This window comes from Chanodichthys erythropterus, chromosome 5 (genome assembly GCF_024489055.1).
Source record: "Chanodichthys erythropterus isolate Z2021 chromosome 5, ASM2448905v1, whole genome shotgun sequence".
Classification (NCBI taxonomy): Eukaryota; Metazoa; Chordata; class Actinopteri; order Cypriniformes; family Xenocyprididae; genus Chanodichthys; species Chanodichthys erythropterus.
In genome coordinates this window covers 28,026,984-28,603,699 of record NC_090225.1, presented here as the reverse complement: position 1 = coordinate 28,603,699, position 576,716 = coordinate 28,026,984, and the positions used below count along the sequence as shown (strand labels likewise).

The 576,716-nt window shown below is 38.7% G+C and overlaps 5 protein-coding genes and 1 long non-coding RNA gene across 9 annotated transcripts; 1 reads left to right on the top strand and 5 right to left on the bottom strand.

Moving 5' to 3' along the window:
* Window positions 1–79,620: 79,620 nt before the first annotated feature.
* On the bottom strand, window positions 79,621–117,885 carry pkdcca (protein kinase domain containing, cytoplasmic a). The gene is made up of 7 exons (XM_067385439.1): window positions 116,891–117,885; window positions 105,684–105,806; window positions 94,645–94,919; window positions 94,455–94,534; window positions 92,798–92,905; window positions 84,836–85,009; window positions 79,621–80,692 (listed from the first exon to the last, which is right to left on the bottom strand). Exons 1-7 carry the CDS (start codon window positions 117,593–117,595, stop codon window positions 80,598–80,600), a joined length of 1,560 nt encoding a protein of 519 aa, XP_067241540.1. The 5' UTR covers window positions 117,596–117,885; the 3' UTR covers window positions 79,621–80,597.
* A 62,905-nt stretch (window positions 117,886–180,790) lies between these two features.
* On the bottom strand, window positions 180,791–207,382 carry LOC137020188 (uncharacterized). Its single transcript, XR_010895153.1, has 4 exons — window positions 207,303–207,382; window positions 185,575–185,723; window positions 181,684–181,801; window positions 180,791–181,516 (listed from the first exon to the last, which is right to left on the bottom strand). It is a non-coding gene; the product is annotated as an uncharacterized lncRNA (long non-coding RNA).
* Window positions 203,191–205,980, top strand: prph2b (peripherin 2b (retinal degeneration, slow)). The gene is made up of 3 exons (XM_067385438.1): window positions 203,191–203,771; window positions 204,704–204,950; window positions 205,780–205,980. Exons 1-3 carry the CDS (start codon window positions 203,191–203,193, stop codon window positions 205,978–205,980), a joined length of 1,029 nt encoding a protein of 342 aa, XP_067241539.1.
* A 3,408-nt stretch (window positions 207,383–210,790) lies between the features above and the next one.
* Window positions 210,791–260,110, bottom strand: ubr2 (ubiquitin protein ligase E3 component n-recognin 2). 2 transcript variants are annotated; one of them, XM_067386807.1, is made up of 47 exons: window positions 259,985–260,110; window positions 253,503–253,762; window positions 249,603–249,681; window positions 247,081–247,191; window positions 246,828–246,958; window positions 246,496–246,634; window positions 246,330–246,392; window positions 242,176–242,296; window positions 241,738–241,845; window positions 240,025–240,113; window positions 236,491–236,589; window positions 234,645–234,808; window positions 234,229–234,328; window positions 234,010–234,138; window positions 233,745–233,928; window positions 232,795–232,856; window positions 232,598–232,708; window positions 232,425–232,490; window positions 231,694–231,816; window positions 231,516–231,579; window positions 231,264–231,388; window positions 229,417–229,469; window positions 229,236–229,338; window positions 229,104–229,152; window positions 227,834–227,988; window positions 227,472–227,574; window positions 227,237–227,346; window positions 225,589–225,669; window positions 225,324–225,505; window positions 225,029–225,234; window positions 224,816–224,909; window positions 223,093–223,251; window positions 222,106–222,197; window positions 221,919–221,997; window positions 221,659–221,807; window positions 220,024–220,079; window positions 219,779–219,875; window positions 219,608–219,675; window positions 219,257–219,392; window positions 219,050–219,146; window positions 217,610–217,740; window positions 215,159–215,267; window positions 214,996–215,052; window positions 214,832–214,909; window positions 214,530–214,700; window positions 212,417–212,518; window positions 210,791–212,334 (listed from the first exon to the last, which is right to left on the bottom strand). In XM_067386807.1, the coding sequence occupies exons 1-47, from the start codon at window positions 260,066–260,068 to the stop codon at window positions 212,193–212,195; spliced, it is 5,271 nt and encodes a 1,756-aa protein (XP_067242908.1). In that variant the 5' UTR covers window positions 260,069–260,110; the 3' UTR covers window positions 210,791–212,192. The 2 variants fall into 2 exon arrangements, with proteins under 2 accessions (XP_067242908.1, XP_067242907.1); XM_067386806.1 differs by lacking the exon at window positions 236,491–236,589 and adding an exon at window positions 236,673–236,771 and having other exon boundaries at window positions 210,792–212,334.
* A 2,705-nt stretch (window positions 260,111–262,815) lies between these two features.
* On the bottom strand, window positions 262,816–290,045 carry si:ch73-193i2.2 (transient receptor potential channel pyrexia). Its single transcript, XM_067386805.1, has 19 exons — window positions 289,745–290,045; window positions 289,473–289,611; window positions 288,374–288,516; window positions 288,192–288,278; window positions 287,455–287,605; window positions 286,863–287,024; window positions 286,598–286,707; window positions 285,729–285,857; window positions 285,552–285,643; window positions 285,359–285,470; window positions 283,760–283,930; window positions 268,273–268,343; window positions 268,010–268,177; window positions 266,168–266,286; window positions 265,878–266,082; window positions 263,757–263,964; window positions 263,587–263,669; window positions 263,287–263,456; window positions 262,816–263,071 (listed from the first exon to the last, which is right to left on the bottom strand). The coding sequence occupies exons 1-19, from the start codon at window positions 289,820–289,822 to the stop codon at window positions 262,995–262,997; spliced, it is 2,475 nt and encodes an 824-aa protein (XP_067242906.1). The 5' UTR covers window positions 289,823–290,045; the 3' UTR covers window positions 262,816–262,994.
* A 1,123-nt stretch (window positions 290,046–291,168) lies between these two features.
* Window positions 291,169–490,246, bottom strand: prkn (parkin RBR E3 ubiquitin protein ligase). Of its 3 annotated transcripts, none has more exons than XM_067386802.1 (12): window positions 490,100–490,246; window positions 433,287–433,450; window positions 410,967–411,186; window positions 397,673–397,791; window positions 389,658–389,741; window positions 388,488–388,603; window positions 376,845–376,981; window positions 314,143–314,204; window positions 312,384–312,533; window positions 297,016–297,102; window positions 296,635–296,752; window positions 291,169–291,446 (listed from the first exon to the last, which is right to left on the bottom strand). In XM_067386802.1, exons 1-12 carry the CDS (start codon window positions 490,104–490,106, stop codon window positions 291,337–291,339), a joined length of 1,374 nt encoding a protein of 457 aa, XP_067242903.1. In that variant the 5' UTR covers window positions 490,107–490,246; the 3' UTR covers window positions 291,169–291,336. The 3 variants fall into 3 exon arrangements, with proteins under 3 accessions (XP_067242903.1, XP_067242904.1, XP_067242905.1); XM_067386803.1 differs by lacking the exon at window positions 490,100–490,246 and adding an exon at window positions 464,747–464,772; XM_067386804.1 differs by lacking the exon at window positions 433,287–433,450 and having other exon boundaries at window positions 490,100–490,229.
* Window positions 490,247–576,716: the final 86,470 nt, after the last annotated feature.

Sequence of the window (576,716 nt, the reverse complement as noted above, 5' to 3'; positions counted from 1 at the left end):
GATCTAACCAATCAGAACCAACCAATCCGCCATTTTGTCCGACAAAGCAGTAAGGAGTTAGATTAACCTCGGTGGACTTAAACTTGAAAAATGGCATGTATTGACGTCTTTCCGCATTTGAAACAACATTCATTCTCATGTTCATTCATGTTAATTTGATGCTATAAATTAACTAGTAGGAAGAGATGATCGATTCACGAGCCACTTGAGCTGAGGCGCTACAGCAATATGTCACGACACATTAAAGAGCCACAATTTTATTGTTTGAATTTCTTAAAGAAATATATCATAAGTAACCTGCTCTGTCTTGCCTGTTGACGTGTTGTCAGTATCCTCTTTGCTCTGCGATGTATTTTTCACTGTGTGTGGCGTGACAGCGCCACGGCTTGTCGGACAAAGCAACAGTAACTAAGGGGGGCGGGTCTTTGCAAAGGGTCAGTTCAACACTGGATTTGCACAAAAGATGAACATGACGACACATGCTAGTGGATGAGTTGAATCAACTCCAAGGCAAATACATCAATGTATCCACTAACCATTCAGAAACGTTTAAAAGTTGTAACTTCTTCCTGAGTCTCTCCATCAGTGTCGACTCCGGTTTGAACAATGTAAGGCTGAACACCGTTACTGACAATCCTCATTTTGGCTGCGTGAGATTCTCCAGCTTTGTTGTTGTTGAGCTGTTAAAGCTCCGCCCTCTTCTGGAAAGGGGGCGGGGAGCAGCAGCTCATTTGCATTTAAAGGGACACACACAAAAATTGTGTGATACATCTTGTAAAAGGGGCATTATAGGTCTTCTTTAAGCCTTTTCCCTAAAGAAGCACTATGGGTTATTTGTATAAAATATAAAATAAACAAATATTTATTTATTTAGACAGAGGGTTGATTTGAAATTGGTTTGTATGTATTTTGCACACTACAGTAAAAACAGATGATATGCTGTCATGTTTAAATCATAATATGCTGTCATTTTTAAATCATATACTACTACTACTATTAATAATAATACATTTTATTCATTATGCACTTTTCTCAAACCCAAAGCCCTACAAGCAAAATTAATATATAATTAATAAAAATATATGTAATAATTTCTTTAAAAATTGGCAGAACTAATTTATAATTCTGTTTATTGTTTGCAAAATAAATTGAACTTGTCTTACATATTTCCCAAAATGTGATGGTCATCTTCTAATTCTAAAGGAACAGTTCACCTGAAAAAGAAAAATAATTTAAACAATCTGAATAAATCCACTCAGATCTTCCAATTTCAGATATTATCTGATATATCGGAGTCTTGGTTAAAGTTTGGATTAATGCGGGTTGTACACAACCTATGTTGTGTACCAAATGCTGCTTTGATAGTCCAGATCCAAAGCATAGCTCCTGAACACGAGACCTGCTCTTTCGTCATGATCAAACTGCAGGAAATGAGCCGCAGTAGGATGCGGGCCAAGACATGACCCAAATTCTGAGGCCTTTTGAGCTGCACTGTGGGGCCCTCAGGGGCCAGAGCCCCTTCAATGCCCCCTTCTATCACCCCAATCCCTGCAAAAGCCCTGATCAAAGCCTTGCCTTACCCTGCTCACCATCACAGAGTGCCCCAACATAAACAGGAAAGCCGGCTAATGTGAAAACACTGAATCATTTTCCATTTTTCTCACTGAAGGATGGCCGTTCTATTATAAACACCCATGTAGGGTCTCGTTAGAGGACAATGCCCAAACTTCAGCGGGTCAACTTCACATATGGTCTGACGTAATAACAGTGTCACCTCAGTGGCGTGTTGATATTGTAACACTAAGATGTTGATAGTGTCTCTTGATTGCTTTATTTAAAGAAGTATTTCAAGATTGCAGTTTTAACAGGAAGTCTTCAGACATATGCATGTTTACATTCCTCCTCCAAAGGCCAAGCATGAGTTTGGGCAAACTTAGCATCATCCACTTCCCAGAGACGAGAGCAGGGGAGTCAGTAGAGAAGAAATGTAAGTATGGCGTCTGCTGTTGATCAGGTTTCCAGTAATAGGACCAGAACTACCGTTTAATTTCTTCATCATAACACAGACCACCAAAGGCAGGAGGGGTGAAAAGAGATCGGCCCAAATCCGCAAACGATTTGGCTGACTCACCATAAGCAGTCAACTCAAAGTCAAATCCAATTGTTTGTAGAAAACAAGCATAATGCATCATATCAAAGATGTTGATCGAATTTGTTATGCTAAAACTCGGACATGAGCTTCACGCCAGTGTGATAGCGTCTGGCTGCGACTCTTTGTGTCTGCAGTGTGTTTGGGTTTAACTGTCTATGATGGCTCTTGGCTGAACATTTCTGGAGCGATCGTGCATATGCAGTAGCACAAAAGAGCAGTGAAAGTTAAAATAATCCACATAATCATATGCGCAAATTGCAATACAGACATCCATGTAGAGACGTAGCTCTTTCACAGATGTTGATATCTCATGTGGTCACTGGCTGCTTCCATAGCAGCCTATAAGAGTTCTGATGTGTGACTGGTTCAGACGCCACATTCAATTGTGTTTTGGTTCCTTTGAATACCTTTCCACTAGTTTTGCATCTTGAATTTCATTAATTGTGACTGCTGGTGCATATTAGAAATTGGCATTTTGGTCATTTTGTCTACTCACAATGACAAAACATGAACAGTTCCAGACCCTTTCATGTGAAATTGAGCAGGCAGGGAAAAAATTTAAGTAGCCAAAATATAAGAGCCTGCAAAAAATCACTGGCAAAATATCTAATCTTATTTTGTCAGAATACAATGGCCTTCAATGGAGAAAGATGTTTTGGACAGCAAAATGGTGTACTAATAGTAATAGTAATATACACACAGTATATGAGTATTAAGTTTTGACAGTTAGTGTGTTTTTATAGTACATCATACTTTTTTTAACTTTTTTACAACGAGTTGAAGGTCCAAATGTCAGTTTCAGTGCAGCTTCAAAGAGCTCTACACGATCCCAAACGAGGAATAAGGGTCTTCTCTAGAGGTAATTTTCTTGCAGAAACACGCTGGTTGCGTTGTGAACTTTTTCAGCACGTTTTTGTGTTTGTTTGCGCTGTGAACTTTTGCAGCGCGTTTCTGTGTTTGGTTGCGTTGTGAACTTTTGCAGCGCGTTTCTGTGTTTGGTTGCGTTGTGAACTTTTGCAGCGTGTTTCTGTGTTTGGTTGCGGTGTGAACTTTTGCTTCAGTTTCTGTGTTTGGTTGCGTTGTGAACTTTTGCAGCGCGTTTCTGTGTTTGGTTGCTGTGGCGAGGGGGGCGTGGTTCAGCAAGGTCTGCAACCGGAGAGAATAGCGGGAGACGTTTGGTAAGTGTTCAACACCTGTTTCTCGTTCTAGTGATTGGCACGGAGACAGGTTAAAACGCCGTGAGAAGCAGGAGTGTGTGAGAGAGAGGGGAACTGCTGACTGAGGCACAGAGTGTTGCATGGAGTGAAGCCCTTGTGGATTGTGTCTACCCAATCTTGGAGTGAAGCCCTTTGTGGATTATTTGTGTCTTTCTGTTGAACTTTGTTCTCAATAAAAGCTCAGTCAGCAGTTGTTCGCCATCCCCGAACGCTTCCTTCCCACACACAAACTTTAACACTACTACACTGGTGCCGAAACCCGGGAAGGAAGACGGGAGTACGCCGTCATGCAGACATCGTCCTCCACCCCATTTGCGGACGTCATCGCATCCCTCGCGGTCCTGCACCAAGAGCAACATCAGGCCCTGCTGGATCTGCGCCAAGACCAGGGGCGGTGCTTCCAAGCCATCCTCCAGACCCAGCAGGAGGACCGCGAGGCGTTCCGGAGCTGGATTGACCGGGAGGTTCCTCGGGAGCCCCGCGGGCAGCCAGCTGTGCCTGTCCACCTGCCCCTAAATAAGATGGGCCCACTGGACGATCCAGAAGTTTTTCTCGAGCTCTTTGAGAGGTCCGCCAAAGCGAGTGAATGGCCGCGGGACCAGTGGTCTATGAGGTTGGTCCCGCTCCTCTCGGGTGAATCACAGGTGGCGGCACAGCAGCTGCCAGTCCAGAACCTCCTGGTCTACGACGACCTACGGCGGGCCATCATCCAGCGGGCTCCCTGCTGCCGGGACGGACCCCACTCCTGCTTCTCCCCTTTCTCCGCGTCAGCCATTTAACCCACTCACTGCCACAGGAGTGGCGGGAAGGTCTGGGCCGGCTTGTTGGCGGTGTGGGGACCTGGATCATTTTGTGGATAAATGTCCGGTTATGGAAGTTGGGACGATGATCCGGGTCCCCGACCATCCACAAGCTGCCCCTGGTCAAGCTGGCGAGTACCAAATACCTGTGAGTATCAAGGGGGGTACCTATCAGGCTTTGGTGGACTCGGGCTGTAACCAAACCTCTGTCCATCAAAGCCTGATTTCATCCAGGGCATTGGATACAGGCCGCATGGTTGGGGTTCGGTGTGTGCACGGGGATGTGGTGAAATATCCTGTAATGCCCGTTATATTTAAATTCAGGGGACAAAAGCATAGTGTGGAGGTTGCAGTTAACAACAAATTGGCCTGCGTTCAGTCAATTATTGGGATGTTTATGCTCGGATGCCTCTTGGGAAAAGAGAACGCGGGGTAAGCAGGCGCGAGTGCAGGTAGGAGAGACTGATCAGGGACCGGGGAGCGCTGCTGCAGGGGGACAGAGTGAAGCTGGAAGACTAATTCTTCCGGAATGCAATGATTTTCCCCTGGAGCAGTCTTAGGATGAGACGCTAAAACATGCGTTTGAAAAGGTCTGTGTGATCGATGGTCAGCCTCGTCCGCTTGCTTATCCATATTTCGTGATTATAAAAGATAGGTTGTACCGAAAGACCCTAGACACTCAGACAAAAGAGGATACAACCCAGTTATTAGTTCCAAAGAGCCTCAGGGAAATGCTTTTCCATGCGGCTCATTCTAATCCGATGGCGGGGCATTTAGGACAGGGGGCGAAACTAAATCGTCTCATGACCCGATTTTTGTACGCAGGTGGTGCGCGTCTTGTCGGCCACCCCAAAAGCGCCATTGCGCCCACTCCCATTAATGCAGGTCCCCTTCGAAAGAATTGGTATGGACCTCATCGGGCCATTAGAACGATCAGCACGTGGACATCGCTTTGCATTGGTCATTGTTGATTATGCAACGCGATATCCTGAAGCAGTGGTTCTCCGCAACATTTCCGCTAAGAGTGTTGTGGATGCACTGTTTCGTTTAATCTCCCGGGTGGGGATTCCAAAAGAAATCTTCACTGATCAAGGCACGGCGTTTATGTCACGCACGTTACGCGAATTGTACGAATTATTAGGCATTAAATCGATTCGTACCAGCGTCTTTCACCCACAAACGGACAGGCTGGTCGAACGTTTTAATCGCACGCTTAAATCCATGATTTGTAAATTAGTGCAGGAAGACGCCAAAAATTGGGATAAGTGGTTAGAACCTCTGTTATTCGCAGTGCGAGAGGTCCCTCAAGCCTCCACGGGGTTTTCCCCCTTCAAGCTTCTCTTTGGACGCCAGCCTCGCGGGGTGCTGGATGTCCTAAGGGAGGCTTGGGAGGATGGACCATCTCAGGCCAAAAACGAAATTCAGTATGTGCTGGACTTGAGAGCAAAACTCCACACTTTGGGGCGGCTATCAATGGAGAATTTGTTACAAGCCCAGCACAAACAGAGCTTGTGTATTACAGACGGTCTAATTTACGCAAATTTGCACCGGGAGAGAAAGTACTTGTATTGCTCCCTACTTCAAGTTCTAAATTACTTGCAAAGTGGCAAGGACCCTTTGAGGTCACACGGCAAGTGGGCGAGCTCGATTACGAGGTGGTACGGTCCGACAGGAGGGGGGCAAGTCAAATTTATCACCTCAATCTCCTTAAAAAATGGAATGAGGCAGAATCAGTGATGCTGGCGACGGTGATTAGCGGGGAGGATGATCTCGGGCCAGAGGCGAATGTAAAAACTCAATCCCTCGCTCTGGCCCTGGGGGGAGATCACCTCTCGCCCTCCCAGCTCACTGATTTATCTAAACTGCAAGCAGAATTTGCAGACGTGTTCTCTCCCCTGCCGGGGCGTACCAACCTCATTCAGTACCATGTCAAGACGGAGCCGGGCGTGGTGATTCGCAGCCGGCCGTATAGGTTACCTGAACACAAAAAAAGGTAGTTCAGGATGAATTAGAGGCAATGCTTAAAATGGGAGTAATAGAAGAGTCCAGCAGTAACTGGGCAAGCCTGATAGTTTTGGTCCCCAAGACCGACGGCTCGGTTCGTTTCTGCGTGGACTATCGCAGGGTGAATGGGGTCGAAATTTGATGCGTATCCAATGCCACGGGTGGACGAATTGCTTGACCGGCTAGGTGCGGCTCGATTTTATTCGACACTGGACTTAACGTAAGGATACTGGCAGATCCCCTTGTCGCCTTTATCCGAAGAAAAGACAGCTTTCACGACGCCGTTTGGGTTACACCAATTCGTTACGCTTCCATTCGGGCTGTTCGGGGCACCGGCTACCTTTCAGCGACTCATGGATAAAATTCTCCGGCCCCAAGGTGCATATGCGGCTGCCTATCTAGATGATATTATGATCTATAGTAATGATTGGCAGCGGCATATGCAGCATGTGAGAGCCGTCCTGAGATTGCTGAGAGCGGTTGGGCTCATGGCCAACCCAAAGAAGTGTGCAATTGGGCGCGTGGAGGTAAGGTATCTGGGCTTCCACTTGGGGCATGGGCAGGTGCGTCCCCAAATTGATAAGACAGCAGCAACTGCGACCTGTCCGCGCCCCAAGACCAAAAAGGAGGTTAGACAGTTCCTTGGGCTGGCGGGATATTATAGAATGTTTGTACCTAATTATTCGGCCCTCAAAAAAAAAAAAAAAAAAAAAGCCACCCCTTACGAAAAAGAAATATCCTTCAAATTCATTTTATGAAGTTTACTTATGATGGGTACACACTAAAAGATTTTTGAAAACATATTTTTTACGATTTTTAAAATGTGAGAGACCACAAACATGAGGACGAAAAATCCTAGATTTAATCATTTTGCTCCTATGGTGTGTGGTGTGCCGTGATGTGATAAAGACAGCACACCACACACAAACCTTTTAACTTTGTGCTGCGCCATGACTGCATTTGTTATGCTTGTCTTCTGAAGGCTCGCTTTCTGATTGGATATTGTTTCATTTCACGTGATAATCTCCAGTGTGTCCTCTGGGTTCCCCCACACATCAGGATTTCTAATCATAATTATTCAACATGTTGAATATTTACGATTCGCGATTGGGGCGACTCCAACATTCTTCTGAGCAGATTCAATCACTCTTAACACACCTCACACCATAGGAAAATCTGATAAGATAATCTGTAGAACCATCAAGATAATCGGGACAATACCTAGGATTGTCGGAGGGGGAGAAATCGGCCCAAAATCAGCCCAATTATCTTGTGTACCCAGCATTAAGTAATGTTAAAGTATATTTTTAAGTATACTTTATCAAGTAAGTATACTAATATCAATATACAAGTAGTAAACTTGTAAGTACACTATTCCAATACTGCTTGGGACTAAACTGGCCCACTTTTTAGTATATAAAAATATCTGTTTAAGTGTACTAAGTGGAACAGTAGTATACTTTAAGTAAACAACTAGTTCACAACTACGTTTCTCATTTGTACTGCATCTGTTAGTTTATGAAAGTACACTTTGATGTGTACCCTCAGTAAACTACTAGTTTAGTAGTTTTATACTGCAAGTACACTTGTAAGTTTTACATTTGCTTAAGCAATCTTCTATCAATTGTTTCTGCTTCTTCTTCACCTGTGTTTTGATCCGGAGATTCTGTTCTAGAAGATGTGTAATAGCGCCCCCTACAAAATAACAATGAAAAAATGGATAGCCAGAAAATTCAGTGAATGGAGGGAAAAGAGTAAAGTAGTTTTGAAGTAAATTCCTATGTACACTAGTAGGGTAGCCTACACAAAAATTCAGATAGAACACAGAATTAGGAACATATCTATTTTTTTTTATAAACCAATATTTTCAAACCATGTAAGTTTATAAGACATTATGTAAAACTTTGTGAACAAAGTATAATAGGCTACTCAAAAGATTAAACACAACTAAGCATACTTAGATTACTTAATTATACTTTTAAGTGTATCTTGATCAAAAGATTGAGTACATGTGTAGTCCAAAATACTTAGACCTTTTTGTCAGTATAAGTCAAGTATACTTGAGTGCAATTTTAAGTATATTCATGAGAAGTACATAAAAAGCTACAGTGGCCGAGAGAGCTCAACGCGCTGCAAATGAAGAAAACACATGCAAATAGAGAAAACACCAGCAAATAAAGAAAACATCTTCATCAGTTTGACTCTCGGCCACAGTAAAAAGCAGACTGAAAGTTCTTATTTTAAGTTGAAAAGAAGTATACTTATAGCACTCTTTTTGTAGGGCTTGTGCAGGTGTAATGATGTAACTTACATAATGAATCAATGAATGAATCTGAATGAAAAGATTTGATCAGATTCAAAAGGTTTGAATTATTAGGATGAATCTCCATTGCTACAAAACTGAACTGTATCTCTGCTGGTGCCCATCCTCAGTCTGAGAGTCCATTTTAATTTCTCTTTTCCTTTCACATTCCCATAGAGCATTATAATTTCTTCTTATAGGAATAATTTCTTCTTACTTACTGTTTTTTGTTCCTCCCTCTTCTCTCTGCCTGAGAACATTAGAGCTTTCATAGTCAAATAGGGCCATTATTAATTTCTGAATGAAGACAGACAGCTGGACAGATCTGGAGATGACTCACTATACCATGGAAAATGTGAGCAAATCTCTGCAGTGTCTTCCCATCTGCCTGGGCTCCTACTCTGGGACAGGCAGCAGTGTGAATAAAAAATATGCATGCGTTCATCAGGTCTAGTAGTTCAACAACATTTTATGTACCCACACAGTGCAAATAGAGATATGAATGGTGGTATTTTCTGTCAGGTTGCTTTGCATGCATTACATACAGTCATTCATAATGTACAGTTCTTATTGCCTGTCATCACAGACCATCTTACACGATAGATAATCTTAAGTGTAATTTTAAGCTGTATATTAACATTTTATATTTTATTTCTTAAATGCATATGTTTTTTATTGAACGGGTGAAATAAAGATAACTTTTGAATCTTCAGACTTTTTGCCTTCCAAATTGTTGTCATCTCTTCTCTGAAGGGTTGGAAAGGTCTGACCGCATGCCACTGTTTTATTCATTAACTATATATGTCTGGGAATGTTCTGGATATTTCAGATTGTCCTAGGTGTGGTTGAGTTAAGGATGGCGACTTCTCTTCTAGCCAAGTCTCTTCCCAGTCGCTCTCTTCACATCTGAGGTCCTGCCAGTGTAACCTCTTCACAGCACGGACTATAAAACTCATAATGCATAATTGCAATATCAAATTTCATTGTATAAAACTTTGTAGAAAAGAAAAAAGTAGGCTACACCTTAAACCAGGCACCTTGGGTTCAGTGTTTGACAGTTAAAAACACAGTCACACAAGGGAGAATACAAGGATTTCAAAATGTGACATTTTAAATACCTGCTTTTAAACATTTACGCCACAGACTACAGAATTTATTAGCAGGAAGCACAAAGTCTGGCAGGTTTACACTGAGAGGATCTTAAACACGTCTCCTGTCCTTACCTCATCTCTCTGTTCCTCCCTCTGAACAGCGGGCGGTGCCTTGCCTATAGGAGTCATTAAAAGTTTTATGTAACATCCCACAATGCATCACGACTGTTATCGCTGTGCATTTTTTGGACACAAATATATTTCCTGCTTGCGGTCTAGGCAAGTTGAAGTCTGTCATTTAAGAATGGAAAAGAAATAGAAAGAGGAAGTAAACAAACCCTGTAAACTGAGGCTCCTGGCATTGGTATTTTTGCACTGAGCTTCATTCCTTTTTTTTTTTTTTATGTCCCTCGTGGTTCAGCAAATATTGGACTATATTTTTATTTAATGCACCACAAACTTGACAGAACACAGCAAATATTCTGTTTTGGATGCTAGCATGGAATGCTAATGTGATGAGGTCTTAACTGTCTTCACCAGAATGACAATCCTAGCGCACAAAAATAGGTTTGCTAATGTTCCCATTAAGTGGTAAAATCTTTATTCTTGAATGTTCTTGATATCTTGATCATTATCACTATAGTTATCATCCTTGTTGTGAACAGGACTTTAGGCTAGCAGGAAATATCAACAATCTTTCATGTGACTCTCAGCTTGTCAACATCAATCAGACTCAGTGTTTGGCATCAACATCGTTTTTCGAAACACAGTGCTGATATTTTTAGGGTCTAAACTGACCAGAAAGGCCTGTAAACATACTTCAGTGGCAGATTTAAGTAATTACGCCTGTCCTTCTGGAGTATTGTACTGTTGGTTTTATGAGGGCTGCATTTGGTAACATCAAGTCATGTGGCTGTTCTCTGTGGCTTCCCTGACAGCTCGCATGAAATGACAAGACATTTAGAACTCTTGTTAACAAAATCAATGGATCAGCACAGAACATAAAAGCCACATGCAGCTTCTAGCATCAAATGAAAAAAAGCTTAATCTTTACTATGAACTTTGAAAAGCGACCCTCCCTCAGGCTTTTGTGTAGGGTCATTAAATGCTGTATTTTTTCAGCTGGCTTCACTCCATATATAAGATGTTGTGCATGTTGGTCTCATCTGGTATTGTGACATGCAGCAAAGAGAAGTCAAGTGTGTCTTCAAACACAACATGGTTGTAATTAGTAAAAATACTGGTGGGATAGTACTGAGATGTCATACTACTGCCAAACACTGGTTTCAACTGCTCTAGTATTTTTCCTGTGGCCTTTCCAATCTCTGCTGAATGGCAACCACTAGAGAGTATTTAGAAGCTTCAGTTATACTCTCCTTTCATAGGGTGGGTCTCAACATGTGCTGCTCAAATTGGCTGTTTCAAAAAACTTGTGAACTGCATCGCTGATATGTCACACTTCACAACTTGATGTTTTATTAACAAAGTTCTGTTAGACCTCAGCTCAGCTTTTGACACAGTAAATCACAAGATACTTCGGTAACACTTTAGAATAATGGTCTGTCATTAATAAGTAACTATGCAGGAAGTAATGCAGGACTAATGAGTAGTAGTACTACATTAACACTTCGGCTACTACTATTAATGTATATAGAAACAAGCTTAACTAATCAGTAAGTAATATCAAATTTAATACTAAGATAGTTCCCTATTAGCTAATCAATAATTAGAGAATGAGATTAGCATAATTATTAACTAATAGGTTACTATGACAAATGATAAAGAATGACTAATTAATTACTAATCACAACATGAAAGTGTCTGAGCAATTGTCTTTTTTTTACTCTCAATGTGGTTATAAAATGCATCACTAATTACTCGAGTGTTACCTAGTCACTATGCAGGAACTACTAGTGATCAGGACCATTATTTTAAAGTGAAATTTTCATTTTCATTTTAAAATAATGGTCCAGATCACTTCTAGTTACTGCATAGTGACTAGGTAACACTCGAGTAATTAGTGATGCATTTTATGACGTTCAGAGTAATGACTGATTCGTCTCAGACACACAATAATGTTCTTTACATTTCGTCAGTTAGTTAATAGTTATTAATGATGATGATCTCATTCATTAATTATTGATTAGGTAATAAGGAAATATCTCCTAAATTCGATATTACTTACTGATTAGTTAAGCTTGTTTCTATATTAGTTAACAGTAGTAGCTGAAGTGTTAATGTAGTACTACTCATTAGTCCTGCATTACTTCCTGCATAGTTACTTATTAATAATGGACCATTATTCTAAAGTGTTATCGATACTCCTGTCACGGCTTTTGGGAATTCTGGTACAGCCTTCGGTTTTCCTCTTATTTATCAGGGAGGCAACAATTTATTGTATACCAGAAGCATAAGTCATCCACCAAATCTATCAGTTCTGGTTTACCTCAAGGTTCTGTTTTGGGCCCTCTTCTTTTCACCATTTATATGCTACCAATTGGACAAATTATCAAATGTTATGGGTTTAACTTTCACTGCTATGCTGATGACATTCAGATTTATTTCAGCATACCTCCCACCTCAGTATTTCCACCACCTACATTGACAACCTGTATCAAGCAACTCAAGCATTGGCTCGAGGGAATTTCCTTAAATGTAACCGAGGTAATATTGATCGGCTCTAAATCCGTTGTTTATAAATTCTCCGGTCAACAGATACATTTGGATGGTGACTTGATAATGCCCTCTACGACTGTTCACAATCTTGGTGTTCTCATTGATTCCACTATTTCATTTAATGACCACATTAGTAAAGTGGTAAAGACAGCTTTTTTTCACCTACGTAATATATCTCACATTCGATCCTCTCTTAGTCAGCAGGATGCTGAAACCATAATACATGCCTTTGTCACATCTCAACTGGATTATTGTAACTCACTACTTTATGGTCTTTCAGCTAAAAATATCAAAAGATTACAATACGTTCAAAACTCTGCTGCTCGCCTGATCACGCATACAAGAAAGAATGAACACATTACTCCAATCATATATCATCTTCATTGGCTTCCAGTCTCCCTGCATATAAACTTCAAGGTACTAATTCTTACTTACAAAGCTCTCCATTGCCTTGGCCCTACATACTTATCTAACTTACTTCGGCCTTATGTTTCAGTTCGTTCGTTGCGCTCTTCTAGTGCAGGACTGTTAGTCACCCCCAAGTTTAGTCTGGTGACTATGGGAGCTAGGGCTTTTAGTGTTGTGGCTCCAAGGATGTGGAATTCCATTCCTCAAGACATCCGTCAAGCATCCACCCTTCTCTCCTTCAAAAATCTCTTAAAAACACATTCTTTTTCTGAATATTATTCCTCTGCTCATAGTCTCATAGTCTTTTTTTTCCTGTACATCTTTACCATACCCTTGTAAGTGACTGTGTTTTGTGCTTTTTTCCTTAACCTATCTCTGTGAAGCAACCTTGGGTGTTGAAAGGTGCTATATAAATAAAAAAATTTATTATTATTATTATTATGAAGTTTGGGAGGAGCAAATGATCCATCCAATCATCCTGTCATTCCAACCAGCAGTCAGCAATCAGTAATCAAAATGTCTACCCAATCAGCAGAAGTGGAGGACATTATAAATACGCAATCGACTCACATATGTTCCTTGACAGTTTTTCAGCATTTGGTCCCACCCATCTGTTACTATGTCCGAGACTGATCTTTATCCGTCTGACAACAATTCCCTCGTTGCCCAGGATCCCGAGGTTAGGAGCACCTGTGCTCAACATCCACATCCGAACCTCCAGCAACACCGCATGGTCGTCAGCTAAGTCGCGGAGCTCAGAGTTCTCTCCTCTGACAGCGCGCCAAATATGCATACCATTTACTTATCGGACTTATTTGTAAGTGTGAACTTGTGAAATTATGTTTTATTAAAAAGGTTTGGGAGGAGCACTTTCAAATGATCTATCCAATCATCACATCATTCCAACCAGCAATCAGTCAGCAATCAGTAATCAACATGTCTACCCAATCAGCATAAGTGGAGGACATCATAAATATGCAGACAACTCACCTATGTTCCTTGACAGTTTTTCAGCATCCCTCCACAACCCCGTCTCCTCACCCTTCACAACATTACATTGCACATTACAACCTGATTTTGTCACACTTCACAAGATGCTTATGTCACACTTCACAACACGCTTGTGTTACATTTCACAACATGCTGTCACACTTTACAACATGCTTATGTCACACTTCACAACGCACCTATGACACAACTCGCAACACTCCTATGTCACACTTCACAACATGCTTATGTCACAAGACGCTTATTTCACACTTCACAATGCACTTATGTGGTACTTCACAATATGCTTATTTCACATTACACAACACGCTTTCCACACAGCAGGAGACTCTTAGGCGGATCCGCATTAAAGTCGCCAAACCCGCGTGACTGTCACATTCGTTTTGGAGCCGCACAGAAGATCAGTTCCGCCTCCGGGCGGCGCCGTAAATTCTACTGTCAATCAGCGGATTCTGAGCGGACCCATGTAGGATCCGCGGACGCGTACGCGCCTTTACTGTAACGGGTGTATCAATTTGCGGGTCCCAAACGGACCCGCCGCGGAGGTAAGGTTTTAAGCGCGGAGCGACGGAAGGTCCGCGATCCGCCTTCATTGCGGATCCGTCACTGCGTGCAAGTGGACGCCGATACGAGTTCGTTCGCGTTCGTTCACCCTTATGTCACACTGCACAATATGCTTATGTCACACTTTTCAACATGCTTATAACACACTTCACAACATGCTTATGTTGCAATGCGCTTAAGGTGCATTTAAGAACATACTTATTTCACACAATGTGCTTTTATCGCAGTTCACAACGTGCTTATGTCAGACTTTATAATGCGCTTATGGCACACTTCACGATGCGCTTATGGCACTCTTTATGATGTTTTATTAACAAAGTTCGGGAGGAACAAGTGCAGATAATTAACCTAATCAGCTCAGGTGGAGAGCATTCAGTTAATCAATGCAAACCAATGACAAGAGGTATAAATACAGCAGACTTACCTCTGTTCATCTGACAGTTCATCAGCATCCCTCCTCCACCCCATTTCTATCTACTTTTACCACAACTGGGGGGAGAACTCTTGGTTCGGGCCAAAATTTCCGAGCTCGGAGCCCTCCCCCCGGACAGCACGCCAAATACGCATAACTCTTACCCCCCGGTTTCACAGACAAAGCTTAGGCTAGTCCTTGACTAAAATGCATGTTTAAGCTGTTTTAACTTAAAAGTAACTTGTACTGACAGATCTTAAAATATGTCAGTGCCGTTGTCTCAAGATGCACAGCAGTGATGTTTTTTTCTTATGTGAACACTTATAAAAGATACTTAAATTGCCTAATTGAACTAAGACCTAATCCTGGCTTAGGTTAAGCCCTGTCTGTGAAACCGGGCCATTTAGTATTTAATTATATGTAAATGTGAACTTGTGAAACAATGCACTTATGTGGCACTGCACAATGTGCACAAGTTGTCTCTCACGTGCATGTGACAACAATTTTAAATAGTAGTATTTTTCTTACAAACCTATCGTTTCTCTTCAGAAGACATTGATTCATCAACTGGGGTGATATGGATTTCTCTCATTACAGCTGAATGTGCTTTTTGGAGTGTCAAAGTTTCACTTATTCTCTAATATAGACTCACAGAGGTGGATTGTTTTTCTAAAAAATCTTTCTTTGTGTTCATCGGATGAAAGTCATATACATCTGGCATAGCATGAGGGTGAGTAAATGATGAGACAATTTTCATTTTTGGGTGGACTATCCCAATTAAAATGCTGCCAATGTAGGCAGTTCACTAGGTTTTGAAACATAGCCATTGTGCATACACTATGAAAAAATGTGAAAATATGCTGTCAGCGACACTTCAACAGTGATGTGTTGAATTCCATGGGGCACATGTGAGAGTGTGTTTTGTATACCAGACTCACACATGTACCAGTGTGTACGAACATATGCCTTAAACACCGGAGACTCATACATCACTGTCAAAGCATACACACTGCATTATACACTAGTTGCCTTGGGCGGGGCAATGTGCAACAAATCTGTTTCAAATCAAAATGAGACAAAAAAGAGAATTTAAATAATGATACTGAACCACAAAATATTAAATCACGGAATAGTTTTATAATAACCCATTCCCTGAGGCTAGTAATAAAAATGAATGTAAACAAAACCAAACATCTCATTTATATCCACTTCTCTGTGTTCTTTAGCATTGATTCAGGACTTTGAGTAAAATGAGCACCATACAGGAGTGTAAGATTCTGGTGAAGGGAACCTGACCTCACAGGCTCCACCTGCCTGTATACGTATACGTAGACAAGCATGCAAGCATCTCAACTGGCTTGTTATTGTTCCCACATGCAATACTCTTTAGCAACATCATAAGTAGGGTTGGATAAATGCCTGTCCAGCAGATGGGTTGAGTTAGGATCAAAGTTAGGATCCATACCACTGTCTCTCTCCTGCTCCAAATGGACCAAACATATGGGCATGAACCCATGAAGCAATGCCTCTACAGTTCAACCTGAGCTAACCAACTATGGCAGTCCATGTTGGTCTGACTCAGACCACATGATTCTCTTTATAAAATGGATACTTCTGACTCTAAATTCTGAGTTCTGTTGTAAAGCAGTGATATACACAGGCTTATACTGCACATTTTATCCCCCATATTTTTAACATAAAAGTGTAAAAGCTGGAATTTGTTACCATATTATTTTAATTAAAGTAATCAGGATCATACACACACTAGATTGTAGTTACACAAATAGTTTTACAGTTTAGTGCACTGCTAGTCATTGTTATTTAGCCTTCCTATAGCAGCTAATGAAGTCTTGCACATTCACAGGAAATAGCATGCTTCTATGATAACATTTTTATTAATTTATGTTTATTTCTTTATTCATTTGGTATTTCCTCATGGGACAGGAAGTTTAGGTGGGACTTATCAAAGGATCTTTATTTTGAAATTTAGTTGTGTCAAAGCCATGAATCATGATTTGCTACCTGCAGAAGGAGGGACATTCTCATTCTATTGCATTTGACTGGACAAAAAATTGTGTAGTAATCAATATTTTTTCTCAAATACAAAGAATGTAAAATTTACATTTGTTTAAGGTTAATTTCATCATCTTTTAGAAGTACCTATACAACACATGGCTTCAAAGATAAAAAAAAAAAAAAAAAAAAAAAAGCAGAAAGCAACCATGAAGCAATACGACAGAAAACACCTTAACAAACTCAAAGCTCTGCCATAGCGACCCCCCACAAAACATTCTAGTGTTGTGGCACCAAGTTTAGCAAGCACCACTTTTATTTTCTTCAGAAAATGTAAAAATCTTGCTGAGCTATGACATTACTAATCCAGGGTAAATGGTTTAGTATATCATGTAGCCTTTTTCTGTCCTTTTATTGCATTTTATATTCTACTAATAGCTGTCACAGCTGGTTTTTGGTTCTCTTATTTTGATATTAATTTGGTTCAGTTGGTTCCTGTTTCCTGTGTTTAGTTCCTGTTGCCTTGAGTCTTTTCATTTGTCATAGTTTCTGATTATGTTCTTCGCCTGATTCTAGTTTAGTTAATCATAGCCCATGTTTTCTTTGTTTCATTGTTGTTTATTGTTATAGTTGTATTCTGGTTTTCCCCTTTGGTATTCATTATCTTCTTGTATTATATTCTTGTCTTTGTTTAATAAATTGCTGTCTAAAGATCCAAGCCTCAACTCTCTCCCTGTCTGTACGCAGCAATAGTGTGTTTATGAAACTTCACATGCAGATATGAAGCAGATTAGGAGATTAAAGCCACATTAGATTATGACCTCATTTCACAGAGAACAGAGAAATTGCTTTCAGTGTCAAATCGACTGGAGTTTTTCTCATTGGTCATCTGCCGCCTGTTTGTTCAAGTTCATATTATTTTCAGAATAATGTCTCAAATTCTCATCTGAGAAACATTTTATTTTGCATTACTAAGCAACATATTCACTTTGCTTTTTAGCTCTTCTTTTCTGAAGAACAAACACAACCTGTTAAGCATAATAGCCAACTGTACCACAAAGACCGCATGATAGCTGGGGATTATGGGATAAGATTACCTACTCTGGCACTGGCAACATCAGAAACAGTCTGCTCTGTCAGTGATGTTTTACATAAACCCAATTATGGTGTAAACTAATTAAATAAGATGGATTATTGATTATATCCATAAACAAATGGCCATTTCTAAACACATTTGGTTCTCCTGGAGCGCACATTGTCTTGATTACTGTATTTTACAGTATTTGACATGATTTTGCTAACCCATCTCATCCTTACCCCTCCTTACGCTCTTTCACGCCACATTGCACAGGAATATTTCTGACAGATGTTCTGAATTCGAGCATGGCAGAGGCGATGTGCAACAATGCTGTTCCCCACTGTCTCCACAACACAACCACTGCGGCTACATCTGCCTACCTCTCTCTCTCTCTACCCCTCCATGTCAGTTCTTGTTTAAATTCCTCTAATGACAGTCCATGATGCTAAAGTGAATCTGGAACATTTCTTATTGGAAAGTGTCCAGGTCAGAAGTAATTACTTGGACAGGATCTTGTTACAGAATTCAGGCCCGTATACCATGCACAAGCCTTATGGGCTGTCTGCCATGTGCACAACAGTCAATATGTTTGATTATTGCAATGTATTCAACCTCTGTATGACCAGTACGGGGCAAAAGTAAAGATATAAATCTTGCAAACCTGTATGGGTAAGATTTTATCTCAAAATTATAAGAAAGAAAATATATAGGCAATGAAGCCTATTTCTAGGGATATTTCAATCCAAAATGAAAATTCTGTCATCATTTACTCACCCTCATGTCATTCCAAACCTGCATGACTTTCTTTTGTGTGCTGTATGTGGGGATGTTGGGTATGCACATATATAACTCAATGCCAATGTTAGTCTACTGTAAATATCAGTCTACAAATATGACTTTTGTTTAAATTTGATTAAATTAGTTTTGTTTTGTTTCATATCTGAATGCCTCATGTTTGCTCACTAAACCTGCATCAAGCACCATAAACATCAGATTCATATGCTGTGGCTTCTCTCCTCATACTGAGCTCACACTCTGTTTCCATGGTTGCACATGGTCTCGGTCTTTGCTGGCCCTCTGATCTTTAATGGCCTGTTTCTAAGCAGAGCTGCTGGTCTCAACTAGCCGCAGTGAGTATTGGATGATATGCTTGCAGTAGCTGAGAGGGACATCTTCACCGTCTCAAGTTGTCTCGTTCTTTGAAGTGTTTGGCAGTTAACGAAGTGACCGCATCCCACTGTCTGCCCTTGTCTGGGTCAGAGAACCTGCTTCATCTCACAGCAATTATATTTTTCTTTCTCTCAATCTTTATCCTATTTTGTCATCATCTGTTTTTTGTCCTTGTCATTTTCATGATATTTTGCCAGATCTTTAGTAAGTAATAATGTATTACTTAGCTTTTTATCACCTCAGGGAACTCAGGAGTTAAAGGTCCTCATCATCAGCAAATCGTTTTGATAATCATTGTTTTACATTGTACACTCTCAGAAAAATGGCACAAATGCTGTCACTGTGGCAGTACCATTTCAAAAGTCACTAATACACTGCCTGGCTAAAAAAAAAAAGGTCGCTGTTTGGATTTTAATAGGTAAATACTTATGAACCTATGAATGGATCGTTATTACAGTGATTATTATGTTTCTAGCATGTAACATGTTTGGCAACGGTTCTTTCAACCCTTAAAGATGGAGTGTGTAGCTTTTCATTTCTTAAACAACCATGTTGGAATATATATCATGGCCATATTCCAGGATAACAATGCCAATATTTATCAGAGTTAAAACTGTGAAATCTTAGTGTAAGTCTTTGAGATGTGCTGGAGGAGACTTTACAGAGTGCTCACCTCTCGCATTGTCATTACACCAAAAATTGATGCACCTCCTGATGGATACTAATACTATATACCATTTAGGAACCCCTAAAGTGTACTAATGTACACTTCATTACATATCTAAAAAAGTTTATGTGACTACAGTGGTTCAACCTTAATGTTATGAAGCAACGAGAATACTTTTAGGGCACCAAAAAACAAAAACAAAAAACAAACAAACAAACAAACAAAAAACAACTAGTTATGGGCCAAAGTCACATGATTTCAGTAAACGAGGCTTCATTACGTCATAAGTGTTTCGAAACATCATAAGTGTTTATATATATATATATATATATATATATATATATATATATATATATATATATATAATTACTAAGTAAGTAAGACAAGTAGTAGTATGTCTATATATATTTAGTAGCCTATATTATATATATATATATATATATAGTGTTTATTTGGATGTTTACATTTGATTCTGAATGAGTTTGATAGTGCTCCGTGGCTAAAGCTAACATTACACACTGTTGGAGAAATTTATAAAGAATGAAGTTGTGTTTATGAATTATACAGACTGCAAGTGTTTAAAAATGAAAATAGTGACGGCTCTTGTCTCCGTAAATACAGTAAGAAACGATGGTAACTTTAACCACATTTAACAGTACATTAGCAACATGCTAACGAAACATTTAGAAAGACAATTCACAAATATCACTAAAAATATCATGATATCATGGATCATGTCAGTTATTATTGCTCCATCTGCCATTTTTTGCTATTGTTCTTGCTTGCTTACCTAGTCTGATGATTCAGCTGTGCACAGATCCAGACGTTAATACTGGCTGCCCTTGTGTAATGCCTTGAACATGGGCTGGCAAATGTAAATATTGGGGGCGTACATATTAATGATCCCGACTGTTACGTAACAGTCAGTGTTATGTTGAGATTCACCTGTTCTTCGGAGGTCTTTTAAATAAATGAGATTTATATAAGAAGGAGGAAACAATGGAGTTTGAGACTCACTGTATGTCATTTCCATGTACTGAACTCTTGTTATTCAACTATGCCAAGATAAATTCAATTTTCAATTCAATGGCACCTTTAAGATATATATATATATATATATATATATATATATATATATATATATATATATAAGAAGTAGCCTATATTATATATATATATATATATATATATATATATATATATATATATATATATATATATATATATATATATATATATATATATATATATATATATATATATATCTTAAAGGTGCCATTGAATTGAAAATTGAATTTATCTTGGCATAGTTGAATAACAAGAGTTCAGTACATGGAAATGACATACAGTGAGTCTCAAACTCCATTGTTTCCTCCTTCTTATATAAATCTCATTTATTTAAAAGACCTCCGAAGAACAGGTGAATCTCAACATAACACTGACTGTTACGTAACAGTCGGGATCATTAATATGTACGCCCCCAATATTTACATTTGCCAGCCCATGTTCAAGGCATTACACAAGGGCAGCCAGTATTAACGTCTGGATCTGTGCACAGCTGAATCATCAGACTAGGTAAGCAAGCAAGAACAATAGCAAAAAATGGCAGATGGAGCAATAATAACTGACATGATCCATGATATCATGATATTTTTAGTGATATTTGTGAATTGTCTTTCTAAATGTTTCGTTAGCATGTTGCTAATGTACTGTTAAATGTGGTTAAAGTTACCATCGTTTCTTACTGTATTTACGGAGACAAGAGCCGTCACTATTTTCATTTTTAAACACTTGCAGTCTGTATAATTCATAAACACAACTTCATTCTTTATAAATTTCTCCAACAGTGTGTAATGTTAGCTTTAGCCACGGAGCACTATCAAACTCATTCAGAATCAAATGTAAACATCCAAATAAACACTGTACTTACGCGATTAGACATGTTGCATGATGAACACTTTGTAAAGATCCATTTTGGGGGTTATATTAGCTGTGTGAACTTTGTCTATGCAATGATAGAGTCGAGAGCTCTTTGGAAGGAACGCAAGTAATTAAAGGGGCCGCAGCCTGAATCGGCGCATTTCTAATTATGCCCCAAAATAGGCAGTTGAACAAATTAATTTAAAAAAATCTATGGGGTATTTTGAGCTGAAACTTCACAGACACATTCAGGGGACACCTTAGACTTATATTACATCTTGTAAAAAAAACGTTCGATGGCACCTTTAAGTAGCCTCTTCCTGGTCTACTGATATTTGTTATGACATCCACTTCAAACATTACAATGCCCATGATAACTTTCGTTAATTCTGAAAAAAGTAAATCCACTTCACCAGCTAATTACTTTTTGACAGAGATGCCATAGAAATATACAGAGCTACCGCAAAACTGGAAGTTCATGACAAAATTCTGCTTGATTCTCTGGCACATAAAGACTATAGTGCGAGCAGTGTTTTCACACTAAAAATTCCAAACAGAAAGGTGCTCTTTAAATGTCCAAATGATTCACTTAATAATAAATAAATAAATAATAACCGATAAAATGTAAACACTAGTCGGTAAAGGACATAGTACATAGTATGAGTGCATAGTCTTTTGGGACACAACCCAAGCCTTTATACTGCCTCATTCTTATTATCATATTCACTCCTCAACTTCAACTTATGTCAGAGGTGTGAAATACCAAGGAAAATATAATTTGGAAACAGAACATTTTATTGTTTCCAACCAAGCTGACATTTTGTTAAATTATGAAAAAAGTATGAAAAAAATATTATTCAGTTATGTGTATTTAGGACACAGCAAAGCTGTAAATTTTTCTAATCTATATTATTTTATTCCTAGAATGTTTAAAATGTAATTTCACCATCGCCATATATCCAAAATGAATGGATCATGAAAGTTTATATTAAAAAAATATGTGCACTTTGTAAAAATGAAATAAACCTCATTAAATAATGAGTGTGAAAAGAGAGTTTATTTTAAGTCCACATGGCTAAAAGTGCCCATTTTTGAAGAAACACCCATTATTCTCTCCTCACCCTTTCAGCTGTGTCGTTCTCTCCCTCCAGGCTCCAGTGTCTCAGTGTTTTGAGTTGGGCAGGGCAGCGGGCCGCGGGCCGCGACTCATGTCTGTTCTTCCTCCAGCTGTCAGAGGGGCAACAGTGCCGGACTGTCCTGGGGCTCGGTGCAAATAAACAAACTAATGAAGGAGTGCGAGAGCATGGAAATGTACCCTATTCACAGTACTGCACAGTTCTTCTCTCTCTTTCCGTTATTGAACACCTAGTATAAATGACATTAATTACACATTTAGTACCATGGTTCTAATTTTTCATGTTACATAAATTGTCAGTTGATTTAGTGTTTTAGTGCGAGTTCTGGAGTGAAGGGCACAATCAGGTGTGCAGTGTTTGAGAGTAATGCTGCCTTCTGGCAAGTGTTTACCTTGTGCGCTTATTTGAAATAAATGTGCACTTGTAGTGTACTTCAAATCTTAAAAGTATATTTTAAAAAACAGTACTTACAGATAATATAATATTACTGAAATAAAAGGCCCCTTAAGTGTCATTAAAGAGAATAGGCCTACATTTTCATAGACCGTTGTTTTAAGGTCACCGTGACTTTGCCAAGGGGAGTTTTCTGGTAAATAAAACAGTGTGGTGACGTTATCTGCAAAATATGATAATGACCTAACATTTAGGTTTTAAAGGGGTGGTTCATTGCGATTTCACTTTTTTAACTTTAGTTAGTGTGTAATGTTGCTGCTTGAGCATAAACGGTATCTGCAAAGTTACAGCGCTGAAGGTTCAGTGCAAACGGAGATATTGTCTTTTAAAGTTATGACAATTTAATGCCTACAATTACGACCGGTTTGGACTACAACAAGCTTCTTCCCGGGTTGGTGACATCATAAACCCTGCAATTAACATAGACACTGCCCACGGGAGCCACCAACAAAGTGGGCGAGGCCATGCCGCGTGGCATTATGGAAGCGGAAGACTTGTCTACACCGGACACGAGCGACACAACGTGTCAAAAGATAATAGAAGCCATTATAATCTGTGATATTTTCTACACTGGATGCGGCGCTGAAGACAGCTTCCAGAATCTACACGAGTTCAATGCTGGATTTGCACAAAGGCTATTACTGAAAGATGGAGCAGTTTCCACTTTAAAAGCAGAAGCTGCTGTTTATTGGCCCCAAACTGTAAGTATGTTTTATTGTTTGTATATGTCTTTTAAATGTATAGTTCTGTTGCATTTTTTTGGTTGCATCAAGGACATAAAGACCAACGCGGTTTGGCTTTGCTAGCCATTTAGCTAAATTCTATTGCATAATTCTCCAACAAACACCAACAAACTCTTATGTTCATAGACAAGCAGTTGTTCATGCTATAAATTAAATGATAGCTTTACAAAAATGCTACTACTCAGTCATGTATTCGGCTACAGTAAAGCTTTAATCAGGATAAAACTGTATATTGAAAGCTAACATAAACAGCAGTAACATTTACAAGTGACAGCATATCTAAACACTTTGACATAAATACAAACAGAAATACTTACCATTCAGAAACATCCTTTAAAGATTGTGCTTGCAGAGGTTCTGCTTGACCCTCTTCATCATTACTGCTATCTGGGTCTGATTCTGGCTCGATTTGATATGGCAATATAGACGCCATTATTTTCCGTGACGCTTCAGCGAATCACAATACACTGGGCCAGCTAACCAATCTGAGCACATTGCATATTTTGGAGGGAGTGGTATCTCAGAATCAGGAAGTGAAACCGGCCATTCAAATGACAATGGAGACAGCTGTGTAGAATAAAAGGTAAAATGTATGAAAAATACTGCGTTTTTTTTTTTTTTAAATGAAGCATTAAGACATGTTAAACTGCGCCCCATAAACACAATCAATCCTAGAAAAAGAAAAGAAAAAACAGTGAACCACCCCTTTAATATCTAAAAGTAGTTATGCTACTAACACACACACACGCACACCCACCCACCCACAGGTTAAAATGTCAACTAATTTCTTCTGAAATGTGATGTGTATTGTTGGGAAATCTATTTCAGGGAAGAGAATCGGCTGATTTAGACAGTTTGTTTACATTAAGTGGTCATTCAAAAAATGATTCATTTCCCTGCGCTACATTTTACATCTTTTTTTTGTCTCCAAAGATTTAATTAAATGCTGCTGTTCATCAATATGTTTTCAACAAGTTGCAGAAATTTGAGTTTTCAAATTTATGTTGTTTTCAGTATAAATGTATGTATAGTTTAACTGTGTAACCATAAACGTCCCTTATTCATTTTGAGTCAAATGCTCCCGTGACTGCATGAAAGAAATTACATCAGCTCATATATTTAAAAACATACTGTCCTCTTAAAGAGCTTTAATGTAATTACCGGTAGCAACTTTTTCTTAACAGTGTAGCTTCTTTTTCAAAAGGTTAGCTTGACTGTAGTTCAACTACTTTGATTAGCTTGGTTTGGGAAGCTGCAGTTTCAGTGACCTCCTCTGCAGGTGTGTTAACTCTCTCGGTCTCTGAGCTCCATACGCTGACCGGACACTACACAGACCCTTCGTGCTGAAAGAAAAAAAACTCATGCACCTACTCTCTTTGCCCCTTGCTCTCTTTGTAACCAGAGCAAAGCCTGATGGGACGTCAGTGCTGTTTACCCTTACAATAAACAGAGCCCTGCACTATGGAGCAAAACCCCTATGAGACCACTGTCCTGCCCCAGGTGTGTGTGATAATATCTCTCGTCTGTCAAAAAGGGCTGAGAGCCAGATAACTAAATGACTCTTACAAATGTGAGGAAGACCAGACACTGATGCTCCATCATGTGACCGCAATGCTCTTCATAAATATTCTGTTTCCTCTCTTATTTGCATGCATACCTACTTTTTTTTTTTTAGGGGAACCATATGTTTGGAACCCAAAACTGTTCTAAATGCAAGTTCAGAAAACACAACAGTCATGCACGGTTGCAGCAATGATGAAAAGGAATGGATCTATATGCAGCAGTAAGGATTTATTTACAAAAGAACTCAGAACAAAACACTCTAGACTAGAAACGTGAACAGAACAACCAGTAACGCACAACGAGAACTGACAAAGAACAGAAAGAAACACAAGGCTTAAATGGACCAAACCAATCAATCAACGAAAACAATCCACAGGTGCGCAAATTAATCAAACCATGGAAAAACAAAGAAACGAACTGAAACACAGGAATCCTGAACTAAACACATGCAAAACCCACCCAAACAGACACAATACCCAGAGAGTCCCCAGAATTTAGCGCATATACATCCACCTTAACTGAAGGGACAGGGCTCCATTCCATCCCCTCGTACTTCACCAGTACTTCCTCTATGATGGACTGTGTAGTCGGCTCACACACCTGCTCAGACGTGGTTGGTTTGGGCTCTGGCAGATCTGTGGCTCAGGCTTAGGCTCTGGCTCTCATATCACGCAGGGTCAGGCTCATGGTCAGCGGTGGGCTCAGGCTTTGCGTCCATCGGGACGATGGCTGAGGATAGCAGGCTGAACTTCTCCTCTATCTTGCTGATGGTATGGGGGAACCATTATGTAGCAGCACACAATCTACAGTACATACCCCATGAACGTCTCTTGAGGTCCTTCTCCGGGCTTTGAGATCTGCCCGGAAAAACACACACAGGCTATCGTCGTTATAGTGAACGAGGTGGTATAAATACAGGAACAACTACGTGTGTCTCGTGAGGGACTGTTCCCCTTGTGAGAGGAGAATTTTCACTGCTGCTAGATCCATTTTTTAAAGGGTCAGTTCTACTATCACGCACGGTTTTAGCAATGATGAAAAAGGAATGCATCTATATGCAGCAGTAAGGATTTTATTTACAAAAGGACACAGAACAAAACACTCTAGACTAGAAATGTGAAGGGAACAAACAGTAACACACAACGAGAACTGACAAAGAACAGAAAGAAACACAAGGCTTAAATGGACCAAACAAACCAATCAATCAAAACAAAACAAACCACAGGTGTGCAAATTAATCAAACAATGGAAAAACAAAGAAATAAACTGAAACACTGAACATGTGCAAAACCCACCCAAACAGACACAAAACCCAGATTGTCCCTTACTATAATATAATATAATATAATATAATATAATATAATAAATATAATATAATATAATATAATATAATATAATATAATATAATATAATATAATATAATATAATATAATATAATATAATATAATATAATATAATATAATATAATATAATATAATATAATATAGGGTGACCATATGTGCCATTTTCCCAGGACACGTCCTGTCCAGGATTTCTAAGTTGCATAAAATGTAGTTTTGGTTTTGTTTTCATATTTGCCTAATGATTAAAAAATTATTTTACTCATAGCGTGCATTATACATAATCGACCAATCGTGGCTTGCGAAAAGGCTGGATCTACAGAGAATGGTCAAAGCATTGCAAATACGACAACATTTTAATGCATTGCATGAAGATAAGATGTCAGTAAGAACAGTGCACAAACTTGCACAGACCTCCGTTTAGAAATCGCGTTCAGGGGGCACATCGATAGGACCACTTTCACGATTAAAGAGTCAAGGGCTCAAGCCATTTTAGGCAATTTAGAAATCCTGGACAGGGCGCGTCCTGGGAAAATGCCACATATGGACACCCTAATATAATATAATAGTCAAATTAAAAAAATAAATTTAATTTACATAGTGCTTTTCACAATACAATAATTTATTTTCATGATATAATTGTCAAAATCACGCCAGGCTCTCCTTCACTAATTTGGTCATCTGGATTTTACCAAGTAGGACATGTTCCTGGATTAACATATTTTGTTGATCCTGAAAGTCTTAGTCCTAACACTATCTCTACCCCCAAACCTAACCCTACCCGTAACTTATCCCTAAATCAGAGGGAAATGATAGTTGATTAACACTGATGTAGAAGCACCTAACCATGGTTGTAAGCCTAAATTTGACATAAACCTTAAACTTGTCCCTCAATTCTGATTGGTTGATTGGAATGTTGTTCCAGGATCAACAAAGATTTTGATCCAGGAACATGTTGCAGTTGTTGAAATCACATTCACCATCCATTGTAATATATGTCAAATATAGTACACAATGTTCTGGTTCTGGTTTATATTCTTGCAAGCAGTAGTGTGGGCTTTTCCTGTTTGCCAATTAACTGCGTGTATTGCTCAGTCCATCTGTCAGGATACAGCTCACGTAGCTATAAGGCCTGGAGGAAGGAAGTCTGCTCTGCCAATGGACTGGAACCTGCAATCCAGTTGTGCACGGCTGGACAGGGGCGTGAACCCACTGACCTGTGGTTTGACTGCCTGTAAAAGCTGCTGAGAGATGTGGATAGGATCCGTTATACAGCTGATGGAATCCGTATGCTTTCACACTGATCTTACCAATGCAAAGTTTCAGCCCACTTCAGCATGCCAAATCCTGTTTCCCTCTATGTACTTTTTGGTTGTGGTTGGCAGTCAGACTCTTCATGAATGTGTTCGCTAATGCAGGCATCACCATTACTATAGCTCATTCTTTAGTCTTAGGATTATGAACTCCTAAACCTGAATGATACCTTAAATTGCTTTTTCACCCGGTGGACAATAAAGGCCCCGATATACTTAAAGCAAAGTTCTTTTTCGTTCTTCGTTTGGGGGTAAAACGTTCGAAATACATAAGCATTGATATACTGTAATCGTACATCTGACGCCATCCACACTGCTGAGAGCGACGGTTAGATGAATATGTAAATATGTGCAGCGTGCTTTGCTCTCAGTAACAAACTAAACACACATCAAAATTGAGAAACTAGCAAGCATTTTAATGAAGCATAAGAAAAGCATCTGATCATAGCAATGTGGATATATTTGTTTGCACAAGCTCTGTAATTCGGCACTCCAGTCACGTCACGTTTATTTATATAACACTTTGTACACTGTTGCTTAACATCAAGAAGCTTTACCGTACTAAACAGGAAAAACTGTGGCAGTGTCTCATTTTATCAGAAGTACAACTTGGTTTTCTACTATAAAGCAGCTCTCTAGTGTTTATGTTTTCATTTGCGGATGTCTCTTCTACGGACACGAGAGGGGAATAAACTGGAAAAGATTTTCCGAGTGAAAGAAGGCGGAGCCTCAGCGCACACCTATCTTACATAATGGCCGCGGACCAATGGTAGTATGAAGGTGTTTTGCAGCTGGAACGAACTTTTCCTGGAAAGTTCACTTTTGCAAGCTGTTTCGAACTTCCAAAACGAACTCTTCGTTTTACCCCTAAACGAAGGATGAAAAAGAAGTTTGTTTGAAGTATACCGGAGCCTTAAAGTTTCGAAGCCGTTTTGAACTTCCAAATAGAACACAAAACGAACTTTGTTTTGGCCTGATTTAGTTCGAAATGACGTCACATCAGTTCCTTCTTCGATTTCGTTTGAAGTATATCAGGCCTTTAAACCTAATTTGTTCTCGTGCATCAAGCAAGCACTTTAGGGGCTTCCGTTTACTGTATTCCATGAGCTTTTTTATATGCACTGAGCACTTAATGTTTAATGTAAATAAAAGTCGAAATGAAATCTGATAATTTCATTTTAAACTGCTTGATTCATAGATTACTTTTATGATGTGTGGTTTTTTTTTTTCAGTTGTGTGAAGTTTTAATGGAGGGACAGAAATCTCTCAGGTATCATTAAAAATATCTTCATTTGTGTTTTGAAGATGAACGGAGGGCTTATGGTTTTGGAACAATGAGAGTTGATAAAAGGATTTTAATTTTCACTTGGGTCAACTATGCATTTATTGTAACAATCTTGTTAGTCTTAGTGTGGGCTCCTTTGACTTGGGCCAGTAAACAGACATCCAGAACCATAGACTGTCCAGAACACACAAGCAACTACATAGCAACCCTGTCAAACAACCAGAGCATTGTCATTTATTTATTCTCTGCCTATACATTGTGATATCATGTGCATGGCAGTGGAGAACTAAATAATGTGGCCATTCATTCATTAAAATGCCTGTGTGTTTGTTCACCATCTGTGATCTTATTCTTTTCTTTTACTGTTTAATTTATGTTCTTCAAGACCACCAGAGCCAGAAACATCCCTCATCCCTCTTTAAAAAGAAACCTTTAATCAAGTGCTGATAGAGGATCAGTGTTTATTTTTCATATCTTAATCATGGTAGTTATATGAACATGATGGAAGCTGATCTAAGACCTTGACACAAAAGTGTAGCAAAGCATGCAATTACATTTTGTAAAATACAGCAGAAAAAAGACTTCACCAAGAATTCCAGCACATATAAATCCTGTTTTATATTAGAGAGAGAGGGAATACTGTCACTCCTGGTTTTGATTTCAACGGGTACCACAGGCCTGTAAAAGTTTTGTATTTGAAGAGAGCAGGGCTTGTAAAATACAAGAGGTCCCACTCTGTCCAAGAGAGACAACACTACAACTTATTAAATCATCATCTCTGAAGCTCCTGATCTTCCCTCAGTCATTTTTTAAATAGACATTTATGATCCAGAAACATTCTTGGTTTTCTTCAGAAGCTTTTCAACATGGCTGTCCGTGTCCAACTCCGTCTGTGCATGAGTATGCACTCTCTTTTAGAATAAATAATCATCTTATATGCTCACTCTTTTACATGTTCAGCTGTTGAGCATGAAGAAGTTCTGCAAAGTTATAAAGCACAAAGTCTCTCCAGCAGGAGCTATTCTCTAAATCAGTGCGCACTGTTTCTGAACTCCCTGAAATGCCTCCATTGTAGTTTTGAGTTTTCTTCTGGGAATGAACATGTCACAATATTCCTCCTTTAAGTAATTCCCGCCAAAAGCATAGACAAAGGACGAGGCCTTAGTTAGTAGTGTGTTATCACCATGTCCAAGAAATGCTGTTTTTTCCACCCTGGATCTAATGCCAAAGCCACTTTAAGGCCAAAAAAAAAAAAAGGAAAAAAAAAAACATAATGATGCAGTACACAGGAAAGGAAACCAGAGGCATTTTTTAATGGATGTCAATGGAGAAGAGGCTTCACTAGGTTGAATAAACTGCTCTTATAGGAAAACACTAGTCTGGGTAAACCCAGCCTGATCTGCTGCCGATTTGATTTCGCTCGGCAACTCAGTCTGGAAACCCGTGCATTCATTTCTGCTGCGCTGTTACACTTTTGCGGGAACCAATCACAGACTGGCTTATCCACATTGCTCGATATTGGCGGGTATAACACGATGACGATAGAGAAACGCCGACGGCAAGCAGCTTTCAAAAGGTGTGTTCGACATCGGCTGCGGCTGGATGTAACCGATCGGCGAGAGTAGCCGCGTGCAGGCGGGGAGGAGCTGAAAACGGAGACGTGAAGTCGGACACGCTGTGGTTCCCGTAGTTTGCTACATTTACGTCAGTCATGGCTGATCATGTGGCGTTTGCTTGCTTTATCGCAGCTGAAGTGAAATAAATGCAATATTTGACTAATACACTGATGTTTCAGAGACCTTTTCATTCAATACTTTATGTACTGCTTACAACGTCTGTTTTTACAAGAATGAAGTTCAACATAAGCATATGAAGAGTTTGGTTCCAAAACGCGATAAACGCAATTTTCAAAAAAATTGAGTTTCCGCCAAAATCAGTATTGTATCTGGTCGGTATTGAAAAGTCATTTATTAATTTTGCGCAAAATGCGATATCCGTTGTGTTATTCTGTCATGTTTTCTCCCTTTCTTTCCAAAACGCGACAAACGCCAGTCTCACTTCTCTGCAGAACGCGATATATCCGCTCAACCAATCACAGCGCACCATTCCATGCACTGTAAACAGTAATGGCGGCGCTCTGAATACACCCCGCATCCTTTATCTACTTTGTACTTTGTGATCAACAAAAACAGAAAAATTAATAATTTCGATGAACATTGCTGAACCTGTGGTGCTTTCTGCGGTGGGGAAGAAACGCAAGCCATCGAAATCATTTACGTGAGGAGATTAAGAAGGCGAGGCACTCGAGTCGGGAGGAGGAAAAATGCCGGCTGTTGCTTGTTTCACGACAGCATCAAACTTCTATCACGCTCCCTAAACTGAACTGTTTATTTTAACCATGCGGTGACGCCAGATACGCCTTGATCGGTAATGACAAACAGAGACATAATTCATTTATAAGATTAACAAGATGACTCGTTGAATTCATTTTGGGAGCGACGAATGAATGTATTTTTAGTCAAATGCATGTACATACGATTAGTATTGACAAAGTTCAGAGGCTGTCATATATGTGAATTAACTTACTTTCAATATGAAAAATAACTTTTATATTGATGGATTAATTGCATTTTGAAAAAAAAAAAAAAATCAAAACAAAAAAACGTGTCATGCATTTATTGCATTTTGGGGAAAAAATAATAAATTTTTATAATAAACCTTTGAAAATCAAAATCTAGATTTGAATTTTTAATGTTTTTATAACCAAAAGATGCTATGTGAAAGTTTGAAACAGAAAAGAGTGGTTTTCATTTTGCCAATTTCTTGGTAAAGAAAACACCTTTTTACTCAAATTAATCAAAATGGATTTATAGCGTTTTGGAACCAAACTCTTCATATGTTATTTAAATAACAATGTAGTTGGGTCTTTGTTTTTTATCTGTTTTATTTTGATAGACACAATACAACATCGCAACTACATGAAAAGAGCTTTAACTGTTATAAAAACAGATTTTTGAGCATTAGTGGAGCTGAAGGCGTGACAATAAAGACGAAACACACGTGATCGTTGTCATGCGGTGAATCCGGCCAATCGTGAAACAGCTGTGTCGTCATCACAGCTCGTGCAGCTCCTCCATAGACAGTAAAAGAAATTGACACAACGACCCCATTGGAACTCAATTGAGTCAAGTGAAGCCCATTTTTAGCGATTTTTAGCACTTCCTTTTCTGACGTGCAGACTCACACTAAGCTTGATGACGTCAGCAACCTGTCTAACAGATGTAAATCTTCTAGTAGCTGTGCGTGCAAACTGCCATCGTTAATCTTGCAGAGACGGCGAGCTTGAGCGGGGAGTTCTTTGGCGTGAGTGAGCAGGAGTAAGTATTCTGATTAATTATTTTGTATAGTATTTTAAAATGTAACGCCAGTACGCCATATTAAGATAATCTCCCCGATTGCCTGCGAGCTTCTCCTCCTGTCTGTACGGTAATTTCTCTAATGTGCGACAGAGAGTCGAGTGGTTATGACGCAATCATTAGCTTATTTTTACAAAAACTGTTTCTACGGGGCCACAATGTAACATAGAAGGTAATGGAGCCCTTTATACATTGTCGTGTATCTTTGGAAATAAATAATGGACAAATGGAGTCTTTAAACGCCTCAGATGTAAAGTTATTCACTGTCAAAGTGACGCCAAAATGAATGGGAGTCAATGGGGATGCTAACGCAAGTGAAGTTCTGCTACAAGATGGCGGCACCCGGCCGACTTCAACTTCCGGTCGACTTCCTTGGGCACTGAGCTCCTCTTCAGAAGCTGCGCTGGCTAACTCAGGTGGCTGATCTCGAATCGCTCTCGCGGTACTTTAAAGCCATACGTCACAGTCACATGGTGTCGGCGCTGTCTCAAGTCGGACAAAATTTCTTACCGGCATGCACTGCTTCAAGTCAGCCGTCGTTCGGTCTGTACGGCGCTGCATGAGCTCGAACACACCTAAACTCTATCTGATCTACCCGTCTCTCGCACGACCGTCACTCCAAAATAACAATGCACAATCACAGTGACGTCGATTGTGTTAAGCATTTACCTTATCTGAGAGAAATGTAGCAGAGCGTTGATCCGACAGTCTCTTAATAGGAAGATTACAAACAGCGATTGATGACACACGACGATTCTCTGCTGTTATTTGGTGGTTTGCTTCACGATGTGAGTACAGGACTCTTTTACTTTAATGCCCCTTGATGGTAGACAATATTTTTATTATTTGCTCTGTATGTTTCGTCTCCCTGCTTCTTAATGAATCTCGCGCCGCCTGAGCTGGCTGGAATTCTTTTGGTTGTCATGAAAATGACGTAGGGCGGCTATATTCTGCGTTCATTTACACTGAACCAGAACAGTATCAGAGTCGCATTTTAACCTCTCGATGATGCTGAATGACTTCTTTAGTTAGCAAACAAATTGCTAGAGTAGGTGTAAATAAGGTTCACTTTCATGTTTTTTTTTTGCACAACCTGCTCAATTTCGCTCAAAGCCATTGCTGCTTCTGCAAACCGCGGATCAATGCTACAAACCAATACAAACTAACCCTGCGTCTCAATCAGCTCCCTAGTTCCCTAGATCGTGAATCAGTATATCATGAAAGTGAATGTGGCTGATTCCCTGATCAGTGCCCTGACTACTGAACTAGGGAGCTGATTGAGACACACAGTAAACCTGGCTGCGTCCGAAAACTTGGGTAGCTGTCTTGCTGCCTCGCTATCTTATAAGAGAATGACTTGTATGGCAGCGTTTGTGCATGAAGGCACCTCACGAAACTGATTTCGGACACACTTCTGAGGCAGTGAAACAGTTTAATGATCTACAGCAATATAGCGCGAGCTTTGGTGAAAACTAAACAAATATTTAATTTTTACAGTAGTAATGTCTCGATAGAAATTATATCAAAATTGAAATATGTTGATCAAAATCATACATTTATACACAAACTGAGCAGCAAACGCAACCTTCGGACGCCATCTTTATTTTTCTAGCTCAACTGTCACAGAATGGAAAGCACAGGATTGTGGGATATCAAAGGCAGCTAAGGATACATCCATGCTTCCTTCAAAAATCAATCTGAGGAAGGTATCTCATGAGAGAGGGAGTGAAGCTAACATTGGATTCGGACGTGCCTTGATGCCTTCTTACCTTGAAATGTGTCCTCGGAAGGCAGCATTTTCCAGTTTTCGGACGCAGCCCCTGTCTGGAGTTTTCGCATCGCTCTGCAAAGTACGTCACCCGGATCGCTGATCTGATTGGTTGAAGGACTATCCAATTGCGTGACTAATGCTCGTTGATCACGCCTCTTGTGAAATACATAGCAAACTCCCCAGACCAATGTTCAATTTTAAATTGAGCTTGGTCTGGTGATAGCCAGACTAGGAAAACACCATAACATTTAATGAATCGACAGCCTATCAGCTTATCTTTAACATGTTTGCCATTAATAATTCCTTTTGGACTGTTTAGAGTGTACACAGGAAAAAATGCTGTTTTATAAGAGAAGTCACGGACAATTTTCCTATAGGTGGGATTCAGTTTACAGCACATCTCATTCATTTCTGTGGTATCCGCAAACAGTGATTGATTGTTGAACTGAAAGAAATTCAATGACATCAAAACTGTAATGTGATTGGTTATCAAGACACACGTGTTCCAAATTGGACTTTACGCTTTCTCCAATGGTAGAGCCACGGATCTTTGTATCTCCCAATAATAAGGCCATCTCTTCTAACGCGGTTATGGTAAGGAATGTGACATTTCCAAAACATGCTTGAAGCGGCTGATCAATCCAACCAATCAGAGAATCATTGCTTTTTGGAAGGAGGGGCTTCATAGACACAGGAACTAAATTGAACGTTACTGACAAACTGAGAAGAGAGGAGCTGTAACAATGGAGAATATGTGAAAAATAATGTATTTTTTATCACTCAAACATTCTAGTGGAGCCCAAAAACCAAATCAAGACTTTGAAAAGGGCATAATAGGTCCTCTTTAAACTGGTATAGAAGGCCAAACCAAGAGGAGACGGTCACATTTTTTAAAATCAAATTATTATCGCATTCTCTTGTGAAACAACAGTATGAAATTTCCTTCCTGTCAATAAGTGTTTGCGTGAGTGCTGAAATGGGTGCCTTTGGATGGGTGTAATGTGGGTCAGTGACCCCGGGGTGTGCGGAGGGGTGTGGGTGCACTCGAAGACAGCTGCTCCCAGTTTGGGGTGTGATTTATGCAGGCTTGTTGCAGATAGCCGTTCCTGTACTGCTGGAGGAGAAACTGGCCAGGCTGCTGGCTTCAGTGCTATAAATCAATCCTCGCTCGCTTGGCCAAGTCTCCCGTATTCCACTTTAACTTCTGGAGCACCGCAGCTAAACTTTACCCCATTAAAATCTCACCATACTAACATTACCGTCTGTTTTCTCTCATACACTCTTGTCTTAGAAGCAAAAAATAAACTGTATAATACACAATCAATCACGTTGCTCAAGCAGGATTAAGCAAAATATTGAATTTAAGAATTTGCTCTAATCTGTTCATGTGTGAATTTGAACTGATTTGCAATTATAAGAAATATTCAAAGAAACCAAACACAATCAGGAATTTCATTAACATTACACTATTTTTTTTCCAGCGAACACAAATAATTTCTAATTATTCTAAATAATTTCATATATATATTCTCAGTTCATTAGATATTTCTCTACTCTGTTTACTACTGTCAAACCAGTTGACATAGCCATCAATTTTAATTTACATAATATCCTCCACACAGTTATCAGATAAAATATATTTACATTGTAATTTTAATCTATTGAGTACACAATATAATCAAATATTTTAAAACAGTTAGGTCCTCTAACTTGGTTGACTGTTCCAGATCAGATTTTAGTCCATGCATTACTTGGTAACACATAAAGAGCATTCTGGGAAATTATCCATACAATTAAATTTAATCTGTTCAATTCAATTAAATATATATTATTACAAATTAAATACAAATGTTTATGTAGTGTGCATGATAAATGTTTATGGATAATTAAATATATTTGTAAAAAAAAAAAAAAAAATCCTTGAATTTTCTTTTGCAACCTCATTTCAAATCCAGGAACTGAGCTGGAATAGAATTAGCATTTTCAATTCAATTCTTAATGGTGCACATGTGCTTCAGGTGCAATTTAATGTTATAATGCTATCACAGGTTTTCCTTTTTAACATTAGGTCTTGATTAAATTAAATTTGAAGAGAGCTGTGACTGTGCTCGAATGCCATGTGTTACAGTATGTGTGCAAATACCAGCACAAGTCTCCATATAGCCTGTGACTTTGTATGTCTGGCCTGAGCCCAGCCTGTCCTCCACTGTCTGCTAATGGGCCGTGCCAGCTCAGCTCCGCGCTCCAGGTCCAGGGGTGGAGAGACTCTGGCCCGCTGCCTGGCCAACTGCGGTTCAGAGCCCATGTCATCACGCGGGTGTCAGGTTCTCTCACATACCCAGAGTGCTTAACAGGACATAAAGTCAAATGAAATGAAACACGTGTGAGCCTGAGAAGGGAGGACGGCATATTCAAGTCGTGGCCAGTCTGCTCGTGTTTGTTTATTTGTCAATTGCACGGCTTAGTTCACTGCGCATTGAAATGCTTAAGCTCAGGTTGCAGAACTGACAGAACAGACACTTGTGCAAACAAACACATACACAGTACATAAACACAATGTAGCTATAGTCAACTGTTAAAGGATTAGTTCACTTTTAAATGAAAACTAACCCAAGCTTTACTCACCCTCAAGCCATCCTAGGTGTATATGACTTTCTTATTTCTGATGAGCACAATCGGAGTTATATTAATAAATATCCTGATGCATCTAAGCTCTATAATGGCAGTGAACGAAAGCTCAAGAAAGTGCATCCTTCCATCATAAACGTACTCTACACGGCTCCGGCTTAATAAAGACTTTCTGAAGTGAAGCGATGCGTTTGTGTGAGAAAAATGTCCATATTTAACGAGTTATGAAGTAAAATATCTAGCTTCCACCAGACCGCCTTCCGTATTCAACTTAGGAAGAAAGCGTATCTGATGCGTCATCAGTTTCACTTTTTCCGTAAGTTGAATACGGAAGGCATAGGATGTAGAGTAGGCATTTTAAACTGCGAGAGCCATTACACTTTCTTCATAAGTTGAGTACAGAAGGTGGTCTGGTGGAAGCTAGATATTTTACTTGCTTGAATGCATCAGGATATTTATTAATATAACTCTGATTGTGTTCATCGGAAAGAAGAAAGTCATATACAGCTATAATGGCTTGAGGGTGAGTAAAGTTTGGGGTAATTTTTATTATAAAGTGAACTAATCCTTTAAGCTTTATATAATGTAGTTTGTTAATGTTACTGTAAGATATTAAAAATTCATATCTGTTGGTTTTGAATGAAAAAATAAGCTGGTTCTTTTTGATAATTTTTTTAAAAATCAGGAAAATATGTTATAGTTAGGGCTGGGCGATATATTGAATGCTTTTGTCACTTGCATTTCGTCAGTAAAGCCGGTTCCCTGATTACCGCTAAATCGCCATCACCTGCTTTCAAATGGAGCGGCATTTAATAGACAGAGCCGTAGTTCACTGACAAGCTACGCAATATCGCGTTCAATATCGACGGCGATTCATATCGATGGCGCTCCATTTTAAAGCAGGTGATGGCGATTTAGCGGTAATCAGGGAACCGGCTTTACTGACGAAATGCGCGTGACAAAAGCATTCGATATATCGCCCAGCCCTAGTTATAGTTTTTAAATATTTTAAATATGAGGGAAGAGCAAAACATTAAACTTGGTTAAGGTATTGACCAGACACACTTATATGGCAAAAAGGCAAACTGCAGCTACAGGATTTATTTTACTATGCATAAAGCTGACAGTAAAAAGCATACATTTACTACATAATCGGTTATTAATATTTAATTGTTTCTCTCTTGTTATGTCTGCACAATTTGGCATGTTTCATTTCACTATCACAAATAAAACAACTGACACAAGTACATGCTTACAAAATCTTTAACAAAATTTTAATAACATTTACAATTTTTCTCAATCCATTTGACACATTTCTCCAAACTCAGGTAACTGTTCTCAAAAACACTTTGTAATTGTCCTAAACAGATAAGTTTGTAAGTTTTCATTTATTTCATACAAATTACAAATCATGCGAATCATTTTCTCAAAACACTGTGCACAAAATGCTCAAATGTTTTCATAATAGTTCATACAGCCAACCAAAACAATTGCAGATCTTTTAACTGATTTTACGCATATCACAGTCATTTATGTACCATTTGTCCAAACACAACAAACAATACTCTGTAATGTGTCATATTATCAAATACACATGGTATATTTTCAATTGGCCCCAAACTGTTATCTGCTGGGTTAATACACACAACACAATGCTTTAACTATGAATGGAAAGTATACATAGAGCAAGAAAAGAATAAGAGAATGCAAAAGATGGGAAAGAGAAAGAGGTGTACGTAGAGCAGTGGAACAGGTAGAGAGAGATGAGGATGTAAGAAAAGAGGAGAGGGGGAAGAGATGAGTAGAGTGGAGGATGGAGGAGAGATTGAAGCTACAGATGAATTTCAAATGAAATCAGATTTGCCCTAATGGACCATGTAAGATATCGTGGCCTCTCCTTAAGAGGACCTGAGAAACCAATCTAAAGAGTTACTATGTCAATCCACTTATAAGTAGGCCTACTGTACTATGATTGTTGGGGTCCTTCAGTTTTTTAAAATGTCCAAAGATTTCATTCAGGCAGATGATCAAGTTTATTTTCAATGAAACGAGTGTCGACATGGTGGTCCAGAACAACACCACCAGCCACAAAGCAAGTGGAGATGTTGAGACAGGAGCTTGTCAAGCATGCATTCAACATTCACAAATTTTTCCCATTTTTCCCACGATACATGGTCAGCAAGAATATTTTCTGCCATGTTTATGAAATTCTCTTCCAGATGTAAGTGAAAATCATGATAAATAATTCAGTGATTGCTGTGCTGTACAACACCAAACACACGTATATATGCAGTGCTGTGAAAACGTACTTGCCCCAATGTAGCAATTCTGCAAAGAACAGTGGGCAAAAATTGTACCACAGCACTGAGAAAGACTGCTAAAGGTGGCCCAACCGAATTTTAAAGGGTACATAACACACAGTTTCTGCTAATCTCATGTTAATCTTGAGTACATAGGGTAGTATAGCATCCTTCATACCTCTGAAAATTCTTTAGTTTGATCAGATTTATAAAAGATACACACGCTATACCGAGTTTTTCCGAAAACAGCCAAGCGCCTGGAGGCGTGCCGTGTGAGCACAGCTTTTGCGTAGCGATCGACTGCAAGCTATCGATGGTCAGCTAAACAACTGTATTTAAACACACAGTACACCATCGCATTATCCCTGGATAACTTTTGAATCACTATAATGAATATATATGAATATTTATGAATTCACTACGTTTGTGTTGTTTACATTATATGCACCTATTAGGCGCCAAAACAGACATTTGAAGCAGTTTTACTCACCACCTGTGGTTCCAACTCATGACCGGGATCATTACCGCTGTGATCACTCCATCTTTCAGTTTCAAATGATCTGTAAATCCAGCGAAGAACTGGGCCTTGTTTATGAAACCATAAGCACCGATCCTGAGGGCTCGAGCAGCCATGAAAAAACACGAGATATTCTCCATTCATTTTAACCAATAAAAAAGTGATTGCAACTACCAGTTTCTATGTTTATCTTAAAAACGAATATCGAGAGCGCATCAGTGTAATGTGTGAGCCCAAAACTCTCAGCTCCTCTTAACGCTGGGTTCTTTGGGAAGCAAATTTATCAAAAACACACTTATTTGTTAATTTCATAGTCTAAAAACAAAGTGACAAATCTTTCTCGAGCAAATCCTGTGCTGGGCTGGATTTCCGTAAAGCCGAACAAAGTGTGTTGATGGGCGTATTCTTGCTCTTGCTCTCTCACTCTGGTTAATGTGTGCTCGTGCACTCTTCTGGGAGAAGTGCCCGGACAAGGCCAATACTTGAAAAAAACTGTCTGAAGTCTGTGAGAAATCTGAAGAGTATTTTTGGCACAGAAAACTCGTTTTTTTTAAACTTTGTCCATGTTTAGCATGAGAATCCAACTCTTTAACAGTGTAAATAAGTCAGAATGCATGAAATAGCATTAGACCCCCCCTTTAAGTTTACAGTTTTTAATTACATATTTTAAGTACTTGAAATCGCCCACATCATGCCAACCAACTAATGAGAAAATGGACTAATGATGACTAATCATAGCAACAGAGCAGATGTGCCCAAACTTTTTACTATGAAGGACCAAAAAGAACTTGACTGATGGCTGTGGGCTAAAAAAAAAAATTGCATTACATCTAACTATTAAAATGTACATTTTAAAATGTATTTTTAATTCATTTATATTCTCTAACATTCAATGCAAAAATACAACAACAAAGTTAAAACAAAAAAGGAAATTAGCAGCAAATATATGCTTCAACCCCTATATTCAAATATTATTAAAAATGTGTTAAATGTGTTTTGTAGACATATTGCGTGGTTGTGCTTAGAGTCGAGTGTTTGTTTGTGATACGCAATGAAACATGCCATATTGTGCAGACATTATTTTTGGCCTGACTGTCATACAAAGAAATTATGAACTCATGCAAAAACTAGAGAGAACCAATTAAATATTAATACTGATTATGCTATATTCAATGTATGTTTTTTATTTGTCTATGCATTTTTTTTTCATATAATATAATAAAACCTGTAGCTGTAGTTGCCTTTTTTTGCCTAATAATTTTGTCAGATAAATACTTGAACCAAGTTTAGTGATTCTCTCGTATTTAAAAATTTAAAAAATCTAAAATATTATGTTGATGGTTTCATCTAACTTGTAGGACATCACTTTTGACCACTACTGTACATTTTCCAACATTTAATTACATATTAATTATATATAACATTATAATATTGGTATAATTAATATGCAAATTAGGAATGCAGAGCATTTGAAGCTTGTACTGCACACTGTCGATAATGCATCCTCATACATCAGCGCTACTCTTGCAGTGTCACCTGCGGCTGCAGACAGGATGTTATGGTGCTGAGAGAGAGCGGGTGAGAACTGGATGAGAAGAGAGATTGTCCAGACTGCCTCTGATTAGAGAGCACATTACCCAGGGCTCACTGGGCAGATCTGGCTATACACAGAGGAGAGCAGATGACCTCATTTCCTGTGTGACATTTTTAGCTTATGTATGTATGGCTCAAGCTTTACTTGTCATGATGACACTTGAAATCACAGCAAATGGCAGGATTAGAGACATTCACAATTCTGAATGTGCGGAAGTGCGAATAAATTTCCTTAAATTTTTTTTTTTTGAAATGTATATTTGTTCCTCACACAGCTATCATATACACTACCGGCCTAAATTTGGAATAATTAAGATTTTTTTTTTCTCTCTTCTGCTCACTAATGCTGCATTTGTTTGATCAAAAATACACAGTAATATTGTGAAATATTATTACAATTCAAAACTGTTTTCTATTGTAATATATTGTAAAATGTCATTTATTCCTGTGATCAAAGCTGAATTTTCAGCATCATTACTGCAGAAATCATTCTAATATGCTGTTTTGCTGCTCAGTTATTATAGGTGTTCAATTATTAATAATGGTTCTTATTATTATCAATGCTGAAAAGAGTTTTGGCTGCTTAATATTTTTGTGGAAACTGATACACTTCAAAAGAACAGCATATATTAACAATCCTTTTCTATTTATAAATGTCTTTACTGTCACTTTTGATCAGTTTTAATGCATCCTTGCTTAATAAAAGTATTATTATTATTATTATTTAAAAAAAAAGAAGCAGCACAACTGTTGTCAACATTGATAATAATAATAATAAATGTTTTATGAGCATAATATCAGTATAAAATGATTTATGAAGGATCATGTGACACTGAAGACTGGAGTAATGACAATTTACTCAAATAGAAACAGTGATTTTAAGCTGTAGTAATATTTTTTACAATTTTTTTTACTGTATTTGTACTGTATTTTTCGAATACATGCAGTCTTGGTGAGCATAAGAGACTTTCAAAAAAATAAAAATAAATAAATAAATAATAAAATAAATAAGAAATAAAATAAAAAAAATTGTCATATTGATACTTTAATTGTAGTTTTTTGTAGTTTGATTACTGATTTCATTCTATAGAAAAGAGCATTGTGAACATACTACTAAAACAAAAATCATACAGGTTTGGAACAACATGAAAGTGAATAAATGATGACAGAATTACTGATGGCTCATTTGTCATTTTGGTGACACTTTTATCTAAAGCAGCTTGTAAAACACATATTACAGCGACACCCGTCCCGAAGCACACTGGGGCTTCATGTCTTACTCAAGCACACGCAGTCATAATAATTCATAGATCATGCCTAATGAGGCTTGAACCTACAGGCCTGTGCTTATCAGCCGGGATCTTCATCCTCTCCAGGATGGGTTTGAGAGCCCTAAAGGCAGTGAATTTCTACAGAGTGAAACTGACTTTCACAGTGACCTCTTGAGGAGCCTCAGCAGTCTTGTGACTGCCCTGATGAAAAGAAGCCTTTCTGCAGCCCATCCATCATTCATGATGCTTCTCAGCTCGGCTTAATGAGAATCATCCTTCCTGCTAATGCGTCTGTCCACTTCCTCCTCCTCTCTGATTAATGCTCCACCACCATCTCCTCTTTCTTTTTTGTTGAATACTACTACTACTACTACTAAAAGTATTTTATTTTTACACTACCAGCCAAATGTTTGGAATAATCACAATTATTGTTTTTATATATAATTCTTTATTAACAACAGACAAGATGTACAAATATATATCCAACATTACAGAAGAAAGATGCTTCATAATACAATCAGAATTACATAAAAGAAAGAAAAAAGCAAGAGCATATTGCAGCTAAATTTTAATTTCCCTTCTCAAGCACTATGAAATTGGGCTTGCCATTTGAGAACTTGTATTTGTGAATATTACATTTACATAGAAATAAAACAAAAATTCTAATGAAACCAGCTTGCTTTGAGTATTGGTCTTTAACATAATAACCTAAGATCACATGCTTTTAGGATAAGAGAAAAGTTTTTATAATGTTGCCAGCAATAAAATTCTCAACATCTTTCCAGAAACACTGTATATGACACCAGCAGTTGCAAGGAACACACAATGAAGATGAAGATCAGGTATAATCTTTAATAATCCACTCAGAAGGTAATACCAAAACAAGATAAGCAAGCAAAACCAACCGCTATACGTAAACGGGATCGGACAAATGAACAGTGAAAAGACTGCAACTAAATACAAAGCAAATGAGGGAAATAATGACAAACACATGTGATGATTAATGAATCTCCGTACTGACTAATAAGTGTCAGGAAACTAAACAAAAGAACACATGTGACTGAAAATAACAAACTAAAAGTCCATGAAAAACAAACTAAGATCAAAATAACTGATTGTTCATGACAGTATCCTGGCAGGACCAAAACAAACAAGAGATGATTTCAGTGATGGAACTTTCACAGAAAGAGCATTTTATTTCAATATCGCTTTTCGTTGTTTGTAATTGTTTGGTAGGACAGATGCAAAGTATTTTTTTGTACAAAACTTCCTTAATCTATTTGTGAGGAGGAATTTCAAAGGCAATGACCAAACTTGAGTCCAGTTTACAGTATTAAAGAGATCGTCCCAATAGAAAATAACAGGGGGAGTAGAGATATTACCTTTTAAAAATAAGGATCTATTATGATTATTTTTATGTTTTTGAAGTCTCTAGGGTTGCATTCATTTGATCAAAAATACAATCAATTATTTTTATAGTACAGCATCATTACTCCAGTCTTCAGTGTCAGAAATCATTCTAATATGCTGATCTGCTGCTCAAGAAACATTTATGACTATTATCAATGTTGAAAACAGTTGTGCTGCTTCATATTTTGGTGTAAACCAAGATACATTTATTCAGGATTCTTTGATGAATAGAAAGTTCAAAAGAACTACATTTATTTTAAATAGAAATCTTTTGTGACAGCCAAATTTTATTATTTTGTTGACTGAAGTATATATATATGCTCCAGAAGGAAACACGATGCATTAAGACTTTTTGAAAACTTTTTGAATTTGAATATCAAGGAAATTGTATAATTTTTCTTCTGGGACACATGTAGGTATCTTCTGTTGCTTCATCCTGTTCAAACGTTTTCACCAACTTAATGCATCGTGTTTCCTTCTGGAGCATCAGTGAATGTTTGAACCTTTTTTAACAGTTGTGTTTGAGTCCCTCAATCGTCCTCAGTGTGAAAAGATGAATCTCAAAATCATTCAGTCACTGCTGGAAAGAGAGCAAATATGCAAAAAATGCTTGAAAACTGAAGAATTTTTAGGACCTGGAGGATTTTTCTCAAGAACAGAGCTCAGTTTAACTGCTCAGAACAAACAAGAGACTAACAAGAACCAATGGATCCCAAACTTTGAACGTGCCTGAGACTTTTGCACAGTACTGTAGATAGATAGATAGATAGATAGATAGATAGATAGATAGATAGATAGATAGATAGATAGATAGATGGATGTTTATTTTCTTCTCTCTTTTTTTTACTTTTATATTTACTTCCCCCTGGGAACTGCTTTATTTGTTGTAATTTGTCTTTTTATCTTTTTTTTTTCTTTTCCTTTTCTTCTTGTTGATATTGTTTCTTGAAACAACACTGTCTGTTATTGTACTAAAAAAGAAACATTTACTATTATTACCGATGTTGAATATAGTTTTGCTGCTTAATATTTTTGTGGAAACCATGACACATTACCATTCAAAATTTTGGGGTAAGTAAGATAAAAAAAAAGATTCATGTTACAAAATAATAATAATAATAATAATAATTTTAAATAATTGCTGTTCTTTCAAAATTTTCATTCATCAAAGAATCCTGAAATAAAATGATCATGGTTTCCTAAAAAATATTAAGCAACAAAACTATTTCAACATTGATAATAAGAACCATTATTAATAATAGAGCAGCAATAATAATTGATAATAACTGAGCAGCAAATCATCATATTAGAATGATTTGTGAAGGATCATGATGAAGACTGGAGTAATGATGCTGAAAATTCTGCTTTGATCACAGGAATAAATTACATTTTAAATTATATTCCAATATAAAACAGATCTTTTAAATTTTAATAATATTTCAAAATATTACTGATTAAATAAATGCAACCTTGGTGAGCAGAGTAGACTTCTTTCAAATATCTTAAATATTCCAAACTTTTGACTAGTAGTGTATAGTGTTATTGTTATTATTATTAGCAAATAATAATGATAATAATGTTCTGAAGAAAACAGAATGAAGGTCATTTGAAGATCTTAGTGGCAATTCTGGAATTTCTGTTTTTGGAGGTGACTAATTTGAGAGCACATTAAACTGTAGCTGATGCACGGTTCCTCACACTACGTTTAGTCAGTGTTTACTACTACATAGTCATTCAGGCACATCTGGACCTTCCAAGCCCAGGGGCAAAACACGGTGTTTGCTTAGCATAGCCTCATGCTTCACGTTACGTGCAGCTTTGAACTTTTCAGATCTCAGAACTTCCTTACACTGCGCTGTAGGTCCATTCTGTGTGAAAACATAAAGGACAAGATTAACCCTGGAAGGAGAGTTTACAGTTTGAGGGTAATCCTCGGTAATCCTCCGAGACATGTGGTTGAGCTCCAAAACATTCTCTCTCGAATGCTGGTTCCCTAGCAACTGCATGCTAACAACACCTCATTTCACTGGAAGGAGTCGCATTTCTCGGACTGTTCCTGAGTGAGAGAGTGTGAAACAGAGGAAAGAATGAGTGTGAGAGAAGGTGAGAGGAGGTTTTTCACCTCTTCAAGTAAAAAAAGTGTAGCTTTCACCATCGACACTAACCAGAGGCACGAACTGAGAGAGCGTGGCGGCCAGTGAAGCGAGGCAGCCAAATTGCACCTTGTGTCAATAATTGATTCCTTTCCATTTGCTTGTTCTGGAATCACCCTGGTCCAACAAGTCAATTGATGTGGCATGCTTTCCGTGCAACATTATCCCAGCAAACACATGCGCGTGTATGGAAAAGTTGGCGCAGCTGGTAGGATGCAAATGTTTGTAATTCAGCCTGTAGATAGTGAGAGCAGGCTGGCAGTGCTGACAGAGGCTGTTACAGTAAGTCTGTGAATAATGGGCATCGGTGAGCGCTACAACCAGGTCCAGCTGCGGAGGGGAGCACATGTGCATGAGAATTGTGCCCCGATGCGCAGCAGGGCGAGAGCTTTCAGAACCTCATCCATCATGCCAATGGCCCAATCACAGCAGCCGGAAACACAGAGCACAACACTCACTGCTATGGGAAACAATCCTTCAACTCAGACTCACTAATGCAGCTCCACCATCCGAAGCTCCCACGAGGCTGAGCGGACAAGGGGGCCTCTGCGTGGAGCTTCGTGGAGAGGCCCAGCTGGAAATAGCTGTATTTCGGGAAAAAAAAAAAAAAATATTCATGCTCCGTTCAAATATTAAAAATATTGATTTATGTGGATCTATATGGCCCTTTTCTACTCGTGTGGGAAAGTTTTTGTGAGTTTGTTTATTCATGTTGTGTATTTCTATCAGCAATTATAACTGACGGACATGTCCCCTCCACTGTAATTTAATTAACTGATTTGATTAATTAAATTAAGCAGATCAATTGAATATATTAGTCTTTGGTGAAAAAAAAAAAGATGAAAGACATTATTGGGATTAGTAAATCAGTAATTAGTTACTTTAACATGATAAAATGTAGAAGTTTGGTTTATTTCCGTGCATATTTGTAAGCATTTCTTTACATATATGGTGCATTTTGAAAAAAAAAAAAAATTTCAAAATCAATCTTAATTCAATTAAATCAAATCTGTTTGATTTGACCTATTTTGTGAATTTCACCTGAAAACAATTCACGCTAGCTGATTCAATCAATCAATCAATCAATCAATAAAGCATGTTAGTGATGTCGTTTTGAGCTGATTCACAGCAAGTAAACAGTCGAGGCGATTCACAAAATTGAACTGAATTAAACGGGATGATGACGCAAGACACAGCTATGCATGCAGATTAGGCATGTGACGGTATCAAATTTTCATGTTGTGATTAATTGATGGAGCTTTTATCACGGTATACGGTATTATCACAATATTAAAATAAGTTGCAAAACAATTTTTGTCATAGTATAACAGGTTTAAGAACTCTTTTTGTGATAAAACAAAAACAACTCTGACTGAAATTTTCAAACAGATTAAAATGCAAAAGAAATAGGCTATAAAGAACAACAGATAACACTTTATTTAATGCATTAACTAAGAGTGAGCAATAGCTACATTTGTTACAGAACGTATTATTTTTTGTTAATGTTAGTTTAGAAACACAACTGATCATTGTTAGTTTTATCTCAGGTCCATTAAATAAGTTCTTTTGATTTTAGTAATGTTATTAAACAGTAACTAAGAAATTAACATTAATTAATAATAATTAATACTTTATAAGTATTTTTATTGTCAGTTTAGTGATAATGAATTAACATGTTAAATAATGAAGCCGTATGTCTCAAAGTTTTACTGAACAATAACAAATAATCAGAACATTTCTAATCATTAGGGCATGTTCTAGTCCAGATTAAAATGTAAAAATGTTTAGGCTTGAAAATTAATATCCTTTTAAGTCTTTTTTAAGTATTCAGTATTTGGTGCTGTGATGAACAACACTGAGATTACAAAAAAATGAATGGCTGTTTGAAGCATTTTAAAAACTTCACTAGAGCAGTTACTTTGTTTGCACGGTTTCCGTGGTAACAGCTGCATGCTGCTGTCAGAGAGTGAACGCGCACTTTCATTCAGCTCGTCTCCTTCACTGGTTCCGCCATGTGCTTCTTGCGCACGTTGGGATTGTTTACATCTGAGCGTGTGTCCTTTTGACGCAGAATACAGCGGTGTTGTGCATTTTATACGATTGATGGGTAAAGTATTCTTAATTGCCTTATAAAAAATTAATAATTGGTAAGACATTATTATTTACGGTATTCTGAAGTGCCGACGATTACAATATCGTGCATATTCATTATCGCGATTTATCGCGTTACCGAATATCAGCACAAGTCTAATGCAGACTGGTTAATGAATCAAAGAAGTGGTTCAAATGAATGAATCAAAAAAGTCTAAAAAGACTTTTTGGGCAGCTGACTCAGATGCACTGGTTTTAACTGTCTAGGATTACTGAGAGTTCAGACGAGTGAGTTGCTGATACTATTCACATGCAAGCCTAAATCACGTACTGGAAATGTGCTTATATACTGTAACATTTTACCAAAATGTGCAAAAATGAACTGAACTGATTTAAATACGTCTATAGTACCTTTCTGGGCATTGAAAAAGGAAATGATTTTGCTAGTAATGGAGGCCTCACTGAGCCATCGGATTTCATCAAAAATATCTTAATTTTTGTTCCAAAGATGAACGAAGGTCTTACAGGTGTGGAACTACATGAGGGCGAGTAATAAATGACAGAATTTTCATTTTTGGGTGAACTAACCGTTTAACTTCTTTTTTTTACAAAGATAAGTGGATTTGAACATAACTAGGCTGAACATAACTAGACAAAAAATGTTTTAGTTGGATGTTCAAGGAACCTTTTTTAAGTGTTACTTCTTGTTTCAGAACATTCAGAGAACGTTCAAAAGTAAAGTTTCCATAATTTTTGCAAAATGATAAAACGTAATGTTTCCATAACATTCTAATAAACAAGAAAAAACCTTTGAAAAACTGGACGTTTTGTATGTTCAGAGAACATTCAGAAATAAAATTTTCATATATTAAAGGTGCAGTATGTAAGATTTATGTCCTCTAGAGGTCCCTAGAGGCCTATTCAAAACAAAGGAGTAGCTTGATGAAGTTTGAGCACAGAATCTTGGGACATGTGGTCTTCACCTCACAGCCGGTGAAAAAGAATTGGGATTGGACTCGGGAAGAAATCATGTTCATGGATGTGATTATTAACATAACTGTAGTATGAAGCAGAGCAGGAGCGATTGTTGTGGAGCTGAACGAGGAGCTGGAGCGATTGATCAACTCACGCCGCAAGCAGCAGGACTTTTATTATGACACAGTCGCCAACGCCTGCTTTTCCGGTCATGAGTATGAGGTAACACAGCTCTGTTTATCATATTAGATACATTTGAGAGTGTTGAAAATGTTATAACGTTACTCTGTGAGTTCGCTCGGCGGCTGCTGTGAGACACTGTTGCACACTGCAGTAAGATTGGTATGGTAAAAGCATGGTACTCATAAAAAATCAAGAAAATTAGATTTAAATAATAAGACTAAAGGTGTTGAGCTATATAGCAACATTATAGTTGTTATATTAGCAGTCTGTAAATATATCAAAACAGTTGTCCCCTTGTCTATTAAAACATGTAAATATTAAAGCGTCTTTGATGTTTCCATGATTTCTACAAAATCAAACCGGAAACCGAGGGTAACGCGGGTATGACGCCATTGACAGGCGACTCCTCACACGTCCCAGAGCCTTGGTTAAAACTGCAATTTTCTCACGATTTACAAATAGTTGGGATATTGTAAGTACTCAAGTGAACAAAATATATAACACTGGCCTAGTGGTTTTTGGATATTTTACTGCAAAATTATTACATATTGCACCTTCAATATCAGCAAAATGTTCTTAGAACATATTTTTGTCAGCTGTGACTGCATTTGTCATTAAAATACTGTATTTTGCATTTCAGTCCATGAAATCAGTCAGGTTACTCTTGACACACCCAACATGTGTGAACAGCTCCTCAGTCTTGTGCTGGTTGCTCAGCACTCACTGCCTGGGACTGCAGACTCACAAAAACTCTTAGCATTTATGTGGTAAGCTAAAATAATGGCAATTAAACGTGATTAAATGTGCAACTTTCTTCTTTTTTTTTTTTTAAATATCAGATATAATTAATTGTACACAGTTAATTTGACAACACTAATTTTAGGAAATTTCACGAAGTAAAAAAGAAAAATGATGTAAACCGGCCTGTAAAACAACAAAAAAAGACCTAGCAGGAACCAAGCAGTTTTATCAGCAATGTGCACTCAGTCAACGTCAATCCTAGCGCTTATTTATCAAGCTTAGCCTTTCAGTAAATCATGTAGGATAGTTCCCGGTGTCAGATAATCATGTGATGTTGATTTCCCTTCAGCCTTTGCTCTGCATGCGGGCCTATCTTAATCTCTTTCTCTGCGTGTGAGTCTGAGTTGAGAGACTCCATAAAGACAGTCCCACACAGAGCACAATGTTGACTCTTGTCCGCAGGAGCGAGCTGGAAGTCACGCAGCAGACGGGCCTGACTACGGCCAGAGAAAGAGGCGCAGTAATGGGGAATTTCACGCCCGCTATGGGACCTGCATCACTGAAAGGCCTGGGCTGGTTGTACGGCCCGCGCCACTTGGGGGGCTGCTATTGTTGAGCAAGAACAACATGATGGGTTACATCAGCTTTATAAAAACAGGCAGTGAGATGTTCAGCTGTCAATGCCCTCTGCATTCTACAGCCATGTGTTTCTGCCTGGGTGATTGTCACTGATGAAAGCCTCCCTTTCAAAGCTGGATTTGATTTATGACTAAGTGACTCATGATTTGATTTCACTTAGACGCTGTAAGCTGCAGGTGCCTGATTGTATCAGCATTTTCATGTCATTAGCGATAAGCATGTGAGGGCCGTTTTGATGATGTATGCCACTGAAAATAGTAGCTGTGCTTGATTTTTTCCTCATTCTTTTTCATTCATCCATCAAATTCGCTTCAGTTTGTCCATCAAGTGTACACATTCCTCGGTTTGTTTAACATTTAGTGGGCCGTGGGACTCTAGATACATGAATTGTGTTATGGCAGGCCATTAAATGTGTCTGTATGCTTCATGAGAGGGGGGAATGCGTCTCCTTGACTGACAAAGAGCAGGAAAAATGCAGTACTGAGGTCTCAAAAACCTCAGTTTTGGAAGAACCCTACATTTCTCTTTGCTCAGAACATCAAATAGTGTTTACAAATGTCAGAGGTGTATTGACTATCATGCATGGTTAGCATTAGCATCAAAGACTCCACTTGTTTTTTGTTTGCAACTTGAAATGTTTGAAATGGTCACAAAATTATTCTGATGCACATTGTTGAAGCTGAGGTTGCCAATTTCTGCACAGAAAAGAGGGACACTCTCGGTTTCTTCATAACACATATGGGTAGCACTTTATTTTACAGTCCTGTTCCTCATGTACATACTATGTACTATGTATTATAGTAATTGCAATAACTGGGGAATAACTAGGTACTAACCCTGAACCTACCCCTAAACCTAACCTTAAACAATGTAGTTACCTTATATTACCCAGTACTTTCTTAGGTAAGTACATTGTAAGTACATGCAAGTGCATGTACTGTGAAATAAAGTGCAACCCACATATGCACTTTGTGATTTAAGTGGTGGCAGGTGATAATCGGCTACACTGTAAACAAACAGAAATGCTACTCGCAGTTTATGCCTGCAGCAATGAATGTGTATAAAAAGATTACTTGACTAAGCTGACTCCTTGCTAAGCTCTCCCCTAATATAACTTGGAGCAAATGTAGGTGTCTTTATTGATGTTTATTTGGAAATGAAAGCTGACAGTTTAATTCATAGCATGCATTGCTCAAGATTGAAAAGGGAAAACAAAACATATGTTGTCTGGGTATTTTAACTTCTCTGGGTCTCTTGTGTCATTATTATAAGTGCCCCAGCAACAATGTTTTAAAGGTGCCCTCGAATGAAAAATTGAATTTATCTTGGCATAGTTGAATAACAAGAGTTCAGTACATGGAAATGACACACAGTGAGTCTCAAACTCCATTGTTTCCTCCTTCTTATATAAATCTCATTTGTTTAAACGACCTCCGAAGAACAGGCGAATCTCAACATAACACCGACTGTTACGCAACAGTCGGGATCATTAATATGTACGCCCCCAATTTTTGCATATGCCAGCCCATGTTCAAGGCATTACACAAGTATTAACGTCTGGATCTGTGCACAGCTGAATCATCAGACTAGGTAAGCAAGCAAGAACAATAGTGAAAAATGGCAGATGGAGCAATAATAACTGACATGATCCATGATATCATGATATTTTTAGTGATATTTGTAAATTGTCTTTCTAAATGTTTCGTTAGCATGTTGCTAATGTACTGTTAAATGTGGTTAAAGTTACCATCGTTTCTTACTGTATTCACGGAGACAAGAGCCGTCATTATTTTCATTATTAAACACTTGCAGTCTGTATAATTCATAAACAACTTAATTCTTTATAAATCTCTCCAACAGTGTAGCATTAGCCGTTAGCCACAGAGCACAGCCTCAAACTCATTCAGAATCAAATGTACACAATATAACAGTATACAATACTCACATAATCCGACGCCTGCATGCTGCATGCATGACGAACACTTTGTAAAGATCCATTTGAAGGTTATATTAGCTGTGTAAACTTTGTTTATGCTGTTCAAGGCAAGCACGAGCTCCGTGGGCGTGGAGCACGAGAATTAAAGGGCCAGTAGCCCTGAATCGGCTCATTTATAATGATGCCTCAAAATAGGCAGTTTAAAAAATGAATTTAATAAAATCTATGGGGTATTTTGAGCTGAAACTTAACAGACACATTCAGGGAACACCTTAGACTTATATTACATCTTTTTTAAAAAAGTTCTAGGGCACCTTTAAAATTGATAATAGAGATTACACTTTCATGATTATGTTTCTGAACACATTTAAATACACTTTTAAAAAGTTCACTTAATTAAATTGACAAATTTTAAGTTTTATTTTACTGTACAATACCTTAAATCATTGTTTTAATAATCTCTTGCTGCGCTTTAAAGAAGTAAACTTATTTTTATGTTTTTTTTTAAAATTACATTTAAAATTTGTATTTTTTAAATTTACTAAATTGCAACCTCATCATTAGAAATGTGTAAAATATATAATATAATTTAAACATGACATACCGTACGTGTTTCAATAGAAATACCATTAAAGTATATAATATTTTACCATAAATGCTTGAAAGCACATTCACAGAAATAATTCTGAAATGGCATAGAAAGATGTACTTACAGTTTTTCTCAGTTACTTTGGCACATTTCTCACTTCATCCTTAAAATTTGCAAAACACTGTTTATTTCTCGAAATAATTCGTACAAACAGCACAACATATTGGATTATATGCAAAAGCCTGTAACTTGCTCAGAATCATCTCTCAAAAGCAAGTATTTATGTTAATGAACATATCAGTGCCATCAGAATGACAAGTCCTTGTGTTGTGGTTCTCGAACAAGAAAGTCAAAATGCTTAGCCATGTTGTCAATATAACAGTGATGAATATTTCAGATGTAAACTATGGCTATGGTTTTTATGACAGTGAACAAATTACTGTAAAATGTCCTTGTGATTAAAAAAAAAAAAGACAAGACTATATATACATACACTGTATATATGTATTCATGTGTATGTGTGTGATATAGTGTGTATCTGTATAAACTTAATTTAGCCTACTATACTGTAAGTGTAAAGCAAGTTTAATATGCTACTGTAATATTAAGATTATTGCATGCATACCATATTAGAGTACAGTGAACATTGCTAAATTACATACCTGTTATGTCTACAAAATGCTTGAATGATCGAGGAAAAGGTTTTTCTCCAAACATTCGGCTGCACATTTAGACATTTAGATTTAAACCCGCATAAGCTATTGTAAAGTCATGATTGAGAACATAGTTCACAATAGTGGCCCTCATTTCACCAGAAACGTGCCTATGTCCTTTGCTCCATCTACCTCTTCCTCTGTTTTGCCTCCCTACCCTTTTATCACACATCCTTACTCCTCTTCTTCTCCCCAGCTGTTGACCTTGCTTTTTTCCATGTTGTTCTTCCATTATCAGAAATTGTAACTCTGGTGTTGTGCTCTGGCTATATATGCTTTCCAATTGAAGATTCATGACATGAATCTTTGAGCTGTTTTAGAGAATTGGTTGGGTCATTGGTTGATCTAATGCTTTACATTCTCTTGAATACATTAGTGAAATTCAGGATTCACCTGCAAAATTCACCAATTCAGGACACATTTACAAAAGTCTAATAGAAATGTATAGATAATATACTTGACACATTATGATAACTAGGTCAACCATTTTGCATTTAATGACTTATGCGATGAACTAATGACTAGATTTTTTTGAGGGGTGAGATTATTCAACAGAGAAATATATAACACATTTTGAGCAACATGACATTAGCAATTGATAATGTAGGAAATAGCAGACAATTTTACATAATCAATTGCCTGAATGTACTAAAGCATTTGCAATTTGTTCAAAAGAATGAGAAACTGCTTTTATGATGTTGTAGTGGTTGAACAAGTAGTTTTGAGAGTTTCACTTCTGATCTGAGAAATGTGCCTGAGTGTGAGTGACTGAGAAAAACTGTAAGTCATACTTATATTAAATTACATTTAATATTTAATAAATTTTTTCATTACAAATAGCATGCATTAAATGTCTGAAGACAATGCATTTAGTTCGCACATATTCTTTTAATGTATATTATTTCTGTAATAAGTACTGTAATAAGTTTTTAAAACATGCTTAAGTGTACTTCACAGAGGTAAATTGTCTTTTTCACCATTAGATAGATAGATAGATAGATAGATAGATGATAGATAGATAGATAGATAGACAGATAGATAGATAGATAGATAGATAGATAGATAGATAGATAGATAGATAGATAGATAGATAGATAGATAGATAGATAGATAGATAGATAGATAGATAGATAGATAGATAGTATTTTAAACAATAGAATTGTAAACTTCCTTACCGAACACAATGTCCTGAGTCCGAGTCATATTGGCTTCCTTCCAAATCACAGAACAACCGACCACATTTACACCCTAATCAATAAACACGGAAAAAATATTTGCATGCTTTGTCGATTTAAAAAAAGCATTTGATTCTATTTGGCACAACGGATTAAAGTTTATGACATTATAACAACAAATGTGCAATACGAATTGGCAACAAACATACAGAATTCTTCACCCAGAAGACAGGAGTATGGCAGGGCTGTAGCCTGAGTCCAACACTGTTCAACATTATTAATGAACTAGCGGTGCATTTGGAACAGTCTACGGCTCCCGGACTCACTCTACAAGACAAGAACATCAAGCTCTTGGGACTACAGCAGCAACCGGACCTGCTGGAAAACTACTGCCAGATCTGGGCCCTGGCAGTAAACCTCAAGAAGACCAACGTTATGGTCTTCCAGAAAAAGCCCAGATGTCAGGAACACAGATATCAGTTCAGTCTAGGCAGCACCTACTAACCTGACTAACTCTACTAACACTAACCAGTCTCAGACCAGAACTGCTTCTCATCCGAACATTAAAATAAACCAAATTATCAAACAATCTAAAAATACATATCTGGAACATTGGGATCAAGGAACTAAAACACTAAGTAAATTAAAATTCTGTCGAATGCTGAAATCAATTTATGAATAAGAAGAATATCTCCAAAGTGTCAAAGACACAAAGCAGAGACGGATCCTGACCAAGTACAGGCTCAGTGAGCACAGTCTAGCCATCGAGACCGGCAGACACAGAAAGAGCTGGTTAACCAGAGAGCAAAGGGTGTGTGTTCACTGCAGGACAGGAGAGATCGAGACAGAGACGCACTTCCTCCTTCACTGCCACAAATACACAGAGATCTCTACTTCACCAAATTCAGCAACTCGATAAAGAAATTTACAGCCATGACTGAAGTAGAACAAATAAAGTTAATATTAGGAGAGGGACCGACAGCAGCACTGGCTGCGAGATACGTGTGGATGTGCCACAGCCTGACAGACAGCAGGTGAAAGTGTGTAATGTGTGTGTCTGACCTCAGTGTGATTCCCTACCGTCCACCACAGTGACCCTCAGTATGTGTATGTGTGTATATATGTTAAATCACTGTGGTATCAAATGTTCAGTCATGTTATAATTTGTTACATTATAGTTTGTTATTTTATACTATTTGATGTGTTATAATATCAGATAATATTTTCTTCTATTATTTTGATGTTTTTATTATTGTTTTATGTATATATACATATTGTATTATTTACAGTCCTGCCAATAGAGCAATTTTGAATTTGCATTTGATACATGGATGGATGGATGGATAGATAGATGGAAACATTCTGATGAACAGGATAATCAAAAGTGTAAAAAAAGCCAACAGAAAAAAAAAGAAAAAACAAAAACCAGTGGCTAGAAGTAGTTGCCTTTAATTCTGTTTAGATTTAATTACGAATCCCTTGAATTTGAGGCGACTGGCAACCTTAGATAAAGCAGACATTCTGTTTGACTTGGCCATAAAACAAGTTTTTCTCAGATTTATTTTTTAATTGTTTGCAGATTTTTGACTGTTCCAACCAGTTCCCATTTTAAAATGGCTGCATGCAGTGAACCAAAATAAGGGTCAGTCTGCACTGGTTCCAGCATGTGAAAGGATGCGGAACCAGATGATCAAACGGTGAAATGCGCCGGCTTTCAGGCCACTTGTGTCCCTTCAGCTTATACAAACACAGACCCCTCAAACCCTTTCAAAGTCCATAGAGGGGAAAGCTTGCTTGCATGTCATGAGAAAGAGAAATCCTATCTAGGGTAGCTGTTCAACCGCTGGGAAAAGTGAAAACTTGCAAACTTTTTTTTTTTTCTTTTTCCACAGATGTAGTATATTTTGGTAAACAAATGTGATAAAAATTTAGCTCATGCATAAACTTTACTCTTTTGAAAATGCTCATATTAAAAGAATGAACTTTTCTGAAACTACCAGTTATGATGGTTATTTAGTAAACACAAACTGTGCTGCCACCAGGCACATTTGTTGTACCACATCTGTGTAAATATTAACAAGCCTGCACAGGTACTTTATGTGAGGAGTGGGATTTGTTCTTAGTTTTTTTCCCCCTCCACAATATGAAAAAATGCATGCATGTACATGTACATTATACACTGGTCTGCCTGACATCTGAGAGGATCCGGAGGCCACAGCCAAGTCGGCCCTGTCTCTGACACAAAAGATATGTGGGACTTTGTGGACAGAGCGCCTGGCTGAATTGCCGTACTGATGGATGAGCGTGTGCATATCAGGACGGCAGAGTCTGAACGCGTGAGGGACTGCGGCTTACGTCTGCAACTGCAGCCAGTGTGATGATGTAATACTGGCTGCTCCCCAGCCAAAAGCCTGGAGGAATATAACATATTCCTCATAGAGAAATAAAGTGTAGAAAGTGCTGCCTACACAAACACACAAGTCACTTTCAAACCAAGAAGCTTTCTGTTGGTCAAAACAAACAGCGAATGTAAAAAATTAAACCTGTTGCGATATCTGTGTGGAGAAATCTTTTGCTAATACACAAAGTTTTTGTGGATTCCAATTTAAATGACTGTATTTCAGAATGAAAATTTACAACAGTAAATGTGACCGCACCTCAAGGCAGCATATTAACTCAAGAAGCAACTGTTGTTGAAGTGCTTAAGAGACTTTACAGTTTATTCTGTGAGTTTGTCATTAGCATGCTGCTAAGCTAACTATTCTTTAAAAAGTATTGGATTTATTTTACTGATATTCTGTTTATATGTTTTTAATCAATGGCTGTGTCCGAAAACTTGACTTGTTGCCTCACTGGCATATAAGGCAAGGACTTTTCATTTGTGCACAAAGGTACCTCACGAAACTGATTTCGAAACAGACTTCTAAGAAAGCATAACGGTTTAATAATCTACAACAAAGCAGATAGAGATTTGATGAAAACTAAGTGAATATTTAATTGCTACAATACTAATTCCTCGCTATAAATGACATCAAAAGTGGGAAAAGTTGTTAAAAAATGTACATTTACACACAAACTGACCACCAATGGCAACTTTCAGATGCCACATTTATTTTTTACCTCAACCATGGGATAAATCTTTGCTGCCTTCAAAAATCGAAATGTGACATATGATCACTGGATTCAGACTTGCCTTGTTGCCTCTGTATACCTCTGTATAGTGTTTCTTTAATGATCATATCACAATGCATTATGGGATCGCCTTGTCCTTAAAGGATACATGTGATTTGTGGTTTGGTGAATACAATGGCCATGGAACTGTACAGAATGATTCAAAAACCTGGATGTTTGGTGTGGCATCTCTAATGAAGATGTTTTTATAATCAGATAATAAGAATTTATTATTATATCAAAATGATTGCATATATAAATATCGATTCAATTAAAGGGGTGGAGGCGGTCACACATATTTCACACAAACGCTGCAGTGTCAGCAGTGGCTGCTTGGAAAGGAAGTGACCTTGTTGTAGGTCTGTGCTCTCACACTCTTAAGGGCGAGATAGTAAAGGTAGATAAACACAGTTCTTAGAGGGGTCAATTAGACTGACGGAGACACACACATAACATCTCACAACCTTTGACCTTTAGCAGTTCCGACCCCCTAAGAGACATTCCCCATGTAATGCATGAGATAAGGAGGTCGTGAGGTGGTGTCCAGAGAGATTGAGCCGTGTGCTATCACTGAACTCAGGTTGTTTCAGGAGAGATTGGTTTATCAGGACTGTCAGTGCTGATTCACAGAACATAGTACTGTGGATGTCAAAACCTTTGAGGGACACATGTTTGTGCCCACAGTCAGAGGAGGGTACAGGTGATAAGACCTCAAACGCACACACATTGGGTCTTCATGTTTTATGGGGACATTCCATAGACATAATGATTTGTATACTGTACAAACTGTGTATTCTATCCCCAAACCCTAACCCTAACTCTAACCCTACCCATCACAGAAAACTTTCTGCATTTTTAGATTTTCAAAAAAACATCACTTACTATGATTTAACATTTTGTAACAATAACGTAGGGTATACCTGAAACATATATGTGAAATATATATAAGAATGTTAAAACATTCTTTTATATAAATATATAAATACATACATATATGTACATATAAATATAAATACATACATATATGTACATTATATATATATATATATATATATATATATATATATATATATATATATATATATATATATATATATATATATATATATATATATATATATATAAATACATACATATATATACATCTATAGCATTTATAATGAATGGTATATAACAACAGAAGTCTATATTATGCCCCATCTCCTATTTAGATGACTAACATGCAAACATCTGTGTGTGTGTATAATGACATAGGTATGACATAGGTATTACAAGGAGAGGGTGACTTATGAGGACATTACCCATGTCCCCAATTTTAAAAAGGCTTATAAATCACACAGAATAGTTTTTTTGATAAAGTAAAATGTGCACAGGTTTCTGGGGTAGGGGTAGTGTAGGGCGATAGAAAATATGGTTTGTACAGTATAAAAACCATGGAATGTTTGTTTGCCCATATAATCTTTAGGGTATTAGGTTAGCTAATTTGGCTTGCTGTCCACTGAAGAGGGGCTCGAATTAAGCAGCTTCAACTTGAGCTCTGATCCCCCCCCCCCCACATATAGACTGTGATTACATAGGGCAAGGTACCTGAGATGAAGGTGTAGTTTGGGGAGGTGGAGGGATGCTGGAACAGCTGAGACTGACTTTAGGTAAGCAGCTGCTTATATACTCTGGCTGTTGATTGGGAGATTAGATAGGATCGCTCCTCCCTAAATTACGTTTAGGAACTTCACTTAATATTTCAGGTCAGGGCATCGCTGTGTTGAAAACAAATGGAAAACAGCTCTTAACAACATTCTCTGAGGGATTTCACGTCTTGAGTAGATTAAATTATTAAAGTAGATTACATGATGTATTTGTATTCGAATAGGTTTATCTTGGATATGGAAAGGCTTAAATTCTGTAGTGAACACTGATGAGAAACGTTGAGCTGGCATATCTTTTATGAAAAGAGAGGACAGGTGATACAAATGTTTGTCCCGTGTCCTTGAATAAACTTGATTACACTATGTGTGTCTGTGTGCATGCATTTTGTATTATACTGATTTTTTTTTTTTTAGCTTAAGCTGCACGTATTTCACATCCTAAACCAGACTGAACATACACACATTCATGACCATTTAAAATGGACTTTGTTGGAGTCATGGCCTAGTGGTTAAAACACATGCTGGGATGCATTAAGCCATGGTGCTCGAATAGGTGTCACAGGTAATGTGTATTAAATCCAATAAAGAGAGAAGCATGCCAAGTTGGAACCAGTAGCCTGACCAACTGAGGTGCAGATGTGAACAGAGGAGACCCAGGAGGAGCCAAGGAGATGTAGACCCATGGTGACACGGAACGCATGGAGGGCCAAGGTAGAGCCACATGTGTGCATGACTGAGGTGGGGTGGAGTCGGTGCGACAGAGGACAATAGAGGAATCGGAGCGAAGAAAGAGCCTGGTGTAGCCAGAGGGATGGAGGGTCAAGGCAAAGTCAGAGATCTGTAAGTCCGAAGCGGAGCCAGAGCGATGATAGAGGGATGAGGGAGCCTGGTAGAGCCTGAGGGATGAGTGGAGCCGAGGAAGCACTGAGCAAAGGTGGAGCCAATGGGCGGAAAGGCCAAAGTGGAGCTGAGGGATCCTCAGGTCAAGGCAGAGCTGATGACTGGGAAGCACAAGGGTGATCCAAGCAACAGGGCAGAACCACTGGAGGAACCGAATGGGTGAAGGGAGACAGCAGAGGCGAGGCTGAGGAACTGTATGATTTTGGTAGAGGAGGAGGGAGAGAGAGGCGTGGTGTGACATGATTTTGAACAAAATCAGGCCAAAACGAAGTTTGTTTTGTGTTCATTTCAGGAGTTTTCAACCGTTTCAACTTGGAACTAGAAGGGACCTGCAGACACAAAGACAATTTGGGACTGGGCTGAACAAGCAGAGACAAAGACAACTTAGGACTAGACAGGACCATAAGAGACTGGAGACCTTGAAACATTTCATCACCCATTTTCTGGAGACCCATTTTACTGCATGCAATTCAAATATGGCAGTGTGAGTGGGGCTCCAAACCATCCCATCAAACTCCACTAATATTCCTTCTGTGACAGACACTGTTGCAGGCTCATGCACCTGATCAGACTCCTTGATGGGCTTGGGTCCAAAGTGGGGCTGTTGTTGTCTTCATTCATGATGTAAACTCTGTGTGGGGATCCCCATTGCACTAGCACCCGCTCTACATACAAAGCAAAGCTCCCCAGAGGACCTTCCATGGGCAGGCATGCCTCGAATGGTTGTTGAGGCTGGTGTTGAAGAATACGCAGAGCAAGTGGTCAGGATAGCGAGTGAGGCACACCAGATCTAAGAAGTCCCTCATGTGATCCTTGAGGGAGCGATACCCCTGTTCAAGGAGAAGCAGGCAGACTGCAGACTTTCTTTTTCCTTTTCTTTTAGTCTTTTGAGGGTTCAGCATTCATGGGTAGCGTGTAGTAAATCCAGTTAAGAGAGATGCATGACACAGAATGACAATGAAACAAGATTTTAACAAACACAGTGAGCGATAGTACATTATACATCTAACATCAACTTTAATGCGGCCCCTTACAGTACTGTTTGTCTTATTCTCTAACCCTCCCTTCCCCTCCCTCTCTCATTCATTCAACCATCCTTACCATCCTCTCGTCTCTTCCCTTCCAGGTTGTATCAGGGGGTTCTAATCACTCAGCCTTTAACTGAGATGATAGCCCAAGTCTCTAGGCCACCAATACCAGACACCGTCGGCCGAAGTTGGTCCTCTTTGGCTTTTTTTCAGCCGATTCGACATGTCGGAGCTCGTTGGGCCATCTGATCATTCTGATTGGCTGTTCAGCTACTGCCACCTGCTGGTACGGAAAAACATTTCATCTTACACAGACGCAGAACGGACGTGCTACTTAGCCATCGGCTGTCGAGCGTCGGTTTGGTGTGTCAGGACAACTTTGGACCCAGACGCTACTGACGTGAGCCAACCCCGCAGTCTGCTTTCATCGCCACTAGTTCATTGGCATCTGCTTGCTGTGTTCCTGCCTTAACTCCCTGAGGTCTGAAAACGCGTTAACGCGTTTTGCAGGATTTAACATTGCAGCAAAACAGACTTAAAATACTCTGTAATTTCTTGTCATAGAGACATAAGTAATATATCAATTGAAACTATAGAATATCTTCTTTTATTTGTGTACACTCAGAGTAAAAACACAATGTTGTGCTTTTTGTAAAATAAAGAAAACTAACATGATGCGTGATCTCTCCTCTCCCTCTTAACGAAGTCCAATCTGATAGTTCTCAGAAAATGAACTGTAACTTATGAATACTAATGACTAAAAAAAGGACACTTACGTCTAATAAAATGTTGAAATGTCAGGTTTTAAATAGTGCAAGTCAAATTGAAAACAAACCATGTCAGAAGTCTGTGATTCAGCTCATTATCCGCTAATGCGGCCACGCCCACAGAGCCAGCGCTATTTAGATGCAAATTCAGAGGCAATACATGCATTCATCGTCTCAATCGTGTATTTATTGTCTTGAAAAGTCTTTATTTGGATGTTAAAGCCATGTTTAGCGATCTCTAGAAGACATGCTGTTAGTTCCTAGTTCATTTTTTTCTTTATATGAATTTGTGGCCTAAATGTGTACAGAGAGCGCCCTCCAGCTGCAAGTATGAATTGAAAAGACCATTCCTGAAATGTCCTTTTCTTCTTTAGAATAATTTGTGGACAAAATGTGCACAGAGAGTGCCCTCCGGCTGCAAGTATGAATTAAAAACACAGTATCCAGCACTCATAGTGATGACAATAAATATTACTTCTCAGTATAGAAAATTGACATAAATATATAAGAATCCATCAATATTTCTCCAAATGTGCATGCTTTTAAGCTAAAAGCCTGTATGAAATGCCATAGAGGTAACATAATTGTTCAGACACTTTGCATCACAGAAATACATTATATTTTAAAGAATATAATAGAATACCATTATTTTAAATTGTAATAATATTTCACAGTATTGCTTTTTATGATGAGCTGTGACATTATTACAGAGGGTTTTTTTCACAGCCTGCCTGACTCAAATACCTCATTAATATGCAAGTCATTTCAGGTCATTATTATGTGATTCTTTTGTCTTCTCAGGTGTAAATGGCCCATTATTCATGCAGATTCACGCCTCCACGCATACTATGTTTCTTGACAAAAATACAAACATGTACATACATGTTCCTCACATATTATTGTAGCCTAGTTTGTGCTGAATACAGTGTAATGACACTTTTGTCATTTATATGTTTATGAACAACTGAAAAAAGCACAAATGTCAGGGCATGTCAAAACTTCTCCAAGCCCCAAATCAGCCTCAGACTCCAGAGGGTTAATACTACAAGTTACACTTCCCGCAAAGAAACAAGCGTGGATGTCATTGACTGAAACAATTTTTTCAAGTCCATTTATTTTATGTTTTATGTATGAAATGTTTGTAAGGCAAACTTATATTACTTTCGAATCTTATGAAGTATGAAACTACAGCTATTAGTAAAACATAAAACAAATTATACAATCAGATACAGACCTATGGTAATTATAGATAAAAACCTACACTCAAACCTAAACCTTATCCTAACCCTATCCCTTCAATAAAATGGAAATTTACTGTAGAGTTTCTCAAAAAAAAAAAAAAAAAACTTTACAAACAAAACAAACAGGATGACAGGCGTCAGGTGATCTGATCTATATAATCTGTATGCCTTATCACTAGGTGGTGACAGTGATACTTAAAAAAGCAAGGAAAATGAAGTAGATGAAAAGCGGTAGAGGGAGGTATTCTGATGACACGCCTTAATTGGCTGTTTGATTGTAGGGGTTGTAACTTGTAGTAAGAGCGTGGTTTGTAGTACTGCGGGACGCAGTCGGACACACTTGGAAAATTCACAGAGCAAAGGTAAATGTGACCACTCCTTGAAGTCCTAAAACTTTTGGCTTTAGCCACTGGGAAGTCAACTCCACTTAGAATTAACTCACCTTGAAGGGTGGACTAGCCTGAGATAACCTCAGCCTGGGTGGCACATCCATTGGCAGTGAGCGTGATGCTGTGCCCTCACAGTGCCCTGATTGCTCCTTGTGTAGACACACTCACCCATATCAGAGTCTGAACCCTCTGCGCTCATATCTGACAGGAAGCCAGATGTCACTGAATGAATTATACTTAAACCTGACAAACAAAAGAAAACACACTAAGTCTGTGTTCAAGCATTGCTCAGAACATATACATGCTGGTTTTCCACAAACAAGATTTTCTTTGTATTCTCAAACATAGTTTCCCCTATGACTTCACTGGATCCCTCCTTATGGCAGAGTTAGTCTTCCTTTCTGTTCTGTCGGTTGCTGTTTCCTTTTGTTTTGTGCTGATATAAAGGTCCTTCCTGAACTGTTCCTATTTTATGGGCAATTCAATTTTAGGCATATCACTTTCATTTAACTTAATGAAATCTGCTACTGTTCAACTATAATTTACAAGCCTTTGAGAAATGTGTAATGGATACATTAGATACAGCATTAAGAGCATTTGAAACCTAACCAAACTATTCAAATGATTAAGCATAGCATTGAATATGACATAAGCAGTTTCATATGCTGCCTATTTCTTTCTTCTTCAAATCACTCAGCATGCATTCATCTTTTCTTCTCTCCCAGAGGAACGTTTTATTGCTCAGAGGTCACTAGTACTGCCATGGGTTTGGTTTCCAGGGAACACACATACTGATAAATACTTGGAATGCTCTGGATAAAAGCCTCTGCCAAATGCATAAATGTAAATTTCCTCCAGGCTCCATGGCTCAGATGTTTAATTTACGTATTAACTTTGTCACAAATATTTCTCCCAAAATTCCTTGGGAGAGATAAAAACAGCAATAAATGAGTCGTTTGCAACAATATCAACAAATACAGTATATAAAGCTGCAAAAAATAAATAAAGTGGATTGCATAGCTTAGATAATTTGGTCTTGGATGATTTTAATTAGACATTGTTTGACATTATAATGAACTTTTATCTTCAAATTGCACGCTTTGGTATGAAATCAGTGCATAGTTGTAGACATTATTGAGCTTTTATTCTGAAACTCTAGAAAAGGCATGTGAGATTACAGGACAAACAGAGAGAGAGAGAGAGAGAGAGAGAAAGTGTGTTGTGATTTTGAAGTTAAAATACCCTCATGTCATTCCAAAACCATTAGACATTCAGTCATCTTTGAAACACAAATGAAGATATTTTTATTAAACTTGACTAAAAAGATTTCTTTCTCCCCATTGAAAGTCCAAGCAACCAAAATTCTGACATTTCCAAAATTTCATAAAGACATTGGCTGCTTCTGAAAGCTGAAAAATGCTACCTTCGAAGGACGCATTCCTAGGAAGGTAGCAAGACACGTCCAAATGCAGTGTTTGATTCACTTTATGTCTTCTGAGATCTTCATCTGATCAGCATAACTGTATCCTTCACTGTTTATGATATCCCACAATCCAGTGTGTTCCATTCTGTGACAGTTAAGCTAAAAAATAAAGATGGTATCTGAAAGTTCTGGTTGATGGTCAGTTTGTGAGTAAATGTACATATACATTTTTGACCAACGTTTTCCAATTTTGATGTCTTTTTTAGCGAGATATTACCATTGTAGTAATTAAATATTTGCTTAGTTATCACAAATATCTCTCTATAATTTCTATCTGCATTGTTGTAGATCACTGGATCTTTACATTGCCTTAGTAGTCTGTCTGAAACCAGTTTCGTGAGGTACCTTTGTGCACAGACATTGCCTGATAGGTCAGTGAGGCACCAAGCCAGCAGCCTAAGCATTCTTATACAGCGATTGTTGTTACAGACACACCAGGAGGGTATTCCAGAAAGCAAGGTAAACTTATCATCACATATACCCTGAACTCTCGGTTGATTAACCCAAACCTTGCTTATTCGAGGTATGCTGGTTCCAAAAACGCGTCCGGGAGTAAGTTCAGCCAACCCAGAGTATGATCCTGGTTGAGACATTCTCAACAGCGACGAATCAATGATTCACCATGGAAACAGACGCTAAGAAAAAGCACGCCATTCTACTTCCTACTTATTCTTTTGTTTAATGATTTACATAACCTACTTAGTGCACATCACCACCTATTTGGTGGTTGTGCAATAATTTTTTTCAATCTTTTAATTTAGTAAGTAGGTTATGTTCATATAAGTTGCTATGGCTACTTGCATACCATGAAAGTTACCTCAGTTTTTGGAACTGAAAGTTGAGGTTATTCACTTACTTACTCTTAAACATACCCAGGTATGTCACCAAACCAGCTTTCTGGAATAGGCCTACCCCCCAGACTTGCTCCACATACACACAGCGTTCCCCGGACTACTTTTGAAAGTTGTATTTAACTGTAAAAAACAGGGTTTACAACCTTTCTAAATATGTTTACCTTGGTCCATTATGTAATAAAGAGTATAAACTAGTGATGCAAAGTCCAATTCATTTCCACAAACTGGTTCTTTTCAGACAGTTCGACTCAATGAACCGGTTCAAAAAGTCGATTCATAGGTTCCTGACATCATCATCAATGATGTCACTATGCATTTCTTTTTTAACAACTCAGTGTCATGTTATATCAATGAAATATATCATATAATATGTACTTAATATACTAAAAATTCTTCTTTAGTACTTCTTAAGATAATCTCAAGAACATCTAAGTGTACTCAGCTGTGCTATTTTGAGACAGCATGAAATATGAAATAAAATGTGCTTTTAATATACTATCTCTGTATTTAGAAAATGTATTTAGATACTATTTATAGTACATTTGAAGCCATAGTGTACTATATATTATAGATTATATATTATAGTTTATACTAGTGATGTTCGATTCTTGAACGAATCGTTTTTTTGAGCCGGTTCTCAGGAAGTTACCAGTCGAGCCAGTTCACTAATCGAACTGAATCTAACTTTAGTTCCAGGTTGATGACGCAAGACGCACAGCCCAAGTAACACGTCAGACTCAAAAAGAACCGATTGAGGCAGTCCAACTGACTGTTAAAGTTTGCCAAGGACTATCAAGAGTCTGTTGAGTGAGTTGATGATACAATGCAAGCCTGTGGCACGTACTGGAAATATGCTTATTATGACTACTGTTATCAAATAACATTTTATTAGCTGCAAAAACCTTTTTGTCGAGAGATGTTAGTAAGATTTAAAGGTGCCCTAGATTCAAAAATTGAATTTACCTTGGCATAGTTGAATAACAAGAGTTCAGTACATGGAAATGACATACAGTGAGTCTCAAACTCCATTGTTTCCTCCTCCTTATATAAATCTCATTTGTTTAAAAGACCTCCGAAGAACAGGTGAATCTCAACATAACACTGACTGTTACGTAACAGTCGGGATCATTAATATGTATGACCCCAATATTTGCATATGCCAGCCCATGATCAAGGCATTAGACAAGGGCAGAACGTCTGGATCTGTGCACAGCTGAATCATCAGACTAGGTAAGCAAACAAGAACAACAGCGAAAAATGGCAGATGGAGCAATAATAACTGACATGATCCATGATATCATGATATTTTTAGTGATATTTGTAAACTGTCTTTCTAAATGTTTCGTTAGCATGTCGCTAATGTACTGTTAAATGTGGTTAAAGTTACCATCGTTTCTTACTGTATTCACGGAGACAAGAGAATCGTTGCTATTTTCATTTTTAAACACTTGCAGTCTGTATAATTCATAAACACAACTTCATTCTTTATAAATCTCTCCAACAGTGTGTAATGTTAGCTTTAGCCACGGAGCACTATCAAACTCATTCAGAATCAATGTAAACATCAAAATAAACACTGTACTTACGCGATAGACATGCTGCATGACGAACACTTTGTAAAGATCCATTTTAAGGGTTATATTAGCTGTGTGAACTTTGTTTATGTTGTTTAAGGCAAGCGTGAGTTCTTGGGGTGTGGAGCGCCAGATTTAAAGGGGCCGCAGCATGAATCGGCTCATTTATAATGATGCCCCAAAATAGGCAGTTAAAAAAATGAATTAAAAAAAAACTATGGGGTATTTTGAGCTGAAACTTCACAGACACATTCAGGGGAAACCTTAGACTTATATTACATCTTTTTAAAAAAAAGTTCTAGGGCACCTTTAAGACAACATTTGAACCACTTTAAACTTTTTTTTTTTTTTTTTATATATATATAATTTTACATTTATATCATTAGATATTTGAGTAAGTTGAAACCCACTACTTGCATTTAAAAGGGTAATCTGGCATTTTCTCTCCAAAAAATCCAGTCGGTACTGGTGTGCAATGAATCTTGGGATAGGCTAGGCTGCGAAGGATCTAAGGACGCATTTGTTAGGCAGCATTCAAAGGAGCCTTCAAATTGGGCATTCATCATGACACTGTGATGCATTTGGCCTTCGACTGCTTCCCAGCTCTGTTTCAGAATTATAAAGTTTACTTCAGCAATCAATAAACTTTGGATTACTTGCCTGTTTACTATGTCTCCTTCATACTCCACTCTCCAGCAATCCCTCTCTCCACCTCAAGCATACTCCTTTGTCTCCTTACAGTAGTTTCCTTGGATATATCCTGGTCACTCTCCTACTCAGCTGGGGCCTCATTTATCAACAGTGCATAGAAAAAGTTCTAGATTTTGTCCTAAGAATGAAATTTAGAATGTGCCTAAGTGCCTGTATTTATCAAACGTGCGCACACGGTTCTTACACACACCAGTAAGCAATAATTGTTAATACACATTCTTCAGCACGTTCTTCATTCATGTTTATGGTCATTTGCACTCAGAAACACCTCCAATTAACCATATATGGTGACAACACCTCCCTTTATAAATCACATGAATGTATATGCATTCTCTGCACAGTGCATGGTTTGCCAAATCTTCCAGCAAAGCAAAATCAGCCATGACACTATAGCTACATTTCAAATGACTTCCCAGCTGTCTTGTATAGCTTTTCACAACAATTATGCAAATGTCTATCTTAAAGTACGAAATTGCTAAATGATTATTTGCAATTAAAGGACACAGGAAACACGTGGTTGCACTTTATTTTTGTTGTATCACCATTCTACCACTAGATATGGTGTTTCATTAACAAAATTCAAATGATCTATCCAATCAAGCTGTCATCAGCAATTACCACGTCTATCCTATCAGCATGAGAGGAAACCTATACCTATATATATATATATATATATACACACACAGTCGACTTACCTACATTCCTCGACAGTTTCTCAGTATCCCTCCACTACCCCGACTCCTCACTCTTGGCTTGTTCCTACCACAGCCAGGAATACGTACTCTGGGTTCGGGCCAAATACCAAGCTCGCAGCCCTCTCGCACATTGCAGCACGCCAAATACGCATATCATTTTCTGTCTGCCTTATTTGTAATTGTGAACTTGTGAATCTCCGCATAAACATGCTCAAAGTTGTGCTTATATTTACACACGTTCCATTTTGCGTGAAACTGTTACGCACATATCTGTGCATGTGCTCTGTTGATAAATGAAGCCCCTGGACTCTGATACCACCCTGGCACTTTATGGATCCATTTTAAGTATCGCCTGTTCATTCTATAAGACGTTGTTTACCTGCCATACTCAACTGTTTGCCATAAATTCTCAGTTTAAGACCCAACTACTTGCCATAACTGTCATTTCATGAAAATACCATACCTGAATTCTGACCTGTTGCCTGATCTCCTCTGTGCTGTGCTGTTAAAAAACATCTTGTACAACAAATTGTTTTGGGTCCACTTACATCTTACATACATCAGTCTCCATAACAATTGTAAAGGTAATCCACATGAATCAAGTGGAATGAAGTCTTCTGATGAGAAACCATCACTTTGCATGATGAACAGATTTAATTTAGGCTTATTTTTTGTAAACATTGATCAGTGCACATACAGTGGCCTTAACTACTATGTACTTACATTTCAATTAATGATTTGATACAATGCATTTAGTGTGTACATACATGTTTTTACATTGTACTTATATTTTAAAAACACCTGCATGTAATTACATCTGTAATTCATTTCTGTAATTACATTTATAATTACACTGTTGACCCATCCCTTACACCTTACCCCTACCCTTAAACCTACCCATACCACCAAACCTGTCCCTAACCTTACCCATATCCCACCTCAAAAGCAGCAAAAGTGTTTTGCAATTCAATATGAACCCAATAAGTACATTGTACTTATTTTTGATGTAAGTACATAGTTAAGGGCACTTAATATAAACCAGCACATCAAATATGGTAAGCTCAAATGTGCATTTGTATGTTTTGGTGAACTACTACTTTAATATGTGGAAACTTAAGTAAACCATTAGTAGGTGAAATTTCTGAAAAATAGAAAAACTTTTTGGGTTTGTTTGATCAGCCTAACACAACACTGAATCAATTATTAGAGTGACTTTGTGAAAGGACTGTTTGTTTTTCTGACCAATGGCAGATGGTTAGAGTGTCCAGGAAACCTACTCAACAACAATCATCCACTGGCATGTCCTATGTAGGTCCTATGCTCAAATTTTGCATTTGAACAATTTTCTCCAGGAGAAATAATTGAGACATTAAAAAAACATTTTTACATGGAATGATACACTTTCTTTCCTCTCTCCGTCTCTCACATTCTCTGGAGGGAGTCATGAGGGTCTGGTAGGCAGCCAGATGACCTCTGGACAACCTCAGCAGGCAGTTATGTGTGTGAGAGAGAGAGCGAGTGAGAGAGAGTGAGTGACAGATTTAATACACCATCCTACACTTCACTTTCAATTGTTGACCATATCAGCTGCTTCCCTTTGGTACAACTGGATAAAAAGGCAAAGTTGCTCTCCTTTCTGAGTGTGAGCATTAGAGTGTGTGTCCTTTTCCCCTTTTGGAGCTCTTCCCATCTGGCTGTCGCTCATGTATGTCCAGTCAACAGAAGCTCACTGTCTGTGCCTCTTAAAAGGCCTTTATCGTTGTACTATTTTTCCTCCCTCCCTGTTTTTCTCTCATCCCCCCTCGTTTCTTTCATGCTGTGATGACCACTGTGTCTGCATTCCTCTCGCATTCCTGCTCCATCACGTTGAACCTCTGAACGCACATGACTGAGACAAAAACTCAAAGCTGCACCACAAACCTGCAGTTACACTTCAGACCAATATTCACCATTCTTTACAGGGGCGAGTCTTGAAAAAGAAAATTTTTGAAACTTTCGAAATAAAAGTGATCATGTACTCAGGGTTAATATCATTAACTAAAACCATAATAAATAAAATAAAGATTAACTGAAACAAAATAAAATATATTAAAAAATAAAAGTTGCCAAGGCAACATTTTTCATTTTTGTTTAATGAAGTATTAAAAATAACTGAAAAAAAAAACTAAACCAAACCAAGATGCAAAAGTAAAGCTTGTTCAAAAATGTCAACAGACAGATTCATTAAAGGCACTAGTTTGGTGCTAATTTAAAAAGTTTAACATTAATAAATAAATTGTGTTTTTGTGAAGAGTCATTTGAATGGTGTACACAGAGTTGTACTCATAATAGTTTTTTATAAATGTAGTTTAATAATGTATGGCATGGGTCAATGGGTCAGATTGTTTCAAAGCAGTTTTACAGTGATAACAGTTTGTTTTGGCTGTACAGCAGCTCTAGAAGAAAATGGTGTCATTGTTTGTATAGTTCGTTGTAAAAAATCATCTGTTATTAATTTAGTGCATTTCATCTATATAGGCTGTTACCAATCACATGAAATCAGTATCAACAAAATCCATTTTTGCACTGCAGAAGAATCACAAGAGCTGCATCTAAAGCAGTATTTAGATTACAAATGCATATTAATGAGATTAATGTTTTAAAAATAATATTTTTAATATTGAAATATGTAATGATTTTTAAAAATGAAACAATCCTTTAAATACTGCCAGTAGGTGGCGGCAAGTCACTAGCTGCATCCAAAATTGCATACTTTCTCTATTTTTAATAATAATTACTTCTCCACCACTAAAAAGCATGTTCTCTATAGTATGAATGTATGTATGAATGTAACTCCAGTCACCATGTTGTCACTGTTATTTGCGCCGCTTCACTGCCATTGACAAATCCTCTCCCGTGGCCTCCGTACTAAAGTGTCAATGAACACTTCAGAATCTCGCCGAAAATAGTAGGTCATTTTGCCTATTCTCTTGTCACATACTGTTTTGCGCCTACTATATAGTAGGGAAGTATGTGATTTCAGCCATTGTCTTAATGAGTCATTGCATCTTTCATTTGACTGATTTGTTCAAACATGTGATTTATTCAGGAACGAAGCAAGTGTCTTTCTTTTGAAAGGATCATTAAATCATGATTTGTTTCAAAACTCTGATTCATTGATTCATTAAAAAAATGCTATATCAAATAGAAATATAAGCCAAAAACTAATACAGGGGCATTTTTGCTATATAGACCTTAGTCAGGGTAGCATCATATTTAGCTGTGGGGACAGAAGTACAGCATGTTCAATAGATTGTACTGGCGTTTACCAACATGCCAGTTGTTCAGCTGATGAAACATCTTTCCAGAAACATTCAATAGTCTTCATGAAACTGTTTTGAAAGTTGTGTTTTGAAAATGACATATGATCTAGGATCTAGGAGCATGCCTTTGCAAAAACTGTAAGTCAGCTTCATTTTCATCCACATAAATTCAATAATGTGTCTACCCTGACTAAGGTTTTGCTAATATGCCAGCTGGCATTCATTCCACAGAGTGAATTTCTTCCATTGCTACTTTATATTGGTTGAAATTCCTTCCACTCTAATAAGTCACTGTAGTTGGCACTACAGTTACTTCATAAATGAAACTTCTGTCATATTTACTCACCCTCATGTCGTTCCAAATGAAACACTCAAACGTATTGGACTAACAACCCAAATGCAGAAAGGTGGAAGTTTTCTCTTCATTTCAGAAAGCCAGCACACGTCACAGCACTGAGGTGACATTTTATCATGGGTCTGTCTCTCATTAGTGGAGCTGTAGCTAACCCACAATCCCTCTCACCCTTTCTTCATCTCTCAGCTCCGTCTCTCTCACAGCCTGGAGCCGTGCCTCAGGAAAAGCCATAATCCCCCAGGCCAATAGAAGACAGATGCGTCCTTCGCTCTCTCAGTCTTTGTGTTTTGCTTTCTCTCCTTATCTCTCAGTCTGACACATACACATTAACACACCCTCGGGCGTCGAGTCCCCACACACCCCTCTCTAAAGATCTGATTCCGCCTGGGTTTTCAAGTCTTTGTGGTTCCATCTTCTTCTATCAGTCACAATGTGAAAATGAGTCCCTGTGGATAGAGGATTTGGTTGGTGGCATATGGAGAGCAGCTGTGGGTCAGGAGGTGAGCTGACCTGATGCTGTACCTGCAGCTCCTAGTGATTCCACTGAGGACCGTCGGGAATGTTAGGCTGAAGTTCTCAGTCAGTGGGATAGAGCAGGTGATTTAGGTTAACATATTACACCGCTGATGGATTTTTATTTGATTTTGGGATCCTCGCAGGAAACTGAAACAGGACGTTCAAGGCTCTTTGCAGGTGTTTGTCCAAACCAACAAAACAGCAAGCACCTGTTTTTTTCACATATGCACAAAATGTATCAAGGTTTAAAGGATTCTGATCCTCTCGCCTGTGTGTGCTGAGGGTCAGTTTCCTGACTTTTGACTTTCAGCATGAGGTCTAGTCCACTTATTCTTGTCAAGAACTGCCCACTTAGACAGGAAGAGACAATCTGACAGATATTTAAAGTGACTAATCACAGTTTAGACCTTAACAATCTAAGCGCATGGTCTGAAGCGCATGGCGCAGGTGCACTTAGGGCATGTCCGAATCCTCTTTTGCTAGTTTAACGGTGGAAAAAATGGTCGGCACTCCAGACGCATGGTCCAAAAGGGTTGTACCTAGTCTCTTAATGAGTCATGGGTGTGTTTTGGGCGTAACGTGCAAAAAACCAATCAGAGTCTCATCTCCCATTCCCTTTAAAGGCCAGAGAGGAATCCTTTTATTTTAAAAATGTCTGCTGCATGTCCCTGTGTGTGTGTAACAAGCAGAGTGTAAGTGTGTTGTGCAACCACCTATACGCGCCCTTTGAATAACAAATTATGTTATATACAGCTATGGAAAAAATTAAGAGACCACTTAACATTGATTTCTGAATTTGGAGTGGTCTCTTAATTTTTTCCATAGCTGTATATGTAACCCCTCTACCCAGGTCCTACTCGCCCTGCTCTGTGCTGGCCTTGAACCCGGGAGTCAGACGCTCTAACAAGGAGGCTAAAGGCTCCGTTACACTCAACCCCCTAAACCTCACTCCCATCCGGGTCACGGCACCAATGTAACCCCTCTACCCAGGTCCTATTACTCGCACAGCAACTACTAGCTGGCCTCCGTTACATATATATATGCACATATATGCACTGCGCCATTGACTTTAGATCAGGTTTTTGTCGGTCAGTGGAGCAGTCGTTTTCAGTTGCCTCAAAATAGCAACACGCCAACAATGCGCCTGAATACACCTTGTTTTCAGACCAGTACGCCCAATGGGCAAATAGATGGGCGCGAGTGCATTTGCTTTTTAAACAACATAGCACTGGACGTGACAATGATAACTGCTTTAGGCTGAAACTAGAAAAAAACACTTGTGACGCGCCTGCCATCGCATTGCGTGGGGTGTTTTAGGGCCCTTTGCTTTGCTTAGAATTTTTTTGCTTACACTTACCGGCCACTTTATTAGGTACACATTGATAGTCTTTTTGCCTTCAAAACATCCTTAATTATTTGCGGCACAGATTCAGCAAAGTGCTAGAAACATTCCTCTGAAATGTTGGTTCATATTGACATGATAGAATCAAGCAGCTGCTGCAGATTTGTCAGCTGCACATACATGATGTGAATCTCCTGTTCCAACACATCCCAAAGCTGCTCTATTGGATTGAGATCTGGTGACCGTGGAGGACATTTGAGTCTAGTGAACTCATTGTTATGTTCAAGAAACCTGTTTGAGATTATTTGAGCTTTGTAACTTGGTTCATTATCCTGCTGGAAGTAGCCATCAGAAGATAAAGGGATGGACATGGTCAGCAACAATACTCAGGTGTGCTTTGGCATTTAAACGATGTTCAATTGGTACTAAGAGGCCCCAAGTGCGCCAAGAAAATATTACTCAGACTATTACACCAGCAGCAGCCGCTGATGTTTATGCCAAATCCTGACTCTGAATGTTGCAGCAGACATACTGTACAGACCAGGTAACATTTTTCCAATCTTCTAATGTCCAGTTTTGGTGATCCCATGCGAATTGTAGCCTCAGTTTGCTATTATTATCTGACATGAGTGGCACCAGTGTGTCTTCTGCTTCTGTAGCCCATCTGCTTCAAGGTTGGACATGTTGTGCATTCAGAGATGCTCTTCTGCCGATCTCAGGTGTAATAAGTGCTTATTTGAGTTAGTGTTGTCTTTTTATTAGCTGAACCAGTCTGGTCATTCTCCTCTGACCTCTGGCATCAACAAAGCATTTTCTCCCACAGAAGTGCTGCACACTGGATATTTTCTTTTTCAGGCCATTCTCTGTAAACCCTAGAGATGGATGTGCCTGAAAATCCCAGTAGATCATCAGTTTCTGAAATACTCAGACCAGCCAACAACTAGGCACCAGCAACCATGCCATGTTCAAAGTCATTTAAAGGGGTGGTTAATTTTGATTTCACTTTTTTAACTTTAGTTAGTGTGTAATGTTGCTGTTAGAGCACAAACAACATTTGCAAAGTTACGACGCTCAAAGTTCAATGCAAAGGGAGATATTTTCTTTTAAATAATTCTCTGTTTAAAGGTACAATATGTAAAATTTTTGCAGTAAAATATCCAAAAACCACTAGGCTAGTGTTATATATTTTGTCCAGCTGATTACAAACAATATCTCTAATGTTTTCAACTACTTGTAAATCATGAGAAAATTCCCACTCTAAACAGTGACACGGGGCAGTGCAGTCGCCTGTCAATGACGTCAGTTACCTTTGTTACCGCTTTTACTGATGTAGAAGTAGTGTCTAGCGTCCAGTACACCACTAGCTTGCTTCAAGCAGTTCCTTATTTACTTCTTGCACGTTTTATGGTGGATTGTGTTACTTATTTATGGAACATAATTACTGTTTACCATCTGCCGCTGGTTCTGTCGACAAGGACAGCTCCTGTAAACTCATGACCGGAAAAGCGGAAGCGGCGCCGGCGACTGTGTCATAATAAAAGTCCCGCTGCTCGTGAGGCGTGTGTTGATCAATCGCTCCAGCTCCACAATCAGCTCCCGCAACACTCGGTCCTGCTCTGCTTCAAACTACAGTAACCTTAATAATCGCATCCACGAACATGAGTTATTCCAGACTCAAATCCATATTCTTTTGCACCGTCCGTTGAAATGGAGACCACATGTCCCAAGTTTCCGCTCTAAAACTTGGCGTCATCAAACTACGCCTTTGTTTTGAATAGGCTTCTAGCGACCTCTAGCGGAAAAAAATATCACAAATTGTACCTTTAAGGACTACAACAAACGGCTTGTTTGGACTACAACAAGCTTCTTCCCAGGTTGGTGACATCACTAACTCTAACATTTACATAAATCCCCGAGAACATGCAACAAAGGGGGTGTGGCCATGTTATTGCAATACAGTAAGTAACACAAATGCAATAGCATGCCATAAAAGCAAGATGTCAACATAAGTTATAACCGTAATTAAACTCAACTATACCTGTTCTTTCTTCATGCAGCATATATTCTCTGGCTCTGTACACTCTAAAAACTGCTGGGTTAAATATGGACAAAACCAGGGATTGGGTTGTTTTTACCCAGCCATTTTTTTCAACCAATTTTGGATTTATTTTTTTAGCCAGCAATATATTAATATAGTAAAAGGCATGTTTTTGCTCACCCCCAAATAGGGGCAAATTTGTGGGGTATTTTAAGCTGAAACTTGACCATACCAGAGACTTATATTACATCATGTGAAAGAGGGCATAATAGGTGCCCTTTAACCCAACCTGCTGGGTTTGTCCATATTTAACCCAGCTTGGGTTTTTTTTAACCCAGCATTTTTTAGAGTGTAGGCATCTTACAACAGTTCCCACACGAGCGATTTATAGATGACAGAACATGCAAATCAATGACTTTAAGATATCTCACATCAGCTACATAAATTCATCAGCTAACCATTCAGAAACATCCTGTTGCATTCTACATGTTGTCATTTCTTCTTGAGTCTCTCCGACTCCGGTTTGAACATAAAAGGCTGAACAGTCTCTGACATTTGCAGTGAGTCTGCGTGAGGTTATCGGAACTGCTAACATGAGCTCTTGAAACTCCACCCTCTGCTTAGTAGCAGCAGCTTATTTGCATTTAAAGGGACAAACACAGAAATGGACCGTTTTTGCTCACCCTCAAAAAGTGACAAATTTAACATGCTATAAAAAAATTATCTGTGGGGTATTTTGAGCTAAAACTTCACATACACATTCCGGGGACATCAGAGACATCTTTTTACATCTTGTAAAAAGTGCATTATATCACCCCTTTAAATCACTTTTCTTCCCCATTCTCATGTTCAGTTTGAACTTCAGCAGATCGTCTTGATGTGATTGAGTAATTAGATATTTGCGTTAACTAGCAGTTGAACAGGTGTACCTAATGAAGTGGCCGATATATTATGTCTTTTTACAGTCTGAAAGAAGTTCACCATTTTTCTTTTTGAAACTTTGAAGAAGAAAAAAAAAAAAAGAATTTGAAAAGTGGAATCATATACACTGTTTCAATGTTGAAAACCATTTTGCTGCTTAATACTTGAGACTGATATTTTTTTAAGGATTCTTTGATGAATAGAAAGATTAAAAAAACAGCATTTATTTGAAATAGAAATCTGTTATAACATTATAGATTTTGATTGTTTAAAGGATTTTAAAGGTTTAAAGGTATTATTTCAAATACACTGTTTGGAAGTTAGTCGGGCCGACAACAACAACAAACGTCTAACCAATCAGCATCAGGGGGGGTATGACGGTCGAGGAGAGAGAACGAGCAAGAGGGAGATTTGAAAATAAGAAAAAGAAAAAAAAAAAACAGCAGAACGAGAAATGAGACAATACAAAAGAGCTCAAAATAATATCACTGGAATGAAGGTTTATGACTGGGCAAGCGCTTTAGGACCCGCGTTTATATTAGAAAAGCTTTCCAGCGCTGGAGATAGCTAAGCAGGAAGGCCTGAAAACAGATGTGGAGGCTGCTTTGATTCCTTCTCATGTAAGTGAAACTGGGTTTTGATTGTGTGGAGCTGCTGTGCTGTTGGCGATTAACAACAAACTCGTTTCTATTTACTCTTGTGTACTGTATGTTCACTTTTTGTGCTTCCTTATCGTTCGTTCATCATCTGCGCTTTATTTTTCTTTATTTTTCAGCTGTGATAAACAGACATCCACTCCCATTGCGTGTGTAACAGCGGCCAGTTAGTGAGAGTTTTGCAATTAAACTACTGCACACTGACCACCGATATAGAATGAGGTGTTTAGCGGCTCACATGCCAGCAGTGATTGGGCCGGGGTTCGAGACCGGCTTGGAGCAGGGTGGTTAGGATTAGAGTGTGAGTTTTGGAGGCGAAAAAAATAAATAAATAAAAATAAAAAGTCAAAAAATTTCTTTCAAAAATAAAATCTTTGAGCATTTTTGAATGGTAGCATAGAGATGCAAATACTGCAGAGATATTGAGAAAATGTTAATTCCTGACAAATGGGTTTTGAAACATTTAATAAAACCTGTATGATATAACCCCTTTAATATTGTTATCAATTTATAATGTTAGTAACAAATGTTCTATGCCCAAAAGTTCATATTTCAGTTTAAGAAATATTTTGCACACAAAAAGACAGTTTTAAGTCACATGACTTTATTTTTCCATATAAAAATATCACTCTCATATACAACACAACCTTAAGACTCATAAGAAAACATGTACATCTCAGTGCTTTCACTGAAAGCAGAAACCTCTTGAACTCCTTCACCTGCCAAGTAATAGATCGACATTTCCTTGGGAAACTTTATCACACCAAGTGGGGATTGCCTGACTAACCACCATCTAATAATCAAGTACCACAATTCACCTCTCAAATGGGTCATTACATTCTGCCATTGAAAATAACAAAAACAAAATCAAAACAGAACATGAAAAGCTTTAATGACAAGAAAAAAAAAAAAAAAAAAAAAAAAAACACTTTATTGTAATAGAAATTTCTAGATTTGTTGCTGATCTGTTTTCAATTTTGATAAAAAAAAAAAAAAAAGATTTCATAATTTAAAAGAGGTGTTTTCATTCGTTAAACCAATAAATTACTTGTTTAGGCTGGTCTAGGTGAACATTTGGACATCAATTGTCATCAAAGAATTTGTTTTACATGAGCAAATATTTGAAAAGATTTCAAAAATCAAAGCAAATGCTTTTAAAAGCTCAACAAATAGACCCTGATTCACGTAGAAGAAAAAGTGCGGGATATCAGAGCAAATAAAGGAGGATTCTGTATGGGCAAAGACAGAAAGAATGACAGATGGAGAGAAAGAAAGAGTGAAAGAAATACTGACAGAAGATCTTATTAAACACACACTGGGACAAGCACAAACAGCCTCTCCGCATCTCTGCCAGATACAAAAACACATTCACAGTCCAATCCCTGCTTCAGAGAGGCAGTATTGCACATAGCTGACAGCTGACCTCCACCTGACCGAGTCTCCAAGAGAAAATCCAACCTCCTGAAAGGTGCTTTCTCTCTAGAGCATCCGCCCCGAACCCTAAGCGACATGCCCTCGGGAAAGACAGCACATGAGCGTCTTCAGAGGGAGCCGATCAGAAGATACTGATGATGATGTCTCGCTCTCTCATCTCAGCTCTCAGCTGCTCCCAGGCGTACGTATGAAAGTTTACCTGGAGCTGCGGTCAAGCTGGATGCTCCGGTTTTGAAGAGCACAAGCTGATGACCTGCAGAGATCAAAACAGGCTGTGAGAGAATGGCCATTTACTGCTACAAAACAGCAGACGAGGATGTGAGAAATATGAAGTGGGAGGAAGAGAAATGTGAGAGCGCTGTGGATCTACACCATCAAGTCTAAAGGTGCGCTCACATTTACCATTGTTCAGCGAATTTTTGTGGGCGAAATTGAGTCATTTCAATAGAAATCATCACGATTGGGAATTTCACATGAGGACAAAGATTGGCGCGCTCAGATTTCACAACCGGTTTAAGTTAATTACAATGATTTATTGCGCTGATCAACAGAAGGCTGCTTGATTTGAAAGTGGCTTCTGTGTGAGCTGTGCTTCATTCACTGCTACACTATTGACAATAGACTGCAAAATTCCACTAATGCGACCACACTTTAATATCATCTAATACGGCTGGATTCTACAAGTTTTGAATAAATTTGAGCCAAAATACTGTAGATTTTGACATGCACAACAAAAGGGACCTAAGGAAAAAAATAAAATAAAAACCTATACCAAAGTCAATTTATTTCATACTAAGTATACTTCAAATCCATTAACATATTTACTGACATATCACTTAAGACTTACTGAAATAAAATTATAATCTTTATTTGGAGTATTCTTTATTGCACAATGCACAGTTCTATATATCATGGCTAAAAAGTGTTTTAATTATTAAGGATTGTATGATGCACAATCTCAGCACTACTTCTGCACAATTACAAAGTACAAAATTAGTTGTTCCAATTTAGCAGACTTTAAGTTTAGTATACCAAAAGTACAATTGCAGGGTATTTTTAAATATGTAAATGTATTTGTAGTATACTTAGCACAATATAAATGTATTTCAAATACATTTTAGTATGTTTTTTCACTCTAGGGTAATCATTTTGACAAATTAAAACTCTTCAATATCTGAGCTCATTTAGACAGTAATGATTTTAAATGGAAAACCTCCTTCTCAGATGTTTCTCATGACAAAAAATAAGCAATAGAACCAGCAAAAAAAGCAATATGTCTCCTCTAAAGTTTCATAAGCAATCTCAAAAATGTCTCACATTCTCCTCAGATTTGATAGGAAGAAGTCTGCAATCAAAAGTCTTCCAAGACCAAATGATCTGAGCTATGCTATCCACGTTTATTTTATAGCTCCATACTTCTTCTATATGTCAGCTATTTGTGTCTAGTTTTATTCCTCCTGAGAACTTTTAGTAGAAACATCTTGTTGAAATCTCCTGAGCTATAAAAAGAGCAACCTCTGGGTCATAAAATGTTCCAGTGGGCTACAAGAACAGATCTGAAGCAGTTGAGAGCCGCCGGTCCACATGCGGTTGTTGTGTGTGGTGATGAGAGCGGGCGTGAGGAGTGTGCGGTCACGGCAGTTAAAAGCCCTCATCAGGAGGACATTCATCAGTTACCAAAGCACGTACATTCACACGAATCCATTAACACTACAACACACTATAGTGGCTCTTTTCCAAAACCTAGTAAGCTGCCTTGCTGTCTACTCTCTAAATAGGCAGCTGTCTCTAAGGCATCCCAACTGAAATGGATCCTCACAAGTGACACACTCTACATAGGCAGCAACTCTGTGTGACATACAAACAGTGCAGACTTGATTCACAGTTGCATTCTGATGTTAGTATGTTGGGTGCTGTGATACTCCAATAGAGTGCATTGGTGTCTGTCCACTTTTTCATCTGAGTCGGCTCCGAAAATACTTTTTCCATTATTTTTTTTTCCCATAGGGAAAAAGTCTTTGTTAAAGCATTATAAGCCATGAATTAAGCTGACCAGCTATGCAAATAGTTTTACCATTTACTGCTCTTTGTAATACTTCTAGTCAGGGCTTGACATTAACATTTTTGCTCACCAGCCACTGTAGCAAGTGGTTTTACAAAGTTACAGCCACTCAGCATTTCCACTGGCCACAATTTTGACATCGAAACCATGGGGAAAAACTTCCATATACATATTTTGGTAACACTTTAGAATAATGGTCCGTCATTAATAAGTAACTATGCAGGAAGTAATGCAGGACTAATGAGTAGTACTACATTAACACTTCAGCTACTACACTGTTAGCCCGGATAAGTTGAATTTACTTAAATTTGAGGAAACTGGTTGCCCTAAAAAAATTAAGTAATGATTAAGTAATGTGAACTTAATAATTCGAGTTCATTTAACTTAAATTGTTTTGTAATATTAATTACTTTGAACTTAAATATACTAGTTGTAATAATTACAATGTACTAAGCAAGTTAACTTGCCACCAATCAATTCATCCATGCCTCCCATCATGCATTGCTGCATGAATAAATTATGAGCTGAATTGTCTTAGTAATTTTCTTTATTCTCACTATTTAAATTTTGCTGTTTTTCTGTGACTTTTTAGTAGCTTGTTTTCTAATGTTCAGAGTTGATCCGTTTATCAGAACATGTTGCTTGTCACCGTCGTTGAGATTCACAGGCTGATTCTTGATGTCTGTATGTGCCTAAAATATAATTTTTTTTTTTTTTTTTAGTGATAAGGACAACTTTAAAAAAAAAAAAAAAATATATATATATATATATATATATATATATATATATATATATATATATATATATATATATATTATAGAAGTTGATCTTCCGCTGTAGAATCACAGTGCTGCTGTAATCAATAATGTAAATCTAACTCAGAGATTAGGCTCTAAATGAGTTCAGTGATTCAGATCAAATAATGATTATGTGAAAACATAACCAACATCACCTGATCATCTTTTAACTTTGCTTGTCTGGTTGGTTTTAATGCAGTTAAAACTGCCCAAACAAAATCTAATATTAAAAAGTTAAGGGTCAAGAGCTCAACTAAAACAAACCCTGACCCTCGATGATGGTAACTTAAAAATTGTGATTTTCTCCTTTGGTGAAAAACTAAAAAGGTAAATGTTAGGAAAAAATGTCTGTAGAACAGCCAAAACAAATGTTCCAACTGCTCATCAACAGCTCCTTGAATTCATACACACCACGACAAAATGGCGTCATTACCTGCCGCAAACCAGTGTGAAGGAGGCGTGGTCAGGAGAAAAACTTCATAATTTAAGTGCATTTAACTTACATTTATTAACACATTCAAATACACCCACAAATTAGTAGAATTTACTTATAAGTAATGCAACCAAACTTAAATATTTTAAGTATATTGTAATTATATTTTTAAGTAAATATAAAATCCGGGCTAAGAGTGTACTATTAACTAATATAGAAACAAGCTTAACTAATCAGTAAGTAATATCAAATTAAGAAGATAGTTCCTTATTAGCTAATCAATAATTACCTAATGAAATGACCATTATTAATAACTATTAAGTAACGAATTGTGAAGAACATTGTTGTGTGTCTGAGACTTAATCAGTCATCATTTTCACTCTATGCAGTAACTAGTAGTGATCTGGACCATTATTTTAAAATGAAAAAGATGTTTTTCACTTTAAAATAATGTTCCTGATCACTAGTATAGTGACTAGGTAACACTTGAGTAATTAGTGATGCATTTTATTCAGAGTAAAAATGATGACTGATTAAGTCTCAGACACACAACAATGTTCTTTACAATTCGTTACTTAATAGTTATTAATAATGGTCATTTCATTAGGTAATTATTGATTAGCTAATAAGGAACTATCTTCTTAATTTGATATTACTTACTGATTAGTTAAGCTTGTTTCTATATTAGTTAATAGTAGTAGCTGAAGTGTTAATGTAGTACTACTCATTAGTCCTGAAAATGAGTATTGGATTTGTTCCAGATATTTCAGTATCGAAATTTGACAACAATAAATTGCACTTAGTTTATTATTTCAGATGCCCTTTTACTAAAATTAAAAATTTGTATATATTATATATATATATATATATATATATATAAATAATTCATCCCACCAAAATGACTTGTAGGAGTGACTGTGTTGCATGCCACTGCTGAAATACACTTGCATTTGGCGGCTGTTAATGTCAAGCCCTGCTTCTAGTTATTTACCTATAGCAGAACAATATCTTAGTTCCGCACTGCAAAATGAGTTGGATAGTTAGTATGAAATGTACTAAGCTGAGCTACACACATTTAAACAGTGCGACACTTTGCAACATTACCCGTCCACGTGCTCTGATTGGTCATGACGAAGGCCCGGCATTGGGCGTGGCTCTCACACACGTCAACAGCTTCATGGACGCTGAAGACTGACAGCAGGCATCCGTCGTGCTGATAGGACGGCCAGCAGCGGTAGTTCTCTGCTGCTATCGAGGCATCTGACACACGTTTATACTCTGTCAAAAAAGAGAAAGTCCTGTAAAAATGCTATTCTTCAAAATACTCTAGTTATAAATATGTGTTATTTATGAGAAACGGCCAGATAGTAAACCACCGACATCCACCAATATAAAGTAGAATTTTATTTTATTTTAATTTTATTGCATTGCAAGTAAGTAAATCTTTCATGTTCAGTGCTTTCTGTCCGAGCTGACAGCCCCCATGACAGCACTGACACACTCCGCTCAATAAATCAAACACATAACAACTGTCCAAGAAAAGCATAGTGTGTGTATGTGTGAGTGCGTAGGAGTTTAACACACAGCGAAACAAACTTCTTCATTGTGTTAACACAGGGGGTGTCTTGTTCTTTGATGGAGTAGGGAGTCTTCAGGCTGTTGTTAGTCAGAGCTTGACATGTGTCTCCTTTATCTATTACTTCCTCAGAAATTCACTCAAACACACACATTTCAAACGCCACTCGGCGTGACCCCGACCACAATAAATGCCTCCGTCACGGGCAGTCACAGTCAGAGGAAGGCCAAGAGAAAGAGAGAAGCAGATAAAAAGAGAAAATGGTAGATAAAAAGAGGGAGACGTGAGGAGTGATGGCCGAAAGAAAATTAAACTAACACGTCCCTCGCACGCATTCATCTGCCCCATCTCTCTCGTTCTGTCATCTATCACTGCGCTGTCAGCTCTTCAACAATGCACTACATCACTGAGCTAAAGAAACCAATGCCATGCTTCCAAACCCACCGAACATTTCTGAAAACAACAAACATTCGGAAAATAAAGGAATGTCCTTATGAAGTTAGTTTAGTTTAGGGTCCGATTCTCACTATTAACTAGTTGCTTATTATCATGAATATTACTAGCATGTACTTATAAAAAACACATATTAATGCCTTATTCTGCATGACCATATTCTACATCCCTTAATCCCAATACCTAAACTTAACAACTACCTTACTAACTATTAATAAGCAGTAATTAGGAGTTTATTGAGCCAAAAGTCATAGTTAATAATTAGTTAATGATGAGAATTGGACCTTAAACTAAAGTGTGTCCATTTTTTTTTAGCACACTTTCACATCATATCTGGATACTTCACTTGTGAGTTTTTTTTTTTCTCAGTACTGTTTCTCATTAGATTATCATTACTGTAATACTGTATTTTTTTTACTATAATTCAATGATTTCATTTGATTTAAATCAGCATAATGCAATAAAACACAGTAAAACATATACTACCATGACATATACATATATAAAAAATATAATAATATATAATATATAATATAATTAATATAAATTAAATAATATTACAATATATTATATATATTACTGTCATAATATTACAGTTAATATATTATAATCATACTAATAATACTAATATCAATAATAATATATTATATTATTTGTGTATTAATATTATTAATATAAATATAATATTACATAGGCATCCCTGTGACACAACAGATGATAAGCGGTTTGAAAAATAGATGGATGGATAATATTACATTTGAACATATTAAACATTGTTATTAAAATGATAAATATAACAATCATTATCATTATAGCATTACAGTAACACAGTAATGAGATTTGTTAGATTACGGAAATGAGAATTAGAGGGGACATATTTAATTGCGATGAATACAAAGTTTTCACAATGTTCTACCAACTTAAACTTTAAAAAAAAAAAAAAAAAAAAAAAAAAAAAAACAACCTCCTGCAATAATAGTGCCTACCAGCATGTCCTAACAAGTAATTTATCTGTTTACACTGAATGTAAATTTGCTGCGTCACAATCATAACCAACAGGAATTAGATAGTGAAATTTCATTTGTCTACAAGTTCTGCCATTTATTGTGTATGGGGGTTAAAAGAGACACATCCTAATCGATCGCCCACTATAATGTCACTCCTGATTATGAAACAGTAAAATCAACTAACGTGTATGGTAGAGACACGAGTTGAGTCCACTCTGAGACGTCAAGAGTAACTAATGAGAACAGACCTCTGTAACGCTGCCAACATTCTCCTCACTACAGCTCTGATGGCCAGATCTTTTAAGTGTGTTTTTTGTCATAAAAATGTGCAGCTGTCTGTTTCTCATCTCGGTCATGTTGTATCAAGTCAACATTACAAGATGTGATTCACATTAACACAACATACTGTTTGTAATACTGAATGTATGACATTACATTACTGAACAAGGGCAGCTGTTCTCTCTCAGATGAGAGAAAGAATATATGTAGCTGTCCGTATGAATTCAACAGCTGCAAGTAGCTCAATTTGGTGAAAACGGGCGCGTAGGAACAACCCGAAAAGTGTGTGTGTGGAAGAGGCACATTATACAGTAAAGTGAATATTAATACCATAATGTCCTGTTTGCCTTTAACTGATTTGCTGAAAGGCAGACTTTGGTAAACAAACATTAACCTTAGTAAGATTTTCCGAATAACATCGACCCAGCTAACAGGGATCATTCTTAGAACATCTAGCAAGGTTATGAACAAACAATCTAATAACATTAATAGAATGTTTGTTCAAAGTTATATAAGTCTCTGGTGTCCCCAAGAAGTTTCAGCTCAAAATCCCCCACAGATCATTTATTATAGCTTGACAAATTTGCCTCTATTTGGGTGTGAGCAAAAACACATTTTTTTGTGTGTGTGTATCCCTTTAAATGCAAATGAGCTGCTGCTCCCCGCCCCCTTTCCAGAAGAGGGCGGAGCTTTAACAGCTCAACAACAACAAAGCTAGAGAATCTCACGCAGCCAAAATGAGGATTGTCAGTAACGGTGTTCAGCCTTACATTGTTCAAACCGGAGTCGACACTGATGGAGACACTCAGGAAGAAGTTACAACTTTTAGACGTTTCTGAATGGTTAGTGGATAAATTGATGTAGTTGCTGTGGAGTTGATTCAACTCATCCACTAGCATGTGCCGTCATGTTCATCTTTTGTGTTGAATTGACCCTCATTTGTGAAGCAGTCCGGCGTAAAATGACGGCATGACAACAACACTCTACTACAACAACTCTTCCTCTTCTCTAAAGCAGCCCAACATGGCCCCGCCCTCTTTGTTGTGTGTTCTCGGGGTGGAGTTTATGTAAATTTTAGGGTTAGTGATGTCACTAACCAAGGAAGAAACTCGTTGTAGTCCCTACCAGCCGTTTGTTGTAGTCCTTAAACAGAGAATTCTTTAGAAGAAAATATCTCTCTTTGCATTGAACTTTGAGCATCGTAACTTTGCAGATGTTGTTTATGATCAAACAGCAACATTACACACTAACTAAAGTTAAAAAAGTCACTTTTCAACCACCCCTTTAATAACATGATTTCCCATTTGCCTTTAACTGATTAGCTGAAAAGGCAGACTTTGTTAAACAGACACTAACCATAAGATTTTGTTCTAATAGTGAAGTTCTTCTAATAACATTAATATAATGTTTGTTCAAAGTTATCTGGTGTTTAATAATGTTCTTAAAGGTTTAGTTCACTTTCAAATTAAAATCTCCTGATAATTTACTCACCCCCATGTCATCCAAGATGTTCATGTCTTTCTTTCTTCAGTCAAAAAGAAATTAAGGTTTTTGATGAAAACATTCCAGGATTTGAAACATTCCTTATAGTGGACTTCAATGGGCACCAAAAGGTTTTAAGGCCATTTGTTTCATTGGAGCTTCAAAGCATTCTACGCGATCCCAGACGAGGAATAAGGGTCTTATCTAGAGAAACCATCACTCATTTTCTAAAAGAAAAAATTAAACTTTTATACATAAATGCTCATCTTGAACTAGCTCTCTTCTTCTCTATTTGAATTCCAGCAGTGTAGATGCTGCTAAGTGTATTACTGCCCTCCACAGGTTAAAGTTTGAACTAAATTGTCGTATACAATATTCTAGTGCAAGTATATAACAATTAGTTCAAACTTTGACCTGTGGAGGGCAGTAATACACTTAGCAGTGTCTACACTGCTGGAATTCTAATAGAGAAGAAGAAGAGAGCTAGTTCAAGATGAGCATTTATGGTTAAAATGTATAAAATTTTATATTTTTCTTTTAGAAAATGAGTGATGGTTTCTCTAGATAAGACCCTTATTCCTCATCTGGGATCGCGCAGAATGCTTTGAAGCTCCAATGAAACTGTCATTCCTTCAACCTTCAACCGTTTGGAGGCCATTGAAGTCCACTATATGGAGAAAAAATGTTCATCAAAAACCTTCATTTCTTTTTGACTGAAGAGAGAAGGACATGGGCATCTTGGATGACATGGGGGTGAGTAAATTATCAGGAATTTGAAAGTGAACTAATCTTTTAAAACAGCACAAAAACATCAGTGATAAATCTTAAATGTTTTTGTTGGACGTTGGTCTGACATTTTTTAAATGTTGCTACTTGTTTCAGAATGTTCAGAGAACATTCAAAAGTAACATTCCCATAATCATTGCAAAATGATAAAATGGAATGTTTACTTTAATAACTGGACGTTTTAAACATTCAGAAATAACATTTTCATAACTTCAGTTGAACATTAGCAAAACGTTCTTAAAACTTCTTATTTTTAATGGAATTTACTTCTCTTCAAAAAGTATCCGAAGACAGCTCTTTGCTAGCGCGCCCGTGACAAGACCCGGCAAGCAAACCTGCATCGCTTACTCATCTAAGATCATCAAACCGAGCTGACGACAGTACTTTGTGATGTTCCTCTTCTTCATGTTAATGCACCGTTAATATGATCGATAAAGACTGTTGAAGGACGGCTTTGATTACACGCCAACCGCTGGCCAACCGCGCTGAAATACAGCTAGTTTTCACAATCCAACCGTGGCTCTTTGACATTGTGCAGTTTGGAAGCAGAATGGCGATGGATACATTGTCAAGTACCGCATGCCTTTGGCAAAATGCTGACAGTGTGGTCATGTATTTGAAAAACGATCCTATAGTAATCCATTTTGTGGACAGGATTTATCGGTATAGAGCTGTCAATATGGCAGTGCTGCACCGCTGTGAGGTTTGTAAATGGTTCTGGATAGTGTCTCAGATAGTTTGGAGAGTTTTACTCATTTTTTATGCTCTTTAAGAAGGTTGTAATGTAAACTCAAGGCCTCATTCACAGCACTGCGACAATGGGCCTGATAAAAGGAGAAGAGCCTTTAAAAGACCCGAGCTAACTGTGTGCTACCATAAATGTCGGAATCTCTGAGTCTCATTTTCCCTCTCTCGCTCTTCAGGGATATGGCTGGATGGGCTTTACTGACGTGATTCACTGTTTCTCCTCGAAAGTAAGGCTTTGAATGAAGGTCACTGGGCAAGCTGCCTCCGATGAGATCTTTCTGATGAGTAAGTGTAGTGGGATCGTGGAGAGGGAGGGCCGTACGCACGCGGCAACTAAGTAGAGCAAGAAGCCAGTAAATAAGAGCAACTATTAGACTCTTTATTGCCCTAATTAATGCTTTATGGAGCTCCCGCTTTCTTTGAATGTTCCTGTAAGACGCAGGAGAAATGAGAGAGAAGGTGATGCAGTCAGCCAGAGGCATGCTGGGCTTTTAATGTGTGTTGGGCAGGAGTGAATTCCGTAGGGAAGCCCTGTCTGTATCCATGCAAACCCACGGTGCTGCCAGGGGACCCTGTTTTACAAGAATATCGCAAACACCAGGCAGAGCAGAGAAGTGTCCAGTCAAAATACCGCACGCTGGACTAGAATGGAGAATATGAAGGCCTGTTCACAAGAATATGACAGGAACTTTTTAAATATTAGCCGATCATGTTTATTCCCCATTATCCAGAGAGTAGAATGATTGATATATTGCAGAAAGATATATAAAATACTTAATCATGACAAATAAGATGTTTACAATTTGCTTTATTTAAATGAACACTTACACTACCGGTAAAAAGTTTGAAGTAAACAAGATTTTAATATTCTCTTCTGCTCACCAAGGCTGCATTTGTAAAAAAAAAACAAACAGTAAAAACAGTAATATTATGAAATACTTTTCTGTTTTAATATGTTTTATAATGTAATTTATTCCTGAATTTTCAGCATCATTACTCCAGTCTTCAGTGCTTCAGAAATCATTCTAATATGCTGATTTGCAGCTCAAAACATTTATTATTATTATTAATCAATGTTGAAGACAGTTGTGCTGCTTCATATTTTTGTGGATATTTTTTTTTAAGGATTCTTTTGATGAATAGGAAGAACAACATTTATTTTAAATAGAAATCTTTTGTGACATTATGAATGTCTTTACTGTGACTTTCGATCAATTTAAAGTGTCCTTGCTGATAAAAAAGTATTAATTAAAATCCCTTTGAACTAGTGTATTTTACACATTTACTCAAAACTGATCACTTCTAAATAGCCAATCGACTAATAATCTAAAAATGACCAAATATCAGCCCAGTTGTTATTGTGAGATGACTTAAATATTTGAAACAGTTCTCAAACCATTCTCATAAAATTGCACAGAATGGTTATCATCAAGAATAATAATAAAAAAAAAGACCTAGTCTGCAAATAAGTGATGGAATAAAATAATATTTTTTAAAACTGGCATGAAGCGTGATTTTTCTAGTTAGTTATAGTTAAATGCTGAAATTATAGGCTTGAAGCAGCACTGTTGTACGGTTTGTGCTTTACAGCAAAGACAGCTGATGGTGCAATCAGAGTAGAAGGAGTTAAATGTCTCTGGAGAAGATTAATGCTTTCATCAGTCAACAAGTGTCTGCTTTAGACTGCCAATGGAGCATGGAGAAGAGCAGGAGGGATAGCAAAGAAAGAAAAAGAGAATAGGGACAAAATGGTAAAAATGGGTGGAGCGAGTAGGAAGAAGACAGAGTTGTTTCTCAGTGCAGAAATGGATGTTTTGTCCATCAGGCCAGTAAGCAGGCCCTCTGTTCGCCAGTTATATAAACTCTAATCTTCTAAATCTCCTCTCATTTGTCCTTACATGCACACACAAATTCTCCCTCTCTCTCTCTCTACACTGACTGAACAACTGGTTAATTCTGGGGAGATTTGAGGAAACTCATTCACTGCCAGGATTCTGCTGCCTTCTAGTCATTTCAGAATGATCGTATTTACGAGATGAGCACATGAACACCACCACAATTACCGGTGGGAAACCCAGGCTTTTCTTTGAGCACAGCTCTTAGACTTTTGTGCTGCTTAGTATTTTGTCCTGTTTTCCAGGACTAAGCATTCTTAATTCAAGATCCTTTTACTTTAGAAGCCAAATTAATTAAGATATTAAGTCTTGTTTTTTTAGTAAGTACTTTAGTAAGTTTTTGCTTAAACATTAAATCTGAATGCATTACTCTGTGAATGCTAAGTTAGGTATCTTACAAAGCAGCATATTTTTCCTTCCTTCCATTTTGAACCGTTCACACAGAATGCGTTTTTCCATTCCAATGCACTACTTTTCCATTGTTTTTCTATGTAAACGCGCTAGACGGACGTCTATGATCGTTGTGCTCGCTTCTTCAGTCTGTTAAAATAATTTTTTAACTTTTAAAACTTTAAAAAAACGCTTCTCGAGAACTTGCGTTTTTTTCCCATTTCACTGCCCGCGTCTCGCGTTTTTTTTAAAGCAAAAAAGCGTTCTGTGTGGACGAGCCCTTAGAAGTGTGCCCATGATGCCTTAAAATGCTGTCTAGCTAGGCTTTGGAACAGAGCTGGAGTAAGAGCTGTCTTTGCGAAATTAGCATCTAAGCTTTGGTCATTTGAATATGTTCAGTAATGACAAAGGTCAAGGTGTTTTGGTATCTGTCTGGGTTTGGGTCACTCACCGGTTTTGTGTCTCTCCGTGTTATTCTTGAGGTAATGTCCATTCCTGTAGATATCCAGCACTTTTTCGAGGTGAACCAGAGTCTCGTCGGTGCCCCATATCAGCTCTCCTGAAACACATTCATACAGCATAAACAACTCAACTATTAGCGCTTTACATTCTGTCATAAAGAAAACATGCCTACAGAGTGATGCTGAAGTGGGTGTTTCGTGACACTGGGAGAGAAAGATAGAATCGAAGCTGGGCCACCCACGCTACCCGCGGCTTCACGGACTGTTGTGTCCCAGAAAAACAGATTTCAAACGCTATCTGACATGCCATTATACTGATGAACATGGTGATAGGGTGCATAAGGAAAGGAATTAAGGCCAGAGACAAAAGGCTTGCTGGGAGGGACAGAAAGAGAAATGTTGGGATGTGAAGAGAAGGAATGTTTGTAGAGGATGTTAGAACAAACTTATTCTCCTCTATAAAAAGTAGTCAACAATTATTCAGTTTATTAGAATATACACCATCTAGTACACTCAATTTTTAATTATTTCTGCTTCAAACTGTATTAAATAATTATGTAAATGTTCATAGACCTACTTTAGGGTTTGTGTTGGAAAATCCAGCTAATACCAGCTTCAGGTGGTATTGTAGTTTGCATGGTCCTGGAGAGCCACAGTCCTGCAGAGTTCAGCTCAACCTTGATAAAAACTAACCTGCCTGTAGCTTTCTAGTAACCCTTCAGACGTTGATTAGCTTGTTCAGGTGTGTTTAATTAGGGTTGAAGCAAAACTCTCCAGGACTGATGTTTGCCACACCTGGTCTAGATGGTTGATCAGCTAAACTATCATCTTCTGGATCTAGTTTGGGGCTGATAGACCACCTTACACCAGTTACCAAAAACCAGCTTGACCACCCTAAAGCCGAGTTCAGACTGCACAATTTTAACCCCGATTTTGGCTCGCCGACAGGTTTTGAGAAATCGCAGACAAATCGGAGCTCGTTCATGTGAGTGACAATCACGCAGTGTGAATGAGCAAAGACGCGATCTGAGAGAATCGCCGACGATTCAAAATCCTGCTGTGTGAAACGTGTTCTGACTGAAAACTACATCGGAGATGATCGACAGCCAATGAGAGAGCAAGAGACAGAGCAGCGGGGAGATCGGGGAGGAGTTATAAACCACAACATCAACAATACTTGTTCCTCGCTTCTCCCCAACTATTTCCTCCTCCATATTCTTCTTTTCTTTTACTTGTTTTCACTGCAAATCAGCGCACAGGCAATTCGTATTGCAATTCTTGTGGGCTACCATTTTTAATAATAATCCCAGTCTCACGTGAGAACTCTTGCACGTGTGATATCGCTTTGTTTCCTTGTCACATCTCGCGTGTGTTTGGTTGTGAAACGTAGTTTGTGCGCCAGACAGAGTTGTCGGCGATTCTTCCTATTGTAAAGTCACGCAGTGTGAAACCTTCTGTCGCCGATTCATTGTGCAGTTTGAACACAACAGCGACTGAATGCTGGCCAAGATAGTCATGCAGTGTGAAAAGAACAGTGACCCGACTACTTTGAAAATCATGCCGTCTGAACTCGGCTTAAGCTGATATGACCTGCTTTTTTCAGCAGCAGGGATGAGAGCAGAACTTGGGTAGTGAAATCAAACTCACCTGTAGAGTTGACGATTTTGTCCAGAAGGGGTCTCAGTGCTGAGGGGGCACTGTGAGGTAACAAGTAGGTGAAGAAAAATCTAGAAAATATGGAAAAACCATGTCAACATTTCACTTTGCCTTGACCACCCTAAAATACACAAATAAAGCAGAAGTTGTCTCAGACAACTCTCAGGCCATGAACACACACCTGTAAGCATTGTAGAGGTTTCTCTTTTCGTTGATACCCTGACAGCGGCCCTTGTGGCAGGGGAGGGTGAAGTTGCGGGCAGGGAACTCCATGAGACAGTCTGAAGGAGACGACGGGGAGCAAGGCGTCTCCTCAACACTGGCGTCGTCCAGGTCGGTCACTTTCAACACTCCCCCCACCAGCACGAACTGCCGTGGCCTGAAGTCCAGCAGGGTGACGGACCCGAGCGGGGAGTGGGCCAAATAATGCAGCAGCCTCATCAGACTCAAACAGATCTGCGGAAAGCAATATATTATTTAGTAATATGGAATATATTACGGAAAGGTTTTATATTCATAACACTAACCCACATATGTCATGCGGGAAATAACAAGGTATTATGACCACATTAATAAAATGAGGGAACTAATTAATACAAAGTGGCTACTAATTAACTAGTACTAGGGAACAAATACCTGTTCTCAGTTCTGTTGATTACTCTGAGTGTGTATTTAAACCCTTAAGCCCGGTTTGACAGACATGGCTTAGACTAAGCCAGGATTAGGCCTCAGTTCAATTAAGACATTAAAATAGCTTTTATAAACGTTCACTAGAAAAAAAACAAATAAAAAAAAACAACATCATCTTGAGACAATGGCACTGAAATATTTTAAGATAGATACGTTTTTCCAGTTAAAACAGCTCAAACATGCATTTTAGTCTGGGACTAGCTTAAGCCTTGTCTGTAAAACTGGGGGTTAGTTTCCTTTGTTAATTCCATGTCCTCTTAGTATAATGTGGTTGTGTTATTCTGTTCTCCTGTTGCCTGGCAAGGCCAGACTGATATATCTTCTACAAGATATATCAGTCTGGTCAGTCCGCCCTCCGTCGTGATTCGAGTCAATTTCAGTGACGCAAACAGCATCCCTCTAGTGCGGCAAAAGTCCCTTCAATATCGTTTGTTCTATTCAGCCGTGAATTCAGTTTTAAATGACCAAAAGCACATTAATTATTTACTTTTTGCTGTTGACTCTCTTGTCGCTTTGCTAACATCATATCCGCCCTTCTCTGATTGGTTTACTCCGCTTCCTGTTTGCTCGGATTTGCTCCACCCTAGAAATCGAATTGATTCAATGGCTGACCAGGCTTATCCGCTGGTACAGTGGTGTTTGACAGTGTGTTTCCTCATAAAATTATTAAAAGACTGTTTATTTTGTACTCCTTCGTCTTCATGCGCTCATTACAGCCACTCAATGTAACACAGGAGTATCGCGATATACTGGTACTGACGATAACCGCGATATTTATAAAATGAAATATAGTTATCATGTTAATTAGGGGTGTCGCAATATTCTGATATTGGCAATAAGCATAATATTTAAAATCAATAATACATGTATGATAATATGACAAATAATCCAGAGGCAGTAATTGGTTGACATCCCAGCATATAGTAGGTGGCAGTATTGCACCTTATCACTGGTTAGCTACTGTTTTTAAACACAAACAGACACAACGCACAGCTGCTACAGCTACATGTAAAAGCATGTTATTGGATATGACAAACTCACACATGTAATTTATGTTTCATTCATACTTGACGCCAGAGGGCGCCCTCACGCAGAAAATCCACAAGCGAGACTCATGAGTAATAAGTTCCAGGAAATCCCTAATATGGACAAAGACATCCAGCAATCACTGTAGCTGAATAAAATGGAGACATTTTGACTGATTAAACATGAAGAGAATTAACACAGTATATCGTTTATCTATTTTCTTGAAGCCATCTTGGGTATTTTCATAAGGATAATGTATATTTATAATGCAAAGCCAATCAACATAGCCTTTATCAATGTATAGAATGCTATAAAATAATATCATTTCTTTTTAATTTCTATTTGACTGATAGCATTTTTTTTTTTTCAAGATTTCTATAGATATCGTGAAATATTGTTATCATGAATTCTTTTGGCCATGATAATCGTGACAGCCCTAGTGACACTGATATGATAAGCCAATAATTATGTTCATGTTATGGATGATAATCAAAGGCCAATTAAAAAGTTCTATATTATTATGTTTAAATAAATTAAAAATAAAGCATTAAAATATTAAAGCAGTCATTTTAGGATCCTACAAGTGAATTACTGTTGTTTCTACACCGGGCGCAACAGCTGCCATATGCTGAACTCATCAAAGTGAGTTTTTGTACTCTCTAAAAAATGCTGGGTTGTTTCAACCCAAGTTTGGGTCAAAAATGGACAAACCCAACCATTGGGTTAAATTTTTAAATGCATTTTTTAACCCAACAGTTGGGTTTGTCCATATTTGACCCAAATTTGGGTTAAAACAACCCAGCATTTTTTAGAGAGTACTGTTGTTGGAAGTAGTGCAAGTGTGTGGAGAACGTCAGAAATACAACATTATAAAGTTCAGTATGAAAAATTACTATTTATTTTGAGATTTGCTAAAGCTTACATTTAACAGTGTTATTAAATGATTAATGTTTTTAAAGATTAATTTTAAGTAACTGTTAGATGTCAGCAAAGGTAACTTAACAGTAAAATAAGAAGATAAGAATGACAACTATAAAATAATTATAAACAATAATTAAATAATATTGGTTGACACTGATAAATGGAAAAATCTTTAATATTGTTCGATAAAAGATATGGTACCAATATATTAATTTGTTAACTTAATTTTGATTAAAGATTACGAGGGAACATGAATTAAAATAAATAAATAAATAAATAAATAATGTTCACGGATAAATGACTTAATAATAAACACTGCAATATTCCATGAAAAAAAAAAAAAGTCAATTATGATTCATGATGACTTTTGTCATATATATGAATAAAGATATTTATATTTTTATATATAAATGAAAAAACTGTACATTATATATAAACAAAATGATTATTTCAGATGAACAGAGGTGAAACAGAAGTTGCCAGAAGTGTGGACAAATTAGTTTTGTATTTTGAGCGCTCTCTCGTGAGGACATTTCACCCGCCTCTGCCTCTAACTGGTTCCTTGTTTGAGAGCGTCAGGGCTGCCCAAAACCTTGTCAAAATGGACCGTCTCCAGGCACTGGAAGCACCTCGTTGAAAGAGCCACTTGAGTGTATGAGGCCTGCTGTGTATGTGCATGTCTGCGAGCGCACGAGTGTGTTACTGGAGGATTAGTCCTCTTATTGTGTGTGAGGGTACGAGGGGTGAGGCTGAAGCTCTGGCAGCTGGTACACCTCGCATTCAAGAAACACCCTCATCTACCGTGTTCTTAGGGGCAGAATTCAGAGGATTAGACAGCCGTAGGGAAAGGAGAGGAGGGCGAAGATGCAAAGAGGAGTGAGAGGGCTGAGCGGAACCCAAAGAAGGAGAGGAGAACATAAAAGAGAAGCAAACAGAGAGGAGATGAGGGGGTGGAGGAGACACTGCCCATGCCTTTCACAACAGACAAAAGCTGCTTTTAATACACTCTGGATTAGCAACTACTGGGAAAGGTCAGCCCCCCTCACACCGTGTTTGTATCTTGCTTAACATGGTAGGCAACCGGTAGCTTTGTTAAAACCATTGAGAAAGCAATTGTAAGGGAGGCAAGGCCATTCAAAACACCCAACAGATTTGATTTCCTCAAAAATGTGGCAATCATTCATACATGAACGAAAGAGTGTGAACTAGGGCTGCAGGATATTGGAAAAAACTGACATACAGTAGCAATATTAAATTTTTCTAAGGATATATATTGTGATATGAAAAGATAAAGGAATTTTTGCCAGATGACTTGAATATCTATATTTGGAAAGAATGAATCATTCTAGAGTGAGTGTGATGATTTTTTGGGGGAAGTTCATCTGCATAAAAATAATAATAATAAAAAGCAAAAATATTACTTTTACTCTGAGGACCTTTTTGAGTGCAAAATCCTTGCAGGGCTGAACGATTTGGCAAAAACTTGAGTTTTCATACACCACATTCCCGCTGTTGTTGACCAATTCCATATGACTATAAAATAAATAATGTTAATAATAAAAATAAATAAATTATTTTATTATGATTATTCATATATAAAAATATTAAACAAATAAGAAATTGTAATAATGCAATTGTACTGTAAACTTTGTTTTTTTATTGTACTGTAAAATTACAATACTAATATTTACGTCTAAAATTCCTTATTTTCAAATGGTAAACCATCAAGCTTTTCTTTTGATGGGTTGCTGGAAAATTATTTCATTGTGATTATTATATAAGAAATACATTGTAATAGTATTATAGTACTGTAAAATTGCAATAATAATATTTACTAATATTTAATTTCCTTCACTGCCTTTGTTATACCACAATCCTATGCTTTCCATTTCCAAAAATGGCATCTGAAAGTTGCAGTTGGTGGTCAGTTTGTGAGTAAATGCACGTTTTTGACAATTGTTTTCCACTTTTGATGTCATTTCTAGCGCGAAATTACTATTGTAGTAATTAAATATTCGTTTAGTTATCACTAAAGCTTGCGCTATTTTGCTGTAGAAACCATTATTAAACCATTACGCTGTCCGAAATGAGCTACCTTCATGCACAAATGCTGCCTGCGAAGTCATTGCAGCGAGGCAACAAGTCAGCTGCCTAAGCTTTCGGATGCAGTCTGAAACGCTTCACTCTGAGACCTGTAGCGCACATATTTACTTCATTAAATCACAGCCTGCACCATTTGATAATGGCATATCGCGATATTGATTTTGATAAATCAAGCAGCCCCAGTGTGAACGTTTGCTTGCTTGTCACAATATTGGTTTAGCTGGCGAGGATGGCCTGGTGTGTGTACGGGTTTGTCTTCACTCCCGGCATTGTGTAGAGGGCATAAAAGTCTTCGTCAGCGCACAGAGGAAATGACTTTGGACCGAAATGAGCTGTTTGGAAGTCAACGAATTCGACGGTCTCCCCAGAGTCTATTAGTGACTCATACGCAATTCAAATGTCGCTAAAGTATTGCTGGGGTGTTTCTGCTTTATTCCACATGCACACAGAGAAACAGAGGCCAGCGGCGACTGTAGAGGACAGTCTTAAAGAGACAGGACGCATTAGCTTTTAGAAACACGTGGAATGAACTTAACTGCTTGGCTTTGTTCAGACAGGCAGCTAATCAGATTTTTAGGCATATCTAACTCAAATCCGTTTACTCAAATCTGTTGTTTGGAGTCCGAACAGCAAAGAAAATGCAGGAAATCCCAAAACTTGTGATCCGATTTAAATAATTATTGATATTTGGAAATGCTTCAGTCTGAACTGTCACACTGGAATTCATTTGGGACGCAACACTTAAAGAAACTTGTACACAATGTGCTGCAGTGTTTACAGTGTATCACAGCTGTGCTCAGAACTGTACAAATTTACACATTTTTGCTCACTCATACCTATTTAGCAAACTGTCTCATTCAGTAAATAGTAAATAGTGAACTAGTGAGCGATTTCAGATACAGCATATTACTGTCAAATGTGTGAGGATTTTCTTTTTCTTGAAAGAAATTAATATTTTTATTTGCATGCATTAAAGTGATCGAAAGCGTCAGTAAAAACATTTACAATGTTACAAAAGATTTCCATTTCAAATAAATGGTGTTGTTTTCGTATATATTTTTAGTTATTAGTCATTATTAGTGAGTAACTTGGAATTGTGTTGATGTCTACATCCAATGTAGATACATTAAATACAATATACCATAATTATTACTTGCAAAATGACAGCAAACAGATAAACAAACCAGAATTGTGTGCAGTACATATTGTGTCCAAATCCTGCACATATTTTGTCGAAGAAATGACTGAAATGAATTAGGACTAGACCTGACAGAAACACACAAAAAACACACAAGTAGGTTACTTCCAAAAACCTCAAAGCTGTGTAAAATATATAAAAGAATACATAAAATGTTTAGTAAGAAATAACAGTTTAGTTCTTACTTAAAAATAGTAAGAAATGAAAGGAGAAAGCCAAGAAAAGCCTTAAAGAGGCTATAAAAACCATGAGAAAATCAACAGCAGGAGCTCTTAATTCACTGAACATAAAGGCACAACTTGTCTCATTCTCATTAAAAGAGTTTCATTGATCTAGACTGGAAATTCATTCAATATGACTGAAACATCACTCTGAAACGTGAGCCTAATAAATATATTTAGCAGAATACTATGAGTTACGGAAAAGGAAATGCTGCCACAGACTGGAATTGGTAATGCTGAAAGTCTATTGAAACTAAAGTACGGTTATGAATTGCTCTGCTGAACTGTATACGGCTGTGTTGACATGTAGACGAGTGTACTGTGTTCCCTATTAAAGCATGAAATGTTTACCGAGCGGCTCCGCTTTGTGCAGCGAGTGTGTTGGTCTGTGTGTGTGAATCAGTGTTTGGGTGTGTACGTGTGAGGAAGGCCATACACTTCTGAGTGTAGCTTTAGCTTTTGTGTGTGTTAGCTGCAGCGCTGGGTAGACTGTAGTCCATTACTGATTACAAATTACATGACAAAAATTGTAGTTAGTCATAATCTATTTGTGGCGACCAGGGCGGGCGAGAGCCGTGAGGGAACGGCGCGAGGCCGGTGGCGTGAGTGTTAATAAGCTTCACCTGGGAGCTCCGGGAGCATAAAAGGAGGAGCGACTACCGTGAAGGACGAGAGAGGACCAGGCCTGGACTTTATTTTATGTTTTATTATGTTTGTGTGGCCGGCAGACGTCCACGAGGGTCTGCCGGCATTACTTTCGTTTTGTTCTTTGTTTATTTTATATTAAAGTTTGGTTCAACGTTCGCCGGTTCCTGCCTCCTTCTTCCCATATCTACTGACCTCGTTACATTATTATTACACATTTTAGGTAATGTATTCAGACTACTTTTTGATTACTTTTAGATTACTTATCACATCGATTTTAAAGGTGCTGCATGTAATTTTTGACTGAACTAAAGCATAAAAATACTATAATGTGTTTGCAGATATTTAGGAAACATGCTCATTTCTCTGAAAAACAATGCTACAGCCAGTTATTTTATTTTGAAATGTGCACTCCGTGTCAGAATGTCTGTTTTTGTTTTGGTCTGTGTGATCCCGCCCACTGCCAATTTACCCAATAGCATTTCAACACCCCTGGTTGCGTATTGTAGCCATGGAAGCCTGCAAAAAAACCTGGGTATCCATCTAAAAATCTCTATGAACAGGAGCATATAGGGCCCTATAAAATCCATTTTATTTTTTCCCAAATTCAGTTTTTTACGTTTTATTTATTTTTTGACTCCATTTTAATGGTTAAATTAAATTGTAGTAATAAAAAAGCATGTCTAATTTATTGAAATAATGAATATTGTCCAATGTGCCAACACAATTTAATAAAAGTTTAACAAAAAAAATTACATTTTTTTTAGGGCCCTACGTTTTATTCTTTCTCCTCAAATTTTATTTTTACCAAATTCTGTTTTCTGGATTCCATTTTAATGGTTTAATTCCATTTTAATAATCAAAAAGCATGTCTAATTAATTGAATTCTTAAAAACAACAATATTTATTAATTAAAAAATATATTTTTATGAATTTTTTTTTCTTCAGAAGTTCTGTTGTGTTTGTGTTTCTGGCAATCAAATGAACGCATACCATTTAATTGATCTTTTAATCATGAAATTAAACTTCAATGTGCTGCACGACAGAACTTTACTGTTAAAATTAAAACATGGAAGAAACACTGAGATTATTGTTTAAAAATATATATTAAATAATTTATTATTAAATTATTTTATCTAAATTCTACTGTACAACAGTAATATGTTTCTATCAAGTTAAATCGAACTTTTATTTTGACGGTTTGCCTAGAGCTTTGAGTTTCTCTGTGTTTATGACGGTAGTTTTCTCAAATGAAGTGGTTAAATGCTGATGAAGTGACTTTCAGAGCAGCTCGGGAGATGAATTTGTGCGTTCATATAGTGAGGCGACAGAGGACGAAAACACTGCGAGTGTCGCATGAGGTAAATGAAACTGCGCTTCTGCATCTTTCATTTCAGAGGCACACAGGCATGCAGGATTCATGTTTAAATAGTCTTTTTGCAGTTTAATATTCACAGACACTAGTCTATATCACAATTTAATTTAAGTGTTCTGACCTGCTTTTAATTCATTCATCAAAAATTTGACAAATTCTGTGACATTCCGCGTTGTATAGTAAATTCCGTTTTTAAGAATGGATTTCTGCAATTCCGTGATCGCAGAAATTATAGGGCCCAAAGCATATTGAAATGTGGGCAAATCAACTTACAAGAGTGTAATTCTCCTCGCATTCCTCATTGTCATTTGAGCTCATTTCTATTGCGTGTTCTCAATCTGGCAACCCGCATGAGTGTCGAGTCTGAGGAGGAGGCGGGAGAAACAGCTCTCCCCAAATTTTTTTATTTGGACTGCAGTACCCATTTCAACCACTAGCTGTCAATATTACATACTGCACCTTTAATATGATCATTTTATACCATGTAAAATATTTTCTATATAAAAAATGATAAAGAAAAAAATATATCCCATTTTATCAACAACATGAAAGACCCCAAACTTACTGCTGTTGTGTGAATACTCTATAATCACTTAATAAATAAAAAAGTAACTGTGGTCTGATTATGGATATTTTAAAATGTAATATAATCTAATCACAAGAACTTAAGTTTTGGAATCTGATTACGTAATCCAGATTACATATAATCATTTTCTACCCAGCACTGTTTAGCTGGGATGTGAGTCTGCAGCTATCATAATCTGAATGTATTAATTCTATATATATATCCATTTAATTGACTATAAATCTGATTTCATAACATATAACACATCTCCCATTTAAAGCCCATGTTCACAGATTATCGTATGACTTATTTAACATAAATTCATGTCAACAGCAGCCTGTTATCAGAGGAAGAGCTCATGCATTGGGATTTCACTCAGTTGCATCCTCTCTGAACAGGATGCGCTTTGGCCACAGGAAGTCATAGCAAATCATTATGGGAGGTTGCCAAGGCGATAGCAATCAGCCGGGTCTATCAGGCATAAGCCGTGCTACCTAACAGGAAGTTCAGAGAGAGCAGAGTGCAGGACGTCCCACACGGCTAGCTCTGTTTGAAATAGGTTTAACTCTGTGTGTTCTACTATGGATTGCTTTTTGGTAAGTGTTTCATTATAGAGAAACACTGCCAGAGGAATGATTAGGGACAGAGAGGCATGGGACTAAGACATGTAGGCAGGATTCAAACCTGTATTACCCACATGAGCAGCACCCTGACTGGGTATGAGGCAAATGCATGAACCGCTGGCCCGTGGCTTTGCACAGAAAACACAGTTAGAGATTGGCCGACTGGGTCGAAGTCATTAAAAATGTTTATAGAGCATTATGAAATTGTAGTCATTTTATGAAATGAATGTAATTTTATCCCCCTGTTTGTTTATTCAAGGTAAATGAGCTGTACCTTCTGGCCTCTCCCAATCTATCCATCTTTCTTAAAAATGTATAATAATTTATACAGTGGTGTCCAAAAGTCTGAGACCACTAGTGAATATGCTTTGTTTTCTTTTCAATCTTTTAAATATTTTTATTAAAAATGTGATTGTTTTCTTACAAATGATATTATCAGAATACTTTTCATGAATAGCTGAATGTAAAAAATAACATTAATTTTCTTTATGTTTTTGGAAAATTCTAAAACTTTCTATTTATTTCTTGGATAATCTATCTAGCTAGCTAAATAAATAAACAGATTTTCAATTATTTTTTCAGACTGTTTATAATATTTTGCAAAGTCATGAATACTCTTTAATCAAACTAACCTTTCATTTTTATTAAGATAAATCAAAAAAAGTGTGAATTTGAAAAATAAAAATGAATGTTTTTTGTTTACGTTTTTTTTTTTTTTCAGAATCCTAAAACATATTTATTTAGGTTTCAATCAATCAATCAATCAATCAATCAATCAATCAATCAATCAATCAATCAATCAATCAATCAATCAATCAATCAATCAATCAATCAATCAATCAATCAATCAATCAATCAATCAATCAATCAAATAATTTTTTCAATAAGGTTTTAGACTTTTGAGCCCCACTGTATATAATATTTTATATGAATAATGTTTAATTGACAATAATCTTTAATTATTTTATTATGTTGAATGTAAAAAAAAATTTAAACAAATGTTTACTTGTTTTCAAAAATCTAAAACGCTCTATGTATTTCCAGGTTAAATAAATAAGTAAATAAATAAATAAATAAGTTTTAGGTTTGAGACTTTTGGGCCCCATTGTATATATATATATTTTTACAATGTCTACACTCTAAAAAATGCTGGGTTAAAAACAACCCAAGTTGGGTTGAAAATGGACAAACCCAGCGATTGGGTTGTTTTAACCCAGCGGTTGGGTTAAATGTTTTCCCAACCTGCAGGGTAGTTTTATTTAAACCAACTATTATTTAAAAATTGCTATATGGCTAGCTTAAAATGAACCCAAAATAGTTGGGAAATTAAAAAAACAGATGCAATTAGAGACAACAATAATAGACAAAAGGTGAATGTTTATTAATAAGCTTTAATATTTTATTAATATAAATTTAATAGTTTATTGATATAAATGTATTAATAAGCAATTTAATAAATGTTTATTGTTTAATAATTATTCATTGAACATTAATAAATGTTCATTTCCAACATACTTTGGGTTAATTTTAATTAAGCAATACATTAATTTTTAAACAATAGTTGGTTTAAATAAAACTACCCAGCAGGTTGGGCAAGCATTTAACCCTACCGCTGGGTTAAAACAACCCAATTGCTGGGTTTGTCCATTTTCAACCCCACTTGGGTTGTTTTTAACCCAGCATTTTTTACAGTGTAATAATAAATCACAATAACATAAAATTCTTTTATCATAGTCATGTTAGAAACATCACTGACTCAATTTGTTCACAGCTGTAAGCGCTGATAAGACGTTCCTCCCTGGAGCTCCAGACAGACACTAGATGGAATGTGTGATATGAGTTGAGTGACTCACCCTGAATCTCTCCTCCCAGGGCGTCTGCAGCAGCTGGATCATCTCCAGAGGGCTGCCCAGCTCCGTGATGGCCGTCACCGTGTCCTTTATATCATTGCTGTCCTGGTAGCAGTAGCCGTAGAGCTGCAGGAGAGAGCGCAGACACGAGAGCATCCGTCAGCACACAGATAACAGCGCTGTGTTGAATTTCACTGTTCTGACCCTGACCCCAAATTCAGCTCTTGGCTAGAGGAGAAGCCATGAGTAAAGCATTTAATTGAAATAATTCTGAGATAAGTGAATTGAAAGCGTTAAGTAAATCAAATCAAATAAATGACATTGTATCAGCCGTTATGGGAGCAGACAGACAGACGTACTGCAGCGTGTAATCAGGAAACGTTGCACTGACATGTGCTTGTTTGTCTAGTGGGGGAGGTCTATATGTTATGGCCGCTGCTATCGGGCTGTTTCCCTCGGCCCTGCCGTGACGGGCTCTTAGCGGTGCAGAATTTGGCTCTTTGCTTACAGAAACATTTTCCCAAGCTATTTCAAGCCAAAGAAGCTAGTTAAAATTAAACAGCATGAAATTTCATCTAAAAAGAAAACAACCTATGGCTGTGTGACCGGCTGTACCGCGAGAGGCGTCACCAGCATCAAAGGAGAAACGTCGGCCAGTAATGTCGGGGGGTCGAACGGAGAAAACGGGCCATTATTTTTCTCCACAGCCAAGTGGGTGTTTCAGTTGTGTAAGTTAACAAGTTAGTTTCCACGTTCATCTGTGCCGGAATTATAACCTTCAAAGTCTCTGTCAGTACATGCAAACTTCTATTCCAGTATTACTCCATTTAGTCACATCATTCACACTTGCTAATAGTGCATAACACCTCAAACTCTTACACTGTCAATGCTAAAATTGTCCAGTGATGACACACTGGATGTTATGTTGCCTAGCAAAGACACTGGGCCTTATTCCTAAAAACACATACATGAATTTCTGTGTAAATCATTTGTAAATACATTGATACGTAAAGTGCTGCAATCAGTTCAATATGACAATTTATGTAGAGATGGATTTATATTTTCTATTTTTGTTTAAAATTATGTAACATAATTTTAATTGTTATTAATTACAATAATATAAAGAACAGAATTAAGATATTTTTGTACCCCATTTGATTTTTTTTTTCTTAATTATAAACTGAATTTTGTTAGAATAATGCTTAAAACAAGAATAAGTGCCAATATGCCAATCTTAAAATAAAACACTTATTATCAGATACATTTATTTTAGGATGTTTTTACTGAAAAAAAAAAAAAAAAAAGGCTTGAAAAAAAAAAAAAAAAAAAAAAAAAAACATTTTTGGTAAAACTTTACTTAAAGTCTTTATGTATAATGCATTATAAAGGTATTCATAATGTACATTATAATGCATCATATTTTTCATAAATAATTGTAAACAGTTAAAATGCATTATAATATTTGCAGACTCCTTGTTACGTCTGAAATTGGTAATTTGTCATGTTTTAATGCTTTATAGTTTCTAATGGTGTAACAATTAACAGATCAGTATTATAGTGGTTACAGTTATTCATGAGACACTACAATGTGTTATTAAGGTGCATTACAAGGCATAATTAATGCATTAAAAATGCTTCTATTTTGCATTATATATGAAGGCATTAAAGGGGATCTACAATGATCTACAATTTACAACTTTTGTAGATTGAGGAAGTAACGGTGTTCAGCCTTACATTGTTCAAACCGGAGTCGACACTGATGGAGAGACTCAGGAAGAAGTTACAACTTTTAGACGTTTCTGAATGGTTAGTGGATAAATTTATGTAGTTGCTGTGGAGTTGATTCAACTCATCCACTAGCATATGCCGTCATGTTCATCTTTTGTGTTGAATTGATCCTCGTTTGTGAAGCAGACGGCATGACAACAACACTCGACTACAACAACTCTTCCTCTTCTCTAAAGCAGCCCAACATGGCACATTTTCTGCTTGTATTTTATTAATGTGGGCATAAATCTCAGTCAGGCGGTGGACACATATGGGACAATTCATGAATGTGGCAAGCTATAGATGTCCATTAGTGACAGAAACTGCTCACTTTACCACTGGAAAATAACTATTGGAAGCTGGTATTTGACCAATTAGTCTTGGCAGCTGATTTAACTGGTGATCAGCAGAAGCTGCTGTACACTTCAATTCCCAATCAGTTTTGGCACATACTATACAACGTATCAAATCAGAAATGTGATGTCTGACCGGTCCCGAGATACCTGTCTGTCTCAAATGTCAAATCTAGGACAACAACTCTGGATCTTTATAACTGTCCCTGTGGGAGGATCTTGAACAAGTTTAGCCCCTGATATGAAGCAGGAACAGGACCGATCTGATCTAAGATCTAAGATCTGTGTGCAAACAGGCTCCAAGAAAGCCACACTCTAATGACTATTATCAGCACGATTCATCTCAAACGTGAGCGAGTGTGCGCGTTTGAGTGTTTGTCTGTGCTCAGACTCCACGGCTGCTTGCTGGGAATAAAACAGACCAACACATGGAGGAACGCTGCTGTGTGTCTACCCACACGGTGCCGTTTTGACTGACACAAGCTCAAAGGTCAACTTGCCTGTCCGGTTCATTTAATACGAAGACTTTGTATCTGTCCAGAGCTGCAATGTACCAGATGCTAATGTCACCAAGGGCATTTTTCTCATTTCAACCAGTATTTGGTCTGAAAGTTTCTATCCAGTTGTTAGCACTAAGCACAGAGTTTGCTCTCGAAAACTGACTGGATTCCAGAGCTGTTTCATTCCTGTGCATGTAAGCAATATAAAAGAGACGGGTGAAGTATTTAATTGTCTGTTTTTGCAGTCAGTTTGGGCAGTACAAGAAAATCTCTTGGAAGCTTTTTCTCAATTTTCAGGAAAGAGTGAGTAAGCAGGATCATTAAAGGAGGGGTGAAGGAAAGTGGCCAACAGACTGTGTCCGAGTCTGATCTGAAGAAATTAGCTAGATCTTTCATGGTCTGGTTCTTCACTTTTTTTAACCAAGTTTTTTTTTTTTTTACTTCAGTAATATAGCTTTAATAATCATAGCTTTGATAATAGACTTGTTAGGGCCAGTTCACACAGAATACGGTTAAAAATGTGAGATGCAGGTCAAAGAAATGCAAGGAAAAGCATGCTCTTGAGACACGTTTTTAAAAGTTGAACTTCTTTTAACTTGAATTTCTTTTAACATGCTGTGTCATGCATGAGATGCTGCAAAAGACGTTAATGCAACGGTCAAACAAGTCTGTCTAGCACATGTTTAGATAGAACAACAATAGAAATAGTTCTGTGTGAATAGCGCTGAAGACACAATAAAACGAACGTAGCAACAGATCTTTTGTTCCATATTGTGACATGCATCCGAGTGAAACTGATTATTGAATAAGAAAAAATGTAGTGCGGGACTTGGTTCTTGATTGGATGGAAGCAAATCTGAATGCGAGCTTGCAGTCAAATGTAAGAAAGGGGCAGGGTTTAAGCGGACCAAATGATTGAAGAAGTCACTGGAAGACCGAGCAGTGACATTCTGATGAAGAATTATGAGGGAAAATAAAAAATAAAACATATGCACAATACGCCCAAAATAAGATCAATAACATTAGAAAATAGAAATAGGGTGAATTTTCATTTCATGACTTTAACTAGCATCTTCATCAGCTCTTGTTCTTCAAAAATCTCCTCACCGGTGCCACGTGTGCTGATATGCATATGCTCAAAGGCCTTTTTGTTAGGTTAGGTGCCATTAATAAACTAACACACGTTCACTTGCAACCCTACCGCGATCGTTTAATGAGGACACCCTGGCAACAAATCAAAACGGCCACGGAGACGGCTATGTTTGCCCAGAGATGAAATAGTGGCGGGCAGTAGAAGCCAACGTCTACGGTCAGTGAGGACAGGACTGTCCACGGGAACAAGAGCTGCTCAGTAACAGGGGCTTGACACTGACCGTACGGCCCGTGTGCTGAGTTATAGCTGGGATCAGATTCAAACTTGTATGTGGAGGGTTTCTGAGAGGAAAAGCTAAAGTGAATAAACGGTTCAGGCAATGAGTTTTACCACATTGTTTTCATCAAAGTTTCTGAAGTAACTCCGCTGGAAAAAGTTCTAAGTCATTTTCCCTTGCCTCTAAAATTGATCAGTGAACATTAAACAGATTTGAGACTTATTAAGGTCCAAACAGAAAAATGTGAAATTGTTAAATCTTACTGCCAAAGTGTTCAAAGGCTTCAGAAGACTTCACTCAAATGCCTGGTTCCGTGCCCGGTGTTTGATTCAGCAGTCGTTAATTCTGATGAGTTCGGGATCTTTCAAGGTCGAAATGACTAACACCTCTAATCTAAATTCCAATAAACTAACACAATGACAGAAGTGCAATGAAATGTATTCAGCTTGAACTGTTTACACATTTTATTTATTTTCTGAATCTGTGAATCTGCACTCTGAAAATCACATGGATCTGTTTTAGAAAAGCGATCACACGATGGGAAGAGACACGTTGATTTCCTCATCAACCTGTTCCTGCCTAGTAAAATAAACAGTGAGCAGAGGAGGACAGAGCGTTCCGAGCTCTTCCAGCGGAATTCATCCCCATCCTTGACTCATTTCCTCCCACAATCCTCCTGTTCTGAGCTCTTTCTCAGGACAGCCATTAACACAGCACTCCCGACCTGTCCCACCGATACTCCTGTGGGTTTCGTTCCTTAAACACACAATGGGATAAACATGTCCATCCAATCATTTTGCTCAAAAGAAAAAGTTCAAATCTCGTTTGTGACATTTATCTACTCTGTTCCCCACCAAAACGATCACAAAACATATGTATTCACTGGAAAAATAACAGCATACAGATTTAAAATGACATGAGGGTGATGAAGTTTTCATTTTGGGGTGAATGATCTCGATGAAGCCCCTCCTTCTGAAAAGCACAGTGTGCTCTGATTGGTTGACTGGACCAGTGTGCTGTGATTGGCCAACCGCTTTGGAAAATGTCCTGCCCCTTACCATAACCGCCGGTTTCAAAACACTACTAACTCAACCGCCCCTTGTGTGGGAATTATTTAAATGAGGAATATTGTGATGTCTTCGTTTCCAGGAGAAAACTACAATGGAGGTGTTTCAGGGATTTCAGAAACAGTGACACTGATAATGGGAATAACTCCCGCTGGAGGGACTTTGCAGAACTTTTTCATGCTCAAACAGCAACATTACACACTAAAGAAAGATGAACATGGGAAAAAAAGCATAATAGGATGCCTTTAAACTTAGATATACGGTTGCTGTGACCCTGCTGTCGACTGGAGCACGGTCGTCTTCTCCTTCCTGACAAACTAAGAGGTTAAAGTATTAACCCGTGTTTAATTGCGTCTAGCACTAAAACTCTCCGTCTCACTCCCATCTTAAAAATGACCCTGGGGGCCTCTGTGTTTAGGACACCCAGCTTTCACATTCACATGTTACATGCTCACATTAGCAGGTTACTGATTACCCTGCAGTGTATGTGTCTGTGTGTGTGTATTTTGGGACTTGACTAAGAATCTGAAGAGTTAACAGAATGACATGGTAATGTAAACATAATCCCAGTACGAGACCACCCTAATCAGGCCCCCAAGCTGAGTTGCAGATTGCCCGACACACCATTTCAAATGCCTTTCCATATACAAACACTCTGGAGAACTTAAAGGAATTGATCACGCATAAAATGACGCATTTTGGCATTGTTTGTTCACTCTCAAGTTGTTTCAACTCTGTAGTATTACTCGTTCATCCACGAAACACAAAATGAAATGTTAGACAGAATGTCGGAGGTGCTCTTTTCCACAAAAAGAAAGTGAATGGTGATTTTCACTGTCAAGCTCCAGAAAGGACAAAAAAAGCAACATAAAATTAGTCCATATGACTCGTGTTCTATATTCCAAGTCATCTGAAGTCATATGATAGCTTTGTAAAAGTAACACACAAAAGCCATTATTCATCATACTAATAATCATCCTCATAAGAGCGTGGCTTCAGATAACTTATAGCCAACAAGGATCATTTTTATGGGCTGTCTGGAGCTTGGCAGTATAAAGCCCAAAGTATTCTTCAGTTTTGGGGCCAGATTTACTAAATGGGGCAAATTAGCATGAGAGTACAATTCCACAAATGGGAGTGGCAAGTTTTGTGCGTGATCTACTGCTGCCGCACAAAATAAAGAACACAGACTGAGTCAAAACATTTACATAATGACCAACGCAATCTACCAAGAGCAGTGCAAATTAGCATTGGGTCACAAATAAGCAGAGCTGATGCTCATCAGGTGCGGGTCGACACAGGCGCAACTTGTAATATACGGATAACATCTTCCTTTGAAAAATTTTAAAAAATTCTGGAAATTATTTTCTCCCTTCTACCACACGCCCTCTGTTCTCTGCAGTCTCTCCTCCTAGCAGAAACATTTGCAGCCATGTGCCAAAATGGGTTAAGATGTTTTTTCTTTTTTGGGAGTTAAAAAATGGCAAAATACCAGTAAATTGACTAGCGCAAACATTAGTAAATCACGTTGTGTGATTCATTTAAATACTCTCCTCCCATACATTTTGCATCTGAAAGGGAAACCCTACAAATGCATATGCAATAAGGTCAGTTTAGTTTAGGTTAGTAAATCCCGACAGTAGTTTTTTAATGGCAAAAGAGGGTTTGCGCTTGTGCAAGCTGTTAGTAAACGTGGCTCTTGATGCGAACACATGGGGTATGCATACAGCCGAACACATAGCCTTTCAAAATATACTTCTTTTAAAAGCGTGCATGAACGCAGCAACTTCACACTAAAAAGTTTCACCCTTGCTTAGTGTCTGTGCAAATTATTCCTTTAAAGTGCCCCCATTTTGCTTTTGTCGAATATTACCTTTAATGCAGTGTTTAAAGATCAAATTGCATGACAAATAAAGTTGTATCCTAAAAGAAAGAATAGATTCTGAACTGCCGCAATGAGTCGCCAACAATTCCAGTCTCACTTCCTGTTACTGGAGTTGATACGAAAAAAAAATGACGCCATGTTACTGTTCGTATCACTGTTTATCAAGTGCTGAGTGTATGAGCCGGAGTTGAAAATCAGATTCAGTTATGTGTATTTCTTTTCTGAAATGCACTGTTAGCGGTCGACCAATCACAAAAGACTGGACCATCCAACCAATCAGAGCAGAGTAGGCTCTCGGAAAGGAGAAAAGAAACTTTCCCCAGGAACTAGGGACTTTTTAGTGGTACTCGGTGTGTTTTGACCGCAGAAAGTACCTACATCACGAAGTAGTACTTTTTCAAAGTTCGGGAACTTTCGGGGGTGAGACTTGGGCACTGAACATGATGATTGGTTGAGTTCACGCAGCATTTTGATTCAACCAAGTCTGTTGTGGTGCGTGCAGTAAGAGTTGTTTGCTATTCGAATCAACAATGGAGTTTTAAAAATACAACCGATGGACCGACAACGAGGTTCAGGCTTTATTAAGCTTATATGAGGAGGACGAAATTCGTCAGGAACTGGAAAGTTGCACGCAGTCCTACGTCACCGGATTAATCTTCATGGTACTTTAGACCATGATGGAAACAAAGACAGAAACCGGTCTGGGGGAAAAAAGTTCCTGGGACAAATTGTTCTGGGTAATTTCAGTGGAAAAGTGGCTTTAGAGAGACTGAATCTTTGAACAAACCGTTTTCAGACTCTTTGAGAAATGAGGTGATGTGCAATGTACATTATGAGGAAATTAAATGGTTTTTGGGCTTCTGATGCATGTAAATCTGTTGTAGGAGACCTTTAAAACTAAATTAGGAACCTTTAATATAGCATAATAGTAATACTTTAATTTATTACATGGACTATGTAATTGCAAATTTATATCTCACAATTCTGAGAAATTGCAGGATGTAAAGATAAAGTCATAATTACGAGTTTATATCTTATAGTTATGACTTCTTTCCCTCAGAATAGTGAGATATTACATAAAATAAATGTGGAACAAAGTGTAAAAACACATAAATGTGAGTGACTTTTTTTATTTTTTATTCTGTGGCAGAAACAAGCTTCCATAGAGATGTTCAGTGGTGATTAATCAGGCACACACAGTTTTACGTCCTGCTCTCTGGTGTCTCTGGTGTCAGTGCTGACATGGCAAATGCCCTTCCTGACATGTCCATGAATAAGCCCACTCTCCCTGTCCACACAGATCCAGCACCACCACCACCAATCATGACTGTTTATATAACAGGTGTTGCCCTCGCTTGTAAGAGGAAGACGGGGATCTGCTTGACAGACATGTTAGTTAAAGACTTCAGAATCTGCCCTGGAAAGCCGAGCGGAGACATCGCTGCGGTGTGAACTCCCTCTTTCAGGCCAACGGCAGGCAGACCTGTGCACTCTGCCTGAACCCGGCCTGGTGCTAATCAGCATCTCATATCATATCTTCTGACCTTTGACCTCGCAACTTATAAAATAACAGCCATTTATTTTTGTCTGATGTGGCGGCTGCCAAAGCAAATGAAAAGCAACACTTCTGGGCCTGATTGGTTAGGTGTGAGAGCGAAGAACCAAGGAAGATGCCGACTACACGGGTTGTTTATTAATACTTACATGTGCGGAGTATCTGTGTATGTGTTCCATCAGTATAGGTTTATAGAGAGACGTATTATTTGTGTCATTTTGCTGATTTATGAAAGTTTTAAGAACAGGGGCCTAATCACAGCCAACCGCCTGCTCTGAAGCTCTTGGCAGCGGTACCTTATAAAGTGAGACGTGGCACTACAGAACGAGGAACGCCCATATTCAACTCAACTTTTACACATATTGATATTTGTAAAAGTCTTGAAATGTAATGGAAAAAAATTAACAACTACTACTAAGTATTTAAAACTTGTCAACTGGCTATTTGAAAAATGTCAGTGTTATTAATGATTAAATCAGGTGTTACTGTGTCAAGCTCAACAAAGGTAGTTTAAAATAGACGGGCAAATAAATAGATAGAGACTTTACATTAGAGAAATCTTCACATTTATTTAAACAATTGTACTCTTAAAGGTTTATATGTTTATACTTTCTTTTAATTAAGAGAATTTCTTTCTAGGAGAATATCAGCAAAATGATTAACAAATATAGAAAATAAGCTTCAATATGCCTTATATGTAAATAATCAAACTATGAAATATTTTCCATATTCATATAGCATGCTTAATTCAAATCAAAGCCTTCAAATCAAGCAAAAGATATAAGAAAAATAACTAGACCAATCTGTGGCCACATATAATTTGGTTTCACACAAAATATTATGTTATTCCTTAATGCATTTCACAATATTTTTATGACTTTAAAAATGCAACAGCTCAGTCTGTCACAAATATATATAAAAAAACTTTGGTGACACTTTACAGTAAGGTGTCATTTGTTAACATTAGTTAATGTATTAACTGACTTGAACTAACAATGAGCAATACATTTATTAATGTTACTTAGCTGTTCGTAATACTGCATTAACTATGTTAACAAATACAAATTTGATTTTAATAATATATTAGTGTTGAAATTAACATTAACAAAGATTAATAAACGCTTTTTTGAGCAATGTTAAGCTATAATTTCCAAACCAGATTACAATCTGATTTGTGAATTTATTCACAAATGTGTTAATGTTTAAAGTTGTTCATTTTTTCAAATTAAGAATATAAACTTTATAAGACTTGATTGGTATTTTATAGCAGCTGTCTTTGCGATATAACGATGATGATGATGTTCTTTTCCCCATAAACTGTGTCTTTTGTGTGAGTTCATTAACTGGGCTCTTGCACCGTTGGTCCCCTGCTGTGAGCGCACAGAATGAAATCAGGTCGGCGGCCCCAATCTACATACAGCTTCTGATAACAGCACCTCAACGGTTACAGCTTTTGAAATGATATAAACCATCTTTCCATGGCCATATTAATCTGTGGGGGACGTGTACGACCTATATATCAAGTTTAAATCAACAAAACTATCTTGGATAACAGACATAGTATGCAGAATTAAAACATTTAAGCCATGTTAATTGGTGGAATTTTGCAGTGGTTGGACTGATTGCTAAAAAATGTCTGAATAATTCTTGACTCAAAATACCCAATGCATATTAGCTGCACGCTGTCTGTAGAAACACTAAACCCATAACTAGCAAGGGCTAGAAAATATTTTTTCCTTAGCCTTTTCTGAAAAAATAATAATAATAAAAAAGTTACATTCTGATAACAGATTTTCATCACTTTATAAATATAGTTTTAGGTATGTAATTGTATTTTTTCATGAATCTTTTCTCTTTTTTTTGTGCACAAAGCCTGGTTAGTTTCTGAGCTGGCTGGACTGCAGGACTGTCTGAAGACAGAGGCAGAAGATAAACGAGGGCTGTTAATTTCAGAGTCTCGTTCGCTGATGTTTACAAGAGCTGATTACGACTTCAACAACTACACAACCGCTCATGTCAAATAAATGACACACAAGGCAAACCAGAGCCGCTTCTGAACCCCCTAAAACTGGGGAGCAAAATACGCAGACAATGAGCCAATTCCCATTTTTAGTGATTGCTGATTGAATGATAGACTAATTACTAAGACACACACCGTGAGCTTGTGTTGATTTTGATACTTCACGCGTAAACATTCACACTTGAGATCTCACACAGTAACTAAACACGCGCGTTTACATTAGAAAGGCCTATATGATGGACACTAATGCAGTGTTTTTCCTCTTTATAGATTGCTTTAGAATTTATTTAATAAGCTCATTAATTGCTACACTTATAATGTACTGAAGTGTTCATTTTGAGCACATATTACGCTTCAACAATTAATAACTAGGTAACTAATATGCGACAACAGCGAGCATTTACAAACCTAATTTACTGCATGGATGTTGTTTATTAATGTTACTCGTGTATCAATTAAAATCCACATTAAAATAGAAGTGATGAGTACATATCACACTGATTCAACTAGTTTGAATGAAAATACTGATGAAGAAATTCTAGTCAAAAACATAAAATATGTGACAAATAAATGGAAACAGGCGCGCTATAGGCCTAATGATGAAAACGTTTTACATGAACTCTGAGGTAAAGTGTGATTTTAATTCTGCACTTTAGCTCAATTCATCTTTGTTTAAAACAGAATCAAAATTACCTTGAGAACATTAGGGTGCTGCAGTCTCTCCATCAGCGTCATTTCCTTGACAATTTTGAAGGATGCGAGTTTGTAACAGTCTGTGGACGACGCGTATTTCTTCACACAATTCTCCATATCGTGACCCCCAAAATCGACTGATTTTAATGCGACGGAGAAGCTGCTGTTCAAATTCGCCTTGTACACCGCCTTTGTGTATCCCGAGCCCAGATACTGGACATTGGTAACGTTATCAATGCTGCTGCAGCCGAGCACGGACTCGCGCGTAAGCTCCCGGTGTGATTTTGTTGCTATGGATACAGCTGGAGTCGATTGAGACTGATCGTAATTATTGTTTTTCTCGATTCCTTTGTATGATTCCCAATCGCCGCGCTGCTCCAGGTCCATGAGCCGCCTGCGCTCCAGCGGTCCGGTGCCGACCCAGTGCGCGCGTCTCTGCCGGTACCTCAGAACCTCGTCTATTCGCTCGCGTATTTGCCGCTGGAGCTCCGGGAGTCGGCCGACGGCGGCCGTTTCGACCGGTGTCAGGTCGTCGACTTGAAGTCGGGCAGGAGCGTCCGCGTCGGGCTGCTGTTTCTCGTGGTGGTAGCGATGCACGCGCTCGCCGTGGTGCTCGAATCCCGGAATGAACAATAAATTCATCAGCGTGCCCATGAGGAACGAGAGGCAGAAGCCCGCCGCCACCACCATCTTTCTCCGCTTCATTTTGTTGCGTATTATTATTAGCAGAAAATAGATGTGTTCCCCCTTCCAGCCTCCGCCTACCCGCCTGGCAGCCGCAGGCAGTCTGGCCGTGCTGGAGTGTAGTATTGTGTAGCGTGAAGGCTTCAGGATCGCGAGGGAAGTCTATGATGCTGCGCTCAGAAGGATGTGCCGCATGTTCACGTCTTCATCTTGCAGTTATGATTTAAGATCCACCCCATATAAGGCTGATCATGGTGACACTTGCGTGTGCGCCCAGTTAACGGGGGTCTCCGAGCTCGCGCGCACCAGCACTTCGCCTCAGCGCGACTCCAACGAGACTGACGTCACTTTGACTGGCAGCTCGCTCGGCTCTGCTGCTATGGAAAAGCTGCGGTTCAGGCTTAAAGGAATAGTTCACCTCCAAATAAAGATTCTGTCATCGTTTACTCACTCTCAAGTTGCTCCAAACCAGTGTGACGTTCGTTCTTCCGTGGAATGTTTGAGGAATGTCTTTTCAGTGCATTGACAATTAATGGTGACTTGATATCGAGACTTTAAACGTGGGTTCGGCTATTTCTGCGTCTTTTGAAGCCGTATTATAGCTTTATGTGAGGAGCAGACTTTACTCAGAGAAGACATTACTCACTATGAAGCTTTTGCGTTTTATTGACTGCTTATTTTATGGCGATTTTGACTTCTCGGTCCCCATTCATTGGCATTATACGTGAAAAAGAGTGACAGGCACATTCTTCAAAATTTCTCCTTTTGCGCAAAGCAGAAAGTCGCACTGGCTTGGAACGACAGGAGGGGAAATAATGACAGAAATGTTATATTTTGGATGAACAAACTATTGACTGTGTGCAATTTTGACAAATCAAAACGTATTTGTTGTCATTGAGTATTCTGTTATAAATAAAAAACAATAATGTTTAAGGTCAATGTCTCTCTCATAGATAGATAGATAGATGCCCTAATTTACTTGACTAGTAGCCTATTTGTTAGTCTTAATTAAGGCATTCGGTTTTTCACTAACCACATAATTTTTGTACAACATATTTAAAGGTCTGCAATTAAAACATCTTGAAGTTCTCCACTCTGTTTCTTTTATCCTACACGGCTAAACAAAACATCCACACGATACAGTTAGTTGCATGTCTATATGTTTACCAAATGTTTTAAGCAAGCATTTAATTGTGTTTTTTCACCGCATTAGACTCGGCTCAGTTTGCAAGTCCCTCTGACTTTCGGAAAGAAAAATGTGTATAATTATGTCTCTAGGGTCGGAGAAGTAAAAGTTTAAATGAAAAACAGACACGGGCGAGCAAAGGGGGAGAGAAATGATGGAAACATGGCACTTGTAAGCTTTGTTAAACTCGCGCGAGATAAGGCATGCCATGACTACTAACATTAAGCATGTTGTGTTTGTAGGCTGGGAGTAAATAAACGGCAAAATCAATCACCAACGTCATAAGTGGACTTAAAGTTCAACACAAACTCATAAACTACAGCATTCTTAGATAAGAGCAGTCTTCGTGATGCATTACAATTATAATTATTATGCAATTATTTATATTTTTCTCGTAGCGAAAGGGCTCGTGAACACTGCTGGCCAGGAATCGCACAGGGCCGAATGCCAGGGACACACACGGCTATCCATCAAGCGCGCATTACCATGCTGTTAGCAACTAATTAACAAATACAATCAACCTGGAAACTGGAGCAATAAGAGCAGATCAGCAGGAGCCCCGCTTCAGGGCCGCTTTCGATGTTGCCATGCGTCCACTTTTATTTATAGCACTAATTAAGCTAATGTAATTAGCTGATGTTAGTCTAAATCTAATGTGAAAAACTTTACTGGAGGAAAACGGTGTGCTTGCGACGGGTCAAATTCGTGAAATTCGTGACACAAAACAGGTAGGCCTATAACGTTTAGCATGGGCGTTGCACTGTACCTGAAAGTTTAACACAAAATAAACGTTTTATCATTGCATATATAATAACAGCAACACTGCTATCACTACTAGGCTACTAATAAAATCATATACTGGCAACTCTCAACTCTGTGGTCATTTATTGCAGACCGGGCATACACCGTAAAAAGAGACACTTAGCTCCATCTTATGGACGTTAAAATAACAATAAATAAATTATTATAAATAATAATTATGATGATAATAATAATATAATCATAATCAAAGACATATGTAAACAGAAAATTTGACTTCTCGACGCTGTAGAAAGATTCAAAATCAACGTGGCAAGGACAACGTAAGATATGCTTAATGTAGCATTCAAAAAAAAAGAATAAAAATAAACGCATTGAACTGAATAAATAAGTGTAGGCTATCAATAATGAGGTGTTTAAAGCGTATCCAATACACTTCTCTCATGCGTCTCACAGAAGGGTCGAGCATGACTGTAATGCTTGAAGAATCCTGTTTAGACAATGTTAGTTTTGCTAATGAATGGTATGCATGACATTTGGACTCAAGCAGAGAGAGACACAATGTTATCAGCCTGCATGATAATGGCTCATTAATATCAGGAGAGGCGGCGCGTCATTATCACCCCAACCGAGTTCGCAAACAAGATATTTCTTTTTCTTTTTTTTTAATCGAACTTTATTTAGCTATTTATTTATTTATTTATTTATTTATTTAAAGAATATTGTAATTTGGTAAGCTTTTTAATAACTTCAATGAAATAGTTAACAAACATTGTAAATCGATTTTTTTTTTTTTTTTTTTGGAAAATAGCCTAATTCTACTATTTGGTTGCACATGCATTATCTACAATATCGCTTTTGTTGATGTTATAAATAGAAGTTTTAGTATAGGGTGAATTCAGTGTGGTTGGAACTCTTTTTGCCATTGAGATGTTTATTTTATAATAAACTGTTATTTGAGATAAATCATTTGATTTGCTGATATAAAACTAATGCTGTGTGGTAGGCTATACAGTGTGTTTCTAGACTGTAGAATAATAATTATTATAAAAAAATAAAAGAAAAATGACGTGAGTGGCTATTTTCCTGAACGTTGTAGATGTTGCTGTAATATCTGAGAGCATTAGCATTGCTAACCCCGGGGCGGTCCGCTCCGCTCGGCGGGTGGAGACGCATTAATCCGCCTTAAGAAAAGTTCATTTTCTTGGGGGGTTTCCCTAGACAATGGAGCAAACATCGTTCTCCCAAAACCCACTGCGTTTTTAAACGCATGTTTGCATATAAATTCATTTACAGTGACTGTAGGCACGGAGTGTTTCCCTTTGACTGACGTTTTTGTGATTGAGTGGATTATTAGGGAGTTTATCCGACCCCTCGCATTCACGTTTCCTTTGGCATCAATTTTACGCCACTTTTAGTAAAGCATGTGGAGGTGTGGAACATCTGTGTGACTGCGAATGTAATAGAGACATGTGTCAATCAAGCATAAATCACAATAAATTACAATAAACACTTTAGCTACATTTTCTTTTTTTTCTATTCTATTAGAGCTCACACAAATTACATTTCTTGTCAGAAAGTATTAGCCTTTGTAGTGCATTTGAAAATGATCTTAACATAAGATTTAGCTAATTTCAATAAATTAGCCTACCTTGTAAATTATAATGGATTATAATTTATCATGAACTGCCAACAGCAAAAGTAAATACAAAATAAAAAAAAGGAAAAACGTGCATAAAACTTATTTTTAATCCATGAAGCAAGATATCAGATTAGCATTTTTTGTGCCATATACAGTAGGAACACTGCAAGTTGCATTTTGAAAAATAAACATGTGGATTCAAGCTCATTCTTGAGTCTTAATGTGTTTATAATGAAATATGCTGAGCAGTAATATCTGAAGTGCGTCTTGTGAATATCCAGAGAGCATGTCTGGCTTTCCTCAACATGAACTTTCATTTATGTTTATACAAAACAGTCATGCATAGAGTTTTCATTTTTCCACACAAGGCTTAAAAACGGCGACCTTTTTTTTTTTCTCTCTCTCCATAAAAAAAAAATCATAGCTTCTGAAACCACAGTGACTTGAGGTAAATTTTTCTCAACATTTGTCACTGATGCAGAGAAATGAAGAGAGGTGGAGAAAGAAAAAGAGCAAGAAAATATTTAGTGTTCAGAAAGCACCTAAGATGCAGTGTGTGTTTCTCCCTGTGACAGCTTAGACTTTGGTTTATCAGTTTGAAGTTCCCCTTGAGACATCTCTGCAACTCTGACTCAACAAATTTTTGCTCTAAATATGGAACTCAGCAGGTACCCTGATCAAAGTTACAGAGACAATCAACTGACAGCATTACAAACATAAACCAGAACCAGAGTGATTTTCCAGCCTGCAGTAATTTAGAGGCGAAACAAGTCAGACGTCAGCATGAGATTTATGAAACTGCAAAAGTTTGTATTATAATATTTTTTATGCTTGCAGTCATATATGGCAGCACTTTAAATGGTGACCTCACCTCACATTGGTTTAATGAGACAGACCTCCATGTGACCCATGAACACGGTCATTCTATTATATTTCTATTTAAACCACATTAGTTTGTGACATAGGCTACACATTCACTATTGGGTCTTATCGATGCATATTTTATCAGTTATGTTTCAGGAAAACAGTTTAAGTGGATTTTGTTTGATCTCAACGTCGGCTGTGCCCAAGTAAGAGAGAGCGAGAAGGAGCTGCTCTCTAAGCATGTCTTTAAGGCTGAATTCAGATGTTTTCAATCAGGATTGTCTAATAAAGAGGTTAGCTCAGGTCACTGTATCAACACACGGTATTACTTCACTCGGGTAGTGAGGCAGAAAATTGGATGATGCTCCTTCTCTGCTACCCTCCACCCTACAGTTAATCGGGCATCATCCTGTCTGTGTGGTTTTACAGTCGCATTCTGGGATCATGGAGCCACATTCTCTGAGGATCTTGTGCTTTTACTTTTCCTGTACTGAGAGGCAAAATAAAAATCATGGGTAAAATATGATGCATTATACTATTACCGATATTGCAGAAAGAACAAAGGTAGAACAAAGCAACATGTACTGCACATGATGACACTTCAGTAAAATGATTGGTGGTAGTAAACTTCCTTACTGCTATTAAGCACATGGGACACACTTCCTTGCCTTTTTAGTGATCGATTACATCTGACAGCTTTAATGAGCCACAGTCTTAAAAATAAAATTCTTCAGGGTTTAATTAGGTTCATATTAAGTTCAATCGTTCTTTGGAGATTAGAAAAAATGACAGGTTCTTCAGATCAGCATAAGAGATTCTGGATTCTCTAAGGAACCACATGGATGGTTTAAAACAAAACAAAACAAAACAAAACCAAAAAAAATAACTAGAGAATAAATAAGTCCTTTGTAGTTTGTCGTCAGTCTGCAATGGTTCTAAATGAAATATTTATCAAAGAGTTTATCCACTCCTAATTATAGATTTTAACAAATTTGTATAACTTTTTTTTTTTTTTTTTTTTGGCTAGCTGGCTGGCTTTTTCAGATTTTACCCCTAAAAAAAGAAGAAGAAGATTATATACTGCCCGAGAAAAAAAAAAAGTCAGTGTTTGGAATTAAATAGGTAAAAACTTAAGAGTCTATGATTGGATAGTTATTATAATGTTTCTAGCATGTTATATATTTGGGAACAGTTCTTTTAAACCTAATTGATGGACTTTGTAGCTTTAAGGAGACAGATCATGGCTATATTCCAGGATGACAATGTCAAGATTCATCAGGCTCAAATTGTGAAAGAATGGTTTAGAGAGCATGAAGAATCATTTTCACACATGAATTGGCACCTCTGAGTCCAGACCAGGATTTGCTGGAGTAGACTTACAGTGTGATTGAGTCATTGCATTTTCAATACAAGATCTTGACCAAAAATTGATGCACCTCTTGAAGGAAATAACATCATGACATTTAAGAACGTTAAGTCTGTTTTTAGGGCAAAATTGTGACATAATTCTCATCATAATAATGGGGAAATAATCTACATATTTCTTTCTTTTGTTAAAAACATTCCTTTGTTTGATTTTGATAACTATAGAAAATTATAAAATGTAAAGTGTGGTATCTCTAGAAAGCATTCAGGTCACTGACAAACATCTGGCCTGCTGAAACACTATCAGTCCCTTTGGTCAACAAAAAAAAGAAAAAAAAAAGCTTGGACGTTTTACACTGCACACAGCCATCTGGCCTGGCCACTGACAGACCGCCATGTAGCCACTTTAGATGGCAGGATTATTGGGCTGTGACCGCCACGGCAGGATGCTCAGGGGACTGGGGGGTCTGTGTCCTGCAGCACGGGGAACTTGATCGGTGGGGGGGATGACTGCAAAGACTGGCGGCCTGCAGCAGCAGAATGGGCGCCTGGGGAGCAACAGCTCACAATGGGGCCTCTCAGCACCCAGACAGCAACACAGAGAGAATGAGAAGGACAGAGAGGGGGTGCGGGAGGAAGGAATAGAGGTATTGTTGTCACTGCACAGATGTCCGGGTTGAAGGTATCGAGTCAGTACGAGGCCCAGGGAGCGCACCTGTAGGTCATCACGCAGGTTAGAAGAGTGAAAAACAGAACAAAAAGAGAGACAGAGATTTCTCATGGGTTATGTCTATTTGTGAGGGCAGCGGACATTTACAGAGGCCATACAGAAAGCACATTTTGTCCATTTGTGTGTGTGGAAGGAATTCAAAGCTGAATTCTCTACACTCAGACTTACCGATGAGAGCTTTCCAAAGCTGGGGAAGCTACTTTTAAACTGTACAAAGAGGATTTTTTTTTTTTTTTTGCTTTTACATAGCTCTGGAGACTGGAGAAGTTTCTTCTAAAATTTCTTAGGAGAAATAAAAATATACACAGTATGATAAAGATATAAACAAATGCAGATAGAATAACCCAAACAACAGAACATGGTGCTGACAATGCCAAGTTCATGAGTTTGATTCCCAGGAAATACAAGAACTGATACAATGTATATATTAAATGCATAAACACGGTTCAAAAGTTAGGGCCAAAGTAAGAAGAAAGAATTAAATAATTTTATTCGGCAAGGATGCATTAAATAGTACAAAAGTGGCATTGTTACAAAAAATCTATTTCAAATAACTGCTGTTCTTTTCGACTTTCAATTCATCAAGTTAAACTGAAAAAAAAAAAAAAAAAATGTTTCCACAAAAATATGAAGCAGCACAACTGTTCCCTTCTCTATAGACACTAGGGGTCACTCTTGTGAGCCCCAAACACCTCTGACATATTCAATAAAGGCCAATGGCCAGCGTCTCTTGTCCAAAATAGAAGCAATTTCCATTCACCTCGACAAAGAAGTGCTTGCTGCAAGATTGTCAGCACAGAACAGCGGTCTCTATCCAGCGTGAACAGATAAGTACAGAGAGCTCCCCTGGGTGCGTCAGCAGCTATTTCTAAGAGGCAATTTCCTTGAGCGAATTCCTCTAAAAGAGCTGCATGGCGCATCTTGTCTTTTTAAAGATGCCGCTCCGACCATGTCCTTCTAGATGCCCTTAGACAGACACGATTGCTGTCTGCACTGTTTGGGCCAAACTCAAACTGCAACTGCATTCGTGGATGAGTCACTGCGAGAGCATAACCAATGGGACGTTGCGGTCAAGGCTCTCGTACTTCTTCAAGAGGCCAATAGTAACATCAGCTGACTCTCGTTCTGGTCCTTCTTCCTCCAGGTACGAGGCCTCGGCGGTGAACACTGAAGGTAATCTGAGAGTTACAATGAGAGTGCTGCCAACCTGGTCAATCCCTGCATGCCTCTCATTCCTCAGCATGCTCAGTTCCCCTGGTCGAGTTTCCGGATGAGTTTGACGATGCACTTCCGGGCGCATTTTATCCCTCGATAGAAAGATGAAGTGTTGCTTGCAGCATCGGAGGGCGGGCTTATACCTTCAGATGCTGATGACTCGTCTGTGCTGCCGCCTTTGTTTGTGACAGTGCAGTCTAAGAACCGCTGAAAGCCATGGTTTCCCGGGCAATTCCTGGACAATTGGTTCCTGGGTTCGAAGCGTGACGTGCCACACGCCACCTCAGTGCCATTTTTTCCCAGATGTGCACGAGGACATCTCAAAGTCGTGGAGGGCACCTTTCTCTGCCAGATCATAATTTGTAGGCTCCTTTGTCCTTACTACCCTCAATGGAGGGGTGGCGTGGTGGGTTGCTGCAACGCTGTAACCTGGCAGAATCATACAAGGCTCCTATCCAAGTCTTGTAAGTTTACCTCTTCTCTCACAGCGAGGGCTTACTATTCAGCTGGCCAGGCCGCCTCCGCCTTGCACGTTATGGCTATCCTGCAAGTCTACCAGGCCAAAGCATTGAAAAAGCTGCACAAGAGTAGTACTGATCCAGAGATCACTGCAGGAACAGCTTTCGGCTACCGACTATGCCCTTCAGGCTACGAAGGAGTAAATTTTACAAAGTCATTAAAAGATCTATGTCTTCTTTCCCTGGGTCACACACATTTTCATGGCTCTTGTCTTTTCGATGACGAGACATCGAACACTCACACCAGAACGTCAGTGGACGCATCATACCGCCTCCCCGTATTCTGCTGCAACAGATATGTACACAGCAGGTTATTGTGATGAGCATTGACGAGGCCCAGCTTCCTTGACCACCACTAGTCATCGCCACTAACGGAACCAAAGAAGCAAGGTAGGTGTTTCAACACATCGTCCACCACGAGTAACAAGGTACTCAGAGCCTCCTGCCGTGGCTCTCCTTGCTCCCCCTCACCGTGAATTCCCCACCTCAGGTACACTGGAGGTCGTTCCGTTGGTGCCTGAACATGTGGCTAGCGCTACCCAGCCCTTTGCGCTGGCTCATCAGAATGATCCAGTTTGGCTATACAATTCAGTTCTTTAGGTTCCCGTCCAGGTACAGTGCAGTGCTTTCCAACTTCTGTGCTAGGCAAGAATGCTCCTGTCCTTTGAGAGGAGATCACTGTTCTTCTGGTGAAGGACATGATAGAGCCTGTCCCTCCGGCCAAGATGAAGAAAGCATACAAGGTTTTTCAACATCAAGGTTGGTTTGTGGCAATAGACCTGAAGTATGCATACTTTCATGTCTTGAACCTTCCAAGGCACGGACCATTCCTATGGTTCGTTTTTGAAGGTCGTGCGTATCAGTACAAGTCCCCCAACCAGCCATCCAATCAGAGTGGAGGAGGGGCGGGACAAATACAACACTGACCAACTGTCACATTCTTGCTGTACAGCGACATCAACAAACAGAAACAAAATGGATGAGAAATTAATATTGCTGGTCTCCGAACATACATAGCAAGTAATTCCGCATTCTGTGAACATTTTTAGTCTGAAACAAATTACCTGCAAAATCAGTTATAAGTAACAGCGACACGGATATTCTGTATCATAGCAACAAAACGTCTCAACAGAAAAAAACGCTGCGCTGCAGAAGCGCTCTCAAGCACTCACAGACAGGCGTTTTAAGCAGAGCGCCCAGTGTTTTCAGCTGGCTAAAAATGCTTTGGTGGACACACGGCCTAACACAATATTGTAACTAGGGCTGCCCTCAACTAAAGATTTTGTCTGGCTGACTAGTAGTCATTCATTTTAAGCAATTAGTTGACTAATCACATTAGTGACACAGAGAGAATTATTATGATTAATAGTGTATTAATAAACCATATAAATTATAATAAAGAGCCTTAAATGCCTACATAGCCTAATCAGAGTTCAAGTACATGCATTAAACTTGCCACAGCGCACCGGCAGAAGTAATGATTATGAATGCGTTGGGGAAAAACATTTTATATATTTCATATTTCAAATAACATTTTAACAATTAATTGATGAACTAGTGTTTTCTGTATTTTAAGTTGACAATGTTGACTCGTCATCTCCACAGCAGTGGACGGACCTATATGCACATTTCATACGGAACACATAACTGGACAAAATTTGTTTTCCATTTGAACTCATTCATTTAAAAGTAGACATTTTGCTTTCTATAGATAAATTTTTCATGTCTGTGAGACAAGTTTACATGGAGTTTCGGTTCTTTCTTTTTCTTTTTGGTGCGCATTAGTTCACAGAGAGAGATGGCAGAAAGTGCACCCTGTGTGCTTTCATTATTTTGTTCAATGTTTTGTTGTTATTGTGAGAGCACACTAATAAAAGTAAACTCTTCACAGATTCAAAAGATGTATTACTCTTGTCTGTATGACCAAAAATTACAGAGTATTTTAAGTGCAAGTGAACACACCGGCGCCACCATGTTAGCTGGAGTAAGCGCACTGATAGGCAAGTGTTTGGATGTCCTGCCTGATGTACTGTATTTACCACATAGACCAGCTGTTAAAGATCTGACCGTCACAGACTGCGTGACTTCGCCGCTTCCTGTGAATAATTTTTTTCTTGCAACTAATACATTTTTGGTTGACTAAGCCTCTTCTCGTCGACCTATGGTTATTCGACTATTAGGGGCAGCCGTAATTGTAACACATTACTTTTAAAAATAACTTTCCACAACACTGCTTAATAGCATTACTTTTTACTCCCCAACACAGAACTTTTCTTCTAGTAACATAGCACTGATGCATATGACCCAAGTGAAGTTAATACCATCTTAAAATTTTGTCAAAAAATGTTCTGCAATATGGTTTGTTGAAGCAGTCAAGTCCTGCTAAATGAAAGAAACCGGGTCACATCAGGCTTCACTTTAATGGGTTTGGGCCTCACTGAAGTCTGTATCTGATGCTACAATCTGGATAATCTGAACATCTGGCTACAACATGCAGTACAGATGAGACTAAGTCAATATACTGTCATACACACACACACACACCACACCACACCCCCCACACACACACCCACCACACCCCCAGCTCCATCATGCCCACCGTTAAGCCATGCCAAACACAGAGTGATCATCCTGCTCTGGGCTTTATACATGTCTGGTGCCAGAGCTAAGCTTAGTTTACTCTACGGCTGCTCACTCACTCTCTTCCTAAGTGCTTGCGATGAAGGCTTCCTGCTGCGGGGCTCCACTGCCATATCAGACGGCGCCACAGACTGCGGAGTCACAGAGATGCACAGACAGTGCTTATGACACACATGTGCATGCTAACATAAACACATGCAAAGACAGATGATCAGAATCCACACATTATGTCCACAAACACACACTCGTTTAAGCGATCTACTGTTTCCCATTCTCATTTATACTACATGTTCCACAAAGAGCTAAAGTTTAACAAAGAGGCTTGTCAGGATCCAGTGTCTTAACTACTGGGAATACCTCCTTCCATAGGTCTTAATAGACACAAGATAAAGCTTTTTATTAAGCTTACTTTCTGTGCTAGAAAAGGCATACTTTTACAATGGATCTCATATAGAGCCCCTTCTGTTAAGATCTGGAACTGAATTATCCTTGAATGTGTCATTAGATTATTTGTCTTGTATGTTACATGATAAGGGCATATTATTAAATGTGTGATACCGATTATTGAAATATTTTTTTTTTAAATGTTTTTGAAAGAAGTCTCCCTTGCTCACCAAGGCTGCATTTATTTGTTGAAATTACAGTAAAGACAGTGATATTGTGAAATATCGTTACAAATTAAATTAGTTGTTTTCTATTTTTCATTTATTCCTGTGATGCAAAGTGTTATGGAGACACTCAGAAAAGCATGTTTAGTTGAACCCAAAGCAGTGTTTATTGACAGTAGATGGATAATTTAGCAGATGAACACACTACAGGTGTCATGGCTTGGTTGAAAGTAAAATAGGAGAAATGGATCTAAGCAAAGCAAAACAAAACACAAGGATTAAATACTCTGAACCAAACCAATTAACCAAATGCACAGTAGGTGTGTAATTTAATCAAACAATGAAAAACCATAGCAATGAACTGAAAACTATGTGACAAAAAAATGAAGAAATGACATTCCCAAAACAGAAACAAACCCAGATGATCCCTAACATCTAGAAGGTGCAACATCGCGCCTTATTAACAAAACAGTCCAACAGGGGAAGGTGGGAGGGGGCTTAGGTGGAGGATGTGGAACCAGGACACAGAATGTAGGAGGAACCAGGGTGGAGGCAGAGCCGAAGGGCTGAGGAGAAGCAGTGCAGGCAGGGCTGGAGGACTGGGCAGTGCAGGTGGGGGTGAACAGACAGGCTTAACGGTCACACAAGACAGGCATAAAATTCATGAACGGCTCTCTTGAAAGACATAGAACAGGCAAACTTGGAACAGGCAGAGGATATGGGAGATGGAAGCGGGAGGCAGGGTAGGAACAGAGATTCCAATAATTCTGTGCTGTGTGCAGGGACACACTCGGTGCAGGGAAGTGAAATGGGCAGGATGCACTCACTCTCCCAATCAATCAGTGCCCCATCTTCCCCTTCTGCTGAGGGGAGAGGGCTCCACGTTATCCCCTCAAACTCCACCAATAATCCCTCTTGAAAGGTCAATGTAGCCGGTTACACACCCGGTCAGACGTTACGTCAGGCTCGGGCTCTGAAACCATCCTTAGCTCAGTCCATGATGTTGGCAATCAAATCGTGGGAAGCTCAGACTTCGCATCTGCCGCGGGCACAGGCCTCACCATCACTGGGCTGATGGCTTGGGCTGGGGCTCTGATTTTCTCCACACTTTCGCAGATCACTGAATTTCGTTCAGAGCTGTGCAACAGTCAATCACAGTTTGCGGATACCACAGAAATGAAAAAGTGCTGTAAAATTAATGATACCTGTCACGCAATTGTGCATGACCTCTCTTATAAAACATCAGTTTATTGGTGTAAACTCTAAAACAGGTAAATCCAAATAAGAAAGTGTTAGAGCAAACATATTGAAGATCAGCCGATAGGCTGCTGATTCATTAAACGATAAGTTATTTCCTCCCAAAAGCGGTTTATTAAAGGAGCGTAGAGAAGCCTCTTCTCCATTGGCTTGCCTTATAGTGACTTTGCCACTACTCCAGTCTTCAGTGTCACATGACCTTTCAGAAATCATTCTAATATGATATGATATACACTTAATATTTTTGTGGAAACCATGATAAACTACCATTCAAAAGTCTGGGGTAAGTAAGATTAAAAAAATAAATGTACACATTTTTTATACACAAAAAGTGACAGTGAAGATATTTCTGTTACAAAAGATTTCTGTTTCAAATAAATGCTGTTCTTTTAAAGGGTTAGTTCACCCAAAAATGAAAATTCTTTCATTTATTACTCACCCTCATGTCGTTCCACACCTGTAAGACCTTTGTTAATCTTCAGAACACAAATTAAGATATTTTAGTTGAAATCCGATGGCTCCGTAAGGCCTCCATAAGGAGCAATGGACACTCTCTCAAGATCCATAAAGGTACTAAAAACATATTTAAATCAGTTCATGTGAGTACAGTGGTTCAATATTAATATTATAAAGCCACGAGAATATTTTTGGTGTGCCAAAAAAACAAAATAAAGACTTATTTAGTGATGGCTGATTTCAAAACACTGCTTCAGAAAGATTCGGAGCACAAATTAATCAGCGTGTCGAATCATGATTCGGATCGCGTGTCAAACTGCCAATCACGTGACTTTGGCACTCCGAACAGCAGATTCGACACACTGATTAATTTGTGCTCCGAATCTTCATGAAGCAGTGTTTTGAAATCAGCCATCACTAAATAAGTCTTTATTTTGTTTTTTTGGCACACCAAAAATATTCTCGTCACTTTATAATATTAATATTGAACCACTGTACTCACATGAACTGATTTAAATATGTTTTTAGTATCTTTATGGATCTTGAGAGAGGAAATGTCATTGCTCCCTATGCAGGCCTCACAGAGCGATCGGATTTCAACTAAAATATCTTAATTTTTGTTCTGAAGATGAACGAAGGTCTTATGGGTGTGGAACGACATGAGGGTGAGTAATAAATGACAGAATTTTCATTTCTGAGTGAACTAACCCTTTAAGAGACTTCAAAAGCATATATGTGTGTGTGTGTGTGTGTGTGTGTGTGTGTGTGTGTGTGTGTGTGTGTGTGTGTGTGTGTGTGTGTGTGCGCATGTTTTTGTGACATATCAGGACACAAATGTGTATAATGACATGGGTATGACATAGGTATTACAAAAAGAGGTGACTTATGAGGACATTACCCCATGTCCCCACTTTTCAAAAGGCTTATAAATCATACAGAATGAGTTTTTTTGAGAAAGTAAAAATGTGCACAGTTTCTTGTGATGGGTAGGTTTAGGTGTAGGGGTAGTGTAGGTAGTTTGATTTTTGGATGAACTATCCCTTTATGACCTGCATAATGAGAGGACATCTGTGGACGGTGGACAGGACTCCCAGACAGTTGCTATGGTGGACACAAGAAGGTGGCATTAATCAGGCCTGTAGACATAGATGGATGTGACACAGCTGGAGAGGGGAAGGTGAAGACGAGGTTCAGAATAGGAGGATTAGTGGCTCTGTTAGACTCTGTAAGGGGCTCAATTACAGTGTCCCCTGCATCCAGAACCCAGAGGAGTGAAATTACATGCTCTGACTGGGTACAGTGCCTGTGATGTGTGAGCTGTGATGGATAACCGCTGACCCAGACAGGGGTCATGTCTGTCAGATGAAAACCACAGTAGCACAGGACATTTTGCTACACATAGCGTCATTACATATGTTTAACCTTCATTACATAGACACTGAGCATGTTTATATGTACATTGTTTTCTGTTCAAGGTCTATATTCCAGTTAAAAAGTTAAGTCATTTACTCACCCTGGTGTTGTTCTAATGCAGAATTCTTTCTTTTTCGGACCACAAAAGGAGAAATTTAAAAAATGTCCTGCTCACGCTCATCCGTGTAATGGCAGTGAATAGCAACCAGTGTGTGGTAAATAAAGAAGTAATTAATTACTAGCTACTAATTACATCTTTAACAGAGTAATTCAATGACTGTTCTAATTACTCTGTCTAAAAAGTATTGCATTACGTATTACTTTCTAAATATCATATCAACCTCAACCATAAATTATTCTTGAACTTACCAAAGTATTTAAAGCTGCTGTTCGTAACTTTTTTTGTGTTCAGAATTTACAAAAATTATATAATGAGAATGTACAACATGAATCCATTTTCCAAACTGTGTTTCACAGTAACTGCGTGACTCCCCATAGACATACATAGAGAAAAGTAGCTCCGGCTACAATGTTCTTCCGCAAGACACGTGCAGTTCTGCTTATTAACCACTAGAGGGCCAAAAATCGCGGACTGCAGCTTTAAAGGGAGAAGGTTACATTTAAAACATAAATTTTAACATTAGACATTAAATTTTGATGTTAAATTCACTATTGTTTTATATAAAATTGTTAGTATTGTAAGTATTTAATGCAATTACATTACAAGTAACTGTAATTAAAAATACAGAAAAATTATGAGTAGCCTAATACCTTACTTTACTTTTTCAAGGGAAAGTAATTTTCTGAATCCATTGCCTCTTTGTCAGACGGGTTGTCTTCAGCTCCCCTTGAGAATAAAATTGTTTTGTTAAATGATGCCCTTACAGCCAATTTGGACATATTTGCTCCTTTAAAATCTTGCACTGTTTCTTTTGTACACTCGGCTCAACCTTAATTATCATTTTTATGTGGATGATACCCAGATTTACTTCCACTCAAAACGGAGTCAAGATGTGGACTTATCCCATCTTTCAAACTGTATTTCAGAGATTAAGATATGGAACTTCCTGTGCTTGAATAGTTCCAAAACTGAAGTCATGCTTCTTGGCTCTCCCCATTAACTGCATAATGCTGGTTCTCTTTGTCTTTTGATGGTGATTCCTTGGAGTTCCAAAACTTGGAGTTATTTTTGATGCCAGTCTGTCATTTTAGGCTTTTGTGCAGAACACTGTTAAGAATTTGTTCTTTCATCTCAGAAATATCCCTTTAAGTGTTTATTTTGTAACAAAGGTTTACATAAGCTTCACACATCTATTTCTGAACACATATTCAGCATATTCTGAATAAACTAAGACATGTTCATTTAATTTCTGCTATTCAATTGTGGAAATACTGGAGTAATCCAGATCTGTCTTATTCAGATTTCTGAAAAACAAAATATTGATTTAATCAGGTTGTGGCAGTAATTTTAACACATTTTCATGAGGCATGCATAATCAGAATATGACCTTATAAACAGTCACTGAGTCATCTAATATTTATTAGGAGAGAGTTTCCCGATAATGTTGTCTCTTAGCATGCTAAGGGTTAGTTCACCCAAAAATGAAAATTCTGTCATTTATTTCTGTCATTTATTACTCACCCTCATGTCGTTCCACACCCGTAAGATCTTTGTTAATCTTCAGAACACAAATTAAGATATTTTAGTTGAAATCCGATGGCTCAGTGAGGCCTGCATAGCCAGCAATGACATTTCCTCTCTCAAGATCCATTAATGTACTAAAAAAATATTTAAATCAGTTCATGTGAGTACAGTGGTTCAATATTAATATTATAAAGCGACGAGAATATTTTTGGAGCGCCAAAAAAAATAGAAATAACGACTTATATAGTGATGGCCGATTTCAAAACACTGCTTCAGGAAGATTTGGAGCACAAATGAATCGGTGTATCGAATCTTGATTCGGACCACGTGTCAAACTGCCAACGGCTGAAATCATGTGACTTTGGCGCTCCGAACCGCTGATTCGACACGCTGATTCATAACACTTTGAATCTTCATGAAGCAGTGTTTTGAAATTGGCCATCACTAAATAAGTCATTATTTTGTTTTTTTGGCACACCAAAAATATTCTCGTGGCTTTATAATATTGTATTACTGTACTGTACTGTACTCACATGAACCGATTTAAATATGTTTTTAGTACCTTAATGGATCTTGAGAGAGGAAATGTCATTGCTCCCTATGGAGGCCTCACGGAGCCATCAGATTTCAACTAAAATATCTTAATTTGTGTTCCGAAGATGAACAAAGATCTTACAGGTGTGGAATGGCATGAGGGTGAGTGATAAATTACATGATTTTCATTTTTTGGGTGAACTAACCCTTTAACTAAAGGTATACCTTTTCTAGGCATGTTCCCTGAACTATACCTTAGTAGGTTGCTTAAAGGAGTAGTTCATCCAAAAATGAAATTTCTGTCATTAAGTACTCACTCTCATGTCGTCCCAAACCCGTAAGACCTTCATTCACCTTCAGAACACTAATTATTTTAGAGATATTTTTGATGAAATCCGAGGGTTTCTGAACCACAGGCAGCAACGTCATTGCACCTTTTGAGGTCCAGAAAGGTACTAAAGACATCGGTAACACTTAACAATGTTCATTAGTTAAACATTAGTTAATGTATTAACTAACATGAACTAATCATGAACAATACATTTGTTAGTGTATTTACTGATCTTCGTTAACGTCAGTTAATGAAAATACAGTTGTTCATTGTTTGTTCATGTTAGTTCACAATGCATTAACTAATGTTAAGATTTTAAAAATGTATTAGTAAATGTTGAAATGAACATTAACAAAGATTTATAAATGCTGTATAAGTGCAGTTCATTATTATTCATGTTAACTAATGTAGTTAACTAATTTTAACTAATGAACCTTGTTGTAAAGTGTTACCAAGACATTGTTAAAATAGTCAATGTGACTACAGTGGTCCAACCATAGGACCCTATTTTAACGATCTAAGCACATGGTCTAAAGTGCACGGTGTCGGCGTACCAGGCACATGGTCTAAAAGGGTTGTTCCTATTCTCTTAATGAGTAATGGGTGTGTTTTGGGCATGATGTGCAATAAACCAATCAGAATCTCATCTTCCATTCCCTTTTAAAAGCCAGTTGCGCTCGCGCCATGGCGGTTTCACTATTTGCATGGCGAAATTTGCAAGTGCAAAAACTGAACACTCCTCTAGCAAAGAAAACGGATCTGCTCGTGTGCAAGGTTAAAGTGTGTGAGCAGACCATCTATGGGAAAAGCCGGATTCCACCAAAGCATTTTTATCTTTATGCACACAATAATAATCTTTTACATTGTAATCTTTTTATTTTTAATATTTGGCATGTTTGTGTGCTGCTGTGCATCCCTGTGTGTAATAAGCATAGTCTACGCGCGTTGTGATCCTGCCTATAGGCACATATTACTAACACACTCTTTAAATAACAAAACAAATATTGCGCCATTGACTTTAGACCAGGTTTCAGTTGTGTCAGTTCATATGCTATTTAAACAATGTTCGGTAGGAGGTGAAAACTATGAAAAAACAATTAATAACAACATGAGGGTGAGTACTTAATGACAATTTTTTTTTTGTTTTGGGTGAACTTTAAGGTATACCTTCTTACGTGTGATGTTATCGGGTGCTGTCCATGACGGTGGTGCTGAATTGGTTGATATTGATGGCTCGAGAATCGATTATTCACTCTATGCAGGGGCTGCTTCACTGCGTTATGTGAGAAAGCATTGTTGCTCTTTATAAAATAAGCACTTCAGAAATAGTTAAAATTGCATTTATCAGGACTCATGCGATCTTATAAAAATAATCAAAATTGCAAACTGAATCCAACCCTGGTGTTTTTGTTTAAATAAAATTTGATTGAACACAAACTTGCTGTCATTGATGTTGTGTCTGCAGAGCATCTTTATTGTAAAGAATTCATTGCGCAGTGATCAGTGGCACATAATAGTGAAAGATGCTTTAACCATCTTATTGAGCATGTCCAATGAGCTACATTGTTTAATAATTAATTCAGGGGTTGGGGGGGAATACGATATACTATTATGTTAATGAACCAAGTGTTGACTCCTACCAATCTCATGAACTAAATTTCTGACAAACTGTGATTTCTACATTGAGGTATGTGTATTCTGAAACCACCTGGAAAACTAATGTACCTTTTGACTTTAGATTTTAGATTAATTACAATTGCAGTGGGAACTGTCGTAAACGCTGTAAAGGACCTTTAAATGGAGAGCCATCGGATACGTGGAGTGAGGACATGAAAAAATAAATTGATGACTTAAGGCTGTTTGAACATCCATGTGAAAGGACTTATAAACTTGGCATTGGGTTCTACTGTGGAGGAGAAATAAACTAGGCTGTGCACAAAATTGGCAGGGAGAAAATGTGTATGTCCACAAAAAGAGGGAATGTTGTGTGGTGACGTAGAAAGAACAATAGGGTGCAAAAAATACATTAACCCAAAAATTGTGTGAATGATTTGCTGCCTAGTTTGTAAACCAGCAACGTGTAGCGGTTAGTTGAGGTGGGTTGTGAACATCTTCTTCCTCCTCTTCTGGCAAAGCTGCACCTCCACTGACTGCAATGTTGTGTAACTGCATGGCTGTAACTATTGCTACTGCACAACATCATTCTGGCTTCATTTGCAACCCTCCAGCTGATTTATGCATGCACCGGAAACGCATCTTTCAGAGTGCTCCACCAAGTTGCGGGTACGATTGTGTGCGATGTTGTAATTGTGCTTGGCCTGCATGATGGGGTTGGTGACTGGATTTAGAAGATAGAGTGCATCCAGAAAGTATTCACAGGGCTTCACTTTTTCCACATTTTTCCACTATTTTTGGGCAGTTTCTCCTTTTTCTTTGCAGGACCTCTCAAGCTCCATCAGGTTGGATGGGGAGCGTCGGTGCACAGCCATTTTCAGATCTCTCCAGAGTTGTTCAATCAGGTTCAAGTCTGGGCTCTGTCTGCCACTCAAGGACATTCACTGAGTTGTCCCATAGACACTCCTTTGTTATCTTGGCTGTGTGCTTAGGGTTGTTGTCCTGTTGGACAATGAACCTTCGCCCCAGACTGAGGTCCAAAGCTCTCTGGAGCAGGTTTTCATCAAGTATGTCTCTGTACATTGCTGTATTAATCTTTCCCTCGATCCTGACTAGTCTCCCAGTTCCTGCCGCTGAAAAACAATCCCCACAGCACGATGCTGCCACCACCATGCTTCACTGTAGGGATGATATTGGCCAGGTGATGAGCGGTGCCTGGTTTCCTCCAGACATGATGCTTGCTATTCAGGCCAAAGAGTTCAATCTTTGTTTTATCAGACCAGAGATTTTTTGTTTCTCATGGTCTAAGAGTCTTTTAGGTGCCTTTTGGCAAACTCCAGGCTGAGGAGTGGCTTCCGTCTGGCCACTCTACCATACAGGCCTGAATGGTGGAGTGCTGCAGAGATGGTTGTTCTTCTGGAAGGTTCTCCTCTTCATAGAGAAATGTTAGAGAAATGTTAGAGCTCTGTCAGAGTGACCATCGGGTTCTAGGTCACCTCCCTTATCCCCCGATCGCTCTGTTTGGCTAGGCGGCCCGCTCTAGGAAGAGTCCTGGTGGTTCCAAACTTCTTCCATTTACAGATGATGGAGGCCACTGTGCTCATTGGGACCTTTAATGCTGCAGAAATTTTTCTCTAGCCTTCCCCAGATCTGTGCCTCAATACAATCCTGTATCAGAGGTCTACAGACAATTCCATGGACTTCATGGCTTGGTTTGTGCTCCTGTGCTATGCACTGTTAACTGTGGGACCTTATATAGACAGGTGTGTGCCTTTCCAAATCATGTCCAATCAACTGAATTTACCACAGGTGGACTCCAATCAAGTTGAAGAAACATCTCAAGGATGATCAGAGGAAACAGGATGCATCTGAGCTCAATTTTGAATGTGATGGAAAAGGCTGTGAATACTTATGTACATGTGACTTTTTCGTTTTTTATTTTTAATACATTTGCAAAGATTTCAAACAAACCTCTTTCATATTGTCATATGGGATATTGTTTGTAGAATTTTGAGGATAATAATGAATTTTATCCATTTTGGAATAAGGCTGTAACATAACAAAATGTGGAAAAAGTGAAGCGCTGTGAATACTTTCCAGATGCTCTGTAGGATCCAAGGGGGTAGCTGCTGTCTCCTAAAAATGCTCTGCCCAAAAATCCCTCTTTCAGCATCTTGACCCACCGCTGAATTGGCCTACACAAAGCTGCTAACATCCCCCTCTGGTCAACCCCACCTGGAAAATTAAGGCCTGGTCGAGCGCTGACAGGTTAGCGATGGGATAAGTGTCCTGTCAACAAGGCCTATTACTTGCGGTATACCGGCAATGGCATGGAAGCCTTGATGCGCCTCCATCACTTCGTGCCTGGCAGAAGGCATACGGATACAATCTGTGGCGTGACAGAGCAGGATGTTCGTGACTGAGTGAACGCACAACCACACCGAGGTGTTGCTCAGCCCATATCCATCCCCATCCACCTCAAGAAATCTCCCCACTGCATAAAAAAGCAGAGAGCCTTCAGCAGCTGAATTTCGGGGCTAAGGAGGTAGCTCTATTGTAGCTCCAGCAACAAAGTCAGACCAACAAGATCTAAAAGCTGCTGAATTTGCTGCCGTGGCAGGTGAAATTGCAGCTTCTGACATTGTAGCCACGGGACTAAAGTTTTCACTGATGAAAAAGGTGCCCTAGAACCAGTTTTTACAAGATGTAATATAAGTCTAAGGTGTCCCCTGAATGTGTCTGTGAAGTTTCAGCTCAAAATACCCCATAGAATTTTTTAAATAATTTTTTTTTTAACTGCATATTTTGGGGCATCACTAACTATGCACTGATTCAGCGCGCGGCCCCTTTAAATCATGCGCTCCCTGCCCCCCGAGCTCTCGATTATAATTCAGTGCATTTACAAAGTTCACACAGCTAATATAACCCTCAAATGGATCTTTACAAGATGTTCATGCTGCATGTATGTGTCGGATCATGTGAGTATAGTATTTATTTGGATGTTTACATTTGATTCTGAATGAGTTTGATAGTGCTCCGTGGCTAACGTGCTAATGCTACACTGTTGGACAGATTTATAAAGAATGAAGTTGTGTTTATGAATTATACAGACTGCAAGTGTTTAAAAATGAAAATAGCGACGGCTCTCTGGTCTCTGTGAATACAGTAAGAAACGAAGGTAACTTTAACCACATTTAACAGTACATTAGCAACATGCTAACAAAACATTTAGAAAGACAATTCACAAATATCATTAAAATATCATGATATAATGGATCATGTCAGTTATTATTGCTCCATCTGCTATTTTTTGCTATTGTTCTTGCTTGCTTACCTAGTCTGATGATTCAGCTGTGCACAGATCCAGACGTTAATACTGGCTGCCCTTGTGTAATGCCTTGAACATGGGCTGGCATATGCAAATATTGGGGGCGTACATATTAATGATCCTGACTGTTACGTAACAGCCGTTGTTATATTGAGATTCGCCTGTTTTTCGGAAGTCTTTTAAGCAAATAAAGTTTTACACAAGATGGAGGAAACAATGGTGTTTGAGACTCACTGTATGTAATTTCCATGTACTGAACTCTTGTTATTCAACTATGCCAAGGTAAATTCAATTTTTGATTCTAGGGCACCTTTAAATAGACTCCTAAGCCTTACTGCCTAATGGTTTGCCAGCTGGTGTACCTTTGAACAATATAATTTAAAATCTAATGACTTTCAGTATAATGACAATTGTATTCTTTGCATTAAGAAACTTAAATTAGCCTAAATGAACACTTGTTTATTACAGCTTCAGAATTATATTTGTATAGACTGAGATGTAAAGAAGCTTTTTGCACAGTGGTGGCCACTAGCGTAGTGAACTGTCAACAGTGATAAGGATATAGCTAAGACTTTCCAGACCAACCTTATTATGAACGAATGACTTACAGAAGGTATACTTAACTAAGAACATTTCAGGAAATGCGTATTATTGTTAAGGTACAGCTTTAGGTATAACTTAAGAATGATGTAGCGTTAAGAAGATTTCGGTCAACCCGGCCCAGAATTTTATCAGAAAAAAGTATTCATGTGAACCCGGCCCAGTATTCATATTAATTTGATTAAATATTAATTTGCTCTCCAGTTCGCTGTTGTCATGTACAGTAAATAAAAACACATGAGCGGACTAAAAAACTGTGCAGAATAACTAAAAATGAAGTGTAATAAATTGCAAGAGCCAGCAAATCCAGTATTTGCAGATTAGAGAATAGTAGGAAAATAGCACTGTTATGTGTTTCTGTATGTTATGTTTGTATTTTGCTTTCTTTGGTTTACTTGTTTGTTGTTGAGTAATATGTTTTTGAATGAGAAAATAACTGTTTTGCAATTGATCTTATAGTGGTTTATGTTGGTTATTTTCATTGATTTATTATTTTTTCTTGTATAACAAAAATATGGATGGGGAAGATATGGAACCTTTGAAAGCATTTAGAACGTCTGTGGTATAGCTGTGGTTTATATGTTTTGGCCCTAATTTGGTTTTGGCCATAAACAATTTTTTTTTTTTTTTTTTTTTTCTGCAAAATTGCTGACTATAGTTTATAGAATAGAGGTGAAACCAGCATATGATAAGATCATTAAGTCATGGAAACATGTTTTTACAAAATTTTAAATAATCAAAATAATACTTTATATATATTTTTATATATTAGTTATACGAGATTCAACACAATATATAATTTAGTTTAATATAATTTTAAGTTGAAGTGACTTGTACAGCCAGTTTGATTATACTTGAAAATTTAACTCAGCAGCTAAACATAATTTTTTAATTTGAAACAGGTGGAATTTTTTTTACAGAGTGCTTGATTAAACGTCACCGTCGACCGTTAGGACTGCGGTCACGCCCGCTAAGTGGCAATGAGCGGCATCATTGTTTTCAGCGTGAATGTCACGAAAAACACACAAAACACATCCAAAATGGGAAAGAGCTTTGTGATTGACTGTACAAAAAGCTTTGACACAAAACCTGAGGTATATATTTACAGATTTCCGAAAGCTACAGGAAAATGAAGCAAATGGATCACTGCAATTCACAGAAACAACTGGACTCCAGCAGAGAAACATGGATTTACAGTGATCATTTTGTGTCAAATTGTTGGATTTTGAGGTAAAATCATACCGTATATATTGTATTGTTATATATATATTGTGTTGACAACTCATCAATTAAATATTTTCCATCTTATATTCTGCATAATTCTGTGTTTTTAAATAAACACTGACAAAAACTATACCATAAAACTATATGTTTTAGGGCTGGACAATATGACGATCTAACATTGATATAATTGATTACACGGATTTAAACCTACCTATATTGTAGTTATATAAAATATTCACAGGCAGATTTGCTTTATGTATTTCCCCGGCGTCGAAATCAGGCACATATAAATGTCAGGAAACACAACTCCTGGATGCATGTCCATGCATTAGGTTTATTTGACAAGATGTAAGGAACACATTCCATTCCAACTTTTAGTATAATCATTTGTTTTACTCGTGTTTTCGCAGTTTCCCCTGTTAAATCCAGTCATGCAGCAGGTTCTTTTGCCACTCAGTCCAGCTGAGGGAGCGTGCTTTCAGCGAGAAAGTGACGTCGATCATACCCTCTATTGGAAGGTCAGTACATTTATATGACAAAACTTACATGCCGGTTGTCTTTTTTTTTTCAGATTTCAGAAACCAGAATATTGGCTTAACTGGCTTATAAGAGTCTTGTCATTGTGTTGACAGATACATAATTGGAAAATCAGCAGATTCTGTTTCATTCAAGTTTAATTTCTAAAACTTTTCATGACCAAAAGTGGCAAAAATTGAAGAAATGCCCATGAATATGAAGGCCATTTTCTTTGTAGGTTCTTTATGATTTGCTGTAAATATCTCCCGCTGGCTCACATCATTACACACTGACTGCAGTAAGTGGTCTGATCTGACAGGACTCATCCTGAAGTCTCCTCCGGGCTGGATAAGTGGAAACACACTTAAAGTTCAGTCAACATGAACACACACTCCATATGCCTGCGAATGAAACCACAAAGTCCTGCTAGTGTGTTTGAAAGAGGAGTATTTTGTGTGTATCCATGAGTGATAGATAGAGTGTGTTTGGCTCAGGAATTGTATGAGCCGAGCATCTGATTAACATTGCAGATGTGTTTAATTTTAGTTTTATATATAACAAGACATGAAGGATCTCTCTGACCACCACATAAGAACGCAATAATCAGCACTGCCAGCTGACCTGGGGTAAGCCTGATTAAACGAGCTCCGATATGTGCGTGTATCCAAGGGCAGGTCTCATAACACTGGGATGTGGAAGCATTTTATTTGGATAGTCCCTCCAGCGGATCCTCCTATAAATGTCTAACAGACTCTCTGTTACATGTGCGAAGTGTCAGCAATGATTCTGATGATGAGCTACAGTTCAATATATACTCAAAGCTATAAAGCAACACCCAGTTTCATATTTTGCAAATGATTCATAAAGTCGTAACTGATGATAACAGATAATACTGAGCTTCCTTGCAGGAAAAACAGATCCAGCTGGCCAGACTTTTTCTTCCAGTCAAATGCACCAAATACATGCAGATCATCCGTGAATGTGCTTTGTGTTTTGAGTCTAGTTTTGCTTCCAATGCTTGGACTCCTCTGGCTGGTTTAAGCAGGGGCTCATGGGCCATGCTGTTTTTCAGCATGAATGGAGTGTTCATCATATTCAAGATGGCAGCACATCTGTGTTTGTGTGTTAGCTTGTTTTAGTTTTGTCGCTGTGTAGTTTGCTGTTCATGTTTAAGCAATTGTTTGAAAAATCTGAGAAGGGGAGTGCACGGTCTGTTAAGTGTATAATTCCTGCGATTGTTCGCTGATGTGCCGAGTTTAATTGGACCAAGCCCTCCTTTGCTAAAGGAAAGTGCTTATTTTACACTATAAACGCATTGTCCATTACCGTTTTTGTGAGAATGTTTTGATATGCTGCTTCTGATTGTGTTCGTTTCCATCAGCTCTCTCTTTTCGATGTGGGACATGGACTGATGTGGATGCAGTTCCTTGTTTACATCGTGACGTCAGATAACGTTTCGTTTGGATTGGTCGAATCGATTTGGAGTGCCTCTGATCGAAGATCAGCGAAACAGGTTAAAGGAAAATGGCACCTCTTTTAGTCCTGTTCTTTTTACTGTTAGATTTAATTTTTTTTGAGGTCGGCTGTAGAAGATCTATGTCATTCTCACATTTTGATGTAGTACAGCAGTGTACTGGGGGCACGTCCTTTGATCTTGACTATGGTTGGAAGAATGGAGTGTTGAAATTAGACTTTTCTTATTCACTGTGCTGTTTAAATTATTCCAGCTTACATGATGGTGAATTGTCCTTTTTTATTTAAAGTACATGTTTTCAAGGAAAAATATCCAGTTTTAATTCAGCCAATTCAATTAAGCGTCATGTTTTTATTTACTATTACTTTTATCTGGTAATATTCATCCAAATCCCGGGCCTGATTATTTGAGTACTCCTGATGATTTTAAATTTAGATCCGGAATTGGTTTTATTCATTTGAACATACGCAGCTTGCTTCCAAAAATTGACTCAGTTAGAATCTGGGCTCATACAACAGACACAGATTTTATTATTCTTACTGAAACATGGTTAAGTAAAGCTATTTCAGATAATGATGTAAATATAAGTGGGTATTCTCTGTTCAGATGTGATCGTCTGAAAAGGGCAGTGGAATTGCAATTTATGTAAGGAGTAAATTCCATACTTGCGTAATATCGGCTCTATCGATCAGTAAGATTTTTGAGTTTTTAGCTTTAAAAATTGAGCTTTCTAAAGATACTTATTTAACTTTGGTTGGTTGTTACAGGCCTCCCTCAGCTATTTCTGAATCTCTTGTTCTATTACAACAGCAACTTTCTACAATGAATTTTAATGAAATATTATTAGCTGGTGATTTTAATTGGGATTGGTTATCTTCTGTTTCAAATCATTTTAAATCTTTTTGTGACACATTTCATTTAACAAAGTTGATTGATAGTCCTACAAGATTGAATTTTAAATGTTCAGAAAAATTAACTTTATTAGAACTATTCTTGACCAATGCACCTCATAAATATAAAGATATAGGTATATTTGCTAATGATGTTAGTGATCACTGTGTCATAGCTGCTGTGAGGAATACTAAACGTCCAAAATGTAGACCTCAAATTCTTTTTACACGAAATAGAAAACATTTTGTAGATCAAGCATTTCATCATGATTTGTATCTTTTTGACTGGAGTCGTATTACTTTTTTCTTATAAATGATGTTGAGACAGCATGGAATTTTTTCCATAGTAGTTTTATGCATTTGGTAAATAAACATGCACCAATGCGTAAAATAAGAGTGAAGGCACAACATAACCCATGGTTCACATTGGAGCTAACTAGGCTTCTGCAGGATAGGAATGCAGCTTGGGCCAAAACTAGAAGCACTAAAGTTGAATCGGACTGGCTTCAATTTAGAAAGTTGAGAAATCTTTGTAATTCCCAGATAAGAAAAGCCAAATCAGATTTTTATCTATTTGAAACATCACAAAAATTAAATAATCCAGTTAGATTTTGGAAAACAATCAAGTCATTGTCTCAAGCTGATAATACGGAGATTAATAAAATTGTTACTAAAAATGATCACCTGACTACAGAGAAGTCAGTTATTTTAGATTTAAAGTTTAAAGTTTAAATGAGAATTGTATATCTTCAGGTTCTTTATTTGAATCTCACTCTCTAAACTGTTCTATGACTAATTCTCTTACCGTACCCTCAGTTGATGCTCCATGTAAATTAACTACACAAAAATTTGAACTTACCCAGTTCTCTGTTTCTCAGGTCCATAAAGTCCTGAGTCAGTTGGACCCAAATAAGTCTGCAGGGCCCGATAAGCTAGAACCATTTAATTTAAAATGGTTTCAAGCTCTTCATTATTTACAGTCAGCATTTGATATTGTTCAGTCTCGACTATGACAACTTAAACTAGTTTTAAATATAGATAAAACTAAACTAATGCTTTTTTCAAATTCTAAAGCTCTATCAAGTAATTTTCCTGATATAATATCTTCACAGGGAGAAAAAATAGAATGTGTTGTGAGCTATTATTACCTGGGTATTTTACTTGATAATCAATTAACTTTTAAGCCACACATTGATAAATTACTTTTAAAACTTAAGCTTAAATTGGGTTTTTATTTCAGAAACAAAACTTTTTTTTTCTTTTAGTGCAAGGAAATATTTGGTATCTGCAACCTTATTACCATTATTGGATTATGGAGATCTGCTTTACATGACTGCCCCAGTACATTATTTATAAAAACTTGATACTGTTTATCATAGTGCTTTACGTTTTATTACTGGTTATGGCTATCAAGCACATCATTGCACTTTATATGACAAGGCTGAGTTGCCATCTCTGTGTACTAGAAGAACTTTTAATTGGTATTGTTTTATTTATAAGTATATCTGTGGTCTAGCTCAATCTTACTTGTCTCTTAGCTTTTCAAACACAAATGTTTGTTACAGTCTTCGTTCAAACAATTTGTTACATCTTAAAGTTCCTCGAGTCCGAACAGAGCTAGGTAAAAAATGTTTTAAATATAATGCTTCCATTGTTTGGAATACCTTACAAAATGTCTTAAAGCTGACTGTGCTTCCATCACTAAATGAGTTTCAGATTATGTGTTTTATCCTTTGGTGAATTGATGTTGTGATCCTTGATTGTTTTTTTTTTTGTTTGTTTTTTTTGTGTCTTGATGTGTATTTGTATGTCTATGTTATTGTTGCTTCTTTCTTGGCCAGGTCACTCTTGTAGTTTTTTTTAACTTGGTTAAATAAAGAAATGAAATGAATGAATGTGAAGGCTAATCAGACAGGAGTCTGTTTTGACCAGGGTTGAGTAAAGATCCTGTTGAATGTTGCTTTATTAAGTTGCTTGTCATAGTTTTATGATGTGTCTTATTCACTATCTGCCTGCAGTTTAACTTAACCAGAACTTTATAGGACCACTGCACAATATATATTTATGTTATCGGTGGAAATGTGCCCTTTTTCTATGCTAATGAGGTTTATTATAGAATCATTATAATCACAGAATTATTATAGAATCAAAACACCACTCTTGAGCTCACACAGTATACTAGAACTGTCACTGTAGCCATCTCAATTTCTACAGCACTATTGTTGATGCTATTTTATGCACTTTACTGTTAACCTTTTGTTCATTACCATAATATTTGCACTACCTCAGAATCTGACTCTGGCACAAAATATCAAAATACTTGGATTTTCTAGAAGTTTGTGTCACGAAACAGATGGAGAGAAGACAAGAAGATTTGCAGGTGGCTGGAACTGGATGACAGAAGATGAATGACAGGAGACGAAGAAGACAGGCTGGTATCTTAGGTCCAGCAGGTGGGTAGTCTGTGAACGTTGGATGAAAAGCGTCAAGACCAGACAACTGAAGTGTGGATAGTGACTGCTTATACAGGGAGTGCTGGTGATTGGGTGCAGGTGCAGAAAGTCAGTAATCAGGTGATTGTGAACGGATGAGTGGAGCTGAGGCTACGTTTACACATGGGCGGCTATTTTCAACCTCTCCGGTTTCAAAAATAGCATTGTGCAAACATGTCAGTTTTCAGAAAAGTTTTCATTTACACGTACCCGTGTATGTATGACGTCAAGAGTGTAACGAGCAGTTCAAGCCCACGTAAGCCAATCAGAATCCCGAAAAAAAATCCCGAATTCCTCTTGAAGTGATTCGAAGTTGTTGCAAAATTGCTGATATCCGAGCACTCATTCGTCTCTGCTCCTCAACATAATGGAGCAGCTGTATTTGCAAATGCAAACACACGAGAAGAGTTTGCACCAACATAAATGTGACTGCTACTCTAAACGCTTCCATGATCACATGTAAACATAGGCCGCACTTTTGACATAGGTGCGAGCTCTGGCGCATACTGTGTCGTTGGCTGCCTAAACACCCATTTGTCTCAGTTTACATGCAAACGTGCAAACGAAGATTTTCAAAATCTCCACTCTGTTCGGAGTTTTTAAAAAGACTCGTTTTCAGAGGCGAATTCTCCGTTTGCGTGTAAAACGAAAGGCGCAAACGAAGGGAAATGTCTCAGTTTTTCAAAATAACCATGTACGTGTAAACGGGGCCTGAGTGATACTGCAGATTGGCAGAATGGCAGATCCTGTGATAATGCAGAGGTGGCTGGTAACCGAACATGCATTGGAAGGGTGTTAAATGCATTTGCAAGGGTTGTGGGCTATCTCAGCATACTCAGCCTGGGGGAGGAAATGGCTCCAGCTGTTGGTGTTGGTGGCAGTAGGACCGCAGGTATCCCCCGATCTCCTGGATCTTACGGTCAGTCCGGCTGTTAGTTTGCGGATGGTATCCTGACTAAAGGCTTACGGAGACGCCCAATAACTTGAAGGCCTGCCAAACTCAGGAGATGAATTGAGGGCCTCTCTCTCCTCCGGGAGTTCAAAATGATGAAATACATGCTGGAACAGCAGTTCAGTGGCCTCCAGTGCTGTGTGCAGGCCTTTCAGGGACATTAGTTTGCAGGCTTTGGAGAACCGGTCAACAACTACGAATACACAGGTGTTAGAGTTGTAAGAAGGTAGATCCGTCATGAAGTTGATTCCCACATGAGACCAGGGTCTTTGAGGTATTGGCAGTGGGACCAGCTTTCCCTCCAGGAACCTTTGAGGAGATGTTGAGGGTAGCTCAGTCTGTGCCACCATCATGTATCGGGAGATATCCTGGGTCATGGTGGGCCACCAGTAACGATTTTGAAGAAGCAATAGGGTTCGCTGACTGCCTGGGTGTCCAAAGCCCGGAGAGGTGTTCACTGAGTCCATGAGGGATGGATGAAGGGAAGAAGGAACATATAATTCGTCCCTCAGGCCCTCCCGGCAGAGCAGGTTCAGAGTTAGTGGCTTGCTCAATTTGGTTATCAAGAGCCCATATGATGGGACATACAATCATGGCTGGAGGGAGGATGGATTCAGGAGGAGAAGAGTTGGGTTCTGGATTGTATAACCGAGAAAGAGCATCCGCTTTACAGTTCTTCTGACCAGGAAGATAAGTGATAATGAAATTGAATCTGGTGAAGAAAAGTGCCCATCGGGAGATATTCGATGTTTCACTGATCTATGATAATTTCAAACTGATGATTGGCTCCCTCCAGCCAGTGTCTCCACTCTTCAATGGGTAGCTTGATCGCCAAAAGCTCTCAGTTGCTGATATCATAATTTTGCTCTGCCAGGGACAGATTTTTGGAAAAGAAGGCACATGGATGGAATCATTGAGGGTCACCTGCTGCTGAGAGAGCACAGCTCCTACTCCTAATGGGCGTCCATTTCAACAAGGAATGTAAGATCTGGGTTAGGATGAACCAGAACATGAGTTGGGGGAAAAGCTTCTTTGAGACGATGGAAGGCTTGTGTGACTGACAGGTTCTAGGACAGAGACTTGGGCCAATCTTTGAGTCGAGATGTGGGTGGAGAACTGATGAGACTGTAATTGTTGATGAAGCATCGGTAGAAGTTCGCAAATCCAAGAAAGTGTTGTAACTCCTTAACTGTGGATGGTAAGGGCCAGTCACGGATGTTCTCCACCTTCCTCCGGTCCATCTCGATACCATTCTGGTCAATGACATATCGAAGTGAGTGGAGGGTTTGTGGAACTTGCATTTTTCAAGCTTGAGGTAAAGATGGTGATCTCTTAGCTTCTGAAGGACCTGACATGTTAGCACTGTTTGGCCTGGGTCCGGTAGTAGATGAGAATGACGTTGATGTAGACGATGACGAACTGGTGGAGGAACTCCCGGAAAACCTCATTCCTGTACCCCTGAAATACGAGGGGGTGGACAGTCCACATGGCATCACCAGATATTCATAGTGGGTGTTACAAAGGAGGTCTTCCATTCATCACTATCACATATTCAAATGAGGTTGTACGCACTCCGCAGGTCCAGTTTGGAAAAGATGCAGGCTCTACGCAGTTGTTCTAAGGTGGCAGGTACTAGAGGAAGGGGATAACAACACTTCACTGTTTGTTTGTTGAGGATGCGGTAGTCGATGCATGGCCACAAGCTTCTGTCCAAGTACAAGGTACAAAGCTTCTGTACAAAGAAAACGCTGGAAGCAGCAGAGGACATAGGTGGTCAGATGAACTGTTGTTGAAGAGCTTCCTCAATATACTCCTCAATTGGCCTTCTGCTCCGGGATGGACAGTGGAGATCCGACCCTTGGGTAATTTGGCCCCAGGCAGCAGGTCAATGAGACATGAAGCAGGCAGTCTTGCAGTTGGTAATTATATGGCCATCTCCCCCACAATACAGACAGAGTTGGCTTTGTATTCTTCTTTGATGCTCCACATGGGTAAGATAGTATGAGTATTGGGTATAGTATGAGTAAGATAGTATTCTCATGTTTACTTTACAAAAATCAGTAGATTTCTCAGCAAAAAGACATGTGACCCACAACCTGAAGGGGGATGCTTTTACAAATACACTAAAAGGCCTTTTACTTGCTAAAAAAGTATCAATCAGACAACAGAAGGCATGTAGTAGATTGTGTACAACAGGTATTTCAGTTCAATTTTTTCAAGTTTTGATCATGTTGATCATTTAGAGGCCTTAGGCCCTGTTGCCACCTGGTATTAAGATGCGTTTTGGTTGATCGGATCATAAGTGAGGGTGAGGGAGACACATACCTGTTTCCAACAAGTATTTTAATCCATCTCTTTTGTCCACTTTGAGCCACTTCTGTCCTGATTTCTTTGAGGGGAGGGTCTATGGGTGGGTAAGTGTATGTTTGTTTTTTTTCAGATCTTTCGATCTAATGGACAAAATAATCTTGCACAATTTACATATGAACATATCTGGAGATGACAGAAAAACACATGGAAAGCATTAGTTTTCGTTTCTGCTCTGATGGCCACAATACCATGCCGAACGCTGTGAAGAAAAAAGGAATGGAGAGAGAACATTGTGCTTGGTACGTTTTTCATCTTCAAACCAAACTTGGGTCTCCAGCTGACAAAGTTTAAATCCCATCTGGCTAGCGCGCACTTCCCATAATGTTTACGCGTTAGGTCAGTAGGCGGAGAGTACGCGCTCTTTTGAGGCTGTTCGTACACATTTACCATATGAGTGTTTCCTCTACAAAAGCAATCCAGTCAAATGCATTTTCGACTACCTCTGGAAGTGGTTGAAAGTGGACAAGCTCAAAACAAGCTCAAGCTCATAATACTTTTTTTTTTTTTTTTTTTTCAAGATTTCTTAACAAAAAGTCTTCAAAATCAGCTTCTTTCTTGAGAAACAGGACAGAAAGAGTTACCTAAAGAGTGACTTACACTATTTATGCAGTTATTATAACAATACAATGTTATGGAACAAATGGCAACATAAAACTAACAACTGGATTTCTGTGTAAATATTCCCAGGCCTTCTCTGTGAACGATTGACCTATCAAGTATGTATCTTGCAAGACTAGTGTGTTTTCCGATGTATGCTGTGGCATTTAGACTCGTACATGTGTGTGTTTGAAGACGAGTGTGTGTGAACGCTGGAGAATCACTTATTTTCTGCATTCCTGTGGCCGACTGCAGTGAGGAAGTATTGCTGGGAAACTGTGAGTGTGTAAACACACAGTAGCCAGTCTGATTCTCACCCTACTGACACCACACTGCCCTCCTTTGACACCGGACAGGACATACCTCATCTGTGTGTGAGTGATTGAGACAGCCAAAATAAGAGACTTATATAAGAGAGAATGTAGTTCAACTATAGTTTGTAAGAATTATCCCTACTATTGTTACCATTCTAATCAGAGCACTTCAATTCCATGACCTCTAATTTATGTTTTTGCTGAGTAAATGCAATTTACCTGATGAATGCAGTGTTTACTGAACCAAATCATTGAATGGATAAGTTATTATCTGAATTTATCAGGATTTTAAGACATTTTGTTATACCCCTATTTTTAACTGTCTACAGTACAGTAACTTAAAACTTTGAATATATACATATATTCTAAGAACCGTGACACACACACGTACATATATATATATATGTACGTACATGTGTGTGTCACGGTTCTTAGAATATATGTATATATTCAAAGTTTTAAGTGTGTGTGTGTGTGTGTGTGTGTCATGGGTCTTAGAATCCAAAGAGACATAAAATGACTAATCAAATGAACTGAGAAACTAGGTCAAGACAGACAAACTAACAACAAAGAAAACTGATGAAGATAAACTGAAAGTCCATAAACATGATAGTACTTTCCCCTTCTGGAAGGCGCATCCTTATGCCGTCACTGAAGATACCACTGTGGAGGGAGGGGGCTTTGGAGGTGGACGTGGAGCTGGTGATAGACCTGGAGGAGCCAATGGAAACAGACACTAAGTTCGGCGCAGCCGACGGGCTGACAGGTCGAGGTGGAGACAAGGGCCTGTAGACCTGATGTGAAGCCGGGGGCTCAACCTCACGTCAAGCTGGTAGACGGGAGGCCCAAGGTGGATCCAGGCCCAAGGAAGTCAGGTGGGGACATCGAATGAAGAAGATTTCCGTATTGAACCGGAGTTCCAGATGGCATGGAAGGCGAAGACTTGAGGGTGGGGATTCGGGAGGGTACTAGATCCACGGACCACAGATCTATCAGGCAGTGGTCCGCTCCTGGTTTTGAGATGGACTGGACAGCTTGCTTTGGCTCAGGGAAGATCCAGGCAGCTGGTTCTGGCTCGGGCTCCTTCTCTGCCTTGCTGATGTTATATGGTGAATCGCCCTGCTGTAGCCTCCACCACCAGTATACTATCAGCGCCCTGTTTCCACAGGTGATGAGCCTCTACAAGACGATAAGTCAATCTTTAAACTTTTTGTTAGGTTGGTCATTCTGTCATGGGTCTTAGAATCCAAAGAGACATGAAACAGGAAATCTCACAAAATAGTCCTTCAGTAGGAAACTTGAATACTCAGGAAGATAACTAAAACACGACTAACATAGACGATGACCAACAAATAACTGAACCAAACAGGAAGTATTCATACACCAGGGAAATTAGTTAATTAAAACAGGTGAACGAAATGACTAATCAAACAAACTGAGAAACTAGGTCAAGACAGACAAACTAAGAACAAAGAAAACTGATGAAAACAAACTGAAAGTTATATATATAATATATATATATATATATATATATATATATATATATATATATATATATATATATAAATAAATGTGTGTGTGTGTGTGTGTGTGTATGTGTGTGAAAATGCATGATTTTAATTTTGATTGGTTTACAGGAGCATTCAGCTGCATATTTAAGAATGATCAGTGTCAAGGGTAATTCTCACTTATACAGCAAGCTAATTAAATAACTCGCATCAATTTTTCAAGAGACTGATTTTTTGTTGTTGTTGTTGTTGTTAAATAATTGGTCATTATTCCAAAATAAACCCCAGACAGGAGATCAGGACCAGAAATTAGAACAGAATGGACCAATACGAGCGTATCTGCAAACAATTTACACTTTTTCTTCTCCACAGCTCCAGTGCATTTGTTCACCAGTTTATCATTTTTATGGCTATATAGAGATTTGAGCAGTGGCAAGCAAATAGTGAAGAAAACCCAAAGCAAGCAGTGATTCATACAGCTCCCGCGAATGTTTATGAAGCATTTCTGTGAGAGCACTGAGGGGCTTCTGAGACCACGCCAGTCATTGTCCACAGTCAAGCCAACTAACTCACCAGTGATTCATCTGTACAAGGATTTGCTGTGCTGCTTGAGGACATGTATGGTAAATCATCACTATGAAATTATGGGATTGATATGGCATTTATGTGGACAGGGTGCAAATTATGTGGTTTGATCCCCCAATTTAAGGCTTGAACCTCCTAAAAGGAAATCAAAACAAAAGGTTATGGAGTTCAGGTTTCGAGTTTAAAGGATATTTTATACAATAAACAAGTTTGGTATCACCAAAGAAAATCTGGGTCCTGAAGCTAAACCAGTTGAGAAGCACTGACCTAACAGCCAACAGTGTTGACTGGTGTAAATTTGAATGGTATGCATAAAATCTGTGGGCTTCACAGTCCCATTTCCTATGTGTCGCAAAGGCTTAGTTTGACTAAAGGGTCTGGAAACACATGAGAGTGAAAGCATGTGTGTGTGTTTGTGATCTGTCCGACGCCTCAAACTGCCTCTGATATTGCCAATTCCACTTTGGCAGACAGAGCAGAGAGAGAGTGGCATGCTGAGAACACACGTTGGTGCTGTTTTTGATTGGCCGTGGAGAGATTGTACTCATTGATTGGACCAGCGTTTTGATGATTCAGTGGATGTAAGTGAAGTGAGGACTGAGGAGTGTGCTTCACAGCACGTTTCTGAGGAAAGAATGACTGGCCAAGGCATTTACATGAAGTGTCATGAAACCACCAATTCCAGCACAAGTTGGTTCTCACCAGAATTTTGAAACGGAACAAACTATTTTGCTCCAGCCATACAGTATGTCACCATATGACACTCTGCCAACTGTATGCAACTCCACATTATTCTCTTGTAGCTGAATTGCTTCTGTTCACAGCAGCAGTGAAAAGTATTTATCTAATTTATGAAAAATAAAAACTGACATAAATGGAAAAAGCATTTTAAGACTCAAAAACTAGCTCAAATAAAACAAAAAAGTCAATATTTTTGGATAAAACTTTTAACAATTTATAACCTGCCTTCATTAAATATGAAAATGCCACTAGATAACACTCGACAGCCCTGAGAAATGTAATGTGGCTATTAAAATTATATGATTTATCATACCAAACTTTAGCAGCACAAAAATTCTAAAACTAAAATAAAAAGTAAATAAACTATAAAACAATGAAAAATGTCAGAGTGAAAACTAAAGAAAGCCAAAGTAAATTGATGAAAATAAAATTCAAAACTATAATAACCCTGTACATAAGCCTTAATATTGTGCCTTTTTATTAAAATGGCTAGGGAAAAAAAATGTTCTAGTTTTTGATATATTTATAGTCCATTTCTATGTCACTTCCAATTGTCTGGAGTGGAATTTTCTGGAAGAAAGTAGTAAGTATTTAGTAAAAAAAACAAAAAAAACCCTAAATACTTAAAATTTAAAATAGTGGATGGTGCATATAGTACATACACATATGCATGTTAACTCCCCCCCCCAAAAAAAGAAAAAAAAAAAAAAATGGTTAGTCTTCCATGAACCTTTAAAGTAACAATATGTGAACATTTTATCTGAGTATGCCTGATGTAATCAGTCTGGATTTATTGCTGATTGCTAGCTTTGATTATCTGCTGCTTTAGTGCGCGCACACACACACACACACACACACACACACACACACACTTTTAGAAACTCATACCACATGCCGTCACAGATGACATTTCTCCCTGTTTTCGTGTGCTGAAGGTCATGATAGGGTCGGTCCAGCTCCAGGAAGTAGGGTGTGGAGGGACCCAGCAGGGCTGCTGAACTCCTGCTGTCTGTATGGGCTGAGGGGGTCAAAGGTTGCAAAGACACAACAGGAGAGCACTCAGTCCTGACTCAAAGCTACAAAGAGCCTCTCGTAGCTCAGGCAGAAAGACAGGCCCTCCATCCGTCAACACTTCACTCACAATTTCTCATACGTCAAGTCAAGTCATCTTTATTTATATAGCGCTTTATGCAACACAGATTGCAGCTTCACAGTAATAAACAGGCAATTCAGTTCAATAACTGTGAACAGTTCAACAATTATGAAACCAGTTTAAATTAGCTATTAAGCAGCTCTACACAATAATAGTGTTGTTATTCAGGTCAATTCAATTCAATGTTGATTCAGTTCAGTTCAATAACCGTGCCGATTCAGCTATAAAGCTCTACAGTAGCGCCATTATTCAGTTCAAGTTTTGTACTCATCTTGTCAGTGCAGTCAAATCGATAATATTTAGTTAGAATTACTAACAGCTTGTGCCAGCGCAAACCCTCTTTTAGAATTAAAAAACTACTGTCAGGATTTACTAAAGGCACGCAGTGAAATTAGCACTGAAAAGGTGTGGATAGGTTTTTCTTTTTTTCTTTTGCATATGCATTTGTAGGAGTTTCCCTTTCAGACACAAAATTTATGGGAGGAGAGTATTTAAATGAATCATGCAGGGTGATTTTTTTTAAGGTTTGCACTAGTCAATTTACTGTTATTTACCACCCGAAAAAAAAAGCATGTCTTAAAGCAAGCGCTAATTTGCGCTGCTTGTTAGATAGCGTTAGTCATTATGTAAATGATCCGGCTGCATCTGTGTTCTTTAGTTCCCTTTTTTTTTTAAATAAAATATGACAGATATCTCATTCTAGCTGCTTCCAGTAATGTTCACAGTGAGAGTAAGGTTTTCATCATCTCTTTTGTTATTTGTTTCTAAATTCAGAGGTGGCAAAGTCCAGAGCCTCTGACCCAGCTAACCATGTTTGGTCTCCGCAGCCAGCACAGAGGGAGCTCAAAAAGAAACATTCCCTCTCTAATCCCCAAACACTTCCCTAAACGTTTCAACAGCATTGTGTCCAGGTTCTTTAATGGGATTGGCTAGCGGGAGGTTTAATGTATGGCCTCTGCTAAAGCTATCAGTGCGAGTACTGCTGCGGTCTGGGCCCACTAAGCAGATAAGTGTAAATATGAATGCAAGAAAGGAAACCAAAGTCTAGCTTAAAAAGCCAACTGTTCATGTTGAATAGCTATAATTATGCATTTCATACCCAGAAATTGAGAAAAAAGTCAATTTAATGGAGACCTCAGTTGCAGTATTGGCATCGTTATACTGGCCTTCATTTATTGTACTTAGAAAAAAAAAAATGCCATTAAACAAATATTTTAAAAAATACTGCCTTTATGTTGTTTTTACATTCATTTGGAGATTCAATGTGAAAATAACGTATGGCATTATAAAAATATATTAAAATTTCAGTGTTAGATGCGATTAATCATGATTAATTATAGAAAAAATGTGTGATTAATTAGTTGTTGTTTTTTATTTTTATCAATTGACAACACTAGTTAATATGGATTCAACTGTTTGGCCACAGACATACAAACTTACAAATACAGAAATACTTGGCAGACAAAATTGCATGTGCAAATTCCTGTACATGGATGCTTGTTTTCTTTGAGCGATTGCAAACCTCAGTACTCAATGAGAATGGTAAGGTTACCTTCAAATATCCATGCTATTAAAGTAAATTCTACATATAAACACACCAACTTTGACTACTTGCTCAGCTGACTTGCTTAAACTTCATAATATCTTTTAGCAAATCAGCTTCCAACGTATCTGCTTATCACAATAACATCACACATTGCTCTATGTTGTCAGCTCAGTATAAGCAGATTCTCAAGTTTTCTAGCTGGCTACGCTATAGAAATGCTTTTTTTTTTTTTTTTTTCAAAAATTCAAGTGAGCCTTTTATTTATAATTACAGGTTGGGTGCTTACACGACAGTGTGTCCGTTAAAAGTAGAAGAAAATATCTTCATGACTCTTGTTTTTGGTTATTTTCATCCTCACAATATCCGCCAACTATGACAGCTTTGTCTATGAGGAAGTGAACTGCTTCATTCACACAGGTAAAACTAAACTGTGGAAAATCTGATGTTTATCTATAATATTTCACAGTCACTAAAAATGACAAGGACTGCCCGATGGGCAGCATCAAAGACGGTCAGACAGTTTTTGGAATTGTGATCTATTTTCACAAAAGTTTATTATTTGCACATGTTAAACCAATTTAACCAATTTAAACACTCAGATGATTTTATATCATTAAAGTTTAAGACACAAACACAGGAAGAAGTCAATTCATTACTCGTGCAGTGTCTGATAGACGAGTGTATGCGCACAGAACAGACAGTGCCTTTCACACAGCATGCAAGTACAGACAAAATTCCAATTCACTCACTGCTCCTGAATAGCCTTTGTAGCTTTAATAAGGATTAATTATATATTTCATTCATACAGTGAAGACTGAGGAGTTTTATTTTAAATTTCGTTACTTTACTAATTTTTATAATCTAGTATTTACAGGAACGTTGCTGTTAGTCCTAGCTGAAAAACGGTTTATTTCATCTACAACGCTGTTGTATTTATTTATATTGCTTGTAATTTGTTTATTTATTTAATAATGTTTTAACTTTATATAGTTAGGCTGCGGTATCAAAATTTGAATTATTATATTAGATTACCATTTCACTAGAATCTAAAATTGTGGTGTTGTAACAACCTTATTATCTATTAGTCAAAAACCATGAAGACAACTTTTTTTTTTTTTTTTTTTTTTGGCGATGACAGGGAAAATTTTGGCAGGACAAGTAAAATCCTGATTATTTTTGTTGGCTCTTAACTCTTTCTCTGCCATTGACGAGATTTTCCATTGTTTATGACACGCTTCCCACTATTTGACAAGTTTTTAAGGCGCGGTTACGCATCTTTTGAAACAGTACAGCATCTCCAGATCCAAAAACAAGGGAAGAAGAAGAATATCTGCGTAAATCAGAAGGAGCAGATAGAAGTTGTATAAATCAAAACTGCCTAACGTTACAGAATGAAATGTCAAATCCACAAAGAGGTAACAACTGTGCAAGCTTTAGTGGTGTTGATGGACGCAGTCTATTCAGTCTATGCTTTGATCACCGTTCTGAATCCTATCTGGACGTAGTCTTTAACGAAAACATGATTTTCACAGCTTTTTGATGAAAAATGCTACGCTGACTGGCAACTTTTTTAGAAAACACAGGCAGGGAAAGAGTTAAATGCATGAAATAGGCGCAATATATAGCATGAAATATTTTCCCAGTCTGCTGCCTATGATGTCAAAGGTCGATAGCAAAGGGTTTAAAACTATGCACGTTCTTGTCATGATGTATTTTTTCCTGCAGCTCCAAAGTGATTAGTCACATGGTGTTTATAGCTCAGTTGATTGGCTCAAAAACTTCCATACCCTGAGGGCCCATATAGCCACAGAGCTAACAGTTATGGACTACAAAGCTTAGATTTCAACTATAATATTGTCCTGAAGAACAGTGACACACTAACGCACTCGTCCCCTGCACCTGATCATGATGCTGCATAGTGTAGTGTGAATGCACTTAGCATGTGGCCCTGCTGCCCCTGTTTTCCACTTCAAAGCTCACAGGCATGTGAATGCCCAGAGACAGAGCGCTTTTCTCCTGCTTAACTTCTGTGGGGAAACTTAATCTGTCATGAGGGGGGTCTGTCCTCACCCTCTTCTACCTCCCTGAGAGGCAGAATGCTAAACAGCAAAGCACCACTGCCCTCTACCCAGCAGTCTTTAAAGAGCCCCACAGGTGCACTGCCCACCATAATGCTAGCCATTATTATAAAAGCATTTTTCTCTTTTGTAAATCAGAGATTTTGTACTAACCAGTCATGAACACGGCAAGTGATGATTAACAAGACATTTAGTCAATGAACTGTTTTTTTATTACTGCAGTATAGCCTACTGTAATTTAGTTTGGTCCAAAATCTTACTTCTCATAACTGTATTAAAAATCTCATGAAATTGCATTATGCTATTTATTGTCCTGTGTTGATGGATTTTATATTTAAACTCAACTAAAAGCTAATCCTACAGAGCCCCAGACGTGACATGCAGGAATAAAATAGTAGGCTAAATTGTGCGCACGATTTACTATTTCGTTCCCTCGATTTATAAATCATGCACTTGATTTATAAATCGAGGGAATTAAATAGTAAATCGTGTGCGCGATTTAGTAAATCGAGGGAACAAAATAGTAAATTGTGCGCACTATTAATTTTTTCCTTGCATGTCATGTGCGGGGCTTCATATAATCCTTTTTATTTTGAAATAAAAAAACAAAAAGCCAAGAGGATTTTGTTGCATCACATTGCCCCGTGAAAGATGCCTTAATGGACCCAAATTTGAGGTCTTTCTCTCATCTGACCACTTTGCTCAATCTCAATAATTTTTTGGAAAGTCATAGAAACATATTGTGGATTTTTTCTTTTGCTATTGGAGCAAATGGCAACGCAAAAATTATATTTCTTGTAGTTTGTGTTCACCACTATAGAAGATCACCCAACACTGATGACTTTTGTTTCTGAGAACAATAGAAATGTGAAAAAGGTCTATGCAAAAGATGTTAAATATATGTGCTAAAGGTACATTTTTTGTCAATGTGTAGGAGTTGACTAGCATATAAATAGCTTCAACGCTGTGTAAAAGACACAAAACAATTTTTTTTAAAATGTTAACTCTATTCTGACCATTAACTGAATTTACCGTCATTTATGAGACGACGCTTCCTGGCCGTTGACGGAATTTTCTGGCTTTCCGTGTTTTCACTGTTACATTGTAGGGGGTGCTATGACACATCTTCTGAAAAAGTAGAGAATCTCCGGATCAAAACACAGGCGAAGAAGAAGCAGAAACTAGCGATAGCATATGTAAGAGATGCATATGTAAAATAACGCAAAAGTTTTTATGCAAAATATTTACATTAGATAAATTATTTACATAGATAAATGTATAAATTAGTGTACTCAAATATTTCAAGTTAAGAACAATAAAAATGTATGAGTAGTTAAGTATTTTAAGTTAGGAGCAATTAACATACATGAGTACTACACACTCAAAACTTGATAGTTCTACTTAAAATTGGGAACATTGTAACTCAAAAAATTTGATGTAACTCAGTGGTTCGCAAACTGGGGTACGTGTACCCCTGGGGGTACGTGAGGTGACAAGAGGGGGTACGTGAACAAAATGCTGAGTCGTTCATTTAATTCTACCTTAAAGTAATATTAAAACCAAGCATGTATTTCTAACTGCCAAAATGCCGTAAATCCAGTACATTTAATCAGATGACCTCATCATTTACAGTCAAAACTGTATCCACACGAGCAGCATGATAGATTGCGTGCTGAATCTGCTGCCTTTAATCGCGCTCAATTACTGTTGTTCTCGACAATGCACCTTTGTAAAAGTGAGGATTTAGCACTTACTCGCATGAAGAACAAATAGACACAGATAGTGGTTTGATATCGATTTAAGACTCAAACTTACAAAAAAAAAAAAACATACCTTGTGTGAGTTCTTGTATTTAATGTTGATAACGAGCAAGAATCAGAATGCAATTGTTCCCAAATATCCACATGACTGCAAACGTGACATTATTATTCAACAGGTCAAAAAACAAAACGTACATTTTAAACAGTACTGTCAGTATTTACTCTATTTTGCAATGCACAGCAGAACTACAACATGTCTGTGTTTCGCAAACGGTTTTGAATGAATCGTGAGAGTCGATGATTCAATGATTCATTCACAGCCAGTTGCTTTGTTACTGAATGAATGACTCGATGACTCACTCATAAAAACAGTGACTCGCTGCCACCTACTAGCGGTTTTAGTTTAATATTTAAAAGTTCTTTCAAATCATTGCATATTTGTCTATTGAACATTTTTATTTAAAACATTATTTATTTTATAAAGTTATTCATAATGGTAAAAATATGCACTGGAAAATCAATTTAGGGGGCAAATATTGTCCCTTAATGGTAAGGTGTGACTGCAGTCGAAGTGGAAGAGAGGGGGGAAACGCAGAAGGTTGGTAATTCCCTTCAGGGGGTACTCCACGCTAAAAAGTTTGGGAACCACTGATGTAACTGATTACCTCAAATTTTTTGAGTTAGCCCAACTTATTCATGTTTACAGTGTGGCGGGGGAGATAGTTAAATATGTTCTGATTGGCTGTTATTGTGTTATTGCTTGTTACTGCAAACTCTTCATATCACGTATGGTAGTACATGGTGTAAAATAGAGACCTGTGCGGGACAGATTTTTCGCCCGCCCGCTCCAACCAACTCCCTGCCAGCTCCCGTAATAAAATAAGTTATCTTGTCCCGCTAAATGATTCTAACATAAACACCTCTGACTGGCCATTGCGTCTCAGAAATCGACTGATATGTCTGTGATTGGCTACATTGCTTAACACCGCAAACACGTGTTATAAATAGAATCTCGCAAATAAATAGTTTTTATTTCATATTAGTTGTTCTTGTTGCTTTTGCGAAATATTTGAATAACAATTTATTAGATTTGAGGTATTTTCTATTTTGTGGTAGTCCCGCAAATCATTTTATTCTCCCGCAACATGAGCGTCTTACCGCCCGCGCCCGCACGCACCCATCAAATCTTGTCCCGCGCCGCACTCTGTTGCGTTGGGTCCCGCGAGTCCCGCAGGAGTGCAGGTCTCTAGTGTAAAACTCAGTTTTCCCATTATTCTCTGTCTAATCCTTTCCTTAGCAGTTTCTTTCCAAACGCTTATTAAATTTCCTCTTAATTAAGCTGTCATGACAGAGATTACGGTGATGATTTCCATTTCAGAACTGGAATTCCAAGTGGCAGTAGAGCAACTGCTGTGAGCTTTACCCACAAATCCATCATCTCTCTGCTATAGTCATCAGCCATTTTTCACATTTTTCCTTGAAACAAAATGGATGCATCACTGGTGCCATTTGGGATCAACAGCTCTGAAGAGAAACGATACCTCAGCTGTGAAGCCCAAGACTGGGGAATTTTTCATCACAAATCCATGGTCTGTTTTTTCCTCATTCCCATTCAATTTGGGGCTCATTGGATCCAGCTGAGTCCAACCATGAGGCTTATTTAGAGGCAGCCAGAAGATGAGCTACACCAGACAACCTGGCATCAGTCTTTCTACATGCATTAGTCAAGCGAAATGGGTCACCATGTGTATGCTGACGTATCCGACAATACATTCACTAGAAACTGCCATTTATGTAGTTGACAAGCTGTGCTGACTCACACATTCTGTCTTCCATCTAAAGTCTTCCTGCCTTAAATCCCTCTGTTATTAAAACATTATTAGATTAGAAAGTGTCTGGCCTTGCGCTGACACCCTGCCTGCTATCTCCACATCACAAGCTGGACAAACAATGAAAGCTTGATATTCTGTATGTATAGTGAGGGTTAAAACATTCGCCCTGAGAAAATCCACTGATACCATTTTAGAGAGGGAGGGTTCATGTCTAAAATATGTCTCTTTGCAACTATGACCTATGCTGTGAAAATATAGTCTGGATGTACAGTAGCATAGACCGGGGTAAGATGTGTCACTTCTCAAGCTGTCCTCAAAGCAAGGAGAGATGCTAATTGATCATCAGTTATTTTGCAGGATTTCTGCTATCATCTGAAATTACAAGAAATTACAACATAGGGTCGATTATGTTGATTATAACTGAGACATGGAAAAAAGGTTTCAATGACACAACTTTCCCCCTGTAATTTTGCAATGGAAAATTAAAGGAATAAAGAGAAAATCACCAATACTAGAGATACAGTGAAACGCCTTCATAATCCACACTGCTGCTTCTAATTTCACCCTTTTTCTTTTTCAAATGCAGAATTGTCATTCCTTCCCTCTGTTTTTTATTTGTCCACATTTCAATCTGAATCTCATTTCTCTCTCTCTTTGCCTCCCCTAATGTTTTGTCTCTCTTTTCTGTTTGTCTCTCTTTAAGTTGGCTCTCTTTTATGCAACAATTTTGCAGATGATAGCAACATACAGTACATGCTGCTTGTACTTCATTATTTCTTATTCTTATCACAGTTATGGTTCTACATGTACATGTTAAATTTGCGTAGCATGCACACAGCTTTACACACAATCTCAGATGATATCATCCTACGATAGACGGGGATCAGAGATCAGCCCAGTCGCTATGGCAGTGCCATGTTTGAATGAAAACAGGAGGCTTTTTCCCACCAGTCAGTCTCATGACCCTTGAACTCTTGACCTTGGGTCATCGACATGGCCTCACCTCTACTGCCAAGCTCTTGACAGCCCGATTCTATATTATAAACAAGCAGCCAGAGCTGCAAACATGACAACACTTCACAAATGTCAGTTTCTGGGTTGGGTTCTGCTTTTGTATTTTTAGCTTCCAAATTAAGAGCAGTTTGACCTCTAGAATGGAAGCTAATAGGCTGGAAATCTAATTTGAGGTTAGAATGGTGTTGTGGCAGTCACTGGAAAAATCTCAACTCGGAGCACATCAAAGACTATAAGATGTTATCTACAAACTTATTATTCCCTCACAATTGCTTTGCTAAAGAACTGAACTGAACTGAGGTCTCCATATGCACATATGATCCTTTCCTAGGGCTCCTATAGCTACAAATAAAGTATACTGTAATATTTTTTAGCCTTTTCATTTCCAATATTTGCTCTGAAAAATGGCTTATAAAGGATTTTTTTTTCCGCCCCCAGAGGAACTATCGTGTTGACTAAGCAGCCATGCAGCCAATTTGCAATGATTAATGTAAGAAGTAAAATGCAGCAAAAAAATAAAGTTAAAAATGACTGTGGGTAATGGATGTTCTTAGTCACAATGCAACAGTAATATGCTAAATGACACTAATGTTTAGTAAATAGTTACATTAATGATAGTAATCGGAATAAACTATTTAATCAACTAATTTTGTAATAAATGTTCTCAGAAGCTACTGTGTGTTGTAACTGATCATTATCACACAATCAGCGTGTTTATTCCTAATAGACTAGAATGGAATCGCTGACTTGTTTGTCGCTACTTAAACTGCAATCGCTATTTCACATCAAATGAATAAATAGTTGCCTCCTGGAAAGCACCACAGTCTTGTGATTTGTTGACCAGAGGGACCAGTGGAAATTGAGTTTGAGGGAGGAGAGTGATTTGTCCTCCTGTCATTACTCTAAGATTTTACAGAAGTCTAAGCCAACAAAAAGACATGATTTCTTCTTGATAATTATTGTGATTATGTTCTTGGCTGAAGCCAGCTGTCCAGGAAAATTTCCAACTGGATCTCAAGGAACAATAGGTCAGAACAAAACAGTTGCTCCAGTTTGAAAACAGTCCACTGAATGTAAATGAGTCCATTTTATCCACATGATTTAGGGTAAGACAGTTATCTTTCATTGCAATGAGAGGCTGGAAGAGCTATTTTGCTGGGAACACAGGAAGAGCAAATTAAAAGACAAGTGGAAAAAAAAAAGAAACCACTCTTCCAAATGCAGAATGTAACGAGGTGAAGCAATGAGCCATAACACCTGCCTAAAGGGACAACATACTTTCACATACAAACTTGAATTATAAAGTAAACTTAAAGCAGTGGTGTGTCAGTTCAGTGTTAAAATACTCTCTCGTATCACAGCTTAATATGAAGAGACAGCTGTAAGTCAGCATTTCATATAAAAATAGAAACTAAACAACCTATCTGTTACTGTATTAGTGTAGTACGATGGTGAAAAACAAAAAACAAAAAACAAACAAAAAAAACACAATCCATAAATGTAAGACTTTGATGCTTGATTTTATTAAATAGTGTTGGGGGTTACGCATTACAAGTAACGCAAGTTACATAATCAGATTATTTTTACAATTAGCTAGGCAAGCTAACTCAAAGTTCTTCATATAAAAATAAAACAAATACATAAAGACTGATATAAAATGCATTAAAACAGTTAAGAAAATACAGTGCAATCAATTAATAAAAACAGAAATAGCAATAAAAATAGAGAATACAATTTTTTTAAAAAGAGGATACGATACATAAAAATTTCGAAAAATTTTCGAAAACTTGGTGGGGCAGCATAATATGATATATTCATCATATGGTTTATGATCTCCCCAATCCCCTCGCCCCCCGTACCCCCTTTAAACTACTAAATAGTTTCCTCTGATTTTCAGGTTTATTCAGATTTAATATTGATCACAAAAGTTTTTTTTTGTGATTCTGTGAGAATTTTGGTCTAACATATACGAATGCCTTAAAATTACAATTCATTTTCTAAAAATGACATAACTTTTGGCATAATAATGGAAGATGTACACATTCAATTTCTACTGAACAATATTTTCATTTTGGGAAAATGTTATATTCATGTTATATTCATTTACTGTAAGTTCCTTAAAACAAAGCCATTGTTTTCTGTTTTTCAGAAAGAATTTTGGATTTACTCTAAATCTTTAAGAATGATAAAATTTAAAAGTGGAAGTAGACAACGTGGTTCATTGAAGAAATTTAAACCATTAGAAGACCTGGTTACGTGATTCTTTCCTTTTTCGTGTTTTTTTTCCCCCTTATATTTTTGGTTAATTTCTATAGAGTTGTGCTCAGTTATTTTGGCTATATAAAAATAAAAACAAGACATAATAATTGAATTTACACAAAAGATCCAGTTCAAAAGTTTATATGCTTGATTCTTCATAGTGTGTGTTGTTACCTGGATGATCAAAAGCTGCAAACATTCACTGATGGCCAAGACAACACAACACAACACAACACAACACAACACAACACAATAACCTATGAACAGGATGACTGGAAATTCTGACTGGAAAAACACTGGAAGTTATTATTTTATTTAAAGATCTACTTTTTTTAGTTTTGTCCTACAAAAGCTTCATAAAACACTTTTCAGAAGACAAAATAAAAACAATTTACCCCCCAACCATCCTGTGCAAATGTTTATACCCCCTGAATTTTAATGCATTGTTTCCTTCTGGAGTATCAGTAAATGTTTTCACCATTTGTAACAGTCGGGTATGAGGAGAGTCCTAAACATGGGCCTAATCATAAAGAAAATTATAAAAACAGTCTTAAATTAATGACACACAGCACTGAGAATAAATTAAGTGTATGTAAACTTTTGTAATGCTTAATTTGTGTAAAGGCAGATATTATATATTGTGGACTATATGTAAACATCTCATAATAATACATTTTTGTTGCAGTGCTAAATGAAAAAACAATTTTTGATCTCACTTATTTATTTTTTTAATTATTGATATTTTGCAGATTCTGAAAGGAGCATGTAACTTATGACATCAAATAATAGGCTACTATTCAACAAATAGCGCAATATGCTGATAGAATATTTCTGAGCTGAACATAACTGAGCAAAACTATTTTATATTTTACTAGAATGGTTACATCTATACATACATATATATATATATATATATATATATATATATATATATATATATATATATATATATATATATATATATATATATATATATATATATATATATATATATATATATATTTAAAGTTTTTAATTTATTAATTTTCGAGATTTTTCATGACTTGGAAATCACAATTTTAAAATTCCAAGCTAAATTTCCAAGTGTTCCATGATCGTGTAGCAATATATTAATGGTGTGTGCGTGTTTAAATAGAGACTAGAGCGCATTTATGAAGGAGCTGCATGTCATCTGCTCATGTGATTGTCAATGGCTGTCTTGAGAAGTGATCAGATAAGGTGTGCAAAAGTCTTGGAGTAAAGTCTTATGAGAAAAGTCTTAGGATGTGGGTGAGGACATGAATGCTTTTTACAAGTTGAAATCTTGTAATTATGGCAACTCTAGCATGGTGTGAGCACCTGAAGTGCTGAACGTGTCTGTGAAGGAGAACTGTAAAAGGATGCGCGCAACAGCACAATGTTTCTAGTAATTTGCATGTATAACTAATTTAGTGTTGATTATATTTTTTACATTTTGTGCGCTATCACAAAAAAAGAATATCCTGGGGATGTTGGAGGGGTACAAGAGAAGTCTGGGGGGGCATTGCCCCCCTTGCCCCCCCCTAGACCCGGCCCTGAAACAGATGTGCTTTGAGTTCGGATTTGAATATGGCTATACTGTTGGAGCACATCTGATCTCTTCTGGAAGCTGGTTCCAACTATGTGTGGCATAATAGCTTATTAGTATTGTTGAATTGGATCATCAAAGGTCAGCAACAAAGACATTGGTTAAAGGTTCAGTACATGGAAATGACATACAGTGAGTCTCAAACGCCATTGTTGCCTCCTTCTTATATAAATCTAATTTGTTTAAAAGACGTCCGAAGAACAGGCGAATCTCAACATAACACCGACTGTCACGTAACAGTCGGGATCATTAATATGTACGCCCCCAATATTTGCATATGCCAGCCGATGTTCAAGGCATTAGACAAGGGCAGCCAGTATTAACGTCTGGATCTGTGCACAGCTGAATCATCAGACTAGGTAAGCATGCAAGAACAACAGCGAAAAATGGCAGATGGAGCATTAATAACTGACATGATTCATGATATCATGATATTTTTAGTGATATTTGTGAATTGTCTTTCTAAATGTTTTGTTAGCATGTTGCTAATGTACTGTTAAATGTGGTTAAAGTTATCATTGTTTCTTACAGTATTCACGGAGACAAGAGCCTTCGTTATTTTCATTATTAAACACTTGCAGTCTGTATAATTCCAAACACAACTTCATTCTTTATAAATCTCTCCAACAGTGTGTAATGTTAGCTTTAGCCACGGAGCACTATCAAACTCATTCAGAATCAAATGTAAACATCCAAATAAATACTATACTCACATAATCCGAAGCATGCATGCAGTATGCATGACGAACATCTTGTAAAGATCCATTTGAGGGTTATATTAGCTGTGTGAACTTTGTTTATGCTGTTCAAGGCAAGCGCGAGCTCTGGGGGCGGGGGAGCACGAGATTTAAAGGGGACGCAACCTATATATCGGTGCATAGTTAATGATGCCCCAAAATAGGCAGTTAAAAAATGAATTTAAAAAAATCTATGGGGTATTTTGAGCTGAAACTTCACAGACACATTCAGGGGACACCTTAGACTTATATTGCATCTTGTAAAAAAACATTCAATGGCACCTTTGGTGGAAGTTCATCCAAACATTAAAAACCATTTACTCAACCTCAGTTCTTTCCAAACCCAAATTATTTTCTGCCACTTCTGAAACCATACCATTTTTGTGAGGACAACACTGAAATGTAACTTACAATTCGCCCCTCTGCTGTAGCTCTTAAATCTCATTTGCTCATATTCAAACTTGGTGCCTTAATATACAGATTTAAAATAAAAACAACCAAGACATTCTTCTATTTATATTCTGTTGTACTCCACCGAAGAAAAAAAGTAATATTTGTTTGGAACAACATGAGGTTGAATAAAATATGGGGTGAACTATTCCTTTCAGAGCTGTGCAATACTTAAACTGTCAGTTTCTCTCATCTCTAATATAGACTGTGAACAAACTCACAGTTTGTTTTTCCACATAATGATAGGTATTTGAAAAGACACTGATGACAAATAAAAAGAAATCCAGAGACTGTGTGTACATGTGTTTGATTGTCTGTGTGTTTCTAACAGATGGCCTGTTTCTGTCCAGTTCAGCAGCTCTGACGGCCAAGTGGAGATTTTTACAGACTGCAGAAGAGGAATATGTGACAGTTTTATTTTGAGTCTTGGCCTCATCGAGGTACACTTGTGTAATAAGACCTTTTCCCCTCTCTCCTCACAAACTGTGAGTTGCTCACAGAATTATTCCTATGGAGGACCAGAAGGGCCTTTTTCTTTCTTTCTTTCTTTCTTTCTTTCTTTCTTTCTTTCTTTCTTTCTTTCTTTCTTTCTTTCTTTCTTTCTTTCTTTCTTTCTTTCTTTCTTTCTTTCTTTTAAAAGCAGGAATCAGTTATCAATTGATGTTTTAAATTAACCAAATCTAAATAAATCAATTTACAAATTGACAAAAAAGCCATTTAAAATGATTTCTTTATTTTATATGTTGTAAAGTGTGTAATTTCGGCATTTCTGCTTGTGTAATTTCATGATTTCACACGATCATTTGTCAAATTAGTAAGCAAACTGATTGAGAATAGCAATTAGTAAATGTTCTTTTAATATGAAATTTAAAATTTGCATTGATAAACTTCATTTTAAGGTGATGTAGTTACACGTTACATGTGCTTAGTATAGTAATAACAGTAGATTATGCATAATTACAAGCAACTAACCCTAAATCAAACCCTATAGCAAGTACATGTGCATATTATTTCTTCACTGTGGCACTCCTGGTCCTCTATATATCCCTGCATCCATTCTGGTTCTAAGAACCATCCAATTGCCTACTCTCTCTTTGACTGAAGCATCTGAAAATGCAGATAAAACATTTAGTCACTACAGTACAGACAGCAATGCAATGTTTGACTGCTTTGCCACTATAATGAATTGGTGGGTTTAGTCTGAAAGAAAACAGTATATTTGTGTGTGTGTGAGATGGTTTATTTGTACATGTATAAACTTATATGAAGGGCTTCAGTCGTCTGCTCTGGAGTATATTAGCAGTGTTGCTCAGTAATCAGTGTTAAACTCTGTACGTTGAGGTTGTGGCTCTCTAGTAAAACTCCACAGGGACCAGCGGAGCTGATTACTCCTGTGGGAGAGGGCGGATGGGTAGCACGCACACACACACACACACACACACACACACACACACACACACACACACACACGCACACACGCACACACACGCGGCAGCGCCAGAGACACCGACTCCATCAACACTCGCCAACATCTGCACACACCCCTATCCAGATGTGTTCTGGCCTCGCCCTGGCCTCAACCACTCACCCTATGAGGGCTGAACCCATGAACACAGCTCATAATTGTCATCTATTAACCCGGATTATGGATCCTGCTTGTACGGAATAAGCTTTCCTGCAGGATATGTTACTGCTCATAAAACATTCACTTCTAGACTTAAGAGATACAACCAGTTTAGATGGAAAGGATCTCAAGCTGACTAGCTGAAGACATTACTGTAGCTTTACCCATTAATATACACAATACTTCCTTGAAAATAAACCCCATCACAGCGCTAAACAACCATAATGAAATGAGCCTTCACAATAGATAATGCTTTACAATTAATTCTGTTAGATAGCTACATATGATAATAAAAACATCATCATCTTCACGTCACTTTTACAACATTTCAAATCCCTCAGTTCTCGCCACCTCCAAAAAGGAAAGCTAATGTTGATTCTTGTTTTATTACGAGCTCTACCGCGTTCTCTTTTTGCCAGCAAACTCTCCTTTGTTCAGCGTTTTTCTTTTAAAACAGGTGATTCTCCAGAGGTTGGAGATTTAACGGCTCCATGTCAACCTTTCTCGCTTGTTGTGACAACCTGTGCCACTCCCACGTGTCAAAGCAGCCAGAAAAACTTTTCTCTATTTACGGATGTGATGAGACGAGACATGCACAGGTGAGTGATGCATGTACGCAATTTCCCACAAAAACCATCCCGACAGGTCTAAAATATAAACACTTATAATAGGCTTACCATAGTGAATCAGGCTAAGACAAAAACACGTTTTGGAAGGAGGATTGATGACGTATTTAAATTTTGTTAATTTTTAAAGGTGCCCTAGAACCAGTTTTTACAAGATGTAATACAAGTTTCAGCTCAAAATAACCCATAGATTTTTTTTTATTAATTTTTTTTAACTGCCTATTTTGGGGCATCATTAACTATGCACAGATTCAGGCTGCAGCCCCTTTAAATCTCGTGCTCCCCCGCCCCAGAGCTCTCGACTATAATACAGTGCATAAACAAAGTTCATACAGCTAATATAACCCTCAAATGGTTCTTTACAAGATGTTCGTCATGCATACTGCATGCATGCGTCGAATCATGTGAGTATAGTATTTATTTGGATGTATACATTTGATTCAGACGTTAATACTGGCTGCCCTTGTCTAATGCTCTGAACATGAGCTGGCATATGCAAATAATGGGGGCGTACATATTAATGATCCCGACTGTTACGTAACAGTCTGTGTTATGTTGAGATTCGCCTGTTTTTCAGAGGTCTTTTAAACAAATGAGATTTACATAAGAAGGAGGAAACAATGGTGTTTGAAACCTGATGTATGTCATTTCCATGAACTCTTGTTATTCAACTATGCCGAGGTAACTTCAATTTTTGATTCTAGGGCACCTTTAACAAAAAAAGTTACATAGTAACTTGAAATCAAAATTGACCTGTTAGCTCAAATTGCTAGTTTTATGGTGAACAATTCATCCGTGCAAGTCAATCCACACAAAAAAAGTTGTTTGGCTTCGTAATATTTAATCAAAATCTGATTAAAAATCTGCAACGGTGATTAAATCTGCAACGGTGCCCTTTCTCTAATGACATCAGTTTGACGGCTTGGGTTGAAAATGCTTAAACCACTCCCCTGCAACCGTTAGTCTGCTATGAGCGAGAGATGGAGAGGAGGAGCGCTAAAGTAAAACTCTGCCCTCTATTCAATATTCCGTTTCACTTGGAAATACGTCACAACACAAGTCGTTTGCAACTTCTGGTTCACACGGACTTTAATGCATTAACTAATGATAACTAATGGGACGTTATTGTAAAGTGTTACCAGTGCAAAATATATAGTAATGAGGAACAATGCAACCCATGGGGTAGGAGAAGTAGACAGAGAGAGAGAGAGAGAGAGAGAGAGAGAGAGAGAGGGGAACAAACCACCTCACAGCAAAGCAGTAAATCCACCTTCCTCATTCACGGCCCTATAATTAAAGCCAAATGAGAATTTTGTGGCTCCCTATTAGCTTTTTATTTCAGCCTACAAAAGAAAGAAGGGGGAATACCTCCAGTCAGCTATGAACACAGCAACCTCCACAGACTGTCTGTTTAATGTAAGAAACACTCTCTTTTTGCATCCCTATAGAAGATGACAGCAAGTTTAAAATTCCATCCAATATTAGATCTCACGCACAGGTTAAAGCGTTATCCTCTGGAATTCACTCTGTTCCCACAGCCACTGAATCCCTCACTTGTGCTACTGAACTGGGCCGAATGACTTCACCTAAACCTTTAGTAGCTGACTAATTTAGTGGACGACTATACAGAGGACGTGGAGTAAGGTTTCACAGGGTGAGCGTGTTAGAGAAATGTGCAGTAGTCTGGAATAAGGTGACTGGGGAGCTCAAGATTTATGGGAAGGATTTAGAAGGCACAAATCACAACCGTCCCTGGTAATGGTTCCTCCACAGACGCATTCATTAGACTTATGATTCAGGAACCTAAAAGGCTCTGTTGGCTTGGGTCATAGACGTCCAGGACCATTAAAACTCCATTGTTGAATACACATAAGAATTCATTCAGATGTTTTAATGCCCAGCCTTAGGACTCCACTAATTCCTTGTGTCAAAGTGGAATTCTCTTTTATCTGTTAAAGGTGAAGTGTGTAATTTTCAATTACTTTATTCTATCTCGCTTAATATGCAGAGACAACTATAAGTAAACCACAGGTAGGTTGATTTCCTAAAGAATAAAAGCTGCAGCACTATCAAAACATCGCTCTGATTATACGGTTGTTAAGTCTGACATCACGCATCAACGCTCCTTCAGATCCCAATACTACCAAAAAATCCTTCACCTTTACTTTCAACTTCCTCAACATGGAAAAACTTGAAAGTGTTGCATTAAAACACTCCCTGGACACATTTAAGTGATTTCTGGTATCCTCCACACTGTAAGGACAGCACAGATTAGTTCACTGCCCACTGATTAACTAAATAGATGCTTCCACTAAAAGTTAACTATCCAGTTACCCCTCTTATGAACTGCCTTCATGGGCAGTCCATCTCTGCCAAGGTAAAAGCTTGTTATTGTTAAAAAGGGTATTTCTGTGACTGTGTGTGTAGGTTTTGTCCTGTCCCCAGTGGCTACACTTCCATATTCCAGTTGACAGCCATAGCTGTATGATTTATTCTCTGCTAAACTGTAAAAACAAAATCTTATTACCCAGCAGAAAACTCACTATACAGGCACAAAGCACAAAAGACCTAATTTATGGTATAATTAGATTCATAACCCTAGGCTTTTAGCCAATACTTTCTCTAAAACGATCATAGACGCACCATCAAATGTGCAAAAGTGAACACACAGACACTATACTACTTAATGGCCATTGTTAATATCAGTTCAAACCAGTCTAGACCTCTATTGAAACAATAAACAGCCCATGTGCTACAATGATTTTACAAACAGGTAAAGGGTGTTTTTAGGTATAAAGAGAAGTGCTATCTTTAAAAACCCCTTACACTCTAAAAAATGCTGGGTTGTTTTAACCCAGATTTGGGTCAAATATGGACAAACCCAACCATTGGGTTAAAAAATGCATTTAAAAATTTAACCCAATGGTTGGGTTTGTCTATTTTTGACCCAAACTTGGGTTGAAACAACCCAGCATTTTTTAAAGTGCCATGGTAAAATCACTTTAACAGTTTGGAGTGGCTTTTTTGGAGTAGCAAAATTTTCATAAAACTATCAGTTTTATAATGTCTCCTTTATGTCAATATATTGGGTGGTCTGCCTTCTCTTTGTTAGTACATACCTACATAAGTGGATACAGCATATCTCACAAAGAATTTTTCTCACTCAGACATTTACAGTAAAATAATAATGGAAAGCAGTTACAGAATGTTGACACATGATGGAAAACTTAAATAATTATGCCATAATAGATATGATTAATGCCCACTAATAATATGAAATTAAAGGTAATTTATTAGAAATGTAGTAAAAACATTTAGGAATGGAACATTTCAGAGGTAAAGTCAGCATTCACAAAACCACAATGAATGATTTAGACTCTCAAGTGTTTTAAAGGTAAACTGTAAGATATAGTTCTTTGTAATGTTAAAAAAAAAAAAAAAAAAAAAAAAACAGTGGCTGCACATAATTCTCTGTATCTGCACGCAAATCCTTAAAATGAATCATTGCATCCTATATGAATAGGCCAAATTATAATACAGTAGCTGTAAATCTGGACATGCAGAGAACACTGGAATGAAAAAAATGATCATGTGTGAGGTTACAATGGCTCTCTTTGATGATATTAATACTTGTTTTACACAGACAAATGGCCAATCTTGCACACTAATGTGATGTAATAAGTTTACCCATAAGAAATGGGTAAATTGAATTGTAAAGAAACTGTAAGTGATGCTAGCAAGACTAGCCGCCACATTGTATTGCTATGTGATTGCTAAGACTTTGCTTGCTGGTCCAAATCGAAGAAACCCATTCCAAGTTTTTCCAAAACCCCTAAGCCTAAATATGAGAAACATCAATATATACCTTAAGCAAGCAGCAGTAAAAACAGTAGCATTGAATAAGGCTCTGATAGCTAATGCCATGTGCGATTGTTTTGCGTGTACATGTGCTAGCCATATGCATGTGCCATACAGTAAGTGAATGCTGCTTTCACTCTGCAATGTAAAGCAATAAAGCTCAAGTCCAAAAGCTGCTTTTTAATAAATGTGACAGCCTGCTAGAGTGTGCATTGTACTACATTCAGCATGTATTTCTTTAAGTGTGAGGGTTCTGTGGAGCTTGGCAGTGTGTGTTGTAGTGTGTGTGTTTGTGTGTGTTTACGTTCCTAGTCTGAGCCGCTTCCGATCCCAGTCACTTTCCCAGGATGTGGACCGAGCCAGCGCCGGCTGTTCACATAAACTTTGAGTGATGATAGAATTTTGAGTCTACAACGTGTAGACCAAGAGTACGCACACGCACGCCGATATACACTCTCACACGGTTAAGCCAAGAAAAACAAAAGCCTAACCCTCATACAAACAAAGCGTCCAGAGGTGCTACACACCGCCCACACACAACAAAAATAGATGTGGATGGAAATGACCCATGCGATTGTGTGCGTATGTTTTGTTTCAAACGTTTCCAAGCTTGGTACCATTGAACATTGATTTTACAGAGAAAGATTAATTCATTTCCACTAATTAAATGTAGCAAAAATTCTAATGGACTTTAGGACACATACAATGGTAAAAACATGCTTCTTGGACATGCATGATGGTAAAGGCATCTTTATACGGCCAAGTTAAGGCTGTTCATTTTGCTTAAGTTCCCATTAAGGTATAAAAACATTATTTCTGAACATACCATAAACATTCAAAACGTGCAGTTTTTTAAATGTTTTAAAACATTTTTTGGTTATGCGAAACACTACACACAGACAATGTGCACGGCGTCTCTGGTTTCACAAATTCACGTTTTTATAGTTTAAACAGAGACAATAAAGTCTAAAGGACTTTAAAACTCGTTCTGAAAAGTTTGCGTTTCAAGCCCCCAAGGTGTTGTTGTCATGTAAATGAATGTCCAAAATGCATAAAAATTTTCCGTTTTTAGTTGAAAACGGTGTTGTGTAAATGGCCCCTCATCAAGGCATTAGTAGTCACTCCAAACTGTGAAATAGGCATGCAATACCATGGTACATGACAGGGTTCAGAAAGCTTTTTCAATTCCTGAATTGTAATTGACCGTTCGCAAAGACCTGCCCCTTTAGTTACTGTTGCTATGTCCGACAAGCCATGCCGATCTGTCGTCACGCATGTTCTCACGCAGTAAAAAATACATTGTTGAGCAATTTTGTCATTTTTAAAGAAATTTAAACAATAAATACCATTTTGTGTTGTTTTTTTTAATGTGTCATGACTGAACGCTGTAGCGCCTCGTGAACCGATCATCTCTTCCTGCATTTGTAGCATCGAATAAATATGAATGAGCATCATAAGGAATGTTGTTTCAATCGCAGTACACACCATTTTTCAAGTTCAAGCCCATCTATGTTAATCTGCTAACTCCCCTGACTGCTTTGTTGGACAAAATGGCGGATTCGGCATTATGATTGGTTAGATCGCCTGTCAATCAAACTCCTGGTGAAGGGTCAATTGAATTTCAACTGAACTAGCAAATTTGCAATTTAAATTTGAACTTAAAGCAGAATTCTGACAAAAATTAAAAACAAAAATCATTTACTCATATTTTCCAAAACTGTTTGATTGTATCACAAGATGTATTGTCGCTCCATATTTGAACTGAATGTCACCATGAATGAGATTTGAGAACTACAGTGGAGGGAACATTTTTAGTGAGTGATGACATTTCATCTTTTATATGGCTTCAACAGACTTGAAATATACAGTAGTATATGGTGCTTTTTGTAATTCTTGAAGCTCACCAGCCCGTTTCCATTTATATTCGTTGTATGGCAGAGAACATGCTGTCATCATTTTCTAACTCTCATGTCATTCCAAAGCTGCATCTCCTCAGTAGCTTTTGAAACTCATGGCACTATAAGCTATAGTGTAATGGTACTACTGAGTGTGAAATGGAGGGAAGAAGAGAAAACTGAAATGAAGAAAAAAGCCATTATCCAGCACTCCACATGAAAACACGGTGCTCATTTTTCCTGAGCAGCCGACGCTGGGTAAAGATTTATGAACTATTTATGTTTTTGGGAAGAATTAAGATTCCAGCGTGGCCAAGACTCACCACACAATCCACATCTCAATACTGCACACACACAAACACCATAAACACTTTGGATTGAGGCAGGGGTACAAGAGGTATACGGGCACAACATTCACACACAACAGTGTATCATATTGTGTTTGTGAATATGGCTGATGTGAAATAACTTGGATGATAAAGAATACAGTATGTACATGTTGATTTTGTTGGTGTTTGTGTGTCTGCAGTGTGTGTGTGTGTGTTTTATTGAGTATGCTCTCAGAGCCAGTGTGCATATGTGACACATGCGACTGTGATGTCATGTTTTCATCATTCAGACTGAGATCTGTCTTTAATTTCAATCACTCTCCTGCTCAGAAAGCCAGTCATGTTCACTCTAACCTCATTTACCCTACATGGAGCATTTGAGATCAAAATGTTACGCTAGACTTAGTCTGACATTTCCTTTCATGTTTGTGTTTGGTTAGCATGCAATTTGCAACATAAACTGAACATCATTTTTCATATCTACAGAGGAAATGTACTTTTTTTTATGTACCAGCAAAACCTAAAAGGAAAAAGGAGATTTTCAGTGTTTAAATAAAGCAGCCATACAGTTATTTTACCATGAATAAGGGCTGTTCTTGAGCACAAAATGAAGCAGTGTCTAAAACCACAATAACAAGCATTACTGTTTTTCTCCCAAACCAGTTGAGCTCAAACTTCACCCCACAGCCATTTCTAAAGATTTCTTAAACCCTAATCTTAAACATACAGTATAGTACAGAATGGACAGCGCATCCTGATACATACGGTAGCATTACTGTTTGTCGTGACTGGATCCATCCATGATTTTTCTAGTCTGAAATTTTTAGAAATGCCCCAATAATTTGGATCATTGATATTTTATTGATATCATTATTAATCTAGCATTAACAATCTATTAATGAAAATGGCATTTGTGAAACATTCATCCATCCATTCTCTAAACCACTTGTCCTATAGGATCATGAGATTTTTGAAACAGGCACAGGTAAATTTAGAAATAATTATTCAGTGCTGTATACTATGATACAATCTGATAGCAGCTCTGCACAGAGGTAGAGCCACAGTACTTTCTGGTAAAAGAAAAGTATGCAGGACAGAAAATGTAATTGGGATTGTATCGGTCACATCTTAATTTTTTTTTTTTTAAATAAACAATTTAAGATGACAAACAGATATACAAATTCACCAATCACTAGCATTTATAATACAGTAGCATCTGTTTGCATTGACTCAAGCAGTCTATGAGTCAGTTTGGGACTTGTTCTTGTCAGTTTGGATCTGATTTATGATCACCTGTGAAGCTAGACTGAAATGACTTAATCGCTGTAGTTAGTGTCGTAACGTCTATAAAGAGAGAGAGGAAAAGGGCCTGGGGTTTGTGTTAAACGCTCCTGTAGGTATCATCCTGTGTCTAAAGTGTGTTTTCCTCCCACACACACATATGTGCTCGAGACCCACCCAGGATTGCCCACCCAGAGGTTGGCATGAGAAAGGTGCTTGAGGTTTTGGGATTAGATTTTGTCAGCCTGGCAAGGGTTTCCCTGGCATCCCTGTGTGGCACACTCGTGTCTTTCTCTCCGCTGCTAAATAATGGCCTGTTGAACTTGGCCAGCACTTGTTCTAATATCCTTGAGCTTCTGTCTCGGGACGCTAGTATCAGCCAAGAGAAAAAAAGGGGGAAAATTTCTGTTTTGCTTTATCAGTATACATATTTTTAGTTCTGTTTTGCTTATTTATTTAGTTCTGTTTTGCGTATAGCAATTTTCATTTTTGGGTAAACTATCCCTTTAAGGATGGCCCTGTGATGGACCGGCCATCCATCCAGGGTGTTTCTCTGCCTATGACTCAAGGCGCTGAGTTAAGCTCCAGCATCAACATGATCCTACATGGGACAAGCATTTTGGAAAATGGATGGATGGACTTAAGGAAGGGCTCTTTTGACTTGAGCCAGTAAGCAACAACCTAGCAATAACCGCAGTGTGCATGCAAGTGAGTTTTTGCATGACAAAGTACCTGAGTACCAAAGTACCTCACATTTTCCTGAGAAAACAAAATCATAAAATGTACGACATGAATATTCTTTGAAAACTGTACCAATCATATGAATGTCAATACAAATCTATCTTTTTAACATTTACATGAAAATGATTCAATAGCTCCTTTCGCACAGTAAACCCGGTAAATTACCGTAAAAATGACCAGATTTACATTTCCAGAAAATATATCATATACTATATATGCTGTTAAAACAAGCAATGGTGTGGAGTCTTTTTACCAGTAAAATGACATTCACACATATGTACCAAAACAACAGTAATCTCTGTGATGTCAATCATCAGTTTTATAAAGAGAAGTGCTGTTTCAGTATCTGTCCAATCTGACAACTTTAAAAAAAAAAAATTATTGACATCTGAGTAACAGGCGCTTTTTTTTTTTTTTTTTGCACTTAAACCCTTCTGAAAATCAAGAATAAACCAGATTGGCTGGTTAGACCTGGAATAGTGCCGGTCTATCTGATGGACAAAACAGTCATACTGTTCTCGAGCAAATCTGAGCTGTGGCCTGTTGCATGAACCCAGTTTCAGTTGCTATCCAGGTAAATTTGAGCAAACTCTGGTTTTTGGTGCTCATGAAGGTGAATTGGTTTTTAGCTGTGTTCATCAGCATGACAACTTATGCTACACGGCAGAACCTGCTCCGGAGCAGGTCTTATTCTGGGTTAGAGAACCCAAACCGGACCAATCAGCTGTGAGTAAAGTGACATGTATCTGATGCAATAAAGCCACTCCCCTTTATCTCTCATTCCAAATTAAAGCAGTTTGGAGTGAAAGAAATTTAGAGAAAGTTGCTCATCTTTTGCTGCAAATTATTTATTATATTTGTATTATACAAATTATAATGATGTATAATGCATATTATATTCATATAATTAGTATATTCATTGATAATTCATATTTAACTTTGCTTTTAAATTAATAGAATACATGCATTAATACATAAAGCTTTTAAACAAATTAAGCTTATGTGTATTTATTTGAGAGCTCTATATAAATTATTTGGCCTATATCTTGGATTCACATGAATTGATATAGTCAGATATTTTCTCAAACTTTCACTGAAGCAGCAGTGTTTATTCCTGCCTTGTAAACACGTTTAATTTCGTGATACGTTTCATAACGATCTCTTAATCTTCAGAAGTGAAATTAATTGTACCATCTCTCTCACGAGAAGTGAATCAATCAGAGTTAATCGTGATGGATGAGAACATTTATACCGAGCTTTGCGATCCCACTGAACCTGATCTAAACCAGGTTGAATTTATCTGGATTTGTCAACTCTAAACCTACTCTGAAACTCAGAGTTTGTTCACCTAGCTTCATGCAACAGGCCTCTGGTGTAGCTGGTCCACAGGCACTCCTGCTTCCAATACTGGGGACCAACAAACCAGCAACAGCATCTCATGCTGGTCCCAGCATGCAAAACATACCTTATGCTGGTGGCCAGCAATGCTGGATTTATCAGCAGTGAAAACACAAGATGCTGCACACTGTAAAACCCATTAAGTTCAGAATACTCAAAACATTTGAGGAAACGTATTACCTCAAATCATTTAAGTAAAAAAACTCATTTTTTTAAAAGTTGGTAGAACTTAAAATTTTTGTGACAAGTGGGACGGGGCTGAGAGCCATGGAAGTGGATCAAGGCCAGTGTGGTGCACAGGTGTCTCTCACTAACAATCCCGTCACCAGCATCCCTTGCCCAACTCATCATAAAGTTAATTACATACAGTTAATTTACATAAACATCACATTCAGATCTTGGTTAAATGTTACATAGCAAATAACACATGCTATTATAACTATCAGAGAGACTGTCATTACATACTTGCATACATTAAATGTTTTGCAGCTCATTCTCATCCTAACCACAGGCTCTACTCTTCACCACAGTGGTATAACAGAACCCCCTGAATCCCAACATAACACAACATTAAACATTAACTTATATCTCCATATGTTAATCTAGTGCAAAAACGCACAAAGTAACACTTAATTTCAACAGTAATTTATATGGTCTGATGCAAAGCATGCTGAGAATTAGAAATCTGCTGCAGCTCAACTCAATCATATTAAGTTTAGCTTACTAAAAAAGAAATTTTGAGTTCATGCAACTTTTTCCTATTAAGTACAATGAACTTTCATTATTATTTGAGTGAAACAAACTCATTTAATTTAATTAGTTAATTTCACTGTTTGCAGTGTCGATGAGTGGTAAAGAAGGAAGGGTGGTGAAAAAGACCACCGCAACGGTCAGATGTCTGTCTAGCGCATGTTTACATGGAGAAACAATTAACGCAAATTAGTGTTTGTTCACACATAGCATCAGTCAAAATTCCTAAGACTATCATGGAAATAAACAGATAATACTTCAGCATAGCGTTCATCTTTCCTCCGAGTCTCGGCATTACCTCCACTTCCTCTCCAGACAGTGACCTTCAGCTTTTTCTCTCTCTCATACCTCCCCCCCTTCCACCCTCACTTCATTTTTCTGTTCCCATTTTTCTTGGCAGATGACAGGAGACTTTGACATCTGCTGATGATCTAATGCAGCCGCTCGGATCCAAATTCAACAGAATAAAAGCAAAAGTGCTCACGCTGAATGTCTTTTCTCCTCATTCGTTTCAAGACAGACAGCCTGCCTGCCCTTTAAAACCTCACTTTAGTCATTTTCATTGCTCTTTAAATATCACTGATGATGTGAGTTGGATGTGGGATCCAGAGATGCATTTTCCACTGAGTCAAGAGATCTAGGGCAAAAAAAACACGTTTAGGTTCGGTACACTGCCTTCGATGCAGTATTACCCAGCACAAATGAAGCATCTCAGTTTAGATGTTCACATATCAGCTGTGTTAAACAGAAAATCGGATGCATTGCTAAATGATGTGTGTGCCCGTAAGACTTGTTCTCGCTCACCTCCCGCAACAAAGGGCAGCATTGTGTATCCTGTACTCCCCCCATCTCCATCCCCTCCGGCTGGTCTCAGTGCAGTTCAATTGGGAGCGCTCCTCTGGGACCACACTTGTTTGCTTTTCTGGGATCAGTTAAAATCATGCATGTAATAAGGAGAAAATGGCTTTTAAGCCTGCCTGTAGGAAACGGTGCCCGATGAACCATTATCCCTTATTAAAGACAGAGCCCAGGAGAGACAGGAGGACACAGCCGCCCACTGATGGAGGGTCTTATTGCTTTGCTGATCTCTGATCAGTCTGAGTGCTGTTAATTCCTATCTGCCTTTATATGTCTATCTATGCTAAAGAATCATGCCAGGAGAGCAAGTTACTACTGCAGTCCAGGGTTGAGCACTATTCAGCTATTCTTCCTAAGAAAGCGCATGTAAAATCACCATAAAATATCGTAAAAGAAGATATGCCTCAAGATGTTGGATCTGATTTATTGAGAAGTTGATGTTTGGAAGTTAGTCGGGCCGATATCAACAACAAACATGTAACCAATCAGCATTAGGGGACTTATGATTGTCAAGGAAAAGCGTTCTTAAATTAGAAAAGCTTTCCAGCGCTGGAGATAGCTAAGCAGGAAGGCCTGAAAACAGACGTGGAGGCTGCTTTGATCCCGCTTTTCATGTGAGTAACACTGAGTGTCATTATTGTCTGGAGCTGCTGTACTGTTGGTGATTAACAACAAACTCTGGTTTGTATTTACTCTTGTTTACCCTACGTTCATTTTTTGTGCTTCCTTTCGTTCATCGTTCATCAACTGCGCTTTATTTTTTGTGAAGCATTTTTGTTGCACTTCAGCTGTGTTAAACAGACACCCACTCTGGCATTGCATGTATAACAGTGGCCAGATAGTGAGAGTTGTGCAGGAAACCACTACACACTGACGATCGCTGGAAAATGCAGTGTTTAGCGTCATTGTTAGTGCACTTGCCTCGCATGCCAGCAGCGGACGGGCTGGGGTTCGAGACTGACTCAGAGCAGAGTGCTTAAGATTGGAGAGTGAGTGAGAGAGTGGAGGCAGAGCAATGAGGAGAGGGTTGGATTTGTTTGGGTTGATTTCAAATATCAACAGTGTCCAACAGAGTTTTTGAAAAAAAAAAAAAAAACTTTAAATTTGTCATCTAGATGGCTGCTTTTAATCTAGAAAGGTCCAAATGGCAACCATCACTGACATCTGTGGAATCATCTGTTGTAAAAACCCGAGCTGCGGAGAGCCTGTACTAAAAGTTCCATACTGCAGCATTAACTGAACATCCACACAAGTTCTCTTTGCCATGTGCACATTTAAAAGAGAAGCATATCTCTGAATCAATTTATATGGTCCGCAAATGTGTGCACCGAGATAACGATAACCGAGATAACTCTACAACAGGACACTGTATCAGCTGAGTGTTTGATTGAAAGCCTAATAATGCCCCTTTGGATTCAAGGAATGCTTGTAATACTTCCCTCTGGGTAATATCCTCTAACCCCAATTTGACAGATTTTTCAATAAAGATGTATCTCAAGAATGATAACAAAAAGGCTTTGCTTGTTCTGAAACTATTATGAAAATGTGATTGGATCAGCGTTGTAGCCAAACCACCAATAATCACAATATGCAGTTTGTTACTTTTGATATGAAACAAAGTGTCATCTTTCAAATTCTGTCCATTTAATCAAGAAATTAAAAAAAAAAAAGATGCTAGTGATTAGAGCGCTGACATATGGCGCAAATGCGTTCACGGCGACCCGAGTTTGATTCCCGTCTCAAGGTCCTTAGCCGATCCTGCCCCCCTCTCTCTGCCCAATGCTTTCCTGACTGCTCTCTACTGTCATCTCCAAATAAAGGCACAAAAAATGTGACGATACCAGCATTTCTGTACTGGAGTACTGAGCATATTCAGTACCCACTGATAGGGCTGTGCCAGTATTTTATGTGAATATGACACAAGTGAAGCACAAAGCTTTGTTTACAGAAGAAAAAGGCTAATAGGTTAGCAATTAAATGTGACATCGCAGCCATGGAAACATTTTGGTTTCATGTCGAATGAGAGAGGTACGTGAGTCCATACATTTAAGCTTTGTTGGCTTTGTATTCTGTTTTGCGAATCGCGATCTGGTCACCCGATTATCAGAGAATTTAACAATATCCATTAGTTATTCCACTGAACATGGAATCTCGGTTTCTGTTCCCAAATCTTCACTCACGCAGAGGATTATAAATGTTTCTTCCTTTGGTTCACTTATAATTCTGCCTATTTTATTCGCAATTATACCGTGGTAAAGAAGAAAAAACATGGTAGGACAGAAACATTTTGTTTGCACGGCAATTTCTATTTAACACAGTTTGTGCTTGTTATTGTATAAAGTGCTATTTAAATAAACGTGGCTTCACTGAAGTGATGAACAGAGCTGGTGCAAACATATTCACATCGCTATAATCAGATGCTTTCTTTCTGTTGCCACCGCTGTCACTTTTGTTGTGTGTTTATTTTGTTATTGAGAGGAAAGTTTGTAGTAAATATCACATATCGAAACGCATCTCAGCAGCGCGGATGGAGTCAGGATGTTAAAAGTTCTCTAAGCGATCCTGGGCGCAGTAACTTCCTGTTGACGTTCAAAGTGTTGTCAAACAAAACAGAGGCTAGCTAGAACCTCCCCCCTCCCATCCGTGCTTCCTGAAACAATCATGAACGCTCATTTAAAATCATTCTTGTGGTTATTGGCTGGAGCGTGTTTATTGGCTGGAGCGTGTTTATTATGATTCGTGGTCCAGGCTGCACTAGTTTGTTTTTGTTGCTGTTTTCGGAGCTTGTGGTGACTACAGAGACCGTGTTTTTTTACAGTGTGTTCAGGGGACAGGCAGCTAGTGGATAGTGAGGAGATGTTTGCTGTATGTGACAAAAAATGTTTTGGCCTAAAAACGCGTGACATCGCTTAGAGGACCTTTAAGTGAGTTCTCAGATTCAATCCAGGTTTGGATTTTAACATGGCCTATTTTGCAAACAACATGACTCTTGTCGATCTCCTTAGTGGTTTCTTTATAGCTGAAACCAAAATGAGTCCACACTTCAGCTCTGTACACTGCAGCGGGAGCCGGAATAATTTTATCGTCTTGTGAGCTGGGTTTGCTAATGCTAGCGATGCACGGACCTTGTTCTTCTCTGCATCAGTTTACGTTCTGAGATAACACTGCCATCTAGCGGTTGGGTTTAAACTGAACACAAATCCACGAATCTTGGATGTAAATAAATAAATATCGATACAGTGTTTTGGGGAATTGATACAGTATCGCCAAACATAATATTGCAGTATTCACGTGTATCAATATTTTCTTACACCCCTACCGAGAACTGTAAAACTTTACTGGTATTAGTACCGACTACTGGAATTATGGTACCGTGACAACACTAGTACAGGCACCACATTTCAAGAGGCAGTGTGGAGCGTGAGTGAACACGATAATCTCTTCCTCTTTAATACTAGTTACAGAATAAACATGAATGAACATCTGAAGGTATGTTGAAAGATACAGTACAACTTACTGAAATGTATCATAACCCGTGTAATTGCTCAATCAGTGTTCCAACGGCAGAAAGATGACAGCTTGTAAACACTGTGTCACATTGCATTTAGGCGAGTCCACAGCTTGTTAGTTTGTCAGAAAAAAATAACTTTTTCGCTAAATATATGTACAATATTAGTGTCAGAGATCGGACAGGCTCCATCACCACCCAGCCACAGAGACCACAATCACCAGAGTACTAGTCACCCACACCTGTTCTTCATCTCCTCATCACCACAGCAGCATATAAGCACACACTTCACCCTGGTACATTATATTGTCTCGTTTTGAGTCACTCACCTTCATGCATTGTCGTCCCTCCGTGTCTCCAGCTTGTCCCTGATCGTCTGTGTCTCCAGCATCTTCATTCCCCAGACTCCTTCCATGCTCCATCATCATCACCGAAAGCGTGTGCTCGGCTGCTCATGCCTATGACCTCCTCAAATCACCTGCAAGACAAAGAACTGTCAGTATTACCATTCATTATTGCATTGCAGCTTCGACTGATATACTTACCTGACTGTTTGCTTTACCTGCTATGTCTAATAAACACTCATATTCATTTCTACATTGTTGTCTGTGTTCCAAAACAGACTATAGCCTATATATTCATCATATTTTACTTAACCTGTTAGTGAAGTCTTGATTATTTAATGTATGTTTAAATAAATGTCATGAAAACAACATCCACTGTGTAAATTATTATATTTCGACAATGAATTGGAGTCAAAACATAATTTTATAATTAGATTTAGAAGTTATGTGCAGTTTACAAGTTTGCTTACAATTTGTTATTTGAGTGTTGATATTATATCTAAATATTAATAGCAATTGAATTTAGGCTAATAGTTTGGGCTCTGAAACTGAATCTATTATAGTAATGTGCAAGTAAGGCCTCCCTATAGTTTACAGCATCAGCAGAGATCATTTTTATATCCTTATGAAACTTTTAATTAAAATTGAATTTAAAGACAGAGACAATTTGTTCAGTAAACTACTGTTTAATAAAAAAAGCAATTCTATTTAGATTTCTCTCCCTGCTGTACTGAACAGGGGCACCTTAAGGTAACCAAAGGCCCCTGGGCTACAGCTTCCTGCCAACTATTTATATAGAAATTTATATTGTCGATAACATTACAGCACCGTATGTATCCTGCATAAAAATCTGGGTCAAATAAAGGTTAATATTTAAATTCACTCTTTGCCAGTAGGTGGCGTGTATGAAACAGCAGAATTATAGCAGAACATAAACAAAGAAGTGATACACTTATAAACACTACATCAATGTTTCCCAACCCTTATTTTGCCACGGCACAGTTTTGATAAGTCATGATACAAAAGATGAGGCACTATCCACATATTAAAATTTGCTTCAACTAGATGGCAAATAGTAAACCAAGTATATTCTCCACTCTTTAAATACAAAAAAAAAAATGTTAGCCTTAATGGACATAGCGTTTCTTGAGTAAAGAAAACGCTGAACTTATGCAAACATCAGTTCCTTGCATGCAAAGATCTCCAAACTGTGTGCAGCATATTCTAAATGGAGGCGGGGAGGAGTTATGAGGTTTGACTGACAATCTGAGGAGCCAATCGATTTACGAGGTTTAGTCACAACCTCTTTTAAATGCTTTTTATTGGTTAAATATTTGTAAAAACCAACATACACACGTTAGGATGACCAATAGCATTAATTTTTAATTTTTTTTAAAATAACAAAATATAGAGACATACGTTTTTGGCCCACACATATCTTCACATATTTTTTGGAATTTGATCATTTTCTAAGGTACACCTGACAACCTGTCATGGCACACTAGTGTAAAAGAAAATGTCATCACAATTTTTCTGGCCAAAATGCAAGTTTACAGGTACAGCTCCTATATAAATAACAAATTATACAAAATATTTATTATTCATCAGCAGTAGATGAAAATAATCACTTGGCATAAATGTGGTCTATTTGGTGATTGCAAACTGCTCTAAAAGCCTGAGCATGTAAAACGCGCAGCAACAGCACCACATCTTTGAAACATGCAGTGCGTATTTATTAAAGGTGCCAACGAACTTTTTTTTACCAGATGTAATATAAGTCTAAGGTGTCTCCTGAATGTGTCTGAAGTTTCAGCTCAAAATACCCCATAGATTTTTTTTAAATTTTTTTTTTTTTGTGCGCCGATTCATGCTGCAGCCCCTTTAAATCGCGTGCTCCCCCTGATAGTGCTCCGTGGCTAACGGCTAATGCTACACTGTTGGAGAGATTTATAAAGAATGAAGTTGTTTATGCATTATACAGACTGCAAGTGTTTAAAAATGAAAATAGCGACGGCTCTCTTGTTTCCGTGAATACAGTAAGAAACTATGTAACTTTAACCACATTTAACAGTATATTAGCAACATGTTAACGAAACATTTAGAAAGACAATTCACAAATATCACTAAAAATATCACTAAAAAATATAATATAAAAATATTATTATTGCTCCATCTGCCATTTTTCACCATCGTTCTTGCTTGCTTACCTAGTCTGATGATTCAGCTGTGCACAGATCCAGACGTTAATACTGGCTGCCCTTGTGTAATGCCTTGAACATGGGCTGGCATATGCAAATATTGGGGGCGTACATATTAATGATCCCGACTGTTACATAACAGTCGGTTTTATGTTGAGATTCGCCTGTTCTTCGGAGGTCTTTTAAACAAATGAGATTTATATAAGGAGGAGGTAAACCAAGCGTGCCACACGAGTCCTGAAAAGTGAACCCAAAGCGTCTTGATCGCCCTCAGGTGGCTGGGAGCAGTATAGGTCATAAACCCCACCCTCTCCATGTAATTGAATGGGACATGCAACAAACTAAACAATCAAATTACACTTTAAACTTTTTTTTCTAAAGACAGTTTCTGTCATTTTAGGCAGTTTTTGTCATGCTGGTGTTAGTTCAAGTGTTCATTCTTTAAAAAAAAAAATGGTTTTAGTTAGTTATTTGATGCTATAAAAACGGGGGTGAGACGTCATGATTGACAGCCGAGTCAGCTTCTCTGAGTGAAACTGGTGCCAACTGCCTTTTTTTCTGGATCATCATGAGAAGATTGATGCTTTAACTTTAATTTCTACACTTCCATAACGGTTTAACAACAACATAATGACTTGTTCTGAGTGTGGGCGGGACCTTGACATCGCGGCTCCACTTCGCGCTCCGTTCTTTTTTCACAGTCTATGATGTAAACACACTTCAGTCTCAAAATGATGTTAAAAAAAAACCAAAAAAAAAAGACATTGGAAAAGTGAATTTTGCATATTAAGTTACCTTTAAATGATTGGTCTGTGCCTTGCCAAAAAGCATGTACTGTAACATATGCAAATTTTCTGTTTACATGGAATGCTATTTTACAATTGCCAAAATGCACCATAGAGCACGCTTCAAGGAGTACTGCATCCCACAATGTTACTCTAACCCTCTAACCCTGACCCTATCATGAAAAATAGATTGAGCACTAAAGAACTAAGCAAAAGGTGTGTTTAGAGGTACATTAATCATTCTATGGCCAGTACAAATACTGAATATGCTAGTCCACATGCAAGTATATACTGTGATCCCAGACTGAATTCAGTGTGTAGGCCTGCTAAGATGCACAATACAGTGAAAAAAAAAAAAAAAAGCTACTGTCTGAAAAACATAGTGAAGTTGTATCGCTACCACTTTCAGCTGGTTATTCCCCAACGCTGACCTTGTGTGCATGTGTGACAGGTCTGAGATAAGACTGCTCAGCCCCGCTGCTCATTAGAGTTTAATAAAGAGCAGAGGTCAGCCCGGGGGAGTAAACGCATAATCAGAAAGCGCCCCCAGAGCTCCTGCTGTCACAATGAGTCCTTTTTTCTCTTTATTAACCACTGTGCCGAACCCTTACACACACACATTGGTGACTCAAGAAAAAAAAGTTGGCTGAGCAGCTTTGTACACTATAAAAAATTATTTTTCAAAGTTGTAAATAAAACAAAGTTCACTGGAATATGTTTTACAATAAAATACTATTGTTACTTGCCATTTCTTTGTAATTACTTGTGAAATTTCCTAGCAGTTTCTGAGTGAAAATTGTTTCTTCACCATTGTTTTTTCGGTGTAGGGTTCCACGATCAGATGTTTCTCTGTGTTTGTGTGTGTGTCAGTACGTGAAACGTTAGGATCAGCCAGGGGAGACAATTCAGAAAGATGCTTCGGTGGGAATGATTTATCCAAATATGCAGAGCAGGACTTGGCTTCAAACACCATACATCTTTATTTGATTAAAAATAGGACAAAAAATACATTGCACAGTTGCATGAATATACATATACTCCATTATTCCACACTATTCAAATGCCCTTGCTTGTGGTAGACACTCCTTTTTTAGCTTTCTGATTCACTGGGGTTAAAGGTGAAAAGCCAAAGATCAAGAGTGACCATGTTGTTTCCTGCCCAGGCCAAAGCATGCACAACAGGTTTAGGTCTCGTCTCTACAATAGACAGATAAGCTCTGTCAGTTTTACTGCGGTTCATTTTCACCTCCACCCGAGGCCAAACCTTCAGCTGTAGAGTGCTATCTCTCATTTGGCTTCTCTTGAGGGAAGTTTTCAGTGCCTGCTCTCATCATTTCCGTCTACAATCTATTGCTCGTCTCATCTCTGCTCCTCTGCGTCTCCTTCAAGTCTCGTTTGACTGCACACGGAATCTTGGAATGGAGACAAAGAATATAATCTGAGGCCCAAAGGTGACTCCCCTTCCAAGGCCCCTTCTGGCAATTGAGAGCTTATATTCTCGAAGTAACTCAGAATGTAACAAATCTCTTGGAAGGCACTCAAGTGCAACAGTGAGGTCTCCTTCACTTTCAGCTCAAGATAAGGAGTTTGGAAGCTAAAACAGACTCCTTTCCATGTTTTTTTTTTTAAATTTTATATCAGGACTGATGTCTTCTTCTGTTATTCTCCCATTTTGTTCAAGCCTTTTCCTAGCCAGTCTTGCAGAAAGTGTTGAGCTTTTTACCAGAGTGAGAATTGCTGGCCTCCGTATCGTCAGGATGAGCTTTCTCAGCCATTTTGACATGACTTTTAAGCAGCTGGTTTCAAGGTCATTTTAGGGGGATGCATGAAGCCAGTTCTCCTAAAATTCACACAGGTGAATTATTGACTGTTCACACGATAAGTCCCACCTCTCATTTCCGCATGCGCAAAACAATCTCAATGAATAAATAATAGTGTTAATGAGAAGACTAAATAAAAAGTAAGTAAAAACAAACTCTAATTAACTTAGAACGTCACTTAAAAATGGATGGATGATTTATCAAAGCTTGATCAAACCCAACAAACTTTTTTTATTAAATGTTTAAAGGTGCCCAAGAACATGTTTTCACAAGATGTAATATAAGTCTTAAGTATCCCCTGAATGTGTCTGTGAAGTTTCAGCTCAAAATACCCCATAGTTTTTTTTTTTTAACTGCCTATCATTATAAATACGCCGATTCAGGGTATGCGGCCCCTTTAAATCTGGTGCTCCACGCCCCAAGAGCTCGTGCTTGCCTTAAACACCATAAATAAAGTTCACACAGCTTATATAACCCTCCAAATGGATCTTTACAAAGTGTTCGTCATGCAGCATGTCTAATCTCGTAAGTATAGTATTTATTTGGATGTTTACATTTGATTCTGAATGAGTTTGATAGTGCTCCGTGGCTAAAGCTAACATTACACACTGTTGGAGAGATTTATAAAGAATGACTGCAAGACTACAGACTGCAAGTGTTTAATAATGAAAATAACAACAGTCTTGTCTCCGTGAATACAGTAAGAAACGATGGTAGCTTTAACCACATTTAACAGTACATTAGCAACATGCTACGAAACATTTAGAAAGACAATTTACAAATATCACTAAAAATATCATGTTATCATGGATCATGTCAGTTATTATTGCTCCATCTGCCATTTTTCGCTATTGTTCTTGCTTGCTTACCTAGTCTGATGATTCAGCTGTGCACAGATCCAGACGTTCTGCCCTTGTCTAATGCCTTGAACATGAGCTGGCATATGCAAATATTGGGGGCGTACATATTAATGATCCCGACTGTTATGTAACAGTCGGTGTTATGTTGAGATTTGCCTGTTCTTCGGAGGTCTTTTAAACAAATGAGATTTATATAAGGAGGAGGAAACAATGGAGTTTGAGACTCACTGTATGTCATTTCCATGTACTGAACTCTTGTTATTCAACTATGCCAAGATAAATTCAATTTTTGAATCTAGGGCACCTTTAAAAGTATAGGTTTTATTTCTTTCTTTACAATGAGTGCTCCCAGGTGAAAAAAAGTTAATTTCAATAATGTACTTAAAGTGCTCTAATTTTGTGCACTAATTTTGTACTTAATATACTAAAAATTCTTCTTTAGTAGTACATCTTAAGAACATCTAAGTGTACGCAACTGTGCTATTTTGAGACACCATGAAATATGAACTAAAATGTGCTTTTAATATACTATCTCTGTATTTAAAAAAAAAAAAAATATTTAGATACTAATTATAGTACATTCGAACCCATAGTGTACTACAAGTGGTATCTAAATATATTTTTTAAATACAGAGACAGTATATTAAAAGTGCATTTTAGTTCATATTTTATGGTCTCTCAGAATAGCACAGTTGAGTACACTTAGATGTTCTTAAGATGATCTTAAGAAATACTAAAGAATCTTTTAGTATTTTAAATACAAAATTAGTGCACGAAAATAGAGCACTTTAAGTACATTATTGAAATGTACTTTTTTCACCTGGGCTACTTGCTTTTATACTAGAAAAAAAAAAAAAAAAAAAAAAAAAGACAGGACCATCATTAGTTTTTCATTAGTAATTTGAGCTAATTTCTGTGTTAGAGGTAAAAATTGACCTGGTTTCATGAGATTCTATACAAGTAATTTTAGTCTCCTGATCCTCTGAAGGGGGTTTTATGCCTACTCTATGTACTCCATTCAGACAGCCAACAATCCATTTAGTGATCCTACAAAGACGAATTTGTAAGTGTCACGGATGGTATTAAAATCTCTTATATATGTTGTTGCAGCTGTATGCGAAGAGCAGGAGGCAGCAATGAGTCACTCTGCCTCTGATCGGGAAGGCAACAAGGAATGCGTTTTCAGTCTCTACTGACCTTGGGTAGAATAATTTAATCCTTCTTACAAGGAACCGTTTCATCATATAAACAGATTCTCTTGTATCTGAGCATCCTTAATTCTTGGAATGTGAATTTATAGGAAAGAGTTTTCACAAGTTCCACTAGATTTATGTGACTGTATCTTAGTCTATATGAGAGGTGTGTGTATGTGGAGAATGTTTGCCGTGGCAGCCCCCCAACAGAAGAGTTGAGAGTGATGGACAGTAAAGAGTAGGCCCCATTAACAGCTTTATTCCACCACCTTTTAGCCTGACATAAAACTGCCTGACAGGCACCAGCTCCACACAGCACTCTTGGCTGCCTATCTGAGCAGTTCATTGTCAGAAACAAGGCGAGAGGTGTTCTCCTCTGTAGCATGTCTTCTCCCTTTCCTTAAATCAACTTATTCTTGGCTCATCTCTGTCCACTGGCTCTCAGAAGATTTTTTTTGAAAAATCAATTTGAATTAAAAACTCTAAAGGCAGTTCAGAGTTTTGCTTTTTCAGTGTTCTCCATTTGTTTAAATTTGCTCCAAGAGGCTGTTATATGGCAATTTTTTTATATCCATTTAGGAGTCTGAACCTTTTAAAGTCACCATGAAATCTAAATTGACAATCATTGGATCTCATTCACTAATAATTGCATACACTATTCATATTTATACACACGTTTGAACTCCACAGAAAACTTTCCGCCTAATTCATAACACATGTGTATGTACGTGAATTTGTTCTTAACCTCGTTCTAATGTTGATGAATTCGGAGTATTGTAAATGAGCATCTGCGTGCCCAAGGTAAGCATCAGCCAAACAAGCATCCTCAAAACAAGTTCAAACGCAATAAACACCTTTTATACAGACATTACAGACCTCCGACTAGACAGCTGTGCATACGTGTATCTACATCTTTATGCAGTTCGAGCTATAATGCACCTTTTCTTACTCTTTCGCTGATATGATGAAATGTTTAATATCTATATATATATCCGTTTAAAATATCATCTCAACATGTTTATAAGGCCACCAAGAGTGAATTATTTTTGCATACGAGTGGGTTCAGCTGTTCCTGAAACATTTTTTTTTCAAATATTTAGAACAAAGTTATTGATGAATCATGATTTGTTCATGAAAACGTTTGTATGCAGATTTCACGCACAAAGCCGTGCGTATGCATAGTGAATGAGACCCTTTTAAAAATGGAATATTGCAGTATTTATTAAATTATTTATCAGTGCATATCTATTTTAAATTAAAGGGTTAGTTCACCCAAAAAAATGAAAATTCTGTCATTAATTACTCACCCTCATGCCGTTCCACACCCGTAAGACCTTCATTCATCTTCAGAACGCAAATTAAGATATTTTTGATGAAATCTGACGGCTCAGTGAGGCCTCCATAGTCAGCAATGACATTTCCTCTCTCAAGATCCATTAATGTACTAAAAACATATTTAAATCAGTTCATGTGAGTACAGTGGTTCAATATTAATATTATAAAGTGACGGAAATATTTTTGGTGCGGCAAAAAAACTAAATAATGACTTACATAGTGATGGCCGATTTCAAAACTCTGCTTCATGAAGCTTCGGAGCACAAATGAATCAGTGTATCGAATCATGATTCGGATCGTGTGTCAAACTGCCAACAGCTGAAATCACGTGACTTTGGCGCTCCGAACCGCTGATTCGACACACTGATTCATTTGTGCTCCGAATCTTCCTGAAGCAGTGTTTTGAAATCGGCCATCAATAAATAAGTCTTTATTTTGTTTTTTTGGCGCACCAAAAATATTCTCGTGGCTTTATAATATTAATATTGAACCACTGTACTCACATGAACTGATTTAAATATGTTCTTAGTACCTTTATGGATCTTGAGAGAGGAAATGTCATTTCTCCCTATGGAGGCCTCACTGAGCCATCCGATTTCAACTAAAATATCTTAATTTGTGTTCCGAAGATTAATGAAGCTCTTACAGGTGTGGAACGACATGAGGGTGAGTAATAAATGACAGAAATTTCATTTTTGGGTGAACTAACCCAATGTTCCTTCATAATCTATAATCATAATAACTTCCCCTCCATCTTGCAGACATCTCTTCTCTTCTCTGATGACGTTTTTTGGTGAAAAGGTAGGACAACCTGTCACTCACAATAGATCAACCAACAGCAAACCACAACCACCCAGTCAAGTCCCTATGGACAAAACCATTTTTTCTCATTCAAGAATTCAACATCTGTTGATTTTAAGTTTTTATGGAACTTATCTTACTGAAGTCACATTCTTAGGCCCTGTTTACACCTGGTATTAAGATGCGTTTTGGTCGATCGGATCACAAGTAGACGAAGGGGACGCATTCCTATTTACACTTGGTGTTTTAATCCATCTCTTTTGTCCACTTTCAACCACTTCTGTCCTGATTTCTTCGAGGGGAGGGTCTATGGGTGGGTAAATCAATGGGCTTTTTCAGATCTTTCGATCTAATGGACAAAATGAGCTCACGCAATTTACATATGAAGGCAAAAGGAGATGACTGAAAAACATACAGAGAGCAGCAGCTTTCGTTTCTGCTCTGATAGTCGCAAAACCGTCCAAATGTTGTGATTGTGTGTTAGAAATCAGGAATGGCGAGAGAACATTGTGCTTGGTATTTTTTCATCTTCAAACCAAACTTGGGTCTTCAGCTGACAAAGTTTACATCTCATCTGGCTAGCACACGTCCCAAAATGTTTACGCATTATGTCAGTAGGCGGAGAGTAGGCGTCTTTTGTGGCTGTTTGAATGCATTTGACCACATGAGCATTTACACTAAGAAAGCAATTTGGTCGCATGCATTTTAGACCCCATTTACACGTGTATTTAGCGTCATCCACTTGATCCAACTGACCAAAACGCATCTTAATACCAGGTGTAAACAGGGCCTTAGTCACAATGATGTCCATCCCCCCACACAACCTTTTCACCTTTTAGGGTTAAGTTAATGTCACTCACACTGACATCAGCTCGTCGACCCTGCTGGAGATTTACATTCAGGGGTCACGAGAGGAATGTGCAGGTAGACCTTGAAACAGATTGACAGGCCAGAATGACGATTCAATTTGTATCCGAGCGTCAGCCAAGTTTGGTCACATGAGCATCAGAGAGCATGAAAACTCACTGCAAAGATATTCACAGGCACAGATACACACCGTGAGAAGACATGTGCGCTCTGAGTGAGAAAAATCTGCCTCTTTGCTGGACTGGCTGTTCGTTTGTTTTTACTGGACACAAATTTTCCCCAAATTGATGCAATTCGATTGATTAAATAATGGGCCGTTTCCTCCCATCAGACTGTCACTCTAAATGCTCTACTCTTTCACATGTGTCAGCCAGTCTGGAGGGCTGGACGTCAATCTCCAACACAGACGGCTCTTTAACTCCTTATGTACTTCTCTTTCTCTGCAATATTTATCAAAGAATCTATTGTAAACGTTCAATAAAAGACACGTTTCTTTTTAGAATAATAAAGTGATCTTTTAGGACTCTGAAAGGTTGAAATGACAAAATTCACATGAATTCCATGCCACAGTCGCCATCTAGTGGACATATAACATATTATACACTACCAGCCAAAAAGTTGTATACACTTGACTGATTTTTTCTCATGATCTCATGATCAATACATATGAATTTTTTCACAGTCACTAAAATTAAAATAATTGCTTGAGATTATGTTCAGAGTTGGAATCCAGACAAAGAAGAAGCTCAAATGTATGTCCCTATAATGACCATACTCTATTGTGTTTCATAGTTTTGATGACTTTACTATTATTCTAAAATGTGGAATAGATGATGATGAAGATGAAGATGATGATGACAGTAGCAGATTTCGATATGAGTAAAAAATAGACTGTTGGTTTATAGCACAGGAAGAGGAGGTGAGGGAGGGAAGGGGGTGAAAGAATAGCTTCAATGCCTGTTTCAACGACCCAAACTACCAGCCTGTAAAAATAAATCACACATCTGCTTCCAATGAGTCCCTGACATATTAATGCCCTTGTGCTTGTTATGAAATTCTTGTAATGCCCCCCCTCCCTGCTCCAAGTCCAGGGCACAATGTGCATGTGTCACCAATCCTCTTCAGCTTCCTCTGTCTGTTCATCATTACCTCTCTCTTTTTCTTCTCTCTGTCACCAAGTTACTGATACAGACCATCTATCCATCCATCCACCTATCCATCTATCTACTTCTAGTAAGTGTAGAAATAATAGGGCAGTGTGAGCTGGCAGAGAAATATTTAAAAGCTCATGAAAGCAAGCAGCGTTGCCTTCATACATAAAAAAAAGATTCTCGATGCAAGAGGATTATTGGTAAACAGATTCTTCAGTATGGTCTTAGCTCTTAGAATGATCTCCTGGACAGAAAAAACATGTGGTCCTTGTTAAAAATAAACTAAATTAAACGATAACGGGAAGAATGGAGCTGCCGCTCTTTGAAGTGAGCGTGAATCTGAACTCTGAAGCTAATTATCCTCAGACAAACTGAAAGGGCCTGTTTATTTATCTGAGAAAGAAAGTTATTGTCCTGTAAAGAAGAGGCGGACATGTGCTCCTCTCTCATTGGGAGGCCATGTAGCATATGTAGCAACTCAAACTACATATAGCCAACCCAGGTAAAAAAAAAATGTACATTTCTATAATGTACTTAAAGTGCTCTATTTTGTGCACTAATTTTGTACATAATATACTAAAAATTATTTTTTAGTAAGATAATCTTAAGAACATCTAAGTGTACTCAACTGTGCTATTTTGAGACACCATGAAATATGAACTAAATGTGCTTTTAATATACTATCTCTGTATTTAAAAAAAATATTTAGATACCACTTATAGTACATTTGAACCCATAGTGAATGAGACCCTACGTAACCGTAGCGAAATTTGTGCGTTTTAAAATGAAAACGCACTAGTGTAAAAGGGGCCTTATATTCTTAAGATTATCTTAAAGAAGAATTTTTAGTATATTAAGTACAAAATTAGTGCACAAAAATAGAGCACTTTAAGTACATTATTGAAATGTACTTTTTATATAGAAAACAGATCCAGAGGATTATTATTTTTATTGTATATTAATATTGTAATTTTAATTATAATTTTACAATATGTAAGAATTTTGCAGTAAAATATCCCAAAACCACTAGGCTCGTGTTATATTTTTTGTTCACTTGAGTACTTACAATATCCTAAATGTTTCCAACTATTTGTAAATCGTGAGAAAATTGAAATTTTACCCAAGGCTCTGGGACGTGTGAGGAGTCACCTGTCAATGGCGTCATACCCACATTACCCTCACTTTCCGGTTTGATTTTGTAAAAACCATGGAAACACCAAAGACACTATAATAATTACATTTTAATAGACAAGGGAACAACTGTTTTCATATATTTATAGACAGAAAACTAATCATTGTTATATAGCTCAACACCTTTAGTCTTATTATTTAAATCTAATTTTCTTGATTTTTGCGAGTAACATGCTTTACCATGCCTCAGAGAAAAACACTATTTTGTGAAGTAGCTAACATAGCATAATCAGATGCAGCTTTATTTTTAGTAACAGTAATACAGCATTTTCTCCATCTCCGCCATTTATCAACACAATCATCCAGCATTTAATATGATATTGTAAAATCGATCTATCTTACTGCAGTGTGTAACAGTGTCTCACAGCAGCCGCCGAGCGAACGCACAGAGTAACGTTATAACATCATTTTCAACACTCTCAAATGTATCTAATGATAAACAGAGCTGCGTTACCTCATACTCATGACCGGAATAAGCGGAAGCGGCGCCTTTGCTGAATTATTTTTATTAAAAAAATAATTTAATTATTTTATCTTACTAAAAAAAATAAAATACCAAAAATAAATTTTTTTTAAAACATCGCCAATTAAAACGCTGCGTTTATATAGAACTGTCTCTTTCGACCTCAACAAACGGAACACTTTTCAGAGGTGCATTCCAACTTCGCCTTAGCGCCAGGCACAAGTCAAACGAGCGCGGAAAAGGTGCAGGTGACGACGCGGGAGCTTCAGTTGAACAACAGTGAACTGCGGTCAGATGAGATGTTGTCAGGCTATGTCGGTAAAACTCCGAAAAATTAACACGACTGTCCAATCAGCCGTCATACTATGCTCATGGCGCGCACTCAAGAATTGCATGTGCAAATGCGCCGGCGCGTGCTGCATAATTACTTTATTATAGCTTAAATAAAGCGCAAAAGAAACTACCACCGTGCACCGTCGTTGTTCTGTTGTAAGTTAAGTCATGAAACCACCAGGGAAATCTAAATTTTCTCGGGGGAGCATGCCCCCGTATCCCCCTAGCAAACTACTTTTTTTGATCTCGGTAATTATGAAACCCTGCGTATGGCCCGGCTTATTCTATCTAATGAAATATGAGGTATAAATGTGCATTTCTCCAAACATGCACACTTTTGGACTAAAAGTTTGTATGTGTATGCACTGTGCTCAAAAATAAATGGGACCAAACACAATTAAATGTAAAGGTTTGGGTCTCTTTATAAACTACCAATTGATTTTGCATTTCTATCAGAAATTAAGAATTAGTGTCTTTGTAGTGGTGCAAATATCTAAGCTATCTAATACTTCAAATCTCAAGGTTAAATCAGAAGATTTTTTTTGGTAAAAATGTTTCTGTAACAGCTGCCAAAAATAGTATATAGCTCTACTGTGGTTTTTAAAAAAAAAAAAAAAAAAAAAAAAAAAACTTTTCAAAACATCCCCCCCTCTGTTTTTTCACAAATCGCACCCTGGTTACGTTCATCTCTCATTAACAATCGCTCCAGCGGCCTCGTTCAGCTCCCACAACACTCGGCCCTACGCTGCTTCATACTACAGTAATGTTAATCATCTATGAACATGATTTCTGCCCGAGTCCGTCCTGATTCTATGCCTTTGTTTTGAATAGGCCTCTAGTGGATGGAAAACTACATATTGCACCTTTAAGTAGCCTAAGGAATTTTACGATTTAGACCACAAATGCCCAAACTAGCATTTCCTTAATTGTGACTAGGTTTGGGCGATAAGATAAAAAAAAAAAAAAAAAAAAAAAAAAAGTTAGAGAGTTATATTTTTGGTGATATTCAATGTATTTTGAAGCCATTGCACTTCGATCGCCCCCTGGTGGAATAGGATGCGAGCCAAACTAGAAAATCTAATTACAACAAATTATTTTTTCCCAAAGATGATTTCTGTCATTTTAAATATGTTCAAGTGTTCGCTTTTCCAGTAAGTTTGGTTTTAGTGTTAAGTTAAAAGACAGATATATTTTTTAATAAGAGGCACCAAGATTTATCAACAAAAAAAATTAATAAAACATTTTTTACTACTGAAATCAGATATCAGTCTTAATAATCTCGTATTTGTGATTCATGTTTTCCTGTTACTAATATAGATACCTGTAGTTTTCTCCAGCCGATTTACTGTTATTACTCACCTGAGCATTAGGGGGTGCTCTATTTGAGGTGTATGAGTTGGCCTATTTAAGGAAACAAAGGAGAAATGGCAGGAAGTTGGTTCTTTACCTGCAAAGAGAGGCTTGCCTCATGGTGGTTGTGGCCTTTTTATCCTGGTTGAGGAACTTTAGAGTTCTAAGCTTATCTAGGGTTTGGGTTCTGAATATATATGGATTACTTGGGGGCTTAAACAATTGAGAAGATTGGAACTAAGAGTTGATTTTCATTCACTACTTGACTGTTACCTGTTGCATGACAACGTTTTACTTCAAACATGGACAAAGCTCTCTGGCGATTGAACTCTGCTGTGGATCATCTTGCCATTTAAGTACTGTTTTCTCTATTCATTTTCAACAAAGACTGAGCAAAGCTTATGGTCCTAATTGATGAGAAACCAAGGACTGTGCTTTATGTGATGGCCTGTATTTCTTAACCTCTGGTTCCAACTGTTTGATGTCAGAAATTGGTGTCAAATTGAATAATGAATGTTTTGTGTGGCTGTGTTTAATACATTTGACTCATGAGTAAGATCTGGTTGGTCCCTTATTTTATGTAGCACTCAAGTAAAAGTTAACGGGATAGGTGTTACACAACCAAGCATCATGAAACTTTTTTGGAAAATTAATGGCTAAATAAAAAGCTAATTACAATCATTACAATGCTCATAAAAATACTTAATTTTATATTGCCAGCAAAATCATCACATTATGTTGTTCAGTCCTAATAAAGCAACAGTAAAATTTAATGAAAGAAAAAAAAAGAAAAAAAAGGGCGGTCATTATAATTTTAACTTCATTTAAAGAAAATAACAACTGCACAATCCATAACTTCCTTACTATGGAAATTGCAAAAAAGCCATGTCATTCCTTAAAGTCATTCCAAAAAAAGTCATTCCTTACACTTTCAAACTACTTAAAAATATTTGAGATACAAATATTTAAGAAACATACAATTCTTTACTAGTTTTTTTGGTTTAATTGTATAATTCTCAATGCTTCATTGCAAATTGCATTGTTTGAAAAGCCTTTTATTAAGATACAAAATAATAAATAAAATAGAGAGATAGAAAAATAGTACATTCCATAGTACAGTATTTCATTGCCTCGAAGAAGATTTCCACTTTTCTTTTTTTTTTTACTTCAAAAATCTATTTTTTTAATTGTGTAATGTCCTGTAATTTTGGAGCTGATTGGTTCAAGGATTTAAAGTCTTTTTTGAATTTTTTATTTTTTATTTTTTTATTTTTTGGAAATCCCTTTGAAAACAATGAATGGAGAAGTATTCTGAAAGAAACTGTTTCACAGCTTGCCAAAAGGTGTCAGTACACAAAGAGTTCACTGTGCAGGATGTGTACACAACAGCTTTGAACATGAACCTCTCTTCTGCTGCAGTCATCGAAACTAGATTACAGCAATGTACAATTTGAAAGAAAACACACGAGGTCGTCACAAAAAGAAACAGACAATATCATGTTGAGTTCAGAATGCCCCAGAATAACAATAGCCAACCAAAAGAGTTTCCTCCACACCTACAAATATGCACAGTTGTGCCTCAATGTAACAAGCTTCTCATTTGCTGGGGTAGAAGCATTGCGTGCAATTCATCCAGTGCCTACGTGTCCCTCTAAATGGATCGGACAGTAAGTCACTCAAATCCTATCGGTCCCTGTAATCTTATCACATGTGACCAACACACGCTAATTACAGGGGTGATGCCCGTCCATTGGGTTCTCATATAGACACAGCTGCAAGGCAACTCTACAACTCAGCCAATTGGCTCTTAGCCTAAAGACAGGTCAAGTGCTCTTACAAGAGACCCTACAAAAGATTTGGGGTCAATCCACCAAAAGTCCTAGTATTCACCCATTGTCTCTGAGCCAGAATGTTTAGGTATTTGATTAGGCTAAACCAAAGTGGCAAGGGACTTAAAGTTCACTACTAATTATAAGAGCTTGTGATTGCTGCAAATAGGGTTAGTGGTGAACACAGAAAGTTGACTTGCTCTTCATGGTAACTATCAAATGAGCTAATTGCTCATTACAAAGTACATTGGATTGACTTGGGTGCAAAATCTGTCTCAAAGTGTTGTACGACTGGATCCTCCCATGATTTGTTAAGGAACAAAAGTGAGCCAACTAGATAACGACATTAAAATTGTGGCTTTATCTCCTTTCATCATGTAAAAATCTCCCTTAAAACAAGGAAAGTGGTCCATAACTTTGAAGATGCTATGGGAGAATTGACCAGGGAATTGTTCAATTACATGTCTGGGTGATAATAATCTTAGGAGACCTGTACAACTTCTTGTGGAGTTAGACAATAGGATAAACGCATCGGTCACGTTTACCCGGCCTGTCTGTGGTCTACCATTAAACCATAGAAGGAAGCCAATCGCTGAGCTAAAGACATCTGCATAATTGGTTAGGTTACACTTGGCAGAAGTATCATGCCCAATGAATGTGCACCCAGAAAGTTCCAACAACTTGGTAAATAGACAAAACAGCAAAAGCATAATGAGAAGAGAGCATACTAATATAATAGGCACAGACCTTTAGCAGAACTAGCCACCTTGCTGATGTATTTTTATTTTTTTTTTGTTTGCTTGTTTTTTGGTGTGTGTGAAAAAGATCTATAAGACAATAATGATTTGGAAGACTCTGAAGACTACCCAAAGATACCCAAAGCCCAGCAATACCAACAGGTAAAAGAGGAAACTGATGCTAAAGTAACTAACCAATTACAGAGTAAGATAAAGGATTAGTCCTCAGCTCATCTGCAAATGGGATCAGTGCTGATTAGTGGGGTTTAGGATGACGTAGAGGAACTTGATTCTACAATCACACAGCTCCTCAGCCGGCCACCCCCTTTTGCAGGGAAGGGAACCATCAGCAAAAGCCACGTAGCCCTCAAGCTGATCCATTTGGGTGGATTTATGTGAAATTCCAGAGGAAGAGGCCTCTGGTTGTCAACAGTATGGACTGTCTTAAATTGTGGGTGGTCAGAATGGGTTTCAAGAGGGGAATCCTTGCTACAGCACGTTCTGCAGCCATACTTGATGACGGATTACTAAACTAAGCTTCTGGACTACAACGTTTCTGTTTCTTCAAGGTCTTCAAGAATTTCAACAGGGAAGAGAAAACGCATCAAATCATACAATAAAGGGCAAGCATACTGAATAAGAATTCCTGTGAATTTCTCCTTGTGACTCAGACAACAAGAACAAAAACATGGCTTTGATGCCCATGAAATTTGACTTGGCCAAACGGGTCAAGCTGGCCCAAGGTCTCTGGCTCCTGTACTGGCTCTCTGTCATGGCTGGAATCCTCATCTTTAGCATGGGGATCTTCTTCAAGATCGAGCTGCGCAAGAGAAGCGAGATGATGGATAACAATGAGAGCCATTTTGTGCCCAACCTGCTCATTCTGGTAGGACTTGTGGCCTGTGGTGTCAATGCTTTTGGGGGCAAAGTGTGCCATGACTCCCTTGACACAGTCAAGTTCACCAAGTGGAAAACTATGCTGAAGACCTACATGATTGGATGTGTGGTGTTCTGTGTCGCCCTCTTTGTCACGGCTCTGCTGTGTTTCTTGATGCAGATCTCTCTGCACTTCGCCCTGGCTGAAGGCCTGAAGAATGGAATGAAGTACTACAAAGACACAGACACGCCAGGACGATGCTTCATGAAGAGAACACTGGATATGACCCAGATTGAGTTCCGCTGCTGCGGCAACAACAACTACAAGGATTGGTTCGAGATCCAGTGGATTAGCAACCGCTATCTGGACTTCAGCAATGATGAGGTTAAAGAGTGAGTACTGACATTTCTTTCCTAAAAAAAACAAGAGGTATCAGTGGAAATGTAGATAAGAGGTGGGGAATGATCAAAGTGGAAAAGAATCTGGATGATTTTTATGCATTTTCTTGTTCATCTGCTGGCTTGATAGCAAGATGTGTAAAATGCTAACAGTTACCATAGACATTAACAAATTTAAAAGATACAGGCTTTAAACGTGTATGTCCAAGTATTAGGACAAAGTAATCAAGGCTGATGTTCAGTGGGTTTAAAAGGAAGTTATAGCTTGTTTAAGAAAGTAAGGCAGCTAAGCCGATAAGAGATCAGCTGATTTATATATTATTCTCCTCTTCAGGAAGCGTAACCCAGAAGATGCTCTATTATGCAATAATTTACACAATAACAAAGACAAAAGATAATACAAAAGTTCTAACAGAGACATATTCTATGCCTCAAAGCAGAACCCCTGAAAACTGCAAGAAGAATCAAATGTAAGGGTTTGTTTTGAGAGATTCCTAAGTAGATAATTGGCTGGTGGGTTTTATAAAGAGGGATGGGTAAAGGGGGGAAATTGGTCCATGGATTAGATAATCTGTCAGGATCCTATTCCAAAGTCCTTTAAACCTTACCCTTCACACCAATCATAACATTGTGCGATCTTTTACCTCCCATGGAGTCTGCCCCAGGGTTGACCTCCCAAGGGGCTATTGCCATTTAAAGTGATAAATGATCCCAAGGAGATGTTCACAAATCTAATTTAAAAGCGGTGTTTTTTATCATCAGATTGGAGTTCTCAGTTCTGTAATCTCAAAGATAATGTAAAGATACAAATATGTTGAGATATGTTTCTAAGCCTGACACTCCTGAAATCTTAAATGCCACACCCAATATGGACCAATTAATGCAATTAACAATTGAGTGTTCTCAATCTTTTGGGAATTTCTTAGCCGTGTCCAGAGCAACGTGGAAGGCAAATACTTGATGGAAAGCGTTCCCTTCAGCTGCTGCAACCCTGGCTCCCCTCGCCCCTGCATCCAACATCACCTGACCAACAACTCCGCTCACTACAGCTATGACCACCACACTGAGGACCTCAACATCTGGACCAGAGGTTGCCGTGAGGCCCTGGTGTCCTACTATGGGGGCATGATGAACAGTTTTGGTGCTTTTGTGCTGCTGTTCATTATTATGCAGGTGGGTATAGGAGAGGAACTGCAATTCAAAGTTGAACTCATGGACTTTGACTTAGTCACTAGATTACACTCTTGGTGGGCAAAGAGTGAGCTGCTAGATTATAAGGTCAGTTGGTGCGTAAAGAGAAATATAAATAGGTCTGAAAGAATCAGATTAACTGCTTGCTTGATTTAATTAACACTCAGTGTTAATAACATGACAAGATATAACTGATAAACATTTAACGAGGGAAGTTGACAAATAACATGAACTTCACATATTCATATTTTCCTCTTCCAGAACTTGTCTTCTTTACTAATACAAAACACATGAAAACAATACATTCATGCATACACAATTTAGTAGTTGGGAACAGCAAACCTTCAATCTGAACAGTTAAGGACCCAATATACTACTATGTAAGTTCATTGAAATATGTGATCAGCAGTATACAGTTAGCGAACATCCTTACTCTGCACATACTGCAGAGAGCAACGTTTTTAAAGTATTAAACATGAAAAGAGTAACCGTGTCACTTTACATAATGACCACAGACCACTGGTAGTACGAAAGTTTTTACCAGTGGGAGCAAACTTTTCTGAAATGTTCGCTTTTGACATGACAATGAACTTCGTTTTGGTCTGATTTTGTTCGAAATGGCATCACACCAGTTCTTTCTTAAGTTTTGCTTGATGTACAACAGGGCAATTCATGATTCCGTAATATGTCATGACACCAAATGTGCAAAAAAAAAAAAGTTCAAGAGGGTTAACCTTAGCTTGAACCATAGGCTTACGTCTTGCATGTGTGGAACTTTCTAGAGAGTCATTAACCTGAAATTCTGTTGCAGGCTGTGGTGACTGTCGGCTTGCAGTACTTGACTACTTCACTGGAAACCCTGGCAGACCCAGAGAATCCTGAGAGTGAAAGTGAGGGATGGCTGCTGGAAAAGAGTGTAAAGGAGACACTTTCTAGCATCATGACGAAGATCAAGTCCCTGTTTAAAGGCAACCAGGTACAGGAGGGAGATGCAGAAGCAGCTCCCACATAAAGCTGAGAGAGTCACGCCCCCTCCTGCCCCATCATGTCTGTGGCCACTCCCAACTTTGGGAGAAGGAATGCATGAATGGTTGATTAAAATGTTCTCTCTTAAAAATATAGGTGTATGTGCATACATATAAGATCAATACACCTATAATTTAATGAGATTCCAACTGAAATGTGAATGTACACACTAAAATGTAAATACAAATGAAATATAAACTAACAAGTTTATTTTTTAATATTTTAAGAATTAAATATATCTGTAAATGTCCTTATATTACATCTAACCAGATCTGACATTCCAAATAAAAAAGCCTCACCGTTCACATCCGTCTTTAGTCGTACCCTTATATTTCCAGTTTATATATTGGTTGAGCGGATGTTTAACCCGACAGCCTCACACATGCAATAGCAATTATTTCGCCATATAATATACAGTAGATTTCACCATAAAGCCATTGTGCGCTAATAAATCAGAAATTACTTCTCTTGAAGGGGTCACATGGCAGCTTTTATCTGGCAGCTGAAGAAAATGTGTTTTTGTAAGCGTTCAGTCACCTCCCAGAACTTAAAGGGATGAAAACAGTGGCATTTTTACACAACGCTGCCTTTAACAGGCCTTAGGTTGTCTGACGATTATCAAAAGCATGTTGATGGTGATCTACTGGAGAGCAGAACTCTGTAACAATGGGGAAAATTTTCTGTGACAACAATATTGAACTCAACACGTTCGCCATTAATGTGTGTAGTTCTCGGGTTAAATATCTGCCTCGCTAGTTGAAGAGATGTGAAAACAGGCTTTCTGTCTCAACTTGCACCATTTCAGTGCTCTGTTGAGCGTACAGTTGTGGGACAGTTACAGAAGTTGTCAAGTGTACCAACTTGTAAAAGATTCTAGTCAATTGTGTGTGATTTGTTAATTAAAAGTCAGACAACCCAATCAGTTGTATTTTTTTTTCCTTCATATAATTTCTGTGAATTTTTGAAGTACTTCTTTCTGTACATTTGACCTTGATTTTGCAGTAATGTCAGTTTTTGTGGATTAAGTGGATCATGTAGGCAACTCCATTTGTGAGATAAAGATGTTTAATGAGATTCAGCATTATTCTGTGGTATTTTTTTTTTTTTTTTTTGCAAAATACAGTATACAGCTCTTTACTAATGTACCTCTGAACAGATGTGACTCTTTGCTTCTGTTTAACTGGCGTTTACTTTAGTCTTTAAAATGCTTATGAGGTGTGTATGTGGGGTAAGGTAATAAGTGGCTGTAGAGCTGGTCACAGGTAAGAGATGTTTGGACAGATGAATCGCAGCAGGACACAGCTTTACCTGATTGGATGAAGAGAAGGAAATGGATTTCTCTAAATGAGGCTTTTGTCCTGCTCAGAACAGCTGAACATCCATCCTCAGAATACCTTTAAGCAAAAAAAAACATGGACATGAATTTCTTTCAACGTCAATATTTTAGGTTAAAATGTATATAAATATGTAAAGGAAAGTGTACAGTTTAAAAACATTCTTAATATAGTTTCTGATTAAGTATAAAATGTCACACTACTGACACTGCTTTTCAGTTACCCCTTTACAGATATATAGATAGATGTCACAGAACATATCAAGAATGTGCCATAATCAAAAGGCTTAATTTCATTTCATTTTATTTATAATGATAGTACCATTCATCGATCCATCCATCCATCCATCCATGAGTAATGGGCTTAACTGCCATTAAAATAATATTAAAGTTAATATTAAGTAAAATGGAGATTAAGAAGGGTGAAAACAATTCTTTGCATACAGGAAGTGAGTGCTGAACAGGATATCTGTCATCTGGTATTTTCTCTGGCCATGAAGTCCATAAACAGTGACTGGCTGGATAAGAGCTGTTAATCAGCTTTCTGTAGCAGCTTAAATTTCAGGTGAAACTCTGGCCAGGACAGGTACAGTGCGTGAGTCTCACACGGAAGCAGAACGGGACATCTGGCTGGATAACCCCAATCCTTGTACAAGAAATTCCCTGTGTGCCCATCTTTAGAAATCATGAACTTCCCAAGATTAACTGACACCAAATTCGAGCAAAGATTTATGACTCAAACGCAACTGACATTACCAGAAGTTTCCTGAAGGAAACGACAGTGCTGGAAAGGCAGCAAAGGAATATGTTATTATTAGGTAAGTTAAGGTTTTAGGATTTAGATCTGTATAAATTAAGTTGCGTTTTATTTTCTGCCTCAGTCAGGGAAGTTAGCAACTCACACAACGCAGGAAAAACTGTCCAATCAGAATTCAATATAAGCATCAGGCAGGCAGGGGCGTCATGTTGGTTGGTTTTGAATGGCGATGGTCATTTTAAATTTCTTTACACATAAAATTAAACTTGACATTTAATATGTTTCCAGTAAGATTCCAACAGCTTTGCTCTGTGCCAAAAGGCCTATAACCATGCAAGGACGATAACTAACAATAAAAATAACTATTTCGTTTCAATAATCGATCTAATTCTATGAGAATATGGACAGCTCTAAAACGGTAATGATACAGAGGAATTTTCCAGTTGATGAACGATAAAAATTGACAGTAAAGCAGAATTCACCTGACTGAAGTTTGAAGTTCATGTTTTGAAGCATTTTTGACTGAAACGGCATCCTGAACAATAAAAAAAAAAAAAAAAAAAGAAGGGTGGGACTTGATTTTGTCTATGGGGAATTGATTGGATGGTTCTTCAGTTCATGATGGTTCAGAGAAGAGAAGAGAAGTCGCTGCAAGATGGAGGGGAAGTTATTTTGATTGTAAATTATTATTATTTTTTTTTTATAATAAATACTGCAATACTTCATTAAAAGTAATAATAGTTAGCCTGCCAACCAGCTTAGCTGTTAATTGTGATTTCATGGTGACAAAGAGCTCAAAAATTTAAAGTGGACATAAGGGCAGTGAATGCTTATAATAAACAGAACGTTACTGTGGACGCTAATGTAGTTATCGTTCTTGGTGTGAACAGGCCACCCAAAAAGATCATTGTAACACAGCAGAATATGGCTTAACGATAAAATGGCGGTTTAAGAAAGAATATAGGCTACTGCTCAGATATACGCTGATCAGGCATAACATTATGAGCACTGAGAGCTGAACTGAATAAAACTGATTATCTCTTCATCATGACACCTGTTAGTGGGCGGGATAAATGAACTAGCAAGTGAACATTTTGTCCTCAAAGTTGATGTGTTAGAAGTAGGAAAAATGGGCAAGAGTAATCTTTGATTTGAGCGAGTTTGATAAGGGCCAAATTATGATGGCTAGACGAGTGGAGCAGAGCATCTCCAAAACTGCAGCTATTGTGGGGTGTTCCCGGTCTGCAGTGGTCAGTATCTATCAAAAGTGCTCCGAGGAAGTGGGGAACCGGCGACAGGATCATGGGCGGCCAAAACTCATTGATGCACGTGGGGAGCAAAGGCTGGTCTGTGTGGTTCGATCCAACAGACGAGCTGCTGTAGCTCAAACTGCTCAAGAAGTTAATGCTGGTTCTGATAGAAAGGTGTCAGAATACACAGAGCATCAGTTTGTTGTGTATGGAGCTGCAGATCAGTCAGGGTGCCCATGCTGACCCGTCCACCGCCGAAAGAGCCAACAGTGACACGTGAGCATCAGAACTGGACCACGGAGCAATGGAAGAAGGTGGCCTGGTCTGATGAATCACGTTTTCTTTTACATCAAGTGGATGGCCGGGTGTGTGTGTGTCGCTTACCTAGGAAAAAGGCAAGCCAGTGGAGGCAGTGTGATGCTTTGGGCAATGTTCTGCTGGGAAACCTTGAGTCCTGCCATCCATGTGGATGTTACTTTGACACGCACCACCTACCTATGCATTGTTGCAGACCATGTACACCCCTTCATGGAAACGGTATTCCCTGGTATCTGTGGCCTCTTTGAGCAGGATAATGCATCCTGCCACAAAGCAAAAATGGTTCAGGAATGGTTTGAGGAGCACGAGTTTGAGGTGTTGACTTGGCCTCCAAATTCCCCAGATCTGATCCATGGAGGCCCCACCTCACAGGTCTTAAAGCAGTGGTCTCAAACTCAATTCCTGGAGGGCCAGGAGAGTTTAGCTCCAACTCACACCTGCTTGGAAGTTTCTAGTAATCCTGAAGACCTTGATTACGGTTGGAGCAAAACTGCAGAGTTGTGGCCCTCCAGGAATTGAGTTTAACATCTTGGTACAGATACCACAGCACACCTTCAGGGGTCTAGTGGAGTCCATGCCTCGACGGGTCAGGGCTGATTTGGCGACAAAAGGGGGACCAACACAATATTAGGAAGGTGCTCATAATGTTATGCCTGATCGGTGTATACTGGGTGAAAGACTGATTGATACTTTAATATTCAATAGTGGGTGAAGTGAGAGACAAATTGTTCCAAGGAAACAAGCTACCTGAGCAGTAAAGACACAATTTGACTTGATCCTGATGTGTTCCCATGTCTTTGTCCTGTGCTGGTAAAATATATATATAGAGAGATAATTATAATAAGAATACATATTATCGGAATATCAGAAAAAATAACTGCTCCACAAAATAATATAATTCAATAGTCCACCTGTAGGGTATCCTAATTTATAGTTTTTGTTAAAACCATTTCTTTTGAGGAATTGACTGTCGTCAAAACCTGGACTAATAAGACTCCGTAACTCCAAGCAGTCAGTGAGCTGGGCAGCGGCCTGAACTCTGGGTCTAATCCTCTTTATTGCAGCGTTCCTGGATAAACAAGAGATTTGAACAGAACTAGAGCACAGCTGAGAGGAGATGTAACCGGCGAAATGGGTCACATCTTTGCCTGCATCAGGCCACTAAGCCCTCCTGCTCTAGAACATACAGAACAAGTACTTTACAACACAAACATTTAAAATCCTTACACTGGTGGATTATCAGCTCTTTCATCAATACATTTTATGCATCAATTCAACACAATAGTCTTTTTTCTTTTTTATTTATTTCATTAATGTTTTACAATATAGTACAATGTACCCATTTATACAAGAATTCACATATTAACAAGTCAGTTTGTGATGCACACTGCTGCAGCCACTGGAAGTGTCTCAGGAAATATGCTCACCGCATTAGAAACAGGCATTTCATCTGATTTGCACGAGGCATGAAAACTTGTATCTGAAAGAAGCAACGTGTTTTTTTATGCGCGTCTGCATCTCTAACAAATAAAACCTTTGATTTCGACTAAATCCTCAGGCCAAGGCCACTATAAAGAATGGGGAAAAAAAGTCTAAAGGAGACCAAAGTTGAAACTGAATTAAGGATATGCAATTCTGCGTCCATTACTGCTGAAAAATGGTGCAGCAGTGTCAAGAAACTAAATGTCCAAATTCACAACAACACGGCACACACGTCAAAATCATGTTTCAGAGTTCAATTCATGGAAAGCATGATTCCATAGATCAAGGTCGAATACAACAAACACCCGCGAGAAACACATAAATAACACGCGTCGCAAAACAACGAGAAACAAACAGTTGTAAAAACGGACCACCTTAGAAATCCATCATATTAGAAACATACCAACTAAACACCTGTACGTAAAAAACACACTCGCGCAAACATACACAACCCAGACAAACAGAAACCAGGCATTCAAAGGACATATTCATGTGCTCCTGGATCTTCCTCGCGTTGGCTTGTATTATATGAACATTGCTGAGCACATTATAATTAGGTGGCCTTAACAAATGTATTGCAGCATTTGAGATGACGGGGCAAAGAGGACAATGTGTGTCGTACAGGTGGCGCTATCCCAGCATGGGCACTGAGAGACATTTGTGCTTACTTGAAGGGCAGCACCACTGTGCAACTCCCAAGCGATAAGAGAAACCTATAAATGTAAGCAAAATACCTTGAAAATAATTTAATATTAATTGAAGAAATTAAATAGCATTCCTATGAAGAATATCTGTGTTGCGAAGGAACCCTTATTGTTAAGGTTCAATACCTTGGCTATGTGTCTTTTTAAATATGTATTTATGTCATATTTAAAAGAAAAAGGGAGAGAAAACCCCATCCCCCTCCCCAAAAAAGAAAAAAAAGTCATGCATTCATCCATTGTCATAAAGATAGAGAAAGGGGTGGAGGAAGAGGCCTCGGTGACGCCTTGGCAAACTCTAGCCCTGCTGTGCGGATCCCCTTATGCGTTAAGAGTGTGAGAATGCATCACATGACTTCACAGGTGCTGCCAGTCGATGCCCACCAAAGTCTGATTGGCCTCCTGGGCGTGGCCGATCTCCTCTGTGATGCTGTGCTGGCGCCACAGCTTCTGGATCTTCCTGTAGCGCTCTTGGCACAAGTGTAATGGGTTTCCCCGTCTAAGAGAGACGAAACAACAGTTAATGTCACACAACTGTTAGAAATAACCATATGCGTGAAATATCAGCAGTAGAGATGTACCTTAGCCCTTGGTCTGTTTCCCCATAGTCGTCCAGGTATGGGGGAGCATAAAAACAGCCCTTAGTTTTGCCAGCCAGGAACAGGACCTGACTTTCCCGAACCCTGACACAAACAAAACAATGAAACCCTGCTGTCAAACACTACGCAAATAGCTTCAAATGCATGAAAAAGTGAAGTGCTTTAAAGAAACAATGGCAACTTCACTATAACTGTATTGCTTTTATGAAATAACAGCATTATGAACAATGTATATTATGAGAATAGACAAATAATATAGTTCTTAGCTTAATTGTATGTAATGTATTTATGATTGACAAAAAACTCCCTGCATCCAAATATGCTTACTTCCCTACTATATACACAGGTGCTGGTCATATAATTAGAATATCATCAAAAAGTTGAGTTATTTCACTAATTCCATTCAAAAAGTGAAACTTGTATATTATATTCATTCATTACACACAGACTGATATATTTCAAATGTTTATTTCTTTTAATTTTGATGATTATAACTGACAACTAAGGAAAATCCCAAATTCAGTAGAAAATTAGAATATTATGAAAAGGTTCAATATTGAAGACACCTGGTGCCACACTCTAATCAGCTAATTAACTCAAAATACCTGCAAAGGCTTTTAAATGGTCTCTCAGTCTAGTTCTGTAGGCTACACAATCATGGGGAAGACTGCTGACTTGACACTTGTCCAAAAGACGACCATTGACACCTTGCACAAGGAGGGCAAGACACAAAAGGTCATTGCAAAGGAGGCTGGCTGTTCACAGATCTCTGTGTCCAAGCACATTAATAGAGAGTCGAAGGGAAGGAAAAGATGTAGAAACAACTTGTGGAGGAGATTCACAAATAGTGGACTGCAGCTGGAGTCAGTGCTTCAAGAACCACTACGCACAGACGCCTCAGCTGTCGCATTCCTTTTGTCAAGCCACTCTTGAACAACGGACAGCGTCAGAAGCGTTTCGCCTGGGCTAAAGACAAAAAGGACTGGACTGCTGCTGAGTGGTCCAAAGTTATGTTCTCTGATGAAAGTAAATTTTGCATTTCCTTTGGAAATCAGGGTCCCAGAGTCTGGAGGAAGAGAGGAGAGGCACACAATCCACGTTGCTTGAGGTCCAGTGTAAAGTTTCCACAGTCAGTGATGGTTTGGGGTGCCATGTCATCTGCTGGTGTTGGTCCACTGTGTTTTCTGAGATCCAAGGTCAACGCAGCCATATACCAGGAAGTTTTAGAGCACTTCATGCTTTCTGCTGCTGACCAACTTTATGGAGATGCAGATTTCATTTTCCAACAGCACTTGGCACGTGCACACAGTGCCAAAGCTACCAGTACCTGGTTTAAGGACCATGGTATACCTGTTCTTAATTGGCAAGCAAACTCGCCTGACCTTAACCCCATCGAAAATCTATGGGGTATTGTGAAGAGGAACATGCGATATGCCAGACCCAACAATGCAGAAGAGCTGAAGGCCACTATCAGAGCAACCTGGGCTCTCATAACACCTGAGCAGTGCCACAGACTGATCAACTCCATGCCACGCCGCATTGCTGCAGTAAGCCTTAATTAAGTATTGAGTGCTCTACATGCTCATACTTTTCATGTTCATACTTTTCAGTTGGCCAAGATTTCTAAAAATCCTTTCTTTGTATTGGTCTTCAGTAATATTCTAATTTTCTGAGATACTGAATTTGGGATTTTCTTAGATGTCAGTTATAATCATCAAAATGAAAAGAAATAAACATTTGAAATATATCAGTCTGTGTGTAATGAATGAATATAATATACAAGTTTCACTTTTTGAATGGAAGTGAAATAAATCAACTTTTTGATGGTATTCTATGACCTGCACCTGTAGTTGGCAAAAACAGCATGTGAAAATAGTATGTCCAAATGTATGATATGTGTGCTAGTCATGTGACTCCTAGCACTCTGTGCTGTCTCTCACATAATAACAATAAATGTACAGTCAGTCCGTTAATATTGCAAAATAAACCTCAAGAACCCAATGCAAACGGCTTACCAACTGATAACTGTACCTTATCCATTACATACTTTGCCCATTATATGGACAGATTTTAGTTGACATATGCTTGCACAAACCTGAGGAAAATGCCGACTCCGGCTCCGCAGGCGAAAGTGTGTGCGGTGCACGCGCCCACATCCTCTCCTTCCAGCTCGGTCTGACAGCAGTAGCTCTGAGAGCACAGCATAGCACCACACACCAGACACAGAGTAGGAGCGCGAGACTTATCCCCTCCAGATTTAGGACACCTAAATGCCACCAAGTTCAATGGAAGATCAATTATCATTTGATTTATGGAATCAGGAGTGCATGACTCTGTAAAGAACCGGCAGCTCTTTGTCTAATGAATCAAAGGCGATTAATAACTGAGTTGACTCACGTGAAGCTGGAGGCCTGGTTAATCAGAGCACTGTAGTCACATGGCAGCTCTATGAGATGATTGGACTCTCTGGGAAACCTAGAAAAGGAAATGAAAGAATGAAACAGGTGAGCACTTGAATGTCAGCTGCAGTGAACATCTGAGTGTTGAGGTGCAGGACGCACCTGATGAGAGCCACGCTGCTCTGAAGACCCTGCAGTACACCAGGGTGAGAGCACCATCTGCAGAGCACAACAGTTATCACACCATCATTCATTCAAGCCACAGCACACATCTGGCCAATAAGTCAGAGTTTTCAGAGGAGTTTAGCTAGATATTGACGGTTACCCCTGCAGCAAAGTTTCCATCAGTTCCTGACTGTTGTAGAAGAGCTGTAACAGGTTGGAGGGCAGACATAGATATCCACACAGAGCCTCCCATTCACCCGCACCTACAGCTGAAAACACAATCATCATTTAAAGGTGCCATAGAATCAAAAACTGAAATTACCTTGGCATAGTTGAATAACAAGAGTTCATTACATGGAAAAGACATACATTGAGTTTCAAACTCCATTGTTTCCTCCTCCTTATGTAAATCTCATTTGTTTAAAAGACCTCAGAGGAACAGGCAAATCTCAACATAACACAGACTGTTACGTAACAGTCGGGATCATTAATATGTATGACCCCAATATTTGCATATGCCAGCTCATGTACAAGGCATTACACAAGGGCAGGATTAACGTCTGGATGTGCACAGCTGAATCATCAGACTAGGTAAGCAAGCAAGAACAATAGCGAAAAATGGCAGATGTAGCAATAACCCTTGTGCATTCAAAAAAAAAAAGTTACACTTAGGTTAAAAATGGACAAAAATGTCCATGCCAAAAAACTGTCATAGAAATATGATGTATTAATATTTTTTTCCACTTTCACTGATGTCAATTTTTTAACCAGCATCTGTTCTATCCATAGATACCAAATATTCATTAATTTTAAGAACTTTAACCCTTTAAATGCTGGTTTGTTTACATAATGCCATAGGTGTTTTTTTATGAAAAAATTAAAAATAGTTAATTTTCATAAACTAAATGCTAAGCAGAATTTTTTTTCTTTGCTTATTAGATTCTTGGGTGGGTCAATGAAGAACAACAACATTAATTTTGAGGCATTTATATTTTTTATGTAGTGTCAGATTTTTTACAAAAAATAACACTTAGGTCAATAATGGACAAAAATGTCCATGCCAAAAAACTGCCATAGAAATATTATATATTAATATTTTTTCCACTTTCACTGATGTCAATTTTTTAACCAGCATCTGTTCTATCCATAGATACCAAACATTCATTCATTTTCAGAATTTTAACACTTTACAAATCGGTTTCTTTACATCCTCGGCTTCTAATGCACCCATGTGCTCAGTGTCAGTGGGCAGCACTAGTTTCAGAGCTTCCTCTGCTGAGTAACGTCTCTTCAAACAATGAAATGATCAACCCCTCAAGCACCACATATGTATAGGTTTGGCTGTGAGGACACCTGTGTGAACTCAAACTTTGTATAAAATCTACCAGACTAAAAAATCAGTATTTTCTTGTGGTGAAAACTAAAATAATGTGTTTAGGGGCTTCTGAACGTCTACTTCAAATTCAAGCGTAACTTTTATCTCCGTACAAAAACAATAACAAGTGAAAAAGTGCAATCAAGGGTTAAGATGTGTGTTTGGTCAAAAAGAAGAACCTTAAAGCCTTCTTTGACCTTTTTCATAGTTTTCACATGACCCTATGACCCTGCCAAGGGTGTGACTCATACATGGAGTGGGATTTTTGATTGCCAGTATGATATAATTTCTTTCAAACTAATTACACAAATTAAATTTTCAGTAAACACCTGCAAACTACACTCTGACATCCTTACCAGTATACCCACACAATTATAGCTGCATTATTTTTCAAATTGACTTTATCATAGACTATAATATGCATAAGCAGAAAACACAAATAAAGCGAGTATTTCTTTTATAAGCCAAATTTGAAAATATGGCACAATCTAGTAAAAAATGGTAAAAATGTAAAATTTGAAGCCTTGCCGATAGAATGAATGCCTATTTGCAAATATTGTATCATTTTATAGTCAAATGGCCCTGGGTTAAAAAATTGCAGTTTTAATGGGTTTCAATGTGGACATTTTTGTCCTTAAGGTCCTAAGTGTGAGTATTTTTTGTACAGAGGGTAAAATTGATTTTTTGAAGGAAATGAGGGTAAAATATTAAAATTCCAATAAAAATAAACACCTGAGCCAAAATTCATGTAGATGGCATTAACAAAGGCACACTTATAACAAAAAACAAAACTGAAATGGACAAAAATGTCCATAAGGATGCACAAGGGTTAATAACTGACATGATCCATGATATCATGATATTTTTAGTGATATTTGTGAATTGTCTTTCTAAATGTTTAGTTAGCATGTTGCTAATGTACTGTTAAATGTGGTTAAAGTTACCATCGTTTTTTACTGTATTCACGGAGACAAGAGCCGTCGCTATTTTCATTTTTAGGGGAGCGCGAGATTTAAAGGGGCTGCAGCCTGAATCGGTGCATAGTTAATGATGCCCCAAAATAGGCAGTTAAAAGAAATTAATTAAAAAAAATCTATGGGGTATTTTGAGCTGAAACTTCAGACACATTCAGGGGACACCTTAGACTTATATTACATCTTGTGAAAACTGGTTCTAGGACAGCAAAAGGAGCAGTAAAAGTGTGTAATGTCATCACGTTGTGTTTGAGTCATATACCGTGTAACTCAGGTGGTGCTGGAGCTCCGTTAAGATGGTGGAAGAACAGAGCGGCTGCCCTGAGATAAGGCAGGATTCCAGCTTTCACGCAGTGCCACAGATGCCAGCCTGAGCTCACCTCACGCAAGCCACTGAAACACACATTCAGCTTTCGTATTAGGGTCATGCAAAGCAAGGGTGAAACAGTCCCCCTAAAAACTGAACTTTATTCTTCGTGTTGCAATCAATCTCTGAAAGTGACTACATTTACATGAATACTCATAATGCGATTATAATGAGATTTAGGCAATACTTTACCTCATGTAAACAATACTTTGACCAAATTGATGTGATTGAAGGCACAATATGTAGTTTATTTTGCAGCTAGAGGTTGCTTATTCAAAACAAAAGGTGTAGCCTGATGACACCTTGATTTCACATGATGACGGGAGGTGTTGGCTTCACATCTACAGCCGGCGGAAAATAATCTGATGGGACTCGGGCAGAAATCATAATGAATGAGCTAATGTATAAAAGATTTATTAACATTACTGTAGTAAGAAGCGAGGCCGCTAGAGCGATGGCTAATGAGAGACGAGCGCGACGCGACACGCCTCGAGAGCAGTGGAGCTTTTATTATCTCACAGATGAGCGCTTCTGCTTCTTCTGGTCAAGTGGAATATTATATATTATATACATTTGTATGTTGAAACTTGTTATAATGCTACTCTATGCGTTCACTCAGCAACTACGAGACACTTGTTGCGCACTTTTTCAAAACAAGATTCGACTAAATGTGTTGAGCTATATAACATGATTAGTTTTCTGTCAATGAATGTATCCAAACAGTTGCTCACCTGTCTAATAAAACATGATTAAAGCAGAAATCGAGGGTACCGTGGGATTGATGTCATTGATAGGTGACGCATGGACATGGTCCGTGTCCTGGTTAAAATTGCTTATTTCTTATTTGCTAATTTGCTTATTTCAACATTATTGGAAACATTTGGGATAATGTAAGAACACAAGTCAACAAAATATATAACACTGTTCTAGTGGCTTTTGGATATTTTAATCCAAAAACAATGCTGACAATGTTGCACAACGTGAATATAATGCAGTATATTAATTTTGTAACAATCTCTTTACTGTCACTTTTGATCTATTTACCAAAACCATGACCCGAGAATAATGATAAAAGCCGAACAGTGAGAAATTTGAACCGTTTGATTACCAGAAACCATTTCTTTGTGATACAGACAGCAAGTGCATCTCTTCAACATATTAACAGACAAAATGTCATATTATTGCACAAAAAATGCAAAGCTTCCTGATGTTTGCAAAACTGGCTTTATTTTTTTAATTTTGTATTTGCTTCTTTTGACTTTGTGGAGAAATTACATAATGAAAGATATAAATCATAAAGATAATTGCCAGGTTTAACATTGTGTGCGCTTTCACCTGCCCAGATGTGTCCTGAGAGTGTTGTAGAGCATACACACTCTCTCTTCCTCCTCCCTCTCTGCTCCTCCACTCTCCTGCTCCATCTGCACCTCCTCTGATGCACACAGGAGTCAACAAACATGAATATCCGAAAACACTCAAAATCATCTATGAAGTCTCTATGTTTATGTTACTGCCTGTGAAGGGGAAAGGTGAGGTTCTCACCTGGCACGGAGGTAAGAAGGATCTGGACTATGTGAGCAACAGTGACAAGGTGCAGGAAGTGCAGTTGTGCAGTGTCCTCGCTGAGCCCTGAGGAATCCAGACAGTGAATCGCTGGATGGGACAGCACCAAGCTCACCTAAAACACACACAAACTGGGGTCAGAGGTCATACTGAAACAACTGACTGAGTCAGAGTATGAACCTTAACACATACAGTTTTTGCTTGTTTTTTTTTATTGTTTGGAGGTGTGAACAGGCTGTGGTAAACTTGAGTTATTAACTTAGTAGAGAATGTACAAGGTTAGGACACTGAAATCTGTCGCTTATGTTAATAGCAGATGTGGCAGCCTACCAGCAAGTGGAACATGTCTATATCCAGAATGCATGGTGTATTCTCCACCCAGGGATCAGGAACAAGGGCTGAATAAGCACACAATGCAGTGAGGGTTGTCATTTACTTCTCATAATATTTGACACATGCCAAAACAACTGCTTGTGGCAAGAGACAGTAGCGCTCACTTACCTGCTAAGAGTCTGATAAAGTGATTCTGTACAGTGGTGTGAGAGGAGGCTGTCCAGCAGGCTGAGCCGAACCGGGTCAGAGAACTCAAACAGTCATCCTGCATACACAAAACATTTAGGTAATCAAACAAATCAAACTCAAGAATAAAAATTTTAGAGCCCACTTGGAAAGGACAAATTAGTAATTGATATTCATTATACATTCAAATAACAAGCTTGCGTAATTATTCAAATGTGTTCGATTACCTGTCTGCATGGTAAACTTCCAAACAAAGGCTTTTCTTCATCCACCAGCAATCTCTCTGTGTGAGAAATGAAATGACACAATCTAATTTACTTTTAGCCCTCATAATTCACTCACTGAAAATCGCCATACATACATTTTTTGTATTCCCAGTTCCGGTGGAATTTAATCAGTAACTTGTTAAGTGAATGCACAAATATTTCAAAGTTTCGAATGCTACCATGTTAGAACTACGTTTACCCTATTATTAATAATATTAAAAAAATAATAATAATTGATAAACTCTGTGACATTTGAAATTTTACATAAACTACAGAAAAAAATGCTGTGGTGCAAGAAAAATATATTTTTATGAATTTTAATTTAATAAATATCATGAAATTCATAAGAACATAATTTGAAAAAAATTAACAGTATTAACATTAAAATCAATGGACTTAATTCCTTGGAAGTTACAAATCATGACTGCTCAAAAACAGCCCAAATTTCTGAAAGCTACATTATATTCACTTTAGCAATATCAAAACAACATCAATATTTCTCTGAAATGTTTTCAAAATATTCATTTTACTTGCAGAAATCTGTGGATGAAAAAGATTATCCCTTTTTTCATGCTGCAATTGTTCATCATTTACTGTTATTTCTATTCCTTATGTTCTATTTTTATTATTCTTCTTTATGTAAAGCACTTTGAATTACCATTGTGTATGAAATGTGCTATACAAATAAAATTGCCTTGCATGTGTACTTCTCAAAAGTATGTGAGATATGGGAAGTAGGCTAAATACATTTTACAAGACTATTTTTGATAAAAATCTAACAAATCTAAATCGCCATCACCTGCTTTCAAATGGAGCGGCATTTAATAGACAAGCCACGCAATATCGCGCTCATTATCGAAGGCGATTCATCTGCGTGGCTTGTCAGTGAACTACGGCTGTCTATTAAATGCCGCTTCATTTGAAAGCAGGTGATGGCGATTTAGCAGCAATCAGGGAACCGGCTTTACTGACGAAATCCACGTGACAATCGCATGCGATATCTCGGTCAGCCCTTATATATATATATATATATATATATATATATATTATATTTAAAAAAAAAAAAATCTGCATAACATCACATGTAAAGCCTCAGTTGACAAACAGATCAAAATAGACCAGAACACAAAAAGTTTTTTTTTTACATTTTGATTATGGATATTAAATGCAATATGCAAAAAAACTGCAAAAAAATATTGAAAAAAAATATATGTATAAATAAATGCAACAACACACACACACACACACACACACACACACACACACACACACACACACACACACACACACACACACACACACACACAGACACAGACACAGACACAGACACAGACACAGACACACACACATACAAACAAAAAGACCAAAACATTTTTTTATACATCTCTTCCAGATCAAAACGGACCCGTATTCATTATGAAGGTAAGAATCACAACAACAACAAAAAATCCCTGATAATTTTAGGTTTTCCATAATAATAGAAATTCTAATTCTTAACATTTTTACATTTTCCAAAGAAAAGTTTTGGTGCCGATTTCCTGACCAGTTCAATACTTGGTAGTATTATGCATTAGTTGAACACTATCTTAGACTGACCTATGGACTGAATGGTGTAGGCACAGCTGCCCCAGCACATGATTGGCACGCGGGGGTCCTGCTCATTGGGGTGCACTTTAAGACCCACTTTATATGTGGCTGTCCCAAACGTGGTCAACATCTCCTTTATGGTGCTTGAGTATGGGTTGCTGACAGATAGAAATATGCTTTATTAGTGTTGTCTTTTTTGTTTGACAAGGACACTTTTGAGCTTGTTTAAGTGAACTATGGGTGACTGGTAGTTTCAAATGTAGTTTTACTTTGGAGTGTGGTCCAGTTTGAAGCCATCAGGGGGAGGACAGGTATTAACACCATCTGTATCATCAACACCTTCAGCACCTGCAGACACGCATTGATAATTTCGATTTCATTCAAAAACACTGACTCAATGAACAGCGAGGCCATTTCTGACACATTTTAAGTATCTTTGAGGATTGGGTTACTCACTGTTGGCCTTGGCCTTCCTGTGAGCAGAGAGCAGGGCTTTCATCTGCTGAGAGGTGATGTTCAACCACTGGCTCAGATCAGGCTGTTCAGAGCTACAGCAAACACAAAAACTCAATCAAATCCATCTCATGCCTCATATTTTGATAGAAAAGGACAGAAATCATGCAATAAAGATGTTGTCATATTAGAACAATATTGGCGAAATATCAATATTGTCTTTCACCAATAGTGTAGCAATGTGTGAAGCACAGCTTACACAGAAGTCAAATTTAAATCTAAGAAGCTTTCTGTTGGTCAACACAACTCATACGCATGAACTTGAACCCATTGGTTAAAGGGTTAGTTCACCAAAAAAGAAAATTCTGTCATTAATTACTCACCTTTGAAAGTTGAACCCTGAAAGTAGTGGTTAAACTGCGGTCTATGGAAGGGTCAGAGAGCTCTTAGACTTCATCAAAAATATCTTAATTTGTGTTCTGAAGATGAATGAAGGTCTTATTGGTGTGGAACAACATGGTGAACTAACCCTTTTTCACGCATTGATCAAGGGTGCACTAGATTTTGAAAAAGGCACCACCTCAACAGATAAATATAAAGGATGCATATTCATAATGTGTCTTACCATCTGCACTGTGTTTTGTGAAGTGCACTGGGTGCTTAGCATGTGCCCGTGTTTATTAATAGCAGTGCTGAGCTCATATGAGTGGGGCTTGTAGTCTCTATTACACAATAGGATTGCCACATTTACTACAGATGAGTATTAAACTAACACGGTACAATCAACCAATTCCGCTCCATTCATTTACTCTTCACCTGTATGTGAAGAGAGGTCCACATACCTGTATGTATTAATCTGGGAGGTCACACTAATTATCTATTTACACTCTGAGAGCTTTGTAAATTGCAGTATGGTCATAACAAGTATTATACTAAATCAAACAAAGATTAAACTGTAGGTCAATCTCTTCTGTGTGTTTGTTGCAGTACCTGCAGCTGGTCTTATTAAGAGGCAGCAGCGGAATGACTGTGTTACTCAGACATTCGCAGAGTGGACACAAGAACTCTCCGTTCTCCACATCGTAACTTGTGTGCACACGTAGCCTCTGCTGCCTGCGCTGCTCTTTAGCCTGCACCGCTTCAAAATACCTGCAGGGGGAGACGTCACACACAGTTACAATGCAAAGGAATGATAAAATGATAAATGGTGATAGTGACAAAAACACACACTTTAGGGCTGCACAGTATTGGGGGGAAACTGACATAGTGGTCATTTTGTTGGGAAGTGCATATACATAGAAAAGCTGGGGGGAAAGACTTACTTTAGGGCTAAACAATTTGAGAAAAACTTAAAAAACCCGGGTATTTACACTTGGGTATACTCTTCACAAGAAGTCAAAAAAAAATAAAAAGTTTTCATAGGCCTCATTCCAACTGGTTTGGACCCATTCAATATGACTATTAAAACAATAATAACTGATTTTTATTAGGGCTGCCCTCTAATAGTCGACGAGAAGAGGCTTAGTAGACCAAGATTTCCACAGAAAGTGGCGAAGTCACATATTCCTTGAGGGAGAGATCATTACCGACAGAAAATCCAAACATTCGCCCATCATTCACTGACCTCAAATATGGTTTATCACTTTAAACAAATGTGCGCTATTATCACTATTTAAATGTGCGTATTATTAGGCACATATCCATACATGACATGGAGGCACCGATGCGATCACTTGCATTTAACTGAAAATACTCCGTCATTTTGGTCATACACATAAGAGTAATACCAACTGTGAAAGGGTCTACTTTTATTTCTGTAAACTCACAATAACAGCAAAACGTTCTGCTTTTGTAAAATAATAAAACCAATGAGGATGCGCTTTCAGCCGTCTCAGTCTCAGTGAACCGGAGCACATAAAAAAAAATGAACCAAAACTCAGTGTATACTTGCCTCACAGACACGAGAAATATATATATAGAAATCTTGAAATGTGTACTTTTAAACAAACCAATTCAAATGGAAAATAAATATTCTCAGATTATGTAATCCGAAAGAAACATGCATATAGGCGCGTCCACTACTGCGGAGATGACGAGTCAGCATCTCTGCAGCCGAAAACAGAAAACATTATCAATAAATTAAAATTTGTAGATAGTCACATTGCTGTTTTTTCATGATACATTCATAATCCTTACATTTTACCAGTGTGCTGCGGCAAGCTTTATGTGTGCGCATGACCGCTGATTAGGTTGTGTATTATATATAGGCAATTCAATTATTTATAAATTATATGATTTATGGCTTATTAACATGAACGCGTGATTAGTCAGCTAATGGCTTAAATGAACGACTACTAGCCGACTAGAAAAATCTTTAGTCGAGGGCAGCCCTAATTTTTATTGTGATTATTAAACATACTAAAACAAATTGTAATAATTTCATTGTATAATGCACAATATTATATTACAGCACTCTTCAAGATGATACTCTTAAAGGGTTAAAACTTTGCCAAAATCTATTACTATCTCTTTAAGTGCTATATGACCTAAATAATAATATATGTGGAAATAATGAATGGGAAAAATACTTCTTGAACTGAGGGTGCTAAAAAAGAGGGCATTTACGATTACATTCTTTTGTCCCTCTGATAGAAAGAGCACATTTTTCGGCATATGGAAGCATATGTTGCTAATTTTTCATGATGATTCTTACCGTTGCCAGCAGTGAGAGTGCATGATGTGTCCGCAGCTGCCCGTGTGTGTGCCGAACGACAAGTCAGGGTGCATGAAAAGAGGGTCATACTTATCTGTAACAAAAACAATTGCATTCATCAACACAAACATGCACATATGAGATATAAAGAACCAAACACAGACACACACACACACCTACACACACACACACACACACACACACACGACATGCCTGGGTTGTGTGGAGGTCTCTTGCGGTTTTTGGACATGACAGTTGAGCGCTGGACAAAAGCAGCGAGCACCATGGCTTTGCCGTCAGCCCTGATTTCCTGCTCTTCCTGACACAAAATACACGTCACCACCTTCCTCCTCTCACTGCCACCTGCACGCCACCTCCGTGGACCAACACACACCAGCACGCTATCACACGTACTGGGGCTATGAAGTAAAGAAAGAGAAATTAGAGGACACCATCTGGAAACTAATGTTTGATCCATGAGACTTTGCAGCGTGATGTGTTTGTGTACCTGTGCTCCAGTGAGGAGGAGGTAGAGGGGTCGAGCTCCTCCAGGCTCTGCTGGAACAACTCTTTGTTCTCGTTGATGAAATGTCTTTGCATCTCTGACATCTGAGCCATGATCTTCTCCCTCCGGAGCCGCGCCATCTCCGCTTTCCTCTTCCGCTCCGCCTTATCCTTGTCCCGCACCGTCTACACACACACAAATATCCACTGAGACAATACTGCAACCTTAAGGGGTCATGACGCAAGGGTGTTGCGCTTCCTATGCTCACCTCCTCTTGGCTGTGCCCTGAGCTGTCACTAGGGGGCGCACTGGCCGTGCACTCCCGCGTGGTCTTGATGGTGGCCACAGTCTGCAGATACACAAAAAATAAGTAAGAAAATCTTTATATATAAATATCTAGCAGATGGTAGGTGTATTTTCTGTGTGCCGTTTAAAATAACAATGGCAACACTTCAACAATAAGGTCTCATTTGTTAATAGTTAATGCATTAACTAATATGACATCAGTCCACTTTTACAGCCTTGTTGTGCTTATAAATTTAATAATAATAAATAATTAATACATTTTATAAAGTTTTATGAAAAATTATGCCATGTTCACACAGCCCCAACAGACAACAAACTTTGAGTCAGAATCTCTTGTCATTTTCTCCTGAAAAGAGGGCGTACAAAATGAAAGAGATTGTGGGTGAATCCGTGGTTGCTGCGATGGGAAAGACTGGGTGTGTACTTTAATTTATGTAGAGAACTGCAGTTGATCAGGACAAACTGTTTCATTAGAAAGTTTAAATACTGCAACTTTGATATTTATTTACAGTTTATGATAAACTTCAGTTGCAGTGACAGTAATTTCTTAATTTATGTCAGGAGGGCAAAATAATCAATTGGTTAATATTTTGAAACGCATTCATATTCAGTCAGGGCTGCTATGGTTTATTTGTGTTCACAAAGCTGCAATGAACAGCATCCGTTAGGACTTTTAGTCCAAAAGAGTGCATACTTTGAGAAATACTGATATATTTACACAAGCTAGTTTAATATTTATTAGACCGAATCAAAATTTCTATTCATTATCCACTGATTTATGCGATCTGATGACTATTGGCGGCTGGCTGTTTCTATCCATGAAACACGAAGCTAATAAACACGTTTACGATAGTATATGATTTGTCTGTGAATTTCATTTGGTTTGGGGTATTTTCATATCAATAAAGGATTTTTACATTAGAGTATGTCAGAGTTTGTTGTCATTTGTTGGAAAATCATATAGAACTGCTCAGACCTTCTAAGATCTGACAAATGCCTATTGAAAGCATTCAGTCGGATGAAAACAAACCCCAACCGACGCCAACAAACGGTGACAGGGGTAACATAACTGATCTGACAAATCCCGATGAGCGTGTCCATCTGTGTTTGTTGGCGTCTCTCTGTGTGGTGTGAACTGGCCTTTACAAACTATTCAAACTTAAATGCGTTTTAGATAAAAACCGAAAGAGTTGTCAGAAGCTTAAATGGCGCTGATGTTTAAGTTGTGAGACCATGGTGTAGTTCGTGTATAGCCTACTTTAGCTTTTTACTTCTGGCAATTGTATTTATGCTTCAAACATCCTAAAAGAAGTGTTCATTTGTGAAAATCATCTTGATGGACAAATTGTGCAAGTATCATAAACTTCTGTTGATCACAGAGCTTATTTTTTTGGGATAATCCAAACAATCCTAATGGGTTTTTGTTGAGGGAACCAGTGTGATGCAAACTTCTGGGTTGGCCTACAAATTTCCATCATCCCTGCACCAATGTATTACTTTGGCAAGAATGCGAACATGCCATAATTTACTGACCCTATTGGATACCTGAGTTGTTTACACATTCATTCTAGTGACAGGTGGCTTTGTAATGAGATTTGGATTAGCTTTACCTTGAGGATCCAGCGGATCATGTCCTTGTGCACCTCTAGATGAGGAGCATTCTGCAGGGTTTCCAATAAAGCCAAGATACTGGGAGTGTTTGAAGGAACCTCACCTGGTCCTACAATGAAGAGATTTGTTCAGCTCAACTATAAGAAGTGTGTGTGTGTGTGTGTGTGTGTGTGTGTGTGTGTGTGTGTGTGTGTGTGTGTGTGTGTGTGTGATGGAGAAAGAAGACAGACATACTGGAGATTTTGAGAGTGAAATTGAAGTTGGTATCGTTATCTTCTGCGCTGCTGATGAGATGTTGCTGTTCCTCCACCAGGCCCATGCCTATGAGATGCAGCACCTGTGTGACACGTTCATACAGAGCTCTAACTTGGGTGGTAATTCAACATCTAACATTATGGTACAAGTCAATTTATATCAAGATAACATTCATGATAGTTTATTTTGCCAGAAATTAATTGACAAACTAATTTAAATATTAAATGACAAGTGAACAGTACTTGAAAACCATGCAAATGTACTTCACAAGACTTAATGACAATTATCAAAGATGATGATGTTCGTAATATGAGAGAGTGCTCCAGTTTGTGCAGACGTACCCTCTGAAGCATGGACTCAGACCAGTGTCCTCCGCTGGGCTCCATTGCCCACTGCAGCACAGCTCCTAGAATCCCCAGCAACACGTCACACTGCAGCATGTTCACCAGACTAGCAAACAGCGGACAGAACCGAGGCAAAACTGGTGGAGGCAGGACTACAAGAAACATACATGCAAATCAGTTTTTGCCACTGACATCACATATCACCAGGGCTATGTGATTAACTGACATAAAACCAAAATCATTGTGACATGGCGACACGAACCAATCGCAAAGGCTGTAATTTGAATTAAATAAATATTCGCAATGTATGTTTCAGAGTGAAGTGCGGCACTGTGTTCATTTACATATGAGCAGCTCATGATGTATTAACGGTTTTCAACATTGATAATAATAATAATAAATGTTTCTTGAGTATCAAATCATCATATCAGAATGATTTCTGAAGGGTCATGTGACTCTGAAGACTGCAGCAATGATGCTGAAAATTCGGCTTTGCATCATAGGAATAAATTACATTTTAAAATATATTCAAATAGAATATTTAGATAGATTTCATAGATTTTTAATAGATTTAAATTAATACAAATTTTTATCAAATAAATGCAGCCTTGGTGAGCATAAGAAACTTCTTTTAAAAACATTAAAAATCATTCTGATCCCAAACTCTTGAACGGCAGTGTAGTCGCAAAGGTACTCATAAGTAGGAGATTGTCTAAAGTGGTCCATCAAAATAAAGTGTTACCTATATTATTTTTCTTAAATACTCTATTTTTTATTAAACTGTGAAATAATACAGTACCAATGTTTCTTATTTAGTTTTTATTTAGTAATTTTTTATATGTGTATTAAATAATAATAATAATAATAATAATAATAATAATAATAATATTATTATTATTATATACCCATATTAAAACAATCAAAAATTTGGGGCAAAATCTGCAGCCTTACAAACAAGCACAGCAAACCTTGATTTATTTATTGACGTAATTGCAAATTTTTCCTGAAAAAATTGCCTTTACTCCTCCCCCCTCAAATAATGCTATGAATGGGTTAATGTGGCATTATGCTTATGTAAATGTAGTGGCCAATTAATATCACCTTATTTTCCAAATTTTGGACTGCAACAAGAAATTCAATACTATAAAACAAATATAATGAAAGAACCCATTTTAATGACGCAATATGCCTTTCTGGGTGAAATGTTTAAATTGTTTACTCATACCTAAAATGTTAACAGTATATAAATATATGTAGATAGCAGTACCTGAATCTTCCCCATTTTGCCTCTTTATCTTTCTCTGAGCCTCTTCAGCCTGAACGAAAACAAAGAAAACAAATGAACATGGGTTTTCAACAGTTGTTCTTTTCGAGTTTCAGTTTCAAACATGCAGCGTACCTTAGACTGGTCAGCTCTGGAGTAATGGTGAAAGTAAAGGTTGAACATCTTGGCACACTCTGGCCTGAGTTTATAAAGTCCTCTACCCGTCACACCAGGCTTCCTGTACAACACATTTCACACAGGATTACACACAAACCAATCCAAGGCTTTGGACGAGACTCTTATTTAGGACACTCACTTAAACGAAGCCACACTATCGATGACCCTCTCCATGCCGGTTTCCTTATTCTCCTGTGTGCAGATGACAAGTGATGACGAGTGAGTGAAATTCATTAGCAAAAAGTACCACCAGGTGGCAGTCACATTCAGGAAAAAAAGTGTCAACAGAAACTTCAGGAAAAGATCAATACTTTTTAGATTTCAAAAACATGGCATTTGTTTGACTTTTATCATGGTTTGTGCATTTGTAAGTTGTAAAAAAAAGAGATGTATTATACATATATAAGTTTCAGAGATCATTTTCCAGGATATTTTCAATTTTGTTTTTTTCAAGCGTCAACTGAGCGGAAGCCATTCACTTGCATTATATGGACTCAGAGATAGATCATTTTCCTAAAATTGTTTGTGTTTATCTGAGGAAAGTCATATCATATCTGGGATGGCATGAGGGTTAGTAAATGATGAGAATTTTAATTTTGGGGCAAACTACCCCTTTTTATACCAGTTCACATTATCACAATTGCTACTGCATGTAGCAAATATTTTTTTGTTTGTTTTTTTTGTTTTTTGCATCGATTGGGTCTGAAGAAGTAGCAGTTTACAATAAGATTGCAATGCCGCACAGATGTGCCGTTCCTGGCTGTGGAAAAACAACATGTTTGAATACTCTGCCAAAGGATCCAGATGACAGGGAAAAATGGATTCAGTTTATTTTTTGCAAACGCTCCAGTCATGTCTGTTAATTTACGTGTGTTCACTACATGGATGAATGACTGTTTAAGGAGAATATTTATAAAAAAATAAATAAATAAAAAATATCGCAGTATGATGCTGGCTTTGCCAGAACACTTTAACTCAAAGATTAGGTTAATAAACATGCAGATTAACATAATTATTATTAATAGTCCATTACTTCAGGGGTCTCCATGCATTGCCACAAGTGCACCTGTGAGTGTTTATAGCAATCGTATTTTATTTGATATTACATCTTTTTATGCGGAATTGTCATTTTAAGGGTCTTTACAATATTACTTTATCACCTGCTAATATAAAACACTTTCTTATAAATGAATTGTGAAAATAATATGTTGCCTCGTTTCTAGTACATGTGATACATAAGTACAATTTTGCCATATAAATGCTGCATCATCAAATATGACTTGTGCATGCATTTTCTCCATGGTATACCCTATCATTTCATTGAAATTAGTTGAATAATGTTCAACTGTTAGCAAGTTGCCCGATAATTAGGCAACAATAACCCGTTTTCAAGTGTCTCAGGTTACAAATGACATGAAATATGACATATATAATTTATTCTAAATATTTTCACTTTTCATGTGGACACAGGCTGATCCATTCTTAGTTGTTGTGGAGATGGTTCATTGGCTCAAACATATAAGGCTGTATCATTGCAAAAGCCATCGCCTCGCAGCAATCGGCAGCACCCACTACTATTGTAAACAGTTCCGCATGTGTTCTGACTAGGGGCGTTAATAATTAATGCATGGGCACTGACGTTAGCCAATCATAACAGTGGGCGGATACACTGACCTCTTAAAGGGGAAAACCCCCCAAAACCGACTGAGTAGGAAGGAGAGAAACAGGGTGGAAAAAGGTCATAAATCACTAAATTTAAGTTTTTCATCCAAAAAAAAACTATAGTAATATTATAATTGCACCTAAGGGAACATAATAATAAAAAAAAAAAAAACAAACAAAAAAAACAAACATGTCATGACCCCTTTAAAGACAACATAGTTACTGAACAAAACAAACACTGATAATAACATGCTAACAATTGTAAGACGATAACCAGCACTTTCATGATCTGGGATAAAAGTGAAGCTGTGAGGATTGACGTACATTTTCAGGCAGTGCTTTGACCAGCTCACTGTGGGCCATGGGTCTAATGCATAGCTGGTGAACAATCTCTCGCCTTATCTCATCAGAGCTCTCCACCTGACCAACACCTGCAGTGTATCGCTCACCTGCAGGACAAAACAAACAAAGCATTAATAAATCTTTTTTTTTTTTTTACTTTCTATGGTGTCTAATAAGCTCAATACACACCTATAAGAAAGCTCAAAGGACGTGTGTTGAAAAATGATTACTCACCCACAATCATAATGACCAGGTGCAGCATCTCCTCAATTAGTGTGTTATTCTGCTGAACCACATCCTGAGAGACAAAGAGTGACACACACATCACTGGCAACAGAAGTGAGTGCAAGTAGAGAGAAATCAAGTAAAAAGAAAAGTAATAGGAGAAAAAGAGGTTTCGAGGTAAGCAGACCTTGTTAGCGTTCTCTCTGCCGTATCTCTTTCTGCAGTCTGCTGAGCTGAAGATATGATAGAGCTCAAAACGACTCAACATGATCATCAGGAAGTGGTTTGGATCCATCATGGAAGCTCCAGCCTAGATCCAAAAACAGCATGAAACATGATACTAAATTACAGTGAATTCACCTTTTCAAAAGATTCACATTTTACTAAAGACTACAGTGATTTTATTAGTATTTTTATTTAAATCAGCATAAAATAAATATCACCATGTCTAAACATTACATGCACATTTGCGTGTACATTTAAATAATAGTGTTCCCACACTTTAACCAATGAATTTCCATGACCTTTCCACAGCCGTTTTTTTTTTTTTTATAGCGGCTGCACTCAAAGAGAGCAAATTAACTGATTATTTTCAACAACAGTAATCAGAATTTTGGCACAGAGAATGGTGCTTAAGGACTTTTTATATTAGATCAATTTTAGGACCATTTTTTTTTTAAATTGTGATATTTTCAGCACATTACATTTACAAGCACATACATTTTCATTAATAATAAAAATTACAATAATCTGATTTCTTTCTCTTTTTTAACTGTTCTAGAATAAACTTCTTTATGTAAAAATATTTAATTTCGCTCTTTATTTTGTAAAGAAATTTTCCCAGGACTTACAATAATTTACTATAATTATAGCAAATCATTATTAGTTAAGCTTCAGAAGTATCTTGACACGACTGACCTGAAGCATGATGAGGTCTTTATCAAACATCTCCACTCTACACTTCACGTTGTGATAATAATAGATCTGCAAAGACAATTAAAAAAAGTGTGATATTTTCATGAAAAGACAATCACATTGTTAAAATAAAATGCCATAAACATTAGAATGAAACAAATGTACAAGCTTCTTGCCTGATTGACCAAAGAGAAGCCATTTCTCCTCCACATCCCAGCATGCACCTGAGCGCAGAGTACAAGGCAGCGGAGCGGGTGCTCGATCAACATGGGTGGACTCAGTTCACTCTGTAGAAGACAAAAGAGGCCTCAGAAAGTGTTGAGAAAGTATGTGAAGAACAAAAATTGGCATGAACCAAAACTCCCAAACTCACCAGAGGCAGCTGCTCAGGGAATCGATAGGCAACCTCAGTTTTGCTCAGCAGAGCATGTAAACCTAATTGCAAGAAAGAAAGTTGAAGTACAGTTGAAATGTAGTGTGGTTATCATCATCAATCACTTTTCAAGCAATTTCGTGAGAAAATCCTATATTCCGTACACACACAACAAAATTGCAGACATGAAAACGGGTCAGGGATGAAAAAGGTGAGAAGGATATTACCCCTCTAGGGGGGTCCGGGGGCATGCTCCCCCGTAAGAAAAATTTAAATATTCCACATTTTAAAGCATCAATCTGACGCATTTTGAGATGCTTTTTTTGCCTGGAGAAACTTAACTTCAGCCATGAGTCAAAAATTATTATGGCCTCCTTACTAAGTATTATGCAAGCCATTTCATGCCAGCCTGTCACTGGGTCTAACATTTACAGTATATTTGGGGGAAGAACCTAGGGCTGGGCGATATCGAATGCTTTTGTCACGCGCATTTCATCAGTAAAGCCGGTTCCCTGATTACCACTAAATCACCATCACCTGCTTTCAAATGAAGCGGCATTTAACAGACAGAGCCGTAGTTCACTGCTAAGCCACGCAATATCGACGGCGATTCATATCGATATTGAACGCGATGTTGCGTGGCTTGTCAGTGAACTACGGCTCTGTCTGTTAAATGCCGCTCCATTTGAAAGCAGGTGATGGTGATTTAGTGGTAATCAGGGAACCGGCTTTACTGACGAAATGCGCGTGACAAAAGCATTCGATATATCGCCCAGCCCTAGAAGAACCTAGCGCTATGATTGGTCGAAATCTTCTTCTTTTGCTGTTGCTTGATTTGAGGACTGCGCTTGCACAGAGGCGTCACCAGGTTTTTTTATTATTCTATGGTGGAAACAAGCTTCCATACCTTCCTGCACAATGGATTTTGCATGAAACAATACTAGAGTCACCTGCTAAAAGCCGGGACACAGGCAGGTGTATGCTGACTTTCTCCTGAGAGACGCAGTAGCGGATGGTGTCAACAGAGTGGCCGCACATGCTGAGGGTTATGGGCTGCTCCCCATCTGTGAAACCACTGTGGCAGTGAGTCAGCGCGCTCAGGCACTTCTTATAGGCTTCGATCAGTACTCTCTCCTGTACACGCAACAAATAACACACTTATATACAGGCTCCATCATGGTGCATTATGGGTACTAATGTCTAACATGCACTCACATCACTGGCACACCATTCCTGCATCATAGAGATGATATGTGTGAGCTTCATCTGTAAGGTGAATGCTGCCTCCCATTCCGGCTCCATCTCTATGTGCTGCCCCACCTGACGCACTACTGGGTCCATTCCCTGCAAAGACGGCACACACATGCACCTGTTTTAATGCCCAATTTCAATTACCCTAGACACACATCCCTAAGATCAGATTGGTATAGTCACCTGCATGCATTTTAGCAACTCCAAGAAAGCATCAAAACCCTCCAGATACTTCTCCCTGAGTTGGTCGCCCCACTCCGACGGACGGCTTATCAGGACATACCTGCATCAAGAGAAATGCATCATGACATGGATCTCAAGAAATGGGAATTTTTGACAATTAATGCATAACTGTATTCAAAGTCATTCAAAAACCCGCCCCTAATGTATACAGGCCACAGAACTGGTAAGCAGTATTCTGAAAATCATATTGGCTGACTTCTACACTTCTTCTGACATGAAATATTTCAGACAGGCCCTTCCTGTGTAAATGGGTGGTTCTTGATCAGAATAAGCTTGTGAACCAGATAGTCAAACTTTAGGCTTATTTGACTTGGCATGAATTGGCAATTTATAACCACACACACTCGTTATCTTACTTGAGGTCTCCTATAAGGCTCTGGACTCGGCGGAATTTGAAGGCCTGTTGTGCGGTGTAGCGTTCAAACTGAAAGCGGCCCTGCAGGTCTCTGTGTCTGAGGTGGTCTACGAAGGTGCGGATGATGGTGGTCATCAGGTTCTCTTCAGTGATCAACATCCGCGCCTGAAAATATCATACACCGTTCACCTCCACATCTGACAGACCATCTGGTGGTTTGGGCAGTAAGTATTTCTTTCCTATACATCAATTTCCTAATATATGAAACTCCAAAAACCATATGAAATGAAGGAGGAAAGAAGAAGAGCATGGAGGGAGGAAAAGTGAGGAGGATAATAAAAAAAAAAGTAAATAGTAGTAATTTCAGCAACTGAAAATATTCAGCTAAAAATGATTTAGAGAAAGTTTTGCAGGGCTGAAATCATTGACCAAAATAGTGAGGATTAATTAGTGCTTCTCTGACGGCGTGTTTTGACTGTGTCAGTATCTATTTCATGCAAAAAACATGAATAAGCTGTAAACATGTTAGCTATGTAGACGCTAGGGCATGGTTGACAATTCTGATAATGGATTTCTGTGATGTGTTTGAACAAAACTTCGCTAAACATAATGGGCCCTATTTTAACGATCTAAGCACATGATTTAAAGCTCTTGGCGCAGGTGCAATTAGGGTGTGTAAAAATCCACATTTGCTAGTTTAGATGGAAAAAAATGGTCAGAGCTCCAGGCACATGATCCAAAAGTGTTGTACCTAGTCTCTTAATGAGTCATGTGTGTGTTTTGGGTGTAACGTGCAATAAACCCCAAATATAGACACCCTCAACCTGACGAGTCAGTTTAAATGCATGTGTGTATTGCCACGATTGGTCAAATAATTAGCCAAATTTCATTCATCATTACTTCAAATGGGTAATTCTGATACATGCAATGACTATCCATTATGACATGTAGGCATTTTTATCTTTATGTACACAAAAATCTTTTACATTGTAATCCTTTTATTTTTAATATTTGGCATGTTTGTGTGCTGCTGCACGCCCGTGTGTGTAACAAGTGTACGCGCATTGTGCACCCGCCTATAGGCGCATATTACTAACATGCACTCTGTAAATAACAAAAAAAAAAATAATGCGCCATTGACTTTAGACCAGGTTTCAGTTGGTCAATGGCGCAGTCGTTTTCAGTTGCCTCAAAACGGCAAACAATGCGCCCGAACACACCTCATTTTCAGACCAGCACGCCCATGGGTGAACAGATGGGCGCGAATGCGTTCGCTATTTAAACATATATATTTAAAGATAGCTATATAAAATTATAACTACATCGGGCTGAAACTAGCAAAAATAACTTATCTCGTGTCACGCCTGCCATCCATTTGCACCAGGTGCACGAGGGGCCCCACCATTTGTAGCGTGTCCATCCACTAAACGCAATAAGCTTTGTGCTTTGTTACTTTTAATATAAGAAAGTCAGAGTCAATTTTATAACAAAATTCAAACTATAAATTTTGTTTTGAGGCTTTTTAATGTGTCATGACAGATAGCTGTAACCGCTTCAGTTCAAGAGGCACGTGAATCTCTTCCGCTTTACTACTAGTTATAGCACCAAATAAACATGAATGAACATCCGAAGATATATACGTGTGTGTGTGTATGTATATTTATAATAAAATATATAGTGTTTTTTAAAGCTATTTTCAGTTTCTGAGGAAAGAGGCAGGAACAAGTGGAAAATGAAATGCGAAGAGAAAGAGTGAACAGAAAAAGGAAAAGGAAAAAGAGACCAAAAACCCAAAAACGACAAGCCCTCTTCCTCACGGCAGGCCGTCTCTCCTTGCATGTACTTACCAGAGAAGGCACGGTGAACATTTGCACAGAAAGGTCAGTGACTGAGAACTCCCTGTCGTGGTCGTCTTTCACGTAGTCGCTCTGCAAGCGCTCATAGTTCTGCAGGTAGTGGTGAAGGAGGCGGAGGAGAGGAGAAAGAGGCAGAAGAGAGAGCAGAGGTGTGTGGGATTGGCGGTACTCACCACAGTGGGGGCGGTGAAGAGCTGCACTGACAGAGAGGTCACTGACACTACACGCTCGTGATCGTCCTCCATAAAATCTGTCTGGAGGCGCCGGTAATTCTAAAGGAAGGGGCACATTCACCTTCCGGGTCAGAGGTCAGGGGCTATCTGCAGTTATGTCCCCCGACTCAGTTCTCAGTTCTGCGGCACATACGGCCTGAAGTTACACCGTGGCACAGGTCAGTCTTGAGAACGGACACATGTGGAGCCAGGGGACTTGAGTTAAAGCTGAATTTTGCACATTGGTTTTTTTAGTAGACTTTCTAGGGTTGTTTAAGCTAAGGTTCTAATCTCTGCCAGCACATGCTATCAGTGACACCTGAGTAGGGCCCTGTGATTTCCGTAATGCAGAAAACACAGACGGAATCATGGAATCCAGTCATAAAAATGGAATTTACAGTATAACATGGAATGTCACAGAATGTAGCAAATTTCTTGATAAATAAATCAAAAGTAGTAGAGTAATAGGACTGTACACTTCATAAAAAAAATCAATAAATCAGAATATTTTTAGTAGTATTTTTAGAGACCCCTGATATGATTGTAAAGCACTTTGGGTGTACAGCAGTACATAGGAAAGCGCCATATAAATGCCTTATTCATTCATAGTGTCTGTGAATAATAAAACACAAAAAGACTGCTACCAAAATATGAAGCATGCATGTTCTGCATGTTTCTGTGTTAATGATCAACAAAGTTCCATCTACGAAATGCATACAGTCTGCCGTCTCACTATACGAGGACGCTCAAAGGTCTCCACTACAACCCACCAAAATAAAGGTTTGGTTTAACGACGAATGAATGAATATATTACTATTGTACCGTAGAATGCACTTCTCAAAGTAACAAAAATAATAAAATTATTAAAACTATTTTTAAGGAACATCACATTTTCCTTTCATGTTTTAATTTTAACAGTAAACCTCTGTTGTGAAGCAATTTGTTTGCCAAAACATAAAAGGAACTGTTATTTTCTTAATTTAATTAAATCTTAAAAGATTAATTAAACTGTTAATGTTTTATGACTTAATTTGATTATTGATAATACATTTGTATTAAATCATAAATCCAGAAAAAAATTAAAGCAGACATCAGTTTCTGAAAGGACAATATTATTGTACCTTTTTTTTAATATAAAAATTCAATTAATTAGACATGCCTTTTGATTATTAAAATTTGATTAAACCATGAAAACAAAGTTCAGAAAAAATAAATACATCTGAATTCATGATTTCAATTAATTAGACATACTTTTTGATTACTTTTCTAAAAAAAATTAATTTCAATCCAGAAAAATTAACAGAATTTGGAAACCTGAGAAAATATATCTAACGGATTTCATAGGGCCCTTCACCGGAGTGCACACTGAGAGACAGATTTCCTGCTGTCACAGAACAACCGGGTCAGTTGGAGGACTGCAGCGGGCAGCGAACCAAAGAGAACAAGAGTAATATGCCAAGGCAAAGTATCTCTCTCTATTACATAGTCTCTCTCTCTCTGAGACGATACCCCTCACTGAACAGGGACTGGATTCTCAAACTCTTATCCTCACAGATCAGCTGAATCAAACTGAGTGTGAAGTGAAAGTGAACTGTGTTAGTTCATCTAGTGTAAATCAGACTTAGAATATTCTGGCCACATTTGTGGAAACTGATATCAATTCTGTCTCACAGGATGGTGCAATACAAGTTTAAGCTCTATCGACAGAAGCTATAACATTTTGTTGAAAAAAAAAAAAAAAAAGGCAATTGCAGTTATGCAGTTACACTGGAAATCCTGTGAGTGGAGTTTGCTCCATGTAAAATGTGTTTTATAGATGGTATCCTGGCAGATAACCATTTCTAAATGGTCATGACATGAGTTAAGACTGGAAATAACTTTAAATCGATAGTTAAAAGGAAATAGTTTTCATGCTAGTCTAATGTTAACAAGTATAATGTTTTGTGTGCATTTCAATGCAAAGCCTTGCCTTACAGACTTTCAGTGTAACAGCATAAAAGCAATTTTAAGTAGTATGAACTTGTAACTTGGAGCCAAAATGTTCCTTCAACACATGTACCTTCACTGAGTCTAAAAACAATACTTAAAGGGTTAGTTCACCCAAAAATGAAAATTCTGTCATTAATTACTCACCCTCATGTCGTTTTTCACCCATAAGACCTTCGCTCATCTTTGGAACACAAATTAAGATATTTTTAATAAAAATTAATTTCTTTTTTTTTTGAATCAGTGATTTGGAGCGATAAAGTCACATGATTTCATAAGTTTGGCACAAGATCCGAATCACTGATTCGAAGCAATGTTTTGAAATCGGCCATCACTAGACATTGTTGAAAAGTCGTTATTTTGTTTTTTTTGGTACACAAGAAGTATTCTCGTCGCTTTATAATATTAAGATAGAACCACTGAACTCACATGAACTGTTTTAAATATGTTTTTAGTACCTTTCTGGGCATCTGAAAGTGCAAATTAACTTGCTTTCAATGGAGGCCTCACTGAACCATCTGATTTAATCAAAAATATCTTAATTTGTGTTCCGAAGATGAACGAAGGTCTTACGTGTGTAGAACGACATGAGGGTGAGTAATTAACGACATTATTTTCATTTTTGGGTGAACTAACCTTTTAAAAGGATAGTTCACCCCAAATAAAAAAAATAAAAAAAAATCTATCATCATTTACTCATCATCTCAAAACTAATGAGGTTTGAGGTTAATGACTAATTTTCTTCATAGTTATCTTCATTAATGTTGAACAAGGATAAATTAATAAAGGTCTTTTAGGTTTGGAATGACATAAGGGTGAGTGATGACAAAATGTTCATTTTTGGGTGAACCAAGCCTTAAACATAAAGGTTGTCATGGAGTCCCAGAAAGCCTGTGTTTTTATTTTTTTTTTTACTTTGTGCTATAAAAGCAGATTACACCCCTTTCAGAAAAACTAAATTCATGTCCGGTGACGGCATAAAGCCTGTGCCAATGTGTTACATTTATGTTATTTTTGCTTCATGAATTCAACAAATTGTAATGTCTCTTTACTGACTTTATTCCTCAGTAAGCATGAGAATACATGTGAGAGATTGCAAACTCAAATTATCACCGCTTTTGGGGGCTTCATGGCCTACAGAGATAAAGTTCTGGGCTGTACTACAGAAACTTCTTGAGATTTGAAAAAGTTCTATTTCCTGAGTAAAAATCCACAGTTAGTAAACAGACACGACAAGATTTTAAATTAGGATGTTTCTGTAATACAGCCCCTGATATTTTACTGTCAATCAATATAAGGACTGTGCCATTGTGAATGGAAGTCTTACCCTCGCAAACTGGACTGCAAAAAGTTTCTTGTACTTTGGATCCATGAGTAGGCTGCTCATAAAGAGCTGGTGGTAAACATTTCTCGCTCCTGCAGGAAACACAATATTAGGTACAGCATGAGCTTAAATGGGTGAATCTCACAAAAACAGGCAAGAACATGTCCCAGTCATATTTTATCCCAAAAACAAAACAAACAAACAAGAAATTACAGTTACACTTTATTATAAGGTGTTATGGCATAATACAAGTAAGCAATCTGTCCGTCACAGACTGCGTGACTTCACCACTTCCTGTGGATTTTTTCCCCCTGCGACTAAGTGAAATTTTGGTCAACTAAGCCTCTTCTCGGCGACTAAATGTTAGTCGACTATTAGGGGGCAGCCCTAGTAATATTTAACAACAAGTACTCATGGAGTTAGGGTTATAATTAGGGTTTGGTTTAGGGTCAGTTGCTTGTAATTATGCATAATCTACTGTTATTACTATTAATCGTGTTAAGCTAAAATATCAGTGCTTCCCACACATAGACTTTACTTGTTACGTATAATAACGGCCGCCCAAGTATATTCTGAGACACATTGTTGCTTTTATTATTTTTATCCTCTTATACTTTTATATCTGCGCAAGATAATGAAACCATCCGCGATCGATTAACTAGTCGTTTCGTACCTGCTCGTTATGTGTGCGTCAGAACTGTTTACTCCCGCTAACATTCAAACGGGCGCTGCATTTTGCAAAGTCACAAGGCGGCGCTGTTGCGTGTTCTACAAGTTTGCACAAAAGCGCTTCAGACTGCTTCAAAGTGATTCTCAATCCATGAAAAGCGCAGATTTATGCCAAGCGATTGTTAATGAACTCAAGTTGATGAATTAATACAATGTCTACTTTATGGCCTTTACATAAAATGTTTTAGACGATTGTAAGAATCTGAAGGATCAGCCTGCAATTGTACAGACATTTCAAAATAAGAGTCCCGGTGTATTTCGGGCTTGTTTATTAATTAAAAGTCACACGCTAAGTTTTTTCTTTTTCTTTTGGGCATTATTGGTATTTTGGTTACACTATAAATTGTATTTAATTTGATTTCCATTTAATTCATAATAAATTATTGTAGTCTCCCCCACAGGAAGAAAAGACTAAGAACATTATTTGACACATATATTACTCATTTTATAAATTTTACTAGTAAAATCTGTGTCCCATTCACTGAGAGAGACACTATATAACAGCATAATTTTGCATAATTTACAATGCATAATAATGCATAATATTAGTATGTAATTAAATGTAGTATGTTATTTAATTAAATTAATTTCGATAAATAAAAATACTGTTAAAGATCACACATTGTTTTTTTGTCACATATAGCAGACCATTTTTGTGCCGTGGGTAATAGGATTTTTCGCCCGGCTACCACCGCAAGTATATTTCAAACCTGTGGGAAGCACTGAATATAATTTCTTAACATGATTATAAGGCAGCTCAGCGAAAGTGCTTTTTGCGTACATGTGGCTTCAGTTGTTCCTACATTCTTTTGTAAATTTAAAATAAATTTTAGTATGAAAGTTTTTGGTGAATCAAAATTAGTTCGTGAAAATGTTTACACAGATTTCACACACAAATTTGTGCGTACACATGCAGAGCTGTGCTGTGCGTTTCTGCAGTACTGCAATATCTCAGGAGAGCTGATGTCAGTACATTCATTCATTCACCTTTCCACATCTTGGAGTCACAGAGCATGAGTGTGTCCACGAGAGAAGAGTTCTCTCCCTCCGGTCCGCACTGCAGTCCCACCTGACACAGGATCCTCCTCAGAGCATCTGCCGGGTGACAGCAATACACTGAGGCACTGATTCACTACAGCAGGCAGCACATAAGCAGACACAAACACTGACACAGAGCACACTGCTCTATTAAACACAATTAATCTGTAGGTAGATTTTGATAAACTTATGATTACTGGTATCATAGAGAAAAAAAAAAAAAAACAGCTGTGAAATCCAAATTTATTGTAATTGCTAAATAGACACGTTTGGCTTTGCAAGAGATAAAGCAGAAATTGAATAATATGACTTCTAAAGTAGTAATTAAAATGAAAGAAACCAAGGGAAACAACAGAGAGAGCGTGATACAGAAAGATGCAGACAGACCTGAGGATCTGATGATTTGGCCAAGCCAGTTGAGAGCTTTGAGCGCAAAACACTGATGAGCCACCACAGAGGAGTGCATGACCTGAACCCGCAGAGGTTTCGTCTGACGACTCGTGTTCCTCTGCAAAACATGTCCAAAAATGTTCACCAACAAACTACATTTACAAAACAATTACTGATGCTTCAATTTCTGCAAAAGTTGCCTCCCAATGCTAAAGTGTTGGGGATGGTTGCCAAAGTGTGAAGTTGCTACAGTGTTATGGGTTGTTGTAAGCCCACCCCAAGCCTACAGATGGCCACTTATGTGATGTTTCTCCCTCATATCTGCTTCAAGCTCTTGATAAATTGTTGCATTTCTTTGTTGTTTAGAATCCAGTATTCCCGTAATTCTTTTGTCTTTAATGAGTTTAATAAAGAACTCTGTCTCAACTTTGTGTCCAAACATACCATGCCATCTTTAAAGAATAATCGACTTTTACATACGCCAGGTGTCCTGTAATTGCAAAATATTCCTTTTTCGAATTGACTGAAAAACCACCTCATGTGAGCATAAAAACTATTTTACGACATTTGGGAGTTCTCACAAAATTGATGTTTTCCATTGGGCGTATTTTCAATTTGTAATTTCTATTTGCGCAATTTGAAGGGTAATGGAATTGCAGTAGCGATGCAGCGAAATAAATTATTTACCAAAACACCAAAACTAAAGTTTTCATTTAGCTGAAAACTGATTATAATGTTTATTTAATAATCAACTAATTCATTAAATGTATTTAAATAAAACAAAAAAAAAATTGCACACAGGAGGATATCATATCAACATTTATTGATATAAATGATTATATCAATAAATATATTAATTAAAAAAACTTGTTTTCAATAAACAGGGTTGCTGCACATTTAAGGCTTTTTAAGACCTTTTTAAGACCTGAAGAAATACAAATTATTACTATACAATAGGGGGGTGCAATATTGACAAAATATTTTATCTCAATATTTAGTTTAAAAATAGTTTAAAAGTTTGTTGATAAAAATAATTAGATTATATTTTTCTGAGTGTGTTTTTGTGCTGGTACCATAGCTGGTTTAGGCCTGTTGTGGACTGCTGACTCACGAAGACATTTTTGTTCATATTCTGTGCAAATGTCAGTGATCAGACAGCAGTAACAGAAATTAACATTTTTATTAAGGGGCATTATTTGCCACCTTAAATTGATTTCCAGGGGCATTTTTACCAACATAATTTTCTAATTTCCTAATTACCTAGATAATTTTCTAAATTTCTAAACTTATTAGATGTATGCATCACCTTTTATGTCAAATTCTAACATTCAAATAAAAATTCAATTAGAATAATAGCACAGTATAGTGTTATTAGCAATTAAATGAAAGCATCAACAAAATCCATCTTTGCAATGCAGAGGTGACACAGAAGCGGCATGAGAAGTGGCATTAATATATTCACACAGCATTTACAATGTGTCTACACACATTTAATTCAATATTTAAATATGAAACTATTTCTAATTTTAACTTTTTAAATAAAATGTACTTTAAATATGAAACTAAACTGACAGAAGGTGGCAGCAAGTCACTGTCTTAAAGGTCCCATGACATGCTACTTTTTGATTGCTTTTATATAGGCCTAAGTGGTCCCTAGTACTGTATCTGAAGTCTCTTTCCCAAAATCATGGGTCTGTAGCTTTAAATGCTAATGAGGAGGAGAGAGGCGGGGCAAGGTGGAGGGTGGGTGTGGCCTTAACCAGTTTGCGGGTATGGTACCATGTGCTAATGTTTACAGAGGATGTATCACACGCAGTCGTTCAAGCTTTCAGTTTGACCCAGAATCTGATCCAGATGAAGAAGTTACAGCTACGGCTACAGCAGGATGTCTCTGAATGGTTAGTTTAAAACATTGTGTCTGGATACAGTACTTTAGTTGGTTTATGTATGCTGTTACAGTTATTATCATGTAGCTAATGCTAGCCTACATTGTTGGCTCTTCATGTTGCTCTGATTTGATATATATATATATATAGCTATGGAAAAACTTAAGAGACCACTTAACATTGATTTCTGAACTTGGAGTGGTCTCTTAATATATATAAATATAAAAATACCTTTTTGGATAGGTGCTGTTGCGGAAAATGTGCTACCCCAACATCATTTATTTGTTTGCATATTTTATATTTCATAAATCTTAAGTTTTTACAATCTTATTACAATTACATTAAGCTCTGCAATCTGGAAATGTGGATATCACGTGCGCCATAACAGCAGAACGGTTTCAAACAACAAAGAAAATGTACAACACTCACGTTACAGTGTGTATTCACACACACACTTGATGCTATCTACCTTTACATTAGCGACAGTAACTGGGCTGTATTGGCCCACATAGAGGAAACCGTCATCGGTGAAATGTGTGGCGCAGACATACAAAAAACAATGGGATGTTGTATCGGCGCATTACCAGAGAAAATAAAACTAACCCACTGTTTCTTCGTAGGCTCGGATGAAGGAACTAAAAAAATACTAAGGTGTTCATTTGTACATCCAGACACTGAACAACTGCCATGCTTCGCTCGTTTTCTCAAAAGTACCCAGGGCTTGGTTTACACCCATTACCTTTTCTAGCCACTGGGGGACCATATGCAGGCTAGGGGAACTCATATTAATGTTAAAAAAAAACACAAAGTGAAATTTTCATGCCATGGGACTTTTAATGAGTGAGTCAACCGATTTGTTCAAACGACGGATTCATTCAGGAACAAAGCAAATGATCGTCAAACCACGGATTCAGTCAGTACAACGAAAACATTTCTGTCTGCTGCACGGAGACTCTGTGCTGCTCTTCATCATTTTGAAATTTTCGTTGGCGAAACAGAAAAATCAAACAAGATTGACAATATTTTGTCTAAAATGTAACTCAACTTATTGTTCATTTAATTGTATAAAATAAATCACATTTGCATTCATGCTGATTTGGAGTAAACTGCTGTGATACAATACATCATATCATATGATATAATGGAGACAAAAACTAGTTGGGGCAAAAATACCAGTGTATCTTGAGTTTTGAGGGCATATAATAACTGCATACATCATGCAGTGAAAGTGTGAGTGACAAACTTGTCAGCCCGCACATTGTTAACAATAATTACGATATCATAGATGATACTTATCACACAACCCTACGCACATAAAGAATGAACTTGCAACTGTTACTGAACTGACATTTACCCATTTTCTTCTGCTTTCTCTTCCTTTCGCACGCAGGAGATTACACGCCGTTGTTAATGCCCTGAGGCCCGCAAATTCACAAAGAAAAAATATGTACACTAAATAGATAGACATATCTAAATCATTTACCAAATTAAAACTAAGTCAAAGTGTCATCTAAAATATAAGTAAAATTAAGAGGTTATTTAAGTAACCTCTCATAAGTAAAAATAAGACTTTTTAAGCCTTTTTTAGGATCCGCGGGAACCCTGTTAAAGATTTATTCAAACACCGGCTGAATTAAATAATGAAGACATCACTAACAGGTTAAGTAAAAATATAATGAGTATGTATTATAGTGCAAATATTTATCAAAATGCTCCTTTTCCATTTTTTTTTCCCAAGCTGTAGACATTAATTGGCTTTCCTGAGGTAAATGAAACATTACGTAACATAAGATGTTTTACTGATGTCTCGTCATGGTTGATTGATTAAATGAGTCATGATACATTTCAGTAAGTTGTACTGTTTCTTTCAACATAGCTTCTGATGTCCATTCATGTGAAATAACAAGTAGTGAAGAGGAAGATGATAGGTTCATGTGCCGCTCGAACTGAAGCGAACATCAAATGCTATTTATTGTATTGGATTTCGTGACAGAACTGTCAGATATTAAAGCTGACACTACGAAATGTTGGCGCATCAGTGATAAGTGATGTTTGTCTTAGAAAACACAACTAACAATCTTGTTTGTGAACCACGTATCACAGCCTGGTGCTGAAATATGCAAATTGGGGAGGATTCCTTCATAAAACTTAAATTAATGCCCTAATTAACAAGAAACAGTTTTCAGTAAAAAGAGCAAAAAACAAAAACAAACGATTTACACATCTGAGGCAAACGGAGGGGATTTGAGATTGCAGAGAACTTACCACAATAACAGATTTGGCCTGCTCACAAAACTGAAAGTCCCCAAAGCGAACAGACTTCCTGCCCTGAATACGGTGAACAGAAGTAATCAATTAACAAAAGCAAGAACAAGCTGTGCTAAACCTTAAGCCTGAATTGTGGCACCGTGGAGGTGAAGTTGGCACTTACATCTCTGTCCACAGTGGTGGCGAAACTGACGGCCTCTTTCTGAGTGCAGTTCACAGCTTTCTGTAGTGTGTAGATGACCTGCTCGTATGTGTGGACCTCATCATTGAACAGCATGCAGTAGTACATGTCTCCGCGGGCCCTTGATAAGAAAATAAGCAATAACACATCTCCTAATACACTATTGTATAATACACATGAAGCATTCAAAAACGATCACATGCATGATGGATGAATATGAGGGACTAGAATGTTTTTTTTTCTTTGTGATTGTGGGAAAAACATTGAGGCATGCCTCCGCATGACATCAAGGTATGGATGATAATATATCTTACGGTGGCTCAAGGCCTTCAGGTAGCTCGTCTTCTTTGTCCCAGGTGAGCATGTCCACAGCATATTTGAGAATGATGGAGAAAACATTATACGTGCGAGCGATCATCTCAGCAGACAGATTAGCCAACGGATCCTGCCAATCAAGAAGGGATGTTATTGTTGACAAACTATTAAAAATCATCTTTAGCAATTGAAATAAAGCTGAAATGAGATACAATATATGACATGACAGAGGAAGAGGAAGAGGTATCCTACCTTTTGGGAAGAGTCACTGATATTGGGCTCGTGTTTCTGACAGTAAGGGCCCTTCTTCCAGGCCTCTGTGTCACCACAGTCACAAAAGCCTCCTCCTCCTGAGGTGGTCATCTACAGAGAGCACAAAGAGCCACTTAAACACAAAGACAGCAGCACATGACGGCTCAGGGTTGATCTCAAGTCTCCTACATCTGTATCTTAAAAATAATAGACCTGTCATTGTCATGAAGTCATGATTCAACCTGCAACACACATGACTCTCTGCTCTAGTGTTCCTTAAAACAAACACACCCTATAAAGCCTACTGCATCATGTTTGATACGCACATTTCTATGGCCTCTAAATGATCAACATGACCAAAACTTCGCTGAAAAAACGGTTGCACGCAATCTACTACATGTCTTCTGTCACCTGATTGATACTTTAGAATTTTTTAGTAAGTAAAAGTCCTTTTAGTATAATTGTAAAAACATTCAGCTTCAGATCATGGTTCACGAGTCTTTTTTCTGAGAAATTTTTACTGATTTTTATATAGTAAATGTAAGAATAGCTTTTATATTGTTAGTACATCAGGCTTTTGAGGAGTGTTTACATGTTCATCTCTCAAACATCATTGTATTGCATTACGTAATATGTTTTGCCTTCCAATGAAAACTATAGAGAGCTTTGATCATAAAACTAAGCATTTAAATATTATCTTACTAAGATATTATCAGGAGATACAGAGTGTTAAACTAATATTTTTGGGCATTTTATTTTAGTCTGCTAAACATGGGTTATAAAGATCTCATTAATTCACATTACAAACTATCAGAATTTCATCTCACTTTTTGGCCAAATAAATATCAGCAACTGCACCAAACTGCATATTTTTGCTAAGTTTAGGCCTGTGAATAAAACTGAGGTGTTTTTTTTTTCCTTTTCGAGTGTGAGCTCTATATTCTCACTGAATTAAAAAATGAAAAAAATGAAACCAAGTTAGCTTGTGATAGAACAAACTTCACTTTAGAGCCATTTTAGCAGTGGCTTGTGTCAAGGTTATTTTTGTATGAAGATAACCCGTTTCAAACAAAATGGTTGCAAAAATCAGTCATAGGTAAAGCTGAAACAGCCCTTAAATTATAGAACAGTTAACTGCGTTAGACTGATTGTTTTCTCTTCACAGATACAACAGCCCCATCAGTCCTGTAACTTTTACAAAGAACTGTACCATGAGCCACAGCCCTCAGTTTTAAATGTTGAAAAAGAATAAACTATAATTTTGGTTGAGCCATAATGGTCATCTTATTGAGTTGGTTGGACAAAAGTGGACAGGAATTTTTGTTAGGGAGAAGTCAGGGTCCACCAGGGTTTTTCCTATATTTTAATTTTTTTGGCGGCCGCCAAAACGATTTTTTGTTTCGCCAAAGCCTTATTTGATCAGATATTGAGAGTTGTTTATCAGTGATGCAGATGACTGCTGCGCTGACAGACAGAACGAGCAGCAGAGCTCCTCCCTCGTGCGCGCAAACTCTCTCTGTCTTCAAAGTAAGCACTGTCTTTGCTCTACCTCACACATAATAATCTATTCTAAATCAATTGACATGATGCCAGAAGTTCAGAAGACCGAATCAATGGTTCACGAGGCGCATTCGAAGAATGTTTTTCCTGAATAACCGCTGGGTGTGAATAGTGCTAAAAAAATGTCAACTCATCTTCTCTGACAGGCCCCCCGTACGTGCAGCTGACATAAACCACACTTTCAGTAAACAAAAAGAAAGTCCTATCCAATGGTGAAGTGTTTTCTGTGTTGACAAATCTTTTGCGATGTCCTAATAACAGTCGCGATTCACACGCAACGCATCAACGTCCGCTAATGTCCGATTCGTGATATGACTCATTTGAACCGATTCATTTTAATGAATCATAAAAACAACTGATCTGCCCACATGATTTATAACGAATCATTTACTTGAACAACTAGCCTTAATAATCCACAGTATTTTCAGGTTATTTAAATGACAGTGTGTAGTAAATTAGGCCTACCTATAAAATCAGTTATTTTAGACTGTGAGGTGAATCCATAACAAAGCAAGTTGTTAGCTATGTGCATTCAGTTGTATATGGTAGAAAATTATATTATTAGTTAATGTAACTTTTTAATGCTACTTTTTAATACTGATTATTATTATTGTTATTATTATTATACATATCAAAATAATTGTCGGGTCTAGCAAAGAAGCATCTTCTCAACACAGCTATGAAAATCACAGGATTTTTTGCAAAGAGGGCAAGAAAGAATTACAGTGAGAGTGACGGGTACATTATGGTCAGTATTGGGCTCGCAGATCACGTGGGTAGGGCACTTTTTACTGTTTGTGTGGATGACCACTACCGAAGACCATTTCTGACCGAGGAAAAACCGTCCACACACTTAGTAATTGACACTTTGTCTGCAGCTGTCACACCAACATGCTGACACATAACTGAGTGAGATGTTTAAGGATGTTAAAATATCTACTGTGCGTTTCATTTCCTCTTACCCTGTAGCGATGCTCTTTGTGAACGCTGCCTAAGAAGCACTGCATACACAGCACACAGGTTGGATCGGCCGCACACTCCCTGATAAGGAGAAAAAAAATATCAAATGTAAATTACTTATACAGAAGCAGCTGTCAAATCCCCAGTGAGCTGCCTACAAACAAACCATTTTCAGGTAGCATAGAGACACAAACTAAGGTTGTTGAAAATGTAAGTATAAATGTAAAAATGTGAAAAGGTTTTCATATCGCTATAATATATACAGCATAAAAACAAAATATTGCAATGCCAGTTTTTTCCAATATCGTGCAGTCCTATAAAAAAGGGTATCAACATTATGCTGCCATTAAGATACTTCATTTGGCTGAATTCTAAAGGCAATTTTTTTTCTTTTTTTCTTACACAAATGCATCGATTTGCCTCAGAAAGCCTTTATTAACCCCCGGGAGCCGTGTGGAGTAAGTTTATGATGGATGGAAGCACTTTCTTGAGTTTCATGCCCGTTGGTCCCGTTCACTGCCATTATAAAGCTTGAACGCTCAGGATATTTATTAAAAGGTGGAGTAAGTAGAATTTCAAAAACACTGTTTGGAAGTTAGTCAGGCCGACACAAACAACGAACGTCTAACCAATCAGCATTTTGGGGGCATATGACGGTCAAAGAGACAGAATGAGCAAGAGGGAGATCTGAAAAAACAAAACAAAACTGCAGAACGAGAGATGGGCACAATACAAAAGAGCTCAAAAGTATATCACTGGAATGAAGTTTTTTGACTGGGGAAGCACTTTAGGACCCGCATTTATATTAGAAAATCTTTCCAGCATTGGAGAGAGCTAAGTGGGAAGGGCTGAAAACAAACGCAGAGGCTGCTTTGATTCCGCTTCCCAAGTGAGTAACACTGGGTTTGCTGTGCTGTTGGTGACTAACAACGAACGTTTGTATTTACTCTTGTATACTACACGTTAATTTTTTTGTGCTTCCTTGACGTTCGTTCATCAACTGCACTTTATTTTTCGTGAAGCATTTTGTTGCGCATCAGCTGTGATAGACATCCACGCGCATTGTGTGTAACAGTGACCAGATAGTGAGAGTTTTGCAGTTAACCTACTGCACACTGATGCCCACTGGAGAATGCAGTGTAGAGTGTCATTGTCAAAGCTTGCCTGCCAGCAACGATCAGGCCGGAGTTCGAGACCGACTCGGAGCAGGGTGGTTAGGATTGGAGTGTGAGTTTTGGAGGCGGAGCAATGAAGAGAGGGGTGGGTTTGTTTAGGTTGATTTTAAATATCAACAATGTCCAACAGCGTTTTTCAAAATCTACTTATACCACCTTTAATATAACTATACACCTAGGATGGCTTGAGGGTGAGTAAAGCTTGGGGTAATTTTCATTTTAAAGTAAAATAATCCTTTAAGTTGTTTCTACATTCATTTGGACAGTAACTGTGAAATTACAATACACAAATATTAAAAACTCCAATGTCTATAATTGCAATTAATTACAGAAAAATGTGCGATTAATTAGTTGTTTTTTTTTAACCAATTGACAGCACTAATTATTTACTGATAAATATTAAAAATGATCTAATTTCAATTATTTCATATTTTTAATTTTCAAATAGTTAAGTAAACAATAAGAGTTACAACTATTTGGGTTCCTTGCCACTGTCGCCTCTGGCTTGCTTAGTTGAAGACATAATATATAGCAATATTATTGATCTGGTGATGGCATCACTGTTTTCTGTAGAAATGCTTTATAGATTAAATGTACACTTCATATTTGATGAACTTTACAGTTAATGAACAGCACTCAATCAACACTAATCAACTGAACTCAGCTGAACAGTGTCACTATTGTGGTTCACTATTTTTTATTTTTTTTTCCTAGGCTTGATTGTGTTTATGGGGCGCAGTTTAACATGTCATAATGCTGTGTTTAAAAAAAAAAAAAAAAAAAAAAAAAAAAAAAAAAAAATTCATATATTTTTTTAATTTGTAAATGTTACTGCTGCCCCATAGTGTTCTGATTAAAGCTTTACTGTGGCTGTATACATGACTGAGTAGTAGCATTTTAGTAAAGGTATCATTTAATTTATAGCATGAAAGAGCATGTGGTTAAACAACATAAAAGCCGTAATGAAACAATGCTGTACACAAATAAAAATGCCAACAAACACCAACAGAAGTTGGCTGGTGTGATTATATAGAAGTTTGTTGGTGTTTGTAGCCGTTTGTTGGAGAAGTGTGAAATAGAATTTAGCTAACTGGCTAGTGAAGCCAAACCACGTTGGTCTTTGTTTACATCCCAGAAACTATATAAATTTATAAAAAAAAAACAAAAAAAAACAAAACAACATACAGGTTGTGGCCCATAAACTTAAGCTTCTGCTTTTAAAGTGGAAACTGCTCCATCTTTCAGTAATAGCCTTTGTGCAAATCCAGCATTGAACTTGTGTAGATTCTGGAAGCTGTCTTCCATAAAATGTGCAGCACAGACAGCTCAATTAGCATTATAATTGTCAGGAACAGAATTAAACAAATTTTAAACATTGTTTCCGAAGTCCAGCATCCCTATGAAGATATCTTGTATGGCCTTGCCCACTTTGTTGGTGGCTCCCGTGGGCAGTGTCTATGTTAATTGCAGGGTTTATGATGTCACCAACCCGGGAAGAAGCTTGTTGTAGTCCAAACCGGTCTTAATTGTAGGCATTAAACTGCCATAACTTTAAAAGACAATATCTCCGTTTGCACTGAACCTTCAGCGCTGTAACTTTGCAGATACCGTTTATGCTCAAGCAGCAACATTACACACTACCTAAAGTTAAAAAAGTGAAATCGCAATGAACCATCCCTTTAAGAGCAGAACTGAACTCTGTTTGCATCATTGAATCATAATTTTCCTGTTGTCACTGTAAAGCTGCTTTGAAACAATCTATATTGTTTAAAGCACTATAAAAAAATAAAGGTGACTTGACTTGAGCACACTGATTTTACTCACAAATTCTTGCGTACACACTATTAGTGTATGAGACCCAAATAAAATAATAAAAAAATGAAATAATCACCCTTTTCATTTCAAAATCACTTCAGAGCATTTCATTTCAGAGCAAACATCAAAAAAGGATTTATTGAATATTGTGTACAGGCTAAAAAAAAAAATCAATTTATAAACACTATATAATTGTTCTTGTTTATCACCCAACCCTACTTACTGTCCATTGAGAGCATTTCAAAACATTCACTTATGAAGCTCACTGGCTGCACAGGTTGACAGCAAAGCAGATCACTAGGGTTTGGATCAGAGCCAGCACCACATTACATGACAGGATTGTAAAAAGAACTGCATAAATGTTATAGGATGCAAGATATATTTCACACACCATTCACATCTGCCAGATCAGATTCCAATCTCATAAAACCAGCATAATAATGCGTTGGGGATATGTGTGAGCCCTTTCATTTGTTTCTCAAAGAAACAGAGAGAAACAGTATACACTCCAGTCACCTCCAGCCTCTTAGCCGGCTTACAGTGATTTTGCCTAAAGGACTTAACCTAACAGCAACCTGACCTAATTCAGCCAAGACTTCCACGTCTGTGAGAACACAGTGACCTACACCATCCCAGGTCAGATGGGATAGACCACAACAACTTCAGCATCTCAACAGCATACATGCATGGCTTATGGGAAAAATAAATAAATGCATTTTGACAGACAACTTACTAAATTGTCTGTGTCTAGGCAATGGACAGTTAGCAGCTCACTGGGTTTTGAAAGATGATCACTGTTTGTTAGTGCTTTTGACATCAAACGAATTGAGAATCATTGTGGGTGCAGACTAGATGAGAATCAACATCCTCCTTTGGGTGGATCAGAAAGAGATGATGAAGATTTGACAGTACCTGCAGGAATACGTTGGTTCTCCCACTTTAAACACATGGCCACAGAGCTGTGAGGGCTGGTTGTTCTGCTCCAGCTTGGCCAATCCCACGGACGGCTCTTCCCCACACAGGTACCACTCCAGCGGGCCCTGAAGCAGCAGCTGAGCCAGCAGCTCCTCATTCTGGGGGTTCAGGTTGGGGCCCAGGCAGTAGATCTTGGGGACGTAGCAGGCCAAGTGCTGGTAAACTTCTTTGGGCAGGTTGCTCACCTGTAGCCATTTCTGTAGACAGATGGGTAAAATATTACAACAAACTTCACTCACACAAAAATGGCAAGGTAAACTGATCAGGTGGACAAAGGTCAGGCTTGAAAAAGGAACACTAGTGGTCAGTCTTTGATTGCATTGCTTGCCTTCACTTTTTTATATCTACATGACCTTACTGGACAGGCAGTTTTGTTAAAAACATTTCTCAACAAAAAGTTTATTTTCATGCAAGTACTGAGCTGAACACAATGCGAGGTGTGTGGTTACTAGGAATGGGTACTGAACTCTGTATTTTTAAGGGCACTGACCGAATTACATCTGTACTACAGAGTACCGATTCACATTAAAGCAATCAGTGCCAAATTTTGGTATCTGTACCTAAGAACGCTTCTGGGCGCAAGAGTAGGGTTGCAACAACTATTCGATAAAATTGTCGAAAAATCGATAATGAAAATCATTAACGATTCTCATCATAGATTAGTCAGGTCTGCCCACGTGCACGGAAAACTTCTGCTAGTCACGTCAAATTACAGCACTGAGTAACGCATTTGGACAAAAATGCATAAAAAAAATAGTGGGGGAAACAGATTGATCTTCTGCGGGAAAGGTGCATGATCTAAGCTGCCCAAAACATGAGAATTCTTTATTGTAAGCTTCATGCTAATGCATTAGCGTAATGGCTTGCCGTCAGGCGCTTTGACAAATGCATGTGCGTCCTCAGCACAAAACGTTCATTCTACGGCTATATCCTTATCTGTAAATGGGAAAATGCGAATGCGAAAAAAGCCAGCAAACTCGGGTTTGATTTGGGTATGATGCAGCCTATATATATTATATATATATTATATATATATATATATATATATAATATATATATATATATATATATATATATATATATATATAATATATATATATATAATATATATATAATATATATATATATAATATATAATATATAATATATATATATATATATAATATATAATATATAATATATAATATATATATATATAGCTATGGAAAATTAAGAGACCACTCCAAGTTCAGAAATCAATGTTAAGTGGTCTCTTAATTTTTTTCCATAGCTGTAATATTATATATATATATATATATATATATATATATATATATATATATATATATATATATATATATATATATATATATATATATATATATATATATATATATATATATATATATATATTATATATATATTATATCTGCGTAATAACTAAAATAATGCTTATATCATATTTTCTGGCTAGTTTACTTTAGTTTTTATAATACACCATACTTTAACCCAAACTGAATAATTAAAAACAAGTTTAAATGGGTAAATCTTGTATATTTTTGATTCTTAATTTTCTTTTCTGTCATAAACACATTAGACATGCTTATTCTGTGCATTTTGAACACTTTTTGTCTGAAATTATATTTATTTTGTCCATAAAAACTGTGCTTTCACTTTAATTGAGCGGCAGCAGCACAGCAAACGCGCTGCTCCTGCTGCATGTGTGAATGCATCCGTTGGTTAACATGCATGCTGAAAAAAATACGCGCTGCTCAAGCTCTGCTTACGCTTGCAGTGTGAACCCGGCCTCAGACATTTCTTATAGCTTATTTAAAGGATAAAGAAATGACAGTATAAGAGGTGATTGTGTCCAGAGTGAATGTGTGAGTTCCTGGAGAACATTTATCTTGCCTGTTGGTTAACACTGAGTTTGTGTTTTTCTTTACCATCTTTATTACTATCTTAATTTGTAACGTAGAGATTTACACTATATTCACTATACAGCACTTAAATTTATTAGACCACCACCAGTCAATGTATGGTTTGTGCCACAGCTGTCCTAAACTATCAGTATTGGTGATTACTAAAATCATTTTTCATGTTTTTGTAATGGTTAATCCACCAGTGTGTGTAAGCTCTTTAGTCACAGCAATATTTCTAATGCTACAATATAATTATTGCTGTTATCCATGAATTTTCTATTTTACTGTTTAACAAGAAAGGCAGGAAAAAAGTAAAGTACTTTTGGGTATTATGTTTGAATAATGACTATTTAGTTGTTTCAGTTTATTTACCTAATAAATGGCAATAACAATATTTAGTTTTAAACAAATAAAAATAGGATTTTTATCTGATTCATTGAATAAATAATCAGCCAACTAATCGATTATTAAAATAATCGTCAGTTGCAGCCCTACACAAAAGTAAGGTATGTTAGAGAAAGAGAGAGAGACTAGAGGTTGAACGATATATCGATGTATTGATATTTTCCCCGATATAAGCATTTTACCATAATCGGATATCAGTTTTGAAATATCAGATTTACCGATAAAAGCGGCCATCTTGAGGGTGTTTTGAGAATTGCGCGCAGGACCACCATTACAGCGCATCAGAGGGGAGACGAGACAACGGCATGCACAGGTAAAGTAAACCTGCTTTGCTGTAATTAGTGAACTTTAACATAACAGCCATTAATGCACAAATTAGATGTGTTACATTAACGCCTGAAATGAGCTAGTTTATGCAGTCTCTAAGAAATAGAGACAAGCTCACGGAGTCACGCAAGATAATACATCATGTCCTGTCCCAATAAAGATATAACTTTGCTTGAATTAAATAATACAGCCATGAATGAGCACATGTTGGAAATAAAAGCGCTGAATTTAACTCTCTCTCTGTTGTCTGTGCTCATCATTAGTCTTGTGAAGTCGTCTGCATTTTGCTCTTCACTCAGTGGGTTGATGCTCGACCACCGCATATAACTTTTAACAAGATTCACTTGTTTAAAACACCGTAATTATATAAACATTTACTATATAACCATTAAGTCGCCAATAAACCCCCAAGTAAACACAACTCTATGGAAATTAATTATCTATTGTCATACTACATATTGTCAGAGTCACATTTCCATGTGTTGTTAGTCATGTTCGTGCTCTGACAGCACTGTGGGGAAAATGAGAACACTTTTGTGCTACTGTGCTGAGGAAACATACACTCATGGCATGTGTCCGAACACATCACGGAACAGCAGAGGTGAAGAAGTCTTTCGTGACTTGATTTGAATTCTCCGCTGTAATGCATTCTCATGCATCCTACAGCGCACACAATTTATTGTCGTCTAGTGTGTAAAATTTCTTTAAAAAAAATAAATACAAATGTTTACATTTTTGAAATTGAGAGAAATTTTTTTCTTCATTGAAATAAATGTTTTTGTTATTATACAGAGAGTAAAGCACCGAAAAAAGGTAACGTTGGGTACCTGCACCGAATTTCAGGTACCAATGGTACTTGTACTGGTTAAAATGTGAGCAGTACCAAACCCTAGTGGTTACAGCTGCACAGTTCTGAATAAATTGACAATCACAATTTTTTTTTTTTTTTTATAATTTACTAGAGGTTCTGGCAAAATATTAATTGCTGCAGTGACAGTCTATTTAATGTTATCTGTTATCTAATAAATCTGAAATGTTACTAAGCCTGTTAAGATAACTTCTTTTTGTTGTGCGATATATTGTTCCAGAAATAATTGCGATAAACGATATTGTCGTCATTTTAAGACCATTTTAAGCCACTGAATATATAATCATACTATAACAGCATAATATTGCACGTATGTCTACACACTTTCAAATGACAACAATCATTTAATTCTTCAGATCATGGAAATGAAGGATCAAAAAATGTAATATCCTAAATAAACAAATAAATGGTAAATATTTTCTAAAAAAGTGCAAAGTAACAAATAAAAAATTTAAAATGCAAATGCACAAAAGGCACTATGGAGATTTTCCATTTACAGATTTTTCCCTGACCTCCTTTTAAAAGCAAGGGTGCACTACTGCTGAAAAAACAAACCCTACTTAGTAGTCAGATGTCCGTATGAACAAAGACATTTATATTTGCACCAGAACAGTGGATTGCAGCTTTGAAATCGAAAGCATTCAGACTTGTTCTTCCAAACTGTCTGTAGTTGTCAGGAAAACAACGCCACAAATAATGCCTTTTTTCACCTGTCGATGACTGTTCTGTGTAAGAACTGCAGATGAGCATGATCAGCAAAACGTTGGTGACATTCATTATCATGCAAGCATAATGGGCGATATATTATGTCACCAAAAATTATTGAGGTCATGTACATATTGCGCGATCAGTCGATACATTGATTATTGCCACAAGCCTAGTTACTTGGTTTGAATAAATAAATTATGTTCGCTGATCAATGTTTATATGGGAGTAAAAGCCTAAATTAAATCTGTTCATCATATAAAGTGATTGAGTCTCTTCAGAAAATTTGGACTAAACCACTCGATTCATATGGATTAGTTTTACGATCTCATTATGAGCTTTTTGAAGCATCAAAGTTTAAATTGTGTAGCTGTCAATGGTGGAATAGAAAGCTCTCAGATTTCATCAAAAATATCTTAATTTGTGTTCTGAAGATGAATAAAGGTCTTACGGATGTAGAACGACATGAGGGTGAGTAATTAATGACAAATTTAATTTTTGGGTGAACTAAGCCTTTAAAAGGTGCTACTGAATAGGTTTGACCGTGATAACCATAGCAATGGATGGAACTAAACAATCTGATACTGTATGTCAAATGATCTGTACATTAAGTCTTGGAGTGTAAATGTAAAATAACAGACCTCTCACTTTTTATGTAATGTTACTTTATTGTTCATTGTATTTCTAACTTTTCAAATCCATCACTCAGTGACCCAAGACTTTTACATATAAAACTGTTCTAAGCACTTTGTTTTATAATATATCCTGATCATTTTTTATTTCATGAATAAATTGTATAAGTTAATATTACAAACTGTTTCTTTGCATTTATTGGCCATACTGGGGTCACAGTTCACATGGGTAGAGTACTTTGTGCTGTGTGTGTGGATGAATGTGTTCATCAGGCTTCACCGAAGAAATCCTGGAGCTCAGTGGAAACATTCCTGAAAGATGGCAGGTAACTTAAGACAAATTAAGAAAAGAAATTTGCTGCCTATGTAGTGTATCAAACCGGTCATTTTAGTTAAGATGCATGCATTAGAAGACAGCCATATGAAGCTCACTAGGTTTTGTAAGTATAGTGTGCAGTTTTGACATCATTTGTTCCTGAAGAACCAGCAGCAACAGTCCAACAGCAGTTATGTGATATAATCACATGCTAAAAGGAAATACAGGGATTACATATGCACAGTAAGCGGAACTTGGCAGTCTCTGTAACTGTCTTACATCGACCTACTAACCTGGATTTAGTCCTAGAGCATATAGCCAAACAATCCAGCATGTCTTTTCAGACAATTCACCATGCATGAGCTGATTTGAGATTGGCAATTGGATTATAGTTTTATCAATAAAGGCCTATATTGAAAAAATATCCATGTTTTTCATGCACATGGTGTCTAATAGAGTCTAATTTAGCCAGGATAATGTGCACTGCTCTTTCAGTCTATCAGACAATACAAACCACAGCAAATTGAGGTCTTGCATGTGGATTTAAATAACCACCATGTGTGCTACTTTGTAAAAACAAACCTACTTATGTTTACAAGATTGATCTGACATGGAATTATAGTGGCTAAGTGCGAAATGAAAAACAAACATGTAACTGGAATATCTGAATGAATTAATGTTTAGTTTGTAAACCACATCATTCTTCAACACCTGCTATTCAGTGAAAGAATCAAGAAATACAGCTCAAACTAATGTTTTTACAGGAATGCAGAAAAACTGCACAAATAGCCAAGCTCATATTGCACATTTCCTTGTCTAAATTAATGTAAACAGTGTGTCAAGAGAGCTGTCCGTGAAACAGTGTTAATAACAGCACAAACCCATGACGTAAAGATAATGAACAAAGCAGCCAATGTTGTTTTTATCCAACTCTTGACAGACCTCTGTAAAAGCTTATTTCTTTGTAAGCAAAGCCATACGTTAAAACGCCAAATTTGAGAAATTAACGCATTTATTATTTGTAGATATATTACAAAAAACACGTGTGTAAACGGAGTGTCAAGTGTGTGTATTGGAGCTTGAGGTGTACAAATTTCACAGGCTAGCTGTTAGCGCGTTAGCAGGACAACACTGAGCAAAACAACCCGAGATGAGGAGCAAGAAAAAACAGAAAATTCATCGCCCTCGCATCGATTTCCGCAACCAAATATATATAATTAATCAGTATAGACAATTTACAGAGTCTTTATAAAACTGTCGCCTACCGCAGCAGTGTCCTTTGCGGAGAAATTGAGGAATTCGCTACACAGAGCGGACGGAGCATCACGATCGGTCTCGGCCGCCGCCATCTTTACTTCAGTGACCACAGCAGCAGCAGTGAGGGAAGCGGAAATCAGCCGCTGTCCTACTTCCGTCAAAGAGCTGGAAAACTTTTCAGCTGACTAATGGAAAAGTCCCTGATGTTGCCTTGGTGATAAGTCACAATAGTAGCCACTCCCTTTCACGTTTCACCAAAGCATATGGTGCTCCCAAAGAAATTGGTTACGTAAAAACGAATTGTCCTCCCAAACACGGTATGCTGTTATTTCTCTAGTAAACTTCCTGCATTTGCAGTATTTTAAAGTTTCACATGGGAGCTCATGACGTGAAGGCTGTTCTAGTGCATTTTTGAAGAAAAAACAAAACAATGTGCCGTTATTTTTCAATCAACAACAGCTCATAGTGATCTATCAATGATGTCAAACCTGGCATGACATCACATTTTTGAATCTGAACACGGCAAGATTATCAGTGGATATGAATAATAATTACGTTTTATTTATGTTCCTCCTGATGAAATATTATAATAATTTAAAATAACTAATATTTAAAATAATATATTTATAATAATAACAATTTATTCCTGTGATCAAAGCTGAATTTTCAGCATCATTACTCCAGTCTTCAGTGTCACATGATCCTTCAGAAATCATTCTAATATGATGATTTGCTGCTCAAGAAACAGGACATTAAAACAATAATATCTTAGTCTAAACCTAAAATAATATATATCATTTGAAAACTTACAAATTGTAGTTTTTATGTGGTTACCAATGGAGCCTGGATGGTTTCTAGACGAAAAGTTTGGTACTGCGTCCACACAAAATCTTACTGAAAGCTAAATTTTTGAGATATCAACCTAAAATTTGAAACACAACTTGATTAGGTTTTAGATTTTGGCTTTGATTTTCTTGCAGTTTAAGAGTAAAACAGTTGTGTAAAATATATATTTTATATAAATTATAAGAAATCATTTTCTTTACATTTTCCTACACTAAAACTTCCATAACTATTTTGTTTTTTATTTCACTTTCATATTTTTCATTTCACTTCTAAAATAATCTGCCAAATGTCCCCTTTATTAGGAGGACAAACTTAAGTCTGTGCTCAAAATTATTTAAGATTTAAAACAATAGAGTCCCCCTTGGATGACACGTTTTTGTAGGCAAAACCCGGAAGCAAGTTAGCATTTTAGGACTTCCGGTTCCAACGCCGTAAAGTCTATGGGTTTTTTGAATGGGTTTTTGCTAAATCACCTGAAATAAGGTCTGTGGTTAAAAAAGCCTCTAAATACTTTAACGTTTTGATCTATGATATAAAGCACACCAGTTATAACCCACTTGTGATTTTTTTAACTTTTACTGTGTCTTAAAATCAGCGGTTGCTAACAAATTGCTAAAAGGGACTACTTCCTTTGGCAGGGACTTTAGACGTCATCATGACAAACAGGACATTTGGACAGCATTTTTCATGAAAAAGTGGATAAGTATTCATACACAGCAAAGATCATAATCAGTGAGCATGTTTTTAAATAGAGTTGTTTTCTAAATAAAGTTTGAGGACGCTTGGTGGTCACGACGTTGATCCGCGACCATAATGTGCTGTAGTCCGTTTATAGCCTACTGTTAGCCTTTAAATCTGACGACTTTATTTAGGCTTCAAAATCTATAAATGTTGTATTAACTTGTAAAGATTATCTTGATTAACAAAGGGTTATGACACTTACACGTTTTGTCTAACACAGAGCTTATTTTCTGCGATTTTCCAAAAGTCTATGGGAAAAATGAATAGGCTTTCAGTCGAGGGAACCCGTGCGCCGCTAACTTCCGGGTTGGCCTACAAAAACGCGTCATCCCTGGAGCACTCTATTGGGGACTTTTCCCCAAAAATGGGAGTGACAGTTAAGGGGTTAAAGGGATAGTTCACCCAAAAATGAAAATTCTGTCATTAATTACTCACCCTCATGCCGTTCCACACCCATAAGACCTTCATTAATCTTCGGAACACAAATTAAGATATTTTTGTTGAAATCCGATGGCTCAGTGAGGCCTTCATAGGGAGCAATGACATTTCCTCTCTCAAGATCCATTAATGTACTAAAAACATATTTAAATCGGTTCATGTGAGTACAGTGGTTCAATATTAGACGAGAATATTTTTTATGCGCCAAAAAACAAAACAAAATAATGACTTATTTAGTGACGCCGATTTCAAAACACTGCTTTATGAAGATTCGGAGCACAAATGAATCAGTGTATCGAATCTGCTGTTCGGAGCGCCAAAGTCACGTGATTTCAGCCGTTGGCAGTTTGACACACGATCCGAATCATGATTCGACACGCTGATTCATTTATGCTCCGATGCTTCCTGAAACAGTGTTTTGAAATCGGCCATCACTATATAAGTTATTTTGTTTTTTTGGCGCACCAAAAATATTCTCATCGCTTTATAATATTAATATTGAACCACTGTACTCACATGAACTGATTTAAATATGTTTTTAGTACCTTTATGGATCTTGAGAGAGGAAATGTCATTGCTGGCTATGGAGGCCTCATGGAGCCATCGGATTTCCACTAAAATATCTTAATTTGTGTTCCCAAGATTAACGAAGGTCTTACGGGTGTGGAACGGCATGAGGGTAAGTAATAAATGACAGAATTTTAATTTTTGGGTGAACTAACCTTTTAAGTTTTCTGGGGTTCAGAGAAAGAGACTTGGACTTGTCTCACATTTTATATTTAAATAAAACATTTAGAATTAAGATAAACTCACTTTAATATACACAGATGCAAACCTATATTGTTACAGTAACTTGGTAGAATGCATAACTTAAGAAAAAAAATCATAAAAAAATAATAAAACAATTCTAGGTCACAAAATCATGTATGACATGCTGCACAGAAGTCCTTTCCCAGTCTTGCTCCTGATGGATTCAGTGTTGATTTCTGTATTTCACTGATCAGCTTCAGAGGTTTTGTTGTCTGGTTTAGGTTTCTTTGTCACTGAGTGTGTCTTGTCCTTATCAGTGGCTGCAGAAACACCGGTAACATTACTTAAAACTACATTCTGGATGAACCTAAGTTGCATTTTGTCATTTACCATGTACATACAATAATTTAGATTTAATGACTACCTCATTAAAAACAAGCAAAAAATGGGCAGAAATGAACTTATAATGAACATCTACGGGGCAACAACTGCATTTGCTTAACATACTTCCATAATAAGTTCAGAAGTCTCTTACGTGAGGATGAGTTTGTCTTTGGCTGGATCAGATTGAGCAGCAAACTGTGGAGTTCCTTCACTTCAGCCTTCAGCTCACTCAGGTCCTGACTCTGCTTCTGCTGGTCTTTTTCAAGTCTGTGAAGAGTCTTGAGATGTTCTTCTTTCTCTGGAGGTGCAGCACTTTGCCTTCTGTAAAAGAGACAACATATGTAAGGCAGCCTTTCCAGAACCATCACTTGTTACAATACATGTTATAGATGGTAATAAGAAAAATGTAACAATCTAAGCCCAATAAGTTCCAAGATGTTCATTTACCAACCTTGTGACATCTCTGGCATCTGCATATGCTAACTGAGGTGAGATTGCCTCTCTTTGGATGTTCAGATATTTATCTAAAGTATCCTGCAGAACATACAAAGTTTCCGTTATTCTGAGATTTAAGAAAAGACATGTAAAAATACAACATCCAGTAGCTGTTAATGCAGACACCTTGATCTGTTCTGTAAGCTTCTTCATCTCAGCATGCTGATCTGGGTTAGTGGTGACATCATCATCAAAGAATTCTCCAAGCGGGGCGCAATGGCGGTGGATGTGCTCGTTGTCATAGCAACGCCTCAGACAAGGCATGGATTCCTCTATCTGCAGAATGATAGCTGCTTGTTGCATCACCGCATTGGCCAGCGCGTTGTCATAGACCCTGCAGACACAAGCGTTCCGCATAAGGGTTAAAGGAATAGCGCACCCAAAAATGAAAATTCTACCCAGGTCATTTCGTACAATGAGATTTTACAGTGAACAAATCTATCATGCCCATAAGTACTAAAGGGTATAAATCGAATGTTTCATCATGATATGAGCAATACAATATTTGCAGATACCTCAAAAATTGCTGCGATACGATTACAAGATCTAGGGGCGTGCAATCAATATTACAATAATATGTTTTGTAATACATTTTACACAACCAGTTGCATTTGCACAGAACTCTCTGAAAACTGCAAATACTTTATCCCAATTAGGACGTCCACAAAAAACAAAACAACAACAACAAAAAACATTATTTATTTATTTATTTTTTTCATCAAATCGCACATGAGTTCATCAAATGTTTGAGGATCAGGGCCGTCCTTAAGGCGATGCAACTGGTGCAATCGTATTGGGCTCCACACTTAAGAGCCCCCGCACCAAACGCCCCCCTACCCCAGAGCACAATCACGAACAGACCGAGGGGGTCATCCCTATCTCCCAACCCTCCTGAATGGACCACTTCTATTCCCCCACCCAGAACGCAATCACGAACAGACCAAGGGGGACATCCTCGCCCCCCACCCCTCTCGAACTGACCACTTCCAATCCCCCCACCCGGAACCCGATCACAAACAGATGAAGGGGACATCCTCACCCCCCAAAACTCCTGAATGGACCACTTCCAATCCCCCCATCCAGATCACGATCACAAACATCCCAAGGGGGTCATCCTCAACCACCAACCCACCCAAACGGACCACTTCCATTCCCCCCACCCGGAATGCAATCACAAACAGACCAGGGGGGCATCCCCAGCCCTCAACCCTCCCGAATGGACCACTTCCAATCCTCCCACCCGGAACCTGATCACAAACAGACTGAGGGGGACATCCTCACCCCCATCCCTCCTGAATGGACCACTTCCAATCCCCCCATTCCAGAACGCGATCACAAACAGCCCAAGGGGGTCATCCCCAACCACCAACTGACCCAAATGGACCACTTCTATTCCCCCCACCCGGAACACAAACACAAACAGACAGAGGGAAACATCCTCACCCCCCACCCCTCCCGAACGGACCACTTCCAATCCCCCACCCAGAACCGATCACAAACAGATGAAGGGGACATCCTCATCCCCCAAATCTCCTGAATGGACCACTTCCAATCCCCCCATCCAGAACGCAATCACAAACATCCCAAGGGAGTCATTCTCAACCACCAATCCACCCAAACGGACCACTTCCATTCCCCCCACCTGAAATGCGATCACAAACAGACCAAGGGGGACATCCCCACCCCTCAATCCTCCCGAATGGACCACTTCCAACCCCCCCACCTGGAACACGATCACAAACAGACACAGGGGGACCTCCTCAGCCCCCACCCCTCTCGAACTGACCACTTCCAACCCCCCCACCCGGAACCCGATCACAAACAGACAGAGGGGGACATCCTCACCCCCCAAAACTCCTGACCACTTCCAATCCCCCCATTCGGACCGTGATCACAAACAGGCCAAGGGGGTCATTCCCAACCACCAACCCACCCAAACGGACCACTTCCAATCCTCCCACTGGAACGTGATCACAAACAGACCAAGGGGACATCCTCACCACCTAACCCTCCCTAATGGAAAGTTGGTAAAAGTGAACCAAAATTTGATGATAGCTCAGTGACAATTTGACATCTGCTAGGTTGCTGCATCAGGATTGTGGCGTTTGTACAGTTTAAAAGAGAATGCGTGCTATGGTGGCTAACATAAGAGTTTCAATATGAAGGTGCATCTTAAAAATATACAGTAAATATGATATATCGTTACACCCCAAGCATATTATAAAAGTATGTTTGATTTATTAATACCTTTGGAAGGTGTCAGAAAGCAGAGCAATCAGTAAATTAACACAGAGAATAGCAGACAGGGCCAGAAATGTTCCGCAGAGAAGGTAGGCCATGACTGCGTCCACATCCAGCATGGCATCAAACTCATACTCATCCACCAGGGTGATGCGGTAGAGGCTATACAGCAGCTCAGGAACCGTCTGCATACTTGGCACCTCAGCTATACCTGAGAGCAGTAGAGGAAACATTTATGTCTTATGCATCATAACTTTAATTATACAATGACATACTGCAAGTCTTTGTGACTGTACCTCCAAATATGATCCAGAAAGCACAGGCATATGGAATGTAGATCTCTATATAGAGAAAGAGGAATCGCAGCACGTCTCCTGCAATCTTCCCCAGCATGACAATGAAGGGACCCATAGCTCTAGAGAATAACATCAGCCATTTACCTCACAATCATGTGTCACAGTGTTGGCTAATAGAGTGCAAAGATCAGTTTTCAGAAGTTAAAACCATTAAACCCTCACCCTCATGTCATTTCAAACCAGTATGGCTTTCTTCTAAGAAACACTAAAGAAGATATTTTGAAAAATGTCTTAATCTTTTTTTATTCATACAATTAAAGTCAATGGCATCTAATTTCCTTCTCCAAAATATCTTTGTGTTATGCAGAACAAAGAAATGTATAGGTTTGAAACAACATGAGGGTGAGTAAATGACCCAATTTTCAACTAACCCTTTAGTCACCATAGACAAATTATACTATAATTTTTTACTCAATTTTTACGTCAATTGCAAAGTTTCATTCACTTTATAAAAGTACACTACTCATCAAAAGTTTAGGGTTGCTAAGATTCTTTTTTTTAATTTATTCCTATGATGCAATGCTGAATTTTCAGCATCATTACTCCAGTCTTCAGTGTCACATGATCCTTCAGAAATCATTCTAATATGAAGATTTGATGTTCAAGAAACATTTACAAAGTTTGTTAATATTGTGATTCATGTTGGAGCTGGTTGGTTTGGTTCATCTCTTAGTCTTTACCAAGTTATTTTTTGAAATCCCTATGGAAAACAACAGGAAAAGGCTGGAAAAAGCAGCCAATTATTGACTGCATTGCTTGAAAAGTGAAATGGTATTCCAGCATATGTGGAGATACTGCAGTACCATTTAGAAGTGACTGAGCACATACAAACCCCCATGTCCTTATGTTTCTATGGTTACTGTAACATTGACCATATATTCCCATGGTTACCTAGCTCACAAAGAGGAGGCCACCTGTGGTGTCTCAGAGAAACCTGAGATATGGAAGCACTGTTGTTCCGGCCACTGACCAGGTGGTTCCATTCGGTTCCAGACACTCTGTGTGTCGTAGCAGCCAGGAGATCGAAAAGGTGTTGTCATTATATCTGAAGTCCTTGTTTTGTTGCATTAGTATCTATGGTAACTGCCACTGACCAGGTGTTCCTATAGAGTCGATGTTCTCAAACTTTTTCTCAGATGACCACTATTTTAGACGCTTCATGACCCCCTTTAAAAAAAAAAAAACGTTTAATTTGCATCTTTTACAATTTTACCTTCTCCAAACTTTAATGGTAATGTATCACAGTTTCCAAAAAAATATGAAGCAACACAACTGTTTTCAACATTAATAATAATCAGAGATATTTCTTGAGCAGCAGATCAGCTGAAGGATCATGTGACACTGAAGACTGGAGTAATGATGCTGAAAATTCAGCTTTAATCACAGGAAATAACATGTTAAGACATATCTAAATATAAAACATTTATTTTAAATTGTAATAATATTTCATAATATTCCTGTATTTTTCATAAAATAACTGCAGCCTTGGTGCGCAGAAGAGACTTTTTTCAAAAACACTTTAAAAATCAAAATTATTCCAAACTTTTGATCGGCAATGTACACTTGGATTATCATGCATTCATTGAAATGTTATTATTTAACATTTCAAATTAAATTTTCTCAGTTTTTAATTTCAACCAGCTAGGAAAGACTGTATATTATAGGATTGGTTTTAATTGATTTTTGGAAATCATAATCAGCTCCTCTAAAATCAAATAGTCTTGACCTGCAAGAGCCGGCGGAGTTCAAGATCCTGAAGTTACTTACAAAATGGTACATTACCTAAAAGCTCGGACATGCTTCATTAGCCTTAACCACAGGAAAATAATGGACACTGCGAAGAGGCGAAGACTGTTCTGTCGAAGTGTGTCAGACACTAGGAATACATCTGTCAAGTGGATGCCCAGAACGGTCAGCAGCAGCAAATACACTAGCCAATCAAAGATATTCCTGTGGGCGACACATCAGCATACTTACTCAGACAGTATGTTCATTATTTTGCACAATCTTTCAAATTATACATTGGCTTATTCTGAGTACATTACCAGCGGTCTTGAGTGTAGGTTCCTTCCAGGTTTTGAATATACTTAATTTGGCCTTCTAAATAATTGCGTTCCTGTATTATAAAGCAAAACACACTGATTATTACAATTGTGTATTTTAATATTGTTTATTTATGAGAAATTAATATATTTTGTAATTTTTGTAACTTTAAATGAACATTCTGAGTTAGTTAAATAAGTTAGGCCATAGCATAATTTACACAGAAAATGATTTTGACTCATAACTCAGTTTGTAAAAACAAACACAAATTGTGTTTACAATAATGCACTTAAAATGGAAGTCTATGGGGGAAAGCAATCCATAGGGGTTAAAGTGTTAGTTCACCCAAAAAATGAAAATCCTAATTATTCACCCTCATGTAATTTCAAACCCCTAAGACTTTTGTTCATCTTCGGAACACAAATGAAGATATTTTTAATGAAATCAGAGAGATTTCAGTCCCTCCACTGACAGCTACGCAACTACCATTTTGACACTTCAAAAAGAGATTGTGAAACTAATCCAAATGAATTTGGATTAGTCCAAAATTTGATCGTGAAAAGACACGATCACTTTATATGATGAATTAAAAGATGATTTAATTTAGGCTTTTATTAACATATAAACATTCATCAACTCGCACTCAGCACAAACTCAAAACCAATGTTACTCACGTATGGAGCAGAAACAACAACCTCTGCATCCATTTTCAGGTCTCCCCGCTTAGGTCTCTCCAGCGCTGGAAAGCTTTTCTAATATTAACGTGGGTCCTAAAGCTCTTGCCTGATCATAACCCTTATTTTTCCAGTGATATTCCTCTTTTTTCTTTTGTAATGTCTCTTAGCCATCTCTCTTTCTACAGTCTTTCTTCAAATCTCCCTCTCCTCCCCCATCATGAGTGTATACTGTTGACTGGCTACAAGTGTGTTGTGCTGCTCGGTCCAATCCACTTTTAACAGTGTTTTTCAGAAATCGCTTACAGCACCTTTAAAGGGATAGTTCACCCAAAAATGAAAAGTTGCTGTTAATTTACTCACCCTCAGGCCATCCAAGATTTAGGTGTCTTTCTTTATTCAATTCAACAGTAAAGAAGATTTTTTTTAGCTGAAACCGTTGTCCTCAGTGATTCATATAATGCAAGTCAATGGCTACCATCACTTTGAGAGTCAAAAAACATATAGATACAAAACAAAATTAATACCCGTGGCTCCTAGTGATACATTGAGTTCTTATGAAGCAAAATAATCAGTCTGTGCAAGAAACTGATCATTATTTACTACATTATTGTCAACATTACTGCTTCCTGTCACATAATAATGTATGTGCAAAAGCTTAAACATTGGGAATCTTCTTGACTGAGATCATGCAAGTGAACGTAATCATAATTTTTTCTTTTTATGAACAATACAACACATGCTTCATCCCTCTCTGTTGTAAACAAACACACGTGGGAGTTTGCTCCCGCACATACGTCATACTGCGTCAGGAAACTCGCGCTTCAGACTGTAGTGAACGCGCTCTGGACCGATTGCCGAGGCTGTGGATTACAAGTAATAATGTTGTAAATTATGTTGTTTCTTGGACAGACCGATCATTTTGCACTGTAAAAAATGACCGTGATTTAAACAGTAAAAGACTGTAAAAATGCTGCGGTGAAAAACTGTCAATTGGTTAACAGAAAGTTTCCGTACTATATACGGTTAATAACTGTAATAGATCTAATGATACATTTAAATTTAAATGTTAAATTCAGTTTTTGGGAGTGAACAATAACAATTCATTGTAAAATTTACAGTGAAAAACCATAAATTGACATTCCCACAATTCCCTGCGTGACACTTCACTTTTGATATATTTTCGTTGAAATAACTCTGTTTCTTCTTAGTTTTTCTCATTTTTTTCTAATCAGTTATGTACATTAGGGTTTTATGTGACATCTAATGTTGTTAAATTAATGTTTATTGCATTTTTAAAATGTCATGCATGTTACCATGATGGTGTTTAGTGTGTGTGTGAATGACACTGTGTGCACCTTCTATATGTTAGTGTTGTCCTTCTCAGCTTGTGGAAAATCTGCTTTTGATGAACTTTGTTTCATCATGTGACTCTTATCACCACTGTGTTTGGTGACTGGCAGTGTATTATAAAGATACAAAACAGATATTAGTACTTCATTAGGTTGGTAAATTAACATTATATCAGTTAATGAAATATGTTATTTTACCATAAATTTAACAGATTTTTTTTTTAACGTTGCTACTGTATTTTTTACGGTAAAGTTCTGGCAACCACAGCTGCCGTTTTTTTTACCGGGATTTTTTTTTACAGTGTGCTTCAATGTATCATCAGGAGCCACAGGTAATAATTTTGTTTTGCCTGTTTATGTTTTTTACTCTCAATGTGACGGTAGCCTTTGACTTGCATTATATGAATCAACGAGGACAACGGTTTCAGCTAAAAAACTGAAGAAGAAAAAAGACACCTACATCTTGGATGGCCTGAGGGTAAGTAAATTAACAGCAAATTTTCATTTTTGGGTAAACTATTTTTAAAGGCACAGTAAGTGATTTCTGAAAAAAATGTTGTTAAGCGTCAATCAGCAGTACACATCCATGATGGGGGAGGACTCATGAGACTCTCCATCTTCTTCAAAACACAAATTAAGATTTTTAATGAAACCTGATAGATTCTGTTACTCTTATCAACCAAAACTTTGACTCTTTAAATACCAAATTAAAGTAGTCCATATGAACTGATTAGTTTAATCCAAGTTTTGTAAAGAGAAATGACTACTTTAAATGAAGAACAGATTTAATTTAACCATTATTTAATTTTTTTGTTTGTTTGTTTGTTTTTTTATAATGTGCTGTTTTTAAGAAACTGCTCTATTAACCTAATTTCTACACATCTCATCTCAAGGGGGAATTGTTTTTTTTTTTTTTTGCAGCATCTTTGATAAGTAAATTAGATATTTTTATTCACAAATCAACTTTGTCTAACATAGTTTTTCTGTAAACTGAGAAAATATCAATGTTTCCATATGACAACACTGTACCAGTGGAATTGCGGTAATGTATTTCACCATTGGCAATGTATTTAATATATTCAATAATGTATTTCACCAAGGCCATTTTATTCGTATAGCACATTTCATACACAATGGTAATTCAAAGTGCTTTACATAAAAAAAGAATAATAAAAATAGAACATAAGGAATAGAAATAACAGTAAAAACAGAGAATTTTGCTATCTGGATGGAAGGATGGATAGGAAGTCTCAGGGAGTTTGTTGTTGTTGTTGTTGTCCATCAGAGTGGATCTAAATGGATCTATCCATCAGAGCGGATCAGAATGGATCTTCCTCACACGACAGGACTGCTACCTGTTAAGGCACTTCAAACGGATAAACACAGTTTCAATCTCCCCTTTTGCCAAGGCACCTCAAACTGCACCACACAGCCCCAATCCCCCTTCCGGAGATATCTTATCTATGCAACGCAGTTCAAATTTCCCCTTTGGAAATTTCCCCCTTTGGAAAGTGTCCTGACTGTAATCCAGAGATATCTTAACCATGCACTACAGCTTAAATTTCCCCATGGTTTGTCCCCTTAAGTCAGAATAACAAGATGATACATAAAATATATAAAATACAAAATTAAATAAAAACAGGAAAAGGAATTAAAAGAATAAAAAGATAATACGTATAAAATAAAGTGCAAACAGTTCGGACATAGCACAGTGCTCAGTCAGCAAATGCATAGATAAAAAGAAGTGTTTTTAGTCTGGATTTGAATGTGGCTACTGTTGGAGTACACCTGATCTCTTCTGGAAGCTGGTTCCCATTCAGTCGGTCACGTTCGACGTACGTCGGACAGACCGACGAATAGGAATCTCGCTAGAGAGGCCAATCTACTTCGAGTGTAACTAAACGAGCCAATGCACATTGGCATGCAATCATATGCATCAGCTGCTCGCCTCGCAGCGCGGGTATATAATGAGCAGCAGGTGCGTTGCATCTTCAGCTTTTCGCTTCGGAGCCAAACCTTCTATGAAGACAGCTACTGAAAGCGAGTGTGGTGAACGAGTCTCTCTTCAAGACGTCTCTTTGTTGCGAGGTGCAGGCGGACAGCGCAGCAGCGGGGCCGATTCTCCTTTTGTTTTTGTTTTTGCCTTTAATTTGATTGAGCAAAGCTGTAATCAGCGTGAAGGCCGTTCTCACGGCTGGTGAAACGGTGCGCCTAGAGCGCTAAAAAGCTGTTGTTACAGCTGGTAAGAGGAGCGCCTTCAAGGAGAGTGCACACGACAGGCTGCACATTCCCTGTCTGTGCTGCAGCGGCTATTCCCCTGCGTGCTTCAGCACCTAAAAGAGTCAGTCCTTGAAAGAGCTAACACGAGTAGTTCGCGTCTTTTTAAAGATGTCGTTCTACTTGTGTGTTTCTGGATGCGGTCGTTACCTGGCGCCTCGGGATGGTCACCAGCGCTGTATCGCGTGCTTGGGCTTAAGGCACGCTGAGGCAGCGTTTGTGGATGAGTCATGTACCCATTGTGGGAAGATGACCATCGCGGAGTTGCGGTCGAGACTCCACTTTCTGCAAAGGGGTGGAGTCCCGGTCCCGACGCCTCGCTCCAATCCTCCTCAGAGGGTTGCTGCGAGCGGCGGGGCTGGTGACTCCTGAGGATAACGGTGAGCGCGCTTCCTTCGGGGAACCAACCCCCTAGGAACCCTCCCCCCTCGTGCGCTCCGCAGCCAGTAGAGCTGCCCTCGGAACGTGGTGGACCACCCCAGAGGTGTGTACCATCTGTTTCCTTCGGAGCTCCCCCAGACGACCGGATGTCGATCGCTGCATCGGAGGGTGAGCCTGATACTTCTGGGGAGGATGAGTCGGCGCAGTTGCCTCCTTCGGGGGTGACAACTGTGCCCGACACGGACCCGGAAATGATGGCTATGCTTTCCCGGGCCGCCAACAGGGTCGGGCTCGTGTGGAATCCTCCACCGTGTCCCGAACCCTCGAGGTTGGATGACTGGTATCTCGGGGTGGCCAGGGCTGGTTCTCAGCCCCCACCCCAGTGCCCTTCTTCCCGGAGGTGCATGAAGAGCTCACGGGCACGTGGACGGCACCTTTTACTGCCCGAAACCGTGTCGGTGGGTCCTCCTCCCTCACCACCCTTGATGGCGGGGCAGCGAAGGGTTACACGCGCATACCCCCTGTGGAACGGGCCGTTGCTATGCAGCTGTGCCCTAACTCCACCTGGCGGGGGGAGCCGTCTCTCCTTCCCGGGCCTGTAAGTACTCGTCGGATCTTACCGGCAAGGCTTATCAGGCCTGTGGGGAAGCTGCCTCTGCCTTACACGCTATGGCGTTGTTGCAGGTCCATCAGGCCAAGGCACTGAGGGACCTGCACGAGAGGTGGTCATGATCCACAAGTTCTCCAGGAACTTCGTGCCGCGACGGACCTCGCGCTTCGAGCGACGAAGGTTACGGCGCGGTCAGTGGGTCGTGCGATGTCCACTATGGTGGTCCAGGAACGCCATCTCTGGCTGTGTCTTGCGGACATGAGGGATACCGACAAGGTCAGGTTTCTTAATTCCCCCGTGTCCCAGACCGGCCTTTTCGGCGACGCGGTCGAGAACTTTGCCCAACAGTTCTCGGCTGTACAAAGGCAGTCTGAGGCCATCAGTCACATCCTGCCGAGGCGGTCAGCTGCTGCACCTCCACCGCCGGCGGCACCTCAGACTACCCGTCGCCGAGGGCGCCCCCTGCAGCCGCCCCCGCTCCCGCGCCCCAGCAGCAGCAGCCTCCATCCAAGCGGCGCCGTGGAGCCGGTCGCGGGCGGGGCGCCCAGCCCGTCCAGCCACCCCCAAGAAGAAGGGTGGCAAGGCCAAGTCCAAGCGGCCCTAGGACGGGCGACCCGGAGATAGAGGGGACTGCTCTTCAGGAGGTGGTGAATGCACCACTCCTTCCCCGGAGGAGGGCCGGGTGGAGAATCTTTTGTTGTTTCCTTTTGTTCCGCCGCTGGCTCAACGGCCAGCGGTACCCAAATTTTCAAGAAAAGAGCAGTTTCCTTTATCTCCGGGTCCGAAGAGGGCTCGGAGAGCAGTGGGAGGGCTAGAACCTCACCACTCTCATCCACCTCTTCTGTCGCCAGCGGACAGCAGCGAGCAGCAGGTAAGCAAATCTCGACTGCTCCCTCTGTCCACCCGTGGAGGCAGGTAAGTGTTGCACAGCACACTGTGACCCCGCTTCGGGCCGCCTCACACAGAGAGCCTCCCGGGCCGCGTCCCTGCGTTCCACCTCGCTGCCCCGCGGCGGGTACGCCGGTGGTCCCCTTGGTGCCGCTGGTGCGGTCTCTGGGAGCCTGGCTAGCGCTCCCCAGTCCGTCTCGCTGGCTCCTCCGGACCATCAGGCTCGGCTATGCGATTCAGTTCGCCCGGCGTCCCCCCAAGTTCAGGGGCGTCCTCTTCACTTCAGTGAAAGATGTCGATGCCCCTGTTCTGCGTGCGGAGATTGCAGTCCTACTGGCGAAGGACGCGATAGAGCCGGTCCCTCCAGCCGATTTGAGGTCAGGGTTCTACAGCCCCTACTTCATTGTACCCAAGAAAAGCGGCGGGTTACGACCGATCTTGGACCTGCGAGTTTTGAATCGGAGCCTTCACAAGCTACCGTTCAAAATGCTTACGCAGAAACGCATTTTCGAGTGCATCCGTCCCCGAGATTGGTTTGCAGCGATCGACCTGAAGGACGCGTACTTTCATGTTTCGATTCTTCCGCGACACAGGCCATTCCTGAGATTCGCGTTCGAAGGTCGAGCATATCAGTACAGAGTCTTACCCTTCGGGCTGGCCCTGTCTCCCCGCGTCTTCACGAAAGTCGTGGAGGGAGCCCTTGTTCCCATGAGAGAACAGGGTGTTCGCATTCTCAACTACCTGGACGACTGGCTCATTCTAGCACAGTCTCGGGATCAGTTGTGCGAACACAGGGACTTAGTGCTCAGGCACCTCAGCCAGTTGGGGCTTCAGGTCAACTGGGAGAAGAGCAAACTCGCCCCAGTGCAGAGGATCTCTTTTCTCGGTATGGAGTTGGATTCGGTCGAACGGGTAGCACGCCTCACAGAGGAACGTGCTCGGTCGGTGTTGAACTGCCTGAATACGTTCAATGGCAGGACAGCGGTCCCACTGAAGTTTTTCAGAGGCTCCTGGGGCATATGGCGGCTGCAGCGGCTGTAACACCGCTCGGGCTGCTTCATATGAGACCGCTTCAGCACTGGCTTCACGGCCGAGTCCCGAGATGGGCGTGGCAACGCGGCACGTTCCGGGTGCCAATCACTCAGGAGTGCCGCCGAACCTTCAGTCCGTGGTCGGACCCTTTGTTTCTCCGGGCAGGAGTGCCCCTAGAACAGGTGTCCCGGCATGCTGTGGTTTTCACAGATGCTTCTGCCACCGGCTGGGGTGCCACGTACAACGGGCATGCAGTCTCAGGGGTTTGGACGGGACCCCATCTGCATTGGCACATCAATTGCCTCGAGTTGCTGGCAGTACGCCTTGCGCTGAGCCGCCTCAAAGGCCTGCTTCGCGACAAGCATGTACCGGTCCGTACGGACAACACTGCGACCGTTGCGTACATCAACCGCCAAGGTGGTCTACGCTCCCGTCGCATGTCGCAACTCGCCCGCCATCTCCTCCTGTGGAGTCGGAAGCATCTGAGGTCACTTCGCGCCATTCATGTCCCCGGTGTGCTCAACCGTGTGGCCGACGAGCTATCACGAGCTGCGCTGCCCGGAGAGTGGCGACTCCACCCCCAGGTGGTTCAGCTGATCTGGAGAGAGTTCGGAGAGGCTCAGGTAGACCTGTTTGCCTCACCAGAAACCTCCCACTGCCAGTTGTTTTACTCTCTGACCGAGGGAACACTCGGGACAGACGCACTGGCTCACAGCTGGCCCCGGGGCCTGCGCAAATATGCGTTTCCCCCAGTGAGCCTACTTGCACAGACCCTGTGCAAAGTCAGGGAGGACGAGGAGCAGGTCTTGTTAGTTGCGCCTTACTGGCCCAACCGGACCTGGTTCCCAGAACTCTCACTCCTCGCGACAGCCCCTCCCTGGCCCATCCCTCTGAGGAAGGACCTCCTCTCTCAGAGACGGGGCACTCTTTGGCACCCGCGTCCAGACCTCTGGAAACTCCATGTCTGGTCCCTGGACGGGACGCGGAGGTTCTAGGTGACTTACCCCCGAGGTACTTAACACCATCACTTCGGCACGTGCACTGTCTACGAGACGTGCTTACGCCTCGAAGTGGAACCTGTTCGTCGAGTGGTGCTCTTCTCGCCGAGAAGACCCCCGAAGATGCTCGATCGGTGTCGTGCTTTCCTTCTTGCAGCAAGGGTTGGAGCGTAGGCTGTCCCCCTCCACCCTCAAAGTCCATTCTGCTGCTATCTCCGCTTACCACGACCACATAGATGGCAAATCTGTTGGTCAGCACGACCTGGTCGTCAGGTTCCTTAGGGGCGAGACGGTTAAATCCTCCTCGTCCCCCCTCCATACCCTCTTGGGACCTTACTCTGGTGCTCAGAGCACTCCAGATTGCTCCCTTTGAGCCTTTGCTGTCAGCAGACTTAAAGATTCTCTCTATGAAAACTTTGCTGCTGGTGGCATTGGCCTCCATCAAGAGGGTAGGGGACCTGCAGTCATTTTCGGTCGACGAATCGTGCCTAGAGTTCGGGCCGGGTGACAGCCACGTGGTACTGAGACCCCGGCCTGGCTATGTGCCCAAGGTTCCTACCACTCCCTTCAGGGATCAGGTGGTGAGCCTGCAAGCGCTGCCCTCGGAGGAGGCAGACCCAGCCCTGGCTTTGCTCTGTCCAGTTCGCGCCTTGCGACTGTACATAGACAGAACTCGAAGCTTCAGGACCTCAGACCAGCTCTTCGTCTGTTACGGAGGCCAGCAGAAGGGAAAGGCTGTCTCCAAGCAGAGGATGGCCCACTGGATAGTGGATGCCATCGCCCTGGCTTACCAAGCTCAGGGCGTGCCCTGCCCGCTCAGGTTGCATGCCCACTCCACGAGAGGTGTGGCATCCTCCTGGGCGCTGGCTCGTGGCGCCTCGCTAACAGACATTTGTAGAGCTGCGGGCTGGGCGACACCTAACACGTTCGCTAGATACTATAGCCTTCATGTCGAGCCGGTCTCCTCCCGTGTTCTCGCCTCAGGTCAGAGGCACGGAGAGGCCCCGGCTTAGTGTCGGCTTGCTGCGCTACATGCGCATTCTATTCTCCAGAGAGTCCCTACGGGCAGACCCTGTTGAGTCCTCCGGTTACCCTTCGGCAGCCGACGTGGCGGAGCGTCTGGCGCCAGGCCTATACTCCGTTGTATCCTTGAGAACCGGATTTAGGCTGGGTTCCATATGTGTGACCCTACGGGGATCCCATATGGCTTTTTCCACGGCTGCTCCTAAACGAAGCCCGTGTCTTTCCCTCTGGGGAGAACCCATCTCTCACCGAGTGGAGTCACCCCAGTTCTTCCATATGTTGTACAACCTACAAGGTTAGTCCATATGTACTTATCCATATAACTCCTTCGGGGGAAGGATATGGCTTCCGCAGCGTTCCTTATCGCATGTAAGGCTACGCTTTCCCAGCGTTATCCAATTGTCGCACTGAGTGGGTTTTGGGAACAACAGTGATCGACCCTCTCTGCGTGAGCCTGGTCCCACCGTCCTTAGGCAAGGGGGTTCAGGTGGCTCACGACAGAGCGCTGGAAGAGGGCAGCCCCTGTGGCGCTTTGGTAGGGATTCCTATTCGTCGGTCTGTCCGACGTACGTCGAAACGTGACCGACTGAATGGGAACGTCTCGGTTACATAGGTAACCCTCGTTCCCTGAAGGAGGGAACGGAGACGTACGTCCCGTCGCCACAGGCGTTGTCCTGCTGATGCTGCCGCCTGCTGGGTTCGGCTCCTCAGCGAAAACCTGAAGATGCAACGCACCTGCTGCTCATTATATACCCGCGCTGCGGGGCGAGCAGCTGATGCATATGATTGCATGCCAATGTGCATTGGCTCGTTTAGTTACACTCGAAGTAGATTGGCCTCTCTAGCGAGATTCCTATTCGTCGGTCTGTCCGACGTACGTCTCCGTTCCCTCCTTCAGGGAACGAGGGTTACCTATGTAACCGAGACGTTCCAGCTGCGGCTGGCGTAACAGCTAAAAGCAGACTCTCCTTGCTTTGAGTGAACCCTTGGTATTTCTAAATGACTTGATCCTGATGTTCTGAGTGATCTGTTAGGTTTATATTCTATGAGCATATCTGCAATGTGTTGAGGTCCTAGGCCATTGAGTGATTTATAAACAAGTAACAGTACTTTAAAATCAATTCTAAATGCAACTGGAAGCCAGTGCAAGGACCTGAGGACTGGTGTGATGTGTTCATGTTTTCGGGTTCTGCTCAGAAGCAGCATTCTTTACGAGCTTATGGTCTTATGGTCTTTTTTGGGAAGACCAGTGAGAAGCCCATTACAATAATCCACCCGGCTGGTGATGAAAGCATGAACAAGTTTCTCTAAGTCTTGACTGGAGACAAAACATCTAATTCTTGCAATATTTTTGAGATGATAATATGCTGATTTAGTTATTGTCTTTACATGGCTACTGAAACTCAGGTCTGACTCCAAAATCACACCAAGATTCCTGACTTGATTTTTAGTTGTTTGACCCCTAGAGTGAAGGTACATGTTCACTTTGAGAACTTCATCTTTGTTTCCAAACGCAATGATTTCAGTTTTGTCTTTGTTTAACTGAAGGAAGTTTAGACACATCCCATTTTTAATTTCATCAATGCATTGACACAGGGAGTCAATGGGGCTGTAGTTGTTAGGTGATAGGGCTAGGTAAATCTGGATGTCATCTGCATAGCTGTGATATGCAATTTGGTTCTTTCTCATTATTTGGCTCAGTGGCAGCATATATAGGTTGAACAGGAGGGGTGCAAGAATTGAACCTTGAGGGACTCTGCATGTCATGGATGTCCACTCACATAATAACTTCTCCCTTCTAAGAATGACCTGAACCATTTAAGGACCATCCCAGGAAGCCCAACCCAGTTTTCCAGCCTGTCAAGAAGAATGTTGTGATTGACAGTGTCAAACGCAGCACTGAGTTCGAGTAGAACCAGCACTGATAATTTACCTGAATCTGTGTTAAGGCGAATATCATTTATTATCTTTATGAGTGCTGTCTCTGTGCCCTGATGCGGTCAGAAACAAGATTGAAAGTTGTCAAAGTATCCATTCAATCTTAAGAACTTGTTCAGCTGATTGAAAACAACTTTTTCAATGATCTTGCCTATGAAAGGAAGATTTGAGATTGGCCTGTAGTTGCTCAATATGGTGTTATCCAGATTGCTCTTTTTCAGGAGGAGCTTGACAACTGCGGTTTTCAGGGATTTTGGAAAAGTACCAGAGAGAAGTGAGGCATTTACCACTTCTAGGAGATCTGCTTCTAAACAGTTAAACACACTTTTGAAAAAAGATGTGGGAAGTGTGTCAAGGGCGCAGGTTGATGGTTTAAGGTGCTGTACTGTTTCTTCCAAAATTTTACCATCAATTGCTTCAAAAACAGACATAATAGCTGCTTTCTGATGTTTTGATCTGATCTGTTTTACCCCAGTGCAGCTCAAGGATGTGCTGATCGCCTTTCTGATATTATTAATTTTCTCAGAGAAGAAGGAAGCAAACTCACTGCATTTGCTGTCTGAAAGCATTTCACTGGGAATCTGACTTGGGGGGGTTTGTTAGTCTCTCTACAGTAGCAAAAAGAGTGCGGGTGTTGTTTAAGTTTTTGTTTATAATATTTGAGAAGAAGGTCTGTCTAGCTTTGCCTAATTCCACATTGAAAGCATGAAGAATATCTTTATAGATATATCGATAGATAGATATTGATAGATAGATTATAGATAATGGATTTCAAGTTTTATCTTTTGCAACATGCGCTCAGCTTTTCTGCATTGTCTTTTTATATTTTGCACTGATGTTGAGTTTCTCCATGGTGCTTTTTGTCTGCCACTTTTCTTCCTGACTTTCACAGGAGCAATGTTATCAATAACATTCTGTACTTTTGAGTTAAAAGAATCAAGGAGAAAATCAACAGAGTCTGCATATATGCTTGGTGTTAAAGATATAGCCTTCATAAACAGTGCACTAGTTTTCTCATTTAAGCATCGCTTTTTGACCGAGATAGATCTAGCTTCAACAGTCGGAGAGATCAATAAATCAAAGAAAATACAGAAACGATCAGATAGCGCTATATCCTTAATGACAATGGATGAAATGTTTAGACCCTTACTAATAATTAAATCTAGAGTGTGTCCACGATTGTGTGTGGGTCCATGTACATGTTGAGTCAGATCAAAAGTTTTCAAAACAGTTATGATTTCTTTTGCCATATTGGATTCTGCATTTTCTATGTGGATGTTAAAGTCCCCAGTAATAGCAAAGCAGTCAAACTCAGAGGAAATAGCTGATAACAGTTTTGTAAAGTCCTCCACAAAGGCTGGAGAGTATTTTGGAGGCCTGTAGATAACTATAAGTAGAATGCGAGGAGCACCTTTTAACACAATACCCAAGTATTCGAAAGACAAGTAATCACCAAATGACACTTGCTTGCATTGATATACATCTTTAAATAGAGCAGCAACACCACCACCTCTCCTAACAGCTCTGCAGACACTCATAAAAGTAAAGTTAGGAGAGGCTGTTTCATTCAGGATTGTTGCACTGCAGCTGTCTTCAAGCCATGTTTCATTTAGAAGAATAAAATCTATGTTGTTTGTTGTTATTAAGTCGCTGACTAGTAGTGATTTATTTTTAAGTAAGCGGATGTTTAAATGTGCTAACTTAACAGTCTTCCTTTCTGTCTCTACAGTAATCTTGGTTTGACGTGTAATAGGTAGCAGATTAAACGGGTTTGCCAAGCGGTTTGAGAAGGCCTTAGGCTATCTATAACGTAATAAAACAGAAATAGAGAAAGCTACAGGCACACTGGGTTCCCACTTGTTCTGTAAACATTTGATAAAGTCACTGTTATCATAGCGGGGACCCGACACACATCACTGAGAGCTGTTATCGTTTGTTTTTGGTTCACCTAGAACAGACGGAGGAGGTTGAGGGCCCTGGCATTGTGGCAGGGGCTGAAGAGCTCTCGCAGGAGGAGGAGGAGGGCGAGCTGGGCCCACAGGCTTTGGTGGTTTCGGGGCTTGACGCTTTTTTGTTGATATCTGGGGGCTCGCAGCAAAATAGTGGGAGAGTTTGGTTCCAGCATACACCAGTTCCTCCATTTTCTCTGAGAAGCACAGAAGAGGGGATGCCGGAGAAAGGGATAACGTGTTCGGTGTGAGGGGCTGTTGCTCTGGTGTTACCGGAGGCTGTAATATGGTGTCCTGACTGTTTTCCCGAAAGTCGTCCTTGGGTGCTGAATCTTGGAGCAGTTCTAACACGTCACTGTCTCTCGGTGAGCTCTGTGGGCAGGGCTCAGTCAGGATTGTGTCCGTGAGCAGTGGTTGTTGTGGCTGCGTGGTGTTATCATTGACCTTGTGGGATGTGTCAACCTCATGTCCATTCAGGTGCTGAAATGAAGTCCTGTGTTCAGTTGTACTCTGTCCAGGTGTGTTTGTGCCATTCAGGTTGAGTGGATTTGTACACACTGCTGAAGGATGATGGAGGAAGAAGTAGATATTGTCCTTTAGCACTCTTGAGCCCAGTTTATTTGGGTGCAGGCCATCATGAGTGAACAGTTGTCTCTGACTCCAGAACAGATTGAAGTTGTTGATGAAATTCAGTCCTTTTAAGTTGCAGGTTTTTTGCAGCCATGTGTTAAGACCAAGCAACCGTGTAAATCTATTTGTTCCTCTTGCTGGGAGTGGTCCACTGATGAATGACTGAACTTTTAGTCTTTTAAGCATTTCAAAAAGTTAATTGAAATCTCTCTTAAGGAGTTCTGACTGCTCCTTCCGAATATCATTCTTCCCCGCATGAATGATTAGTCGATTTGCAGTCTTATATTTCATCAGAATGCTCTTAAGTTCCCTGTTTACATCAGAAACTGTTGCTTGTGGAAGGCAGCATGTAGTTGTATCCCTGCTGCTAATGTTTCCGATAATAGAGTCACCTACTATCAGAGTCCTGGGCTCGGCTGCTCTCTGAGCTGAGTGCCGCTGACTGTTCAACCTTTAGCGGCAGTTAGCATCGGTGTTAGCTGCTGGCTGATTTGATCTATGTCCGATCATGTTAGGGGATTCCTCACCCACATTCATCATGTCTGGAGATTCCTCACCCACATTCATTAACACTTCAAATCTGTTCTCCAGATGTATTGGCGGTGGTAGGGAGCTATTGTTTGGGGTAGAGGATGCTACTGCATTAATATGTGATACTCGTGACAATCTGATGTCTCGAGTGCCTTTGGGTCTGTGTGCCATCGATTAATATGTTGATCAATTTCGGCACTCAGTACGGTCTGTTTAGGGGCATTAGATTCATGGGACTCACCGACTGTGTGCTGAGGACGTCCATGATGAAGCTCTGTTGTGAGTTCCTTCTGGTTTGGTAGTCCCGCAAGTAACTTTGTTTCAAGAACTGCAATCCTTTGTAGAAGTCTGTGGCAGTTTGTGCAGCAGGTAGATTCTTCAACCAGAGGAGGCATATTATTTCTAATCCTTTTGGATGTAGGCAGTTCTTCCAGTTAAAAAGATTGTTGGTGCCAAGATTTGTCGTTTGAGCACTGCACCTATTTGCTGTAGTTAAAATTAGGAGATAAAATATAAAAGCAATAGAGAAAAGCGCAGAGCTGTAAGCAAGAGCGTCCGAACAGTAGCGAAGCCGGAAGTAGTCATTGGGATTTTTTATAGATATATAGTAGCATCAAAAATATGATTGCAGATTGGAGTGTTTATTGTAGTATAGTTGAATTTATATTAAAAAAAAAAAAAAAAAAATATATATATATATATATATATATATATATATTCAATTCACAAAATGAATACAGCAATATTTCATGGAAAGGGCAATAGGAAGAAAGCAGAGTTAGCTCTTCAATGTGATGACAGTGAGGATGAGTTAGCCAAATGATAGGGATTAAATAATAGGGATCTACTTATTTTTGATTTGCATGAGTTCCAAGTATATAAATCTATCAATTTCTTAAAGAAATGTGAATTTAAATAGAATTTCATAGGAAAACTACTACTTTTTTGAACATTTTTCATTGTGGTACAGTGTTGCCATATGCAACGTTTCCCTAAGTACTACCCCTCCCACCAAAATCGCTTGCTTGACATGAAGGTGAGTAAATGACAACAGAATTTTCACTTTTGGGTGAACTGACCCTTTAAAATGCATGTCAAAACATAGGATTAATTTAAAAATCAATTCAGATCATGAGATCAGTCCATAAGCTTATTATCCTTCATCTCTCTCTCTTGAATAAGATCTTTATGGGTTCAGTGTGTTACCTCAGGCCACATGGGGTGAGAGCAGCTCAAGTCCTCATTGAGTTTCTGCACAGTCCAGCGCTGCCAGTGCTTGAGTTTCCTCCGAGATCGCACAATCTCCATCACTTCCCTATACACCTCGGTCACCATCAGCACTAGTGCCAGAACCACCAGCAACACACGCCACCAGTCCTGCCGAGAGGAGTGCATGTGCTGTATGTGTATGTGTGTGTTTATAAGCAGAAAGAGGAATATTCTAGAGCTCGTACAGCTGTTTGCGCTGCGTGCTCTAAATAATGTTAGAAAAAAAGGAAGAGCGCTTAAATATATACAGTAGTGGCCAAAAGTGATAATGACCCTACAAGTTTGATTAAACCATCAAAATATGAGAAAAATGTTTTATAGTTTAAAACACTATCTTTCTTTATATGAAAGCCCATTAAAAATTATGTCTTCACAATTTGGCACATTTTTATTAATATTTGAATAAAGGATGACAATGTCAATTTTTATTGGCTGTACATCACTTTTGGCCACTATTGTACGTATCAGAAGTACTGATCTATTAGGACTAGGCAGGGCTTGACATTAACACCCACAAACCAGGTAATATGGGATTGTATGGGATTGCGCATATTGCACATAATTTTACTCATTCCTGCAGATTTTGTGCTCATCCCCAAAGTGCGCACACATGAAGCCACCTCTCACTACTAAATTTTTATTTATTTGTTTATTTTTTGCTGCTTATTGTGCCTAAATGGTCAAATATACACAAAATAATGTCAAAATGTCGGTCTTAGTATTCACATAAACACAGTCAGTCGATAAACTCAGTCACAGTCATGTTTTAAGTGAACATAAACAGTTGAGAAAGAAATCGCATGTGTAACAGTATAATGGATCTGTGCATCAGGTCTTAAAGTGACAGCAGCATAATAAACCTGCTGCCAAATTATGAGATAATATTATGTTTTGATGTCAAAGTTGTGGCCAGTGAAAATACTGAACAGTTAGTAACTTTGGTAAACCACTCTCCACGGTGGCTGGTCGGCAAAAAAAAATGTCAAGCCCTGGGACTAGGTAACACTTTATTTCGAAGGTCCACTTTAGACATCTTACTAACTATAAGTAACGTTGCAACTACGTCAACTAACTCTCATTAGAGTATCAGTAGACTGTCTGCTTACACTTAATTTTGATGCTCCCCAAAAGACATTCTTATGACTATAAGAAACTTTGCAACTACATGTCCACTTATACTATAACCCTAACCTAACAGTCTAACAGTCTACTAATACTCTAAGGAGAGTTAGTAGTTGCAATGTTACTTATAGTTACATTTACATTTACATTTACATTTATTCATTTGGCAGATGCTTTTATCCAAAGCGACTTACAAGTGAGAAATACAACAAGCGAGTCGTCATGACGAGGCAAATAGACAAGAAGTGCTCACAATAAAAGTTATAGGCAGTGCTCAGAGTATCATAAGCTACAATAGAGAGGAAGTGAAAGGATAGGTATAAGAATTTTTTTTTTTTCTCTAAGAAGTTAGTAGAGTGTCTAAAGTGGACCATCAAAATAACCAGACTATATATAAATGATAACCGGTCTTACCTGAGGAAGATTGTACCGATCTCCATCCGGACGTACTGATACAGATATGGCTACTGTTGTCCAGGAGATGATAAATAGGAAGTTGAAAAGCAGGAGTATCCAGGCGCCCAATCTGTAGGAAAACATTTAATCTGATGTGAATCTCAGTCCATGTATCTCCATGCATCAGCACTGGACTTTGATACGGGTTTACCTGCCATATAAGTTCCATTTGACAGTGATGAGTTTGAGCACTACAGGGTGCATGATGAGATCCAGTTTACCCTGATTCACGATAAACTCCAGCTGTGGACAGAGACAACTCTCATAAGCCAATGGAGCAACACCTGTATCGAGGAACTTCATATGAAATATGTTTAAATATGTGTACCGGTGATGACGGATCAGAACCTTTGGGGTTTGTCTTGTCATCCGGTTTCGGCTCCATTAGATGAAGGTAGTAGAACTGTTGTCGGGCCATTCGGTCTTTCATATGGAACTGATTCATTGCCAGATCAGCCTGTCGACACCAAGATGATGATTATTGAGAAGTTCACTGAGAATAGTACACTACCGTTCAAAAGTCTGGGGTCGCTAAGATTTTTTAAATTTAACTGATCAAAAATACAGTAATACTGTAAAATATGATTGCAATTTACAATAACTGTTTTCTATTTGAATATATTGTAAAGTGTAATTTATTCCTGTGATCAAAGCTGAATTTTCAGCGTCATTTCTCAAGTCTTTAGTGTCACATGATCCTTCAGAAATCATTCTATTATGATGATTTGCTGCTCAAGAAACATTTCTGGTTATTATCAATGTTGAAAACAGTTGTGCTGCTTCAGATTTTTGTGGAAAACGGGATACACCCCCCCACCAGGATTCTTTCATGAATACAAATTTTGAAAGACCATGAATGTTTTACTGTCACTTTTAATCAGTTTAATTAATTTTTACTGAATAAAAGTACTAATTTCTTTTAAAAAAATCTTACTGACCCCAAAATTTAGAATGGTAGTATTTTTTTTTACTCTGTATGCAATTTATGCTCAACAAATTTGATGATAATTAATTATCAAATCAGATTAATTATCAAAATAATGGTTTAGGGTTTAAAAACATGAATGTAAAGCTTGCCTTTTTTATAAGCACTGACATAAATAATATAAAATAACGTAAAAATAATAAAATCGTCTGCTAATCTTCAAAAGTTGATTAACTTGTACTGTAACCATAGCGATCCTTGACTATACTCACCACAGGGCTCATCTTAGTAATCATGGCAGTAATGCAGAGCTGTCCGTCAGAGTCCTGCACCCCAGCATCTGCTCCAAACCCCAGCAGCAAACGTGCGCTCTCACTTCGATCTGTACACAACAGGCACCCAACAACTCTCATGAAACCCTTGGATGCAGAAGTCAAAAAAGAAGAGACTTCTTCGACAACAGTCATGAGATTTGTCCACGGTTAGAGCTTGAGGACATGGATTTGGTCTGAATTTATAGACTAATAAAAGCCTTACCAAAGTTCGCAGCCAGCTGTAGAGGCGTCCTCTCTTTATAGTCTCGTACAGTGATGTCCGCCCCGTTCTGCAGTAACATCCTAACTGCGCCCACAGCATCATTCTTAGCAGCGAAGTGCAGCGGGGTCTGCTTGTCTTTATATGTGCGAGCTTCAATGTCAGCTGCCGTCACGATGAAAAATCATGGACAACATACACATTACCATACAAAAGATTTAATTAATTTATTTATTTATGTAGTATTTATTTTTTAAATAATGTAATGATGTAATTTCAAATCTCACAAAAGCTGCATTTATTTGAACGAAAATACTGTCAAAACAGAAATATAGTGAAATTTAAATGTGTTAAAATATAATTTATTCCTGTGATCAAAGCTGAATTTTCAGCATCATTACTCCAGTCTTCAGTGTCACATGATCCTTCAGAAATCATTCTAATATGATGATTTGATGATCAAGAAACATTTCTGATTATTATCAATGTTGAAAACAGTTGTGCTGCTTCATATTTTTGACTCATGAAATGACATCTTAAATTCTGAATTTTGCTGAATCCTGATGAACACACATAAACACACACACACACACACCTCCTCTTTCTAACAGGAACTGCAGCATCTCCTCATAATCCAGAGCTGCAGCCACATGAAGAGGCGTCACTCCAAAGGCATCGGCCCTCTGGAAATCAGACCCTCTTTCCAGGAAAAAACGCATCACATCCACGTTCCACGCCCGAGATATCTACCAATAAACACAACATCTGTAAATGCTTTACAGCTTTTTATAGGCAAGATGTCACTTATATTCTCAACATTTGAACATTTACATCCCAGAATGACAATTTATGGCATATATGTCTTACACAAGGAGTCAAACATTAACCTCATGCTGACAGACAGTAAAAAAGTAATTACAAAGAAATGGCTAAAACCAGAGCCACCAAAGTTGATGAATGGACTGATATATTATATATGTGATGAAAAAGATTTCCCTTTCCTTAAGAACCCAGATAGAAGATTTTATTCAATAAGGAGAACATGGACTGATTATATAAATTTGATACATAAATGGTTTGTAAGGTGAGAACTACAAGTAGCTCCCCTTGTTCTTGTACGTAGTTGCTGTCAAAATGAGGAAAATACAAAACATCTGTAAGATTGAGTATTTCATTTCAATGACCACTGACAGACATGATGGGCTGTAATGCTCTCTTTGACATGCTGTTGTTGTTTTGTTGTAAAGAAGCATTTCTGCATTGATAAATGTATGTATTTTTCCTCTGGAAAAAAAAACCTTAAAAAAAACAAAAAAAAAACAAAACATGAACCTCATGTAGGGCCGTTTGCCCGTATTTATCTGCTGAGTTTGGGTCGGCTCCATGTGTGAGGACATCATTCAGCAACTGCAGGTCCACCTAAAGCAAAAATCAATATCACTGTGTGACACTGACAAATATGACATATCATGTCTCCCAAAGTTCACCAATGTGGAGCATTTGTTTCATGTTACCTCATCCGTGTCTTTATTGCTGGACGCCAGAACTCGAAAGTGATCCAGAAGCCTTTTATTCAGCTGGATCTCCGTCTTCTTCTGTCCATCTACAGCATCCTCATCTGTTGCCAGACCCTTGTACTTGCTGCCAACATGTTCCTCTAATAAAGTCACATTGATTTAGAATTAGGATTAATATTACACAGATTTTTTTTTTTTTTTTTTTGGACATGTTCTATTTTACTACCTTGGTTGTTTGGACATACAGTATATTGTAAAATAAAATACCATTATTTTAAATAACCATATTATTTTTTGTTATTATTTTTTATTATTATTATTATTATTATTATAAAGATAATTATTAATCTTTTTTTAATGTTTTGAGCAGCAAATCAGGATCATGTGACACTAAAGACTGGAGTAATGATGCGGAAAACTCAAAATTCAGCTTTGATCACGGGAATAAATTACATATTAAAATATATTACAACAGAAATTAGTTATTTTAAACTGTAATATTTCATAATATTTCTGGTTTTATTGTATTTTTGATCAAATAAATGCAGCCGTCCTTGATCCTGACTATATGACTGGCTTAAAATGAACCCAAAATAGATTGAAAATTAAAAATCAGACACATAATTATAGAGGCAACAATACTAACCAAAAGGTGAACATTTATTAATAAGCAATTTAAAAAAATGTTTATTATTTATTATTTTTTAAACATTAATAAATGTTCATTTATTAAACATATTACGTTAATTTTAAACCTATTTTTTGAGTTCATTTTAAGCAAGCAATACAATCATTTTTAAACAATAGTTGAGTTAAATAAAACTACTCAGGTTGGGTCAAAACAACCCTTTCGCTGGGTTTGCCCATTTTTAACCCAGCACTTTTTAGACTGTAGATTCATTCAGTAAATGTTATATTTCAAAGTACCATAGTATTACCTTCTGATACATCAATGCACTATGGTACAACTACAGTAGCTTTATCTGAGGGTAATCAAATAAATGTTTTATTTTTAAAGTTCACATGATCACAACCTAACAAAGCAGGTAAAAAGTTAGAAAATCCTTTATTGTATACATGCATTTATTGTAAATACCTGTGGGTTTCTTTCTCACAGACTTGCGGGCAGCATGTTTCCAGCGGCCTCTTGCGTAGGATGCCAGGTGAGCGACTGACCGTCCCATATCTTTAACTGATGTCACGGATACTCGAGGAGCCATGATTGGCTGCACTGACTACAGCCATAAACATACAAAAATCATGAGTAAAAAATAACACAATAGTTTACAATTTATGCTGAACTCAACAGTTCAGGAGATGGGAAATAATATGTCAGATTCAGCCATAGACTGAAGGCAGTTTCCTCACCTGACTAGAGACTCCATCAGTCAGTTCAAGCTCAAGGCTATCCGGCCCATCAGATCCAACTCGACCAAATCTCTTCATTCTTCTGCTGTATTCAGCTGAGAGCAGCTGAAGATCTCCTCTGCCTTCTTAAGATGCTAAAAGAGTGGAGTTACAGCCCAAAACATGAACTCAGCAGAAGTGTAATGGAACCAGTACAGCAGAAAATGCGCAGCTTCACGTCAGTTACCCCGCATATGGAGCGGAGCGCTCTTGACGTCTTTAATAACGGGCTGTGTTTGTCTTTAGATGATTTGTTTCTCAGTTACCCATACTGTGAGTCGTAAAGCACATGTGTGTTAGACACTCAGCTACACCCTCCCTGTAATAAATCTTGATGAACTAACATTTATCTCATAATGTTTAACTAGAGGTCACAGGGCAACACAAGAACAGGATTATGTATAGGGTCTTTTATGGCACCAGTACTGAGTGTCCTGTTTTAACAGATAATGAGCATCTAATCACCATATAAACCAGAAAACACACAGACAGGCTTGTTTGGACTTGTTCTAAAACATAGTAAGCTGCTTTCTAAGGTAGTATACTAACAAGAAACCTCATCTGTGACTGATTTGGAACACTCTACATTACCAGCAACTACATTACAATTGATTTCTATGGACTTTGGTGTTAGCATGTTGCTAAGCTAACAACACAGAACTGTAGTAAGCATAAAAATACGAAGCACAGACACATATTGGGTAAAACAGTCCGCTTTAGGTAGCCTAAACTATTTATTATCAAGCATATTTATCGTTCAGCCTTGGCCTGTAGTATTTGAAGGCCCTGGTGTTCAGTTTCACTGTGGCGTGAGGCTTTAAAGGCTGCTGGACAGCGGCCCTGTCGGTTCGGTTCATAATCCAGCCCTGGTGATACTCATGATGAGAAGACAATAGTGAGAGACTGGAGTGGTAAATGACTGACAGGCCAGGAATGTGATGACATCATGCATTGACAGATGTCAAATTACATCAGCAATGGAAAATTGCCTGCATTGGAAGATTGAATGCAAACAGATAAAAATAAAAACAAACATACAACGATACAGGTGGATGCCTATGTTCATTTCTTATCAAGCCTGAGAATACAAAAATATGCCAATATAGTGAGATATATTGAAATAAATTTATTAATAAATAAAATTATTAAATAAATCTTACTGACCCCCAACCATAGTAGTGAAAACCAATTGAATTTTGGATCAGGTTAGCACAACACTCAAAGCTGGACTGGGGTCATAAAAACCTGGAAAACTTTCATTGTGGTTATTGAGTGCAGTCAGTAATACAGCAACACTCCCATTAGCAAATGAAATATGTTGGAATTTGATGACTTCAAAGAAAAACATGACTCAGGATTTTATTTTATAACACTAGAATTTTATTCCATCACACCCAAAATATATGTGGTTACCACAAATACCTTTGAATGTCAGCAGCATTTCATGATATGTACCTCACAACAGTGATAATGATTTGACTAGCTAATGATTTGCCAGGTTTCCCCTTGGCTCCATTCCCTGAGTTTCAGCTCACAGCGAGAGCGTATCCGGCTCATCCGAACCAGTGGTTGCCCATACATTCTCTGTTCCACTCCACACGACAGAGCCAGCACCATTCAAACTTACACTGCGAACGCGGACACACCATGTGCATACAGCCACCTGAGGAAGATCATATCAACATGAAGAAAAGAGGGATCATTATCCATAATGAAGGAGATAATGACATCTTTATGACACACTCCTCAAACATTTATGACACAATCTCAAACAAAGATAACCAACCTATTTTTACAAATAGTACGGGATGTAAAACAGTATTCAGAATGTAATGCAAAACAGTTCAAACTATTATATGCTCACATGATCTCATTACACACATGCTTAATTCAGCAAATTACATCTAGGCAATGCCAGAAATAAATAAATAAATAAATAAATATATATATATATATATATATATATATATATATATATATATATATATATATATATATATATATATATATATATATGCTATTTTTATTTTGTATGGCCTCCTTTGGCTTTGATAACAGCTTGCATTCTTGCTGGCATTGTTTTTTATATACTTTTCCACAGTCTCTGTTATTGACTTCCATATACAGCATAAATTAGTACACCCCTCTGAACAAATACAAAAGATGTATTTTCGTTATGATCACTAATACAATTCATGAAAAGATGCCAAAACTAAAATGTATTAAACATATACATAATAAAAACTGAGAAATATGTCATTAATAGCCATAAAATAAGTAAATTAGCCAATTTTGTTTAAATTAAGGATTGCAGAAATGAGTACACCCTAGATTTAATTCAACAAATGTATAATATTCTAGCACTTAGTACGCCCTCCATAATTTTGAACATACTGCTCTGACCCTTCTTGGCATGAAGTGTAGAAGTTCATGACAAATTGTCACATCTCTCCTGTTTAACTCCTGGATGATGAGCTCCTTAAATGCCCTGATCTTTAACGGGGAGTGTTGCTCAACTCGTCTCAACAGAATCCCCCACAGGTGCTCAAGAGTGTTAAGATTGAGTGCAATACATTTCCACAGAAGGTTTTTCACTTTGGGAGAATGAATATCCTCATTGTCATTTTGAAAAAATGCCCAACAATGCAGGGAATGAGGAAAGGGTAACATCTTCTGTTTCATCTTTGTGTATTAAATTACACAGTGGTGTGTGAATTCATGACAGCATTGATAAAGCACAACTCCCTCACACCTTCAGCACTCATACATCCCTATATAAGAGCTTTACTACCACTGAACTTTACTGTGGGAACCAGGCACTTCTCACTGTACTCCTCCTCTAGCAACACCACAACATTTCTGATGCCGTTAGATCCAAAATGATTGATTTTGGTCTCATGATTCCCAGAATCTGTATTTTGTAAATATGGGCTTTGGAAATGGCTAACTGACTTTATTGTGCTTTGGCTACAGTAGGTAGCTCCAGTGAGAACAACAACCATGCATGTAATTTCTGCAGGCTGCTTCTTACTCTCTCTTACTCTCTTTTCATAGCTTTTGCTGGCTCTGAGACACTCGCTTGGTATTTCTCCTGCTCTTTGTCTAGCAAAAAAATCCCTCATCACTAAATGAAAGCTTAAAATTATTATTTCAGGGGCCTTGTCACAAGTCCATTGTTTTTGAATTTCTGTGTTACTTCTGCTATATTTTCACTCTTAAAAACAATGAATTGGTAATCCTCTTGTACTACTGTCCTCTTTTGTGCTGAGAAATAAGTGAAATAATCCTGACAGTTCTCTCCGAAGTGTTTCCATTGTTGTCAGCATTAAGTCTGAGAATGATTCAGTGGGCTATATAACACTTTTAATTGTCAAGAAATTACTTATCTTTAAATGTTTTGGTTCAACATACTTACCTGTTGCTCAAACATTGCCTTAAACTTACACCAGAAAAAAAAAAAAAAGTTTTATTTAGTAACTTTTAGGAGGGTGTACTAATTTTGGTACACAACATTTTATCATATTATCTTATTTTCCTTAATATTTTTGACATGCTTTTTGATAACTGATTAAGCAGACTTGCTGGAACATTATATCTCTAGAGAACCCTAACATGTCTTCTAAGTAGTTGAGTAATTGCTGACTTTCAGAAGTTTCAGAGGGGGTGTACTCGTGACTAAAGAGCTTACACATGCTGCTGTGGATTAACCTTTACAGAAACATCAAAAATGATTTTGGTAATCACCAATATTGTTAGTTTAGGGCACCTAACCTTACATTGAGTTTTGGTCTAATAAATTTGCTAAGCACTTTATATATACGTTTTTATATAAGCACTTTATAAACACTTTCACAGCGGGTTTGTGACCCCTAGGTGGTCCATAGCGGTACTGCAGTGGATTGACAGATTATTGTTTGATCTCAAAAGAAATGAAAATACAGCTATGGAAAAAAATTAAGAGACCGCTTAACATTGATTTCTGAACTTGGAGTGGTCTCTTAATTTTTTTCCATAGCTGTATGTGTAAAATGTCTACATTATTTAAAAAATGCTTAATGTGAATTTTATTTATATAGCACCATTAAAAACCTACAAAAATTGTTGACCAAGGTGCTGTGCAATATATCAAAAACCATCTAAATTAAAACCATATACAACAAAACAAATTACAAACACAATCAAGACCAGAAACTACACAAATCAGCTATCATTAAAAGCCAGACAAAATAGATATGTTTTGAGTTTTGCTTTAAAATCAAGTATTGCAGGGGCAATTCTAACAGAAACAGGTATAGGCTGTTCCAAAGTTTCGGTGCAGTGACTGCAACAGCACGATCACCTCTCAATTTCAGGAACATTTAGCAGTCTCTGGTTGGATGACCTATGAGACCTTCCTATTGTTAGCAGATAGAAACTTACACAGGTGCTAATCTGTTCAAGGATTTAAAACAACACTTTAAAATCAATTCTGTAGTGAATTGGAAGCCAGAGCTCTCGTTTCCACACAGCAGTTAGAAGCCTGGCAGCTGCATTCTGTACCATGACGGGCAAGAGATTAATACCCATAAAAAGAGAATTACAGTTATCAAGCTTTGTTGAAATAAATGCATGCATTACCCTTTTAAAGTCCTTAAAAGAAATAAATGATTTTACCTTAATTAGTACTCAAGGGTGAAAAAAAAAAATGGTTCTGACCACCGAACTAACCTGTCAAATTTAAGAGTGCACACCCAGATTATTCACTAGTGGTTTAACAAACATAAATGTAAAATGAGAATTAATCTGTATGTCAGTAATGATTATTGTTAAAGGTGCCGTAGAACATCTTTTTAAAAGATATATTATAAGTCTAAGGTGTCCCCTGAATGTGTCTGTGAAGTTTCAGCTCAAAATACCCTATAGATTTTTTTTTATTATTTTTTTTAACTGCCTATTTTGGGGCATAATTAAATATGGGTGTTCAGAGTCCCTTTAAATCTCATGCTCCCCTCCCACAGAGCTTGTGCTTGCTTTAAACAGCATAAACAAAGTTCACACAGCTAATATAACCCTCAAAATGGATCTTTACAAAGTGTTCGTCATGCAACATGTCTAATCACGTAAGTATGGTATTTATTTGGATGTTTACATTTGATTCTGAACGAGTTTGATAGTGCTCTGTGGCTAACGGCTAATGCTACACTGTTGGAGAGATTTATAAAGAATGAAGTTGTGTTTATGAATTATACAGACTGCAAGTGTTTAAAAATGAAAATAGCAACGACTCTCTTGTCTCCGTGAATACAGTAAGAAACGATGGTAACTTTAACCACATTTAACAGTACATTAGCAACATGCTAATGAAACTTTTAGAAAGACAATTTACAAATATCACTAAAAATATCATGATATCATGGATCATGTCAGTTATTATTGCTCCATCTGCCATTTTTCGCTGTTGTTCTTGCTTACTTACCTAGTCTGATGATTCAGCTGTGCACAGATCCAGACGTTAATACTGGCTGCCCTTGTCTAATGCCTTGAACATGGGCTGACATATGTAAATATTGGGGGCGTACATATTAATGATCCCGACTGTTACGTAACAGTCAGTGTTATGTTGAAATTCGCCGGTTTGTCGGAGGTCTTTTAAACAAATGAGATTTATATAAGAAGGAGGAAACAATGGAGTTTGAGACTCACTGTATGTCTTTTCCATGTACTGAACTCTTGTTATTCAACTATGCCGAGATAAATTCAATTTTAAATTCTAGGGCACCTTTAATGGTTTTACAACGTAAGCATCATAACAAGTTCGCAAATACCCTAATATGTAGATGAAAAAGAGGCTGTGAGGGATAGACATGTATAAAGGTCCTAGATCACATAATTTTCACAACTTTTAAAACTGTTTCATGGAGTTTGAAAAGGATGATCTTGTGCCATATTGATATAAAAATACAAAGAGAAAGAAATTACTTTTCATTCTTTGTTATCAACAACATGAATTACATTAAACATTAAATTATGTCAGGGTTTACCAGACTGGGGTTGGTGAAGGAACTGCTGGAGCTTTTGTGAGTTTAATGAAATATTTATTAATATTTACCTGAATGTCATGTGACCATTCATCAGAGAACCGTGAACATGCAAATGTGTTGTTAAATTCCTCAAATCTAGAGAACTTTCCAAACATAAGCAACAGGCTTTTTTATAAATGAAAATTTAAAAGATAAAAAGAAAAATTAGGGAGAATCAATACTGAATCAATATAATCACAAACAATTTACTGCCATTGTGTGAATAATGTAATCATGTAACCAATAAAAACAGAAACTGTAGTCTGATTAGGACTATTTTAAAATGTAACGATTTAATTAAAATTTCTTAAAGTGACCATGAAATCAAAACTGACTTCTTATTTCTTTATGGAATATTGCAGTATTTTTATTATAAATGATTTATCTGTGTACATCATCTTTTAGTCAATCAATGTGCCTCGTAATCCTGAATCAAAATTACTTCCCCTCCCTCTTTCATCGACATCTTTTCTCTTCTCTGACGTGTTTAATGGCATGAGGGCGGGGCAACCTGTCACTCACATGAGATCAGCCAATAGCAAACCATCCAATCAACTCCCATTGGACAAAAGGCCTGCCATTGCTCTTGTCTGTTTCTCTCAGATATATACGTCACAATAGGAAAGAAAAGACTATTCAACTTTAATTTTTGGGTTCTGATTACATATAATCAGCTACTCCCCATCACTGTAAGTAACAGTAACAGTAATCAGTTATAAGAGTAGCAGTATGTTAGTACATTATTCTTAACAGCTCCTGAGAAACTAGAGAAAGGTAAAAGACCATTCATACCGTTCTTTTCCACGGGAACTTGACATTTGGGGCAGGGGTGAGTGGTTTTGGCTATAGTGTCCTGTGAAGCCTGATCCCAGCGGGCACGAAGAGCTGCTTCTTCATCTACAATATAACCCTGAAACACAGACACATATTTTACAGCAGAGCTCAAACAGCACAGGGAGATTTGAGCTTTAAATTCCCCCTCTTACATGATTCTTTTATGAATCAGGTGATTTGTGAATGGCTTGCAGGCATTATCCTGCACTGACACTCTTATGAGTATAATCTCAGGCTGCTCAACCCAAAAGAGAGATGACTGATGATATCTAGCCAACATAAATTGAACTGCGCCCATGCATATGTGATGAACTGATATTAAAAGTGTGCCGTTCTTACCTGTAGGGTACTTCCTGTTGCTGTGGCCGCCATGCGTCTGCAGGGGCCCTCGTGATACTCTTCTTTACAGTCCCTGCAAAACACAAACTGACACAAGCAACAAATCAATTACTTACCGCTATATGCCTCAGCTTTTATATTGATCAGTAATTACTATTGAAGTACTTTTGTTATTTTGCTTCACAAGAGAAACAGAAGGTCAAATTAACTGTGCTGCATTGTGGGACAGTATGTGTGTGTAAAATAAGTTACACTACTATTAAAGGGGACCTATAATGCCCCTTTCACAAGATCTAATGTAAGTCTCTGGTGTCTCCAGAATGTGCCTGAAGTTTCAGCTCAAAATCCCCCACAGATCATGTATTATAGCTTGTCAAATTTGACCCTGTGTGAGCAAAAACACTCCAATTTTTGTGTGTGTCCCTTTAAATGCAAATTAGCTGCTGCTCCCGCCCCCTTTCCAGAAGAGGGCGGAGCTTTAACAGCTCAACAACAACAAAGCTGGAGAATCTCACGCAGCCAAAATGAGGATTGTCAGTAACGGTGTTCAGCCTTACATTGTTCAAACCGGAGTCGACACTGATGGAGAGACTCAGGAAGAAGTTACAACTTTTAGAATGAAACTGGACGTTTCTGAATGGTTAGTGGATAAATTTATGTAGTTGCTGTGGAGTTGATTCAACTCATCCACTAGCATGTGCCGTCATGTTCATCTTTTGTTTTGAATTGACCCTCGTTTGTGAAGCAGTCCGGCGTAAAATGACGGCATGACAACAACACTCTACTACAACAACTCTTCCTCTTCTCTAAAGCAGCCCAACATGGCCTCTCCCCCTTTGTTGCGTGTTCTCGGGGGGAAGGTTTATGTAAATTTTAGGGTTAGTGATGAACATGCATTTGTGCTACTTGTAGACACATTGGCTCTGTAGTGCTTTTTAAACAAGTGTTCCGATAGGACTCGGTCTGTTTGAATTATCATTATGATTAAAATAACAATTTCTGACACAAGTAGCACAAATGCATATTCATGCAGCATCTAAAGGCCACACAAGGGGGCAGCCTTTCTCCATGGCCGTCCTCTCAGCAGCTGAGGAGGTTTTAGCATACTCTTCCTCTACAGCTCTTTTGAAGCTCTACTGATTTAGTATTTCTGCAGAGATCCAGACTGTGAAGTAGGGAAGCATCACATCATCTTTCTGCTTTATAATTTCTGCTGCTCATGACAGATCCTCCTCTCAAGGTCTAGAGACAGATGCTTCTTTGTTTTCCCGCTCTTCAGTAATGATGAGAAAACAGAGTTCTTTTGACAGTCACTTTCTTTCTACTTTTTTCACCCCTGCTATCATTTGTTGCCTCTCAGAGGTGCCACCATTCATGTTTATTACCCACATCGCTGGTGTCCTTCTCCAGCGCAGTCATTTTCTGCGGTGTATGAGACAGGAAGGATACGTTTGATGCGGAGCGTGGAACAGTGTGAAACCCTTCTTAGTGTGAAATTAATGCCACTTTGCAGTCCTGAACAAAGTGTTTTGGTTTCTTTACTTTTCAAGCAATGGGATATCTGAATTGTCAAGTCAGTTCTCGTCTCTAATAAGCATTTCAACAGGGGGATATGTTCCCGCAGAACTCCCAGAATTCTCAGCCGATTCTACAGTCAGAACATCTGCCATTCACAAAGTTTTCATTTATTACATATCTGAGCTAGTTCATTTCCATGACTTTTCCAATCATTCATCATTAGCTGGATACGGACCTTAAAAAGATTACAGTAATTGTACTGACAAAAAAAAAAAAAAAAAAATCTATAGCCGATTGAACATAACTAGGAATTTAAACTATTTAATCCATGACATTTTAGGATTTATTATTTTATTTTTAAAATGTTTAAAATCAGCAGAAATGCAGGGGAAATCACTAACAATTGCATATACTTAATTTTGTGGGGGTTTTGTATTTTATTTTATATTTTTTATTATAATTCCTCTTTATTTTATTTTCATTAAAATCATCAGAATTGCCTGTCAAAAGGTTGTAATTATTCAGATTTTTGGTTACACTTTACAATAAGGTTTCCTTAGCTGACATTAGTTAACATGAATGAACAATAATTCTAACGCATTTATTAATCTCAGTTAATATTCATTTCAGGATTTACTAATACAGATTTAAAAACAAAATGGTATTTATTAACATTAGTTAATGCACCGTGAACTCAAATGAACAAATGAAGAAAATATAGAACGTATATTAAATAGTACAACAACGTATTACTTATTGTTAGTAAATGTCAATTAATGCATGAACTAATGTTAACAAATGACACCTAATTGTAAAGTGTTACTTGAAGTCTCTTCTGCTCACCAAGGCTGCATTTATTTGTTTAAAAATGCAGTAAAAACAGTAATATTGTGAAATATTATTACAATTTAAAACAACTGTTTTCTATTTAAATATCCTGTAAACTGTAATTTATTCCTGTGATCAAAGCTGAATTTTCAGCATCATTACTCCAGTCTTCAGTGTCACATGATCCTTCAGAAATCATTCTAATATGATGATTTGCTGCTCAAGAAACATTTATGATTATTATCAATGTTGAAAACGGTTGTGCTGCTTCATATTTTTGTGGAAACTGTAACATAGTTCTTCCAGGATTCTTTGATGATTTATTTGAATTAGAAATCTTTTGCAACATTATAAAGGCCTTTACTTTTGATCAATTTAATGTGTTCATGCTGAATAAAAGACTTTCTTTTTTTCTTACTTACCATAAACTTTTCAGTGGTAGTCTTTCCACAAAAATATTAGGCAGCAAAAACAGAAATGCCACAGGAAAAGTTTGTATCTGTTTGAATGTGCCATTTCATCTATAATATAGACTTATAGAACACATATTGTAATAGACTTTGTCACTTACACATGCTGCACACAAACAAAGCATTGTGTGCACTGTGCTATAGGATGCTTTGATCTGTGCTCCAGCATTTAAAAATGCAGTCAACTCCGTGTGTGTGTGTAGACTTAGACAGGATCTGACAGTGGCAGTTTGATGTGTGTTAAATAAGAACGTCAGAGTGAAACGGTGAAAGCGCTCTTAGAGAGAGACTTCTCTGATCATCTGCCAGATTGATCTCTCTCTCTCTCACACACACACACAAACACACACAAACACATGCTCGCAGTCCTGACCCAAATGTATGGCTTCAGTGCAATAATAGCATCTTTCTGACACCTGGCTCACTGTCCCCAGCGCTCAGAGCAGCTCTAAACACAGCGAGAGAGAAAGAACTGAGCCAACGACACAATGAGAGAACAGACAGATTGTACAGAACAGCTTCTCACTCTGCAACCATCCATAAACATGCCATCTTTAAAAACAGACTTCATCTAGTTACCTGACATTTTGTACAATTAGGGCACAAAATAGGGCTTGAAACTTTGAAACACAAAGTCAAAGTTTTGATATTTTTCAACAAATTTGAATAGGGGAATATTTACTTGAATAGTTGAAATTACTTAAAACACTTAATTGAAATTAAGTTGAATAGAGGAGTAAATATTTATTTTTAGTCTACAAAACAGGATGTGAAGTGTTAAAAAAGTTATTTTTTTTAAAGTGCAAACAAAAACAAAAAGTGATACACTGTAAAATAATAATAATAATAATAATAATAATAATAATAATTTTTAGGTTTATTATTATAACTAAACCTGCCAAGTCAATATTTCCCATTGTCAGGTAGTTTAACGTGATGAAAAAAAAAAAAAAAAAAAGTATAAAAATGACAAACACTTAAGAAAATAATTACTAAAACAAACTGAAATTAAATAAAAAACTATAAACAAAATCAAATTAAAAACAAAGATTAAAAAAAAAAAAAATGTTTGTCTACTTACTAATTACTAATTTGTGAAATTCATTAGCAATTTGTAAATGAAAATTGGGTCCCACTTTATATTAAGTGGCCTTAACTACTATGTACTTACATCAAAAAATAAGTACAATGTACTTATTGGGTTCATATTGAATTGCAAATCACTTTTGCTGCTTTTGAGGTGGGATATGGGTAAGGTTAGGGACAGGTTTGGTGGTATGGGTAGGTTTAAGGGTAGGGGTAAGGTGTAAGGGATGGGTCAACAGTGTAATTATAAATGTAATTACAGAAATTAATTACAGATGTAATTACATGCAGGTGTTTTTAAAATATAGTACAATGTAAAAACATGTATGTACACAATAAGTGCATTGTATCAAATCATTAATTTAAATGTAAGTACAGAGTAGTTAAGGCCACTTAAAATAAAGTGGGACCAAAAATTGTTATATATATATATATATATATATATATATATATATATATATATTATTTCATGTCTTCGTTTTGCATTGCAAAGAGTTTAAAGGGTTAGTTCACCCAAAAAGTAAAATTCTGTAATTTATTACTCACTCTCATGCTGTTCCACACCCGTAAAACCTTCGTTAATCTTCGGAAGTAGTTATTTTGTTATATTGGTGCACCAATATATTTTCGTCACTTTATAATATTAATATTGAACCACTGTACTCACATGAACTGATTTAAATATGTTTTTTGTACCTTTATGGAACTTGAGAGAGGAAATGTCATTGCTCCCTATGGAGGCCTTACAGAGCCATCGGATTTCAACTAAAATATCTTAATTTGTGTTCCGAAGATTAACGAAGGTCTTATGGGTGTGGAAAGACATGAGGGTGAGTAATTAATGACAGATTTTTCATTTTTGAGTGAACTAACCCTTTAAGACCCTTTGTAATTGTTTTAAACATTAAATGAATAAAATCAACTGACACCAATAACATTCTAACACACACACACGCACGTGCAAAAACTAAAAATAGGAAACAGAGTTGATTATGTAGCCTGCATTAAGGTTTCTCTTAAAAGTTGCTAACTATTTTTGCACGACATATAAAATAAACATATTATAATTTATCATTTGTACAACTGAAAATAACAACTTTACATTCTGCATTATTAATAATGCAGCAAATGTATATAGTACTTGTTGTTCCAGTAGCTCAATTAGTACAGCATGACACTATCATCGCCAAGGTCGTCAGATCTTTCTCCATCACTAGAGACTGCTGAGCGAATCTTGCCTCTCATGATGCTGAGAGTTCACACTTACTGTACACACAAACCACCACAGTGAACCCTGCTCAATTCACACACACTAAAAAAAAAAAAAAACAGAAACCGTTCTGTTGCCAATGGCTTACAGCGAGATCTACTCTAGTATTCAACACACACTGCTGATACAGGGCCCCTAAACCCCCAAACAAAAGAGAGGAAGGCCGAATAAAACGGTACAGAAGATATAGAGAGGGGATATATTGATTTCTCTGTAAGTGAAGTAGGACAGGTCGGTTGCGAGGTGTCCCTCAGGTCCAGAGCGTGTAAAAACCTCATGCTTCTTGTGTGTCTGTGTTTTTATGTGCCATCGTTGGTGTATGTGTGTGTGCTGGTGCCAACGGTTCATTAACACCAACTCCAATAAAGCCTTTATCTGCAGCTCACAGACGCAGCTCTGACCACGACGTCACTTTCAGCCTGCCCGGTCAGAAACCGGACACACGCTCGCCCGCTCTCACACTGCACCCAAACTGATACTGTTTAAAAGTTGGTATGGTTTGAAGATAAGGGACAAGCTGTCCAAATTCAAACTTATGAACAAACACAAAAATACACTCCAAGAATTATGAGCTAAAACTACACCAGTACGTAACCACTATCCAGTATGATCTCACTAGCAAAAATGTATCAGAAGAAAAGAGAAAATATTGTTTGGCCACCGCAGATGTTGTTTTGAAATCCTGCTACCAGTCTTGAAGTGCCCCTATTATCTTATTAAAAGGTTCCTAATTTTGTTTTGGAATCTCCTACAATATGTTTACATGTATCCAAGGTCAAAAACACTTTATACATTGCACATCACCTCATTTGTCAAAGAGTCTGAAAACAGTTTGTTCGAAGATTCACACTGTGTCTGAATTTGCATACTGAGTAGGGACTACATTTGAATTAGAATTTACTTCAAGATCATAAAAAAGTGCATAGTATTCGATTTCGGACGCAGCGTCAATCTCTTTAAACCCCGCCTTTCCGAGAACCGACTCTGCTCTGATTGGTCAGATGACCCAGTCTGTCGTGATTGGTCGACAGCTTAAAGCATGTGTCGGAAACAAAAAGCTCTCATATTTGAATTACAGCTCCAGATCTTCCTCAGCACTTAATACACAGTGATACAAACAGTCACGACGGTGTTGGTTTTCAATTCCAGCACGAGTGTCAAGTGGAAGTGCAGCAAAGTGGATTTGCTTTGGCAGCACAGAAGATGGCATCTTCTCAACATGAATCAAACTCTTCCAGTCTCAGCTACAACTACAGTGTTTGAGGGTTTGAGTAGATGTTGTTTGCAGGCAGGCAATGAAGACCAGACTGGCATTATGCAAATGTTTCAGTGTTATGTAGAATGCGTTTAGCTTTTTACTTATGCCGATTATATTTACGCTTCAAGTTAATAAAAGTTGTGTTCATTTGTGAAGATTATCACGATGGAAAAAACATAGAAGAATCATAACTTTTGTTAAACACGGAGCTTATTTTCTGCAATAATCCAAAAGACAGTGGAAAATCATATTGGCTTTTTGTCGAGAAAAATGATGCTAACTCACCCTGGCCAACAAAAATATGTCATGACTGCAGCACTCTATTCTGCTACCAAAATTGTGTTACTTTGTGTGCTTTTTTTTTTTTTTTTTTTTTTTAGCAATCAACACTATATTTTTTATATGTTTGTATGAACAGTGAAATGTACAATATCATAATATGTCATAATATGTTATTTTCTAAAATTGTGTTTTAAAACCATACTTTATATGTTTTGTTGGTGATCAACACTAAATTTTTGCTTGTTTGGATGAAAATCAATCATTCATACAAAATCAATCAAATTAAATTAATTCTCAAGCAAATGCAGCCTGGTCTAATGCTCATCTTCAGCTCAAAACCACAGTCCATGAAAACTGAAGGATTTCAGGCAGCACTCTGTGACGCAGATCAAGGGTTACACCTTTGACAGAGACAGACAAAAGCACAGATACAGGGGTTTCGTCCCACTGGAATGATGATGTTTGTGTTTGCAAACATGCAATCAGTCAGTGCTAATGGCAGCTGAACTGCACCCTAATCTTTAATCGACTGGCTAATTAGAAAACATCATGCAAATTGTGTGGTAATTACATCTTAATCGTGCCATGATTGGACGAGTGGAGTATGCAAGCGATAGAGGGCAGGGATGACAAAACAGCCGCCTCACACAGGAATGCCATCCTAAACTGGGATATAATCAGTCAACGGTTTGTAAAAATGCAGATCGTAGTCATGTTAGCTATGATTGATATTTATGATGTTTCATTTACTGTTATGTCCGTATCGCGTGAGACTGTATTGTTTGTTAGGGGCCATGCTTCATAACAACAAAATGCATATTAAAGGTGAAATGTGTAATTTCTGAGGCACTACACTCTTAGAAAAATAACCCTATGGAACCTTAAAGGGTTAGGCACTTCACATATAGATCCTTTTAGGAGTTCCTATCAAGGCATCATTTGATAGATTAAGGTTTAATTAATTTTGTTGTAGTTTTTATTTATTTTTTATTTTTTTTAATTTTAATTACATTTTAGGAATTGAACAGTTTACAAAAATTGAAATAACCCATTAAACATGAAAGTGTTGTGCAATCATTGAAGACATTTTTCCTTATATAGAATCTTTTTGGCATAAAGGGTTCTTTAAAGATTCCAAGTGGTGAAAATAAAGATTTTATTGTTGTTCATATCTCTGTGTGCGGTGTTTCTAATATGCTTTAAGACAAACCATGTGCAAATCATAGACTGTAAAAAATATGGACGTAGTGTCCGTGACGTCACCCATAGAGTTCTGAACAGCAGTTTTGAAGCGAAAATGAGGACGCGGCCATCTTAGCTGCGCGTCACCGCACGTCACTCCCGGATAACTGAAAATGGGCAAAGAGGCGGGGAGGTGGTTTGAGCTGCTGTGATTGGTTGCTGAAACCACGCCCGCCTAGCTCGACGTGACCACGTTATCAAGCAAAGGAGCTATCTATCTAGGTACTATCTAAATTATTAATAAAGATAAGTTTTAACATCAGAAAGTTTACTGTCAATTTACGGTGTTTTCTTTAAGATATAGATGCTCCAACACCAGTAATTTGTGTTGGGTGTGCAAATAACAACATGGAACATCAAATGGGACTTCATACCTTTATAATAGAGATCGCGAGATGAATCCAATCTGTGGCACTTGGGTAAGATATAAATGTCCATTGCAAAACAAAAAAAAAACATTTCACATTTCTTCTGAATGATCTGCTCTCTGTCATCGTTCTTCAAGAAAGGATGCAATCTGCAGCGATCGTATCTAACAAACAAATGAGCCTGTGTCCAAAGTATATTTTTTTTCAAAATAGTGCAGCAGTTTTAGTTATAATATCCAAGCAGTGCTGTCAGAGTTGTATATCCTCCTGGTATTGTCATTGTAGTAACTTAAATCTCGCAATCAAAACTTTCAGCCAATGCCACGATCCAACAATGTGTGTTCTGTCTCTTCCCCATGCATGCACATCTACGACACACATCTTGAATATTATGCAGCAAGCCATATTTTATAAATTGTATAAAATAATCGAGAAAAAAAAGCACGAAATGGCTGAGATGCCAAATTCAGCGGCAGCTGAGGTAACATGACGGCTCACAGACAGCAGCGCAATCTACCTGTCACTCAAGTGACCACGCCCTTAATTATGCAGAACTTTAAGGCTTAATATAATTTAAACGGATAAGTTATAAAAAAATTCACCCCCCTCAGAGTTGTCATGAAGGGAAAAAATAGCAGTATAGACCAAAACCACAATTTGAACCAACTTGTAAACATGTTTTTTTTCTGCTATAAACTTGGCCAATTTAACATGGGACTCTATGAGATTCTGCTCTCTTTTGGAGCCTGTCCCTAGCGGCCAGTCGATGAATCGCAGTTTAAGTTACTTCCGTATTGGCTTCACGAGAGAAAGGGGGAGGTTGCCGCTTGGTGCAAATTCATCAGTCAACACCACTGTTGTATTTTCTCCTTAAAGGTGCAATATGTAAGAACTTTGCAGTAAAATATCCAAAAACCACTAGGCCAGTGTTATATATTTTGTTCACTTGAGGACTTTCAATATCCCAAATGTTTCCAACTATTTGTAAATCGTGAGAAAATTGCAATTTTAACCAAGGCTCCAGGACGTGTGAGGAGCCTTCACTCAGCCTTCACCCAGTCATACTCATGACTGGAAAAGCAGAAGCGGCGCCGGCGACTGTGGCATAATAAAAGTTCTGCTGCTCGTGAGGCGTGTGTTGATCAATCGCTCCAGCTCCTCGTTCAGCTCCACAACACTCGCTCCTGCTCTGCTTCATACTACAATAACGTTAATAATCACGTCCATGAACATGATTTCGTCCTGAGTCCTTTACCGATTATTTCCATTGGCTGTAATGTGAAGACCACAAGTCCAAAGATTCTTCGCTCAAACTTGCCGTCATCAAGCTACGCCTTTGTTTTGAATAGGCCTCTAGCAGACAGAAAATACTTGAGAGCCCCAATCACCTCTGATATACTGGAAAAAGGCCAATGAAAATTGGCGAGTAGAATTTGCACCACATGCACCACTCCCCCAAACATACAGGTATTAAAGAAGCTGGTGCGCATCCACTCATACAGATTTGTTCTCGAAGTGTCTTCTATACACAAGCGATCTGAAAGTGCAAGCTTCCTCTAAAAGAGCAAGCACAGATGGAGAGCGTCTTTTTAAATGCCTTTCTGTCTGTGTGTTTCTGTGTGTGGTTGATATCTCTAGTCCTCGGACGGCCACGATCTTTGTCTCATGTGTTTGGGTCGCACCCACGCTGAGACAGCCTTCGTAGGTGGTTTGTGTCTTCACTGCGAGAACATGACCATGGCAAAATTGCAATCGCGACTTTCTTTACTAGAGACTCTCATTCTGCAATGCACAAAGCCTTGGCAACAAACAATCAGGGTGATCTGGGGGCAACAACGGGAGCTTTTCTGACCCCCACATACCTCCCATTCCTCATCTTGCTATTGCGCCCAGTGGAGTTCCCGGATGAGTTCAACGTTGCGTTACATGATGCAGCTGAGTTCTCATTTGGGGCTCCAGATGAGGATGAATTATCAATCACAACATCAGGGGATAGGCTAATGCCTTCCAACGCTGAGGACTCAGCTGGACTCCCACCTTCAGGAGCTGTAGCCCAGCATGAGTTTGATGCTGAGTTGGTGGCCATGCTTGATCGGGCCACCACGAGCATCAGCTGGAGTGGAATCTTTCACACTGTCCCAAGCGTTTGCGGTTGGATGATTGGTATCTGGACCCCAGTGCCCTTCTTCCCAGAAGTGCATGAAGAGCACCTTTGACTGCCCGGTCCCGCTTTGTAGCCTCTTCCATCCTCACTACTCTTGACAGTGGGGCAACAATAGGGTTCATGAAGGTTCCTCACGTGAAGTGTGCAATTGCAGTGCATTTAGTATCATGTGAAGACTGAAGAGTGTAAGAACCAGTGATTTTAAACGCACAGCTACCTGACAAATATTTTTACAGCTATCCTTCCATGTGAGGAAGATCCATTTAGATCCGCTCTAATGGATAGATCCGCTTAGATCCCCTCTGACGGACAACAAAGTTGAGTTATCACTCCAGCGTGAGGAAGATCCATTTAGATCAGCCCTGATGGGTAGATCAATTTAGATCCGCTCTGACAGACAACAAAAAACTCCCTGAAACTTCCTAACTCTTCCATCCAGGTATTCTCTTTTTAGGGGCCAAGCCCCGAAGGGGCTGTAGCCCCTATTGTAATTGTACGTTTTCCCTTTTATTATTATTATTCTTCCTCCCGAATGGGAGTCTATGGCAGCCCTATCAACGGAACATGAGAAAATGATGAAATTTGGCACAGTTGTAGAGATGCTCATGAATAGTGATTGGACAAAATTTGGAGTCTCTAGAACCAACTCTATAGCGCCACCACCAGTTCAAAATTTCAACATTCTAACGGTTTTAACATTTGAACTCTTTGTCATAGAAAAATTAAATTTAGTTCATCTGATTCGTCTCTTCATGCTGATGCTATTCAACTTCTTACATTAAGTCTCCACCCATTACAGTAGCGGCCATTTTGAAAAGTACAGTATTTGTTTTTTTCGCTTCTCCTCCTTCAAAATTTGTCCAATTTTGTCCAAACTTTGATCAGGTGATCTTTGGTCTGAGCCGCACATAAATGACTGAACAGATTTTTTTTATTCATCTTTGTTCAAAAGTTATGATGTCACGAATTTAACGAGGTTGACCCAAAATTGCTATAGAGGCTGTATCTCATATATAATGCTAATTGCTTAGCATGCTAACCAGTTGTCATTCTTTTTAATATGGCTCTTCAGCTATCAAGTTAGCCATGAGCTTCATTAGCATTAAATTAGCTTAGCATGCTAATATGCTTTTTTTTGTAAATTCTTTCTTACACTAAAAGGTTTCTTCCACGGCAGGTTGAATATGTGTCATGAAGTAGCTCAATGTGTAAAGCCAGGTACCTGAAGAGCCCAGTACCCAAAGATAGCGGGTTCGAATCCCGTGTGGAGGGGTTTTATGAAAAAGTGTGTTTTGATTCCTTTATTGCCTCTTGGATTAGAAATAAATGCTTTTTGTTTCATGCTGTGTTCATTTTCATCTAAGCTTCTGTACATTCTGAGATCATTCTCGCCCATAATTCTGAACCAGCTGTTTCATGTTTGTTCATTTTCTGCTGTTTTTCCTCTTCCTGCTCTGTATTGCGCTACAGCATGATGAGCTGCAGAATGATCTAAAGTAAAGTTATTATATATAACATTCAGTGCAGTTTTATTAAAATTCTTCATTTTAAGTTCATTTTCACATGAACTAGTGAACTTCGGCATTTGTGCCAATATTCACCTTCACAGTGGTGCAATGAGATGTGCAATGGACGCTGAACCTGGAGGTCGTGGGTTCGAATCCCGTGTTGGGTGGTCATTATTCAATTGTGTGTAATGAGTCATTTTGATTCCTTTTTTATCCAAATAAGCATTGTACTAATATTTATTCCTCTTGAATTAGATACAAGTATTTTTAGTTCATTCTGTGTTAATTCTCATCTGAACTTCTATTGATTTTCATTTCATTTCCACCTGTCCTTCTGAACCAGCTGTTCTGCATGAACATTCAATTTCTGCTGTTTTTGCTCTACCTGCTCCGTATTGCGCTACTGCCCCTTCTGGGGCTTGGCCCCGAATTGCTGCTTGCAGCTATATTTTACTGTTATTTTTATTTCTTATGCATTCCATTTTTATTCTTATGTATTTGTTTCCTCTTTATGTAAAGCACTTTGAATTACCATTGTGTATGAAATGTGCTATACAAATAAAATTGCCTTGCGTATTGCTTTTTCTTTCCTTCCTTGCTCATGTATACAGCTTGTTCTCATCTGTTTTTTTTTTTTTGTTTTTGTTTTTTGTGACCTGTCTTCACTATGTGCTTCCAAATCCCTACTATTATTAACACCCGTAAAACTCATGTCACATGTTGGAGGCAGAACAATCCTAACAACCAGCGTATTTTTCCTATGTCCTCTCGTACATTTTTTTCCCCCTATTGTCTCTGGAATTGCCTGTCTGTTGTAAATAAAGCAGACTTCTTTACTTCCTTCTTCATTAGACTTCATCAGTACCTCATGGCCCTGACTGAGACCTGGATCAGACCAGAGGACACTGCCACACCTGCAGCCCTCTCCACTAATTTCACTTTTTCACACATGCCTCGCATGACTGGGAGGGATGGGAGTACTAGTCTGCTCATCTCAAGTGAGTGCAAATTTAATCCTTTACCATCTCTGTGCTCCTTTTAATCACATCACCAGTCCTATTAAAATCCATTTTGTAGTTGTTTATCATCCCCCAAATCAGCTAGGTAACTTCTTGGAGGAGTTGGATGTGTTAATACCATCCTTACCTGAGGATGGTACTCCTCTGGTAGTTCTTGGAGACTTCAACATCAACCTAGAAAAACATCAGGCTGCTGACTTCCACACTATGCTAGCCTTGTTTGACCTCAAGTGAGTACCTACCTCGGCTACTCGCAGATTAGGTAACCAAATGGACCTTATTTATACATGCTTCTGTTCCACTGATCATATGTTGTTTACTCCACAGCACACCTCAGATCACATCCTCCTCACTCTAAGCCTCAACCTGGCTTGACAGAGCACACACTCCTTCACCTTTCATCGTAACCTATGCTCACACTCACCCTCCCGCCTATCCTCTTTGGTCTTATCCACATTTCCTCACACTGGTACCTTTCCCACAGCATTTAAGCAGGCTTGGATAACCGCTCTGCTGAAGAAACCCACACTAAATTTGGCACATTTAGAAAACTACAGACCGGTATCCCTTCTTCCATTCATTACTAAAACTCTACTTTTCTCACACAGAACAACCTCCTGGACAACAACCAGTCTGGTTTCAAAAGTGGCCACTCAACTGAGACTGCCCAGCTCTTGGTAATTGAAGCTCTGTGACTGGCAAAAGCAGCTTCTAAATCGTCCATCTTGCTGGATCTGTCTGCTGCTTTTGACACAGTTAACCACCAGAACCCTCATGACGAAGGGCATCTCAGGAACTGCACTCCAATGGTTCAAGTCTTACCTCCCTCTCAGGTAGGTCCTTGAGGGTGTCGTGGAGGGCGCCTTGAATGGCGCCTTGTGGTGCAATCCCAAAGAGGCACAAAATCATTTTCATGGACCTTTACCTTAACTGCTCCAAGCTTGTGGAATAACCTGCCCAACTCAACCTAAGCTACTTTCTTTAACCATTTTCAAGAAATGGCTGAAGACGCATCTTTTTCATCAACACTTGACCCATTAATACTAACACTTACTATTCTATATATCTATTTAAAAATAGATATATGTTACGTGTACTGTGCTAGACTAACTGGGACTAGTCACTTTGTAAGTTGATTTGGATAAAAATGCAAATTTATGCCTGCAAAATACCACCACCTGGCATAATTGTCCTAGACTCCTGTCCAGGGCCTGTAAGTTTATTTCGTCTCTAATGGTGAAGGCTTAAAGCGGAACTCAGTAAGACTTGCGAAGCTCCCCCTACAGGTTCCTTTAGTGAATCACACTGTCGTAAATACTCCAAGCGCAGCTCTGGACTACAACGTTCACCAGCGCAGTAGTTTTGCAAATACAGTACAATAAATCTCGATGCAGGTGGGTAATTTTCGAAACTGTCTTCTAAAGTCACAATATATACATTGTTTTTGAATTATCGTAAAGCATTTTGTCACTCTCGCATGAACGTAAATATGAGGCGAGATTGTGTCGGGTCGGTGCAGCTCAACTTGCAAGTGCTGTTTTCTGGCATAGATGTGCCAGAGGGGGTTAGTGCACGCCTCAAACACACCACTACAAGTCAATTAACCATCGTAAGGACTTAGAAAACTATTTATGAAGGTAAAAAAAAGTTACTTAGTTCTGCTTTAAAATGCTATGGTCATCCTGCAAGTCCATCAGGCCAAGGCACTTTAAGATCTGCATGAGGGTAATTCTGAGCCAGGATTGATGCAGGAGCTGTGTTCAGCGACTGACTTCGCTATGAGCGATGATGGTCACAGCATGGGCTCTAGGCCAGGCGATGACCACTATGGTGGTCCAGGAGCACCATCTCTCGCTGAACCTTCCTGAGATGTGGGACGCTGACAAAATTCGCTTTCTTGACGCCCCCTTCTTCCAGGGTGGCCTTTTCATCAAGGACTTTGCCCAGTAGTTCTCAACAGTAAAGAAGCAGAGGGAAGTCATTAAACACATACTGCCTCAGCACGATTCCTCTGCCACCTTCGGTGAGGCCCCGCACCCTGTCTTTTCATCGCAGAGGGTGTCCACTTGTAATGTAGTCAAACCTAATCATATTAATTCTGTGTCCGACATTGTAGAGAACAATACATAAAACGCATTACCATTCTAAAACATCAACCCTGTATAATTTACTCTTCATCTTCTTCTTCTGAATCAGTTTCTGGTTCTGGATCAGCATCTACGACTGACTGGATCAGGGAGTCCGAGCTGATGTGTTTGAGTGGAGTCGATCTACAAATGGCTTACTGACAGTTGACTCTGCAAATTTTAATAAAAGCTGTTGTGAGGTAGTGAAACAGTGTTAAGAGGATCTTACCCCACAGCCTAGTCCATTTCCTAACTCACAGCAGACTCTCCTTCCATCATCCACAGGAAGCAGCCCGGCACCACATCCTGGAGCGGGACACAGAACTCCTCCCATCTGAAGAACACACTCCTCCGCTGCATATCGCTGGTAGCGCTCATACTGGAAAACAGAGATGGACTGATACTAAAAAACAGCTCGGTAATGTTAAAAAGAAATAGTTGATCCAAAAATGACTCACCCTAATGCCATACAAAACCTGTATGACTCTCTTTCTTCTGCAGACATAAAAGAAGAAGAAACCACACAACACTGGACCCCTTTGACTTTCATTGTATGGAAATTTTGTTTTATAATTTCTCAAAATATAGAAGAAATAATATCATATCAATTTAGAATGACATGAGGGTGAGTAAACAATGTCAGAATTTTTATTTTAGGTTGAACTATCCCTTCAAGTGTATTAAAGATTCTTGCAAAAAAGTCAAACACAAGTTCAAACAATGGATGATTCTACACTTTTCAATAAAAATATGTCATAAGACACATTTAATTTGCATTTTACACTCGGTTAACCCCATAAGGACTAACATATGAAACAAGTCAGTAAAAATCTATTTATTTTTAAATGGAGCATTTACTGAACCTCTAGACCTGAACCTATAGACAAATACAGTAAATAAATAAAAAGCCTGCATATGTTTTTTGTAGAGTATATTTGATACATCAGGCTGATATAGGCATGATATAGGAGAATGTGGAGCTCATACTCAAGGAAAAAAAAACCTAAACTGAGCAAAAACATGCAAGTTAATGATATTTACTGTATCTGGACAGTAAAATGAAAAATGAAATGAAATTCTGAAATGAATGAAATGAAATTCTGATAGCATGTAACCACTGAGATCTTTAACAGTCCAGCAGACTACTTACATAAAATGCATATAAATACTAGTGTCTCTCTGTATCTCCCAATAATATGTCTTAGTAAAATTATATTTAAATGCCTAGTTTTATTATCAAAGCTCTGTTTTATTGTGGGGGAAAACATATAATGCACTGCAATACAACAAAGATTGAGAAATGAACAAATAAACGTTCCTCAAAGTTTTCAGTTTTCAAAGTTTTGATTATGTTGATTATTTAGAGGCTTTGGAAATTTGTGTATCAAATACGATAGAGCAGGCATTAACAAGCAGTTGATCAAATTATTATTATTAGTTTATGACCCCTGAAATTAGATTCAGATGTCAAAAGTATTAGTATAAAAACCACTCTGTGTTAATCCGGCATACATTTGGTTGTGACATCTGGCCCGCAAGCTGACCGTCCCAACAGGACAGGAGAGAGTGAGATGAACAAGATGCACACAGATGTCAGGAGAGGCCACTTGCCATAACAACATGTTCTGAAACAACTGCAGAAACATCCCTAATGAAGCTTTGCAAAGGTGTCACATAACAGCTCCAATTGGCGTGAAAACTTCAAAGACAAAAACTTGGTGAAGATGGAGGGAAGAACAAAGAAACCCACTGAGAGGATCCCTTTTCACACTGCAAGGATGGCTGGCGAGACGGTACGGAGGTGAGGTCTTGTTGCGTGCAGAGGCCTTAGTGAATGGCATGGAACAGCAGATGGGCCAATTAAGAGCCTCTCGCATGTGACCATCTGACAATCAGGATAAACTTGGATTTCTCATGAGCCGTGATCAGGACAGGGAAGGTTGCTGAGAAGGTGTGTGTGCATGAGACCTGCCGATCTCCAAACCTACCTGCTCATCTCCCAGGACTCGGAAATGATGAACCTCTTTGATGAGTGAATCAGGACAGCCGGCTAGAGACAAAGAAAGAAAATAAGTGATACAGTCAGGAACATTAGTATGGGCTCAAACAGCTGTGCAAAGCAGATAGTTTACCCAAAACTATATATATATATATATATATATATATATATATATATATATATATATATATATATATATATATATATATATATATATATCATCATTTACTCAACCTCATGTTTTTCCAAACCTAAATGAGTTTATTTCTCCAGTGAAAACAGTTTGAAGAGTTTTGGGGTTCAAACAGCATTGGAACCCATTTGATTGTAAACACAGACATTTTTCAGAATATCTTTTTTTTGTGTGTTTCACAGAAGAAATAAAGTCATGCAGCTTTGGAAGGACAAGAGGGTGATTAAATGATATGCTAATTTTCATTTTGATTATTTATTTCTGGTATGAATAGGCCTTTAGATCAGCATGAAATCCAATCGTGCTCCATGTCACATGCTAGTTAGTGTTGGTTTTGTGGTGGTCTGACTGGTGAGATCTATCCAGGTCAATGACATGACACCCCCATTTATTCTAAAATAGTACATTCTAGAGGCAATTGACAAGGACATGAATACACCTCTCCTATAATGAAAACATTTTGTAATTTCTGAGTTATGTTCTAAAATATGTGTCAGAGTGATGCAACTGTCCTGATCAGTGTTATTTTAGTATCATTGAGACATTATAATATTTATTAGATATTGTTTTTTTTGTTTTTGTTTTTGTTTTTTTTAATGTCTAGTTTTTATTCATTTTATTTGAGTTAAATCAAATCAAGTAAAACTAAAAAAAAATATTGCTTTGGCAACTAGCTGAACTAAGTGTATATATATAAATGGTTTTAGTTAACTCTAATAACCCTGGTCATGATATTATAATGAAGGAAAATGCCTTTATTAACAGGATGAAATTCACAAAAAGACAATTATATTAAGCAGTTCAGCATAATCTTTTAATATTATTTATTAGGGGGAAAAAGCAATGAAGCAGTTTTGTTAAAATCACAAGGTGTGAGGAAATGATATAGAGAGGACCCCAGCAGTGTCAGTGTCAATAAGTCTTTAAAAATTTAATGAATTCAACATTTTTTTTCCAAGGCAAGGTCTAAATTCACAAAATACCCTATGATCCCAAATTAAAGTGATTTATGAATTAATAATTAATCATAGTTGTAAAAAAATAAAAAAATAATATATATATATTTTTTTTTAAACTTTAAAAATCAATACTTTAGATGTCTACACTCACTTGCATTCAAAGTGTAAAGTAAATATGTGCATAAATTTAATTGATGGTTATACCACATGACATTTTTGGAGTCATTTAATTGAAACTTTTGTTGAACATATTAAAATCTTCAAAATCATATGAATCCAAAATAAACTTTACTTTGTTCTAAATTAAGATTTTTTTCTTCATCTTAGCCACTTATTTATCACTGACCCATACCAAAACATAGCTGGTGAAGCTGGTTGACCTACATGAGCTTTCTAGTCCCACTAATTGAGCACTGAAGTCTTGCACATCAAGCTAGCCAAAAAGCCTGTTTGGCACACCACTATCCAAAACACAACATACAGTTGCTGTATGTTGTCATTTCAGCAGGGCGTTCCTTATCAGAATGCAACAAGAAATGACAAGTGCATGTATTAACATACATTATGCTCCATATCCCGTACTCGGGCACACAAAAAATAACGCTAATGAGCGGTGCTCTTCGGGAGACCCACCACTTGCGATGCTGATACACACCAAAAAGCCACCTCAGGGTCACGCTCTGAGAGGAGACACCTTTTATTTGAGCCACCTAATCTCCAGGAGGAGAGGAGAAGCACCTTAATGGGAAACAGAGCCAAAGAGGTCCCTCATATTTCTGGTCCGCAGAAAAAAGCTCGCCGTTAAATCTACACAGGATAATTATGGATGGCAAATGAGTGAAGATGAATGTGTGCAAGCTTAGGCAGGGGTTCGACCTCGAACTGGCAGTCCAATCCTCTCCTCTAACAACCGTGGTGTAATGATGTGGTCCCTTTTGTAGGGAAACGTTTTGCTTTAGACCAAAGATTTGTGCTACACACCAATTATCCCTTAGGAGACTAATGACTACTCTAATCTGCATTTGATGGCACACACACACACACACACACACACACACACACACACACACACACACACACACACACACACACACACACACACACACACACACACACACACACACACACACACACACACATCCTTGGACTTCTCCGTACACCTAAGCAGAGTGGAACTTTAAATTACCAAGAGTGAAATGGAGTGATCTGTAAAGATGAATGTAGATAAAAAAGGCTGATAGCATCTGAGTGCATACAATACAAAACACATACTTATTGAAACGGCAAGAAGGACTTTCGCATCATGGACGTTCCGCTCCCCACCATTTGCTTTTGTGCGAATAGATAAAGAAAATATGCAAGCTGTCGGGGTTCATTTGAAGCTACTAAATAACTTCTTGACAGACATAAAAGACAGTAAATTTAAACCCTGAACATCAATTTTAATCTTAATGTAAACAGTTATTTACTTTATTGTTTTACTTTATTATTCAAAGGCTTTAAATTGTTAATCTTAAAGGGATAGTTCATCTAAACAATGGGGGTATCCAGGGAAGCAGAAGGAAGCAAGGATCTATATGCAGAAATTTATTATAAAAAAAGCAAACCATAAACAGAATCCAAGGAAATGGAAAACACATATAACAACTGACAATAAAACACAGGGAAACCAGGGCTTAAATACACAAGGGCTAACAAGGAAACAATGGACACCTGGGGCTACAATCAAGGGCAACCAATATGAAATGAAACTACAAAAACCAGTCCAGGAAATGGAACAAATGAAACAGGAATTTCAACATAAAAAAACATGATAGTCATCATTTACTCTCATGTCGTTCCAAACCTATAAAACTTTCTTTGAAACACAAATGAAAGGAGTTTTGAAATAACCCCATCATAAAACCCCATAGGAAATCTTAAAGGATTAGTTCACTTTCAAATAAAATTTTCCTAATAATTTACTCACCCCCATGTCATCCAAGATGTCCATGTAAATGTATATGCTTTATATAAACAAATGATCCCCTTCCAAGTGGATCCGCCAAAACTTCCTACGCCTAAGTGCTAATTGGCCGGTGGTTGTGGACTTTAGTCCAGACACACACGATGCGAGGTGACAAAACACTCGGCTTTCAACGCTGTTTTTGACATTGGTTCGGTGTGTAACGGTCTTTAGTGGAATGGACTTTCCACAGTGGGACAGAAATCTCTCAGGTTAAATAAAAATATCAGCATGTGTGTTTCAAATTAAAAAAAAAAAAAAAAAAAAGTGTTATGGGATTGGAATAACATAAAGGTGATTAAATGATAACAGAATTGTAATTATTGGCTGAATTAACCCTTAAAAATAATAATTAAAAAAACTAACTCTTTAAAATTGATTTTGTGAGCTTCTTTCCCATCTAAGAAGTGCAGAGACAACTATGGCTGTGTCTGAAAGCTAAGGCAGCTGACTTACTGCCTCACTGCCTTATCTGCCTCACTGCCTTTTTTAGCTTAAATGTTGTGGAATGGAACGCACAGGATTGTGGGATATCAGAGGCAGCGAAGGATACATCTCTTCTGCCTTCAAAAGTCAATAAGATGAAGGTATCTCTGGAGACAAGAAGTGAAGCTAACACTGAAGGACACATTCCAAGGTAGGAAGGCATCAAGGCACGTCCGAATCCAAAGGCAGCATTTTTCAGCTTTCGGATGCAGCATATAAGTAAGACATGTGCTGATTTCCCTAAAAACCCTTTTACAACATACCAGACAGTATCTGGACATTTACAGCCATATTCAGAGGTGTAAGAGTACCCAAAAACCATACTTGAGTAAAACTACAGATACCTTACAGAAAAAAGTTTGACAAGTTTGGGTGAGTAAGGGGCAAAACGCACAAGATATAGTACTTTCAGTGCCCTGTAGATGGCAATATCACTACTTTTGTAGCAATAAACTGCTGCAGAAAAAGTTAGGTGCAATGCAAAATATAAAGGGTAATTGCATTACTCATCAAAAATGTATTGGAGTAAAGAGCAAATACTAATTCAACAATGTAATCAAGTAGAGGGTAAAAGTACCTAATATCTTTGATACTCAGTAAAACTACAAAGTAGCCAAAAAGCTACTTAAGTACAGTAACTACAAACCCGATTCCAAAAAAGTTGGGACACTGTACAAACTGTGAATAAAAAAGGAATGCAATAATTTGCAAATCTCATAAACTTATATTTTATTCACAATAGAATATAGATAATATATCAAATGTTGAAAGTGAGACATTTTGAAATGTCAAATGCCAAATATTGTCTCATTTTGGATTTCATGAGAGCTACACATTCCAAAAAAGTTGGGACAAGTAGCAATAAGAGGCCGGAAAAGTCAAATGTACATATAAGGAACAGCTGGAGGACCAATTTGCAACTTATTAGGTCAATTCGCAACATGATTGTGTATAAAAAGAGCCTCTCAGAGTGACAGTGTCTCTCAGAAGTCAAGATGGGCAGAGGATCACCAATTCCCCCAATGCTGCGGTGAAAAAAAAGTGGAGCAATATCAGAAAGGAGTTTTTCAGAGAAAAATTGCAAAGAGTATGAAGTTATCATCAACTACAGTGCATAATATCATCCAAAGATTCAGAGAATCTGGAACAATCTCTGTGCGTAAGGGTCAAGGCCGGAAAACCATACTGGATGCCAGTGATCTTCGGCCCTTAGACGGCACTGCATCACATACAGGAATGCTACTGTAATGGAAATCACAACATGGGTTCAGGAATACTTCCAGAAAACATTGTCGGTGAACACAATCCACCGTGCCATTCGCCGTTGCCGGCTAAAACTCTATAGGTCAAAAAAGAAGCCATATCTAAACATGAAGAGATCCAGAAGCACAGGCGTTTTCTCTGGGCCAAGGCTCATTTAAAATGGACTGTGGCAAAGTGGAAAACAGTTCTTTTTGGAAAACTGGGACGCCATGTCATCCGGACTAAAGAGGACAAGGACAAGTTGTTATCAGCGCTCAGTTCAGAAGCCTGCATCTCTGATGGTATGGGGTTGCATGAGTGTGTGTGGCATGGGCAGCTTACACATCTGGAAAGGCACCATCAATGCTGAAAGGTATATCCAAGTTCTAGAACAACATATGCTCCCATCCAGACGTCGTCTCTTTCAGGGAAGACCTTGCATTTTCCAACATGACAATGCCAGACCACATACTGCATCAATTACAACATCATGGCTGTGTAGAAGAAGGATCAGGGTACTGAAATGGCCAGCCTGCAGTCCAGATCTTTCACCCATAGAAAACATTTAGCTCATCATAAAGAGGAAGATGCAACAAAGAAGACCTAAGACAGTTGAGCAACTAGAAGCTTGTATTAGACAAGAATGGGACAACATTCCTATTCCTAAACTTGAGCAACTTGTCTCCTCAGTCCCCAGATGTTTGCAGACTGTTTTAAAAAGAAGATGGGATGGTAGTGGTAAACATGGCCTTGTCCCAATTTAAACATTTGATATGTCATCTATGTTGTATTCTGAATAAATATTGAAATTTGAAACTTCCACATCATTAGGGGCCAAGCCCCGAAGGGGCTGTAGCCCCTATTGTAATTGTACGTTTTCCCTTTTATTATTATTATTCTTCCTCCCGAATGGGAGTCTATGGCAGCCCTATCAACGGAACATGAGAAAATGATGAAATTTGGCACAGTTGTAGAGATGCTCATGAATAGTGATTGGACCAAATTTGGAGTCTCTAGAACCAACTCTATAGCGCCACCACCAGTTCAAAATTTCAACATTCTAACGGTTTTAACATTTGAACTGTTTGTCATAGAAAAATTAAATTTAGTTCATCTGATTCGTATCTTCATGCTGATGCTATTCAACTTCTTACATTAAGTCTCCACCCATTACAGTAGCGGCCATTTTGAAAAGTACAGTATTTGTTTTTTTCGCTTCTCCTCCTTCAAAATTTGTCCAATTTTGTCCAATCTTTGATCAGATTATCTTTGGACTGAGCCGCACAGAAATGACTGAACAGATTTTTTTTATTCATCTTTGTTCAAAGGTTATGATGTCACGAAGTTAACGAGGTCGACCCGAAATTAGTATAGAGGCTGTATCTCGGCCAAACTTTGAGCAATCGAAACAAAAATTGGTACGCTTCATCAGAACCATGGTCTGAGGGTCTATGCCAAACTTGGGAACAGCGCCACCTACAGGTCATGAGATATAAAAAATGGCTATTTTGGCCAATAACTTTTGAACAGTTTGTCAGAAAATCAAGATCTTGGTGTCTATGGAATCTTTGGATCATGCCGAATCCGATTCTGTCAATATTGGATGTATCATGTGTCCGCCATTTTGAATTTTGTCATAAATTGCGATATCTTTTAAACAATTTGACATATCTTCACAAAAATTGGTATGTATGACCTTTAGAAGGTCGTGAAGGTACCTGAGAAGTTTCAGCACAGCGCCACCTACTGTTCCACAGATGTAATGATTATTTCAAAAACGCTTATAACTTTTGAAAACACTTTCCAAAATGTGTATGCTTCATGTCATTTTATTCCCTGGCTTATGCCGATTCCGACAATGTATCATTTGCCATTTTCCTTAAATGTACCTGTCTGCCTGAAGTAAATGAAAAACAGTTTTTTCGCTACTCCTCCTACAAATTTTGGTCAATTTTGTCCAAAGTCAGCTCAGATGATCTTTGGACCGAGCCGCACAGAAATGACTGAACAGATTTTTGATATTCACTACCATTTCCGAGATATTCATCTCTGAATGTGACCTTGCTTGTGTTTGTTGTCTTATGCTAGTTAGCTTAGCACAGTAATTGCTTAGCATGCTAAACTATTGCTATTCTTTCTAATGTGGTCTTCAGTCAACAGGTTAACCAAAACTTAGTTGGCATTAAATAACTTTGCATACTAATATGGTTAACATGCTATGAAGCTTTTTTTTTTGTGAACTCTTTCTCACACTGAAACCTCTGCTTAGCATACCGATGAACTTGCATGGCTGATTAGCTCAATGTGTTACGCCACGGATCCCGAATGCTCTGCATCGTGGGTTCGAAACTCAGTGTGACACATGCCCAGACCGCATGAGGTACTGTGGCAGGAAAAGATGCAGAACTTGTGTCTGTTCTAGGCATTCTGCCTAAAACTGGTCTAATCTGAAGCTATCACATGCAATTAATTTATGTCCAAATTCGTAGTTATTCTTCTTCCCCCTGTATGGTAATCAATGAACCATAAGAAGGAAAATTATCAAATTTGGCATGCTTGTAGTGATAGTAATTAAAAGTAATTTGACCAACTTTGGAGTATCTAGGACTAAGTCTATAGCGCCACCACCAGTTCAAATATTCACTTTTGTAAAGGTTATAACTTTTGAACCCTTTGTTCCAGAAATATGAATGTCAATACAACTGATTCCTCTCTTCATACTGATCACATTCAATATCTTACATTAAGACTCCACCCAGTACAGTAGTGGCCATTTTGAAAAGTACAGTATTCCATTTTTTCACTACTCCTCCTACAATTTTTGTCCAATTTTGTCCAAAATCAGCTCAGGTGATCTTTGGACCGAGCCGCACAGAAATGACTGAATGGATTTTTGATATTCGCTACCATTCCCAAGATATTCATCTCTGAATGTGACCTTGCTTGTGTTTGTTGTCTTATGCTAGTTAGCTTAGCATGCTAATTGCTTAGCATGCTAACCAGTTGTCATTCTCTTTAATGTGGCTCTTCAGCTATCAAGTTAACCATGAGCTTCATTAGCATTAAGTTAGCTTAGCATGCTAATATGGTTAGCATGCTAAGTAATGCTTTTTTGTAAATTCTTTCTTACACTAAAAGTTCTCTTCCACAGATTGTTGAATGTGCATCCTCAAGTAGCTCAATGTGTAAAGCCAGTTACCTGATGAGCTCTGCACCCCAAGATAGTGGGTTCAAATCCCAGGTGGAGCGGTTTTATGAAATAGTGTGTTTTGATTCCTTTACTGCCTCTTGGATTAGAAATAAATGCTTTTTGTTTCATGCTGTGTTCATTTTCATCTAAGCTTATGTACATAAGTTCTGAGTTCATTTTCGCCTTTAATTCTGAACCAGCTGTTTCATGTTTGTTCATTTTCTGCTGTTTTTCCTCTTCCTGCTCTGTATTGCGCTACATCATGATGAGCTGCAGAATGATCTAAAGTAGTTATTAAATATAACATTCAGTGCAGTTTTATAAAAATTCTTCATTTTGAGTTCATTTTCACATGAACTAATGAACTTCGGCAGGTGTGCCAACATTCACCTGCACAGTGGCGCAATGAGTTGAGAAATGGACATTGGACCCGGAGGTTGTGGGTTCGAATCCCGTGTGGGGTGCCTTTATACAATTGTGTGTAATGAGTCATTTTGATACCTTTTTTATCCAAATAAGCATTGTACTAATCTTTATTCCTCTTGAATGAGATACAAGTGTTTTTAGTTCATTCCCTGTTCATTCTCTGAACTTCTATTGATTTTCATTTCATTTCCACCTGTCCTTCTGAACCAGCTGTTTTGCATGTACATTCAATTTCTGCTGTTTTTGCTATTCCTGCTCCGTATTGCACTACTGCCCCTTCTGGGGCTTGGCCCCGAATTGCTGCTTGCAGCTATATTTACATTCTGTTTTTATTCACAATTTGTACAGTGTCCTAACTTTTTTGGAATCGGGTTTGTAATTACATTTACTCAAATACTTTACACCACTGGCCATATTGTATTTACACCTTCATTCTAATGTTTATTCTGTGTGATTAGATAGAAGCAAATAGCCACATATTGCACTGATATTTCCACAACAAAAAATGGAGAAAGTTCTAAAGGTCACACAGTAGTAACCTGTAGCAGCTGAAGTCTCCAGCGCACACACCGTCCTGTGGACTGCAGAATGCTAATGTTGCTAATCCTCCTCCAGGGCTGCTAGCACAAACGGCGGCTCACTTTTCTTATGCAAATGGGGGCGAGCGCACTAATCGCACTGGACCCGCCGGGGGACTCACAGGCTGCCAGCAAATATTAGAATTATAGAGAGAAAAAAGGCTCACATTTGTCTAAAAATAATTAAAGATAAAGACTACAGAGGGATGACATGTTGTTACCATAGCAATGAAGGAGTGTAGCATACTGAGAGGTGAACTTTTCAGGACACACACACATAGAGAGAGACATATGGAGAGACCAGTTAGTCTAGCATATCTCCTGTGGAGTTACCTAAGGTCAGAGCTATGGCACAGCTGTTAGCACACATCAGCTAGAAAAACTGGAGATTTGGTGCTCGCACAGTTTGAATCCGCCCATCCCATACCCATATTAACTATACAATAAAGAGTCCATATGAGGGTAGTGCATGTGCAAGTGACAACAGTTCGTCATCATCTGTCCTTCCTAATGCTAGTGTTGTCGAAAGTACCGATTTCAGTACCAAGTTAGTACTGAAATTTTAAAAATGTAATGATACCAGCATTTACAAGCTGATAGACACCTGCTTTCAAACACTCCAATAAGGATCTGTGTAAGCGTTCAGTGAAGAGCGTCAACGATGTCTATTTACAACATGTTTTTGAAGCGCGTGAACACAATGGCCAATCACAGACCTATATGTTGAGCACGTGAACACAATGGCCAATCACAGACATTTCTTTTGAGCGCCTGAAAACAATGGCCAATCACAGACATATATGTTGAGCACGTGAACACAATGGTCAATCACAGACAAATCTGTTGAGCACGTGAACACAATGGCCAATCACAGACATATCTGATGAGCACATGAACACAATGGCCGATCCCAGACATATATGTTGAGCACATGAACACAATGGCCAATCACAGACATATCTGATGAGCACATGAACACAATGGCCGATCACAGACAAATCTGTTGAGCACGTGAACACAATGGCCAATCACAAACATATCTGTTGAGCACGTGAACACAATGGCCAATCACAGACATATCTGATGAGCACATGAACACAATGGCCAATCACAGACATTTCTTTTGAGCGCCTGAAAACAATGGCCAATCACAGACATATATGTTGAGCACGTGAACACAATGGTCAATCACAGACAAATCTGTTGAGCACGTGAACACAATGGCCAATCACAGACATATCTGTTGAGCATGTGAACACAATGGCCAATCACAGACATATCTGATGAGCACATGAACACAATGGCCAATCACAAACATATCTGTTGAGCATGTGAACACAATGGCCAATCACAAACATATCTGTTGAGCACGTGAACACAATGGCCAATCACAGACATATCTGTTGAGCACGTGAACACAATGGCCAATCACAGACATATCTGTTGAGCACGTGTACACAATGGCCAATCACAGACATATCTGTTGAGCACGTGAACACAATGGCCAATCACAGACATATCTGTTGAGCACGTGTACACAATGGCCAATCACAGACATATCTGTTGAGCACGTGAACACAATGGCCAATCACAGACATATCTGTTGAGCACGTGTACACAATGGCCAATCACAGACATATCTGATGAGCACATGAACACAATGGCCAATCACAAACATATCTGTTGAGCATGTGAACACAATGGCCGATCACAAACATATCTGTTGAGCACGTGAACACAATGGCCAATCACAGACATATCTGATGAGCACATGAACACAATGGCCAATCACAGACATATCTGTTGAGCACATGAACACAATGGCCAATCACAGACATATCTGATGAGCACATGAACACAATGGCCAATCACAGACATATCTGATGAGCACGTGAACACAATGGCCAATCACAGACATATCTGATGAGCACATGAACACAATGGCCAATCACAGACATATCTGATGAGCACATGAACACAATGGCCAATCACAGACATATCTGATGAGCACATGAACACAATGGCCAATCACAGACATATCTGATGAGCACATGAACACAATGGCCAATCACAGACATATCTGATGAGCACATGAACACAATGGCCGATCCCAGACATATATGTTGAGCACATGAACACAATGGCCAATCACAGACATATCTGATGAGCACATGAACACAATGGCTGATCACAGACATATCTGTTGAGCACGTGAACACAATGGCCAATCACAGACATATCTGATGAGCACATGAACACAATGGCCAATCACAGACATATCTGATGAGCACATGAACACAATGGCCAATCACAGACATATCTGATGAGCACATGAACACAATGGCCAATCACAGACATATCTGATGAGCACATGAACACAATGGCCGATCCCAGACATATATGTTGAGCACATGACTAAAACAAAGATGTTTTTATGAATCTGCTCAAAAGCACTCAAAATGCTAGAGGGAAATGCTGGTATCACCACATTTTAAAAAATTCAACACTGACTTGGTACCGAAGTTGATGCTTTTGACAAAACTAACTCATGCTACACGAAACTCGCATGAGTGTCAGTACAATTTTGTTTTTACAACTTTTTCAAAAAGGATGCATTAAATTAATCAAAAGTTTCCATTCACAGCTGCAAATTTAACTTGTGTGCAAAATTTTGAATATTGCATAAAACATTTGTGGATACAGCAGCTTTAACATTATGGGTCCTATAAAACACCCGGCGCAATGCGACGCAAGGCGCAGCGCAAGTGTGTTTGCTAGTTTGCGTCCGGTGCCATTCGCGTTTTCCCGTTCAGCGCCACATCCTTAAATTAGTAAATGCATTTGCGCCAGTTAGTGCGCCCATGGGCGTGCTGGTCTAAAAAAGAGGTGTGTTCAGGCGCATTGCTGGCGCATTGCTATTTTAAGGAGCTGAAAATAGACTGCGCCATAGAACAACTCAAACCTGGTCTAAAGTCTAAAGTCAATGGCGCAATATTTTTTTGTTAGAGCGCGTTGGTAGAAACTGCGCCTCTGGGCGCGTCCACAGTGCGCGTTGACTTTATTACACACAGGGATGCGCATCACACAAACATGCCAAATATTAAAAACAAAAGGATTACAGTGAAGAAGAATATTATTGTGTAGGCTACAAAAATATAAAAATGTAATGATGCATGTATTAGAATTAGGCTACCTGTTTTCAATTCAGCCTATTACTACTTATAATGATGAACGAAATTGGCTAATTAATTGAACAATCGTGCCAATACACACACACACACACATATATATTATATATATATATATATATATATATATATATATATATATATATTAACTGACTCATCGCAGAGGGCTATTTGAAAGCCTGCCTTTGCAAGCCCACTTTAACTTTGCGCATGAGCAGATCGGTTTCTTCGCTTGAAAAGTGTTCAGCTTTTCCGCCAACAAATTCCGCCATGTAAATAGCAATCCGCCATGGCGCGAGCGCATCTCGCTCTTAAAGGGAATGGGAGATGACACTCTGATTGGTTTATTGAATGTTACGCCCATTACTCATTAAGAGAATAGGGACAACCCATTTCAAAAATGCGCCCCGGCGCATGGACTGTTTTTCCGTCGTCACAATAGCAAAAGTGGATTTGGACACGCCCTGAGTGCACCTGCGGCGTGCGCTTTACACTTTGCGTTTAGATAGTTAAAATAGGGCCCTAAGTGTTCAAGATAACAAAATCATCACTTGCTGGGAAACGGGCGAAAAATATCTGTAATAAAAATGAAAGTTGCTGCAATCGTTGACACCACTGTGGCTTTTTTCCCTACATAATAAATAACTTGCTCCTCAGGGTGCGCAGACAAAATGCAATAACTGCTGTCACGTTCTCTTGCATTCGGATGCTGGTATAGATGCTCAGATAATCAGTAACCAAAGAAACTAAAACTAAATGGAGCAGAGAAACAGGAACAAAGGGAAACAAAACAGAATATAAAAGTCCATAACTGTGACAACAGGTCGGAAATCAAGAGATTCATCACTACTATCGAAGCAAGAAAACATGGATCGTATTTTTCAAACACTGCTTGCAAACCATCCACAAATATTTTATTATATTCAAAGATAAAATTCCAAACACAGTCAACTTAATAGCTAGTAAATATTTTCCATGTAATCTTGTTTTATACATCTTTATCAACTAAAATATTCTGTATTAAATGCCTTTATATTTTGGAGAAGTGGTTCCTTACAGGGGGGTTCATTATACCTGGGGATTCATAAACTTTTTATAGTGCATAAGAAAAGATGAGGCTCTGAGAAGTAATGAAGTAGTGGTCTAACGCTGCAGGCATCTGGCAAAACGATGATGTTAAGTACTATTCATTTGACATGGTCAACTTAGAATCATGCAGCATAGTAAGACCTGAAATGACAAATGAAAGTTGAAGTGATATACTGCAATGAGGGGAAAAGTCACACAGTGAGACAAAGAAACTTCGATTGATTTTATTTTGTCATGCTGGAGAATCCACCATCTGCCAGGCACAACTATGATAAAATGTCTGCCAAAGAAACAGCAAAAAAGCCTGTACATCTCATGCTTGGCTGATCAATATCTGTTTAGTCTCCTGTGCAATTAAATTGATCAGTTGTGCTGTGTTGTACAATTCAATTTTACTTACAAAAGAAAATGTATTACACCATAATGAAATCAATACAGACACACGCTAATGACTGCCTTTGCCTCAAAACAGACATCTTTTGTTCGGCTTGTAAACGTGTGGTGTCATGACAATTTGACTAGTCGAACTATAGAGCACTTCAAATCCTCAAAGCTCAAACAGTTTCTCCTGTGTATGGACCATTTGGGAGGGATCAAAAGATGCAAACAAGAGGAGGAAGATCAAAGTTTAACTCCCACCCATCTTTTTGATCTGTACTGAAAGCGTGCGTGTTTGACGCACACTCACAGAGTTACAAAGATGGCATCATAAGCCTGGCATGACTGTTAAAGCCTCATTTAGCTACTTTCATAGCTTAATTACTATTCGCAGTTTGTCAGCAGGGAGGCAGCTTAATGTATAGTGCCTCCTGCTGACTGACGCAGCTGTTTGAGTCACGCTCGAGAAATGTTTTAGGAAATGAAGCCAGCGGGTCCACGGCAACTCTAAATTTAATCCAACCGCAGGGGTTAGTTAGCTACTTAATGTGGATCTTATGGTTCTAGCACACTGCAATCCTGATAAAAGCTTGTGTTACACGTACAAAAACACTCCCCTCCACAGGAGATAATGAACCAATGAAGGTTTCTAACTTGATCATGGGCTTACCTTTTTCTGCATATTAAAAGGTTAGTTCATGTAAAAAAAAACAAAAAAACAAAAAAAAGGATAAACTTATTTACCCATCCTGATGTCATTCTAAACCCATCTGACTTTCTTTCTTCCGTGCAACACAACAGGAGAATTTCTGAGTCATGTTCGGTTTTGAACATCAACAACTTGCTGCAATAGTCAAGTCAATTTTATTTTTATAACACTTTTCACAGTACACACTGTTTCAAAGCAGCTTTACAGAAAATCATGATGTTAATGTTTAGAATGTCTTAATATATTCATGACTTATTTACATTTACTAGATTAGAGCTACGTCAGTGTACTGTATGTATGTGGATAAAGATTTACATTTTGCGACAATATAAACAATCAAGCAGTTTATATTTGCTATATAGTATACAGTATATTGCTTTACGTAAGTGTACTGCAATACATCTAAATGTGAATATGCAAATGAAATGAGAAATATAAGGAGGAAAAGATTTTCCTAATGACTTAAAGTCAACATGAAACCTATACTGACCCTTGTTCTTGTTTAATGCACATTTCTGATCTTATTCCGCACAACTGACCAGTGCACATTACTCCAAAGAAAACTCTAAAGAAAAACAATCTTTTGTCTTTGTAATATTTAATCAAAATCAAAAACTCTGAGGAAAAGTCCAACCAAAAATAGATTCTGTTATTATTTACTCACCTTCATGCCATTCCAAACTTTAAATGACTTTCCTTCTGTTATTAAAGTTGATTTAATAACATTCTGGTATGTAATGGCCACTTTTATTTTTTTTATTTTTTTACAATCCAAACTTTTCAAGATGGATTTGGTCAAAAAGTTGTGAATGGTATTTCAAATTGACTATACATTTTAGCTTGTTACCACACAAAGCTATCATATAAGTAACAATTGTTTAATATCAATTATATATATATATATATATATATATATATATATATATATATATATATATAAATAAAAGCCACCTTTTGCTTTAATGACAGCCATTAATCTTTTTGGATATCTTTTTGGATATGTTTGTACTAGCTTTGCACACCTAGATTGGGGAATATTTTCAAATATTCCATGGTGAGTGGCAATGGACTGCTCTCTTCACGTCCATCCACAGATTTTCTATCGGACTTAAAGAGTTAGTTTACCCAAAAATGAAAATTCTGTCATTTATTACTTACCCTAATGACGTTCCACACCCATAAGACCTTCGTTAATCTTCAGAACACAAATTAAGATATTTTAGTTGAAATCCGATGACTCAGTGAGGCCTGCATAGCCAGCAATGACATTTCCTCTTACAAGGTACTAAAAACATATTTAAATCAGTTCATGTGAGTACAGTGGTTCAATATTAATATTATAAAGCCACGAGAATATTTTTGGTGCGGCAAAAAATAAATAAATAAACAACTTATATAGTGATGGCCGATTTCAAAACACTTCGCTTCATGAAGCATCGGAGCGTTATGAATCAGTGTATCGAATCATGATTCGGATCGTGTGTCAAACTGCCAATGGCTGAAATCACGTGACTTTGGCGCTCCAAACAGCAGATTCGATACACTGATTAATTTATGCTCGATGCTTCCTGAAGCAGTGTTTTGAAATTGGCCATCACTAAATAAGGCGTTATTTTGTTTTTTTGGTGCTCCAAAAATATTCTCATCACTTTATAATATTAATATTGAACCACTGTACTCACATGAACTGAGTTAGTTGTTTTTAGTACCTTTATGGATCTTGTTTAGTCTATGCAGGCCTCACGGAGCCATCGGATTTCATCAAAATATCTTAATTTGTGTTCCGAAGAGGAACGAAGGTCTTACGGGTGTGGAACAGCATGAGGGTATGTAATAAATCACAGAATTTTCATTTTTGGGTGAACTAACCCTTTAAGTCAGGGCTCTGATTTGGCCATTCAAGGACCTTCCTATCCTTAAGCCATTGCGTTGTTCTTTTGAAGGTATATTTAGGATCATTGTCATGTTCTTCAGCTTCATCTTCAGCTGTCTAGCAGAGGGATGCAGTTTTTCCTGTGGCAGCATCCATTTTCCCTTCAATCCTGAACAAACTGCACAGTCCCCATTGAAGAGAAACACCCCCACAACATAATGCTGCCAACACCATGCCACCCAACATAGCGCTTGGAGCTCAATTAAAAAAAGGTAAATTTTGGTTTCATCAGACCATAGCACCTTTTGCCAGATGAAATCAGAGTCTTCTACAAGACTGAGTGTGGCACTTTTTCAGGAAAGGCTTCTGTCTTTCAACACTACGATACAGGCCAGCTTTGTGTAAAACTTGTGAGATAGTTGTCACATGCACAGACCGACTAGTCCCAGCCAATAATGCCTTGCAAGTCCTCCAAAGTTGCCTTTGAACTGGTAGCTTCTCTGATCAATGTCCTCCTGGCTCGGTCATTCAGTTTGTATAGACGGCCGGATCTAGGCAATGTGTTGGTGGTGCAATACGCTTTCCACTTCTTAATGGTGCTCTGAACATTACTCAGAGGGATAGCTAAAGCCTTTGAAATGTTTTTGTAGCCTTCTCCTAACTTCTGCCTTTCTACAACTTTATCCCAGAGGTCTTTTCCCAACCACTGTGAATTATTTGCAGTACCATGTGCTACTAACAGTGGAATCTTCAATAAACAGCTGGTTTTATTCCAAAGTAATAAAATCCACTATAATTGACGTCAGGTTGGGCAATTAGCCTGGTGTTTCATCTGAAAGTTGATTGGTTGCACCTGAGCAAGTTTATAATAGGTGTGTTCGTCATCGGCTGCGGCTGGTTGTAACTGATGTAACTTCACGTAGTGACGCTCGCGCTGCGTTTGCATACTTTATCACAGCTGAAGCGAAATAAACGCAATATTTGACTAATACACTGATGTTTCAGAGACATTTTCATTCAATACTTTATGTACTGCTTACAGCGTCTACGTTTTTTTTTTCTTTCAGTTTTATTTTGATAAATATGAAACAATACAACATCGCGACTACATGAAAAGAGCTTTAACTGTTAAGCATTAGTTGATTTGTAAGTATTAGTTGAACTGAAGGCGTGACTTTATACGTGAAACATACGTGATCATTGTCATGCGGTGAATCCAGCCAATCGTGAAACAGCTGTGTTGTCATCAGAGTCTGTGCTGCTCCTTTTGAGCAACTGCACTGTCTGACTCAGGCAGCTGATCTTGAATCGCTTTCGCAGTACTTTGTAGCAATATGTCACAGTCACATGGCATCGGTGCTGTCTCAAGTCGAACATTTCTAACCGCCATGCAGTGCTTCAAGTCAGCTGCCGATTGGTCTGTGCAGCGCTGCATCAAGTCGAACAAGCCTAATGGTATACTCTAAGGGGCTGATCACTTTTCCAAACCAGGTATTTCACTAATTAATTTTTAATAATCCTCCAGAATGCTTTAAAATGTTATTTTCACTTTGATGATGAGGGTTACAATCTATACATAAAGCTCACAAAAGTTAAACTTACTTTATTTTATTTTCCAGGGTGTAATGTTTAAAAATTTAAAGATTTTCACAGGCTATGATGACTTTCTATAGGCACAGTATACATACATTTTAAAAGTATTCAATTTAAATTAATGAAAATTTTAAGAAAAAAAAATGTAATATGTATTTTGTATATAATATGTACTTTGAAGGTGCAGTAGGTGATCTGGGAAATGCTAATGTTAGCCTGCTAGCATTGAAAACATACAATCCCACCTTCCCTGCAAATCACCATCTAAAGCCACGCCTCCACCAAAACACTGAACGCACACACACACACACACACACACACACACACATGTTTGTTTTTGTGAATTGTGGGGACTTTCCATAGACTTCAATGCATTTTACACTGAACAAACTGTACATTCTATCCCCCTACCCTGCCCCTACCCCTAAACCTAACCCTCACAGGAAACTGTGCAAACTTTTACTTTTTCACAAAAACTCATTCTATATGATTTATAAACCCATTTACATTGTGGGGACCGCTGGCTGGTCCCCACGATGTAGGTGAACTCAGGTTTATATTACATCATGGGGACATTTGGTCCCCACAATGTAATATAAACAAAAGCACACGCACACACACACACACACACACACACACACACACACACACACACACACACACACACACACACACACACACACACACACACACACACACACACAGCTGCTCTCAGCAAAACGTCACAAGAGACAGTGTTAAATTACCTCAAAGCACATAACATTACAATAATAATGAACGTAAACAAGAGAGCTTGTACCTGACTGCTGCAGATTCATTTCAGTGTTGATACAGTTGATATGGAGATGCACAATTCAGAATCTGACTGAACAGCTCCAGTTAGAACATCACGGGTTTCCATCTCTTAATTACAGTAATTATAACATGAACTCAGCATAAGCCAATTGTTTTGATTCGGTAGGAACTGTAAGAGTTGTTTGCTGTTTGTGGTGCTCAGTGACTGACATCTGTCTGTATAAACTCTGTCTGTGATGTCTGTGCGAACAGGGTGCGCGAGGGTATGTAAAAAACATACGCTGACAGGCAGGTAGGACATCGTATTATTAGTCATCAGACCGAATATAAAGACTGGATGAACATTTTAGGGTCCTACTTCTTCTACAGATAATATATATTTATAAAAATACATTTAGACCGTTTAACATAGTGATTGATATCAGGATATGAAGAGACAAAATAACAGTAATGTTTCTGTATGAATCACCTATTGCACCTTTAATGACAGTTTAAAATAACTTAGATCACATGCTTTTTATGGTGTTTTGTTCTTTGTGATAGCTCCTGGTCATCGTATGTAAAAGATCAGCATGGAAATTCTTCTAGACGTCTCCTTTTGTGTTTAACAAACGAAAGAAAGTCTTAAGGGATTGGAACGACATGGAAGTAAATGATGTAAAATAAAGAGTGAATTCACCAGCATGAACTCTCATTATGCGAGTCTGTCTCGACCCTAAATAACGAGCAGAGGTAATGCTGACATCACAAAGTGCCACATGTGAGACGGGCCTGAAGACCCTGAAGAAGTCTGAATTTGCAGTGATCCACCTCTTATATCACCCTCAATAAGACTTAGTCATGACCCTTGAGTCTGTCTATGAGGTAAATGGGCTACAGCTGAGCAGAAATGACCAGAGGCACACAGACATTTTCATTTCAGGGATGAAGAGAGACGCAGACAAATTCTGGGTTGCATTATTCCCTGTGTGATTTGATCTTAAATGCGATCTATTGTTCCTACTTTGAGCTGTAAGAAGGTTTTCTTGGCTTACCTTGGGGACATCAGTCATAAAATAACATTACCTTGGCTGATGAAACCTTCTTTGTTCTATTTGTTCATATTGATCATCGAGCAGCAAATAATGACAAGAGCTGAGTTTTACAGACCCAAGTGTTTTTCATATCTGGTTTGGAAAAAAAACACATATGGAGAGATATGCCAGCAAACAGGTGCTGATGAAGGTGGCCTGTGTGTGATGCAACACTGATGACTTAACTCATGAATATTAATGTAGTCAGGATGACGTTGCTGTGTAATCTTCCTGGACTGCCTAGTCATGTAAACTAATTCATATTCATGAACCTAGCCTAAAATGTTATACCTTTTACTGTTTTGGCATTTATCTGTAAGCAAACTTGAAAATAGTCACTACTAGTCTGAAGCATTATCTTTTGTCTGAAATGTCAAACTTGTAAGTCAACAGATTAATATCAATTTGATTAGAAATTATAGTAATTATTTACAACTTTACATAGTCATTAAAACATTATCTGGTTTCTACATAAATATAAATTCCTTACATTTCATCACCTTGGAATTATAAGGTTCTATCTGACATTTTTGTCAAAATTGAGTTATTCACATAATTCTGTGACAACTTATTAACATTGTGATGTTTCTTTTTTTAAGTTGTGTTTAAGTTTAGAAAATAAAAAGGTTCTGTCTACAAAGTCGAACTCTAACTTGGTTCTATAAGTTGCTATCTGTGAGCCAATCAACACATCGAATGCACACACGAGGACCAATCAGGAACAGCTTTCTGTGTCATGTTGAAGGACTGCTCCATTACAGCAGAAATGAGAGCAGAAAATGCTAAATCAGTGAAGACTATATTCCACGCAGCGCAGTATTTATTAGAAACCTCATGATTGACTATTTTATTTATGATCTTGTCAATGACAGTAGCCCAAATTCCAGGGAATTTTAATCTGTTTTGTGTGTTTTGCTGAAGCTATTGCTGAGGAGTTATTTTCATAGTTAGAAACCAGGCTAGCCAGCAGCACTATTAAGAGGATAGGTCCGAGTTTTGTAGTCTATTTGTTTTATTCCAGTCAAGTCATTGTCATATGAGAGAATGTTATGTATTTATTAGGTTATGTTTTAACCTTGATCCATCCTGTGTACTTGAATTGAGCTGTATAGCTATAAAGCTCTGGCATATCGAATTACAGTGTATAAACTATGACATTAAAGGTGCCCTAGAACTTTTTTTAAAAGATGTAATATAAGTCTAAGGTGTCCCCTGAATGTGTCTGTGAAGTTTCAGCTCAAAATACCCTATAGATTTTTTTTAATTCATTTTTTTAACTGCCTATTTTGGGGCATAATTAGAAATTAGCCGATTCAGGGTGTGTGGCCCTTTAAATCTCATGCTCCACGCCCCAAGAGCTCACGCTTGCCTTAACCCTCTGGAGTCTGAGGCTGATTTAGGGCCTGGAGAAGTTTTGACAGGCCCTGCCATTTGTGCTTTTTTCAGTTGTTCATAAACATATTAATGACAAAGGTGTCATTACACTGCACATTTTCAGACCTCAGGGAGTTAAACAACATGAAAAAAGTTCAAACAGCTAATATAACCCTCAAAATGGATCTTTACAAAGTGTTCGTCATGCAGCATGTCTAATCGCGTAAGTATGGTATTTATTTGGATGTTTACATTTGATTCTGAATGAATTTTATAGTGCTCCGTGGCTAAAGCTAACATTACACACTGTTGGAGAGATTTATAAAGAATGAAGTTGTGTTTATGAATTATACAGACTGCAAGTGTTAAAAATGAAAATAGTGACGGCTCTCTTGTCTCCGTGAATACAGTAATAAACGATGGTAACTTTAACCACATTTAACAGTACATTAGCAACATGCTAATGAAACATTTAGAAAGACAATTTACAAATATCACTAAAAATATCATGATATCATGAATCATGTCAGTTATTATTGCTCCATCTGCCATTTTTCACTATTGTTCTTGCTTGCTTACCTAGTCTGATGATTCAGCTGTGCACAGATCCAGACGTTAATACTGGCTTTCCTTGTGTAATGCCTTGAACATGAGCTGGCATATGCAAATATTGGGGGCGTACATATTAATGATCCCGACTGTTACGTAACAGTCGGTGTTATGTTGAGATTCGCCTGTTCTTCGGAGGTCTTTTAAACAAATGAGATTTACATAAGAAGGAGGAAACAATGGAGTTTGAAACTCAGTGTATGTCTTTTCCATGTACTGAACTCTTGTTATTCAACTATGCCGAGGTAAATTAAATTTTTGAATGTAGGGCACCTTTAAGTGAGATGAAATGTTAAATTTTACATTGTTGGTAAAAAAAAAAAAAAAAAAAAAAATATATATATATATATATATATATTATAAATATGAAATATTTTTAATTGTATGTATAGTCAGTGAAACATTTTTAATGTGTATTAAACTTTGTGAAACACCTTTTTTTGACGAGGCTTAGCCTAAGCCAGGATTAGGCCTTAGTTCAATTAAGGTATTTAAGTATCTTTTATAAACATACCTTAGAAAAATATTACTGGTGTGCATCTTGAAACAAAACAATGGCTCTGACATATTTTAAGATATGTCAGTACAAGTTGCTTTCAGTTAAAACAGCTCAAACATGCATTTTAGTCTGAAACTAGCTTAAGCTTTGTCTGTGAAACTGGGGGAAAATGTCTTAAATTTTACAATATTAAGCCTTAAGTGTCAAATAGTCAACAATTTAATTGATTGGGTTAATTACAACAATAAATGTTAGCATGTTATTTCAGCCATACTGATGTCTAGAGAGAAAGCCATTTTCTGTGGAATAAAGTCCTGCTCAGATGTATTACAGTAGCTGCTTTCTGTCTAAACAAAATGAAACTTAAACTTAAATGGTTCCTGCAATAATGTGTTAAATTACCCACCATATTCCTACCTAAATTTAACATCTGCATTCTAAAATATGAAATAAATGTCATAGAAAGCATTAAATTTAACTTTCTCGTGCATGTCAACACATTGTTACAACATTAATTTTGTTTGAAAACAAATAAATAAACTGTTTGTGCTTCTTGAAAATTATTGCTTCAATTAATGTTTTGCCAGATACAGAACCTTATAATTTCAAGCGAAAAGTTTTTTTTTTTTTTTTTTTTTTTTTTGAATTAGAAGGTTCTATCTGCATTTGACCTGTTCCAAAAATTCCCATTTACAAATCTGATAGGATTTTGATATTGTACAGTTAGAATACGTTTAGGGTCTCTGTCATTTTCATGTATTAAATAAACTTGTTCCCCATATAATTGTTGCTATATGGAATGCAAAATCTTTGAAGCTCAATATCTCAAAACTGCTCAGAATGTAGATAGAACCTTATAATTCCAAGGTGATGATTTGTCAGGGTTCTTGTTCGGTGACAGAAAAATTACACTCTTTTGGTCTTGTCATTGTGAGCATGCGGTTCTGAGTTCGCTCAGACTTTATGCTCTTGAGTAGTTTTGAGAGCGGTGTTCAGATCCCAGCACTTTGGTGTAGTTTGGTTTCGGTTCTGTGTCGGGGTTCGGACATTCCTGTTATTATGTTTTGTCTTCTGTTGTGAGAGCACGGGATGAGCATCCGCTTATTCTCTTTGCGCTCTGGTCTTGTTGTGTGAGCATGTGGTTTCAAGTTCGCTCAGGCCGTACGCTCTTCTGTCTGTGTTTTGTTGTGTTCTGTGTAGCAAGCAGTTCGTGTTTATATCGGCCGTGTGATTTCTTGTTGTCATGTTTTGTGTGGACATGCAGTTTCTGAGAGCTTTCATGGCTGCATGTTCGTGTCATGTTTTGTTTGAACACATGGCTTGTGATTGTGTTCGCTCACCATGTGCTCTTGTTGTTGTCATGTTTGTTTCTATGTGCCGTGTGCTCTCCTGTTTATTGTCTTAACCCCACCCTTCTTGTTATCTGATTATTGGTTTATTTGCCCCACCTGTCCTTCCTCATTACCTGCTTTTTTTGCTTTCCTATTCATTCTCCCTGTGTTTTCTGTCCTGTGGCGGGACATACACTCCTTGGCTACGTTCATACTGGCTGCGTTTACATGCACCCAGATAATCCAACTGTAATCGGATTGACGGCTCAATCGGACTGAAAAATGTTCATGTAAATACCTTAATCAATCAGATTGAGCTTGATCCGAATTAAATTAAATAAACATAATATGCTGATAACAGTATATAACTGTCTTAATTTATTCCATTATTTCTCTTGTAGCTGTACATATAGTGAAACAAATGCGAATAATAGTATTTTGTGTTAAACAGTTTTTTTTTTTTTCTTTGTTTTTTTAAAGTCGGTGCTTGAAGAAGTAAAGCTGTGCTTAATTTTCATTGATGACTGCGGTGTTAGGAAATATTATAGGCTACACTCTTAATAATTTTAAGTATAGGCCTATAATTCATCGTATAATAGACACAACCTGGGTTACAGCAAGTGTGATTGATATGACATCACACACACAGAACGCGTGCGCAAAAGTTTTAATCAGAATGTATATAAAACACATATAAATGGATATTTGAATCAGTTTGCAATGTTTAGAGTACATGTAAACAGATCTGCATTTGCATTCAATTAATTCGGATTGATGAAAATTGGTGCATGTAAACGCAGCCATTGTGTATCGCAACTGTCAGATCTGATTTGTGTCCCATGCTGCTCTTTCGTTATAGGGTGGCTGTGTACACACTGCTAAAACACACATTTATGTTCAAACACCATGTCAAAGTGAATTTTGCATAATAGGTCCCCTTTAATTAAACATTTTTTTTTTAGCATTTTACATTAATGACACTTTCAAATAAGAGTATACATTATAGTAAATGTTATTCTATTTATATTTTAATATCAAATTAAGCCTCCAGGTTTTTGCACCACTTCTCTTCACCTATCAAAATGTGGCCCATTGAGCTCTTCGCTGCAGATTTTACCCTCAGAAGAGAAAGCCGGGACCTCTGACAAAGGCTCATAAACTAGTCTCTATCATCTCTGGCCTGCAGCCTCATAACCTTTGATAGCCTGGTGCAGGGGCCAAGGTCATTGATGTAGCGGGGTCTGCGTCTGACACCTCACATCTGACAGGCCTTTGTTGTGTTACCCTCCTTTCTCTCTCTCATTTTTGGAAACTGGCTAAAATGCAAGAGGTCACCCTTGTAACTCTGGCATACTCCATTAACATCACCTTATCCCCTTATCCCAACAAATCAAGCTCTGATTGTTCCGCGTTCTGAGACAAGCGGCCAGAATTAGCATTTGAAAGCCCAATCAAAAGCCAAGTACTTAAAGAATGCTTAATTATGTAGATAATCAATACCCCCACCCCTTCCCCACTGCCCCGTGAACCCATGACATTTCCAATAAAGAGCATGCATAAGAAATGACAGTCATGTCCACCACCTTCTCCTGTTCTCCAATCAAATCTCTCTGCAGCTGCTTATTGATGTCCAAAAACACAGGCAGAGGTTCAGCTCACAGGTTTTTAGTTTTTAGCACATTTGCTCAGTTGAAAACACTGACGCTATGTACACACTGCAGCTAAATATATGGTTTATTTTATTTTATTTTCTTCAGTTAAATTATCATATTTCAAAAAGCATATATTTTTAAAAGCAATAATTAATATTCTTATGATACCTATTTCAAGTGGGTCAGGGATATATATATATATATATATATATATATATATATATATATATATATATATATATATATATATATATATATATATATATATATATATACATACATACAGTGTACAGCATAAATGAGTACACCCCCTCTGAAACTTCTGAAAGTCAGCAATTACTCAATTACTTGTAGGGTTGTAGGGTAGGGTTCTTTAGAGATACAATGTTCCAGCAAGTCTTCTTAATCAGTTACCAAAGAAGCATGTCAAAATTATTCAGGAAAATAAGATTTTCTTGCTTAATGTTGCGTAGCAAAAATTAGTACACCCTCCTAAAAGTTACTGAATAAAACAAAATAAAAATTTGCTGGTGTAAGTTTAAGGCAATGTTTGATCAACAGGTAAGTATGTTGAACCAAAACATTTAAAGAGAAGTCATTTCTTGACAATTTACAGTGTTATATATGTATTGCACTCAATCTTCACACTCTTGAGGCCAGATTTACTAAATGGGGCAAATTAGCATGAGAGTGCAATTCCACAAATGCGCTGATGGGAGTGGCAGGTTTTGCATGTGATTTACTGCTGATGCACAAATTAAAGAACACAGACGCAGTCAAATCATTTACATAATGACCAACACAATCTACCAAGAGCAGTGTGAATTAGCACTGGGACGCAAATAAGCAGAGCTGATGCTCATCAGGTGCAGCTCAACTTGTTACATGTAATCTGACAAACACGTACACGTATATAATATCGTTTACCAAGCCATGTTATATTATATATATATGTATACATGTTATATATATATATAATATATACACATGTTCAGATAACGTCTTCCTCTGGCATTCCAAAGAAATTAATACGAGTGGAAAATATTTTTTCCCTTCTACCACATGCTCTCTGTTCTCTGCGGTGTCTCCTCCTAGCAACAACAACTGCAGCCAAGTCGCAAAATGGGTTAAGATATGCTTTTTATGGAAGTTAAATAATGGCGCAAGTAAATCGACGAGCGCAAATATTAGTAAATTGCATTGTGTTATTCATTTACATACTCTCATCCCATCAATTTTGCGTCTGAAAGGGAAACTCATGCATATGTAACAATTGCATATGCAATAAGGTCAGCACAAAGACAACTCAGTACACACCTTTTCAGCGCTAATTTTGCACTGCATGTATTTAGTAAATCCTGACAGTAGTTTTTTTAACGGCAAAAGAGGGTTTGCGCTGATGCACACTGTTAGTAAATCTAGCCCTTGAGCACCTGTGGGGGATTCTGTTGAGACGAGTTGAGCAACACTCCTCATTAAAGATCAGGGCATTTAAGGAGCTCATCATCCAGGAGTTAAACAGGACACATGTGACAATTTTGTCATGAACTTGTACACTTCATGCCAAGAAGGGTCAGAGCAGTATATTAGAAATCATGGAGGGTGTACTAAGTGCTAGAATATTATACATTTGTTGAATTAAATCTAGGGTGTACTCATTTCTGCAATCCTTAATTTAAACAAAATTGGCTAATTTACTTATTTTATGGCTATTAATGACATATTTCTCAGTTTTTATGCATGTTTAATACATTTTAGTTTTGCCATCTTTCCATGAATTGTATTAGTGATCATAAAGAAAACACATCTTTTGTATTTGTTCAGAGGGGTGTACTCATTATGCTGTGCACCGTTTTAAAATGATTTGAGTCATGTTATGAATCAACAAATTAATTTATTTTATATGCAAGAGTGAATTAAACTGCATTAAAAGTGAAATTAAAGATGTTTATAATCTTACAAATCATTTCTATTTCAAATAAAAAAAAACATTTATCAAAAAATCCAGAAAAAAATAATATTAAGCTGCACAATTGATTTCAACATTGATAATAACCAGAAATGTTTCTCGAGCATCAAATCATCATATTAGAATGATTTCTGAAGGATCATGTGACACTGAAGATTGGATTAATGATGCTGAAAATTCAGCTTCGTTCACAAGAATACATTACATTTTAAATTATATTCAAATAGAAAATTGTAATAATTCACAATTCACTTTTTTACAGAAATCCAACCATTTGAACAGTAGTGTATATGGGTTTTAATTATTCCAGGCCTTGTATCTCTTGTAACCGTAATTTTCAATCCGAGTCTGAAGGCATGACTGAATCGTGATAGATATAATGCGTCTCTGAGGTGAATCTACCCTTCAAATGCACTTAAGGCGCAAGATGTGTAATTAGCATGACAGGTGTTTACCTGTCGATAACCAAACCAGATGTGTATCTTGTCACTGGGAAGCTTCCCTGCATGCTGTTCTTTTGTGATAGCAAAGAAAGACACTACAGAGAACTTTAAGAGGAAGGTTTTGGCTCCTGAAGCCAACAGAGTCAGACGAGTCTCACACACTCACACTCAGGTGAACCTGATGACACAAGCTGCAGAATGGCAGAGCTCTGCTTGTGGCTTTAAAAGACTGAATTACGAAAAGGGAATATGAGAGAGATAAAGAGAAAGCATGAGATTACAGGAAGAGAGCGAGGCTACAGCAGATCAGTAATGACCCAATAGACCCGTTAATACGCATTCAGGCAGAGATGACTCGTGTAAATCAGACTGCATGAGGAGAAACAAAGAGACAAGATTAACCAGTTCCCACAGATAAGACGTGGCTCATTCATGTTCTGCTGAAGCGTCTAAAATCCATAACTTTAAAAAGAAATACACTTTTGTGTGATTTAAGGAGATATTTCTATAAAAGGTTATTTCAGTAATATGCCCCAAACCTTTGTTTGGTATAGTGTATATTTTCTATTTTATCCAGCACATTAGAACTTTTGATGAGGAGATTAAATGTACTTCAGAGTAGGAATCATCCACATAATATTAAAAAAAAGCAAAAAAAAAAAAGCGATGGACTGAAATCAGTGCTTCCCAGAGGTTTGAAATATACTTGCGGTGGTAGCCGGGTGAAAAATCCTGCTACATAGGTCTGCTTCATGTGACAAACAAATAAAGTGTGATTTTTAACAGTATTTTTATTCATTGAAATTAATTTTAATTACTTAGCATACCATTACATTTAATTACATACTAATATTATGCATTGTAAATTATGCAAAATTACAGCATTTAAATGGTTCTCCTTTTCCTATGTTCTCCTTGCTGTCATATAGTGTCTTTCTCAGTGAATGGGACACAGATTTTACTAGTAAAATTTATATAATGAATAATATGTGTGTCAAATAATGTTCTTAGTCTTTTCTTCCTGTGGGGGAGACTACAATAATTTACAATGAATTAAATGGAAATCAAATTAAATACAATTTATTGTGTAACCAAAATCCCAATAATGCCCAAAAGAAAAAAGAAAAAAAAAAAAACTTAGCGCGTGACTTTTAATTATAAACAAGCCCGAAATACACTGGGACTCTTATTTTGAAACGTCTACACAATTGCAGGCCGATCCTTCAGATTCTTACATCTATCTAAAACATTTTATATAAAGGTCATAAAGTAGACATTGTAGTAATTCATCAACTTGAGTTCATTAGCAATCGCTTGGCATAAATCTGTGCTTTTCACTGATTGAGAATCACTTTGAAGCAGTCTGAAGCTCTGTTGCTTGTGACTTTGCAACGTGCAGCACTCTTTGTGAAGTATCCAACGCGATTCTGCAGCACCCGTGGGAATGTCAGCGGGAGTAAACAGTTGTGACGCACACAAAACGAGCAGGTACAAAACACGTAGGGCGAGGGGAGATAAATAAAAATAATAAAAGCAAAAATGTACTTGGGCAGCGGTTAATATACCTGGGCGGCCCACCCAAGTAAAGTCTATGTGTGGGAAGCACTCAATATACTCCACAAAATAAGATCCACAAAAGACCATAGAGCAGGCATCCTCAAATTGAGGACCGCATTGCGGAAGGTTCCAAATGGACTGTGAGGCAAAATGACAGCAGTCGCACCATTTTACTCTTTCTACAGTTTAAAGTGAGCAGCGCATCAAAACAAGCGCTCAGGGACATTTCTGATCATTCGGCACTATATCCTGTAATATTTTCCTCTAAAACAAAATGCACTTCATTCAAGCCCTTTCTGCTCTGTGCACATTGCTTATCTCTGCCGCTAAAGACGTAAAGCGCTACAGGAGCTGCAGATGACGTGGTTATTTTAACAACAGTAGCAGAAACATGGTGAGCAGCAAAAATAATAATAATAATAATAAATACTTTCACTAAAATGCTTCAAAAAATGAGAATGCAGCAAATATAGTTATTTTTATCTGTCATACAACTCAGACTGTTCAAACCAGACTTTTTTATTTATATCTACATTTAGCGTTAGGCCTATTAATCAACATTTTAAGATCATTTCATAGTAAACAAAATTATAATTGGGGAAATTATTTGTAGATGGCAAGGAAAATTAAAACTTTTAATTAGTTAATTTTGTTTTCTGCTCATAATGAGATAATTTTGATTATTATGTCAATTGTTTGTTTGTTTTTTAAAAGCAAAATATAAAAAGGTTCAGACTTTATTTTATGAGTCACATGGCCTTCTGCCATTCATAGGTATCGAAATGTAAAAATAATAATAGCCTGATAAAAATCCTAATCTTACCTTTTAATATTTATATCCAATGGGGCTCAACTGATGATATTTTTATTTATTTACTATTTTCTTTCATTCTCAGACGCCACTGCTTTGGCTCTCAGGACCCAATATCCTCATCTTTGAGGACTATTTTTTGTTTTGTTTTACAAAGTACTACTGCTGCCCAGAAGGAAATATATATAACTATTCCAAAAAAAGTATTGTCCGAACCTCCACTGGGAAGGAAATATAGAGACCGGACCTCTTAGAACTTTAACAGAATACCCTTGCTCTTAACAGAATACCCTTGCTACCCTTACGCCACCATGTTTAGTCTCAAGGACATTCCCGCCCGGAGGGAATTTAGGTGCTCAAGGGCACAACTGTGATCACTATCAGTTGAAGGATTGTCCCATGTGGGGTTTTAACCTTTATAGACCCCATGAAATCAATAGGTTTTGTGGCTTTCAGTCCATGTCTATTAGCTTTGTGCCATCTATATGTTAGTGAACTTCTAAAACATGACAAAAATAACATAAAATAAAAATAACCTTGTAAACAAGGGTGAATTTTTGACCAATAAAATGCTATAAAAATGTCCCCACCCACTAAATTAAAAACACGACTATCACAGAAAATCATGAGTCTGTTGTGCCTCTTTGTTGTGCACTAAAATGTCTTATGCCTATGGCTGTTGCGCTGGAAGCTTGTTATTTTACTATATAAAGTATTATTTATAAAGGATATTTGTCTTACACAAACACATCTATTTGCTTCAGAAGGCCTTTATTAACCCCCCGGAGCCACGTGGAGTAAGTTTTTATGATTGATAGATGCACTTTTTTGGATTTCAAAAACTCATCCTCCAATCACTCCCATTATAAAGCTTGGATGAGCCAGGATATTTTTAATATAACTCTGATTGTGTTTGGCTTAAGGAAGAAAGTCATATAAACCTAGAATGGCTTGAGAGTGAGTAAATTATGGGGTAATTTTCTTTTCTTTTTTTTTTTTTTTTTTTTTTTTGGTGAACTAACCCTTTAAAAACAGACAACCTATTAATATATCCACTCCAACTTCATGTTTCAATAGGACATACACTGAAAATAAAACTCCTAGTTAAAGTATTTCAGAGGGTCTTTAACATCTTAGTTGCACCATCAAATTTCAGCATGTTCAATGCAAGAATAGCATTAAGGCCCCAATAAACATCAAGCAAACTAATGTGACATCATTTTGAACAAAATCAGGCCACTGTTTGGCATTTGTTTTGGTAGTCTGAACTTTCTGGAAAACAACAATTGGTCCGTGGTGATTACGCAATAGACATGTGTGGCTATGAGGCTCCGCCTTTGACTTGGAAAACCTCTCTGTTCTGTTCATTCAAAGTCAGAATGGAGAAGCAATTTATAGTGAAAATAGTTGAAATTCGAATTGAAAGAGACATTGACATTGTTTTGTCATGTTTAATACTGTAAAGCTGCTGCTTTAAGGCAATCTATTGTATGAAGTGCTATAACCAAACATGATGTGACTTGACAGGAGATCCAAATTGCAGAGCTTGTGCAACAATCACTATGATCAGATGCTTTCTTAACTGCTGTTTTCTCACTGCTGTTATTTTTGTTGTGTGTTTATTTTGTTATTGAGAGGAAAGCGCACAGCACATATTTACATATTCGTCTAATAGCCACTCTCAGCAGTGTGGGCAGTGTCAGGATGTTCCCTAAAAGTATACTGCTGAAAAGGTATTTTGAACTTCTTTTAGCTCTAAGCAAAGAATGAAAAAAAACTTCACCATGAGTATATCAGGGCCTTTATGGAAAGTGTCTAACTTGACATCAATAATTAAAATTCAGAAGGGGGTTTTTATGTTCTGAAAGTTTCATTATAAGAACTCTATGTGAAAGTTTCCTATAAAAACCTCTTACATGGGCCTTTGGCCTGGTAAACATCAACTCCATCTTTTCTATATATAAAAAATAACATTATGTGTTTTTTTTTTTTTTTTCTTTTCAACAGACAGCGGCAAGTCTAGACAAGGTCAAGACTTTGACAAATGACCTCAATTACACCCACATCTCCCTCCTGACTTAAACTAAGACCAGCAAAGCTCCAGAAAGCTTGTCCACAGCCATCAGTTAATCTCTAACACACACAAACAGCGGCGAACAGAACCACTGACAGGACGAGATCACACACATTCGCACTAGTTCCCCAGTTCCCAATGTTGTCTACACCGGAGTACTTTGAAGTAGCAACCGAGTCAGTGGAGGTAAACAAACGAGCACGGAGGATGTTTCTGCTGTGGTTTTATCAAATCAAATCCTTCTGCTGCCGAAAGACAGCGAAGAGCGAAAGGCTCCTGGGATGAGAGTGTGGAAACTGCCAAACACCAGCCAGCTTCGAAATGAGATTATTTCTGGAGGAAATAGGTGCAGAACAAATGCGAGCACTTCGGAGGTGCACACACATGCCTGCTTGAGAGGAAAATGTACTTGCTTTCGAGCACCAGAGATATAGAGAAAGAAAAGCTGGAAGAACCTTTGAAAGAGAATCTGACATTATGAGTTGCTTTGATTTTGTTAGAAAACATCCACAGATATCAGAGGGACATGTTTATGACAAAGAAACTGACAGCAAGAAATGCATGGTATAGCTGCACAATATTTATCGAAATAAAACCAATATCACACTATGACCAAGTATGATTGTCAAATCACGCACACTATGCTTTAATTAACTAAATATATGTTATTTGACAACATCAAAATAAAAACTTCATGGTTTAATTTAAAAATATACAGGTGCTGGTCATATAATTAGAATATCATCAAAAAGTTGATTATATTATTTCACTAATTCCATTCAAAAAGTGAAACTTGTATATTATATTCATTCATTACACACAGACTGATATATTTCAAATGTTTCTTTCTTTTAATTTTGATGATTATAACTGACAACTAAGGAAAATCCCAAATTCAGTATCTCAGAAAATTAGAATATTACTTAAGACCAATACAAAGAAAGGATTTTTAGAAATCTTGGCCAACTGAAAGGTATGAACATGAAAAGTATGAGCATGTACAGCACTCAATACTTAGTTGGGCCTCCTTTTTCCTGAATTACTGCAGCAATGCGGCGTGGCATGGAGTCCATCAGTCTGTGGCACTGCTCAGGTGTTATGAGAGCCCAGGTTGCTCTAAAAGTGGCCTTCAGCTCTTCTGCATTGTTGGGTCTGGCATATCGCATCTTCCTCTTCACAATACCACATAGATTTTCGATGGGGTTAAGGTCAGGCGAGTTTGCTGGCCAATTAAGAACAGGGATACCATGGTCCTTAAACCAGGTACTGGTAGCTTTGGCACTGTGTGCAGGTGCCAAGTCCTGTTGGAAAATGAAATCTGCATCTCCATAAAGTTGGTCAGCAGCAGAAAGCATGAAGTGCTCTAAAACTTCCTGGTATACGGCTGCGTTGACCTTGGACCTCAGAAAACACAGTGGACCAACATCAGCAGATGACATGGCACCCCAAACCATCACTGACTGTGGAAACTTTACACTGGACCTCAAGCAACATGGATTGTGTGCCTCTCCTCTCTTCCTCCAGACTCTGGGACCCTGATTTCCAAAGGAAATGTCTGTGCGTAGTGGTTCTTGAAGCACTGACTCCAGCTGCAGACCACTCTTTGTGAATCTCCCCCACATTTTTGAATGGGTTTTGTTTCACAATCCTCTCCAGGGTGCGGTTATCCCTATTGCTTGTACACTTTTTTCTACCACATCTTTTCCTTCCCTTCGCCTCTCTATTAATGTGCTTGGACACAGAGCACTGTGAACAGCCAGCCTCTTTTACAATGACCTTCTGTGTCTTGCCCTCCTTGTGCAAGGTGTCAATGGTCGTCTTTTGGACAACTGTCAAGTCAGCAATCTTCCCCATGATTGTGTAGCCTACAGAACTAGACTGAGAGACCATTTAAAGGCCTTTAAATATTGAACCTTTTAATATTGAACCTAAAGCCGAATTCAGACTGCACGATTTTCAAAGTAGTCGGGTCACTGTTCTTTTCACACTGCATGACTATCTTGGCCAGCATTCAGTAGCTGCTGTGTTCAAACTGCACGATGGATCGGCGATAGAAGGTTTCACACTGCATGATTTTACATTAGGAAGAATCGCCGACAACTCTGTCTGGCACGCAAACTACGTTTCCCAGCCAAACACACGCGAGATGTGACAAGGAAACAACGCAATATCACGCGTGCAAGACCGGAGTTATTATTATTATTGTTAAAAAAGCAAGAAGCTTGCAATACAAATTGCCCGTGCGCTGATTTGCAGCGAAAACAAGAAAAAGAAAAGAAGAATATGGAGGAGGAAATGGTTGGGGAGACTGTGGATTGTGTGTTCTGCAACGAGAGTTAAATAAATAAATAAATAACTTTTCAATGTTCTGTTGTTGCGGATGGTCAAGCAAATGTTTGTGCTTTGTTTCTGTTTGAAATAATTGTAATGTTTATCTGAAACGAAGCCATGCTTGCTGATATTGTGGTCTATAACTCCTCCCCGAACTCCCCGCTGCTCTGTCTCTTGCTCTCTTTGGCTGTCGGTCATCGCCGATGTAGTTTTCAGTCAGAACACGTTTCACACAGCAGGATTTTGAATCGCCGACAGGTCCATATATTTAGCATGCCAAATATCTCACGGGTGTCGGCGACTCGTCGGCGATTCTCTCAGATCGCGTCTTTGCTCATTCACACTGTGTGATTGTCACTCACATGAACGAGCACCGATTTACCTGTGATTTCGGGCATTTGTCGGCGATTTCTCAAAACCTGTCGGCGAGCCAAAATCGGGGCTAAAATCGTGCAGTCTGAACTCGGCTTAAAAGACATAAACATTTGAAATATATTAGTCTGTGTGCAATGAACGAATATAATATACAAGTTTCACTTTTTTAATGGAATTAGTGAAATAAATGATATTCTAATTATATGACCAGCACCTATGAATGATATTCTAATTATATGACCAGCACCTATATATATTTATTACATTTTTTATTATTATTTTACAGTACAATAATATTACAATATATTATTTTGTTATTATATTTAATAATAATCACAATTAAATCATAATTATTATTATTTTCAAACTGAAATGGTCAATAACAGTGTGAATGTTTCCCATGAACGTGGCCTTGTTTGGTTTGAGTTGGTTCTTGTAAAAAGTAAACCCATACATGAAGATTTCATGTTTTTTCCATACTTTAAAAAAGTCTTCAGAGTAAAAAGTATTTTTCTGCCTTTTTTTTTGTATTTTCTAGGCAGATGCACTCCCCAACATAATGCCTAATCTTTCTAGAATGATTGATTATTTCCAAATATAGCTATTCAAGTTACCTGTATTGCAATATTGCAGACAAACAAAATCTCAAAGTCAGCTTTTTTCAATATTGTTCAACCCTAAAAGCAGACTCGCACACCTCTCACACTTACAGGACGGACCCCAACTGGCATCCAAAGATGCTCTCATATTACAGGGGGCTCTTTGTGGATGGCAGAGTCAAATCGTTTCCATGGCGATACATGCAGCAAGAACCAATTGCCTCCACTTCAAAGGCTGAACCACTTAAAAGCGCTGCAGCCAGAGAGAGAGAGAAATACAGAAAGTGAGAGAACACCTTATCTCCTCTCCTGATGGCAAAACCCTTTACCAAGCATTACTTTCACGGCCGCTTCCTTGCAGAAAACGCCCAGCTCATCAGCCCAAATACAAAGCCTGCGCAGACTTTACTGCTCGCTGACAGGATACACTCTCTCTCCTTGATTCCTGTGTAGGTGAGTTAAACTTTGGTCATCATGATACTATCCAGAACTATAACAAAAAATGTGTCTAATGAAAACTCTAGCAAAAGGACTGAGATCATATGTGGTAATATAAGGCCAGAAACTTTACGCAAACACATTAAGTGCATACCTGTACTCTTGCTGTAACCAACCTCCATAATGAAGGAGGCAATAGAGTACGGTTGGAAATTAATGGTGGATGGGGTCAAAAATTCCTCCAAAATGAACAAAAATGCCCCTAAATTTAAGATGGGGGTGGGGGTCTTGATGCACTGGGACACATCATCAGTGATGTTCCCTGAGGTCAACGGGTGTTTCGAGGCTTTCAACTGCGTCCCAGTAGCAACTGCCCATGGATGAATCAGCCCCAAAGCCACCTAGTTTATTTTTCTGAAAAACTATTTGTGCTAAAAACCATTGTCTTTATGATTCCAAATGATTCCATGATTTCTAAATAATATAATATGATAACATACCAATTTGCAGTATCAAGCAGCATAACTGGCTGTTTTTGTACAGCTAACATAACTGGAAGTGTCCAACACCAGAAGTCTCGCACATGGAAATTACAAAAGGCCCGCTCTTATTTTAAAAATAAGTTTGATAAATATGTCGACTTTGACTAAATTGCTCAGCAAAATTCTCTTCAAACAACCTGAAAGTACAATATTTGAACTGAAAGAGAAAACTGACGATTACCAAAAATTAGCAATATAATCAATATAGTGCCCCTTGTGGTGACACTGAGAATACAACATGTACTTTAACTGCTTTGTGTATTATGAATTGCAGTCTGATGCACAAAATCAATCAATGAAGCCATAAGCACCTATTTTTTACACAGTGTTATGGGCCATAATAAAACCTACACACAATCTTACCTCAAACAGCTTGAGGTCATCTACACGTCGTTATTACTGGGTGTTACAACTTGTAATCATAGTGTGAGTTTGGTTTGCTTTAAAGGGTGTTTCGATAAGTGCTCACTCTTTCAAATGAACCACTTTGAGAACCCTGAAAAAGTGTGCAATGTCTTGTCCGAGATCCTTGGAGCTTGAGTCTGTGAGAGACCGATGCAACATTTCAAATTTTTGTATTGATTATTGTAAATTAAAATTATATTTAGGTCATGACTTTCAGATATTTGTGAACAAAATCTGATGTAAAAGGTTGAGTCGTTTAAGCCCATTGTATAAAATGCTTGAATGTGGACATTTGCGTGTTACCGTCTGTACAGAGTATAGATTACTTTAGGTAAAAACTATAAACAACGTTAAAATAACACAAATTCATGCATCTTCATCACTGTTGTAGCATTCTAAAATGATATAAAACTAGTATTTCTGCATATAATTCTTCTTAAAATGCTAATAAATTTTGCCCCATGTGTCATCTGTATATTGTATGCAAAATAAATAAACATGGTTCATAGAACAATACTTTTAACTTTTAATACTTAAGTACATTAAATAAAGTACGTTTGTACTTTTACTCAAGTCAAATTAAAAAGGATGAGTGCTTATACTTTTATTGGAGTAATATTTCATTAGGGTATGTATACTTTTCTTCAAGTACTTGTGAACTCCATCCATCACTGTCAATTACGCATTACAACTATGTGAATTGAGACACCAAAATTGTCCATTGATTAGGAAGCTTACATAACTTAACCACATGACACATTAAGAATAACTGTGACATGTAAAGGAATGGATGAGGTGAAACAGAGAAAAAGAGGCAGAAATAAGAAAAAAAGTGCAGAATGGGCCCAAACATGCTGCAAAAATCCATCAGAATTATAACTCAATTTCCTCTTTAATAACTCGCTGAAACAGATAACAAAAAAAGCGTCTTTTTCATAAAGAGAAGGGCCAGTGAATCAATACCCATATAAAAGTGTGGTTAGAGTCTCTTCAGCAGATAGATGTGCTATATTTCACCGGCCCTCCCTGCCCGCCATGCCTCCGGCGTGCCGTCCAGCAGTGATAAAGGGGCCTCCAAATCTCATTTTTAATGTCCTTCTCCAGCATGAAGGGCAACTGACCAGACAAAAGGGCCGAGCGGTTGAATTCAGCATGAGAATAACGAGAAACGGAAATGTCGTCTGATACGAAAGAGTGTGTAGATTTGAAGAACAAGAAAGTCTGAATTAAAATTCAAGGCTCACGCTCTCCATTAGAGATAACAACAATCTAACGCGAGCTACTCCTTCTTCAAATGGACTAAATTATGATTTAATATAATAGATTGTGCTCTAATGGACTACATTATGATTCAATAGACTGCGTTTATGAATCCTCCTCCACTGCTACTGACAATTTTATCTCGCTGTTGCTACTGACAGTTACCATGAACTTAGTTTTGTGTAGTCAAATTATGATCAACCTGCTTTTTCTAGTAGAGAACCGTTCACTTAGACGGGAGCAACATGTCTGATTGACTTGTAAAGCGACCAGTCAGTTTTACTCTTACAGTATTATTATAAAACTCTCTCTCTCTCATGGTCTCGTCCCTCCATTCTGACGTGAGATGAGCTGTTTTCTCTGTCGAGTGGAGGTAAACACATATACCACCACACCTTCCCAATTCCCCTGACGGGTGGAGCCTGCCTCCCAGACAGATTGTGCCTCAATCTGGCCTCTGATGGAGGAAGTAAAACGGTTTTGTCTTTTTTAGTTTCCTTGCCCAAATTTCCAACCCACTAATTATCTCCTAATTATCTCTTTGATTAAGGAGAGAGGGAGAGTGTATAAATGTGACAGTCACTGTGATGAGGATTAATGGAGCTGTTGTTCCAGTGACTGATGTAACAGTGATGCCATTGTGAATTATGTTTGTACACCTTCAGACTTGCAGATTTAAGATGATTAAAAACATAAAATTACAAAATCAAATTATAATTTATCTTTGGGAAATGTACAATCTTGCTTGTATCTTACTACAAAATTAAACTAAATTGCGAATACTGTGATTATTTTATTGCACTATTCCTTTGAGTGCACAAGTTAGACTAACTTTAAGATACGTGCCTTTGAGATGTTTTCATATCGTCTCTTGATTTAAACTTCAGTGACAACATCAACATTAGAGTAAATTTTGAATGGTTTCCCCAACTCAATTCATTGTTTGCATCCTCAATCAAAATGTTCTCAGCAGGATTTTCAAGTATTGAAAAGTATTAGTAAAACACTATCTTCACTATCTTACACTATCGTTCAAAAGTTTGGTGTCAGTAAGGACTATTAAATTGATCAAAAGTGACAGTAAAGACATTTACGTTGTCGGAAAATACTTATATCTCAAATAAATGCTGTTCTTTTGAACTTTATATTCATCAAAGAATCTTGATGGAAAAAAAATAAAAAATGTATCACAGGTTCCACAAAAATATTAAGCAGCATGACTGTTTTCAACATTCATAATAATAAATAAGAAATCAGCATATTAGAATGATTTCTGAAGGATCATGTGACACTGAAGATTGGAGAAATAATGCTGAAAATTCAGCTTTGATCACAATAATACTTTACATTTTAAAATATATATATTTAAATAGAAAACAGTTATTTTTAAATAGTATAATATTTCACAATATTACTGTTTGACTGTATTTTTGATCAAATGTAGCCTTGCTGAGCATAATAGACTTCCAAAAATTTACTTTTTTTTTTTTTTTTTTTTGTATTTTGGATTACTATATTGGTGTATAAACAGTAAATGAAAATTATTAAATATATTTTTTATTGTCTTCATTTCATTTAATTGAAACTTAACTACATTTGCTTCTTTCAAAACATTTTAAGTAAAAAGTGCTTGGTTGAAAAAAGTGCTTGTAAGTAAGCAAGTAAATAAATAAATAAATAAATAAATAATAACCAATTTCAGACCAGATACATAATCAATATATATTGACTGTTATCAAAAGGCTGAAAATAGATTATCACCCAGGATACAAATAAGTAAAGCTTCTGTACATATTCCAAAGTCAGAGTTTATGATAAAATAGGCTTTGTTTTAGATTCCAGCAATTTAATAAAACTATTCAACGTTATTCTTGAAATAGGGCTTTCAAAATCCCATGTGTCACAAGAAGCACATTAGCAGCAGCGATTCTGCATAATGTGGCGGGTTTCAACAAGTGCTACACATTAGAGTATCAGGTCAGCCACAAGCTTCACGTCAACAGCACTAGTATTAGCTGGCCCATAATGCCCTGCTGTCAGTGAGTCAGCTTCGTTTTTGTCAGTAATTGGGCCCTGAGTTGGTGTTTAAGAGACTGTACTAAAAACCCTACTGTCACTTCCCTCACATTTATGTTGAAACAGTTTCCATTGTGTCCTAATAAGGTCCTTCGCAGTTCAGCAATCTCAACATCTCGCTATAACAGCGCTGATTCGGATGAAGCTTTTTTCAAAACCAATTGTTCTTTCTGATGTCTCTATTTTAACCTTACCAGTCTTGCATAACTGAAACGTCATACTGTACTGTTGCGAGCCTGACTGTTTCAGTGAACTATAGTGTCCTGCACCCACTAGTAAATATATATCAAAAATATCTAAATAATTTTTGGTTTTATTATATATATGTGTGTGTGTGTGTGTGTGTGTGTGTGTGTGTGTGTGTGTGTGTGTGTGTGTGTGTGTGTGTGTGTGTGTGTGTGTATGTGTGTGTGTGTGTGTGTGTGTATAATATTATCTATAATGCTAATGCATATATACATATACATATATATATATACAGCTATGGAAAAAATTAAGAGACCACTCCAAGTTCAGAAATCAATGTTAAGTGGTCTCTTAATTTTTTCCATAGCTGTATATATATATATATATATATATATATATATATATATATATATATATATATATATATATATATATATTTAATTATAGATAAGCTGCAAACATACTGCCCTACATGAATGACCTAATTGAAATTCATCTAGTGATGTGGTTTTTACAGTAAAAGTCCATTTGGTTATTTAGTTACCTATTTTGGTGAAGATCAGACCAATTTTGGAGTCTAAGAAGGAAGAAGGAAGAAGAAAGAAGTAGTAGTAAGAAGGAAGAAGAAGAAGAAGAAGAAGAAGAACTCTGAACATGTTCCACTAGAAACGTTGGAATTTCCAACTTCAGACTTGAAAAGTAAACAAACACTACTTGAAGTCAGACTTCCAACTGTGGAAATTCTGAACTCCATGATGCGAATGTGTGACGTCAAGAAAACAAGGTGGAACCCATGATTAATGATAAACAAGGAGAGAATAAAAAGCATCAAATCACTCAAAGTTCCAACTGTACATGGTAGTAAACATATTTAGCAAACATTCCCAGCTGCAGGTGTGTGTAAAACAATAAACTATCATCTCTGTTGATGATTGTACACCTGCAGAACAAATGCTAGCATCATTTATCTTCTGCAGTTTGTTTGCTATGAGACGTTGTCGACACCTGAAAAGCTAACAGCGATTTTGTTTACTTATAAGACACCTTTCAAGCAGCAGGCAATGGAATGCTGTTATGGTCAGAAATTAGAGAAATCGACTAGAAATCCCCTAAATTCAACTTTGAATGAAACACATGATGAGTTTACTAAGCAGAAAACAATGCCTGACTAATTGTTTACATTTATTTTGAATAAAAGCCACTTGATATTTTGCCATGTAAAGCAATAACAGATACAAATGTGTCTAAAGATTACAAATACTTTTGGGGCGTCTGATCCTGACAGTGACATGGCGTGAAGGCCAAGTATGGTAACCCATACTCTGAATTTGGCCTCTGCATTTAACCCGTCCAAGTTAGTGCACACACATTAAGAGCAGTGAGTAGTGAACACACACACACACACACACACACTGCAAACCATGGACACACACACCCAGAGCAGTGGGCAGCCATTTGCCTTGTTCAAGGGCATTTCAGTCATTTCCTACTGGTATTGAAAATTGAACTCGCAACCTTCAGATCTGACTCTCTAACCATTAGGCCACAACCTCCCCCATCGTATTGCTGCTATAAAAATTCAATTAAATTGAAACAGAAATCGAAACTATTTTGGTTGGAAATTCAACTGAGGAGACCAAACACAGGAAGACTTTACTAAAATCATCCCTGTTGAGTTTAAATTGCATATATATCGAACCATTCAATAAAGAAGCAGCCACCTCAGGTACACAGTGCTGCGTTACAGGAAATTCTAAAACAGAAAAAAAGTTGTGATGTATCAGTTTGGAAAGGGTTACAAAGTCATTTCTGAGGTTCTTGGACTCCATTAAACTACAGTGTGAGCTTTCCAAATGGAGAAGTCATGAAGTGCCCAACCAGCCAACATTTATCCACCTTAACTTGGATGGTTCAAAAGATACAAAAAAAGTTCAAAGCTCTACAGGACTCCAGCCTTAGTTAGTTCAGTGTTCATGACTCATAACTATGAGAAAGAGTGGTTATGGAAGAGTAGAAAGCCAAAAAATATCTGCTCAACAAGAACTTCGAGTCTCATGTTTGCTAAAAAGCAAAGAATCAGCATTGGCTCTTTGGGGGTAAAATGTGCCTCAACATACATTTTCCCAAAACATACCTATACATACAAAACAGCTACAACTTTTATTCCTTTTCACACAAATTATTATTAAAGGAACAGACATATTTGGTTCTTTGCAAAATACTATGTTATTACCTCAAAACACTTTTACCATAGTGCATGATTTGTAAACTAATACATTTAGAAGTTCGCACCAGCTCAACATGCTTGGCTTTTCTGATGTAGTAAACTTGCTCGTTAGCTCACCTGGTCCAACACTGCACTTAAAACATAAATCACGATGAAAGAGCTCAAAGGCTTCAAAGAATCAAGCTAAAATGGCATAAAACGCTTTTGCAAATTCACATGTTTATCTCACGTTTGCTTTTTTGTTAACACTATCGGTTAGGTTTAGACCAGGGTTTAGTGTAGGTGGTACTGCCGTGATATTTACACCAACATAATAAACATTGTCAGATTCACATTCATCTCCTTCAGATAAAAATGATTTTTTTTTTTTTTTTAAATACACTCTAAAAACATCGAAACATTGTGATGACAGTGTGACTGTATGAGAATGTCTTGCTGCCATGCGACCTGAATGATTTATTTACATCAAAGATAATATGAATTCTGCTATATGGACAAAACAAATCAAAGTCCTGATTTGAACACATACCAAACTATAGGTGGTGTTGAGCTGCAGCTACTGATGCAACAGTAAATGATTCCCAACCAGGTAACAGGGGCATTTACTTATTCACATTGATAAGTAGAAAACCTATTAAATGTAATCTACGTTAATCAACATTATGAACTTGCAATTAGATTAGATTACATTATAAAATGTTCATAATCAGATTGCAGTTACTTTTTTATTGATTACTTGATTACTTATTATTCACCTTATGGCAGTAAAGTATTCATAATTTATTGATTCTCTTTGGAGACTGTGGGAGAATTTCTCCCTAATTCTTAATTCCTAATTATTTTTTATAAAAAGCCTACTACTTGTGTAGCCTAAGTCTTTCAGTTTGTGGAATTGCACACAGACCATTCTCTAGTCATTTGGCTATAATTACACATAAAATGGAGAGGCCACACAGCATTTGACCACTGCATATTCCATATCTAATCAACTCCTGATAAACACATTTTAATTATATTTCACATTTTGAATTATCATTCAGTGAGTCATTTTACCAAGTATTAGTTTGTCTTTGAAAGGCTTTTGTCTCTCAAATACATTAAGAGCTTAAGCGACTTATTGTCTCAGAGTTGCGAGTTTATATCCAGCAGTTTGCACTTTATTACTTGCAATTGCAAGTTTATAGCTCGCAATTTTTAGAAAAAAAAAAAATTCAGAATTGCAAGATTATAAATTAAAATTGCGAGAAAAAGAGTCAGAACTGTGAGTTTATGTCCAAGTCTGAGAAAAAACTCACAATTCTGACTTTTTTCTAGCAATTGCTAGTTTATATCTCACATATATATATATATATATATATATATATATATATATATATATATATATATATATATATATATATATATATATATATATATACGTGCTGGTCATATAATTAGAATATCATCAAAAAGTTGATTTATTTCACTAATTCCATTCAAAAAGTAAAACTTCTATATTATATTCATTCATTACACACAGACTGATATATTTCAAATGTTTATTTCTTTTAATGTTGATTATTATAACTGACAACTAAGGAAAATCCCAAATTTGGTATCTCAGAAAATTAGAATATTGTGAAAAGGTTAAATATTGAAGACACCTGGTGCCACACTCTAATCAGCTAATTAACTCAAAATACCTGCAAAGGCTTTTAAATGGTCTCTCAGTCTAGTTCTGTAGGCTACACAATCATGGGGAAGACTGCTGACTTGACACTTGTCCAAAAGACGACCATTGACACCTTGCACAAGGAGGGCAAGACACAAAAGGTAATTGCAAAAGAGGCTGGCTGTTCACAGATCTCTGTGTCCAAGCACATTAATAGAGAGGCGAAGGGAAGGAAAAGATGTGGTAGAAAAAAAGTGTATAAGCAATAGGGATAACCGCACCCTGGAGAGGATTGTGAAACAAAACCCATTCAAAAATGTGGGGGAGATTCACAAAGAGTGGACAGCAGCTGGAGTCAGTGCTTCAAGAACCACTACGCACAGACGTATGCCAGACATGGGTTTCAGCTGTCGCATTCCTTGTGTCAAGCCACTCTTAAACAACAAACAGCGTCAGAAGTGTCTAAAGACAAAAAGGACTGGACTGCTGCTGAGTGGTCCAAAGTTATGTCCTCTGATGAAAGTAAATTTTGCATTTCCTTTGGAAATCAGGGTCCCAGAGTCTGGAGGAAGAGAGGAGAGGCACACAATCCACGTTGCTTGAGGTCCAGTGTAAAGTTTCCACAGTCAGTGATGGTTTGGGGTGCCATGTCATCTGCTGGTGTTGGTCCACTGTGTTTTCTGAGGTCCAAGATCAATGCAGCCGTATATCAGGAAGTTTTAGAGCACTTCATGCTTCCTGCTGCTGACCAACTTTATGGAGATGCAGATTTAATTTTCCAACAGGACTTGGCACGTGCACACAGTGCCAAAGCTACCAGTACCTGGTTTAAGGACCAGGCAAACTCGCCTGACCTTATTGTGAAGAGGAAGATGCAATATGCCAGACCCAACAATGCAGAAGAGCTGAAGGCCACTATCAGAGCAAACTGGGCTCTCATAACACCTGAGCAGTGCCACAGACTGATCGACTATTTTTCATGTTCATACTTTTCAGTTGGCCAAGATTTCTAAAAATCCTTTCTTTGTATTGGTCTTAAGTAATATTCTAATTTTCTGAGATACTGAATTTGGGATTTTCCTTAGTTGTCAGTTATAATCATCAAAATTAAAAGAAATAACCATTTGAAATATATCAGTCTGTGTGTAATGAATGAATATAATATACAAGTTTTTGAATGGAATTAGTGAAATAATTTAATATTTCAATAATTAATTGTATATTATATATATATATATATATATATATATATATATATATATATATATATATATATATATATATATATATATATTAGAATTGTGAGATAAAAACTTGCAATTCTGAGAAAAAAAAAAGTCAGAATTAAAAGATAAAAAGTCACAATTACGTAGCGGAAACAAGCTTCTATAGTCTTTATTTAAATGTATTAAAAGTATTAGTACCCCCTTCATGAACCCCATTTTTGGGAACTCTGACATAAAATGTAATGTAAAATTAAATATATTTTCTTTATCTTTGTATTTGTATATCAGTATGGTACAAAATAATCCCTTTCAAATCAATGTGATAAACAAGTCAGGTCAAAGGTAATCTAAAAATAATCAAAAAGTAGAATACATTACCTAAAATATGTAATCTAATAGATTATGTTACTATCACAATACAGTACAGGCTCTACTCATGTGGTTATAATTATTATGAAAGAAATACTGCTGTCTTTACTCAGTCACCCTTTTCGCAACATCACATTTTGTTCGAGAATTTGCAACCATTTTTAATCGAGATATCATGGTACTGTATGAACATGTGTTTCACTTCTGTTAGTGTGTCAAAATGTCACCTCGAAATGTCTGTGTGAACCCTGTATGAGCTGGATGACTGGCTGCTAGTCAGCATGCCAGGGTATCATATAAAAGAGCTGCTTTTCTTTCATTCATCTTTCACTGGCATGGATTTCGGGAAGTCTATGTATTTTTTGTATTCTATTATTCAACGGTTGGGTTTGCCCCTCAAAACCCTGCTCGCTTTATCACATTATACATAAAACACAAAGAACAAGCACCTAGTGGCACAGAGGCCAGGCTTTGAGCTTTACAAGTTCAAAGCCAGTCGACCTACAGAGCCGAGTGGGTGTGTGTATAACTGAGAGAAAGACGGCTGAAAAGCCTCGCCGGAGCACCATAACTCATTTGTCTGAGGGGAAAAAGTTTAATATTCAGAGGCGAACTGTAACCTTCAGCCATGAGGGGCGTACCTGAGCACTGCTGCAATTCTAGGGTTTGTTTGTATCAAAGCCCTACCGTGCACTGTGGAAACATATACTGTATAGTGAATGTTCAAATCGAGAAGCCCTTTCTTTTGACAGCTAGTCCTACTGAGAAAGAGAGTGAAAGTGAGAGAATCACTGTAGAAGAAAGACATGACTAATTCAAGTCAGCAATTTTCCACTCCATCTACTCTCAAGAAATTTCCAGTAGGAAATCAGTTCTTTCCTTTAATGTGCTGCTCAGCTGTCTGGAATACTACGCTCGTTTTTTCTTTTTCCAGTACAGCGATGAAAGGGCCCTCGCACCCGGGCTCACTGCCACCCGTTGGCCTTAGGAAAACAGTGAACAGTGGTCAACATGCATGTAAGCGAGTGAAAACAGGAGAATTATGGCAAAGTCATTTCAACTTCCTGCTGCCAACAGGCGCTTTGACTGTAACTGAATATTGCCATGTAGATGTCTTCAGGCCAGGACTATAATCAAACGTAAAGTTTAGAGTAGACCGGGTATTGTATGCCTGAGTTACTACAACTTCCTGTTTTGTGGCGTTAATCATGCTGCATGATTTAACGTGTTTCCAGCATGTTTGGTACTTTGTGGAATATTGAAATGTGTTTCTGGGAGTGAATTAAAGTGTAAAGCATGCCATTTCCTGTTGCCAGCAGGTGGCGCTATGACTAACTGAATATTGGCATATAGATGTCTTTATGCCAGGACTCTTATCACACGTGAAGTTTGGGGCAGATCGGACACTGTATGCCTGAGTTACAACGGCTTCCTGTTTCATGGTGAAACATCGAAATTTGTCAGTCCACCACGGACACGCCCTTCAACGGAAACTCAAGTTCTTCACAATTAACATCACTAAGCCCTCAAGATTAGACTGACCATATATGATGTTGATCTGATTAAAGTTCTAGGAGGAGTTCATTAAAGTACGTCTGGAAGTGGCAAAAACTATACAAATTTTGAAAAGAAAACTCACTTCCTGTTGGTTTTCAGATTTCTCTCCAAGAGACTTTTTTTGTAGGTAGTGGGCTGTTAGATGTATGCACTGAATAATGTACGTGAAACATAGGGTTAAGGGCACTTTGTTAATTTTTTGTAGGTGGCGAGCCATTTTGCCACACCTAATTCTGAAACCCATATCAGATGTAAATTTTCCCCACTTCTGACCCATCTGCAAAGTTTCTGAGCATGTTTAGGCCCTCAAAAATGTGATTCACCTTTCATGGCGAAACATCAGACTTTGTCAGTTGCCACGACACACCCTTCAACGAAAACTCAAGATCTCTGCAATTTAACATCACAAAGGCCTTAACATTAGACTGACCATATATGATGTGCTTCTGGTTAAATCTCTATGAGGAGTTAATAACAGTTTAAAACATGACATTTCCTGTTACCCACAGGTGGCGCTATGACTGTAACTGAATATTGCCATGTAGATGTCTTCAGGCCAGGACTATTATCAAATATGTGAAGTTTGGGGAAGATCAGACATTGTATGCCCGATATACAACAACTTCCTGTTTCTTGGCAAAACATCGAATTTTGTCAGTCCGCCATGGATACGCCCTTCAGTGAAAACTCAAGATTAGACTGACCAAATATAATGTTGATCTGATTAAAGCTCTAAGAGGAGTTCGTTAAAGTACGTCTGGAAATGGCAAAAACTGCCAACATTTTGCAGAGAAAACTCAAAATATCTCACTTCCTGTTGTTTTTTTTTTTTTTTTTTTTTTTTTTTAAGTATGTACATTTATAACACTATACTTAGTATTATATTATCTTTGCATCAAATTACGTAAATATAGTTAATGCTGCTGTGAGGGTGTTTCTAATACAGCGGCTATGGGAGTGATAGTAAAAATGACATCTTTCTCTCTTCTGACTGCCGTTATCAATCGCTCTTTATTTTTTTCCTCTTTTTGGAAGTTGTGAAAACACTATTGTGGAGTTTTTCTTTAGCTACTTGAGCAAATGGAAACACAGAACATATATTTAATGTATTCTCTCATTCACCGCTAAAGAATTTTACCCAACTATGACGACTTCCGCTTCTGAGAAACATGGAAATATGAAAAGGTCTATTCATATGGATTAGTTTTACAATCTCTTCATGATGTCTTTGAAGCATCAAAGTGGTAGTTGCATAGGCTGTCAATGGAAGGAAATCTGGCAGCATTCTGTCATCGAAAATATCTTAATTTGTGTTCCGAAGATGAACACTTTAAGATAATAATATCATAAATATTATTAGTATCAAAGTATCAAAGTACATATTGTCGTTTTATGCATTCTCTAGGAATCAAATCCATGACCTTGGTATCAGTGTTTGAATTGCGTCAAATATCTTGTGGTTCCCCTGTTTAATTAAATTTATTTATCCTCCCATCCTCTCCTCAAATTTAAACAACCAGCCCCTAAAAGTCATGTTCAAAACAAATTGGTCACTTCATATATCTATTTTTGTCTACTGTAGACAGTCCAGAATAAGCTGCACTTCCCTGCACTAATCACATTTATGGAAGTAAAATAATGTCATATGTTTTTGAATCAAAAAAGCATCTTGAATTGCACTACTTGAAAAAAATATGCATTGTAATAACCATGCTTGTATTTTAATGCATTGTATTTTTAAGGCTTGCATTTTTATGGACTGAAATTCAACATGGTTGTATATTTGAGCTGTGAATATTTCAATTCAAAACATTTCACATACATTTTGATTGTTAAAAAAATAAATTTTATTTCATGTCCACAAATTCAGTGGTTCAAATTCCAACATTTCACATCCGAGAACGGCAAAAAAAAAACAAAAAAAAAAAACAGTAGAGTACCGAGCATAATCTCCATCTGCTGTTAGTCCACCTCACCAGCAGGTGATGTAAGTGCATGTTGAGAAAGAGCAGAGCATCAGTTAGAGCAAGTCATTCATTTCATTCATTAAAATGGATGTACAGTTACAGAGCAAGCAGTAAATGCATCTGTGATTATTATCAGGGCCAGAATATTTGCAGAAAAGACACAAAAGTTGTGTTTACATTTAATTCAATGTCTTCACTGAACTTTCCCTGTGTAGCCTACATGTAAGCAGCTTTCTCTACAGTGAACGAGATTATAACATTATTCCCCGATGCTGATGTACAATTCAAACTTTAAATCTGAGGTAGACATATACCTTTCCTTAACTTTATATCCCAGCGCCGTGCTGCAGTACTAGGGTTTCCCTCAATATGTCATACTTCAGGATTCCCCTGCCGTCGGGACATACAGTATAGAATGCTTAACTTATCTTTGTAGACTAAATACAGTGATAAAAAAACACCACCAAACTCGCACCTATGCTATACTATATTGGCTACAGGCAAGCAGGTTGTCACAGAATATGAATGTAATGTGCAAAGTCTGATGCCAAGCGTTTCCCAGTGAAATACTGGCATAATGGATTGACATTGGACGGTCGATATTCACAAATTTAGGGACCGTCTCTAAAGTTACATACGACATTGGTGTACACATTTCTAACTTCAATATCCAGTCATAAACTGTAATGTGCTTGTGTAGGTATCAGGCATGATGCACGCCTTTTAGATTTTTTATATTTAATAAAATAAACAAATAAAAAACAGTTTTTTTTGTTGTTGTTTTTTACTACTGCATGAGCTTATATTTAATATAATATCAACAATCTAAAATTATGGTATATGGTAGATTTTTGATATTAAATAAAATAAACTGTCAAATCATGTGTAAATATTACTTTTTTCACTACAGCATGAGCTCATATTTATTATCAACAGTCTAAAAGTTGTGCATCACACCTACATGAACACTTTGCAGACTGTAATTCATTCTCTTCAAATACTATAGAGCTTTAAATTATGGTATATTTTGTGAATGAGCATACAGTAGGCTAAGTGAAATATATAACGATATTTACATATGACTTGACAGTTTATTTTTATTCAATATCAAGAATCTAAAAGGTGTGCATCATACCATCAAACCTAAATGAACACAGTTGGTTTTATGACTGTAAGTAATTCTCTTCAAATGCTATTGAATTAGAAACTTTATAGACAGTCCCTAAATTTGCGAATATGGACTGTCCAATGTCAAGCCAACTTAATGCCAGTATTTCACTAGGAAACACTTAGTGTCAAACTTTGCATGTTATGTCCATATTCTGAGTCAACCTGCTTGCCTGTAGCCTATAGCCTATATTCTCAATGCGTGAGTTTGGTGGTGTTTTATATCACTGTATTTAGTCTATAAAGATAAGTTAAGTGCTCTATATGTCCCGACAACAGGGGAATCCTGGAGTATGACATATTGAGGGAAACTCAGTACTGCAGCACAGCCATAAAAGTTAAGGAAAGTTATATGTCTACCTCAGATTTAATGTTTGATCTGTACATCAGCATCAGTGAATAACGTTATAATCTCGTTCACTGTAGAGAAAGCTGCTTACATGTAGGCTACACAGGGAAAGTAACAGTGAAGACATTGAATTAAATGTAAACAACTTTTGTGTCTTTATCAGCTTTTATGCATATAGACCTCTTTGGAGCAGACGTCACAATTACGTCACTTGCAGCTGCGCGCACATAGTGGTTGCAGAAAAATAGCAGTAGCAATTGGAGGAAAATGTGCAAAATCCACAGAATAAGAGAAAAACTTTTTGTTGTGCCTCTGGATGTTGGAATCGGAATGCAAAAAATAAAGTCTTCATTTTTAAAGAAAACCATAGTTGAAAACGTCATTTGAAGCTAAACGGAGACGTTTCACAGACTTGACTGATGACACCTGCAAGGATTAGTCTACTATTAAAGCAGGAATTTGATGTAAACAGTAAGTCTACATAATATTCACATATGCAGTTCAGAGGACATATACATAGCAGTTACAGCATGAAATAATATTTAAACCTATAACATTTTACATAGATAACTTTTAAACATAGTCTATACAATTTTTATTTCACAATTCTGACTTTTTTTCTTGGATTTGCGTGTTTATGACTCCCAGTTCGGCCATTATAACTCGCAATTGTGAGTTTATTTCACAATTCTGAGGGGAAAAAAGTCAGAATTGCGGGATAAATTGCAATTCAGAAAAGACAGGATAACGAGTAGGCTATATCTCACAATTCAGTTTTTCTTTGTAAGAAATGTGAGATATAAACTCAGGTTTGCGAGAAATAAAAGTCAGAATTGTGAGACATAAACTCGAAATTAACTTTTTTTTATTCTTTTATTTTGTGGCTTCCATAGACTGCTACTGCTCAACTGTCATTTTCTGCAACCAGCTAGGCTCCGCCCACAAAAAAAGTCAGCGCTGTTTGCAAACACCAAATTGGTCTATACTGGCCCTGATAATCATCAGACATGCACTTACTGCTTGCTCTGTTACTGTAAATCCGTTTTAATGAATGAAATGAATGACTTGCTCTAACTGTTGCTCTGCTCTTTGTAAAAACGCGCTTGCACCACCTGCTCGTGAGGTCGGCTAACAGCAGATGGAGATTATGCCCTGTACTCTACTGCTTTTCCTGCAGTTCCCGGATGTGCAATGTTGAAATTTGAACCACTGAATTTGTGGATGCAAATTTGTGGACACAAAATAAAATGGACCAAAAATTGCCTGCTGAATATTATAGCTTATATTTTTAAACATAACGAATATTTTAAATATACAACCATGCTGAATTCCATCCCATAAAAATGCAAGCCCTAAAAATACAATGCATTTAAATACAAGCAAGTAGTGCAATTCAAGATGCTTTTTGTTTCAAAAAAATGTCATTTTACATCCATACACATTGGAGCTGCAGGAAAATGCCATCATAATGCTGATTCGCTGATGGCACCACAACAATATACAGTTGCAAACTCTCAAAATTCTGACCCTGCTAAATCATCTACTGTAATGAATGGATTTAAATGTTGCAAAATATCTGTATATTTTTCTGTATAAAGAAAACAAGAATAAACAGTCCCGAACCCTTTACCCTTTCTTCAGCTGTCAAATGCTGTCAAATTCTGCAGACAGGTAAAAAAAACAAAAAAAAACAAAGCAAAACTAAGCAAAGCAAAGCAAAGCAAAAAAAAAAAAAAAAAAAGCAAAGCAAAAAAACAAACAAAAAACAAAGCAAAACTAAGCAAAGCGAAGCAAAAAACAAAACAAAACAAAAACAAAGCCAAGCAAAACAAGTCAAGGCAAAGCAAGGCAAAAACAAAGCCAAGCTAAACAAAACACCACAAGGCAAGGCAAAACCTTGACCCCTTTGTGTGGCTTGTACTTGTATTTCTCCCTTGCCTTATCTTCCCAATTCCCTTCTAATAACCCTCCTTCATCCAAGAAGTGACGCTTTTATTGTTTATTTTATTTTGTTTTCATGACATTGTTCCCTTTGTAAGAATGAAAATGAATCTTCCCACAAAATCTTCCAGAACACCTTGAGCAGCACAGGCCTTTTACAGAGACATACAGACTCACAGATAGAGCAAAGAGCTGATAAAAATCCCAACAGGCCTATAAATTTACACCAGATCACGCCATCCGTAGAGGAATACTGATGTACCGTGCACAAAGTTCTAGGATTATTCATCTAAAGCGGATAGCAGTCTACTGTGGATTATTTATACGCCAAAGACATTGATCCTTATGTGAATACTAATAAAGGCCAGAAGCAGGATTTCCATGATAATCTCAGAGCTCGATGTACACTCCTGCAGAAGCATTAATCAGTTATACAACACACACACACACACACACAATGCATGTGTTACGGTTGCTGGTGTATAAAGCACACGACGAGGAGAAATATACATAAACAAGTCTTTTACTGGAATATCCACAGGAGAGTACAGGAACAGGCAGGAACATACACCCAACAATACAAGTACAATACCGGACAACACAGGACTGGAAACACAGGGCTTATATACAAGGGATAACAAGCAGAGTGATAAGGAACAGCTGGGTGTGATGATTAGTTGCTATGGTGAATGACTAGTGGCGGGAAATAGAACAAGTCCAGAGTGAGTCCAAAACAGAGTGCACATGTAACATATCGCCCCCTCCCGGAAAGGCGCGTCCTCGCGCCGTGGAGAGGGGAAGAAGAAATGGATGGTGCTGATGGTGTAGGAGGCGGTTCGGGAGGCGGACGGCTATCTGGGAGGAGGCGAAGTGCAGGAGTCCAGGGAGGTGCTGATGGTGGAGAAATCCAGGGAAGTACAGGTGGTGAAGTCCAGGGAGGTGCCGATGGTGGTGAAGTCCAGTGAATGGCCTTGAGCAGAGGAGACCAGATGTTGCTCCAGGCCACAACCAGGACGGCGACCCAATGCGGCGTTGCTGGAGGGAGGAGCCGAGGTGGTGAAGCGTTCCAAACCACCTTGGGGAGGCGTGGAAGCAGCGCCGCCGATGAAGAGGGACCCTTAGGCAAAGACAGAGAGCCGAAGGAGCGGAGTGATGCCGATGACCTCTGAGTCCGCGACGACGTCCTCGTGACGGCCCCCCGAGGCAGCAGCAGTGTACCGGAGGGCTGAGGTGGAGCTGGAACGACTGAGGGCCGAGGCAGAGTCCGAGGGAAGGCGGAGCCCAACGGAGCCGTAGGGGTGGAGGGTTGGAGAAACTCGAACGACCCGTAAGTCCGTGGCGAAGTGCTGGCGATGACTGACCCAGGCGGAGTCGCAGGACCGAGGGAGTCCAGCGGAGCCGAACGCTCGATGGTCACTGCTGTAGACGAGGGTGGCAGGAGCAGAGGCGGAGGAGTCAGGACGATGAGTCGAGGTGGAATGACGTGATCTGAGGCCGGAGGCGGAGCCACAGGATCCTCATCGCCTGAGGCTGGCTCACAGCAGGCCCCAGGTGTAGCCACGCCACTGAGAGGAGGCTGGAGTAGAGCTGAGGGCGTGATGTGAGACAGTGAAGCCTGGGTAGCAGGCAAGGTTGTGGGCTGGAGAACAGGCAGAAAAGCAGAGGGACCAGGACAAACAAAGTCATTAACGGGGTTTTGGAGAGGAGGTGGGAGAGGGAGGCTGGGCAGGACCATTTCATCTAAAATGAAAATGACAGTCTCAGGAGGTACTAACGCAGGTAAGGAATCTTCTTCAAAGTCATAATGGTCTATAGTGCTTGCCTGGAACTCCCTCTCAGTGGCGGGAGTGTGGGCGGGGCTCCCATCCAACCCCTCGTCTTCCACACTGTCTCCCTCGGCGATGGTAGCAGCAGACTCACACACCTGGTCAGACACGCTGGGCTCCGTCTCCGCGGCGATGTTACGTTCAGTCGTTCCACTCATCGCTGGCTCTTGCATTGCGGTGGAGGCGGGCTCTCTGTCTTCGGTGGCGCTGCGCTGTCTTTCCACGCCGTCAGAGGGTTCCTGGCTGGGCACTGGAGTGGGAGTGGGACTGGCGTCGTTGTCACAGAAATCCGCGGTCAACGAAGATCCACAGGACGCCAGTACCCACTCCACGTATTCAGGGAAGCTCCCTCGAGGTCCTTCCCCGGACAGCAGCGCTTTGGTGGCGGTGTTCAGTCCAGCAAACAGGAAGTTGCAATGTGTCTGCTGCTGTCCGGGTAATGTGTCGATGGTACAAGAAACAGAAAGTCATTCAAATGTTCCTCGAGGGAGCGGTCCTTCTGCTCAAGGCAGATTAACAGAAATGCGGGTGTGTACATAGTGACGGGGAAGAGGAGTAAAACACGAAAAACACTGAGACGGAAAACAACAAAACACTAAACACGCCGCAATCTGTTTGACTGTTTCGGTCCGGTATTCTGTTACGGTTGCTGGTGTATAAAGCACACGACGAGGAGAAATATACATAAACAAGTATTTTACTGGAATATCCACAGGAGAGTACAGGAACAGGCAGGAACATACACCCAACAATACAAGTACAATACCGGACAACACAGGACTGGAAACACAGGGATTATATACAAGGGATAACAAGCAGGGTGATAAGGAACAGCTGGGTGTGATGATTAGTTGCTATGGTGAATGACTAGTGGCGGGAAATAGAACAACAACAAGTCCAGAGTGAGTCAAAAACAGAGTGCACATGTAACAGTATGTATGTATGTATGTATGTATGTATGTATGTATGTATGTATGTATATATATATATATATATATATATATATATCCCTAAAGGACCATCAATCGTCCCCAGAGCTAAAGTGAACTGAGTGGAGTCGCAAAGAAGTTTCAGTTGGATATTTTTCTGAGTTGACTCTGACTGGTGTTAGGAGTGGCTGCAGGCAGTCCGTGGTATTTAAGGATATTTTTTTGAACTGATAAAATGTCAAGGTTGCCTCCAACAGGTGTTACAGCAATTCCACTTTATCTAGCACTGCACCAGCCATCGGCAACGGAGCCCAGTTAACATGCAACTCCGCTCATATCACTGTCTGATAAGTGTGCCCACACAGAAACATGCAGCCAACCCTTTACTGACTCACATTTACTCAAATTGGGAATTGGTACGTGTGTGTGTGTGTGTGTGTGTGTGTGTGTTTCATTATAATCAGATTTTTTAACTTAATTTGGGACCTGCAGGTGTTGTAGGGCCTCCCTATGAATTTTTCGTGGGAGGTGGCCATCCACCCATGCCTGAAATGACAGGACAAATAATAAATGTTGATGTAAAAGATACTCTATAAAAGGTGTAATTTCATCTAAAATTAGAGAAACTTTTCTACAGTGTAGCAGACACATATAGCATTAGATATTTTCTTCTGTATTGTGATATATAACCGTGTGAAACAAATTATTGGAAAAAAAAGGTAGGACGGGGACTTAATTCAATTCATCATTTGTTGATTGGATGACAAATTGTAAATGAGTGGAGAAATCAAGCGAAAGTTAGCACTTTCACCAGATTAAAAAAAAAAAGATCAAAAATTAAATATATGTACATATATGGATAAATATACAAATATCAGTATAAGTGGTATGAATCATGCTTTTGATGAGAGTGGGTTCAAAACCCACCTGCATATATAACTTAATAAACACAGCAAAACAGCTACTGCATATTAGCAGATGTATATCAGAAATGGGGGTGTTGGGTTGCACTCCATTTTGTGTTTTTGCTGGAACAGAAAGCAGGCGGCGGAGCGAGGGGGAGTGCGCGTCTCAAGCCTTGTTTATACTTTCAGTCAACTTGCAATGGCCAAGAAACCTTCTGCAATGTCACCCTGTTGGTTCACAATCGATGTAGAAATGGTAGCTAGAATGATATTGACAATTTATTTTAAGTGAACAGAATTAGTCAGGTCTTTCAACAACAAAAAAGCAAGACTTTTCATTTATAGACTATTATATTATATTATATTATATTATATTATATTATATTATATTATATTATATTATATTATATTATATTATATTATATTATATTATATTATATTATATTATATTATATACAACAGTTCTTCCTGGTTCTCAAATCTGATTGGCTGAGAGCTATGCAATATTCTAGTGATAACAACATTCCTACCTTTTCACCATTTGTATCACTCCGCTTGAAGTGACTGTCATGGCGGCCGAGCCAATTCACCATAATTGTTGCGAATACTACACTTATGATTTTTTTTTTTTTAGGTGAGAATGTAGTTGTTTAGACCTGAAATATGATATCATATTTAATCATAGTGCCTAATTTACAATTTGTTTAGACGTTCTTGGAGATGTGAGCTCCAGGCTGTCAGCGGCCTGTCAATGCTCATGTACCCGCTGAGAACAGCTTCATCTCGGCCAGTGCTTCAGGGATTTGCCGCTGGTTCTTGTAGTGGTTAAACATGAGATAAAATTCATTTTGGGTACATAAAATCTTTGGTCTTAATAATCTATTACTTGTTCCTGAGCAAATCGAATTGAGCTATGTTAAATTTGATAATTTAATATTAGGGCTATATTTAACTTAGATCCTGTAAAGCACTAATTTTGTACGTTTGACTGAATTGTACAATTGTATTTATTTTATATTGTCATTTATAATGGCTATTGTTTTTAATTTAAATATTGATGTTCAATTAATATTATTTTATATAAATATTATGTTGTATTTGGTTTTGAGAAAAGGTCCATTAGTTTATTCATAGTTTAGAAAATTAATATGGATTGAGTGAAAGTTATATTAGTATGCCATTAGATGGCGGCAAACTTCACAAGTGAATGAGTCAGTTGCATGAGACTTTTGAAGTGAAATGGACTTTTGCAAACAAAGGATGCTGATTTAGCGCTGTGTGTTATGGAAAATTCCCTTAATTGTAAACAGGACAAAAGGATTTGTATAATGGATATAATATAATGGCGTCGGCCTGAAGAATGAATGTTTTATCAGACACAGGTATTGCTCGGTCAGGCAATCTCTCTCTCTCTCTCTCTCTCTCGCTTTATCTAATACTGTTCAAAATACAATGAGTTTCAATGGAGGCACTCAACATGCCTTCATTAGTTTTAAAGTGACGTTTTAGAATTAGTAACAGAGGCTTGGGCTCAAATGTTAAACTGTCAACTTGAGATTTGAATCTGTGGTGGAAGGAAGTAGTTCTGTACAAATGAGGGTTTTAAAGATACGCTGTTGTAATTTCTTATTTATTTACACATTTGTGCCGTCTAACTGTTGTGTAAATGCAACATCACACTCGTAGATGTGCAATATGGCTGTATATCAGTATGCTGTGATTACCTAGGGCCAAATCACAGCCGTGCTCATATATACAGCCATATTGCACAGCTACTCGTGAGATATTGCTCTTATATTATATTATATTATATTATATTATATTATATTATATTATATTATATTATATTATATTATATTATATTATATTATATTATATTATATTATATTATATTATATTATATTATATTATATATTATATATTATATTATATTATATTATATTATATTATTTGATGATTTCTTACAGGGCCACTGAGAATATATTAAAATTTTAAACTTTTTTTTATTATTATCATTAATGCATTTCAATGTACTTGTGTCCATATGGTTTATTATTTGTTAAAATTTGTTATGGCTGTCACTAACAACCTCTTTGCAAAACCTGTATAACATTGTGACAGGTTCAAAAAATAATCTGCTGAATTGAGCCACTCAAATAGTTAAGATCAGGCTGAAATGACTAGGGACCTTGTTAAAAATAAAACTGAACAGCCATTTGAACAGCTATTTTTGAACTGTGGAGGAAGTTTTGAGTTCTGAACATTACAGTAGAACATGTTGAACATGATACACCGTGACCCCTTCAAATGATTCAGAGTAAAAAGAAGCACAGGTACATTACAGCTGTAATTTTCAGCTCATTTGCATCTGTAAAATTCAAATTGTTGTTAATGCCAATGATTCAGTTAGAGCAACAGGAGAGCACATCCTGCTTGGTCACACAGGAAACTGTGTGCTCTCCTCCAACGAAGGTGTGTGACAAAATGTTAAGTGGAGATTTTGTGCCTTTGAGGTCAGCTTGTAATATGGTGTTATGTTAAAGCTCATTTCAAAAGAAGGTTAAGGCTGCGCTGGTTTCCGATGTATTTTCAGAGAAAAAGCTTCTTGAGCTCACACAATTGTGTTTATCAGAGGCAGCCGATCATCTCTTCACATTTCGTGGATGTGCCTGGCCTCTTTCATCTGCGCCTTTTGGACAAACGTGTTTTGGCTGGACTGTTGAAAGTTGTTTAAAAGTGGAAATGGCATTTGAGGCTGATGTCTGACCTTTCTACACAATCTCCAGTCTGCAGTCACACACACAGTGATAAATGGCCACAAAGACACGCTGTCACAACAGTAACACTAATACACACACACACACCCATACAAACACTGACTAAAGAACATATGCCTGTATGTATGTATATGTCTGTCTGTCTATACATCTAGGCTGCATTTAAAAAAAATAAAAAAATAAATACAGTAATACTGTGAAATAGTTTTACAATTTAAAATAACTTTCTATTTATTATATATGTGATCAAAAATTGATTTTCAGCATCATTACTCCAGTCTTCAGTGTCACATGATCCCTCAGAAATCATTCTAATATGATGATTTACAGCTCAAAAAAACATTTCTGATTATTATCCATGTTGAAAACAGTTGTGCTGGAAGCTGTGATGTTTTATTTTTTTATTTCAGGATTCTTGAATGAATAGAAAGTTAAAAAAAAGAAAGTCATTGCAGTCACTTTTGATCAATTTAATGTGTTCTTTAAAGCTGCAGTCCGCGATTTTTCCTCTTTGTCGCCATCTCTGTTTGAAACCTGCAATTGCAGTCATATGCGGAACAGTTATCTGTACGTGCGTTGTGCCTCGGCACGGCTCATCAGCGCTGATGAATCTAATGTTTGCTGTCAGTCACCGCACCGGTGTGGATACTGTACTTCAGAATCACAGATTCTACGTCTTGAAAGTATGACCAATAAAAGAATTTTCACTGGAAAATATCATCTGAACAAGTAACATGTCTGCCACTTTTGTTCTGACCAACTGAGGAAAAAAGCATTAGTCCTACAATAAATTGCGCTGCCAATGATAATTAAATCTAACGATCGCTTAGCTCGGATCATGCCAAACCATGCAAATTATTATTACTGTTATATTGTTCTCAAATTGTTCATGTTAACAACATCAGCATTGCTATGAATATGTGTATATAAGCGTTACCTGTAGATTTCAATTTCTGTAACCACTCCACAGTCCAAAGTCTTTTGCTTTTTGACAACGGGTGAATCTCCAGTTGTCACTGATGATTGGATATTTCTGGATTACAATCCGCCATCAAAATGATAAGTTTCATTATTTCAGCTGCTGTGAGAACAGGCTTTAAATGATCCGCTACCAGCAGCGTCCTCATGTGATAAAACCGACTAGCCTCTCGACGGGACTCCTTCATTTCTGTTTATGGACATGACGTAATGACGCACAGACGAACAGCTGCATTCTCGAATTTCCCACGGAAATCCACCATGTCACTCTTATTATAAAACATTATTACAAGCTTACCGTTGTGAATCGAGACAAGATATGAGATAGTTTTGAACACTGGCTGGTTATGTACTTGCTCAAAAATTGATTTTGGATAATTTTTTGCGGACTGCAGCTTTAAAAAAAATACTGGTACAAAATGATTCATGATTTTTAGTTGCTTGAACAGTTTTAAGGGTCTGCATTTTTCTGCGAATGTGGACAGAAGATCATACCAAAATATTCACAGTGATTCCTGTGCCGATCTGAATCAAATGTACAAAATAAGACAAAGACAGTAAACTGACAAAGACACAACATGACTAGTGTAGTCTGATTCATGAACAAGAGCTGGTTCTTTTAATCGGTCAGAAAGCTGTCTCTTAAGGAAAAAGACTCATGAATCAGTCTCAAATCAGCAGTTGCTTATGTGTGCTGAAGGATCACAAGACTTAAAGGGATACTCAACCCAAAAATGAAAACTCTACCCAAAAAACGTCTGGTACGGACTACAATGAGCTTCCTCCTGGGTTGGTGACATCTCTAACCCCAAAATTTACATAAACCCTGCCCCAGGAACACACAACAAAGGGGGTGAGGCCATGTTGGGCTGCTTTAGAGAAGAGGAAGAGTTGTTGTAGTAGAGTGTTGTTGTCATGCCGTCATTTTACATCGGACTGCTTCACAAACGAGGATCAATTCAATGCCGATTTGCACAAAAGATGAACATGACGGCACATGCTAGTGATGAGTTGAATCAACTCCACAGCAACTACATCAATTTATCCACTAACCATTCAGAAACGTCCAGTTTCATTCTAAAAGTTGTAACTTCTTCCTGAGTCTCTCCATCAGTGTCGACTCCGGTTTGAACAATGTAAGGCTGAACACCGTTACTGACAATCCTCATTTTGGCTGCGTGAGATTCTCCAGCTTTGTTGTTGTTGAGCTGTTAAAGCTCCGCCCTCTTCTGGAAAGGGGGCGGGAGCAGCAGCTCATTTGCATTTAAAGGGATACACACAAAAACTGTGTGTTTTTGCTCACACCCAAATAGGGGCAAATTTGACAAGCTATAATAAATGATCTGTGGGGGATTTTGAGCTGAAACTTCACAGACACATTCTGGAGACACCAGAGACTTGTATTACATTAGGCATTATAGCTTGTAATAAAACCAGAATCAACACTGGCTTGGCTTTTCGGAGATGGCAATAACTGAGGGATTTAAAATGTTGTAAAAACGACCCAGAGTTGGTGCTTTATTATTCAACAGGTGAGTAAGGTATTTTATTGAACAGATAAATTGTTGTATGTAGCTCTCTAACAGAGTTCATTGTAAATCATTATCTATTGTGAAAGGTCATTTCATAATGGTTGTTGTAGCACTGTGCTGGAATTTATTTCCAAGGAAGTATCATGTCTATTAATGGGTGAAGCTACAGTAACATCTTCAGCTAGTCAGCCTGAGATCCTTTCCATCTAAACTGGTTAAGTCTATTAGTGAATGTTTTATGAGCAGTAGGACAATCTCTCTTTTTTTAGTTATGAGAGAGAACCATATTCATCTGCACAGTCACGCAGAGCCGAAGCACAACCAAAACAATGTTCTTCCGCAAAATGCATGCAGTTTTTTTTTTTTTTTTTTTTATTGCTGAGGGACAAAAGTTACATAGTGTACCTTTAACAAAGATTAATAAAAAAATATTTTTTATTGTTAGTTCATGTTAATTAATATAGTGAACAAATGGAACCTTATTGTAAAGTAATATCGACTGTCTTTACCAGACACAGCCAGGCAAAACCATAAGTACTGAGAGCATAAAATGAAAAAGACAAAAAAATATCAGTAAAAGAGAAAACGAAAGGAGGAGAATGGCAGCGAAACAAATGAAGGAGTGCAAGGGCAAGACAGCGGTAGATACAGAGAGATACAGTGTGTGAGAGATTGGTGGGGTGTTCTGGCTGATAGGGGGTCAATGCTTCTCCCCGGAGCCCCATTACCGGGTGGCATTAACGGATGTGGTGGGCCAACGGGGGCACAGCGAGGGCCCAGTGTGTGCGAATGTGTGTGCGAAAGAGTGAAGGAGAACAATTTGATAGTATCTCCTCTTCACTGCAGCCACCAACACACCACCATCAATCACTGCCAAACTCAGCAGCCTGTGCACACAATCACATACAGAAACACACACGCATACACACACACACGTGCACTAATAGCCATTCACGTCTGTGAACACTTAAGGTATCTTTACCTGCGCAGGGCAGGGAGTAGCCCACCAGCGGCTCCTGGATAAACTGCCGCTCATTGAGTCTGGTCACACAGTACAGGTGGAAGCAGTCCAGGCAGATCACGTGACGCTCGGCACACTGAAACACCAGCACTGGAGTCCTGGAAGACACCGAAAGGCCTGAATCCCACTGACAGTGTACATTTACACAACTTTGCATCATATTATAAAAGTGCTTTTAAGAAAAACTACACTAGTTTCTAGGGGTGTAACGATACCCTCACGTCACGATTCGATACATACCGTGATACTGAACTCACGATACAATGTTATTGTGATACTCCATGACATATGGTAAAAGGATAACAAAAAATGTACTGTTGATTAAAATGCTAAATGTGGTATTATATTGGGAGTGGAAATGAACAGGCTCGGACTTGGTGCTGGTAACCCAATACACAGGACAATGGTGACACTAGAAAAAAATATTCAAGATTCTAATGCTGAAACAGATGTTTGCACTCTGTCACTGACTAGATATATTTAAATATATTATAGATTTAGATATATTTAAAATAATGTAGGCCACTTTTTACTGGTAACATAAGGCATTTGGCATTATCAGGATCCACAGATATTCCCCCATTGCATTATTATACATTATATTTAACATTATATACAGTAGTTTAATGTAGTACTGACACTTGAACTTGAATTTGTTCTCACACAGTAATTTGCATTTTGGGTGAACTATGCACAACACATATTGTCACTAACCACGATACAATATTTTTGCATTTTTGTATTGTGATATATTGTGATACGATATATTGTTACAACCCTAGTTTCCAAAAACAAGACATGTCTGTCCACACTGAAAGCAACAATGCTGTGCGATGTTGTACAATCACAGCCAATCAAAACATGCTTGATGAACATAATTTGGATGTTAGAGATGGTCAGTGAGGGAATTTTCCCATACCATTTCAGATTTTTTTTTTTTTTTTATTTAACCCTATAAGCTTACTGTATCATATTTGATAAGCAAATGTCTAAGGCCTCTAAATGAACGACATGATCAAAACTGCTGAAAAACTTGCTGTACACAATCTAATACATGCCTTCTGTCGTCTGATTGATACTTTTCAGCAAGTGAATGGACTTTTAGCAAGAGCTTTGATCATAAAAGCATTTAAATATCATCTTACTAAGACATATTATTGGGAGATACAGAGTGACACTGATATCTATAAGCATTTTATGTAAGTATCTGCTATACTGTTAGGAAGATCTCATTGATTTACATTAAAAGCTATCAGAATTTCATCTTACTTTTTGGCCATGTAAAATATCAGCAGCTGCACCAAATTACTTATTTTTGCTCATATTATCAATAACCTGCTCTTAATAATCTTTCCAATAACCAACGAGCAAAAATACATAAACATAATATTCATCTGTTATGCACAATAATAGATTAAACAGAACAATTATCAATTTAACCACTTTAGTTGTATCACACAGCAATTGTGAATAGATTTTTGAGGAGGCTCAGTCTCCCTTGTTTCTTCTAAACAAACCAATGAAATTTCACTGTGGGTGGAGCTACCACAGTGCAATACAAAAGAAACAGAAACCAAGCCATGACAAAATGGGCACTTGTCATGGCTGGTTAGGATAAAAACACATGGAAGAGAGCTTTTAACATGTACACTATGACAGAGTTAGAGTCCATGTATGGAAAAGAAGTTATTTCAAAAGACGTGGACTGTGCGCAAGGTCCCAGGGGCCACCTTAAGATGCAAGTGTCTCTAGAGGAAGAGAGCGAATCTCTCAAAAAAACATTCCCAGGTCACATTTTACCACAAAAATCTAAGAGAAATTTTATGAGTATATAATCCAAACTTGAGACAAGATGGAATACTTTTAAAAATCATTAATCACATTGCATGAATTTTTAAAATGAACTAGTGATGGCAAAAACTGATTAAAATGGTGAAGAAATACACTTTCTCTTATACATTTATATACATTTTAACCAAAAATAAATAAATAAATCTACCACTAAAATAGTCAACTACTAATAAAATTCTACCACAATGCAAAAAAAAAATACATTTCACAATTTAAAGAACATACTGTTGTTTATTTATTTATTTGCATTATGTTAATGAGAATTTTTTGAGGGATTTTTTTTTTTTTTTGTCAAAGACTCTGTCCGGATCAGATTCAGAAAGATGATCAAAACATATATTGAGTAGATTGCGTAACATGCGTGACAGCGCCCCCTATAGTATAGCAGTGAAAACACGGATTGCCAGAAAAACAATCAATGGCAGGGAAGCACTGTGTCATAAATGATGAAAAACTCGTCAATGGCGGGGAAAGAGTTTTTGGGGTGAAATATGATCTGTACAGTTTTCATGAGATTCATGAGAATACCTGAAGAATAACACTGATGAGGAGAGGGCTGCTGGGAGAACGGGGGTGGCTAGAGAGCTTGTTTAGAAAACCTTCGGAAAAACCTCAAAGACCCTTGTGTAGTAAGCAAAGAAACATCTCTCAGAAATCTCATGACAATTTTCTTTCCATTTCTCCAGTACTCCCCCCTTCACTCGCAAACCCAGATTCACTTGACTGGAAGTCAACTTGCTAACACAGTGTTCCACCTCTCTGACCCCTTTCTCCCGCTTATATTGTAAGAGACTGGCCGTGTCCTTGTTGATGCCCTTTTAAACAAATGGAGGAGATCTATGAGGAGGAAGAAGAGTGGAAAGGAGGACGCTGGAAAAACAAAGCTCTACTCAGGAAGGTAATTGCGGCACTACTTCAATCAGTCCTTGATTTGAATGGTGGTTGTTGGTGATTGGGCTTCATTGTCTGGTTTCTCCAGGCGCTCGACCGCCAGCCTGCCCGACCCTCCACACGAGAGCAGCAGGTAGGAGCATTTCTGCAGGACCGCCCCGCTAATAGCTGACCTTCATTGGCAGAACACATTTAGCACTCACTCTTTCTGGAAAAAATGGCTACTGTTGATTGAAGGGCCGCACAGCAGGAGGCGTACGTAGGTTCAAGAGCACAGACAGCTTGTCTTTCAGAATGTTTGTATCAATTTTTAGTTTACTTATCCAATGTGTTGCAGCCATTTAATCTATTCTGACTGCTGGATCAATCAGAAAGTCTCCAAACTGCTCTGTCAAACTTTTTTTTTATTTGTTTAGAAAGTTACTTTTCCTACATGATTGTTGTCTGTTGACAAACACATGTAGCAAACAGTACACTGAAATCATATTTCAAACCCAATAGAAGTACTTATTACAAGTACTTAAAGTGTTAGTTCACCCAAAAATTTTGTTATAATTTATTCACCCTCATGTCGTTCCAAATCTTTTGTTCATCTTCAGAACAGAAAAAAAGATAACTTTAATTAAAACGCTTCAAAAAGTTCATAAAGAGATCTTAAAATAAATCCATATGAATTGAGCGGTTTAGTCCAAACTTTCTGAAGAGACTTGATCGCTTCAGCAAGAGCCAATGAGGTTCATTCTCGTGTTACGCAGCACGTTTGAGCTTCAGCAAGAACCAATTAAGTTCATTCTCGTGTTACGCAGCATGTTTGAGCTTCAGCAACAACCAATGAGGTTCATTCTCATGTTACGCAGCACGTTTGAGCTTCAGCAAGAAGCAATGAGGTTCATTCTCGTGTTACGCAGCACGTTTGAGCTTCAGCAAGAACCAATGAGGTTCATTCTCGTGTTACGCAGCACGTTTGAGCTTCAGCAAGAACCAATGAGGTTCATTCTCGTGTTACGCAGCACGTTTGAGCTTCAGCAAGAACCAATTAGGTTAATTCTAGTGTTACGCAGCACGTTTGAGCTTCAGCAAGAACCAATTAAGTTCATTCTCGTGTTACGCAGCATGTTTGAGCTTCAGCAACAACCAATGAGGTTCATTCTCATGTTACGCAGCACGTTTGAGCTTCAGCAAGAACCAATGAGGTTCATTCTCATGTTACGCAGCACGTTTGAGCTTCAGCAAGAACCAATGAGGTTCATTCTCGTGTTACGCAGCACGTTTGAGCTTCAGCAAGAACCAATGAGGTTCATTCTCGCGTTACGCAGCAGGTTTGAGCTTCAACAAGAACCAATGAGGTTCATTCTCATGTTACGCAGCACGTTTGAGCTTCAGCAAGAACCACTTAGGTTCCTTCTCGTGTTACGCAACATGTTTGAGCTTCCAGAAGAACCAATGAGGTTCTTTCTCGTGTGTTACGTAGCATGTTTGAGCTTCTGCAAGATCCAATGAGGTTCTTTCTCGTGTGTTACGTAGCATGTTTGAGCTGAACCAATGAGGTTCATTCTCATGTTACGCAGCATATTTGAGCTTCAGCAAGAACCAATGAGGTTCATTCTCATGTTACGCAGCACGTTTGAGCTTCAGCAAGAACCACTTAGGTTCCTTCTCGTGTTACGCAACATGTTTGAGCTTCCAGAAGAACCAATGAGGTTCTTTCTCGTGTGTTACGCAGCATGTTTGAGCTTCTGCAAGATCCAATGAGGTTCATTTTTGTGTTACTCAGTACGTTTGAGCTTCAGCAAGAACCAATGAGGTTCATTCTCGTGTTACGCAGCACGTTTGAGCTTCAGCAAGAACCAATGAGGTTCATTCTCGTGTTACGCAGCACGTTTGAGCTTCAGCAAGAACCATTGAGGTTCATTCTCGTGTTACGCAGCACGTTTGAGCTTCAGCAAGAACCAATGAGATTCATTCTCGTGTTACGCAGCCCATTTGAGCTTCCAGAGGAACCAATGCGGTTCTTTCTCGTGTGTTACGCAGCACGTTTGAGCTTCCGCAAGAGCCAATGAGGTTCATTTTCGTGTTACTCAGCACATTTGAGCTTCAGCAAGAGCCAATGAGGTTCATTTTCGTGTGTTACACAGCACATTTGAGCTTCCGCAAGAAAGAACCAATGAGGTTCATTATCGTGTTACGCAGCACGTTTGAGCTTCTGCAAGAACCATTGAGGTTCATTCTCGTGTTACGCAGCACGTTTGAGCTTCAGCAAGAACCAATGAGGTTCATTCTCGTGTTACGCAGCACGTTTGAGCTTCAGCAAGAACCAATGAGGTTCATTCTCATGTGTTAGGCAGCACGTTTGAGCTTCTGCAAGAACCAATAAGGTTCATTCTCATGTTACGCAGCACGTTTGAGCTTCCAGAAGAACCCATTAGGTTCATTCTCGTGTTACACAGCACATTTGAGCTTCTGCAAGAACCAGTGAGGTTCAGTTTCGTGTTATGCAGCACGTTTGAGCTTCAGCGAGAACCAATGAGGTGCAGTGAACAGCACATTCCAGGACCCAGTGTATGGCCGGCCCCCTCTCTGTCCGTAACAGCGGACAAAAGTTTGCTACATTTTGATTGGATCTTGGTGGCTTAACACAAACAAACTGTCCAGCGCCATCAGATAAAGATGTAAGGACAACATCCAGACCTCTCTTAGAGGGCAAGAGGAAGACCTCTTGTACCAAGCCTAGGAAGGACAGGACTTCTCATTGGTCCACAGGCAGTTTCTGCCCTTCACCCATCTAGAGACTACTTCCTAAGGTTGGCCACAGACCCGCTATAAAAATTCCTCGGGACCTTAGCAGCAATCGGTGAAACAAAGAGAGATCACAAAGATCCATCCAAATTCATTCAAAACTATGTTTGAAAACCTTAGAACTGAAACTACACATCCATTTCATACTTATTCACAGAAATAAGTATTCTCAGTGACAGCCATTTGTAGTGCAACATCTGATACAAATTCAGCTGTTAATGTACAATTGAATGACAGTTCAATCTGTTTCCATCATGTTTAGACTCTATTTGTTTAGAATATTGCCAAAGGTATTCTGGTGGTGGTTTGGAAAGTGAGAAATGCATTGGTAAACTTTAAAGACACTGTAAAGACTTCCAACTTTGTGCTTTATACAAATGAGTTCCACAGGGGAGAGAAGGGTGGGCCACACTTTGTGTGTCCCCTCTGATGCCAGCAGCCAATCACAGCACTTGAATGGAGAAGCGCCAAATTGCAATCTCCTCCTCATCGGAAAGGGATAAAGGTACCCTTTCAACAGACACTCCTTGTTCTGAGTCTGCCCTTCAAAGGGGGAAGACATTAACAGATACATTGTTCTGAGTCCCGGCTTGCGAAGCTGAGACACAACAGATACACCGTTCTAAGTCTCCCATCGGGTGAGACACAACAGACATACCATTCTGAGTCTGTCCTGTATGGGGATAGACATTAACAGATACAACACCATTCTGAGCCTCTGGTCCATCCAGAGAGACAACAACAGATCCCATGATCTGAGTCTACAGTTTGTGAGGCAGCAACAGAGACAACCACGTTCTAAGCCTTTAACCTGTGAGGAAAGAGACATTAACAAACACTACATTCAGAGTTTCCGTCCAGGAAGACAGTGACGACATCTGCAACAAGGTTAAGCTCAGGAGAGCAAACCTTCAATCCAAGGTACCTTCGTCTGCGTGTTCCAGATTGTTAAGGACCTTCTGCACCTACACCAGGGCCTCATCTGCGCGTTCCAGATTTTAGGACCCTTTGGTGCTCCAGTAGATCAGCATCCCACTGAACTGTGTGTTCAAGACTGTTCAAAATTCTGGCTCCTCTCCCCACTGCATTGTCACCCAGCACAACCAGTGGAAAACGTCAGCGCCATCGGACTCAACCACGTGGAACGTAAATATCACTTAACCAAACCTCTTTCCAGAGACCTTGGCATTGTTGTATATTATCAGTATATAATTTCCTAATTCCCATTAGATGCAATATAGCTGATGTTAGTTAATAACAAATAATCTTTCATTTATTTGTTTGGTGCATAATAAGGTTTTCCACCTTATTATTTTCAGAGAAACAGTTTATCTTTCCATAAGATAACGTGACTCTTCCATAGCCACACTCAACTTAATCACTTGTATTCTCTATTATGCACTTTATTCCTTTATCATTCATGGTATTCATTTAGTAGTTGTGCTAGTTATTCTTGTTTATCTTTTTGTTAATAAAATGTATTTATTACACTTGTGTCTTCCTTGTGCTGATAATACAGAAGAGGCTCTACAAGTTAGCAATATCACCAATCTTTCAAATAAATCAGCTAACCACTTTACATTAATTCTAAATGAATGGAAAGCCCCTGTTGAGAGTGTTCTCATACTGCCAAGGTAAAATACCTTGACTGGTGCCCTGAACTAGGAAAAGGGGGGGATGTGGTCATCTGATGTACTCATAACCACACCTTAAGAGACATTTGAACCAAAAATCACAATATCAGCGGTGATGTGAGTACCAATCCCTATTTTACTTTGCGTCCTTGGATGGACTAAGTTAAAATCACTACAGAGGTTCATTCTCGTGTTACGCAGCACGTTTGAGCTTCAGCAAGAACCAATGAGGTTCATTCTCATATTACACAGCACGTTTGAGCTTCAGCAAGAGCCAATGAGGTTCATTTTCATGTTACGCAGCACGTTTGAGCTTCAGCAAGAACCAACGAGGTTCATTCTCATGTTACGCAGCACGTTTGAGCTTCAGCAAGAACCAACGAGGTTCATTCTCATGTTACGCAGCACGTTTGAGCTTCAGCAAGAGCCAATGAGGTTCATTCTCGTGTTACGCAGCACGTTTGAGCTTCAGCAAGAGCCAATGAGGTTCATTCTCATGTTACGCAGCATGTTTGAGCTTCAGCAAGAACCAACGAGGTTCATTCTTATGTTACGCAGCACGTTTGAGCTTCAGCAAGAACCAATGAGGTTCATTCTCGTGTTACGCAGCACGTTTGAGCTTCCGCAAGAACCAATGAGGTTCATTCTCGTGTTACACAGCATGTTTGAGCTTCAGCAAGAACCAATGAGGTTCATTCTCGTGTTGCGCAGCACGTTGGAGCTTCAAGCAGAACCAATGAGGTTCATTCTCGTATTACGGAGCACGTTTGAGCTTCAGCAAGAACCAATGAGGTTCATTCTCGTGTTACGCAGCACGTTTGAGCTTCAGCAAGAACCAACGAGGTTCATTCTCATGTTACGCAGCACGTTTGAGCTTCAGCAAGAGCCAATGAGGTTCATTCTCATGTTACGCAGCACGTTTGAGCTTCAGCAAGAACCAACGAGGTTCATTCTCATGTTACGCAGCACGTTTGAGCTTCAGCAAGAGCCAATGAGGTTCATTCTCATGTTACGCAGCACGTTTGAGCTTCAGCAAGAGCCAATGAGGTTCATTCTCGTGTTACGCAGCACGTTTGAGCTTCAGCAAGAGCCAATGAGGTTCATTCTCATGTTACGCAGCATGTTTGAGCTTCAGCAAGAACCAACGAGGTTCATTCTTATGTTACGCAGCACGTTTGAGCTTCAGCAAGAACCAATGAGGTTCATTCTCGTGTTACGCAGCACGTTGGAGCTTCAAGCAGAACCAATGAGGTTCATTCTCGTATTACGCAGCACGTTTGAGCTTCAGCAAGAGCCAATGAGGTTCATTCTCAAGTTACGCAGCACGTTTGAGCTTCAGCAAGAGCCAATGAGGTTCATTCTCATGTTACGCAGCACGTTTGAGCTTCAGCAAGAGCCAATGAGGTTCATTCTCGTGTTACGCAGCACGTTTGAGCTTCAGCAAGAGCCAATGAGGTTCATTCTCATGTTACGCAGCACGTTTGAGCTTCCGCAAGAGCCAATGAGGTTCATTCTCGTGTTACGCAGCACGTTTGAGCTTCAGCAAGAACCAATGAGGTTCATTCTCGTGTTATGCAGCACGTTTGAGCTTCAGCAAGAGCCAATGAGGTTCATTCTCATGTTACGCAGCACGTTTGAGCTTCCGCAAGAGCCAATGAGGTTCATTCTCGTGTTACGCAGCACGTTTGAGCTTCAGCAAGAACCAATGAGGTTCATTCTCGTGTTATGCAGCACGTTTGAGCTTCCGCAAGATCCAATGAGGTTCATTCTCGTGTTATGCAGCACGTTTGAGCTTCAAGCAGAACCAATGAGGTTCATTCTCGTATTACAGAGCACGTTTGAGCTTCAGCAAGAACCAATGAGGTTCATTCTCATGTTACACAGCACGTTTGAGCTTCCGCAAGAACCAATGAGGTTCATTCTCGTATTACAGAGCACGTTTGAGCTTCAGCAAGAACCAATGAGGTTCATTCTCATGTTACACAGCACGTTTGAGCTTCAAGCAGAACCAATGAGGTCCATTCTCGTATTACGGAGCACGTTTGAGCTTCAGCAAGAACCAATGAGGTTCATTCTTGTGTTACACAGCACGTTTGAGCTTCTGCAAGATCCAATGAGGTTCATTCTCATGTTACACAGCACGTTTGAGCTTCAGCAAGAACCAATGAGGTTCATTCTCATATTACGGAGCACGTTTGAGCTTCAAGCAGAACCAATGAGGTCCATTCTCGTATTACGGAGCACGTTTGAGCTTCAGCAAGAACCAATGAGGTTCATTCTTGTGTTACGCAGCACGTTTGAGCTTCTGCAAGATCCAATGAGGTTCATTCTCATGTTACACAGCACGTTTGAGCTTCCGCAAGAACCAATGAGGTTCATTCTCGTGTGTTACGCAGCATGTTTGAGCTTCTGCATGAGGCTTGTTCTCACATGTCAAGCAGGTTCAGTTGAGCTTCTGTTTATGTTCACTGATCAATGTTTATATGTGAATAAAAGCCTAAACTGAATCTGTTCATCACATAAAGCGATCGAGTCTCATCAGAAAATTTGGACTAAAACGCTCAATTCATATGGATTAGTTTTCCGATCTCTTTATGAACTTTTTGAGACGTCAAAATGGTAGCTACAATGGAGGAACAGAAATAGCTCCTATTTCATTTAAAAAATCTTTATTTGTGTTCTGAAGGTGAACGAAAGTGTTACGGGTTTGGAACGACATGACGGTGAGTAAATGATGACAGAATTTTCATTTTTGGGAGAACTAACCCTTTAAGTGGGTCGAAAAAAGAATATTGACTTTTTGGGTGAAATAGAACACAAACCAGTACACCCATTCTAGTAATGCTGTGGTGAGTGGTAATTCCTCATTGGTCAGGGGCTGCCTGACTTAAAGCGGTAAGTAGCTTACCATGGAATTGGCCCCACCCACTCTAGAATGAGGTCTCAAGAACCTGAGCATCATCACCATTGCTCTAGCTTATCACTGGTAACTACATCAAACTGGGTTTTTGGTTTCTACAAAGTCATATGCAGCCGCAGGAGAATTGGTTTGTCGACATTTGTCACCACCAGGACAGTCTTAACTACATTGGGGGTCCTAACACTTATCAAGGCCTTCTCTCATCTGGGTCCCTCTTGATCAGAGGGGAGGCAATGCCAGTACATCTTAGAGAGAAACCGGATGCAACTGCTGCAAAAGCAGTTAGCAGTACTAGGTCTCAAACACCTTAACGGGGCCCCCCGGCTCCATTGAATGACCATTGACCTTCTTCTGGTTGTATACTAGTGAGAAAGTTCCTCTGCCTATAGAACGATGGTGGGAAACCTATTCAACTATTGGTCAAATTACCCTATCGAGACATCCCCTGTAGACCGTTTCCTGCAATTTAAGGCACAATGTCAGGGTGCCCGCAGGTATTAACTCACAGGTCTTTTATAGGAGTGTGTAATCCTACCTATGATCACCTAACTGTTCCCAGCACAGGCTAGCTGCTGAATGTCATCCCGGAGCCCACTGTTGCCAGCAAGCCTTTGTTCATGGGGAATACCCCATGCCTGTCTTATTTCCACAATAAGTATTCTTTTAAAAATGCTAAAGTGCATTCTTTTTCACAAGGGTACATTTTCAAAAGGGTACTTTGACTGTAGTTTAACTACTTTAAATAATGAGTAGCTTGTAGCTTGACAAGCCAGAGTTTCAAAGCAGTGATGAGTTTTTATTGTAGGCAGAGCTAAGCAGAATGACTAAACAAAACAGAAACAACCGGGAAGGATAATGGAGGCACTTCCAGAGCACATTCCGATATGCCTCAATCTGAATAATCTGCAAGCCTCAAATAAAAAATATGACTATAAGCAAATATTGTTTAAATATATATATATATTTTTTATATATATTTAAAAATATAAATTGATTATACATTTTATGTTGATTCTAGACAAAAAAAATATTAAAAGTTGTAAATAAGGGGTATGTTGTATGATGAGTATGTTTTACAAGAAAATAATATTTCAGTCTTTCTACTTCAACATTTCACATTTAATTCAATGTGTTTCTTGTCATTTCTTTGCAATTAGCTGTGCAATTTACTGGCAATTTCTGAGTGAAAATGGTTTCAAAGTAAATTCTAATTTTTTTTTGGTGTACCTTAATTTGAGGATTTATTGTGTTAATATATTTATGGTTTCAGGTTTTATTTATAGGTTTTAAATTCCCTAGAAACCAAGCAAAAACAAAATAATTGTAAACGTGGCTGATTAGGACAATAGCTGTTATCGTTTGTTTGTTTATCGCATCACGGCTGTTTGGGGCATGCTGAGATTAATGTTGTAATGAATCTGATTGGCTCTTTGTAGTGCAGCCCAAGAGACTCATTTCAAACTCTATGATGGGTTTAGCTACAGGCACATGGGAAAACCGAGAGCAACTCACACAATGTCAGTGCAGGCGATGCAGGGCACTCTACGTGAGTTGGTCATTATCAAGTCCAGCGCTGCTGAAGTGTCATTATCACAGGTGGGGTGGGCAGCACATTTCAGGTAAAACTCCTACAAGAAACACAAATGAGATATAATCAAGTCCTGCAAAACCCTCACTAACAGTCTAAAACATTCCCACTGCAGTGATTTTTATGCATTTGCAACATGAGGATAGTATTACAGGACCCAGCTGGGTTAAAGCTACCAATTTAGTGCAACCTGTGGACGGTCCTCTTTGTCTGCCAAGCACTACAGCACTAGATGAACAATAAATGTTGTGCCTCCATTGAAAATGTGGCTTTGTAAAATGAATAAGTTCTGATCGAATGTAGCATGCTGAAAGCTTTGGTAAAATGTAAAAATGTAAGTGTCTTGAGACTTGGTGCTCATATGGGAAATTCAGGTTTGAATCCAGCCAAGGCAACATTGCAGGCCAATTTCCTCCATCTCTCACCACAATTTCTTGCCTTAATCAATAATAAACAGCTTAAACCAAACTGTTTTAGTTGGTCTAAGATGGTTTTGCTGGTCTCCCAGCCAGGTTTAAGTTTTTTATTATTATTATTATTATTATTATTATTATTATTTAGCAAAGTGGCAAAAGAATAATTAATACAATAATATAGACGTGCCGATATTCGGTAATACGATATATCACGATAATGAATATGCACAATATTGTTATCGCGGACACTTCAAAATACTGTGAACAATTATTTATTAATTTTTATAATGCATTTTAAGAACCACCGCTGTATTGTGCGTCAAAGGGATTCACACACAAGCCCAACGTGCACGAGAAGCACATGGCTGAACTAGTGAAGGAGACGTGCTGAATGAAAATGCGCGTTCACTCTCTGACAGCAGAGGGCGCCGATGGAACAGCAGAAGTGCAGCGGTTACCCAGAAAACCCCATAAACAAAGCAGCAGCTACTGAACAGTATTTAAACGTGTTTTTTTTGTATTCGCATTGTTGTTCATCACAGCACCAAATACTTAGTACATAAAGACTTAATAGCCTCTTTATTTTCAAACTTAAACATTTTTATATTTAAATCTGAACTACAAAATTTGATACCATCATATGCCTACAATAACATGACAAAATTGTTGCTGTCTCACCGCTAGTCTGCCGTCACAGTCTTGTGACTGACATACTCCATGAATCCTGTTAGGGAGAAGGACGTCATCCCAGCAGCACGGGCCCTACAGACAACACACAGAACATCACAGAGATGATAGACATCAGTCACAGGAAGATGAGGAGGACTATGGTAATTGGACGACAAGTAAAGGGCAGGAATGTGATGAGGAATATAGAGTAAGATACAAAGAAGGGTCAAAAGACAATGTGGTAAGCAGGAAGAAGCTGAGGGCCTTGAGAACGGCACGAGTCCGGTGGCGTGATTGATATTGAGCGTCACCTGCGTGCCACACTGGTCTCGTATCTCACTGAGGAGTTCGGAAGCATAAAAGGAGGAGGGAAGACAGTAAAGGACACGGGGACAGACCTGGACTTTATGTTATGTTTTGTTTATGTGTGTGCGGCAGTCGTCCATGAGGGGCTGCCGCTTTTACTTTCATTTTGTGTTTGTTTAGTTATTAAAGTATTGTTGAATGTTCGCTGGTTCCCGCCTCCTTCTTCCCTGATCTACAAGCTGTGTTACATTGGTGCCAAAACCCAGGAGGAAGGAGCAGAGTCTGCTGCCATGGATGCTTGAGGCGGTGGACTGGAACTCGCTGCCGGCTGCCTGAGTTGTGGAGGGGCGACTGCCGTCCATGAGGGAGTGGAGGAGTTGTCGCCGTTTGCCTGAGGCCGGAGCCTGCTGCCGTCCACCATGATGGGGAAGAGCAGGGGACATGGAACTCCAAACACAGAGGAGCCATCGCCGTCCACCAGGCAGTCAAGCCATCCACTGAGGGCTATCCAGTGCCGCTGCCAGGCATAGCGGAAGAGTTCACCCAGCTGGTGGAGAACCGGATGGATGTGCGTTTTGGAAACCAGACCAAGATTTTTTTTTCTCCTCTCTCCTCTCTCTTGTCTCTGTCACTCTTCATGCTTCCATCTCCTTTTCTCTTGCCTCTTCCGTTCTTACCCCCAGGTGCCGCACTGGTCTCGTATCTCACGAAGGATCTCAGAAGCATAAAAAGAAGTAGCTGTTATGATCACCGTCTGTTCCTGTCAGTTCCCGGACTACATTACCCATAATCCTCTCTGCCAATCACCTGCACTCACTCCATCAATCACTATCACTAATCACCACACCCAGCTGCAATACATTAACAGGACTATAAAGGACTCACACTCACACCACCAGTTTGCGAAGTCTTGATTCCTTGTGACAATTCTGAGCGTTTCCTTGTATCCTGTCTGCCTGTGATTGAGCTTGCCTGTTCCTGTTTTTTGACCCGTTGCTGCCTGTCCTGACCCTTGCCTTGTATACTGTTCTGTGAATGATATCCGCCTGCCTCGATCTACTGCCTGTACCCTGTCTACGATTCTGCCTGTTCCTTACTGTTCCTGTTTGTTCCTGTTTTGACCCTGCCTGAACGACCACTCTACTTTAATAAAATGCTGCACTTGGATCCCCTGCCTGAGTCTCCATTCACAACAGTTATCATGGTCAGCTGGTTTATAGATTCATCCAGGCAAAGGTTCATTCAACAGTGTCATTTCCAGCACAATGGAACAGACTGTCTTGTGAATGATGTCTAAGAAATGTAGGTGAAAGAGGAAGCGCATATCTGTAACGAAGCGGGACTGAGGCAGAGATCCAAATGCAGCATTTTATTAAAGTAGAGTGGTCGTTCAGGCAGGGTCAAAACAGGAACAAACAGGAACAGTAAGGAACAAGCAGAATCGTAGACAGGGTACAGGCAGTAGATCGAGGCAGGCGGATATCATTCACAGAACAATATACAAGGCAAGGGTCAGGACAGGCAGCAACGGGTCAAAAAACAGGAACAGGCAAGCTCAATCACAGGCAGACAGGATACAAGGAAACGCTCAGAATTGTCACAAGGAATCAAGACTTCGCAAACTGGTGGTGTGAGTGTGAGTCCTTTATAGTCCTGTTAATGTATTGCAGCTGGGTGTGGTGATTAGTGATAGTGATTGATGGAGTGAGTGCAGGTGATTGGCAGAGAGGATTATGGGTAATGTAGTCCGGGAACTGACAGGAACAGACGGTGATCATAACAGTAGCGATGACAGTGAAGTACGAGAAAGGACCAGGCCTGGATTTACATTATGCTTTCTTTATGTGTGTGCAGCAGTCACACTACCACTTTTACATTTGTTTTGTGTTTGTTTATTTATTAAACATTTGTCGGTTCCTGCTTCCTTCTTCCCTGATCTACAAACTGTGTTACAGACAGAAGGGCAGTTTAACGCAAAGAGAAACGGATCAAAAACTCTAAAACATAGGCTCACAGTAAAACGTGCCTTTACCGTGCCTTTAGTCCCATGAAACACAAATCACATTAAAAGATCTCAAATACTTTGAGATAAATACTTAAAATGGCACGGTTGCTTCATAAAATGTTTACTCAAATGATTACTCAAATAAAATTTTATGGTCTCCAGGTAGTTCACCAAAAAAAAAAAAAAAAAAAATAAAGTGAAAATTCATTTATTATTTACTTATTCTCATATAACAATTATATAAATTATGTATCAGAGTGGACTATCCCTTAAAAACCACCAGCATCACACAGTTTTCTTTATACCTGCCACCTCTGTCACACACTCTTCCTTGTCCTTCTGCCAGATTAAGACACTCTCTCCATCCATAATTGTTTTGGGACAAAGTCCCCCACCCCACCCCGCCTAACTCCGACTGTTCCTGATTAGCATAAGCATTTAAACATTCTGACAGGGCCCTTAATAAGCAAGAGAAAAGGTTAAGAAAATCATTACTCGCCCACAGGGGAAGCGGGAGGGGGTGAAGGGAAGGGAGGGCGGAGGGATGAAACCGCCGTGCTGTGGTGGAGGAGCCCGGAGATTACACGAAGACACCTGCTTAGAGACAGCAAGGAAAGGTCACACAGACCCCTGACGCGTCGACTCAAAACAAACGCACGCGCACACACGCGCACGCCACTGAGAGTGTAAATGATTAATGAGAAAAACGGCGATGAATTATTCAACAACACACCTCCCACATTGTTCACATCAGTTTCACCTCCCCACCCTCTCAGGACGTTTTTAGTCCCATGGAGGAGAATCAACATCGCAGTCCCACAAAGCCTTAATTACATTATTGTTTAACAAACAGGGCTGTGTCTGTGAGCCAGCTGTGAGGATTCTTCTTCCTGTATCCAGCAGAGACACATCTGATACACACAGACCCAAGTCAAAGCACCTGATTGGTCGACTGCGCTTGCGTTCACCACACTCAATCATAGACATTTGAAGTCAGTGAAAACACAAACATGGCAGACATCCAGAGAAAACAAGGCTGAAGCACACACAGCAAATATTCCGTGTTTGAACACATGGAGGAAACACAGTACTAATCACAGTGACATCAAATCTTGGCGTATATAAGTAATCATCTTTGGTGAAAATATCAACTGTAGTTAGACTTTAGGCACATTGCACTAATACAGTACACTTTGATGTCTCATGACTTTTTAAAGCATTAAAATCCCATGGAAAATGTTCCATGTTTTGATATACACAAAAAATATATATACATATATATTAGTCAAACCATAAATGATTCAGATATTTTTGATATTTCTGATCTATTTTTACTAGTGGGTGCAGGACGCTATTCATTTATGTAAGTGAGGATAGCAAAATAAAGTAAACTGTGACATATTATACGCCAAAATTCTTCATAAAGTGGACTACCAGTAAAATTGATAAAAAAAAGGAACCAAAAATTATTCAGACACTTTGACCTGACCATGTTTTGATTAAGTGTTATCTGACATAATTAAGATTATTTTTTTCTGACACAATTTAACTCTGAGATGTTGTCACATTTTATTACCTTTTTTTTTTTTTTTTTAAACTACAGTGAATAAACTGTATTAATGAATTAAATGTTCAAGGTGTCTGAATAAATTTTCCGGTTCTCGAATCTGATTGGCTGGGAGCTGTGTGATATTCCCCCTAGTATCAGCATTGGAACCATTTCACCGTTTGTATCACACTGCTTGTCGCGACTGTCTTGGCGGTTGAGCAAATCCACCATATTTTTTACAAATACTTCTGTTGTGCCATGGAATGTAGTTTTAAGAGATTTTTAGGCAAAAATGTAGTTATTTAGACCTCAAATAATATGTGACTCATATATACACACAGCACCTATTTTACAATTTGTTTAGATGATTTCGCAGTGAGCTCCAGGCCATCAGCAGCCATTCAGCACTCATGTACCCGCAGAGAACAGCTTCATCTCAGCCGGTTCTTTGGGAATTTGTCGCTGGCTCTTATGTAGATAGTGGTTAAATGAGATTGTTCATTTGTGGTATATATTTGATTTTTCGAGGGTAAAATTAAGTTTCATAACTTTGCATTTAGGTTATATTTAACTTAAATCCCGTACTAGAGCGCTGTTTTTGTACGTTTGACTGATTTGTTTAGTTGTGTTTATTTCTTATTGATTAATGGCTATTGTTGTTTATTTAAATATTACTCTTCAATCAATTTTATAAATAATATACCATATTTGGTATTGAGTAAGGGTCCTTTAGTGATGTTGATTTCGTCTGAAAGTTACATTATTACGCCATTAGATGGCGGCAAAGATGGTCTTTATGAGTGAGTCAGTAGCAAATTGAAAGGGACTGGATGTAAACAAGGAAGTTGTTTTAGCGCTGTCATGGGAAATCCCCTTAACTTTTAAAAGGACAAAGACAAAGATATTTCCTCAGCGGACATTCAAACAATTTTTTTTATAATGGATATTATATTATGGACATCGACCTGAAGAATGGATGCTACTGTATATCAGATGCAGGTAATACACTTGTTTAATTGATCTTTCTCTCACAATATTCTAAATAATACAATAAGCTTCGATGAAGCAAATCAACGTTCTTTTGTTACTAGTTCTGAAGTGACATTTTAGAATTAGTAGCGGAGGCTTGGGCTCTATTGTTAAACTGTCAACTTGAGATTTGAATCCATGGCGGAAGAAAGTAGTTCCTCACAAAAGAGGGATTTAGTGCCGTCAAACTGTTGTATAAATGCAATATCACACTCGTAGCCATGCGATATAGCTGTATATCAGCAGGCTGTGATTACCTACGACTGAATAACAGCCGTGCTGATATACAATCATATTGCTATTCATGTTATATTGCTCATACTGTTTATATATTCTGCGTTATCAAAATAAACATAAAAAAAACATCAAATAAATAGTTTATAGTAAAAGTTAACTGTTTGGGGTCAGTAAGATTTTTTTTTAAAGAAATTAATACTTTTATTCCACAAGTATTCATTAAATTGGTATAAAAATGACAGTAAAGACTTACAATGTTTTGAACTTTATTCATCAAATAATCCTGAAAAAAAAATACTTCCACACTTCAGTAATTATATTAGTAATAATAATAATAATAATAATAATATATACACACACAATATGAAATGTTAAACACCAAATTAACATATTAGGATGATTTCTGAAGGATCATGTGACACTAAGGACTTAAAGTGTAAGTTACTATTTAAATTTCAATAACTACAAACCAATAATTGATCTCAAACTAGCTAGAGTGACAGCTTAAGATGAAGCTAAATATGAAGCCTTGTTACTTGCAGTTCTGTTACCCATTATGGCTGTTTTATTTATTTATTTATTTATTTATTTATTTATTTATTTATTTATTTATTTATTTATTTATTTATTTATTATTTTTAATGTAATTTAATTTATTTACATGTTTATTTTATACATAAATTTGACAATTTAATTTTCATGCTCATTTAGAGTTTACCGGTATAAAACATTGCACAACCACATAACCATTTAAAATTTGTCACAAAAATCACAAACCCCATTGAATATTTATTTTCAGGATATATGTTGCATCCTTTTTTTGGAAAGTGCCATAAACACATTCATTCCTTCTCAAAGTAAAAAAAAAATAAAATATTACTAACATCCAAGTAATAAATCGTCTTTAATCCCAACTACAAAGGGCTTTTAATGTGATTTGTGTCATTGTTTTGGCAGTGTATTGAACTGTGTGGAGTGAAGCATGAAGCTACAGCATTACCCCTGGCACCGTGTTGCAAGCAGGTGAAGCATTGTAATGCGATGCTCAGAGTTCACCCTGTTTGCCGCTGACCTTTCGAAGTGCAGCCAATGATTACCGGATAATTCACATGAGGTATTATTATTATGTGGGCTGTGCAGATGCAAAAATCTAAACAAAATGGAAGAGAGACATACAGCAATTTCATATCCTGGAATTCAAATATCGACTTTGAAAAAAAGATTTTTGCAGAATAATTTAAATATATTTTTACATTTCAGCCTGTTCCTCACACAAAGCTATTAGTGCCACAAGTGATATGGTCTGCTTTTACAACTTGTATGATTTTTTTGGTTGTTTTGGAGCTTAACAGCTGTGGCCACTAAGAACGAAGGACAGTGCATTCTTCAGAAAGTCTTCTTTTGTCTTCCACAGAAAAAAATATCAACATACAAATTTAGAACAAAATGAGGTGAGTAAATTATAAAATTTTTGGTGAACTATCCCTTTAAGATAAAACCAAATAGCTCAACTTTATCCACAATGTCGTACGACAAATATTAAATCTGAAATGTGAAGTCTGAAATGTAATATCTGTGGGGCGGGGGGTTTCATTACAATGGGAACACCACGAACATTATAATTAAAATTTCTAATTAAAGCCTTAGGGCACATTGAGATATTTATAATGCCAGCAATCTAGTCAAAACTGTATTTCTCATAATTGTGTTCTGGAGAGATGCAAGCCAAGGTTATTTTCTATTAATGTTCAAAGTGCAAAGAAACTTGTAACAGCAACAATAAGCAGGTTTTCCCCCTAAAGGCCTAATTCAATGATGTAGGTTTTGAGAATCTTGGCGTAAAAGCACCCAAATCATGCACATAAATCTGCTAAAAGCCCAAGTTGGATGTTTAAGCTAGGAGTTGCTGATGGAGATGAATGTTTCTGATTGAAAGTGCTGTTATCCAATATCTCCAAAGGTCCAAATGAAGAGCTCTGACAGCGAGTGCATAAACTTTGCCGTCTTCTCCTCCTCAGCATATTTGGAGAAAGTTTTCTGGAGAGAATAAGACAAGAAGAGCTGGAGCCCGTTTCAGGCCCGAGGATGTTAAGAGCCAGACACATCACAAAATTGGCATAGGAATGGGGCGGCACTGGCACTGAGACAGTGGACAAACAGACTCTCAGCGCAGAAGACCACCGCGAGCGGAAAGAAAAGGCAGGTGCAGCTTAGCGACGTGTCAGTCAGCCTTCCCAAACGGCGGCAGAACGTGGAGAGGTGGGAATGCTGCCCACGCATTGGGACAGAAAGTCCATACGGGCCGAAAGATAAAACAGGCCACAGGCGGGATTACGGAGGGATGGGGCTTATGACAGCCGTGTGGGGGCAGCGAGACGTGGGTTTGTGCTGTTCTGCATTCATACTGCAGGCTAAGAAGTGTCACTGTTAGTTAGTTATGAGACTTGGGGCAACAGAGCAAATGTTTCTGGTTACATTTTTTTGTCTCAAAGCGCTTATGAACGTGTACTGAAGAGCAGCAATAATGAGCAGGTTTTTCCCCTACAGTCATAATTCGGTTATGTAGACTACACAGTTCCCGCATTAGAATAACTTGCCACATCTTGTTTAAAATGAGGGTCTAACTTGTATTCCAGTACAAATTACTAATGGGCATGATAAAAAAAGGGAAAACCTTTTAAACATGCATCTAAAAACTAGGGATAGGGTTTTTTCTTTTTTCAAATATCTCCATGGAACATGATCTTTACATAATATCTTAATGATTTTTGGCATTAAAGAAAAATCAATAAATTTGACCCAAACTATGTATGTGTTGTTGACTATTGCTAAAAATATACCCGTGCGACTTATGACTGGTTTTGTGGTCCAGGGTCACATTTATTTCCATATACATACCCTGCTGAGGGTCAGGGTGCCTTGTTTGCAGTCTCTGCACCGAACACGTAGTTTTCCAGGCTGGATGGCCTTGCAGACCGTCTTACAGAACACATAGAAACTGCTGTGGCCTCTAGTTTCTATAAGAAACAACCAAAAAAACATTGCAAAAACAATCAATAATGGTGCAGTGTGTGTTTTTTTTTTCAGTTTTAAAACACTTGGTCCTATCACAGTTTCTCCTATCCAAGTGCAGACAACTATTTGTAAGCCATTTGTTTGTTGACATACTAAAGTATGCAGAAACTCACGTTAATGCCAATTCGGCGTCGACTTTATTAAAGGGATAGTTCACCTAAAAATGAAAATTCTGTCATCATTTACTCACCCTCAAGTTATTTCAAACCTGTATGATTTTCTTTCTTCTGCTGAATACAAAAGAAGATATTTTGAAGAATATGGGTAACCAAACAGTTGATGGACCCTATTGACTTCCATAGTATGGGAAGAAAAAAAAAAAAAAAATACAATTCAAGTCAATGGGGAAATGTCTTCTTTTGTGTTTAGCAGAGGAAAGAAATTTGAGGGTGAGTAAATGATGACATTTTTAGGTGAACTATCCCTTTAAGATCTGTAACATAAGACATGATTTACACCACTTACCCAAGATGGTCCGTGTATCTTTTGGTCATTCGTTTTTTGAATTAATAATGAAATCGGAAAATGAAAAACGGCACGTTTTTCGTTTTTCATTTTTTTCAAACAAAACGAAAAACAAGAATTCGGCTTGATTTTTCGTTTTTCGTTCAGGGGTAGAAAATGAATAAACAACTTGAATATTTGATCTCAACATGTGGGCGGGAATGAAACGCCCCTTTCCGCTGATTGGTCAAGCAAACTTTAAACTGTGCCGTCATCAGTTCTTCCGCAGTTTAGAGCAGCAGAATAATAGTCCTTCGCTGCAATGGATTTAACGCGTTTATTGCAACTATATAATCACTTTTAAATGTACATTTAATCTTAATCTCTATCTCTTGATCTCTATCGAGACACAAATCGAGGCAGAGCCTGTAAGTTAGAGGCTTTCTTCTGTGTGTCCATAAAAACGCGTGTTTAGCTCAGAAATATTATTATCTCAGATATAATCATTTACTTCGCACCTGCACTCACAACTACCTAATAGCCAACACCTTTGACACACTGCCTGTTTTATTATTGCTGACCACCTATCAAAATCTGTGTGGCAACACTGCACGACTCACGCGACAGCACAGAGATAGCGGCGCGAATTCAAGAATTGCATGCGCAAATGCGCCGGCGCGCGCTGCATTTAGTTACTTTATTATAGCTTAAATAAAGTGCAAAAGAAACTACGAGCAATGACCGTCTTTGTTCTGTTGTAAGTTAAGTCATGAAATTACCAAACATGCAATTAAAGCTGCCTCAAAACTGTGCATGCATGTATTTGTTGACATGGTTTTAAATTGTTATCCAATTTGTTGGCCTTAAAACGTCTTAAAAATGCACATGGGTCATTCTACAGAAACGTCCACTTTTGGTATGACAAAATGTCTTAAAATGTATTTATTTTTCTAACATTTAAACTTAGACCACATTATTATATTACACTTTGACTTTATGAATACACATAAATGACAGCTTAATGATTTTTTAATTTTTTTGTACATTTATTTAAAGACTGCATGTCCCCTTTTTTGTCAATGGTGTTACCTTACTTCTCTGGCATTTTTAAACAATTTTATGAAATATTATTTCTCATTTTTTTTCAGCACATGCAGTCAGAGTTACAGAATAATAATGATAATGCAAAAAATAAGGAGATTATGTGTTTTTTATTTTAATCAGGTTAGTTAAAAGTGTGATTGAATGATAATAATTCAATTTCGCAACCATGTATTTGCTATAACAATGAAAATTTTGGAAAAACAGTTATGAAAAGTAATGATGCAATCCTTTAAATCTTAATTCTTGAGTGTAGCAGAATTCAATGGATGTAAAATTATTATCATGTCACATATGACACATTTTATTTAATGTGACAGACAAAAAACAGTAACACCAGTGACAAAATGAATCTCCAGTGACGTATACGTAGGACCAAAGATCCTTAATTTTTCAACTATAATTAAGTAGATTGGACTAAATTTTTACATTTGGTGTACAATAAAAGACTTATCTTTGACACTTAGTGAAAACAGTCAGAAAAAGATCATAAACAACATTTTAAAACTGTCTGTAAAATACACTGTCTGTAAAGTCGCTGCACTGAATTTAGCCAAATACCCTTAATTTAGCCATATCTGCCCAAAGGAGAATTAACAATGAGAAAGAAGAGTTATAATCATGTAATCTTAGTGCTATTTTATGCAAAAGAACTAAATGAATAGCTTTAAATAAAGTTTATCTATAAATGGGTAACACCAGTGACGGTAACACCAGTGACATTTTCATAAAAAGGTAACACCAGTGACATTTTCATAAAAAGGTAACACCAGTGACAGTAACACCAGTGACAATTTTCATGAAAAATGCATTTTACAAAATGGCTGCTGCAAGGTGTCAACCCACATGTTGTCAATCATGATATATTCACTAAATCAAGTAGTTTAATCCATTTGTATTCTAGTTTTTTATAATTCCCTAGCAATAAAGTAGGTCACACCAGTGACTTCAACTAAAAGCTTCGTATGAAATTATGATTTTCTAATTAAAATTTCTGATAATTGAAAAGAGATAGTGGACTTTTCATTTGCCTTTCTTCATTGATCTTCAGGAAACAGGAAGAAGGAAATCGAGTGATGCCATCAGTGTGACTTTTTCTTTCAAAATAAGAGATTTTTGTTAAAGGTAACACCAGTGACACAACACCAGGGGACAACTACATTCATTATATATTTTATAATATTTATTTGGCATTTGGTTTTTTTATGTTATTTACATTATATATTTGATAGTTATGGATACATTGTTGAAATTAAAATGGTAGAAAAACCTGTTTCTGAGCTCAAAATAAAGCACTTTCCCTCTGTACATGACTGTGGGGACGAGCTCTTCTGTGGTGCTTGGAATTTTTAGAATTAATTAAAAAACAAATATTGGCACATTGATGGCTCAAGAAGGTTTAATTGCTCAAATAACATATTGTTTCATATTAAAATATAAAAAAAATTGTAATCCTAAAGTGTTTTTCAAGTGTAATATTTCTGTAAAGTCTAGGGACAGAAAAGTGGACGTTTTACACCAGGTAAATTTCTAAATTTTCGGATTTACCCCCCTTGGAAACTACATTTTCTGACCTCTGTAATTATGAAACCCTGCGTACGGCCCCGCTTATATTCTATCTAATGAAATCTGAGGTAAATGCGCATTTCTCCAAATGTGTGCACTTTTGGACTTAAAGTTTGTATGTGTATGCACTGTGATGGGACCAAACGCGATTGAATGTAAAGGTTTGTGTCTCGTTATTCTATTAATAACTACCGATTGATTGTGCATTTCTATCAGAAATTAATAATTATTAGTGTAACCAGTGGTGCAAATATAGTATAGTATAAATATAATCTAATACTTCAAATCTCGAGGTTAAATCAGATTTTTTTTGTAAAAATGTTTCTGTAACAGCTGCCAAAAATAGTATATAGCTTTACTGTGGTTTTTTAAAAATTGATGTTGAGATCAAATATTCAAGTTGTTTATTCATTTTCTACCCCTGAACAAAAAACGAAAAATCAAGCTGAATTCTTGTTTTTCTTTTTGTTTGAAAAAAATGAAAAATGAAAAAGGTGCCGTTTTTCATTTTCCGATTTCATTATTAAATCAAAAAACGAATGACCAAAAGATACACGGACCCAAGATGATGGTGCAAAGAAACTTGCATATGTGATGTAAGAGAGTCAAATCAAATACTGTTTAAAAAAAATCTTCTAACTTTTACATCAGTGGCAAATGTGTCAAAACATATATGAAATATTCCTCACATTAAGCTAACAAAAATGGAAATATGAGGGTCAAAATCGCTATGTATCTTCACATTTTGAAACAGGTGGTGTTTTATGGAGAGATGGAGACTCATCTCATATACTGCACACTGTGAGTGACACATGACCTGCGCTATTTGTTTCTAATATGCAAGAAAATATGCACAGGGACAAAAATATACAGTTTTATTATAAATGATGCAAAACACAGTTCTCAGGGGACCGCCCTGGTGGCTAATTCCTATAACTACCTGGTACGAAAGCCCCTAAAGTTTCTTCAGTGAACCACAGATGCCAATAAAGAACTATATATAACACTAAAGAATTATTTTTAAGAGTGTGGACCATGTAACCCTTGGGGCAGTGCTATCTGTGTGTCCAAACAATGGTAGACAGTTGAGAATGTCATTATTGTTACATTACTTTTATTATTTTTATTACTATTCTGTTTGTTTGGTGTTGAAATTACACTTCAACTAAAATGAGTATAATCTTTTTTTAAGAACGAATGGGATAAGCTGAGCAACTTTGCAGAAGGAATCTTAGAAGGGTTCTGTTTGCTTTTGTTTCATATCCCTTGCTTCTTGTCCTCTTTTAGTCTACAGCTGTGGAGTGTTTTGAGTGGGATGTAAGTGGGTTGGTTGGAGCACTGAGTAGAGAAAAAGAACAAGGTGCAGTAGTGCTTCAACAAGCCACCACAGTCCCAGGACAAAGAGCTCACAATCCAATTAGCCAGAAAAGAAGATCCAGACATCGTCCTGGCATATGATTTAGTTGACAGAGGACTTGTCCTATCAGTCTGTCCCATCCCAGTTTAAATCACTCATGCACACACACGCACACTCCTGGAAGCAGCATTCTCATTAGAGCTAAAAGCATAGGCCACCGAAGAGGTACAAGATACCTTGACACAGCTGACAATAAATCGAGCGGAGTGGGTTTTATAAGACAGGCACCCTATTATTTATGATTTCTGCATGATTCCTCCATTATGCTAATGCTTTTACAGGGAGAAGGGCTGGATAAAAGAGGTGGCGTGATTGGACTAAGTAGCCGAGTGGGCCGCTAGCCAGAGCGAGATTGAAAAGGGAAGGGCGGGCAGAGGACAGCTTGTAAAAGCGGCGCCATTGTGGCAAATGACAGCATCCACTTCACCAACCTGTGCGCTTACAAAAACATTCAAACACTCTCTCTGAGAGCTGCGTATTACTCCTGAAAAGGAGGTCACAAAAGCCTCAGCGGTGCACAAACTAATGTAAATGAAAGGATATACAGTACTTAAAAAGGAATTCTAGTTTGGGACTGAAAGCCTCATATAGGAAGTGCTTCAAGATTGCACATGAAGCACGGCATCATCATAATGTACATATAAATGGCAATGGTAAATTTGTTATTGTGCAAATCATCTGTAAGGCTGGGCACAACAATTATTTGCAGTGATATTGCTGGGGATTTAAAGGTGCCCTAGAACGTTCTTTCACAAGGTGTAATATAAGTCTAAGGTGTCCCCTGAATGTGTCTGTGAAGTTTCAGCTCAAAATACCCCATAGATTTTTTTTTTAAATTATTATTCATTTTTTTAACTCCCTATTTTGGGGCATCATTAACTATGCACCGATTCAGGCTGCGGCCCCTTTAAATCCTCACACTCCCTTTAACCACATTTAACAGTACATTAGCGAACTAAACATTTATAAAGACAATTTACAAATATCACTAAAAATATCATGATATCATGGATCATGTCAGTTATTATTGCTCCATCTGCCATTTTTCACTATTGTTCTTGCTTGCTTACCTAGTCTGATGATTCGGCTGTGCACAGATCCAGACGTTAATACTGGCTGCCCTTGTGTAATGCCTTGAACATGGGCTGGCATATGCAAATATTGGGGGTGTACATATTAATGATCCCGACTGTTATGTAACGGTCAGTGTTATGTTGAGATTCGCCTGTTCTTCTGAGGTCTTTTAAACAAATGAGATTTATATAAGAAGGAGGAAACAATGGAGTTTGAGACTCACTGTATGTCATTTCCAGGGAGGTAACCCTCGTTCCCTGAAGGAGGGAACGGAGACGTATGTCCCGTCGCCACAGTTGTTGTCCTGCTGTGCTGCCGCCTGCTTGGTTCGGCTCCTCAGCGAAAACCTAAAGATGCAACGCACCTGCTGCTCATTATATACCCGCGCTGCGAGGTGAGCAGCTGATGCAGATGATTGCATGCCAATGTGCATTGGCTCGTTTAGTTACACTCGAAGTAGATTGGCTTCTCTGGCGAGATTCCTATTCGTCGGTCTGTCCGACGTACGTCTCCGTTCCCTCCTTCAGGGAACGAGGGTTACCTTTGTAACCGAGACGTTTTCAGTTGAAAAAAAGAAAACTAGTGGCAGTAAAGCACCAACAATTCCTTTTGTTTTTTATTCCTTTTTGGACAAATTTTGATGACGGTGCAGATTATTGATTAATAAAGACAGATCTGTTCCTTGCTCAAAACTGTGTTATGTAGGGATGCACTGATACAATTTTTTAAAGGTCCCGTTCTTTGTGATCCCATGTTTCAAACTTTAGTTAGTGTGTAATGTTGTTGTTTGAGCTTTAAAATTTTACAGATTTTATTTATACTCTTATTTATAAGTTCAATGCCAAGTGAGATATTTTATTTAACAGAAGTCGCCTACATCGAACGGCCAGTTTGGACTACATCCCTCTACTTCCCTCTTTAATGAGGGAATTCATGGATCCAGGGAGGCTCAGGCAGGTCTGGGGTCCCAGCTGAGGGCCAGGGAGGAGCTGGAGGGACAGACCAGGGCGGGACCGGCGGGACAGACCAGGGCGGGACCGGCGGGACAGACCAGGGGGCCCTCAGCTGGTCTGGGGTCCTGGCTGAAGACCAGGGCGGTACTGGAGGGACCATCCAGGCAGGCTCCAGCAGGCCTAGGGTCCCAGCAGAAGGCCAGGGAAATACAGGGGGCTTGACTGGCACCGGCTGGGCAGACGGCTCAGTGACGGCCTCCGTGGCCGCACCAGGGAGAGCTCCGGGACGGCAGCGGGCTCAGGCTGGGGCTGCTCCGGGACGGCAGCGGGCTCAGGCTGGGGCTGCTCCGGGACGGCAGCGGGCTCAGGCTGGGGCTGCTCGGTGGCGGCCTCTGTGGCCGTATCAGGGATGGTAGTGGGCTCGGGCTGACAGACTGGTCCGTGGTCAAAAGAAGTTGAGTGCGTTCTCCAGGCACGCAGAACAGCCAAAACATAAAAGGCGAAGACAGCCCTCTTGACCATGACAGGACTTACAGGGAGAGCATGCGGGGCTGGAGCGGACTCACGGGCTGGAGCGGACTCACGGGCTGGAGCGGGCTCACGGGCTGGAGCGGGCTCTGGAGCGGACTCACGAGCTGGAGCGGGCTCTGGGAAGGCCTCCGGGCCTACAGCGGGCTCTGGGGTGGCCTCCGTGCCTTGAGGGATGGAGGAAGTCTTCCTTCTTCTCCGCCTACGTCGGCAAGACGCTGGCATGGAGATAGCTGCCTCCAACGACACTGCAGCATCCACCTCTGGGAGAGCTGTAACAGGAGCCTTTGTAACCGAGACGTTCCCATTCAGTCGGTCACGTTCGACGTACGTCGGACAGACCGACGAATAGGAATCCCTACCAAAGCGCCACAGGAGCTGCCCTCCTCCAGCGCTCTGTTGTAAGCCACCTGAACCCCCTTGCCTGCGGACGGTGGGACAGGGCCAACACACAGAGAGGGTCGATCATTGTTGTTCCAAAACCCATTCAGTGAGACTATTGGATAACGCTGGGAAAGCGTAACCTTCGTTTGAAGGAACGCTGCGGAAGCCACATCCTTCCCCGAAGGAGTTATGTGGAGAAGTACATATGGACTAACCCTGTAGGGCTGTGCTACATATGGAAGAACTGGGGTGACTCCAACTCGATAGAGATGGGTTCTCCCAGAGGGAAAGACACGGGCTTCGTTTAAGAGCAGCCGTGGAAAAGCCATATGGGATCCCCGTAGGGTCACACATATGGAACCCAGCCTAAATCCGGTTCTCAAGGATACAACGGAGTATAGGCCTGGCGCCAGACGCTCCGCCACGTCGGCTGCCGAAGGGTAACCGGAGGACTCAACAGGGTCTGCCCGTAGGGACTCTCTGGAGAATAGAACGCGCATGTAGCGCAGCAAGCCGACACTAAGCCGGGGCCTCTCCGTGCCTCTGACCTGAGGCGAGAACACGGGAGGAGACCGGCTCGACACGAAGGCTATAGTATCTAGCGAACGTGTTAGGTGTCGCCCAGCCCGCAGCTCTACAAATGTCTGTTAGCGAGGTGCCACGAGCCAGCGCCCAGGAGGATGCCACACCTCTCGTGGAGTGAGCATGCAACCTGAGCGGGCAGGGCACGCCCTGAGCTTGGTAAGCCAGGGCGATGGCATCCACTATCCAGTGGGCCATCCTCTGCTTGGAGACAGCCTTTCCCTTCTGCTGGCCTCCGTAACAGACAAAGAGCTGGTCTGAGGTCCTGAAGCTTCGAGTTCTGTCTATGTACAGTCGCAAGGCGCGAACTGGACAGAGCAAAGCCAGGGCTGGGTCTGCCTCCTCCGAGGGCAGCGCTTGCAGGCTCACTACCTGGTCCCTGAAGGGAGTGGTAGGAACCTTGGGCACATAGCCAGGCCGGGGTCTTAGTACCACATGGCTATCACCCGGCCCGAACTGTAGGCACGATTCGTCGACCGAAAATGACTGCAGGTCCCCTACCCTCTTGACGGAGGCCAATGCCACCAGCAGCAAAGTCTTCATAGACAGAATCTTTAAGTCTGCTGACAGCAAAGGCTCAAAGGGAGCAATCTGAAGTGCTCTGAGCACCAGAGTAAGGTCCCAAGAGGGTATGGAGGGGGGACGAGGAGGATTTAACCGTCTCGCCCCCCTAAGGAACCTGACGACCAGGTCGTGCTGACCAACAGATTTGCCATCTATGTGGTCGTGGTAAGCGGAGATAGCAGCAGAATGGACTTTGAGGGTGGAGGGGGACAGCCTACGCTCCAACCCCTGCTGCAAGAAGGAAAGCACGACACCGATCGAGCATCTTCGGGGGTCTTCCCGGCAAGAAGAGCACCACTCGACGAACAGGTTACACTTCGAGGCGTAAGCACGTCTCGTAGACAGTGCGCGAGCCAAAGTGATGGTGTTAAGTACCTCGGGGGGTAAGTCACCTAGAACCTCCGCGTCCCGTCCAGGGACCAGACATGGAGTTTCCTCCTCCGAGGGCAGCGCTTGCAGGTCTGGACGCGGGTGCCAAAGAGTGCCCCGTCTCTGAGAAAGAAGGTCGTTCCTCAGAGGAATGGGACAGGGAGGGGCTGTCGCGAGGAGTGAGAGTTCTGGGAACCAGGTCCGGTTGGGCCAGTAAGGCGCAATCAGCAAGACCTGCTCCTCGTCCTCCCTGACTTTGCACAGAGTCTGTGCAAGTAGGCTCACTGGGGGAAACGCATATTTGCGCAGGCCCCGGGCCAGCTGTGTGCCAGTGCGTCTGTCCCGAGTGTTCCCCCGGTCAGAGAGTAAAACAACTGGCAGTGGGAGGTTTCTGGTGAGGCAAACAGGTCTACCTGAGCCTCTCCGAACTCTCTCCAGATCAGCTGAACCACCTGGGGGTGGAGTCGCCATTCTCCTGGCAGCGCAGCTCGTGATAGCTCGTCGGCCACACGGTTGAGCACACCGGGGACATGAATGGCGCGAAGCGACCTCAGAAACTTCCGACTCCACAGGAGGAGATGGCGGGCGAGTTGCGACATGCGACGGGAGCGTAGACCACCTTGATGGTTGATGTACGCAACGGTCGCAGTGTTGTCCGTACGGACCAGTACATGCTTGCCCCGTAGCAGGCCTTTGAGGCGGCTCAGAGCAAGGCGTACTGCCAGCAACTCGAGGCAGTTGATGTGCCAATGCAGATGGGGTCCCGTCCAAACCCCTGACACTGCATGCCCGTTGTACGTGGCACCCCAGCCGGTGGCAGAAGCATCTGTGAACACCACAGCATGCCGGGACACCTGTTCTAAGGGCACTCCTGCCCGAAGAAACAAGGGGTCCGACCACGGACTGAAGGTTCGGCGGCACTCCTGAGTGATTGACACCCGGAATGTGCCGCGCTGCCACGCCCATCTCGGGACTCGGCCGTGAAGCCAGTGCTGAAGCGGTCTCATATGAAGCAGACCGAGCGGTGTTACAGCCGCAGCAGCCGCCATATGCCCCAGGAGCCTCTGAAAGAATTTCAGTGGGACCGCTGTCCTGCCGTTGAACGTATTCAGGCAGTTCAACACTGACCGAGCACGTTCCTCTGTGAGGCGTGCTATCTGCTCGACCGAATCCAACTCCATACCGAGAAAAGAGATCCTCTGCACCGGGGCGAGTTTGCTCTTTTCCCAGTTGACCTGAAGCCCCAACTGGCTGAGGTGTCTGAGCACCAAATCCCTGTGTTCGCACAACTGATCCCGGGACTGTGCTAAAATGAGCCAGTCGTCGAGATAGTTGAGAATGCGAACACCCTGTTCTCTCATGGGAACAAGGGCTCCCTCCACGACCTTCGTGAAGACGCGGGGAGACAGGGCCAGCCCGAAGGGTAGGACTCTGTACTGATATGCCCGACCTTCGAACGCGAACCGCAGGAAAGGCCTGTGTCGCAGAAGGATCGAGACATGAAAGTACGCGTCCTTCAGGTCGATCGCTGCAAACCAATCCCGGGGACGGACGCATTCGAAAATGCGTTTCTGCGTGAGCATCTTGAACGGTAGCTTGTGAAGGCTCCGATTCAAGATGCGCAGATCCAGGATCGGTCGTAACCCGCCGCTTTTCTTGGGTACAATGAAGTAGGGACTGTAGAACCCTGACCTCATATCGGCTGGAGGGACCGGCTCTATCGCATCCTTCGCCAGTAGGACTGCGATCTCCGCACGCAAGACAGGGGCATCGCGCCGGGCGAACTGAATCGCATAGCCGAGCCTGATGGTCCGAATGAGCCAGCGGGACGGACTGGTGAGCGCTAACCAGGCCCCCAGAGACCGTACCAGCGGGACCAGAGGAACCACAGGCGCACCCGCAGCGGGGCAGCGAGGTGGAACGCAGGGACGCGGCCCGGGGGGCTCTCTCTGCGAGGCGGCCCGACGTGGCGTCACAGTGTGCTGTGCAACACTTACCTGCTTCCACGGGTGGACAGAGGGAGCAGTCGAGGCTTTGACTGCCTGCTGCTCGCTGCTGTCCGCTGGCGAGAGAAGAGGGGGATGAGAGTGGTGAGGTTCTTGCCCTCCCACTGCTCTCCGAGCCCTCTTCGGACCCGGAGATAGAGGAAACTGCTCTTTTATTGAGAATTTGGGTACCGCTGGCTGTTGGGCCAGCGGCGGAACAAAAACAGAAGGAAACAAAAGATTTTCCACCCGGCCCTCCTCCGGGGGAAGGAGCGGTGCGGTCACCACCTCCTGTAGAGCAGTCCTCTCCATCTCCGGGTCGCCCGTCCTAGGGCCGCTTGGACTTGGCCTTGCCACCCTTCTTCTTGGGGGGTGGCGGGACGGGCTGGGCGCCCCGACCGCGACCGGCTCCACGGCGCCGCTTAGCCGGAGGCTGCTGCTACTGGGGCTGCTACCCTTCGCTGCCCCGCCGTCAAGGGTGGTGAGGGAGGAGGACCCACCGACACGGTTTCGGGCAGTAAAAGGTGCCGTCCACGTGCCAGTGAGCTCTTCATGCACCTCCGGGAAGAAAGGCACTGGGGTGGGGGGCTGAGAACCAGCCCTTGCCACCCCGAGATACCAATCGTCCAACCTCGAGGGTTCGGGACACGGTGGAGGATTCCACACGAGCCCGACCCTGTTGGCGGCCCGGGAAAGCATAGCCATCATTTCCGGGTCTGAATCGGGCACAGTTGTCACTCCCGAGGGAGGCAGATGCGCCGAATCGTCATCCGCGGAAGTATCAGGCTCACCCTCCGATGCAGCGATCGACATCCGGTCATCCTGGGGAGCTCCGAAGGATACGGATGGTACACACCTCTGGGGTGGTCCACCGCACTCCCCCGGCAGCTCTACTGGCTGCGGAGTGCAGGAGGGATGAGGGTTCCTAGGGGGTTGGTTCCCCGAAGGAAGCGCGCTCACCGTGATCCTCAGGTCACCAGTGCCGCTGCCCGAAGCAACCCTCTGAGGAGGATTGGAACGAGGCAACGGCACCGGGACTCCGCCCCTTTGCAGGAACTGGAGTCTAGACCGCAACTCCGCGACGGTCATCATCCCACAATGGGTACATGACTCGTCCACAAACGCCGCCTCAGCGTGCCTTAAGCCCAAGCACGCGATACAGCGTTGGTGACCATCCCGGGGCGCCAGGTAACGACCGCACCCAGCAGCACACAAGTAGAACGACATCTTTAAAAAGACGCGAACTACTCGTGTAAGCTCTTTCAAGGACTGACTCTTTTAGGTGCTGAAGCACGCAGGGGAATAGCCGCTGCAGCACAGACAGGGAATGTGCAGCCTGTCGTGTGCACTCTCTTTGCAGACGCTGCTCTTACCAGCTGTGAGAACAGCTTTTTAGCGCTCTTAAAGCGCACCGTCACCAGCCGTGAAAACGGCCTTCACGCTGATACACAGCTTAATTTGCTCAAATAAAAAAGGCAAAACACAAAGCAAAGAAGAAAAAATTGGCCCCGCTGCTGTGCTGTTCCTCCTGCACCGGACGAGAAGAGCAGTCAGAGAGAGAGCTGGCTCGTTGAAGTCCGTTCTTCAAACACTCGCTCGTAGAAACCACCGTGTTTGCAGTAGTTCGGCTCCGAAGCGAAAAGCTGAAGATGCAACGCACCTGCTGCTCATTATATACCCGCGCTGCGAGGTGAGCAGCTGATGCAGATGATTGCATGCCAATGTGCATTGGCTCGTTTAGTTACACTCGAAGTAGATTGGCTTCTCTGGCGAGATTCCTATTCGTCGGTCTGTCCGACGTACGTCGAACGTGACCGACTGAATGGGAACTGCAGCGATGTATGCTGTTTTCAAACAAACTGTATGTAGGCAGTGTATGTTTTTTTGGAGTTTGGAAAAAAAATTTATGTAGAGGCATGTTTTTCCAATGAGATTGTGTTGATTACTTCACCTTTAGTAGTATTTAGAGAAAACTTTGAGACACCAAAAAAAATTCTAATAATAAAAGTACACATTCTTCTATTAACTATTATGCTATTTAACTTGTGCTTCTTCACTCTTGTGAAGCATCAGCTGCCACTAGATTACTACACCGACACAAACATACGCACAAAAAACAACACGCACAAACACAGTTCTACGCCCCATACCTGTGTGTCCAACAGAGTCCCCCTGTCTGGATACATCTGTCTCCAGAATGACAGCCAGGCCTTCAGATGCGGTGGTCAGACGGGAGCTACTGAGGTCAAGTCGGGTCAAGCTCTCCATCCAGCCGCCCAGCCTGCGCTGCTGGACCAGCTCAGAACACCGGGTCGAGGTGGACGGGGGCAGAACCACATGAACCGTGCTCTGCTCGGGGAGATCACAGCCCTGTCACAGAAGAGGACAAGCAGATAGTTCTCTCACACATTTCACAACAGCTTCATCCATGATTAATATCACTATACCTCAGGGATTCTCAAACTTGTTTGGTCTGTAACCCATCATGTAGCACTATGTCTGCTATACACTTTAGGATGTTCTAAAGAAACAGGTTTGGGTTCTGTTCTGAGTAGATTAATGTGGTTGCTGTCTTCATGTAAATTAGACTGCATGATGATCCACTTTGTAATAGTTCTCACTGGTCCACTTCTGCTAAGCAATTTATGGTGCTTATTAATGGAAAACTGAATGTAGTAACCCCATGTCAGAACAAAAATTGCTCAGAAAAGGTTTTTTTTTTCTGAGACCATCCACAGCGCGGTGATATGAATAGTAATTCTGTGGTGCTGTAGTCTCAAAAGCGCATTATGAGAAGATCTTTTCATCCTGTTGTCTTTTATTTCTGTCTCCAGCACAAGGAAAGAAAGGATCAAACTTTGCCGTCATAAGTACCTTCACAAATTCAAGTAATCAAGCTGGCACATACGCCGCAGACCGGTGGGAATGTTGCACAAAAAAAACAGGTAGAGAGAATAAACATGCCAATCACTGTAAGACACTGACAAAAAGCTTGTATCTCGCAGAGAATGAAGGGAAGATAAAGGTAAAAACAGCATTGTTTGGAGAAGGCAGAAAAATGGCAAAGATATCATACAGTATGAGAAGCACTTTAATACGATACGATTCCCTTAAGTATTCGCTTGATTGTAGAAACATAGTTCTTTCATTTCCTTTCAGGATATGACTAAAGAGTTTATTTTTGCGTAGAGGTAGAAAATGGGTAACACTTTATAATAACGTTCAGTTATAAGTCACTTGTAAATTATTAGTTAATGATCAACTAATCATTTACAAAACATGATTATATGTTCATAAATGATTGATAAGTGATATGTTAACATTTTATGAATGTTTTATTCAGTTATAGGTCATTTATAAATTATGAATGTTCAACAAATAATTTACAAAACATGAATATACATTCATATATGATTAAATAATGATATACTAACATTTTATGAATGTTTTATTAGTTTGGCTATAAGTCATTTATAATTTATTACTTAATGATCAGTGATTAGTTAATGAATATTAATAAATTATCATTAGTAAATGATCAGTATATGATTTATTGATGAAGTTGTAAGCTGGTCTGTGTTCAAAAGCACAAACATGCAGGTATGCTAAAGCACTATTTTTAAGAAGAGTAATTTATTTGTTTTGAAGTGGATAAACATTTATAAATGCCTTACAGTCAGGTGATTCCAGTGGGTTGTGTTCAATCCTTTCACTCATCAGCACAGACTTCTGTGTGTGGGGGGTAAAACTGTGAACCGGTTTTACCCTCCACTGAAGCTCACATTAGGTGCACAGAGTTAAACACTCCATGTGTGTCAGAGAAGACTTAATGCACAGATCCAATCTTTTGACCATATCTGATTTTTTTTATTTTAGATGCGACTGTTATCCGATATCTGTGTTTACGTTAATTCCCGCACAAAATGATTGTCATTGATAGCCGGGTCAGTGTCGGGTGGCCATGCTTACCTGCTAGAATGGATAAGTTAGCAGCTGTTAATGTCATGGATGTTTTGCAGTGCAAAATCTGACTGAACGAATATAGACTGGAAAATAAAGTTAATTTGCATTTGTTTTTTTTGTTTGTTTTTTTTTATCTACAGTTGTTAAATCTAGAATTCTGAAGTGAAATAAAGTAGCAGGCAAATTACATTTATTTGAATGAATTTGAATATAATGATAATGAGAGAGCGAATGAGGGAGAGAGAGTAGCCTACCCAGTGAAGCTTTTAGTTTATATATAAAAAAAAAAAAAAAAAAAAACACAGCAGCCTCTTTTAAATTAACCGGGCAGAGATTGCAATTCAGCTGCTGAATGTGTACGCTTGTGCATGCAATTTCTTTTAAGGAACAAAAGAGACTAAGTCAATAATAAAGTTGCAATTTTTTAGTGTGAGTGCGTACAGACACGTCAGCTTCATAATACAACACAAAAGCACCTTTTAGTGAGCAAATGTGCCACCCTCGCCTTGTGGTTTGGAATTCCAAGGAAAAACGGATATGCGTGCTTAGACGTAGGTCGCATGTCCAGATATCGGATATGTATCTGATTTAAAACCATATTTGGAGATGGCTCATAAAAAAAAAAAAAATTGCATCTTGTGCGAATTTTTGTGTTCACACATGTGCAACAAATTCCGATCTATGGCAGATGTGAGCAAAAAAAACAAAACAGATTTTTTGTGCCAGCCTTAGGTTCCAAGAAAACTCAAAAGGTTTAATTCCATTTAAAAAATGAGGCAAACAGGTAGTGCAAAGACATCTAGTGATAACAGTGACTAGGCAAAGAACAGAGAGAAACTGAGGGCTTATAAACATAGGAAACAGAGGAGCTAACAATACTAATTAATAAGACACACCTAAACTAAGACTTTAATCAAATCTGTAACTTAGGAGACAAACATGGAGGAAATGAGGAAGACTGAACTACTGAACAAACTGGGAAGTAAACTAGAAACAATTCAATGAAAACAGACAAAACCACTTGCAAGTTTTAATTTATTTATTTATTTATTTTTTATAGTGACCACATTTCCAAGCTTCAAAATAAAATAAAACTAGTAGTGCATAAAACATGTATGCTAAATTCTTCTCTCCTTTTTAAAAACATCCAAAGACATATTCTCATTTTATTTTTAAATTATATTTTACAATACTTTTTAATGAATGAAATTGTATCAAATTTTTAGATCATGTCGATTCACGCACCAATTATTAAACTGCAATGCTCAACCATTTGGCTTTACCTCCATTTGTTGAACATTTCTACCTGTAAAACAGCAGAATGTTTGAACAGTTATTTTGCCTGAAACACTTCTCTGTTAATTTTTTTGGTGTAAGCAAAAAAAACAAAACAAAAAGACAGACAGACAAAATAAAGGCGTGAATCTAATTTTGTCCATTTTCACCAGCAGTCCCTGAGGGTTGATTTTTCAGCAGAGTAAAAGAAAGACTCTTCTCGCTCCAGGTGAACGGACCACCAGCTAAGCCTTATCGCACTTCCCTGTAATAGAGGAAACTTCTAATACAGGCTGTAACAAAGATGGGCCACATGCTGGGAAACGAAGCGGCTATAGCAACACTATACTAGATCCCTATAGAGAAATGCAGGAATGGAAATTAGCATTGATCATTAGTTGATGGACGCTTTAAAGGCTGCTGTGACATAAAATATGCTGGTCAATATCAATTTAGTCACACGGCAGTGCATTTTTGACTTTGCATTTGTATTCCATGACAAAAATGTTAAACAACAGTGTAGCAGCGAGATGACCCTTTTGATTTGAACGGTACGTTTACGTCTACAGTTCACACGATAACCTCTAATTCACAATAATGGAGCCCGCAGTTTTCCTGATAACTCAGAGTAAAGGGAAAAGCTTTGGACAAAAATAACACTGCAAATGCACTCTGAGATAAAAAGCAATTTCCAGGATGTGAACTTGTGACATTTAGAAAAAGCATTGATCCAAACAAAAACACACACACAACGTGAAAACTGAGCACAAAACTAAGAGACGGGAAAGAATAAAGTCTCCCCAGCAAGTGCATTTGAGATTGTCAGCTCGCCTCGACACTGTAAAAAAAAAAAAGCATAAATAAAAGTCATTTTCAAATCCAGTTACTTTGGGGACAGAGCGGCGCTTGTATTCCTGATGAGCAGAAAGTGCCTTCATATTACACACGTGACCTTTTTCAACTGATACATTCTCTTGGGGGAGCCTGATCAACAAGTCAGTCCTTTAAAGACAGGGACACTGTGCATTAGCGATGACTTGGCTCTTTAAAGATACACAGCGACGGAATTTCAATGCTGAAAGCACGGAGACAATCAATTGTCTTTCATCTGGAATCATAAGCAGCCCCAGAGAGTCTGGACACTTTCTCAAGGTCATTTATGGTCATTGCTGGCATCAAGACTCAACATATTCATCAATATTTCATCTTAAAGGGACAGTGGATTTAGCTTAGACTGTGAGCTGAATACCAAATGTGTATGATTAGCAGATAGTTTGTCTTAGAATTAAAACTGCAAGTTGAAAAATGGATGTTCCACAAAACTTGGAAAACCCTACTGAGGAAGTGACATCTTTACACTTTCCGTGTTACTTTCAAGAATGATATTTTACTTTTAAGAATGTTGAACACAAAAGGAATGACTGTTCTGAAGAATGTCCAAGCTTTAAACATAATGAAGGGGTTCTGAAGTTCCAAAAAGGACAAAAATGCACATAAAAGATGTCAGCGATGCCATTAAAGAATGCCATTTTTGGGTTCCCCAAAGAACCTTTCAGTGAACAGTACTTAAAAGAATCATTTCTTTCTTAATGTGAAGAACTTAATAATCTAAAGAACCTCTTTCCACTATAAAGAACCTTTTTGAGCACTGGAAAGGTTCCATGGATGTTTAAGGTTCTTCATGGAACCACAGATCCCAATAAAGATTTTATTTTTTTATAAGAGTGTACTATATTTTAAGCCTTTTTATAGCCTTTTGTGGGGAAAATGCATGCAGTTAAACCATGATTTACTCAAAAACCTGGTCTTGTAACTCTCAAATCCCATTTGCATGTAGGAATTGAGGACGAACCAGACAAATTAATCTTTCAGATGATTCTTTCAAACATAACTCCATACAAACCTATCTCAGCACCCCATAAGCCCAAATCAACATTGGAAGACTCAAACGCCACAAGCAACTCCAGTGAGTCTACCAACAACCCCCTGCTAAGTATTTTATAGCCACGCATGCTTTCTGGAGAAAGGTGCCGAACTGAAGCCATTTGTAAAGACAAATGGTCGAAAAGACAATGCAACGTGAACCACAAGAAGATAAAGAGTCTATGATCTCCAGATCAAAAGAGACAGAGAGACACTGCAGGTCTGTTTTCTCTGAGTGACCTCTGAGTGACACAGTTGAAACTTTACAAAAAAACCCACAGAGACCTTTTCTACAAATAAACTGCGTCGAAGTGTTTCAAGACAATTCTAAATGGACTTATCAAACACCATTCGACAACATAATTCTATATCACGTTTACAAATTATACCTGTGACCATTTATGCTTAGAACACTCATAATTCATGTAATTGTATATAACTTTTGAATGGTTGATTAAAAGTATGCCTTGTCTGGTATGAATGCAAATCTCTATATTCAATTTAGAGTTTGGCTTGAATGAAATCTGTGTAAAATATATCTTATTATTTTTAAAGAAATCAGGTCTAAATTGTAATCTTGTATATTCTCTGCGGAGAGTGGGAATTCAAGAGACCCTGAGATAACACTTAGTTTATGATCATGGGAGGACGAAAGCCACCTTTAAAACAAAGATGATACCTGATTGGTCAGAAGAACTCCTCAAAGAGGTGGGACAGACACCTAAGGTTAAGTAGTAAAAACAGTCAGAACAACAACGAATAAGAGTAATATGGCTTAAGACAAAGAACAGATGATGAAGGGCAGACAATCCATCCAACTTCTCACTCACGCTCCTTTTCTTTTACTGTAACTTTCTTTTCTTTTTACGTTGAGAGTCTTGTGTTCTAAGTTAAGTTTTGCCGCAAAGTTTAACCAACGAAATTTGCCACGTCAACTTTAACCTCCAGCCATGCCAAGAGACTTAATTTGTTTGCCAGCACGCCCAAACGTGATTGGCTTTTCCACAACAAACCAGCGAACCCCGAAAATCCTTCTCTCCAACACAAAGGACGCCGACAAGGGAATCCGCATTCAAAGACATCGACAAGCAAGTCCCTTCAGATTCTATACCTGAACTGGTGCATTAAATTACTGTGATTCATGGTTCGTTCAGGTCAGGTCTTATGAAATGCATATTTTGCTTGAAATCATGCTCATCGTTTCTTTCTCTCTTAAAACTCTTTCTTTCTCACTTTCTTTCTTTCTGCAACATGTATGAATGTGTGTTTGTGTGTGCGTGTTTGTGTTAGAATAATCAATAAAGTCTCCTGTAGATTTTTAAAAGAAGTGTCTTGTGTTATGTGCTTATAAATGTACTGCCTTAAACTGCGATCTATGTTACCTTGCTAGTAAATAGTGCTTTCAAGATATTCATATCCGCTGAAAGAGCTTATGGTTACAGCCCAAGCAAATGAACGTTGGATGATTCAGTTGCTCGGTCGTAAACTAAGCGACTCCTTTTAAAATTCCCTATAAATTAATAATTTAATTTGAGCTGATTAGTTTACATGCACTTCCGCTCATTCAAATTTGACACAAGAACCTACAGCACTGTTGTAGTACTTCGGTCCGTCTCAAGTCCGAGACAAAAACCATATTTTCTGGGTCTTGGTCCTGTATTTGGACTCGGCACTCAGATTTGACCCTCATCAGGTCTCTGTTTTTACTCAGACTCAATCTACTCAGGTCTTGGCCTGGTCTCGAATGAGCTGGTTTTGACTACAATACTCCTACTTTAAACACAAAAGTGTGTAGTGGCCTGGGATTTTCAAGCTACAAAAAGGACAAAAACTGCAACATAAAAGTGCACATGTCTACTGCACCATATTTTTAAGTCTTCTGATAGCTTCATGTGAAGAAAAATACATGAAGTTAAACCATTATTTACTGAAAAATCTGGTCTTTTAGCGATCAAATCACATTTGCACTTCCACATATTTACATGTGCATCATGCAAGAACCTTTGGCAGTGTTATATTTTCACAGTCTTTGTCTTGTAATGGACTCTGGAGCATTAGGACTTGGTCTAGACTTTGACTTGACCTTCTTCAGGTCTTTATATTTACTCTGACCCAACCTACTCAGGTCTCTGCCCAGACTGTGACTTGAACTGGTTTTGACTACAAAACTTTGCCGTTTGGCATCAGTGACTCCAAACATGATGCTAGGCATCTTTGAGTCTGAATACATAAAGGTGCAAATGAAATTCAAGAGCTAAGCCAAAGATCAAGTTATGATCAAGTTCCACGGAGGAATAAAAGAATATAGGTTTAGAATAACATTAGTATATTGTCATTTTTAGCTCTTTAAACAAACACCTTTGCTTGCATATCTGACAAAACTGGATATGAAAAAAAAAAATGTACAGTGTAATACCATATAATAGAATTTAATATAATAAAAACCCACTATCAATTTAGCATTTTATAAAATCCCCTATTAAAGCACCTCTAAGGAGCAAGTTAAAATCCACTCTGTTAGCTTTATCAGAGATGACTAAGCTTTTTCAGAGAACACTGACAATGTGAGTTGGGCTCGGCGGAGACACTTCCCCATGTAGACAGATGGTGTGGAGAGCTGGGCTTGAGACACAGAGGACACTGTGACTAATATGTGCTGGGAGTTCCAACTGGGGAGGATTGACACCAGATTGAATTTCCAGGCTGGTTATTACTGGTTTTCAGTGTGGTCTTTCTGGTGAAACTTGTAAAACAAAGGCATCTTGCTGGTTAAGCTACCTACGAAGTAAAGGGCAACAACAGCATCACATACCGGGAACCAACATCCGCTTTGAAACCACCATTAAGTATTTACAAGGGGACTCTGTCCTTGCAATGCATTGACCAAGCATTCACGTTTGCATACTAGCGCTGAGTATATTTTTGGCCCAAGGAAACACGTGGCGCGAGACTGAAATAAGATGGTGATTGGCTCCTTGGTGAGGCAGGAGGCAAGGATGACTCTCATACAGGAAGAGTCCTTGAAGCTGAATGCATGTTGTAACCTTCAGAGCACTGGCGTTTATCTGTATTGCTCCTTCAGAGAGTGTGGAGAGTGTGAAAGGAGGAGGACGAGACAGAGAGAAAAATGGGGGAGATGAGCACTTCGGAAAATAGAGGTAATAACAGTGAGCAAGCCAATGGGTCAGAGAGGAATATAAAAGAGTGAGAGAAGACAAAAAAAAAAAGAAAAAGAAAAGAAACGACATACAAAAACAGCACAGAACAGAGAAATGGAGGCTCGCAGGAATGGAAAGAGTGAAAGAATGACAAATAACTAGACAGAAAGGAAAGAGCACAGACAAAGCACTGACAACAACATGACCTCTCTTGAGGGAATTCACTAAGACTGAAATACAAACACTGGTAGCGTTGTTTATTTGCACATGCGGCCTGCATTGTTTTAGCCTCCGATTTACTAAAGGAATTATGCAAATAAGTTGACGACAACATCAGGCCAATATAATCTATGCCGAAAGCTGTTTACACAGTGCAGCTCCCCAACTTGCTCACTCAATTATGAACAATACAGCAGACTACCACAATCTGACATACTTTACTGTAACTGTACGATTGTTATTTATATGCTATTGTATTTGTTAATATTTTGAATTAGCTTTTATTTTTATATTTACAGTTTTCTATTTAAATCTAGTTTTAGTAATAGTGCTTTTGTCATTTTTATGATTTTCTTTTTTTTTTCTTTTTTTAATCTAATTAGCCATAATTTATTTCATTTATTTGTTTTAGTTTCAGTAATTTTAGTACTTCAACTTAAATTTATTTTATTTCAGTTAGGCTATGTTCGGACTGCAGTTAGGCTAAATGTGGCCCAAATCCGATTTTTTGTTCATACAGTATGTGACACATATGAGCAAAGAAATACGTCAATGAAATAATAGCATGTAAATAACAATCGTACAGTCAAAATAAAGTATGTCAGACTGTAATAGTCTGCTGTATTCTTCACAATTTAGTGCCCAAGTTGGGGAGCTGCAATGTGTAAACTGCACAGATTTTATTGGCTTATTGTTGTCATCACCTTATTTGCATAATTTCTTTAGTAAATCAGAGGCTAAAACAATCCGGGCAGCATGTGCAAATACACAACACTACCAGTGTCCACATTTCATTCTTAGTGAATTCCCTCATGAGAGTTCATGTTGTTGTCAGTGTTTTGTCTATGTGTTTCCTTGTCTGTATAGTTGTTTGTCATTCTTTCGCTCTTTCACTTCCTGTGTGCCTTCATTGCTCTGTTCTGTGCTGTTTTTGTACAGCAAAGTTTTGTTGTCGAAACCAGCTCATTCAAGTCACAGTCAGATAAAGACCTGAAGAAGGTCAAGTCCGAGTCTGTGAACAGCACAAACAACATGGAATCTGATCTTTTCGATTTTGATTTGGGCCATATGAAGAGTTTGGTTCCAAAACGCGATAAACTCCTTTTTGTTTTTTGTTTTTTAAATGAGTTTACGCCAAAATCTGTATTGTATTTGGTCGGTATTGAAAAGTCATTCATTAATTTTGCACAAAAAGCAATATCCGTCGTGTTATTCTATCATGTGTTCTCCCTTTCTTTCCAAAACGCGACAAACGGCTGTCTCCCTTCTCTGCAAAATGCAACATATCCGCTCAACCAATTACAGCGCACCATTCCACGCATTGTAAACAGTAATGGCGCCACCCTGAATACAGCTGGCATCCTAGTTTTCCTTACTTTGTGATCAACAAAAACAAAAAAATAATAATTTTGACGGCGTTGATGAACCTGTGGTGGTTTCTGCGGTGAGGAAGAAACAATAGTCATCGAAATGTAATCATTTACGTGAGGAGATTAAGAAGACGAGGCACTCGAGTCGGGAGGAGGAACAATGCCGGCTGTTGCTTGTTCCATCAAATTGAATCATGAACAGTTTTTAAAAGCCGTTTTTAATACCAATGTACTCAGTAAATGTGTTTATTTTAACTGTGCGGTGGCACCAGATACTCTTTAATCGGTAATGGCAAACGGAGACATAATGAATTTATAACATTATCAAGATGACTCGTTGAATTCACTTTGGGAGCGACGGCTGAATATTTTTAATAAAATGCCTGTATATAAGATTAGTATTGACAAAGCTCAGAGGCTGACATATATGTGAATCAACTTACTTTGCTCTGTATTTTCAATATGACAAATCAATTTTATATTGATGGATTAATTGCATTTTGAAAAAAAAAAAAAAAAAAAAAAGTTTAATGGACTTATTGCATTTTGAAAAAAAAAAAAAAAAAAGTTTTTATAATAATAAAGTCATATCAGAATTCATGCATCTTTTACATCACTCTAGATCGGCATTCGTCACAATTCTGCGCTCATGGGAGTCACAAGAATTTATCCAAAGTTATCAAGCCAGTTGTGAAAGGTAGTCAGTGAAGGACAGTGATGTGTCAGAGCTCATAAGTGGCAGCTCCATATACAAGCAAAACATCGTAAATGTTCTAAAAACTCTGCATTCATTTTTCGATATTGGTCTGATATTGGCCACATTTAAAACAACAATGGGAACAGCTTCTCACAACTCTCGGTCCCCGCCTGCTTCACGCAACAAATACCTTTTTCTTTTTTTTTCTTTTTTTTAAGTTTTAGTTAACATTAACAACACTGGACTGTACAGAATCACTGACCATATGTGACTGAACCTGTGTCGGAAAGCACCTATGCTGCCTCAAAATCTCTTCAAAAAGCTTTGGAAATGGGGGCCTTGGGGTCTTGAGATACTTTGGCCAGTATCTTTAGTACAATAAAAAATAAAATAGGGCAACACCCATGTTTCTTTTTTATGTGAGCAAATCAAAGAGATACAAACAGTCATTTTACTCAAGTACTGTTGTTTTGATGCTGGTATTACATTCTTGGGTGCACTTAGGGCATGTCCGAATTCACTTTTGCTAGTTTAACGAAGGAAAAAAATGGTCGGTGCACTGGGTGCATGGTCCAAAAGGGTTGTACCTAGTCTCTGTGTTTTGGGTCTAAGTAACATGCAATAAACCAATCAGAGTGTCATCTCTCATTACCTTTAAAAGCCAGATGCACTTGCACAATGGCGGATTCGCTATTTACATGGTGGAATATAGACACCCTCAACCTGGCAAGTCAGTTTAAATACATGTGTATTACCACGATTGGTCAAATAATTAGCCAATTTCATTGTCATTACTGCAAATAGGGCTGAAACTAGCAAAAAACACTTGTGTCGCGCCTGGTGGCGCATTGCGCTGAGTGTATGATAGGGCCCTAGGTGTCAAAAACTATTAAGGCTAAAAAAAAAGGCAGTTTAAATTACTCCAGGAAGTTTAAAATGAGCAAATTCTTGTGTAAAATAAAACACACACACACAATAATATTAAACTGCGTTCAGCATATTCAATGAAAACTGTATTTATATGTTAGTGTCTATACTGTGTGTGTAACACGTATGACTGTCTGGAACAGAGGAAGTGGAATTAAAGATGAGGTGATTACAGCATCACAGACTGTGACTGTGAGAAACACATATATAACGTGAGACCCAGGAGCCATGAGCTGTGCAAATAACCTATTAGCCGGTTACATTCTCCAGAAACACTCGGAACAACACACTCACGCATACACAGGGCCAACTCTTTTTAATTAGTGTGAGTTTTATCTGTGCTCCAGTAAATTCACTGCACAATGAAGCAGTGGGAAATATGGATGAGAGACACGTAAATTAATTTTGAGAGAAGATGAGAGCTTATTAAAACAAATTGAGTAAATATACAGCATATTGATTCCACAGAGCAAGGTGACAACCTGCTGCTGGTGTCAACACTTAAGAGCCACTCGAGAATAGAGAAGCGAGAAAACACAAGGATTCTCATGCAATTTACTGACACACAGAATCGCTTGGGCTTGTTTTCTGCATTCTTCTGTTTTGTGAAGATGTATGGCCACCAACAAACCAGAACTCTGCTACCTGACCTGAGAATGTCTAGACAATATACTGAGAGGGACCCAGTCAAAAAAATATTAAAAGCAGTGATATATATATATATATATTTTTTTTAATTAGAATGATTGATATATCAGTTTTCCTGATTAATCAGCACTGAGATTTGCTTTTTGGAACTATCGGTTATCAGAAAAAATGTTATAGCTCACAATAATCTTTAATTTACCTGCATACTTCTGTTACCAGCAATGGAGGGATCTTTGGTTCTACGGTACCGATGTGCGGTCACATTTATCACGCTGTTCTGCAAATTTCTGTAGAAGTACAGTCATTTCAATAGGAATCTACATGATCAGGGATTTTGAATGAGAGCGTTGAATTTCCCTAAATAGATTTGTCGCATGGATTTGCTTTTCGTTGACCAACAGAAAACTTGGTTTGAAAGCGATTTTGTGTGATGTGCTTTATACATCACTACAATTTTTTTTTTTTTGTGAACGAAAAATTGGGTGTAATGTGACCGCACCTTAACAGTACCCTAGAGGTAAAATAAAAACAATTACATAATCCATTGCATAATTCCACCTAGCTGCAATAATACTATCATCTCTCTTTTGTTTCAACATGTTTGAAAGCTGTGTACGAAAGAGCTTCTGTACCCCTATAGACCTTATTCAGAACAGCACCTTGACAGGTATGAAAATGAGGCTGTGAGGGATAGACTTACTGTGTTTTCAATGGCATCCACTGTAAAAAGCTGTATAAAGCTCCTGGATCACTTATAGTTTTCCACAGCTCATGTTGTTTTTTGTAATGTTTTATCAGCAGAACAATCCAAAAACACATGAAATAACAGTACAACCCACTGAAGAGAGCTTTCATTCCCATTAAAAATCAAAGATGGCATTGCTGTGAATATTGGTCAATGTCACAGATGTGACAGAACCTGTCGCGTAGAACTGAAATTGTCATGAAGCATCACAGACAAAGACATCCACTATGACATCTCAATGCTCATTGTTTACGAATCACCACGACACCCTACGTCAAACAGATCGTGCCAAAATCGGGCTGATACCGTGTAGTCTGAATCTGCAATAATGTGATGTAACAGATAACTGTAGCAAATTCAAGTTCAAACGAAGCTGCAGCACAGCGCATCTCTTCCACTTTACTACTAGTTATAGCACAAATTAAACATGAATGAACATGAGATGGTATGTTGGAAAATATAGTACGCAACTTACCGAAATCTGTATCTGTCTCATGTAATCGCTCAATCAATCAGTGTTTGTACCACGGAAATACGTCAAACAGCTTGTGTCGTGTAATAACACAATGTCATTTACCTTAGGAAAGCCATTCAATGACCAGAACTCGTCAGTCAGCTAGAAAAAATAACACTAGAGAGTAGCATTTTGCTAAATAAAAACTAAATTCTATTAAAAAAAAACTAATTGGAATGAAAACATAATAATGTCATTAAAAAGTTATTATAATAATTATAAAAACTTATATTATTATAAAAACTGCCTTTTGTGCAATTTAAATGTTTATATACAAATTGGTTAATTTTAACTGGTAATATTATAGTGAGCCAAAGGGGTCCATGTATAGTTTACATCATTAGTTTAGAGACATTGACGTGTGTGTGTGTGTGTGTGTGTGTGTGTTTAATTGAATCAATATTCACTGTATAAAGTGGTATTACTTCAAAGAGCTATTTGTGCTTGATTTAACCCATAAAACTTTGTTTTGTTGTTATAAATTAAAGTATTTAGGTTGGTTCAGTAAGGTTTAATAATTGACTTGAACAAAATTCGCTAATTCACCATTATAATAACAGGTTACCATAATAGGTTGCCATTTTTTATTCACCATTCCATGCCCATTTTCACACAAGTTAAAGTGCACATGGTGAAGTTAAGCAGCAGCAAAATGTGCATGTTATATTGATTTCATTACACAAAAGGACACTGGTCCCCTGTTAGATGGTAAAGTGACACCTGCTTGGTTGCCTTTATATTTAGCAATATTTCCTATTCTGACTATCTCTGAATGTAATAGCAATGTTCATGATGTTCATCACAGTAGAAAGATTTTAAAGGACAAAACTCAGTTTTATGTTGATTCCTGCATTGAAAATCTTCAGTTGGTTCAGCTAAAGTGTCAGTTAAGTTCACATAATTTAATTGAGATAACTGACAATTTGGCAGCAATGCAGCAAGTCAACATACAATTTTGAGATCTGACCTCCAAAATATTTAGTGTGTTTGTGATGGTAAGAAATGGCAAAGTAACCAAACAGATGTCGCAATTTACCATCAAACAGGGGACCAAAGGCATGTTGTTTAATCAAATCAAATTTCACTGTATAAAGTGATGACCTGCAATTGTTACCTTAAAGAGCTATTTCTGCTTGATTTAACCCATAAAGCCTAGTTTTGTTGAAATTGGTAGGTTGGTTCAGTGACGTTAAATAATATTTTTATATTTATACCTTTATATTTAGCAATATTTTGTATTCTGTATATCTTTGAATGTAGCAGCAATGTTCATAAAAACACTAAAACACCTATTCTTGTTATTAAAATACACTGTAAAAAGATTTTTAAAGGTCAAAATGAATGAAACTGAAGAACTGGCAAAGCAACCAGATCATTTCACACCATCTAACAGGGGACCAGTATCCATTTGTTTAATATAATCACTAACCTGATAACATGGTGACCTGCAATTGTTACCTTATACCTGTTTCTGCTAGATTTAAACTTTTGAACTTAGTTCTTGCCATAAAAAAATACACTGTAATAGATTTTTACTTATTTATTTTTAGGTCAAACTTAATTTTTATGTTGATTGTGTGATTGAAAATGTTTGGTTGGTTTAAGAAATGAAGTGCCAGTGTTCAGTTCACATAATTTAATTGAGCCAACTGAGGATTTTTTAATGCAGCAAGTTTTGAAGTTTTTGGCTCAACAGTGGAAACATGGCTAGTGAGTCTCTTATATGATGGGCAGGAGGAACACAGTCCAGTCCTCAATCTTTTTAAATTGGTGCAAGGAATCAAATCTCACTGTAAACATCTCCAAAACAAAGAAAATGTCTATTAGTTTTAGAGAGCATAAATTATTTTTTTAATTAATAGGAAGCCAGTACAATCAGTCCAAAATTATAAATATCTTGGTATACTTGACAATAAGCTTAAACAATAAGCTTAAATGGGATATGTGGACTGATCATATACTGTATGAGCCACAACAGAAAATACATTTCTTAAAGAAAATACTCTTCTGTAATGTCCAAAACATTAGCTTTTGAACTGTTGCCATCTCACTGACTATTTTTTCCCCCGTTGTATTTAAAACTGATTCAAATGGATTTTCCTCAAGCAATTCAACGTTTAAAATTTTTAATAACTGATGGTTTGGTCATTATTTTTTTTATTTGTATATTGTGTATGTTTATGCCTACTGTGATCCCTTATGCCTGTGTAAACATTACATAATTATATAAAGTTACATAATGTTTTCACTGCCAGTTCACTGTTCACACATAGCTCCATTGCAGGCTATGCAGGTCCCCTGTTGGATAGGTAGACATCAGCCAGAGTTGCAGGTCCCCTCTTGGCATATTTAAAAAAAAATAAAAAAAAATGCCCATTTGAAGTTATATTATGAAAAAAGACCTTAAAAGAAAATTTTGTATGTCATTTTTAATTTTTTCAAAATGACCCGAAACACTAGTCCCCTCTTGGTGGGTGTAGAGTGATAGTCCCCTGTTTGTAATATAGGTGTGTGTGTGTGTGTGTGTGTGTGTGTGTGTGTGTGTGTGTGTGTGTGTGTGTGTGTGTGTGTGTGTGTGTGTGTGTGTGTGTGTGTGTGTGTGTGTGTGTGTGTGTGTGTGTGTGTGTGTGTGTGTGTGTGTGTGTGTGTGTGCTTTTGTTTATATTACATTGTGGGGACCAAATGTCCCCATGATGTAATATAAACCTGAGTTCACCTACATCGTGGGGACCAGCCAGCGGTCCCCACAATGTAAATGGGTTTATAAATCATATAGAATGAGTTTTTGTGAAAAAGTAAAAGTTTGCACAGTTTCCTGTGAGGGTTAGGTTTAGGGGTAGGGGCAGGGTAGGGGGATAGAATGTACAGTTTGTTCAGTGTAAAATGCATTGAAGTCTATGGAAAGTCCCCACAATTCACAAAAACAAACATGTGTGTGTGTGTGTGTGTGTGTGTTTGTGTGTACTTGTTTTTGTGAAATATCAGGACACAAATGTGTATAATGACATGGGTATGACATAGGTATTACAAAAAGAGGTGAAATATGAGGACATTCAGCATGTCCCCACTTTTCAAAAGGCTTATAAATCATACAGAATGAGTTTTTGTGACAAAGTAAAAGTGTGCACAGTTTCCTGTGAGGGTTAGGTTTAGGGATAGGGGTAGTGTAGGGGGATAGAAAATACGGTTTGTACAGTATAAAAACCATTACGCCTATGGAATGTCCCCACATTTCACAAAAACAAGTATGTGTGTGTGTGTGTGTGTGTGTGTGTGTGTGTGTGTGTGTGTGTGTGTGTGTGTGTTGTCTGCACATCTATAGATGTCTTTCACCATCAGTTAGATCAACATAACACCAGAAAACAACAGTAGAGAAGTGCAATGCCTTTAAAGACACAATATGTAAGTTTTTTTCGGATAATTAGGTCAGCAACTGTTTGGATACCTTTATCCTTGCTATGCTTATTAGTGCTATTGTTGAAATCTCTTGTTTTCTTGATTTACCGCGAGTAACATGTTTGTACCATGCCTCAAAGACAACACTATTTTGTCAAGTGGCTAACATAGCATAATCAGAAAGAGCTTTATTTGTAGTAACAGTAATACAGCATTTTCTCCAACATACAATATATTTTAAAATTAACTACATTCCATTTAGCAACACAAGTCATCCATCTTTTATTAATACTATATTTTAATATCAATCTAGCTTACTGAAATGCAACAAATGTCTCATATCAGCCACTGAGCGAAAGCAAAGAGTAACGTTTTAACTTTCAACACACTCAAATGTATTTTTATCATGATTATTTTGACCAAAGCAGAGCTGCATTACCCCACGAATTTGATTTGTCAAATAAAGTGACCTGAATGAGTAGTAATTCAGCACTGGCGGCTATTTCATTAGGATGAAGTAAAATAATGTGAATTTAAGTGATCAAACAACTTAAATCGTAAAATAAACAAACACAACAAAATGAGAGGAGCGACAGTGGCCATCTGTGGCATATAAGCATTATAAAAACAGCGATGTAAAACGTCCCAGGCTTTCGGCCCACCCTGCTTCATACCACAGTAACGTTAATACAACTTTCATACATTAGCTCATTCATGAACATGATACCTGTCCCTTTGGACTGACAACTCCCATGATTCCATGCTCCTTCAAGGCATCTCAAGCTACGCCTCTGTTACTGTTTTTAATAAGTGACCTCTAGTGGCAAAACTTACATAATGTGCCTTTCAAACGGACAATATTTACGAGATGAGTGTCATAAACGGCACAATCCATGGCGTAATTACCAGTGATACATTTTCATTTTGAGCGCAAACTTAGCAAACTGGTGTTGATCATGATCAAATTTTCTTTGTGAATGCTGACCCTACAGTTACAGTAGTTTGCACACATTTTGTTTACTGTCAGTTTATGAGGCAGCGGGCTATATTCCCCAGCGTACTTTTTACAAAACTACCTTTCCCATCATTCTCTGTGACAGCACAAGAATAATAAACAGATAAAGCTTCGACTTCACACTTCTGAGGAATAATAAATAGATTGTGCTTGTCAGGAAGAGAAAGAGGGAGAAAGAAATATGAAATTGTCCAACATGTCTAATTTATCTGAAATCACACCATATTGCATTGTAATTATACTTCAGAACTCATACTGTAAGTAGGAGCTTCCTGGCAATGACATGAAGGCAGCATAACATCTCTAGAGACAACCACTGTTCTAAATGTCAGTTTTATCAATCACAAGCTCAAGTAAAGACTGGAAAATGACAGAAAAATGTGTCAAGTATCAAATTTTGCACAATTCATGTCCCTCCACTGCTTTATGAGCACTAGTGTGACTGAAAGATTACCTGAAGTTAGAGCTGTGACCGTGGCAGTTTTTTACCAACATTAATATGCCCATATTAAATACATTCTGAAATACACACACACACAAAAGAGACTTCAAGACTCTTTTCTTAACAAACATGCATGTTTTTTTAATGCTTGTGTTTATATATATATATATACACAGTACAGTCCAAAAGTTTGGAACCACTAAGATTTTTAATGTTTTTAAAAGAAGTTTCGTCTGCTCACCAAGGCTACATTTATTTAATTAAAAATACAGTAAAAAACAGTAATATTGTGAAATATTATTACAATTTAAAATAACTGTGTACTATTTAAATATATTTGACAAAGTAATTTATTCCTGCGATGCAAAGCTGAATTTTCAGCATCGTTACTCCAGTCTTCAGTGTCACATGATCCTTCAGAAATTATTCTAATAAGCTGATTTGCTGCTCAAGAAACATTTATGATTATTTTCAATGTTGAAAACAGTTGTGTACTTTTTTTTTTCAGGATTCCTTGATGAATAGAAAGTTCAAAAGAACAGCATTTATCTGAAATACAAAGCTTCTGTAGCATTATACACTACCTTTCAAAAGTTTGGGGTCAGTAAGAATTTTTATTTTTATTTTTTTTGAAAAGAAATGAAAGAAATGAATACTTTTATTCAGCAAGGATGCATTAAATCAATCAAAAGTGGCAGTAACGACATTTATAATGTTACAAATGATTAGATTTCAGATAAACACTGTTCTTTTGAACTTTCTATTCATCAAATAATCCTGAAAAAAAATATTGTACACAAATATTTTGTACAATTGTACACATTAAATGTTTCTTGAGCAGCAGATCAGCATATTAGATTGATTTCTGAAGGATCATGTGACACTGAAGACTGGAGTAATGATGCTGAACATTCAGCTTTGCATCACAGGAATAAATTACATTGTGAAAAATATTCAAATAGAAAACAGTTATTTTAAATTGTAATAATATTTCACAATATTACTGTTTTTACTGTATTTTTTATTAAATAAATGTAGCCTTGGTGAGCAGACGAAACTTCTTTTAAAAACATTAAAAATCTTAGTGGTTCCAAACTTTTGGTCTGTACTGTATATATACACCTTTTTTGTTAGAAAGCAAAGAGGTACAATGGATACCCATTTCTAACTGGAATTGACAATGGAAACACCCTCCAGTAATTCTTTCATCTCACTTTCGGGCGTGAACGTAGTCTGCAGGCACCTGCTCTTCAACTTCCAATCTTTATTTATGAAATGCACGGTCAGACTCATAAATGAAGCCATGTTAATGCTGGACCACATATCAGTATTGGCGGAAAAGAAATCACTTTCTTGCAGTTCAGCAATGATGATCTACTTGATTTTCTTGAATAACTGGGGAATGACACTGAAATTTTTTTTTGCTTGGCAACTCATATTGTTTATCGAATGACCGGATCATTTCTCTGAAGGCAGGTTTCTCCGCAGTGCGGAGCTGCGCATTCTCGACCACCAAATACTTTGCCACATCTCTCATTAACATCTTCCATCTATCGCTGTCTCGTTTGTATTTGGCCAGTTTTAAGAAGGCCTCTTCGATACCAACCTGACCAGCAGGGCTTTTGCATTCACAGGAACTTGAAGACATCACTTGAACAAACGTGGATGGGTGACATGACTGGAGATGGCTCTTGAGATTTAAAGCGTTCACCCTCATCTCACTTTCGGGCGTGAACATAGTCTGCAGGTACCTGCTCTTCAACTTCCATTCTTTATTTATGAAATGCACAGACAGACTGTCAATTACATCATACCCTCAGACAGACAGACATAAATGAAGTCATCCCAATTTATTGGTTCACCTCTCTCGTTTTGGCATGAATCCAAAATGTTCCCAGATCAGCAATATAGTATTTAGTTTCCCAACAAGGTCCATTGCCGAACACAAAGTGAATCTGCTGAATGCAGAATAATCTGGATTTTGCTGCGCTCCAACCCGCCAATCTAAAGGAAATGCCATGGTGTTTGAGGTAATGCGTATTAACCTAAAATTTTATAGCCTAAATAAAACAATCTAAAGCTAAATGGTAATCTATAAATGCCAACAGCTGTCACAACTGTTACTATTATTACACTCGTATACAAAACTTTGTATTTTATACTTGTCATAGTGTGTGACATCATGTGCACACTACCACCGGTGGCACAAATGATGAGCAGATGATTTCCAGTTGAGTTATGAGGTGGGACGCTGAGCTTCACACAGCATCTGCTACAGCTCTTACACACAGCAGGAGTTTCATCAGTGAAAATGAGGTATCCTGAATCACCCGAATGTACTGTGCTGCACTTGAGCTTTAGGGGCAAAAACTAGACAAACTTTGTCTTTGACACATACACAGACAAGCTCAAAAACGAACGTCAGAAATTTGCTTCCATTTTTACCACCGAGAGATTCAAATTGTAAATATTTCCTTGCCATGTGTGTGTTGTCTGCACATCTATAGGTGAACTGTTTCACCATTGTTTTGACCCATAAAAGCAGAGAACAACATCAAACTGATCATTTTATGAGATAACGCTTCCCCACCAGTGACGGAATTTTCCGGCTTTCTGTGTTTTCACTGTTATACGGTAGGGGGCGCTATGACATCTTCTAAAAGACTAGAGAATCTCCTGATCCAAAAACACAGACAAAGAAGAAGCAGAAAAAAAGCGATAGCATATGTAAGCAGATGCTCAGATTTTCACACAACAAAATATTCTGGGATCCATGAAACTTTTGTGAAAATGATCAAAAATAATGGCGCTGTCTGCAAACGTTTTTCAAAAATGCTGGTGGGGAGAGAGTTAATTTTGTTCATTTTTTTTGTTCATGTTCATTTGGAGGAATACTGAATCTGTTTTTGTGCAAGTGTCATGAGTAAATGCCTGCTCACATTTAGTCTAGAACTACAATAACCGTCATGTTTACACAGCACACACAACGCTTCTGCAATTACAGTACTCCTGATTTCTCCAAACACGGGTACAGGAGAGGTGTAGGGCAATAAATGGTAAAACAAAGTTACTTTTTTAAAAATATTAACAGATATTATGTTGTAAATTTAAAAATAATGTTACTTTACTAGATACTAGTTTTCTGTTTATGTAACTCACATTACTTGTAATGCATTCAGCCCCAAACTGCACGACATTCACAGCTCAGGAGACCACTCAAAAACTCACAAGCAAGATGGCAGATTTCAAATTGTGTACTTCCAGGGGTCCTGTGTCAGCCAAGCAACTGCCATTGAGATGCACAGCAATGCATCTCATTGAGAAGTATGGTAAAGCAACAGATTGCTTTCTCCAGGTATTGTAGACCTCTTTAGCATGAATGTGTGTGGACAACGAAAAGTGCCTCTGAATGCTTCAGTATGTGTGTGTCTGGTTTAATGCATAATTAAGAAGGTCAGGATTAATGAAGCACTGCAAACTAAAGTTCAGGAGATACTTTGGCTCTGTTTACACTGACAGAGACCCCACAGAGACTTCCTCATTCACAATACTTGGAAAGAACGAGCAAGAGAGAGAGCATGAGAAATAAAGGAAATTGATAAATGAAAAGTTTTGTAATAACAAGTTGTCTTCTCGGTCTAATACGGGGTTTGACCCACACACTTTACAAGATGTTCTTTTACAAAGAGCAACCTAATTATCCAGACACAAATGCACAAAGAGAGAGAGAAAGATAAAGTAAAAAGAAGGTGTTTTACACCTATTTTAATGTGCTGACTAACATATTAAAGCACATGTAAAGTACAGTGCTTGATTATAATTTAACTGTATAGGGTTATTCAATGTTACATTTAAAGTTGATATATTTTAAATGTAAAAAAATGCAACTTCATCATTACAAATCTGTAATTTAAATACAAGGAATATTTGAAAGACAACACAAGTAATTATAAAATTACCAAAATAAACTTAAGTGGTTTAAGTTTAGCTAAATGCATTTAATATACTATTATATCTTTTCATTTAATTGCAACTAATGTTCAATAAAGTGTCGGAAAAACATTACATTAATTTCACACTTAATTCTATTTAGAAAACACATCTTTTCTATAATAAGTACCCTTTTTAAAAGTATGTCAAGTGTACTTCTTTTTCACAATTGAAGGGTGGGGGGTTACCTGAAGTGTGGATTCATTGCAGAGCTCGCGTCCAGCAAAGATGACCCGCAGTTGATCAGGCTGTACGCCCTGTAAACGCCCCACCGTCTCCTTCAGCTCAGCTACACTCGCACCCTTTTCCAGTTCCACTGGGAACCCATGGCTGGAGTTAAACCGCACATACACTAAGAGAACAGGAGACAATGGGAGACATTTTGTCAAAGACTGTCATGGGGTTTATTCTATGATAGCCTGTGATATACCACAGAAAAAGGGACATATAAGGATAATAATGGTGTATACTTGGATGGAATGGGTGGAACAAAGAATAGGCTACATAAACCAAACTTTCAGAGTCAAAAGCAGGTCACTATTAAAGCAGCCTTAATGTCAAATAGATTAATATCTTTCCTTTGATATCAGCTGCCTCGGTTTATGCCACTCTTTTTTGAATGTGGATTAAAATGATGGTGCATACACTCAGATGCAAGGAGTCCTTATCAGTACTCCCACACCAGAGCACAGCTTGACATCTCAAAATAATACGGCCTATGCACTAGAGCCTTAGAAGAACAAAGCTGTATGAAGCTTGTAAATAAATCAGAAATTAGAAACAAAAAAAAGCATTTTTTTTTTTATATTTTCGTGCCATGTACTACTTGGAGACATTCTGTGTACCACTGATAGTAGATGTAACGTACCACAGTTTGAGAACCACTGGGGTAAAGAACAGGGTATATGTTACAGGTTGTAGAAAAGTGTAACAGGTATATAAAAAGAGGTATAGGGTATACAAAAGGGTACAGGGTATTTCAATAGGATACAGGGTACAGAAAAGGCAATAGAGTAATAAAAAAAATAGATAAATTGTATAGACCAGGCAACAAACAATACATAACCTGGACATAGTTGTTAAGGATGCTGGTGTAGAGAGACGAGGCAGATACGGATTTCCACAATGTATAAAGACTACTTTAATTAACACAGGGCAAGAACACCAAACATACACTAAACACAACAGAGAACGGACAAGGAGTGCAGGGAGTGAGTGCATTATAAAGGGAGAGCAGATAATAGAGTCCAGGTGCAGGTGATCCGTGATGATGGGGAGATGACGAGGGAAGTGAGTGCAGGTGTGGAGAACAGGAGGATCATGGGATATGGAGTCCAGGGAAACAAGGGATCTGTGACAGTACCTCCCCCTCCCGGTAGGCGCGTCCTCGTGCCGTAAATAGAATAACCGGGAGGGGGGGGTGGGCGCCCTGGAGACCTCATGCAGGTGCCGGGGGAGGAGTGGACTGGAGTGGAGGTCTCCAGGGCGGATCCATGAGCCATGGCGGGTCAGGAGCCTCGGCGGGCCACGGCGGGTCAGGAGCCTCGGCGGGCCACGGCGGGTCAGGAGCCTCGGCGGGTCAGGAGCCTCGGCGGGCCACGGCGGGTCAGGAGCCTCGGCGGGCCACGGCGGGTCAGGAGCCTCGGCAGGCCACGGCGGGTCAGGTGCAGAGGGCTGCCATGTCAGAGGCCCACCCACATGTGTGGCGCCCACATGTCCCCCACCCACGGGTACTTGCCCCCCCCCCAAAAAATACTTGGAGAGGTTTAGGATAATATTGAGGAGTCCAAGGAATAAAGTAAATATGTGGGTGGAGGAGCATGGAGCTGGTTTGGCGGTGGATACTGGAGCAGCGGGCTCTGCGGCGGAGACTGGCGCTGCTTGCTCGGCGGCGGAGACCGGAGAACTTTGCTCGGCGGCGGAGACCGGAGAACTTTGCTCGGCGGCGGAGACCGGAGAACTTTGCTCGGCGGCGGAGACCGGAGAACTTTGCTCGGCGGCGGAGACCGGAGAACTTTGCTCGGCGGAGGAGACCGGAGAACTTTGCTCGGCGGAGACCGGAGAACTTTGCTCGGCGGAGACCGGAGAACTTTGCTCGGCGGAGACTGGAGAACCTTGCTCGGCGGAGACTGGAGAACCTTGCTCGGCGGAGACTGGAGAACCTTGCTCGGCGGAGACTGGAGAGCTTTGCTCGGCGGAGACTGGAGAAACATGCTCGGCGGAGACTGGAGAAACATGCTCGGCGGAGACTGGAGAACTTGGCTCGGCGGAGACTGGAGAACTTGGCTCGGCGGAGACTGGAGAACTTGGCTCGGCGGAGACTGGAGAACTTGGCTCGGCGGAGACTGGAGAACTTGGCTCGGCGGAGACTGGAGAGCTTTGCTCGGAGGCGGCGGCAGGAGCGGCTGGCTCGGCGGCGGCGGCTGGAGCAGAGTGCTCGTAGGCGGCGGCTGAAGCTGAGGGCTCGTAGGTGGCGGCTGGAGCTGAGGGCTCGTAAGCGGCGGCTGGAGCTGAGGGCTCGTAGGCGGCGGCTGGAGCTGAGGGCTCGTAGGCGGCGGCTGGAGCTGAGGGCCAGTTCATTCCCTCAAATACAATTAAGATCCCCACAGGCACTGGAGCTGGCTCTGTGGGGACTGGAGCGGGCTCTGGAGATACTGGAGCGGGCTCTGGAGACACTGGAGCGGGCTCTGGAGACACTGGAGCGGGCTCTGGAGACACTGGAGCGGGCTCTGGAGACACTGGAGCGGGCTCTGGAGACACTGGAGCGGGCTCTGGAGACACTGGAGCTGGCTCTGGGGACACTGGAGCGGGCTGTTTCCTCCTCCTCCGCTTTCGGGACCCAGTTGAGGAGTGTGGATTCCGTGTGGGGCAGGCAGGGAGTTCGCTGGAGGGGCATGCGGAGGAAGACGGAGGTTGACTGACTGGCCCGGCCAACCGTGTTTCTGGATGGACTAGAGACAGACAACCATCCTGAACCCAATCGACGACAAATTTGGAATCATTTAACCACAAAATGGAATTTAAAGAGATTAAACATGCTTCAGGCCAGTCAGACAAAACAGCAAGCTCAACGAACTCCTCCACATACCTCTCCAGCGAGCGAACGACCGACCTGCAGAAGCCTGATGATGCGATCGCCAGCAGACAAGGGAGTGGGAGGCATTGGAGGAGCAGGAGCCAGGGAGCAGAAAGAATCCATCTTTTTCCTTTTTGTAGAAATCCAACGTTTTAAGGTCCGTTCTTCTGTTAAGGATGCTGGTGTAGAGAGACGAGGCAGATACGGATTTCCACAATGTATAAAGAATACTTTAATTAACACAGGGCAAGAACACCAAACATACACTAAACACAACAGAGAACGGACAAGGAGTGCAGGGAGTGAGTGCATTATAAAGGGAGAGCAGATAATAGAGTCCAGGTGCAGGTGATCCGTGATGATGGGGAGATGACGAGGGAAGTGAGTGCAGGTGTGGAGAACAGGAGGATCATGGGATATGGAGTCCAGGGAAACAAGGGATCTGTGACAGTACCTCCCCCTCCCGGTAGGCGCGTCCTCGCGCCGTAAATAGAATAACCGGGAGGGGGGGGTGGGCGCCCTGGAGACCTCATGCAGGTGCCGGGGGAGGAGTGGACTGGAGTGGAGGTCTCCAGGGCGGATCCATGAGCCATGGCGGGTCAGGAGCCTTGGCGGGCCACGGCGGGTCAGGAGCCTCGGCGGGCCACGGCGGGTCAGGAGCCTCGGCGGGCCACGGCGGGTCAGGAGCCTCGGCGGGCCACGGCGGGTCAGGAGCCTCGGCGGGCCACGGCGGGTCAGGAGCCTCGGCGGGCCACGGCGGGTCAGGAGCCTCGGCGGGCCACGGCGGGTCAGGAGCCTCGGCAGGCCACGGCGGGTCAGGTGCAGAGGGCTGCCATGTCAGAGGCCCACCCACATGTGTGGCGCCCACATGTCCCCCACCCACGGGTACTTGCCCCCCCCCCAAAAAATACTTGGAGAGGTTTAGGATAATATTGAGGAGTCCAAGGAATAAAGTAAATATGTGGGTGGAGGAGCATGGAGCTGGTTTGGCGGTGGATACTGGAGCAGCGGGCTCTGCGGCGGAGACTGGCGCTGCTTGCTCGGCGGCGGAGACTGGCGCTGCTTGCTCGGCGGCGGAGACTGGCGCTGCTTGCTCGGCGGCGGAGACCGGAGAACTTTGCTCGGCGGCGGAGACCGGAGAACTTTGCTCGGCGGCGGAGACCGGAGAACTTTGCTCGGCGGCGGAGACCGGAGAACTTTGCTCGGCGGCGGAGACCGGAGAACTTTGCTCGGCGGCGGAGACCGGAGAACTTTGCTCGGCGGCGGAGACCGGAGAACTTTGCTCGGCGGAGGAGACCGGAGAACTTTGCTCGGCGGAGGAGACCGGAGAACTTTGCTCGGCGGAGACCGGAGAACTTTGCTCGGCGGAGACTGGAGAACCTTGCTCGGCGGAGACTGGAGAACCTTGCTCGGCGGAGACTGGAGAACCTTGCTCGGCGGAGACTGGAGAACTTTGCTCGGCGGAGACTGGAGAACTTTGCTCGGCGGAGACTGGAGAACTTTGCTCGGCGGAGACTGGAGAACCTTGCTCGGCGGAGACTGGAGAACCTTGCTCGACGGAGACTGGAGAACCTTGCTCGGCGGAGACTGGAGAACCTTGCTCGGCGGAGACTGGAGAAACATGCTCGGCGGAGACTGGAGAACTTGGCTCGGCGGAGACTGGAGAACTTGGCTCGGCGGAGACTGGAGAACTTGGCTCGGCGGAGACTGGAGAACTTGGCTCGGCGGAGACTGGAGAGCTTTGCTCGGAGGCGGCGGCAGGAGCGGCTGGCTCGGCGGCGGCGGCTGGAGCAGAGTGCTCGTAGGCGGCGGCTGAAGCTGAGGGCTCGTAGGTGGCGGCTGAAGCTGAGGGCTCGTAGGTGGCGGCTGGAGCTGAGGGCTCGTAAGCGGCGGCTGGAGCTGAGGGCTCGTAGGCGGCGGCTGGAGCTGAGGGCTCGTAGGTGGCGGCTGGAGCTGAGGGCCAGTTCATTCCCTCAAATACAATTAAGATCCCCACAGGCACTGGAGCTGGCTCTGTGGGGACTGGAGCGGGCTCTGGAGATACTGGAGCGGGCTCTGGAGATACTGGAGCGGGCTCTGGAGATACTGGAGCGGGCTCTGGAGACACTGGAGCGGGCTCTGGAGACACTGGAGCGGGCTCTGGAGACACTGGAGCGGGCTCTGGAGACACTGGAGCGGGCTCTGGAGACACTGGAGCTGGCTCTGGGGACACTGGAGCGGGCTGTTTCCTCCTCCTCCGCTTTCGGGACCCAGTTGAGGAGTGTGGATTCCGTGTGGGGCAGGCAGGGAGTTCGCTGGAGGGGCATGCGGAGGAAGACGGAGGTTGACTGACTGGCCCGGCCAACCGTGTTTCTGGATGGACTAGAGACAGACAACCATCCTGAACCCAATCGACGACAAATTTGGAATCATTTAACCACAAAATGGAATTTAAAGAGATTAAACATGCTTCAGGCCAGTCAGACAAAACAGCAAGCTCAACGAACTCCTCCACATACCTCTCCAGCGAGCGAACGACCGACCTGCAGAAGCCTGATGATGCGATCGCCAGCAGACAAGGGAGTGGGAGGCATTGGAGGAGCAGGAGCCAGGGAGCAGAAAGAATCCATCTTTTTCCTTTTTGTAGAAATCCAACGTTTTAAGGTCCGTTCTTCTGTTAAGGATGCTGGTGTAGAGAGACGAGGCAGATACGGATTTCCACAATGTATAAAGAATACTTTAATTAACACAGGGCAAGAACACCAAACATACACTAAACACAACAGAGAACGGACAAGGAGTGCAGGGAGTGAGTGCATTATAAAGGGAGAGCAGATAATAGAGTCCAGGTGCAGGTGATCCGTGATGATGGGGAGATGACGAGGGAAGTGAGTGCAGGTGTGGAGAACAGGAGGATCATGGGATATGGAGTCCAGGGAAACAAGGGAGATCTGTGACAATAGTATGGGTGTAACTATACACATACAGTATATTCATACTGAAAATGAATATTTGCCGCACATGTGTACTGAATGACACTTCTTTGTGCACAGAAAACTGTGTCTGGAAACTAACGGAGGATGAGTGAGCTGCTGCGAGAAAGGTGCATGATCCAAGTTGTCCTGAAAGTGAGACGTACTTTATATCAAGTGTTTCAAACTAACTCATAAGCATACAGTTTAAAGCGGCTTGCCGTCCTGACAGATGTGTATTGTTTAATGTAATTGAGAATTTGAGACCTGCCTTTTACATCTTACAGTTATATCCTTATCTGTAAAGGTAAAAAAAAAAATAATAATAATAATAATAAATAAATGCAATAAATCATCTGCTAAAATAAATGCAAATAATTTTGCATAAAATCATCCTGACAGCAAGCAAGTCTCCGTTATAGTATATATCTGTATAGACTTACCAAATCGTAACTTATATATATTGGGACACGCCTCTTAGTTCTTGAATTCAGTTGTTTCAATCAGACCAATTGCCACAGGTGTAGAAAATCAAGCATCTAGCCATGCAGCCTACATCTACAAATAGTGAAAAAAAATGGGTCGTTCTGAAGAGCTCAGTGAATTCCAGAATGGTACTGTGATAGGATGCCACCTTTGCAATAGAGGGTATGCATCTACGCCACTTTCCCGCCAGAACGCGCTCTCTCAGCTGGACTGAGTGGCAAAAGAACCTGCTGCGTGACTGGATTTAACAGGGGAAACTGCGAAAACGAACAAATTACACTAAAGGTTGGACTTGAAAGTGTTTCTTACAACTTGTCAAATAAACTTAATCCATGGATATTGACATGTAGCCAAGAGTCGTGTTTCCTGACATTTATATGTGCCTGATTTGACACCGGGGAAATACATAAAGCAAATCTGCCTGTAAATATTTTATATAACTACAATATAAGTAGGTTTAAATCCGGGTAATCACTTATATCAAAGATATATGTAGTCATATTTTCCAGCCCTAAAACATATATAGTTTTATAGTATAGTTTTTGTCAGTGTTTATTTTAAAACACCCAATTATGCAGAATATAAGATGGAACATATTGAATTGATGATTTGCCAACATAATATATAGCAAAACAATAAATACGGTATGATTTTACCTCAAAATCCAACAATTTGACACAAAATTATCACAGCAAATCCATGTTTCTTTGCCTGGAGTCCAGCTGTTTCTGTGAATTGCAGTGATCCATTAGCTTCTTTTTTTCTGTAGCTTTCGGCAGTCTGTAAATATACAGGTTTTGTGTCAAAGCTATTTGTACAGTCAATCACAAAGCTCTTTTCTGTTTTGGGTGTGTTTTGGGTGTTTTTCGCAGCATTCACGCTGAAAACCAATGATGCCGTTTAGTCTTTTGCCACTTAGCGAGCGTGACCGCAGTCCTAGCGGTCAACGGTGACGTCACGTACATACCCTCTATAAGTAAGTTCATGAAATTTCATCCCTGCTAGATATTCCACAGTCAACTGTAAGTGAAATTATTGGAAAGTGGACCTCTATTTTTGAAAGTAAATTGGTACAAGACAACAACACAAACACACAGAAGACAGCATAAAAGCAATCTGTGAAAGTACCGGACACACAGCAGAGACCAAAGACAGGAGGGATAATGTTATGTTTTTTTTTTTTTTTTTCAGATGTTGGGTTTGGCCTCTTACTTCCAGTGAAGGGAAATCTTAATGCTTCAGCATACCAAGACATTTTGGACAATGCTATGTTTCAAACTTTGTGGGAACAGTCTGGGGAAGGCCCTTTTCTATTCTACCATGACTGCCCCAGAGAACAAAGCAAAGCCCATGGATGAGTTTGGTGTGGAAGAACTTGACTGGCCCGCACAGAGCCCTGACCTCAACCCAATCCAACATCTTTGGGATGAACAGGAAAGGAGATTGCGAGCCAGGCCTTCGACAGTGCCTGACCTCACAAATGCTCTACTGGATGGGCAATAATTCCCACAGAAACACTTCAAAATGTTGTGGAAAGCCTTCCCAAAGAAGTGGAAGCTGTTATAGCTGCAAAGGGGGACCAACTCCATATTAATGTCTATGTATTTAGAATGTATGTCAATACAGTTCCTCTTGGTGTAATGTAGTGGTTCCCAAACTTTTTAGAGTAGCGCACCCCCTGAGGAATTTAACATCCTTCTGTGTACCCCCTCTCTTCCACTTAGACTGCTGTCTATTATTAATATGTACCCCCTTAAATTGATTTTCAGGTGTATTTTTTACCTTTATAAAAGGCAGTTTTTTTTTAACTTTTTTTTTTTAATACATAAAGCAATAAATTAAACTAAATCAATAATTTCAATCAAATTAAATGAATATCAACAAAAGCCGTTTTCGCACTGCAGTGGTAGAAGCTGCTAGCCTGGATGCCAGCCGAACTTAGCCCCGCCCACAACATTTTGAGGTCGGGGAGTTCGGTCTGGACTCGATCCATAGAGGAGTAATTATGCCCAAACAGAAACTGTTCGGACCAATCACATTTGTCAGGGCAATGATTGACAGATTATCACCAGAAACGTAATCAGCCATGTCATCAAAGAGCACTTGGGTTGAATTAGTTTACAACAATGATGGCTGTTGTTGAAGAACTGAGATGTGTAGATTCCTCCATCGCGTCCGCTAAAGAAGATATCGACAGCGCATTCATTGGCAAGTACTCCGTGTATACTCTTCTTTTTACAACACCGGTAAAGATTGTTTACGCTCATCTTCTACTAGTTCCAGCATGTGTGCAGTTGAGTTCTGTTGACAACTATGCGTCGCTCAACATACATCACTTACTCTGTAGCTCTGATTGGTTGTAGGTCTATCCAATTGAGGTCTTTCCTGGATCGGTTGAAATACGCCCCCATAATCAAAGCCCAATGGAGCAGTATCAGACTCATATTCGAACTAGAATTGAGTATGACCACGTCAGGCTAAGAAGCTGCATCTAGATGTATTTACACTTTCTTTATGTCATTGTAATTGCATTCAAGCTACCTTTGAGCAGCATATGTTCTTCATGCTAGTAAGTGCTAAAACCCTACTTTTACAAAGGTGCATATTCGAGAACAGCAGTAATGTAGTGTGATTTGCTAAGGCAGCATACTCTTCATGCAACCTATCATATGCATGCTGCTTGTGAGGTATTCATGTATTTGACCTTTTACGCCACAACCATTTTCTTGTTATTACACTAGAGGCGGCATTTTTCCTGATAGCAATACATGCGCGGTTTAATGCTAGTTTAAAGGTGCTCTAAGTGATCCTGGGTGGAGTAACTTCCTGTCAAACAAAACAGAGGCTAGCTAGACCCTCCCTCCTCCTCCTCCTCCTCCTCCTCCTCCTCCTCCCCGTCCCCTCCCCTCCGTGCTTCCTGAAACAGTCATAAACGCGCATTTAAAATCATTCTTGTCGGTTATTGGCTGGAGCGTGTTTATTATGTTTAGTGGTCCAGGCTGCACCTGTTTGTTTGTATTGCCGTTTTCAGAGCTTGTGGCGACTACAGAGACCGCGTTTTTTTACAGTGTGTTCAGGGGACAGGCAGCTAGCGGATGTTTGCTGTATGTGACAAAAAATGTTTTGGCCTAAAAACGCGTGACATCACTTAGAGCACCTTTAAGATGGGGTAGAATTAAATGTACGGCAAAATCACCATATGGACTAGTGTCTGTGACTAATAAAGCTTAAAAAGACTGCTAATGAATTTAAAGTCTGCATGTTCTGCGTCTGTGAATGAGAGCCACAGTTTTGTGTAGTACACACATACTGAAGCACACGTGATGCTCGTGGTTTTCAGCATCTACCGTCTCACTATATGAGGACATTAACACAGAACAGAGACACAGAACAGCTCAAAGTACACAGAATCTCAACCTGCCAAAGTAAAAGTCTGGTTTAACTTGAAGATAATATGATAGAAATATATTACTATTGCACAGTAGAATGAAATTCTTAAATAATGATAATTAAAATTTTAATTTGATTATATTTTATAGGGTAAACTAAATTGTTTGTAATAATTGAAAGTAAACTCATATAAGAGAAAAGACAGTTAAACAACACAAAAACACACACTAGGCAGCATAAAAGCAATCCGTGAAAGTACCGGACACACAAAGGAGACTAAAGACAGGAGTCGAAGATAGCAGCAGTCAGTGACGAGGACAAAACAGTCTGACAGAGACACAAAAAACCCATGTTAACATTCAGGCTGTGCCATCCCTCCTCTAAAAAACACAACCCCTTCATTAAGATGATGGCGATTTGGTGCAGAAGGACTTTTTCTTGTTATCATGTGTGCTTATTATTTTAATTGAAATGAGTCAACCTTTTCAAAGCCCCCAGAGGCATAGAGATAAACTCAAAATGGAAAAATTATTGATATTAAAGAAAAAAATACACTAAAATTCCACATTACGGAAAAAAAACAGAAAGGGTGAGGGTAAGGGAACGAATGTGTTTGTTCTCCACACTCAATGCAATTAGCTCTGATTAACCATACAGCATCATCACAAAGCTGAAATTAAAAATCAGTTATAAAACTGGTTATAGATGGTTACAGGATTCAGTTGTCACTCTAGTTTATAACTGAACTGTGTGTGAACAAAATCATATTTAGCTTTGAAACAGGACTGACAACCATATTATGCTTCTAAACATAGCCATTTTATCCTTCTTAGTCTTTTCCAGAAACACACAAACATACTCAAAAATGAAAGGGAGTGAGAGAGAGAGATTTGGTCATGTAGACTCAATATCACTCAGCCATAGCTCTTCCAGGAAATTGCATTGGGTGATATTGTTGACTTAAGCACAGAGGGGGCAACGCTTGCACTGATTGCTACTAAACGACAAAAGCTGAGGGTCTTGCAGCGCTGTTTAAGAGGGGTTTGAGTGATTGCTTGTTGTTAAAGCGTGACATTCTCTAATAAAAGCATTCTGTCAACCATATTTGGAGACAAATGACACTTGAGCCAACAGCAGGCCAAAATACAACAAATCATATCGGAAAGAGCGGACAAGAACAGAGGAAGGAACCTGCCTTTGGATGGTTTGGACAAGCAAATACATGCAAGTCTTGGTATGACTAAAAGGATAGTTCATATAAAGGATTAATCCACTTTCAAATAAAATTTTCCTAATAATTTACTCACCACCATGTCATCCAAGATGTTCATGTCTTTCTTTCGTCCGTCGAAAAGAAATGAAGGTTTTTTATGAAAACATTCCAGGATTATTCTTCTTATAGTGGACTTCAGTGGCCTCCAGATGATTGAAGGTCAAAATTACAGTTTCAGTACAGCTTCAACGTGCTTTAAATGATACCAGACGAGGAATCAGGGTCTTATCTAGAGAAATTATCTGTCATTTTCGAAAAAAAAAAACAACTGTATATGTTTTATAAACCCAAAGTATCGCCTTGCACGTGCTTCCGGTTTCCGTATTCTTCAAACAGCTTTCGCTGTATGTCCTATGCCTTCCTTATTCAACTTACGGAACAAACGCAGCGCCAGTTTAGTTTTTTTCCTTAAGTAGAATCACAATTATGATGTCAATTTCTCACCCTCATGTCATCCCAACTCCCAAACCTGAGATGCATTTCCCATAGCTGTAAATTGCTGTGTAACTACTATAGTAAGATGCATCATTGAAGAGATTAACTAGCTAGTCTGTTTCCTGAAACCTTAGTAACTTTGTTACACATCTGACATTCGAACCACGTTGGTTCAACAATACAGAAACATTATCTGGGTTTCCATCCAAACGTGAAGCGAATCTTCGCAAAAAAAAAGAAAAAAAAGGGGAAAAAAATGGCAATTAGGTACGTTTCAATCAAGTTGTTTGAGCGGATGATGGTGGTATGGTAACCTAGTAACCAACAGTAAATAAAACACCATCAGCGGAAAAATTGGGTGTGGCGACCAGGGCAGGCGAGAGCCGCGAAGGAACGGCGCGAGGCCGGTGGCGCGAGAGTTAATGAGCTTCACCTGGGAGGCACACCGGCCTTGAGTAACGACGCTCAGAGCAACGACACTGAAGGACGAGAGAGGACCAGGCCTGGACTTTACTATATGTTTTATTATGTTTGTGTGGCCGGCAGACGTCCGCGAGGGTCTGCCGGCATTACTTTTGTTTTGTATTTGTTTATTTTGGTATTAAAACTTTGTTTGAACATTCGCCGGTTCCCGCCTCCTTCTTCCCGTATTTCCGAACTACGTTACATTGGTGCCGAAACCCAGGAGGAAGGAGGGACATACTGAGGGGGATCGCAGTGCTGCAGAGTTCAGGCAGCATGGGAGTGAAGACCGTGAGAGGCTGCCCGAGGTGGTGGTACTGGAGCCTTGTGAAAGGTGGGACAGAGACCCGGATGCCATGCTCCTGGGACGAGGTGGGGTGGCTGCCATCCTGAAGGGGGTGGAGGAGTCCCTTTGCTTCCGTCTCCTTTCTCTCGTCTCGTCTGTCCTTACCCCCAGGTGCTGCGGCTGCCGAGACAGGCCCCCGAGGGGGGAGTAAGCGCAGTCGCAGGAGTACCCCCCGGCCTGCGAGGGGCGATGGGGGTATGTAGCGACCAGGTTAATGAGCTTCACCTGGGAGGTGCACCAGCCTTGAGTCTCTCACGGAAGAGCTCCGGAAGCATAAAAGGAGGAGCGACGACAGTGAAGGACGAGAGAGGACCAGGCCTGGACTTTATTATATGTTTTATTAGGTTTGTGTGGCCGGCAGACTTTGTTTGAATGTTTGCAGGTTCCCGCCTCCTTCTTCCCGTATTTACGAACTACATTACAATGGGTTTAATGTTCGCTACGTCAGAATTTCAGCAAATGCATTTCCACCTCCCATTATTCACATGAACTCTTTTTCGCACAAGTCAAAAACCACCTCAAGTGAGCGTAAAAACTTTTGTGAATTAAGGGATTTTTTCCCTGAAATTTGGCATTTCCTGATGCGATATTTCAAAATTTGCACAAAAACAGGGTGATGGAAAAATAGCTAGTGTTAATGATGTCATGAAGGTCATGGAGTAATAACTTCTGCTAATAAATTGATTTGAGATTGACTTAATGTAAGATTATTGTTGAAAAATAATGAACATGGCATCTGAGGACTGCTTTTGCTATTTTTGTCAAAAGTCAAAAGCTGATCCAACCACACTTTTGCAATGTTGTTTGTGAATGTTTGTTGGAACTATGGTTTCGGGAAATACCGAATTGTGAACTATGTTGGTAATGACGGAACTTGCTACCAACTGTTTGACTTTCTTCTGTGCAACACAAATAATATTTTGAAAATTGTTTGCGCAATGAAACTCAGTTGAATCCAATGTTATTTGTGAAACCATTATCTTGTTATATTTTCTAAAGAAGAAATAAAGTCATACAGGCTTGGAACGACATGAAGGTGAGGAAATTACAACAGAATTTACATTTTTGGGTGAACTATCCTTTTAATATCACAAAGTATTTCATTGCCTTCAAAAAATACACCTCTTCCTTCTTTATTGCACACATCACTGCTATATTTCTTTATGCTGTAACACCAAGCAGGCTTTAATGTCGGGGCAACTGGTCTATTTCCATTCAGACTATTTCTACTGATTACGCTAAGAATAGCAATGACTGCGCTGACAGTTGAGACAACGATAAGCCCGTACTGAGCGCAGAGCCACAGTCAGGGCAGGTCGGGGGTGACGTGTGCCGTCGTGCTGATTTCCATAATGTCTCTCATTGTTTTGTCTGCCTTCCAGGAGGATAACAAATGAGTAAATTCCCCCTTTGTCATGTTTCATCACAGCAGGAGTCAGTTTTGTGAGCGCATCTCGACGTGCCCGGACTGTCTGAGTTCTTTTTCAGTCGGCGAGAGTGACAGAAAGCAATCATCACCGCGCCACTGGGCCCGATTTTAGAGCAATGAGGCCAAACTCTAGAATAGTACAATTCAAGCCCTAGTACTTTAAACTCGCAGATCTCCAGATATCACTACTCTGTGACATTTTTTAAGAACTACAGATTAATCTTTGTTTCACTGGTATGAACCAGGAGTATTTCATATTGCTATCTGATTGTCAAGTCAGACTTTTTAAGCTGCTGATGGCCAGATAGTGATTTACTCTTTATGAATAATTAAAATAATGTTGTCCAGCACACTGTAAGTGTAGAGACTGTAATGTACAGCATGAAATTTTTAAAGTTTAGCTTAAACGTGTGCTACAACACGTGTGTGCTGCTGGGATAGTACTTTCACTTTAAACAGAGTGGAAACAGTATTCAAAAAGTCACAACTTCAGATTACAGTAAGATGTTCTATGCAAAATATGCATATACAGCAGGATCCAAAAGTCTGAGACCATCAGTGAAAATGCTTCAGCATTGCATTTTTCAAAATGAATGTTTTTGTTCCCGATATAAATTAGCATCATAACAATTAGAAAGATAAAGTTGATGTATATCTGAGTGTAACAAATTATCAAAAAAGGCATGGTGGGGGCTTGGTTCTATCCATCGCTTGTTGATTGGATATTGAGATGTTGGTGTTGCACTCCAAATTGAATGTAAGCTTATTGTCAATTGTGCAGTGATAGGTTTTAAGTGGATATAATGTTTTGGAGAAATCTGGTATACGTCATCAGAGACAAGTCTGACATTTTCCCCAGAAGATCGAGTTATGACACTCTGATTAAACATTAGGGGCAATGCAAGGTCAAAAATAAGGTCAAAACAAAGGTCAAAAACAAATTTATCTAACATGTTTTTACAAAACATACAGGGTGAATTTCCCTTTCATGCTTTAAAGGGGACCTATTATGCCCCTTTCACAAGATGTTATATAAGTCTCAGAATGTGTCTGTGGAGTTTCAGCTCAAAATACCCCACAGAACATTGATTATACCATGCTGTAAATGCCCCTTTTTGGGTGAAAGCAAAAACATACTGTTTTAGTGTGTGTACCTTTAAATGCAAATGCAAAGCTGCTGCTCCCCACCCTCCTTTCCAGAAGAGGGCGAAGCCTTTACAGCTTGTGGTTATGCTCATGTGACATTGCAGTTCTTTGTCATCATGAAAGTTTATTATTTGCATGCGAAAGCCATATCAGTTTAAACGTCTGATAAGCAGTTTTCTAAGCACACACACCCGAAGAGCACACACAGAAAGCTGGCTGTCACATGCCATGTGTCACGTGAGCACTAAACTTAATTCTCTTTCTCGTCTTATTACGCTTAAACTGTCAAATACACACAAAGTTCACATAAACAGGGGCAGTTATGTCTGTGAACATATAATGCTGGGAAATAATGTGTGTGTATAATGTATGTGACACACTAGATATGTGTATTAAAGTAGCACCAGCCTAATATTCAAAAAAATGCTTTTCTTACTTAGAGTTTTTTTCATTTCCAGTCCAAATATCTAAAAATGCTTAAATCAAGAACAATCTAGACAAATAAAAATTATTGTCTTGTTTTCAGAAACAAATAAGTCAAAATCAAGTGAGTTTTTCCTTAAAGGGTTAGTTCATCCAAAAATGAAAATTCTGCCATTAATTACTCACCCTCATGCCGTTACACACCCGTAAGAGTTTCGTTAATCTTCAGAACACAAATTAAGATATTTTAGATGAAATCCAATGGCTCCGTGAGGTCTCCATAGGGAGCAATGATACTTCCTCTCTCAAGATCCATAAAGGTACTAAAAACATATTGTTCGTCTTAATCATACTCTAGATTTAATTATATCACATGGAATAAATCCTACCGATATAGAAATTCTACCGCAAAGTGATGACGTCTCTGATCACTATCTTGTAACATGCGTACTGCATACTGATGATATTTGTCAAATTGCGCCACGATATCGACTAGCCAGAACAATTCTCCCGACAACTATAGATAAATTCACAAATAATCTGCCTGATCTGTCTCAGCTGCTCATCGTACCCGAACACGCAAATGATCTTGAGGAAATGACTAGCAGTATGTGCACCATTTTTACTAGTACATTAGATACTGTTGCACCGATGAGATTAAAAAAGGTTAGAGAGAAAAATACTGTTCCATGGTACAACAGTATTACTTGCGCTATGAAAAGAGAAACTCGTAATCTAGAACGCAAATGGAGACAAACTCGTTTAGAGGTCTTCAGAAACGCATGGAAAGACAGTTCGTCCCGCTATAGAAAGACTCTAAAAGCAGCCAGGGCTGAGCATCTTCGCAAACTTATAGAGAATAACCAAAACAATCCACGGTTCTTATTTAGTACAGTAGCTAGATTAACAAATAAACAGATATCACCAGAACAAAATGTTTCATTACAGTTTATTAGTGATGACTTTATGAATTTCTTTAGTGAAAAAATCGAAAGTATCAGAAATAAAATTGTAAATGTACAACTTTTGACAGAGTTTTATGATTCAGCCTCAATTATCGCCCCTCAAGAACAGTTGCAGTGCTTTACAACTATAGGACAGGAAGAGCTAAATAAACTTATTACTGCGTCTAAACCAACAACATGTTTATTAGATCCAATACCCACTAAACTACTGAAAGAACTGTTACCTGTAGCAGAAGAGCCTCTTCTCAATATTATCAACTCGTCTTTATCTCTAGGTCACGTCCCACGACCGTTCAAGCTATCAGTTATTAAGCCTCTCATTAAGAAACCACAATTAGATCCAAACGTATTAGCAAATTACAGACCCATTTCAAATCTTCCATTTATGTCTAAAATACTAGAAAAAGTGGTGTCGGTCCAATTGTGCTCCTTCTTGCAAAAAAACTCTATCTATGAAAAATTTCAGTCAGGATTCAGGTCTCATCATAGCACAGAAACTGCGCTCGTTAAAATTACAAACGACTTGCTTCTAGCTTCTGACCAAGGCTGTGTCTCAATACTAGTGTTACTTGGTCTCAGTGCTGCGTTTGACACTATAGATCATAAAATACTCCTAGATCGACTACAAAATTACACTGGTATTCAGGGACAGGCATTACGCTGGTTTAAGTCATACCTATCAGACCGTCACAATTTTGTTTATATAAACGGGGAAAAATCTAAGATAACGATAGTAAACTATGGAGTGCCGCAAGGATCTGTGTTAGGACCTCTGCTATTTTCAATCTACATGCTGCCACTCGGCAATATTATAAGAAAACATGGGATTAGTTTCCACTGCTATGCCGATGATACTCAGTTATATATATCATCACGACCAGATGAAATCTCTAAATTATCCAAACTGACAGAGTGTGTTAAAGAAGTAAAACATTGGATGACTAGTAATTTTCTTCTATTAAATTCAGATAAGACTGAAGTATTACTTATTGGGCCAAAAACCTGTACACAGAATCTCTCAGACTACAATCTGCATTTGTTACTCCATCCTCGACAGTTAAAGACCTAGGTGTTATATTAGACAGCAACTTGTCCTTTGAAAATCATATTTCATATGTTACAAAAACAGCCTTCTTTCACCTCAGAAACATTGCTAAAATACGGAATATGTTATCTATTTCTGATGCAGAAAAGTTAGTTCATGCTTTCATGACGTCTCGACTAGATTACTGTAATGCATTATTAACTGGTTGTCCTGCTTACTCAATAAACAAGCTACAATTAGTACAAAATGCAGCTGCTAGAGTTCTTACCAGGTCAAGAAAATATGATCATATAACACCAATCTTATCATCTCTACACTGGTTACACATTAAGTTCCGTATTGATTATAAAGTATTGCTAATGACCTATAAGGCTCTAAATGGTTTAGCTCCTGTGTACTTAACCAATCTTCTATCGCCCTACAATCCTTCACGCTCTTTAAGATCACAAAACTCTGGACTTCTGGTTGTACCTAGGATATCTAAGTCCACTAAAGGAGGGAGAGCGTTTTCACATTTGGCTCCTAAAATCTGGAATAGCCTTCCTGCTAATGTTCGGGGCTCAGACTCGCTCACCCAGTTTAAATCTAGATTAAAGACGCATCTCTTTAGCCAAGCATTCACATAACGCATCTCATACCAGATCAACTGCACATGACTATCTTTGCTTAAAGTTAAGAACAGCAGCTACGCTAATTGTTCTCCTTTTGCTTTTCTGTTTTACCTCGGGACACCCGCCCTGAGGTGACTAGAGAGTACATCAGCTTCAGTTTGTATCCAGCCTCTTAAGAAGACCTCAGATGACCATCACCTGTGAAGAGATGGCGCCAGCTCCTGCGAGGACTTCAGGAGACGCAATCATTTAGATCAACATTCACATTGCACAATCTCTATATCCTAATTTATTGTTAATGTAATTCATTTTCCAGGAGATCATTGCTTCTACATTCAGTTAAACTGCTAACAGTGATTGTAATTACCTAAAGTATATTATTTGCTAACTACATTCTTTAAATTGTAATGTTGACATCCATTTTCTGTAAAGCTGCTTTGAAATGATATGTATCGTGAAAAGCGCTATACAAATAAATTTGAATTGAATTGAATTGAATATTTAAATCGGTTCATGTGAGTACAGTGTTTCAATATTAATATTATAAAGTGACAAGAATATTTTTGGTGTGCCAAAAAAACTAAATAATGACTTACATAGTGATGGCCGATTTCAAAACACTGCTTCAGAAAGATTCGGAGCACAAATAAATCAGCTTATCGAATCATGATTCGGATCGCGTGTCAAACTGCCAACGGCTGAAATCACGTGACTTTGGCGCTCCGAACAGCAAATTCGATACACTGATTTATTTGTGCTCCGAATCTTCCTGAAGCAGTGTTTTGAAATTGGTCATCACTAAATAAGTCGTTATTTTGTTTTTTTGGCACACCAAAAATATTCTCGTCGCTTTATAATATTAATATTGAACCACTGTACTCACATGAACCAATTTAAATATGTTTTTAGTACCTTTATGGATCTTGAGAGAGGAAATTTCATTGCTCCCTATGGAGGCCTCACAGAGCGATTGGATTTCAACTAAAATATCTTAATTTGTGTTCCGAAGATTAACGAAGGTGTTACGGATGTGGAACGGCATGAGGGTGAGTGATAAATGACAGAATTTTCATTTTTGGGTGAACTAACCCTTTAGAACAAGCAAAATAATCTGTCAATGGGGTAAGCAAAATAATCTTATTTCAAACCGAAAACAAGATTATTTTGCTTGTTTTAAGGAAAAATTGATCCAAAACAAAAAAAATCATAAAGCTTCAAAGCAGTGTTTTGAAATCGGCCATCACTAGATATTGTTGAAAAGTCGTTATTTTGGTTTTTTTTTTTGGCACACAAAAAGTATTCTCATTGCCTATGCAGGCCTCACTGAGCCATTGGATTTGATCAAAATATCTTAATTTGTGTTACAAAAATGAACAAAGGTATTACGGTGTAGAACAGCATGAGGGTGAGTAATTAATGACATAATTTTCATTTTTGGGTGAACTAACCCTTTAATTACAATTTTGGAATCCCAGATTTTCTAATTTCTTTATTCAAATAACATCATGCAATCACTCTTCAATCAAAGAAGCAACAAAATTCAGATGACTTGCACTCAACTGAATCAGCCAGGCCAATGTAATCATAGCTGCTGAGGCAAGTTTTAAACAGGCATCCAGGTGATCATCAGTTCAGGTTGAGCGGTATTTGGATTCAGTTATCTTCATGTGGGAAAATGCTGTCTCACACAAGTATGTTAAGCCAAACAAGGCTGTCATGGTTCAGTGCACATCTTCTGATGTTGGGATATTTTCTCTCATCGAAGTTCCAAAAATGTCCAGCAGAAGCTCTGCCTTCATCTGAATGTCAGACTGCAGCAATAAATTTTCATCCTCCAGGGCAGATGCATTCATTTGGAAAGCTGATGCAATGTTTGACGTTTGTGTACAGTTGCTGGAAAATGTGGAGTTCTGGTCATAAAACTGAATCTGATCTGAACTAAGTCGCAAAAATAGACAAATGAGGTCTGCTAAAACAAATAACTTCAGATTATATGTTTGCATGAGTATTGTGACAAATCTGCTTAAATAACTCCTAGAGATTCACATCTACTCATCACAGGCTGCAAATATTCTCACTGCAAAGTGGAAAAACTGGTTAACTGGGTGGAAATCAAAACCATACCTTGACCTTGGTGTTCTTGGTCCCAACAAGCTAAATGCAACCAACAAGAACATTAACCCCCAGTTTTGCAGCTCCCATTACGTCTGCTATCTGAGACCTCGTGTCTTGGTTTCACTGGACCATGACAGTGGAAATTGCTGGAACCATCTAAAATAAATTTGTGTTAAGAGTAAACCGAGCACAGGGTGAAGTGAAAAAAAAAAAAAAAAAAAATGGAGAGATTGAGAGAGATGCATACAAAATGTGTCTACCTGAACACTCTAATGTGCAGGTAAGGGAGAGTCTTATTGAATCTTACAGAAACTGTTCCTGCGATTTTAAAAGGATCTCTCTGAAAATTGAATCTTTAAAATGTTTGGCTTCAGCTCTGTGAGTGCACTTATTTACAGAACATGATAAAGCCTCAATTCATTCCGGTTTACGGCAAAATGTCATCCTTACATATGAAAGAAAAAGGCCAATGTGCTCAAACAAGACCCGAAAATGCCAAAGCAGAAGATTGTAATTTTCATTTGATTTACAAAAATTGTAGGCTTTCTGCCTGTGCTCTACAACAACTGCCAAATTTCAGCATGAAGTGAAAACTACCACAGTAGTTACATCATGACCTTGAAAGTCCCAACTTTAAGGCCAGTTCACATCAAGAGCGATAACTATAACAATAACTATAAACTTTTAATAATCATTATAATTGTAAGAGAATAGAGAAGGACACACCACAACTATAAAGATAACGACACAGAGGAACAATATCGTTGGAATCACTTTCAGAACTGATGAACACTAAACTCATTGACAGCCAATTAGAATCCGCCCGACTTTAAAGAGCTACAAGATTTAAGGCAGCAGACAACATAACTACAGCACGTGTCTATAATAAACAGAACTTTATCGTCCATTGGTGTGGATGCTAGCTATCATTCTTGGTGTGAACTGGTCTTTAGAGCGGTGGTTCTCAACCTTTTTGACGGCAAAGCCCTTCTTTGTCTTGAGACAATAATCAAAGGCCCTCCAATATAAGCTGATATTTACCTCTGGTGCATATGTTGTAATAAACAGGGATGGATTAATGCATGGGCTTACCGGGCACGTGTCCAGTAAACTAGACCAGAGGGGGACCCAGACAAGATGTGGGGGGCACCGCACCACTAAAACCATAAGAAACGAGAAATCGGAGAGCCGCGCTACTTCTCCACCTATCCCCCACAACAAATTGCCACGCCGAAGGGCCTTTAGATGGATTAAGACCGTGTCATAATCCATCCCTGGTAATAAAACAAATAAACTCAAAAGTATGATGTCAGTTTTATGTTGTACATCTTTATTTTTTAATGATTTTAATTAAGATTATGTTAATATAACTAAGTTTAAATAATTTTAAGACTTAATAGGGTTGTGCACATACGCCGAACACATCCATTAGAGCCCATTGTCAATGAAGCCTACTTTGAATGGCTTTTGCACTCAACTGTGTGCTAGACGGAGTAGAATGTGGAAAATGAACTATGCTCGAATCTTAAAGGGATAGTTCACCCAAAAATTACAATTATCCCATGATTTACTTACCCTCAAGCCATCCTAGATGTATACACCGTGTTCCAGATTATTATGCAAGTGACATATCAGTAAGATTTCAGTAGAATAAACATTCAGATTTTAGTTTTTCTAAGAAAATGTTTGATTGTTTATTTATCCATGTCTTTTTAGATAACTGGCATCAATCTCTGACAAAATAATTTGCCAGATCTATGGAAACCCTACTTAGAGGTTGTTCCACATTATTAAGCAAGTCACAGTTCTCATGACATATGGAGAGGAAGAAAGATCTTTCTGAAGATGAAAAGCATGAAATGGTCCAAAGTTGTGCAAAAGGCATGAAAACAACTAATATTTTGTGAAAACTGAATGGAGATTATCAAATTATCATAAGATTTGTGAGTGATTCAGAGCACAGCAGAACTCGGTCAGATAGAGGCTTATTAATGAAAGTTCCTGTCAAAAAAAATTAATTGTATTAAAAGGGCAGCTATAAAAAAGCCAGTGTTGAGCAGCAAACAGGTATTTGAAGCTGCTGGTGTCTCTGGAGCTCTCCATGCAGGCTGGCAGTTGTGCGTAAAGATGCATTTTAGACACCACTAACCAAACCTCACAGAGAGAAACATTTACAGTGGGTGTAGAAATACATTTTCAAACAGTTTTATTGCTGTGGTGTTTTTTTTTGCAGCATGGGATAGTGCATAGTGCATTGTATTTCAGAAGGCACTATCCTCCTTTTTAAATCATAGCTGAAAATGGCCAGTTATGAACTTCACATATCTTGCAAAAGTAATTTTAATACCCTCAGAGACCCTAAAGGGACCTTCCATCTCACTTCCCAATTTTCCAGCCCAAATCATCACCCACCAGCTCCTTGCTGACGTCGCAGTCTTGTTGGAACGTGGTGGCCATTCACCAACCATCCAGAAATCCATCCATTTAGACCATCCACTGTAGTACAAAATAAGTCAGTGAATAAAACTATTTAAAAAATGAGTCTTCATGTATTTCTAAACCCACTGTAAATGTTTCTCTTTGTGAGGTTTGGTTAGTGGTGTCTAAAATGCATCTTTACGTACAACTGCCAGCCAGCATGGAGAGCTTCTTAAGACTCCAGAGAGAACAGCAGCTTCAAATACCTGTTTACTGCTCAACACTGGCTTTTTTATAGCTGCCCTTTTAATACAATTAATTTTTTTGACAGGAACTTTCATTAATAAGCCTCTATCTGACCGAGTTCTGCTGTGCTCTGAATCACTCACAAATCTTATGATAATTTGATAATCTATTCAGTTTTCACACAATATTAGTTGTTTTCATGCCTTTTGCACAACATTGCACCATTTCATGCTTTTCGTCTTCAGAAAGATCTTTCTTCCTCCTCATATTGCATGAAAACTGTGTCTTGCTTAATAATGTGGAACATTAATGTGGAAGCACAGAAGCGCAGAAGATAGAGCTAAACAAAACTCTGGCCACAAATTAGAAGTCTAAAATGAGATCGGAGGATTTCGATATATGAGAAGAGGAGCCTGAGTTTGTTGCACAGCCATATTTGTTTAAATCCCAAGAGGTGTCGGACTTGACCCTCTTCTAGTCTGACTCAACCTACTGAGGTCTTGACCTGGACTTGGATTTAAATTAATTGCATGTTACCTTTTACATCATATTTTGTGGTTCCCCTGGGGTACTAAAGCACATTTATACCAACAAGAACCTATGCTTCTAACCACAGGTCGAGAGCTAAAGGTCCAACCACGTAATTTAGCAATGCTGTTTGCAAATGTTTGTTGGAACTATGCTTTCAGGAAACACTGAATCATTGAATTATGTTAATAACAACGGAACTTTGCTTTTAGGAAAAGCACCGCTGTTTGACTTTCTACTGTGAAAAACAAATAGTATTACGAAAAAAAAAAAAAAAAAAATATATATATATATATATATATATATATATATATATATATATATATATATTTTTTTTTTTTTTTTTTTTTGTCTGTATATTGAAAGTCAGTGAAATCCAATGTTGTTTTGAACCATGTTTATCATGTTTACATCAAGTCATACAGGCTTGGAAAGAAATAAAGGTGACACAGGGCTCAACCTGGACTTGGATTTGAATGAGCTGGTCTCTACTACAACACTGGATATGGGCTTCTTATGTGGTTAGGTTAGGGATGGAGTTTGGCCTATAATTGTTTTCATGGAATGTTGTTCCAGGACCAACAAAGGCTACTGAACCAGGAACAGGCACTCAGGACTATATCACTTCAGTAGCCCCTCACTGCAGAACACACGAGATCCAGGGGGCGGAGACAGGTAGGTTTATGGCTATGCAAAGTGGGAGGAGTTGGATCTAGATCTAGACCCCGCCCCCCATCTCAATCACTTGGCCAAACAATGGTTTATGCTAGCATGGCATGTCCACCTGCTCACATTATCATGAAAACAAGAAAGACCACCCCATTTGATAGTGGAGTAACATGAATTTGAATGAAACTGTATTTTCCTCAAAGCATGTCTGATTATCTGTGTATGTGGCCACAACATATATAAGCAAATCTACAAGCAACCTCTGGTAGCAAGCGCATTCCCTGAATGACTAAAGAAAATGACTTTACTTAGCAGCTCAGGAAGAAGAAAATCTACCTGCCAGCAATCTTATAATGAAATGTGTTATTTACAGATAACATGCCGAGACTGTAATTCCGAGAAAGCAGAGAGAATAAAAGAGTGCAAGATAGACGAGGCAGAGCACTGTCAATCAAAAGAGAGGCGACCAGGGTTTCATGACCAGCCAATGATTTGTGTCCGCCTGGAGTGGCAGACGGCCAGATCAATCTAGGCCGCACACAGGCAGTAATATGAAGACAGATTGGCTTAATTCTGTACTGCAGCTTCTGAGAGAAATAGAGTCTGGGGACTCTTTAGTGCTGGAGCCAGACAGAGCGAAGGAGGAGAAGGAAGGAGACAGAAAGGAGGCAGGGTCAGAAGAATGTTTTACAGAGAGAAAGATGTAAATGTGAAACCCAAGAGGATGGGGAAGACGTGGAAGTTTGGACAGAGATGGCTCCTTATGTTCTAGGGATAAGTCAGCAGGGTCAACTAGTCGATTATGCATCCGACACCTTAATCTCAAGGATGTGTATAATACATTAAAGGAATAGTTCACCCAAAAACGAAAATTCTGTCATTTACTCACTCTCATGTACTTCCAAACCCCAATGACTTTTGTTCATCTTCAAAACACAAATGAAGACATTTTTAAAGAAATCTGCCCAAGCAATCAAAACTTTGACACCATAAAAGCACATTAACTATGGTAAATAAATGCATTCCTGTTGTACACAAGAACAAAGCTCTTAAAAGAACTTTGAGTACTTTTTGAGTAATGTTGCCCAGTGATGTTGCTTGGGAACTTTCCCATTGAGAATTTGCAACAAATTTCTATCTGTATACTTTAGATTGAAATTTGTTGCAAATTCTCAATGGGAAAGTTCCCAAGCAACATTGCCCAGCAACATTGCTCAAAATGTTACCCTGTGTATCATCACCTGTTTTTTGCAGAAGCACAAACGTGTGTGAAATGAAAGAACAAACCTCCTTGGTTCTTGCACGTTTGGTTGAGCAATGCTTTTATATGAATAATTGGCTAAATTAAATAATATAAACAAATGTGATGCTTCAGAACACTGCTCGATTCATATGAATTACTTTTATGGTGTCTTTCTGAACTTTTTGAAGCGTCAAAGTTAGGATAGAATGGACTTTCACTAAAGGTTCCGAAATCTCTCAGGTTTCATTAAAGATATCTTAATTTGCGTTTCAAAGACGAACATAAGTCTTATCGTCAAAGAGGAAAAGAACTCTTATTTTGGGTGAACTAACTCTTTAAGGTGATGATACACGGGGCAACTTTTTGAGCAATGTTGCCAAGCGATGTTGCTCGGCTTTCCTATTGAGAATGGAAAACAAATTTCGAGTAAAGTATCCAGATAGAAATTTGTTGCCCATTCTCAATAGGAAAGTGCCCAAGCAGCATTGCTCAGTGACATTGCACGACAACATTTCTCAAAATGTCCCATGTATCATCACCTTAAGACAGCTATCCTCAACTGCAGACACTCCGGCTGGTGCAGAAAGCCCAACATTCAGTTCTAGACACTGTTTATTAGTCAATCAGAAAATCATAACAAAATTGTTTCATGGCAAAGCTTCTTGGCTGAAGGCCATTTTAACTTTTAATATTCTTTTAGTAGTGGTGTATTAAAAAGAGGATAAATTAAGAAGCAAAACATCTTGAACATGGTTTTAGCATGCTGAGAGAAAGATGAACGGTTCAGTTTGTAACAGTCCCCCAGTGCTGTCAGCACAGTAAAACCCTTTTATATGTTGCATATTTAAATTCATTCACTTTAAAGCTCAGATGCCACAGCAATGAATGCACTGCTTTTGTAACAGATCCACCATCTTCAACAGTAAACGTCAGGACACTAACTGTTAGACTTTAAAATTATACCTTAATTAAGAAAAAGTGTCATTACAAGTATAAAGTGAGAAGAAAATATTATTAAGTAGTTTAGCAAAATATTTAGAAGGGAAAAAAATGACGAAACCGTTAATATTTGGTCATTTGGTCACATAAAAGTCATGTGGTGCAACCAACATGCAGTAATACACAGCGAATTAAAAAAAAAGAAAAAAAAACATAAATGGGACATGTAGACCCACATGACTGTGTGTCAAGGTAAATAAGTCTCTTTATAACTTGACAAAGTTAGTTCAGGTTGTAAAATGTCATGTAGTTTGACTTCCCAAAACCTTTCAAATTAAAATTCCCTGATAATTTACTCACCCCCATGTCATCCAAGATGTTCATGTCTTTCTTTCTTCAGTCGAAAAGAAATGAAGGTTTTTGATGAAAACATTCCAGGATTTTTCTCCATATAGTGGACTTCAATGGCTTCCAAACGGTTGAAGGTCAAAGTTACAGTTTACAGTGATCCCAGACGAGGAATAAGGGTTTTATCTAGAGAAACCATCGCTCATTTTCTAAAAAAAATAAAATAAAATTTTATATGTTTTAACAATAAATGCTCATCTTGAACTAGCTCTCTTCTTCTTCTCTATTTGAATTCCAGCAGTGTAGACGCTGCTAAGTGTATTACTGCCCTCCACAGGTCAAAGTTTGAACTAAATTGTCATATACAATATTCTAGTGCAAGTATATAACAATTAGTTCAAACTTTAACCTGTGGAGGGCAGTAATACACTTAGCAGTGTCTACACTGCTGGAATTCTAATAGAGAAGAAGAAGAAGAGAGCTAGTTCAAGATGAGCATTTATTGTTAAAACGTATATTATTATTTTTTTATTTTTTAGAAAATGAGTGATGGTTTCTCTAGATAAGACCATTTTTCCTCGTCTGGGATCGCGTAGAATGCTTTGAAGCTGCACTGAAACTAATTTTGACCTTCAACTGTTTAGTGCCCACTGAAGTCCACTATATGGAGAAAAATCCTGGAATGTTTTCATCAAAATCCTTAATTTCTTTTCGACTGAAGAAAGAAAGACATGAACATCTTGGATGACATGGGGGTGAGTAAATTATCAGGGAATTTTAATTTGAAAGTGAACTAATCCTTTAATATATATGCTCCATCCAGGTTTTATTTTTTTATACATACAAGAATGTGTGCTGTGTGTACACTACACCCTCTAAGAAACACAATTGATTGGGGTCTGATGGACCCTAATTAACAAGGCTTCCTTAAAACGGACTAATTGACTCCTTGATTGACTAACCCACTGCCAAGTCGATTTTGAAAAAATTACGTTTTGCACATCCCTATATTATGTTCATGGAAAAAGAATGTGATTACTGAAAAAACACCTTTGGAACATCGGCTGACATTGCAGGCCACTTTCCCTGGGCTCGGGTCGGTCTACTTGCCATTGATTAGCAATAAAGTACCGCTACAGCGCTGACAAAAGCACCATAAAATACTGCCAACTCCATTGCCTTTAATTTCCCCTTCCATAACAATAAAGAAGATTGATTCTTCCATTCCAGAACTCCGTTTGAGCAATTAAGAGAACAAATACTACTGTAAGGCTTTTTCATTCCCCGCCTCTTGACTTTTAGTGATATGACTGGAAGGACAAAAATAGACAGCATTGTTTGGGCCACAACTCAGTGGTCGTGATACAGAACTACCTATAGTGCTATCTATCCATCCAAATGGAAGGCAAGTGGGGGGTGGAGGACAAATAGGGAAAGTGAGAGAGTACAGGAGCAAACGACGAGAGGCCCGCGGTACTGTCTAGAGGAGAGTTATCCGCAGACCAATGGCCAAATTGATTCCGTCGAGCACTGTTCATCAGGCGCACAGTAACACTAGGAAATATTCCCTCCTCCATCCGTCCTCGCCTATTAGCACGGTGGACGAGTAATTTTTCTCTGGAAATAGCTAATGGAAACATGCAGTAAATCACTACTTAAAGGTGCATAAAAATGTACAGCTTAAAATCAGCTATAATAAAATGAAATATATATATATTAAGGGAAAGTGTTTGGGAAACAATTGATCATTTAATTGCAAAATACAATTAGTTAATTATTATTATAGTTGTTGTTAAAGTTATCTGTTTTAACCCGAAATTAAAGAGATAGTTCACCCAAAAATGAAAATTTCATGTTTATCTGCTTCCCCCCAGGGCATCCAAGATGTAGTTTCTTCAGTAGAACACAAATCATGATTTTTAACATCGATCGGTTTGTGTGAGAAACCGAACAGTATTTATATCATTTTTTACCTCTAATACACCACTATGTCCAACTGCCCTGCACATCCGGTTAGTGAGATCTGAACGCACTCTGACAACGGAAGTGATGTCGCACACTCATTGAAGCAAAGCGCGAGAGATCACTTCCGGTATCAGAACACGTTTCTTGACCTCACCAACCGGATGCTGAGCGCAGTTGGACATGGTGTATTAGAGGCAAAAAAATTATTTAAACCGATCGTTTCGTGTCTTAGGACATCAGTGTGTCGTCATGAGCCGCAGGGTTTAATTTGGATTTGTCTGTGCATGTTTTTTTGACTCTTATAGATGGTGTTACCGTTTCAATGCATTATTTGACTGACAGACGGCGACGGTTGGAGTTAAAATTCATCATTTGTGTTCTACTGAAGAAACAAAGTCACCTACATCTTGGATGCGCTGGGGGTAAGCAGATAAACATCAAATTTTCATTTTTGGGTGAACTATCCCCTTAAGTGGTGTTAGTTTAATTTTTTACCAACGTCGCAAGACATTCCAGCACCAGAGAAAAAATCAGCTGGTAAAATAGTATGTCTATTTCCTGCTGCTGGAATTCGATGGTTGAGATGACTGCAGAGACGGATTGAGATTGTGAGAAGGACCTATAGCTACTCCATTATTTTCAGAGAAAAGGACGATAATGTAATAGTCAAGTGCAATATTGCCATCTGTGTGCGGCACTGAGGGAACTTTCAGCACTTGTAAAAACATGCTAACACTAAGATAACCGAGAGAGCTTTAGGTTCAGAGAAGAGAAAGAATGCGCTGGACAAGAGTGCGGACAAGACAAACAACAGATGAAGAAATACAGTGAGCCGTGAGTTTGTTTGCGCATCTATAATCTCACGCATGCCTAATGTATGACTCCTGTATGTCAATGTAATAACTTCTTTAACTTCATTACAATCATCATCAATTAAAAAGTTATTAGCAACACTTGTTTTCTTTATCCAACTGAGAGTATGTTTACACTTACACAACGATATGCTTAAAAATGAGACGTTTTTCCTTGGAGATTTCCGTGTACAGACAACACCAATGTCAAAACAATCCCCATCCGTAAGAATCCGTGAAAATGACTAATAACACTGTATTCTGCTGGCAGGCCATTAGATGGCAATGAAACGCTATAGACTGAATATGTAATGCGTATGTGCATGACGTCATCGTTTTCACAGAGTCGCGTTTTTGTTGTTTACACTGAAAAGTTTTCATTTTCAGACCACCAAAACACAGTTTTTTATTTGAAAATGGTGTCATGTAAACAGCCCCTGAAAGATGTAGTTTGCGTATACCACGTAACTGATGCGGTTGGGTGTTTTGAGCCGCCGTCTGTATTTCACAAAGAGCGATGAGAAACGGCATGGACTGTTCTGAAACAATCGTAGAATACTCAGAGAGGTGGTGTTTGTTAATATTTAATTTAACATATTAATAATACAATCAATTAATTATACTAATATACTTAAATTAATTTTAAGCTATCTCAAAAGTTTTAAGTTATCTCCAAGCCCCCCTGGAGGATCACTGGCTTACACAGTCATTATGCTATACCACATCACCTCCACTGGATTAATAATGAGCAGCAATAAACTATATTTTAGTTTTTTTATGCCGTCATGCTTCTGTGGTTATTTTGGTGAAAGTAACTCAAAAGTAACGCAAAAGTTCTGTAACACTTTACAATTCAGAGACAGTTATATTATAACATAACTAATTACTTTCAAATGAAAGTAATAAGTAATGCATAATGTATTACATTTTAGAAGTAACTTGCCCAAGTCTGGTTACCACATGGCACAAGCTGATTGGCCTGATCAGCTGATTGCTTGCTCAACATTTAAATAGCCTGGTTCAGTGTTTGCTGTAGGCTATCAGAGTTACTCTGAAACCCTCCACATCCCCAGCTCCACCTGCCAATCTTCTATGGGATTAAGGTATGTGTATTTATACAGCAGCAGCAGCATGTTGGGAAAATTTCCTTTTAAAATGAATGCGTTAGACTATTGGGTAACACTTTATTTTAGGGTCTTTTAACTAGTTGCTCATTAGCAAGCATATTAATAGAATATTGGCTATTTAATAGTACTTATTATGCACATATCAATGCCTTATTCTGCATGACCTTATTCTACATTCTTAATCCTACCCAATACCTAAACTTAACAAGTACCTTACTATTAATAAGCAGTAAATTAGGAGTTTATTGAGGGAAAAGTCATAGTTAATAGTTTATATGTGTTACTTATTATAAAGTGTTACTGAATATTTCATTAGTCCCTAAAAAAGTAACTAATTGAGTTAGTTTTTATGGAAAGTAATGCATCGTGTTATTTTTTCTCACACGGGCTGGGCTTGCTTGCTTGTTTTTTTAATAACAACAACAAAAAAAGTTCTATTTTTGGCAAATGTAAAGGCCTTTTCACACCAAAAGTGAAATGAATATGGCTCAGGCTGAAAGAAATACAAATTCAGGCCTGTACAGTAGAGGGCGCAACTCAAACCTTTCAGCTGTGCTCCCATTCTGGATCGCAGAATGGGAATTGGTTAAAAAAGTGATATTATGTGTGTTATTTAACATTATTGCAGGTTTGCATAATATTCCGAATATGCATATCGCTCAACATATGGACAGGAGAGCTGTCAGTCTATAAATGGAGAAAAAAAGTAACTTGTGTTACTTATTTGAAAAAGTAACTCAGAAATGTTATTGTAAATGTAAACGTAATGTGTTACTTTACTAGTTACTTAATAAAGTAATCTGATTACATAACTTGGGTTACCTGTAATGAGTTACCCCCAATTGAGAAGCAGCGTGTCCATGTATCTAGCAGTAGCCAGTCCATACTTGCTCTGCAGAAGCAGCAGTAATAATCAACAGCAGCAGCAGCAGCAGATCTCCACCAAGATTAAATATATTAACATTGTACATATTCTACAACATGCTAAAACTATACAGAGAGTTATTATGACTGAGCTATAACTATAATGTTTTAATAACACACCACAGCTTTAATGATAATGACACACTGGAACGATATAGTTGACTTTAAAGAGCTTGAGCATTTATTGTGGCAGGCTTATAATATAACATTATTGGATGTTGGTGTGGATGTTTGAACCTGCACTGGCGAATCACGTATGAATCCCCTTGAAAAAGTTGTTTGGAGAAGAGGTTTTTAAACTGGAGTTCACAGAACCCCAGGGAGCTGTAAGGTGCTGCTATATTTCAGAAATAAAGAAATAAAAAACAAAATAAAAGTTTTAAAAGAAAACATTTACCAAGTTACTATTTCATTCTGCTTTCTAAAGACTGGTTGGAAACCATGAGATATACTGTGAAATTGTATTCTATTGACAGCCATATATTTTAATAGTAAAAATAAAAGTCCATATACTGTAATTTTATTGAATTGAATATATTTTTCTGAATATATTTTTCCACAGAGCCCCCACGGGGGTTCACAGGCCCCAGTTTGAAAACGGTTCAGACTTAGAAGTACCATGTGCGTGGTGAAACGTGGGAGAAATGGAACTTGGGTTCATACCAACCCATTGAAGCAAGTGTGAAAAAAGCCTCAAAGTCTAAAATGATGTCACAGGCCATTCAGCTGAGATCTGTGTCCCTGGCTGGTCCCTCAAATCAGATTATGAACATCCCTGATTCGCCTTGACATCTACTGACATCATCTCTGTGAGGATAAATTCATATACTGCTGTTGGAGGCAATAAACTGACAGGCCGACCAAATGGTGTTGATGATTTTGGACACAAGAGCGTGACTGTCTGTCTGTCATGGCCCATCACTGAGGCACAAGTTGAGCAGAAAGGCACATCATTAACAATGGTAATTAGGTAGTGAGACTCGACCTGTGCCTGTGGCACCGGGGCCAGCACACCTGAGGGCCACAGATAGATGCTGATTTCAGCCCACCAGCCACTTATAAACCAGCTGATAAATGCAAAACGATAAAGCACTTAAAACAAAAAGAATGAGACAACGTAAAAAAGGAAAAGCTGGGATGAAATTGAAAAATGCTAGATCAAGAGCTCAACATGAAAAATGTATTGTTTGTTTAGCATTAAGCTGCAGTCTCTTTAAAGTAAGTGTTCTGTTTGCCTGAATCCAAGCGGTCCAAGAGGTAAAAGCACTGCACAAGTGCTCTTATAAACAACCAGCCTCATAAAATAAAAATCCAATAAAAACATCAACAAAGTCTACTAAAATTTAAGGCAGGTTCTTCAGCATCCATCCATCCATCCATCAAAGGTTTGGAGTCGGTAAGATATTTTATGATGTTATTTCTTATGTTGCTGCATTTGATTCAAATATAGTACAACAGTACTATTGTAAAATATTTTACAATATAAATGACTGTTATATTTCTATACATTTATTTATATCATAAAAAATTTAATAATGTATTCCTGTGATGCAAAGCTGAATTTTCAGCATCATTACTCCAGTCTTCAGTGTCACATGATCCCAAGGCATTATATTCTGATTCTTATTATTATTCATTTTAAAAACAGTTGTGCTGCTAAACATTTTTGATAAACAGAAAGTTCAAAAGAACAGTATTTGCAATAGAAATCTTTTGTGACATTATAAATATGTGTTTACTGTCACTTTTGATCCATTTAAAGGGGTGGTTGATTATGATTTGACTTTTTTAACTTTAGTTAGTGTGTAATGTTGCTGTTTGAGCATAAACAACATCTGCAAAGTTATAACGCTCAAAGTTCAATGCGAAGGGAGAAGCACATTGTAGAGACTACAATGAGCTTCTTCCCAGGTTGGTGACATCACTAACTCCAACATTTACATAAACATTTACATAAACAAACAACAAAAGGGGCGAGGCCATGTTGGGCTGCTTTAAAGAGGAGGAAGTTGTTGTTGTTGTTTTCATGCCGCCATTTTACGCCAGACTGCTTCACAAACGTCAAGAGTCAAAAGTCAATTCAACAATGGATTTGCACAAAAGATTAACATGACGGCACATGCTAACTCCACAGCAACTACATAAATTTATCCACTAACCATTCAGAAATGTCCAGTTTCATTCTAAAAGTTGTAACTTCTTCCTGAGTCTCTCCATCAGTGTCGACTCCAGTCTGAACAATGTAAGGCTTAACACCGTTACTGACAATCCTCATTTTGGCTGCGTCAGATTCTCCAGCTTGGTTGTTGTTGAGCTGTTAAAGCTCCGCCCTCTTCTGGAAAGGGGGCCGGGAGCAGCAGCTCATTTGCATTTAAAGGGACACACACAAAAACTCAAATTTGATAAGCTATAATAAATTATCTGTGGGGTATTTTGAGCTGAAACTTCACAGACACATTCTGGAGACATCAGAGACTTATATTACATATTGTAAAAGGGGCATTATAGGTACCTAGAAAATCTTACTGACTCCAAACAAATTTTGTGATGTTATTTCCATCAAGAGGTACATACATTTTTGGTCAAGATGTTGTTTTGACAATGCAAGAGGTGATCACTCTGTAAAGTCTCCTCCAGAACATCCCAAAGACTTTCAATAAATTTAAGGTCTGGACTCAGAAGTGTCAATTCATGTGTGAAAATGATTCTTCATGCTCTCTCCCAACAATTCACAATTTGAACCTGATGAATATTGGCTTTTTCATCCTGGAATATGGTCATAATGTGTCTTCCCACATGGTTAAGAAATGAAAAGCTACACACTCCATCAATTAGGGTTAAAAGAACTGTTCCCAAGCAGCAATTATTTTTTTTTTGTCTGGGCAGTTTGTGATACTGTTTTTGTTACGATGTTGGCCTATGACTAACATACATATATGCACTGCTCTTCTAATCTTTTCTGTAGTTTTTCCCATTTTGTGATTTTCCAGTGAGAAATTTTTCACCTGCGTTCTTCACATGAGGCCTGGGGCTGCTGCCGCCGCCATCTCGCATTTGCATGAGTCTGTGTAACCAATTCCAATTTCAGGCAGAATTTGTTTTCCAGACCCCATCCTCAAGTTTTAATTATAAAGTGAGGCGTTCAGAGAAGGAGCCCAGCGTGTTTCAGGTGGCTATTCACACACCGGCACAACTGAACCATGAAATTATTCGTGGGTCTAATCATTGACTAAACAATAAAACATTAATTCAGGGAAAATGGATCAAAGTGAGGTGTTCAAGAATGGGATTGGGGTCCTAAGAGCAAGAGAGGGAAAGGAAAACGCATTAGTATCTAGACCTGCAAGACTATATATACACATTTTAGGTGTTTTAGAGACTGCCCAAGAATTAAGGTTTTGTGCTTGGTAGAAAATTAAGACAGCATACTTTGCTATGTCAGTTACTCAAAACAAGCATTTCAAATGTCACAGTGGAATATGTGATTAAAAATGCATTTTTTTTTGTCACATAAATGTTTAGAGAGATAGTTCCCAGAATATTCTGTCATCATTTAGTCACCCTAATGTCATTCCAAACCTGCATGACTTCTGCAGAACATAGAGAATAGGAATTAGGGATGTACCGAAATGAAAATTCTGGTCCAAAACTTTGTTGGTGAAATTTAAAACATTTAAAAGACAATAATCTGTAACAACTTTATGTTGCATTTTTATTCAAACATACATTAAATATGTATATAAATAGATTGCCCCTTGAACTGAGGCGCTACAGCTATGTGTCACGGCATATTAAAGAGCTAAATATTTAGTGAAGTTTTGCTCACAAATCAACAGAAAACATCACAGACTAAAACATTTTAAAACTTAAGAATTAACGATTAAAATCCAGAAATTAATATTGTCAATCCAGAGCTAGTGTCTACACAGCTGACATGTTTATCTGTTGTAGCTTAACCCCGTAAGCCCTGAGGGTATTTTCAGAGTGACACACAAAAAAGTAAAGACTCGTAACTCCAAAACTATACCAAGGAGAGTCAAAAGGAAAGTTTGAAAGGAAACTTTTTAATTGTTTTAATTAAAAAAAATGAATAAATATATTTGGACATTCTCATGCTGAGAAACTGCTGATAAAGAAAAAAATTAAAGTTTTCAAGGGAAATTTTACATATATTTCATATTTGACATGCAATAACTCAGAAAGGAAATAATGTAGGACAATTCTTTTTTTGGTGATGTTCCTCTATATGTGCGCTGTATTTGGATCATTGCCATTGCCATTTGCCCCTGATGGGCATTTTTAAATGTCGAGTAACTTGTGATCGACGCATGGGATTATGTTGATCTTGAACTCATTTCACTCGGGAGCATCCACTGTAAGTAATGATGTAACATTTTCTCCAATCTATGCATGTTTCTTGAAGTTATAAGCTAAGCTAAAATGCCATGTGATAGCTAAATTTTAGTTTTAGTTAGCACCTGTGCGCCTGTGGGATTTTATGTGTCATAATTTCGTGAGCAATATTTTGTGATCGCCGTATTAGATTAAGACTAATTTTACTGATACATCATTTTGCTATTGTTCATGAGAATCTGTTGTAAATAATGATGTCCAATTTTCCACAATCGGAGCATGTTTCATGAAGTTATGAGCCAAAACGTGACATAAATGCTGCATCGGTTTATTATTTACATATGGGCTTACATCCTGGGCTTAAAGGGATAGTTCACCCAAAAATGAAAATTTGATGTTTATCTGCTTACCCCCAGTGCATCCAAGATGTAGGTGACTTTTTTAATTTAATTTTTTCAAATTATGATTTTTAACTGCAACCGCTGCCGTCTGTCAGTCAAATAATAGCAGTAGATGGGAACTTCAACTATAACAGTAAATAAAACTTGCTTAGACAAATCAAAATTAAAACCTGCGGCTCGTGACAACACATTAATGTCCTAAGACACGAAACGATCGGTTTGTGCGAGAAACCGAACATTATTTATATAATTTTTACCTCTAATACACCACTATGTCCAACTTCGTTCAGCTTCCTGTTCGTGAGGTCAAAAAACACATTGTGATGACGGAAGTGATGTCTCGCCCATATACTTCAATGAGCGCGAGACATCACTTCCGTTGTCAGAGCGCGATCAGACCTCACTAGCCGGAAGCTGAACGAAGTTGGACATATTGGTGTATTAGAGGTAAAAAATTATATAAATACTGTTCGGTTTCTCGCACAAACCGTTTCGTGTCTTAGGACATTAATGTGTCGTCACGAGCCGCAGGGTTTAATTTTGATTTGTCTATGGAAGTTTTTTCGACTCTTATTGTTCAAGTTCCCATTCACTGCTATTATTTGACTGACAGACGGCAGCGGTTGCAGTTAAAAATCATAATTTGCGTTCGACTGAAGAAAAAAAGTCATCTACATCTTGGATGCCCTGGGGGTAAGCAGATAAACATAAAATTTTCATTTTTGGGTGAACTATCCCTTTAAGGCGTTAATGAACGTTGTGTTAACATTCACTGAACACAGTCTGTTTCGCTCACTGATTTTGACCCTCTGTGGCGAGCAGGTCGGGCAAGAGCCATGAGGGAATGGCGCGAGGCCGGTGACGCCTCGAGCCTCTCACGGAGGAGCTCCAGGAGCATAAAAGGAGGAGCGACAACAGTGAAGGACGAGAGAGGACCAGGCCTGGACTTTATTTTATGTTTTATAATGTTTGTGTGGCTGGCAGACGTCCACGAGGTCTGTCGGCATTACTTTAGTTTTGTATTTGTTTATTTTGAATTAAAGTTTTGTTGAAGGTTCGCCGGTTCCCGCCTACTTCTTCCCATACTTACGAACAGTGTTACACCCTCCAAAACCATTTCGGCCCGAATCTGAAAATAGCTGTTTCGGCCGAAAAATTTTCAGTAGCCGAAATTTCAGTGCATCCCTAATAGAACTTTTAAAGAATATCCTGGTCACTCTTTTCCATGCAATTACAATATATATTATATATTGTGGCAAGCAGGACGAGGCTGAGAGCCGTGAGAACAGGGTGAGGCCGGTGGCATGACTGATGATGGCCTCGGGTTTCTCAAGGAGGAGCTCCAGGAGCATAAAAGGAGGAGAGATGACAGTGAAGCACAAGAGAGGACTAGGCCCGGACTATTTTACACTATGATTAGTCTATGTTTTGGATGCTCGAGGCGGTGGGTTGGAGTGGGCTGCCGGGGGGACGGACGAACTCGCTGCAGGCCGCCTTGGTTGTGGAGGGGCGGCTGCCATCTGTGAGGGAGCGGAGGAGTCGCCGCCTTTCACCACTGGCCGGAGCCTGCTGCCATCCGCCATGATGGGGAGGAGGAGGGAACGGGGGACTCCTGCCGGCTGCCGAACCTAGAGGAGCCGTCACAGTCCACCAGTCGGTGGAGGAGTGTTGAGAGGTCCACCGAAGGCTATCCAGTGCCGCTGCCAGGCGTCGCAGGCTGGTTCACCCAGCTGGTAGAGGACCGGATGGCAGTGCATTTGTGAGAACCAAACCAAGATTTGTTTTCTTTTCCTTTCTCGTCTCTATCGATCCTCATGCTTCCATCTCCTTTCTCTCGCCTCGTCTGTCCTTACCCCCAGGTCCTACGACCGCTGTGACTGGCCACTGTCCTTACTAAAGAGCAGTCTCGGGAGTACCCCCCAGCCTGCAAGGGGCAATTGGGGTATGTGGCGAGCAGGACGAGGTCTCAAGTTTCTCATGGAGGAGCTCGGAGAGCATAAAAGGAGGAGCGAGGACAGTGAAGGACAAGAGATGTCCAGGCCTCAACTATTTTATGTTATGTTTGTTTGTGTGTGTGGAAGTCCTCCGGTTCCCGACACTGAACAACGAACTGTGTTACATATATGTAATAAACTCTTTATAATAAACTCTTTTGTAATAAACATGAATTTAATTTCTGAATTATAATTCATTCTGATATTTTTTTGGGAGCCAAAAAGGTCAGGGTGATATTGTCCTGATTTTATAATGAAGGGAAAAAAAGCCTCCTCAAAAGAATGAAATTCTCTCTTATAAATAAATCTTCACAGTTCATTAATTTCTGAAAAACTTTGTCTCCCCAGTCAAAGTGGAAAACAATACGCACTGTATTTTGTTCACGCATAAGATTTTAAGCTGTAACCCGAGTCCTTTTTGCTGTTATTTACCGCAGACATTCAGTCACGACGCACGTATTCCATTATCTGAAAACCGCTGCAATGAATGACAGCATTCGGGACATAAACGACCTTGTAGACCCTTAAAAGTGGCCTAATGATAGACTGTAAGCTCAAGCGACAAACATTTCTCTGCAAATCCACTGACCCTGTACTAGTATTGATTGACAGCAGTGCAGTCATTATCCTGTTCAATTTCACCAATAGCTCTGGAATGTGCAGGGGTAATTAGATAGCAGCACTTCCACTCTGCTGTTGTGGTATCTACCCCTTTACTCACTTTCTCCAACCTATGCTATTTATTGCCACTCTTTGCTTTCAGCGTCTCCATCCATTTCTCTGATTCTCATGACAGCTTGCTTGGAGATATGAAAACCTGTGATTGACACACCAATTTCCTTTCTGCCAGCACACGCCAAAGCTACGATTTCTCAAAGTCTCTTCTTTTTCTGAGCCTCGGGTGGAACCAATAAGCGGAAATATGACTGAACAGACATATCAGGCTTCAGATAAAGAGCTAAAAGAGCTACCGAATGTTAATATGTGATTAAAATACGCTATTTGAATTCCCTCTTGGCAGCCTGAAAAGCAGTAAATAGTCTGGCCTTAAATCTCAAATTTGTTCTCTTTAAAGGTCACCGGGTTATAAAAAGCTCTGAAATGTTGAAAGATGTAAATGGAAAATTAGTCATTTCCATGTTCAGTGGGAAATGAACCGACTTTCTACGAAAGGAATATTAAGAGTTCTGCTCCAGAGAGAAATGGCTTGCATTGAAAATGAAGATTGTCTATCATCCTTGGATTTTAACCTTTAACCCAAAACCTCACATGATAATAACACTCTCTCCTGATGCACATACCATCAGTCCTAAACAGCATGAGATTAGAATTAGTGTGTCCATGATATCAATGGGTTTTCAAAGAAAGGATGCATGCTTGCGTATCGCTGCTAAGACTGCCAACAGTACCTTATGCAACGGAGGAGATTTTTTGTGATGGTTTTCAGCTGCTGACAAATGTACAAACTTCAAAGTTGAGTAAAAAAATAATTTTATGGTAATGAATTTAGGTAGATGCTTGCTTTTAAAGGGCACCTATTATGCCCCTTTTCACAAGATGTAATATAAGTCTCTGGTGTCTCCAGAATGTGTCTGTGAAGTTTCAGCTCAAAATCCCCCACAGATCATTTATTATAGCTTGGCAAATTTGCTCCTATTTGGGTGTGAGCAAAAACACAGTGTTTTTGTGTGTTTCCTTTGAAATGAAAATGAACTGCTGCTCCCTGCCCCAAAAGGGTGGAGATTTAACAGCCTGTGCTTCGGTTGCTCAACAACAACAAAGCTGGAGAATCTCACGCAGCCAAAATGAGGATTGTCAGTAATGGTGTTCAGCCTTACATTGGCTAATGTTTATGATTGCTATCAAATGCTGACAATGGTCTAATATTTTTTGCAAAATATCCCTCGGACAGAAACGCTCCTTTTTTAGCAATCGAGCTTGCAAGGGTCAACTTGCAGGCTATCCAAGCCAACACGATTCTAAATAGTGTTCAGTGCTCGTCTGTGCAGCCATTGACAGAACAGTTAGTATGCTTTGCTCAAACCTTTGCCATGGCATTAGAATTGGTACACCGTTTTCGCTTGCGAAAACAAAATGACGGCGCCGTGGGTGGAAACGTGCAGATTAAGGGGCGGTAAAATTATAATAAGATCTTCCTTCCTACAGTGGGGATCGAAAGTTTGGGAACCCCTTTGAAAATGTGAACATTTTTAACAAAACAAGAGAGATCATACAAAATGCATGTTATTTTTTGGTTTAGTACTGTCCTGAGTAAGACATTTTACACAAAAGATGTTTACATATAGTCCACAAGACAACAAAATAGCTGAATTTATTAAAATAACCCCGTTCAAAAGTTTGGGAACCCTTGGATCTTAATACTGTGTGTGGTTACCTGATGATCCACGACTGTTTTTATGTTTTGTGATGGTTGTTCATGAGTCTCTTGTTTGTCCTGAGCAGTTAAACTGAACTCTGTTCTTCAGAAAAATCCTTCAGGTCCTGCAAATTCTTCAGTTTTCCAGCATCTTTTGCATATTTGAACCGTTTCCAGCAGTGACTGAATGATTTTGAGATCAGTCTTTTCACACTGAGGACAATTGAGGGACTCAAACTCAACTATTAAAAAAGTTTCAAACATTCACTGATCCAAGGGTTCCCAAACTTTTGAACGGGTTTATTTTAATAAATTCAGCTATTTTTTTGTCTTGTGGACTATATGTAAACATCTTTTGTGTAAAATGTCTTACTCAGGACAGTACTAAACAAAAAATAACATGCATTTTGTATGATCTCTCGTTTTGTTAAAAATTTTCACATTTTCACAGATTCTGAAAGGGGTTCCCAAACTATCGATCCCCACTGTATGTCACAAGGGGAGCGAAATCTGATCGGCTCGTTTTTTCACATGCTTGCAGAGAAAGGCTTGCCAAAACAAAGTTACTGGGTTGTCCTTTTTTCACTTTTTCTGGGTTGGTAGATACACCGGGGACCCGATTATAGCACTTAAACACGGAAAAAGTCCGATTTTCATGATATGTCCCCTTAAAATGCAAATTGAAACAAAATGAGACTAGGGGCTCTGTGGCATAGATATGCTTAGATTGTGCATTAGAAACGGTTGCTAATTAACGCAATGATCATTTTGTGTAAAATCCAGCCATATACCTCAAGGCTAATTAAAGCAGTGGGACAAGTGATCATAAATGCAACAGAATGAAAGTGTGCAAACCAAAAATGTTCATAATATATTACAGAGCAGTGAAAACACCTGCACATCTGACACCTGGTTAACACTTATAAATAACACCATAATAACCTCAAATAACCGCCTCAAAATAAAAACTCCCAAATGCAGCTAACCTTATAGGCAAATGATGCTTCAGACTGCTATTTTCATTGATTTCCATACAAATACATTGAGAATACATTCACAAAGGACACGTTCTTGCATTCTGTGTTTGTTTTTTCAGTTGTGGCATGCTGTTTATGACATGGAAAATTACATTGTCCAGCAAGTCCATTTTATTCCGTTTAAATCGTTCAAGTGTTCAATGATTTCTGAACTTGCAAGTATAACTTCTTATTAATTTTACTTGGGTCGTCATGCAGATGTTCCCGGAAACCTTATGGAAGGGTCCAGTCAAGTAACATCATTAAAAATTCATGAGCCACAATTTCACCAACTGATTAGCGCAAAATGTCTACCTGTCAGCCAATGAGTTACTTAATGTCAAGTAATGTCATTAATATTCATGAGCAAAGCAGACACCTTAGGACATCTTCAATAAAAAAATTTGAGGTAGTTTATGTGCACCTCATATAAGATTATTAAGATTATAAGTTTGATTAAAGTATTTTCATATATATTTGAATGTTCATGAATGTCAATTTTCATACTAATGAGAATTATATGCTTCAATGCACTTTATAATAACTTTTGTCATTAACAATATATTTTAGTTATTTGATCAGTTAAAGCTGCACATATTTGACTTAAAAAAGGTTTATCAGCAGAAATGTATATATACTTTGTCAATATTATTTTTACACAGTCACAGTTAATGCCTGCTTGCACATACTTTAATGTGCAAAAGTTTGGAGTTGGTAAGATTTTTAAAAATGTTTTTTAAAGAAGCCCATTGTGCTCGCCAAGGCTACACTTATTTGATCAAAAATACAGTAAAAGCATAAATACGATGAATAAAATGTATTCTTGTGATCAAAGTCAATCCTTCAGAAATCATTCTAATATGCTGATTTGCTGCTCAAGAAACATTTCTTCTTATTATCAATTTTGAAAACAGTTGTGCTGCTTCATATTTTTGTGGAAACCATGATACATATTTCAGGAATCTTTGATGAATAGAAAGATCAAAATAACTTGTGTAACATTATAAATGTCTTTAATCTCAATTTTGATTAATTTAATGCATCCTTGCTGAATAAAAGTATTCATTTCTTTAACAACTTAAGTTGTGCCCCTAAATTTTTGACTTTGCTTCATGAACATAAATGTTACTGTATTAGAGCCCTATATTTGTTTCTTCACATAACAATGTCACTCATAAATTGCTCCTTTATTCCAAATTGTACGTTGGCATTCTGATGTTTAAATAGACTATCATTGTATATGCAGTAAATGTATTACCACTACAATCCAGGCACATTTTCTACCTACTTATTCCAACATATACTGTCAACTCACCAGTGAAGTAGAAAGTTTGCATAATATAAAAGCATGCAAATAGAGTCCACTGCTGTTTTGTGGCCCTCACTTCCTAAAATAGCATTCCTAATATAAGCCTACTTCAACATTTCAAATTCAAATTCAGTTATGAGCACCAGCCTCAACAGACTTGCACAAAGTCTCTGAGTGTAATGCAATGTATATGACTTTACACCTGCAAAATTCATCCATCCCTATGTTCTGCATTCAGGATCCTTTAAAATCACCTTTAATCTTTCATACACACTGTGGGTCTGAGTGCTGACAGTGAGAAAAAATGCTGCATCAAAGAAACTTTCTGCTTTGGACATGGAGAAAAAGAGGTAAGATGAATGTGGATACATATTAAAGCAAATTATTCTTTGCCCACAGTCAGTCTGGAGGCAGGAAAGACACTTAACTGCAAAAATCAATAGCAATTTATTCTCTCCTTGGACTCCAAACACAGCGAGTAAATAATCCTGTCCCTTTGCACTGCCGTCCCAAGAGAGGACCAACACGGCGCTCTCACTCTCACCCTCTCTCTCTCTTTTACTCTATTCTCTCTCCCTTGACACTAAATTTCTCTTTCTCTGTCTGACTGAGTTTATAAGCAGACCTTCCTGACCCCCTGATCACTTCCACTTTGGGCAGATATCCACTGTCAATCTGTCTCTATCCGTCTCCACCAGAGGACAGCACAGGAAAAACATTAGCACTGAACCCAATGTACAAACCCCTTGTTATGGATTCCAACCACATCTGATGGACCACCCTGATACGACCCATTTTTCTGTTCAGGGTCTATAGTGGGGTTGATTTTCCCCTGATAAAATCCGCTTTGAAGATGGTACTACAAACCTCAAATGACTTTTACAACAAAATCGCTATGAGAAGTGCACACAGTATTATCCCATCTTAAAAATGCAGCAAGCAATATTTTTTTGGAATATTGCACATTACATGTCCCTACTACCTGACAGATATCGCTGAAATAGGTGTCCTGAGATGTCTGTCTCCATAACAGCGAAGAAAAGTCTGGGAGCAGCACAAATCTTTTTGGCAAATCAGAAACATTTTTTAAAATGCTCTGTACTCTGTACTAAAAAAAAAAAAGCTCTTTCTGAAAGCAGAAATTTGTAGAACGACTGAAAAAATAACTACGAGCAGCTTGAAGAAGACATATGGATCATTTTTAAACATGAAAACTTCAGAAATATATTTTTTTAGTGTATTAGTCATCTGTTTTTTGATCAAATTAAGCCCCAAATCCCATCACAATTTTCAAAACGCTAAAAGCCATAAAAAGTAATAGTCATATCAATAAACAAACATTTTCAGTTCAACGGTGTTCAGATCATCATTTCCCATGACAAAATCAATATAATGGCAATATCTCCATCTGCTGAATGTAAGCGTTTCCAAATTCCAAGCTTGCCTGCTGCACTGGTGACTTCATGTGCCTGTGCAAGTTGTGAAAATTATGAAAATAAATCTAGGAATTATAGGATTGTTGGATTTCAAATTAGTTTGAGGCATCAAAAGTAACAAACTTAAAGTAATAAGGTAATAAACTGTTTTATGGATGGTAACTGTAATATTAGGCAGCGGCTGTTTGCACTAAGTGCAATTAGTGATTTTGCTATTTACACTAAGTGAAAATAGCATATTTTCTTAGCAATAGATGCCATTTACACTTAGTGTAAATAGGGACAGATTCTACACCATGTAAAAGTATCAGTTATTTGTAATAAAAGTAAATAGAAATTAACCCTACCCAATAAACACTTAATATTATTAAACACTCGTTCGCAGTTTATTTCCACTTTTATAACATTATTTTCATTTTTATTTAAAATAAATGTGAGCTCGGCAAAAGGCAGTTTCGAAGGTGGATTAAAAGCCAGGTCTGCAAGCCTTAGGGTGCGTTCACACTTGTAGTTCAGTTTGTTTGGTTAATTTGGTCTGGACTAAAGAAGAAAAGAAAAACATTTAGTCCTGGTCCGATTAGCGTTCAGATTGGCAATTTCATCACCGAACCAAAAGATAATGAACCTTAAGGCATAGGGATACGTTCACAACCTGATTTTATGACGTATTGCCTATTTTGAGACAGAACTTACTGAACAGCCAAAACAATGCTGTGATAAATGTGCTTGTTGTGTGTGTGTAGCCTGCATATGATGGTATTTTGGCCAGTTGGGAACTTGTGAAGAGCTTATAAAGTGTGTAAAGTAGTCAAAACAGCAGTGGGAATCCCTCCGTTACACACACAAATGAACTGCTGCATGGAGACGCGTGCCTGATGCCTGTGATGGGCAAACTCACGAATATGACAAGAAAAACCAACATGCGTGAGGATTCTGTCCTTTTTAGGGTCTCGTCTTCCTGTTTTTGGTTCGTTTACATGTCTTTGGTCTGTGTTGCATTCATATATAATTCGAACCGCACCAGAGTTCGTTTGGAAGCGGACCAAGATCCATCTTTTCAGCGGTCTCGGTCCGCTTGTTTGGTGCGCACCAGGGTTCGGATGGCAGCGTTCACATATGTTCAAATAAACCGCACTAACCAAGCAATTGCACCAGGGTTCATTTTAATCGAACCAAACATGACAAGTGTGAACGCACCCTTACTCACTACAAGTTACTGCAAAAAGTTACTAGTACTAGTAACTTTTTACTACCTGACACTGGTGTCCACCAAGGCTTTTTTTGCCAGAGGAAAATGCCAGCGCTCTTCTGAAAACGCTTTGCTGCGGGTGTTTGAGAGCACTTCTTCAGCGGTGCAGCATTTTTTCATTTGAGATTCTATAGGCCACGTTCACACAGCAGCAGAATACATTGGCAGTCCTGTATTTGAGTCCTTATAATGCGGTTACGTTCACATACAAGTAAATGTGGTTGTCAATCCCAAATATTGACAGAACAAATCCTACTTGCGCTATGATACGGAATATCTGTGGAACTGTTACTAGAATCTGATTTCTCAAATAGTTTGTTTCTGAATATAAATAAAATATATTCTTATTCTTGTTTCTGAATATAATAGGAAATATATATGTTGACACAATGTAATGTACTTGTTCTGGCACTAGTTTTGGATGAAGAGATGTGCTTCTTGTTGTTGTTTTTATGGACCCATTACACAGATTGTGATGATGCATTTTAACAGTCATCAGCATCATAAATCCAGCAAAGTTTTTTTTTCTTTTTATATTTCTTTCTTTTTTTTTAATTATGCATCTATACAGTAACACTATACTTTGTATAGTGCATCAGATTACAAAAAACTAGTTAATGCTGCTATGAGGGTGTTTCTAATACAGCGGCTGATAGTAAAATTGACATTATAAAATGGTAAGTGCCAGTCCTTGATTCTGATTGGTCAATAGCTTTGTATTATTCATGATGATGTCGGCTGCTATATTGCAGTGGTAAAGCCTGGGCCCACCAACTTAGAATTGTGGCCCACCCAATCAGAAGTTGGTAATCTTCCAAACACATGTAGGCTATAAAATAATTTTATAAACAACAACAAGAAGAAGAAGAATAGGAATAAACGTCTTATCACACTTAACTTTAAAATTTGTTAAAAGAATGAATAAATGCAAGCTTCATACTTTCCCTCTCCCTATAGAAGCATAGCATACGCTTGTCAAAATAAAAAGGTGTATATGATTCGCCAGTTTTTGTAAGTCACGCCTAGAATGTTATCTTTATCACGGAGTATGGACGTAGTAGTACAATTTGCACATTTGTAGATTTGAATTTGAAAATGGCAAAGCAAATACCAATCAGTAGATAAAATATCCAATTTAGAAGCCTAAATTGGATATTTAAAGTGTACTACTTGAAGAAACAAAGACTTCCAATGAATCTGGGCCATCCACAAATGAAGCCAGACCACCTGTGGCTGAATCTGAATCTCGTGCTAATCAGCTTGGCATGTTGCCATTAATTAAAGACGGGGCATCTGATAATGAACCAACAGAGACGACATCAAATGTCTCTGGAACCCCACCACAGGACCTGTCTGACCTGGACGAGCCCCCATGTAACAAATTGCAATGATTTCCATTTACTGTAATATCAGAACAGCCGCTATATTCTTCTAATCGATGGTATGAGAGATTCAGCTGGTTGGAATATAGTATATCAAGTGATGTGGTTTTCGGTAAGCCCTGCAGGCACTTTCCTGAGCAAAGTGAAGCAAAATTTAAGGAGGATGGATTTAAAGATTGGAAACATCTGAGCCAAGCCTGTTTAAAGCATCAGGATAGCAAAGGACAACTGCATTCACAAGCTAAACTGGCCACTTACAGACAAAGTCAACAGCCCGATGGCAAAGGTACAGTCAGTGCTTGATCAGCTAAATATAGATAAAGTAATCACATCTTTTGTGGAAAGAAATCAGGATCATATTAAAGCTGTGCTTGATATTGTACTTTTTTGTGCCAAGCAAGATATTCAGTTGCGTGGTCACAGAAAAAGTGAGGAAGCATTAAAAGGTACAATTTGTGATATTTTTTTCCGCTAGAGGTCGCTAGAAGCCTATTCAAAACAAAGGCGTAGTTTGATGATGCCAAGTTTTAGAGCGGAAACTTGGGACATGTGGTCTCCATCTCAATGGACGGTGCAAAAGAATAGGGATTGAAGTCTGGAAGAACTCATGTTCGTGGATGCGATTATTAACGTTACTGTAGTATGAAGCAGAGCAGGACCGAGTGTTGCGGGAGCTGAACGAGGAGCTGGAGCGATTGATCAACACACGCCTCACGAGCAGCGGGACTTTTATTATGACACAGTCACCGGCGCCGCTTCCGCTTTTCCGGTCATGAGTTTACGGGAGCTGTCCTTGTCGACAGAACCAGCAGCAGATGGTAAACAGTAATTATGTTCCATAAATAAGTAACACAATCCACCATAAAACGTACAAGAAGTAAATAAGGAACTGCTTGAAGCAAGCTAGTGGTTTGCTGGACGCTAGACACTACTTCTACATCAGTAAAAGCGGTAACAAAGGGTAACTGACGTCATTGACAGGCGACTGCACTGCCCCGTGTCACTGTTTAGAGTGGGAATTTTCTCATGATTTACAAGTAGTTGAAAACATTAGAGATATTGTTAGTAATCAGCTGGACAAAATATATAACACTAGCTTAGTGGTTTTTGGAAAATTTTGTATCTTTAATATACAAATATTCAAATATTGTACCTTTAAACAGAGGAAATTTTGGGGAATTGTTCCGTTTGCTTTCAAACTATGATAAGGAAATTCAAAAGCGCCTTGACCAGCTGCCTAAAAATGCGACCATGATGAGCTCAGATACTCAAAATTATTTACTGGAATCTGTCGCTTCCTTGCTGCTGTTCAAGATAAGAACAGAGTTGCATGCGACACCGAAAATATATTATGCCATTAAGGCAGATGAATGTAAAGATCTCTCGAAAAAAGAGATTGTTGCAGTTTGCATTCTATACTTGTATGGAGGACTTGTGAAAGAAAGGGCCATTGGTTTTTTGTATACATGTGACATGACGGCTGATGCGATTTCAGAGAAAATACTTGAAGTGTTAGTGCCAGTTAACCTGGACCCTGAGTTATGCGTGGGATTTTGTTTTGACGGCGCCTCTGTGATGTCAGGTGCAAAAGGCGGAGTATAGCTCGTCCTTAAATGTACCTTTCCTCTTGGTTTTTACATACATTGTTGTTCACATTGCCTCAATCTTGTCCTAAGCAGCGTCACAAAAAGCATCTAGACACATGAATACGTTCTTTGAAACACTGAATTCTATTCATGGCTTGAAGCAGTCGTCATGCATGTTTTATGGACATTCAAACAGAGTTGAATCCAGAGCTTGGAGTTAGAACAGTCTGTGGACACTAGATGGGGCTCTAAGTTGGGCTCAGTCACCAAGATCTTGCACTGAGCACTGATTACTCTGCAGTACTGAAAGACTGTTCTCCACAACAAACTGCATAAAAACATGTCTACGGTCATCAACGTTAGGGTTGGACAATTTATCACGATTAAACCTCAAATGATTTGGCAAAGGCTGCGATTATTTTAAGGCAGTAACACACCAAGCCAACACCAACGAATTTGTGGCGACGAAAGCAGACTGCGGGGTTGGCTCACGTCGGCAGCGTCGGGGTCCAAAGTTGGCCTGACACACCAAACTGACGCTCAACAGCCGACGGCCAAGTAGCACGTCCGTTCTGCGCCTGCATAAGTAGAAATGCCTTTCTGTACCAGCAGGTGGCAGAAGCTGGACAGCCAATCAGATTTTGATCAGATGACGAGCTCCGACGCCGATTCAACATGTCGAATCGGCCGAAAAAAAGTCAACGACGACAAACTTCAGCCGACGATGCAGACGATGCCTTACTGCCGACCGTCGGCTTGGTGTGTTCCTGCCTTTATGTGCAGCTTGTAAAAGCTGTACAGCTCTGTGATCAGTGGTAACTGCTTCTTCATCTGAAAGCCAGAGGGCGCTCTTCCACAGAAACTATGCACAATTGATTTGGCTTGTGGAGGGCAGTAATACACTTAGCAGTGTCTACAGTGCCGAAATTCTAACAGAGAAGAAGAAGAAGAAGAAAAAGAAGAAGAGAGCTAGTTCAAGATGAGCATTTATGGTTAAAATTTATTTATTTATTTATTTTAGAAAATAACTGATGGTTTCTCTAGATAAGACCCTTATTCCTCGTCTGGGATCATGTAGAGCTCTTTGAAGCTGCAATGAAACTGTAATTTTGACCTTCAACCGTTTGGAGGCCATTGAATTTCACTATATGGACAATAATCCTGGAATGTTTTCATCAAAAACCTTAATTTCTTTTCAACTGAAGAAAGAAAGACATGAACATCTTGGATGACATGGGGGTGAGTAAATTATCAGGAAATTTTAATTTGAAAGTGAACTAATCCTTTAATGGGTTTCCCTGTGCCCTGACACTGACAGCACTAGTCATAGCATTTGTTTTGTGTTTACAAGTTTCGGTCCTTTCAATATAAAGTCTTCACTACTGACTGACTCACTCATAAAGACTATTTTTATCTAATAATGGCATAATAATGTAACTTCTTTTGCTGTGCAAAAGGGGTGTAAAAGATGTGTAACGGTTCTCTGTAAAAAAAAAATCTAACCATACCGTTCTTTGTTTAATGCGAGTGCCGTATGCTTGAATATGATTTACGCCGTAATCACCCGGGAGTTGATAGCGCGTGAGTGCAAGTGAGACATGATTAGCACAAGTTGCTAGTTTGAACGGACAAATTCACACAAAAATTATGTGAACATGCTTATCTTGGTGAGTATCCTAGCAAACATAGTCAGTTATGTCTGAAGTGAACGTATAAACGTTTAAAAAGACAACGCATGTGTAACAGTATAATATAGTGCCCCTAGTGCATGGTCAGGGACCAGTTTTTCCAGTGGAAGGAAGGCTTTTAGTGATTTTACTTCATGAAAATTGCATTGATACATATTCTTTTGGCTTTAATATTTGTATTGTGTGGTAAACATTTTATAAAAGCAATAAACCCTTGTGCGATTATTTTTGTCAGTAGCCCCTCACTGCAGAACACACGAGATCCAGGGGGCATAGACAGGTAGGTTAAGGGATATGTAAAGTGGGAGGAGCAGAGATGGATAGGTTTAAGGATATATGAATACACTGAATCTTGTGTTCTGCAGTACAGACCATCTAATATTTACTATATATACATATATATTTTGTGGTCCCATTTGCTCAAATAGCCAAAGAAAAACTCCACAAAAGTGTTTTCCCACTTCATAGATATATGAATATATATGATATATAAACCCCGCCAACTGAATCTTGTGTTCTGCAGTACAGACCATCTAATTTTTTTCCTCTTTTTGAAAGTTGTGAAAACACTATTGTGGAGTTTTTCTTTGGCTATTTGAACTATTGGGACACAACAATATATATATATATATATATATATAAATATATATATATATAAATATATATATATATATATATTTAATGTAGTTTCTGATTCACCGCTATAGAAGTTTTCCCAACTATGACTACTTCTGCTTCTGAGAAACCTGGAGAAATGAAAAGGGTCAATTGTTGTACAGTACAAGCAGAATGTGATGGTTGGTCGGTGTGGTATTTGTTCCTCCCCTCCTCCACTGTGATTGGATAGCTGGGTAAAAAGTGACAGTGATGAGCACAGCGTTTTACCCAAAGTCGAACATTCTTCAACTCTCATTTCAATAGGAACCCATCGATAGAGAGTTTCGCATGATGGTGAAAGATTTCCCCACACAGATTTTGCAACGGGTTCAAATTGATCACGTGGATTTGCCACGTTGACCAACAGAAAGCTGCTTGGTTTGAACGTGAATTCTACGTGAGCTGTGCTTCATGCATCGCTATGCTATTGACAATGGACAACAGACCTTTTCTGCCCACAAAATTTTACAGACATTTCACTAATGTGAGTTTTTTATATACACAATCTTCCGAGCATCAGACTATAGACTAGAATGTGTTTATGCTTGCAAGTTGGAGATATCATGTAGGAACATTCCACATCTGACTTTTGAACAGCAACTCATCTTACACCATCTGTGCTAAAGGCATGAATGATACTTCAACTCTGCTATCTAGAAAACTGAATAGAATTTTATCTTGAGCCAGCAACAACCCAAAACAACCAAACAATGGCCAAGTAACCGCCTTCAGTCCAACACCTTAGCAAGTTCACAACAACAGCATGGCAACAACTCAGGTCGAGCATATTGTAGCAGTGAGTTTTGAATGGTCAAGCACCACTCACATTTCTTCAGAAAATGTTAAAACTTGTTTTTTTTTTTGTTTTTTTTTTGTCAGAGTGACAAAAAACATGAAAGATTTCAAACATGAAAGCTTTTCTTTTATCTATATGCAGACTAAAAGCAATAAAGCAACATGCTATGACAAATCAGACCAGATAGTGTCTCTCAGCTTTCAACAGTGATGTCATGCAGACAGCAGAAAGACAGGACAGGACAAAAATGACTATATATACATCTGTAGAATAAAGTGTTGTACTCAGAAACTAGAGTATGCTTTAAAAAAGATTATACTTACAGTGGGGAAATGTCTCAAATATAGATGGTTTTTGAGTAAGACCACAGAAAATGTGGCTTCTTCAACTAGTTGTAACTCTGTTCTCAGAGACAGCAGAAGAGGACCTGACAGAAGACACTCTGACACAAGTTACTGCTTCACTTCAGCGACTCCATTTCTGAATCCTGAGCAATCACGTACACAATGTCCTCTTACACAAAGTTGTCTGACAGCTCAGGAATAAAACAGACACTTTATTTTCACATAAGGGTGGTTGACATTTAAAAAGAGTGGGGGAAAAAAAGATCATGAAATTTAGATAGTATATAATCAACTGAATTATGATTTTTCATTCATTACGATTTTATATCTCTTTTTGACTGTAGAAAACATATTTTGAATAATAAATATTAGGCCTATATCAAATCATCATTCTATTTCAGAAAATCTATGCATTTATCTAAAAATTCCAACAATTCTTCCCCATCAGAGACTTCATATGACCTTTCTCCACACATCATTTACTTTCTTCTGTGAAGCACAAAATAAAATGTGGTGATTTATACTGCCAAGCACTAAAAACATCACATAAACACATTTATGCTGCCAAAGCACCACAAAAGTCATTGACTATTTCTCAGCATGCATTCTTTAGTGATCTTGTTGCGCCCTTGTGTTCTCGTACTACGTCATCATCATCAGCCATCAAAATCTGGTTCCAATACTCAAGAACGCACATACAGAGAATGCATGAAAGTACCTGGATGTGTTCTTGATATCAAGGATGCATCGAGTGCAAACTTGAGAGAGTCGAACCGTTAAAGGGGTCATGAATTGAGAAATCAAATTTTCCTTGAGCTTTTGATATATAAGAGGTCATCATACTATATATCCTGTAAGTTTCGGAACTGAAAACTTCCTTGTTAGTCCAATAAAAGCTTTTATTGACACCAGGCCCAGCAAACGACCATCTATATCATAGATAGGTGAAATCAACGCCTACTTCATCATGGCAATGTTAGCCCCGTCCACTGGCGTGTTAGTGAGATGAGGAGGAGAGGAGAGCGATACAGGACTAAAAATATCATTACCTTTCAGAGGATCCTAATGCTAGGAATATGGTTATTTATTTTCAACAATCTGAATGTCTCAGTTGAGCTTTATTTATTAGTATTTGGTACATTTCACTGTGGATTCTTTGGTAAATCAATCACATTTCGGTGCAGGCGTTGCAAACAGACTTGTACTTGACAGTAATGCAACACCATGTAAGTAACTGTTAATTCTAACGCCTGATCTGATATGTAATGATTCATGTACAGTCAGATGTTCTTTGTCTATGTCAGTAAATCAAACCAGTGACTAAACGGTCAACTTGACATGGAAATAATGAAAATAATGAAAATAATCTGTTATTTAAACGGTGATTAAATTATATATAGAAAGTGGGTGTTTACACTCTCACAGCAGACACGCCCCTTAAAACAGAGCGTTCAAATCAGAAGGATAAAATCAGGGTAGGAAAAATGGCTTTTATTTCTAAATTATGATTTAGAATTTTTTTTGATGTAAAAAAATGTTGATGCACAAAGCATACTAACATTATAAGTGCACCCCAGGAAACATTATAAAACAATAAAACAACACAGTTCATAACCCCTCTGAAAATCCCAGAAGTCTTCACGTTCTTAGAAATGAGAAACACCCACAAAATGCCATCAGTTCTCTCAAGTTACATGACCTATCGTGACACGACACTACAGTTTTACTAAAACTATAACTAAAACTATTAAGGACTGTTTTCATTAATTGAAATAAAGCTGAAATAAAATATAAATGGCAAATGCAAATTAGAAATGGTGCATTGGCAACTGACTGAAATAAAGTAAGCTGAAGTTGAAGTACTAAAATAACTAAGACTAAAACTGAAATAAAAAATAAATTAAAGCTAAATAAAATATATATAAAAAAACTAATCAAAATGACAAAAAAATTATAAAATTTATGAAACAAAAACTAAAATGAAAACTAATAATTATTAAAAAAAATATTTAAAAAATAATAATAAATATAAAAATAACACTAAATTAACAACTTCACATAGGTCTGTTTCCAACACAAATCTATTGTATTTCTTCAGAATATTTATAGAATGTAATGTAAAAGTTGGATAATTTTTATGATACTTTTATGGTGATTTTTGTCATTTTTGACTGTATAAACCACCCTCGACTTTCCTTGTATGGACAAAAGCAGCTCAGACGTTAAAACATTTCATTTTGCATTTCACAGATAGAGTTGAGTAAATTATTATTATTATTATTATTATTTTTAACTTTATGATCATGACAGGAACACATAACCCTCAAAGAACTGCTTGAGTAAAAGCTAAAATATCTTAAAAGTAATTAATTATGTTGCAGACAGTCGTAAGACCATTTTCAGACGTTCAGCTCAGTATTCTGAACAGAAGCATGGGTACGGAGTGCAGCATTTGAACATTAAAAAGATGCAAGATATTTTATGCTCACTATAAGCTTGTTGCATCCAATTAAAACCATTTTAAATCTTTTCTAAATAAAAAAAATAAACACTTCCAGATTCATTCATGCAAAACAGACATATTTTGGTGCTGCTGAACATGCTGTAGCCTGGCGGGACAAGAGTCGGTTCTCCTCACAGCTCAGTCAATATAAAAACAAGCTTACGTGACATGACTATTGGCACAGATATTGTTCCAATAGCAGGAGATGCTGTGCCTGAGGGTGGAGGCGTGCTGCTTGATTCATGCTCATTCTGCCAGACAAGCGCCAGTCAGTTCACTCAAACCAAATCCCTGTCTCGCAGGGATCAGCGAGCCCCGTACCGAGACACTCGAAAAGACACAATCAATACGTCTTCTTCAGAGCCCAGCAGTCCAAAGGCAGACTCAGGCTGAGAAGCTCTAACGATTTATTTCAGATTCAACATTGATATCATTTTTCACAGATAATCTAGGCAGGCACAGGGAAGTGGAACAAGACGAGTCAGAAAATTATGCGAGACAACTAAAAAGGAAAAAAGAGCCTTGCTTTGTGGAAACATCTGCTGAAAGATGCATGCGAGAAAGTTTTACAAGAAACTATGGTACAAACCAACTCTATATACGGCCGGTTTCACAGACAGGGCTTAGATTAAGCCAGGATTAGGTTTTAGTTTAATTAAGACATTTAAGTAGCTTCTATTAACATACCCAAGAAAAACACATCACTGGTGTGCATCTTGAGTTAAAACAATGACACTGACATATTTTAAGATATTCCCAGTGCATGTTACTTTCATTTCAAACAGCTCAAACATGCATTTTAGTCTGAGACTAACTTAAGCCTTGTCTGTGAAACCTGGGGATAATTATATGTAATTATATATGGCTGTTCACAAAATTGCTTCGATATAAAGAAATTGAAATTGCTTACATGTTGCATTAAACTAGCTGATAAAAGATGATGCTAAGCAAGCATGCTTATTGACATAATAAAATAATAAACTATGTAGATGAAAAAGAGACATATGAAACTCAGATAAGCAAATAATGGTCTTCTATCTGAGAAGACTCTGCAAATATAATAGTATTATATGTATGCATATGATATGAGCAATTTCATGTCTTTATTTCACACAGGAAAGTTTTCTTGAAAGCCATACTGTAACTCGATGGTTTGACACCAATTCTTGTTTTCTCTTTAAAGGATTAGTTCAGAATTAAAATCTCCTGATAATTTACTCACCCCCATGTCATCCAAGATGTTCATGTCTTTCTTTCTTCAGTTGAAAAGAAATTAAGGTTTTTGAGGAAAACATTCCAGGATTTTTCTCCATATAGTGGACTTCAACGGTTACCAACGTGTTGAAGGTCCAAGTGTCAATTTCAGTGCAGCTTTAAAGAGCTCTACATGATCCCAGACGAGGAATAAGGCTCTTATTTAGCGAAATGATCGGTCATTTTCGGTCATATATATATATATATATATATATATATAGCGACATGATATTGACAACCAACGATTATCAACTTACAACATTTGTCCCAGTCGATCAAAATAGGCAAGTATTGTTTTAATGGCATATTTACTTGTGAATGTCCACTGAATGTCCAATGTAGTGTGATTAACAAGGCTATTGAACACGGATGTCCGAATGTGTGAATATAAAACCAACTTTACCCAAGTAGTGAAGTCCACTATAAGGAGAAAAATCCTGGAAAGTTTTCCTCAAAAACCTTAATTTATTTTCAACTGAAGAAAGAAAGACATGAACATCGTGGATGACATGGGGGTGAGTAAATGATCAGTAAATTTTAATTCTGGACTGAACTAATCCTTTAAATGTTTTTGTATGTGAGTTTCAATCATCTACTTCTAACGCTCTTTTTGTAAATCATGTCCTCTAAATCCAAATTTTAATATCAATTTTAACAGTTTTTGGGGTAAAAAAGTGCACACAATAAAATCACACCAACATAAACTCAGTCAAGGTGGATTTTTAACTGAAAGGCTGAACTGTGTTCTTTGTAGAAATATCAGGTAAGCTGTCACATTTTTATCGGGGCAATTGTTATGTATTTAAATGCTATAAATGTATATAGTGTTTTGATTACATAATTGATTTAAAAAAAAAATAGGATATTTCTGTATGTTACCTTACCCTAGTAGTAGTGGTGGTATTTAACCTAAATTCTTGATGGTGAAAAAGTTCAAATGTTAATGTTGCTTGTCAACATTCCCCTTTACAGTTCTTTGAATTAGCGTAATTTGACGTAACTTTAGCTTTACACTGAGATGCATTTTACGCCTCACAATTCTTTATTATACAGTTATGTTGAGTTAGAATAAATAAAGCGCTCATTTTAAGAGCGGCTGCAGTGAGCTGTCATGTGAAGGTAGCCTACAATGTCAAGTGACGCTACATACATCACCGGCATGAAATCAGTTTCACATGGTAATAAAGGCATAGTTCTTATAGCCTACGGACAGCCATAGGCAGCTGTTAATAAATAGCGGCTTACCGATCATGCTGTGATATCTGTTACAGCCCAGATTCACTCCAGCGTGTGACTTTGGTGTTTGTTGACATGTTGCGTGCGCGAACAGAGCCAAAACATCATCATGGGATCATGGGAAATGGAGTCCATGAGCGCCTGTTCTGCAGCCGTAGGAAAATAATTAGCGTAGGAGATGACGAACGATACCTTCTCTGAATTTGTATGAATTAAAATTAAGTTACAACATGAATAGTTCAAATTCAAGTGGGTCTGACAGGTAACAGTGCTAAAGCCGTGAGCCGTGAAAAACTACACTTCCTGGTTCGATGAACGTCAGAGGAAGTTATTGGACCAGCGTGTTCTTTGCACGTGGGTTATTGCAGGTTATTCCTAAGCCTACAGTACAGCAAAACTTTCATTAAAAAGTTGTTTATCCACCTCAGAGTAAACAATATGAGCTTTATTTTATTAGTAAGGTTCCCAATTTTTGCCATGATGTGTGTCTAAATAGAGTTTTAAAAACATGATTTGTATGTTTTTGCTATTTTCTAGCAGCTAACATAAAGTTAAATACACTTTACAGAAGTAAATACATTTTAAATACTGACAACAGTGTTGTAGATTTAGGATACACTATATCATAAATATATATATATTTCCCATAAATTAAAGCAAAAAGAAATTTGACAATATTGTGTTTAAAAAATGAGAAAATGGATACTTATCTTCCTGCCAAGATGAAGACAGGGTCCAAATTCTTGATTTTATTATTGAATGTTAATAGGGGAAACTGTGAAATAACAGAGTTAGAGCAAGAATGTGAGACAGAGATAAATATTAGAATTTGGTATTTATTATTGTTTTATTTATTATTTACCCATTATTTATTTATTGAATTCTAACAAAATAACTATCATGCAGGCATAGCATATACTGCAGGTATATTATTATATTAGATGTTATACCAGTGCCGGATTCTTATTGGAGGGCTTATAAAAGTGTGAAATGGACTTCTGTTTTGTTCTTTCGTCTGTTTCACCAGGCAATACTGTCCTGAGAATAACCTTGTTTCTTCACATTTTGACTTTTTGTACCTGAGTTTGAAAATAAATTTACTATTAAAGAATTTACTATTGAAATTTACTATTGAAATAAATTTACCTCTGCTAGATGTATGTTATCTTATGGCCTTACTTTTGAGATTTTTACAATTTACATAATATTATAAAGCCAGTAAAAGTTGAATTGGTTGCAAAATCCCTCCCAAATTGTTGCCAATATTTTATTGCTGCAAACCACATGATAGCATCTTCAACTGAACCAATATTGTTTTGCAGTCATCCATATCAAAATCACAGTTCCCATTTGGATCAACATCCAAGGAAATCTGAACAGTTTAGTGGTTACCTAAATCTGCATGCCCAAATTAGACTGTTTCATTGAAATTGTAAAGTTCTTTATTGACGTTTTGAGGTTCTCGTATTGTAAAATTGTAGTGTATTTGTTGAACTTGTATGAGTGGCTTTTGGTTTTCTTGGTCTTTCACTCTGAAATTCAGAGCGTATTTTGATTTGCACTGTCAATGCATTATTAATTTCAAAGACAGAGCCATTTAACTCTTCCAAATAGGATTTGGTCTGTCCCAGAATTGCTTGCCCTGTTTGAAGATCTATCTTATGGAGATGTTTGTTGTATACACTTTAATAAATGCAAGAACCTGTTAAATCTGGAAGAGCAGCAAATGATTTAAACCTCATTAATATTCAAATTGAAAAGGCATCAATGTTATGTTTTCTACATCTCTACAAATATGATGTGGCATATAACAACCTTACTCGCATGGTAAAATGACTGACTAAACAGGATTCAATTTGCATATTAATGAGCTAGATGACAGATTATAATATTTTGCCTTTTCCCTCAAGGGACAGACTCCTTTTTAGATGTTTCTTTTTCCAGGAATAGCTGATTACTTTAAAGAAAAAAAAATAGATAACTTAAAGAACAATTGAAGTTAATTTGATCTTATGTTCAGCAGGTAAACATTTTAGTCCATGTGAGATAGCCAACAGTTGCACTTCGGAAATAATCATGCATCTTTTCCGCTTGTAGCCTATCGTATGTAAATTATTATTGCTGCCTTACAGTCATGTTGGATTAATTGTATTTATAATTGAGACTGTACAATTTGTACAACTGATTTCTGAATTATATATCTAAAGGACACCATTTTGCACTAGTGCTAAAATAACCATTTCTTTGTCAGTAAGTAAAAAAGAGAAAAACATTTCTTTTTTTTTTCTTTCTTTTTTTTTGCAAAAAATTACTTGCACAGAAGGATGCAATTGCGTTTTCAGAAGCTGCAAATAACTTCCCAAAAGAACATGAAGGCAGTATTTGTCAGGTTCCTGTGTTAACTACATAGCAGTCCTTTAAATATGAAGTCTTTGTTCAGAACAATCGCCCTTCTCAGAACTGTTATTTTCTAAGCCTGTCAACTGAAAAGGTGACATAAATTTGCACAATGAGGACTGTTAGCCAGGAAGCAGTTAATGTCAAATCATATTTAAATTACAGAGTTTGGGAAAGTAAAAAATTAGACATAAAAATGCAAAATGCTGGAAACATTTAACTGTTTTTTTAAACTGAGAGTTTTTTTAGAGCAAATTTTTTGTGATTTTATTGCTCTCTTTTGTACCTCCTTTAGTCATGGTTTCTCCGAACAGCCAGCAGCTTGTTTAGCTCCAGTTCTCATAGTGACGCTACTATATAAAACAGATTACAATCTTTTATTTATTGCCTCACGGCCAGAGCCCGCAGAATTTGTTTCCGTCACTTTCACGCAATGTCACCATAGAACAGCACATGAACTTATTACAGGGATAATTCCCCTGGAGCAACCTGGGGTTAAGTGCCTTTCTCAAGGGCACAAAAGTGATGGCTCATGGCTCACTCGTTGCAGGGATTGAAGCGGCCTTAACCACTACTACACACCACATACACACTTACATGTGCTGAAAGACCTTAATCAAGATTCATTTACAATGTAATGGCACTTTCACACTAGAATCACCTTTTCCATGAGACCACATGATCTAGATGATCTTCCTCTCTCACCTACCTTGAGGAACACCTATGCCTGACCAGAGAGTTGACTCACTGTTCATCAGAGCTCACGATGGGCAGCAGCCAAGCATCCATGGTGGGAGTTGTAGGTTTTTAAGAATTCTGCCAAATGTTGGACCTGACCTTATATCCAGAATCCACATTTAATAGCACTACCAGCTTCAGTTCCTGTGGTTTCAGCTTCAGGTACTGGCAAGAGAAAAGGATGCAGAAAAGCTATGGCTCAAAGTAATTTTAGTAATGAGTATGGAATTATAATTTGAGTTAGTGTCTTCAAACATGATGTAAACAAGAATCTGCTGAGAATTTTGTTTTTAATGCTTTCTGTCATTGACTTCTATAACCTAGAGAAAATACCCGGGAATTGTTCCAGTTCATCTCATACCCCTTTTACACCAAGCCAGTTTGAGTGCTGGTTCAGAGCCAGAGCCTTGTTTCAAATAATTTATTTGTCTTTCGACACCCAAAGCACCAGTTCTGAACCAGGAATAGTGGTTCGTAAGTAGCACCAAAAAATGCTGGTCTAGAAGAACCACTTGCTTCAGTGGCTGGGGACAGGGTTACTGTGACCAAAAAGATGAACAGAAATTGGTGACCACCATTTTTGAAAAAGCAGCTCGATTGTAATCTCTGTTTATACAAGTTATGACGAGCTGCATGAATGCGTTGGATTCGCTGTGTTAGGATGCCAATGTAGGTTTGCTAATCTATGAGCATCAATAGTAACGCAATGTCCTCCATTGTTGATGGAATGCTTGTTTGAGATGCATCAGAGCTGCACGGACTGATCGGCGTGTGACATTGGAGTGCCGCAGGAGTGTTTAGAGAGCATACAACTCCTTTTTTGGATCACTCTCGTGGTGCTTTGATGTCATTTGCCGATCAGTCGGCGAAAAGCCGATGCATCTCGACCAAGCTTGATGTGTTTGTTGCTGCCACGCTAGCAATGCTGTGAAAGATGAGATGTATATAGTGATATAAGACCTGGCTCTGTGCTGGCTTTCTAGCCCGTGGAAAGGCAAACCAGTTCTTAGAAGGCTCATCAGTCGAACTCAACTAGCACTATCAGTTATTCCCTATCAGTTATTTCCCATTGTAGACAAACCTAAAAAACACTACACTTCTTCTCAGCCTTGTGATATAATTTGGCAGCAGGGTAACAGTGCTCTTCAGTCATTTCCTGTAATGGTAAACAACAACATCTGCCCTCTTTTCCCGCTGGAGCCGGTGCTCAGCCAGGCCGGATTTGCTCAGAACAGGCCATTTCCACTGACTTTAGAGATATGGAAGTTCTGCCCATTGACGTCACAGGTTCCCTTGTTCAAGACCAGCAAGGTTTGGGGGCTGGTTCAGAACCAGGATTTGGAACTTGTCCAGTGTTGTTTTGTGTGGAAAAATGCAGCTCTGTTCCAAACTGGGCACTGACTCTGGCACCAGCCCCAGTGGAAGAGCGGTATTACCAGGCCAATAAAGAAAGATATAAAGTTGTGTTTGAATCGGATTAAGTGATTATCTGTGATTGTGCTCCAAACAGAATGAGTAGAAGTTCTTCAGACTCTTTGGACAATGGTGGAAACTGAATTGTGCACGCGTAAAGGGCCTTTCACATGACTCGCGTCAACAACGATTAATGCATTGAACTTTAAATTTACCTTAAACATCATGTTGCATGCAGATCAAGCATTTATAATGCAGCACACAAAGTCACAACAAAGCTCTCAGTGATTTTAGTCATTTACATTGATATCCTGGGTCCAGTTCAGAGATCTTTAACTCTGATCCTGGAGATCCATTGTCCTGCAGAGTTTAGCTCCAAGCCTCATTAAACACACCTGAAACAGCTAATCTCTAGAGCTGCACCTGAAAGCTGAAAAATGCACACATCTGAATCAAATGTTAGCTTCACTTCTTCTTTCCTGAGATACCTTCATCTGATGGATTTTTGAAGGCAGCATAGATGTATCCTTCGCTGCCTATGATATCCCACAATCCTGTGCTTTCCTTTCCATAACAGTTGACCTAAAAAATAAAGATGGCATCTGCAAGTTGCAGTTGGTGGTCAATTTTTGTCTAAATGTAAGTTTTTGACAAACATTTTCCACTTTTGATGTCTAGCAAGAAATTACTATTGTGGTAATTAACTATGTTTAGTTATCACCAAAGCTTGCTTTACTTAGTCGTAGATCACTAAACCGCTACGCTGCCTCAGAAGTCTATCCTAAATCAGTTTCATGAGGTACCTTCGTACGCAAACACTGCCTGCGAAGTCATTGCCTGATAAGGCATTGAGGCAACATTTTGGATGCAGTCTAGGTCTTCAGGGTCACATGTACAGTAGAGAACCTGTGTGGGTCTTTGCTTGACAGTGGGTCTCCAGGAGTAGGGTTGAAGACCTCTGGTCCTGTTGCCAAACAGTGTTACAGATTTGCTAACAGCTTGCACCAACGCAAACCCTCTTTTTTATGGTAGGGAGAGTTTTTAAATTAACCATGCAAGGTGATTTACTAAGGTTTGCGCTAGTCAATTTACTTGTATTTGTGCCATTATTTACCGCTCAAAAAAAGCACGTCTTAAGCCAGACGCTAATTTGCGCTGCTCTTAGTATTGCATTGGTCATTATGGAAATGATCTGACTGCGTCTGTTCTTTAACACTCTGAGATCTGAAAACGCGCCGGCACGTTTTGCAGGTTTTTTTTCACATTGCAGCAAAACAGACTTAAAATACTCCATCATTTTTTGTCATAGAGACATAAGTAATATATCAATTGAAACTATAGAATGTCTTCTTTTATTTGTGTACACTCAGAGTAAATACAAAATGCTGTGCTTTTTGTAAAATAAAGAAAACTAACATGATGCGTGATCTCTCGTGATCTCCCTCTGAACGAAGTCCAATCTGATAGTTCTCAGAAAATTAACTGTAACTTAGTGAATACTAATCACAGAAAAATTAAACTTATGTCTAAAAAAACGTTAAGATGTCAGGTTTTAAATCATGTAAGTCAAATCGAAAACAAACCTTCTGTGTTTATGTAGTGTTCTCGTGCAGTGTGTTGAAACTCTGACTAAACACCAAGTTAAACCGTAGCCAATGAAGACAGAGTCGTAGTAAGTTTGATCATTTACTGTCACTCTTTGTCATTGACATGTTGCGGTGAAAAACTGTAATAAAACAATACAACACAACAATATTCAATGTCTATGTTTTGATTAATCATACAATTATAAATCTCTGTAACAAACAATCACAGCTATCTTCACTGTAGTAGCAGCTATAATGGCTGTTAGCATCACAGTTAGCTTGTTTTTAACAACTTATTAAACATCGTCTTTTTAACAAAATCCTTACAAATATATAATCTTTAACATGTCTAATGTCACATAGATGAACTTACGGCATTGCCTCTATGATGGATTAGAGTGGATGCAATGGATTGTTGGAGCGAGAGCACACCATGACTGTCTCCTTGTTTTCATGTAGAACCAGGAAGTATTTTAGAGGAAGTGACTAAACAGGCAGTGACATCATCAAGTAACAAATAATATTAATTTTTACAAATGAGGTAGATAAACAGAAAAGTAATTATGAACTTATTTTGCCTGAGAATATATATCAACAAAAATAAAACAGATATTTAAAAGTTAAATCCCTTAAAGGGCAACACACTCCCCGCCTGACCTATGTGAGGTCACTGAATTTTTGAGTGTTAAACCATAACCTCTAGATCATTCTTTGGGTAGAAGTAGAACAACTTCTGCAACTGGCCTTAGAAAGGTTTTTCTATTGCCTTGGTCACTTGTAGTCACCTCAACCTTTCTTACATGTCCATCCTTCCCAGGGAATATGGCAGTGATTCTGGCCATGGGCCAGCAGTTGCGGGCTATCTGCTTGTCCCTGAGCAGAACTAGATCTCCAACTTGAAGGTTTCTGCGAGGTACTGTCCACTTCTGTCTGTGTTGCAAGCAAGGTAAGTATTCACGGCTCCAGCGGGTCCAGAATTGGTCTCCATTGCTTTGTGTACAGGTCCTTGTCTGAGAAGTCGCCAGGAGGAGGTGGAACTCCTGTCTTCTGTGTAAGGAGCATTGATGGTGAAAGTATGAAAGGTTGTTCCGGGTCTGCAGAGACAGGTAAGAGTGGTCGTGCATTAATAATAGCAGTAACTTCTGCCATTAGTGTGCAAAGAACTTCATGTGATAAGCGAGTGTTCAGCTGCAGAAACATTGAATCTAGGATTCTTCTGGCAATGCCAATCATACGCTCCCACGAGCCTCCCATGTGAGAACTGTGTGGTGGGTTGAATTCCCAGCTGCATCCTTGCTCACTGAGGTACCTCTGCACCATTTTGTCCATTCCAAGCTCCTTGCACGCTCCAATGAAATTGGTACCGCAATCGGAACGGAGCGGTTTTGCAGGTCCTCTGAGTGCAAAGAATCTCCTGAGAGCATTTATACAGCTTGAGGTGTCCATAGACTCAATGACCTCGACATGTACAGCTCTCGAACTCATACAGCAGAACATGATGGCCCACCGCTTGCTCTCTGCCTGCCCTCCTCTGGTCCGTCTGGTTGTGACAGACCAGGGTCCAAATACATCTAGCCCCACATACGTAAAGGGAGGGCAGGTTTTGAGGCGTTCAGGTGGCAGGTCCGCCATGCGTTGTTCTTCCAGCTTTCCACGCAGCTTGCGACAGATTATGCATTTGTGGAGTACTGAATTGATTAGTGCCTTGCCTCCCAAGATCCACAGTCCTGCTGCCCTAATCGCTCCTTCCGTCAAGTGACGGCCTTGATGTTTCACTTGCTCATGGTGATGCAGAGTGAGCAGTAGGGAGATGTGGCTATCTTTGGGCAGAATTATTGGGTTCTTTTCTACAATTGCAACTTGAGAGTGCTTTAGTCGTCCTCCAACACAGATGAAATCATTCTCCATGATCGGACTGAGTTTCCGCAAGCGGCTACTTTTGGACACTGCTTGGTTAGTTTGAAGGGCCGACAGTTCTTTTGCAAAAGCAGCTTTTTGTGTTGCTTTAAGGATAACGTTCCTTGCTTGATCCATTTCATCTGGAGTACGAGGTAAGTGACATCGGTGCCAACTTTTGCATTTACCGTTTTGGTTTGTGTGTCTGCAGGATTTTGCTATGTGAACTAGAAACGCTACTCCTCTTACCAGGGAGGTGAAGGTGGAGAACCGTTGGAATCGGTCGGAGGTAAGCTCTGGTTTTTCCAGGTTAGTAGCACATGTTTGCACTTGTGGCCGGATTTCTGAGTCCTTTTCAGGTTCAATTAGCTCAAATGTTTCATTTGTTTGTGTTTTCTCTGCAGATGGCTGATGCAGGAAGGAGGGACCGGTGAACCAAGAAGTCTGCACCAGGAAGGATGCAGGTAAGGATCTTGATGCATGATCTGCAGGGTTTTCTTCTGTATGTACATAGTTCCACTGCTCAGGTCTTGAGGACTGACGGATACGTTGGACTCTATTGTGAACATAAAAATAGAATCGTTTTGACTCATTATAAATATAGCCAAGGACTACTTTGCTGTCTGTAAAGAACTTTACACCATTCAACTCTAGATCTAGCTCGTCCTGGATCAGATCTGCCATCTCTACTGCCAAGACAGCAGCGCACAGCTCTAGCCTTGGGATTGTGGGTTCAGACAGGGGTGCTAGCTTTGCCTTGCCCATAACAAATCCTACTTCAACTTGCCCATCTTTCTGAAGCGCTTTCAGATACGCCACAGCACCTATGGCCTTTGTCGATGCATCTGAGAATACACACAATTCTGTGTGAACTGCTTCAGTGAGTGAGGTTGTAGTGTATGTACGTCTAACATGAAGCTTTTTCAGGTCTTGGAGAGAATCTCTCCAGACTTCCCATTTGCTTAGTTTGTCCTCCGGGAGGGGCGTGTCCCAGTCTGACAGTTCAGAGGTAAGTTCTCTAAGAAGGGCTCTTCCCTGGATCATGACAGGTGCCAGTAGACCCAGAGGATCGAAAACACTGTTGACAGTGGAGAGGACTCCACGGCGGGTGAATGGTTTGTTAATGGTCGATGTGGAGTAGGTGAATGTGTCTGTTGTGATCTCCCACAGCAGACCTAAACTCCGTTGTGTGGGTGAAGTTTCTCCACTCAGATCTAGGTCCTTGATTACTGGAGCACAATCTTCAGGAGGGAAAGCTTCCATTACCGTCTGAGAGTTCGAAGCAAACTTGTGTAAGCGGAGATTTGACTCAGCTAGTGAAGCCTGTGTTCGTTGGAGCAAATCAATTGCCTCAGCTTCAGAAGTTACAGATACCAAACCATCATCAACATAGAAATGTCTTTCCACAAACTTGACAGTATCAGCACCATGCTCCTGTGCACCTTCTCTGATGGCTCTTCGCAACCCGTAAATGGCCACTGCAGGAGATGGTGCATTTCCAAAGACATGGACCTTCATCCGATACTCAACAACTTCCTTGTTGACATCATTGTCCTTGTGCCATAGAAAACGTAGGAAGTTGCGATGGTCTTCACGCACCAAGAAACAGTGGAACATCTGCTGAATGTCCGCTAGGATTGCAACTTTCTCTTTCCGAAAGCGCAGAAGGACGCCCATAAGAGAGTTATTAAGGTCGGGGCCCGTGAGGAGCACGTCGTTGAGAGAGACACCAGAGCATCGAGCACTGGAATCAAAGACCACCCTGATTTGACTGGGTTTTTGTGGATGGTAGACCCCGAATGTTGGAAGATACCAGCATTCATCATCTTCTTTCAGTGGTGGTGCTACCTCAGCATGTCCATTATCAAATATCTTTTCCATAAATTCCACATACTGTTGCTGCATCTCAGGTTTCCTCTTCAGGGTACGTTGAAGGGATGTAAATCGATTAACTACTTGCTCTTTGTTGTTTGGCAGGGGCTGGCGTGGTTCTCTGAACGGTAAAGGAGCTACCCAGCTTTTAGCATCATTTCTGTAGACATGTGTGTCCATTATTTTCAAGAAAGCTGTATCTTCCATGGATGGAGCAGGTTTGTTGTCATGCTCAGTTCTGTTGAACACTGTCTGTCCTAGTGTCTTCTCAGTTGCCTTGCCAGACATGTTACAGCTTTGCTGCATCTCTTTGATCTGCATAAAGCTTGTGCAGGGTTGAAAGATTGAATGGCGACCACTTTCCAGCACATTGGTCTTGAATGTGTTGACTGTTGGCTTATGTACATTACCCAGACACACCTCTCCTATTACTACCCAGCCCAGGTCCAGACGTTGGGCAAAGGGGGTGTTGTTTGGTCCATTGACCTGCTGCCTGACCTTGTGTACCCTTATGACATCTCTTCCAAGTAGCAGAAGTATTTCTGCTTCTGGTTCCAGCTCTGGAATGTGCTTGGCAATGCGTCGGAGATGAGGTTGGTGTAAGACTGCACTTGGTGTTGGTATTTCAGACCGATTATTCAAGATCTCATGACACTCAAGGAGTGGTGGAAGAGAGATAAAACATTTTCCATCCAGTGACTCAATCTGGAAATCTTCTGCTTTCCTGCCGGAGGTTTCTACAATGCCAGAGCAAGTTCTGAGATTATATGAGAATGGTTTGCTCTCCACATTGAACAGCTCAAAGAACTCTGGTCTAGCTAATGAACGATTGCTCTGGTCATCCAGAATTACATAGGCTTTGATGGCCAAGTCCTTGAAACCCTTGGGGTATATCTTTGCAAGGCAGATTTTTGAGCATGAGCGGCTCCACTGACCTGGACTGCAAACTTCTGTGCAGCTTGAACTGACAACGGCCGTGTTAGGACGATCTTCTCCCTCCCCGCCATCCTCTTGTGGTGGTGAAGGAGCCTTAGTTACTTGAGGTGATGGGCCAGGGTGCATGGCTGCATCATGATTGGTGCTGCCGCATTCAGTGCACTTCACAGAAGACCTGCATTCTTTAGCGAGGTGAGAAACTGAAGAACAGCATTTGAAAACATATTCCTTTCTCCTTGAGGAAGGCCTTTCTGTCATCAAGGAGTTTGTTCCTAAATGTTCTGCATTTTTTCAAGGGGTGTGGTTTATTGTGTAATGGACAGTTTTTGTTTGGGTCATCATTGACTGCACACACATCTGTTTTGTGCACTGAGATAGGTTTGTTTGTATGGAAACTCTTCACGATGGATCTGTCAGGCTTTGTGGGTGCTGTAGCACTGCTTTGATGCATAAAGCTAGGGTCGTTTCGCTTCTTTGCTTCATGGCACACAAAGTTACAGAAATACTCAAAGGGAGGAAATTGACCATGATTTTCTTCCTTGTAGAATGACCCAGAAGTCACCCACTTATCCTGAAGCCCATATGGAAGCTTGTCTACAATTGGTGCAATTCCACGTGAAGTGTCGAGGTATGAAAGACCTGTGAGGTAGCCGTCTTCTTTAGCACCTTGAATTTCCATAAGCAAATCTCCGAGTTCACGTAATTTGGTGTGGTCTTTACCTGAAATCCTAGGAAAGCTGTCCAACCTCTGAAATAGTGACTTTTCAATGATTTCAGGTGCAGCATAGCACTCACGTAATCTCTCCCATGCTTTATGTAAAGCGAGATTGGGGTTGCTGACATGCACTGAGCGGATGCGTTTCACCTGTTCGCCAGATTCCTTTCCCAGCCATTTAGTCATGAGGTCTAATTCTTGGGTTGCTGTGAGGTGAACTTCACGAGCTGCACTGGTGAACGAAGAATACCATGACCGGTAATTCTCGGGCTTATCGTCAAATTGATACAGTCCTGAATTAACGAGGTCCCTTCGTGCTAAATACTGTGCCAAAGGCTCTGCCTGAGGTGGCGTGCTAACCGGAGGAATGTATCTAGGAACATATGACTTAGCATGCACGTTCATGATGGGGCTTCTGACTTCAGACTTCATCGCACCTGCAGACAGATCAGGTAGGTTTGATGCGGGTAAGTGCATACTATCAGCTTTCTCAGACTTTGGCTTATTGATAGACGGTGCACGTGAAATGTCTCTCACAGGTGGACTCCATGTTATGAAGCTGGTATGTGAATAAGCGTGGGATGGAGGAACGACGGGTGAGGCTGATAAGACTGGAGAGGGAGAATGACTCTGAAGGTTAATTTGAGAATTGACATATTCACTGGTACGTTCAATTTTAACTTTCTCCGATTCAGACCTTCCTCTTTCAACTGCAGCATGCATTGATAGTTCAGCATCTTCCAGTACTTGCGCCTCCACTGCGGCTGCATCAGCTTCTCTATGTAGCGTTAACACTTCCAACTCAGTGTCTATTCTTACTTTTTCCAGCTGATTTTGAGCTTCTCTTTCAGCCTTTTCCATTTTCAGTTTAGCCTCCTGGCTAGCATATGACGCTCTCACTTTGGCGGCTTCAGCTCTGGCCCGGGCATGAGCTGCACTCGCAGACGACGTGGATGACTTGCCACTTCTAGCACTGCACACAGATGACTTGCTGCTGGTTGCCATCTTAACCACTTTAAACATCAAACGGTGCCTTTTCACTGTAGTGTTCTCGTGCAGTGTGTTGAAACTCTGACTAAACACCAAGTTAAACCGTAGCCAATGAAGACAGAGTCGTAGTAAGTTTGATCATTTACTGTCACTCTTTGTCATTGACATGTTGCGGTGAAAAACTGTAATAAAACAATACAACACAACAATATTCAATGTCTATGTTTTGATTAATCATACAATTATAAATCTCTGTAACAAACAATCACAGCTATCTTCACTGTAGTAGCAGCTATTATGGCTGTTAGCATCACAGTTAGCTTGTTTTTAACAACTTATTAAACATCGTCTTTTTAACAAAATCCTTACAAATATATAATCTTTAACATGTCTAATGTCACATAGATGAACTTACGGCATTGCCTCTATGATGGATTAGAGTGGATGCAATGGATTGTTGGAGCGAGAGCACACCATGACTGTCTCCTTGTTTTCATGTAGAACCAGGAAGTATTTTAGAGGAAGTGACTAAACAGGCAGTGACATCATCAAGTAACAAATAATATTAATTTTTACAAATGAGGTAGATAAACAGAAAAGTAATTATGAACTTATTTTGCCTGAGAATATATATCAACAAAAATAAAACAGATATTTAAAAGTTAAATCCCTTAAAGGGCAACACAGTTTATGTAATCTGTATGAAAAGAGAGCCATGTCAGAAGTCAGTGATTCAGCTCATTATCCACTAATGCGGCCACGCCCACAGAGCCAGCGCTATTCAAACGCAAATTCTGAGGCAATGCATGCATTCATTATCTCAATCGTGTATTTATTGTCTTGAAAAGTGTTTATCTGGATGTAAAAGTCATGGTTAGCGAGCTCTAGAAGACATGCAGTTAGTTTTCTTTTCTTCTATAGATGAATTTTAGATGAGTTTTTGTTTCTTTAACGCCCTCCGGCTGCAGTATGAATTGGAAACTCCATTTATGGAATAGCCTCTTCTTCTTTTAGATGAGTTTGTGGACTAAAAATGCACAGAGCGTCCTCCGACTTCAAGAATGAATTGAAAACACCAGCGCTCATAGTAATGACAGTGAAAATTAAATAAAAATAACTCCTCTGTATAGAAAATTGAAATAAGCATATGAGAATCCAATATTTCTCCAAATATGCATGCTTTTAAACTAAAAGCCTATAATCAGACTCTTTGCATCACAGAAATACATTATATTTTAAAGTATAATATAAAACCATTATTTTATATTGTAATAATATTTTTCTGTATGTTTCATATATCATAATGAGCTTGAGACATCACAGAAGGTTTTTTTTCACAGCCTACCTGACTGAAATGCCTCATTAATATGCAAGTCATTTCAGCTCATTACTATCCAATTCTTTTGTCTTCTCAGGTGAGAATGGCCCATTTTCAGTGGTGATTCACGCCTCCACGCATACTGTGTTTTTTGGCAAAAAGTGTCTTACAAAAACTAAATCAATATATTGTTTTATATGAAGGAGTAGGCAGCATAATTTTTACATAATTTTGAAGCAAAAACTCTAGTCTACAACCTCCAATACCCAGAAGTCTTGTGAACACAGATTTACTATCCTTTTTTGGCCTTATATCAGTGACTAAAGTTTTTTGTTTTTTCAATAACCACGCATAAATGTTATTCCTTCAAAAACACAAACATGTACATACATGTTCCTCACATATTATTGTAGCCTAGTTTGTTCTGAATACAGTGTAATGACACTTTTTCCATTAATATGTTTATGAACAACTGAAAAAAGCACAAATGTCAGGGCATGTCAAAACTTCTCCAGGCCCCAAATCAGCCTCAGACTCCAGAGGGTTAATTTGCACGTCATCAGTAGATCATGTGCAGAACTTTCCACTCCCATCTGCGTTTTTTTGGAATTGCGCTCCCACGCTAATTTGACCTGTTAAGTAAATCTAAAGTAATGTAAAAGTTTAGTAAATATACTGGGGCAGTTGTGGCCTAATGGTTAGAGAGTCGGACTTGTAACCCGAAAGATCTCTGGTTCAAGTCTCAGTAAATATAGGTGGGGGTGAATGAACAGTTACCCACAACTGAGGTGCCCCAATCACTCCCTGGGCGCCACAGCAAATGGTGTGTGTTCAGTACTCACAGCTGTGTGTGTGTGCACTTGGATGGGTGAAATGCAGAGCACAAATTACGAGTATGGGACACCATACTTGGCCTCATGTCACTTTCACTTTCAAATCTAGCCCTCAGAGTAATGTCTCAGTTCTCAGTGAAATTCACCAGAGACAGTAACGTTTCATAAACTCACATTCAGAGTCCTGATTTTCACTTTGCAGTGTATTAAAGCTTCTGCCAGCTCAAACATGGTGTATTTTTACAGTGTATATTCCCCGCTTCCTTGTTATCTACTAGTAAACTTGTAAAATTGTCCATCCGTGATGCTGTCTGCAATGATTCTCATGTGGAGGTCAACAGCCCTGATGCGATTCATGTAAAAGAGCCTTTAGAATACCATCTCTATTTTTCTTCATCTAGTCAAAACCTGCACAAGAATCTTGCATAATTCTACTCAAATTCTAGGCACAAAAGTCACATTTGTTCACCTACCTATCTGAAAATGACAAAGGAATATATCTTTTGCAGCAGGTGTCATCTGTATGTATAGTCAAAGACTAAATGTCAAGAGCATTGGTGGTGTTCTCCTGTGATAGGTGATGAATAACTGGAGACCTGTTCTTCCTGCCGTACACTCTTTGTCCTCTCGCTGGTCACTCTTCCTCTGGGAGCCTCGCTGAGCTGAAGTAAGATAAAGGCAGGTGTGAGGGGATCCGGTCAATACGTGGATCGATGTCTCCACAGGCAAAGCTGCTCTCGCTCACAGTTGGGGCTGCCACACCATGACTGCTTATGTGTTTCTAACATCTGTCTCACATTCAGTCTTTCTGTATCTGGTATCTTTTACTGCACTTATCTGATCCTGACCTTTTCCAAATGTTTTGTTTTCTCAATGTGTTTCTTTCTCTTTTTTCCTTTATTGGTTTCCTTTTCCGTGGGTACTTTTCCCATGCTTTGTCACTCAACAGTTCTGTTTTGTAGCTGTGTATTATTTATTAAATTCATCAAGTGGAGGTACATCTGGGCTCAGGTGTTTACTGTGCACAGCACTCTTGGCTGGAGGCCAGTACATCAAAGCAGAGACATATAAGAGACAGGCCACGAGTTGAAAAATGAATGGGAATACACGATATGCACAGAACGTTCTTGCAAACTTCCACAATAATATGGGCCAACTGGAAAAAACGTCCGTGGAAAAGTCACTTGGTGGTGTGGCTGCTTTGACAAGCATCAATAGTGTAATACTTTGTTTATAATCAGAATAGAGCCAGTTAAATAGTCAGGCCTAGCATTAATTTAGTTGTTCAAACTTAAAACGAGATGAAAAAGACGTTTCAATTTCAGTGTCATGAGAACAACAGCTGAGTGTCCCTCAGTGTTCATCCTCGGCAAAACAGTTTTAATACTTTGTAACAAATCTTAACTAGTTAGGGATTTATATGTGTACAACTATATAGCTACTTAAATGGTTTGAGGAAACCGATGGTTTAATGATGCCTTAAATGGTTTAAGTTCATCAAACTCAAAGTTATAAAGTTCAATAAGAATAAGCAAAAACTATGGTACAAAGCAATGATGACAGAACAGGAGCACTGTAAAACTCAATAAGTTCGGAATACTTAAAATATTTAAGTTAATTACCTCATTTTATTAAGTTAGTAGAACTTAAAATATTTGTGACAAGTGGGGCGGGGCCGAGAGCTGTGGAAGTGGAGCAAGGCCAGTGTGGTGCACAGGTGTCTCTCATTAATAATCATGTCACCAGCATCCCTTCGCTCCTACAGTTCTCAGCCTCGCCCAACATGTCATAATGTTAATTAAAAACAGTTCATTTACATAAACATCACATTCAGATCTTGGTTAAATGCTAATAACACATGCTATTATAACTATCAAAGAGTCTGTCATTATATACTTGCATGTATGTAATTAAAAAACATACAGTATATGTGGTGTTAAAGGTTTTGCAGCCCATCCTCAGCCTAACAACATACTCTTCACCACAATGGTGACCCCACAAAACTAACATAACAGAACCCCTAAATCCCAACATAACACAACATTATAACACAACACTAACTTGTGTCTCCCTATGCTAATCTTGTGCAAAAACACACAAAATAACACTTAATTTCAACATTTATTTATACAGTCTGATGCAAAGCATGCTGGGAACTAGAAATCTGCTGCAACTCAATCATATTAAGTTCAGCTTACTACAATCACGTAACTTTTTTCTATAAGTACAATGAACTTTCATTATTATTTGAGTGAAACAAACTCATTTCATTAATTTCACTGTTTGGTTTTACAGTATAAGTCCATTAAAACGTTGACCCGAGGCAGATATTGAAGACAAAGAGTATAGAACATCATCTTGACAGCTGACAGTTCACCGGAAATGCCCGCCCAGGTGAAAAAAAAAAAAAAGTACATTTCAATAATGTACTTAAAGTGCTCTATTTTCATGTACTTTTGTACTTAATATACTAAAAATTCTTCTTTAGTATTTCTTAAGATCATCTTAAAAACATCTAAGTGTACTCAACTGTGCTATTTTGAGACACCATAAAATATGAACTAAAATGTGCTTTTAATATACTATCCCTGTATTTAAAAAATATATTTAGATACCACTTGTAGTACACTATGGGTTCAAATGTACTCCAAGTATTATCTAAATACATTTTTTAAATACAGAGATAGTATTAAAAGCACATTTTAGTTCATATTTCAAAGTGTCTCAAAATAGCACAGTGGAATACATTTAGATATTCTTAAGAGTATCTTAAGAAGTACTAAAGAAGAATTTTTCGTATATGAAGTACAAAATTAGTGCACGAAAATAGAGCACTTTAAGTACGTTACAGAAATGGACTTTTTTTTTCACCTGGGCGATCTGGCTTTTCAAAAACCAGGAAGTAGCTGTTCTTGGCATTGCAGCTGTACAAAAGAATGTCTTGCCTCTCATTTACAAAAAATCCTAATTGGCTTATAGATAAAATTACTGTTTACAACCAAGCACTCTGCTCTGACATTTTTTAGGTTCTTCTGACACCCTGGAAAAGTACTGTTTGTGTAACCCTGTGTGTGAAAAGTATTTGCAAAGATATTTATATGTATTTCGAAAAAAATGCTTTTTTAGATATTACCTTTCATGTAGTGTGTAATATAGCTGTTTGTGAATGTAAAAGGTAATTAATGAATGTAAATGTAATTGTCCCCTAAAATAAAGAACGAGTCATCAGTAATTCTAGTCTCATACATGTTACACATATCTACATAACAATGTAACAAATTGCATAATGCCAGCCTATGGTCTTCAAAGTTACTGTTTGTAACACTGAGTATCAAGCTCTGAAGGAACCTCCGGAGCTGAAATTCAGATACGGTAATAGACATTTCATTTCTGACATATGCTGTAACACAACAGACTGGGCCGTCTGACCAATCAGAGCAGAGTAGGCTCTCTGAAAGCTGGGGTTTAGAGACATATAGGACCCTATCATATACCTGGAACAACGGGATGTCAGGCATGACACAAGTGTTATAATTTTCATATCCAGAGCCACGTTGTTTAAATAGCAAATGCACTCCTGCCCATCTGTTTGCCCATGGGTGTGCTGGTCTGAAAACGAGATGTGTTTAGGTGCATTGTTGGCGTGTAGCTATGTTGAGGCAACTGAAAATGACTGCACCATTGACCAACAAAAACCTTCTCTAAAGTCAATGGTGCAGTTTTTTTTTTTTTTTTTTTTTTTATTTAAAGGCAGCATTAGTAATATGTGTCTATAGGTGGTTGCAAAACATGCATACACTTGTTACAAACACAGGAGCACACAAACATTTTTAAATATTGAAAATAAAAGGATTCCTCTGTGGAGAAGCATTCAGTCTTTCTCCTTACAAATTCCACCATGGTGCAAGCGCAACTGGCTTTAAAGGGAATGAGAGATTAGTTTATTGCACGTTACGCCCAAAACACACCCATGACTCATTAAGAGACTAGGTAAACCATTTTTTTCTGTCATTAAACTAGCAAAAGAGGATTCAGACACGCCTTAAGTGCACCTGCGTGTCAGACCTTGTGCTTAAATTGTTAAAATAGGGTCCTGAATCTTCGAAAGAACTGTTTTCAGACTGCAATGTATATTATGAGAAAATTTAATTTTTTTTTTTACCTTGGATGCGTGTAAATCTATTGTAAAAAACCTCCAAAACAAAACTGGGAACCTTTAAAATAGGGGCACTAGCTCTGCAGCATATTTAGAATTTTTTACAGAATTAGGCATACCAGAATTTAAAAGGGAGCCCTACTCGCATACTTTGGAATAAATAGATAAAAATGGTCTCATTTTACAGAAAACTCTCAGAATTTTAAAACATGGGTAAAATATTGCATATTTTGTATTTTATATGTTTACAATACTGTGATAAACACTAACAAAAAAGTCAGATTTTTATTTATTTATTTTTTTATTAAGTTTTTATTTAAGAGTCTGTAATTTAGGACATGTTTGGTCTATGTCGCTTCAGACAATCTCTTTTGATTCCACTAGGTGGCAATAAACAGGAGAAAAAATATTTTTTTTTAAACATTTTCTAAGCAAAAGTTATTTAGCTTTAATCGAAAGGAGGCGTTAGACTCTCCAAGTGTACTTTTACAGTCACCATTTTTGATTTCTGAAACCAGTAGGCATACCTGAACTTAAAAGACAAGCCCTACCCACATACTTTGGAATAAATTTATAAAAATGGTCTTATTTTACAGAAAACTCTCGGAAGTTTAACACAAGTGCAAGATAATAAAAGCACACAATAATTCGCTAAAAACGCCATCCAAAATTACAAACCAACTTCCAATCAACTCCATCATCTGCACCCGTTTGATGGCGCGCACGCGATTCGTGTTCTTTAGTCCCACATCCTCAACTTTGGAAAGGAAAAACTCGGGCTCTGAATGGTCTAGAAGCTTGATCGATGTGTCTATGGAGAGGGGGGGTCGTCAGCTTTCATGACATTCGAGCAACTGCGTGATGACGTCATTGCAAGTCGACAGGAATCAAAGAGAGTCGAATACTGGTCATAAATGTTTTACGCTGAATCGCGTGTTTTGATCTGCGCATCTGAGACATATTATAGTGCCGTTTAGCCATGCATGCTCACAGACACACGAGAATGGTCTCATTTTGAAGAAAACAACCTAAAGTAAAAGCTGATATAGGATATTTTAGGCTAGTATGTGAGCACAGATGTAGTTATCAGCGCAGAAATGATGCATAAGTTTGCTTGTTCACAGGAGTCATTTCAGTTTTCGTGATTCTTTTGAAAATTATTCTTTGTTATGTCACTATAATGTATAAGATCTGTGAAATAATTCCTGAGAGTGAGAGCTTTCATTTGATGTGTGACTTGTCTATGTTTGGTGAGTTTGTGTGCTATAAATATGAAATATGAACATTATTCATCTGATTTTCTCAAGGGGGCGTGGTTGCGGAAGAACGAGTTTAGACCTTATTATTTTCTTTTATGTAAAATTAATGCAAATATCATAGGACTTGCAAGAAAGCAGAGGTTCTACACTTTCAAAAAATACCATGTATGACTAGTTTTGTGCTTCACAGTTTATAGATTTTTAAAAAATAATATCATGACCCCCCCGCTGACCCACCGGTGGGTCCTAGGGTGTGGCCAGTGCTCAAGAGGTTAAGTATCCCCTTAAAGCAGAGGTGATGAAATGATAAAATCTCTGCAATGTATGCTTGTTTTCATTCCGTTAGCTTAGCAAAATGCTAATGTCAGACTATTAAAATCATTGCAAGTCAAGTCTACCTTGTGGAGTTTCTGCCTGTGTAAAGCACTTCAAATCAATCGCTTATGAGGTTTCATTACAGTTAGGATGCTACCTTTGAAGACAGCTACCTACTGTATGTGGCAGCCTGCTAGGTTTTGGAACAGAGCCAGTTTGCTTCCCTGAAACCCTTCAAACGCAGAGTAATGTACAGTAAATATCTCTACTAGATTTGGCACCACTCTAGTTCAAAACAGCTAAACAAATTCTCTTAGATTTTCATCATGACTTACTCTCAGCTTGTTCTTAGACTCCAGCCGCTGTGAAGTTCCACTCGTAGGTGGATGCTCTTATCCATTTACTGTCTTTGATTTACAGTTCCCATCCACTTCCATAAGCCCACTCTATTCATTCAAAATCTCTTCTGCTATTTTACGTCCCTATAGATAGAGGCAGGGAAATATTCTTTTCTGTGACTGCTATCACCGTATGCAATAATTCAATTTCTGACACCAAATCATCAACATGATCAGCGTGTATCTCAGAGGTGTGTTGGGGATCGGAATGCATCGGGATGTGAATGATTTGAAAGGAAAAACCCTTCAAAAGTGGAATGAGGATTGAGAGTGGGGTAGCTGGCTGATGACAGCCAGGGGGGCTTTTTCCGACAGGCTGATCTCTCTCATTCATCATCATTTGGCTTTTTAATGGTCTGACAGCTCTGGCAACGCTGAGGAACTGCTGTGTCGCTTTCTCCATCCCTCTATCTCACTCATGAGCCTCCAACTGTTGTCGCAGAGTCGCTCTCTCCCTCCGCAGATGCCAGGCTGGCCTGTTTCCCGTTGGCACGGAAGGGCCAGATTGGTACCGGGATCAACTCCAAGCTGTCAGAGATCCGCCTCAGATCCAGGAAACTGTAGCAGGGCGGTTGCAACTGACAAATATAATGTGTGAGCCGGAGAAGAGGGACTTGTGTCAGAAAGTTGTTTGGTTGTGTGTGATGGTGAGCTTGAGTTTTTGCGATCTGTGATTGTCAGGATAAAGATGTTTCGCTAAGGGGTGCAGCAGATTTGCTTGTGTTTGGTGGTAATTAATGAAGCAACATTCCCCACTAAAGGAGCGCATAACCGGAAGTAGATCCCTGAGGGATGCTAGCTGTCTTCTAGTTATTTTACAACGCAAACCATTTTTTTCTACAGATTTCCTCATCATCGGGATCCATATTGAATCTACAACCCTCTCGGGAGATATTCACATCTCATTGATTTATTCTCATTCTATTCTGCAAAGAATGCTTAAAGTATTTTTTACATTTACTGTAGATGAGTCAGAATTGTTTTACATAATATTATTGATGTAGTAATTCAATCATCTTGACAGAACATTTTTAACAAGGTGGACCTCTGTTCAATATGAATCCACTTGTGTACAACCTGTACTAAAATAAAAACTGTGATTCCTTGACAACAATGTAATTATGTAGAGAAAATTGAGTCTTTTGCCTCAATATATCTCCTGCACACTCACCCTCACAAGTGTTTCGTTCGCTAGTCCTCACCTAACAAACTTTGTTCAGGTTTGAAAATAGCTGTCAAAGTTTTTCTCCATGTTTAGGAGAAACATTTAAGACAAAGCTAATACTGAAATACAACTTCTGAGCTATGAACGAGCAACATCTGTGCAAAACAATGGTCCTCTTGGGTGGAATCTTGAGATGGAGTTAGAGAAAATAAACCCACAAAACCCATTCATACTGTGGAAATAAAAATATTCTAGTATTAACAGCACTCCTACTTTTTCACCGTTTGTATCACTCTACTTGAAGCGACTGTCATGGCGGCCATGCAAATCACAGTATTTTTTACAAATACTGTACTACATTTCTTGTACCACGAACTGTAGTTTAAAGAGTTTTAGGCGAGAATGTAGCTGTTTAGACCTGAAATATGTGACTCATATTTAATCATAGTGCCTATTTTACAATTTGTTAAGATGTTTTCGGAGATGCAAGCTCTGAAAGGCCATCAGCGGCCTGTCAGTGCTCGTGTACCCGCAGAGAACAGCTTCATCTTGGCCAGTGTTTCGAGGATTTGCTGCTGGTTCTTGTAGTGGTTAAACATGAGACAATACATGTGTACATAAAAAGGACAATCTTTGGTCTTATTAATTATTACTTGTTCCTGAGCAAATTGGGCTATGCTAAATTTAATAATTTAATATTAAGGCTATATTTACCTTACATCCTGTAGAGCACTGCTTTTGTGCGTTTGACTGAATTGTACAGTTTTGTTTATTTCCTGTTGTTATTTATAATTTTGTATAATGGATATAATGCTATGGACATCGACCTGAAGAATGAATGTTATATCAGACACAGGTAATGCTCACTTAGGCGATCTCTCTCTCTCTCTCTCTCTCTCTCTCTCTCTCTCTCTTTCTCTCTCTCTAATACTGTACAAAATACAATGAGTTTTAATGGAGGCACTCAACATTAATTTGTTACTAGTTCTAAAGTGACGTTTTAGAATTAGTAATGGAGGCTTGGTCAAACTGTCAACTTGATATTTGAATCCATGGCAGAAGGAAGTAGTTCTGTACAAATGAGTGTTTTAAAGACACTCTGTTGTTATTTCTTATTTATTTACACACTCGTGCCGTCGAATTGTTGTACGAACGCAATATCACATGAGTAGCCATGTGAAATGGCTGTATATCAGCATGCTGTGATTACCTATGGCCGAATCATAGCCGTACTGATATACAGCCATATCGCATGGCTACTCGTGTGATATTGCTTATATAATAACTATTTTTTCTCCAAACCTAGCATTCACTTGTATTACCCTTGGATGTCCCTACAGCCCTGTTTGAAAACCCCTGGATTAAAAACTTACATTGTTGCCATTTCCTAATCTTTTGTCTAAAATGGAAACTGTCCAGACATCAACAATATTTCTAGAACTTCTAGATTCTGCCTTTTTTAGAAGAGGACAGCACTTCTGAGAAAGGCCAGCATTTAAAGGGGGGTATCACACACAGTTTCTGCTAATCTCATGTTAATCTTGAGTACCTATAGAGTAGTAGTGCCTCCTTCATATCTCTGAAAAGTCTTTAGTTTTATCAGATTTATAAAAGATACATACGCTGTACCGAGTCTTTCCGAAAACAGCCGAGTGCCTGGAGGCGTGCCGTGTGAGTGGAGCTAAAGAGTGACGAGCACGCACAGCTTTTGCGTAGTGATTGTCTGCAAGCTATCGATGGTCAGCTAAACAACTGTATTTAAACACACAATACACCTTCGCATTATCCCTGGATAACTTTTGAATCACTATAATGAATATAGCGTATAGTGAATGATGAATATGAATTTACTACATTTGTGTTGTTTACATTATATACACTTTGCCTATTGCCAAAAAAACAGATATTTGAAGCAGTTTTACTCACCACCTGTGGTTCCAACTCATGACCGGGATCATTACCGCTGTGATCACTCCATCTTTCAGTTTCAAATGATCTGTAAATCCAGCAAAGAACTGGGCCTTGTTTATGAAACCATAAGCACCGATCCTGAGGGCTCGAGCAACCATGAAAAAACACGAGATATTCTCCATTCATTTTAACCAATAAAAAAGTGATTGCAACTATCAGTTTCTATGGTTAGTTTAATTACAAATATCGAGAGTGCATCAATTTAATGCGTGAGCACAAAACTCTCAGCTCCACTGGGTTTTTTGGAAGCAAGGTTATCTTTTCCTCACAACCAAAAACACACATATTTGGTGACATTGTTGATTTCGTGAAGTCCTATGAACTTTTTGGCACAGAAATACTTTGTCATACGTCCAGCTCATGTTTTGAAACTTTGGCCATGTTTAGCATGAGAATCCAACTCTTTTACAGTGTAAATAATACATGAACCATAAATCCAAAAACTGAGGTACGACCATTTCGATCATCGAGTAAGTATGTATGATGATATTATTTGTCAGTATTATTAAGCAGTATTTGTGCTTAGGCTTGATGCTGGTTGTATATACCTGAAGAGAGCAATGTGACATTTCTCCATTGATTTCTCTGAGATTGCAGGGAGTCTCTGGTAGGGGTCCCATTACCCAGCACTGTACCCTTTTTCTTTTCTCTAAAGTGGAGCGTTAATCCTGACTCCCTGAGGGTCTTACAGCCCCCTGTGTAATGCACCCTCAGGAACAGATTGTAGGTGGAAAGTGAGGCTCCATTCAATTACATCCACTTCATGACAGAATCAAGTGCTTCCTTACTTCATAAAGCATTTGTTCCTGTGGTTGTGTTTTGTCATTACAGATGTAACGTTCATCTATGAAAGTGAAAATCCTTGTCTGATATTACAGAAAGTGACACAGTTGCAAAAAACATTATGGGATATGTGGTAACTTGAAATGTCTGTTGTGAAAGGACCATAGCACAATTGTGAGTAAGGTTCTTACCTGAAATCATATGTTCTGGTCAACATGTATATAGGTCGTTTGTCAGTTCCCTGAAATACGACCCATAGGAGCGTTTACTAAAGTTGCGCCCTATCGACAACTGGACACTTTAATTTTAATGCATTGTTCCCTTTTATCTGCGTCATATTTCGAGTTTCGCGTAGCTCAATTGGCAGAGCATTGCAATGTATAACAATATGCAATCATGTGATCGTGGGTTTGAGCCCATGGAACGCATGTGCTCATAAAGTATATATGCACTATAAATCACTAAGGGTAGGTTTAGGGATGGGGGTGGGTGTAGTCTTTAATAAAAATAATGCATTTTGCTAAATGGAAATAGGACAAATGGTGTAAAAAGTTTCATTTAAATGAACATGCATTTTGATTGGTAACGACAGTTCCCATTCAGTCGGTCACGTTCAACGTATGTCGGACAGACCGACAAATAGGAATCTTGTTAGAGAGGCCAATCTACATCGAGTGTAACTGAAACGAGCCAGTGCACATTGGCATGCAATCATATGCAGCAGCTGCTTGCCTCGCAGTGCAGGTATATAATGAGCGGCAGGTGCGTTGCATCTTCAGCTTTTCGTTTCGGAGCCGAATAGATGTTCCTGTCTCTCTGCAAGCAAGTGCCTAAAAGAGACAAGTCAGCTCTTCGGGACAAACTCTCTCTTCAATGCTGCGTACAACACGACAGCAGGGTCAAAGTCTTCTTTTTTTCCCTTTTACTTTCGTTTTGCCTTTAGAGCAAAAAGCTGTTCTTTCAACTTAAAAAGGCTGTTCTCACGGCCGGTAACGGTGTGTTTTTAAGAGGACCACCTTATAAGAGAGGAGAGCACACGACAGGCTGCACACAATCCCTGACTGTGTTGCCACGGCCGTTCCCCTGCTCTACTTTTAAAGAGCAAGTCCCTGAAAGAGCTTACACAAGTAGAGCTTGCATCTTTTTAATGATGACATTCTACTTGTGTGTTTCTGAATGCAATTGTTACTTGGTACCAAGGGTTGGTCATGATCACTGTATCACGTGTCTGTTCTTAAAGCATGCTGAGGCTGCGTTCATGGATGAGTCATGTACCCTTTGTGGGAAGATGGCCATTTCGGAGTTGCGATCGAGACGCCACTTCCTGCAAAGGGGCGGAGTCCCAGTGCCGCTGCCTTGTTCCAATCCTCCTCAGAGTGTTGCTTCAGGAAGCAGCTCTGTTGATCTGAGGATTACAGTGATTACCAACCCCCTAGGAACCCTCATTCCTACTGCACTCTGCAGCCTGTAGCGCGGTGGGCCATCTCAAAGGTGTGCACCATCCGTATCCTTCGGAGCTCCCCCTGGTGACCAGATGTCAATAGCTGCATCGGAGGGTGAGCCAGATTTTTCTGGAAATGACGAGTCGGCGCAGTTGCCTCCTTTGGGAATGGTAACTGTGCCCGATTCGGATCCGGAGATGATGGCTATACTTTCCCGGACCACCAACAGGGTCGCGCTCGTGTGGAATCCTCCACCGTGTCCCGAACCCTTGCGGTTGGACGATTGGTATCTCGGGTTTTACTGCCCGAAACCATTCCGGTGGGCCCTCCTCCCTCACCACCCTTGATGGCGGTGCGACGAAGGGTTATACGTGATTCCCCCGTGGAACAGGCCGTTGCTATGCAACTGTGCCCTAACCTGGCGGGGGGAGCTGTCTTTCACTTCCCGGGCCTGTAAGCACTCGTCGGATCTTACCGACAAGGCTTACCAGGCCTGCGGGGAAGCCACTTCTGCCCTACACGCTATGGCATTGTTGCAGGTCAGGCCAAGGCACTGAAGGACCTGCACGAGGGTGGTCATGATCCACAAGATCTCGCGCTTTGTGCAATGAAGGTTACGGCGCGGTCAGTGGGTTGTGAAATGTCCACTGTGGTAGTCCAGGAACGCCATCTCTGGCCGACATGAGGGATACCAAGAAAGTCAGGTTCCTTAATTCCCCCGTGTCATGAACTTTGCAGCGTGTGGTTCGAGAAGGCAGCTAAAGCCTCTCCTGCGCCCTCTGTCCAACCGTGGAACCAGGTAGGTGTTGCACAGCACACTTTGACCCCGCTTCGGGCTGCCTCGCAGAGAGAGCCTCCCGTGCAGAGTCCCTGCATTCCACCACACTGCCCCACTGCAGGTACGCCTACAGTTTCTGCAAGCCTGGTTAGCGCTCCCCAGTCTGACTTGCTGGCTCATTCGGACCATCAGGCTCGGCTATGCGTTTCAGTTTGCCTGGTGTCCCCCCAGGTTCAGGGGCGTCCACTTCACTCCAGTGAAGGCTTTCGATGCCCATGTCTTGCGTGCGGAGATTGCAGTCCTACTGGCGAAGGACACGATAGAGCCGGTCCCTCCGGTCGATATGAGGTCAGGGTTCTACAGTCTACTTCACTGTACCCAAGAAAAGTGGTGGGTTATGACCGATCTTGGACCTGCGAGTTTTGAATCGGAGCCTCCACAAGCTACCGTTCAAAATGCTCATGCAGAAATGCATTTTCGAGTGCATCCGTCTCCAAGATTGGTTTGCAGCGATCGACCTGAAGGACGCGTACTTTCATGTCTTGATTCTACCCTTACACAGGCCATTCCTGCGCTTTGCGTTCGAGGGTCAAGCATATCAGTACAAGGTCCTACCCTTCAGGCTGGCCCTGTCTCCCCGCGTCTTCATGAAAGTCGTGGATGGAGCCCTTGTTCCCATGAGAGAACAGGGGGTTCGCATCCTCAACTATATCGACGACTGGCTTATTCTAGTGCAGTCTCGGGATCAGTTGCGCGAACACAGGGACCTGGTGCTCAGTCACCTCAGCCAGTTGAGCCTTCAGGTCAACTGGGAAAAGAGCAAACTCTCCCCTGTGCAGAGGATCTCTTTTCTCGTTATGGAGTTCGATTCGGTCGAACAGACAGCACGCCTCACAGAGGAACATGCTCAGTCGGTGTTGAACTGCCTGAATACGTTCAAAGGCAGGACAGCGGTCCCACTGAAATTCTTTCAGAGGCTCCTGGGGTATATGGCAGCCACAGTGGCAGTAACCCTGCTCAGTTTGCTTCATATGAGACCACTTCAGCACTGGCTTCACTGCCAAGTCCCGAGATGGGCTTGGCAATGCGGTACGTTCCAAGTGGCATTCACTTCAGAATGCCGCTGAACCTTCAGCCCGTGGTCAGACCCCTTGTTTCTTCGGGCAGGAGTGCCCCTAGAGCAGGTGTTCCGGCATGCTGTGGTGTTCACAGATGCCTCTGCCACTGGCTGGGGTGCCACGTACAACGGGCATGCAGAATCAGGGGTTTGGACGGGCCCCCAACTGCATTAGCACATCAACTGCTTCGAGTTGCTAGCAGTACTCCTCGCCCTGAGCCGCCTGAAAGGGCCGTTATGGGGCAAGCATGTGCTGGTCCGCACGGACAACACTGCGACTGTTGCGTATATCAACCGTCAAGGTGGTTTATGCTCCCGTCGCATGTCACCCGCCATCTCCTCCTTTGGAGTCAGAAGCATCTGAGGTCGCTTCACGCCATTCATGTTCCTGGTGTGCTCAACCATGTGGCCGACGAGCTCTCACGAGCTGTGCTGCCGGGAGAGTGGCGACTCCACCCCCAGGTGGTTCAGCTGATTTGGAGAGAGTTAGGGGAGGCTCAGGTAGACCTGTTTGCCTCACCATAAACCTCTCACTGCCAGCTGTTTTACTCTCTGTCCGAGGGAACACTCAGGACAGATGCACTGGCACACAGCTGGCCCCGGGGCCTTCGCAAATATGCGTTTCCCCCCGTGAGCCTACTTGCATAGACCTTGGATAAGTCAGGGAGGACAAGGAGTAGATCCTGCTAGTTGCGGCCTATTGGCCCAACTGGACCTGGTTCCCGGAACTCTCGCTCCTCGCAACAGCCCCTCCCTGGCGCATTCCTCTGAGGAAAGACCTTCTTTCTCAGAGAAAGGGCACTCTTTGGCACCCACGTTCAGACCTCTGGAAACTCCATGTCTGGTCTCAGGACGGGATGCAGAGGTTCTAGGTGACTTACCATCACTTCGGCACGTGCACCGTCTATGAGACATGCTTACGCCTTGAAGAGGAACCTGTTCATTGAGTGGTGCTCTTCTTACCGAGAAGACCCCTGAAGATGTTCGATCAGAGTCGTGCTTTCATTCTTGCAGCAAGGGTTGGAGTGTAGGCTGTCCCCCTCCACCCTCAAAGTACATGCTGCCACAATTTCCGCATACCACGACCACATCAATGGCAAGACTATTGGTAAGCACGACCTTGTTGTCAGGTTCCTTAGGGAGACAAGACAATTAAATCCTCCTCGACCCCCCCCCAACCCCCCCCCCCCCTCCATACCCTCTTGGGACCTTGCTCTGGTGCTTTGAGCACTCCAGAATGCTCCATTTGAGCCTTTGCAGGCAGCAGACATAAAGATTCTGTCTATGAAGACTTTGCTGCTGGTTGCATTGGCCTCCATCAAGAGGGCAGGGGACCTGCAGGACTTTTCGGTCGACGAATTGTGCCTAGAGTTTGTGCCGGGTGATGGCCACGTGGTATGCTGCTGCCTGCCTGCCTGCTGTCCGACCTACGCTCGGAGCTTCGTGGAGTTTATGCAAAATCCTTCTCTTTATTCCTATTCACATAATATAACTTTCTTATTTTTCACTAGATTACTTAACCTATTGCATAGTATTACTAAACGGAACGATTTATTACTAGCAATCCACCAGCGTAATCACCTAGTGTTAGCCATAGACTGCTAGCTACCGTCTACTTTTTTTTTTCCTCTAAACCAACCTTCCTTGTCGATTTAATCGCGGATTTATCCAATGCATGTTATTCTGATCTGTCCTCGCCAGATCGGGAAGCTGTGGAGACGTTGCTGCCCGGCATTCATCGATCCACCGCGAGGTACAGCGTCCCGCACATCACCCTTGCCCCAGGCACCGGCAAGCGACCGAGACATCCAGCCAGCGAGTCCCGTGTGCGTTGCAGTTTTTCAGACGGCGTTCATCAAACACACGGTCAGTCATGTCTGACGATTATCATGTGCATTAAATGCAACATGTACAGCTTAGCTCTTTCTGTCAGCAGTGAGACTTACACATGTGATAAATGCAGGGATATTGTCAGGCTGACAGAGAGAATCTCAGAATTAGAGACACGCATCCAAACTTTAATTGAGGATAATGAGAATGAAAGGGCCTTAGATACTGCTTTGGATGCGACTAGCCTAGTAAACACTGCACATTCGGTTCCGGTTGTAGAAGCCACGCAGCAGGCTAACTGGGTGACTGTGAGGCGGCATAGTGGCAAGAACAAACACCACTTTTCCGTTCCGATTAGAACATCAAACAGGTTCTCCCCACTCAGTGACGCACCCACTGAGAATCCTGTTGAAAGTGCCCTAGTTATTGGCGATTCTATTACACGGAACGTGAAAATAGAGACACCAGCCACCACCAGCCGGGGGCCAGAGCACCTGACATTAAAGCAAATTTAAACGTGCTGGCTAATGCTAAACGTAAATATTCTAAAATCATTATCCACGTCGGCACAAATGATGTTCGACTTCGCCAGTCGGAGATCACTAAAATTAACATTAAAGAGGTGTGTGAACTCGCAAATTCAATGTCAGCAGAAGTAATTTGTTCTGGCCCTCTTCCTGTTCGTAGGAGTGATGAGATAGTTAGCAGGTTATCATCACTCAATGGCTGGCTGTCTAAGTGGTGTGCGCAGAATAATATAGGTTTCATAGACAATTGGAAAAGCTTTTGGGGCAGACCTGATCTGTTGAAAAGAGATGGTATTCATCCCTCCCGGGATGGTGCTGCTCTTCTATCTAGAAATTTGGCAAATAGTCTTAGAGCTGAAACATGACAAACCAGGGCCCAGATCAGGACGCAGACAAACTGGCTAAACCGACCGTCTGCTAGCCGCCTCACGTCACAGAACGCAAATAATTCACAGCACATAAAAAACTCTTTCACCTAGATATTATCACATAGAGACTGTGTCTGTACCTCGAACAAGTAAATACAAAAAACTTCCGAAACCTTTTAAGGGTAAAAATTTAATTGATGTTCAAAAAATGAAAATCACAGATAAATCAGATAAACAAATGATAAAGCTTGGATTAGTGAATATTAGATCTATTTCTTCAAAAGCACTTATTGTAAATGAAATTATCACAGACAATAAACTAGACTTGCTGTGTTTGACAGAAACCTGGCTAAAACCAGACGATTACATTACTTTAAATGAATCTAGTCCTCAAGGTTATGATTATCGACACAATCCTCTACAGAAAGGCAAAGGGGGAGGTGTTGCTGTAATTTATAGTAATATATTCAGAATCACTCAAAAGAATTTCAAATATAATTCCTTTGAAGTGATGGTGCTTTATGTAACATTATGTAAGCTGACATTTGTGCTGGCTACTGTATACAGGCCACCAGGACACCATACTGTCTTTATCAAAGAATTTGCTGATTTTCTATCAGAGTTAGTACTGGCTGCGGATAAAGTCCTTGTTGTTGGTGATTTTAATATCCATGTAGATAATTAAAAAGACGCATTTGGATTGGCATTTGCAGACATTTTAAACTCTATTGGAGTTAGACAACACGTGTCAGGACCCACTCATTGTCGTAATCATACCCTAGATCTAATACTGTCGCATGGAATTGATATTGATGCTGTTGAAATTCTACAGCAGAGCGATGATATATCAGATCATTATTTAGTCTCGTGTATAATACAATTAGCCAAGGCTACAAAACCACCACCCAGCCATAAATATTGTAGAACCATCACGTCTACCACTAAAGATTGCTTTATAAATAATCTCCCCGAGCAGTTTCATCGCCTTAGTATACCTGACAACTTAGAAGAACTCGATGCTGCAACAGAAACCATTGGCTCTCTCTTTTCCAGCACATTAGATGCAGTCGCTCCTTTACGTCTAAAGAAGATTAAGGAAACTAATCCAAAGCCGTGGTATGATGAGCACACTCGGGCTCTAAAACGAGCTGTTAGAAAAGCTGAACATAGTTGGAAGAAAACAAAACGAGAAGTTTTTCGCCTTTCGTGGAAAGAAAAAATGATTGAGTACAGAACGGCTATAAGAAATGCTACATCTACTTCTTTTTCAAATCTCTTAATAGAAAACAAACATAATCCTAGGTATTTATTTGACACAGTGGCTAAATTAACTAGAAACAGAGATTCAACTGCTGACGTTTCCATAGAGCACAGCAGTAATGACTTTATGAACTTCTTTACTTGCAAGATTGATAATATAAGAGAGAAAATTAAAATCATGCAACTGTCTACAGTTTCGCTTCAGACAGTGCACTGTAGTGTCCCTGAGGTAAAACTAGAATCATTCGCCGCTCTAGGAGAGGAAGAATTATCTAAACTTATCAAATCATCAAAATCAACAACATGTATGTTAGACCCAATGCCGACTAAACTACTGAAATAAATGCTTCCAGAGGTCGTAGGTCCACTTCTTGATATAATTAATTCATCTTTAACACTAGGACACGTGCCAAAAACCTTTAAGCAGGCTATTATGAAACCTCTTATTAAAAAACCTCAACTAGATCCGAGATATTTAGTAAATTACAGGCCAATCTCGAATCTACCTTTTCTGTCAAAGATACTAGAAAAGGCAGTTTCAACACAACTGTGCTCCTTTTTAGAAAGAAATGGAATCTGTGAGGATTTCCAGTCAGGATTTAGACCATACCATAGTACTGAGACTGCTCTCGTTAGAGTTACAAACGATCTACTCTTATCATCCGATCGTGGCTGTATTTCTCTATTAGTGTTATTAGATCTCAGTGCTGCTTTTGACACTATCGATCACAACATTCTTCTAAAAAGACTTGAAAACTATATTGGCATTAGTGGAATTGCTTTGGCATCGTTCAAATCGTACTTATCTGACCGTTATCAGTCTGTAGTAGTTAATGAAGAGATGTCGTATCGATCACAGGTTCAATATGGAGTACCACAAGGCTCAGTACTAGGACCGTTGCTTTTCACTCTGTACATGCTGCCCTTAGGAGAGATAATTAGGAAGCATGGTGTTAGTTTTCACTGCTACGCTGACGATACTCAGCTCTATATTTCCTCGCGCCCTGACGAAACCTACAAATTAACAAAACTAACAGAATGCATAGCTAACATTAAAAACTGGATGACAAGAAATTTCTTATTATTAAATTCAGAAAAAACTGATATCCTAATCTTTGACCAAAAACTTCCTCACGAAAAAACCTTGAATACTCTCTAACACTTGACGGGTGCTCCATTAAACCTTCGTCCTCAGTTAGGAACCTGGGTGTGCTCTTTGATACCAATCTTTCATTTGAAAGTCATGTTTCTAGTATCTGTAAAACCGCCTTCTTCCATCTAAAAAATATATCTAAATTACGACATATGCTCTCAATGACAAATGCGGAACAGTTGGTTCATGCATTCATGACCTCAAGACTAGATTATTGTAACGCTCTACTGGGTGGTTGTTCTGCTCGGCTTTTAAACAGACTACAGTTGGTCCAAAATGCGGCAGCTAGAGTTCTTACTAGAACCAGAAAGTATGACCATATTAGCCCAGTTCTGTCAACATTACATTGGCTCCCTATTAAACATCGTATAGATTTTAAAATCTTGCTACTTACTTATAAAGCTCTAAATGGTTTAGCTCCCCAGTACCTAAGTGAGCTCTTAATGCATTATAGTCCTTCACGTTTATTGCGATCTCAGAATTCAGGCCAGTTGATAATACCCAGAATATCAAAATCAACTGAAGGCGGCAGATCCTTTTCCTATTTAGCACCTAAACTCTGGAACAATCTTCCTAGCATTGTTTGGGAAGCAGACACACTCTGTCAGTTTAAATCTAGACTAAAAACACATCTCTTTGCTCTTGCATACACATAACACATTATCAATACATTAACATTTTTCAAATCCGTTAAAGGATTGTTACGCTGCAATAATTAGGTCAGCCGGAACCGAGAACATTTCCTATAACACTAGATATACCTGTACATCAGAATAAGAATGGCATCTACGCTAATATCTGTCTCTCTGCTTATCCTGAGGTTTGCCGGGTGCTGGATCCAGGCCGTATCCAGATCAGATGGAGAACCTGTGTCTGGACCTGACTACAATGTAGCCCAGGAGACAATGGGCCTACAGATCCAGTTCTGGCTGCATCTATAAATCAGATTTTTAATCCCCGTATCCGCTTACATATATTAATATATAATCTATTTTTAATCTCTATAATAAAAATGTATAATTCAGATTTTGATCTCCATATCCATTTACATATATTATATATATCATCCTAGGGTTTTTTTCCCTCCTAGGACTTTTTTCCCAGTGCTAGCACGCTGGGTTTTTCTCCTAGGGTTTTTTTTCCACCCCTGGGAGTCAGCCGACATTGGCTTAATGTAGCACCATCTTGTATATGTTACATATTAACGCTTGTTTGTACAGCTTATTTTTAACCACTTCCCTTTTTTTCTGTGCTTCTAATATGTAAAGCTGCTTTGAAACAATTACCAATTGTAAAAGCGCTATATAAATAAATTTGACTTGACTTGACTTGACTATTGAGTCCCTGGCCTGGCTATATGCCCAAGGTTCCTACCAATCCTTTCAGGGACAAGTTAGTGAGCTTCAGGACCTCAGACCAGCTCTTTGTCTGTTACGGAGGCCAGCAGAAGGGAAAGGGTGTCTTCAAGCAGAGTATGGCCCACTGGATAGTGGACGCCATCGCCTTGGCTTACCAAGCTCAAGGCGTGCCCTGCCCGCTCAGGTTGCATGCTCACTCCACGAGAGGTGTTGCATCCCCCTGGACGCTGGCTCGTGGTGCCCCGCTGACAGACATTTGTATAGCTGGGGGCTGGGCGACACCTAACACATTCGCTAGATTCTATAGCCTTCGTGTCGAGCCGGTCTCCTCCCATGTTCTCACCTCAGGTCAGAGGCCCCGGCTTAGTGTCGGCTTGCTGCGCTTACATGTGCTTTTACTCCAGAGAGTCCCTACAAGGCAGACCCTGTTGAGTCCTCCGATCTCCCTTCGGCAGCCGATGTGGTGGAGCATCTGGCGCCAGGCCTATACTCCGTTGCATCCTTGAGAACTGGGTTTAGGGCTGGGTACCATATGTGTGACCCTACAGGGATCCCATATGTCTAGTTCCACGGTTGCTCCTAAATGAAGCCTGTGTCTTTCCCTCTGGGAGAACCCACCTCTCATCGGGTTGGAGACACCCCAGTTCTTCCGTATGTAGTACAGCCCTACGGGGTTAGTCTATATGTACTTCTCCACATAACTCCTTCGGGGAAGGATGTGGCTCCGCAGCGTTCCTTTCCAGTGAAAGGGTACGCTTTCCCAGTGTTATCCAATAGTCTCACTGAGTGGGGTTTGGGGAACAGCAGTGATCGACACTCTCTCCCTGTCCCACCATCCTTAGGCAAGGGGGTTCAGATGGCTTACAACAGAGCGCTGGAAGGGGGCAGCTCCTGTGGCGCTTTGGTAGGGATTCCTATTCGTCGTCTGTCCGACTTACGCCTTTATCTATCTATCTATCTATCTATCTATCTATCTATCTATCTATCTATCTATCTATCTATCTATCTATCTATCTATCTATCTATCTATCTATCTATCTATCTATCTATCTATCTATCATTCGGTCTGTCTGTCTATCTATCTTTCTGCGTCTGTCAGTTTGTCTGTCTGTCTGTCAGTTTGTCTGTCTGTCTGTTTGTCTATCTCTGTCCATCCATTTCTTGTTTTACATATTATGCTCAAAATATTATTGGCACTTTAATTTTAAGCATGTTTCAACATTGTAAGCATGATGATCTAACAAACAAAAAGAGGTAAAACTTTTTTTAGTGTCCTTTTTACACATTACCTATAGTCACTATATAGTAATAAATGTAAATTATGCATAAGTACATGCAAATAACTAAACCCTATTCCTAAATAACCAAACCCTATTCCTAACTCTAACCCTATAGTAAGTACATGTAGTTACATAATATTACACAGTACTACAGTACAATTAAACTGTAACAAGGACACATTAACCCATAATCCCAAAAGATATTGAAAAACTAATTTCCAACTGTCAGCCACCATTTGAGAGCTGAGGATTATTTCCATTCAGATTTTTAAAGCATCTCTCTGCTTGACTACACATCCATCCTGTAATATCCTGTCAGCTGAGCTTGGGATGATTGTGACCTCACAAAGTCAAAATGCCTTTTTGATGCATTTTGATGACTACATTTTTACCTGGTCTCAAGGGAATAAGGGAACAGAACGGAGGAGGAATATTGCAAGTGCAGTCTGGCATTCACTGCCACGCAGCTGTGATTTAAATGTCACCCTAGTGAAAACTCTATAAATTTAAATTTCATATCTTTTCATTTTGACTCTCATTAACGCATTAAAGATTTTGAAGGTCGGCAATGAAACATTTGATGTTGAATTGCATCTTTAAGGAGTTGTAACAGGTCAGATGATTAAAGCTGACATTAAGAAACATTCCTCTGTTCAGCAGCAGAGGGCAAAATGTAATTTGGCAATTCAGCATCCAGGGCCAGGCTGCAATCAACTGATGTCTGTTTAAACAGATGATGTGCTGACCAGTTTAAAACAACAGTTCTCTTTTATCTAATAGAAGTTCTGTCATCATTTCCTCACTTTCATGTTGTTCCATACCTGTTGGCTGTTATTTATTTATATATTTTTATTGTGAAATGCAAAAGGAGAATTGTTAATGTTCTATATTTAACATTCAAAACTGCAGAGGACAGATGTGTTGCACACAAAATTACTTGTAAATAACTGAACTTTATTTTTTGGAGTATTTATTAATATATATTTGGAGTATATATGAAGTTTCATGGTGTTTTATGGTGTGTAATAGCTTTTCCATCTCTGAGGCAAATTGTGTATATTGGAGGGAGCTGATCTTATGTTCAAGCTCGAATTATTCCTGGTGAACAGACTAAGATTGACTAAAGCTGTGGTGCAGTTATGTCCTCACTGTTTACCTCCTCTTCTTCCATCAGAACAGACTTAATCCAGAGGAGTACCGGACCTGACCTGTTGACCTGCCAGGACAGCAACGCAGTGCTTGCAGTCACTGGTAAGCGATGTAGAAGGTACAGACTTTCAAATGAAATGGGAGTCACCCTAATTGACCATAATAAATCATGGCCTCTTGAGAGATGCTAGGGAACAGATCCAAAGTGTTACTACGCCATTCCAAGACTATATTTATGAGTATTGTACTATACCATGATTGCTGATAGTGTAGATTTGTAGTTTTGAGACAGCCTTAGAGTGGCAAGTTCTGTAAATGCCATTTTTTCAGAATTGAAGTTCAAGAACACTGAGGTGGATGAACAAGTTTGTCTTCAATGAAATAAAAGCATGTTATTGTTAAATAATACCACCAACCACAATGGAAGAGGCCTGTGGAGATGTTGAGGCAGAAGAACTTATTTAACAAAACTCCTCAATGAAGAAATTTACGATAAACATGTTTTTTTTTTTTTTTTTTCATTAGTATATTTGTTTGTCTATAGTTGAGTATATTATAAACTCAATAGAGAACACACCTGCAGTTTTGATAATAGCATTTACTTTTCGTATATATATATATATATATATATATATATATATATATATATATATATATATATATATATATATATATATATATATCTTTTAACATGCATGTCATGTGACTCTGCCTTAAAGTCAACATGAAACGGGAGTTGTGAAAGTCTTTTCTTCCCTACTGTAAACCCTAATGATCAAAATAATTGATTGGTTTGAATAGGGTAAACTTAAATTAAACAAATTAGTTCAATCAAATGAACTTTTATGAGTATTTAGAACTTTCTTTTTAATTTGAGTTTACAAAACTGATCAATTTTAAATAATCTGAATTGTTTCCTTGTTTTGAGTTTTGTTTCTTTTAATTTAGACAAGCTTAAATTTAACTTAAATTAAATTTCAGTTTCCCAGCATGCTTTTCCATGACACCCAAAAGGGAAATTAATTGTTATATAATGTTTTTGTGCAAGATTAATGTAAAGTGGGAGATTGTTAGTAAAGTTAGTATTGTTCTATATTGTATTGTATATTGTTCTATGTTCTATATTCGTAGCATTTACTGAATTAGCTAATTAAAGTTAGCCAAGTTTCCAAAACTAAAAATACTTAAGATGAGATTACATGATATCAAAGAGTATAGAACCCAAGAGGGTTCTATACAGAGGGCAACAGCCATTAGAAGGGATGAAAAGGCCAACTGGACCATAGAGTCCTTAGCTGTGTCCGAAACCGCTCCCTATCCACTATATAGTCCACTATATCGGGTGTCGGCCATTTTGTAGTGGTGTTTGTAGTGGTGTAAGTGAGTGACTTAATTCCCTACATTCGTTCACTACTTTTTACCCACAATTCTCTCTGATTTCGAGTGTACATTCGATGTACACTCGCTGAAGCACTATTTCCCAAAATCCAATGCGGAGAGGACTGTCGTTAATCATCAGTAGCGTATTCAAATCATAACGGTCGCCTGAGGGCGCTCAAACACCACCTCATCTGTGAGCGTGAGAGTTTATAACAAACTAAAAAAACTTTATTAAAAAGAATAAATGCATGAAATAATGTACACTTGTCAATGTGTTTATTTTTTGTTTACAGTATTTTATAGTATTTAATGATTATGAACCCATATTAAGCATGACAAACCAATTATACAATCAATTAAACTACAAAGCTGGCACGGAGGCATGTATGATTACAAAATAAAGTCATTATGATTGTTATTGTTATTAACATTATTTTATAATGTAAGTAACATGTAGGATAAAATTGTTTTATCGCGTCGAGCCGTTTCTGCGACAGCTCCAGCTCTCCGACGCACAGTGTATACGTCAGTGTCCGAATTCACTCACTTCATTTCGTTCACTCCATGCAGATATAGTGCACTCAAATGCCATACACTATATAGGGAATAGTGAATGAGTGAACGAGTGAGCGGTTTCGGACACAGCTCTTCACATCTTATGCACCCAAAATCTGCGAATTTCACAACCAAATCAGAAGCGCAATAGAACATTTTTCAAATTAAAGGTGCCCTAGATTGTTTTTTTACAAGATGTAATATAAGTCTAAGGTGTCCCCTGAATGTGTCTGTGAAGTTTCAGCTCAAAATACCCCATAGAATTTTTTTAATTAATTTTTTTAGCTGCCTATTTTGGGGCATCATTAACTATGCACTGATTTTTTCAGCACGGCCCCTTTAAGAGATGCGTTCCCTCTGCCCCACCAGCTCTCGACTATATATACATCGCATAAACAAAGTTTACACAGCTAATATAACCCTCAAATGGATCTTTACAAGATGTTCGTCATGCATGCTGTATGCATGCTTCGAATTATGTGAGTAAAGTATTTATTTAGATGGTTACGTTTGATTTTGTGTGTTTGAGGCTATGCTCTGTGGCTAACGGGCTAAAGCTAACATTACACACTGTTGGAGAGATTTATAAAGAATGAAGTTGTGTTTATGCATTATACAGACTGCAAGTGTTTAAAAATGAAAATAGCAACGACTCTCGTCTCCGTGAATACAGTAAGAAACGATGGTAACTTTAACCACATTTAACAGTATATTAGCAACATGCTAATGAAACATTTAGAAAGACAATTTACAAATCTCACTAAAAATATCATGATATCATGGATCATGTCAGTTATTATTGCTCCATCTGCCATTTTTCACTGTTGTTCTTGCTTGCTTACCTTGTCTGTGCACAGATCCAGCCGTTAATACTGCCTTTCCTTGTCTAATGCGTCGAATGGGCTGGCATTATGCAAATATCGGGGTCATACATATTAATGATCCCGACTGTTACGTAACAGTCGGTGTTATGTTGAGATCCGAGTGTTTTCCGGAAGTCTTTTAAACAAATGAGATTTACATAAGAAGGAGGAAACAATTGAGTTTGAGACTCACTGTATGTCATTTCCCTGTACTGAACTCTTGTTATTTAACAATGCCAAGATAAATTCAATTTTTCATTCGAGGGCACCTTTAAGTCATCAGTAAATTTTATGGCACTTACAGTAAATGTTGTATTCTATTGTCTCGTATATGTTTTATTTTACCAGTTGTGGAATCCAAACATTCATCCATCTGAGGTAACATAGTATTTCCATTTTATGCAATTTTTTAAAGAAATTTATTAACAGTAAATGAATAATTAATACCTTCAAGATCATCATGTTTGCAGCGAACAATATCAGACCTAATGAAATAATAATAGTATTACTCCACTATCTTAATTGAAATATATATTGTATGTTTTAATGGAAACACGCCTCAAACATAATGATCTTATAATACATGATGCATTGCTGTGTCCGTTATCGCATAATTCCCACTTTTGGACACTTTTGCTTTAACATACAACACTGCAAAAACAAGCTGTTATTTTCCTTTATATATTTACTGTCCAACATTCTCAATTTATCTGATGCATGTCCTTAATTTATTTTCATATGTTGGTATTAATTCAGTGTTTATAATGCTAATACTTGAACTTCAAAGAATTTTAACCCAAACTGACTAGGTTTCTAAAGAGCAAAGGTTTTAAAGACTTCAACACAAAGTCTGTAAAATAAACTGTTAAAAGGATTTAATGATCACTAGTGATAGTATTTTATTCTGTGTTGACATCATTCAGGTTGGATTTCAGCTTTAATGTACTTTTCTTTTTTTTTTTTTAAACAAAGCAGCTGTTATTTAAAAATCTGCCAGTTCTGCTTATACCTAAACTTTGAATTTCTTAACTTGAAGTGCTGTGACGTTTATCCGTGTGAAACGGCTTCTCGAACAAGAAAAAAAAAAAAAAAAAAATGTAGAGTGAGACTTGATTTTGTCCATGGGGAATTGATTGGATGGTTGTGGTTTACTATTGGCTGATATCATGTAAGTGACAGGTTGCTCCGCCCTCACGCCAGTAAACACGTCATCAGAGAAAACAAAAGATGTTGCTGCAAGAGGGGAAGTTGTTTGATTAAAGATTGTGAGAGCACATGAATTTAAACAAAGTAATGATGTGCACTGATAAATAATTTATAAGAAACACTGCAATATTCCATAAGAACTGTCAATTTTGATTTCATGGTGACTTTAATATAAACCCTCAAAAAGCCTCGATGTTAACTGAACTTTAAGCATGTTAGAGGACACACAGCATTCATTTTGCCTCTTGCACCAAGCCTAAATGCCACACGTCACTGTAAAGCCAGACATTGATTCATTCAGCCCGACAGGCCAACACATCTCACGTCAGCCCAATTAATAATTAGTTATTTCTTTGCTAGGCCTTTCTCCCTATGAAAACAAGCTTCTTCTTGGTTTTGATGCCATTACAATTGTTATTTTTTTCCATGAAAAAGCAAAAGAAAACAAGCAAAAAGGTCTTACCAATGTGTCTGCTCTGGTCGCTCACTATGAAATCGATATGTTGCCTCTGATGCTTTTATTTGTCTGCATGAATCAAGATGTGTCCTCTGGTCAAAGGCCGGATGCGCAGCATTGCCGGAGACATCATCAATAATCACTGAATGACAGCGTAAAGGTGAAATCATAATACCAAAGGAGAATAATCTCAGGGGAAGAGAGAGTGAGAGGCAGAGAGAACACACAAGGCCCATTGGATATGGTATAATTCCCACATTCTGAAGAAAGATAACATAGATTTTATTTTACAGGCATGAGGTTTTTATTGATAACAATGGTAAGGGCCCTATTTTAATGATCTAAGCGCATGATCTGAAGGGCATGGCGCAGGTGCACTTAGAGTGTCTCCGAATCCACTTTTGCTAGTTTAACGACAGAAAAGGTTTGTACCTAGTCTCTTAATAAGTCATGGGTGTGTTTTAGGCATAATGTGCAATAAACTAATCAAAGTGTAATCTCTCATTGCCTTTAAAAGCCAAGTGCGCTTGCACCATGGCGGATTCGCTATTTACATGATAGAATATAGACACCCCCAACCTGACGTGTCAGTATTTAAACCCTACAGGTCGTTTTTTTTTTTTTTTTTTTGGAGGACAGTCTCATACACACATGTATTTAAACTGACACGTCAGGTAGAGGGTGTCTATATTCCATCATATATTCCACAAAATGTGTGTTCATTTAAATGCAATATGTGGACATTTTACACCATTTTCACACCATTTCAAACCCACGATCACATGATTGCATATTGTTATTGCAATGCTCTGCCAATTGAGCTATGCAAAACCCGAAATAAAATGTAGATAAAAGATGAAAGTTAAAATGAAAGTGTCCTGTTGTCTGTTACGTGTAGTGGTGTCGAAGAGATGAAGCGTATACGGGGATCCACAAACATAGGGTATTTAATGACAACGAAGGAGATACACACATTTACACATTTACTTAGTTTAACGTAAAGAACAGATAAGGAGTGAGTCCATTATAAAAGGGAGTGCAGATGATCAGGAACAGGTGCAGGTTATCCGTGATGATGGGGAGATGACGAGGAAGTGAGTGCAGGTGTGGAATGAAACACGAAGGATCATGGGAAATGGAGTCCGGGAACGAAAGGAACTGTGAAATTACCTCCCGGTAGGCACAGCCTCGCGCCGTGATGGAAAAACCGGGGAGGGGGGATGGGCGGGTGTCCTGGAGACCTCACGCAGGTGCAGGGAGAGGAGCAGATGGGAACGGAGGTCTCCAGGACAGGTCAGAGGCCGTGGGCAGCCATGGAGGGTCTGGAGCCTTGGTAGGCCTTGGCAATGCTGAAACCCCGCCCAGGAGTTCCCCACCCATGGGTACATGGGCCCCCCCAAAAAATTTCTTGGGGGAATCCCTGGTGGCAGGAAGGGATACGTGGGCTGGTATGTGTTGGTGGGCTGGCGAGGGTTTGAAGGCGGGAGAGGGCTCGTCGAAGGCCGGAGAGGCGAGCTTACAGACGACTGGAGTGGGCTTGTCGGCAGCTAGAGCAGGCTCGGCGAGGGCTGGAGCGGGATCGTGGAAACCGGGAGCGGACTCGAGGAAAGCTGGGAATGCTGGTTCTGCCCAAAAGTCTATTAACCATTTCGCCTCCTTTGGCGGCTCGTGGAAGAATTGAGCAGGCTCGTGAAAGGCTGGAGTGAGTTCGTGAAAGGCTGGGAACGCTGGTTCCGCCCAAAAGTCTATTAACCATTCTGCCTCCTTTGGCGGCTCCAGGAAGGCTGGCTTCTTGGGCTGTCTGGACCTCTTGGAGGACTTCCTCTTGTACGGCTTGAGCCCCGGGGAATGCCCACTGGAGTGGTAGGTAGAGGAAATCGGCGGCTGGTGAGCTGGCCAGGCCACCTATGTCTCTGAGAGGACTGGACGAGGGTTATTTGGGGTCACAGGAACAAGGAAAATACCCATCCTTTGCTTGTGGAAATCCAGCAGTTTGGTCTGTTCTTCTGTTACATGTAGTGGATGAAGCATATATGGAGATCCACAAACATAGGGTATTTAATGACAGCGAAGGAGATACACACATTTACACTAGTTTAACATCAAGAACAGACAAGGAGTGAAGGGAGTAAGTCTATTATAAAGGGAGTGCAGATGATCAGGAACAGGTGCAGGTAATCCGTGATGATGGGGAGATGCAGTTAGTTGACTCTGTGAGACGAGGAAGTGAGACATAATTAGTTGACTCTGTTAGAGTATAATTATTGAGAAAATGTGATTGTATGCAAAGCGGCCAGTTTTTTGTCAGTATTTAACATGTTGAAATCCACTCCACAAAAGTCTCATGATTCCATCTAGGCCCGGTTAAACATTTTGTGATATTAGGATCAAAGTAAACTAATTTTTCTTCAAAGGTTGTTGATAGTGTCTGTTTGAAACAGCAAATGCTGGACATTTGCAATTATCATTGTTTCTTTTCTTCTTTGGAGAGGCGTTTATTTTCAAATGCGGGTTTCACATTTTGATTTTTTTTTTCTCCTGATGGCCAAAATGTAACAATTATGAAAAACATTCAAAGAGTAGATGCTATTCTCTGTATAGTTCTGCAGTATGTAATTTTAACCACCAAATAACAGTGATTCTCATAAAATATTTGCTCTTTGTGAGAACTGAGCATTTCAAAGAAAATCTCACATATATCAGCAGCTCTGTAACAAGGTTATCTAGAAGGTCTTGTATCCACTTTTGGAATTGTAGCATTTAGGAAGTTTGTCTCAAAAATAGCAATTGGGCTGTAGGGGAACAAAAGCACTCCCTCCAGTAGATGGTGATGTGAGTCTGGTGCTGCTGGGGGTCACTAATATCATGTGGCCTGAGCAGTGGCCATTGAAATAGTCAAATACTTCAAAAACAATTCTTCATTATTGCACCAACTGAATATTTCATCATGTAAAAATAGCTCCATACAGAATTCGAACACTTCAAAATGTATATCACTGTATTAGATACAAATGCTGGTAGAGGATTTCATAGAAGTAGCTTCACTTTTGTGAACTTAATGTTTAATAGGCCTATATTTTATATAAAAGGTTCTGTCTTTAAAATAAATGCCACAAGATTTTATGTTTTGGTGACACATTACAATAAGTTTCCATTAGTTAACATTGGTTAACTACATTAATTAACATGAACTAATAATGAATAATACTTACTTATACATTATTAAAATCAAAAGTTGCATCTGTAAATAATATCCAAAAGACCTGAGCTAACAATAAATAAAATTTTATTAATATTATTATTTTATTAAGATTATTAACGTTAACAAAGATGAATAAATACTGTAACAAATGTTTTGATCATTGTTAGTTAATGCATCACCTAACAAGGACCTTACTGTATAATGTTACCATTTTAGGGTTAAACCATTAAAATATACTTTTGGGGCCACTAAAATCTTAAAATTCAACCTAAAATAGCTCCAAAAGGCAAAAAATTCTTGTTCTTATGCACATTTTAATATGCAAAACGTCCATTATTCATAGGTGTTCTCTCCACACATTTTATGAATTATGCAATAACCGTTTAAAACATGATTTACTTGGACAGAAACACAGATGACGGCTTTGGTTTCTCTCACGTCAAAAATCTAATTTGCAAGTGTAATAACATTAAAGAGTTTGCTGCAATCATCACGTTATCCTATTAATTATTAAAATAAGGGCTCCCAGGGTTCTCCCATTAATCACTGTTGGCTTGAACTGGAGTCTGTCAAGACACTCTAATCATTTCAACAGCGAATAATTATCATTCGGAATGTACGGCGGCAAAATGCTTATTGTGAGCGGAGATCGGTGTAGCGGCAGTGATATCCTGTACGGGCCCAGTTGACCTGTTGAATACTCTCCAGAGAATGAAGAATAGCATTTCAACATGCATGCATGGCTGAATCCTCATTCCTTCCGAATGTGTCATCAACTTGTCATTTGAAGACAAAACATGTAGAATTGCTCTTTGTGAGTGGATGTTCAGTATGAGAGCACCCCCTCTGCGTGTAGTGAATTGTGCATGCGTGTAAGCCAGAAAGGCAGAGCTTCCAGTTCCCCATGTGTCATTCAGGGGACGAGGATACAATATAGTGTTCATGACCCAGGCTCTGTTTTGAGGGGCTCGGGCCTTCAGCGGGGAGCGTACGAGCGAGCGGAATCTTAACGCAGAAGTCTTTGTCTTTCTGTTGCTCACTGTGGAGATTCAAATTCAAATGGATGCGGGCAGTGAATCGACTGTTGACACATTGGGAGTCTCACACGCCCCTTTCCCCCTCCCCTTCAGAAAGCCACACACCCCCCATGATTAAGGCTAATTACAATGACGAATGCACTCCTGTGAGAAAGCGTCTCAATCCGGTAGTTGTCCTTGCGTGAAGTCTCTTTTTGCTGCCTCCGGCTCACTGTGATCCAAGTGCTAAAAGAACAGAGGCTAGAATGGCGTGGTCGTCGACACCAAGGTCTTCTGCCAAGAGAAAAATGCAAATTCCCAGGAAAAAAATGATAGAATATTGCATTTTAGGGACAGACAGAAGTAGCCATTGACAGACTGTTACTTGATTATAATCATAAATGTTTCTTGAGCAGCCGATCAGCATATTAGAATGATTTGTGAAGGATCATGTGGCACTGAAGACTGGAGGAATGAAGCTGAAAATTCAGCTTTGATCACAGGAATAAATTACATTATAAAATATATTCAATTAGAAAAAAGTTCTTTAATTTGTAATAATATTTCAAAATATTACTGTTTTTACTGTGATTTTGATTAAATAAATGCAGTCTTGGTGAGTATAAAAGACTTCTTTCAAAAACATTATAAAATGTGGTAACACTTTACTTAAAGCCTTCATATATAATGCATTATAAAAGTATTTTTAATGCATTAATTATGCATTGTACTACACCTTATAATGCATTTTATGACCCCAATGAATAATTGTAACCACAGTTATAATACATAATACTGTTAACCCTTTAGAAAGTATAATGCATTAAAGGCAGGGTAAGTAAAAAATGTATAAAAAACTTTTTTTTCAAAATTTGTTTAAACTTTATATATATATATATCAATACATAATTAAAATGTAAGTACTCTGAAAAAGAAAGTATAAAAATCGAGTGTCTGTAGACCTCTCACGACTGTTATAAAGACAGCTCATTATTTCCATTCACTCCACCCCCATCCTTCTGGGCTCCTTCCAAAGCCACGCCCCCAAAACGCATGAACGCGCGACTCCGACCACTGAGCTGGAAGACGCATTATTTACCTGAGACGAGTGGAGAGGAAGGAGCACAGTGCATGTAGTGACATCATGTCAGAATCACATGTAATAAAAATAACTTTATAATTATGAAGATAAACAAACAAGATGTATTTTAGTACTCACTATCGAGCTAGCATATTGATATTGGTAAAGTTTAAAATATATATTTTTTGATTCGCTAACGAGCTAGTTATCTATAAGGCAAAGCTAAAAACAGGTTGCATGATACACGTTTTTCCATTACCATCATTTACACTGTGATGAAGATGAATTTCGTGTAAGATTCATAACATATACATTGTTCTACAGATAAACAGAGTAACATACACTCAAATATCAACTCACAACTGCATTGCAGACACAAAATAATAACACACACATACAACAAAGTGTGTACGACACACACAGATACAAGATAAAGACATCAGTAAACAGGTAGAGAATATAAAAACAAAACAAAGGTGAAAAAAACGTGCAGGTAAACTTTCAGGTGACCATGGTAAAAGAGTTAGACAGAGGGTAAATATAGTTCTAAGAAAAGTTCCTAGATGCGGAGTAACGTTAGGCCTACAATCTGTTTAACATGTATTTAGTTATCTAAAGCAAAATTATGCACAATTCAACACTATAGCTATCATCTTGAGCTAGGCCTATAGATTATTTATAGTCTCTACAACGGCTCGCTGAGTAATGTTATGTTAGCTATATTACGCAGCTACATGTGCTAATGACACATGCTTCATGAAAAAATAAACAAAAAAATATGTATGATCAAAATACAAAAATTAAGATTTACCTGTCCAGCAGAAATAAAGCCATCAAGGAGTCACTTTTCAGCCCCTTGAGTTCCCTCAGTTCTCGCCATCGCTGGAAAGCCACGCCGATATTAACCTTTACTGTCTAGGATATTAACTCGCGTTTTATTTCTTTGTTTATCCAAAGACTTTTTGTTCATTGCCTTTTCTTGTACTGTTACTGTCTTCCTTTTTTTGCCTGGTTTGCCTTAACTAACTGCATGGGCCGGTACTGTGAATTTTGCTTGCTGTTTCTCTGCCCTTGTTTTGGTATTCCTAGGATCGCGTGCCTCTTGAATTCCCCAAATCAAACGTGCGCGCGCAAGTGGGCAGGTCATGTGTGGCAAAAGGGTGCCATGGTTGCGAGAGAGTGACAGTCGCCTCAGCCAATCCTATGTTTCGTCCCGGATGGAAATAATGAGCTGTGTTTAATACAGATTAAACGGTCTAGAGTCACTCGATTTTTATACTCTTTTTATCAGAGTACTTACATTTTAATTATGCATTGATATATATATAGAAAGTTTAAACAAATTTGTAACAAAATTTCTTACCTACCCTGCCTTTAAAACACATGACAAACAACCAATTTCAGATATTTCAAGGAATTGCACATGTTATAAGGCATTTTACCTTGGGTTACACTTATTTATGAAAATATATAATGTATAATAACATACATTATGTATACCTTTACACTGTAAACCCAAACTTATAATAGAATGTGCCAAAAAGTTTAACTAACTATTATTTTTGAGTTCATTCAACATCTATCAGAGATTTAAGTTAACACAAATTTTTTTATTGTTGTTAAGTTTTTACAACTCCGCTAAAGTTTAGAGTTCAGGGAACTTGAAAAAATATAGTGAAATATTTTAATGTCAAACATACACCCTCTAGTGTTTTTTTTTTTTTACCAAAATGTAACGTTATTGCTGAATGTGTACTCAGACGCTTTCCCTACACAGATACCCAGACGTTCGCAGGGCAGCTGGATTCGACAGCGGGTCAAATCAAGTCCAAATACATGCATTTTTATTTCGATAGCTATGGAAATATGCAAGTATTCAGCTGTTTATAATAATGTTGCAGAATGGTCTAATTGGTATCGGCTACACTCACTCACATCATCTGCCCACAGGTTATTTAAAGGTGCAATATGTAAGATTTTAGCAGTAAAATATCCAAAAACCACTAGGCCAGTGTTATATATTTTGTTCATTTGAGTACTTACAATATCCCAAATGTTTCCAACTATTTGTAAATCGTTAGAAAATTGCACTTTTAATCAAGGCTCCAAGACGTGTGAGGAGTCGCCTGTCAATTGTGTCATACCCGCGTTACCCTCGGTTTGTGGTTTTATGTTGTAAAATATGACGCTTTAATATTTACATGTTTTAATAGACAAGGCAACAACTGTTTTGATATATTTATAGACAGAAAACTAATCATTGTTATATAGCTGAACACGTTTAGTCTTATTGTTTAAATCTAATTTTCTTGATTTTTAGCGAGTACCATGCTTTACCATGCCTCAGAGAAAAACACTGTTTTGTGAAGTAGCTAATATAGCATAATCAGATGCAGCTTTATTTTTAGTAACAGTAATACAGCATTTTCTCCATCATACAGTACGTTTTAAAATTAATTGCATGCCATTTATCAACACAAGCCATCCAGCATTTAATTTGATATACTAAAATCGATCTATCTTACTGCAGTGTGTAACAGTGTCTCACAGCAGCCGCCGAGCGAACGCACAAAATAACGTTATAACATTTTCAACACACCCAAATTTATCTAATATGATAAACAGAGCTGTGTTACCTTATACTCATGACCGGAAAAGCGGAAGCAGCGCCGGCGACTGTGTCATAATAAAAGTCCTGCTGCTCGTGAGGCGTGTGTTGATCAATCGCTCCAGCTCCTCGTTCAGCTCCACAACACTCGCTCCTGCTCTGCTTCATACTACAGTTACGTTAATAATCACATCCATGAACATGATTTCTTCCCGAGTCCTACCCCGATTGTTTCCACCGGTTGTGATGTGAAGACCACATGCCCCAAGATTCCGCGCTCAAACTTGCCATCATCAAGCTACACCTTTATTTTGAGTAGGCCTCTAGTGACCTTTAGTGGGCATAAATTGTAAATTTGTAATTTACAGTTATTAAAAAAACTAGCTATGCATACTGATGATATTTATGTTCGCAAACTTACAAAAATAGAGGCAATCAGTTGCCTCATATTTTTTTAGTTAGTAGTACAGTACAGTATACAGTAGTACAGTATAGTATATAATGCATTATACATAAAGGCTTTAAGTAAAGTGTTACCTAAAATTGTATTGTTTCCAAACTTTTGAAAGGTACTGTATAAGTGATCTGATCATCTATTCACTACTGCTTTTCAATATTCAGACAAATTAGAAATGTTCTGTTTCATGAAATATGATCATAATAATCATAATGTGTAAAAAAATGTATACATTCTTTTTATTATTGTACAGTGATGTATAAATGATCACTATCAATAATTATTTATTTTTCCTAAGTCTGCAATCAACAGATATACATATAGATATAGATATATCTTTACAATATCTCGAAGAAGTGATTACACCCCTCACATTTTTGTAAATATTTTATTATATCTTTTCATGTGACAACACTGAAGAAATGACACTTTGCTACAATGTAAAGTAGTGAGTGTACAGCTTGTATAACAGTGTAAATTTGCTGTCCGATCAAAATAACTCAACACACAGCCATTAATGTCTAAACCGCTGGCCACAAAAGTGAGTACACCCCTAAGTGAAAATGTCCAAATTGGGCCCAAAGTGTCAATATTTTGTGTGGCCACCATTATTTTCCAGCACTGCCTAAACCCTCTTGGCCATGGAGTTCACCAGAGCTTCACAGGTTGCCACTGGAGTCCTCTTCCACTCCTCCATGATGACATCATGGAGCTGGTGGATGTTAGAGACCTTGCGCTCCTCCACCTTCTGTTTGAGGATGCCCCACAGATGCTCAATAGGGTTTAGGTCTGGATACATGCTTGGCCAGTCCACCCCCTTTACCCTCAGCTTCTTTAGCAAGGCAGTGGTCGTCTTGAAGGTGTGTTTGGGGTCATTATCATGTTGGAATACTGCCCTGGAATAATGGATCATGCTCTGCTCATTCATGGTTCCCTCAATGAACTGTAGCTCCCCAGTGCCAGCAGCACTCATGCAGCCCCAGACCATTACACTCCCACCACCATGCTTGACTGTAGGCAAGACACACTTGTCTTTGTACTCCTCACCTGGTTGCTGCCAGACACGCTTGACACCATCTGAACCAAATAAGTTTATCTTGGCCTCATCAGACCAGAGGACATGGTTCCAGTAATCCATGTTCTTAGTCTGCTTGTCTTCAGCAATCTGTTTGCAGGCTTTCTTGTGCAGCATCTATAGAAGAGGCTTCCTCCTGGGATGACAGCCATGCAGACCAATTTGATGCAGTGTGCAGCGTATGGTCTGAGCACTGACAGGCTGACCCCCCACCCCTTCAACCTCTGCAGCAATGCTGGCAGCACTCATACATCCCAAACACAACCTCTGGATATGACACTGAGCACGTGCACTCAACTTCTTTGGTCGACCATGGCTGAGTGGGACCTGTCCTGTTAAACCACTGTATGGTCTTGGCCACTGTACTGCAGCTCAGTTTCAGGGTCTTGGCAATCTTCTTATAGCCTACGCCATCTTTGTGTAGAGCAACAATTCTTTTTTTCAGATCCTTAGAGTGTTCTTTGCCATGAGGTGCCATGTCGAACTTCCAGTGACCAGTATGAGAGAGTGAGAGCGATAACACCAAATTTAACACACCTGCTCCCCATTCACACCTGAGACCTTGTAACACTAACGAGTCACATGACACCGGGGAGAGAAAATGGCTAATTGGGCTCAATTTGGACATTTTCACTTAGGGGTGTACTCACTTTTGTGGCCAGCGGTTTAGACATTAATGGTTATTTTGAGGGGACAACAAATTTACACTGTTATACAAGCTGTACACTCACTACTTTACATTGTAGCAAAGTGTCATTTCTTCAGTGTTGTCACATGAAAAGATATAATAAAATATTTACAAAAATGTGAGGGATGTACTCACTTCTGTATGATACTGTATATAATTTCATCAAAATTGTCTTATCTATGCTATGCTATACACATTCGTTGTACAGCTCTACACTCTTTTCAGTATGTCAGTGTTGCATTTTTTTTCCCCACTTTTGTGTTTCTACAAGGAACATCTGAGTAGTTGATATGCAAACTAAGAACTCAGCCAAGTCTCCTGAGCTGCAAAAGAGCAACTTTCCACACCATGTAATCTTCTGCAGGTGAGACAGGCCTTCTTCATGGAATGGGACTCAAGCTTACATCAACACCACATAGCAAACCTTTCGTGTACAATGTCAAATGCAGGAATGTACAGGTATGCATTTTGTTGTCTTCTGGGCACCTGATGTAGCAGCCAAGATACAATATAAAGATGCTTCAAGGACAGGCGAGGAAAAAATAAAAGCGCATAGATGCGAGAGCAATGATGATTGCAGGTCAGGGGTCTGATGCTGAAGATTTTTTAATATGTCTTATTTTAGGTGATGACACTCATGTGTGTGTGTGTGTTATCAAAGGAATATGAGTGTGTGTATTTTCTCTGTTTCACGCAGTGTCTCTCAGTAGTTAGCATGCATGTACAAATGTACACATGCGTAGGGGGGTCTCTACCCGCATCGAACCTGAACGATTCCTCCTGTCCTAGTGACCCAACTTTCCCCAGGGTCACGTCTCCACTGATGGAGATCAGATTACCTGGAATCCTTCAGAAGTCTCTTCCGAGCCAAGCTTCCCTGCTGATACACCGGGGAATCCCCGGCAGAAGACAGGTTAACGTGGTGTGGTGGGCAGACGCCCCCTTCGTAAATCACGTCTGCTGCGGGAGGGGAAAGCTTGAAGGTCAAACCTTTTCAGCACTCGCAAATAATTTCAATCCTCAGCGGAGAGTTTTCATTACAGCTGCCTGCTCATCTGAATAAACACAGCAGCCTGCTACGTTCCTTGGAAGTTGGCACTTTCACTTCCTCAGGGTCAGCAATTCCATAACAGACAGAACATCAAACAAGATCTTGTCCAATTTCATGTTTTCAAGAGGCGTGCGACTTTCATACAATAGGAGATCCCTCTGAATAGAGCTGGAAAATGCTGTGTTCGGCTTTGTGAGACGAGTGACAGACAGGAAGAGACACAAACTCTATTCAAATAACCAAGAAAATGTGTTCTGATCAAGCTAAAAATGTGCTTAGAATGAAATACTGGTGTACCGCTGACTGAAAACTGCACAGTACATTATATTTTATATTAGGTGTCTTTACACTTACATAAAAAAATGTATGTACAACGCACTTACTGTGTTGACGTTGTATTGCAAAACTCTTGTGCTGCTATTGAGGTGGATACAGGTAAGGTTAGGGCAAGGATTGGTGGTATGGGTAGGTTTAAGGGTGGGTTAAGGGGTAGTTGTAGGGTCAACAGATGTAATTATATTCAGGTATTTTTATATGTACACAGTGCATTGTATCAAATAATCAATTTAAACGTTAGTACATAGTAAAGACACTTAAAGAGCTCCTATTATTCTCATTTACAGGTCTATAATTTTGTTTATGGGTTCTACATATACGTTTACATCATTTAATGTAAAAAAAAAAAAAAAAAAAAATTCCTGTAATTTACTTTGTTGCAGTACCTGTTTTGGAAAGCTCTGTTTTACTTTGTTTCTTTAAAACCTGCCTTTCGAAAAGTACAGTCTGATTGGTCAGTTGGCCCCAGTCTGTTGTCATTGGTTTACTGTTTTGAAAGTGTGCCGGGATGTAACGGCCCTTACCATAACCAGCAAGTATCAACTTAGGAGGCTTATTGAGGCTATAAACTCTACTGTAAAACACTAATTATGGCGTCAGATTTGCTGTGTCAGCTCGAGCCTGAGTTCGATAATGACAGTCAAGAAGAACAAGATGATCAACCTGAACTGCTTTCACAAGCATGATGGTCACATTTTATTTTAGACATTTCAAAGTGGTAATTCTTTATTTTATACTTCTCAGTGTAAAACGTTCCAGCTGGTTAAACTTGAAAAAAAAATAAAAATACTGGTTAAAATGAAAGTTCACCTGCAGCCTTAAAAATGTGAGTGAACTCAACTAAACATAAGTCAGCTCAACTTGAAGATAACCTTTGTTTCAACTCACAAATAGTCAAAACAATGGATCACTTTAATTTTTAAAAACTTATAAACGAGTTCAAAACCCAAAACTTGTCATGACAATTGGAGTTAAAGAGAGTAAATAAGTTCAAATAACTTCATAACTTCATGATGCTGTAATGTTTTACATTTAAGATGTGATGTGGTAACTTGTATCATTTATAACATTAGATCTGCATCAAACTGCACGGTTCAGAAAGCAGTTGATAGAAAAATGGTGAGAACACAACAAAAGGTTTGTACTGCTGAGGAACAGTGTTTAAAAAAAAAGGACAAAAAAGGGGGGGTTCGATTCGTGGTGGAAAAAACAGCATGCCCCGAATCTAAACCCCCCTTTTTTCCCCACTACTAATACAACTCAATCAGTCTTTGCTTTGTGTGTGTGTGTGTGTGTGTATGCCTTGGGTGGGAATTATTTAAATGAGGAATATTGTGACATGTTCATTCATGGAAGAAAACTCAAGACTACAATGAAAGCGTTTCAGGGAGTTCAGAAACAGTGACACTGATATAGAAATGAGCTCCCTCTGGAGGGACTTTGTGCTTTATAACTTTATGCAGAACTTTTTCATGCACAACATTACACACTAAAGAAACATGAACATGTAAAAAAGCATGATAGGACCCCTTTAAAATAAAGTGGGACTATATTTTCTGTTTACTGTCTGCCCATTTCTAAAGATAAAGAATAGTGTTTTTCGCAGTTATTACTAACACAGTTGTTACTAACAGTTTCCCTTTCAACTTTCATCACATGGTTCACCATGCATAGATGACATTCTAATTAGCACAAATTCATAATTATTAGTACCTAAGAATAACTGGAATAAAAAACACTTGACAGTCAAATCCTCATGTCCCCAATCATGTTTCCTGTTTCCTTTTGTGTTCCCACAAAATATTTCACCTCTGATCTGTTAGCACTGTTTCAGTTGTTAGGCATGAATTAATGTGCACTGTAAAATAAATAAATAAATAAATAAATAAATAAATAAACAGAAAATGTACTGGTAATTTACTGTCAGGACTTTATCTGGTAATTTTACAGAAATGTATGTTAACCCTAAAACACAACACAATTCAAAATACTGATAAAGCACCTGTAAAAATCAATACGCAGAATTCATTCATATTTATACAGAACATTGTGCCCTATTTTTACAGACTTTTTTCCCATCAGCTTATCAAATGTGCAATGTTTAGCAGGGGTGTGATCTTGAAGTAAAAAATTACAGATACTCACTTTACTGTAATTAAAGGCACAATATGTAAGATTTTTAAATTAAAATATCCAAAAACCACTAGGAAAATGGGTAACAGGTTCACACACAATTAGGTTCATTAGTTAACATTAGTTAACTACATTAGTTAACATGAACTAATAATAAACTGCACTTATAACGCATTTATTAATCTTTGTTAATGTTAATTTCAACATTTACTAATACATTATTAAAATCTTGTTAACATTAGTTAATGTACTATGAACTAACATGAACAAACCATGAACAACTGTATTTTCATTAACTAACATTAACGAAGATTACTAACTGCAGTAGTAAATGTATTGGTCATGGTTAGTTCATGTTAGTTAATACATTAACTAATGTTTAACTAAAGATCCTTGTTGTAAAGTGTTTCCGAAAAATGTTATATATATTGACTTTATATATGTTGACTTGTGTGCTTACATTATCCTAAATGTTTTCAAGAATGCTTAAATTCAGAAAAATAAGCAGTTTTAACCAGGACACGGACCATATCCGTGCGTCGCCTATCAATGACATCATACCTGCGTTACCCTTGATTTCCGTAGAAACCATGGAAACACCAAAGACGCTTTAATATGTGACCCGTCACGGAAACCAGGGACACAAGTCGGCAGCACAATATTCTCGCAAAATGAGAAAGAAGCGTTTTATTTTTCAAAATAGGTGATTTTCGTTTTTTTGCAGAATCTGTTAGTTGAGATCATGAAGAAGCCTCTCCGTGTTTGAGATAGCAGTATTGGTATATTTAAAAGCGTACATTTTAAGTTTGAAATCAGCTTGTTTTTCTGAGATTCTATCTCGCAGTAGGGGCATGTCATTGTCTGTTTGTATTTCCTTACTGGAATCGCCGGCTTTTCTTTTGTTATTGCCCCCGCCCTCCAAGGGAAGCGTGGCTACTTAGTATGCAGCGCCGGCTCTGCTGGATTCTTTAGCTGTGAAAAAAGTGCCAAATTATTGGACATTTAGAGGCAAACAGACGGTTACATCCACGAAGAAGACCCCGACAAAGAGAAAGTGTGCCCGAACGACTTATTTCATTGGAGGCAACGAGATCTGCAAGAATACTTTTCTGTTTCTTATGGTGTGAGTTTCCATAAACATCAAAGTTTGTCGTTTTGTGTTCATTCTAAGAACACATAAAGTTACACATTTTCTCATGTGTCTATTGTTATTAGCTAGCTCAGAACTGTCGTTTAATTACTATAACGTGCTTTTAGATGGTAATGTTAGCATCTGCTATTAATTTGAATAACGCTTCAGTTGCTCGAAGTGACTGGTGTGAATGACTTAGCCCACGTAAACCTGCCTGTTAGCATTCTTGAATTGAATGTAATGCTAATAATTTTAGCCCGTGGTGGAGAAAGTGCTACTTAATATTCTTAACAAGGATTTACTAACATAATAGTAAATGTATCAGATTAAATTCCTACTTAAGTAAAAATATAATGTATCCGTAGCCGTAAAATGTGCATTATTAAGTCAAAAGTAAAAGTATGAAGAGTTTAATGTACAGGATTTTTTTAATCCTGTTATGTTCTACTGTTCAGAGGAAAGACGCGAACAACCCTTTTCACTGCAGAGTCTTTACTGGTGAGTGCTTCCGTTTTTCGCTCTCTCAGTTACACTGCCTTGCTGATCCAACCAACGTTCAACACAAAACTACCGTAGTGCATAGTATAGCACCGCATGAACAATACATTACATTTCCTCCCCCATAGATTTTAACCCCTTAACAATGTGAAAAATTTGCAAAAATGTGACTACAGTTTCTGATAACAACTCTTGTAGACATGTGGTTGGAACTTCTTATGATAAGGAACCACCTATCAGTCCATAACTACAAATCTAATCTGTTAGGTGCCTTTCTCTGTCGAAAAGGATATCTTCTTTCAGGACTGGGAACTGTCCTTGTTTCCACTGGAACATGTGACTGGGTAACACTGGAATTGCCCTTGTCACTCACATCAGGAGCAAAGTCATTGGCCATGGTACTGCCCATAACATCCTTTCTGTCCTGTGCATTAGATGCCAGCAGATGATCCACATGTACCTTCACACTACGATCTCCGACTTGCACCAGGTATGTTAGAGGTCCATGTTGGAACAAGATTACACCTGGAAGCCAAGCGCAATTTGATTGTCGACAGTTCCGCACAATGACCTTCTGACCAACCTCAAATGATCTGAGATTTCTCGAAGGTGAATCGTGAGCACTTTTTTGCTGCACTTGGTGTTTGAGAACAACAGCAGATGTATCAGGCTTTAGCAGTGTGAGACGGATACGAGGCTGTCTTTTCAGGAACAGTTCAGCAGGTGTTCTTTCTGTTACTGTATGGGGAATGTTGCGGTAGGTTAACAGAAAACGAGCCAGGCGTAGATGAGGGGCTACAGATTGTGCTCGTAACCTTTGCCATGCTTTTTTGAAGGTTTGAACCACCCGCTCAGCTTGACCGTTTGTGGCTGGATGATATGGAGGAGATAGAACATGACGCACACCATTATTCCTTAGGAACTCCTCAAACTCCCTGGAGGTGAATGGTGGGCCATTGTCTGACACCAGCTCTTTGGGTAATCCATAGGAAGCCCAGAGATGACGCAAGAGGTTTATAGTCTTCTCTGCATTGGTCAGCTGAGTGTGAAAGATTTCCACCCATTTCGAATGAACATCAACAATCACTAAGAAATGTTGCTTGTCTTTTTCGGCATAGTCTATGTGAATGCGCTCCCAGGGTGTTGTCGCCCAAGACCATGGGTGAAGAGGAGCACAGGGTGGTTGGTTTCGCCCCAACTCACATGGAGCGCACTTACTTACAAAGTTTTGGATGTCTTGGTCAAGACATGGCCACCAAAGGTATCCTCTTGCCAATGCTTTCATTCTTATTATGCCTGGGTGCCCCTCATGCAGCTCAGACAACAGTCTTTCCCTATATTTTGGAGGAATGATTACTCTTGAGCCCCACAGGCTGTACCCTGGTCTGTTGAGAGCTGGTCTTTCCTTACAAGGAACGGTTTCAAGTGCTCATCTGTGACATGATTGGGCCATCCAGACAAGTATAGATCCAATACTTTTGACAGCAAGGGATTTCTCCTAGTTTCCGTGGCGATGTCCTTTGCACAGATTGGCAATTCATCTAGGTGTGAGACTTGAAACACAGTCTCCTCTTCCCCCCCTGTAGAGGGTGTCTCACACGGTAATCTGGACAAAGCATCCGCATTTGCGTGATCCGCAGAGTGCCTGTACTCTATTTCATAATCATAGGCCAACAAGGTCAAAGCCCACCGTTGCATACGGAAAGCAGCAAGTGTTGGAATGGCAGATTTGGGAACTAGAATTGCAAGAAGAGGTTTGTGATCATTTAGCAGGTGGAACTTGCGGCCATACAGATATTTGTGAAACTTTTTCACTCCAAAGACTATGCTCAGGGCCTCTTTCTCAATCTGTGCATAGTTTTTTTCACTTGCTGTCAGAGTCCTTGATGCAAACGCAATGGGGTGTACTTCCCCTGAAGGTAGCACATGTGAGATAACTGCACCGACGCCATAGGGAGAGGCATCGCAGGTGAGTCTCAGTGGCTTTTTTGGATGATAGTGAGCTAACCACTTACTTGACAACAATTGCTGTTTACAGGCGTTGAAAGCATGAGCACACTGTGAAGACCATTTCCAATTTACATTGGCCTGCAACAGTTAGTGGAGTGGGTGCAACAACTTGGAAAGGTTAGCCACAAACTTTCCGTAGTAGTTCAAAAGTCCCAGAAAAGATCGTAATTCTGAGATATTTGTTGGAGCAGGGGCCTTTACAATCGCATCCACCTTACTCTCCGTTGGATGCACTCCTTTTTCATCAATCTTGAATCCCAAGTATTCCACAGAGTTACAGAGGAATTCACATTTCGATTTCTTCACTCTTATTCCATATTGTTGCAGTTGTGACAGTACTTTGTCCAGTACTACCAGATGTTCCTCAGAAGATGGTGCAGAGACCAGAATATCATCCATAAAACACACTACATGTTGAAGTCCCTGTAGAATTTGGTCCATCGTGTGTTGAAAAATCGCAGGTGCTGTGGAAATCCCATAGGCCAGACGATGGTACTTAAACAGGCCTTTGTGTGTGTTTATGGTAAGGTACTGCTCGGATTCACTGTCCAACTGCTGCTGATATGCAAAAGACAGATCAATCTTACTGAAGACTTTTCCCCCAGCCAAGGTGACAAAAAGATCCTCCACGTTAGGTAGCGGATATTCCTCTGCAAGAATGCATTTGTTCACTGTGACTTTATAATCGCCACACAGCCTAACGGTCTTGTCTTTCTTTGGCACAAACACAATGGGAGCTGCCCAATCGCTTCTTCCAACCTGAGAGATAATTCCGTTTCTCTCCAGGCGATCAAGTTCCTTTTCTACTGCTTCTTTAAGAGCATACGGAACAGGCCTTGGTTTGTGAAAGATAGGTTGAGATCCTTTCTTGCAATCTCACCTTTGCTTTAAAGTCACAAATTTTGCCATATCCATCGTGAAATAGCTCTTTGTGTTTTTCAAGTACATCCAAGAGGGAAAGAACACTCACCGTTGTCACATGTCTCAAGCTGAAGATCTCCTTCCAGTTTAAGGATATTTTCTGGAGCCAGTTACGTCCCAGCAATGGTGGCTTGTCTCCTTTGACCACAATCAATGGAAGTGAACACTGCTGTCCCTCATATGTGACTGGAACCTTGATCTCACCCAACACAGGAATTTTGTCTTCAGTGTATGAGGCCAGATGAATGGAGGCAACATACAATCTTTCAATTTGTCTTTATAGATATTTTCTGGGATCAAAGACAAAGAGGCTCCTGTGTCTAGTTGCATGCTAACTGTTGTGCCATTTAGCTGTAGATCAACATAAATGCCATCCGCCTTGTCTTGTGCAGAATATACCGTGAAGAGCTCAAACACTTCATCATCCACTGCACACTGATTCCCAGATGAGTCCACTGACACGTATTGAGCTTTGTCTAGCCGCTGTGTTCTGTGATTTTTACATAAACGTTGTAAGTGTCCGATTTTTCCACAGTTGTGGCATTTTTCATTTCGATAACGACATTCTGTGGGATGGTGGCTGCCTCCTCCACAACGGTAACAGTTGCTTTTATGCTTGTTAAAAGGTTGCTGGACCCCTTTTTTACTCCTGTACTGAGCATTTTCCTGTCCTCTGTACTTCTGCTTGCCCCCATAGACATTTTGCACCTTATGCACACTTGAGTCCTTTATGGCTACCTGAGCACTCAGCTGCTTGGTATCTTTTTGCGCTAATTCTAATGCAACAGCAACATTGCAGGCTTTTTTGAAGGTAAGGTCCTTCTCTGACAGTAACCTTCTGTGATAAACTTCTCCTGCAAGTCCACAGACGAATTTGTCTCTAAGAGCATCATCCAGAAATATCCCAAACTCACATGAACTCGCCAGACGTTTTAAAGCCAGAATGTAATCAGATATTGTTTCCCCAGGACTTTGGTTACGTTGGTAAAATCTAAAATGTTCTGCAATCAGAATTGGCTTGGGCTTAAAATGGTCAGAAAGCGTCCGAGAAATTTCCTGGTATGATAACTCAATCACTTTTGCAGGTTCCACTAGACTTTTAAAGAGGCCATATTTGACTGGTCCCAAAACACTCAGGAAAACATTTGCTTTTTTTTCCACTGTCAATTTCATTTGCAGCAATCCATTGCTTAAATCTCTCCAAAAACACATCAAAATCCTCTTTAGTACTATCGAACTCAGGCAATCGTCCTATTGTGGCCATTTTCCTTGGTTTTTATTATTATTATTCCTATATATTCCTATATATTCCTTTCCTTTGTAAATTATTCAGTCTTTCTCTTAGGGATGTCCCGATCACGTTTTTTTGCCCTCGAGTCCGAGTCCGAGTCATTTGATTTTGAGTATCTGCCGATACCGAGTACCGATCCGATACTTAATAGCCTACATAAAAAAGAATAAAGAAGAGCGAAAAAACAGATCCAGGAACAGTGCTTTTCAGGTTTTTCAGGTATTCAGTTTTCAAATAGTAATCAAATATAAAATATCACTGCATATTATCTTTACTGTATAAAATAAATAAAGATGAATCATTATTGAAGTTACAAAAACTATTCAGTCAAGAGCAGTGAGTGATTTCTTTGTTGTTTGTTGTTTGATTTAACATTAAATACAGGCAGCAGGAATAGTTGATGTCCCTTTAAGACATGCACGATCCAGTACATACCTTTACTGTTCCACATGCGCTGTCTTTCTCGACTAATATACGCTCACTTAAGACATAACCGACTATGTTTGCTAGGATACTCGCTAGGACGGGCATGTTGACAATGTTTGTATGAATTTGTCTGCTGAAGCGCTAGACTTGAAAGAGAACTCAGTATTTGCGCGCTGACTAGAATAAGCGTGTGCGCGCTTCGGATGAGCGCACACAAATCTTCTCACAGCGCGCGCGAGTTCTCTTTCGCGTCTTGTTCTTTAAGGTTTAAATCAGCAAGGCTTAAAAGAGTTAGTTTAAATACAGACAGCAACGTGTGTCAACACCCCGGTGATGACGGCGTAAATGACTGGACATGAGAGCAGACGGCACTCGCAGTTAACAGTTTACAAAGAGTGACTGTTTTGTCCACGCTTTCTGATTATCGTTGTTGTAACGTTTTGTGCATCCATCGACTGAAACATACATTATCTGAACTCTGTCTGTTTTCCACGTTGCTATTTTAAACAAACCATATTAACCAATAGATGCGTCGTCGAGATGGACCAGTGCAAGTGCGGTCTGTAAGTGGAGAACCGTTGCACCCCTAATACATATATATCCGAGTCCTGATCGGGAGGTAATGTCCGATTCCGATCGAGTCTGAAACCACATGATCGGGCCCGATTTCCGATCATGTGATCGGATCTGGACATCCCTACTTTCTCTTTTCTCTTTACTTTTCAATACGTCAATTCTGTGCAGTGAATGTCAACAGACCAACTGTTACCTTTGTGGCTGTTGTAATCATTCCGTCCTCTAGATGTCGCCGTACTCCCACGAGCTCAGCGTGTGACTGACTGTCGCTGCCTCCGTGGCCGTGCACGTTCGTTTGGCTGCAAACAGTTTTCTTTTCCTCTTCTATGCCGCTTTTTTTTTGTTGTTGGATTTGCCATGCTCATTCTATGCACTAAGGCTTCTGAAACCACCTCATCGCTATTGTTACGTTCTACTGTTCAGAGGAAAGACGCGGACAACCCTTTCACTGCAGAGTCTTTACTGGTGAGTGCTTCCGTTTTTCGCTCTCTGTTACACTGCCTTGCTGATCCAACCAACGTTCAACACATGGGAAACTACCGTAGTGCATAGTATAGCACCGCATGAACAATACATTACAAATCCTTTGACTCAAATCAGGTCTAACCACTAACTGAGGTCTAAACCAGGAAAGGTAAATTAAAAGATAAATTACTGACATTTACAATGCACATTATCCTTTATTATTAATAGTATGCGGTCCGATTTTTTCTGTTGTTTCACAAGTTTTAGAGGCATTTTCTCTCTTTAGAGCTTTCTTGAGTGCCTACCTTCAAATGGCCACAACTTCTCCAAATATTATCAGATTTCCATGTGTTACACATCGTTGGAAAGCTTGGAGACTACACTTTCAGAATCTGTGAATAACTCAAAATGCCCCAGAACCGACTTGTGTCCCTACTTTCCGTAATTGGTCACATATATTATGTGTTTTATTAGACAGGTGAGCAACTGTTTGGATACATTCATCAACAGAAAACTAATCATGTTATACAGCTCAACACAGTAAGTCTTATTGTTTAAATCTAATTTTCTTGATTTACCATGAGTACCATATTTTACCATGACTAATATCGATTTAGATTTCTGCAGTGTGCAACAACAAGTGTCTCATAGTAGCTGCCGAACGAACGCACAGAGTAGCATTATAAGAACTTTCAACACACAAATGTATCTAATATGATAAACAGTGCTGCTTTACCCAACATTTGCTTGACCAGAAGAAGTGGAAGCGGCAACATAAAATAAAAGTTAAGCTGCTCGAGACGTGTATCGCGCTAGTCTCGCACTAGTAATCGCTCCAGCGGCCTCGTTTTGCTCCAACACCCTTCTTCATACTATAGTAATGTTCATAAATCTTCAATACATTAGCTCATCCATTAACATGATTTCTGAGTCCCGTCGAGTTCTCATCCACCGGCTGCAGACGTGAAGACAACACCTCCAATGATTCCGTGAAAACAAGGCATCATCCAACTACACCTTTGTTTTGAATAGGTGACCTCTAGCGGCTAAAATATTGTGCCTTTAAGTGGTTTTAATCCGAAATTTTAACTTTTTTAAAGTAGTTTAAAAATTATGTACTTTTACTTGAATACTTTTTAAGTGATGTATCTGTACTTTTACTCTGCTATTTTCCCTCCGTTTTTGGTTGTTACGCTTGTTTTAATTAATTTTTTACCCATCAAAGTAATTAGTTAGGGTAGTCGAGTCTCATGATTCCAATCTTGCGCACAGAAAACTTTAACCACAGCTGTAGATGGCACCAACTGCTGTTAATCACTGCTGTAGAAGCACAACATCCTTCAAGTAGGGCTGGGTACCGAACTCGATACTTTTTAGGTACCGATCGAACTGCCTCGATACTACCGAGTATCGAAAAGTGTCTTGTCATTCGGTACCAAATTTCGGTACCTCAGAATGGAGCCGATCGAGGAGAGGGGCGGAGAAATGCTTTCGCTGTCTCGTTGAGGAGCAAGTAACGTTGTGCTAAATTGTTATTTATATCTAAATATATAAAACTATACGCGCGAGAGAGACCCTATGTGCGAGAGGGCGATTGAATCAACGGTTTCGTTTTCAGTTTATCTCCGAATGGACGGGTGAGAAACGGCTGTTTATGTGAGCAGCCGGTTCACTACAGATACTGTTAACAGAAAACAAAAGTGTAGCACTGCCTGCAGAAACAGTGGAACGCGCAATGTTTTTTGTAGTCTAAGGTACAACACACAACAGCTTTACATCAGCGTTCGTCCCTCAAGTCTATGGAAACACGCGACCGGTTCGTGACAGGCTCGTTCGCCTGCACGAGCACAGGCTCTGCCTCTGGCTCCAGAACGCAACAATTCTGCTGAAAAAGGGGTATCAGCGTCCTCCTGATACTGCGGATAATTTGCGGGTCGGGCCAAGTAATAAAAAAATAACATTCAAATTAATTGCGGGTGGATGAGAGATGAATCATTAATGTGTTGATTTTAATGAAGACACAGAACTCTTATTTCAATGTAAGACGCAACGAACTTGCGTCACTCTTACTTCCGCTTTGATCTTGTTAATAATAATAATTTTTTTGAAGAACAATAAGTGATTTAAAAAGAGCCTCACATACTTAATTTTTTGCATGGACAACTAAACTTTATTAAAACTATTTGCACTGATTTATTGTGTTGGGTAAATTTTGTTAATTTGTGCTTTTTTTATTCCCCGCAGTGGCTCAGGAGATGAGTCTTTGAGTCTGATAAAAAGTCAACAAAGTTAAAATATAAAACCAAAGATTTTTTTGAGGTTATGTAATCTTGTTTAAACAGATTTTATAAAACTGGTACCGAAAAAGGTATCGTTTAGGTATCGGTATCGAAGTCAAGGTATCGGTATCGTCTCGGTATCGAAAATTTTTGAACGATACCCAGCCCTACCTTCAAGCATCAATACAATCGAGATATCAGCATCTTTATCTAATTGGAAGAAACATAAGGTAAGTTTCAGATGTCTGCTTACAAAATGATCTGTATATAGGCTAGCCAGGGCCGGCATAAGCTCAACTGTTGCTCTAGGCTAGGCAAAACACTGTCGTGCCCCGGCTGCTTCACACAATCTTTAAAATGCATGTGAAAGACTGGAGATTTTGTTTATTGGTAAACTTGCACTAAAATAAAAGCATACAGAATGTAAAAAAAACAAACAAACAAACAAACAAAAAGCTACGAATGCAAATTCTGTATTATTTTATATAATAAGTGTAGCCTATGTACACAGTGGCCTTCGGAAGATTCGTGAGAATTCCCAGCAGTACCTCTTCGACATAAGGCCAGTTTCACACGGGACGCGGAAAGCACAAGTCTCTAGTTCCTTTTCAGTGAGACACACAGAGAAAACAACAGTATTCTAGTAGTGGCGGAAGAAGTGACGGTGTGCAAGCGGTGCTCATATACCCAAAATCTCGTTGCCTGTGCGTACACAGCTCTTCGTAGTGTTTATAAATATTACAAACAGTTGCGGCTCATGACCGTAAATTTAGGTAGGGCAGATTCTGGGTCTTTAATTTATGATAAACATTTTTTGTAAGCTTTATATTCTAATTGCTGAACACAAGAAGAACTCCTTTGGCAGAGGATGCATTATTCTGCCTGAGAGTGGCGCTCTAATGTTGATTGGCAGGCTTTAAGTACACATGACACATGCACAGAATTGCCTTAATGTAGCACTTATTACCTCCTAATGTTGTTTTAAAATATTACAAGTTGTGGAGGTTGATGGCTCAGGAACCCGCTGCCCCTCTTAGTAGCCTACATACTTTACGCCTTAAAATAGTCTAGAAAATTCAGCTTATATAGAGATCTATGTTTTAGATGAATATTTTGGTGGGGCTCTGCCTCACCTGCCCTTACAGACGAGCCGCATATAAATATAACCAAAGTCCCTTTAAGACAAGTCATTTCACTTGACGGCCATCTTTGAAATGCCTCTCGGGCATGCAAGGCTAGCTCCTATATCTTTGAATGGGGAAACATCAAATTCTCCAAAGCTGTTCACCAAACTTTCGATTAAATTTCATATTTGAAATCACCAAATCACCAATTTTGTTTCTAAACACTCTAAAAAACCCTCTAAACACTCTTTGTTTCTAAAAAAAACCTGTACTTTTCAGGCTGGATCAAGCTAATGCACATGCGCAGTCCTAAGCAGAAGTGTCTTTTAGGAAGCACATGTCTGACTGTTTCTAACGGCAGCTGCAGTGACGAGATTGTCAGGTTTTTGGAAGGAGCGAGGACTCAATATGCAGGGAAGAGGGCTTTTATTAATAATAAAATGAAACAAAACAACAAAAACTACCCCGAGGGGGAAAACAGACTAGACAAAAAACTTGACTTGGACTTGACTTAACTGACTTGACTTGGAGGAAAAACATGAGGGAATAAACGACGACGAACCAGCACAGGACTGCAAACACAAGGAGAATAAATAGGAGAGCAAACAAGGCAGGTAACGAGGGAGGACAGGTGGGACAAATCAACCAATAATGAGGTAACAAGGTGGGCGGGGTCAAAACAATAGACATGAGAGCACATGGCACAAAGAAACACATGACAAGCCATGTGCTCACACAAAACAAAACAAAGACACAAGCACATGGCCAATGAAGACAAATCACAAGCCATGTGCTTACACAAGACGAGACATGAACATGTGACTATGAAAACTCATAAGCCACGTGTTCACACAAAACAAGACAACATGAGAGCACGCAGCCCGTGAAACACAGACTGCGTGCTACACAACACAAGACAAAAACACAACATGAAACAAAACACAAAACATGAGACAAGAGCGCACGGCAAGTGAAAGTACACACAACCCGTGCGCTCACAATAAAGACAGGACTGGGAGCGCGAGTGTCCGAATCCCGACACGAAACCGAAACCAAACTAGACACGAGTGCCGGGATCCGAACACCACGCTCCCAACATGAAACAAGGCACGCAGACAAGAGAGCGCACGGCCCTGAGAACACTCGAGACCGTACGCTCGCACAAAAACACGACAAGAACGGGAGTGTCAGAGCTCTGTCACAAAACCAAGAAATAAACTAGACCGAAGTGACAGAACCCTGACAGAGATGACTTTACCAGTTGGTGATTGGCTCTTATTTAGATGGCAGGACTTATTCTGCCATATTGCCTGTTGCACTTTCTCCCATTCATAATAATACGAGTTCACCGTGTCACTGTCTTTATATATATAAAGTCTTTGATATTACTCACGCAATAAGGTGTCACATGACTTCTCCACTTTCTCTCACACATACACAACATAAGCCTACCTTTCAGTAGCATGCTTTAAAACTCATGCTCATCTCCAGCAGTAAACGTTGTTATCATTTTTATTCATGTCCAGATAGTTTTATTCATTTTGATGACATTTTTGGATGTGCATCAGGGTGTTGCAAGTAGACTAATCATACTGCTGCTCTAACAGTGGGGTGGGGGTGGGAGTTGCACTAGGTAGAATGACGTGAAGTTAATTTAGATTTAGAATAACTAATGGGGTGATAACTTGTTGATATAAGTGTAATAATTCCAAACAAATGTCCAAAAAACAAACAAAACAAAACAAAAACAAAAAACAAAAAAACATTTCTTTCTCGCCGCCCTGCTGCAGCCCTAGGCGGCTGCCTAGTTCGCCTATAGGCACGCGCCAACCCTGAGGCTAACCTATGTACAGGGCCTGGATTTTGGTGTGAGGTTGCCGCAAGTGTCATGTTCATAATGCTGGGAAATCCCATTTCCATTTATTTACTTCAGCACATAGAGAGATGCATGATCTGCACTGCCGTCTCTCCCACTCGAATCCTGCAGCAGTTGGCAGCTCAATGACCTTTGATTAGATTAGTATAAGGGCACGATGTGCACTGTGAAAAGTGTGTTGGGGATATTCTAAACTGTTTAATGTGGAAAAAACAGCCAATGTACTGAAATTGGAGGTCCAAATTTAATATGCACCTTATTGATGACCCATGGCATTATACTGCATGTCAGTGCTAGATGTGATTAAAGGTGCCGAAGAACATGTTTTCAGAAGATGTAATATAAGTCTTAAGTGTCCCCTGAATGTGTCTGTGAAGTTTCAGCTCAAAATACAGCATAGTTTTTTTTAAATAATTTTTTTCTAACTGCCTATCATTATAAATGCACCGATTCAGGGTACACGGCCCCTTTAATTCTCGTGCTCAACGACCCAAGAGCTCGCGCTTGCCTTAAACACCATAAACAAAGTTCACACAGCTAATATAACCCTCAAAATTGATCTTTACAAAGTGTTCGTCATGCAACATGTCTAATCGCGTAAGTACAGTATTTATTTGGATGTTTACATTTGATTCTGAATAAGTTTGATAGTGCTCTGTGGCTAAAGCTAACATTACAAACTGTTGGAGAGATTTATAAAGAATGAAGTTGTGTTTATGAATTATACAGACTGCAAGTGTTTAAAAAATGATAATGACAGTCTTGTCTCCATGAATACAGTAAGAAACGATGGTAACTTTAACCACATTTAACAGTACATTAGCAACATGCTAACAAAACATTTAGAAAGACAATTCACAAATATCACTAAAAATATCATGGATCATGTCAGTTATTATTGCTCCATCTGCCATTTTTCGCTATTGTTCTTGCTTGCTTACCTAGTCTGATGATTCAGCTGTGCACAGATCCAGACGTTAATACTGGCTGCCCTTGTCTAATGCCTTGAACATGGGCTGGCATATGCAAATACTGGGGGCGTACATATTAATGATCCCGACTGTTACGTAACAGTCTGTGTTATGTTGAGATTTGCCTGTTCTTCGGAGGTCTTTTAAACAAATGAGATTTATACAAGAAGGAGGAAACAATGGTGTTTGAGACTCACTGTATGTCATTTCCATGTACTGAACTCTTGTTATTCAACTATGCCGAGGTAAATTCAATTTTTGAATCTAGGGCACCTTTAAAAAAAAAAAACCTACAGTTGGTTAATAAGCAATGTTTTTTGTTTGGTCCATTTCATACAATCCTCCTTCATTTACCATGTGCATCTGCACAATTTATTTATTTATTTTTTTTGTTCCAGTTGTGGACATTGCCGATAGAGCATCTTATTCACTGAGACCGCCACCGCCACCCCGGAAAGAGACATGCATTCGTTTTTTTTTTTCTTTTGAAAAAGTTTCCCCAGAAATACTTTCACATTAAATACAATATTTCCCTTACAAATGATATTATCAGCATAAAAAATTGAGTATGTAGCTGTGTAATAGGTAGGGGATGATATAAATATTACATATTTTAACATGATTTTTCAAACAAATTATGAATGGATAATCAAGTAAACCAATGTTGCTTCAGTCCAGTAAGTGATCGGTTTGAAATAAAACTAACAAGTTGTTCGTATGTTTACTCAATTAAGTAAAGATTTCACAGCAAAAAGACACGTGAACCACGACCCGAAGGGGGATGTTTACAATTACACTAAAAGACCTTTTACTTGACTATTAATCATACGATAGAAGGCATGTAGATTGTGTATAACAGGATTTTCAGCAATGTTTTGATCATGTTGATCATTTAGAGGCTTTAGAAATTCATGCATCAAATATGATGCAGTGGGATTTATAGGGTTAAGTATTTTAAAAAAAGCAAGAAAAAAAAAGCATCAATTTGGGGAAACTGAAATTGCTTTGCATTTCCTCATCTTCTAGGTGGGCCCAGGGTAGCTGTGCTTATGATTGGGTGGGCCAGACTCTCCCGGGCCCCCTGTAGAGGCGGGCCTTGTCAAATATGTGAAAAAACTCACTCAGAAAAGACCAAAAGTAACTTTAGAGGGTAGAACAAAGCACAGGGGAAATATTTAGCCCCATCACGTTTGAATTATTCCTCTTTCCTCTGAGGTATTGAGGGTCCTGCATTATAGTTTTCCAGCCATCACACGTTGGAAATGAGTGTTATAATGTAAGAACATTATGTGGCTGGAGCAGCAGTAGTTTGGCAGACATCATTTGTTGTGTTACATTAAAAATAGAGGAGTGAAGCTATAATAGGCAGTGCTGCGTCGGTGGCTACCAGTCACTGAAAAATAATCCCTCCGGTTACGCTTCTCTACTCTAATGTCCATGAAATTTCTATGAAAGGGCACATGAGGGTAGATGGTACTTGTGCCAACTAGAAGGTCAGGAATGGAGACAGTAGGTCCCTCCTCCGGCAGTCATTCTGGTCCTGAGTGAAACTCTGGCAATTAATTTTTTTCCCTTCCTTTTCTGTCTATTCTCTGAAGTGGAACACAGCGATGATACAAATGTGTCTCTCTTATATGAAGACATTTTATGGATTGACGGCTGCCTTTGGGACCTTACAGGTCACTTTTTCAATCTACAGGCTTGCTAATCACTACAAACAAGTTCTCTCTTTGATAGATAAACAGGTTATTTTACTTTGTAATTGGTGTATTTTCATGTGAAACAGGCTATATGACTAGAAAAATGTAGGATGGGATTGAATTTATCTATTAATTGGTAGGGTGTTAAGGTGTGGCCACATTTACTGTTGCTCATCAAAATTTTGTGGACGAAAATACAGTCATTCCTACAGTAATCTGTGCAATTGGGAGTTTTGAGTGAGGGCGAAAAAGTTCTCCATGCAGATTCAGATTTTGTTCAAGCTGGTTACACGAATATGCTGCTTCGTTTGACTTCTGTGTGAGCTGTCCTCCATACATCCTTACACTATTGACAATGGATATTTTATGCTGAATTTGCTCTATTGTCACTGTAACTTTACATACCAGAATCAAGCTATTTACAGCATGTTATTGGCCATTGAACGCGCCCATACAGTAATGAGTGACTATTTTGATTTAAGATTATGGAGCAATGTGTACCAATGAACTTTTCACAATAAGACAAGAAATGTGAATAAAGAAACAGCTCTTTTGTATCCAACAATTGGCTAATGTTTATGCCAGAAATGGATCAGTTCTTGACTGCAAAGTGCAAATCATTCAAAATAAGGTCACAAACCGTTAAATTCTAAGCACCTTAAATAAAAACGGGCTGCTCTCCTGATGCTAGCAGTGCTGTTGTCAGGAAGGCAGAGACACATTCAAAGTCTCCCCAGTGTTTGCATTCTCCATCCTGTGCCTTTTTACGTTATCACATCCTGTGAACCGTGCCATTCTGCATTCCTCTCCACACAAAACCTCTCAGCCCAGGCCCGGCTGTCTCAACATGAGAGATGGTGGCGATGGGATCACAATTTTGCAGACGGATGACGTATTTCAGCAGCGATGGTGATGCGCACAGATGATGAGGTATGTTGCGTGCTCTCTGCTTTGAAGGGAAGAAGAAAGATGGTGATGTGTGCAAACCTTAAAGGAATAGTTTACTTTTTAAAAAAAATCATTTTCGACATCATTTACTCGTTCTTTTGTGAGAAACCTGAGAAGATATCTGAGTTTTTTCTATACAACAAAAGTGGATGAATTTTCTGCCAAACTCCAAAAAGAACAAAAAAGCATCAAGCTTTCTTAGTATAAGTTGAAGCTGTGGTGTTTCCAATTTGGGTTGCTGCTCTGTCTCATTTGGACAGTTATTACATTGTAAAACTCAATAAGTTCAGAATACTCATTACCTCAAAACATTTTTAACTCAGTGGGATGGGGCCGAGAGCCATGGAAGCGGAACAGCCAGTGTGGTGCACAGGTGTCTCTCATTAACAATATAATATATTTAATAAATAATCAAATATATAATATATAATCAAACAACATATAGTATATGTGGTCTTGAAAGTTTTGCAGCCCATCCACAGCCTAAAAACAGGCTCTACTCTTCACCACAATGGTGACCCTACAAAGCTAACATAACAGAACCCCTAAATTCCAACATACAGAACATTAAAACTAACTTATGTCTCCCTATGTTAATTGTGTGCAAAAACACAAAATAACACTTAATTTCAACATTTATTTATACAGTCTGACGAATGCTGAAAAGTAGAATTCGAATTTCTGCTGCAACTCAACTCAATCATATTAAGTTCAGCTTACTACAATGAAATTTTGAGTCCACACAACTTTTTTTCTGTTAAGTACAATGAACTTTTATTATTATTTGAGTGAAACAAGCTCATTTAATTTAATTAATTTTACTGTTTGGTTTTACAGTGCATCTATAAGGTCACACTTTCTCATACCAAGAGGCTGCTGAGCGCACAAGTAAGGAAGTGGCTCGGGCAACCAAGATGCCTTAGCAGCCTAGGCCTGTATGGGAACTGAGCCCTATATCAAGCCTTGAGGAGGAGTATAAATGCGCCAAAGCTAGACTGGAGATTCACTCTCAAGGAATCCTGTGACCCCTTTATAAGAGATGCCCCTAGCAACTGGGAGTAAATGGGATCCAGCTTTGGCAGTAGCAGAAGCAAAGGTGGCCCTCAGACACCAGGACATCATGGTAGAAGAGGACTTGATTTCTGAACAACAACACCCACATGGCAAAAGGCTACACCATATGGTGTAGAGGAGGTACACCACCAGAAGGAAGCAGCCAGATGTGTCAGAGTGGTCTCTCAAGCCCAGCAAGGCTGCTGGGTGAGGTGGGAGAGCCTACAGCAATTTAAAATCACATGGAGCAATCTGTGGAACAAGGAAATGAATAGGTAAAGTTTCATCATCAGGACCACATATGATGTGCTGACCTCTCCAACAAGCCTACATTTTTGGTATGGAGAGGACCCAGCCAGTCACTAGTGCGCAGCCCCAGCAACCCTCAAGCACATCCTGGTGAGTTGTAAGAACAGCTTAACGCAATGGAGATTCACTTGGTGTCATGACTAGGGTTGGGAATCATAAGAAATTTTCCGCTTCCGGTTCCAATTCTGGTTCTGCCTAATGATTCCAGTTACAATTTCCACAATTTTATTTTTTGTCAAAGGTTAAATATACATGGGTGAATTGTTGTCGTTTAGGAATTAGATCATGTGGGTGATGAAATCGAGAACGTGATCTTTTAAAGATTAATCATGCAGCTTTGTGCATCTCTCTCTCTCTGCGTTGATATCTGATGTGTATGAGTAGCGTAAGGGCTTTTCAGTGCATTCATTGCTATAATATTCAGGTGAGACATCTCGCTCCACGCACTTCACCCACCCATCACAAAAGAACTGTTTTCGGAACAGAAACTTAGAAATTTTGCATGGTTCCAGTAATTTTCAAAAAACACTACTGGTTCTGGATAAGAACTGGTACTTGGTTCCCAAACCTAGTCATGACCAAGTATTGAGGTGCTTGGCATCAGCACTAAAGAACAAGAGAATATCAATCAACGCCATTTCCCTAGATTCCCTGCCTTTCCACAATTGACAGCTTTTATCCAGAAAGGGGAGAAAACGCGGACTAAGCCTTCATCTCCTGACTCTTGACTGCTTTATACAGCTAGGAATTGGCAAATGCTTACTGACCTAAACTAGAGACTAACCTTTCTACCTGAAATCGCTGTGACCAAGCCCAGGCCTGGTCCTTTGGTTTAACTCCTGCTGTGGTGTCTTTATTGTGGAACTGACAGTCTCTTGGGAGGAGAGTATCGAGGAGGCTTATGAAAGGAAGAAGCTTGGGTATGCCTCATTGGCAGATGATGCAGAGAAGTGGGGCTGGAAGGTGATGGTGCGTCCAGTGGAGGTGGGCTGCAGGGGCTTTGTAGCAAGTTCCACCAAAAGCCTGCTGAAGGAAGTGGGCATCAGAGGCCAGGCCCAGTGGAAAGCAATTAAGGAAGAAGCAGTCACTGGCTGAGGCTGAAATGAAAGGAGACAGTGTGGGCAGCCAAAGGACCAATTAGTCAACATGCAACACACACCCAGGTCTGATCAGCCTGTTATTGGTCTGCCTTATCCGAGGGTGTCTTGTGATAAAAGGCCAAAACACCCAATGAGGCGGAGGCACACGACTGATGATGTGTGTACTGGTGTGAAGATCCGGTTTTCGGTGTTTCCTCTTGTTCTGTGGTGGCTGGGGTGCAAATTATTGTAGAGATGCTTCATCAAAGCATTCAAGGCCAGTGCTGTGCTTAATCGTTAGGGATTGTATCACCTAGTCCTTTTAAGCAAATAAACAATTGGATCAAATTATCAATCAATATAAACTCCAGATCTCATATATCTCATTTAAAGTAATGTTTTTTAAACAATTCATGACACATTGAGAACCAATAGTGCTTGATATCAGTAGAAAAAAAGTCTGGTGCAAAGGTGCCAAAAGGCGCCATACCTGAACGCAAGTGTCAATGAGATTTGTGAGCTCAAACAGAGGGGAAAATTATCAGTGAAAAATTTCCATTTGCAAAATGAGGTTGAGAAAATGATGTCAAAATGTATAATTAAAATGTTTTATTTGTTGTGAATTATTTATTTAATGATTTTTGTTCTTGTTTTACTTTTACTTTTTATTACGTATAATGTACACTGAAAATTTCACAATTAATTACAAAGAAACGGACTGAATTAAATGTGACATTTATATGTAGAAAGACTGCATACACCAATAATGTTTGTTTTACTTACAACTTCAAAAAATCTTTTTTACAGCAAGTATCATCCAAATGGCAGTTTCTGCTGAAGAAATGTCAAAAACTAGAAATGGAGGTCCAGAGGACTCAGTGGGCTCATGTCTGGTTTTAGAAATGAGGAAAGTTAGTAGTTGACCACAGAAAAAGCATCACTGAAGCGAATCTTTGAAAATTCACATAAGATACTGAGCGGATTAAAGCCTTTTCATCCAAGGCTTCAATGAGTTGATACACTCAGAAAAAGAAAGCCTGACATGCCTTAAAAATCTTTCCATCTGTGTCCAAAACACGTTGCCTTTCCTTTAGCAAACCAGCAAAACTGGTTTTCTTTCTAAAATCCTACTCATCTTTGTCTTCTTTTATTCCACCTCTCCCTCATACATGTTTCTCTTTTTCCATCAGCTAATGTAGATTTTGCTGATGGCATGCCGTCAGCACGTGGGGAAATTGCAATAGGTCTGAGATGTGGGCGCCGCATCTGTAAATGACAGCACTGCGACAGCTCTCTGTCTCTCCGCAGGCTTCGCCACCCTACACGGAAAGCCATCAGAGATAAGGAGAGAATAGACGGAGACAACACACGCAGCCAGTCAAAACACGCACGGGAGATGCTATCGGCGCAGACTGTATGGAATCAGTTTGAGACCAGGGGCTAGAGAGAGAGAGATAGTGAGATGGTGTTGGGGGAAGGCGGAAGAGAAAAGTGGAGAGAGAGTGAAATATTGAGTGATGTGACCGGCCTAAGAGAGGCGGCCGCTTGTGTGGGATTTCTATGAATTCATATTTGTGTGGGCATGTGGCTTCCCAGTGTTGGCCTGAGAGGACAGAGTGATATTTTATGAGGGTCATATTATAAAAAAAAAACGAATTTTCCTTGATCTTTTGAGATAAAACAGTCCATTGTATTATGAAAACATACTGTTATTTTCAGAACCCAAAGCTTCCTCCCTGGACGAAAAGTAGCATCTATTGAAACTAAGTTGCACAAACAGCTTGTTCCACAATCTGCGGCCTTCTAACGTCAGACAAATGACTACAAAATGACCATCCACATTTACACACAAAGTAATTAACACTTGCCAAGTACCAAAAAATGGCTTTTGTGAGTAAATGAAGCATGCTAGAGAGTTAGTTCTTTAGTTATTCAAACAGAAAGAATGAAAGTCTGACCCTAACTGATGTATCTGATACAAGTTCATCAAATTAAGGCCATACAAAAAATCACATCACATCTTGTACCTCAGCAGAAATTTTAACTATAGTTAAGCAGCTCAACTGTTTTCAACATTGATAATAATAATAAATGTTTCTTGAGCAGCAAATCATCATATTAGAATGATTTCTGAAGGATCATGTGACACTGAAGACTGGAGTAATGATGCTGAAAATTCAGCTTTGATCACAGGAATAAATTACTTTTTAAAATATATTAACATAGAAAACACTTACTTTAATAATACTTAATTGTTGTAATACTAACTGTAATAAATTTAGCCTTAGTGAGCAAATATTAACCTTGGACCCTGTTTTTGTGTCAATGACAATATATTGGTAATGTCATGACATGAATGCAGCAGCAAATTTCAGTTACTGATGAAAACTCTCCTCCTCATCTCACTAACACACCAGTGGGCGGGGCTAATGTTGCAACGATGAAATAGGCGTTGATTTATTCTGTGGAGGCGGCGTTTAATCGTCATAGGCACATTCTGGAACGAGTCATTCGCTGGGCCTGGTATCAATAAAAGCTTTTATTGGACTAACAAGGAAGTTTTCAGTTCTGAAACTTACAGGATATTCTTATAGTACGATGACCTCTTGTATAAAGCTCAAGGAAAAGTTGATTTCTCAATTCATGTGCCCTTTAAGAGTAAAACTTTTTAATTAGAGAAAAATTGCTGAGTAAGTGACTTTGCTGAGTAAGTCTTCACTGGTTTTAGCCAGACAAAAAAATATCAGCACTGCTTCACATATCACTGCATGGTGAAAGCCAAGTATTGTCTGTTGACAATATTTTTCTTCTTAACACATTGCCAGTGCAGAAGATTATGTTAAACAGGGCTTAACTTGTAATCATTGGAAGCTTCTCTTACGCCCCTGTTATTTTCTGTGATTTCGTTATAAAGAACTAAGCCCTTGTAAAGGACCCATCACACCCTAGTGCTCTTTCTGTGTGTTTATCCCAGGCTGAATGAACCCAAAGACTTTGGCCTGAACGTAAAGCACATCTGGGTTTGAGGCACTTTGAAAAAAGGGACGGATGGATAGATGGATGCATGAAAAGAAAGACCAAAGAAAGAAAGGCCAACATCCAAACTCAGAGCCGCTGCCGTTTGGCCCAGACTGAATGTTCCTTCATTCTACGTGAGGTGGATGCCAATGTATGCTTAGCTTGCTGAGTTTAGTACTGGCCTCATTTAAGACCTCTGCACAATTGGCTGCTCATAAGAACCCTGCAAATATGAATGGCAAGAACTGTAGCATCGTATCTACGCCGGATGCGACCATTGCAAATCCATTTGTCCATTCTTTGAGAAGTATCACAAGTGCTTGGAGTACGTCAGAAATAGAAAGAGGCATCAGTTGGCTGTCGGGGATTTGTCGTGTCGCTTTATGCCGCATCCAGTGTAGACAACATCATAATATTATAATGGGTTCTATTGTCTTCTATTGTTAGTCACAATTCTAAATAAGTGGTTCCCAATTGGGGGGGAAATGGGTTGCAGGGAGAAACAATGGTAAATACAAATTAGATAGGTAACATTTTATTTTAATGGTCCACTTTATACATTTTACTAACTATAAGTAACTTTGCAACTACATGTCAACTTTTTATACTAACCCTATCCATAACCTAACAGTCTCCTAATACTCTAATGAGAGTTAGATGACATCTAGTTTAACATCAATGAGAATAAGTTGACATGCACTTGCAAAGTTACTGATAGCTAGTAGAATATCTAAAGTGGACTATTGAAATAAAGTGTAACATAGTACAATGCAACAAACAATTTTACACCAGGCCAGCAAAATTAAAAGTCTTATCGACATTTATAAGGAAAGAGGAAATTGCTTTCCATGTATTTTGTTGTTGCTGTCAAAAGTCATACATCCAACTGTTTGGCACAAAGTCACTTTGGCAGATTCTAACATGGACAGGTTGTGTAACAAAAAGTAAGTTTGTAACTTAAATATTAATAACTAGCATTGCATGTCTTACCTCTATATGTTTCTTCAAATTTGAAGGGGAGTTTTTAAACGCCAACAGTTCTTTGCGTTGAGGTAGTTTTCAAATAACTTGCTTAAATAAGGCCAGGGATGTCTCTCAGAATCAGAGCTGCAGGGCACAGGCTCAAGTTCAGTCGACGTTGTTGGCTCTTCGTCCATGTTTGATATTTGGTGTCCACTGTGTCCTTTTCTTCGATTTACATCAGTTCCGCTTGTGTTGTTTCAAAAAGCGCGCTGAGCGCGTGAGTTCTTTGACCAATCAGATCCCCGATCTGTTTCAACATGCATTGGCCAGCAACGCCAAAACGTCAGTCGACCAAAAATTTTTTTATGCAAAATTCGGAAGGATGTAACGACACTCATTTTAATGATGTAGTGGAGTACAAAGTACAGATAATTGCTGAAAAATCTACTTGAGTAAAAGTATAAGTATGCATTATTTTTTTTTACTTAAGTAAAGTATAGATACGTAAAAATTTACTTAAGTACAGTAACAAAGTACAAATACTTTGTTACATTCCACCACTGCAAAAATGGTAACACTTTAGAATACTGTTCCGTCATTAATTAATAACTACACAGGAACAAATGAGTAACGCATTATAAACACTCTAGTAACTACTATTAACTAAAAAAAAAACTCTAATTAACGAATTAGTATGGTATTGCGCTCAGTTGAATGTGGTAGTTCACTATTAGCTAATCAGTAACTACTGTTTTTCATTCCTCCCAGAGAACTACTAAGAACTATTATATAAAGGTTCATAATTAACATGAATAATGCATAATGTATATTTCATTCTAAAGTGAAGATCATGGTAACCCAAAAGTATTACTACATCCTTCAGAATGAATTACTAATTATTTGGATCAGTATTCTAAAGTGAAAAACATGATAACTCTCTAGTAACTACTGGAGGCATTGTGAGGTTTTTGCAAGGTTTTGAATAGTAATGACTCAAGTGTTACTACATCATTCTAAAGGAACTACTAATTATTTGGATCAGTATTCTAAAGTGAAGATCATGGTAACCCACTAGTAATTACTCAAGTGTTACCAAATCCATCAGAAGCAATTACTATACCAAACTGTACAAAAACTCAAAAGTTTACAATGACTCCAGTAGTTACTAGAGCGTTATCATGTTTCTCACTTTAGAATACTGATCCAAATTATTCGTGATTCCTTCTGAAGGATTTGGTAATACTTCAGTCATTACTAGTGTGTGACCATGACCTTCACTTCAGAATTAAATGAATCTATTGTTTATATTGGTAATTTCATGTCATTTTCATGTTAAAAGTGTTTTTTTTCCACCAGGCACATTTTCCATGTTATCACCATGAAATAAAATGAGAAATGTAAAAAAACTTCTTTAAAGAAAACTTCTTTAAAATTAATTTTACCGCACAAATGTGTTGAAAAAACTGTTTTACCTACATATTGCTAATTTGCAGTAATATTAGGTTTGTCTATATTCTTAATGAATACTAATGAGTATTAAAGGTGCCCAAGAATGTTTTTTCACAAGATGTAATATAAGTCTAAGGTGTCTCCTCAATGTGTCTGTGAAGTTTCAGCTCAAAATACCCCATAGATTTTTTTTTTTAATTATTTTTTTTAACTGCCTATTTTGGGGCATCATTAACTATACACTGATTTTGGCAGCGTCGCCCCTTTAAATTGCGTGCTCCCTGCCACACGAGCTCTCGACTATATTACAGTGCATTTACAAAGTTCACACAGCTAATATAACCTTCAAATGGATCTTTACAAGATGTTCATCATGCATACTGTATGCATGCTTTGAATTATGTGAGTAAAGTATTTATTTTGATGTTTACATTTGATTCTGTATGAGATTGAGGCTATGCTCTGTGGCTAACGGCTAATGCTACACTGTTGGAGAGATTTATAAAGAATGAAGTTGTGTTTATGCATTATACAGACTGCAAGTGTTTAAAAATGAAAATAGCGACGGCTCTTGTCTCCGGGAATACAGTAAAAAACGATGGTAACTTTAACCACATTTAACAGTACATTAGCAACATGCTAATGAAACATTTAGAAAGACAATTTACAAATATCACTAAAAATATCATGATTCATGGATCTTGTCAGTTATTATTGCTCCATCTGCCATTTTTCGCTGTTGTTCTTGCTGGCTACCTTGTCTGTGCACAGATCCAGCCGTTAATACTGGCTGCCCTTGTGTAATGCCTTGAACATGGGCTGGCATATATGCAAATATTGGGGGCGTACATATTAATGATCCCGACTGTTACGTAACAGTCGGTGTTATGTTGAGATCCGCGTGTTTTCCGGAAGTCTTTTAAACAAATGAGATTTATATAAGAAGGAGGAAGCAATGGGGTTTGAAACTCAATGTATGTCTTTTCCATGTACTGAGCTCTTGTTATTCAACTATGCCAATATAAATTCAATTTTTGATTCTAGGGCACCTTTAACTGGTTATTTAAAATTATATTTAAAATACAAATTAAATCAATATGGGATTGACTTGATAGGTACTGTAGAGAATATACTGTATTGTTCATGCCTACCCTAGTATACAAATTAAATTATTTTTTAAACTCATACCCTCATTGGGGGCTGATCCCCCTAATATTGAAATGCTAGAATCGTTCCTGCTTATTGTAAAGTGTTACTGATTTTTTTTTTTTTTTTTTTTTTAAGAAATTAACATTTTTATTCAGCAAGGATGCATTAAATTGACCAAAAGTCACAGTGAAGATGTTTACATAGTTACAAAATATTTCTAATAATAATAAGATGGTAAGAAATGTTTCTTGAGCAACAAATCAGCATATTAGAATGATTTCTGAAGGATCATGTAACACTGAAGACTGCAGTATTGAGGCTGAAAATTCAGCTTTGATCGCATGAATAAATTACATAAGCTTGGTGTGCATAAGAAAATTTTTCAAAAAAATTTAAACATTTTACCAACCCCAAACTTTTAAATGGCATTGTTAGTAATATTCCAACTGAAACAAGCGGTAGTAACATACTGTATGTGCAGATATAGACAGGTGCAGGACATCCCTTCAGAACACTCACTTCAAGTGCACTTTGCAGTGAGTAGCACATAGTGATGCTCACTTTCAGTTGCAATTCACCCAAAATTGTCAACTTTCCTCTTAAATATATGTCATTTAAATAAGAGCAGTTTGTGGTATGCTTTTGTACAATAAACAATTTTGGTACTGCGATGAGTCACCACTTCATGTTCAATGAAATATCAGGGTCCTGATTCAAAACCAGATGGGAGCCACTGATCAACAATTATTAAACACAGAGCTTTGATTACATTTTTTTACACACCTGCTCTGAGCAGAACTGCATCATACAGTAAATGTGGCATCATGCTAGCAGTCCACGCTGCTTTATTTGTTGCTGTACATGCTATCTCCTGTGCTTATATTGGATATTCTTCCCCAGTGCTGTTGTCAGCATGAAGGGCCATTTTTGTCATTGCGTATAGGTCACTAGCTCTAGTGTGATTAAAGAGAGTTTGGCTATTTATTTTTGTGTTTCCGTCTTCGTTTAGGCAGCAGCCATATTGCGCCGCTCCCAATTCATTCGGCTGTCAGAGCGCATTAAAAGCGATCTTCATCATCAAATCTTGAACAGGCGCTCTGATTCCGTCTGATGTTCCCTGGCTAACCGAATCAATTCTATCTCTCGGAAAGGTAAAATGTGATTACCTTTTCTGTTTGATTGTTGTTGCTTCTCATTTAAATGACAATGATCTATGTATACCGCAGCACTGACAGCAGGTAAACATGTTTCCCCAGGGCTAGTTAATAGCCCTTTCCATCAGCGTAGAGCTTTCTGAAACATAGGCATGCACACACACACAAACACACACACACACGCCAGCATCTTTTTGATTGGGCTAAAACTCGGCGACCCCTATGTGTATGTGTTGTTGTATTTTTCAAAGAGACATTGAATGAAGCAGGGCTGACTTTGATCTTGTGTGACCTGCAATTGAAATGGATTCGCATTATGATTTGTCTATCTATCTGTTAAACCTCGTCTGGTTTTCAAACAGACTATGTCATGCTTTTCTCTAGAGACAGGCAGAGGCCTCCGAGTCGTCTTTTCTGCCTTTGAACAATCACATTGCCTCTGGCTGCCTGCACCAGAGTGGCTTATCGAGAGCAGAAAAAAATGTTCTGACAGTAATATTTCATTCTTGGTATTTATGCTGTAGAATGCCCCAACAATTCAATCACGGTGCATTAAAGACTTCAGAAAGGAAAAAAAAAATTCTTCCTTAGCTGATGGGTTGAGTTTTTGAAGCTTTTAGTGCAGTATGTATTTATCATATGAAGGTCAGTTTGTCCTTTGAAACAAAATGTTCTCTAAACATTTCCCAAGCTGCCTTAATTGTGTCTGATTCATGAAACAGCAAAAATATATGAAGATATTCCAAATTAATGTTCTGTACGGACAGCTCTCAAAGAAGTTGAGAGCAAAATCTGACTTATACAGACATATTGTTCCGTCTGTCTAGACTTGTTCAGGTTTCAAGTCTTTCTTGTCATGTCTTTTTTATTTTGTCATTGGCTGCATCTGAAATCGCACACTTCCCTACTATATAGTAGGTGAAAAACAGTATGTGACAAGAACTCAAGAATGTCACAGAGTTCTGTAATTACATTCGTCCAGATTACATTCATACTATATAAAACATAATTGTTTTTAGTGGTCCCAAAGTACAAACCCAATTCCAAAAAAGTTGGGACACTGTACAAATTGTGAATAAAAAAGGAATGCAATAATTTACAAATCTCATAAACTTATATTTTAGTCACAATAGAATATAGATAACATATCAAATGTTGAAAGTTAGACATTTTGAAATGTCATGCCAAATATTGGCTCATTTTGGATTTCATGAGAGCTACACATTGCAAAAAAGTTGGGACAGGTAGCAATAAGAGGCCGGAAAAGTTAAATGTACATATAAGGAACAGCTGGAGGACCAATTTGCAACTTATTAGGTCAATTGGCAACATGATTGGGTATAAAAAGAGCCTCGCAGAGTGGCAGTGTCTCTCAGAAGTCAAGATGGGCAGAGGATCACCAATTCCCCCAATGCTGCGGCGAAAAATAGTGGGGCAATATCAGAAAGGAGTTTCTCAGAGAAAAATTGCAAAGAGTTTGAAGTTATCATCATCTACAGTGCATTATATCATCCAAAGATTCAGAGAATCTGGAACAATCTCTGTGCGTAAGGGTCAAGGCCGGAAAACCATACTGGATGCCCGTGATCTTCGGTCCCTTAGACGGCACTGCATCACATACAGGAATGCTACTGTAATGGAAATCACAACATGGGCTCAGGAATACTTCCAGAAAACATTGTTGGTGAACACAATCCACCGTGCCATTCGCAGTTGCCGGCTAGAACTCTATAGGTCAAAAAAGAAGTCATATCTAAACATGATCCAGAAGCGCAGGCGTTTTCTCTGGGCCAAGGCTCATTTAAAATGGACTGTGGCAAAGTGGAAAACTGTTCTGTGGTCAGATGAATCAAAATTTGAAGTTCTTTTTGGAAAACTGGGATGCCATGTCAACCGGACTAAAGAGGACAAGGACAACCCAAGTTGTTATCAGCGCTCAGTTCAGAAGCCTGCATCTCTGATGGTATGGGGTTGCATGAGTGCGTGTGGCATGGGCAGCTTACACATCTGGAAAGGCACCATCAATGCTGAAAGGTATATCTAAGTTCTAGAACAACATATGCTCCCATCCAGAAGTCGTCTCTTTCAGGGAAGACCTTGCATTTTCCAACATGACAATGCCAGACCACATACTGCATCAATTACAACATCATGGCTGTGTAGAAGAAGGATCAGGGTACTGAAATGGCCAGCCTGCAGTCCAGATCTTTCACCCATAGAAAACATTTGGTACATCATAAAGAGGAAGATGCGACAAAGAAGACCTAAGACAGTTGAGCAACTAGAAGCCTGTATTAAACAAGAATGGGACAACATTGCTATTCCTAAACTTGAGCAACTTGTCTCCTCAGTCCCCAGACATTTGCAGACTGTTATAAAAAGAAGAGGGGATGTCACACAGTGGTGGCTTGTGTTGATGCCATGAAATTTAAAATCAACATATTTTTCCCTTAAAATGATACATTTTCTCAGTTTAAACATTTGATATGTCATCTATGTTGTATTCTGGATAAAATATTGAAATTTGAAACTTCCACATCATTGCATTCTGTTTTTATTCACAATTTGTACAGTGTCCCAACTTTTTTGGAATCGGCTTTGTAATTACATATTCAAAATAAGTACCTACTGAAGAGAAGTACAAAGCCATAGTCATGTAATCTCACTTTCCCACTTGTTCATTCATGTGTCTTGTTTTCATTGGTTCATTGTTTCAATATCTTGTAATCAGTTCTGTCTCTTCATTTGTTTATGTTCATTGCCTTGTTATAGTAGTTCTAGTTCTAGTATTATTTACTAGTTATAGTCGTTTTGTCATTGGTTATTGTTGTCATGTGTTCTGCGGTAGTCTTGAGGTGTTATTGACTTCGGCAAGATTTGTTGCTTACAGTCAGAGAGGAGTTGAAAACGAAGATGTGGGACACATCTGCTTTCCCGTAGTGACTCTCACGCATTGTTCGCATACTTTATCACAGATGAAACGGAATAGATGTAATATTTGTCAAATACACAGATGTTTCAGATGTTTTCAAGTAGCAGCAGAAACACTTTTCATTCAGTACTTGAACTGCCTAATACAGCACCTATATGTACAAAAATAAAATTTAACATAATCCTATACTATTTACATACAAATAAAGTGGGCTCTCTATTATTTTTTTTTAATCAGTTTTATTTTGATAAACATGACACAATATAACTTTATGATTACATGAAAAGTGCTTTTAATGTTATAAAAAATGGATTTGTGAGCATTCGTGCAACCGAATGTATTGGAAGAAACATGAAACACACATGATTGATGTCATCTGTGAATCTGGCTAATCTTTAAACAGCCGATACGTCACCAGAGCTCATGCAGAATAAACCAGCCACTGTTCTTGAATCACTCCTGCGGTACTTTGCATTAGTACTAATGCAATTGCATTAGTCACAGTCACATGACGTCGACACCATCTAAAGTTGGACAAAATGTCTAACTGGTCAAGTCAAGTCATCTTCATTTATATAGTGCTTTTCACAATACATATTGTCTCAAAGCAACTTCACAGTGACAATAGGAAAATTATTATCGAGCTAAAGTTGTTTTTTGATTGAAACACTTCCATTGTAAAACTTGGTAATTATTACTTTAGGGGCCGCTTAAATGATTGGTTTGCGTGTTTGATCTATATGCAGACACCGATAATCTGTCAGCGAAGCGCCACATCAAGTCAAACACACCTTTGTATTTATTATAAAACAGAGTTTGGAGACACCTATCAGACACCTATCAGTATAGATACATGTTTATTAACCTTTTTATTAACAAAAAGCTTCACTTTTTTTTCATTTTCTGCTCTGTTAATTTTTTTAAATTTTTCTATGTCTCATATTACACACAATAATAAATTAATTCTAGGAATTACGGTGTATTTCTACGTGGTTGTCATATGTTCGTACTCCACCATTGCTTTACTTTATAAAAGAATAACTGTGGCCTTTTTTAACCATTAACATCACCATGAAGTCAAAATGGACAATTCTTGTTTTTATAGAGTACTGCAGTATTTATTGTACAGTACATCACTTTTTAAAGTCATGTTCCCTCGTAATGTTTAATCAGAATAACTTCCCCTCCCTCTTGCAGCGACATCTCATCTCTTCTCTGATGATGTGTTTACTGGTGTGAGGACGGGCAACTTGTCACTCACATGAGATCCACCAATAGCAAACCACAACCGAGAAGCCGTTTCACTCAAATATATATGTCACAAATGGCAAGAAAAGACTATCGCAACGTCCATTTCATACAGACTTCAAGGTGTTTCAGTGGATTTTGATGTAAAAGGCTAGACAAGGCTGGTCATGTGATCAACACGGTGACCCAATCTGTGCAGAGCCTCTGAATGATTGGAGTCTTTCAAAGGTTCTCTTCATTTCTTTACGTGAAATACTTTTTAATGAGGAAAACAATGACTGACCTTTAAACCAAACCCATAATGCCAAGCTTTCCTCTCAGCTTGAGTGGCACAGCTGGGAATTCAGTGGAAGGTCCAGGTCTTTTCCTGCAGCAGATACAGCTTGATGTGGGTGAAGCTCATTCAAAGCCTCTCAAATCCAGAGGATTCACAACAATCAGACGCCACTCTCGAGGTGCAAACAGCGGGAATGATAACAGAGATCAGTTTTCTTCTGATTCAAACGTAAGCCCCTCTTCTGTTTATCCCTGATGACCTTGTCTTCAGAGCAATAGGTTCATTGATCTGCCTATCAGGCTGACCGCTGATCAATAATCAATCAGCCTTGCCCTGTCAGTCTCTTATAGTTGTACTATCGATAAAGTGAAGGACTAGATTGTTGATTCTGAAGAAACAGCATCTCAATCAAAGACACTAATCTATGATTAAAAGCTTTACTGGAATTTGTTCAAGAATAAAAACAGACTTTCATTCGCCCGTGGAATAAAATAGATGCTCAAAAAAAGAAAAACTACCCATATGACTTGTGTGTTATAGTTCAGTCTTCTGAACATATTAAATCAGAAACTGTGAATGAGTGTATTGATTAAAAGATGAAGAGGGGACTGAAAAGAATCGCTTTAGCACAGGTAAGTAAAGATAGGAAAGAAAGGATTAGGTAGAG

What these genes read in the sequence shown, in the direction of transcription:
- pkdcca (XM_067385439.1), bottom strand. Translation starts at nt 117,595, where the DNA reads ATGAAGCGGAGAAAGATGGTGGTGGCGGCGGGCTTCTGCCTCTCGTTC. An exon ending in AGCACCCTAATGTTCTCAAG is followed by an intron (nt 105,807 to 116,890) that starts GTAATTTTGATT and finishes TCTCTCCTGCAG; the next exon opens with CTCTACGGCTACTGCTACCA. An exon ending in CAAAATCGTCAACTCTACAG is followed by an intron (nt 92,906 to 94,454) that starts GTGAGTTTGATT and finishes AATGTGTTTCAG; the next exon opens with GAGAGCTGATATGGGGCACC.
- prph2b (XM_067385438.1), top strand. Translation starts at nt 203,191, where the DNA reads ATGGCTTTGATGCCCATGAAATTTGACTTGGCCAAACGGGTCAAGCTG. An exon ending in AGCAATGATGAGGTTAAAGA is followed by an intron (nt 203,772 to 204,703) that starts GTGAGTACTGAC and finishes GGAATTTCTTAG; the next exon opens with CCGTGTCCAGAGCAACGTGG. An exon ending in TGCTGTTCATTATTATGCAG is followed by an intron (nt 204,951 to 205,779) that starts GTGGGTATAGGA and finishes ATTCTGTTGCAG; the next exon opens with GCTGTGGTGACTGTCGGCTT.
- ubr2 (XM_067386807.1), bottom strand. Translation starts at nt 260,068, where the DNA reads ATGGCGGCGGCCGAGACCGATCGTGATGCTCCGTCCGCTCTGTGTAGC. An exon ending in ACAAAGAGCATCGCTACAGG is followed by an intron (nt 247,192 to 249,602) that starts GTAAGAGGAAAT and finishes TGCTCTCTGTAG; the next exon opens with ATGACCACCTCAGGAGGAGG. An exon ending in AGCCTTATAGGAGACCTCAA is followed by an intron (nt 234,329 to 234,644) that starts GTAAGATAACGA and finishes CTCTTGATGCAG; the next exon opens with GTATGTCCTGATAAGCCGTC.
- si:ch73-193i2.2 (XM_067386805.1), bottom strand. Translation starts at nt 289,822, where the DNA reads ATGAAGAGATTTGGTCGAGTTGGATCTGATGGGCCGGATAGCCTTGAG. An exon ending in GGCAAACGGCCCTACATGAG is followed by an intron (nt 287,606 to 288,191) that starts GTTCATGTTTTG and finishes GTTTATTGGTAG; the next exon opens with ATATCTCGGGCGTGGAACGT. An exon ending in ACAGCTGGCTGCGAACTTTG is followed by an intron (nt 286,708 to 286,862) that starts GTAAGGCTTTTA and finishes TGTTGTGTACAG; the next exon opens with ATCGAAGTGAGAGCGCACGT.
- prkn (XM_067386802.1), bottom strand. An exon ending in GGACTCTGTTGGACACACAG is followed by an intron (nt 397,792 to 410,966) that starts GTATGGGGCGTA and finishes TGTTTCTTATAG; the next exon opens with AAACTAGAGGCCACAGCAGT. An exon ending in CAACAGGAAGTACCCTACAG is followed by an intron (nt 296,753 to 297,015) that starts GTAAGAACGGCA and finishes TCTGTGTTTCAG; the next exon opens with GGTTATATTGTAGATGAAGA.